This window comes from Castor canadensis, chromosome 10 (assembly GCF_047511655.1).
Source record: "Castor canadensis chromosome 10, mCasCan1.hap1v2, whole genome shotgun sequence".
NCBI classification, from domain to species: domain Eukaryota; kingdom Metazoa; phylum Chordata; class Mammalia; order Rodentia; family Castoridae; genus Castor; species Castor canadensis.
The window spans coordinates 62,177,583-62,754,298 of NC_133395.1; the positions used below are offsets into that span (position 1 = coordinate 62,177,583).

The 576,716-nt window shown below is 39.5% G+C and overlaps 8 protein-coding genes, 1 non-coding gene and 2 pseudogenes across 47 annotated transcripts; 5 read left to right on the forward strand and 6 right to left on the reverse strand.

The window, feature by feature from the left end:
- Positions 1-5,563: 5,563 nt before the first annotated feature.
- Positions 5,564-7,746, forward strand: Mlnr (motilin receptor). Its single transcript, XM_020170904.2, has 2 exons — positions 5,564-6,482; positions 7,318-7,746. The coding sequence occupies exons 1-2, from the start codon at positions 5,588-5,590 to the stop codon at positions 7,653-7,655; spliced, it is 1,233 nt and encodes a 410-aa protein (XP_020026493.2). The 5' UTR covers positions 5,564-5,587; the 3' UTR covers positions 7,656-7,746.
- Positions 7,747-14,418: 6,672 nt separating this feature from the next.
- On the reverse strand, positions 14,419-14,804 carry LOC109691117 (small ribosomal subunit protein uS14m pseudogene; annotated as a pseudogene).
- Positions 14,805-17,237: 2,433 nt separating this feature from the next.
- On the forward strand, positions 17,238-95,057 carry Cdadc1 (cytidine and dCMP deaminase domain containing 1). 6 transcript variants are annotated; one of them, XM_074043424.1, is made up of 9 exons: positions 17,238-17,473; positions 18,170-18,267; positions 27,381-27,558; positions 31,779-32,348; positions 38,518-38,567; positions 42,705-42,874; positions 46,918-47,107; positions 49,104-49,164; positions 61,153-61,262. In XM_074043424.1, exons 1-9 carry the CDS (start codon positions 17,392-17,394, stop codon positions 61,245-61,247), a joined length of 1,494 nt encoding a protein of 497 aa, XP_073899525.1. In that variant the 5' UTR covers positions 17,238-17,391; the 3' UTR covers positions 61,248-61,262. The 6 variants fall into 6 exon arrangements, with proteins under 6 accessions (XP_073899525.1, XP_020026495.2, XP_073899527.1 ...); XM_020170906.2 differs by lacking the exon at positions 61,153-61,262 and adding an exon at positions 55,403-59,061; XM_074043426.1 differs by lacking the exon at positions 61,153-61,262 and adding an exon at positions 94,920-95,057 and having other exon boundaries at positions 17,239-17,473.
- Cab39l (calcium binding protein 39 like) lies at positions 71,561-198,191 on the reverse strand. Of its 8 annotated transcripts, none has more exons than XM_074043430.1 (12): positions 198,058-198,191; positions 185,432-185,579; positions 184,706-184,782; positions 145,263-145,453; positions 137,511-137,650; positions 133,218-133,382; positions 119,184-119,302; positions 105,331-105,499; positions 96,515-96,574; positions 93,816-93,881; positions 85,006-85,149; positions 71,561-73,260 (listed from the first exon to the last, which is right to left on the reverse strand). In XM_074043430.1, the coding sequence occupies exons 5-12, from the start codon at positions 137,619-137,621 to the stop codon at positions 73,081-73,083; spliced, it is 1,014 nt and encodes a 337-aa protein (XP_073899531.1). In that variant the 5' UTR covers positions 137,622-137,650; positions 145,263-145,453; positions 184,706-184,782; positions 185,432-185,579; positions 198,058-198,191; the 3' UTR covers positions 71,561-73,080. The 8 variants fall into 8 exon arrangements, with proteins under 8 accessions (XP_073899531.1, XP_020026457.1, XP_020026456.1 ...); XM_020170868.2 differs by having other exon boundaries at positions 145,263-145,457; XM_020170867.2 differs by lacking the exon at positions 198,058-198,191 and adding an exon at positions 197,734-197,871 and having other exon boundaries at positions 145,263-145,457.
- Positions 85,165-93,803, reverse strand: LOC141411464 (ATP synthase peripheral stalk subunit d, mitochondrial pseudogene; annotated as a pseudogene).
- Positions 197,780-277,556, forward strand: Setdb2 (SET domain bifurcated histone lysine methyltransferase 2). 12 transcript variants are annotated; one of them, XM_074043413.1, is made up of 23 exons: positions 198,222-198,967; positions 203,931-204,329; positions 206,631-206,756; positions 209,845-209,910; positions 214,264-214,360; positions 225,962-226,525; positions 230,664-230,780; positions 231,612-231,781; positions 233,761-233,986; positions 234,498-234,597; positions 236,073-236,166; positions 245,043-245,383; positions 247,745-247,833; positions 248,482-248,564; positions 260,107-260,228; positions 263,582-263,689; positions 267,558-267,691; positions 272,006-272,067; positions 272,600-272,682; positions 272,794-272,896; positions 273,420-273,551; positions 274,560-274,631; positions 276,498-277,556. In XM_074043413.1, the coding sequence occupies exons 2-23, from the start codon at positions 204,314-204,316 to the stop codon at positions 276,701-276,703; spliced, it is 3,111 nt and encodes a 1,036-aa protein (XP_073899514.1). In that variant the 5' UTR covers positions 198,222-198,967; positions 203,931-204,313; the 3' UTR covers positions 276,704-277,556. The 12 variants fall into 12 exon arrangements, with proteins under 12 accessions (XP_020026463.1, XP_073899507.1, XP_073899509.1 ...); XM_020170874.2 differs by lacking the exons at positions 260,107-260,228; positions 263,582-263,689; positions 267,558-267,691; ... (4 more) ...; positions 274,560-274,631; positions 276,498-277,556 and adding exons at positions 197,780-197,912; positions 199,726-199,847 and having other exon boundaries at positions 198,846-198,967; positions 248,482-251,520; XM_074043406.1 differs by lacking the exons at positions 260,107-260,228; positions 263,582-263,689; positions 267,558-267,691; ... (4 more) ...; positions 274,560-274,631; positions 276,498-277,556 and adding an exon at positions 197,780-197,912 and having other exon boundaries at positions 198,846-198,967; positions 248,482-251,520.
- Positions 252,145-353,625, reverse strand: Rcbtb1 (RCC1 and BTB domain containing protein 1). 14 transcript variants are annotated; one of them, XR_012436232.1, is made up of 17 exons: positions 334,378-334,512; positions 319,478-319,553; positions 319,182-319,351; positions 318,703-318,853; positions 310,650-310,816; positions 307,627-307,785; positions 301,153-301,260; positions 300,502-300,644; positions 299,010-299,200; positions 296,680-296,806; positions 294,296-294,447; positions 293,677-293,807; positions 281,745-281,907; positions 271,445-271,619; positions 271,244-271,321; positions 256,947-257,135; positions 252,145-252,448 (listed from the first exon to the last, which is right to left on the reverse strand). XR_012436232.1 is itself a non-coding variant. In XM_074043419.1 (16 exons), the coding sequence occupies exons 6-16, from the start codon at positions 319,305-319,307 to the stop codon at positions 281,767-281,769; spliced, it is 1,596 nt and encodes a 531-aa protein (XP_073899520.1). In that variant the 5' UTR covers positions 319,308-319,351; positions 319,478-319,553; positions 340,586-340,674; positions 341,177-341,409; positions 343,821-343,968; positions 353,400-353,625; the 3' UTR covers positions 279,546-281,766. The 14 variants fall into 14 exon arrangements, 10 of the variants coding, with proteins under 10 accessions (XP_073899517.1, XP_073899519.1, XP_073899518.1 ...); XR_012436233.1 differs by lacking the exon at positions 271,244-271,321; XR_012436230.1 differs by having other exon boundaries at positions 271,244-271,619.
- A 5,702-nt stretch (positions 353,626-359,327) lies between these two features.
- On the forward strand, positions 359,328-361,511 carry Arl11 (ARF like GTPase 11). 2 transcript variants are annotated; one of them, XM_020170897.2, is made up of 2 exons: positions 359,328-359,485; positions 360,040-361,511. In XM_020170897.2, the coding sequence occupies exon 2, from the start codon at positions 360,276-360,278 to the stop codon at positions 360,798-360,800; it is 525 nt and encodes a 174-aa protein (XP_020026486.1). In that variant the 5' UTR covers positions 359,328-359,485; positions 360,040-360,275; the 3' UTR covers positions 360,801-361,511. The 2 variants fall into 2 exon arrangements, with proteins under 2 accessions (XP_020026486.1, XP_073899535.1); XM_074043434.1 differs by having other exon boundaries at positions 359,385-359,485; positions 360,258-361,511.
- Positions 361,512-379,789: 18,278 nt separating this feature from the next.
- On the reverse strand, positions 379,790-404,833 carry Ebpl (EBP like). The gene is made up of 4 exons (XM_020170890.2): positions 404,648-404,833; positions 387,645-387,714; positions 382,289-382,427; positions 379,790-380,346 (listed from the first exon to the last, which is right to left on the reverse strand). The coding sequence occupies exons 1-4, from the start codon at positions 404,816-404,818 to the stop codon at positions 380,106-380,108; spliced, it is 621 nt and encodes a 206-aa protein (XP_020026479.1). The 5' UTR covers positions 404,819-404,833; the 3' UTR covers positions 379,790-380,105.
- Positions 404,834-409,952: 5,119 nt separating this feature from the next.
- Kpna3 (karyopherin subunit alpha 3) lies at positions 409,953-495,962 on the reverse strand. Of its 2 annotated transcripts, none has more exons than XM_020170900.2 (17): positions 495,825-495,962; positions 457,043-457,087; positions 442,087-442,176; positions 441,882-441,911; positions 441,742-441,794; positions 441,518-441,613; positions 431,134-431,219; positions 428,843-428,929; positions 428,309-428,478; positions 427,145-427,189; positions 419,361-419,492; positions 418,332-418,460; positions 416,451-416,555; positions 416,281-416,352; positions 415,956-416,118; positions 412,786-412,880; positions 409,953-412,559 (listed from the first exon to the last, which is right to left on the reverse strand). In XM_020170900.2, the coding sequence occupies exons 1-17, from the start codon at positions 495,891-495,893 to the stop codon at positions 412,461-412,463; spliced, it is 1,566 nt and encodes a 521-aa protein (XP_020026489.2). In that variant the 5' UTR covers positions 495,894-495,962; the 3' UTR covers positions 409,953-412,460. The 2 variants fall into 2 exon arrangements, with proteins under 2 accessions (XP_020026489.2, XP_073899515.1); XM_074043414.1 differs by having other exon boundaries at positions 495,735-495,951.
- Trnat-agu (transfer RNA threonine (anticodon AGU)) lies at positions 490,628-490,700 on the forward strand. Its single transcript has one exon. It is a non-coding gene; the product is annotated as a tRNA-Thr (tRNA).
- Positions 495,963-576,716: the final 80,754 nt, after the last annotated feature.

The following is a 576,716-nucleotide window of genomic DNA, read 5'->3' on the forward strand; positions in this document are numbered from 1 at the left end:
AAAATACCTAATACAAAAACGACTGATGGAGTGGCTCAAGTTGTAGGCCCTGAGTTCAAGCCCCAGTACCGGGGGAGGGGGGGGGGAGAACTGACAGAAAAAACCTAAGGGAGGAAGGATTTATTTGGCTCACAGTTTCAGAGGGTTCAGTCCATGCTTGCTTGACGGCACGTGCTTGGGCAGGACACCATGGTGGCAGGAGCGTGTGGAGAAGAACCTTTACCTCATAGTGGATACAGAGAAAGGAAAATTCAGGAAGCAGCCAGGGCAAGATAAAGCCCCAATGACACTCCCCCAGTGACCTACTTCATCTAGGCCTCCCCTCCTGCCTTTCACTATCTCCCAATAATGCCATCAAATTATGACTTTGTAAAGGGACTAATCCATTCATGACGTCGGAGCTCTTGATCTAATTGTTTCTGAAAAGCCACCACAGACATACCCAGAGATGTGCTTTACTAATCTCCTAGGTGTTTTTGGTTAGTTGATTTGGTTTTGGTTTAGTTTGGTTTTTACAGTACTAGGGTATGAACTCAGGGCCTTGGTGCTTGCTACAGGTACCCTACTACTTGAGCCATGCTACCAGTCCTTTTTGCTTTTAGTTATTTTTCAAACAGGGTCTTGCATTTATGCATGAGCAGGCCTAAACCACAAGCCTCCTATTTACACACCCAGCATTTATTGGTTGAGATGGGGTCTCCAACTTTTTGCTTAGGCTGGCTGCAAATCCTAATCCTCCTGATCTCTGCCTCTCAAGGAGCTAGGATTACAGGCATAAACCACATCACTCACCTTCCTAGGCATTTCTTAATCCACTCAAGTTGACAAGATTAAACATCAAGGGCTGGGGGCAGGACTCAAGAGCAAGGTCCTGAGTCCAAACTTCAGCACTGCCAATAAAAGATCAACCATCACACAGTCTGTGCACGTGCCTGTTTGACAACTGGATTTTCTATTGATTTCCTTGATAACTATTAAGTGAATTGGACTCTGCAAGCTTAAATTATCAGCTTTCTCTCACTGTTAATATTTCCAGCATCACCAGTGGCCTTAGAGAAGAACTTTCCTTTTAGGGTTTCAGTTTATGATGGACAGCTGATGTGCAGTAATAATGTCCATATGTAGCCCCTTCTACCTACCTCACAGGGGCTTGCGCTCTGTCCTCTCCATCACCTCCCTCAATAGTCCTTATCACGCTGAGCCTGCCTCTCTCAGGAGGAACTGGGCCCAACAGAGAACTGCCAGGAATCTCTGCAGTCATGAAGCCTGGCCTACATTTACCCTGCTATGTCCCTGCTGGGCAAAGAACCTCGGACAGCCTGAGCCCTGGCCCATGCAGCAGTCAGGTCCTGGGGCGGATGGGGAAGTTGGCCCTTAGTCTCTTCTGCCTGGTGCTCCCCTTCTAGGCCCAGTGTTTCCAATTCTGCCTTTTATTAATATGGCCCATGGCAGGCTGGAGGTGTGCCCAGGCGGTAGAGCACTTGCCTTGCAAGCACAAAGCCCTGAGTTAAACCCCAGTACCACCAAAAAAAAGGATGCCCCATGGCTCTAGGGTTTTGAGGAGCCAGCAGGTCATGCAAATGAGGAAGGGGGTGGGTTCAAGAGGACTGTGAGGTACACATAGAGTAGGTACCAGTCTCCAGGTGGCAGCTTTTGGGGACTATGAGCCCAGACCTGCCACATCTTCCTGTTTGACAAAATAAGCTGAAAATCTGGAACTCTTTTCTTTTTTGGAGGTACTGGAGTTTGAACTCAGAGCTTTGGGGCTTGCTAGTCAGGATCTATCACTTGAGCCACTCCACCAACCCCTTTTGCTCTGGTTTTTTTGGAGATGGGGTCGTGCTTTTTGCCCAGGCTGGTCTGGACTGATATCCTCCTATTTTCAGCTTCCTGTCACTGCTGGAATGATGGGCACACACCACCATACCCAACTTTTTTCTGTTTAGGTGGAGTCTGACAAAGCTTTTTTTTTTTTTTTGCCCAGACTGGCCTGGAACCTTGAGCCTCCAGGTCTCAGCCTCCCCAAGTAACCAGGATTACAGGTGTCAGCCACAGGCACCCTGCAAAAATCTAGAACTTCACATGAAATTTTCCAAACATAAGTGGTTGGCTGGTTCAAAATGAGCAGAGGGAAATGACTAGTGATACAGCAAAGACTTAGCATATGCAAGGCTCAGATTCCATCCCCAACAGTCAAAAAAAATTAGGGAATGTGTCAATTGCTGTGGATTCTCACTTTTAAACCTCTGCCTCCATCGCTGTCCTTCTGTGGAGAAAAGTGAGTAAAGCCTGTGAGGTTCTTACAGGTTTCAGCAGGCATGCTGCAAGTTATGGACATATCCTGAAGCTCCTTGAAGTGTTCCATGGCCTTTCATTGGCCCACAGAACCTGGCTTCTGGAATACAAGCTGTAAGACACATTCCTAGCAGAGTCCGGGTCACAGGTAGCACTCCCTACTGCTGACAGTGCTATGGTCAACACAGTGACTATGCCCATGACCTCTGGAAGTGGGCAGTGGGATCCCACCTCCATGCTTTAGTCTTGTCTATGATATGGAGACACAAAGAGGATCCCACCCCATGACACTGATGCTGAGGACCAGGTAAGTGAAGATATACAAGTGTTAGAACAGTGCCTTGAAACAAAAGTATTAACTTACTTTTAACCCAGGACATCCCAGCCTGCCTCCAGTTGGGGTCCAAAGCCTATTAATGGCACTAACCTCTCACTTCTAGGAACCAGGGCCATAGCCAGTCCAGACTTGTAGTGTGAGGAGAGTGTGTCCTCATCCACTGAGAAGGTCCACTCATCAGATGACTGCAGGCAGGAAGTTGGTGAATGACTACACAACTGCAAAGTAAAGGATAGATTTGGTCAGTCCTCAGACACCTGACCCCATTTCCTCCTAAAGCGGGGAATGGTAAACCATTATAGTAACAGTTCAGCTGCACCCTCTGCACCATGTCACACTTGAACCTCAACATAGCAATGTTACCAGAAAGCCCACTGAATCTATCTCTCCATATCAACACGATATCTTGCACTAGATCATCAACAAACTCTTAGGGAACTCCCACTGCAATCTGAGCCCTGTTCTCAATGGCTGGGAACTGTAAGGAAATAAAGGTCCCTGCTTTGCCAGAAGCTTATCCATTCTCAGAGAACCAGGTATCTAGCCAGGCACCAGTGGAAGAGCAGTAAACAGACAGATGAAAGCCCTGCCTCTGGCACACATGTTGAGAGATGGAGACAGACAGATAATTAACAAATAGCTAAGTAATGACAGACAAGCTAAACAGAGAAAATTAGGTGGAGAAAGGGAGTATCTGAATGGAGGGTGAAGAACACACAACTGTCAGAGAGGACCAGGGGACAGCTGGCAGAGACTTAAGATACTCCTGGCAGGTGGGGAAGAAGGAAGGACACTTTCAGCAGAGTCTGGAGTTGCTCACCAAGCCACGTAAAGACTCAGGGATCTACAGCCCATGAGAGTGAAGTGTTCCCCTGAGGAAAAAACAAAAGCCACACATTCACCGGCCACAGACCTCTGCCTCTGAGACAAACAGAGTAGCTGGTGGCCAGGCAGGAAGGGGACATGGAACTGGAGCCTAGCAAATGCCAGCCCAGGCACCTCAGGAACCAGGACCTTTAAGCCACCTGTATCCCACCTCCCCATATACCAGTGTCCTTTGGGACCCAGCCACCTTTCCTTAGGGAAAGACAAGTTATCTGTGAGAACCGAACATGACCAGAGGTTCTGTTTAATTGACCAAAGAGGACTCTGATTTACTGGGGTGAGAGCATTCACTTTTCTCTTGTTGCCCAGCAGCTGAGAACTCAGGGAAAACCAGATCAACTGTCTACCAAGAAATGACCTTGTCTGCTGGTAAAAGGAAGGAGGAAGGCAGAAAAAGTGGAGACAGTGAACATGAGAACTCATTTGAGGAATTTTGCTGGAAACATGGAAATTATCCAGAAGAGAGAGAAAATGTGATGATTCAAGAGAAAGGGAATTGATAGAGCGATGTCCTCGAGGACATGGATGGAATGCTTAAGGGGCGGAGCTGACCCAGCTACAGGACCACCAGCTCATTGTCTTTCTAGGGGAAAAAGGTGGGCCTGAGGGTGTGGACATGGGTATATTTTCTTCCACTCATCCTGTCTGTATTTCTCCTTTTTCTCCTCCTTTTCCTTCTCCTTCTCCTCCTCATTGTCCTCCTTCCTCTTCTTCTTTTCTTCTTTTTAAAGAGAAACAGGGTGCACAGTGACCAGTCTAGAATGAGGATGGAGAAGAGTAGCTGGGACTTACAGAGAGCAGAGGATGCAAGGAAGGAATTTGGAGGATGTGAGAGTAAGCAAGGTAGGCTAGGTATTTGGATGGTAGATGAGTGGGGCACTAAGCACCCACTCATTCCCAGTAAAACAACTTAACAGCGAAGTGAAGAATAAATGGACGAGGTAGAGAACTCAACTCAACCACGGCAATGGTCGTGCTCTGGGTGAGTAGACAGGTGTAACAGTGGAGAGAAGGGCAAGGGCACTGAGGGTAACTGTGACTGCTCTTGGAGTTTAGGTGGGGAAAAGGAGGAAAGTGGGGACATGAGGCAGGTGAGGGAAAAGGAAAAGGCAGAAGGAGGATCCTGTAGAGGGGAGAGACAAGGAGAAGTGAGCTAGAAAGAGCCAGGGTGGAGGTCAGAAGTAGGAAGGACAGCAATCAAGATATAGGACCCACAAGTCCTGGTGGTGAAAGGTATAAGGTAAGCCCACAGGAGCCGTACAGGGCATGATCATTAATGAAGCAGGTGAGTGACACAAAGGAGTGTGCGAGGTCAAGGGCAAACACATGGGGGCGGGTGTGCATTTTATCAGATGTAGTGCTTGATGAAACAGTGAGGCACCAGGTCCTCAGGGAATGGGGTGAGGGAGTGGTTAATGGGGAGAAAGTGGAGACAGTGGGGCCTGGTGAAGTTAGGCTCAAGGGTCTTAGGACAGTAAGAAACAGCTGTGATGAAGGAGGCGACAGGTTCCTCCCATGGTTTCTGCATGTAAGAGAACTTCAGAGGAAGCATGGCGGTAGAGTGAAGTCAGGTTTCAGGTTCAAAAAAGGAAAGGAAAATTGGGAGAACGGTAGAAAATTTAAGCCACAACAGCTAGGATGAGTGAAAAACTGCTAGACACGAGCTATCCACACAAAGAGATACAGGACTTGCAGGAAGAGCTGGAGAGCAGTGTGTGAAGACTGGGTGAGGATGGCGGAGGGGGAAACAGACCCAGGGCAGAGGGGTGGGACGGATTGTCAGGCTCTGGGATTAGACAGCCATCATCCACACCCCAGTCTGCCTCTTACTGTCTATGCAGGGCTCTTTGCAGGGTCTTCCAGTTGGTGACCAGGGAACTTCCTGGGAATTCCAAGGGACTGGGCGGGCCGCGGCCGGGGGTGGAGACTGCGCGCAGAAGGCTCAGGAGCGACCTGCACCGACCCAGCAGAACGGCGTCTCGGCGCGGGCTGCAGGGCTCGGCGGTGCGGGCAGGGCTCCGCCTGGGCTGGGGAAGGACGCGCTCCCCGAGCGGGACCACCGCTGCGCCCATGGGCAGCCCCTGGAACGGCAGCGACGGCTCGGAGGGCGCGCAGGAGCCACCGTGGGCCGCCCTGCCACCCTGCGATGAGCGCCGATGCTCGGCCTTCCCCCTGGGGGCGCTGGTGCCGGTGACAGCCGCGTGCCTGGGCCTGTTCGCCATCGGCGTGAGCGGCAACATGGTGACAGTGCTGCTGATCCGGCGTTACCGGGACATGCGGACCACAACCAACCTGTACCTGGGTAGCATGGCCGTGTCCGACCTACTCATCCTGCTTGGGCTTCCCTTCGACCTGTACCGCCTCTGGCGCTCGCGGCCCTGGGTGTTCGGGTCGTTGCTCTGCCGCTTGTCGCTCTACTTGGGCGAGGGCTGCACCTATGCCACGCTGCTGCACATGACAGCACTCAGCGTCGAGCGCTACCTGGCCATCTGTCGTCCTCTCCGTGCCCGCGTCCTTGTCACCCGGCGCCGCGTCCGTGCGCTCATCGCCGCGCTCTGGGCGGTGGCGCTGCTCTCCGCAGGGCCCTTCTTCTTCCTGGTGGGCGTGGAGCAGGACCCCAGCATCTTCTCTGCCCCGGACCTAAACGGCACCGCACAGCTCAACCCCTCGCCCCCCGCCTTGCCGCCGCCGTCCCTCGCGTCCACGCGGCCGCCACCATTGTCCTCGCCATCGTCCGGCGAGGCTGCCGCGTTGTTCAGTCGCGAGTGCCGGCCGAGCCACGCGCAGCTGGGCGCGCTGCGCACCATGCTGTGGGTCACCACCGCCTACTTCTTCCTGCTCTTCCTGTGCCTCAGCGTCCTCTATGGGCGCATCGGGCGGGAGCTGTGGAAGAGCCGGGGTCCCCTGCGAGGCCCGGCCGCCGTGGGGAGGGAAAGGGGCCACCGGCAGACCGTCCGTGTCCTGCGTAAATGGTGCCGCCTCTATTCCAAACACCCCAGCCCGCGGTGACCACTGCCAGTGGGCCCGCACGAACTCTACTCGCCTGTACGTCCCATCTCCAGAGAAAACCATCTCCTGTCCCGCAGTATCCAAGGCGCCTCCGAGGGTGGGATTCCCGGATCTTGTAAACAGCAAGAATTTCCCAAAGCCCCTAAATTCCAGGATGGATCTCGAGGGCTCTTAATCCAACAGCCTTCTCTGCTGGGTACTCTGTTAGAAGTGTGTTGCAATACCCTTGAGAAGAGTGTGCAGATTGTATCCAGCTAAAGATTTCATTAAATGCCAAGTTAACATGCAGGCAAAAAAAAAAAAAAAAAAAAGCGAGGCATGGCCCTATCAAAAAGTCAAAGATTGGGTAAATCTGTTTCAGAATTTTTTTAAGAACAGAGAACATGTCTCTGAAGCAGAGGTGAAGAAGGAAGCCTGCCACAACGCCTTTTTCGGAGCAATTGCCTAGCAAGCAAGAGCGAGCGAGGCCTTGAGTTCAAGCTCCAGTATCCTCACAAAAAAGGCAGTGAGAGGGAGCAATTGCTCTTTAGTTTATGTCCAGCCTTGATAACACATAACATGAGCCTAACAGGCAGTTTTAAAGAAACACCCATGTAGTTAACAACTGGTCATACCCCCACCCACCCACCCCACCCCACACACCCCACCCCACACACAGGAGAATCTGGCTAGAAAAGTTTCTGATTTGTTGTCCTGTTATTTGTTACAGCAGATGATTTCTTGGAAGGGTGTGGGGCTTATTTTATTTTTAATGCTTTTGCTAATTCTGGCGCCTGTGTCTTGTTTTGCAGTGGTGGTGGTTCTGGCATTCATAGTTTGCTGGTTGCCTTTCCATGTTGGCAGAATCATTTACATAAACACGGAAGACTCCCGAACGATGTACTTCTCGCAATACTTTAATATTGTCGCTCTGCAACTTTTCTATCTCAGGGCATCCATCACCCCAATTCTCTACAACCTTATTTCCAAGAAGTATAGAGCAGCTGTCAGTAAAATGCTGCTGGCAAGACAGTCCAGGCTAAGAAGTTTCTGTGGAAGCCAGGACACTGGGAAGGATCCCGGGAGGGACACTGGAAGAGACACTGCAGGCTACACAGAGACAAGCCCTAACACAAAGTCAGTGACCTAGCCAGCCCAGCCAAGCCAGTTATAGGACTTTGGGGATAACAGGTCTGTGGAGAAATGAAGGCAGAAAGTGGGGGGTAGATGCTGTTAAGAAGAATGGAAAGAGTGTTTGAAAATTTGCAAGTTGGTTAAGAAATTGTCAGCATGATTTTTTAAAAAACAGGCTATGAAAGGGAGCTCTATCAGCTTTTCTAGTTTCCCTTTATTATCTATGTTCACTTTATTCTTTTGGCATTGTGAAATCCCGCACCACAGAATGTGCTCATGGAGAGATTTTGTAAGGCTTCGTTCATTCTCCTGCTCTTTAGGACTATGGTTGCTTTTTTATTTATTTTTGGTGAGACTGGGGTTTGAACTCAGGGCACTCTACTGCTTGAGCTACACCTCCAGTCCATTTTGCTCTAGTTATTTTAGAGATGGGGTCTCTTAAACTATTTGCCCAAGCTGGCCTCAAACCATAATTGTCCTGATCTCAGCCCCCCAAGTAGCTGAGCAACTGGCCTATTGCTCATTTTATAGTTAAGTGATACAGAGAGATGCTGCCTAAAAATTGTCACCTCTGAGATCGGGGATGGATTTTTGTTACTATATTGAGATATAAATATAGTGGTATATATACAAGGAACCAAGATAGTAAGTATATGGTAGCAAAAACTTTTAGAAGAAAATAAGAATTCCAGGTAGGCTTCAATATTCAGGGTAGTCCTATCTCTCTCCAGGTTGGAAGCAAATAAAGTTTAGGCACAATGCCTAACTACTCTGCATGAAACTTTGTTGCAACCCATTTCCCTCCAGAACTGTCTGTGGGGGCTTTCCTGGTGCCATTGGCCTTGAAGTAGCAAACTCAGGTACTGCATCCTGGAGCAGAGAGCTTGGCCTTCTGAGATGACTTCTGATGACCTTCATAAAGAGCTTTCATTTGCCTCAGGCTGGTGGATGAGGGTTGCCATCCTTCCTGTCTTACAGGAGCTGGGGGACCTGAGTCTGAATCCAGACTTTAAAATCCTCAACCACTCCCACACTGAGATTCTTTGCTTATTGAAAAATAAGAATCAGTGGGTGAAAGACAATGCATTGGAGAGTCAGACCTACTCTGAAACTTTTCTTTCTTTTTTGGGGGGAGGGGAGAGCACACCAGGATTTGAACTAGGGCCTCCCACTTGATCCACTCCACCAGCCCTCTGAAACCTTTTCTTATATAAAGTTAAAACACAAACATGTTTTAAGAGTTGTGCTGCCCTGTAGCAACCTCAGTCAGTTGAATGGCACCCCCTGGAGGTGGGCAGGGCACAACTTGCTCTTTATACTTGGAGCCCTTTTGGGTTTTACAAATTGATAAAGTTCAAACCTAAAAATTACTGTAGATTGTTGATATTTATGAAAAATTATGTCCTGAGAGCTTCATGAATCTGTCAGCCTTAATAACCAGGAAAGTACCAGGAAAATGTCAATTGCTATAATAAAATATAATTTCTTAAGAGTTACAATGGGAAACAGAAGTAAGGTCACAAAAAGGCTTGGAAGCTGGAGTTAGCTCAGGTGGCTTGCTGCCTCAGGGATTCTGCTCCACAGGTCACAGTTTGTATAACCTCAGTAAGTTTCTAAATCCCTTCACTTCACAGACCACAGGGACCTCTTTTGAATGGTTACAACTGTAAATGACAACTGAAATCACCAGGGTCTTCTTAAAATGCTGGCAAAGTTCTGTTGCTCCTTCATCTTATTAGGCAAACATAGGTAAGCATCTGTGCTTGCTGACTCCATCCTTAGTGGGGATGGAGTGAAGGAGTGTCTTGCCTGCCTTTCCTCCCAGCTGGTGAAGTAGAGAGGACCAGATGTTAGTGGCTCACACCTGTAATCCAAGCTATTCAGGAGGCAGAGATAGGAGGATCATGGTTTGAAGCCAGCCAGGGCAAATAGTTTGTGAGACCTTATCTCAAATATACCCAACACGAAAAAGGGTTGGTGGAGTGGCTCAAATGGTAGAGCACCTGCCTAGCAAGCATGAGGCCCTGAGTTCAAACCCCGGTATGGCCAAAAAAAAGCAAAGAGCCAGCTGGGCACATGGCTTAAGCTCAAGGCCCTGAGTTTAATCCCTAGTACCACCAAAAAAGAAGAAGGAGGAAGAGGCTTAGGAAAATAGGGGGAAAGCCATCTTTTGGGAAAGTATTCCCTAACGTGGCTTTTGCAGATTTTCAGGGATTATTTGACATAAGAGCTCTATGGTCAAATATGGCAGAAAAACATCATATTCTGTACCCCAACCCTCCCTACTCCCTGAGGCAATAAAACCTGAGTCAGAGAAGTCTTTTCGCTCAGGATTTCTTTCACTTATTTTTATCACAGAACCAACTTCCCATGCTCCCTCCACTGGAACTCTCACTGGAATCTGATGGGATGAGACAAACAACTGGGGACACTGATACAGGGATCCTCAGTGTGTTGGAGCACTGAGTCTGAAGCTGTGTAGTTCTCTATTCATGAGACTCCCTTTCTAGAGCACTCAGAAGTGGCCTCCTCCCTGGGAAGGATTATCAGTTCTACTGATAATCATAGAATGTTGTCTCTATATAAGCAAAGACCTCTTCTTTGAGATTTCTTGTTCAGATTCTAGAAAACAGGTATTTGTATCATTCTTTCCTGCACATTCCCAAGTATGGGCATGGGGAGAGTCACCCTTCCCTTTGCCACAGGCTATCTGAGATGGCAAGTCTGAAGCACACCCTTCCTGCAGGTCCATTAGTGGACTGTGAAATCAGCACAGAGTGCCACTTTTTCTTTATTGGAACAGAGAATAGAATAGAGAAGAACACCAGCACATCACTTAGAGCAAGGACAACTACTGTGCTATGAATTTTGTTTCAATTATATGTTGCTCAGTATCTTCCTGGTTCACAAAATGAAATATATTCTTACTGTGGGCCCCGAAAAAGCTGTTCAGAGATCTACAGTTATTCTCTGCCCTGGCAGAGTAGCCCATTCTTGCACTGAAAACTGGCTATAAAAGGAGGGCCCTGGGAAGACTAGGGATGGCTGAGTCAGGGATCACTGGACAGGGACAGCTGCACTGTGGTTTTGAGTGCTGGACCTCCCTCTCCTCCCTGGATGTGTCATGAAGGCTGTGCTCCTGCCACTTCTTTCTCCACCCTGACAGTTACATGTGCCAGCATTCCAGCAACTTCTGAGGCCCTTTCCCTTCTGTAGGCCAGACCACTTTTGTTGGCAGGTGAGCTGTTAACCTGGGGGAGGAGGAAGGTTTGTATTTTATTCATTCACATGGCAAATACTTACAAAGCAACTACTAAGTGCCAGACACATAAGACACAATACTCTAGGAAAAATTACTCTATGCCATGCTGTTGAAATCAATCAACTTTTTAATGGCACTTTTTGTTTGAAAATGAAATTGTCACCTAGACTAACCACAGATTCAGCTCATTAGTTAACAAAAGCACTTACCTCAGACAAAGTGCAGAATTTTGAGGTCACTCTCTTCTATAGAAGGCATCTCCACATCTGAAGAAAATGTTCAAAGAGGTATTGTACAACACACCTTAAGATCCAAGGGTTCCCTGTGTCCGGTTCTCAAACACATGAACTGCGTGTTAGTGGTGTTTCAAAGTTTGAACTTGCCCTCTCCTGACCCTTTCTGCTCATGTCATTATAACACTTGCCAGCTTTATGCGGGCGTTCTGTATTCAAGTGTTAGTGGTTGCACAGGTCTAGGGATTTGAAAGTGACTTTAGTTAAAATGTTATGCAATTTTTCATTGTGAGCCCACTTTCCAAAGCTGCCAAGTCCAAACATTGCAGAGTCCCAAGTCAGCTCTGAGCAGCCTACAGAATCAGCATTACCTCTTCTGAAAGCACAAGAACATTTGTCCTTATTGAGCACTGCAGTTACTTTGTGGCCAGTTGCTCCTGTGTAAGCTACAGAGTTGGTAAAAGAACCAGACTCCAACTCAACACCTTCTTAAGAAAACACCACACACTTTTTTTGTTTGTTTATTTGTTTTTGGTGATACTTGGGTTTGAAATCAGTGCCTTGATTTCAAATAGAGCACTAGGCAGTTGTTCTATTTGAGCTACACTGAAGCTTTTTTTGCTTTATTTTTGAGACGGAGTCTCACATCTATACTCAGGAAGGCCTGGACTACAACCCTATTTATGATCCCGGAGTAGCTGGGATGACAGGGGCATGCCATTATACCAGCTTTTATAGTGTCCCCAGGCCAGCCTTGAATCAATCCTTCTGTTCTCCACCTCCCAAGTGAGCCTCTGCACCCAGCTAATAACACACACTTTTTAAAGAATGCCAGTCCCCCTGAGACAGGGCTGGGAAGTGTCAGACAGACCAAGAAAACTGATTGTGGGCAGAGTCAGAGGCAATGCTCTGTGTAGTTCTTCCCTGCTTAACAGGTTACCCACAGGTGGCTACTTCCACTAACTGGAACATGATCCATAAGAACAGAGGATATATTTTAGTTCACTTTGTCTCTCTTGCCCAGGTGGGTAACATGTGTTGAATGCAACTGACTGCAAATGAGAAGTCCTCATCCCAGCAGATGGACAGAGTTAGAGGCCAGGTGAGCAGACTCCATTCTAAGCCATCTGACAGCACAAATAAAAGCATAAGACAGAGGATCTGGCATAGTGGCTCATTCCTGTGATCCCAGGTGCACAGGTAGGAGGATCTCTGGACAAAAATGTGAGACTCTACTTGAAAAATATCTAAAGAAACAAGGGCTGTGGGCATGGATCCAGTGGTAGAGCGAGGAGGAGGAAGGGAAGAGGAGAAGGAAGAGGCAGCCCTGATACTGGCAGACCATTTGGGACCACTCAGTCACCTGGGTTAGGGACATCTGTGGGGTGGAGCCATGATACCGGAACAGTTACTATTACTAGCTTCAGTACCTCCTGGCACCAGCATCCTCTCCAGGTCTTTATCCAACCCCACTGCCTCCCACCTCTTTTCTGGCATCTGTATCACCTGCACCCTGCCCCTCACCAGCCCCTGGAGAGCCACTATCTCCCATTTCCTTTTTCTCATCGTTGCAGTGAGTATGCAAGTCTAAAATGTTCAAAGCAAGTTTCTAATCCTTGCTATGATAAGGGGATAAACAAGATTTTTTTAAAAAAGCTAAAATGCATGCAAAATTCAAAGTTGTAACAAGTCTTTAAGGTTTCACTATAGCCTTTATGCTGCTCTTTTTTTAAATTTTTATTTTATTCATATGTGCATACAATGTTTGGGTCATCTCTCCCCCCTTCCCTCACCCCCTCCCTTATCCCTCTGCTCCCTCCCTCTCCCCCACTTCCCCCTCACTACCCAGCAGAAACTATTTTGCCCTTATCTCTAATTTTGTTGAAGAGAGAGTATAAGCAATAATAGGAAGGACCAAGGGTTTTTGCTAGTTGAGATAAGGATAGCTATACAGGGAGTTGACTCACATTGATTTCCTGTGCATGTGTGTTACCTTCTAGGTTAATTGAACTAACCTTTTATCTAGTTCCTGGTCCCCTTCTCCTATTGGCCTCAATTGCTTTAAAGTTTCTCTGCGTTAAGGGCAACAAACACTATCTAGTTTTTGAGCTGTCTTACCTATCCTCATACCTCCCTTGTGTGCTCTCGCTTTATCTTGTGATCAAAGTCCAATCCCCTTGTTGTGTTTGCCCTTGATCTAATGTCCACATATGAGGGAGAACATACGATTTTTGGTCTTTTGGGCCAGGCTAACCTCACACAGAATGATGTTCTCCAATTTCATCCATTTACCAGAGAATGATAAAATTTCATTCTTCACGGCTGCATAAAATTCCATTGTGTATAAATACCACATTTTCTTAATCCATTTGTGAGTAGTGGGGCATCTTGGCTGTTTCCATAACTTGTCTATTGTGAATAGTGCTGCAATAAACATGGGTGTGCAGGTGCCTCTGGAGTAACCTTTGTTATTGTCTTTTGGGTATATCCCCAAGAGTGGTATTGCTGGATCAAATGGTAGATCAATGTTTAGCTTTTTAAGTAGCCTCCAAATTTTTTACCAGGTGTACTAGTTTACATACCCACCAGCAGTGTGAAAGTGGTGTTGCTAGTGATGGCTATTCTAACAGGGTTGAGGTGGAATCAGTGTGGTTTTAATTTGCATTTCCTTTATTGCTAGAGATGGTGAGCATTTTTTCATGTGTTTTTTGGCCATTTGAATTTCTTCTTTTGAGAAAGTTCTGTTTAGTTCACTTGCCCACTTCTTTATTGGTTCATTAATTTTGGGAGAATTTAGGTTTTTTGTTTGTTTGTTTTTTCACAGAATATTTTTATTCTACTCTTTACATCATGTATAGGAATAGTATGTCTATTAAATCAGAGAAAAGATAATTCACTGACATAAGACATCCAAACTTACTTATTTACTTTTTTCCTTTTCTTTTTTTTTTTTTTTTTTTTTTTGGTGGGACAGGTTTGAACTGGGCTTCATGCTTGCAAAGCAGGCACTTTACCACTTGAGGCACACCTCCAGTAGATTTGGCTCTGGTTAATTTGGAGATGAGGGGTCTCGTGAATTATTTGCTTGGGCTGGCCTTGAACTGCAATCCTGCAGATCTCATCTTCCCAAGTAGCTAGGATTAGAGGCATAAGCCACCAGCACTTGGTTCATTATAGACAGCATCAAGTAGAACAGACAACTACAGTGGACCCCTATAAAAGCTGGAGTTTCCTCTATTAGAAGTTTCTTCTGGTTTTCCTGAAAGTTCAGGTTCTGGAGTGATTCACCACATTGCTCGCTGGACCCCAGAAAGTTGTCCATGGTCTGCTAAGTGACAGAAGACAATACGACTAAGCCTCCAGCGCAGCTTTAGACCACGAGGATGGGATGTCATAACACACCGATTTCTGATTCTAACAGGACAGCTATCCCGGGAAGGGCAGCAATTTCTTCGTCAGTTTCTTCCTGAAGATATTTTGGCAAGATGGTATTTTTCCTGAGCGAGTTATTCCGCAGCCTCTCATCTGCATATTCATAGGCCATTTTTCGACTTTTCACATCACACAACATTCTCCAATCTACATAGTAAACTCGAACTTGGCCTGAAGTTGATGAAGGAACCACCTGCCGGAACGTCCCCAGCAGAGAGCCTAGCATGGAGGCCGCCATATTGTCCTCCGAAACCCAGAATTTAGTTTTTTAAGTTCCCTATATATTCTGGTTATCAGTCCTTCGTCTGATGTGTAGCTGGCAAATATTTTCTCCCACTCTGTGGGTGTTCTCTTCAGTTTAGAGACCATTTCTTTTGATGAACAGAAGCTTTTTAGTTTTATGAGGTCCCATTTATCTATGCTATCTCTTAGTTGCTGTGCTGCTGGGGTTTCGTTGAGAAAGTTCTTACCTATACCTACTAACTCCAGAGTATTTCCTACTCTTTCCTGTGTCAACTTTAGAGTTTGTTGTCTGATATTAAGATCCTTGATCCATTTTGAGTTAATCTTGGTATAGGGTGATAAACATGGATCTAGATTCAGTTTTTTGCAGACTGCTAACCAGTTTTTGTTTAAGAGGCTGCTATTTCTCCATCGTATATTTTTAGCTCCTTTGTCAAAGACAAGTTGGTTATAGTTGTGTGGCTTCATATCTGGGTCCTCTATTCTGTTCCACTGGTCTTCATGTCTGTTTTTGTGCCAGTACCATGCTGTTTTTATTGTTATTGCTTTGTAATATAGTTTGAAGTCAGGTATTGTGATACCTCCTGCATTGTTCTTTTGACTGAGTATTGCCTTGGCTATTCGTGACCTCTTGTGTTTCCATATAAATTTAACGGTAGATTTTTCAATCTCTTTAATGAATGTCATTGGAATTTTGATGGGAATTGCATTAAACATGTACATTACTTTTGGGAGTATAGACATTTTTACTATGTTGATTCTACCAATCCATGAGCATGGGAGATCTCTCCACTTTCTATAGTCTTCCTCAATCTCTTTCTTCAGAAGTGTATAGTTTTCCTTGTAGAGGTCTTTCACATCCTTTGTTAAGTTTACACCTAGGTATTTGATTTTTTTTTTTTGAGGCTATTGTAAATGGAATTGTTTTCATATATTCTTTCTCAGTTTGTTCATTATTAGTGTATAGAAATGCTAATGATTTTTCTATGTTGATTTTATATCCTGCTACCTTGCTGTAGCTATTGATGGTGTCTAGGAGCTTTTGAGTAGAGTTTTTTGGGTCTTTAAGGTATAGGATCATATCGTCTGCAAGTAGGGATATTTTGACAGTTTCTTTACCTATTTGTATTCCTTTTATTCCTTCTTCTTGCCTAATTGCTCTGGCTAGGAATTCCAGTACTATGTTGAATAGGAGTGGAGATAATGGATATCCTTGTTTAGTTCCTGATTTTAGAGGGAATGGTTTCAGTTTTTCTCTGTTAAGTATAATGCTGACTGTAGGTTTGTCATATATAGCTTTTATAATGTTGAGGTACTTTCCTTCTATTCCTAGTTTTCTTAGAGCTTTTATCATGAAATGGTGTTGGATTTTATCAAAGGCTTTTTCTGCATCTATTGAGATGATCAAGTGGTTTTTGTCTTTGCTTCTGTTAATGTGGTTTATTATGTTTATTGATTTTCATATGTTGAACCACCCCTGCATCCCTGGGATGAAGCCTACTTGGTCGTGGTGAATAATCTTTTTGATGTGTTGCTGAATTCGGTTTGCCATTATTTTATTGAGGATTTTTGCATCAATGTTCTTTAAGGAGATTGGCCTATAGTTCTTCTTTTTGGAGGTGTCTTTGCCTGGTTTTGGGATAAGTGTAATGCTGGCTTCATAAAATGTGTTTGGCAGTTTTCTTTCCCTTTCTATTTCATGGAACAGTTTAAGGAGGGTTGGTATGAGTTCTTCTTTAAAGGTCTGATAGAATTCAGCAGAGAATCCATCAGGTCCTGGACTTTTCTTTTTGGGGAGACTCTTGATTGCTACTTCAATTTCATTTTGTGTTACACATCTTTTCAGGTGATTAATATCCTCTTGGTTCAGTTTTGGATGATCATATGTGTCTAGAAATCTGTCCATTTCTTTAAGATTTTCGAATTTATTTGAATATAGGTTCTCAAGAAGTCTCTGATGATTTCCAGGACTTCCATGGTGTTTGTTGTTATCTCCTCTTTTGCGTTCCTGATTCTACTAATTTGGGTTTTTTCTATCCTCATTTTAGTCAGGTTTCCCAGGGGTCTGTCGATCTTGTTTATTTTTTCAAAGAACCAACTTTTTGTTTCATTAATTCTTTGTATGGTTTTATTTTTTGGTTTCCATTTCATTGATTTCAGCTCTTATTTTTATTATTTCTCTCCTTCTATTTGTTTTGGGATTTGCTTGTTCTTGTTTTTCTAGGAGTTTGAGATGTATCATTAGGTCATTGATTTGGGATCTTTCAGTCTTTTTAATAGATGCACTCATGGCTATAAACTTTCCTCTCAGGACTGCCTTTGCTGTGTCCCATAGGTTCTGGTAGGTTGTATTTCACACCCCAACAGAGACAGAGCCTCGTCCCTGCGCCACCGCGTCCACGCCACGCTCTGACGTCACGGTAGGCACCCGGAAGTGGTAGTCGCGCTTGAGACGTCATCTGTTTGCGCGAAGCTGGCTGCCGCTTATCAGCTGCTGGGCGGAGGCTAGACCGGAGCGTCTGGGTCAGGATCATGCCTGACAGGGAGAGATTTCCTGAGCAGCAGAGGCCACTAGGCTTGGGATGAAAGAAGCAGGGCAAATGCAAAATCTGGAGAGCGCGGGGGCAGGGCGATCAGTCAGCACCCAGACGGGCAGCATGACAGGTGAGTGCTGGGACCCTGCTTCCGCCACCCCACCTTTCGCTCTGCCATGTGCTTCCTCCGCTGTTGTCCCCTGGGCTCCCTGCCTTCCGCTCATTGCTTGCGGCTGCTCCTGGATGTGTCATCCCAGCCCAGGGCCCGTCCCGGCTCGGCCGCTCGGGCTTTTGAGATGGCGCCCTGTGGTCTAGGTCCCAGGACCCAACGCTGGGATCTCGGGGGCTGAGAGTCTGACAGTCCTCCAAATCGCACTTCTGCCTTGATTTCCAAATTACACGTCCACTGCTTGGCGGTCGAAGGTCACTGCATTTTTAGTGTCATGTTCTAAGCCTTGCCTTTGTGGTAATGCCGCTTTACAAGTCCAAAGAAAAGCTTGCTCTATGACAACGTCAGAAACAAGGACTTTAACTTTCTTTGGGTTGTTCCTATAGCTACGTGTTGTTATTATTTTGCCGGGTGAGGCCGAAGGAAAAGGGCCCAACTTTGGAAAGACTCTCAGAAGGTCACTGCAAACAGAGCCGTTGAAAAGTGAAGTCGTAGCGTCTCCTGCTTAAAAAAAAACAACAAAAAACTGATTCTCTTACCTAATAATCTTACATTTTCTCTGCCTCCTACTAAGGCTTCAGCATCCAACTAACTTTGAGGTTAGTTCGTTTTTTCAGCGTTAGGAAACGTCTGAAGTGCTTGCCCTCTTTTTTGTAGGTCAAATACCAAGGCTTTCTAAAGTCAACCTTTTCACGCTGCTCAGTCTCTGGATGGAGCTCTTCCCAAGAGTAGAAGTCCAAAGGCAAAAATCTCAGGTATAATTTGCTTCCGTAAATAACTTATACCTTTAGAAAATGTTCTGACATATGAGTTTCGTTGCTTCAGTTGCAGTCACACTTAAAAACCAAACTCAGTAAGTCTTAAGATTTGAGAAATAACCTGTATGGTTTGGTGTGATACGTGTAACTCACAGCATAGTGACTTATCTTTCCAATCTAAAAATAAAATAGTTAATGGTACTTATATGTAGGTTAGTCAGTAAGATTATTGTCTATACCAAATAGTTTATCACCAAGTTTTATAACGTTTGTGTTTTATCTAGATAGTTTTCCTTCTCCCACAGAACTGTAAACTACTTGAAGATACACAACATGTCTTCTTGTCTGCTTTCAGACCTACCATTTTAATGGTTAACCTAGTAACGCAAATTGGCTTGTTTTTCTATAAAAGTGTATTTTTTTAATCTCAAAAGATGATGGAAGCAGATTAGGAATGTACAATAAGAATAATCATAAAAGCAATATGTTGGAAGTGTGAGCATCTTACATCTTTTCTTCTGCCCTTGGGCAACAAGATGCTAGTTCTCATCATTTCCCTCCATGTTTGGAGTGGCATGATGATAGGCTGTCACCATTTGGATTTGATAATTTGAGAGGTCTAAGAGTGTTGTCATTAATTTTACAGGTGTTCAAGGTCATATTATAGCAAGTAGTGTTAGGTTAAGCATTTAAGAGATTTTCGAAAATAGCTGAAAGGGAAGAGAGATTTCCCAGTGGCTTCTCACCATTCTAACAACATCATTGTTAACCCTTTGATACTATCCTTCCAATTCTCCTGCATCTGCCTCCCAAGTGAAGATTTGTTTTTAAGATTTTTTTTTTACTGTTATAAAATTGTGCAGTGAGGTTTCCAATTTAACAATGATTCTACTGAATGGTTGCTTTAGATTTTTTTTTTCCCAGAAAGACTGTAAATGCTTAAATTCCCACCTTACTCTTAGGAGGCCATTCATGACTACCCTTCTTTTTACTTTTTGTTTTGGGTGCCTGCCTTACTGTGGCTGAGGTTGTGTGGTTGGTGCAGGAGTTACAAAGAAGAAAACATATAGTCTTTATTTTCTAATGGGGAGGAAAACTAGCCATTTAATAAATTAAGATACAATTAAGCCAGGTGCTGATGGCTCATGCCTCTTATCATAGCCACTTGGGAGGCCGAGATTTGGAGGAACAAGGTTCATTGCTAACCCTGGTAAGTAGTTCATGAGACCCCATCTCCAAAATAACCAAAGCAAAATGACTAGAGTGTGGCTCAAATGGTTGAGTGCCTGCTTTGCAAGTGTGAAACCCTGAGTTGAAACCCCAGTCCCAACCCCCCAAGCAGAGATGCTAAAAAGGCTGAGGGTCAGGTTCTACATGGGGAATGAAGAAAATATTCCCAGGGAAGGTAGGATTTGCACTGAGACTTAAGGATGAGTAAGTATTTGCCTAAGCCAAAAAGATAGCATATTAATAAATTTAGAGGAGTGAGAGAATTTGTGGTCCTCAAACTTGGGAGAGTTGGGTAGAAAGCTGAGACTAGAAATGAACTTGGAATGGTAGAGAGAAATCATGTCATAAAAACGTTGCATGCCTTGCAAAGGAGTTTAGATTTTATCCTGTTAGTATCAGCATTGCATTTAGGAATTTTAGCAAGAAGTGAGGGAATTTATCTCATGATAACATGGTACCTGTTGGAGTAGTGCTGTTCCCCAGTTTCCATGTGAAATGGTTTATAAATAGTAAGACATTTTTTAAAAATGTGGCTGGTTGTTGTGGCTCACATTTGTAATCCCAGCTACTCAGAAGGCAGAGATCAGGAGAATCACAGTTTGAGGTCAGCCTGAACAAAAACTTAATAAGATATCGTTTCAACCAATAAGCTGAGTATGATAGTGTTGAGCTATTATTGCAGTATGCAGGATGCATAGGTAGGAGAACCAAGGTCTAGGCAAGCCTGGGCAAAAACTTAAGACCTTATTTGAAAAATCACTAAAACCAAAAAGAGCTAGAATGTGGCTCTAGTGGTAGAACACCTGTCCAGCAAGTGAGCCTGAGTTTAAACCCCAATTGGGGGAGGGGGGGAAGTTATACATTGTTATTTCTTTTTTCTCACATGTGGCTCCACATTTATTATTGATTTTGAGAAAGCTTTACATTTCCTTCACAAGTTTTGAAGTTTCTTTATTCTTTCTACTTGTTAATAGCTTAATATTATTTTATGAAAGTAGAATATGCCCATACTGTTGGGTTGGGTTTTTTTGTTTAGTGTTTTTCGTTTGCTTTGCAGATTAATTTGTTATAAGGAGCCAAATAACAAGCAAATGTTTACAGATTTAAGGCTTTAAAATGTATAGTTTAAATGTGGGGGTTGGTAGTGTAGCTTAAGCAGTAGCCCAGGCCTTGTTAGAAATTAAATATTAATTTTGAAGCTTTTTTTTTTAATGTCCAGATTTGATCTCATTTTAATTGTATTTACACATATATACACACACCCTAAAATATATCCTGGACTGAAAATGGTTTTTTTTTTGACAGACTAGGACAAATTATATTTAATTAACAAATAATGATATTTAAGTTTCTGTTAGGAAGTTATTGGCCAACTAATTGCTGTGGTTTGTTGCATATAACACACACTCTACTGTTTCCTTACACTTTATAGAGAAAACTGTGAGTCCTGAGAAAATAACTGAGATAAAGCTTTCAGTTAACATTTTGATTAAAGATAGTGCTAAGTAAATTTAAGATTTATAAAACTTTATTATTAACAAGACTTTACACAACTTTGTATGTTGTTTAACAAAGGATCATCATGTTTGTGTCTCCATGTCTCAGGACCTTGTTTCTGGTAGGCAGATGCACTACCACTTGAACCACACCCCAGTCCTTTTTAATTTAGCTATTTTTCAAATAGGTCTTGCTCTTTTTTGGCCATGCTGGCCTGGACCAAGATCTTAGTCACACCTTCCAGGTAGCTGGGATGACAGGTGCACACAACCAGCCCCTGCTTGATAGTTGATGTGAGATATTGCTAAATTTTTGCCCTGGCTGGCCTTAGACTGCAATCCTCCCAATCTCCCGCCTCTGGAGTAGCTGGGATTACAGGTATTATGCCTAGCACAAGTTTTTTTTAAATGAAAGAAATTGGTTTGGTTTTAAATATTTTATTTGGAACTTTGTTTAGAAGTCTGACTCATACTTGTATCCATTTCAGTCTTTCAAATTAAAAGTTAGGACAGACATAGAAATGAGTGTAAAGATCATCAAAGTGAAACAAAATCCATGTTTTTGGAATGCCAGCCAACCTGGAAATAGGGTTGACTTGGACATAGAAAAGGTTACCTCTCTTACTTTCCAAGCTTGCCCTGCTTCTGTCCCTGAATTAGTGCCTTCCCAGCTGTGCTTCTTCACTCAGCTCTCAGTATCACGGTGACAAGCCCTAGGCCTTCACTTGAGTTTCTTACTTACAGGCCTTGGAACTCACAGATGCTTGAACTGGGGCATACTCAAGATTACTCTAGCAGTGATCTTTCAGGTTGAATAGGCTGTTCTATGTTAGCTTGAGAACTTGACTATAATTTTTAATATTATTCATATGGAAAACGCATTTTAAATTCCAGAAAGACAAATTGGCCAAATATTTAAAACATCATCACCTGTGGTTGTCACCTACTTACATACCTAGTGTCAGTAAAGCACAGGTGTATAGTAATTTCATTAGCTCTGATCTCATGACCCTTGCAAAGAAGCAAGACCAATGGTAGTGTGGGGAGAGGAACACAAAGTGAAGAGAGCATATTGTACTCCCTTTTACCTTGTTATTGTACAAACGTTATCATTGAAACTGAAGACTTAATATTCTATCTCTGCAGCATAAAAGAAATCATACTGTTATGCTTTTTATCTCCTTGGCTCCCTTTTTATACTAATATACATATAAAGTTTTGCAGGTGTTGTGATCATAGCAGGAATACACTTGTATTTGACATTGTTGTACTGCTATAGAGTTTGTGTGTTAATAACTTTTAATTATACATTAGGAACACACATGAAGTTCGTGTGTTAAACATGTTGCTATTATGTTTGTACTATAAAATAAATTCCTTAAAATGATACCCAGTTTTTCTTTACCATTAATATTTCTTTACCATTTACTGTGTTATAATTTTCTAATTTTATTACACATAGTCTTCATAGGGTTAAGATCTATTAAGAGAAAAAATATTCTTTAATAAGATTGTTTCACTTAATTTTTTTAGTCGTTTTGTTTTCTTATATGCTGGGAATGAAAACCAGGGCCTCGAGCATGCTAGACAAGTACTTTACGACTGAACTTCTTCCCTAGCCCTCACTTAAATTCTTTATTCTGCTTTTGCTATACAAAGTGAGTCACAGAAACTACAAGATGCAATTTGATATGTGTATTAGAAATACTGTTTTTGACACTTTTATCAGCCTTTTATCCTTTTAAAGTGTTTTTATGAGTTACCAGAGTAATATATGCTATTATTTATAAAATAAGCAGAAGAAAAAAAGTTCCTCATAATCGTACTTCCTATATACTACTGACATTTCTTTATTATTATTATTATTATTTCTCATCTTTTTTTTTTTTTCTCTATTTCCTTTACTCATTTGAGACCATTTAATTCTGGGTCCTATCCTTTCCACTTAACGTAAAAAACACATATGCTATAATGTTATAAACATTGGGGCAGAAATTTGGCTTAGTGTTTTAAGAGTAACCAGTGGTTTTGTACTCAGCCACCTAGGTTCAAAATTTGGCTCTGCCTCTTATTAGTTGTATAATTTCGAGTAAGTTACTTCTCTGAGTCAGTTTCCTTATCTATAAAATAGAATATTACTAGTATATACTACCTGGTAGTTTTTGTTTTGTTTTGTTTTGTTTTGTTTTCTGGGTGGTGGGAATCAAATCCAGGTCCTCACACATGCTAGGCAAACCCCCTACCACACTGAGCTACAGTCCTAGCCCATTTCATGGGGTTTTGTGAGCAATGAATAAACTAATATTTGTAAAGCTCTTAGTGCCTGGCATATGCTATATACTTTACACTTTTTATAACTTTTATAAATTGTATGATAGTTGTATTGACAGGCCTATCTATCCTCTTATTACTGGTTATTTAAATTGTTATTTTGCAAGCTTTAGTGTATTATTATCTTATAACCACTTCCAAATATAATTGCTGTCTTAGTTTTTCTATGCTATCAAATCTTTATACCGTTTGGGTACTCATTAAAGACTGTTCAGCAATGAAAACTTTTTCTGAGTCTAGTCCAAAACTAAATAAGTGAGTGGAAGAGAAAGTAATTGCTTATGAGACTTATGGGGGCATAATTAAAACTTTTGGAGTAGAAATCAAGCACTATGAGAATGACTAACATTTAAAAATAATATCTCCCCTACTGGTTCATAGGTCTTCATTTTAGTTGAAGTTAGACTTATCTAAATTACCTGTTACCTTAAGCATGAGAACTAGAATAATTGCACTGCTCCATCGTTTTTCTCTCCTCACATCATATTGTCCCTCTCCCAACTCTTCCCATTGTGGCTTCTGTTACCTTATTTTTATACTAAAGTGCCTCACTGTACTGTTCCAGAACAGAAGCAGTGTAGCATATGGCTGACACTGTGGATTTTGGGCTAGATCCTGGCTTATACATTCGTTTTCTGTGTGACTGTGGTTGATTTATATATTCTCAGCCACAGTTTCCTAAATAGCTGCTTTATAAAGTTTTGAGGATTAAATAAGAAAATTTCCAGCCTACAATATGGTAACCACTTAGTTGACTTAACGGTCTTGTTTCCACTCCTTTAACTATAACCTTTACAATCACTCCCCGCCCCCCATCATTTCACTAGCAACCCCATCACTGCCTCTACTGGGCCATTTCTCAGTGTTGTGTTTGTAGCAAAGAACCTTGAGGACCTTTGGGACAAAGAGCAGGTTGGCTGTTTGCCATGAAACACCAGGATTCCCAAGCTTGGTGTTCCTGTCCTATAACACAACCCACTGTGAGTCCAGGCAATTTTGTGGGCCCAGCTGCATTACTTCCCTTGGGACTTGAGGACCAGGAGCCATCACATACCTGATGGTCATACTGCTGTGCTGTGAATAATAAGGTCTTTTGTCTCTGACCTAGGAGTTTCATACTTTCTGCTAGTATCCATGAAACAGTAACAGGTTAACATATTAGTTTGTAAGTAAGGTAAAATCAAAAGTCAGACCTGAAAGATGAACTTTGTTCTTTGTAATAATACATAGTATTTCCTTGTTATTTTTATCTTTTTAGTTTTCCAAAGATTATGATTCATTGGGTGTGGAGTAGAGAGTAAACAGTTCCCAGATGATTCTGATGTACATTTCTGATGAGATTTTTCTGATTAGTTCCAAGAGTGAGTTTCTAAAATGCCCAATAAGAATATAAAAATAATTTGCCTCAGGTTTTTTAACTGTTTTCATTATAAGAACCACAAAAGGAAAAAATATTGAATCACTATTTAAGTAAATGTACTAGTTCATGTACAAAACAGACATTTAGTGTAAAACTCTGTGACTAGGATTACATAGTTACTTTCCAAGATGTTAGTGAAGTCAACCAAAATCGAGATCCAGAAAAGTGATTCACTAAAAAGATTCAGTCTTCTGGGAGTTGCAGTAAGTGGAAGTACCAACATGGAATGCAACTCAGGCTTTTGTTTGTTTTAAGTTTGGGATGGAAAAACCATTGTCTCAAACTTGATATTTTGGCTTTAGCTAGAAGCAAAATGAGAAATATACATATATATTTTCTGAAGCAAAAAGGACTCTGGACACAAAGTAACAAACCTGACCTGAAAGATTGTTTCATAAAAAAATAAAGTGAGGAGTAGTCATGCTCCTAAGGTCTTACAAGCAATTTTTAGAAAGTCCTGTACGTGGGGTTTCTGGCTTTATTTCTGTCTGCTTAACTACTTGACAATCTGAAATCAACATCAGCCAGGCAGCAGTGGCTCACTCCCGTAATGCTAGCTACTCAGGAGGCAGAGATCAGGAGGATCTCAGTTTGAAGCCAGCCCCAAAAAACCCATCACAAAAAAAGGGCTGGTGAAGAGGCTCAAGGTGTAGGCCCGGAGATCAAGCACGAGTACCACAAATTGATTAATTAATTAATTAAATGAAATAAATAAAAAAAGTCAACAGCATTCAGTTCATTTGAAGCTACTTTAGCTGCTCAGGTTAGTTGGTTAGTTCATTTTACAAAGTGGGCTCTGATGCTGAGATTTTTTTTTTCTTGCCAAATTCTTTTTTTTTTTTTTTAAATATATCTTTTATTCATATATACATACAATGTTTGGGTCATTTCTCCCCCCTCCCCCTTTTCCTCCCGCTCCCTCCCTCTTCCCCCCATCCCCTCGATTCCAAGCAGAAACTGTTTTACCCTTAGCTAAGATGTTTTGATATGGTATCATTGGTTGTTTTCCAAAATGACCAGTTTTTTAAACAAATTTCCTGTAAGTTTTCAGAAATGGATGATAATAATGTATATTTTGTATTCAAGGAACGTAAAATTCTAAAATGGGAAAGGGATCACACCTTCAGGGTAAATTTGAAGCTTATTTTAAAGGCCAATTTTTCATATTCTAGATATATTTCCATATAGTCTTAGATATATTTTGGTAAGAGAAAGATTTTTGTATTCCTTTTAAATGTCTTTATAGTTTAGGACATGCTTGGTTAACTCAGAAAGGAAATTCCGTGAAATCTCTATTTCCTCTTTTCAGGCATTTCACAAAGTATCTTTCTCCGTAGTTTCAACCGTTTATACTCATAACTGAACTGAAACTTGACAGTGTTCACAGAGCTTTGGTCTGATCTTGGGTAAGAAATAAGGGATACCCTATCCTCAGCCCGTTTCCCTCATGCCCTAGCTCCAGTCCCTAACCCAATGGTCAAGTTTACATTCCTTACCTTGAAGTCTTGCTGTGAAAACAGTGTACACTATTTTGTGCCTGATGTACAACTGATTTTTTTTACCTTAGTCTGTTTTATTTATATTACTATTGTGCCAGCTCTTTTTAATTAGTATTTTTATAAGTCAGGACAGTTTAGGTTCAAAGTAACAGAAATGCTTCACCCAAAGAGGTCCTTTAGAATTTTTTAGAATCCCTGCCAGTGTCCAGCCTGCAGATTAAACAGCCTAGTACCGCCTGGAATTCTGTACAGGAGCTCACTGCCGGTCCCAGCTACATTAGTCTGTACTGCCATAATGCTGAAAATTGTATACCCAGTATTTAGAAAGATGCTGAGAATACTCTTCATTTTAATCAATATTTAAATTTTACTGTACTGGGGTTTGAACTCAGGGCTTTATGCTTGCTAAATAGGCATTCTACCACTTGAACCACTCTGCCAGCACTTTCATTTTGCCTGGGCTGGCCTGGAACTTTTATCCTCCTAATCTCTGCCTCATGAGTAGCTAGGATTACAAGCCTGAGCTATCAGTGCCTGGCTAATATTTAAAATATTTTAAAGCCAGGTGTGGTGGTACACACCTACAATCTCAACACTCAAGAAGGTGAGGGAAGAGGATCTCAAGTTTGAGGCCAGCCTAGGCTGCATAAATTTTAGGATTTTAGGATGACCTCTGCTTTAGTTCTGCTTTTCATCATTTGTGTATCAAGCCTCTGGGCCATATATTATTTTATATATGGGCCATATTTTATATATGATTTAGCTATATATAAAATCTGGGGAATTTCCAATTTTTTCCTTTTTGCCATTTTGAGAGTTACTACTAAGATTGGATGCTATAAGAAACAAATCAAACTTACTTGGTTCTTGCCTTTACTGGGTTAAAATGCATTTATTTTTCACTAAAACAAAGCAATAATAACTACACATTTAATTGATTAGCAGAGCCTTGGTTTTGAAATTTTCTCATCTAAAGTCAACAGAAAACTTTCAGAAGTTCTTTTGGACCTAATGAGAATTCTACTTTTGTGCAAACTATATTCAGACATGACCTAAACAAAGCTTTCATTTTATTAATGTATGTGGCTGTGGGGTATTATAATTGCTAACTTACTATTTTGTATCTTAATGTAGGTGAAGAAAACTGGTCTTGTGGTGGTGGAAAACATGAAAATTGTTGGTCTCCATTGTTCTAGTGAAGAGTTACATGCTGGGCAAATTGCTCTTATTAAACATGGGTCGAGGCTGAAAAACTGTGATCTTTATTTTTCCAGAAAACCATGTTCTGCTTGTTTGAAAATGATTGTAAATGGTAAGTGCAGATAAGAATTTGGGGAGAAGTTAAAAACATTTATCTGAGAGCAAATGGAGGAACAAATTGCCTAAATACCACAAAAATGATGTGAAAATATTAGTACATGTTTGAAGACTGTTTTCCACAATGTAAGAGGAAGAATCAGAAAACGTGTTCTGATCTCAGCTCTATCCACGCTCCAGCTAACTGACACTTAGTAAATTATAGACTGATGCTAAAAGAAACCCATAATTTCAGTAGTTTAATATACATATCTCCCCTAGAATGCCCTACCACAGATGTTGCTGAACAGCAGGCAGCTTTACTCCATGTAATTGAGTCACAGGACTCGGTATCCATCCTTATTGCTGTTGTCATCCCGGGGCCTTGCTCGAGTCTTCTGCATCCAGAGGCAGACTGAGAAAGAGAAAGTGGAGGAGGCATACCCACTTCTTAAAAACCCTGGTCTGGGAGACTACAATGTAGCTCAGTGGTAGTACACATGCCTAGCATGTTCAATCCCCAACGCTGAAAACAACCAAAGACCTAGAAGTCACATGCATCATTTTTGCTCATTTCTATGTGGGATCTGTAGGCTCTCCCCCAATGGCTACTGTACACTTTGGAAGGAGGAGCACAGATTTTTAATGTGGAACTATCCACCTCTGTCAGACCAGGGCACTCAACTAAGCCTGTCTGTGCTTAGATTATATTTTGCACCCAGGTAAATGGATAGACCATTCTGTCATTTAAAAAAAAAAATGTTAATATGTTACCTTGTACATGGGCATTGTGGTGCCACCACACACATAAAACACACACACACACAAAGACAAAAACCTAATATATTTCTTTCCCAGATTCTTTCCCTCAAGGTGTTATTTGGGGGTCAAAATAACAATTTAATGTAGCACATGATCTAGTACCAAATGAGTGGTACAGGCTGAAAGTGCTGCATGATCTCAGAAGAAGCAGTGATCCCTGCAGGGTGGCATGCTATGAAAGACTGGAGCTGAGCTACGTTGTGATGGATCAGCTATAGCGGGGGGGTGGGGGGGGAATGCATTGCTAGTCGGGGGTAGCAGCACAGATAGAGTCATCAAGATGTAAGAAGTGAGGTTCAGTATTTGCAATGGAAGATTATTCTTGGGAAGTGGTGGAAGATGAATTATCATGATGGATTGGGGCTTTGGCTTTATCTTCACCAGAGTTCCTAGGACCTGATTTGTGGAAGAGCTATATTTTTATATCTAAGCTCACAAGCACTGATCAGATCTGTGTTAAGCTACATGGGGAAGTACTTCAAGGGAGAAATGGTCATGTGACTAGAGCCTCCTGGTCTGTGACAGGTATATCAAGCAGATAGGTTTCTGTGAGAGTGACTTAGTTCTGTTGTCTCTTATTTTCCCAGAGGAGAAAATAAGTATCAAAATGTTGCTGGCATGCTTTCTCCTTTTGCCAGTTCACCAGGCATATTGGACATTATCACTGGTATTCAGTTGGCTTATAATTCCTGATGCATGTAATGTGGATCCACTGAAGATTTTTGAGCATGATGCAACATGACTATAATTATTTTTATTGTTATTAAATTTGAACAGGGAGAAATGAAAGATTAGAAGCTTTCTTAGTAGACTATTGGATTAGACAAGCTATAAAATAGGGTTCAGGTAGTGACACTGATATAGGAAAGAAAGAATGTGAAAGAATCAAAACATTTGTTGACTGATCTGTTCTACAGTCAAGGGGGAAGAATGAATAAAAGATCGTTGTGTTTTGTGCTGAGCTGCTTGTGTTGAAAGCTCCGTAATTGCCTCAGAGCCAAAAATTAGAAGGGTGGGGAGTGCAGGTGACTCACTGTGCTTGATGTTTATGCCATTTCCACTTGACAAGAGGGAGAATGAAAAGTAGAAAACCAGGAAGGACCTACAGTGGATATATGTTTATGTTGATACTGTTTTCCACCATGTAAGAGGAAGAGTCAGAAAACATGGATTTTGCTTTCAGCACTTATCTACTCATCAGCTAACTGATACTCAGTGAATTACAGGATGATGCTAAAAGAAATTCCAGAATTTCAGTGGCTTAATATACGGGCATCCCCCTAGAATAGCCTAGCACAGGTGTTGGTAAACAGAAGGAAGCAATATATAAAGATAATTGTTCTGTTAGATTAAGATACCTATTTGGTTATCTTGAGTAAGGTTGAACCCATGCTATAGCTGAATTACTTTAGTTACAATCACTCAGTTAAATTGAAGCAAACATGTACTAGGTTCAGTGGTTCTCAAAGTGTGGCTCCTGATGATCCCCACATCAACAATATTTTCATCCACACTAATGGTACCACATCAATGGTAAGTGGTTTGGCTACACAGGTGTTACAGCCTGAAGCAAGGCAGTAGTGCCAGACTGTACTAGTAGCTGTTGTACTTTTCAGACACTCTGAGTTTTTAAAAAAAATGCAGTTTCACATAAGAATATCCTTGGTGAAACAGTAAAAATCATTAATTTCATTAAATCTTTATCCTAGAGTGAACATCTTTTTACTATTCAGTGTGAAGAAAGAGAGATGGTTACAAAACACTGTCATTACAAATCTAAGTTGCTTAAGGAAAACTGCTTTCATGATTGAGTTGCAAGCTAGCAAAAGGTCTCTATTGTAAAGTGGTCATTAATTGGCAAACATTTGTGTGTTGATGAATAAGGCAACTTCATTGTTCATTCTGAAATACAAATTAAAATACTTTTTTCATGTTTGTTATCCAATTATGTTTTCTCTTTTGTAAATTGTTCATATCTTTTTGTCTCTCTTGAGGCCTTTTCGTCTTGTCAGTTCATAGATATTCTTAATGAATTAAGATCATTTCTGTATATTAAAGCTTACTAGCCTTTCCTGTGTCACATTGATTAAAAAAATGTTCTCTTTGGTTTGTTGTTTTCAATGTTGTGGGCTTTAAGAAATTCATACTGCTTCACCAGCAGCACTCCAGAATCACCTAAGAATCTTTCTATGTTATACATTCTTTGTGGATAGTTTTGGTAACTATGAGGAGTACCACAATAGGTTTAGCTGTTTTCCTATGTTGGTCATGTAGGGTTTTTAAAAAAAAACATTTTTAAAGCCAGGTGCCAGTGGCTCATGCCTGTAATCCTACCTACTTGGGAGGCAGAGATCAGGAGGATCGTGGTTTGAAGCCAGCCTGGGTAAATAGTTCGTGAGACTCTATCTCAAAAAATACCCAACCCAAAACAGAGCTGTGGAATGGGTCAAATGGTAGAGCTCCTGCCTAACAAGTGTGAGGCCCTGAGTTCAAACCCCAGTATAGCCAGAAAAACTTTTTTAATATTTTAAGGAATGCTGCCCTAAACAAGTATACATGACATTTTTTCTTCTCTTTTCTCTTTAGATTTTTTTTTTTTTTTTGTGGTAACGGGGTTTGAACTCGGGGTCTACACCTTGAGCCACTCCGTCAGCACACTTTTGTGAAGGTTTTTTTCAAGATAGGATCTTGTGAACTATTTACCCCAGTTGACTTCAAACCATAATCCTTCTGATCTCTGCCTCCTGAGTAGTTAGGATTACAGGCCTGAGCCATTGGAGCCCAGCTCTCTTTAGAATATTTTGTTAGAATAGCTTTCCAGAAGAATTTTAAGAGACAGGAACATTCTAAAATGCATAGATGAATTGTTTATTCCAGATACAAAACTCTAGACCTTATCAAGTATTGGCTGTAGCATTTCTACAAGCAGCCATGGGACCATGAAGGACTCCTACACAGTCCCAGTGCTGAACTTGAGGACCACACTTAGCAAAACCAGCAGTCCCACAAATGCCTTCCCAGCAGAGGCCTTTTCCTTGGAGGCCATATGATTTCTGTTGCAGCTGCTCAACTCTGCCATGCAAAGGCAGCCAAAGACTAAATGAATGGGGAAATGTTCCAATAAAACTTTGTGGACACTGAAGTTTGAACTTCTCATAATTTCATGTGTTATGAAATATTCTTTTGATTTTTCCAATCATTTAAAAATGTAAAACCCATATTTAACTTGCAAGTTGTACAAAAACTGGTAATGGACCAGATTTGGTCTTTGGGTAATTAAGATTGTATAAGTGACACAGTAGTAGACATTTATTATATGGGGTCCTCATGTTCTATGCAATTGTAGAGTAGATTTATCACAAAAACTCCAAGTTCATGTAGCAGGTAATTATCTTTTGTCTTTTTGTATTTCAGCTGGAGTTAACCGAATTTCATACTGGCCTGCTGATCCAGAAATAAGTTTGCTTACCGAGGCTTCTAGTTCTGAAGATGCAAAATTAGATGCCAAAGCAGTGGAAAGATTGAAATCAAACAGTCGGGCCCATGTGTGTGTCTTACTACAGCCTTTGGTGTGTTGTATGGTGCAGTTTGTAGAGGAGACCTCTTACAAATGTGACTTTATTCAAAAAATTGCAAAAACAGTGCCGGATGCTAATGTTGACTTTTATTCTGAATGTAAACAAGAAAGAATAAAAGAATATGAAATTGTATTTTTGGTTTCAAATGAAGAAATGCATAAGCAAATACTGATGACTATAGGTTTGGAGAACCTGTGTGAAAACCCATACTTTAGCAATCTAAGACAAAACATGAAAGACCTTATCCTACTTTTGGCCACAGTAGCTTCCAGTGTGCCCAACTTTAAACACTTCGGATTCTACTGTAGCAGTCCAGAACAGATTAATGAAATTCACAATCAAAGCTTGCCACAAGAAATTGCAAGGCACTGCATGGTTCAGGCCAGGTTATTGGCATATCGAACTGGTGAGTTAAATGCTTAGTTCATAAATTTGGGATAATTGGGTTGTATTTGTTCATCTTATCTATAATAGAGTTCATTTACTCTTAGATAAAAAGTTTGGCATTCATGTAGTGTAGAGAAGTTAGTGAGACCTGTGTGTAGACATCTCTTTCTGTGAGCAGTTTGGGATTCCTTGTGGCTTTATACCCAGCACTACACATATAAATCAGAACTAGATGACCTAATGATTCCTTCTTTCTGCTTCTTGCATTTATGATTTTACTGTTCATTGATCCCTGCACTGAAGATGGGACAAAAAGAAAAAAGGAGAGAAAACATTTTTATTAGCTACAATATTTCATATGTACCCAGTATTTAATAAAAACTTTTTAAAAGAAATCTGTAAAATTAAAAATATAAATTCAAAATAACAAGATAAAGGAATGTTAGTTATTGCATATTCTTCTAATTGCTCATATGAAGAAAATCATGCATTTTTACTTTGTCATATTAAGTTGTGTGTGTGAAAAAGGAAAATGCTACCTGGGAATATTCTTTATTGTGATAAGACAGCATCTCTATTTCCAGTTATGGGACAGTATTTTCACATCTTACCAGATGGGATTTGTGTGTGCGTGTGTGTGTAGGGGGGACTGAGGTTTGAACTCAGGGCTTCACACTTTGTGAGGCAGGTGCTCTACAACTTCAGCCATACCTCCAGCCCCCTCAACTAGCTTTTGAGATAGGGTCTTACTTTTTGCCCTGGCTGACCTCAAAGTGCAGTCCTCCTATATCTGCCTCTCAGGTAACTGGGATTATAGCTATGCATCACCCACACCCAGCCCTTGAGATGTAATATTTTTCAAAGTAAAATCATGGTCACTTTGAAATTCAACTTTGAAATAAGTGGGGAAAATGCAGATGGGGGAGAAGTGGAGTAATATTTATTTGGGGAGTAAACTATAGTAGGAATTTTGAATTATCCCAGTAAAGAGGGGAAGAAAAATCAGAAAAGGTCCATAAAGGTGCCACTGGTCTATAGTATGTTCTTTAAAAAGATCACGGGTCAAAGTAAATTCAGTAGAATGGAGGATATCAACTAGCAGCATATCAAAATCACCATGGAAACCTTAATGCAAAGTGTAGATGCTTAGACCCCCACCCAGATCCATTCAACCAAGTCCCTAACGAAGTAAGGCCTAGGCCTGGTTTTTAAAAAGCTTTGCAAGATACTCTGATGTTCAGCAGGGTTGGTAGTCACTCGATTCTTATTAAAGAATTTGATTCTGTAAATATAAGCTATATGACCCAAACAACTGTAGAACAGTCTGATTTTGTGTAGTTACCTCAGATGGGTTTTCTATTAGTCTCTTTTCCAGCATCAGGTTTGTGAAGAATTTTTCTATAAACACTTTGGAAAAACAGACCCATAAATGGGAGCAGCTGTTACAGTTATATATAGTTCACGATTTCTCCTTCACTAATAATTCAGCAGAATCCTACCTGCATTCCAGAGTAAGATGAACGATGCAAATCTGCTGTTGTTTTACTTGACAGAATACATCATCTCACCATCTGTGATTCCAGGGTTTAGGGAGATAAGTTTGCATATGTACTATTAGATACTCTAGAGTACTATAAATTTATCCACTATTACTATGCAGTTTGTACACAAAACCATGCTTATGCACTTGGTGGGCAATTGTAAAGATTTTTCAAGGGTACTTTTTTGATGGTGTTTTGCCTGGCATGATAATCCTGAACAGGAGGCAACTCAGCTGTCATGCATTCCACTCCACTGTGAGCTCTTCCAGGGAAGAAACTGATTTATCAAGTTTTCCTTAGTACTAAACAGTGTGTATTGTTCAATGGGTAAAAGAAATCTTTTTATACACAGGATAAATGGTCCTTAACCCCAAACTGTTAGGGCCAGATGAAAGGGAAATCAGAATTTTTCAAATTTTAAAAAAGTAACATCCAGTGTAGACACTTTTTTAAAGTAGTTCAGTACATATATGGCTACACATCTGGTGGCATCTGGGACAGCATTCTGTAGTCACACATTAATACATACGGAGTAAAATGAACATTTATATTAAGGAGAACAGTTAAGACCTCCCCACAATTTCTTCTTCTTCTTCTTCTTCTTTTTTTTTTGTTACAAGTGCTGGGGATCTAACCCATGGCCTTTCACATGTTAGGCAAGTGCTCTAGTACTAAATTACACTCCCTAAGCCCTCCCAAATTTGATGTCATCATTATCATGTTTAAAATTCACCGTTGTACTTGGGTTCATTTCTGGATTTCCAGTCCTTTCCATTGGTCTCTATTTCTGTTAAACCAGGCTATTATAATTACAGAGGCTTTATTAAAGTTTTAACATGCCCCCCAAAATAAGGGCCATGAATAACAATTTGGGTAAGGTTTGGCCACAAAATAAGTGTATCAAACTGTTAGAAAACATCAATACAAGGGATTCAGATAATTCTTCACTGATGATAAATAATGCTGACAATTTATGGAACACCTACTATGTGTCAGCCACTGGGCTAAGCCACTTATGTATGTATCTTGTTGAACATGGGGGTCCAAGCAGCCAGGTGGATATTCCTATGGTATAGTGTACTTCTGATTACTCAAGCTTTAATTTCACACAATTTAGTTTGGTTTGACAAATTTATTTTTCCCTGATTCATAGATGAATAATAGAATGGTTTTATTAAACCACTATATTGACACATATATGTATAAGCTGGGAATGGTGGTACATGCTTTTAATCCCAGTACTTAGGAGGCAAGAGGACTGTAAATTGGAAGCTACTCTGGGCTGCACAGTGAAACTCTATCTCAAAAAAAAGTGTTTATGTGTACACACACACGGTTAAAATGAATTCTAAAAATTCTAACAGTTCTAATTAGAATTGAAAGGTGTTTAATAATTTTTGAATGATTTTTACCACCATAGAGGTGTTAAAAGTATGTTACTAGGATACCTAGAAGTAGACAAAATGTGTTTAGACTTGGTAGGGGAGGAGTAGAGGACATCCCATCTTATCTACCTAGCTTAAGTATTAAGTTGTCATCACTTTATGGCCTGTTTTCCCATTAGATGATCTGTTTTCCAAAGCTAGATATTATGCCTTCCTCTGGACCACAGTATCAATGGTGAAAGTAAACTAGCATTGCCTAAAAAGTTAGTTTTTAAGTCATAACTCAATAGTTCTCAAGTTTTAGCATGCCTGAGAATCAGAGTTGGGACTCTGAGATACTAGATTCCTAAGCCCTGCCTGCCTCCCTCAGAAAGGTTGATTAAGTGGGGTCCATAAGAGACAGGAGTTTGCCTTTCTACCAAGCTTCCAGCAATTTTGATGCAAGTGGTCTGTGGAGCACACACAGACTGATGTGACCAAAGGACACAGAGCCACACCTATGTTCCAGAAACATAGGCTAAATAGCCCTCTGACTTTCAGTGATCAAAGTGCTCTAGGAATTTGGCTCAGTGATCATACATTGACCTCTCCTTCAAAGGTATACAGAAGAAAAAAAAACAGTGAATAACCATATCATAGGGAGAAATTTTTGTAAGAATTACAGACACGGTGCACACCTGTAATCCCAGCACTTGCAAGGCTGAAGGAGGATCACAAAATCAAGGCCAGCCTGGACTACATAGTGAAATCTTGTCTCAAAAAAAAATTTTTTTTTACAGAGTTAAAAAGATTTTTGAGAAATTACTTCATCTGTCACCAGCTTTGGGGGCTGGGGGTGAAATTGGCTCCATTTTATATGACAGGATGAAAACCTATCCCTATCTGAAAAGACAGGTAGTAAAGAACATTCCACTGGTGTAGCTTATCTTTGCTAGGCAATAGAGCTGCATGATGATGGAAGAATCACATTTTTCCCCTCCTGAGAAGGTTTAGTCTGCCCCCAGACTGGATCAGAAAGGTGGCTCCTGAGACTAAACAGCATACTATGAAAAATCAGGTTGGTGGTAGGAAAAGTGACCTCTATGGAGAATTTATATTTTAGTTTTTCATTTCTGATTTATGCATGTGTTAAGTACAACCTTACTTACAGTAAAGGTTCTGCAGGTAAATCTTGTGTTTATGATTTCTGTCACTTGTCTTAGAAGTGAGCATCAAGCTATTGATTTATATTCTTTCCCCTCATGTTAAATTCTGCTGGTCTAGTAAAGATCAAAACTTTGTTGACACCAAAATCTTTTTCCCTCCACACTATAGAAGCCCGTTGCTGTGTGCACTGTGCCCCTCAGTAGTCCATGTTCATCCCTGTTAGAGCACAGCACCTGTGACTTGTTTCCTTGTCACTGTCCTCCTGCCCCCTCCAGCTGTGAGTTGTATGAAGATGAGGACTGATGTTTCCCTCACCACTGAACAGTCGGCCTCTCACAGTACTTGCCAAATACAAGGCACTCAATATGTATAAAATTTTGTTATGGAATTATTTATTATTATGTGGTGCTGGGGATCAAACCCAGGGCCTTGTGCATGCTAGGCATGTACTCTACCAATGAGTCATATTCCTAGTCCTTGGTTTTTGGAGACCAAGGGTCTTGCTATGTAGCTCAGGGTGGCCTTGAAATAGCTACGTAGCCCATTCTTGCCTGGGACTCGTAATCTTTCTGCTGCACCTCCAGAGTGCTGGGATTGCAGATGTACACTAACATATCTAGCTTCATAATTGTTAATGTCAAGGGGAGAGGTACAGGAAAGTGAAGTAGGCCAGGTCAAAGAGGGCTAAATTTTAATCGCTTAATTTCTCTGCCTGTTTTCTTATCTAGAAAATGGAAATCAAGTCATTTTTCGTTAGGTAACAATGAGATCATGGATAAAAAGTTCTTAACATAAATTATACAAATGCTTTGTGGTATAATTTTGAAAGCCTGAGTGTGCTTGAAATGAAAATGAGAAATATTGCATTACCACAATTTTTTCAAAATTAGCTTATTTATAAGGCATCCTCACTTTTAATACCATTGTGACACAAATTTTCTCTGTACTCTTACTGAAAAAGTAGGCGTTTATGTTATCATTGGAAGAATTAGCTTTTATGAAGTTGTACCCTACAGTATGCAATGACTGAGGATAAAATCACAGATAATTCTTTTTTTCTCTATGTTCATGGTACCTTCTTAGGTACATTAGTCCCTCGTTAAGATTTTGATAAATAGTATGGTTTTCATAATTAGTGTTCATCTTTGAAATTTGAAACTCACCTTATGTTAGAAGGAAAAACAGATCTTTAAGTAGATTCTTAAACTATTTTTAAAATTTTCTGTTCAGATGAATGCTTTTAAGAAGTATAGCTTTACTTGTTGAATAGGTTTTGGTTCTACAAGGAAATTATGATCTTATGTTTATAACTTCTGCCACTTGATTTGGAAGTGAGCATGATGTTGCTAACTTGGCATTCTTTTTCCCTTCACAGCAAACTAGGAAGGTCCAGGAAAGGACATTTTTTAAAATTAAAATTCCCTTATGTACCTTTCAGTGATGATAGATAGATAGATAGATAGATAGATAGATAGATAGATAGATATGACAATTAATGATTTGTGTTTGTATTGGAAGTTTGAACTTTTTTCTTAGCAAGAACATTTCCATAAAATGTGTTTTCCAGGGCTGGTGGAGTGGCTGAAGTGGTAAAGAGTGCTTGCCTAGCAAGCATGAGGCCCTGATTTCAAACCCCAGTGCCGCAAAAAAATGTATTTTCTGCAATTAGAGTGTCAAAATTGCTAGAAGACAAGTTTGATTGCTGTAAAGGGTTATTGCACTAAGCCCATTAGTTCAGAAACTTCCTTTTTATTAAGTTTCATCATCTAGGAAATTGCCATTTAAAAACCAACTTGCTAGTGGAGAATCAATGAGGTCCTGCTCGGTTCTGGTGACAGCTTTGAAGAGATCTGAGTGGCCACTGCCATTTTAGTGGTCTCCACGTGTACATCTTGTGTAATTGGGTGGTAATGACCATGTCTGCTTATTTGGTACCTCACTTTCATATTCCATTCTTAAAAATATTTCTCTTATACTTTTCTATAGTGAAGATGTCAAGGACTTCTGCATTTATGAATTATGTTACAATAAATGTTTTTATTATTTTGGAAAAATGTATTTATGAAACTAACAGATTATTGATTTTTAATTGAGTTAAATACCATATGTCTTTCAGAGGATCATAAAACAGGAGTTGGAGCTGTCATTTGGGCAGAAGGGAAATCTGTAAGTATGAAAATAATTCTTTAAATATTTAACCTGGATTTCTTTTTCTTTTTTTGAGACAGGGTCTCTATGTAAGTACTGGCTAGCTTCAAACTTGATCCTCCTATTTCAGCCTCCCAAGTGCTAGGATTACAGTTGTATACCACCAGGCTCAGCATTGCATTTTTGTTTTGTATTGTTTTGTTTTTTGAGACAGAGTCTCACTATGTTGCCCAGGCTGGCCTCAAACTCCAAGGCTCAAGTGATCCTCCTACCTCAGGTTCCCAATAGCTGGTACTACAGGTATGTACCACTGCATCTGGCAGTGCATTATATTGTATTTACGCATTGAGATTAATATTTTTGTATTGGTACTTTTTTAAAGTTATATAAATACTTGCTCGTTCCTTTTTTTTTTTTTTTGGTACTAGAGTTTGAACTCAGGGTCAACACCTTGAGCCACTTCACCAGCTGTGGATGGTGATGTTTTTTTGAGATACGATCTCAAGGAACTATTTGCCCAGGCTGGCTTCAAACCTCGATTCTCCTGATCTCTGCCTCCTGAGTAACTAGGATTACAGGCGTGAGTCACCGGCACCTGGCTTTGCTAATTCCTTTAACAATTTTCTAGATAGGTTCATCCTCTGAGCAAACATTAAACACTGTTTACTGATTAGGCACTGTACCACAGTGAACAGTGGAGATTTAAAGATCATGTTTTATGCCTTTCATGGCCTCATAGCTAATGAGGGAGATAGAGAAGTTTAAAAAAAAGGTAGGGGGGAGAGAGACAGACTGGCATATAAATGTAATTATAACTGATCCTGTGTGACGATGTAGAGCTGGAGCTTTACTCTGCTTGGAGGAATGAGTAAGATATTGTCGGAGGTGTTAGCATGCTATGAGTCTTAAGAATGAGTGGGAGTTCATTAGATAGACCAAGTTAGGAGGACCAGAAGAACAACATGCAGAAGTAAGGAATGAGAGACGGAGAATGTTGGAAAATGCAAGTGATTTGCATGTTGGGTTCCAGAGTCCTGGTTTAGTAGAATGGGCAAAAAATTGGACTGGATCATGAAGAATAATAGACATTGCCCACCCCAGCACAGCACTAATCAGTAGAAATTAAAGGCAAGCTGTACACATAACTAAACTTTGTAGGTGCCACTTTTAAAAAGTAAAATAGGAAAATTAAAATAAATAGGTGAAGAAAAGAAATAGGGGGATTAAGTTTAAGAATATATTTTATTACAAACAACCTAAGTGTCCATCAATTGACGAGTGGATAAAGAAAATGTGGTCTATAAATAGTGGAACATTGTATATAAAAAGAATGAAATCCTGTCATTTGCAACAGCATGGATGGAACTGGAAATCATTATGTTAACCGAAGGAAGGAAGGAAGGCACAGAAAGCCAAGTACTGTGTGATTTCACTCATACGTGGGATGTAGAAAAGTTGTCTGATAGAAGTCAAGGGTAGAATGGTGATGGGAGAGTGAGAAGTTCCAGTGTGCTATTGCATAATAGGTGACTACAGATAATGATCTTCTATTATATATTTCAAAAAGGTAGAAAAAAGGAGTTTGAATATTTTCACCATAAAGAAATAACAGATGTTTGAAGAGGTAGATATGTTCAATCTGATTTAAACATGACACAATGTATACATGAATCAAAATATCACTGTATAAATATGTATAATTTTATGTTTTTATGTATCAACTAAAAATGACTAAAAGCTGGGCACCAGTGGCTCATATCTGTAATCCTAGCTACTTGGTAGGCTGAAATTAGGAGGATTGAGGTTTGAAGTCAGCCCAGGCAAATAGTTTGTGACACTCTATCTCCAAAATAGCCAGAGCAAAATTGACTGGGGGTGTGGCTCAAGCAGTACAGCACCTGCTTTGCAAGTGAGAAGCCTGAGTTCAAAACCCCAGTATACCAAAAAAAAAAAAAAAAAAGATAAAAAAATGAATAAAAACCAAAACAAGGGCTGGAGATGTGGTTCAAGTGGTAGAGTTCAAGTTTGCTAGGCAAACACTAGGCCCTGAGTTCAATCCACCAGTATTGCAATATATACATATTTATGCAATTCAATCCAATATCTAAAATATTACTTTAATGTGATCAACATAAAAATTACTAATAAAATATTCTGCATTTTCTCTTGAGAGTAAGTTTTCAAAATCCTGCATATCTTTTTTTTATACTTAAAACACCTCTCAGTTAAGACTACCCACATATGACCAGTGGGTACTGTATTCAACAGTGTGGCCTAAGAATCTTTTAAGTGGTAGGTGATCTGATCATATCTCCACTATAAAGAGAATGAAGTGGGGCAAGATAGAATACTAGAGAGATTGCTTAGTAAAAAGGGATAATGAGGACTTACAGTTATGGGGTGGGTTAGGAGGTCAAGAAATTAAGAAATATACAGTGACTACATAGCTAGCTGAAAATAAGCCTGTTTTGCTTCATCTGACTTGGTAGCAAATAATTTAACTGTTTGCTTCAGTGTTTCATGAGCCCCTCAAGTTCAACATAACCAATAAATCAGTATCTCCCCTGCCACACTGCTCCTTCACCAGTTGTCACCATCTCCCTTCCTGGTACTCCAACATGCAGTGTAATGCTATGGAGTCCACCTTCAAAATCCCTCTTGACTCTGCTTGTCTCTACCCCAACTGTTACCTCTTATTGGAATGGGCTTGTCTGCCAAAAGGTCCCATAGCATTTCTGTACAATTCCTTTGTGACACTCATTGCAGTTAAAGTTGTGTCCAGTCTCTTACCCACACCAGATTGTAAGGCTCATGAGGGCAAAGACTCTGTGGTGGTTACTGCCGTAGCCAGCACCTCACACAAACCTGGCGTGTGGTTAGAACTCTCATTTGGATTTATAAGAGCGCTCAGTAGCCTTTTGGCTAACCATCTGGTTCTCACCTGCTTTGTGGACAATTAAGTCCATTTATCTCCAGTGTAGCTGCACGGTAAAGCAGAAAGATATATGAGTGTGGACTCAAGCAACCTAGGCTATGTTACTTACAGCTCTGAGACCTGAAACCGGTTATTTAATCTGTTTTGGCCTCGGTTTCCTTATCTATAAGATGGAGACAATAGTACTACTATTCTAGATTGTTTCAATGAAATATACAGGGCTGGGGCTACAGCTCAGCGATAAAGCCTTGCCTAGCATCCTCAAGGTCCTGAATTCGGTCCCCAGCAACACACACACACACACACACACACACACACACACACACTCACACTTGCACACACACACTCACACACACATGAAATGGACATGAAACTTAGCATGATGTTTGACATTTGGTAAATGCTCAAGAAGAATTTATTAGTGAGATAATTTTATTTGCCAACTTTTGTTGACTTGTAACACACTGATTTTTTATTAAATAATAGATTAAATTTAGTAAGGTTTATAACATATTTCAAACTTTTATAAACACTTATTGATAAAATGTCATTCTAGTAATGGATAAAGTATTTATATTAACAACTGATATGCCATAGATCAAGAGAAATAAGAAACCACTGAAGTAAGAAGCTTTGTGATTATGTGTACATACAATAGAAGCTGAAGATTAAAGGAAACTACATTTTTTCTTTTCTAAATAAAGCACAACAGCACACTTTTGGCCCAACAGAAATTGTCAGTTAACATAGTTTAAAATTTTCTGACTTGTTAACCAGTAACTCAGCACAGAATATAGGAAATGAACCATGACTTATTAAGTACTTGCTATGTACATAACAATCAAACATGTACATTAAGGAATAGAAAAGAAGTGTAGAACATGGTTTCCATTCTCCAGAATTATATAATCTATTTGGAGAGAAATGTCAGAATCAAATAAAACAATTTGTGAGTTAAACAAGATAGTATTTAATTAACTGCTAACACCAAAGACTGCCTTGAGACTGTAGCCTAGAGCGCTGATGAGCCTTCTTGGAATTAAGCTTTGACAAGGCCACACTGGCAGTAGTAGTATCTGATACTATATTTTTTGATGACTCAGTTTGTTATAAAAATGGATGACTCTTACATAAAGTATGATAGCAAACTTTAAAACTACATGGCCATGTGCCTTTTCAGAATGCTGAGACTCACCATGGTTGTCTGTTCACTTTTGTAGAAAAGTTGTGATGGAACCGGCGCTATGTACTTCATAGGAGGTGGCTATAATGCCTTTCCTGTTGGATCTGAGTATGCTGACTTCCCACACATGGATGACAAGCAGAAAGACAGAGAAATAAGGAAATTCAGATACATCATACATGCAGAACAGAATGCCTTGACATTTAGGTATGAAATGCTTTGTTAGTGTACCTTTCTTAAAAGTATAACAAAGATTAGTTGAAATTAGTTTTCTTTTGTTATAATTAATTTCCTTCTTAAATTTCTAAGAAATATTATTTTTAGAAATATGATTTTGTGGCAAAAAAGCACATGAAAGCTCACCATCTCTGGCCATAAAGGAAATGCAAATCAAAACCACACTAAGATTCCACCTCACCCCTGTTAGAATAGCTAATCCACTGCTGGTACGAATGCAAGCTGGTACAGCCACTCTGGAAAAAAAATTTGGAGGCTTCTTAAAAATCTAAACATAGACCTACCATATCATCCAGCAATCCCACTCCTGGGGATATACCCAAAGGAATGCGACACACGTTACTCCAGAGGCACCTGCACACCCATGTTTATTGCAGTGCTGGTCACAATAGCCAAGTTATGGAAACAACCAAGATGCCCCACTGTTGATGAGTGGATCAAGAAAATGTGGTACTTGTACACAATGAAATTTTACTCAGCCATGAAGAAGAATGAAATCTTATCATTTGCAGGTAAATGGATGGAACTAGAGAACATCATTCTGAGCGATGTCAGCCAAGCTCAGATCAAAAATCGTATGTTCTCCCTCATATGTGGACTTTAGATCTAGGGCAAATGAAGCAATGTGGTTGGAGTGGGACCACATGACAAGGGGAGAGCACATATGGGTAATATAGAAATAGGTAGAAAACCCAAAACATGAAAGCATTTGATGTTCCCACTCCAGAGGGACTAATACAGAAACCTTAAAGTAACAGAGGTTATCATGAGAAGATCAGTAACCAGGGTAAAGATCATTGAGTTAGAGATGAATCAACATGGGTCATAACACATATACATGAAAACAATGCTAGGAATATTTCTGTATAGCTACCCTCAACTCAACTAGCAAAAACACTTTGTCTTCCTTATTAGGCTTGTCCCTTTTTTTCAACAAAACTAGTGATAAAGACAGAACAGGACCTGCCTGGAACTGAGGCGGGAAGTGGGGAGAGAGTGAGGGAGGGGGGGCTGGGGGGAGAAATGACTCAAACAATGTATGCATATGTGAATAAGTGAATAATAAAACTTAAAAAAAAAAGAAAATATGGTATATAGACACAATGGAATACTATTCAGCAATAAAAAGGAATGAAATCCTCCCCCCCCAAAAAATAAGGAAATATGATTTTGATAAAGCTCATTCCTGCTGCTGGACCTGAGGCCATTGTCATAGATTCTCCAGGCCTTCCAATCTATTGAGCAAATCATTTTCTTTTTCTTTCCTCTCTGTCCAATATGAAACCACTTGAAGTTTGTCCTTCAGCCTTTTATATTTTTGGATGTTAACATCTCCTTAGTTTTCTAAGTGTGGAGCACATCTGTTTATATTTATAAACATACAAATATAAACTTTATTTCAACCCAAATTGCATCAAAGGAGCTTTTGTTAGAGATTATAACTGGCATTCCTCCTTCTAAGGTTAATTTAGATCATTTCCACAAACAATTCTCGGCATTTACCATTAAGAGAGTGAGGTCAGGGAATTGAAAAACCAATACGGCTCCTGTCCTGGGGGAACTCCTGGTGTAGTAAGGCCCCTAGGACTGCGTCCACCTAATGTGATGGGTTCTATGGGAGGATAAACACAAAGTGCTGTGGACAAGATGGGGAGTTAGGGAAAGGAACTGGTATTTGAGCTGAGCTTGAAAGGATTGTTAGGATTATGGCAATTGGAGATGTTCCTTAAAGGGAAAGCCATTCTTGTTTGCAACATAAGCTGTGGTCTAGAAGTAGGAAAGTGCATTGTGTGTTTAGTATTGTACATATTCCAGTTAGGCTGGACTGTGGATGCACAGTAAATGTTCACAGGACAGGCTGGGACTGCACAATAGAGAACTTTGAGTTTAGATTACTTGGTAAGCAGTAGGGAAATGGAATTGTATTGACAGAGCCATGCTGTATAGACTACATAAGTAGCAGGTGTATATCTGAACAGACTAGATGAATAGTATTCTTTTTCCCTAGTCCAGATAAACAGAAATGGGGATATGTTAGTCAGGCTTTTTGTTTGCTGTGACAAAATACCAGAGAAAACAACTTGAGGAAGAATTTATTTTGGCTCACGGTTTAAGTTCAAGGCCACTTGGCTCCATTGCTTCTGGGCCTGTATGTGGGAAAGCAGAGCATCATGGGGGAAGGGTGAGGAAAAGCAAAGTTACTCACCTCATGGCTGCCAAGAGGCAGAGAGAATACTTGTCTGAGACAAGTTATATCCCTAAAAAACACACACCCAGTGACCTACTTCCTCCAACTAGGGCCAACGTTTGAATGTTTCCACCACCTCCCAATAATGCCTTCAGATTAAATGAATTAATCAATGGATTAACCCATTGATTAGGTCAGAGTCTTCATGATCTAATCACCTCTCAGTGTTTGGATTCATCTAGTGGGGACCAATCCTTCAATACATGAGTCTTTTGGGGGATACTTCATATCCATACCATAGCAGAGATCTCTCAACTAGAAAGATAAATATGGAAGAATTAAAGTCAGCTGGCTGAAAGCAGTGTAGACCACAGCACCTGGAATTATAATCTCTATAGCATCAGATGAAAGCTTAGACATAAACTACCTCCCAAATGCAAATTTTCACCAAAAATATCCTGTATTCTTTTCTTTGTTCTTTCCACTGCAGCATTGCTTGCTCCATTTTTTTGAGTATGAGGATTATTTATTCAATCTATGCAGATTTATTTTTGAGCAAATTTATCTTTATATAATACAGAACAATTAAAGCTAACCTAGTGCAATGGATAAATAAGCCTGCCAATTACAGTTTTATACCAAACATGTTGTCAAATTCCAAAAACAAAGAATCCAGATGACTTCCAGTACAATAGTGATCACACAGACCACCAAATTTGAGGCAGACCAGTATTCTCAAATTGCAATACTATCCAATGTCTTTGTTGAAAAAGCCTAAGAAAATGAAGGGCAAATTTCTGTGCCACTTTTGTTTTCACACCAAGGTTAGAGAATATAGTGAAAAGCTTGTCCAGAAAACTCTCAGAAGTAACTATTAATGCCCTGTTATGCTTACTTAACATACTTAAAGTCTGAATAAGAACCTACTGGCTATACCATTCTAAGGTCTACCAGACACTACCAAAAAAACTTAGTTACATGAAGTGTTGCTAAATATGTGAGATTTACAAAATTGCTTTCATCTCATTAACATTAGATTAACAACTTTACTTTGTACCAGCTTGGCAAAATAGGAGAATGAATGTTGGTTGTTAGCACTGCAAAATCTAACATGGATATTAATCTTTGCACAGAGTAAGGCAATCCATTCAAAGGAATAGGAGAGTATCTGGGCTGGAAAATTTTGCAAAGCTGGTTTACAATGTTTTATTCCAAATTCATACTTGTTCCATTTTGTATGGAGGTATGAACATGTCATATCCAAATGTTTGTTAAATAAAATTATCCTATGTGGGGAAGGGTTAAGAGAACTGTAACTCAAAACCAAACTTTAGTATTAATTTACTCATTGGTAAGCATTTATAAGATGTCCTGTAGGACCCTGTAGGTCTTTTGGCTGGTTAGCTCTTAAAGAGTTTAAACCCCAATTTGTAGTATTACAGAGGTACTAACTCAGAAAACATTGTTTTCTTTTCTTAAACTCTCTCCTCCATTCTCTCTCTCTCTCTCTCTCTCTCTCACACACACACACACACACACACACACACACACACACACACATACACACATCTGTATCTATCTGTTTTCACTTGCTTCTTAAGCTGATACTGAACATCTTGCCAATGGCTTAGAATCAGTAAATGAATTCCAGCTACAATAATCATCATGTTTTTATATATTTTGAACATTCACTATTTTAAGAATAAGGCTTGATTATTGTTTATAATGTAAATCTTTCCAACAGCTCAATTTTGTTTAAGGATTTCTCTAAAAAATAGCTTATTCTTTCAGAAACTGCCTTACAATTTTTTACAATTTTTTGTAGATGTCAAGAAATAAAACCAGAAGAAAGAAGCATGATTTTTGTGACAAAGTGCCCGTGTGATGAATGTGTACCTTTAATTAAAGGTGCAGGCATAAAGCAAATCTATGCAGGGGATGTAGATGTTGGAAAAAAGAAAGCAGACATCGCTTACATGAGGTTTGGGGAACTTGAAGGTGTTAGCAAGTTTACAGTAAGTAGATGCACTTTTTTTCAAAGTATTATTCTGTTTGGTATCCTGCTGCATATTACAAATTATGGATTTCCACCTTCTTAAAGAGTCTCAGCAGTTTATAACTGAGTTCATTTTTGTGTACAAACACTTACCTAAGTGTTCAGCCAAGGATCTCTGCCTTATGAAGTGGTAGATTGTGCATGGACCTTGAGCGTGTTGAGCCAGTGGGCCCTTTGGTGCCATCTGATGTCTAACGGAAGAAAAGCTCTGAGTCACCTCAGGCTTGGAGTGGTAGACAGAGGTGAAAACAGTCCAAAAGACAGGACGGTCTTTTTTCATCAGAAAAACCAGGAAAAATTATCATGTTATATTTACATTTGAAGAAAAGGACTGAAGCAGTTCATGGAAAACTCAGAACTTTAATTCTTTATGCTTGTTTACTATTTAGGTTTTTAATTTTACTTGAAACAATCTCAAGCATGTTGAAAAGCTCCAAAAACTCTACAAAGAAATTTTTTCCAATTGTTGGCATGATACCAAATTACCCTGTTTCCTCAAATGAGAAATAGTAGAACCAAAAAATTAAGAAATTAACACTGATACATCACTGTGAATAATCCATAGTCTCCAACCAAGGGCTACTAGTTGTCCCAGTAGTGTTCTATATAACAAAAGGATCTTGTCCAGACTAACATATTGCTTGTTATGACGGCCAGTGATTTAATACTGACATTTAATGTAACATTTAGATACTAGAATTTGCAATGGGTAGAAAAAGCATTTAAGTATTTGAAATTTCAGCTTTACATTCCTGTTACATACATCAGTTTGTGTGTGTGTGTGTGTGTGTGTGTGTGTGTGTGTGTGCATCCATATACATAGGATTCATATGGGTATCAAAATAAATATATTCATATATATGAATCAATATATATATATGGATATATACATATATTGTAAAATTCATGTACATATATACACAATTTTACAATACAGGAAAATACTATCCAGTGTCTATGTATGTAAGAAATGTCATAAGGACTTTTAATGTGCTATTAATTGTTTGCCTTGTGCTGCACCCCCTCAAGACTCAAGAGGGGGTCTGCTGAACTAACTAGTGCTTAAGGAAGAGGCTCCCAGAATTTGTAGTTAATTGTGTCTTTCTGGAGATAACGGCCTAGCAGGGCCTTTTGGTTAAGTCATTAGTGATTCCAATGGCGATTCTAGCCAGGTGGGAAAGGAAGGAAGGTTGTGCTGCGAGATACTGCTGCTCCAGTCTTCTGTGTAATACTTCAGAATCTGCAGGCTTCCCTATTTTTTTCTGAGTGACTGAAATGGAATATGATAACCAGAGAGGTATAAGATATGATATGTGAAATAAAATGATGCAGCATATAAATATTAGTTTATATGGCACAATTGTATGAAAAGGCAAGGTAATGTTGGTCATGCTTTCATTCTTTAAGCTACTTTAAGTTTCAATAGGACCTGGAAGTAGAATCTCATGTGGTAGATCTCCATGGCGCCAGGCATAGGCAGGCCCAGGCTCCAGTCCCATGGCTGCCTTTTTTGTGTGTGTGTGTGTGTGGTACTGGGGCTTGAATTCAGGGCCTTCTACCTTGAGCCACTCCACCAGTCCTATTTTTGTTAAGGGTTTTTTTTCGAGATAGGGTCTCATGAACTATTTGCCCGGGCTGGCTTCGAACCATGATCGTCCTGATCTCTGCCTCCTGAATAGCTAGGACCATGGCTGCCTTTAGTTACTACATAACCTGGGTAAATCACCTTTTTACCTACAAAGTGAAGGTAAAGGAGCTTAAAAGGCCCTTCCCTCTCTAAGAGTTTTGATTCTGATCTCAGAAGTTATACCATTCAGGATCAATCAAGATGGCATTATTAGGCCCTTTTTCTTGTATTTTAAAAAATTGTTTTATATTTAAAAGCAGGGAGCTAAAATGCTATTTATTAGTATCTTTTTAAAGCATATAAATACAATATTTGTACCCTCTTGCAGTGGCAGCTGAATCCATATGAAGCTTATGATCTTGAACAAAATGAGCCTGAAAGAAGAGAGAGTAAGTATTTGCAAGTTCTACATTGAGGTTAAATTTGTTACTGAGGAGAATGGATACATACTGATTTAAAGATTAGGTGACAGACGTTATCCTATCAATAGGTGGAGGGGATTCATTTTACAGGTTGATTTTTGCTATTCAGTTTGTTCATAACCATTTGTGTATGTGCTATGTGCAAGGTGCTGTGGAAAATGCTGATTAATAATTACACAGCAGATTATACATGCTAATACAATTAGTCATGTACAAATTGAATTTATAAATTAAATTTCTATGAAACAGTAAACAACAATATTCTTCTATACCAAAACATAAGTTTCTTAGCCAGGTACCGGTGGCTCACACCTTATACTCCTAGCTACTCAGGAGGATGAGATCAGGCAGATTGCGGTTCAAGGCCAGCCTGGGCAAATAGTTCAAGAGACCCCATTTCCAAAAAAAAAAAAAAAAAAATCAGAGCAAAATAGACTGGAGGTGTGGCTCAAGGGATAGAGTGCCTGCTTTTGAATTCAAATTTCAGTCCCACCAAAAAAGCAAAACAACACATAAGTTTCTTGAGTGTGAGAAAATAAAAATAAGTATACTTACGTGAGTGGCTCCAAATGATAAGGATGTCTGTATATTCTTCGAGAATAAAGCCACATTTGCCCAAGTTGGTCAGAAAATGGAAATGTATTGTTTATTTGAATAATCTAAGAATCATCACTGCTACCTTAAATAAATCATTAGTCCTCAAAGTTTTATTATTTGTATATTGACACAACTGAATATAATTGAATATAATTCCTTCAACACATAATTTTGAACATTAGTGCTATACAATATTATTTGAAAATAGTCACTTTGTTGACTGTTTGGATTCTAGGTAAATAGAAGTACAGGATTTGATTACCTCGAAAAACCAAGAAACATAAAGTTGTCTATGAAAATGTGAATGTCTTGATATTCTGTGTTCTGAATTAGCTTTATTTTATTCAGATAGTAAATTTACTATTTGTAATCTGGAAAAAAATACACATTCACTGAATTTTCTTTTGAAAATTTTATCAAGAAACAAGGGAAAATATATGGATCTGGTTAAAGGATGTATATTCAATGACAGTGTTTGACGGAGACAGTTAAAATTTTACTATTGTTAGGGAATGGATACAGAAAGCACTAATATAAAAAAATGAATCAGTTAATCTATCTTAAAATTAAGAGCATCTGTTCATTAAAAGATACCATTAGTGCAAAGGCAAGCCATGGGATGGAAGGTATTTTCCACTTAGAGTCAGCAAAGAACGTGTGCCCACAACTTGTCAGACCTTGAGCAGTGAGGAGCAGGAAGGCATGCTCCTCATGAAGTCCTGAGGCTGGAAAAGGGACAGAGGGAAGTTGCTGGCTTGTTGGCAAGTGAAGTGTATGTTTGCTTTGCAACAGTTCTTTAAACTATGTTGATGTTTTTATGCATTTTTGAACAAGTGTTTTATATCAATAAATAATATGCTTATCTCCTTTTCAACTACGTAGCAGTTTTATTGAAGTATAATTCACATTCATAAATTTACCTTTTACAGTACAGAATTTAGTGGTGTTTAGTATATTAAGAGCTGCACGACCATCACCACAACCTGATTTCAGAACATTTTCGTTATCTTACATGGAAACCTCTACCCATTTGCAGCCAATCCCCTATTCCCACCCCTAGCCCTAGGCAACCACTGATCTATTTCTATTTGTGTAGATTTGTCTAGTCTGACCATTTCATATATATGGAATCATACAGTATGTGGTTTCCTTCCAATTTTTTATTCTGTTGAGAAATAGACACAGACTCAAACAGATGAAAGTTGAAACTCCAGCTTTACTGCTAGAGAGACTTGACCTTTGGCCACATCTATCTGTCCAGCTGAGGGAGGTGCTCCCTTCTGCTTGCCCAGTGCAGTAGCAAGAACAATCAGAAGGTGGCAGTGTGGCTAGCTCCCCTCCTATGCCTTTCCACTCCACAGAGCCAGAACCCAAATAACACATAATGAGCATTCTTTTCAGTCACTGGGCTTTCAGGAAAATAAGGGACCCATATTCTTCTCAAAGAGAGAGAAAGAGAAGAGGAGCATTAAATCTGAATGGCAGCAGTAAGCAAACACAAAAGCCAAAGTTAACTTGGAGACTCCCACAGGAAGCTGGGGTCCTCAGAGGGAGCTAAGCCTACCACTCAGGGACGCCTCCTGCCTTCTGGCAGAAGCAAGTACAGATTCTCTCAGGAGGAAATCAATCCCAAATGAAGCCCACAGGTGTAGCAAGCTTTCTCACGATCTCTTATTCTCCCGACCTAACTGGGGGTGACTGGAGATACAGAAAGGACAAACGATAGAAGACAGACATGCAGAAAGTTGGGATCAGGTGTGTTGGGCACTCAGCTGGAGATGCACAACAGCCTCGCTGCTTTTTTACTTCTCTTCTCTTTACTATGCTTCTTTTCTCTGTCTTTAAAACCTTACTTCTAAAGTCTTCTTTTCTGTTCTTTAAAGTCTCTTTCCTTAGACTCGCACTGTCCCATGTTTTCTCTAATCTCTCTTAAAGTCTTGGCCCTCCAACTTGCACTGTCCCATGTTCCCATTAAAGTCTCAGTGCTCAGACTTGCAGACAAACAACAGCAGCTGCGTCTAAAAACTGCATTAAAGTCTTGGTCCTTAGACTTCTACTGTCCCATGTTCTCTTTAGCTTAGCTTTTCTAAAGCTTATGTATAAAGTTCTCGGTGCAGAAGGCTGCTCCTGGTGGAGACACAACAGCCAGTGTCAGCATCAGCCACAGCCAATTAAAAACCCCTGTCCTCCTTCAGCGTGTCTTTTATATTTGGTGGTAAACAAGGAGGTGGAGCAACAGTTCTTGGGGAGGGGAATGACAATGTAACAAGAGAAACCTGCTCTCTACTTCTGAAAGTAAACAACTTAGGAAAAGCAACTGTGCTGCATTTTGCCTCTTGCTCTCTTTTGTGGCTGGGGCTGTGCCTAACAACCTGTAGATCATTGAGCACAACTGTGCTGCTTATGTCAAGTTCTCATAGGCTTCTCATTATCTGCTCCCCACACACAGGTTTAAGATAGGAGTTCACAATTGAGGACTGGAAAAGTGGCTCAAGTGGTAGAGCACCTCCTTTGCAAGCACAAAGCCCTGAGTTCAAACCCCAGTCCCACCAAAAAAAAAAAAGGATGACTTCTGAGGTCCCATTCAATATTTGTTAAAGGGCTGGCAGAATGGCTCAAGTGGTATAGTGCCTGCCTAGCAGATGTGAAGCTCTGAGTTCAAACCCCCGGTGCTGAAAAAAAAAAATTGAAAAGAAATAAATAAAACACCATGAGTGAGAGGAACAGAAGCAACAAATAGCATAGTTAGACCAGCAAGGACTTCCTGTTCTGGAGTTGTCAAATAAATGGTATAAAATGTCTAAGTAAAAAGATATTATTGAAACACTGAGGGGGATGGGCCTGGTGGTACACTTCCATAATCCCAGCTACTCTGGAGATAGAGAACAGGAGTATCAAGGTTCAGCCTGGATAAAAAGATATTAAGACCCTGTCGCAACACACAAGCTGTAGTGGTAAGCACCTATGGTCCCAGCTATGTGGAAAGTCAGCCCCAGACAAAAATGTGAGACCCTGTCTGAAAAATAACTATATGAAAAAAAAGAAAGAAAAATGAAACTAGGTGTGGTGCATAAATCTATAATCTCTAAACTTGGGAGGTGGAGGCAGGAGGACGGGGAGTTTGAGGCCAGCCTGGGCCACATTGTAAGATCCTGTCTAAAACAAATAAACCACAAACAACAAAAAGCAAGGAATAAACTATGATGAAAACATGACCAATTTTGAAAACAGAATTTTAAAAATGAACAAAATATAGTTGTTAACATAAAAAGTCACCAAATGAGTTAAGCCACTGTTTATTAATAGGCATACTGTTGGTATTTGACTGATACAGCTCCTTAATGTGGGAATGACCCCATGAATTATGGGACATGTAGTATCCCTGGCCCCATGAATTATGGGACATAGTAGTAGCCCTGCCACATAGGGTCATGCACATCACAGGGGCAAAAGTAGATTACTCAATATACAGTGCTGGAAATGGGTCATCCATGATAACGTAGTCTTTTCTCACATAATACTAAAAAATCAACCTCATGTGAATTAAAGATAGGAGAGAAAGGTAATTTTGTTTAAGTTTCAGAAGAAAAGGCAGAATTTCTTTATGACCTAGAATAGAAAGAATAACTTATATAGGAAACAAATTATGCTGGCTATAAAAGAAAACACTGAGAAATTCAAATTCATTCCTATTAAGGACTCCTGTTCTCCAAGAGACATGATATAGCAAATGAAAAGACCAGTCACCCACGGGAAGGGTAGGTCTTCCACACATACCAGTGAACTAGTTTCCAGACCAGGTAAAGAAGTCCTACAGATTGATAAGAAAAAAAAACATGTAATAGAGAGCAATAGTTAGTTATTGGTATTTATTTCATGGCAGCAGAAAGGCAAAGGTCTGATAGATATACAGGAAAAAACCATCACACTCAGCCGTAGTCAGAGAAATGCAATGTCTTACCCCCGTCAGATTTGCACATTCAAGTTTTCCAAGTGAGAGCGAGGCTGTGGATCTTTAGGAATCTTTGCATTTGGCTAGTGGGACTGAAAGTTTCCAACCACCTTAGAAAAGAATTAGAGATTGTCCTTAGAAAGCTGAACATGTGTATACTCCATAACCCAGCAATTCTACCCAGAGTAACTCTTGTCTCTTGAAATGTTCTTCAAAGTAACAGCTAGAAATGATAGAAATGTTTATCTTGAGAAATTAGATAAAAATGTGTGTGTTCCCACATAGACTATGACATAGTGTGAAAATAAATGAACTATGTCATGATATAATTTCTACATAAAGCTCAAAAGGAAGCCAAATCATATACTGTTTAATAGATGTGGTGAAACTGTGGATTGATAGGGTGCTGTGACTCACACTTGTAGTCCCAGTTATTCAGGAGGCTGTAGGTAGGAGGACTGCAATTCAGGCAAAAGCATGAGACCCTATGTGGAAAATAAAGCACAAAGGGCTAGGGGCATCATTCAAGTGGTGAGGCCCTGAGTTCAAATCCCAATACCACCAAAAAAAAAAAAAGCAAGAAGCAATGGAATTATAAACACAAAATTCAAGAGAGTGCTTATGTCTGAATGCAAAGGGGGATTGAATGACAGAGGAAGTGTGTTGGGATTGGTAAAGTCCTAGCTGTTGTTTGAGGCAGTGGGTTCTTTCATTTTCTCCCCCCCATGCAAACAGTACTGTGGATTTAAGCAAGATCACTCTCTGGGGGCAGAAGATTTTTAAATGTTTATTTTATTATTAGGCTCTAGAGCCCCAAGCTGTATTATATGTATCTTAATGTTTCAAATATCACATAAAAAGAAAATGGGAGTGGCATCCGGATCTGTCCTGGAAGGCAATTCTAGCAGATCCCTGAGGAGCCAGGATGCAGAGGGGCAGGAGGAAGCTGGCGGGTGTTGTATATGTTCACTGACTTGAAAGTGGTGGATTTACAGGTGTGAACTTATATCAAACTCATCATACTGTTCATTGTATAAACACATATGGCTTATTGTACCAATAAAGCTATTAAAAACAAAAGCCAGAAGGAGGTTGAAGCCAGGCTCATCTCCTGACCTGCCCAGTCAGATAAGGCCATCTTCCCTCAGTAGAGGAGTGTGAAGCAAGTCCCCCTTTCTCCCCACCCCACAAGTGGGTCCCTCATTTGGAGGATAAGTAGGTGCATTTTGTCTCTTCCAGCCCAATAATAATGACTTCTCACCCCACAAAAAAGTTGTGAATTACTTGCAGTGTACTGTTAAGTGAATCCAGTTTTTAAAGGGTCATCAGATACCTTTTTGTTTTGTTTTTTGAGATAGGGTCTTGCTATGTAACTCAGGCTTGCCTCAATCTCTCTCTCCTCCTGCCTCAGCCTCCCAGGTGCTGGGATTACAGTCATGCACCCCCATGCCCAGATCCTGTGAGTTATCTAGAATCAGTATAGAATGAAGGCAATTTTGAGTGTGGGATATTGAAATGGTTGGGAATTTGAAGGTAAAATAAAATGCATGCTCTTTGCTTTAAGCATTGCTTTGCTCTTCCAGTCTGCATGGCTGAGACAAGCCCCCCTGTGTGTGAAGCACCCTTTCCTGACATGGAGTTGTTCTTGCATGCTAGATGGTGTTTTGAGACCCAGGCCCGGGCAGGAGGAGCTGCACCGCAGCAAGAGGCTGTGCCTGGAAAACCACTCAGCAGGCCAGTCTGCACCGCACTGACCACCTGAGGAAGTTGTTACTACACTTCTGAAATTCATCCTGCTAACTCAGAAAACATGGGTGGATTTCATGAATAATTTAAAAAGCTTTTTAAGGAAGCTAACTTACTAATAGGATATTAATGATGGTAAAGAGAATATTTTTATTTTAGATTTATGTGCTTCCCAGAATATATCAGTGTGTGCATTGACTAAGTGAGATAGCAATAATTTCATGACATCAGTGTGATCACCAACAGGGATTGATTTCTGTTATCTTGACTTTATACAGCCAATTTGGAAGGGGCTGGTTCACAAGAGGTCACCTCAACTGTGAATTACACATCTGTTGAGAAATATTAATTCCTTTGAATTCCAAGGGTAACCATTAGTAATCTGTTCCAGGGAAATAAATGACAGCTCAGTCATCTTTTAAGAATCTCTGTATAGTTAACCAAAAGGTCACATTTATTTCCAAATCTTTCTAGTCATCAGAATTAGAATTTACTTCATTAGGATTGACCCATGAAGTTGGTAGAGTTGGTCTGCATTTTACAAGTATGGTTTTGAAAATGTTAATCTGAGCCAGGCATGGTGACCCACACCTGTAATCCCAGTTACTAAGGAGGTAGAATCAGGAGGATTGAGCTTCAAGGCCAGCCTGAGCAAAAGTTATTAAGACCCTAATAACTTATTAAAGTTATTAGCCCAACCTAATAAGCTAGGGCTGGGGGTGTGGCTCAAGTGGTAGACTACTTACCTAGCAAGTGCATGACACTTACTTCAAACCCCACTACTGCCAAAAAACAAACAAAAAAGCAAATCCTGGATACTCAACAATAAGCTGAGTGTAGTGATGCACACCTGTCATCCCAGCTACACTAGAGGCATAGGTAGGAGGATCAAAGTGAGGCCTGGCCCAGGCAAAAGCAAGAGACCCTATTTGAAAAATAACTAAAGCAGAAAGGACTGGAGGCGTGACTCAAGAGGTAGAGCCTCTGCTTAGCAAGCACGAGACCCTGAGTTCAAACCCCATACTGCAAATTCATTAATTAAATTAAATGTTAATCTCTTATAGCTCAGTGGCAGAGAATTTATATAGCTTGTACAAAGCTCTATCCCCAGCACCACAAAATATATAAAATAAAATATTAATTTCTCCCAAGTTTTTCCTTTTCTTTCTTTTTCCTTCTTTCTTTCTTTCTTTTACTTTTTGAGACAGGGTCTTACTATGTAGCCTAGACTGGCCTTGAACTCATGATCCTCCTGCCTCCTGAGTGCTGGGAGTGTTCAGCCTCCAATGCTGTGGTGTTGTACATCTTCTCCTAATTTTTTGATTTGTAGATTGACAGTGATCTGTTAGACCACAGGCCAATTATGTCACTGATTTAGGGTAGCAGTAATTCAGAGGCAGTACATTGCTCTTCGATATCACCAATCTTGGGATCACCATCAGTAAGCCAGAAATCTGGTCACAATGTGGACAGAGAAGAAACATCTGAGTATGGGATATTGAAACCAGCCTTTTTATAGTTCCACTAATAAACCTGAATGGAACTCCCATATAACCTTCCCCTCTGTGTGATTGGCACCAATCTTGGCTTTTTAAGAACTTCAAGAATACTCAGTCTTGAAAGTAAGCAGATCCATTCCAAATTGCCCTCTGTGGTTTCTCCCATTTTTATTTGCCGAGAAACTTTCAGAAATTAGCCCAAAGATGAAGGTACGTGTTTTGAACTTTCCTAGGGCAGGGAGGGAGGCCTACAGGGCTAGGGATTGATGACGTGAGAAATCCTCCCCTGGCTGGGTGGAGATGGTTAGGTTTGCCTTTTTTTCAGTCCCTTTTCAAAGCCTCATACGGCCTCATGGGGCCTCCTTTCAACTTTTCAGATTTGCACATGGGACAATCCAAATGTCAACCAGATGTCCTGGCTTGCCGAACAGACTTAGTTAGGCCATTTGGGGCTCAGAGGGTCATACCACACAGTTGAGAACTGCTGTAAACATTTGACCCATTGTGGGATGTGCACTGGGGAGGTGTGTGTACATCTTCCAAGATAACTAATGCTAATTTGAAAAACACTTGTTAAGCTGTTCTTTAATCTTTGTCAGTATAAAAACTCTGAGAATGCTTACCTCCAGGTTGCTTTCTTATTGTAACTATACATGTTTAAGCTCATGGATTTGTTGTTTTTACTTCTATTTCATTTATGACAAATAGGTTATAAATCAATCATCAAATATTTTGTAAGCCTCTGAAGCCTGATATATACTGCCAGATTTATGGATTTTGGTGTCGGCTGTTGGGTGAGATATTGGAAGGGAGAACTATACGATTGAGAAATGATGATTAACAAATGGAAAATTGTTATTTCCATAGTGCTAAAATGGTTGTGTTAATGCTCTTTTGTCCTTCTGTACAACTGGTCAGATTTCAATAAATAATTATTGAGGGTTTACTAAGTGGCACCTGATGATAAACTCTATGAAGGCGTAGAGATTTTATATGCAGTATATGTAAAATATTCTTTTAGCTGCCTGATCTCAGCTTGGCACATATGGACAATCAATAAACAAATATTGAGCCACTGAGTGACTGCTAGACCCTAGGTAAGAAATCTTCCCTAGTGCCAAGTTGCTCACAGTCCAGAGGAAATGCAAGCGTGGACTCTGGTGATGAGGAGAAATGATTCTCAGTGTGGCAGCTGGCCAGCAGCCTGAGTGTCACCTGGGTGCTTGTTAGACTTGCCTACTCTTAGTCCCCACACCAGGCCTATTGAGTCAGACCCCCTGTTGCCCACCAAGCTGAGACTGCACAGACCCTCCAGGGAATTCTGGTGACCTTCAGGGCTAAGAACCCCCGGTATAGGAGTAGAGGTGGGTTAGGAAGATTGAGGCTCCAGAGTCATGAAGAGGGCCTGCAGAAATGGAGGTGCTGAGGTCAGTCCCGAACAGGGGCTCAGGATTTGTCAGGCCAACAGGAGAGAAGAGATGAGTGAGAGAAAGCAGAAGAGATAGATGGCCACCCCACCAGTGGGACAGAAAATGGCTGGGGTTTGCAGAAGCTATGTGTTGACCCAAATCTGCAAGTTCCCAGTAAGAAGCCTCATCCCTTCACCAGAGAAATGGCTGTACACTCTTAAACACGGAATACAATGTCTTCCTTAATTTCCAAGACGGGAAGAACAGTAACAAAGTTATAATTTATAAAGAAGAGCTCTATGGCAGAAGGTTTAAGCACTTGCCTGATTTCCATCTGTCATCCTGAAAGAACATTGGTGTATGTGTTTTTATTGTATTGCTTTTGTTTTTTGGCTTTTCTGTGTGTTTTTCTTCTTCAACTTACTGAGTTTGAAAATACACCATTCACACATAAAGTTTTCTCTTTTTATGCACACACAGTTCTGCCTCAGGATCAGCCCCAACAACCTGCTTTTCACACACTTGACACGTGCAAGTAGCATTAACCACCACTTTTAACAGTCCTGGAGTTGCCTATCGTGGCCAGGTAACATTGAGTGGAGCTACTTTTTCTTAGGACTAAATAAATGTCAGTTTAGGGCCTTCATGTGTGACATTCCATCTTCTTGCTGCCATTTAAAATTATAAAACATTTCAGATGTGTTATAAAAGAGTACAAAGTTATTACTAGTGCTCATGTGTGGAGCATGCAGAATTAGCGTGTGTTAGCACTTGGAATCTTGATGACGGAGTCCATTCCTGTTTTGAGAACTGAGTAGAGCCTTATTTTGCATGTTTTCTTCCAAAGCTACATCCTGGATGTCTGAATGAACATTGAAAGAACCCCGCTCACTACAGGGCCTCAGGATTTCAAAAGCCAGCCCTGATTCTTCTGAGGACCATTACCAAGAGAGCTGCAATTACGTCTCTCTGCCAGGAGCTTCTTTTTAACCAGTCTGTTCCACTTGCTCTATGATCTTTTGTCACATTTTCTTGTTGGCAGTAGTGGGGGTTTGAACTCAGGGCCTTATGCTTGCAAGGCAGGTGCTGTACTGCTTGAGCCATTCCCCCAGTCCTAGCACAGGTCTTAATTCTCTCTGTGATAATTTTCATAAGAGGAAAAGGCCAGTTGCTCTAACATGGGGCTGGGTAGTCCAGTTCTGGTCAGCTGGGGAGATGACAGGAACAGGAGAGTTGAAGGGTTTTTTTATTATTTCTCCGTGGCTTAGGGGACTCTCTGCAGGCACAGCTGGTCTGCTGCAGAAGCTGTGCAGGAAGTACCCTTGCTTGGGTCTGAGAGGCCTGCCTTATCTCCTGGAGAGCCTTAGGCCACCCTTCTAACTTGGGCCTCTTGTTTCTGGTCAACATCAAGGTGTTTCTTATCATTTTTTTACTCAACTCCTGAGCCACCTACGTGCCTGCCCTGTGCTGGACTCTCAGCTCAAAATGGAAAGTATAATTTGCTTTGGACATTTTTTTAACTAGAGGAAATTGAAATCTTAATTCACAAAATGGGATTTTGGAAAGTTGAATTTGTCCATTAGCCAACTAGACTGAAAAAAAAAATATTTGTTTTCCAGAGTTGACCTACCGGCAAGTTTAAACAAAAAACCTCAAACAAAATTCTCTGTGAATTTTGCAGTCCTTCACTGATAACCTAGAACAGTTGTACTGTTTTTGCTAGAGTTTAGCCTTTTGTTTTTCTAACAAAAGGAAATAGGTTGCAGCAGCGTTTCTCAAACCTTGACCCTATTGATATTTGGGTCCAGGTGAGTCTGTGTATGGTGGGAGCGGGGCTGTCCGTGATTCTGATGTTCTGTTGCAGGGGGCCTGTCATGTGCATGGTAGAACGTTAGCCACATCTCAGCTTCTACCAGGGATGCCAGTAGGACTCTGACATCCTTGCCACAGTGTGACAACCCAGACTGCCCCACTGAAAGCCACTGACATAAAAACTATCAGTATTTAACTACAAAAAAACCTATATTAGACGTAAAGACTGTCTCATTTAGTATAACTGTGGCACCAGCTTGATCAGGTATCAGAATTTGAGGACAAATTTAATTGTAATCATCTACAAAAGGTCTTTTTAAAATTAGGTTTGGTAGGGAGTAGGTAAAAGCAGTTTGTAGTCTCATATTTAGCTCACAGAATAGAAAAGTGAAATCCTTGTCCCATGGTCATAGTTGACAGGCACTATAGGTTCATTTTGCAAAGACAGAATACAGTGTTCAGAATAATTATTTTTGTCTTACGAGTTGACCGATAGGCCTTTAATTTCTTGTATCAACATTTCACCTGCATCTTAAAGTCATGGGTGTTTAATCTACTTATTGTTCACCATTAAAAAATTCAATGAATCTATTAATACTGCATAGAAGTTTTCTATCATGTAAGCCAATTTATTGAATATTCTGCACCAAAACAAAACAACCCCCATTAATATGCAATCAGTTAAAAATGAGGCCCATTAAAAATGAACATTTCTGAGCTTGGGTGTAGCTCAATGGTAGAGCACTTGCCTAGCATGCACAAGCCCTGGGCTCAATTCCTAGTACCACACACAAAAAAAGGGCAAGAACATTTTTTGTATAATTTAATTCAGAAATGGGAATATAAAAGTATATTTACTGTGTTAAATTATGTGTATTTAAGTAGAATTAGATTTCAAGAGAGCTTAAAGCTTGTCTGTTTTGCACATTCTTTTTTACAGATCTGGAGACAAGACTCCAGAAAGGTGAAATGATTTCTTCAGTGGTCTTCCTAGGACTTCTGACTCTCCGGTGTCCTTTCACTATTTTTCTCTGATAAGATCGAGCACTAACAATACTAGTTTAGAATGTTGCAAGGGCCTAATTCAAGCATTGCTGGAATTTTCTTTTTCCTCTTTCAGTTTTTTTTTTTTGGCTTTTGTGGTACTAGTGGTCGAACCCCAGCCTCTACCACTACACAAGTTCTCTACCATTATAGCCCCAGTCCCAGTTTGTTTTCAATACAAGTGCACATATGTCATACACATGTTGACATGGTCACTGATTTTAATATATATGATTCAGTAATAAATTCAAGGACCTCCATTATTTTAAATTCAGTCATTTTTTAAATCAAAATTATATATACACATTTTATTTTATTTTTTTGTGGGACTGGGGTTGAACTCAGTCTCTACCTCTTGAGCCACAGCTCCAGTCCAAATGTACACATTTTAAATGACCAAATAGTTCCATAAACCTAACTGTGAAACAGTAGTCTCCCCTGTCCTGTAGGTCATGCCTCCTCAAAGAAAACAGAATTACCTATTTCAGCTGATTCTTTTATTTATTTATTTGCTTTTTTGAGGCAGGGTCTCACCATATTGCCCAGATTGACCTTGAACTCCTGGGTTCAACTGATCTTCCCTTCTCAGCCTCCTGCATAACTGGGACTACAGGTACAGGCCACCATGCCTGGCCCAACTGCTTCTTTTGGTACTTATCCCTACAAATCATATGCCTGTATTGCCCCGTAGTTTTTTCTTGGATTTTAGACATTGTATTTTAATATCTAACTTAATTTTACTTCCATATATCCTCTCAGTATCATTATGGTTTTATTTTGGTTGCATCACAATTCACTATTCTAGGTCAGGTGTGGCGGTGCATGCCTGTAACCCCAGCTACTTGGGAGGCGGAGGTAGGAGGATCTAGTGTTCAAAGGGCAACCCAGGCAAAGTGAGATCCTATCACAAAAACAAACTAAAAGCAAAACAGGTTGGGAGTGTGGCTTAAAGTTCTAGAGCACCAAGTGTGAGGCCCTGGGTTCAAACCCCAGCACTACCAAAAAAAAAAAAATGTTAGTTGTCCAGATTCATAAATCTAAATTCATGGAAAATCTGAGAGAGCCTATGGAATATTTGCTGCTGAAGTGCGCACACTCCTGACAGTTTAAAGAGTTGCCTTCCCAGCGTTAGGGGAAGCCCCAAAAAAGGTCTAACAGGCGGAAGGCTCACATTGTCAGGTGACTGCAGCCAGGGAGTTTCTGCCAGTGTTAGATAAGGTTGCAACCAAAGTGACAAGCCTCAATTCTCCCTGGGGATGGGCCAGCATTTGATGCCATCAGAGGACTGATGAGGTTCTGAGAGGTCCTGGTAGGAAGTCCTTGCTGAGACACCTGCTAGAAGGGTGGTCACTCTCCAGCCACCCACTCCCCCTGCCTTCCGTGATGCTGGCTCTGAATAAGCAGAGGGGAACGGAACACAGAGGGTGCCTGGTCACATGCATGGCTTTCGAAAATGTGTCAGAGAAACAGCAACAGCAAATATGCACTGACTCTACTGCTGCGATCCAAGCCTGGGATCAAGAAATATGAGACTGGCGGAAAACAAGGCAGCCATCCGATGGCAGCCAGCTTTGCTCCAAAGAGCCTTTCTGAGCTCTAGGGAGCAAACAAAGCAGCAGTTCAGCAAGTGTGCACTGTTTATTTCACTGAGTGTGCTTTCTTTTTCTTTTTGTGGTGCTGAGAATGGACCCCAGGGCCTTGCACATGCCAGGCAAGCAGTCTGCCTCACTGAGCCACGCCCCAGAAGACCCAAGCATGTTAACCTCATAGGCAGGGGAGTTGGTTCTCTTTACATGATAGAAAAATTGAAGATTTATGCACCCAATAATCTTCACATACCCTTTACACAATCATCATGTGTATTTATGATTTTCATAAAATTTTGAGTACAATTTTACTATTTAGAAAGATCATGTTTTGCTGCTGACTGCTTGTTTAGTCATATATCTGAGGTTTTTTCCTGAAGACAAATACTTTTTCAGTTAGGACAGTGAAACATTGACAAAAATAAAAACAAAAAGGAAGAGCTTGCTAAAAAAGGGACATGAATTTATTTAGACCTTCAAGATTGGGATTCCAGCTGAGGGCATTACCTCACATCTGTAATCCCAGTGACTTGGGAGGTGGAGATCGGGAGAATCAAGATTTCAGGCCAGCCTGGGTAAAAAGTTAGACCCCCTTCTCAACAAAAAAGTTGAGGACGGTGGTGCACATCTGTGCAATCCTAACTACTCAGGAGGCCACAGGTAAGTGAAACATGGTCCTAGGCCAGCCCCAAACAAAAAGCCAGACCCTATCTGAAAAATAAACTAAAGCAAAAAAGGGCTGGCAGTGTAGCTCAAATGGTAGAGTATTTGCCCAGCAAATAAAAGGCCCCGAGCTCAACTCCCAGTGCTAGGGGGAAAAAAAAAGATTGGGGCTCTAAGATCACCTACTCCAGTGTTTATTGGTGAGACCACGGTAGGCTTTGGAGGACAATCATTTCCCATTGTTGATGCTTCCTTCTGGGCATAGCCAGAGGACCCCCACCCACAAATGCCATTTCAATGGCCCAGAAATTTCAAGAATAACAGCGCTCTCCCTCTGGGGGTTGCCAGGTGAATGGCCCTTGGTTGAGAGAAGCTATCAATCCACCTTCCCCATCTGTCTTCAGTGTTCCTCAAATGTCAGGCTGGACTGTAATGCCCCAGCAAGGAAGAAATTACCACAGCCTCATGGGAGCTGTCCTCACTATTAAACTATTATATTTAGGGAATTACCCTCCCCACCATCCCCCTCATTTCCATTCCTGTCCTTGCTCCGTCACACAGACCTCTTTGTCTCACCCTCTACCTCGTGAATTGCCCTTTAGTCCTTGAAAGTGGCTTTGTGTTCCTGCTGTCCGGTGACAACCTCCCACCCCTCCTGAAAACTCACTGTGTCATCGCCATCGGTTTGCATGTTGTCACATTACATAATTCAATTTCCAGCCCACAAAGTAGAGTTACATCCACTTTATGGGTAAGGAGATAGAGTCTCCAGCTAAGCGACTACCCAAGGTGGCACTGCTTGCTCGTCACTGGCAAATCATACAGAACCTCCTTCTGCTCCCAAGTTCATAGCGTTCGTAGTGCTTCACAGTGTTCGCCAGCGTTTGGCCATCTCTGACGTCTTTCTTTCCATCTACAGCTCTGCTTGTCTCCTGTGGAGTGGCCGCAGTGGCCGCAATTTTCCACCCTTCCTGTCACATCCGTTGCAAATGGCTTTGCAAGTTCCTCCCATCAGCAGGTGGAGTCTATTTCTTCACCCTTGATTTTGGGCTCCACAGAATGAGGCAGAAACATCCTCGGTCCGGTTCAGACATCAGGTGGCAAGGAGTCTGTGGGTTTCTCTCTTACTCTTTGGTGTTTCTGCCGCCACCAAACACGTGAAGCAGAGCCACCTCGGGCTGGCCAGCCTAGATTAGGTGACTGCCAGCCAACACACAGACCTGAGAAAAACTAACTGGTTTTAAGAGATTGCGTTGGGGGCTTTGCTAAGCAACACAATCCTCTAATTCTCAGCCAGACTTCCTTCCCTTGACCCCCTGCTCCTTTCCCTCCATGGCTTGAAAGCCTGTCCTGGCTTTCTGAGTGTCCTCAACTGGTGCTTACTACACAAGCAAAGCCACCTCTCTGCGTCCCACAATTCCTGATGGCCTCACCCTCCCCTGTCCCCACTGCCTTGTGTGGTGATGGTGGTGGGTGCCCTGAAACTTCCCTTCCCTGGCTATCAGGTTGATTCCCAGCCCCCTTCAGGTTCTTGTTTGTCTTTTCTTCTCCCTCAGAGGACCTCATCCTCTCCTGTGACCTCAAGGGCCACCAAGTGCTGACAGTGTTTCCAAGCCTGTGTTCTTCCCAATCCCCGAGGCCATGTATGCCCTCCACTTGGCAGCTCCAGAGCTGACCCGTTCACATAGGGAAGGCCTGGCCTGGAGGAGAGATGGTGGCTGGGGCCCAGAAAAAGATACTATAAGAGTCCAGGTGAGAGGTGATGTGGCCCATGGGACATCAGGGTCACCAGGAGCCCTGTCAGAGCTGTAGAGTTGGGGCTTTTAACTTTATTCAGTGTGGTGCTGAGGATCGAACCCAGGGTCACAAGCCAGGCAAGCACTGCCACTGAGCTACAACCCCAGCTCAGGAGTTTTGTTTTGGGACTCAGGTGTGGGAAGTCCTGCAGCCTTCCCCAATCCCTGTTAACTTTTTTATACCCAAGAATTAGGCATCTGTCTCAAACTCACGTCACTGCATCAGTCATTTGATCAATGAGTAACTTCTGTGTCACCCAGGTCATGGGTCCTGTTAGCTAGAAATAGCCCAGCAGGAACACAGAAAAGACCATGCCTCGTTCTAGCCACCAGAGGGCAACATGTCCCAGAAATTGATGCAAGCGCGGCGCAGATGAGAAACTAGAACCAGCACTGCCAGATCCTATGGGATTTGGAAATTGGAGGGAGGAGTAGATGGAGGGGACAGGACAAGAGAGTGAGGCGCACTGGGGAACTGCAGATGGCTGGCTGCAGCATTGACGGTCAGGGAGGGGGAGGAGTAGGTTGGCAGGAGGGTGACACTGGAGCAGGAAGTCATGGAAAGCTTTTAAGCAGAGGAACACCACCATTATTTTGTACCTTAAAACTGTTCCTCCAGCATCAGTATGGACAGTCCTTCAGGCTGGAGAGGAGGGAGCAGCATGGGGATTGGATGGCTGGTGTTTGGCTCATGGTTTGGTCCATGGGACAGCCCAGGAGGGTGAGTTCCCTGGGAACCAGGAGAAGCGGGGGTTGTAACAAGAGCCTGCCTCCCCTCTGCGGCCCAGAGGGCAAGTCACTTGAGGACAGAGCCAGCAATATTGTGGCCTTGGAAGGCCCTAGGAAGAGGTTTCTCAGAGGAGGTGAGGAAGACCAGCAGGAGGGGTTGTGGGTAACTTGGGGGTGAGGAGAGGCAGCCCCCATCAGCTGGAGAGAGACAGGCATTTCCTCTGAAGGGGCAGAGAGACAGAAGTGGGGAAGTTGAAGCGATGGTTTTTTAAGGTATGGTGACCAGGCGGGATGCAGAGCAGAAAAGAAGGTGGTAGAGGAAGAGAAGTAAAGATGGTGAGCTCTGATAGGCTGGAGAGTAAGTTTTCTGGGACAGAGAGGGAGAAAGAGTGTGCAAGGCAGGGTGCTGGGGTGTCTTCTCCCAGCCTGGAGAAGAGAGGCAGGAAAGTAGCCTGCTGGCGTAGAGGGAAGAGGAAATCAGTCATGGCCAGGGTGCAACTTGCACAGTGCCTCATGGAACCCAGAGTGATTATCTAAAGAAGTCGGCTGAGGGTTTGGAGTGTGGCTAGGAAAACATGCAAGGGAATCAGCACCACGGAGGGCTATCAACAACCCCTCCAGGAATTGTCTCATGGAAATCCCTTCCTGTGGCTCCTCGTCATCATCCATCTGCACTGCAGGCCTGTCTCCCTTCCTACAGGCAGGCTCTCCAAGCCAGGTTTTGGGCATCTTGAGCAGGTTTCTAGCCTGGTCCTGAAAGATTAGGCAGACTGGACTTTGAGCAGGCAGGGGTGTGCCTTCAGAAGCCCAGAGCCAAACACACCCCTAGGGGCAAAAGAGTCCTCACTCTGGGCCCAGCTAGAGGCAGCAAAGACCCACCCAGCTGCTTCAGGACATGGCAGTGAATGTGCCTAAGTGCCGAAAACGTGTCCTGCCACATTCCACTCTGTGGAGACCAGAGCTCCTGCCCTGCAGTGACCTGGGAGAAGCTTTGGGGTGCCTCCTAGGAAGGGACAAGAGGAGATGCTCTCAGTTGGGCCAGGCTAGCCTGCTTCCCTGAAGCTTTTGGACCATAAGCAGCAGCCACTGTTCAGGGGTCACACCAGCCTCCTTGGCACCCCAACACCCCACCAGGAGGTATCCTGTGACTGCTTCACTTGATGGCAAATTGACTGGTAGACTTGTCTCCACGGGCTGGTAGGAACCCCAGGAGTAGCCTCTTCCTCAGGACCTTGCAAGGAAAGGGACAGCACCAAGCCAGAAGGGGCTGGACCTGCAGGGACAGAGCCTCTGTCTAGTGGGGGTCCCAGGGGTCTGGTCGGTTTCCCCTCCTTACTCTGGCCTGCTTGCCTCTGCTCCATTTTCCTGGTGCCTGGTCACATGCCATGTCTGCATTCAGAGGGGCACAGAAAGCCAACAGCTGGAGAAAGCCACCATGCTTGGAAAGCATCCCTGGTCAAGGTGAAGGGCACAGCTGGTGCTGGCAGATGCTGCCGGCTGGCTGTGGGCACACCTTCTTCCTCCTTCGTCCACACCCTGGGTAGCACAGACTCCCATTCATCCAGCAGGTCAAGGCTATGTGAATGTCACACTCTGTGCCTGGAGAAAAGGAGTGGCTTTTTCCCCAGAGGGACAGCAGTCTGTAGCTAGGGCCTCGCCCCACCGGAGTCCTGGGTCCTGATGTCCCTGCCTCCAGGTCAGGAAAAGGGCAGGGCTAGGGTACACTGCAAGACCCTGGCCCAAGGTCAGCCACCTTGTTCTGATGGTACTTTTGTTTGTCTTGAGACGCGGCTATCTCTGTGATGTCCAGGCTAGTCTCACTTTGTTTTCTGTTTTTATTTGGGCAGTCCTGGGGTTTGAACTTATTCAACCACTTCTATAATCTATGACAAGCATAGTTTTCCTTGGTTTTGTTGTTCTTTTTATTTTTTTCTTTTTGTGACAGGATGGCCTTGGACTTATTTCTGCCTCAGCGTCCTGATTATTGGGAATTTAAGCGCCTCACGCGCTTGCCCACTTGAGCCACTCTGCCAGCCCTTTTTTATGTTGGGTATTTTCAAGCTCCTGGAAAGTTAAGTTAACAAGCTGGAGTTCATTTCTAGAACTCCCTCTCCTGTGTCCAAATGAATTTGGGCTGAGATTTTCTTGTGCTTTGTGATACGGTCTCAGGTGACCTTGGTGGGCCTGGAACTCACCATCTTCCTGCCTTAGCCTCCTGAGTGCTGGGATTACAGGTATCACCATGATGCCCAGTTTAGGGTCACTTTTAAGAGCAAGCCGTGTCAGCTGCAAGGGGAGGTGGAGTGGGGTGGGATCGTGTGGCCCCAGGTGGCCAGTGTTGTCACAGACTTGCTGGGTCTTCTTGTGGCTGGACTCCCTGTTCCCCTGTACCTTCTCCTTTAGCTTCTCCCAATGAGCTCCAGCCTGGGCACCCTGTGGTACATGGAACTACTGTTCTGTCAGTCTCTGTTGACCTGGGCGCAGTGCCAGTGCAGTGGACAGACCCTCAGCTCCTGTCTCAAGGGGTCTACCCCCTACAGTGGTCCCTTACATCCATCACTAACCAGCATGGAGAGTTCAAGGATGTTGGATGAATGGATAAGTGGGTGGCACTCATTTATTTTGGCCTCTTTAAGCTTTAAATTTCAGAAGACTAAACTAGGTGATCTTATTTTTCCAACCTTTCCTAAAAGACAAATTACTTAGTCTATTACAATGTGTTCCCCAAAGGGCCCATATAATCACAGCTTCTAAAGCAACAATGACTCACAGTATGGCAGTTAAATTGCCTTATGTTAAATTAACTGATGGTAAAGGGTTGTGACTTTGCATTCATGGTGACTTTTAGGGTGACTGCACACCCTTCTCTCTGAAGAGGAGTGATGAGGGCAGGAGATGGCCCAAGGTACTCGACATCAGCTTCAGCCAGAGACAGCCCCGTCACCCTGGACCACTGAGGAATGTGAAACAGGAGTAGCTGGCTGGGTGTCAACTGGTCCTATCAGGAAATCGAAGCCCATGTTATGACCACCTGACAAGCCAGCCAGGAAAATGCAGCAGGTGCAGAACTGTAGCCTGAAATCCATGCCTGTGAAGTGGAGCATTGCTCACAAGGGAAAAATTCAAGCTCAAATGCTCCTGTCCTGCACAGAGGTCAAACTTGATCTTTCAAACATCAAGCAACCAAGTGGAGTAAAGGCAGCCCCTCGAATAAGTTTCACTTCTGAATGTTTCCACTGAGTTACCCTCTAGGACTGGTACACAGGATTCTCTCTTTTTCTTGGGCCTTAAGGATAGGAAGTGGCTGCCCCAGGGGGAAAGCAGAGTAGCTGGCCTGGGGGCAGTGGCCTGGGTTGCCAGTCTGGTTTCCTACACTTGGACTTTGGGGGTCAGGATCCTAAGGCCTGTTCTGCTGCCAGCTATTCCATTTTTTTTTTTTTGTGGTACTAGGGTTTGAACTCAGCACCTCACACTTGCTAGGCAGGCACTCCACCACTTGAGTCACTCTGCCAGCCCCTTTTTTGTACTGGGTATTTTTGAGATAGGGTCTTGGTTTTGTTGCCCAGGCTGGCTTTAAATCTTGATCCCCCTGATCTCTGCATCCCGAGTTGCTAGGATTATAGGCAGGAGCCACTAGTGCCCAGCTCCTCCACTTTTCTGAAGCTCCATGTTCTGCCCCCCCCACCCCAACCCCGGGCACACTTGGCTCCAATGTCCCTATAGGCTGCGCACAGGCTGGGCTCATTGGTCTATTCTGCTTTGCCTTAACCATGGCTGCCACACACCAGTGTCTCCTGGATTTCAAAACCAAATCACACATTATTCATTATTCATACCCATCTTCAATCTTTTCAGTCTTCCTAGGCAGACCAACTCTAGTTTTTCAAGGTTTCCTTATAGCATATATTTCAGACCTTTATCCAACTGTGATCCCTCACTAAAATATCCAAAACCCCATCTGGGTGTGGTGGCTCTCACCTGTAATTCCAGCTACGTGGGAGGCAGAGATTGGAAAGACTGCAGTTTGAAGACAGCCCAGGCAAAAAGCTAGCAAGACCCCATCTCAATAAATAAGTTGGGTATGGTGACATGAGGGCAAAAATGCAAGACCCTCTGTAGAATGACTAAGCAACAAAGGGCTGACAGAGTAGCTCACGTGGTAGAGCACCTATCTAGCAAGCATGAGGCCCAGAGTTCAAACCCCAGTACCGCTAAAAAAAACCCAAACCAAACAAACAAACAAAAAAACCCATCAAAAAACCGTTCTGGAAAAACATCCATGAAAAGACAGTGATTATTCATGTCAGATGTACAATAAGCTTTTCGATAAAACAAAAAAATTAATTACAGACATAAAATCTTAACTTTCTCTGCTAGCGTACTTGTAATGAAAGGTCTATCCTTTGCACTAGCACAATTCTGTGGTTTTGAATTTCATCCCTGTCACATTATTACTGTCACTTCCAGATGGTGCTGCATGTCATGGGAGAGGCTCAGACTAACCACCATGGCTAGCAATGGAGGCCTTGGGCACTCCCAGCCCCTCCCTGGGTGTACCTGCTGCCCCCTAGAGTCATCAAAGGACTCCAGAACACTTTCAAGGGGTGTGTGCTACAGACATTTTCTCCAAAAGCAATCCTAGCCTTGGGAAGACGCCTGGCTTTAGCTGAGAGCTGGGTCCAAGAACATTACGATCTTTGTCCTGCCTGGCCTCACTCCAGGACCGTGCACCCCAGAGCCTCCCAGGCAGCAGCAGGGAAAGCACTGAGGAGGTCCCAACACCCACCATGACCTTGCCCAGTTCACAGCGCTGTGATGGAGGGAAAAAGCGAGTGGGGCTTAGGCCCCCATGGGTTTCTGTCTAGTGTGTCCCACCCTAGATCTGGGATAACTTCTCAAACCCTCCACGTCCTCAACTATTGAAAAGGATGGCTCCTAGCCATGGTGATGTATAAAGTTAGTGCCTGGTGGGTGACACCTGGTAAAAGGCAGCTCTCAGCAACTGGTGGGTGGGGCTGGACAGGGTCCTGTGCTACTAGAGTGCACAGGTAGATGGTGCTGGGGCCGTCCCTGCTGGGAGCAGCGACACGACCACAGCTGTGTGACCAGCATGTAGAGGAATGAAACCGGCCAGAGTATGTGGTACCTGTTTATTTAGTCAAGTCTTTATTTAAATGTGTGCTTTGAAATAGCTCATTAAATATGACCTTTTCAAAATTCAATTCTCACAATATTTACAGTGATCTTTGTGCAAACATATTTTGACTGTGAGCTTCCTGTTCCCCCTTTCAAGTGACTTTATAAACTCACAACACAATGAAACCCTGGCTACTTCATTTATTGCGTATGAGACTTGATAGTTTCTGTCTGACAGGTTCAGAGCTGGGATAAGGGCATGCTAGGGAAGAGCTAATTCAAGCCCAAAGGAAATAAAGTGTTTCTTTATCGAAAAAGAATTAGGAAGCTTTGCTTTCTGGTTGAAAACATGCATCCCATGGTGTTGGGGCACAGAATTAAACAACCAAATACATTTCCAATGGTTCGTTCACCTTCATTTTTTAATATTTACACTCATCTTTTTTAATCAAATTTAAAGCAAACCCAGAAATTCAGATTCTAAGGGACTCTAGACTGTCAGGGAATGTCATAAAGATAATCTGACTTCAGTGACTAAGGAATGCAGGTCGCCAGGGGCTGCCACTGACCCCCACTTGCCGGCCCTGTCTGGAGCTGCTAGAAGAGGTATGGCAGGTACTCCCCAACACACACCCTGGCCACAAAATGGGACGTAATGCTGCAGGCACAGAGTCTGCACAGGGCACTGATCCTGGGAAGCCTTTCTCTTCATCTCTGGGCAGAGAAGGATGTGACTGACAACAGGAAACACAGCACCTGCAGAGTTTCTATGGAAGGCAACAACTCGTAATTTATAAAGAATGCTGATGAGCAATTGTACCATTGATGTCTTGTAAATATAGCTCTAAAATTCCATCTTATACATCTGATGTCTGAAAACATGCCATGACCTTTGTAGAACTGATTTTTTGCTCCCATACCTTTTAAAGGAATATAAATTAACTTCGTAATTATCCTATTGTGCAAAACGGTGTTTGGAATGGACCAAAATTTGTATATTTTTCTACCTTTTCACAGAAGAACTTGATAGCAGTTACAGAATGACAGCTTATTAGAAAACAAACTTCAGCCATCTGAGAACTTTTCTGTGTGTGAATCACTCCCTCTCCCAGGGCGATAACCCCATATTGATGGAGTCTTCCACCGCACCCTCTAGACCCATGGTTTGAGTCAGTGCAATGACTCCTGCACATGGTCATCACAAAGCATTCCTCCCATAAGACCATCATGGCCTCGTGCCCTTAGAGGTCCATACGGAGCAAGTGACTCTATCTGGAACCATGCATTTATAGTTCTCTAGTGGGCAGGTCACACCCCATGGGTCCTCTGTGCCCCAGTGTCCCCTGCTGACCCACTCCAGCCCTCCTCACTGACTAGCATGCTGCTTGCTGCAGGTGCAGTGGGCCCTGGGTGGAATGTGGGACACTGAGCAGACAATGAGCTGGGAGGGGACTCCAGAAGTCAGAACCACTAATTAGTCAGAAGGTAACAGGCAGGAAACAATGGGCTACACAGGATCGACAACACCAGCCCTGTCTACTGGGATTTTTTCATGTAAGTGCAGACAAGTAGAGCTATTCCTCTCCCTACTTCCCCACCTCAGGAAGCAGAAGAGCCACCATTCGAGTTCCTCCTACTTGTGACTCACGGTGACTCAGGGCTCAGCTCCATGAGTTAAACTTGCTTTTATAAATACCTAATACAATGGTTCTGATTTCACATAAGTAATCAGACTTGATTAAAATGAATATATTACTCTAGGTTAATGTTTCCATTAGATTGTTTATATTTCATCTACCCTGAACAACTGAGAAAAAACAGGCACCTCCAAAACCTTCCCAAGAATGACATTCTGAAGTGACATTGTACAAACTGGGCAAGGAGACAATGGCTGTGGCGGGCAATGGGAGGTCTTCACGGGGCTGTTTTCTTCAGGTCTCGAATCTGCTTGATCAGATAATTCTTCTCATCAGTGAACTGCTCATCGTCCGTCCTTTCTTTTTGGAAGCTACTCAGAAACTCAATGAGTTTGGGTTGATTTTTGAGCAGAATCTCCACGATAGGCTGTGTTTTGTGAGGACTGGCCACAAACACCTGAAGCACAAGGAAACAGATACATAAGACAGGATTGCACACCAGGAACCGCAGAGCCCCTCATATTTCACATGTGCTTGGGTCACGCATACACACAGAGCCTCGGAGGAGCTTCCTTCCTGAACATCAGTGGGTCACCTTGCCCATCCACCTCCTTGCTAGCTTGCCAGGAGCACAGCAGAGCCATCGTGAACATTTTTTACTTTGATCTTGTTTCTATTTTAAATATTATTTTTAGACTATGAAATCTCTGAGGCAGAAAATAACAGACACCAATATATTTACCACACAAACTCAATAGATTTTTCTGTTTTACTATGAATCTCTCTTTTTAAGGAAATAAAACATTACAAATGGAACCAAACCCTTGCTTTCTACCTTTCCAACCCTACCTACCCCCCACCCACTGTGACCAGCCACCAACATCAGACATCCTTTGACCCATTCCCTCCCCCCACACATGCATGGAGACATGAACAGCATACACTATTTGAACATGCTTATCTTTTTAGAATTAATTTTTTGAGCAGGTAACACCCTCAAGTAAACTATTACCTTTCCTCTCTGGAAGCTGCAAACGGCAAAGTTTTCTTAGATATGTGGACTTTAAAAAAGTCCTCCCAGGTCTCCCCTTCCCCATTCTGCGGGAAAGTTCTGAGAGTCTACATATTCATAAAGTTTCACAAAGAATCCCATGATCTTTGTTGAAACCACCATCTTGGAGTAACACCTCAGCTAAGGGCCCAGGATGTAGCTCAGTGGTGGAGCACTTGCTTAACATGTCCTGGGTTCAAGTCCCAGCACTGCAAATAAAACAAGCAACTCAGTTCCGTTATAAAAAACAGTGACGCCCACAAGATGAAACAGTGACTGAAAACCGGGGATTAGACTGGTATACCACTTTGTTATGGACAACTCCCTGGTTACTGCTACATGCAGTTATAGCACTAGCAAAGAGATCAAAGAGTCCCTGGCAAGGTTGAGCCCTCAAGGTTCCTCCACCCCAGCAAGTGTGGGAAAGGAGAGAACCCCACAAGGATATTAGGTAACCATTTTAGGAGGCTCCAAAGAGTTGGTCATAAGGTTAGATTTGGGGTATGGAACAGGAGTGCTCACGGTGTAGGCAGATGTAAGCCAGCTCATGAGTTACAGAGAGCATTTTTACATGAGCTGGCCACAGAAGAAAGTGTTCCAGGAATATGGAATTGCAGCAATGAAAGCCCTGAGATGGGGTGGCAGCCATGGGAACACCAGCTACAGCCTGTGTGGGAGGCTCAAGGGCCTCCCATGCAGGCCCCCAGTCTTACCTGTGTCTAAATACCACCTCTCTTAGCAATTAGTGGTGTGTCCACAGCAAACTCTTTTAACCTCTGAGCTAAGTTTCCTTAGCCAGAAACAAGAAGACCATACCAGGCTGGCTGAGGCTAAGCCAGAAGTGTCACATACTGTGGTGAGTCTCCTGAGGCCACCTGTGTGGTCATTGCTGTGTGCAGACTCCTGACACTGAGGGGAAAAGCCTGGCCTTGATTTAGGGCCCTGTCACTGCCCCATCACCCTGGTGTGGTCATCTATGCATGTGACCTTGTGATGCCTATTTACAGCCATCACGGCCAACCTCTGCCACTAACTGGGCAGAGGGCTTTGCACTCATCAGAACACTTAATCTGCATAAGAGCCCTGAAGTTTAATAGCTGTTATCTTGTGTGATAAATAAGGAAACCGAGGTTTAATGAAGCTAAGAAACTTGACTGCATACTATTATGGTTGAAGTGTGGACTATGGGGCATACTGCCTGGGTCCACGCCCCAGCATCACCACATATTAGCTGGATGATCGTGTCTGTGCCTCAGTTTCTTCACCCGGAAAATGGGGATAAGGACACCACCTTTGTGTCATTAGGTAACTGTGAGGCCAAATGAGAACATTTCATTCATTCTCCTACATGCATTTATAGCTCAGAAGATGAAACTCTGCTGCTCTTGTCAACTCCTGGCTCTAAACCTGCCAAGAAGTCTGCGAGATCCTTTTCCTTCCTGTCACAGGTCACCTGACCTGGCTGGGTTGGGCTTACCCTAGGTAAGCAGTGAGTGCTGCCAGAGAACTCCTACATGCATTTGAATAGTGCCCAACAGGGCAGGCATCCTGCAGATGTCAGTACCAGGGACTAGTGCTCTGCTCTTGCTGAGCTATATTTGAGCTGTTGAGTGCTAAAGATGGCATCAAACCCAAGATGCTCATCTGCATTTGTGAAAACTGACCAAACATGACATTTGCTAGGGCAGCTTCGGAAGTGGAAAACAAACCCCATGAATCTGTGATACTCAGCTCATTTGACAAGGGGCTTCTGATTAATTTCTTTCTGACATGGACGTGCTATATTAATCTTGATGTCCCTGTTCTTTCCATCAATGGCCTTGGAGCTTAGGCTCACTCAGGAAGCGCTGAGGAGCACAGAGCATCTCTGGAAAGACTGTGTGTCCCTGTGGCCACTGATCTCTGGCAGCACTCACTGCTTATCTAGGGTAAGTCCAACCCAGCCAGGTCAGGGGACATGTGACAGGGAAGGAAAAAGATCTTGCAGACTTCTGTTTGGCAGGTTTAGAATCAGGAGGTGACACAAGGAGCTTCTGAGCTATAAAGTACCCGAGGTTCCTTTTAAAAAACCACTGGGACAAGAAATCATAAAGTAAATTAGAACGTACCTTGAGACAAATGAAAACGAAAACACAACATACAGGAACTTATGAGAGGCACTGCACGCAAAGCAGTGCTCAGGGGGAAACTGAGCACTGCGAATGTCCAAATTCAAAAAGAAAGCCCTTCATAAAAGGAAAGGATTAATAAAGATTCCAGCAGAGATAAACAAAACAGGAGCTGGGCACCAGTGGCTCACGCCTGTAATCCTAGCTACTTGGGAGGTAGAGATCAGGAAGATCGCAATTTGAAGCCAGCTCTGGGCAAATAGTTCCAGAGACCCTATCTCAGAAAAACCTATCACAAAAAAGGGCTGGCAGAGTGGCTCAGGCAGTAAGAGCACCTGCTTACCAACACGAAGCCTTGAATTCAAACCTCAGTGTCACAAAAAACCTGAAACAAATAAAAACTACAGAGAGAAAGAATCGGTGAACCCAAAAGTCGATTTTTAAAAAAAGATAACAATAGTTCTTTTCTTTTTTGTATTATTGGGGCTTGAACTCAGGGCGTCTCATTTGGTAGGCAGGTGCAATACCACGTGGGCCATGTCCATAGTCTTAACGAGCCTCTAGTTAGACTGACAAGAGAGAAGACTCAAATTACTCAGAGCAGAAATGAAAATGGGAACATTTCTAACAATCTTAGAGAAACAAAAAAAGGATTATGAGAAAATATTATGAACAACTGTACACCAACATAATAGATAACTTATATGAAATGACAAATTTCTCAAGAAGAAATAAAAAATCAGAACAGACCCATGACAAGTGAAGAGATGAGAAACACCCAACAGAGAAAGCCTTGGGTCACATGACTCACTGATAAATTTCTACCAAACATTAAAGAACAAATTAACACTAATATTTCTCAAACTGGTTCTCAAAGAAGAAGGAACATTTTCTAGCTCATTCTATGAGGCCAGCGATACCTGATATAAACAGTGGACAAGACAACAAGAGAAAACTATAAGGCAATATCCTTTATGAATAAAAATGCAAAATCCTCAGTAAAATACTAGCTAAACCAAGTCAAGCTGCACGGTCAGCTGGGATTTACTCCAGAATACAAGGGTGGCTCCACATAAGACCAATGAATGTAACCATGTATGTTGGGTTCCACTGTGTTCCCAAAAAGATAAGTACAACTCTTAGGTCTCAAGTACTTGTGGATGTGAATTCCTTTGGAAACAGGGCTGTAATCAAGGTAAGATAAGGTCATACTAGATTAGGGGGCCCTAGTCCAATGGCTGTTATCCTTGTAAGACAAGGAGCTTTGGACATAGAGACAGTAGAGGAGAATGTCATGTCAAGATGGAGCTGCAGAATGGAGTGATGCACCTACAACCAAGGAATGCCACGGATTGCTGGCAACCACCAGAAGCTAGGAGAGAGGATGGAAAGATTCTCTCCAAGAGCCTCCTGAAGGACACCTAGACCTTGGACTTATAGTTTCCAGAACTGTAAGAGAATAAATATCTGTTGTTTTAAGCAACTGAGTCTGTGGTACACTGTTAGCCACCCTAAGAAACTAATATATCACATTAATTGAATGAAGGAAAACCATGCCATTATCTCATTTAATTCAGAAAGAATATTTGACAAAATCCAATGCCCTTTCACAATAAAAAACTCAACATGGGGTAACTAGAAGTTCACAAGCAAAAGAATGAACTTGGGCCATTATCTCACACCTTAAATACAAAGTAATTAAAAATCAAAGTACTAAGTATAAGGGTCAATAAAAGTTATATAGTTTATGACCCATATAAAACTTATATGTTTATGACCTTGTATTTGGCAGTGGATCCTTAGATATAATACCCAAAGCAAAAGAAGCAAAAGAAAATAGTTAAATTGAACTGCCTCAAAATTTAAAACTTTTGTGTATCAAAGGACATTATTAGGAGAGTAAGAAGAAAATCAACAGAATGGGGAGAAGATACTTGCAAATCTTCCACATATAAACAACTCTTACAACTCAACAACAAAGACAAACAAACCATCCAAGGGGGAAAGGACTTGAATTGACATTTCTCCAAAGAAGACATACAGATGGCCAATTAGCATGAAAAATGATCCAAATCATTACTCACTAGCGGAATGCAATCAAAACCACCATGAGGCATCCCTTGAAACCTACTAGGATGGTTACAATTAAAAATAAAACTGACAATAACAAGTGTGAGGATGAGGAAAAACTGGAGCCCCATACTAGGCTGGTGGTAACATACAGGGTGCAGTCTCTGGAGAAGTGTGGTATTTCCTCAGTAAGTTAAACACTGAATTACCACATCACTGAACAATTCCATTCCTACAAATGGAAAATATTTATTTAAACAAAGCTTGTGCTCTAATGTTCACAGTGACTATTCACACTAGCCCAAAGTGTTAACACCAAGTACCTATCAACTGATGACTAGATCTTCATGCAAGGGAATATTATGTGGCAGTTAATAGGAACAACATACTGATCTATCATGTCACAACATGGATTTTATTCCATTTATACAAAATTATCTAAAATAGGCAGATCCACAGAACGAGAAAGCCAAGGGCTAGGACAGGGGATGAGAGGGACTGCTTAATGAGTATAGGGTTTCCTTTTGGGTTGATGAACCGTTCTGTCACTACAAGTAGTGACAGGTGCACAACACTGTAAATATACTAAATGCCACTGAATTGTACACTTTAAATGTATGACACAATGGAATTTTACTCAGCCATGAAGAAAAATGAAATGTTATCATTTGCAAGTAAATGGATGGAACTGGAGAACATCATTCTGAGTGAGGTCAGCCAGGCTCAGAAGACCAAAAATCGTATGTTCTCCCTCATATGCGGACTTTAGATCTAGGCCAAATGCAGCAATGTGGTTGGACTTGGATCACAAGAAAGGGGAGAGCACATACGGGAGATATAGGAATAGGTAGAAAACCCAAAACATGAAAGTGTTTGATGTCCCCACTCCAGAGGAACTAATACAGAAACCTTAAAACAACAGGTTATCACTAGCAGGGGATCAGGAACCAATACAGAGATCACTTAGAGTTGAATCAACACGGGTCGTAACACATGGGCACATGTGTATAGCTACTCTTAACTCAACTAGCAAAAACACTTTGTCTTTCTTATTATGCTTATGTCTTTTCTTCAACAAAATCAGTCACAAGGGCAGAATGGGTCCTGCCTGAAACTGAGGAGGGGAGGGGGGGAAGGGTGGGGGAAGGGGGTGGGGTGGAGAAATGACCCAAACACTGCATGCACATGTGAATAAATGAACAAAAAAATATATATATATATATAAATTTGAATAAGCAACTTTAAAAAAAAAATAAAATGTACAATAATACAGTGAATTTCATGGGTACATGAATTTTACTATAATAAACTAACACTGTTACTTACTAAAAAAAAAAAAAAAAGTATTCCAGGCTTGTTTATACCATTACACAAAATGCCTGATGTTTATAACATCTATTAGCATGTTAGGAAATCACACACTGGGCCAAACTGTCTCTGGTTAGCGTCTGTTTACAAGGGAGTTGCAGTGAAATTCTGGCTAAAAATTGTCTGGCATTTTGTGGTAACTACATAAATAACTCACAATGGTATTTCTTAAAAAAAAAAAAAGATTAACTATATTGGACACACTAAGCTTCTGTTTCAAAACTGTTGTGGAATTTGCAGACTGGCATCATTGGATCAAGTCCTCTGAGTCCACACACAGTACCGTCAACCTCAGAAAAATGTTCTGAGGTTTTTAAGTTCTGAAATTCTCCTGATTTCTGTTTTTTTAATGGCTCCTGAACTCTGCTACCTCTGAAGGTGGTTGCTCACTAGGTTCATCTACTGTCCTGGTGCATCATGCTCCCTGGGGGGCCCTGGGACACTGAGGGACTTGTCAGGACTCAGGTGGACCACTGATCCCCAGGAAAGAGCTTCTAACTCCAGGTGTGGTAAACTGAATCCTTTGACTTCCATGTCCAGAGTAGCTTCTTGGGGTTTTCCCCACTGTCCTCATTTACTAAAACAATAAAAAATAAAGAAAATGCTATTTTCAAAGCACCTAAAACAAGGTAAACAAATGAAACTGCCTGTGACTTCTTTGTAAATTACAGTCTTATTATCTGTGCCTCTTAATTTATATAACAAGTCTCAGAAATGTGATTAATGGGAACTGGAGGTGTGTCTCAAGTAAAGTGGTAGAGTCTACTTTGCAAGAGTGAAGCTCTGCAGCAAATAGTCCTACCAAAGTAAATAAATAAAAGAAGTGATTCATGGACTTCCCAAGCACAATTACAGAAAGGCGAATATCATGACCACAACTCATACATTTCTAATTTAAAAAACAAAATATATATTCTTTTCCATTTTAAACTTGAGTGCTTTTTACGAAAAATTTAAAAATCTCTGTCTTGTATACTCAGTCACTGATTTCTTTCTCTCTCTTGCCAAGAGGGACCTGAGCCAGATAAGGAACCAGAGGGTCTGTCCCCAGCTTTGTAGGCCTATCAGTGATGTGTGCCATAGGCCGGGAATGCTTTGGATATGTTACCTGGAAGTTATTCACACAAAATTCCATCACATGGAAGTGTAAAATAAAGCAACCATATCCTTATTCAAATGAATACCAACATGGTTAATAAAAACTTGGAATATTTTTATATAATACTCGTTAGTACCAATCAGGGACAGCTAACTTGTTTCTCCTGTTTAAGAAACAAGGACCTGACCCCTGCCTTTCTGATCTAGTTTGTGGGTCTATGAGCACTGATGTGTCGCACTAGGCCTAGATGGGCCTCACTGCACATCTAGGGAGGAAGAAAACCCTGGGAAGAAAGTGAGGATGGCAGAAGTCAGCAGGCCGGAAGTTCAGGATGTTCTAGAAACCTCTAGAATCGCCTGCAATCCTCCCCCTACTGCCACCATTCTGTCATTACTTTGCATATACAAGTGATGAATGTGGAAAACTAGGGAGATGAAGAAAAGCACAAAGAAGCAAGTAAAAAATCACTTATCAGGCTGGGCCTATAGCTCATGGGTGAACACTTGCCTAGCATGTGCAAGGCCCTGGGTTGGTCCCCAGCACCAAAAAAAAAAAATCACTTGACTCCTTTACCCAAGGGTAACCTCTGTGAATATGTGGTGCAAATCCTTTATTGTTATTTTCTGTTTGCATAGCTATATATAAATATATTTTAAACAAAAATGGGCTTGCATTCTGTACATAATAGTTTGTAACCTGCTTTTTCACTTAAGCATGTGTTTTTAAACACACCATTTATAGATTCTTTGTATGCCAAGTGAGCTGATCACTACTTACAAGATATAGTCAGGACTTGAGTCCCACACACTGCCTGAGAGGGCTTGCTACTCACTGGGCATTGTGCTAAACAGTTAATATGCCTGTGTCCTTTCCTTACAACCACCCTGGGAAGAAGATACTACTTTCACTCTCTAGGTGAGGCTTAGAACAGGTAAAGCAGGATCCTGGCTACAGGTTGTTGGGTTGGCTTTTGTATTTTGAAGAAGCTGGAATAGGCCTTTTGTTTTCATGGAAAAGGTTATTGTGGCAATGACCAGGAGTGACAGTGGAACACTCAGGACCATTCCTGGTGCTGGTGGTGCCTGAGTCCAGGAGTTCTGGGTGTAAGTCCAATGTCACAAGTCACCCCTTCCAGGGTTTGGTAGGAAGAAACAACAGGTTGTTAAGGAAGGTAAAAGGGGAAGAAAAGGGGAAGATCAGCTAGGACTGCAATGACATAGTCTCATGACCCATTATCTTAGAACTAGAGTACAGACTTTAACTTAACTCTCTTGTTTTGCAAATGAGGAACTGGACCCAGATGGGTATGTCTAAATTCGCTGCTGGCAATTGAGGCAGAACAAAGACCTGGGTCTTTGGACTTCTCTCCAGGGTTTTCCCATCACGCCACCTTGCTGGTCAGGGCTTCTGAGCTGGGAAAGGGCATCTCACGAAGGTCCATGGACCTGGTGGTACTGGGTGCCATATTTTCTGCACCTTTTCAGAGGGTGCTCTGGAGGAAAAACTACTAATAAAAAACTGAAAAAATTCTCAGCTGCTATTTTTTTCCTAAATAGCAAAATATTATTTTGGGGAAATAAACAATTGAATTTATACTCCTGTGGAAGGAACATCATTAGGGTACAGGGTAGGCTGAATTTACACATGTATAAGCAAACAAGTGGCCAACTATTTTTAAAAGTCCTTACTCTGTGCAACAATTAGAGAGCTCAAATGCTGATCTTCTGAGGATGGAAGCAGGTTATTTTATTTTGCCACCTACTGAATCCTTCTATAGCACTGTCTTTTTGAACAAAATTATATGAGGCTTGATCTCCTCTGGGATGATAGAGTACACTTCCGTGGGGACTGAGTGACATGACACACAGCATTCTACAACAATCTCTTCGGTCAGAAAGGTCTTAAGAAGAAGGCCTATCACTTTCCTATAGCACTATGTCTTGGTTTCATACAATTTGCTTATTTTTATGAAATAACTCTAACAGAGACACAAGGACAAGGACTAAAAATGTCCTTGAAGGCTGCTGGACACTTTGCCAGGTGTCTTTCATTCTGCTCCCACCCCTCTCCTGAGCTGATCACTGTCCTGAATTTGGTGTTCATTTCATGTCATTTCTATATATGTTTTTGGACTATAACTGCATATGTATGAATCTATCATAATGTCATTTGCGTGTTTTCAAACTTCAAGTGCCACTCAACAAAATGTTTCTGTAACTGAGCTACAGCTCAGATAGTAATATCTGGCAGGATAGAGTCCCCCACCTCCTTCTTCAAAATAGCCATGGATAACAAGTGACACCTGAACCATGCAAATTTTATAATCAGCTGTCAAACTGCAGGAAAAGTCCTATTAGGATTTCAACTGGATTGAATGGAACTTATAAATTAAGTTAGGATTTGAATTATCCTAGTGGATAATAAATAGCTGGTGACAGAAAGACTAATTTTTTTTTTTCTTTTTTACTTTTTGAGACAGGGTTTTGCTATGTAATCCAGACTGGCTTCAAATTCAAGATCCTCCGGTCTGAGTCTCGTGAGTGCTGGGAGTTTAGACATGCACCACAACACCCAGCTCTCATTACCCTATAATGTCTGTAAGTGGGAGTCTGTTTCCCACTTATAGATTTATAAATTCCATTACTGAATATACAACATAAAGACCAAAAAAGTTCCTGGAATTTGCAAACACTTAATGCTACTCTAGATATTTATCAATCCTAAATCTGGCCAGATGCATAAATGGTGTATTGCAACATTACTCAGGAGTAGCAAAAGTAGAAGTAACTTAAATATCACTGACTTCAGTAACCAGAATAAATACACCTAGTGATAAATTGTGATGGCAACAAAGCTACTTGCTTTAAAGATTACATAGCGCTAAGTGATAAAATCAGGATAGCTATCGCTTGTATGATGTAGATACAATAACACGTGCATGGAAAATAAAATTTACTAAAATGTTTACAATAATTAGGAGTATGGGATTACAGATTAAAATTTTCACACATACATTTATTTATTTATTTGCAGTACTGGGCTTGAACTCAGGGCCTTCACCTTGAGCCACTCCACTAGGCCTATTTTTGTGAAGAGTTTTTCAAGATAGGGTATCATGGAACTATTTGTCCAGGCTGGCTTTGAAGTGCAATCTTCCTGATCTCTGCCTCTTAAGTAGCTAGGATTACAGGCGTGAGCCACCAGCGCCTGGCTTCAAACATACATTTAAATCTATTATTTAAAGTTTCTGGGTAGTGATTTTATTACCCTTATATCAAAAGAAAATATTAGGAAAACTCCACTTCTCTAAGTTAGCAATAAAGGAGCAGCAGCAGGTGCTGCTTGTACCATCAGGGTTTCCCTTCAAGTTCAAAGAGAAGAAGACCTCAGAAAGCAAAATGTTCAGAGGTTGACACTGGGGACCTGAGATCTAGCTCAATCTCTGGTTATTTTAGTAACTTCTGGGAAAAGGCATCACTTATTTTCTCAGTAGGAAAACATGAGACTTTCTTTTAAGAGAGAAAGAAGTACTGAGGGCCAGGTGTGATGGTTCATATTTGTAATCTCAGCTACTTGGGAGGCAGAGTTTGGGAAGATTGTGGTTTGAGGCCAGCCCAGGCAAAAAGTTAGTGAGACCACATCTCAACCAATAAGCTTGGCACGGTGGTAGGCTTCTGTAATCCTCACTATGTAGGAGGCATAATGAGGATAGTGGTCCAGGTCAGCCCCAGTAAAAATGTGAGACTTCATTTGAAAAATAACTAAAGCACAGAGGGCTGGAGGCCTGGCACAAGGGGTAGGGCACCTGCCTGGCAAGCACAAGGATCTGAGTTCAAACACCAGTACCCCACACACAAAAAAACAAAACACTGAGTTCTAGAGCAGCACACAGGGGCTTCCACAAGCTTAGCTTCATTGGATTTTCTATTTGATTTTTGGCAAGTACTAGAGAGATCTCATCAGGAGGGACAACCTCATTTATCTTTCAGTGGATTTGAACTTGAAAATAGCTTTATAGTCTTAACTGCAGGTATCAGGTGGCAGCCCCTGAGGTTAGGGCAAGTTGCTGTGGACATGTCATTTCTCTGAATTTATAATTCATATGTAATGGTCAGAGGCAAGCCTGCCTAACTGCAGCACTCAAGTAATGACTGGATGTAATTAGACCAGTGGAGAATGCAGTCTATAAATATTTTAAAAGAAAATGTTTAGAGATGTGTATTAGTTAGCAAACGCAAACTTTTTTCAAATGCACAGGCATTCATTAAAACAGTTCTAAATCTAAATCATGCAAAACGAAAAGACTGCCTATTTAATTTTCTCTCAAGCATAAAGGAAAGTAAAAAGCAGGGAGTTGCTATCTGAAACTGGGGGAAGGGCTGGCAGAGTAGCTCAAGTGGTAGAGGGCCTGCCTAGCAAGTGTGAGGCTCTGAGTTCAAACCCCAGTACTGCCAAAGGAAAAAACTGGTGGGAGCTGCAGCACTGTTTCTGCAATGTGCCCTTTACCTTAAAGACGTGGAAGGCTTCAAACTGGATGTTGGGGCTTTTATCCCGCAGGAGATTCATCATGAGCTTCAAGTTCTCGGGCTTGCTGACGTACTTGGTCATAATGGCGAAGTTGTGGCGGTCCAGGATCAGCTCACCTAGCAGCTACAAGAAAACACAAGTCCAGCCATTATTGGCCTCACAGTCACCTCATCATGCAAATGCAGCTCAATTTTTCTCATCAAAGAACAAAATATCAATGCAAGCTGGTACCAGGAAAAATAGAAGAGTTGGTTAGGGCATCTTAAAAAGCTGGGTGTGGTGGTCCTCACCTGTGGTTCCAGCTACTTGGTAGACTGAGGCAAGAGGAGTTTGAGGCCAGCCTAGGCAACACAGTGAGACCCATCTCAAAGAAAAAAGCCCAAGTGGTGGCTCACGTCTGTAATCCCAGATACTCAGGAGGCAGAGATGGAGAGGATCAGGGTTCAAGGTAAACCCAAGCAAAAACTTAGTGTGAGCCCATCTTAACAAATAAATTGGGCATGGTGTCATACATGCAGTCTCAGCTACATGGGAACCTGTAGGTTGGAGAATCCAAGTCTGAGGCCAGTTCCTAGGCAAAAACTTGAGATCTTATCCAAAAAAACAAAAAACAAAAAAACCAGCTGCAAAAAGGGGCTGGGAGCATGGCTCAAGTGGAAGAACACCTGCCTAGCAAGCATGAGGCCCTGAGTTTGAACCTTAAACTTCTAAAACATAAAAACCCAAAACAAAAAGAAAACAGCAAAGAGTCACTGTTATTCACATGGTTTTTCTAATGTCAGTAATAATTTATTTTCATCACTTATTTTATTTATTATATGATTTTTGAAAAATGTCCAGTGCTTCCTGTCAGACTTAATTCTGTAACTCTCAATTGGCTGGTGAGGCTAATAGGGATACTTCTTGTCTAATTTGATTTCTGGGAAGACATTATTCAAGTCCTCAGAACTCATTTGAAAGGAAGTCTGTTCTTCACTTTCTCCTGCTGTTTCCCATAGTCCTTGAACCTGACCTCTGATAGTGACACGCACTCAGCAACTCAACAAATTTTCACATCCTCCATTTCTTCAGCATCCACTGGGGCAGTACCCTTATTCTCTCTGCATAAAACTTCTTTGCAAAGTCACTTCAAGCCTGCCTTGGCCACACTGGTTTTGTAGTGAGCCCAAATTGGTGGTTTCTCAGGCAGAGTAGCCAACCTGGAGCTGAGATCTCATTCCATGACTTCTGGGAGTTGGCAAGGGTCTTCTGGTATCAGGGTGTGAGCTTCCCAAAAGCCACCAGTCAATGGTTTTTAGAGCAAGCGTGCCTCCAACCATCATGGGTCTTTCACATACCCTGGGCAGAGCACGGTCATCACTCGCTTTCATTATCTTGCTTCTCATTAACAAAATGGACTCTACAATCCCTGAATTAATGTAGTGCATTTGACTTGTACTTTCCCTTGACTTTTGTTATAAAACCCGATCTAAAGCCAGAAAAAAAAAATTCATTAACTCTCAATCCATGCTGAGCTTTTTAAGTGCAGGAAGTTTTTGTTAAAAAGTAAAGCAAAACATCTTATGGTGATCAATTCATAGCTCCCCCAAAGCAACATCACTCTAAAACAAAATTAAAATACCCAGAGTGAAATAGCTGAGAGTCTGCATTCAGTTCTGAGAAACTGGTTCTCATTGCAGGGGTAGCAATTCTGCTGAAATGCACTCTCACATAATCTTACAGGTAAGATACACTTCTCTTCCAAGTGTCTGTTCACCGGACTTCTCCTGGAAGCCTCAGGACAATAATACATTGCATGAACGGCTAGAGAAATCCTGGATGGGAGAAGGAAGTACAGTGGGTGGGGGTAAGCTGTGTATCACAGCAGAATCCCAGACGTGCGTATGCAGGTGCGCGTGCATGCACGTGCATATTTTTGTCAGTAAACAACTATCCTGCCTATGATGCATCTTTTACCTATTTAACAAATAAGAACTACACATGTGAAAGTTATTTTAGTGCATGAAAATAATGTTTGTAAAACCTGAAAAAAGGATGAGCACTATTGGATGTTAGCAGGTCACTAGCTATTCTCATACATACGGTAATGTGTAATGCAATTGCTAGTCTTCATTCTCTTTAATGGCCGTGCAGCACCTACACTAACCGAACACTTCTGGTTTCTCTCCTCTTGCAGCTTCCTCCTTTGTGCCTCTTTCACTGGTTCTCCTTCCTCTGCACTATGTGTGTGTGAAGTGTCCAAGCTGTACACCTTTCCCTCCCACAGTCTCATCTACATTCATGGCGCAACTAGGACACGGAGAAGATGCCTCCCAAATCCACACTTCTAGTCTCAACTTCAGTCTGCCCACGACACAGTCCCTCCTGGACAGCTTGCTGGTCCATGACCCTTAGCACCTCTAAAGCCAATTTCTTTTTTCTCTTGTTGATGACAGAGACCTGCCAATCCCCTATGGCAGAAATCTGAAATTTTCCTCAGTTCCTTTTTTCCCCCTTACTCCTCACATCAACTCGATGTCCAGGACTGCCAATTCTCTGATTTCCACTGTTCCTGAACATCCTCTGTTACGCTTTTACTGCCAGCTTCCTTATTCAAACCCTCACTGCCTTTCATCTGGACAAACCCAACAGCATGCAGTGCTCTCCCCAGTCCTCGCCAGTATTGTCCACTCTGCACGTTATGCCTAAGGCATCTTCCTGAAAACCAGCTGCACATGCTACTTACTAACTCCACTTATAATGTAAATGAATAAACACATTTCTAGATTTCCATGAATTTAGTGGAAAAATCCAACACCTTTGGATGGCTTTCAAAGCCCTTGGGGACTGGGACTCATTTCTCCTGCTTCCTTCTTTTCCTTGGTTCCCTGGCTCTGTTTTCCTCTTCTTCTGCCTCTGTGGTTCTCTCCCCTTGTTCCAATTCGAGAAAGGCCTCATCTCCTGTCTACCTGTCCAAACCATCCCCACCTTCCAGGACCAGCTGGAAAGCTGTGTTAAGGGAGCCCCACTTCTTCTCCCGCTGTCTCCTCCCTTACCTGCCTCTGTGTTCCCTGTTCCGGTGTGCACTCACCTTGTGTCACAGTGCAGTTATTCGCACACTGGCCTAGATGTACATTCCATTAGGACATAGTCCAAACCTGTCTCATGTCTGTGCCCCTTACATCTTCACTGTGATGAATGTGCATGTTGTTGGGGAATTAGGGTCCTCTTGCAGGACCAGAACTGAGATAGTGATCAACCAAGCCACACTTTTTTATTAAGCCTCAAGCTCATGTCTGTATCCCAAAGATGAGCAAAGTGTTTACTTTGTCTCTTACCTGGGTGCCCAAGCCATGTAATAAATCTCCTTTCTTTGCCCTTCACCACTGTTCATCTCTTTATTTGGCATAGCAATAGGGATGAGTGACAGGAAACCTGACATGTAGAACCTGTGAAGTTGGGCCTATGGCCTAGAACTCCCGGTTACACTAATATTTGCAATGATAAAACCCACAGCATTCCATTCTAATATAAAGCATTATAAAGCAGTACTGCTAGGTACATGGAAAAAAAATCCACATTTTGTCTATTTAAATTTCATATTTTATATGCCTCACAGTAGTAGTAGTAAAACCACAAGTAGAACTAAGAGGTTTAAAAAAAGAGAAAACTTAATGTTTTAATGAGATTGACCAAAGCCAAAAAATTCATCCAAGTTTCTTTTGAATTATAATCTTGAATTAAATGCCAGGTCACTGCAGAAGATAAGAAATAAATTCCTAAGATATGTCACATGAGGGAAAAGAATTTCTCTGTTAATTACTCTTTATTGACACCAGGAATAAGACCAACACCGTCTATGAAAATTTAAAATATGATTAACAAAAGATAGCAGGTAGCAATACTTTGGAATAAGAAAATAGCCTAGTACTTCAACCACTTTATGACTTGCAAAGTTATTTACTATTATAGTAACCTAACCACTCTTATCTCCTATAATTACAAGACATCTACCTGAAAAATCTTACAGGATGCATGCAGTTATGTCAGAATAGAATCTACTGCTATCACAGGTCTGATTTCAATAGAAAAAAAACAAAACTGCATCAACAGAGTACTCTGAAACAACATTTTGCTATCAGAAAAAACAGTAAGCAACATTTAGTCTGCTTGATGTTCACAAGTGAACCCATTTCACACTGTCCTACCTTTTTCTTCCCTTGAATAGGGTATAAGACCATTTTAGCAACATCTCTGCCTATAATTCAGCATTTAAAAAAGTCAACTTGGTTGGGCATGGTGGCTCACACCTGGAATTCTAGCTACTCAAGGTATCAAGGAGGATCTCAGTTTAAGGCCAACCTGGACAAAAACTTTGCAAGACTCCATCCCAATCATAAAAAGCTGGGTGTGGTGGTATGCACCTGTCAGCCCTACTACACTAGGAGCATAAATAGGATCACAGTCCAGGCTGACCTGGGTATAAACTCAAGATTCTATTAAAAAAAATAACTAAAGCAAGAAGGGCTGGGGGCCTGGCTCATGTGGTAGAGTACCTGCCTAGCTAGTGCAAGGCCCTTGAGTTCAAACCCCAGGACAAACAAAAAGCAAAACAAATAAAATTTTCTTTACCTATGCTTTCTCTCTCTCTCTCTCTCTCTCTCTCTGTCTCTCTCTCTCTTTCTCTCTTCACTACACAACCAGTACTCAGCTTTAACATGCTGTAAATCAAATACGTATGAGACATCTAACTGTAAAGGAGTTTGGGCAGGAAAAGCAGCCAGTGCGGTAGTTCTGGGTGGATAACTACAGAACAGGAAAGATCCCTCTGGAGGGGACTGAGGCAGCTATAAGTAAGTAGGAAACACAACCAGTTTGGAGAGAGAGCATTTCAAGGACTTTCAGTACCAGGTTCAAGGGTCTGGATCTGCTCCGGATCTGGAGCTAGAGAATCACAATTAAGGGAAGGGAGGTCAGATGATGGAGCCAGCTCTAGAGGGCAGATAGCAGTAAGGGAGGAGTCTTCACTTCCCTTTGCTACTCTTCAAGTTTGTATGACACTGTACCAGTCACACTCTCACTGGCTTCTGTTTCTAAATGCAAATGCATGCTGGTAGGAACCAATGTCACTGATACCCCATGTCCATGAACACATCAATCCTTTCCAGCGTCTGAAGTCTGGGGATAAAGCATCTTGATATAATGACGGCATATTTACTTTGTAGAACTTGGTGTGATTTATTGAACAAATGTCTATAGTTCTGGGCTAGGAAAGTGGCCCAGTGGTAGGATGCCTGTTTAACATGGATGAGGCTGTGGGTTCCACCTCCAGCACCACAAAACAAACAACAGCAAACAAACAGATGAAGAATTGAATAAATAAAAGGTCTACAGTTCTTACCATGAGCAAGTTTCTGCTCTAACCACTTTACAGATATGAATGGGGGAAGACAGCAAGGTAAGGTGAAGACAGCCAGAGAAGAGACTGAGAGCACCAGGGAGATGACAGGACAGTGAGAAAGAAAATGCAGGATGAGGACCCAGGAGGGAGATGATGGTGGCTTTGTGACTTTGCCTAACTTCCTGGAGACAATCGTAGCAAAAACTCTGTGAAAGTTCTTGACACTGCTGAAAATGGTAAAAGGGTAAATTCTAAAGAATGTGGCGTCACCTTCTCCCCTCCCAATTTGGTTCAGTCCTCGTAGTTCTCTCTACTTTGGTCCAGTATCTGACAGACTCACAACGAAAAGAGTGAGGACTTGGAAAATTTGTAAGTCCTTTCTTATATGCTGGCTCTTTAGACACTGTCACCTCTGTTTACTAGTCCACTTGGCACCCCTCCTCCAGGATATATTTCTGTCTGTCCGTCTCTGTCTGAGGCAGGGTTTCACTATGTAGCCCAGGCTAGCCTGGAACACTCAATCCTCCTGCCACAGCCTTCCAAGAATTGGGATTACAGGCATGCACAACCATACCCAGATCACTGTCTTCTAACACAGACTCTCTTGTTCTGGCTGTCCTTACGGGCCCTTCAAAAGAATTCCATTCTGTAGCAGTCAGCTGAGGCAAGAAGATGCACCCTTACCGTAGTCTTCTCTTAGCATATTATCTGGATGTGAGAGGGTATGGTACTGGGGCCACTGCCTCTGCCAGGAGGTCAGTTCCATGCACAGCACTTACTATTACAAGCTCAGCACTGTCAGCAGCACCTGCTTCTTTAGCCAGTCACCTTGTGTGGGTTTCTACGCAAAGGGGAATTTCAATAAAGAGTGCTGACTGACAGGCTAAAACTGACCTGATGGTTAAGGGCTGAAGCTGGAACAGCTGGGTACAAACACATGGGAAAGTAGGTCATGGCTAAGGTGAAATCATGGATAAAGTAAATGCTAAAAAATGTGGCACAAAACAGATTTAATTTATTGTCTTAGCTTAAAATTGTATTTGATATTTAGAAATAAATTCACTGTCTTATGAATGACATCATCCTAATGTAAAAATACAAATGTGCTATTTAGCAAGCTGGAAGATCTTTCAAATTGCTTCACTAAAAACAACCACTAGTATTATCTTCCAGAAACATTCTTTTGACTATAGGAGAGTGATCTGAAGGGCAGTGGTGCAGCTCTAGCCCATGTCCCACCCTTCTGGTACTTGGTCATCTCCCTTGGCCAAATGGCTATCTTTCCATTCACTAAAGAGAGCAGACAACTCAGGGACACAAGTGGCTTTACTGTGTTGGGCTCCCTGGCATTTCCACTGACATTTCATAGGAGACATGAATTCAAAGAGCAAATGCCATTTAGTTTCACACACACACACACACACACACACAGTTATTCAGTTTTAATTTTTCACACATTTAGGGCTCTATTCATAAGTCAACTTATTGGACACACCTTGCTACCACTTCAGCTACCTTGAAATATACACACACTATTCCCTCAGTAACTATTTTCTTTTCAGCTCTAAAAAAAATTCCCTAGGTTAGAGTTGTGGTTCTAATTAAGTTAGCTTATATTTGGTCTCCTTTCTTAGCAGAAATATTCCAAAGTCTATTTTAACATGTCCCCTTACCCTGTTTAACTTTTCTTCTTCTTTTTCTTATTGTAGTACTAGGGATTGAACCAGGACCTTTGCTTTGCTATACTACCACTTAAGCCATGCCCCCAGCTCTTTTGTTTGTATTTTGTTTTTGAGATAAAGTTTCAGCTAATTGCCTGGGCTGATCTTGAACTCAAGATCTTTCTCCCTCTGTCTCCCAAGTATCTGGGATTAAGTTGTGTGCTACCACTCCAGGCTTAACTTTTCTTTTTAATACTTAAAGCCACTTGAAAATCATGTATGCATTTGTCTATGTCTGCTCTCCTCTAAAAGAATGTGAGGTACACAGAGGTGGTTCTGGCTGCCACCAAAATGCTGAGCACATTTGCAGGTAAATATCTGTTGACTAAATGAATATCCTGTCACCTTCCACACATGTCCTCTCCAACAGTTCACCCAACTAAGCTACTGTGGATAACTGGGAGTTGATTTTGTCTTTTTTCCTCTATAGCTTTTAACTTCCTTCCAGATTAAGTATAATCCTGGCAATTTTGTAGTCTTCTCACATCAATGTGTTAGACTGTATGATTTTGGTGGTGTTGGGGATTGAACCCAAGGCCTTGTGCATGCTGGCCAGTGCTCTCTCTGTAAGCCATACCCCTAATCCACTAGTCCAGCTGACTTTTTGAAACTATTCTTTTAATTCTTAAGAGAATAACCATGTTTCATATTGCTGAGTCTTTGTTATAAATCTAATTTGAGGGCTGGGGACATGGCTCAAGTGGAACAGTGCCTGTCTAGCAAGTGCTAGGCCCTGAGCTGAAATCCCAATACTGCCCAAACCAAAAAAGCAATTTAGATAGGTAAATGTAATTTGACCATGTGGTATTCAATAGTAAAGGTATTTAAAACAACCTATAGTAGTAAACATGAGCTGACTAAAGTGCTCAGAGGATAGGACTTAGCAATGAAATGTGATAAAAAAAGAATGTTATGAATCTGGGAGATAAATGCTTCTTCTAAAAACAGGAGTTCCATAACATTACCACTCTATGGAAACACCATTTCATAGTAAATAGCTGTTTGCCCGTTCAAAAAATAAGGTATTAAGAACTTAACAGTCATGAGTTTATAACTCAGAGGGAAATTAAAATTTTTGCATTGTATGTGGCTTTTTTTTTTTTTTTTTTGGGCAGTTTGAACTTTGGGCCTTGCACTTGCTAAGCAAGTGCTTTACCACTTGACCATGCCCCCAGTCCTGTATATGGCAGATTTTGTCACTATAACTGTTTTCTCTTCCCTTCTCTGTTAAACAACCAAGTCTAGTTTAGAGAAAGATGTAGGAGAGATTCAGGATCATTTCTTTCTGCCTCAAGATACACTGAAGAGGGTTACAAGTGTCTTTCTGTCTTCCCCCTCACAGTCACTCACGTCTTCACTCCAAGTAGTTTCTTTTCATCTCTCAAAACACCCCTCAGAAGACAAATGTGGGTCAGCTGAAGTTAGCTTAGGTTTGTGTTCTTCCCAAGTAGAAATATTCCAAATTCTGAATTAACATGTACTTATTATTTATATTGTTACTTTCAAAAAGTAAAGAGAAGCAGTACACTAGTATTATTTTGCCACGAGGTATAGTCAAAATATAAAACATACTTCTCAAGTTACAAGAAAATGGATACTTTAATTTTTCTGTATTAACTTGTTCACTAACAGATATCATTTGCTAAGAAGCTGTCAACTTACAGGAACTTAAAGACATTTGATATTACCTTTAAAGACTGTCTCTTAGTCACATAATTCTCAGACTGAAGCAGTTTCTCATAGTCTTCAAAAATCTAATGGAAGAAAATAAAAGAGTATAAAAGCAGCAGTGTTCTCTGCATAAACTCCCTTCCTTTGTTCTTCAGAAAGCACCTATGCTTTGTGCTCGTATCCTTAGCCTTAGGCTGCTCAGCACTCTTGGTGCACAGGAAGATTCTGCAGGACAAGGAAGCCAAGGGGCACAGGGGACATATTGTTCTATTTTGTTTTAGCTCTGCAAATTAGAAATTGAGTCAAAAGACAAGTCTTCCCAATAAGTCATTTTGATAAAACATTTATTAAAAGTTGCAAGATATAGAGGAGAATGATGGAAGGGGAATTCAACTATGATATATTGTAAGAACTTTTGTAAATGTCTCATTGTACCCCCAATAGAATAATATAATACAAAACTAAAAATTAAAAAATATAATAAAAAATGATATAATAAAAAATAATAATAAATAAAATAATAAAACTATAGCCTGGTAGCAATGGGCCCACAAACAATTAGGGGAAGATTAAATACACTTGGGGCTTTGTTTGGCAACGCATAAAGGATCAAACTGTCAAAAACCATAGTGTGAATGGGTGAGGTATGAGGTGACCTTTGCAGCATGGCTTCTCTGGATCAGTTCTACTCTGACCAGAAGCTAGGGACACTGGTACATGGCATCCTCCTGTGTCCTGCCTAGTGTGGTCATCAATCATGGTCTAAATCCTTTAGTTTAACTCAGAGCACAGCAGCTGGGGAAGCTTGGCATCTCCAGCCAAGTGAGGGCACACTGCTCTGAGAGCCCTGGCTGGAAAGCAAGAGAGCTCAGACACAGGGGGACGTTATGGTTTGCATATGAAGTGTCCTCCGAAAGGCTCATGTGTTGACAATTTGATCCCCAGCTTGTGGCATTATTGAGAGGTAAGTGAATCAAGAGGTCTCTAACATTATCAATAATCCCTGATAAATTCATAGCTGAATGGTCTACTAGGAGGTAGGGCCTGATTAGGGGAAGTTGGGTACGTTTTTGAAGGATATAGCTTATACCTGACCTTTCTTCTTTCTGCCTGATTCCTAGCTTCCATGAAGTGAGCAGTTTTCTCCCACCATGCCCTCCAGCGTGGTATTTTGCCCCACCAAAGGCCCGGAAGCACAGAACCAAGTGACCAAGGACTGAAGCCTAAAATCACGAGCCAAAGTAACTTTTTCCTCCTTTAAATTGTTCCTTTTGGGTATTTTTGTTCTCTGCCTATGGATAGAGCAGTCACTGGCTGCTTCTGTAGAAAACCAGAGCACCTTGGAGTAAGCCCCCAGCAATGAAAAGGTAACAAACACGACATGGGAATGTAAATAATAGTAAGATTGATTAACACATGGCCAAATCCCTAAAATTCCAGTAAAAAATAAATTCAGCTGTTGTGGCCTGAATTTTCCATAAACATACAGGGATACAGTTGAATATGGTTGATTTCACTAACAGATGATAAATAGGGAAGACTGCTCAAAGATCTAAGAGTGAGGAAGAGAGTGAGACAGAGCATTCCAACTCTCCCTAGGGCCCTGGGGCAGGGCTTATAAGTATGTTGAACATTGTCAAATGTTGTTATGCACTGTTAAATACTGCAGAGAATGTTACTTTCTGTTGAGCTTTCTTTACACCTTTATTGTAAGCGCTCTTGGTTTTTTGGGGTTTTTTGTTTTTGTGGACTGTGAAATCACCTGGGCGGTTAAGGCCTTTGAATGGCAATGAACAGATGCTTCCCTTGTATTTACAAGCCTGGAGTGGGGAACTGTCACCTGACTAGCCCCTTCTTTGGCAAGCAGTCAGACTGCCACTCATAGCATAGCAGCATGACTGTTTTAGACACTGTACTGTCACTGTGAGAACACTCCACTTGTCAAAACCACTACAACTGAAGCTATGATTCCTTCAGGGGACCTTGCTCAAGTCATAACTACTCCAGACAACATGCACCCGCTTGGGAAAGCAGCATCCCCTGTAAGACAAGCCTCAGTGAACTTTAGACTTCCCTGCAGTCATTCTCTCAAGATGGGAGGGGAAGACCTCCTTAGTAACTCAGCAAGAAACCAGTGACTGGTAGAATGGAAACAGTGCTATGATTGGTGCAAATTATTTGCATGTCACACCCATGACAAACACACTTTCCTGGCAATATAACCAGGCTGTTCATTCAGCTCATTTTTTAAGTCAGTTGGGAGGCACTGTAACATAAGACACAATAAAAGACTTCTCCCTAATAGTCCTTCTTTGTCTTGTGATTTTTACCATAACTAGATTGGGCTGAGCTAGAAGAACCACAGCGGAGTGGTGGCAGCAGCAATAACAAAGATATGAAGAGTGGTGGATTATTGCTATTATTAGCTGCTGCTTAGAGCTGAGAAGTATTAGCTGCTGAGTGCTGGGTTACTGGCAATCAGAACCAAAGCAGTAAGCTTCTAACCAGAGAGTTAGAGCTATAAGCTATAAGTCTGGAGCTCTTAGGGTTTGTAGCTACAAGCCTCCAGCACTCAAGGCCCAGGACAACCAATACCAAAATAATTGTTCCTGGACCTATCCATAATTTCCATTCCTGAACAGACCCCAGATAGCTCATTAGTAATGAAAGGAAGAGACAGGAAAGAGGTAAAGTCTTAAAAATGATTTCTACTTACAGTGTCATAATTTTGTTCTAAGAAGTCTGCTACCAACACTTTATGTCTAGTTAGTAAATCCTAGAGAGAGAACAGCAAGTGAAACAAAATTATTATGGCTAGTAAAATTTTACAATTAATTAAAATTTAAGCTCAATCTTTTTCTTCTAAGGTTTAATAAATCCATTTATTTGAAACATGTAAAGTTTCAAAAGAACATTTTCATTTACACCACAAAATTACTTCTATCCTGCTGTAGTTTAAGATGTGAAGTATTAGTTTGTTTCACATTAAAAACAACAAAACACCTACTATTAAATCAATAGTTCCAAATTTATAATATTGTTAGATATTTAATAGGAATAATTTAACTGGTAAAACATGAACATAAAAGATGAATTTTAGCATATTTCTTAACATTAACTCTACAATGTGATTATAATAAAAATTCAAATAAAATTTTTGATATTTTTCAAATGTCATAATAACTTTAAAATTTTTTTTACTGGTACTGGGGTTTGAACTCAGACCCCCCTCTTTTTTTTTTGAAATAGGGTCTTGCTCAGGTTAGTCTGAAACACTTGAGCTCAAACAATTTTTCTACTTCAGCTTGAGTTCAACAATTTTTCAGCTTCTAGAGCTCTGGAATATAGGTGCATACCACTGTGCCTGGCTCTAACCATTTTTTTTCCTTGGTACTGGGGTTAGGCAGGCACTTTACCACTTGAGTCACACTCTCAGCCATTCTTTCTTTAGTTATTTTTCAGGTAGGGGTCTCACATTTTTCTGCCTAGGTTGGCCTGCACTGTGATTCTCCTGTTTATGTCTCCTACTTATGAACTGGGACAACAGGCGGACTCAACCAAGCCCAGCTTCTTTTGGTGAGATGAAGTCTCGCTAATTTCGCTGGGTTCAGCCTTGAACCATGAGCCACTGAGCCTGGCTATGTTTTTTTTTTTTTTTTTTTGGTGGTACTGGGGGTTAAATTCAGGGTCTTGTGCTTGCCAGGCAGGAGTTCTACTGTTTTAGACCCGTCCTGTCTTTTTGGTGTCAGTTGTTTTGTGATAGAGCCACACTTTATGCCCGTGCTAGTCTGGACTCTGATCCTATTTGTGGTTCCTATAGGTGGGATGATAGGCGCACACCACCACACCCAGCCATTGGATGAGTTGGGATCTCATGAACTTTTCCCAGCCTGGCCTTGAGCCTGGTCCTCTCCATTTCAGCCTCCTAAGTAAATAACTATGATTATAGTCTTGAGCCATTGTTTTTAGGAGGGGGGTGTGTTCTGGAGTTTGAACTCAGTGCTTCATGCTTGCTAGGTAGGTGCTCTACCATTTGAGTCGCTCTGCCAGCCATTGAGCCATGTTTTTAAAACAAGAATGCTCAATGGCATAAACCCTTATCTCAAAAATGAATTTAGCAGATCCTCAAGGGTTTTAACCTTCCATTATTTTCCTAACAACTTTTTTTTTTCCTAACAATGTTTAAATGGAAGTGATTTCAACCTTGGAACCACAGGAGCGACATTTAACAGTGTCATCTCAGCACTGTCCTGCACTCTGGTGAATGGACCATCAGGCTTAGCGCTAAGTAGCACAAAGCATCCTTTCATAGTGGAGAGAATCGTTTCTATCTTATTGTAGATATGAACTTGCAGAAAACTGTACAAAAGCATGAAGGAACTTTTGGCTGTCTTCTGTTCACACCTAAGTAATATCCTTATTTCACCTTAATGTTGAAAGAAAATAAGCCTCACCTAATCCCTTTTAAGTACTTAGAGGTTAAATACCTTGCTCAGGTACTGTGCAGAATTTAATTAAGAACAGGAATTTTAAGGTTTTCCAAAATAAAGTCTTATACTTTAATACATATTTAATTAAAACTTTCCAAAAGCACACAGAAGATATACAACATAACCTCACAGAGAAGAGGCAGGCAGCAGCCAGGGCAAAATGCACCATTCATTTCTATTTTAATAACAAAAAATAAAACATTTAAAGCATTTATGACCAATTTTTTTGGTATTTTATCTTATATATATATATATATATATTTTTTGATGGTGATGAGGTTTAAAATCAGGGCCTCACACTTGCTAGGCAGGTGCTCTACCCAGTTCTTCTTGCTTTATTTTTCAAGTAGGGTCTCCCCCCGCCACCTCCCCCCCCCTTTTTTTTACTCAGGTCTGGCCTCAGACCTCAACTGTACCTATGGCCTCCCCATATACCTGGGATCTCAGGCGCTTGTGCTACCACACACTTTTTTGCCCAGCTGGCCTCAAACCACAATCCTTCCAATCTCTCTCTGCTTCTCAGGTAGCTGGGATTACACCTACTCAGCATGAGCCTGTAGTTTATTTTTTAGTTGACAAACATATTTATTGTATACAACATGGTGTTGTAAAATACATATATACTATGGAATGGCTTGTTATGGCTTAGACTATTTATTTATTGATCTATTTATTTATTTAGTGCTGGAGATCACCCCTAGCCCTTGGTCTGGATCTTGAAAGTCACCCATAGGCCATGTGTTGAAGGCTTGGTTGCCAGTCTTTGGAGCTATTGGTAGGTGGTGTAACCTTTTCTTTTGTTTCTCTTTTTTTTTAAGATGAAATTTTGCTATATTGCCCAGGTTCGTCCTGAACTCCTGGGATCAAGAGATCTTCTAAGTACCTGGGACTACAGGTGCCAACCACCATGCCTGCCTCAAGTGGTGGAAACTTTAAGAGCAGGGCCAAGTAGGAGGAAGTGAGGTCACTGGGGGTGTCCCTTTGAAGGGGTTACTAGGACAGGACTCTTCCTCTCCCTGTGCTTCTGGGACACCATGAAGTGAGCAGCTTTGTTATACTACACCTTTCCCATCAGGATTCTATCTCACCACAGGCCCAAAACAATAGAGCCAGCTGACCATGGATTGAAACCTCTGAAACTGTAAGTCAAAATAAATTTTAAGGGCTAGTAGAGTGGCTCAAGTGATAGAGCACCTGCATAGCAAGCGCAAAGCCCTGAGTTCAAACTCTAGTACAGTTGTTAATCTCAGGGATTTTGTCATACAGAAGAATAACACATGGCTCAATTAAGCTAATCAACATATGTATTACCTCACTTTTTTTTGTAGTGAGAACACTTAAAGTCTACTCTGAAATCTTCAAAATACATCATTAACTATAGTCACCATGCTGTACAATAAACCTTTCAAACTTATTTCTTCTACTTACTAGAAAGTTTGTATCCTCTGACCAACATCTCTCCATCTCCACCCCAGCACCATTTTCTGTTTCTATGAGTTCAAACTTCTTTTAGATTTCACATACAAATATCATGAGGTATTTGTCTTTCTGTGCTTGGCTTATTTTCCTTAACATAACATCCTCTGTGTTCATCCATATTGTCACAAACGATGGATTTCCTTCTTTTTATGACTGAAGAACATTCCATCATATGTATGCACCACATTTTCTTTATCTGTTTATCTGCTGATAGACACTTAGGTTGATACTGTATCTTGGCTACTGTGAATAATGCTACAACATACTGACTTTATTTTCTTTGGATATGTACTCAGGAACAGTGTTGCCGAGTCACATGGTAGGTCTTGTTTACATTCTGGTTTCCATAATGGTATACTAATTTATATTCCCACAAAGAGTGTACAAAAGATTCATTCCTTTTCTTGACATGCTTGCTAGCACTTATCTTTTTAAAATTTAAAAACAATACCTACTCTACCAGATATAAGGAGATACCTCATTGTGGATTTACAATTTTCAAGTTCAAAACCGAGGAGATCAGCCCTTCATTTCTTAGTACTATCACACAACTTGACTGACCACTGTACCTCTCTTTGAAAATGTAGTACTTTTTTTTTCTCCTGTGGAGCAGAACTGTTCTGGAACTGAAGTTTTAACTGACCATGGGGGAAACCCTCTATAGGTCCTGGCCCTTGAGCCACTCAACCAGCCCTTTTTCGAGATAGGGTCTTGTGAACTGTTTGCCCAGGCTAGCTTTGAACTGTGATCCTCCTGATCTCTGCCTCCTGAGTAGGTAGGATTACAGGCATGAGCCACGGGTTCCTGACCTGTCTGAAGTTTTGATTCAAACTAGTTCTGTATTAGGGGATCTTTGAGAGAGTAAGGCAGTTCCACAGTGTTTTGGAGGGCGCCCTATGAAGATATTTGGAACGCTTGGCTTTCAGCCACCCCTCCCTAATCTTATAGGAGCCTCTTGAGCAGCATGGGGGATTTTCTGAGCTTATGCAGGGTGGAAGGGGTTGTCATTCTGCACTGCAGCAGATGGTTGCACCAGAGCATGTGGCAGGTCAATGTTGTCTGGAAAGGTACTCACACATTAGTGTTATCCAAAAAAAGGAGTCTGGAGGGAGTTCTGTTGGGATCAGAACCTTCAAATTCCAAATCAAAGAAACTGAAATAACTTAAAAGTCTAACAGGAAAACATAAAATGGTAGCATAAAATTCTTCCAGCAAATTCATGATGGGTATAACTAATAAATGACCTGCCCTCTCTGTGAGTCTCTGTCTCACACACATATTTGCACTTGAATGCATATATAAGATATACCTTTAAATTTATGTATGGAAGTAGATGAATGAACAGAGGAATTATACATAAAGACTTATATACACATAATACTAGACAAATATAATTGCTTTTAGATCATATAACTGTGTGGGGAAAAAAATCTCATAAAACACTAGCTAGGATCCTACTCAAGAAAGAAAAAGCAGAAAATTGCAAAGAAAAAAAGGTCGAATCTTAAAGAAGTTTTTATTTAAAAAAACAGACATCAGCCCAGGGCTGTGAGGCTGATGAGCCAGTGTCAGTGCCACTTACTGAGGCCCTGCAAAGTGCTGGACGTGTGCCAAGCTCTTGACACGTTATTTCTAATCTTCACAACTCTGTAAGGCAGGGATTACTTTCTTCATTGCATAGATGAGAAAAGTTAGACTCAAAGGTTAACTAACTTGCTCAAGGACATACAGTTAATAAGGTGGCGACAAGAGGAAGTCAAGCTACTTCAATTACATAGATTCTTAGAGGGGATGAAGAAGGAGATGATGACTGTGAAGACTATATTGCAGACAATACCATGGGAAGAATATAAACTAATAATGTGAAAACATGAATGACTCATTAATGTTTGCTCAAAGGAGAAACGGTGATTTTGGAACAAAACAAAAAGATGAAGCTAAGGTTAAAAAAAAAACAAAGCCAAAATAAAACCTAACCAAGCCAATCAACCAAACAGTCCCTATGAGACCAGCTACTTAAAAACAACAACAAAACCCATAGTGACTTATGGTCATTGTCACATTACATGTACCATAAACATTTTGGTAAAATTAATGTTCTCGGTACTGGCAGCATGTTAGAAAACCCTCTGTAGTTACTTAGATTTTCAAAGAATTGACTTAAGTTTAATGTAAAATGGGTTCAATTACAAATCTAAATATGTTCATTTTTGTGATTCAATATTGTTAAAAACTAAGCCAATGAATATATGACAGCAAAAAGTTATTATCAAGTATATTTTTATTCTTTTATTTATTTTCTGTGGTGCTGGGGATTGAATCCAGGGCCCCAAGAATGCTAGACAAGAGCTCTACACCCCCCAGCCCTAAGTACATTTTATTCTATTAAATATCAAAAAATCTTTGGGGGACAGATTTTTTTTTTTTTCCAAGCCAAGCTCTTTCTACATACCCCAGGCTGGCCTTCATGATTCTCCTGCCTCAGCCTCCCAAGTGCTGTACGCCACCACAGCTGGTGTTGGGGATATTTTGAAGTACACATATTTATTGTGTATCTGCTTTTCCTTTCCTTTAGAGTTTGCTCTGTTTGTAATTATGTGAAGTCTTATCTACATTTTTTTTTAAAGGCACCAACTTGTTTCCATGGCAGCAGAGAGCCATCTGATAGAAAAGGGGAAAAAAATGGAGCTATAGTATCTATTATTAGCAAACACCATGTTGGTTTTTAGGCACAGGCATTTTGCTAGAAAGAATGAAATCATCCTTTGTACTGCATGACATTCTTCATATATGATGCAGCTGCAGTGTATCTTGCCTTGGAGCCTGGATTCACCTTTTCTGAAGGTTCACTGACAACGAGAGTGCAATGTTTTGTTTTGCCAGTGAGACTAAGCTGCCGGTAAAATGGATAAGGCTTTCACAGTGGTCAAGAACATACTCTCCTTGGAGTATGTTCTCAGGCCTTGCCTCTCTTTTCCTTTCTTCCCTCACTCTTCTCTGCTCTTGCTGGTTGTCTTTTTCCTTACTGTGTATCTTTGCTTTTCCTCAAACTTCCCTCTTTTTAATCCTGCTTGTTGGGATTTAGCTTAACATGACTACAGACATCTTGGTGGTAACCACTGTCTTGCTGCCAGGTGACCTCGACACACATCCCAAGTCCTATAGGGTAAACAAAGTCATTAAGATAGTCAGCCAAGCTCCTGGACTGTTTAACTGATGTTTAACACGTTAATAGTTTTTGAGAAAGGTCAGGGGCATGCCAGTTGGTTAAAGACCACCTTCGTCCAGCTCACATATAAACCCTTCATCCTGCCTTGGGTTGCAAGAATCCTCCTCTCTGGCTGCTACTCAAGACAGGCTTCCTTAAGCCTGTAAGTTCTTAAAAATTGTCCTTTGTGCAATTCTGGATCTGTCCACCTCTCTTTGGTCTTTTGGCACTTTCCACCTTTGGTGCCTAGTTCTCATACACGAGGTCTGAGTTTTTCTGAAGCATTCTTTCTTTCCTTCTCTCTCTTGTTCTTTTCTGTGTTGCCAAGACTTTCTGGCATGGGCTCTTCCTTCCTCTCGTCTTGGCTCAGGGAGAAGCTAGGAGGCAGGCAGGTAGGACAGAGATGTGAGGAACACCTGAGCAGCTGTACCCACCCTCCCTCCAAACCCCTTCAAGCCTCCGGCTAGATGAGGTCAGCTATGCCTGACACTCTTAGGGAAGGATGATGCTTTCTACTGTAGTCTCAGATAATTTAGCATTGCTACCAAACTGTATATCTGTTTGTGACATCAAAAGAGCCACAGTTACCTGGGCTCTCCCTCCCTATAGACCACTGTACAACCAGCTGAAGCATGCCCTAGGATCTCTCCCAATATTTCCATCATTCTTAAGCTATATCCTCCCCACAGTTCTTGTCAATTCAATTTCCCCAGCTTCACTGTATTTCTTAGGATTCTCTGGATGCCCCTGTAGATTGTGTCCCAGGCAGCTCTCCAGACCTGCCTCCCCACTATGACAGCTCGCCTTTCACTCACCACTGCTCCCTCCTCATCACAGTGAGAGGATCCTTTCTGCCCATCACATGGATCACTCTCCACACCTATTTCCCCACAAGCTTTCCTCTTCTCCTTAGGTTCCTCTTCTTTCTCCCCCACTCTAATTATTTGACTCTTTCCACTTACTGACACTCTCCCATCATCACTGTATGAGCTAACATACCTCTTAATAGATTTAAGGCACCTATGAGCACAGACTGAGTAAATTCCTAGTCTGCAAATAATCGATAGCTTTTAGCACTATAAACACTGCTTTCCCCTTTCCCCACCTCTGGAGAGCTATTAAAAAGAACTATTTGCTATCCAGGTCATAGGCAACTTTCAAAATCTGTATTAGAGGATATATGGAGTATATAGTAATATTAGACCGTGAACCACGTTGACATTGTTGAAATATGTTTACGATAATATACAGGAAGTTGAATCATACATGGGTTAATAATAAAGTAAAAAAATGCTATGTATTTATTTCCAATAAAGTAGTATATTTGAAATGATGTACATGGAACAATTAAATTTCTGGAGTGCTTCTTCAAGAAATGTATCTGAATATGTACTTATTTTTTCCAAGGATGCCTTTATATTATCAGCTTATAATTTGTAGAACACCTCTTATGAAATGGCCTTTAGAACAATTTGACAGACCCGAAGAAAACTGGACTACATTTTAGTCATCTTCACATTTACTTATATCATTATAATTATTATTACTACCAAAACCAAAAACAGTTCTAGCTATGCTGACCTCCCGCCTTATACACAAACATGGATGTCAAATATCTTTTTGTTTCCAAAAGTTTTATCTACCTTATAAGACAAAGATGGTAAATTTTATGTGTATTGTACCACAATTAAAAATTTTTAGATAAAAGTTAAGTTAGATGAACTATATTTCCCATAATGACAAAGTAGTTCATAGATGGTAAGAAATATAGTGATTATAGTTACCTATACTTTCAAAATACTGACTACATATAGATGACCACTGATACCATCAAGATGCTAATATAATTTGTTAGTATTTGTTTCACCCTGTGGTGAATTTAAAAATTACACTGACAAAATAATGTGAGTACCTTCATCTTCAAAGGAGATGTAATTTTCCATCTCCTTTCCCTATCCAGTTCCTCTCTCTGGAAGTGTCTTCTGTTGCTGTTTCCTATATATCCTTCCGGAAGTATTCCACACACATATGCACTTCATCTAGCAACATGTACTCTTTTATGTGCTTTTAACATAGATGACAGAATGCTATACTCAAACTGCTATGTGTTTTGGTCACCTCACTGTATATATTACAATTCATTCTGTATGAGTTTGTGGTAAGTATTTTGCATTGTTTCCACAATGTGACAGACAGGCCTCATAGACTGCATTCTACTTACTGATTCCTCTAATGATCAACATCATGCAATCACGCCTAAGGATTAGAGTCTTTTGCTACTTAAAATTAAATTGCTTCTGCAGAGGCCAACTAACTTTAATTAAATGACCTATCTGATTCAGAAAAAAACTTTACCTTAAAAGTAGCAAAGGCATCTGAAGCAATATCAAATGTTGACAACTCCACATACTTGAAGAAATCTCTGAATTGATTAGAAAAGAGGATGATTTTGGCAAGTGGCTCATGTCGAATACATTCTCTCAGCATAATTCCACAACGTAAGGCAATCTGTGGGGCTTCATACCTGAAGCATAAACGAGGGAAACAGAGAATTCTGTTACTGCAGTAACAAAATAATATCAGTGATACCCCAAGAACCATTTCAATACTGCTGCTAATGGAAACGCAGAAGGTAATTTCATTCAATACTCACTGACTATCTGCTATGTGCCTGGCACTATTCCAGATGCTGGGGATAAAACAGTACACAGGGCAAGGTCACTGCAATCACAGCCTTCATATTTTAGTGAGGATGTATCTGGTGGAGGGAGGAGGCAGACCAATGGAAAGATAATTTCATACACTAGGAAGTGCTATTAAAACTGAGACAATAAACTGGGAAATACTATAAAATATGACTATTAATTGTTATGTGTGTTTATTTAATTTTTACTTTAGGTTGAAGGGATGGGGCAAAACCATTCCAGGCAACTGGAACAAGACAAATACAAGCTTGCTGAGTCAGAAGAGAAGCAATGCAGCCTGAGTACTCAAATGTAGAGAAGAGCAAGAGTGGTGAGACACAAGGCAAATGAGGAGGGTAGGGTAGCAACAGGTCATACTCAGTTTGATTTTTATTTTAAGCATGATGGGAAGTCTTGAGAGTTTAAAGTAATAAAATTAACACAGCCTAACTTATGCTTTTCAAAGATGATTTTGGAGCTGAGGATGTAGCTCAATTGTAGAGCTCTTGCCTAGCATGCCTGGGGCACTGGGTTCCATGCCCAGCACTAAAAAAATAAAATAAAAAGGAAAGGAGGAAGGGAGGAAAGGAAACAGGAGGGAAGGAAGGAAGAAAGGAAAGAAAGATGGCTCCTGCTATTTGTGGAAACTACTGTAAAAGACAAGGAGTGGGCTCGGGAGCTGGAGACTAGGTAGGGGCAGGAGCTTCTGCTCAACAACAGTAATGATGGCTTGGCAGGGCAGCAGCAGCAGCAGAACACAGGACCATGGGCAGTTGCTGGATACTGTCTGAAGGAAGAGCCAACAGGACTTGCTGATGTTGAAGGTGGGACTGCGGAGGGAATAAATTTGGAAACTGATGATTCAAGAATGGTTCCTATGTTTTTAGCTTGAAATACTGGGGGAATGATGCCACCATTTTTTTGCGTGGGTTTAAAACTCTTTTTATTTTATTTTAACGTATTTACGTTTCCTTACATGTGTATACACTGTGCGAACCCCACCCCTCCTTCTTCCCTCCCCCCCATTCTGGACAGAACTTGCTCCACCCTCTTGTTCTCCAATTTTGTCGAAGAAAAAGCAAAGGAGATAAGAAGACATAGTGTTTTTGCAAGTTTGAGATGAAGATGGCTATACGGAGAGATTCCTAGCATTGCTTCCACATATGTGTATTACAACCCAAATTGGCTCATCTCTACCAGACCTCTTCGCTACTTACCGGTCCTCTTTCCACAGTGGCCTCTGCCAGTTTAAGATTACTATATTCACTCCTCTACAGTGAGCACACATCAACCACATTCAAGTTTTAGGCTTCCTTTCCTTTCCCCATTTCTCCCGGGTGTGTTCACCCCTTAGCGTGTGACCTATGTCCAATAATATTACTGCATTTTTGGGGGGCCTATACTCCACATATGAGGGAGAACATGCAATTTTTGGCCTTCTGAGCTTGATGCCACCATTTATTAAGATGAATAAACTGGTAAGGAATGGGTCAGTGGAGAAATTAAGAAGACATGGCTGCTGACCATGTAAACTTTGAGATGGCTGATATCTAAGCTGTGATGTCTCCTTGCAGGAGAATATACCAATCTGGACGTCAGGAAAAAGACAGGGGAGATTTATATATAAATATGGTCTGCAAGCAACAGATGACCAGTAAAGAGCTACTGATTGATAGGCTTACTGAAATCATGAAGTGTAATTATGGTTCCTGACAAAATTACACTAGAAAAACACAGTATATGCTGAAAGGAAACAGTTTAGGACTGGCACATCAGATCTGCTTCATTTCTAATTAACAAATCTCTCAAATGTCAAATTCAAAATCCAAGTTAATCTAAGTCTGAGTTACATTCCAGTGTGTGATAAGATTTCAAGGAAATGAACAATACAAGCCCTTTACTGAAATGATACAATTGACAATTGTGTGGTAAATACAGGAAGCATAGAACAAAAGAAGATATACTTGTAAAACACTGAAATACGAGCATAGAGTAAAAAAAGAAAAAAATTCTACGTTTTTCCATCACAAAAAAAGGGCTGGTGGAGTGGCTCAAAATGAAGTCCCTAAGTTCAAACCCTAGTACCACAAAAAAATTTAAAAAAGGACCTATGTGATCTTTCGAATTCACTATGAATTCCTCAAGTTAGAAAAATACCAATATAAACAAATTTTAAAATAAAAAAGATCAATATTAATAGAAAAATCAAGTATTTGAAAGCAAAAAAACCAAACTACTCTACTTGCAATAACATTTGCTAAATATTAAAGAATAACATAATGTTCTTTATGGGAGCATAGTATTTTGCATGAAATTCAGGTTCAAGAATAAAATCTCTTTCCCACAATTTAAGAAACAGGCTACTTTACAATATTAAATTTACAAAAACAGCAGGGGAAATAGCAAACAAGGGCATCAGGGTGGAAGTCATTCATTTTTTGTCCTGTTTTGCTGGATGATATTCACAAAGATTATCTGAATGTTCCCTCAGTAGCTCATGATAACATTAAAATGCTAATATATTCAGAAAGACATTATTCTTTGTGGAGCATAAGGAATGACAATTTATACTGCTAGCAATTTCTCTTATCAAAAGAAACTGAAAATCAGCCTACTGACACCCACTGAATAGTTATAAGGTGGGATTTTATTAAAGATGCAAAGAGGAGAATGTTGAGGAGAAACACACTGTTAAGTCATTGACAGAGTATGGAAGAACTCATAAAATAAAGTTTGATGCCCTAGATAAAGAATGTAAGGGACAATTAAAATCCAGATTTATCAGTAAGAAATGTGTGGACTTTCAAAATCTAGCCCTGAGCCTGACTTCTCAGTTTCATGTCCCATCCCATTCCCATCTCCCTGGAGGACATCATTCTCTCACATGGAATGCCCTCCTATGCTTCTACCACTAAAAGGGTCTCATTTGTTAAGATTTAGTTCAAATGCCCCTTGGGTGGAAGTCTTTTCTTATATTCCTCCATACTCCCACAACAGGTTGTCTAATTTTATTTCAACACTTCTCATTCTGTACCATGTCACAACACAGTAAGTTAATATAAATCTGTTTTCCTTCACTTCAGTCCAAACAACTTAATTGCTGAGGATGCACTTTACTTATCCTGTGACTTCTTCCTCTCCTTATTCCCATTTCTGTTTGTTGTCTATGTCTTATTTATTGTTATTTTCTCCCATTCCCACCCCATTTCCAAAAAGTGCCTAACAGAATTTTTTTTTATAAAGTAGGCATATAATTAATTTAATTTAAATTCAAACTCTGACTGAATTTCTTAGTACTACAGAACTCTAATGAGAGTCAAACTCTGGCTCATACAAAAGCTGTATGATCTCTAGCCAACATCTCTCATTTCTAAATTCAGTTTCCAAACTGAGACTATCTATAAAAACTTTCCACTCCAAATTTCAGTATAATTAGTTCTCTTTTTCCTTTCATTTGGTGATGTTGATTGGAACCATCTGTGAAGCACTGACGTTTTATTCTTGAGAACTAAGAGAACATTTAAAAAAATATTCCTCTGGGGTACTTATCAATGCATTCCAGTAGTTTGTCCCCACTATTGGAAATGTCATTCTCTGACATAAAAACTTCTTAAAGTTAGGAATATACTGGGATATATAGAGAAATTCCTGTTTTTCCCCAATACCCTTTAAGGGATCTATAATTCACATACATCATTCAACCTAACTACCTTCTAGGATTTTTGATAGATTATTGCTTGCTATACAGATAAGTGCTCCATAACTTAAGTCTATCTTAAGTTTCAAGTCCCATTTACATTAATATACTTAGTTCTGGTAAAGAATCGGTATTTATTTTGCCTAATCTATTCTATTTAAGTTTCCTGATGGTACAGACCATGACTAATTGCGGTTTCCCACAATGACTAACCTATGGCAGATTGCCAATAAAAGTTAACCTGATGAGTGCTGAATCACTCTTTTATAGAATTGAATCATATCTCCCTAATCCATAATTTGGATAGTATAGTCTAGACTATAATTAACTGTGTCAGTATAGAGAAGACACACTATATATGCATGCACATTCCAACAATGACAGCATATTAGAAGATTCCTTTTATGGACTTTGATCACATGATAAAGCGAGAGCACACAAGGGAGGTATGAGGATACGTAAGACACCCAAAAAACTGCCTTCAATGCAGAGAAACTAATGCAGATACTTTAAAGCGACAGAGGCCAATAGGAGAAGGGGACCAGGAGCTAGACAAAAGGTTAGTTCAAGAAGAATTAATTTAGAAGGTAACACACATGTACAGGAAAGCAATGAGAGTCAACTCCCTGTACAGTTACCCTTATCGCAATTAGCAAAAACCCTTGGTCCTTCCTATTATTGCTTATACTCTCTCTTCAACAAAATTAGAGATAAGGGCAAAACAGTTTCTGCCTGGTAGCGAGGGGGTAGGGAGAGAGAGGGAGAGGCTAGGGGGTAAGGGAGGGGGGCGGGAGGATGGGGGGAGAAATGACCCAAACATTGTATGCACATATGAATAAAATAAATAAAAATAAAAATAAAAATATCCCTTTTAAACTTAATGAAAGCCAAAATACAAGAGCAAATGTCTTAACTAGCTGTGAGCTACAGTAATCATTACATAGAAATTGGCTAGAAGAAAGATCTTGTGCAAGAACATCTCCACTTAAGAACAAAGATTGTATTATGTAAGAGGGAAATGACTTTTGTTATTGTGGGAGCAAACAATGCTAGACAGTACTTGGAAAACTTTTATAAAATGACATTCACCAAACACTTGGCCTACTCGAGAATCAAGAAGGTCTGTTTCTAGATTCCAAGATGGCGGCTAGAGGGAGGAAGCAGAAAGCATGCCTCCTAAAGTAAAATCTTGGAGAGACACTAGAGATACACCTTACAGGAAAAACCACCGAGAAGAGGCAAAACTTTCACTCCTCCAGACCTCCAGCCTGTGCATAGCATCTCCACTTCACATTAAACAGAGAAACCAGGAGGGCTCCCATGCTGCTGCCAGACTGCAGTGCCCAGATGGCTTGGGAAGACGCAGACCACAAGGTGAGCTAAGTGGGATGCAGTACTCCCACAGACAGCCCTGGGCCAGACCAGCATAGCCCCCGGACAGACTGACCCCCATCCAGGGAAAAAAGAGAACAAAAAAACTGAATGATAAGCAATAACAACAAAAAAGACACGTAGCAACGAGGGCGGGGACCCCTGAGTGCCGAGAGGGAGGGGAGAGGAAATCCCTCACAACAAGCCAGCTGGAGAAGGCAGGAGCAGCAGCACACGCCCAACAACGAGGAGTGGGAAAGCTTGTAAAAGTGGCGAAGAGAGGAAAACTCCACAGGGGAGGGGGTAAGACCCACTTCCCATGTGAACTGTAAATAAACACGCAGGCCTGAGAAAGCGGGTGTACTGTCACCTCCCCCAGTGTGCTTGGAAAGGGGAAAGCTTGTAGCAGAGGCTCACGCACAGGAGAACTCTGAGTAAACAAAGCCTGCAGGGCCAGGTGAGTGTTAAGCTCACTCCTGAGATCTGCATAAATAACGCCTCCAGCAACAGCAGGTTGACAGCAGCTGTCAGGTGAGCCACAGCCTCAGTTAGCCATTCACAGAACTGTCTCCAGACTCTTTTTTTTCTCTCTTCCTTTGATGAGACAACAACCGAACAACACCCGCATGCTGAAAAACCTACTGAAACTGTATTGCATTTGAATTTGGGACACTTTGTGGTGTTTTTTTTGTTTCGTGTTGTTTTGTTTTGTTTACGTTAGTTTTTTTCCCCTTTGATGAGACAATGATAGAACTACTTCTGAGACACCATCTCCAGGACTGGAGGCTGAGGGACGAACACCAAAATTATTAAGACTGAAACTTTATTACATTTGAACTTGGAGATTTTTTTTCCATTTATTTATTTATTTATTTTTCCAATCCTCTCTCTATCTCTCTAATGCCTGTTCAGCTTACTGTTGATTAGTACACTATCTCTCCCTGTTTATATCTTTGAAACTTTTTGTTTGTTTGTTTTTCCCTTTTGCTTTAACTTCTTTGCTTTCCATCTCCTCTCACCCTTCCATTCTAAATATCACAATTGTTATTATTACAAGATAGAAAATACTTAATTGCACACAGTACAGGGACAATAACAACACCAAGGGCAATGACGGGAAGACAGAAAAAACAGGGAAACCAGTTTCCCCACAGCAAAAAATTAGTACAGGAACCAGAGGGAAATGAAGAAAACAGATACTCAGATCCAGACTCTAACAAAATGAAGATAAACTATGCCAAAGAACCCAATGAAGCCCACAAGAACAATCTAAAAGAAGAAATACTACAGGTAATCAGTGAGAATTTTACAGAGATGATACTGGATATGGTCAACCAAAATGTACAGGAGACACTCAAGAAATTCCAAGACAACAAAAATAGAGAATTTGAAAAAGCACAAGAAGAAATAAAAGAAACCATAGAAGCACTGTATAAACACCAAAGTGAAACAAAGAACATGATTAATAAAGAGATAAATGAACTCAGGCCAAAAATAGACAACATTAAAGAGGAAACGACTCAGGATATGGAAAACCTCAGAAAAAAGAATGAAACAGAATTTCAAAACAAAATGGAAGGCCAATCCAGCAGAACAGAACAAATGGAAGACAGAATCTCAGAAGTCGAAGATGAAATGGTAATTAAAGGAAAAACCGAAGAACTATTAGTTCAACAACTCAAGACCTGTGAAAAGAAAATGCAAGAACTCACCAACTCCATCAAAAGACCAAACCTGAGAATCATGGGCATTGAAGAAGGAGAAGAGGTGCAAGCAAAGGGAATGCATAATATATTCAACAAAATAATAACAGAAAATTTCCCAAATCTAGAGAAATCTATTCTCATTCAGATGCAAGAGGCCTCCAGAACACCAAACAGATCAGATGAAAATAGAACTATCCCACGGCATATCATCACTAAAACAACAAATACTGAGAACTAAGAAAGAATACTGAAGGTTGTAAGAGAGAAAAAACAAATAACATACAAAGGTAAACCCATCAAAATCACAGCAGACTTCTCAACAGAAACATTAAAGGCAAGAAGAGCGTGGGGTGAGACCTTCCGGGAACTGAATGAAAATAACTTCAACCCTAGGATACTCTATCCTGCAAAATTATCATACAACATAGATGGAGCAACAAAAGTCTTCCATGATAAGCAGAAACTAAAACAATATGTGACCACAAAGCCACCACTACAAAAGATTCTTCAAGGGATTCTGCACACAGAGAGTGAAACCCAACATAACCATGAAAGGGCAGGCAGTACCAAACTACAGGAAAAGAAAAAGCAAGAAAGTAGACTGTAACCTCAACTTAGGTACACACAATCAAACCTTCAAACAACTAAGACAACTAAGTGACAGGAATCACCACACACCTATCAGTACTAACACTTAATGGACTTAATTCCCCCATCAAAAGGCACAGTTTGATGAACTGGATTAAAAAGGAAGATCCAACAATTTGTTGCTTACAGGGGACCCATTTCACTAACAGAAATAAGCATAGACTTAGGATGAAAGGCTGGAAGAAGATTTATTAAGCCAATGGCCCCAGAAAACAGGCAGGAGTAGCAATACTTGTCTCTGACAAAGTAGACTTCAAACCTACATTGATTAAATGAGATAAAGAAGGACATTCCATACTAATAAAAGGGGAAATAGACCAAAAGGAAATAACAATTATCAACCTATATGCACCCAATGTCAACATTCCCAATTTCATCAAACATACCCTGAAGGACCTAAAAGCATATATAAACTCCAACACAGTGGTTGTGGGAGACTTAAACACCCCATTATCATCAATAGATAGGTCATCCAAACAAAAAATCAATAAAGAAATCCTAGATCTCAAATATACAATAGTTCAAATGGACCTACTTCATGTCTACAGAACATTTCATCCAACTTCTACATAATATACATTCTTCTCAGCAGCCCATGGAACCTTCTCCAAAATAGATCATATCCTCAGGCACAAAGCAAGCCTCAGCAAATATAAGAAAATAGAAATTATACCATGCATTCTATCTGATCACAATGCAATAAACTTAAAACTCAGCAACAAAAGTAAAGACAAAAAAATAGGAGAGAAATAATAAAAATAAGAGCTGAAATCAATGAAATGGAAACCAAAAAAACCATACAAAGAATTAATGAAACAAAAAGTTGGTTCTTTGAAAAAATAAACAAGATCGAAAGACCCCTGGGAAACCTGACTTAAATGAGGAGAGAAAAAACCCAAATTAGTAAAATCAGCAATGCAAAAGGGGAATAACAACAAAGACCATAGAAGTCCAGGAAATCATCAGAGACTACTTTGAGACTCTATATTCAAACAAATTCGAAAATCTTAAAGAAATGGACAGATTTCTAGATACATATGATCATCCAAAACTGAACCAAGAGGATATTAATCACCTGAATAGATCTATAACACAAAATGAAATTGAAGCAGCAATCAAGAGTTTCCCAAAAAAGAAAAGTCCAGGATCTGATGGATTCTCTGCTGAATTCTATCAGACCTTTAAAGAAGAACTCATACCAACCCTCTTTAAACTGTTCCAGGAAAAAGAAAGGGAAGGAAAACTGCCTAACACATTTTATGAAGCCAGTATTACACTTATCCCAAAACCAGGCAAAGACACCTCCAAAAAGGAGAACTATAGGCCAATCTCCTTAAAGAACATTGATGCAAAAATCCTCAATAAAATAATGGCAAACTGAATTCAACAACACATCAAAAAGGTCATTCACCATGACCAAGTAGGCTTCATCCCAGGAATGCAGGGGTGGATCAACATACAAAAATCAATAAATGTAATAAACCACATTAACAGAAGCAAAGACAAAAACCACTTGATCATCTCAATAGATGCAGAAAAAGCCTTCAATAAGATCCAACACCATTTCATGATAAAAGCTCTAAGAAAACTAGGAATAGAAGGAAAGTACCTCACATTATAAAAGCTATATATGACAAACCTACAGTCAGCATTATACTTAACAGAGAAAAACTGAAACCATTCCCTCTAAAATCAGGAACTAGACAAGGATGCCCACTATTTCCACTCCTATTGAACATAGTACTGGAATTCCTAGCCAGAGCAATTAGGCAAGAAGAAGGAATAAAAGGAATACAAATAGGTAAAGAAACGGTCAAAATATCCCTATTTGCAGATGACATGATCCTATACCTTAAAGACCCAAAAAACTCTACTCAAAAGTTCCTAGACACCATCAATAGCTATAGCAAGGTAGCAGGATATAAAATCAACATAGAAAAATCATTAGCATTTCTATACACTAAGAATGAACAAACTGAGAAAGAATATATGAAAACAATTCCATTTATAACAGCCTCAAAAAAAATCAAATACTTAGGTGTAAACCTAACAAAGGATATGAACGACCTCTACAAGGAAAACTATAAACTTCTGAAGAAAGAGACTGAGGAAGACTACAGAAAGTGGAGAGATCTCCCATGCTCATGGATTGGTAGAATCAACATAGTAAAAATGTCAATACTCCCAAAAGTAATGTACATGTTTAATGCAATTCCCATCAAAATTCCAATGACATTCATTAAAGAAATTGAAAAATCTACTGTTAAATTTATATGGAAACACAGGAGGCCACGAATAGCCAAGGCAATACTCAGCAAAAGAACAATGCTGGAGGTATCACGATACCCGACTTCAAACTATATTACAAAGCAATAACAATAAAAACAGCATGGTACTGGCACAAAAACAGACATGAAGACCAGTGGAACAGAATAGAGGGTCCAGATATGAAGCCACACAACTATGAGCAACTTATCTTTGACAAAGGAGCTAAAAATATACGATGGAGAAATAGCAGCCTCTTCAACAAAAACTGCTGGGAAAACTGGTTAGCAGTCTGCAAAAAACTGAAACTAGATCCATGTATATCACCCTATACCAAGATTAACTCAAAATGGATCAAGGATCTTAATATCAGACCCCAAACTCTTAAGTTGATACAAGAAAGACTAGGAAATACTCTGGAGTTAGTAGGTATAGGTAAGAACTTTCTCAATGAAACCCCAGCAGCACAGCAACTAAGAGATAGCATAGATAAATGGGACCTCATAAAACTAAAAAGCTTCTGTTCATCAAAAGAAATGGTCTCTAAACTGAAGAGAACACCCACAGAGTGGGAGAAAATATTTGCCAATTATACATCAGACAAAGGACTGATAATCAGAATATACAGGGAACTTAAAAAACTAAATTCTCCCAAAACTAATGAACCAATAAAGAAATGGGCACGTGAACTAAACAGAACTTTCTCAAAAGAAGAAATTCAAATGGCCAGAAAACACATGAAAAAATGCTCACCATCTCTAGCAATTAAAGGAAATGCAAATAAAAACCACGCTGATTCCACCTCACCCCTGTTAGAATAGCCATCATCAGCAACACCACCACCAACAGGTGTTGGCGAGGATGCGGGGAAAAAGGAACCCTCTTACACTGTTGGTGGGAATGTAGACTAGTACAACCACTCTGGAAAAAAATTTGGAGGCTACTTAAAAAGCTGGACATCGATCTACCATTTGATCCAGCAATACCACTCTTGGGGATATACCCAAAAGACTGTTACTCCAGAGGTACCTGCACATCCATGTTTATTGCGGCACTATTCACAATAGCCAAGTTATGGAAACGGCCAAGATGCCCCAGCACTGACGAATGGATTAAGAAAATGTGGTATCTATACACAATGGAATTTTATGCAGCCATGAAGAAGAACGAAATGTTATCATTCGCTGGTAAATGGATGGAATTGGAGAACATCATTCTGAGTGAGGTTAGCCTGGCTCAAAAAACCAAAAATTGTATGTTCTCCCTCATATGTGGACATTAGATCAAGGGCAAACACAACAAGGGGATTGGACTATGAGCACATGATAAAAGCGAGAGCACACAAGGGAGGGGTGAGGATAGGTAAGACACCTAAAAAACTAGATAGCATTTGTTGCCCTTAACGCAGAGAAACTAAAGCAGATACCTTAAAAGCAACTGAGGCCAATAGGAAAAGGGGAACAGGAACTAGAGAAAAGGTTAGATCAAAAAGAATTAACCTAGAAGGTAACACCCACGCACAGGAAATCAATGTGAGTCAATGCCCTGTATAGCTATCCTTATCTCAACCAGCAAAAACCCTTGTTCCTTCCTATTATTGTTTATACTCTGTCTACAACAAAATTAGAAATAAGGGCAAAATAGTTTCTGCTGGGTATTGAGGTGGGGGGGAGAGGGAGGGGGTGGAGTGGGTGGTAAGGGAGGGGGTGGGGGCAGGGGGGAGAAATGACCCAAGCCTTGTATCCACATATGAATAATAAAAGAAAAATGAAATAAAATAAAATAAAATAAAATACTCCAGCCAAAGGAAACAAAGAGGAGGACATACGTGCAATGAGGATGAAGCATACACAGTAAAATACTGATGGTTACTAAGGTTTAGTGAAGAGGGTATATGAAGTCTCTCATATTTCCTACTTTTGTATACGGTTGAAAACATTTGCAATAAACCTTTTAAAAATAGGATCATTGGGAGACATTTATAATCTTAACATTGTACTTATGGAATGTCTTTGCCTGGCCATGATTCTTTAGGGATCACTGAGAGAAGTTTAGTAACCTCATCCTCAAGTTTTCTAAGTGCTCTGAAGTGCCATTTCCCTAAGCCAGGAGACAAATTCATTTAGGATGAGAAAGTATTTTATAAGACATCTTTTCATTTAGAGCTTGGACTCTAAATTATTTTATTTTTTTAGTGACACTGGATTCTAAATTATTTTATTTTTTTGAGTGAAACTCAGGGCCTCATGCTTGCTAAGCAGTCACACCACCACTTCAGCTACTGCGCCAGCTCTAAATTCTTTATACAATATTTTATATCGCATATCCAGATGACTCTCTTTGATAGATGAATATCAATTTCTTTCTGCCTTACATTCTTATTATTAGACTTGGGTTAATATAGCATGTACTAGCATACTCCGAAATAATATTACTGTTTGGTACATAAATGTACCAAGTAAGTTATGCCCTAACTTCCTAAGAACTTCATAGGGGTAATTCAGTAAATATTCTGAACTTTACCAAGGGCTAAATCTGCAGCAACATGCCATATTCAGTGAAAATGAGTCTAGTGCAGTTGTTCCAGTTAGGGCTGCTTGTGGTCTGCCCTGTCCTCCGGAGCTGTACAATTCCTGCTCCCTTTACATCTGAGTGGTTCTCAAATCTTCAGGATAAACTAATGGTAAAAGCATGTGATTTAAAATCAGATCTGGACTGGAAATGTGGTTGTCACTTGTTAGCTGAATAACCTTGAGCAATCTCCCTACTCTAAGTTTCAATTTCCTCATCTATATAATGGTAAGAATAATACCTAGTCCTCATAGTAATTACTGGAACTACTTCCATGTTGAATACTACAACATGGCACAGAGCAAGCACTCACTAAGTAGAATCTATAAAACAGGATGTAAAGGAATGGGCTAAAAAACAAGAATAATTCTGTTCTGAGATGGTGGAATAAAAAGATGGGGGGCGGAGGGAACAAGATACTTTGCACTTAGATCTGCAGTCCTTTTTTGTTTTGCTTTTTGGGTTTTTTTCTTTTTTTTGGTGGGACTGGGGTATGAACTCAGGGCTTATGCTTGCAAAGAAGGCACTGTACCCTTGAGCCACACCTCCAGTCCATTTTGCTCTGGTTATGTTGGAGATGGGTGCTCTCATGACCTACTTGCCTGGGCTGGTCTGGGACCATGATCCTTTTGATCTCACCATCCCAAGTAGCTAGGATTACAGAAGTGAGCCACTGGCACCTAGCTAAGATCTCCAATCTTTAGGATTTAGAGTAGCCTTAAGATGCCCAAGAAACTTTTGTAAATGAATAGACATAAAAAATAATAATCAGGGATTCTGTTATCTAACATGACTTCAGTTTTTTGATCCCTCTATGGCCATATAAGCATACAGTAATGTGAGGCTAATGAAAGAATTCTTATACATAGTATATGAGTTCTCAAAACCTGTGCGTGCATGTGTGTGCACGCGTGTGTGTATGTGTAATGAGGGGGCTTCGTATTACGTAAACAGAAAAAGGCAGCTAGGAATAGGGCTGACTGGGAAGCACGAGCAATATTATAATAGAGAGATGGCAGAAAATGTTGAGGAAAGAGAGGCTGTAAATGGAAACATAACACTTAGAAATATAAAATGTAAAGAAAGGATTTTGCTTTGTCCTAACTAATCTTAGAGACATAGATTTGAAAGGCTGGTCTCAAACATGGCAAACACCTGTTCTGTGATTCCAAAGGAAATTGATCATATCTCCAATGAGGCTAATACTATGTACTTTTAACAAGTATTTTAAACTCAAACCTACTTTGAAGGAAGCCAAGCACCTACCCTTTGAGGAGCATAAACAGGATGTGAGGATGAGCACTAATGTACTCCACAGTAGGACTCCGAGTGCCTATCTGTCTTCTCAGAATGTTGTTAAATATCTGGGTCACATCTTTTTTTCCCTGTTAAAGAAACAAACCATCATTAAATTATATACTATAGATGGATGAACTGTATGCAATGTGAAATGCACACACACACACACACACACACACACACACACACACACAGAGATAGTGCCATCCTTTATATTAATTTACTATTTTCATATCTTTAACAAGTTATACTTACAAACACAAAGTCCTAAAATAGAAGCAAATATGATAGAGCTAATTTCTTTATGTGTTTTTACCTTTTAGCTTTATTCAAGAAGAAAATTATGGTTGACACTTTAAAATCTTCATATAAAGGAGGGAAATAGATGAAGAAAATAAAATTTTAGTAAAATGTAGGTTAGAAACAAGTATCTTTTTCTTAGATCTACTTTTTGTAAATTTACCCCTTCAACTTTATTTACTTCTGTTTCACTTTGCTGCCTAAATTTTAAAAGTGAGATGTAAATTTTAAGTGTAAGTGAATATGTGTATATATATACCCATAGGTGGATATATTTTACTCAGATGATCATAAGAACTCATATCAATCCTAGAGGAAGAGAAGGAACCATTCAGTCATAATTGTCTGAGTTAAAAGAATGACAGCCAATCTCAGATGGGGCTTCTTAGAATTCTCATGGGTGGGACTTCTCTCTCATACACTTTACAACCTGAGACTAGCCTGCTTCTCCAAAAGAAGTTCTGGACTAAACCTGAGTTTATTATATGGAAAAGAAGGATGAGAATGACATTGCTTTGTCAATCAGTATGGCCCTGGTTCTGGCCTTGTCCTTCAGCTGAAGTATAAAGGAGCTTCTTCCAGTTACTCTCTCCACTTCAAAGCACAATAACTCTACAGTCAGCCATCAGGAAACACAAATGCAGTCTTGCCATTTTCTTCCCTTATTCTTCAAGATCTTCCCTTTGCTTAGGAAAAAGTGCAATGCCTTCCATGACCTGGCCCTTCTCTTTCTAGCACACTCTGTTCTTTTAAGAGTCAATCAGGACATTCTCCTCTGGGATAAGTACTCCTGTGTGTAGTGTAATAGCCTTTCCTTACATTGACCAGTACCTCGCCTCTCCCCACTACCTCCACCTGCACCTCTACACTGTCAGAGTAGCAGACCTTTAGTCAGTGCCTAGTGTGTGCCAGGCACTTACACTAAGAGCTTTACATGTAGTTTCCAATCTTCACAACTTTATGATGTACAGATTATGAATAAGGAAACTGAGGAAAAATGAGGTTGCCTTACTGGATGAAGCCATGGAGCCATGACTCCAGCCTAAGCTGATGGAATCCAGAGTGTTAATTCTGAGCCATTATACTAAGAACACAGTGCCTTGAAATGAATGGGTTTTGCCTCTACCTTCCTCATTGGGCTGTGAGTTCTCATATTTCAAAGCCCACATGATGGTCCAGAATATAATACACATGCAATAAACATCTATTAGACTGATTTTAGAGCAACAGACATGTATATATCTCTTATCACAAATGTGGGCTATTGATCCCTCTTATCTTTTAATTTGGCACTTTTAATGCTAAAGAGCCACTCAAAAGACTAGAACCTCAAATGAAGAGTAATAAATTATTCAATCAAAAAAGCTATTAGTTATATATAATAGACTAAATACTGATGAAGAATAATAACAAATAAGCAAGGTGCTAGTAGTTCATGCCTGTAATCCTAGCTACTTCGGAGGCAGAGATCAGGATAATCTGGGTTTGAAGCCAAACTGGGCACATAGTTCTGGAAACCCTATCTTGAAAAAACCCATCACAAAAAAGGAAGTGGTAGAGTGGTTTAAGTGGTAGAGTACCTGCCTAGCAAGCATGAGGCTCTGAGTTTAAACAACCACAGTACTGCCCTCCCAAAAGAATAATAATTAAATAGAAAAATTCTAAGAGGATATCATCCAGCATATTAAAAATTAGTTAAGGGATGGGGGTGTGACTTAGTGGTAGAACACTTGCCTAGCATGTGTGATATCCTGGGTTTAATTCCTAGCACAGAAAACAAAGTTCAGAATAGATTTTGGACTTTCAACCTAAAACCAGAATATTTTTTAGGAACCTAGGAGAATATCTTTAGGGTTTAGAGCTGGACAATACATTTTTAGCCATAACACTAAAAATATAATCTGTAAAATGAAAAAGTGATAAACTGGATTTCATCAAAATTCAATCTTCTGCTCTGCAAAAGATTCTGTTAATAATATGAAAAGACAGGCTATAGAATAGGAGAAAATATACCACATTACATATTTGACAAAAGGCCAATCAATATTTGGAATATATAAAGAACCCTGAATAGCATATATAAAGAAACTGAATAGCATAAAAAACGCAATTTAATTAGAAAATGGGTGGAACACATGAGAAGACATTTAAGCAAAAAGGCGAGCAGATAACAACAAGCACATAAAAGATGTTCAATATTACTATCCTTTAGGAAATGCAGACCAAAACCATGATGAGGTATTAGTACAGTATCAAAATGGCTAAAAAAAAAACCACTGACAACATAAAATGCTGGCAAGAATGAAGAAAAATCAGGTAAGCCATGGTGGCTCATGCCTATAATCCCAGCTACTCAGGAGGCAGAGATCAGGTGGATCACAGGTTGAGGTCAGCCTGGGCAAAAAGTTAGTAAGATTCCATCTCAAAAAATAAGCTGGGCATGATGACACATCTATAGTCCACACTAAGCAGGAGGCGTAGGTAGGAGGATCATGGTACAAGAGTAGCCCTGGGCAAAACCACTTTGAGACTGTACTCAGAAACAAAACCACTAAAGGAAAAGAGGACTGGGATTATGGCTCCAGTGGTGGAGCACCTGCGTAACAAGTACAAGGAGGCCATGAGTTCAATCTCCTAGTACTGCCATAATTAAACAAGCAAGCAAGCAAACAAATATCAATTGATACACTGCCGTGGAAATGTAAAATAGTACCAATCTAGAATATACTTGGGTAGTTTCTTTAAAAACTAAACATGAAATTACTGTATCAGTGCAAGAACTTGGCACTTATCATAAAAAAATGAAAACTAATGCTCCTGTGAAAACCTGGCCATGAATGTTCATAGAGCCAGAAAGCTGGAACAATCCAGAAATTCTCCAACAGGTAAGCGGTTAAACAAACTGTGGTACATCCAAAGCAAAGACTACTAGTCAGCAACAAAAACAAATTATTGGCAGATACAGGAACAACTCGGGTGAATCTTGAGGAGGTATGCCGAGGGGAAAAAGTCAATTCCAAAAGATGACACAGTGGATGGCTGCATTTACACAACATTCTTGAAAAGACAAAATTATAGAAATGGAAAACAGTTTAGTGGCTTGTACAAGTTGGGGATGCGGGAGTAATGGGTAACAGAGGTGAGTGTGGCTAAAAATGACAATAGGAGAGATCCTTGTGGAGATGGAAATTTTGTAGATTTTGTCTTTAGCCATGTCAATAGCCTAGTTGTGTTGCTGTCATGTAGTTTTGCAAGATACTACCATAGGGAAAACTAGGTAAAGTACATGGGATTTCCTTGAATTATTTCTTACAACTGATGCCAATGAACATCTATTTCAAAATTAAAAAGTTAATTTCTTTCTTTTTTATCTTTTTGCAGGACTGGGGTTTGAACTTAGGGCTTCATGTTGCAAAGCAGGTGCACTACTGCTAAAGTCCCACCTCCAATCCATTTTGCTCTGGTTACTTTTTTGGAGATGGGGTCTCATGAACTACTTGCCTGGGCTGGCCTTTAATGGTGATATTCCCAATCTTAGTCTCTCAAGTAGTTAGGATTAGAGGTGTGGGACATGGGTGTCTGACAAGTTAATTTCTTAAAAGACATTTTTCTTCATCAGTTTTTAAATAATAAAATTCAGTGTCAGTTTTCATACATGTTGATGAGGATATAAGGCATTCTGATCAACTGGTATCCAAGAGTCCCACTTTGGGGAACCTAGCCTGAAAAAATAATTCTAAGTAACAATCCTAAATACAAAAAAAGTTCCAGACACAAAGAACTCTATCACAGCTGTGATAATAAAGAATTAGAAGTATGTCCAGGTCAGGTTACAAATTATGATATATCTAACTGGTAGAAATAAGAAATTGGAACATCAAAATGTTTGCAATGATTAAATATAAGAAATACTGACAGCTACCCATTGCTTTCACTTTATTTCATGGAAAGAAATATAGAGAGAGCTAGAAATAAAGGAGGAAGAGAAAGGGAACCAGAGAAAGAAAGAAGGATTTAGGGAGAGAGGAGACAGAAACAAAGAACAGGTAATAGAAAAGCAAACTATTTTTTCCTTTAAGATAAAACACTATACCAAAATCAAAATATTAATAGAAAAATGGGAGGTGAATCCTCAATTTAAGAAGATACTTTGGGGGCTGGGGATGTAGCTCAGTGGTGGAGCACTTGCCTGGTAGGCATGAGGCCCCGGTTCAAACCCCAGTACTGCAAATAAAACCAAAATCAAACAAACAAAACAAGCAAAATACCAGCTGGGAGCAGGTGGCTCACAGCTATAATCCTGGCTACTTGGGAGGCTGATTTAGGGAGGATCACAGTTTGAGGCCAGCCTAGGCAAACAGTTTGCAAGAACCCATCTCCAAAGTAACCAGTACAAAGTGGACTAGAAGTGTGGCTCAAGTGCTAGAGCAAGTAGAGGTGTGAATCTCTGAGTTTAAATGCTAGTTCTACCAGGGGAAAACAAGATAAAACCTCTCCAAAATTCAGAATCAGTTTCTCTCAAATAAAATCCTAAAAAATATTCATACAAAACAAATGACAAAAATTCCCCAAGCTGCAGAATCAGTTTCTCTCATAATTTTAAGATCCTAAAAAAGTTTACACTACATGGATGTTCTAATACAGACATTAGAGTGCATGTGGTAAATGTAAAAAGAATTGTAAATGAAAGCAATCATCTGTTGTGTTCAAATCTTTCTAGATTCTCCAGTGTAATAATACTGTAAATAATAGTTGATAGGACTAACTATCAACCCTGTTTGAAATGTCATAAGAGCATGTTTTTCATACCTCCCAGTAAAATGCCACAAGAACATTTCCATACAGCATTCCAGAGAAAGTCTGTAATGAAGTTCTACAGAACTCTATCCAACTTTTACACAGAAGAAAACATTCTTCTAGCTCATTAGCAAATGTGTGCGGAGGCAAAGGAAGCCCCTGGGGCTAACAAAAACAATTTCTACTACCATGGACCACTTCCCCAGAGAGAAGAAAAGATCAGAATGGACAGGATTAGAGAATGATGAAACAGGTACAGGATGAATGATGATCTCCGTTATTTGTAATCTTGTGGATATCCATTCCTTGACAAAGTTGAACTGAAGTGGAACCTTAACTGTTTCAAAACTAGTCTTCTGCAATCCTCATGCAGCCAGATGTCAAGCTCTGTTCCCAGAAGTGGCAGAAAAAAAGAAAGGAAAAACAAACAAGCAAAAATTTCCTCAGAACACCTTTGATATAAAGAAGCAATATCCAAAAATGACAGCAATTCTAAGATTGCATACAATGTGACTAATCAGATCTCACACCTAAACAGACCTCACTTCTTAGTTAGCATATTCAAAAAAGGTCAGCTCTCACATAAGATGCTCAACAAATACTTGTTGAATGAATGAGTGACACTTAAGGGAGTGACAAGTGAAATCAAACAAGAAAAGAGAAGAGGAAGAAAGCAATCAGAAGTAACTGCTGGGGCTGGAGGGTGTAGATCAGTGGTAAAGCACAAGGCCCTGGGTTTGATCCCCAGCACTGAAAAAAATAGTAACTATTGGTAAAGTGAAGTGTATAGAAAACATATATAAAGAATTCTCAAAATGCAGTAAATAAAAAAGGGTCAAAAGATATGAAAGAAAAGATTTGGTGGCAAATAAACACATGAAAAAATACTCCCTATTATTTGTCATTAGAGAAATGTAAAGTAAAACAGTAAGATGGCATTAACAGTACTGGAATGGCTAAACTTGTAAACAAACAAACAATAAAAAGCTAACACTACTACCCAACAATCCTACTCCTGGGTATCCATGCAAGTAAAATGAAAATCCATGTTCATAAATGATGTATGCGACACACATTCAATGGGCTCTGCTCAGCAACAGACATGCATGAAGCTCAAATGCATCCCACTAAGTGAAAGACGCCAGACTCAAAAGGATTCTGGTTACATGGGCTTTCTGCAAAGGTGAAAAAAAGTAAAGGGTTGAAAATATATCACTGGTTGCCCAAGGCTAAGGGTAGGGAAAGGAACTGATTAGAAAAAGAGGGTGGGGGACTAGAAGGGTGGCTCAAGTGGTAGAGTACCTGCCTAGTAAGCGTGAAGGCCTAAGTTCAGATCCCAGTACCACCAAAAAGAAAAAAAAAAAAAAAAAGAAAAACCAACAAACAAAAAATACCCCACCTCACCAAAGCCTTAAGTATAATTAAATTTACATACTACTTGAGTTTTGTCCCTGCACGGAGGTGTCACTCCCACTGCCCAATATTGTTTCACTCTCTTTCCTGCAGGCTGGGTTCTGCTCCTTTAGTCCACATGGTGGGAAACATGGTTGCTGATGGGAAGCTTGTGGCTAGAGACTGGGGTCCTAGCTCAGAATCCTAGCAGAGATGCTGGCCCTGCTTCAGTCTGAAGTCTATGGTAGGCCAGTCAGCTGTGTTTTGGGCAAACTATCAAGTTGCTCCAATTGCTCTCACCATAGCCATGTGGAGGGAGAAAAAAGAAATGGTCCCCAGAAAGAGGGACCATGCAAACAAAACACTGTTTGTATAATATGTGGCCTGGAAAGTTTTTAACCTTACGGTAGACCACATTCTTTAAAAAGTGTGGTCTTATCTTAAAATTACTACAATTAATAGGCTTTGCTTCTGATTAAGAGCCTGATGCCAAAAATCACTTTTAATAACACATACATTATGTATTTTTAAGAGATAAAACCTAAAGCTTGACTTCATTAATTTTAAGAAGGTAATAGAGAACAATACCATAAAATTCCATTTATTATAATACAATATATCCCCACTTGAGATTGTATATTATTTATTAACTACAAAATAAATAATCAAATACAATCAATGACCTATACACAGATTTCAAATTACTAAATGCATGAAGTACAGTAAAAGTTTATACCATACAGTTTTATGATTTTTGGCTCATTTTTAGAGAAATAAAACCAAAGGTAAAGGATCACTTTAATTAGGGCCAAGGGACAAAAAAAGATATTGAGGACAAAAGTTTTCAAAAATGGACTACAATTTTTTTTTTTCTTCTGGCAGTACTAGGGTTTGAACTCAGGGCCTCACACTTGCTAGGCAGGTGCTCTACCATTTTAAGCCAGTCTGCCAGCCCTTTTTTGTGTCAGGTATTTCTGAGATAGGGTCTCACAAACTATTTGCAGCTGGCCTTGAGCCAGATCCTCTCATGCCTACATGATACAGGCATGAGTCACAGGTACCTAGCTTATAAAATAGTATAATGAGAAGCTTATCAGGTGGTTGTTTTCCTGATTTTTTTTTTTTTTTTTTGGTGGTATGGGAGTCTGAACTCAGGGCTTTGTGCTTGCAAAGCAGATGCATTACTGCTTGAGCCACATCTCCAGTCCATTTTGGTTATTTTGGAGATGAGGTGTCATGAACAATTTGCCAGGGCTGGCCTCTAACCGTGATCCTCCCATTCTCAGCCTCCCAAATAGCTAGGAATACAGGCATGGGCCACTAGCACACAGCTCTGATTTTTGTTTTTTTTTATTAAACATAGTGAAGACATGAGTAAAGAAAAGAGGTCCCAGAAATGGATCAAATGTGGCAGATATGGACTATGGGAAAGTAGCTGTACCCTGAGGGCACAGGCTTACGAGGCAGTTGTTCTACAGCTTGAGTCATTCTGCTGGCCTTGTTTTGAGGGGTTTTTTTTCTTTTCTTTTTTTTTGAGATAGGGTCTTGTGAACTATTTGTCCAGCCTGTCTTCGAACCCAGATCCTCCTGATCTCTGCCTCTTGAGTAGCTAGGATTACAGGCATGACCACCCGTGCCCAGCTTCCCTTATTTGTTCTTTGAATCTATAAAACCGGACTCCTTACTAGCTGTTTCTGAGTACATACTTGGGGCAACTGGAATGTCTGTTTTCTGGATGGCCATTTTCCCTCTTTGAATAAATTCTTTTTCTTACACACTCTTATATGAAAGTCTATGTGCTAGGCTGGTAATAGCAAGAAGTAATTATTAGAGTTCTTTGCTTCTTTGAGTTGTTTTCTTATTCAGCCTGAACATTTGACTTTGCATCCACCCTGGTTTTGCAAGGCACACCTGACTTTCAAGTGCATGCATCAACTCTTATATGTAATACATTTTTTATCCCTTGATCTCTTACGCATTATGCTTTAAAACATCAAAGAGTCTAAAGATGTGTCATGAAACCTCAAAAGACACAGCTCTGAGTTTGATCCCAAGCCCACAAAAATCTGAAGCCTTGCACTCTCTGCTATGTCTTTTTTTTCTTTTTCAAAAGCTCGTAATATGCTGACATGCTTCTCTGTCAGCAATTTTAAGACTTAAGAGATTAATAAAAATTTATGACTAAATAATGAGAACTTTTCCCCTAAACTCAAAGGTCTGCCTCCTAACTAGCCATTATTTCCAAGAAAGTGGTCCTCCAGTACTGTTCCCACCCCCAGTGGACCACTTTCCTGTGGATTCCCGAAGGAGAAATGAGTTTGTCACGAAGATTCCTGAGTTAGTCTCAGCTACCCCATCTAAAGTCCTGCTTCAGCCATTGCTGCTGTCAGCTCTGGTTTCCAAACCCTAGCTCTCTGTTCCTTTTTAACCTCTATTAAAAGTCTTGGCATTGAAACTGGCAATTTTCTTAGCTTGCTGTTTACCCTAAGTGGAGAAAACTTTCCAGTCTAGTTGTTCAATATCTACTATTAATACAAAGGTTTAAAGATAAAAAAGGGTAAGCACAGCTTAGTGTAGAAACAACTTCAAGTTGAATTCACTGTGTCACTACTTATTATTGAAGGTTCTTCAACCTCCCTGATTAGCTTTCTCCTCAAGAAATCTTTTTTTTTTTTTTTTGTCATGGTACTGGATCATTTTCTTTCCCTGCTCGGAATCTTTCTCCTATCTCTATTTCCTACTCTGTCAACCTTCCCCAAAGAGGCATTTCTCACATTTCTGTTACTGTACTCTATAAAGGGAATCCAAGCCATTTTCTTTCATTCTTTTCCTTCCAGACACTGCCTAGAGATTCAACCTTTCACAACTAACAAAAAATCCCAACAAGGTATCTTCTAAACAAAAGTTCACCTTTTTTTTCCCCTTCTGTAAGGAATGCTCCATCCTCTTAGATTATCTGGCAAGAGTTGTAACCCATCCCTAAGAAAATAATTTTTCTTCCCAGTTATAAAAACATAGCAGAAATTTTAGTCAAAGGACTGTTGTGCCCTTCAAAGAAGCACAGTGAGAGGTTATTCACTTACTGAAAAGTTCGGATTATCACTCAAAATAGCCTGAATGGTCTTCTAAACAATTTAAGACTTCCTCAGGGAAAATAGCTAGTGATGTGTCTCAGGATACCTTCCTTTGGTCTAATACCTTTTCCTATGCTTTGATCTCTCATTCTCATTTCTACATGCATTCAACCAACCAACTGACCAACATGCAACTACTTTGGAAGGCACAGTCCTAGTTAGTACTCAAGATACTCCCTGGACAGAAAGGGCTTCCCAGAGTTACCTATGGACCAAGAGACTCTCTCTCTCTCTCTCTCTCTCTCTCTCTCTCTCTCTCTCTGTATGTGTGTGCATGTATGTTTAGAGTAAGTTTTCTTGCCAGGAAATATTTTATAAAGCTGTTATTAGCTTATGGGAATACTTTAGGAAGGAAAGTTACTTCTTGTAGGCTGATCACCATCTCCAGTTCACAGAAATACACAACACATTTTTGCAAGTAAGCTAATGATGCTAGAAATGCTGTCTTCTTCCTGAAAACAATGTATGCAGTCGGTGGTATGCTTGAAATTGAACTGTCTTAAATTTTAACTGCTTTTCATTCATTCATTCATTCATTCAACCAAGTACTTATTACATGCCAGAAGAACTACTAAGTATCCTATTTATATATAATTTTGTTCTAGACATTGTGTTATAGAATTGACGAAATAGAGTTTATTCAACTGCCTACTGCTTTATTATCACAGTAAAAGGTCTTCATTAATGATAGCTTTGAGTCACCAGCAAAAATTTGTTATACCTAGTATATTATTTTGGAGGGGAAGCAAGCACAGAATACATCGTATTAAAAAAGGCAAAGGAACATTGCTCAAGTGGTAAGAGCACCTGTCTAGCAAGCACAAGGTCCCGAATTCAAGTCCCAGGACTGCAAAAAAAAAATGGAACAAAACAAACAAAAATGAAAAATAAATATGCCTATAGTAACAGCTACTTAGGAGACAGAGACAGGATGATTGCAATCTGAGGTTACTCTAGGTAAAGTTAGTGTGAGATGGCAAGTGCTTGCCTAGTAAGTGCAAGGTCCTGAGTTCAATTCCCAGTACAGGGCGCAAAAAGTTATCCACAAAAGTAATTAATTCAGCTCTCCGTATTTGAAGACTTAATCAACAGCTACTTGGAAAATTCAAATATTCAGAAAGACACTTCTTTTATTCAAGGATTTGAGAGTAAAATTTATTTGGTAATGTACAAAATTTTTTTTTTTTTTTTGCAGGACTGGGGTTTGAACTCAGGGCTTCACACTTACAAAGCAGGTGCTCCACCACTTGAGTCACACCTCCAGTCTACAAATCAATTTTTAGGCAAGAGAACCTGGTTTGCTTTTTCGTTTTTTCAGATAGGATTTCACTATGTAGTCTGGGCTGGCCTCACGCAATCCTCCTGCCTCAGTGCTGGATTACAGGTGGGAGTCAACACACCCAGCTTAATCCTCAAATAATTTTACATGAATTTTCTCTCTTAATTTTACATTTATTTTCAGCATATCATGCAAAAGAAGGGAAACTTGTACAACTTTGGTGTACTCCTTCCTACTTCCCCCCTCTCCCATCCTTGGAGAGCACTTTGAACCTGATATTCTGTGGCTGTTAAAGGCTTCTCTGAATCATTACACCTGAGTACATGTCATCTTTGACCATTCTTCAAAACATAACCATTCTTGGTCATCTTTCTTCCAGCATCTAACTGTAAACTGTGCTAATCTCATGTTCAAGTGAACATATGAATCAATGTGACTACTATCAGGGAAATGTGCAAAACAATAGTAAACTTACAGAAATATAATCATAATTCAACTCAAATCATGGGTCACTGTCCAACTAACCTAAAACAAACAAAAAATCTAAGGTTATAACAAATTCAACTCAGTTTATGTTATACTTTAGTTGGAGAAAGGAGGAAATATGGCATTTGTATGTAGCTTGCATTTGTATTTAGTCTTCTTATATAACATATATATGCATATTATTTCACTTAGTTTAATATTTAAGGCAATCTGTGAGCTCATCTTATTCCTTTTTTATACATGAGAAAACTCAGGCTTGAAGAGGTTAAGTTACTGACTATCGAATAGCAGAGGCTAGACTCTAAACAATTTCAAGTCAAGTGTTTTTCCACTATGACACAGCTTCTACAAGTGTTCATAATATCTAATTTTAAGCTAAATTTTAAAAATCCGTAACAGTATATAAACACAATGAGAGTACACTTTAATTCCACAGAAAGCCAGTGTATAAAGGAGATGGGATACAACACGAGGACAAAGAGTTAGCAAGCCAACTAAGAAGAAAGAGAAATTGTAGACTAGTAAATGTCAAAGCCAGGGAAACAGAATAAGGCAGAGTAAGACAGAAAAGGGTATTCAGGTGTATGAGGGGAATGAAAAGCTGGAGTCTGGGCCCTTTAGGGTCCTCCCTCCATCTTGCTTCCACCTAGAGCAGCATGCACCTCTCCCCATCAGTCTTATTCTGCCTTCCTCCTCCATGCGGCATCCCTATCTAATCTGACAGCAAACTGTGGGCTAGTATTTCCACACATCCCAGGAGCCATGACCTTATCTCTGCCTAATCACTGTAGTCACTGTAATTAGTTTTCCTTTCATTTGCTCAGTAAAAAAAAAAAAAAATCTGCTTATCTCCTCTGTCCTTAAGAATCAATGGAGATCAAAGCACTATTAAAGTAGAAACAAAGAAGGAAACAAAGAAAGTCTAGGATATCTGCCACCTAAATAGTCCATGCCCAAACTTACCTATGTATATATACAGTTTTTAACTGAAATATCACTCAATATTCAAGGTTAGAGATATGCAATAAAAAATAAAATACATATTCATATTCATACTCATACTTACATTTCTGTTTTTGATTTACTTAGCCAATTATTTAGGAAATTCAGTTTAATCACTTTCGAAATCAGGTAACTATCCTATCATTTAACAAATTTCTCAGATATCTATGCGTGCCACCACAACCAGTATTGGTCTGGTGAACTTTCTGCCCGGGCTGGCCTCAAAACATGATCCTCCCAGATCTCTGTTTCCTAAGTACCTGGGATTATAGGCTTGAGACACTAGCCTGGCTAAATTACTTAATGTCTTTGAACCTTAGGATTCTCATCTATAAAACGGGGCACACATATATACATATATATATATATATATATATATATATATGTATGATTTGGAAAGTTTATATATACATATGTAAATTTTTTTTTTCAGTATTGGGGTTTGAACTAAGGGCTTTGGGCTTGCTAAGCTTTACTGCTTGAGTCATGCCTCCAGCTCTTTTTGATCTGTTTATCTTGGAGACAGAGTCTTGCTTTTTGCCCATTTTATACTTCCCTCAATCATGGCAGACACATGCCACCATGCACTGAGATGGGGTTTCACAAACTTTTTTGCCTTGGCTGGCTTGTGCTCAAGATCCTCCCAACCTCCCACATAGCTGGGACCACAGATACATGCCACTGCATCTAGCTGTTAGTTGAGATGAGGTCTTGTGAACTTACTTTCCCAGGCTGGCCTCAAACCATGATCTTCCCCATCTCCATCTCAAGTAGCTAGGATTACAGGCATGAGCTGTTGGCACCTAATTTGTTGGTGTAGTATTTCAAGAAAAAGGACTGGCTTAGTAGATACTGTGTTTGAACTGCGGCAGCAAATTACTTAATATCTTTTTTTCTTCCCTGGGCCATATTGGGAGTTGAACTCAGGGCCTCACCTGGCCTGGACCATGATCCTCGGATTCAAGCTTCCCTGTGTGGCTGAGATGACAGGTGCATGCCACCAGGCCCAGCCAGTGGTTGAGATGGGGTCTGGCAAACTCTTTGCCCAGGCTGGCCTCAAACCACAGTCCTCTTAATCTCAGCCCCCTAAATAGCTAGGATTATAGGCTTGAGCCACTAGCCTGGCTAAATTACTTAATGTCTTTGAACCTTAGGTTCTTCATCTATAAAACTGAGCTAATACTATAGTTTTAACCACAAAAGAGGTTGTAAGAGTTAAGTAAGCTGTGTGTGCTTGAAACCATACCTGGCATATAGTAAGCATTCACCGAATGATATCTATTATTATTTTAGTTGTAGCCATTAACCCTTGCTACTGAGCTGCACAAAATGTTTAACTTTTTTTTTTTTTTTTGCCATACTGGGGTTTAAATTCAGCCTCATACTTGGTAGGCAGGCGATCTACCAACCAACTGAGCCAGTCCACCAGCCCCCATAAAACTTTACAATAAACCTTTTTTGCTTAAACAAGAGATGAAAGCGATTGCAAAGGTTTTAGGAAAAAACTGTCTTTTAAATATATGGACAGCAATAATTTGTAAAAGTCAAATATTGATACTCATATATATTAAAACTGAAAAGCAGAACGCTATCATTTTACAGATCCTTCACCTCAAAGTCTATCAGCTGTAGGTCGGCTATCAATGTCACTAGCAGTCCGCTGTTGTAGAGTTCTTGTGCCAGCTGAGCCACAGTTTCTGTTGGTGGCTCCTTGTCATTCGTACCACACAGAATTTCTTTCATTGCTTGTAGTGATTTTGACACTTCTTCTGAAGCCTAGTGACCAAAACATAAGCTAATAGTTAAAAAAAAGCAAGAATTCTTAGGCCATAAACAAACAAATACTTCTTGAACCCTGTTTATTTATAACCAAACACCATTGTACAGCCATAAAGAACCATTAAAAAGCACTGCCTTTTTGATTTTGGAAAATATTACTAAATTTATGCTAAAAGATCTCTATTATTGAAGTAATTTTTCCTGAAACCATCTCATACTGCAATTTTGCTAATAGATAAATAGAAATGAAGAGCAAACAAAAAATTTACTCTTGAGAATTAAATTGATTCTGTTTTGAAGACTCATCAGCAGTTACTAGTTTTTATTTACAGCATAATGTAATGTTTTTCAACAAATTCCTATTCTCTTGATCTTTTAATTGTCCAGGTATAAAAACAAAAGTGATCAATTCACTTATTCCTCAAACACAATCATCTTTTTGCTATTTATGACACTTGAAACTAAAAATTCAATTAAGGGAGGTTGTATGAAGAATGTCTGCTAATTGGTGCAGGGTTACTGGTTAGGGTATGAAAATGTTTCAGAATTAAGATAGTGGTGATAGCTGCACAACCTTGGGAATGTACTAAAAACACAGAATCTTACACTTTAAATGAGGAACCACATCGCAATCTTTTTTTGGTGGTACTGGCGTTTGAATTAGGCCTTTCACTTGCACTGTACCACCTGAGCCACAACCTTAGCCCTTTTTGCATTAGTTATTGTTCAGGTAGGGTTTCACAGTTTTGCCTGGGCTGACTTGGACACTGATCCTGCTATTTATGTCTCCCACATAGCTGGGATGAGAGGCACATACCACCATACCATGCTTACTGGTTGAAATGGAGTCTGGCTAACTTTTTGCTTAGGCTGGCCTTTAATGGTGATCCTCCTGATCTCTGCCTCCAACATACCTGGGATTATAGCTATGAGTCACTGTGCTTAACCTCCATGAAAATTTGTCACTAGTACAAGTGACTAAGAAGACTAATTTAGTTAATAATTTGATTTTCAGAGTATTTTTAAAGAAGTACAGCTTTGTTACTTTCAAGTAAGTATAGTAATAATTATAAATGAAGGGATTAAGACAAATTACATAAAAACATAATAGCAAGACACTACTTTAAAAACAAGAATTTTCTAGTTATTTTTGCGGTCTGGCTGAAGTAATCCTTAACTTATTATGGGCTGAAAGATTCTTAAGTTATGAGATATATCAATAGAAGAGTACTTTAAACATATATAGAGAGCTAAGAGTAATTATAAAGCAAACCCTTTTGTGACCATCACCCAAGTCAAGAAACAGAACACTATTAGCACTCTGAAAGTTACCTGAATGCTCTCTTTTCAGCCTAGATGTAAATACTTTTATATCTCATGACATTGCTATAATCTGGACCTTAAGGGTCTCCTAAAAACATACATGTTAAAGGCTTAGTTCCCAGCTTGGTACTATTGAGGGGTGGTAGAAACTGCAAGAGGTGGGCCTAGTGGGAGGTCTCTTTTAGTCACTGGGATGTGCCCTTGATAGGGACTGTGAAGATCCCAATCTTGTCCTCTTTTTTTCTAGTCCCAGTCATGAGATAAACAGTTTTGTTACATTCTATGCTCCCATCATTATGTGTTGTCCCCACAAAAGGCCCAAAAGCGATGGGCCCACCCAATTATGGACTGAATCCTCCAAAAGTGTGAGCTAAAACAAACCTGTCCTTTTTGTAACTTGATTGTCTCAGGTATCTCATTATAGTAACTAAAAGCTTACTAACACAACAATCAATTTTTTTCTTTTCTTTATAGTTTTCTTACCTATGCATGTATGCCTCAAAAACATAACTTCAGTTCCTCTGATTTTGAACATGATGGACTAATATTTGTCCTCTTTCATGCTTTGCCTCTTTCATTCTACATTACATTTGTGAGCCAGGTGCTGGTGGCTCATGCCTGCAATCCGAGCTACTCAGGAGGCAGAGATCAGGAGAATATCAATTCAAAGTGAGACCCTATCTTGAAAATACCCAATACAAAAAAGGCTGGCAGAATGGCTCAGGCAGTAGAACATCTGTCTAGTAAGTGTGAGGCCCAGAGTTCAAACCCTAATGCCACAAAAAAAAAAAAAAAAAGAAGAAGAAAAAAAGAAAAAACAAGGTTACAAAATTGTCATCCCTCTCATATTCCACTGATGCCTATGCCACTTCTTTCTCAGTCCTAGTGTTGATGGATATTTGGTTGTTTTCATTGAGAAGTTACTATGAACAATAATGCTGTGAATACTCTTGCATATTTTTTTACTTTAGAGTTTATACCTAGAAGGGGAACTGCAGGATTTTAGTACACAAACATCTTCCTATTTAACAGATAATATTAAACTACTTTCCAAAGTAGTTACATCAATGTACACTTTGTCACTCACGGTTGCTCCCCATCCTTGTAAACACTTAAAACCATCACTTTTTCATTTTTGCCAAGACAGTAGGTGTATAATGTGAATTTATTGTGGGATTGAGAGCTGGGATCAGAGCTCAAGTGGTACTATGCTTGCCTAACAAGAGGGAGGCCCTGGGTTCAGGTCCCAGTAACAAGTGTTTTAAACAAGTGTGTTTTACACACACACACACACACATACACTCTTTTTATTTTTTTTCTTTTATTATTCATATGTGCATACAAGGCTTGGTTCATTTCTCCCCCCTGCCCCCACCCCCTCCCTTACCACCCACTCCGCCCCCTCCCTCTCCCCTCCCCTCAATACCCAGCAGAAACTATTTTGCCCTTATTTCTAATTTTGTTGTAGAGAGAGTATAAGCAATAATAGGAAGGAACAAGGGTTTTTGCTGGTTGAGATAAGGATAGCTATACAGGGCATTGACTCACATTGATTTCCTGTGCATGGGTGTTACCTTCTAGGTTAATTCTTTTTGATCTAACCTTTTCTCTAGTTCCTGTTCCCCTTTTCCTATTGGCCTCAGTTGCTTTTAAGGTATCTGCTTTAGTTTCTCTGCGTTAAGGGCAACAAATGCTAGCTAATTTTTTAGGTGTCTTACCTATCCTCACCCCTCCCTTGTGTGCTCTCGCTTTTATCATGTGCTCAAAGTCCAATCCCATTGTTGTGTTTGCCCTTGATCTAATGTCCACATATGAGGGAGAACATACGATTTTTGGTCTTTTGGGCCAGGCTAACCTCACTTAGAATGATATTCTCCAATTCCATCCATTTACCAGCGAATGATAACATTTCGTTCTTCTTCATGGCTGCATAAAATTCCATTGTGTATAGATACTACATTTTCTTAATCCATTCGTCAGTGGTGGGGCATCTTGGCTGTTTCCATAACTTGGCTATTGTGAATAGTGCCACAATAAACATGGGCACACACATACACTCTTATTTGTGGGTTTAATTAGTCTTTTCCTGATTACTACTGAAAATGAAAAGGTTTTTTCCTCCTTTCTATTGCTTGCTATTTAGCTATACATACTCTTTTGTGGAAGCCATTATTTTTTATTTATGTTTGGGCCAATATTTGGCACTATATTATAAAGAACACTAGAATTTAAAATAAGACATTTCTCCATCACTTATAGAATTTAGGACTGTATCATATACTGGGACAGAAAAATACTATGAACCCAAGGGCATTTATTGTAGAGGAACTGTGAATCTTGCCATAACTCAGTCACTTTGAGAGAAATCCAAAATGTAGCCTTCAACATCCTTTCATAGGAATAATTAAAATACTAAAAGGCCCAACCTATGAGGAGTCTTGCTTACTGAGATCTTAGAACAATGTGAAACGAGGTTGCACTGTAGTAGAAACTATCTTTCAGTCCTTAAATAAAACTTTTCTTCTCTTTCGAGTCACTGTAACACAACAGACCAGCAAAAACACTGAGCTCTTTAAACTCTGCAGTGTACAGTGATCCAGGGTTGATCAGAGGCTCCAGATAGTAAACCAAGAGTTTAATACAGCAGACTGAATAATCCCAGTACATAAAACATGAAACTAACATACATGTTCTTCTACAGACCCTATGTGCACACCACAGAACATATTTGTGATCCTTCATTAAGTCTTTACATTAGTTTTTGAATATGACTTTTCATAATGTTTTTGTTTTTGTTCATACCTTTTCTGTCTTTTTGTCTTGTTTTTCCAAAATAGCCATATTGTCTTTCAGAATTTTCACAATTTCTGCTGGGTTTTTGTGTGATTTACTAAACAAAGGCATTTTTTTCATGTATAAACCTCTTCTTCCAGTACAGAATGCTAAAATAAAAGAAAAAAAAAGCAAACAAAAATCATAACTTTAACTCTTAATACACTTAAATTGTTATACCAAAATATCTTACAAGTTTTTGATAACATCAGTTCAATAATTTGAAACATTAAGTGACCAAACTAAAATGTGTTTCAAGTTTTATTCCAAATTTAAATACATATTAAGTATCACAAGATATATATATATATTTTTAATTGTTTTATTATTCATATGTGCATACAAGGCTTGGGTCATTCCTCCCCCCTACCTCCAACCCCCTCCCTTACCACCCACTCTGCCCACTCCCTCTTCCTCCCACCCCCTCAATGCCCAGCAGAAACTATTTTGCCCTTATCTCTAATTTTGTTGAAGAAAGAGTATAAGCAATAATAGGAAGGAACAAGGGTTTTTGCTGGTTGAGATAAGGACAGCTATACAGGGAGTTGACTCACATTAATTTCCTGTGCGTGTGTGTTACCTTCTAGGTTAATTCTTTTTGATCTAACCTTTTCTCTAGCTCCTGGTCCCCTTTTCCTATTGGCCTCAGTTGCTTTTAAGGTATCTGCTTTAGTTTCTCTGCGTTAAGGACAACAAATGCTAGCTAATTTTTTAGGTGTCTTACCTATCCTCACCCCTCCCTTGTGTGCTCTCGCTTTTATCATGTGCTCAAAGTCCAATCCCCTTCACAAGATATTTTAAAAGCTTTACCTAAAAGTTTTTACTCAAAGTCTAAAATTTTTCCTATAAAAGAAATATAAGAATTATGCAAAATCAGGAAAAAGACTACTTTTGGTATTTAAAAATAATATTTTGACTAAAAAGAGTGTTGATAATAAGAATAAATGACAAACTAAAACATGTAAAGTTGGTTCATGCCTACAATCCTAGATATGCGGAAAGACTACAGTTCAAGGCCAACATGGGCAGAAAGTTCACAAGACCCTCATATCTCAACCAAAATCTGGGTGTGGTTGTGCCCACCTGTCATTCCAGCTACACAGGAAAGCAGAAAACAGGAAGACTGAGGTGCAGGTTGGCCCAGACATAAAGTCAAACCTTATATCAAAAATAACCAGTGTAAAAGGGCTGGTGGAGTGGTTCAAGTGGTCTAGTACTTGCTTAGCAAGTGCAAGGCCCTGAGTTCAACTCCCCCACCACAAAATAAACAACCAGAACCCATGCAAAACAAAAGTGGGATTAGGATTCCGACAGTGGTCAAAACTGTGGTATTTAAAAGCATACCACTAAGTACTGCATGCCAACTACTCTATGTAACATTTCCCTACTTTTTATATCCTGAATATCATTCCATGATCATGTTTAGATCTACCACAACATTTTAGTCACAATATAGTATTCATTATACAAATAAATACACCAAACTTTTATTTTACCAATATCCTACTGGATACTTGGGTGATTGTCATTGCCATCCCCTCCCCCTTTTTTGGTGGTGAACTTAGGGCCTCGTGCTTGCTAGGGAGGTGCTCTACCACTCAAATCATGCCCCCAGCCCTTTTTGCTTTAGTCATTATTGAGATAGGGTCTTATGTTTTTGTCCAGGTCATCCTGGACTGTGATCCTCTTATGCCTCCAGCATAGCTGAGATAAGAGGCACCCACTACCATACCTAGCTTATTTGTGGAGATGGGGTCTTGCAAACTTTTTGCCCGGGCTGGCCTTGAACCATGATCTCCTAGAGAAGGTACAAAGCCTACCTCAGAGTTTTAAGAATGCACTGTACTTATTTCACATCATCAGAAGATGATGGCATGTTAGTTCACAGACTGACACTAGATGAGTGCCTCCTAGGCACTGAAAACTGCCAAGGCCACACACTATCAACCTACCCCAGTGCTCCTGCTGACACTGGCCCTGCAGCACACAAACCAACAGACCAATACTGGTCCTGCTGCACTTGTCCATTTTCAAGAGGGAATAAACAGAATGAGCAACAAACAGCAGGTTCTCAAGAGAGAAATGCCCTGCAGACATGGACAAGAAAGACTGGTTGTGAATTAATTCTGGATAAAGCTAGAACAGACATGATTGCAAAAATCAGTCATTCAATAAGTAAAATATGAGTTTGACAAAAAGGGAGCTGGGTAAAAGCATAAGACTGAAAATACATACATATATACACATATATAGTCACATGCCCCAAATGGAGCATAGTAATCGAAAATCTGCACACAGCAGAAAAGATACTACAGAAAATTGAGGAGAACTGCAAGGAAAAAAATTAGTCTACATTTATTCATTCAAAAAGTATTTACTGTGGCTGGGGATGTGGTTCAGTGGTACAGTGTTTGCTTAGCATGTATGAGGCCCTGGATCAAATTTCCAGTACTAAAAAAGGGAAAAAAAATCACTGTGCACCTTGTGGCAAGCAATGAAATAGGAAATGCAAAATCAATCAGTCTCAAAGGACTCACAATGAAGTAAGAGATACTCTCACTACACTTTTGCTTTCCCAGAAGGCCAGAAAAGGTAAACAAATAAACAAAAACAAGACAATGGAACGAGGACACAGAGCATGTATAGATATATATTGCTATCCCTGTATAGATATTTTATAGCAGTATGAAGAAGATAGAATGTTATTCTATAGGAAACAACAATGGGTGGAGAGAGTAGTGAAAGCCAGCACAACAAAAGGAAATATGGAGCAGACATAACAGCTTTGGCAGAGAAAAAGAAACTTTATCACTTAAAAAATTTTTCTAGCCAAGATTAGTGATGAGATGCAAAAGAAATGAATATTCCTCTTTCAAAGCATGTTCTAAGGAAATGACCTTAAACAACAAAAACAACGGCAAATCAGATTGCCTTTGGATTTCCATAAAAGTAAATGCTATAAGACAATGGAGAAAACCTACAGAGTTCTGGGAAGGAAAGTATACAACCTCACAATTAAATCTCTAGCTAATCTCATTTATGTGTGAACAGATTATGTATACTTGATAAAAATTTAACAAAAAGATAAGATGGAATCAAGCCCATGAAGAGCTCAACAAAATTAATGCTAGAAATCAGGAACAGTCTTGAAAGAAAGCTTTTATATTGTTAGCAGGGTATGTGGGAGGGTGAGAATCTACAATTATAATTCATTCATATGGGAATAAAAATAAACAAGAACTGAATGAAAGAAGATAAAGAAAAAACCATCCCAAAAATCTCCAAGAAAAGAAAAGAAAGGAAGAAAAAGAAAACAAAATCTCTGGAGTTATGTGGTCCCTGTTTCTTCTGGACAGATCTGTCTACCCCATCCCATCAAAGAGTGGGAACATGGCCTACTCATGGCCAGAGTATTCCACTGCCCTGCATGCAGTAATTGGCTCTCAGGTGGGTTGTGACACAAGATAATCAAAATAAAAAAAAATGAAAGACAACAAGTGTTGGTGAGGATATGGAGAAAAGGGAACTCTTTTATGTTGATGGGATGTAAATTAAACATTCACTATGGAAAATGGTATGGAGGTTCCCCAAAAAAATTAAAAGTAGAACTACCAACAATCTAGTAATTCCACTTCTGAATATGCATCCAAAGGAATTGACATCAAAAAGTTGAAGAGATGTCTGGCTTCTCACGCTCACTGCAACCTTACTCATAGGAATCAATATATAGAATCAGCCTAAATGTCCATCAATGAATAAATGGATAAAGAAAATGTAGCACATATACAGAATGGAATGGCATTCAGTCTTAAAAAGGGGGCTACAGGAATCTTGTTGATTATAGTAACATAGATAAATCTGGAGGACATTAGGCTAAGTGAAACAAGGTAGGCAAAGAAAGAAATACTCTAAAACAGATGCGCTTCATAGAAGTAGAAAGTAGACTGATGTTACCAGAAGCTGGGCAGGTGGGAGAGAAGGAATGAAAAATGGTGATTGAAGGGTACAAAGTTTCAGAAAGAGGAACAGGTTTGGAGATTTATTGGCAATTTACTGTCAGGAATAGTATTCCACACATCATAGGACACAACTACAACTATGTAGAGCAAACAAAAATACAAACACAGAAAGCCTATACATTGGACAATATTTTTAAGAAGTGAATAGTTATTGCCTCTGAGTAGTACAGTCCACTTATGGATGCTTAATTTTCTTCTTCCCTCAAATATTCTGTCTATTTTTTTTTTCAGAACTGTTTAATAGACCAAGCAAGTGCTTTTATAATGGAAACACTTTCTCTCCTATGATATTTTAAATGAATAAACAAATAACCAATTTTAAAAGTTCAAACTGTGGAATATCTGATCATCATGCCTTCTTAAAGCATTAGTCAAATATGATTTCTTTGGCTATGAAGTTTCATGAAGAGTAGTACTTGGCTCAAATTATGGAAAGAAAGCCAAGAAAGATCATTTAGCTCTGCTCCCAGGGAGCTCTGTGGATTTTGTAGTGGATTTTTGGCAGCAATCCCTTTCCTGTTACACAGTAAAATACTTCATATTCCTAACTTGCATGTGAGCATCAGTGAAGATGGCCCAAAGTCAATCACTTGAGTAAGCAACTAAAATGAAGAGGAATGTTTGGAAAGCAAGTACTTAGGGGAAGAGATCGCTCAGGGCATTAAATATCCTTGTAATTATTATTCCATACAAAAGATTTCAAAGGGGGAAAAATGTATGTCTATAGATGGCTAATGAGTAGGCCTTTATGTCTAACTGTGCTGTTCAACAACTGTTCTCCTTTCAAAGGTTTTCTCAGCATTTCCATAGGTAAAACCATACCAAGTACCTGAATGACAGGTACTTCATTAATTAAACTTCTTTTCCTCCACCTTTGTTTTTAATCAAAAATGAAAGAGGCAGGAACATTTCCAAAATTCTTTCTTAGTTATAGTTATATGTTATGATATCAAATCTATTGCAAAGCATTTTACACATGTCAAAACATCTTCCAAATCAGTATCTTCTTTCAGTTTTTCCATTTTAATTAACTAAAGGCCACAACTGAGTTTTGTACTGAAAACCTGTTATGTTCAAACCCCAACTACCACCAAAAAAAAAAAAAAAAAAAAATCCAAGATGAGTTTAACTCGCACCTATGGTTGTTTGTTCCATTAAACATGTTTATGGCATCACTAACACTAAATTTTATATATTGGTCTTTATTTTATTTTTTTTTTTGGCAGTACTGAGGTTTGAACTCAGGGCCTCATGCCTGGTAGGCAGGTGCTTTACCACTTGAGCCACCCAAACAGTGCTATATATTGGTACTTTAAAGAAACTAATAGGGCCAGTATAACTAAACTTAAATTGGACAGACTTAATCTGAGTTTTTCAGATAGGCCACATTTCTTCATACTGATCTTAGTGAACATATGCAAATAGACAATCCTTTTTAGTTAAAGTTAACACCTGACTTCAGAATGTCTCAGGTACTCCACATATTCATCATGTAAACTCTCTCCCCTCTTTATCATCCCTTTTCATTAAGGGTGGCCACAAGTTATACCAAGGTCTTTTCTTTTTCTCTTACAAGTTAGGCCTATTCTGCCCTACTTTTGCTTTGTTCACATCTCACAATTCAAACCGTTCTTGTCAGGCCATCTATTCTTATAATGAAAAATGTATAGCCTTAAACCCTTCACCTTAAGCTATTCTCTTCCATTTTTGTGAACCAAAGAAACAGTTTAGTCCTCATGTAATAACTACATCAGGTGTCCACCATGTGCCATGTTTATTAAGTTAGCCCTCAGAAATGGCTAAGCATAAAAACAATGAAAAGGGCTTAGAATAGCTCAGTGGCAATGAAAAAGACAATTCACTGATATCATCATTAGATTGACTTTCATAAACAGTGCAATCAACCTTGGAAGCTCCTCAAAGAACCTAGAAATCTTTATTTATAAGTATCCTTCCAAATACCATTTACCTCTTATTAAACTTGCTTTTCTGGAAGCATTAATATGTAGGATAAATAAAAATGATGCTGGCATCAACATAATTGTTTTATATTAAGTTTCACCACTAGAATGGATTTTCTAATATTTCTCAAGGTGGGAATGATCTTTCTATGATGTGAGTAAAATACATTCTTAGGCTACAATAACACTTAGCAGCCACTTGATAAACTGTTTCCCAGGGAAAATTCACAAAAACCCACTCACAAATAAATTTCAGAAATACAAAGCATTTGTAAATTAGGGATTACTTATTCTTTCTTTCTATATTTACATTCCTGTGGGCTTAAGAAATGGTGTCATTGCTAAGGGAACACTAGTGAGTAACTAGTTTAAAATGAAACTTTTTTTCCTGAAGACTGTCAAGTTGAAGTGCAAATTTTCCATTCATCTAAGGACCGAGTATGGGAAACTGTGTAAAGAATACTGGTCCAGGAACAGTTTCCACAGACCAGCTGATTGGCTTCTTATACACAGGGGAAAAAACCCTAACGCCACAAAACTGCATGAAACAAAACCTGTTCTACAGGCTTCTGTACACATAGAGGAAATATTAAAGAAAGTACACCCATTGTATGTCTAGGGTGCAAATCTTTTTAATATGTTTGCTGACACTGTGCAGAAGTTTTTACTTTAGCTAATTTTTTTCTGCCTTAAAGGACTCGTTTGAATCAGTAACACTTATTTCTTGAGGCTAGCAGAGGGCAGATCAGAAACTTTGCTCAGAATGATGCATCTTTATGTAATGAGTAAATTTAGGAGTTAATATATACCTCCTTCTTTCCACAAAGGAATGATTACACATATATTATATAATATATTATATATATATATATATATAGAGAGAGAGAGAGAGAGAGAGAGAGAGAGAGAGAGAGAGAAAGAGAGAGAGAGAGAGAGAATATCCTAAAGATTATACAAATAAAGGCTCTATTGGCATATAAATAGATTATTTTAAGAATTTATTTTTCTTTTTTTCTCCTTTTTTGCTCACACACACACATCTCGTAACAGTTCTTCAACACAACATGATTTTGAGAGCTTGGTATTAGCTGCATGAAAAAAAACTGCTTCATTACCTAACTTAAAAAAATGTGCATTCATTTTATGTGAAATAGTAAATTTTATAGGCAAATTATTTAATTTTTATTTTCCTTAAAGAACTTTGGGAAAAAAATCAAGTGTGACTTACTGGATCTAACAATAGCATTCAGCATTTAAGTTATTTTAATTAATGGTGTCAATATTTTAACCTGAATTATGATGGAATGATACAATTTATAATAACTTATAAAACCAAGCACTGCAGTGATAACTTTAAACTTAGTAACAATGTACAGAAAAGAGTAACTTTTTAATTTTTATCCAGTTAAAAGAGAAACACACAAAAAATGGTATACTGCCACTATTTCTGGAAAGTCTTTGTAAATAAAACCCATTTCTAAAATAAGATATCCATGGACACAGAATAGTTGGTAATGGTTCAAGTGCCTCAGGCAACAGAGAAGTATTGTTTTATAGTTGCCTTTTCAAACCTCTCCTAGTAAGAACAGTTCATCATGCACAAAGAATCAATAACAGTATAATTAAAAAATATATACACATATATAAGATGTAACTGCAGAACCTAGATTAAAACTGAACTGCGCCATACTAATTGCTTTTCTACAACTCAAAACCATATAGCTAACCTTGTTGCTACTCACCAAATGGTACAGAGACGCCCAGGCTCCTCTAAGCAACAAAAAATCCACACATGGTGAGGTGCTGAAGACAGCTCTTTCTTGGGCTCAAAGCACTTTAGACCAAGTAGCCTTTATCTTCCAGTTAATACAGGATGCCTCCTGTTACCCAGTGCCGCAGAAGAGTTTCACAATTCCCTCTTGACTTTCTGCCTCTGGCTTTGAAGAGTAACAGTTACCACCGGAAAACGTTAGCAGAAAATGATCACTTGAACACTCACATAGAGCAGCTGTAAATTTCCACTCTGCTTGCTCTTAGATTCCAAGCCTTGCTTGTCTCTTAATCTGTCACAGGCAGTTCTGTTTCTGGTCAAACCAGCTTGCTTATTTGTCCTCCTCTCCCTCTCCAGCACAGGCTTTTAGCTAGCTATACACCACACAGTCAGAGCTCCTTTTTCTTTCTTCCTCCCCAATTGTATAATGCCACAAGAATGCATGTAAAGCAATTAAGCTGAAGCAAAATGAATTCTTGGGGAATTCATTTGATCTAGAGACAAACAAAAATTTTCCCATCACTTTTTTCCCCTGAGGTCTTGAACTTACCCATCCATAGGGTTTTGTCAACTGACTAAAGTGGCTTGACCATATTGCTTAAAAATGTAAATAAGGGTTTCTAACAAAGGCATGTTGATAGTAATAATAACAGATTAGTCTATTAATGTGTTATCTTCTTAGGGAAGATGTTCTTCTCTATCACAATAGGAAAGTGAAGCAAGTAAAAATGCAAGTACTATGAACTTGCTCTTCAGATACATAACGAAGAAATGTTGGAATATTTATCATTTAATTTCAATAATATAATTTAATAGATTTTAATATGGTATGTTTTGAAACTCAGTTCAACATTTACAGTCACAAAGGGAAAATTATGAAGAACACAGAAAAACAGAGACACTAAAAATGCTAAATAGAGCAGTTTAATCATTATGTGCAAACTAGATATAATTATTAAGCATCACTGGTCAGGAAATATTATATTTCTTCAATAAGAATTGTGAAGGCTAACAACTACAAAATATTTTAAAATTATTGATCACATACAGAGTAAGATATAAGTATAGATCTTTAAGCAAGGTTTGGGAATGAAGAATTGATGGAAAGCTGAGTGGGATGTTGGCTGACAGGCTTAGGTGGTGTTTGTGGGATTTTTTGGAGTGAGAAGGCAATGTACACAGCTTGGAAAACAAGCTGGCTCTGTATGGAAGCTTGTGAGAGCTGCTTGGGAATTTTATTCCAGTCTCTGAGCCCCAAAGACTTTCAGGTTCTCTTACCTGAAGTTTTCAATCAAAAGTCTTGGGCCCTTCTTTTGCTAGAGCTCCCAATCACACAGCTAACAAAAGTAGTTATTAGAGCTATTAGTAACACAGCAGTCTTACTCATTGCAGACCTAAACTATTTCTAAGAATATGAACTGAAGGAAGATAAAAGGTAAATATCTGTAAGTAGTTGTTTATACAACGTGGGTAAAAAAAGTGCTTGCCTCGTATGTCCAAGGCCCAGTAGCATGTCCAAGGTTCAATCCCCAGTAGTTCAAAGAAAAAATAGAAAAAAGAAAAAGAAGTAAAGCAACTAAAGTTTGGCCTTAATATATAGATTCCTTAATTTGGTTGATTTACAATTTAAATAATTTGGCTATTCCTTAACACCTAAGAAAAAGGAATCAAAGAAGTCTAGAGATTAATCTGTCAATAATTCTTTCAACCAATAGTTCTGCAAAATTTTTAATTTTCTTTTTTTTTTTTTTTTTTTTGAGACAAGGGCTCACTATGTAGCAGAATTTGGCCTTGAGACTTCCAAGTGCTAGCATTACAGACATGCACCACCATGCCCAGATCTTATTTCCTATTTTTAAAGAGATGTTAAATGGGAATTATACTAAATCAGCAAGGGGTATTAAGTACTAGTATGTTGGGTTATATTTTCAAGAGGTCTAGCACAGTCAGAAAAATTCAGAATTTGTAAAAGTGGTTCTTAGAATGAATACAAGGTTAGTTAATTTTTTTTTAAGTTACTTTAAAGTTGGGAGACTTAGACCCTATTTGGTAGAGCATGTCTATAATCCCAGCTACTCAGAAACAGATATCAGAAAGATCATGGTTTGAGGTCACCCCAGGCAAGACCCTGTCTCAATGAACAAGCTATGTGTGGTGGCACACATCTGTAATCCCAGCTACACAGGAGGCATAGATAGAAGGATCATGGTCTAAGGCTGGCTCTGGGCAAAAGTGAGACCCTGTATGAAAAATAACTAAGGCAAGACAGTTTAGGGATGTGGCTCAAGTGTTAAGAGTACTTGGCCTAGCAAGTGTGCGGCCCTGAGGTCAAACACAAGAACCACAGAAATAAACAACTAAGAAAAAACTTAAATTGGGAAACTCTATGAACCTGCAGTAGATTCAAAGTCAAGGAGTTTAAACTATATAAAGGCTAGGGATGTAGCTCAGTGGTATAGTGCTTGCCTAGCCTGGCATGTGTAAGGGCCTGGGATTCAATTCCCAGCATCTCACACACACACACACACACGAAAAAAAATATATTTATATATAAAATTACAATACATAACTAATATTTATGGTTAATAAGACTGGCTATATATGATTGTGCATATCTTTGATTCCTATGAAACATTATTTTTTTCAGAAACACACAAAGAAATCTATTATTTCGAAAGGAGAATTGGGATGAGCTTTTTTTTCTCTGACCATAGCACACACAGGGAAAAAAAAAGTTATTTCTAAAATTTTCAACAGGTAAGTAAATATCCTGGTAGAAGGTCTATTAATACTTGAAAATAAAACAAAAAAAAGAACATTCTTCTAAAAGTTACTTGGAGGCCAGGCACAGTGGCTTATACCTATAATTCTCATTACTTGGGAAGTAGAGATCAGGAAGACTGAGGTTTGAGGCCAGCTCAGAGTAAAAATTAGTGAGATCTCCATCTCAATCAATAATATCTGGCTCTAGTTGAAAATGACCAGGTTAAAAGCTGGGGAAATAGTTCAGTGGTAGAGCACGTGCCCAGCATGCACTAAGCCCTGGGCTCAATCCTCAGTATTAGTGGTATAAAAAAAAAAAAAGTAATTAAATAGAACACATAATAAGGGAAAGAAGTAAATAAATAGAAGCAGATTCAAAAGTAACAGAAATGATAGAATTGGTACAAGAAGATGTTAAAATGTCTATTATAAATAAAATCCATGGATTTAAGAAGGCATAAGAAACGTAAGTATGTTAAAGAGAGACATGGAAGATGTAAAAATATCCAAATCAAATTTCTGCAAATAAAAACTAAACTTCTGAAATGGAAAATTTATCACACAGGATGAACAGTAGACTGCTCACTGCAGAAGAATCAATTAGTAAGCCTGAAAACATAGCAACAGAAGTTATCAAAATAAAATATTGAGAGGGAATAAAGATTTGAAAAAATGAATAGATCATCTCTAAATTATAAGAAAACCTCAAACAGCTTAAATATATCATTTGAGTCCTAAAAAGAAGAGAGAAGTAGAAACAAAAAAACAATGCTAGAAGAAATAATGGTGGAAAAATTTCAAATTTAATGAAAATTGTAAACTCATAAATCTAAAAACTCCAAATAGAGAAAATACCACAAGGGTATATTACAATCAAATTGCTTAAGACTACTTTAAAATATTTTCAGGAAAAAAGGGCATATTACGTATGAGAAAATCCAGAAAGAAATGAGAACAGACATCAAGAACAATGCACAGGAGATGTCAGCAGAGCAACACTGTCAAAGTATCAAAAGAAAACTGTATCTTTCAGAAATGAGAAGATGGAAAAGTTGAGTCAATCAACAATAGACCAGAACCACAAGAAATGTTAAGGGCGGGGGGCCCTTCCTTCAGGCAGAAAAAGTATTCCAATAAATGGAAATCTTCACAAAGGAATGAAAAACACCAAAAAGAATATAAATTTAAGTAAATAAAAATATTTTTCTTGTTTCAAAAATCCCTTTTGAAGGGCATGTATTTGCTTTTGTCTGTATGGAGGTTTGAACTCAGGGCCTCGCATTTGCTGGCAGATGCTCTATCACTTGAGTCACGCCCCCAGTGTGAAGAGAATGTACTTTTAAAGCAAAAAAAATATGTAATTGGGAACTTGTGATATTTGTAGAAATAAATTAAGAAAACAATAGAACAAAGGATATGAGACAGAAAAATGGAAGAACATGACTGGAGGTAGACTATGGTAAGTTAAACATCCATACTCTAAAATAAAAAGTAACAACCAACCAAACAAACTAAAATATACAATCTAATCAGATATAGCAAGTATGTCAGAAAATGAGATAGAAGGGTATAATAAAAATTGCTAAACACAATTAGCAATGAACTAATGAACACAAAAAAAGGCGTAAAAATGAGGAAAAAGGAAATAACATGCAGGTGGGACAACAGAAAATAAATAGCAAGCTGGTAGAATAAAATCCAACTATATTAATAATCACATTAAATATAAATGTTCCAAACACTACAATTAAAAATCAGATATTGTCAGGCAGGACCAAAAAAAGGGGCAAGTTCCAACTACATGTTATATAAGAAACACACACCAAATATTAAGAAACAAATATGTTTAAAGTAAAAAGATAAAAAAGATATACCATGCAAGTTATTAAAACACATTTCAGGGTTAAGAATATTACTGGGGATAAAAAAATTCATAATTATAAATGTGTCTATTCATCAAGAAGTCATAAACATCCTCAACATTTGTGAATTTAACAGAGCTTAAAATACATGAAAAAATGAAAGAAAAGGAGAAAAATACAAATTTATAACTATAGGCCAAGATATAAATTCTGCTCTCTGAATAATGCACAGAAAGGTAGTTAGAAAATCAGTTAAGAATGTAAAAGACAATTTGACCCAACTGACATGTATCAAACAAACCAACTGACAAAAGCAAGTATACATTCTTTCTAAATATGCATGGCATGCCTACCAAGACAAATCATATTCTGGGATATAAAACAAGTTAAAAAATATTTAGAAGAACTTCATTCATACAAAAGATGTTCTCTGGTCTTAGAAATCAATATAAAAGATATCTGGGACATCTCTAAATATCTGGCAAATAAACATCACACTACCAAATAATTCATAAATAAAAAAGCAAATTGGAAAGCATTATGAACTGAATGAAAACAAAAAAGAGGACATATTAAAATCTGTGGGCTGGTGGTAATAAAGTATTTAGAGACATGCTTCACACTGAATTCTTATATTACATGAGAAGATAGGCATCTAATGACCTCAGCTTCTACGGAGGAAACTAGAAAATAATCATAAATTAAACCCAAAGCAACAACCAGGAAAATAATGAGGAATAGAAATAGAACAAGAAACAGACAATCAATGAAAACTAAAATTGATTCTTTGAAAAAAATCAATAAAAATGATAAATATCTAGCAAAAATGACAAAGATACAAATAACCAGTATCCATTCTGAAACATTAAATCATAGAACAGTTATGAGAGAATACAAGTGAATGTTTATCTAATCTTTGATTTGTAAGACAGTTTTTTTTTCAAACTAGATATACTTGAGAATAATGTATTTGGTTCTGATCCCTTTTTAAACTTTAACTGATTATGACTTTTTCAAAAACCAGGATAACCAACTGTCATATAAAACTCTCAGGAATGCTTTTTGTAGTGGTGCTATACCAGGTACTTAGTACTGACTCCTTACTTGGACCCAAGAATTAACTAAAAGCAGGAGAAAAGCTTGCCATCCCTGCTTCCATTTTACATCTGTCTCCTTTACTCTTGAGTTTCTTCCCTGAAATCACTTTGGGTTCTAGGAAGGACAGGATTGATCAACAATATCTTCATGGTAAGGGACTGAAACTACCTCCAAGGGAAGAAGAAGCAGAGCTTTGCAGGACAGACCACCCCTAATGAGGACAATTACCTATAATGATGAGGCTACATCGTATGGAGCAGGAGCAATTATTTCATTGGGAACCAGATTTCTCCCCTCAAGTGAAAATGTGGTAACTTCTCTAGACTCCTGGCAGAACCAAAATGGAGTTAATAAACAACCAGGTCACACTTTGCCTGGGACTGCTTCACTATGGGTATCTCTCTACCCCTGCCCAAATCTCTATTTAAACCTGAACCTGAAGCTCATGTCAGTACCCAAACATGGGTAAAGTGCTTACTTTTGCCTCTTCCTAAGTGTGTCCGTGTGTCATGTAATAAATCTTGCTCTGTCCTTCACAACTACACATCTCTTTATTTGACATAGCAGGCAAGTGGCTGAATCTGACCTGTTGGAATCTCAGAGATGGGTCTCTAGCTTAGTATATTTCCTATAAATAGGAAGATAGATATAAAAACATAACCAAAGTTAAATGTTTTTAGCCTGGCTCTGATGGCTCATGCCTGTAATCCTAGCTATTTGGGAGGCTAAAGAAGGATCTCAGTTTAAAGTTAGCATGGCCAAAATGTTAGTGAGACCACACCTCAACCAATAGCTGGGAGTGGTGGTATGCTTCTGTCACCACAAGTTATGTGGGAGCCTGAGATCAGGGAGATTGTGTTTCCAAGCCAATCTGGGCAAAAGGAGTTCATGAGACTCCGTATTCAATGGGGAAAAATCTTGGGCATGGTGGTGCATGCCTGTCATCCCAGCAATGCAGGAAGGATCATGGTCTGGGCCAGCCTGGGCAAAAGGCGAGACCTCATCTCCAAAATAACCAGAGCAAGAAATGACTGAATGTGTGGCTCAAGCAGCAGACTATGTGCCTAGCTAAGTGCAAAACCCTGAGTTAAAAAAAAAAAAAGTTAAATGTTTTTACCAAGATAATTTCCTAAGTCCATTTAGGGGACATACAGTAATGTCTGAAGATGTTATGATTGTCACAACTGAGAATCTACTATTAGTAACCAGTGGCAAGAGACCAGGAATGCTGCTATACATCCTACAATGAAAGGACATACACCCCAACAAAAAATTATCCTGCCAAAGATTTCTCCAGTGCTCTGGATTGAAACCAACTTCAGTTCAAACTTAAGCAGTATCACTGGAGATATTTCTCTGCCTACATCCCTTTCTCCTGTGCTGTCTCCATTCACAGTTGGGCTCTCTCCACATGTTGACAAAAAGATGGTTCCTACACAAGAGGCCACGAATAGCAAAGGCAATACTCAGTCAAAAGAACAATGCTTGGAGGTATCACAATACCTGACTTCAAACTATATTACAAAGCAATAACAATAAAAACAGCATGGTACTGGCACAAAAACAGACATGAAGACCAGTGGAACAGAATAGAGGACCCAGGTATGAAGCCATACAACTATAACCAACTTGCCTTTGACAAAGGCGCTAAAAATATATGATGGAGAAAAGACAGCCTCTTCAACAAAAACTGCTGGGAAAACTGGTTAGCAGTCTGCAAAACACTGAAACTAGATCCATGTATATCACCCTATACCAGTATTAACTCAAAATGGATCAAGGACCTTAATATCAGACCCTTAACTCTAAAGTTGATACAGGAAAGAGTAGGAAATACTCTGGAATTAATAGGTATAAGCAAGAACTTTCTGAATGGAACCCCAGCAGCACAGCAACTAAGAGACAGCATAGATAAATGGGACTTCATAAAACTAAAAAGCTTCTGCTCAACAAAAGAAATGGTCTCTAAACTGAAGAGACCACCCAGTGTGGGAGAAAATATTTGCCAGCTACACATCAGACAAAGGACTGATAACCAGAATATACAGGAAACTTGAAAAACTAAATTCTCCCAAAATCAATGAACCAATAAAGACATGGGTAAGTGAACTAAACAGAACTTTCTCAAAAGAAGAAATTCAAATGGCAAAAAAACACATGAAAAAATGCTCACCATCTCTAGCAATAAAGGAAATGCAAATTAAAACCACACTAAGATTCCATCTTAGTGTGAATAGCCATCATTAGCAACACCACGAACAACAGGTGTTGGCGAGGATGCGGGGGAAAAGGAACCCTCTTACACTGCTAGTGAGAATGTAAACTAGTACAACCACTCTGGAAAAAAATTTGGAGGCTACTTAAAAAGCTAAACATTGATCTACCATATGATCTAGCAATTCCACTCTTGGGGACATACCCAAAAGAATGTGACACAGGTTACTCCAGAAGCACCTGCACACCCAAGTTTACTGCAGCACTATTCACAATAGCCAAGTTACGGAAACAGCCAAGATGCCCCCACTACTGACGAATGGATTAAGAAAATGTGGTATTTATACCAAATGGAATTTTATGCAGCCATGAAGAAGAATGAAATGTTATCATTTGCTGGTAAATGGATGGAATTGGAGAACATCATACTGAGTGAGGTTAGCCTGGCCCAAAAAACCAAAAATTGTATGTTCTCCCTCATATGCGGACATTAGATCAAGGGCAAACACAACATGGGGATTGGACTTTGAGCACATGATAAAAGCGAGAACACACAAGGAGGTATGAGGATAGGTAAGACACCTAAAAAACTAGATAGCATTTGTTGCCCTCAACACAGAGAAACTAAACCAGATACCTTAAAGCAACTGAGGGCAATAGGAGAAGGGGACCAGGAACTAGAGAAAAGGTTAGATCAAGAAGAATTAACCTAGAAGGTAATACACATGCACAGGAAATTAATGTGAGTCAATGCCCTGTATAGCTATCCTTATCTCAACTAGCAGAAACCCTTGGTCCTTCCTATTATTGCTTATACTCTCTCTTCAACAAAATTAGAGATAAGGGCAAAATAGTTTCTTCCAGGTATCGAGGGGGTAGGGGAGAGAGGGAGGGGGTGAGGGGTTAAGGGAGGGGGTGGGGGAAGAGGGGAGAAATGACCCAAACATTGTATGCACATATGAATTAAAAAAATAAAAATAAAAAAAGATGGTTCCTGACAGAGTACATGGCCTTGGTCCTCAAGATCTCAAAAGTATCTTAATAGCCATAATTATGTTTGAAAAATGACTGGTCCTGGGACTAGGTATCTAACCATGGACTAATGGAAACCATAAAAATGTGATGCTTTTTTTGAGCAGCTTAGCCGTTGAGTGTATAAAAGAGCTAGGTGACTGACGGTCATAATGTAATGGGGGCCCTAGGAAGTAGGACCCCTATAGGCCCTAGGAATTAGGATTAGCCAGGAGAAAGACTCATCTTTCAGCTCCAGTAACTGGGGCCCACAGCTAAAGCTACTTAGGTATATTTCCTGGCTTTTGTTTCATCTTTTCTATAAATTTTAACACTGAGAACTTCTCTCTCTCTCCAGTTTTAGCCAGAACTGCAAATAAATTCACTTTTCCAAGTCTTTTCCTCTCAATATGAGTGTTCAAATCCAGAACTAAGCTTTATGGCCAGGACTTCCAGTAACACTAAGAGGTGGAGAAAGGCACAATGAGAAGCTCACACTATGTGGTCCTAGATCCTAGAGACTGACTATGGAAAGAACGTCAAGTCTTCTATCAGCTTCCTTCCAGGCATTAAGTAAAGTGCTGGATCAGATTATTTGTACTGTGATTTAACTGCAAAGAGAGTATAGTAGATTCACTCAGTTATATTTGTGTACAATAGAATATCATTCCACAATCGAACCTGGTTACTTGGCATCCATTCCTACCCTTTTCCCACATCTTTGCTTTGAAGAATGGTTCTGCCTAACATTAGGCAAGTTTTCCAAATAAGATTAACAGTGTGCTTACTCTTGCTCAAGCTTGTTTAACTACTGTATCTAGCTCCAAGATCTCTGCTGGCTTCTTATGGCTGGATTATAAATTTAGCACCCCCACCACTCACATTCAATAAACAAGGCAAAGGGAAAGCAGGATACCAATAACACATACTGCCACATGAAAAAGGGGAGTTGAAGAAACATCAATACCTATAGTGTTATGCTGGACATAAAAGCAGGCTTCTCTGTAGGGGAAGGGAAATGATATGCATTCCATAGTTACCAAACGAGTACCTCTAGTTCCAATTTCTAGGAGACTCCCCCCCCTAATCCACTGTCCTCTAGTGTCACATTTGAGAAGGCACTGTGGGTGGTTCCTGTCTGGGATCTTTCCTGTAGAACCAGTGCACTTGTTTTATGGTCAGTTTTAGGGCCTGGGAGTGGTGAGGGGATGTGATGCCACACTAATTTATTTCTCATGCTTGATTTTTTTGAAAATATTACTATTAGATTCTTGATTGGCTTTTAATTCCTTTGCTCTGTCTTGTAATCAAAGCTAGAAATTACTGAATCTGGATCTGCTGTTATGATTTTTGTCTCTAACAGGCCTCACTATTCTCAAGCCCCCAGGCCAAGTGCTTCCATCTTGGGCTCTTCTTCTAAACAAACAGCACAAACCTGCCCTCTTATAGCTAGGCTGAATCATAGCAGGCAGCTCTTTATCTCAGGGTTGACTTGTTATCTTGGTCTGTCAGGGAGGAAGTGACAAAAGATGGTTGGTGTTCAAGTACATCTTTCTTACACTTTCTGCCTCCCTGCTTTGACTTATACCAACTTACTGAAGGGCTGTGAGCATATCACAGAGACAAATAGGCAGAATCAAAGCTTAGGCAGACTGCAGTAAAAAACACCCTGTTTGTTGACTCCAGGAGAAAGGGATCAAACGAGCACAAAGAATTTGAACATGGCAGGTTTTTTTTCATCAACAGTCAACCGCTCCAAGAATGGAGAGAAAAGGCTCTCTCCAAAACCATGACAGAAAGAAACAGCAGTCATATAACCCTTTAGCCCCCAGACAGATAAAATAATACCAAAGAAGTCATGGGCCAAAGGATTAGACTTTAACAGGTATAGAGCAGGAAGAACTGGGGAGGCAGAAAGTAAATAAACCTGAACAACAGCCAGAGGTCAAAACTGCAGCACTAGTCACAATAGCCAAGCTATGGAAACAACCAAGATGTCCCACTACTGAGAAATGGATTAAGAAAATGGTATTTATACACAATGGAATTTTATTTAGCCACAAAGAAGAATGAAATTTTGTCATTCGTAAGAAAATGGATGGAACTGGAGAACATCATCTTAAGCCAAGTTAGTCAGGCTCAGAAGGCCAAAAATTGTATGTTGTTCCTCATATGCAGATAATAGACCTAAAACAAACGCAGTAATATTACTGGATATGGTTCAGACACTAAGGGGAGACTGTGCACGGGAGGAATAGAGAAAGGGAAGGAAACCTAAAACTTGAATGTGGTTGATGTGCTCCCTGTATAGGAGCAAATACAGTAATCTTAAACTAGCTGAGGCCACTATGGGAAGGGGACTAGGAAGTAGTGAAGAGGACTGGTAGAGCTGAACCAATTTAGGTTGCAATACACATGTTCATGGAAGCAACACAAGGAATCTCCCTGTATAGCTATCTTCATCTCAAACTAGCAAAAACGCTATGCTTTCCTTTTATCTTGTATGTTTTTTCTTCAACAAAATCAGAGAACAAGAGGGTAGAACAGGTTCTGCCTGGAGGTGGGGGGGACAAGGAAAAGGGAAGAGGTGGCCCAAATAATGTATACACATGTAAGTAATTGTAAAAATGATAAAATTTAAAAAATAAAAGGTTAGGCAGTTCTTAAGATCTCAGTTTTAAAACAGTCCCTATTTGTTACTCTTTCCCATGTAAGCTCATTCCATACTTTCCATTTATAATCCTTGGATTTGAATTCTACCCAAATAGAGCTTTGAAACAACATATTATCCTACTTCTGATTCTGATTCATTTAACACATGGTACACTGAAATCGCTGGTAGAATTTTGTGTCCATGTGTGCACTGTGTATCCCTATGTGACAGAGCTGAGTTGGGTAGTTTCTGCTTTCTGGTGTTTGTCACAAATGAAACTGCATAAAAAGCACACATGATACTGACATTATACTCTGATTGTTCCCTAATATATCAATCACACTGGAACAAATTTGTTTTCAAAACAAGTATTACTGTAAAAATGATTATATTACTTTTACCACCATAAAATGTATGTGCATATATGTCTGTGCTAGAGTATGTGAAAACTTATTATGGACCTATTGGTATAATTTTCTAGTCCCCTCCTTTGCTTTTATGTATTTTTTTAAAATACCCAAGATTCCACACATGAAAGTATGCCATACTTGTCTTTGTGAAACTAACTTATTTCACTTTACATCATGGCCTCCAATTCCACCCATTTCCTGTAAATGACATAGTTTTGTTTCTCTTTATAGCTGAATAAAACTCCATTGTGTATACATACCACATTTTCTTTATCCATTCATCCATTGATGGGTACCTAGGCTGACTCTATAACTTAGTTACTGTGAATAGCACTGCTATAAACATGGGTGTGGACCACAACCCTCCTACCTCTGCCTCCTGAGTAGCTGGGATTATAGGTATGAACCATCATTCCTGGCCAGGTGGGTTTGTTTTATGAAATTTGGTACGTCAATATTTGATGAATAAATATTTACAATCCTTCTACCTTCTTGCTGGATTGTTTCCTTTATCAGTATGCAGTAACCTTATTTATCACTTTTGAGTAATTTGAGCTTGAAGTTTACTGTCATATCTGAGGATCTGTGCATAGCTACTCCAATGTGCTTCGGGATCCTATCTCCTTTGTGTATCATTTTTCCATACGTTCACTTTCAGTCTGTGGGTGTCTATGCCAGTGAGGTATGTTTCTAGCAAGCAACAAACAGTTGCATCTTATTTTTAATACACTCAAATAGCCTGCATCATTTACTTATTTATTTAGGAGACAGGGAGTTTTGAACTCAGGCCTCACCATTTTAGTCACATCTCCAACCATCTTTTATTTTTAGTTAGTTATTTTTTGAATAGGGTCTTGTGTTTTTATGGGGGCTGGCCTGGACCACAATCCTATTTAGGCTTCTTGTGTAGCTTACATAATGGGGGTGCCATCAAGGCTAGTTTTTTGGTTTTTTTTTCTTTGACTGATATGTGGTCTTGCAAACTTTTTGCCTGGGCTAGCCTTGAAGCACAATCATCCCAATCTCCACTTTCCAAGGATTACAGGTGTGAGCTACCATATCTACTACCTTCTTTTTTGCTTTTAGTTATTTTTCAAATAGTATTTCATATTTTTGCCTGGAGCCAACCTCAGACCACGATCCTCTCACCTATGCCTCCCATGTAGCTGGGATTACAGGTATGCACTACCATGCTATGTTTATTTGCTAAGAGGGGTCTTGCTAATCATTTGCTTAGACTGGCCTTGAACCATGATCTTCCTGATATCTGCCTCCTGAGTAGCTGAGATTATAGATGTATACCACTGCATCTAAACCCCCATGTATCTTTTAATTGGAAGGTTAAAGGCTATTTACATTTTAGAGTTATTATTGAAAAGTATCTGCTGATACCTTTTTTTTCCTGATAGATGAATACTATTTGTTCTTTTCTTTATTTCTCCATCATTCATCTTAGGTGTTTGCAGTCTTACTGAGTTGGACATTTTTAATTGTTTCCAAATTCTCAGTTGTTCATCTATTCCTCACATGTAATTTATATTTTTCTGAGCTCTAGTGATTGTGACTATCTTCCTCATCTCTGTGTAGGATTCCTTTGGGTGTCTAAACCAATGCTGTCTTAGAGTCATGACCTGTTTTAGTTTGTGCTTATCTTGAAGGTCTTCACGTGTGTAACAATTTTATAGGATAGGATGGTTTGTTGGATATAGTAATTTTGCTTGGTAGTTATTTACTCTTAGGGCTTGTATCATATTCCATGCTTTCCTGCTGAAAGGTCTGTTGTCATTCTGCTAAGTTTGGCTTTTGTCAGTTACTTGGCACTTGCACTTTTAATATTCTTTCTTTGTTCTGTGCTCTTAGAACTTCGACAATAATGTGACATAAACAAGTTCTTTTCTGATCATGCTTATGTGGGGTTCTCAATGCCTTTTGCACTTAGATATTCATCTCTTTTCCTGTATTTGGGAAATTTTCTCCTATAATTTCTTTGAATAGGTTTTCTTTGCCTTTGTTAGTATCTCAGCTCCTTCTACCCCACAGATTTTTTTAGTTTTGGTCTCTTGATCATGTTCTAGATTTCTTGAAAGTTGTGGTTGTAATTGCTTTCTTTTTTCCTTTATTGCTTTCTTAATATAATAATTCCTCAACATGTCTTCCATCCCTAATATTATTACTTCTGTCTGATTTGGTGTATTAGTGATGCTTTGTATTGAGTTTTCAATTTGATTTACTAAGCTTTTCCAGATTTCTGGGAGTTTTCCTCACCAGAATTTCAATCTCTTTGCTAAATTTCTCATCCATGTCTTGAACTAACTGCCTTACTTCATTCATCTGTTTATCTGAATCCTCTCTGAAGTCACTGCTCATTTTTTAAAAACAAGACTTTTGAGTTCTTTGCCATTTAAACCATTTCATCAACTTTGTATTCAACTATTGTGTAGTTATGAACTTTTTGAGGAGTCAAGCTGCCTTGCTTTTTCATATTTTTGTGCTTCTACATTGTGATTTACACATTTGTTGGGGTGGATACCTTTTCAAGATTTATATGGAGATGTTCTTAGTGGACAGCCCTTTTGGGGGGGGTCTCAATCCTTATTAAGGTTTTATTTCAGAATTATAGACATGTATGAAAGTGCTGGATGTCTATAACCTACCATCTTCCCCCACTAACCCTTTGTTTTTTAAGTTGTATTTGCCTCTTTCTTATTCCCACTGTCCTGTGTTCCAATCACTTCTCATTCACATTTTTATTTCTCTGGTTTTTTTTTCTATTACTAAAGACCATTTGTAGATATAAAATATCATAGGCACACCTTCAAGTAGCCAAGGAATAATATTTACTTATTTCTCATTAGCCTTATACCAAAGCAATGTGTCCATTTTGTATCTTTTCTCCTAGCAGCTTGTCCTAGCCCATGCATCATAGATAATTCTAGCTCTTCCCATCATTTCTATTTCAGACAGAATTAATTGTTTGGCCCTACAAGTTTTGTTTAAAGATATTCAATTTGTTTTCATAAAAGCTGAGTATGTTTTTAGAAACAGAATATCAAAGACATTCTATAGGATGAAGCTTCAGGAGTGGTAAGGTGCACCGATATGGAGGTTAACTCCACAGTTCCACTTGTCCATAATCATTAATCCCAGACTGAATTTAGAAATCTCTAAAAGGTCTTATAATTAACCTCAATAAGATAACATATTTTGTTATTTTAACTATTATGATTTCTTTATTAGATTACTCTACTCCCCACCTCCTTTTGCTTTTCTTGAGAAGGGCGAATCTGAAAAACACAAAGTCCCTATTCCCATTGGCTGCATTTTCAAAATGCAACAGCAGTCTCTTAAAAGTGAGAAGTCATTCTTTTTGCCACTTTCCAGCACCATTCTTACCCACTGCTGTACTGGGCTACAATGGTAGCTGTGACAACCTAGTCCTCAGTGATGATATCAACCATGCCAGTCTAAGGATTGACTGCTTTATTTCCCTCACGCCAGAGTAACAGATACTATCTGTATCTGTATCTATTTAACTATTAATACATGCACCAATGTGGAGGTTAACTGATAGAATGAAGTCCACATTTCTACTGTACACTAATCATTAATCTTGGATCAAATGCAGAAATCTTTAAAGGATCTTGTAATTAACCTCAAAAAGATAACAAAACATAACTATTATGATTTCTCTCTTAGACTCCCCACATCCTTCTGCTTTTCTTATGGAAAATAGATGTAGGGCATATAAGGTCATTTGTAGTCTCTGAAGGTTAACTATGTGATAAGCTGAAGGAGACTCAGCTTTAAATAAAAACTAATTATAACATACTTTAAACTGGAGATAATAATATACATGTCAGATGCAAATGCTATGTGAATGACAATAGTAACACAATTGGAAAAGCAGGTTTAGGTCAGATTATGCAGAGCCTTACTATTTCACTAATGAGTTAGCCAATTTCTGGGCAAAAGACAGCCAGGATGAGATCAGAGCTATTTTCTTGAATATGATTTTGGTAGTGTATTAAGAAAAATCAGAAGGGCAAAGAAACAGTAGGTGATGAAATTAAAGGCAACTGCAGTAATCTAGGATAACAGTGACAGTCAAAGGGCAGTGAGAATGAGAGGACTATGCAAGTATCATAAAGAATAAATTTGGCAACTAAATAAATCTGAATGGTAACCGAGTCAAGATGACAATGAGTTTTCATGCCTGTGCAAAAAAGCAGGTAACACCTTCAATATAAATAAGGGCCACAGAAGGAAACAGAAATTTTACAAAATAACCAGTTGCTTAATAGCAAGTCTGTGGTGCCAGCAAGCCTTCTGGACATGGACACCCACAGATAATTTGAAAATACAGAATTAGAGCTTAGAGAGAGAAGAGAGCAGAAGCAACATATCTGGAGAGGGAGTATCTTTCATTTAGCCAGTGCAGCATGAGAGATGTGAAAGGGGGTGGTGGTTAAACCAATAGTAACTAATGTGGTTGAAATCTGGTTATATGTTTGAAGCATACCTATGAGACATGCAGGACATGGCGGGGGAGTAACTAAAGAAACAGTTTTTTGAAGCACACTATCACTATGATCAAAAACAGATTTCTGAGTGGAAGTTCTCAACAATGTTGACGGCTGCATAGCAGGGATGAGTGTTGTTTAGCCCTGTAATCTATTGTTTTGGTTTTGTGTGTGTGTGTGTGTGTATGTACGTACGGTACTGGGGTTTGAACTCAAGGCACTCAACTGCTTGAACCCTATCTCTAGCTCTTTAAATCTTAAAGCCCACTTTGAATTCTTTTAAGGCAAAGGTATTAGGGGGAAAGAGTCCTTGAGAGAACCACTTAGGCCAACAAAAAGAGAACTTTCCAGAATTCGTATTTCCTAAATTACTAAAGACATAGGTTTTTTGGTCAAAAGAGTCCAAAGCCAGGCCAAGGGCATCAGAGCATGGTACAATATAGCAATGCAGGAAGCAGGAAGAAAACTGCTGGCAGGCCAGTTCTTCTGGGAACTGGTAATACTGGCTCTCTGTCCCAGACAGCATGGCTTAACTGTCAGGCCATGCCAAGAACATGAGATGAGAGGGTGAAGTCTCAGTTACTCCTGTCGCAACAAACAGGTCAGGGCAAATTTAGGATTAGAGAGGTAAGGAGGCATGAGCATCTATTGTTATTGCTAAATGTTGGACAGGAATGGAAGGATAGCGTGAATGGCTAAGGAAAGGGGCCTTTGTTTGTTCCCTATCTTTTTTTTTTTTTTTAAACTTTGAAACTGTGGTAGATTGATTGGGACAGATAAGAGGAAAAATACGCAAGATGATAAGGGGACAATTAATGGGAAAGATTCTTGAGCCCACAATGGAAGGGATCAAGAACAATTATACCTCTTTTTGTAAAACAAGAAGACAAGAGTGAGTACAGACACTGTAAAGAGGAGTGAAGTTAACAAGAAGCACATGTTTGCTTCTACTTTCTTTGAAAAAAATAGAAAAAATGCATTTGAGCAGGCTGAAAATTGGTCTTATTTTAAATATATATATATGCATACACTAAGAGGAAACGCTAAGGGCTATAACTCATGTATTTCAAATCCTAAATTTAACAGTTAAAATTTGACTTATGTATCTAAACAATATAAGAACACTTAAGTGAAATACATGCTGTGATTTTCTACCACTTAAGACATAACAAAGGCTGGGCACAGTGGCTCACATCTGTAATCTCAGCTACTTGGGAGGGTGGAAGTTCCAGGTCAGCCCAGGGAAAAAATCAGCAAGATACCATCTTAACTAATAAAGCTGTGTGTGGTGGCACATGTCTGTAATCCCATGTATGCAGGAGGTATAAATAGGAAGATCAAAGCCTGAGCAAAAACACAAGATTCTATTCAGAAAAATAGCTAAAGCAAAAAGGGCTGGGAATGTGGCTCAGTGACAGAGCATCTATCTGCCTAGCAGGCACAAGACCCTGACCTCAAACCACGATACTGTCAATAAAGATACAAATAAATAACAAAGAATGAGGATAAGAAGCAGGTCACGGAATCCAGAGATACAACATATAACCAGCATCATAACCAACAAAATGCTATATACCACAGGAGGATGCTAATATTTCTCATATTTCCCTGTCCCTTTTTGCTGTGTCTATGTTCTGTTTCTCCTCAGTTGGTATTTCTATGTAGTTCTTGCCTGAATTAATTAAGAACACAAGATACTTTAAAAAACAAAAATCTCCACCCTGTTGAGAACTGATGCACATTCTTTTTTATAAGGCATGTCATATCCTAATTTTTCTAAGATTTTACAAACTTTCACTTTTCAGCAAATTATTGACATTGGAACTGCACAAAAATTTTATTTTGAAAACTCACATTATTACTATAATTAACCTTTCAAAAATATGACTGTAAAAATGATCTGGTATTCTGGATCCAAGAAAAAAAAAAAGCAGAATCTAAAAAGAACATACACGCACAAATACCAGACAAGGATAGAAGTAGGCTGAGTGAAGGGACAGAAAACAATTATAAACAACTCAGTTTAAAATGTCAAGGGAAACTAGTCTCAAAGTGTCTCTTTCTGTATGAGGTTAAGAAGCTTGCTAGTAATGGAATTACTACAGATGGCATTCAGTTTGCAGATTCAATCCAAGCCATTTATGGCAATCAAACAAATAGCACTTGCAACAAAACATATTCAGGGGATTTACTAAATGGAAAACTCTCTATGGAATTAGTGTAGCAATTATAGTGGAGCCCATTATTATTATCATCATTAGTATTTCTGCAATGTTAGGGGGAGGGTGTTGAACCCCGGATCTTATCATGGTAGGTAAGTGCTCTACCACTGAGCTACACTCTCAGCCCTCTGGTACTTTCATACATTTTACCATAGCTCTGATGACTTATAAAATACGATGTAGTATAGGATAAATGATTACTATCCTTTATTAGGTTTAAATCACAGAATAATACCTTTTGTAAATACAAACAGAATGGCACCTTATTTTATAAATAGCTTTTGGAACATTAATTCAGGTGACCTACATGTGATTCACAGTTTTTTGTATATATCAGAATGTCCAAGTCTGCTGTTAGGTAGAGACATTATGCATGTTAAACTCTCAAGGAACCTTCTTCCCAGAAAAAGAACCAGGACAGCTGACGGGATACCAGGCAAGGCTAAAAATGCCTGTTCATTCATGTCTTTTAAGACACACCAAACTCCCCACATAAAGCAGTAGGTGGAAAGGATTCAAAGAAATCCAACCTTACCTTTACTTCATAGGGGTTTTTTTATGTGTTTGTTTTTTAGTTTTCTGAGATGGTATGACTATGTAGCCCAGGGTGGCCTGGAACTTGCAATCATCCTCCTACCTCAGGTTCCTAAGTGCTGGGATTACAGATGTGCACCCCCACGCCCAGATCAAAATTCTTAAAAGTGTAACTTGATCCAAACTTTCCAGTGGCCTTATAATTCTTCCATCTTGCCAGTAAAAAAAAAAAAACAAAACCCTCAATCTGAGGGATACTGTTTGTTCAGGATACATAAGCTATAACTGAAATTGTTCATGACTTTCACCCTCCCATGCCTAATCTTTATACCCTTCTAAATGCTTTGCCTGCAGAGTGAAAATGGTGTACTGTCTTTGATCGAAAAGGTGCCTTCTTCTGCATTCTGCTTGAAAGCAAATCACAGTTGTGATTTGCCTTTAAGTGGACAGATCCTCAATTGAACACCATTCTGCAAGGATTTACTTTCACAAGGATTTAAAAAACTCCCCCATGATCTTTGGACAAAACCTGGCTAAAGATTTAAAATAATGCCTCACTTAAGCCAGGGAACCCTGCTACACTATGTAGATGATTTGCTAATCTCAGTCCTACTTAGGAGCTTTGCCTGGAAAACATCATTAGAACTCAACCACTTCACTGAGCATGGTCATAAGATATCTCCCACTAAAACCCGAGTTGTAAGGAGCAAGTTAGTGATCTGGGGTTCCACTTACAATAAGGCTAGCAAAGTTTGGTAGCTTACAGAAAAAAGCCATTGCTAGCCTCCCAATCCCCACGACCCACAGGATTCCTGAGGCTGGCAGGTTATTGCAGAATATGGATACTTAATTTGAGATTTATTGTAAAGCCCCTATATGAGGCTCTAATTAGGACAGATCTCAAGCTCTTAATTTGGACAAAAGAATGTCAAACTGCTTTTAAAACTCTCAAGGATCCATTAAAGAGGATCCCTGCTTTGGCACTGCCCAACATTTAAACTATATGTATACAAGCAACAAGGAACTGGGCTTGACGTTCTTCAGTTACTGGGAAAAGTTCCTCAACTCGTGGCTAATTTTTCAAAAATGATTAGATAACACAGCCAAGGGATGGCTCCCTTGTCTCTGGGCAACAGCAGCTGCTTAGTCAAAAATATGTGCACTCACGGGGTGCTGGTGGCTCACGCCTGTAATCCTAGCTACTCAGGAGGCAGAGTTCAGGAGAACCATGGTTCAAAGCCAGCCTGGGCAAATAGTTTGCAAGACCCAATCTCAAAAAATCTCATCAGAAAAAAGGGCTGATGGAGTGGTTCAAGGTATAGGCCACAGTACTGTAAAAAAACAAAAAAAATTGCACTCAATTATTGCTTATGTAACACATTAAGTTTTAATCTTGCTGTAACAAAAGGGTGGATATTAACTAAATGCAGGGAGACTGGGTAAGTATATATTATTATGTGAACCCAATGTGACTTTCTGCTTTTTGAGGTAGGGTCTCACTCTGTAGCCCAGGTGGTTAAGTCAGTCTTAGGTGTTGTTCTGGGCTCAAACTTGCTCTATAACCCAGGCTAACTTTGAACTTGTGATCCTCCTACCTCCGTGAGTATCCCTAGTGCTGGGATTATAGGCATGAAACCCAGCCAGCCTGCTGCCTACAGGTCCTGAGTCTCTAGCCCTTCACCATGATTGTGTAGAAGTCCTTGTCTTTTCCAGCTGACCAGACCTAACAGGCCTTCTTGATCATGCGGAAATGGAAGTTTTCATGGACGAAAGTAACCTCATGGATCATGGAAAACATGCTGGATATACAATAGTGATGCTGCAAGAGGTCACTGAATCCAAACCCCTCCTGGAAGGTATGTCCACTCAAAAGGCTGAATGAATAGCTCTCACTTAGACCCCTGAACTTTCAGGAGGGAAGAAGGGCTAATATTTATACTAACTCAAAATATGCCTTTAAGATTATCCATACCCATGGGGCCATATGGAAGGTAAAAGGCCTTTTCACTTCTATTACTAAGGACATAAAATACCCTCATAAGACACACAAACTCTCAAAGGCTGTCCCTATGTCTGAAGTAGTGGGTGTCAAGCCTGCCCTGGAGGTCAAAAGAGAAACTCTTACAGTGGTTCACAGAAATCACTTAATGATCAATCTGTCAAGATGGGCACATGCAAAGCCATACTTTTGGCTCCCCAACAACTGAGACTGACTTAACCACCTTGACCCCTATATTCAGAGTCAGCTAAAAAGAGAGTTCAAGATTAGGGTTTTATAGGACTGGACATTTCCTCTCAGTGGAGGATAAATCCTCATGGAATCATTCTGCTACCAGAAAAACTTGTGATTGCTGTAATTGATTGCATTCATCAAGGTTATTATGATGAGTGAGATAATATTAACTGAAATTTCCAGTCTGTACCTCTGAGGACTCAGATTGTATTGAGCCATGAAACAGGTGAAATAACCCCTAAACAGAAAAGCTGCCAAAAACTCATGGAGCCCAATATTACAAATCATACCCTCTGGAAGACTGGCAAGTGGATTTCACCCAAATGCCCAGGATCACTGGGAATTTTAGACACTTACTGGTTTTTGTGATGACTTTTTTAATTAGGTTGAGGCATATTCCAGAAAAACTGTAAAGACCTCAGTCTTTACAGTTTTTGGGTAAGTATATATTATTATGTGCCTTACTAAAAGATGCTATGCCCACTTTTGGCATACCTAACTATACAGAGTGACAATAGCCCTGTCTTTGTTTCACAAGTAACACAGCAGTAAAAAGAATAAAGCCCTGTGAATACAGTAGAGACAACACCATGCTTGCAGATCTCAACTGATAGGAGAGGTAGAAAAGATGAACTATACTCTAAATAAGACCCAGTAAAAATACTCCAGGACACTACCTTAATATAGGAGAAGGCATTACCTGTTGCCCTTATCATCCACATAAGGGTAGCTTCTAGAAGTGGGCTACAATTAAGCCCTTCTGAAATCCTATAAAAGAGACCCTTCCAGACCTCTGCAAAAGGGGTGATTTCTTCCCACTTAAAACATGAAAACAGAATTAAACAATATGTACATCAGCTTAATCAAATCTTAATCTCTATACATGAGTTTGCTTCCTCTAGGACAAGACCATACTTTTGAGGATTTAATTCCATTCTTTTCAAGTAGGAGACCAAGCCTAACTAAAGATATGGAAAAACCAAGAACCAACAGATCAAATGGATGGGGCTCCTTACAATGTGTTCCTAGCCACTCATTTCTCTCTAAAATTTGCAGGTGTTTGGCTAGTGGAGTGGCTCAAGTGGAAGAACACCTGCCTAGCAAGTGTGAGGTCCTGAGTTCAAACCCCAATACCACCACAAAAAAAAAAAAAAAAGCAAGTGTTACGCTATGGATCTACCACATTGTGTGAATAGGGCACCACCACACAGTAACCATTCTTCTCCATGTGGGGACCCATGATTAATCTGATTAGATAACAACTCCTTCGGAAAACCTTAAGTATCTCTCTAGGAGATGGAATCCAGGAGACCTATCTTAGTCATTACTTATGTTAGTGTCACTCTCTAGTTTCTCTTTCCCTAATCCCAAACCAAATTTATTCTAACCTGTTTGTAGACTGGGCCCTCCCAGTTTCAAAAGTTAATCATCAGGCTAATTGTTGGGTATCCAGAGAATTTTCCCTCTAGAGGACTGTCTTGGAAAATTCAGGCAGTCAGTTTAACAATTTGGCAAAGGTTCTCGAATTGGTATGAAAATCAGGAAGAGTGCATTTTTCCCAAGGAGAATGTTCTTCTCCCAAATGAGAGATATCTCCTCCATTTCTCTAAATGAGAAACATTTGAAATGTTCACAACAAAGGCAAAGCCAAAACAACACATGTACACTCAAGTGCAAGTACAAGTCATTGTTACATCTGGTCTGGATTAAGGAGTATAAGATCCGGTCAGGTGGGTAAGTGTAGAACAAGTTCAATTAGGTGAGATGGTGGTCTTATGTGTAGAAAAACTAAGTCACTACCATGGGACTTCCTGAGTGATGAGCTGGACTCCCCAACAGATGTTTCATACAGTTGTCATTGTAACTAATGCTTTGTTGGCAAAATCATTCCAAGGAGGCAGCAGCATATCCTGTACCAAGGGGATGGCTATGAACATGTGTCAATCACTGAAGGCTCTACTTACATTACAATTGGGTCTGATGGTACACGTGGGGATATTCCATACCTTCTGGGATGAATTGTTACCTATTTGCCAGTAATCCCACATATTGTAAAAGCCAGTCACCATGAAAAAAAGCCCCTTGGTAGCTCTGCCCCCTTCCTATATTTGACAGAGGGAGCTACCTCTATCAATATAGAATTATAGGTAGAGTCCCTGACTAAAGATATGGCAACCAAACCTGGCATGCTATCACTTTCTTAAAAGATGAAATCACACAAATCTGAAAGGTAGTCCTTGAACATAAGCACTGTGATATAGTAGCTAAAGGGATGATCCAGGTCCTGGGCAGGACAGAGTAGGACAGATGAGATTTTACCATGTTATTCAGAATAGTAGGCAATTTAAAACTTATGAACTATTTATTTTTGGAACTTTCTATTTACTATTTCTGGACCACAGTTGACTGTGCATAAGTGAAAATGCAGAATGCAAAACCACAGATAAGAGGGGACTTCTGTATCATTTCCTTTCTGGAAAGTAATTTGGTGATAATTTTAACAGTTATGAATGTCCTCCCCACATTTTTACCCCAAAAAAATGACAATTTAGGAAATATTCTTATAGAAGTAACCCTAAGAGAGAAAGATTTTTTTTTTTTTTTATGGTATTGGGGTTTGAACTCAGAGCCTGGTGCTTGCCAGGCAGGTATTCTACCAATGCTTGAAAAATCTTGAAAAAGATTTTTAAACCAATGCTATAACAATTAAGAAAATTTTCAGAGCTGAGCTTGGTGGTTCATACCCGTAATCTGAGTACTCTAGAGCTGAGGCAGGAGGATTTTGAGTTAGAGACCAGTCTGGGCTACATAGTGAGACCTCAACTCAGGAAAAAAAAAAAAAAAATTCAAACAATTCTAAAGCCCAAGAGTAAGGAAATGGCTAAAGATTATATGGCAATAAATTGGATATAACTGTAACAGCAAAAAACATGTGGATTATATCAATATACACAATTGTATTAAACTACTTTTACATCATTTTTATCTGAGTAATAAAGAACCATCTAAAAGTGATTTAAATAGCAAGAACATTTAAATAACTCAAATAATTTCCAAAGTGTAGAAGGCATGCAGTTTTGGTTGGCTGAATAGCTCAGTGATGTCATTAAAGGCCTCCAAACAGCCCTAGGCTTGTAGTCTGACAGCAGAAGGATGGGGCATCATTCTTATTCTTTATTGCTATATACCAAGTTACTCCAAATATGATACAATAAAAAACAAATATGTTTTAACTCACATCATCTCTGATGATCAGGAATTTGGGAGTGGCTTAGTTAGGTGCTCAGGCTTAGTCTCTTATGAGGCTGCCGTGGAGATTCTGACCAGAGGTATCAGCATTCAGAAGGCTTACCTCGGTTTGGAGATCCTCTCCTGAGGGCTCCCTCAAATATCTATTTATAAAGGCCTGGGTAGGTTCCACCCCTCTCTCCACAGAGCTGCTTACAACATGGCATCTAACCTCCCCCAGAGACAGTGATCTAAGAACCAAGATGGAAGCTGCAATGTCTCATATCCTCTCACTCTTGCCATATTCCACCAGGCAGACAGACTGGTAGAATGTGAAATGGAACTTCACGAAAGTCAACATCAACAGGCAGGGATCATTGGGGACCATCTAAAAGACTGGCTACCACAACCTCTGACCCTTAGTGACTCATATTCCTCCCTTACACAAAGTCAACCCACCCCTTCTCAAGACCTTAAAAGTGTCATCACATTGTAGTATCAGGACTGAGCCCATTATCTCATTTAACTCTCAGATCCAGGTATGGATGATGTTCCTTTTGAATAATTCCTTAACTATTCCTCCAGGATAGTTTCTCTTCTTCTACAGACCTGTGAGCAGGACTTGGCAAACTGTAGTATTTGGGCCAAATCTGGCCACAGGTATTCATTTGTATATTGTCTATGGTTGCTTTCACTCTACAGAGGCAGAGCTGCAATGAAGACCAAATGGCCCACAAACCCAAAAATATTTACTATTCACCCTTTACAGAAAAGGTTTACTAATGTCTAAGCTAAAGAGACAAGTTAACTGATCTCAGTGATTTTTGGTCAAGTAGAGATTAACCATCATAGACAGTGGTAATCAAAAATTAGGCCTGGTGCTGGTGGCTTACGCCTATAATCCTAGCTACTCAGGAGGCAGAGATCAGGAGAATCATGGTTCCAAGACAAATAATTGGTGAGACCCTATCTGGAAAATATCCATCACAAAAAAGAGTTGGTGGAGTGGCCTTGAGTTCAAGCTCCAGTACTGCAAAAGAAAAAAAAAGGGAGAGAGCTAAGGATACAGCTCAGTGGTAGAGCATGTGTTTAGCATGCATGAGGCTCTGGGTTCAATCTCTAATCTACTGCTCCCCTTTTAAAAAAAAGGAAGCGGGGAAGAGGCTGGGCATGGTAGCTCAAGGCTCTAATCCTAGCTACTTGGAAGGCAAAGATTAGGAGGATTGAGGTTTGAGGCCAACCCAGGCAAAAAAGTTTGTGAGATCTCATTTCAATAAATAAAAAAGCTAGGTATAGGGGTGCCTTCCTGTCATCTCACTATGTGGGGAAGCACAAATAGGAGGATCCAGGCCCAGGTGAGTCCAAGTATAAAGAAAGACACTATCTCAAGAATAACTAAAGCAAAAAAGGCTGGCAGAGTGGCTCAAGTGGTAGAGCACCAGCCTACCAAATGTGAGTTCAAATTCCAGTACCACAAAAAAGTGGGTTGAAATTGGAAGTATACAGTACCAGATACTGAAATCTAGCCTGGCAAAAGTTGGAGTCAACCTTCCATCGAGAAATAATTCTCAGAAGCTTAGGGCTCCATCTACTAAATTCAGCCCTGAGTTATTCTTCCTTTTCTATGAAAAGTAACACATGCATTCAGCTGAATAATGTCCTCAGCTTGCCTCTTGCTTATAGAAGTTTGGGAAAGAAAGGCCTCTTTTTATTTTATACTGTCTTCTGTAGTTCAAGCTGGCTGTGATCCTTAAAATATAATTCTCTCAAAACTTTACAGGTTTCCTAGGAATCCCACTGGGGTTCTTTCCATTAAACAAAAGCCACATGCACAAATCTCCTTCTCATAAGTCCCTCTCTCAACCTTGAGATTCTGCTGAAATGGCTACCTGTAAGTTTCTTAGAAGCCCTATTATTGACCGAATTAATCTGTTAGTCACACCATTAAGTAACTTATCTGACTGAAAAGTACTATGAGGTAGTATTAACAAAGGATTTCGCAGCCACACTCTGCTTTGTCCTTAGAAAATGTTTCCTGACAATGCCTTGGATTCTGATCTTCACTTGGAGCAGCCATTTCTCTCTCCCTCTTCTCCCTCTTTCTTTCTCAGTGCCAGGGATGGAATCTAGGGTTCCATGCAGGCTAGGCACTAAGAGTTCTACCACTGAGCTACATACCTAGCCCAGTAAACAGCCATTTCTCAATTTTCATACCATGTACTATCTGAAGAGGCTGAAAATGGTCAAACCCATCAAGACCCAGCTTCTTCTGTTTATCGGTACTTCCTTCTCTCATATTTTACTATAGGCAGCAAGAATAAAATAGATGGCATCTTCAACTCTTCAGTGGGAAATCTGCTTAGCAATATCACCCCATTCATTATGCACTTTTCCTAGTTTTTATATTACTACAGGTGACACTGCTACTTTATGAAGTTTCTGCTACTACATTAGAAGGATTCACTTTCCTTTAGTTTCTAATTAGAGTCTGTGTTTCCTTTAAGCCCTCATCAGCAACCTATTAAGGGACATAATAAATCTATAGCTTCTTCAAGACATTTCAGGAAGAGCTGGCGGAGTGGCTCAAGTGGTAGAGCTGACTAATAAGCATGAGGCCCTGAGTTCAAAGTCCAGTATTGTTAAGAGAGAGAGAGAAAGAGAGAGAGAGAGAGAGAGAGGGAGAGAGAGAGAGAGCGCGAGAGAGAGATTTCAGGCTTTCACTGGTATCCTTAAAGCCCACCCACCTTTCACCCACTACCAATTTTCAAAGTCACACCCACTTTAAAGCATATTTGTCATGACAGTACCTATCCAAGTCCGCTTAAGTGATATAATGGAAAACATAGACTGGGTGGCTTATAAACAACTGAAATTTTTCTGTCAGTTCTGAAGACTGGAAGTCCAAGATGAAGGTGCCAGCAGATTCAGTGGAAGGTGAGTAAGCTCTCTCAGGACTCTCTTAGGATCCTAATCCTATTCACGATGGCTCCATTCTCATGACTTATCACCTCCCAAAGGTCCTTACCTCCAAATATCATATCATTGGGGATTAGTTTCCAACACAGGAATTTTGGGAGAAAACAAATATTCAGTCTACTGTATCACTGAACTTTTGCTACCAATATTAAAACTGCTATCTATTGTATAACAATTGCCCAACATTTACAAGCTTACAACAAATTTTAAGGCTTATTAGCTCACATAGTTTCTGAGAGTCAGGAATCCTGGAGTTATCAGTTGAATGGTTCTGACTCAGATGTCAGCCTCAGACAGGGTTGCAATCAATTAAAAGTTTGATTAGGGCTGGAAGAGCTTCTTCTAAGGTGTCCTATGGCTACTGACTAGAGCTGTCAATTACTTGCTACATTGGCCTTGTTATGGGGTGGATATGAAGTGTCCCCCCATAAGGCTCATGTATGGAAGTATTGGTACCCAGCTGGGGGAGCCAATCAATGAGAGGTGATTGGATCATGAGGGCTCTGGCTAAATCAATCAATGATTAATTGATGGATTCATGATATGACGGCATTATTGTAAAGTAGAGAGTAGGGAGGGAATAGGTAACTCGGACCATGCCCTGGGAAGATACATCATGTCCCTGGCCTCTTCCTGTTGCTGTTTCTTTCTCTCTCTGCTTCCTGGCTGCCACTGTGTGAAGTAACATTGACAGTAACATTCTGACAGAAATGTCACAATGAATCTACCTTTGCACAATTAATGTACACTAATAAAATAAATTTTTAAAGTGACATTCTGCTGTTTTCTAATGTTCACAACCCCAATATTCTGCAATGTTGAAGAAAATTAAATACACAATGGCACAAATACCAGAACATGGTAGGAGCCATCTTGGATGCTAGGTACTACTGAGAGCTTGGGAATTCCAGCTATAGTCTCATTTAACAGCATTCTAATACAAGCAGAAAGAAATGGGAACAGAAAGAGGGATATGTCTGTCTTCATATACTTCTTTTATCATCGAAAAACACTGTTCAGGAAACCCTCTACCAAACTTCTATATTTCACTAGCCAGAATGAGACAATCCAGTTAGCCCTACGTGCAAAGGGGCCTGCAAAAACGAGTTTCAGCCACAGTCACGGGAAGAAGGCAGGAAAGCACAATGCTTGGTATGATTTTTGAATAATTAATAGTCTGCCACAGCTGGGCAAACAGTTCATGAGACCCTATCTTGAAAATACCCAACGCAAAAAAGGACTGGTGAAGTGGCTCAAGTGGTAGAGTACCTGACTAGAAAGCATGAAGCCTTGAGTTCAAACCCCAGTACTGCCAAAAAAAAAAAAAAAACAAAAAAAACAAAAACCCAGTCTGCCACGAAGGTTATGTAAAAAGCATAGCAAAGGTATACAGATTAGTTCTGAATATATATTCCTAAATTCCAAAAATTAAATGATTTATCTCAAAGATGTTGAAAAGCTACATTATAAAGACACAAATTTAAACAATCCTAAATAAGTATTCATTGCTATCATTATGTATAGTATTTTATAATATTCAAAGAGCGTTCACATATTTATTCTTTTAAAGCAAAAATCATTACGTAGCTTCACCTACAGATAAGGAACATGAAGCAAATATTATTATAGCAACCTCAGATCAGAAAACTGAAGCTCATGGAAGCTAAATGGCTTAACTTAAATGCCACAATAGTAAGTGTTATTACAAAAATTCAAATCCAATGGCATTTTTACTAATATCAGCTACCTAGTTTCACATAGCATTATATTTGAAATAATTCTGATTAATTAGAATTTCAAAATTATTGTAATTTGATTCCTTTTTTATGTGAAATTTTTTCTGGTAAGAATATTTTTTTCTTTCTTTCTTTTATTTTATCGTTTTTACATTTACTTAAATGTGTAAACATTATTTGGACCACCTCCCTCTGCTAAGAAAGACATAGCATTTTTGCTAGTTTAAGGTAAAGACTCAAAGAGATTCTTAGCGTTGCTTCCATGCACATGGGTATTGCAATCTACATTGGTTCATCTCTACCAGACCTCGTCACTACTTCCCAGAACCCTTCCCATAATGGCCTCTGTCAGTTGAAGATTACTTTATTTGCTCTTCTACAGTGAGCACATCAATCACATTCAAGTCTTAGGTTTTGTTCCCTTTCCCTATTACTCCTGTGTGCATTCTCCCCTTAGTATATGACCCATGTCCAATAATATTACTGCATTTGTTTTAGGTCTAATGCGCTTATGAGGGAGAACATGCGATTTTTGATTTTCTGAGCCTGGCTAACTTCGCTTAAAATGATCTTTTCCAGTTCCATCCATTGACTTGCATAATTATTTTCTTTATACTTAAAAGCCCTACTAGAAGAGATTATTTTGCAAAGACACGCACCAGAAAAGATACTTTCTGAATAACTGGGTCTATGCATAGTTTTGACTCATTTTTGGTCAACTCCCATTACCAAGAATTTTGGCAGGAATATTGCTCTGAGATTTTTAATAACTGCTTCTCTGATTACAAAAGGAAATTCTTGGCCTCCTACAAATAAAAATAAGTCTTTTATTTAGACCTTTTATTTTCCTTGTTATTCATTAAGTTCTATGTTCAGATCTGATTCTGACCATTGCCAGCTATATACTCATAGAATAACACCCTCACAGCTCTTCATATTTTGGAATATCCTCTTTTATTCCTTAAATTTTCTTTTCTTTCTTGGTTAGTTAGTGAACAAGACACAAATGGTATTTCTATAAACCAATATATTTGGATCAATTTTTTAAACAAGGAAGCCTTAGACACTTCATAGGAAAAAGAAATCATTTTTCACAAATGGCCAGGGGCCATGGCTCATGCCTGTAATCCCAGCTTCTTGAGAGGCAGAGATAGGAGGATAGAGGTTCCTGGCCAGTCAAAAGGCAAAAAAGTTAGGAGACCCTATCTCAAAAGAGTAAGCTGGACATTGTGGCTCATAGCTATGAGCCCAGCTACACAGGAGGCAGAGGTAGGAGGATCATGGTCAAAGCAAAAAATGCAAGACTATCTGAAAAATAACTAAAGTAAAATGGGCTGGACACATGGGTCAAGTGGTAGAGTACTTGCTTAACAAGCATGGGGCCTTCAGTTCAAACCAATTTCAAGTTAAGAATGTGATCTGTAACTACAGTTCCAAATTACTTAGCAGAGGATAAAAATGATACAGAGAAAAGATTATGAAAAAAAAAGTGTGGCTGGGAATATAACTCACTGATAAAATGTCTCCTTGGAATTGAGAAGTCCTGGTTTTGATCATCAATACAGAAGAAAGTAAAAGTGTTATAAAGGTTATAAATGTCCATAACATTTTTCTCAACTTCAGAAAGACAGACAGACAGACAGATAGATAGACCCATTAGTGTATATGTCAGAGGCGGAGGTGCTGGGGATGGAACCCAGGGCCTCATGCAGGCTAAACATGTGCTCTACCACTGAGCATACCAAAATAGATTTCTAGAACATTAAGGCAAGAATAAAGTATTAATTCTTGGTCATTTAGAGAAATCATTTAAATCCTGTATTAAATTTTCATTTTACTCAAAGAGACTTGTTTTTTTCATACCCTGTTCTATTTTTTCCTTCTAATGTTCTCATTCCCTTCTTAGCTATAATTTTAAAAAGCTTTTTTTAGAATGTAAGCTCCTAAAGATAGCTTATGAAAACCTTAAAGGAATAATAGGCATAATGGATCATAAAAGATAAGCTCCCATCACTTTTCTCTATGCTGCTCAATCTCCTCTATCCCATTTCTCTCAGGTGCTTTAAAACAAATAATAACAACAAAAATCTCCACTTTAAAATTTTCTGAATTACACCTATAAGAATAATTTGAATGAATAAAGCAAGAACAAGAAATAAAAGGAATACATCGAAATCCCAATGACATTCATTACAGAGACTGAAAAATCTACCCTAAAGTTCATTTGGAAACACAAAAGACCATGAATAGCCAAGACAATAATGAGCAAAAAGGGCAATGCTGGAGGTATTACAATACCCAACTTCAAATTATACTACAGAGCCATAGCAATAAAAACAGCATGGTACAGGCACAAAAACAGATGAAAACCAGTGGAACAGTACAGAGGACCCAGATAGGAATTCACACAGCTACGGCCACCTTATTTTTGACAAAGGTGCCAAAAAAAACATATAATGGAGAAAAGAAAACCTCTTCAACAAATGTGGCTGGGAAACTGAAACTAGATCCATACATGTTACACTGTATAGTATCAACTAAAAGTGGATAAAGGACCTCAAGATCAGACCCAAAACCTTGAGGTTAATATAGGAAAGAGCAGGGAATACACTGGAAGCAATAGGTATAGGCTAGGACTTCCTTAGTAGAACTCAAGTGGCCCAGCAGCTAAGTGAAAGGATTGATACAGGACTACATAAAATTAAAAAGCTTCTGCCCAACAAAAGAAATGGTCTCTAAATTGAAGAGACCACCCACAGAATGGGAGAAAATCTTTGCTAGCTATACATCAGACAAGGGACTGATAACCAGAATATAGAGGGAGCTCAAAAACCTAAACCTAAACCAATAAAGTGGACAATTAAATAAACAGAACTTTTTCAAAGGAAGAAGTCCAAATGGCCAAAAAACACATGAAAAAAATGCTCACCAGCCCTGGCCATAAAGGAAATGCAAATCAAAACCACACTAAGATTCTGCCTCACTCTGTTAGAATGGCTATCATCAAGAATACCACCAACAACAAATGTTGGCAAGGATGTGGGGCAAAAGGAACCCTCATACACTGCTGGTGGGAATGTAAGCTAGTACAACCACTGGGAAACAATGTGGAAGCTTCTTAAAAAAAACTAAACATAGATCTGCCATATGATCCAGCAATACCACTCTTAGGGATATATCTGAAGGAATGAGACACAGGTTACTCCAGAGACACCTGCACACCCATGTTTACTGTAGCACTATTCACAATAGCCAAACTATGGAAACAGCCAAGATGTCCCACTACTGACGAATGGATTAACAATGTGGTATTTACACACAATGGAATTTTATTCAGCCACAAAATATATCATCTATCCCAACCAAATCAATGACATTCCTATATGCTAGCACCAGAAAGCTCAAAGTGATTTCATTTCAAAGTGTTAATTTTAGCATGAAGTCCCAATTCACACCATAGTGCTGCCAATACTTTTTTAACTCAAGATGTCAATTAATTCTAAAAAATATTGTATGTCTTATATATCTAATTCAGTAAGCATCCTTTCAATTAATTCTTTTAAGATGTATTTTTTCCCACTTGAAAACTTATTTCTAAAATTTACTCACAGTAACATAAAATATCTCCTCCTCTTAACACCAAAGCTATTTTTATTTCAGAATATTTCCTAGTACTTTAAAAATACATACATATCTGTTTTACATATTTGTATCACTTACTGTATAAAACATGAGCCACATTTTTATAGTCATTTAGAAAAACTATCATTGTGACAACACAGTACCAATTCATAGCCACTTAATCCATTATCATTGACATTCAAGTTTCTGCCCCATTTGTCACTCTTAGCAAAAATCTTGTCAGAAGTTTTTCCTTCATTTTTCCCTTTCATACTTTGGTTATTTTATTAAAATAAAGTTCTACAAATAGACCTACTAGGTCAAAAAAATATATATATACATTCTGAGGACCCTGGACCTTATTATTGATTTCTAAAGATAACTAAATTTCAACTAATATACGCTATCAGCATGAGTGTACCATAAAGGTCTTTTATTTCTTCTTTGTGTGTGTGTGTGTGTTTGTGTGTGGTATCAGCGATTAGACTCAGTGCTTTGCATTTGTAAACACTCTACCACTCGAGCCACATTCCAATCCTTTTGCTTTTGGTTTGTTTTTCAAATAGGATCTCACAATAACTTAGCCTGGGTTGCTTGCAGAATGCTATTTTCCTGTCTCTGCTTCCAGAGTAGCTGGGGTCCGGGCCCCCTTTTGAATTCTTGCCTATTTAAAAAGCAGTAAAACATTTTCTCTTAGTTTTAACTTGAATTTCTTTGACAGCATATGTGAGTAAACATGTTTGCCTTTGAGTTTCTTACAGAACTACAAGTTCATATCCATATTTCACTTATCCACCAGTCTTGAGATATCAGTTATAGAATTTAATTATAAATATTAATCATTCCCTACTTCAAATATCTCCTAATCGGTTTCTTCTTTTATTTTGGATTTCCTAAATTTATTTGTACAATAAATGTTACGAACACACTGTAATTCCTAAAATAATTTTCAGTATTTCTTTTACTGCAAAGTCGAGAAGCTATGAGTTGCCCACAAAGTTGATGACTGTGCTAATGATTGGAAAGTTTCTTTTCCTTTTAATAAGCATAGAGTTTATTTTGACCTATAATATTTAACTTATGTTTAGTTGCAGAATTAGGAACCTGTACTGAACTAAAAACTTCCTTCTTCATGCTGGTAATTAATGTGAAATAGGACAGATTTCTTTATGGTGTAGAAAGTTGGGGCCAGGGAGAAATCTAACCCCAATAATGCAAAATCACTAAACATAATATGAATGCTGCAGGGTTTTTTTTGTTGTTGTTGTTTGTACTGGGGTTTGAACTGAGGGCCTCAAACTTGGGAAGTAAGTGCTCATCTGCTTTAGCCATGCCTCCTGTCCTTTTTTACTCTGGTTATTTTGGAGATAGGGTCTCACTTTTTGCCAGCCTGGATTGTGATCCTCCTATTTTATACTTCTTGGGAATTTAACCATACAATTTCCTGTAGAAAACAAGTACACATATAACACTGCTAGACAAAACAGCTCCCAGGCCCATATATGTTGGTTACAATCTAAATTTAAAGTGTTAACCTATGCATTTTAAAATATGTTTGTTATGGGTCATTTAGAAGGCGCACTGGTTAGCCATTAGAGCATATGGTGGGAAAATAAATTTGCCTGATCCCTTGCAAAGATTACATGTACAGGTATGCCTGAGGTTATCTCTACTTAATGTTCTTAACTGTTTCAATCCTTATTAATATTGCCTATTGTTTAACAATGTCATACCTGCTCCCTTCATATTTTCAATGAATCACACTGAGAGGCTTAAAGGTCATATACTCCAAAGAGGAACAAAATCTGCATGACTTCTAAGTGAATGGTTACCAAGACATGGCCCTCTATGCACTTGTCCCTCTATTTTTTTTTTCCCTCTGAGTATCTGAATGGCTGAGGAAGAAAACATATCCCTAGGAAAACACTTTCCTAGACCATGCTGTGCCATCAGTGAGTCCCCAGGTCTCTTACTGAAACAAGGCCCTTCAAATGAGTTGATACCTTTACACCCTTTGGCGTGGGGTACAGTCAATTGCTAAGAGGCCCTCCATTAATGACCCTAGCCTCTTCAGCAGCCACACTTTCCTTGGCTTCAATTTTAAACATGCTCCTTTTCTGGCAGAATTATAAGTTTTTCTGCTGGTTTTTTTGCTCCCAATTCTCACCGTAAACCTGGCTAAAAGTAGCTAGTGATAACCATGCTATAGCCTGAATGCTAGGCTGCCTTAAATTTCCTCTGCTACAGTAAATAGACTCATACCCAATCTCTGGGCATGGACAAAATGTAGACAAGTACTTTGCCACAGTGTAAAACAAATACTCTCCATTCCCATCTGCAACCTCATGACCAGTATTCACTGTTTGCATTCCTATCAGCTTTCTGATCAATCCTCTGAGCTCCCATCAGAACCACTCATTAAGGGCTGCCTGAAGCACCTAGGGTTTCCCTAATTCCCCTCTCTGAATTTTTCCAAATTCCCCCAACAAACCAATTCCAAAGGATTCTAAACCCGCGTGGTATGAATAGTCACAGCAATGACCCCACTTCTCTGGTACCAATTTTCTGTGTTAGACTTTTTTCACTGTGACAAATACCCGAGACAAACAGTTTGAAGGAGGAAAGATTTATTTTGGCTCACAATTTCAGAGGTTTTGGTACAAGGTTGGCTGGTGCTGTTGTTGCTTTGGCCGGAGGCGAGACAGAATATCAAGGTCAAAGGGTGTGGAGGAGGAAAGTTCCTCAAGTTATGGCACCCATGATACACGAAGAGAATGCCTGTGCTGCTGGGCTTTCTCTATCTTCCCCCTTCACTCCATCCAAGACTCCAGCCTATGGAACGGAGTTACCCACATTCAGGGTGGGTCTCCCCACCTCAGGCTTCTCTGGAAATACCCTCACAGCACCCCAAAAGGGGTGCTTTAGCAGTCTCCTCATCCAAACAAGTTGACAATCAAGATTTAACCATAACATATAAGATATAGCCATTTCAATCCTAGGAATTTACCCAAGAGAAAACAAAGCATATATCCACATGAAGATCTGTACATGAATATTCAGATTATCTTAATCTGCATTAGGTAAAAACTGGATTCAAAACAAAGGCATGGATAAATGAATTTTGATATTTCCCTAAAAAGGAATACTACACAGCAATAAAAAATAAACTGCTGATACACATGACAACATGGCTGAATCTCAAAATAACTAAGCTGAATAAAGGAAGCAAAACAAGTACTTGGGCTAGGGATATAGCGCAGCAGCAGTATGTGCTTAGCATATGTGAGGCCCTCGGTTCAATCCCTAGTACCAAAAAAAAAAAAAAATTATTCATTGCTTTCCTTTTAAATTAACTACATAGACCCTTGATATTCATGGGTCTATGGTTCTACAGAGACCATCGTCAAGGAATACCCATAAATACTCAGGACACATAGAGTTCAGTGCTGTACTATGGATGTCTGATTCATTTTTCCCACAACACTGCTCAACTTCCACTAAAGACATTCTGCCTTTCAACAATCTCAAAATTTTGCTTTATCACTTCAATTAAGTAAACTATGCGCCCTTTTCAGCTTGGGAAAATTACTATCATTTTTACTTTGCTTTTAGGGCACCATTTTTGATTCTTGGGAGGCAGATTTTCACAAAATTAAGGGCAGGGGAACAGCAGATCACACAATGATTTAAAGAGAACTTGCAATAACACGGGACTGAGAGCTATTGTGCATCAACTGAGCTGCATAATGTACAGGAAAGAATTTAATATTTTCAGGGCTGGCAGAGTGGCTCAAGTGGTAGAGTACCTGCCTAACAACAGTGAGGCCCTGAGTTTAAGACCCAGTACCACACAAAAAAATAAACCCAAGAATTTAGTATTTTTGCCTTTGAAATTTTTTTCTTTTTCTTTATTTAATTTTGATCACACTTGGTCAAAACCACATGTGATAAATCTGTAAATAAGGTGAGCTTTTTGTACTATTTCTCCCCTCCTTCCTTTATTTTACTTCTATTGGACTAAAAAGAAACATTCAGTTTATCTACTTTTAGTGGTTACACTTGAAATTTGTTTTTACCTTTAGTTAAAACAATACACAGACCTTAAAATACTAAAATTCCAACCAGCCTCTACTGACTTCTGTGCCATTGCATCATAATATTCCATTATAGTTTTATGTTAACTATAAATTTGAAATTTTTATTGTTTCTTTCTCTCAACATTAGCTTAGATTTATGTTACCATTTTCTTACTATTTCTTCTTTCATTTTCTTTTAGGATGTTTTCCTGTTTCTTGAACTATATATCTAGATCACCTACTGTTGGTTCAACATTCTGCAGCTTAACAACAATGTGGCTATGATATGGAGTGGGCAGGGAGAAAAAGAACAAAACACAAAAGATCCAGAGAGCAGGTGCAGCACTATTTCCAGATACATTTTGCCAAACATCATGCTCTACCATTGTCCTGGAAGCTACTTCTTTGTACAGGAGCCGTGGTTCCAGTAACAACCCCAACAGTGATTTTCCCCATTCTGGAGGTTAGCCAAAGACCTCATTTACATTTCATTATAATTGTAGTTCTATGCATGCAACTCTTCTCAAATCACCATCTTGGCTCTGAGGACACCTCATTAGGTACTCCATTCTTGAATCCCAAGTTCTTAGAAATGCATTCCCATTTCTTGGAAAACTCCACAACTATGTACATATACTTAGCATAATCATTAAACTCTATCCTTAAAAGTGTCTAAAATCTGGGGCTTGGGAAATTGCCTACTTGGTTAAACTGCCCTCACTCAGTTTCTTTGAACGTGTAGTATTGCTTTGCATTCATTTCTGCTTCAATAAAATCTAGCTCTTGCTTAAATAAATCTTCCTCTTTTTAAAAACTACTCTGTGTGTCCTACCCTGAATTCTTTTTTTGGTGAGACATAGGACCTGACATTTGTCTCCCCTAACATCTATGTATTTCTTTTTATTTACCTTACTTGGAAATCATGGGGCTCCTTAAATCTGAGGATTTACGGCTCATAAATTCTGGTAAATTTTTAACAATTACCACAAATACTGCCTCATACCTATTCCATGCTTTCTTTTCTCTTGTTTTTATTTTGTGTGATTTTTTTCATTTGATTCGTTTTTTGAGACAGAGTATTGCTATGCAGCCCAAGCTGACCTAGAACTCACAATCTTCCTGCCTTGGCCTCCCAAGTGCTGGGATTACAGATATATACCACCATACACAGCTTTGTGTTTTCTTTCTGGAACTCTCACTCTATCTTTTCATAATCTTTTTTACATTTTCTAAGACTCTTTTCTCTGTGTATAAAATTCTATGCGGTTTTTTTAACTGTGTCTATATGATAGATTAAGCATTTCTTTCTTTAAATTCTATTATGCTTTTTTAAATGTGACTGGTCACTTTCATAGTATCTTACTTTTTATTTAATGTTTAGAATCCCTCTTTAATTTAACATATCAAATGTATTTATTTTATGTGTTGGATTCATGTGTTGAATATTTGCTAAAATCTATGTAGACTTGGTTCAGTGTTTTGTTGCTTCTGTCATTCTTACTCATCAAGTATTTTGATTTTTCCACTGTTACGTTTTGTAATTTTTTTAAAATGTGTGCAGGCACTTAGAATTTTAACTATGATTATTTGATAACTGTATATATTCCTCTACAGAGGATTTGTGATTGCTCCTATCAGGTACCTATAAATATTAGAGACCTACACCCATTTTAAATTAAAATTCTCTACTTGTGGAGTTTTGGAACCATAAAAATGGTATAAATTAAAGCCTTAAATTCAAATGAATGTGAGTTGGTAACCAGGAATTTTAAGTAAAGATTCTAACTCTACCCAGAGCTGAAGGCCTCTGTAAGATGGTCTCTGATCAGTCTTCCTACTCTTTTGAGAGACCTAGGAATTTTCCCTCTAGTGCTAACTCTTTTTCATGTAGAGGTTTTATGTGAACAGAAAGCCACTGATGTCCCCAAAGTACTCACTGCCTTTAGCACCTGCTTACTTCATGGAACACACTCATTTTGGTTCTTAACCTCAAAAAGTTTCCCTTATTTTTGTAAAGGTTTATCCATTCATTTCAATGGACAGTATTACACTGAACCTAATATTTTAATATGTTTGGTTGAGGAAGAGATTTAAGACCTCTTGTCTAGCATATTATGGCAAATGGAAGTCTATTTCTTCTACAATTGCTTTGTAAAATTTAGAACAGCATATTCTATAAAAATTTTAGTGTGTCCAGTATAGTCTATAAAGCTGTCAAAAGAAATGATAATGATCTTGAGCTATGTGATTATCTTACCTTAGAAGTACTGTATCATCTGCAGGTTTGTTTCAACTTTCTCAGTTTTCACTAAACTCAGCGATCAACATAAGTTTCTGACAAAAAGAAATGTTTCATAATTAATTTTGAAAATCATATAGCAAAGACTTTTTTTAAAACAAGTCCAACATGTTCTCCCATTGCTATCAGGTATAGAGAATCACAAATTTGATTTTCTACCATAATCAAATACAGATAAATGATAACAGGAAACTCTCCCTATCCCAAATGCTTCCAGAGGCCAACCTTTCAGAAGGTGCCACTGAGGTGAATGAAAGAAAATATTCATAATGAAGGAAAACAGTAGAACTATAAAGGGCTGGCTTGGGTAAAGAGGGTTTTAGTACTCTGAAACCTCTACCAGTTCCATGTCCAAAAGAAGTCATAACATTTAATTTAGTACTTTATATAAGAAGGCTGTGTAAAGCCTTACCTAACTTATGAATGCTCTTTTCCTATCAGATACTTGGTAAAATTTTAGCTTCTATCTTTGTTTTGACTTGATACAAAGGGAATCTTCATAGGGTTTTTGCTTTTGACCTATGCCTGCTAGGTTTTGTTCTTTTCTGCTCTACTGTACTTCTAGTTCACAACTTTTACTAATTTCAGTCATCAGTGACTGAACATTTTATCTCCAACATCAATATAAGGATGTATGTGTGTGTGTGTGTCTAAATTTTCCCATCAGAAATTAGGAAAACTTACACTTCTCTCCTTTAGTACACTGCTCTTGCATGAAGAACATGTAATCCACCAATTTGGAGTCTGTATCCTCATTTTGTGAGCAGCAACTACAGGTCTAAACAGATCCTTAACTCCTGATGGTCTTTCTTCTTAAATTTTCATGTATATCCTGCAATAATGTAGTACAAAAAAGCTCAGGCTTGGGAGTCACATAGATCTACATTTAAATCTCAGTATCCTACTTAGTAACTTGATATTTGTGAAACAAATTACTTTCAAAACTCTGAACCTATTAGGAAAATTACATATGTGTGTATATACATAATACACAAAACAGTGCCCGCCATATAAAAAGAAAGTGACTCTTTTCTTTTTTAGTGGTAGTCACTGTTTTGAGACAAGATTTTGCTATACTGCTTAGGTTGGCCTCAAACTCTCCATCCTCCAGCCTCCACCTCCAGAGTGTTGGATTACATTTGTGCTCTACCAGGCCAGGTTTAAGGGACTATTATGTTAGCTCTCCTGTGTAATCTGGAGTTTCATTTTTACTTTATTCAACCTGTCAACGGGTTTTCTAGAGTACATTTTCTTAAGCCATAGCCTTGATAAACTCCAGTGCTTTGCTCAATAATTACTGACATTATACCTAATAATAAACCTAACATACTTTCCAAATAGCAATACACCAAAATATTACTGAATATATCACACTAAAAGGCACAGTCCAAAACTCTATGTACTAAAAATCACTAGGAATAATTTTTTTCTTGTGCAGTTGTATCACCAAAATGCTACATAGCTATGTAAATCAGTTTCAGTTTTTCAGATTTTTTTTCATTCTAGCTTTTAAATTTTTTGAATATGTATTTGAAGGCCAAGACATAAACAAGTTATATTTAGAGGAATCTCTCTTCCACTACTGGCGCCTCCTTCTGCCTCTAGATTCCTGTTATTCCTGCGGAGAAAATGGGTGACTTGGAATGACTTCATCTGCCTGAAGGTTGTTCCATTCTTGGGAAGCACTGTAGTGTATCCAATGTCCTATGAATGGAAGTTCTTTCCAATCTTCTGCTAATACAAGTAAAGCTGATGTGACAGACTATATACAAATCAGTGCTTACATTTCATTCCAGTGATTTAGAAGATTCCTAAAAGTTAAATGCCTGTGGCTAAGGATAAATGCTATGCAATTTGCTGGATGTTTCAGCTAAAACTGTATCAAAATGCCTGGCCAAGCCTGTGATCCTACTTACTTGGGAAGTGGAGGCCCCAGGCCAGCCTGGGCAGAGTTCATGAGACCCCCCCATCTCAATCAATGAAAAGCTGGCTGCAGTTGTACGTGCCTGTCATCTTAGCTATGTGCAAAGCATAAAACAGAAGGATTGCAGTCCAGGCTGGCTGGGGCATAAAGCAAGACCTTATCTCCAAAACAACCAAAGTAAAAAGGGATGGGGGCATGGCTCAAGTGGTAGAGCACCTGCCTAGCAAGTACAAGGCCCCGAGTTCAAACCCCAGTACTGTGGGGGAAGAAGTATCAAAATGCCTATTTCCTCACATTTTACAGAGTATTTTATGTAACTTTTGCGTTTTGCTGAGAAATTATTTAGAATAGCTTTAATTCTTTAGTGTAGCTTTAATTTGTATTTCTCTTTGTATGACTGAAGCTGGAACATCTTTTATACATCTGTCATCTCCACTTTTTTTCCTATGAGCTCTCTTTTCATATCTTTAGCCCATGGGTTAATTATATCACCTAGATTTTTCAGGAAGTTGTTTTCATTAAAATTAACTCTGTGATACAAGTCCAAATGTCTTCCTTCATTTTGTCCTTTGTTGTTTTATTTTACTCATGGAATTTTTCACCATGTAAATACCTTAATACAGCAGGATTTATCCTGGTTTTTATTTTTTTGTAAGTGAGTTATAGTTACAAAACTCTTAGCTCAGCCTTTCATAGACTTTAACCATGTAGTTTCATAGCTCTTTTGCCGTCAAGAAGTTTCTTGCTGACATTTCTCCCTAGAAGCCCAGAGGAAATTATCATTATCTTGAAAGTCCGACAGTTTTATTAAGACTGAACTTGGAGTTGACCATTCTAGAAAATTTGCCCAGTACACCATGAGCCTTTTCTTTTTTTGAGAAGGAATGCTGGGGATCAGACCCAGGGCCCTGAGTATTCCAGGGAAGCACTGTACCACTGAGCTACACTCCTAGCGGAGTCTGAGTCTTTTGGGCATCTACATTTGATTCTTCTCTTATTTCCGTAACGTTTCAATGGATAGAAGTTAAACAATAGCTCTGCTGTTCTTTTTTTCCTTCTTAGGAACTCTATGTTAATAACTTTCTGGGGCTGGGGATGTAGCGTATTGGGGAGAACTTGCCAACATGCACAACACTCTGGGTTTGATCCCAAACATTATAAAATAAAAATATCACTTTTTTTTAATCTTTCTTAATTTTTACTCTCTTTGCTATGTTCATGCCTTTTCTCGGTGCCCCTAATTCAGTCAAATCTTTTTCCCCTTCTAGGAATTTAGCTTCCATTTAAAAGATGATTTTGTTTATTCTTTCATATTATATCCTGAGTTTGGTTAATTGACTCTTGCATCTTCCTCTTTCTGTTCATTTGTTTTGGGGTTTCAAATTTGGATTGGAGGCTTTTCATCTCAGCAAATGCTTGGTATTGTGCTGTAGTTTTCTTTTTTAAACTCTGTAGCTGATATTTGGGGGACATTTTTCTCCAGCTGAAATATTTTCTTCTTAAAGTTTACGTGGATGTTGACTGCCATCTTCTGTTCATTTTGAAGAGCTTAATTTTTCCTAAACCAGATGAAAGTTGTGTATAGACAGGAATGAGGGATTTGGAAGGCATGCTGGATTTCTCAGTTCAATAGTACCTAATTAAGTGGGTTACCCCCGCCATCAGCTATTTCCTTCTGGGTAGAAGGGGCTTATCCATGTCCTCTTCTCTTTTACCAAGCCTTTCCAAGGGACTCCCTACAAGTCACTCTTCCCAGGACTGCTTATTTTCAAATCCCTTTTGTCCAACAGGTCTCATACTTCTCAGTATTTTCATATTCAGAGTGAGGTTTCTCATTCTGGGAATTATTTTACCTGTGTTCAGCTGCCCCTGCCTGGGTCCTGCTTCCTTTTCTTCTTTTCTACAGTTTCCATCTCACTCACCAATATGGGTCCCAGCTCGGCCGATTGCAGCATTGGCTTCACTCTTCACTTTGTGCCAGTTAAGAAAAGGTGATGATGGATTAATTTGCTTTCCTCATAGATCTATTTACTTTTTCTGGAGAATATATTAGGAGATCTGGATTTAGGTAGTTACCCTAGTCAGCCTTGATTTACCTTTAAATAACTCTTACTTTTATTGTATGTGCTAAGAATTTTGTTTGACAATTTTCATTCTTTTTTTAACTGAGGTTTTCTTTGTGCTCTAACATGTAAAAGATACAAAACATATAAATGTTCCATGTTTACTTAAAAACATGTATTCCATATTAGCAGATTCAGACTTTGATATACATATGTAAAATCTGTTAACTCGTTATATGACAAAATTTTGTCCAGTTAATCTGACTTATCTTGAGAGAGGGGTATAAAATCCCTTATTTTATCTTTGTATTTCTCCTTTACCTGTTCTGTGTCCCTTGGTAAACCAACACCATTAAAAATCTTTACTGTGAATTGTAGCATTTAACTTATAAAACGTCCTTTTTCTTAATGCTTTTCTGTCTAAATTCTACCTTTTGATGAACCTTGTGTTTTGTTTCCTTGTTTTGTTTTTAATTATTGGTGGTATTGGAGCTTGAACTCAGGAACTTGCACTTGTTAGGCAGGTGCTCTACCACTTGAGCCACAGCTCAAACTCTTTTTGGTTTTAGTTATTTTTCAGGTAGGGTCTTGTGTTTTTGCCTGGGGCTGGTCTCAATCTTCCTATTTGCAGCCTTCTAAGTTGGGAAAAGGTAAATGGGGCTACCTTTTTGCCCAGGTTGGCATCAAACCATGATCCTCCTGATCTCTGACCCCTGAGGAGCTGGGGTTACAGATATGAGCCACCATACCCAGCCCCTAGTTTTTAAAAATATGCATTTATCTAGTTTATCTTTGGCCTTCCCTTTTATTGTTAATGATTTGTTTTATTATTAATTCTTCTATTATTCATACATTTGAAAGCTGTACCAATTGCATACAGCAATGCAAAATGTCTTTCTTCATTAAGTTGAACATGTATGCATTGAGACACCTGTCAAAACTGTTCCTCTATACACTCACATGGGACACCAAAAGTGTGCATTCCCCCTCACACTAAGCATTTCTCCAACTATGTGCCTATCAACCAGGTGTCCTACAATTATGAAACAGGAGTTAGCACAGACCTCACAAGGCCTGTTTCAAAGAGTGTCCCTTACTTCAGACACCAGTTGCAGATCCCAGGTTGTGATGTATCCTTCTGACCATCCAACTGTTAAGTGGGTTCCCAGAAACTTTCCTCATGTTCAATAATTTGTTAGTACAGCTCACAGAACTCGGAAAAGAGGGTGCTACTTATATTCTAGGATAAAGGGAACCTTAGGATCTAGATGTGCAGGAAACACCATGCTAGGAGTGAGAATGACCCTCCCAAGAGCCCCAGTACCAGGAGAAAGACTATCTCTAGTAATGGCCATACAGCTAGTCTACATATGCACACTTCCTGGATTTTGTTTCATCTTTTGTGTAAGTTGTACTACTACTATGAGCAAGGAAGAGTCTTGGCCAAAACTGCAAATATATGTCTTTTTCTTTTAACTGGGGTGTCCAGACCCAAAGCTAAGCTTTATGGTCAGGAGTCCACTAACACTACTATTGTTTATTAAAAAGGATAAAACTCCAGAACTGCCAAATGGAAGAATGCATAGGGGTGGACAGTTTCCATGCCCTCTTTGAGCTCCCAGGCTCCCCGTACTTCCATGTATCCACCCACCCAGGAACTCCATTGGTTAATTATGGTGGCTCAGCTATGTAGGCATCATTAAACATGATGAAACAACTCTATCTCTACACCCTTTCTCTTCACAGGGGTTAGTAGGAGGGGCTGAAAGTGCTGATCCCTGTTCTGTAAATCAGGGCAACCCTCCAAAGATACCTCATTAGAATAAACTCAAGGTTTAAAGGGGATTCTTGTGAAGTGCAAAAGAAGCTTCGCTCAGACTCTGTGGAGTTCTGGGCCAGGAACCAAGGACGAAGAGCAAATACCTATTTCTTAATACATTACAACCTAGGTTCTTTGGTGTTATTCTATATATTTTGCCATGTGCACATATAACACATAAAATGTATGCATCTCTGTGTGGCCTGTTTTCTTTTATTTTTGGGGGGGTATTTCTTTTAGTATTTAGGGAAGTTTTTATGTATTTTATTCTTGTGGTTAATGCTATAGTAATATTTCTTCAGAATACTCTTCATTCCCCACCTCTTCAAGATAGTACTTCCTTGCTCTAAGGACTTAGTAATAAAACCAGTTTTCCTCTTACATTTCTTCTCTTACCATGCAGTTTTGATCACTGGTATTTTTATTCGTTTTATCTTACACATCTAAATATGTTTAAGCTTTCATGAGTCCAAAGGTTATCTTTTTCCTGTCAGCTAATTCTTAAGAGGTAAAACATCCTTATTCTACTCCTTTATTTTCCCCTTCTCCCATTTACCCCTTTTGGGCAGACTACTGCTTGACACTGGCTAACTCAACATCATGATTGTGGAGAGATTGTAGATCAGAAGCCAAAATTATCTTGGACTATTTTAGGCCATTTAATAGCCATTTACTGACCTAGCATTACAGTAACTAATAAATGCCTCAGAATGTATTGTTAAACTTACCAGACCTTGAGCTTCTACTAACCTAGAACTAAGAATGTTGTAACATCTAAAACCTACAGAATAATAATCCCAGTTTTGCTGTACCCTACTGATGTTCCCATCAATGTATTTGGTAAATGCATTCATTAATGAGTTTCTTTAGTTAGGTGACTACAAAAGTTCATGTCACTTCTTTCATGATGGAAAATATCATTTAGGGAAATCTGAATCCATGCTCCTAAGACATGGTCACTCCAATTTGACTCAGAATAAACTATTTTCTCATTTCTATTAAAGAGGAGTCATTATTTTGTCAATAGTGGACTTTATTATTTCTAGACTATATAACATATATCCTATCACCCCCATCTTTTAACCTTGGTGCTATGCACAAAATATAGTCAATGCTCACCACCTGATTTTGTTTAAAATTTTTCCACTCACTTGATGGCTGTCCATCAATGTCCTGATAGTTTAATGAGATATTATTTTTTCTTGAATAGTTTCTAAACTGTTGCTTTATTTTCTAGCATAAAATGATGCTGCCACAAAAAATCAAAACAAACCTAACTCAATGTGATTTTCTTTCCAAGTGATGTGGTCTTTTTTCCATGGCTGCAAAAAATTTTTTTCTTTAATTTTAAAATCCTTTCATTTTATAAGACTACAGGTCAGTGTTAACTGTTCTGGTTGACTTCCCAGATTCACAGTGGGCCTTTCAATACACTTAGGTTTCAACCTTTTTCAGTATTAAGAGTTCTTGACTTGTAGTTCTAAAGTTGTTCTAGTCCCTTGCTTTGACTTATTTTAATATATTCAGAATGTTGTATTACTATTACCACTATGTTCTGGTTTACATTTGGAGAACTGTATTTGGCTCTCTTCTGTCTTGTCACTTTTTCTTGACTTCTTTTAAAAAATATTTTATTTTCTTCACTTTTCTCCTTTTTATCCTCTATTTCTCTTACTGTGCCATCTGTGATGCATATTCAGTTTTCCAATTTGTCACTTAAAAATTGTCTCTTTTTCTCTGACAATTTCTGAATTGTCAGTCCTCATTGCCCATACTCCTATGTCTAGCCATTTTCATTTCTAAGCTCTTTTTATTCCCAATTTATGGGGGTTCCTTCACAGATTTCATCTTTTCCGTAATTTCTCTTAGCTCTTTATGAAATATTTATATTAGCATTTTCATCTGCTTTGGGGCCACATTTTTCTTGGTGTCTTTCTGATATGCTTTATGGCTTATTTTAATGTTTTTTCTTTTAAAAACGTAGTATACACTTATATCATATTTCCTTTCTTCGTACATTTGGTTTTTTGGGTTAAGAGGAAGTTCCTGTGTTATTTTACAGAAGAACAGAAGCTTTAAAAACTTAATCTTCCAGTTGATCTCTTGAGTTGTCTTTTTTTTTCCCCCCAAGTCTTCAGTGATAAATAAAACTGAAAAGAGGTCAATATAGGTTTTCATTTCATTTTTCATCAAAGAAGTATACAACTCATAGGCAAAATGCAAATTAAAATCATAATGAGGGCTGATGGAGTGGCTCAAGTGATAGAACGCATGCCTAGCAAGCAAAAGACCCTGAGTTCAACCCCCTAGTACTGACAAAAACAAAACCACAACAAGGTATCAGTCCATGTCTCCCATAGTGGTTAAAATTAAACCAAAACTGATAGTTAAGTGCTGACAAATTTCAATGTAGAAGGGGAACCGTTAGATTATAAAATAAAACATATGCTTAATTTGATAACAAATGACCTTTCAAACAACTGTACCATTTCCATTCCCAATAGCAAGAAATTCTCCTTGCTTTTTCTCCTTTTCTCCTTGCTTTTTTCTTTTTTGTCACTCTAACAGGTTGTATGGTGGTTTAATTTGTATTTCTCAACAATTCCATTTTTTAACACAAAATGGTGACTTATTTTCCAGTTATTAAAAAGCCTAGATCAGCCAGATGCTGGTGGTTCAAGCTTGTAATCCTAGCTACTTGGGAGGCTAAGATCAGGAGGATCACAGTTAGAAGCCAGTCTGGGAAAAAGCTCATGAGATCCCCATCTGCAAAACCACTAGAACCAAAAAAAAAAATAAAAAAAGACTAGCAGTGTGGCGTGGCTCAAGCAGTAAAGCACCTGCTTTGCAAGTGCCACATTCTGAGTTCAAACCCCAGTCCATTATCCACCCCCCAAAAAAAAAAGTCCAGGTGCCTGTGGCTTACTCCTATAATCCTAGCTACTCAGGAGGCATAGATAGAAGGATCATGTGTAGTTGGAAGCCAGCCCTAGGCAAATAGTTCGAGAGACCCTATCTTGAAACACAACAACACAAAACAGGGCTTGGTGGCTCAAGGTGTAGGCTCTGAGTTCAAATCCCAGTACTGCAAAAAAAAAAATTTTATCACTAAATACTCTTGCAAACAGGTTGAAAAAATAGCTTGATATCATGGATATCCCATAATTTATAAAACGATTGTGCTACTACTGAATAGTTTTTTCCAACTTTTCACAAATATAAAATTATACTGTGACTATAAAACTTTGATTCCATTTCCACTTCCTATGACTTTCCTAAAACCAAAGGACATACTACATATTTTTGTTTCTTGATCTTGACAAACTGCTAACTAGAAAAACTGCAAATAGTGATAAAACTACAAATAGTGATTAAGGATTTTTATCTCCTTCTATCCTAGTCAACACTATTTATTTTGGAGAAGTTTAAAAAAATAACTTCACTTGTTTAATATATGCTTAGTTACAAGTTGATATTTTTTCATGTAAGACATTTTTGTGCTCGTTACTCATTTTCCCTCAAGGTAGTGGTGTTTTTATTTGTTGATTTGTAAGAGAGGAAAAGACTCTGAAAATGTACAGATTACATTTTACCTGTAAAGCCTACTAGGACAAAGTCAGATCTCCCCACCAAATTCTCTATTCTATTTAAAATAAACTTCAAACCAGAAAGCATTTATCAAATGTCAACTGATACTTCATTATACCCAGGAAGGAGTTTCCTTCCAAGGAGTTACTTAGTTTCTCCAAGAGAGATTATGATTGAATGAAACCTGTCTACACTTTGAGGAGGAGGTTGAGCTTTGCCAAGACAAAAAACCTAAATAAACCCTCTAGCTTCACTTGTTTTTGGTTGAATTTAAAAACTATTAATTTTGGCCAGGTAAATTAGTGCATGAATACTTGTAATCCCAGCAAGTGGGAGGCTGAGGCAGGAGGCTACCAGGTTTGAAGCCAGCTTAGGCTATATGACAAGATCCGGCCTCATAAGTAAATAAGTTAAATTTATGTGGAGGTCAATATATAATAGATTATCAGTATCTCAGTAGCTTGGCTAAGAATACCTCTGAACAAAGCCACTGAACAGGTTAAAACTGTTGCCTTTTGTCATCCCTCTCTGTTCTCCAGGGAAGATGCCATTTTGGTTTTTGCAGAAAACTAAACACAAGCCCTGGATGACAGACAAAGACCCTACTTAGCTTGTAATTTCCTGCCCATTGTCCCCCTGCTCCAACTTTCACACCCTACAAAACCCTCTGTACCCCTGAGTTCTCTAAGATGGTCTCCCCTCTTCGTTGGTTTGCTGGCTTTCTATGTAAATCTTTTGCTTTGCCCCCACAACTTGGCCTCTTTAATGGTGAACAGCCAGACCTGGATTCAGTAACAGCATCAATTACTTTCAAAAGAATGTAACGGTGGGTACTACTGTTATAGAAATACATGGAAAGTATAAAGTAGGCCCTACATCTGAAAGTAATTAAGAGACAAAACACCTAAGATTTTAGGGGCACAAGCTACCCTACCTTACTCGTTCCCAATATAACTGTCAGGAAACTGACAGAACAGAACCATCAAAAATTCATGAATCAGAACAGAAGTGATGAAATAGTAATGAACAGCCCAAAGCTATCCTTGAATTCATGATCTTCCTGCTGTCTCCCAAGTGCTGGGATTAAAGGTGTGTGTACCACCACAGCTGGCTATAAGTGTTTTTAGGGAAAAAAGAAAAAGAGGGGCTAAATTAGGGTGGTAGTGGTAAGAACAGAAAGATGAACGGCAAATCCATTTTGGAGACTAAAGCTATCCAGTTAGGTAAAAGGGAAGAATTTGGTTTTATATCTGAGTCACACAGAAGATATATCAATAATCAAGGTAGGGGACATAAGAGGGAAGAGATGTATACAAATGTGTCCTAGGTGCTCAAGAGATAATGTGATGTAGATCAAAATGTTAATTTAAGCAACAGGAACAAAAGAAATTACAAATAAAAAAGTTACAGGTAGACCTAGAAAAGAACTCCTACATCTACATGTGGTAGAGAAGTGCTTCTATCATCAAAAAAATGTTCACTCAGAAAATCATTTAGATTTTTAAAGTGCCAAAAAATTCCAAACAGTCTTGTTGGCAATTTTTGTGACTTTATTTTGCTGAATTAAATAAACAGATTTTAATCTACATCCCATCAAAACTTACTACATTCATTTAAAAGGTGTTATTTTTTTTTCTAAACAGTGTGTCACTAAGTAATGGGAAAAATCTAAATTTGTATGTACTATGAGATTACACTGAAAAACAGTTTTTAGTTACGAACACAGTTTATGTAAACTATCATTTTGAAAAGAACTTTTAAAGATCTTCAGGTTATATATTATAAAATCTAGAAGAGTGTTTCTTCAAAGAAAAATCTGGTCACAGAATGAAAAAAAAACCCTAAAGATATGTAGTTAGTTAGAAATTACTTGACAATTTAAATTTACAAAATATATTTGCACAATGTACTAAATTTAAAGTTGTAGTATTCTGACTTTAAATCCTGTTTATAAACACACACACACAAACACACACAAAATTACAAAGCTGGCTCAGTGGCAGAGTGCTTGCTTGGCATACATAAGGGCCTGTGTTCAATCCCCAGCACCAACCTTCCCCCATCACCAAAAAACCCCCCAAAACTAGAAAAGCAATAAATATCTTTCAGCAGAAGAGATCCAAAGCACTGAGGTTAAGTTTGGTTTTCATCTATTGAGATTTTATGTACTTTCAATAAAACTATGGCCAAAAGACATTCTTGTCTCAGGGCTCACCTTAATTATCTAGAAATTTCAACAATAAGATCTCTTAAACTCACAAGAAAAAGGTTTACAGACCTATCCTTACATTATTTCTATAAATAAATCAGAAGCTACAAATAAAATTAGTTCAAATAGAAAGTCCAGTTTTCTAGAACGTTTAAAAACTTTTTCAGTCAGGCTAAAAAAGTGTATCTCTATCTCCCCAATTACTGCATTCTTTTATTTATTCGTTCAACAATTATATTGTCTAACAAGCATTAGGCACCTTAGTAAGTGAATAAGACACCAACTTTTTACCAACATTGTCTGAGCTCCTACTGTTACTGGGCTTTCTTCTTCCCCCCTTGTGCTGAGGTCTCCAACCCAGGACCTCGAGTGCTAAGTGCGTGTTATACCACTGAATCCCCCAGGCCCTTAGTGGTGTTTCTTACCCAGTCATCTCCCGGGAATATGGCTTTTATTAACCCATACTTTAACCATCAACTCAATAGTAAATTATTGGTATCTGAATTCTTGCAACCTAAATTTATAAGACTCGTGGCTTAACAAAAACCAGAAATAAAATTAATTTTTTTTGTTTTGTACAAATACATCATCATTATTTTGCAGTTCTGGGGATTGAATCCAGGACTTACACTTGCTAGGCAAGCACTCAACCACTAAGCTACATCCCCAAGACAAAATTAATTTTAAATGTTAACTACTTTATTTTGTTGTTTTGGTTATCCTGTTACAGAATATCTACATCATATGTTGTTGATTCAGCGTGGTCATCAGTTAAACGTGAATAAATGAAAACTAAAGCAGATGCAGTGGGATAAATCTTTAGGTTTTCTTCTCCTGTGTGTCAAATCTACTAGTTAATCACAAAATATTGGTCTCTCATTGGGTTGGTTTTCAGATGCGATAAATTTTCTTCTTAAATGGAATACGATGTAATGCCCACCCCACAGAGAACTCATAGGCTAAGGTATTTAACCCTACAAAAGCAGCCTCCCGCTCCTTGCCAAAGCACGGCATGATCCACAGATCACATCGAAACCAGGGAACTCCAGACCGGACAAATTTCTCCTTCCACTTCCCTCGTTTCTGCAAACGCCGCCACCTCTTCGCTTATTTGAAAGGGCCGCCGCAGCAACGCTGGCGACAGGCTAAGAAGCAGAACTGCTTAAACGCATGACCTGACATCCCTCCACCGCAGGGTGGCCTTGGTCCAGGGACCCGGAGAGGAGCCCACCGGGCGACGGCCGCTCCCCGCCAACGACGGCCAACGAGGGGTCTCTCCCGCACTGGACGACACGCGTCCAGGCGGCCCCAGCGCCCTTCCATTACCAGCCAGCCACCCAGCCTCCTTTAATCGGGAAACGGGAAGGGTGATCCGAATCTCACCGACACAGAGATTGCTGAAAGGGTTCCCGGAAACCAAGGAATCAATGTTGGGGTACCAAAGCCGGCAACAAGCCCAACCAGGACCAGCAACCCAAAGCCTGGGATCACCACCAGCACCACGCCTCGCTCCCGGGAACCAGCGACGAAACTCAAGCCCAGGAGACCTATTCGAATTTCAGGCAAGTGAGAAAGCGCTCATTAGAGTCCTTCCTCTCCTCTTCTCCTCACCCAGAACCCCGCCGCAACAACTAGCCACTATGTAAGCTTTCAATCCCCAAGAATCGCAGTCCTAGCCACACACAAGATGGCAGCAACCACACATACCGAAGGAAACAGCTGCGCCACCACTCCGGCGATGCCAGCTTCTATACTGCGGGTAACCCTATTGGTCCAGCCAGGGAGCGCGAGACAAGCCGAGACTGCTGATAGCCAATCAGGAAGCGGCGCGCTAGGAACGCCGCCGCGATGCCGGCTGTACGCGCGCGTAGCCGCTGAGGCGTGGACCCAACTAGGGAATGCGAGTCAAAGGGCTTCCGGCCAGGTGGTAGTGGGCTCTGTTGGCGTTCGAATCCCACGTAGTGGTCGCATGCTGGGGGGTCTTAGACATTAGAGGTTGCGCGTTTGCGCCTCTCGGGCTGAGGTGAGGTTTAGTAAATGGTGAAGTCCTTCCCGGCCAGAGGGCACCCGAGGCCGTGGGGGGGGCCTGAGCGGCTGGAGTTGGTGAAGAGCCAACCCGTTGGCGCACCCAGCCGAGCAGGCGGACCGCTGTCCCGCGGTGTGGCGGGAGGCGTGGAAAACGAGGTGGAGTCAGTGTAACCGAGGCGTGGCGGTGGGAGGACCCGGGATCTCAGCGCAGCCCTGGCAGGGCTTTGCACCCGAGCCGCTGCAGCGTCCTCGCCTTCGCACCCACGTGCATCCGGGACTGGAGAGGGGTTGGCGGGCGCCGAGCCCTCAACCCGTTTGAAATCTGTGCCTCCCAGTGCACATCAGCACTGTAATGGGGTCCTGATGCCTGAGCATCTGTAAGCTGGGATGCTTTCAAAGGGGTTGCAGGAAAAAGACCGCAGGGTAAAAATCCAGAAGCAGAACTTGAACACTGACCCATTTCACAGGTAAGGTCACACCAGCACTGAATAAGTGAAATCACTGATCCGAGGTACCGGAGTTGAAATTAGATCTCTAAGAGTTTCCACCTCATCACCCACACGTCCATAAGTAAATGCAGTCGGGAAAGGTATGTAATTAACTGCTTTTTGGCGTGAGTGATATATATTTTTAAGGGAGGAGGCCAAGGAGAGAGGGGCAACTTTGAAGCTGTAAAATGGAGTGATCCAAACATGGACTGTTCAAACCAGGCTGCCTGGTTCCTTCTTTCGTGTCTTCCACTTGTAGTGTGACTTGCCTTACAGTCCGAAAAACCGCTTTCCCACGTGATTGCTATGTGAATTGCATAACACAAAGTATTAAGCGAACCTCACACGTGACTTTTACTCAATAAATGTTCATTACCATAATTAAAACGAGGAGCCAAGGGGAAATAATAATGGCCTATTATTTGGAAAACAAAATTAAAAATCCCAGTTTCTTTGAAATATCAACGCCGTCTGTCTCTGACAGTAAGCTTGTGAGTGATTTAAATTTTCTTTATGCTTTACTGTATTTTGCAAATTTTCTTATTTTACTTTGGTAAATTCAGTTATTTTCACATTGTTGGAAGTTGTGACCACCAATGAGAGCTTTTTAAAAAGTAAAGTTCTATTGACAAAAACAATCGCAGAAAGATAAAGCTCCAGGATTAGGGGCATGGCTCAAGTGTGTGGTAGAACTCGAAGCCTTTTTATACCCAGTACCACCAAAAATAAATTAAAAATAAAGGTCTTTCTTAACTGAGTGTACTCAGGTGGAAGTAGACAGAACCTTTAAAATAGACGGTTCCTTTTGAGAATGGTGCATTTAATTGCATATTTTTGTATTCTCCTTTTACTGAATTAGAACTTTACCATAAAGAATACAATCGAATTCATGAAAGCTCCCTGCTCCCTGTCTTTCACACTGGAGACCGGTGGACAGCCTTCAAGTCCTTTTATATAATTTTACTTACATATTCTCTGAAGGTACATATGTGCATTTTTAAATGGAAATAGAGTCATACCATATCATTCTTTAACTTGAGAATGCTTTTGCTGTGTATATATGTTACAACTCTATGTTATTTGGGTTGTTTTACCTACTGTGTAGTGTTCCAGTGTAAGACTGAGTTCTGCAAATATAAAATACTCTTTTTTTTCCCTCTTACTGATTTTCATATTAAATTCTCTTGTTTGTTAAGTGCTGTGTAGTATATTTTATTTGCCGTTCACCTCTTGAGGGATATGTTGCTTCTCTTTCTCTGCCATAACATTTCTGCAAGAAAACTCTTCATGCTTTATTGTGCAAATGCGCTATTTGTCAAAGATACATGCCTAAAAATAGATTGCTTGGTTTTAAGCTATGAGCATTTTTTGTTTTAGTAGGTTATATAATTTGCCTGCAAAAATATTTCTTCTGATTTACACATTCAATAAGTAGTTTATGAGAGTTCAATTTCCCTATAATCCAGAACAAACCAAATATTCTTAGTTTTTGCCTGTTGTTGAAAATGATACTTTTTGTATTTTCATGGTTGGCATGTTTAACCTGTAATTCATAATCTTCAGTTTCTTTAAAAAAAAAATCTGCCCATTTTTCTGTTGGTTCATCTTAATGAATTAAGGAGTTCTTTGTATGTCCTGAATGTCAGATATAGTGTATAATTTAAAAATGTCTTCAGTGTCCACCATTAGTTATGTCCCCTTTTTGTTGCTGTTAAAACATTTTGCAGCCAGGTGCCAGTGGCTCATGCCTATATAATCCTAGCTACTTGGAAGGCAGAGATTTGGAGGATCACAGTTCAATGCCAATGCAGGCAACAAAAGCAACTCTTATCTCAAAATTACCTAAAACAAAAAATGGCTGGCGGGAGTGAATCAAGTTGTAGAGAGCCTCCCTACCAAGTGTGAGACCCTAAGTACAGCCAAAAAAAAAAAAAAAAAAAAGTGGGGAGGGGAACATTCTGCAAACTTTTTCTCTCCTCCTTACTTGGCTTTTGACTTTATACTTGTTTTTATTTATTTTATTCTCCAGATTTTTCTCTCCTTCCACTTTTGAGGCTTTTTTTTTTCTTTTTTTTAAATCTTACTATATTTCTCTAGGATTTTCAATACAATATTAAAGGACAGTAGTGGAAACAAATGTCCTTCATAATTTTTGTTTTGGCAGCACTGGTGTTTGAACTGAGAGCTTGCAAGGCAGGAGCTCTACTACTTGACCAGCCCTCTTTGTAACTTTCATGTCTTATTTTTGCCTTTCTGTTTTCATATGAAGTTAACCGCAGGGTTCTTGTTATTGCTGTTTGTTTTTTAGTAGATATGCTCTACCTTTTCAACATGATTCCTAAGTTTATACTTCCAACAAAGTCTTAACTTCACCTTTCTGGCATCCTCCTTATGAAGAAAATCTTGATCTAGACAGGGGAGCCATCCCTGTAACCCCACCTACTGGGGAGGCAGAGACAGGAGGGTCAAAAACAAACTAAAATCAAAAGGGCTAAAGCATTTAGGCCTTGGGTTCAATTCCCAGTACTGGAAGAAAAAGAGAAAGAAGGAAAGAAGAATGTTAAGCTTCTATTTCATTTTATTTGATCTTAACAGTTCTTTGTCTCCTCACCAAAATTAGAACATAGTCTTTCATAGTGTATTTTCTGGCATTTTTGTTTTATTAAAATCCATTTTTAATTCAGATTTCTTTTGCATTATTGTATTTTGCTCATTTATTTGCATGTACTTCGTTAATTCTTTCAGAGTCTCAATAGCTCTTTAAATGTTTGTAAAGTCTCATTTTAATATTAAAAGGTAGCTTGACTGGAAATACTATTCTTGGTTCATATATTTATACTTTTAACATTTTACATTTGGCATTTCTGGTGAGGAGTCTTATTACCAGTCATACATATTCTTTTTAGATAATCTAGATTTTTCTTGAAGTTTCTAAGAATTCATCTTTTTTTTGGTATTTTGAAGCTTATCATAGATTGTCTAGTAGTGTGTATCAAAAATTCTATCCTACGTGGTAATGAGTAGACTCTAAGCTTATGTGCTTTCCAGCTGTGAGAAATTCTTCGTCATTATTGCCTCATCTACATTCTGTATTTCTCCTTCTTTGCTCTGTGTTCTGTATAAATTATTAAGTTTTCCAGGTTGCTAACTTACTCTTTCATTTACTTGTTTATTTGTTTTGGTGTTAATACAGTTTGAACCCAGGGCCTCACGCATAGTAGGCAGGTACTCTACCACTTGAACTAGTCCACCAGCCCTCTAACTACCTCTTTATGGGAGTCTGTTATATTGTTGTCATCTGTTGAGTTTATTCAACAACTGTCTTTTATGTTCAAGATACCTAAATGGGTTATTTTTCCAAATTATATGTTATTTCATCTATGAGATTTTCTTCTTTAGCTCTTTGAGGATATCAAATATAATCATGTTTGTTTTAAAATTATTTTCAAGATTCTCTATTAATTCTCTTGAACATAAGCCCATCAGTTTGGTGGGCTTAATGTCTCATTTTCATGGTGTAGCCTTTTTCAGATGTTTGAGGACCCTCATCTCCTCTGAGAAGTTTCCTGCCCATCATTTTGTGTTGTGATTGCAATTGGCATCGTAATTATCTGCAGCTTCTTATCTGTTTCCTTTCCCCACAGAGGCCTCACAGACTTGCCCATTGAGAGTTCCTTTTTTGTTTTCAGTATGGCAATATATACTTTAAGTCTTCTAATATTTCTGTGGGTTTAATGTGCAAGTGGCAGAAGTATTTACCATATATTAACTAAAAAAATTTTTTTTTTTTCACCGTACTGGAGTTTAACTCAGGGCTTCCCACTTACTAGGCAGATAGGTGCTCTACCGCTCCCGTAGCTAGGACTACAGGCATTAACCACTGGTACCAGGCTTGATCCTTTTTTAACCTATTAGTCCACCTCTAAGTGTTTATCATAAGGAAATTTCAGAGCTATGCTTAAAATGTTTAAGCCAGCATTATTTACTATATTGAAAAATAACTTTATTTATTTTGTGGTACTGGAATTTGAACTCAGGGTTTCACACTTGAATCAGGCCCCCAGCTTGAAAAAATAAAATAATTATTTTAAAATAATTTTTAAAATAAAAAGAATCTAAATGACTAGTATGGAAGTTTATATTACTGATTAATATATTAGAATTCAATTATTCATTTGCTATTCAGCACCAAGAAAAAAAATATATATGTATTTTTAATTTATTTTCTTTGGTGGTATTGGAGTTTGAACTCAGCACCTTGCACTTGGTAGGTAGGCACTTAATTACTTTAGCCACACCACAGCCTTTTTTTTGCTTTCCTTATGTTTTGAATAGGGTCTTGCAATTTTGCCTGGGCCTTGCGTCAGACCTTGATCCTCCTACTATGCCTGTCATGTAGCTGGGATTATAGGTATGCACCACCATGCCCAGCTCAAGAAAAAAAATTTTCATTATCAAAATCTTTAATGTACTTTAATGTAGGAATTTAAAATATTATGGGGGAAAATGTTACTAGTGAAAAAGTACAAAAAAGTATACACTAAAATTCATATTTTGTTTTAAAATTATATACTGAAAGAATAATAATAATTGCCAGCTTTTTTTTTTTTTGGTGGTACTGAGGTCTGAACTTAGAGTTTCCTGCTTGCTAGATAGGCGCTCTGTTGCTTGAGTAACACCACCAGCCTATAATTGGTAGCTTTTATTGAGTCCTCTTTATATGTCAGGTTCTATTTTAAGTGATTATTAAGTCTTACCCTTACATCATCCTATAATGTAATTAGTATTACCTCCATTCTAAAAATTTTTGTAACATTTTTGCAAATGGGATAGCTTGATTTGTTGGTTAATAATACAAATGTTAACTGACAAGATACATAAAATGTGGGCAATTATGAGTGATTCTTCTGTATCATTTTTAAAATTTTGATATTTTACGCATTTTTCCAGTGAATGTATACTCTTTTTATAATACTGGTTCTTGCTGTTTTAAAAGATAAGCTGCTTTTTTTCTTATGCATTTTATTCTTTATAATAATGTACCATTCTTTGCTTTCCTTGCAGAATGTTTCTTGCATTTGTAGACCAAAAAATGGAATTGATTTTTATTTTTAAAAAGACATTATCAGTGATCTGATACAACTATAAAGATTCACTTGATGAAGATGTATGTGCCTGTTTTTTGGTTGAATTAGTGGTCATTTTTGAAAGTTTTTTCAACCAGAATTGTAAAAATTTCTTCAACAGATTTTCTGTTTGAAAATTCAAGTATCAAGGAATCTTGGGTTTATCATGGCATAATGACGATTTCTTTTGACTACGGACTGCAGATGTCATAGAGACTACAATTGGATTCCAGTTACATTCTCTAATCAGAGGTGGCTCATATTCAATCTTTTGATGAACTTAATTTTGAAGAATTTTTTGTTTATAAACAACACCAAAAGATGGGAGAAAAAAATGGTAGGTTGAAGAACAATGGTTAAACTATATCTAGAAGCTTACAGACAAGCTTAATTACAAAGTTTTTAAGACTTTAAGTGACTTCTGAATTAGAGGGAATTAAGGCTTTGACTACCTTTATAATTAATTGCCAATCAGTAATGTTAAATCAGTACTCTAATATTCTTTTTTTTTTTAAACATCACTTTTTAGAAGCAAAAGAATCTTGTCATGGTTCCTTTTCCTTGTATGCACCTCTTCCACATTGGTGTTCTCTATGTTTTCTGTATAGAATCACACCTACTTTGTGGCTTTGGCAAGCATTAGCATGCTATTGACTCTGTAGTCTGTGTGCTCAGTTTGCACAGTGAGTCTCTCCTTGAAATTTTCCACCTGTCCATCTACCTGTATTCCCTACCATCTGACCAGCATTAGTATCTTTCTTTTTGCTTTTTTTGGTTTTTCAAGATAGGATCACACTATATATTCTAGGCTGTGCTTGAACTCATGATCCTTCTTCCTCAGCCTCCCAGATTCTGGGATTATAGGTGTGTACCAATCAACACCCTTGGCTTCTGAGTGTCTTTCTTTTTTTTTTTTTTTTTTTGAGTGGCAGGAGGGACTCACACTTCCTGAGCAGTTGCTCTTACCTCTTGAGCCACTCTGCCAGCCCTTTTTTGTGTTGGCTTTTTTGAGATAGGATCTCCCAGACTGTTTGCCTGGGGCTGGCTTCAAACTGATCCTCCTCATCTCTGCCTCCTCTATAACTAGGAATTATAGGTGTAAGCCACTGGTGCCCACCAGAGTGATCTTTCTAAGAACTATATGTAAGAGCACAGCATAAGAGGCTTATACCTACCTAAGAACCATTTGTTGTGTACTTTTGTCCTCTCACACTGCATTTGTTTCAAATGTTGAAATCTTGCCTTAACTGTGCTATGGGGAATTAAAAGTAGGCTTCATGTTGTTTAGTAATATCAGACCAGAGTGTTAACAGGGAAACAGTGCCCCTCCTGAGACCACTTTGCAGCAGCCCTAATTGGCCAGAGATCCACTTTGGGGAAGGTGGCTTTCCCTCCTAACTCCTAAGCCTCTTTCCTTCTGAAGATTGCCAAACTCCATTGCCAAACTTGGAGGTTTGGGGTTTGGTTTTTATTAAGGTAAGTCTATTTTTTGTAAGTATTTGGGCTATTCTCATTAATCCTCCTAATGGCTATTCAAGTAACCTTTCTAAAATGTAAATATTACTTCCCTTTGCTTAAGGCCCTGTTAATTAATTTTAACTTATCTTATACCTTAATTTTAACATTTTATAATTTGTGTTTGACATTTAGGTATTTTTGCTTTTAAACAGTATGAGATTTGGTTTTGGCTAGTTTTAATTGCCTTTCTTGTATTTTCAACCTTGAAAGGATTATTTTTCTGAGAAAATTTTGACTCAGATAATGCTACTTGGTATCAGAAATGTTGGCTTTTTTATATAAATTTACCTATAAAAACTTTAAATGTTATTTTGGTTCATGTAATTGAAGTTAGTATAAAAAGACCTTTTTTTTTTTTTAAAGCAGTATTGTTTAGGCATTTAGTTATTTTTTAGCAGTCATTGAGATGTCTCATCCTGATACCATCTACTTCTGTACTCAGTAGAGATTATGTCTCTGTGTCCCTGAAACTTTTTGTTTTAAGTTTTTTGAGACAGGATTTCCTTATATAGCCCCAGACTGGCCTGGAAGTCAGGATCCTCCTGCCTTAGCCTCCCAAGTTCTAGCAGTACAGACATGTACCACCATAGCAGGCTATACTCTTGAAACTTATGTGTACATATGTACCACTACCACTCTAAATTAAATTCATTTCTAAAGTTAGACTAAGTAGCAAAGTACTTGGATTATATTCTTTATTTCTAGTTCTTTATAAGGAAATATCAAAATCTTTAAACTCAAGGAGAGTTTCAGACCAGTTGAACCTTAATTTTATTTATAAACCCAAGTTAAGTTGGGTGCCAGTGGCTCACACCTGTAATCTTAGCTACTTGGGAGGATGAGTTCAGGCGAATCACAGTTTGAGGCCAACCCCAAGCACATAGTTCTCAAGTCTCCATCTCCCAAATAACCAGAGCAAAAATGGATTAGAGGTGTCACTCAAGCAGTAGAGAGCCAGCTTTGCAAGTGCAAAGCCCTGAGGTCAAACCCCAATATCACCAAAAAAAAAAAGAGAGAGAAAGAAAAACATAGAAAGAAACCAAGTCAATTTTTCAGTAACATGTGCCTCCAGGAAGTAAATGTATTTCTATTGAACTCAGGTTATTCACCTTTAATTTAGGTGATGCAAAAACTTTCTGGATGGAGCTGGAAGATGATGGAAAAGTGGACTTTATGTTTGAAAAAGTACAAAATGTACTGCAATCACTGAAACAGAAGATCAAAAATGGGTCTGCCACAAATAAAGGTATGAAGAAATTTAAACTTTGAATATACTTCATGTTGAAATTGCTCATTGGCAGTGCAGTAAAATTCTACTTTAAATGTTGTTTTAAAAGTCAAATAATTTCTCCTGTTTTCTATGAACCTAATAGTTCTATTTGCTTTTCTGTGTGCTCTACTTTTACCTTTGTGTCTTTGAGGGTGAGGGCTGTTGCAACAGTAATATCTGCTCATTATATAACATTTGGCATATATCGAAAAATTGACAACAAAGAAAAATTATCCACTATCCCATCATTCAGACACTTAGTTCTAAATATGTATAAATGTATGGAGACTAAAAGTGTAGCTCAGTGGTAGAATGCAGGCTTTACCACATGTGAGGCCCTGGGTTTGATCCAAACGGACATGTGTGCACATACACACATACAGATAGGCACATATGATCATATTTTGCCTGTTTTAAGCAAAACTTACTCTACTAGTTTTGTTTTTACAAAACTAGTGCTTTGTGTAGATCATTCATTAGAGTTTTTGTTTGTTTGTTTTTTATTCATTTGTCTTCTGTCCTGCTTGGTTGTAGGGCATGACTTTAATGTGGAGTCTTAGCACATCAGGACATAGAATTATAGAGTTTTAAAGCAACAGTTTCTCCAAACTATTCTTAGTACCCTCTGGTAAAATTTCTTTTGGTTCTTATGACTTTAATAATTTATGTACTTGTTTTAAACAAAAAAGTACTATTTCCATTTTAATATTCCTTCTCAATCCTTTCTGAGTCACATGTATATAAGTTTGAATCCAGTTCTAACACTTCTAGCTAGATTACCTAGAATAAATTGTTTAACCTCTGAGCCTCAGTGTATTGGTCTCTAATACAGATAATCATCAGAACCTCTCAAGGGAAAACTCCCAGATCCGATAAATACTTTTAGCACTGTAGCAGGACATAAAATCAGTAGTTTTTCTATGTACCAACAATGAGCAGGCTAAGAAAAATCAGGAAAACAATTTCATTCACAATAACCTCGGGGAAAAAGAAAAACCTAGGTATAAACTCAACTAAAGAGGTGAAAGACCTCTACAATGAAAACTGTAAAACCTTGAAGAAAACTTGAAGACATCAGAAGATGGAAAGATGTCCCATGTTCATAGATTGGCAGAATTAATATAAAAATGATTTTACTACCAAAAACAGCTTACAGATTCAATGCATTGCCCATCAAAATCCCAATGTCGTTCTTCACAGAAGTAGAAAAGTCAATCCTAAAATTCACATGGAAACATAAAAGACCTTGAATAGCAAAAGTAATCCTGAGCAAAAAGAGCAATGCTTGAGGTATAATTCCAGATTTCAAATTTTACTGTAGAGCCATAGGAACAAAAATAGAATGGTGGGGTCAAAAAACAAATAAGCAAAAAAACACAGATCAATGGAACAGAATAGAAGACCTAGAAATAAAACCAGATAGCTACAGCTATTTGATCTCTGACAAAGGATCCAAAAAACACACATTGGAGAAAAGACAGCCTCAACAGATATTGCTGAGAAAACTGGTTATCTGCATGACAAAGACTGAAACTTGTACCCCCATCTCTCATCATGTTCAAAAATCAACTCCAGATGGATGAAAGATCTAAATGTAAGGCCTAAGACTTTGAAACTACTATATGAAAACAGGGAAAATTCTGAATTACATAGGTATAAGGTAATTGTTTTCTGAATAGGACTTTAATTGTCCAGGAAATAAGAGCACAAATGGGACTGCATCAAAAAGTTTCTATATATCAAAAGAAACAATTTCCAGAATCAAGAGATAACCTATAATACTATAATACTTTATAATATTTATAATATTATAAACCTATAATACTGGAGAGTTGGCTCAAGGGGTAGAGCACCTGCTTTGGAAGTGTAAAACCCTGAATTCAAACCCCAGTCCCACCAAAAAAGAAAAAAAGAAAACCTACAGAATGGGAGGAAATCTTCACCATCTATTCAACAGATAAAGGATTAATACCTAGAGTACGCAAAGAGCTCAAAAAATTGAACAGCAAAAAACCAAATAATTCAATTAATAAATAGGCAAATGAATTAAACAATCACAGGAGAAGAAATATGAATGGGTTATAAATAAATAAATGTTCAGCACCTTAGCCATGAAGGAAATGCAGATCAAAATGACTCTAAGATTCCATCTCACCCCAATCCGATTGGCAGTCATCAAGAAAGTAACCAACAAATGCTGGCAAGAATGGGAGAGAAAAGGAACCCTTGTACACTCTTGGTGGGAATGTAAACTAGTGCAACCACTATGGAAATCAGAGTGGAGGTTCTTCACAGAAACTAAAAGTAGTTTTAATGAGGGCTTGCAGAGTGGCTTAAGTGGTAGAGCGCCTGGCTAGGAGGCCCTAGGTTCAAGCCCCAAACCGCAAAAAAAAAAAAAGATTAAACCTTAGGAACCTGTTGAACCACTCACTCTTGGGTACAGCAAAGGAGTATAAATTGATATGAAAAAGAGATAGCTGCATACCTATGTTTATTGCAGCTCTGTTGACAGCCAAACTCTGGAACCAGCTGAGGTGCCCAACAACCGATAAATGGATAAAGAAAAAATGTGTGTGTATGTATATATGTATATGTGTACATATGTACACACACATATATACAGTGGACTATTAGCCATAAAGAAAAATGAAATTATGTCATTTTCAGAAAAATGGATAAAACTAGAGCTCATCATGTTGAGTGAGATAAGCCAAACTCAAAAAGCAAAATATCACATTTATACTCATTTGTGGAACCTATGCCTAAAATGATGATGATAACAATGACAATTATGGGACATGAATGTAAAAAGGGAACTTTCTAGAGAGGTACCATCAGGAATAGGGAGGGAGAAAGGAAAGGATACTGAGACGTTAAGGGGATTAAAGTGTGACATGTATGCATGCATATATGAAGACAGCATTAAGACAGAACCTCTCAGGAGTTGTGAAGATTAAATGTGAGGAAGTATGCAAGATGTTTAGCACAGAGGCTGGTAATAAGTGATAGTGATTGTTTTCATTCCTTTCTTCTTCTCCCCTCCCTCCCCCCTTGTTTTTAACAGAGTATATCCAAGCCATGGTTCTAGTGAATGAAGCAACTATAAGTAACAATTCAGCATTGGTAAAGGGTATGTACGTTTCTTACCCAATCCTTGAGTATTCTCTGGTATTCTCTTGCCGAGAAGCAGGCCGGCCTTAATAGGTTAAAGATAATTTGAGATAAGATGTTCAACATGGCTAAGTTACGTAAGACACAGTTTCTTCTATTAAATGGAAAGTCCTATCTATATCAAGAGGGCAAATAGAATTCTAAGATTCCAAACTCCTGTTAACCCACTTCCTGTAAAGAACACAGCCAGAAAGGTTTATTCTGGTTTAGATACATTGGTGGTCAAGTTTTTTCTTTTCTAAATTGCTTTAAACCATCAGCCTTCCAAGTGCTAAACAATCTTTATTTAAAAGGATTAAAGATAATGTACTAAAGAAAAACTCTATTCACAACGCTTTTTGTCACTAAATGTGAGTTTTCCACACCAAACAATTCTCCAGTTCTCTGTGGATACCAGTGCGGTATCAATTATCAATTGTAATTGTATCAGAATTACAATTTAATTCTGATGCTAACTGTCAGAGTTTGTACAGATTCTTCAGGTCATTCCCACCAGGTTTGCCCCCACTTTAGATACCAATCACAAGCTGATCTTCTGGTACTTCTGACTGACTTGGCTACAAACCAGAGCTTCCCATAACACTCCCCATATATTCAATAATCTGTTGTAATGGTTCTTGGACACTTATTCTTACTTGTTTACTACAAATGGTATAAATGAACAGCCAGATGAAGAGGTTCATGGGATGAGATCTGGTAAGGCCCTGAGTACTGGAAGTTCATCTCTTGAATTTTGAGGGTATATTACCTTCTCATCCTATGAGTGCTCTCCCCAACTCAAAAGCTCTCTGTACCCCAGTATTTACTGATTTTGTGTAGGTGTCATTACATAGGCATGAATGATTGAATCATTTGGCTAGGTGATTCACTGTTTCCTACCACTTCTCATTCCCTGGAAATAAGTGGTTAGGGCTGAAAATTCCAACCCTGTAATTGTGCTTTGGTTTTTCTGATGACCAGCCAACATCCTGAATCTCTCTAAGGATCCTAGTCACTACTCTTTTGAAGAATGTCAAAAGACACTCTTATCCTACTGGAAATTCCAGGGGGTCTTACAGGCCCTGATGTCAGGAACCAGGAGATATGATCAGATAGGACATGCTCCTTTCACCTCATCACTCTGGAAATTACAAGACTTTTGGGAACTCTGTCAGGAACTTGAGCAGACCAAATATATATTTCTTGTTATGTTACATGTACCAAGAATAGAAAAAGGAAAAGTGAAGTGATTTTATCAATACCACTCCATGGATCTTAGACTATTACAAATTTGCTAAAATGTTGAGAAAGTAAGATGTTTACCAGATTTTAATTAGTAGTGTTGGATATTGTCAGCACATTTTACTTGTTTTGTTTTACTGTCATAATTTGGAGCCATGAAAACTTTTAAATCTCTGAAAATGTAGTCTTGTATCACCAGTTTATATTTTAAAGAAACCTTTTGTTTTTGAGACTTTTTCTCAATTCCAGTAGCTATTTTAGAAAAATAGGTTCTTGAAGAAAATATCCTCCCTTTCACAGTATCCTCAATAACAGTTGGAGTTATAATGGAAGAAACCTTTTTCTCTATCTCCGTAGCTGGGATTGAGACTGTGAATTAAACTGACAATAGCAAATTAATGGGAGAAAAGGCATACAAGTTTATTAACTTTCCATTTTATGTGCACAGGACCATCACAGAAAGAAGTGAATACCCAGAGCAGCAATGAGATTTGAGAGCATATTATACCATCTTAATAGGGGAAAGGTAGGGGCGGAAGGGCTTCTGGAAGAACAAATGGCTATAGAAAAGGGTGGGGGAGAAGAGGCACATTTGGAAGCATAAATGACTTTTGAATGGAAATGGACTCTAAGAAGAATAGACTGAGAATAAACTGAGAGAGATTCAGTTTATGGGGTCAATTTCCCCTGCTCTGTGGTGAGTCAGTCTTTCCTGACTGAAATTCCTGGAAGAGGGGATTTATGACAATTGATTTTTTTGTTTTGGAGGACCTGTTTTTAGACAGTTAAGACGAGTTCAGAGAAAGCCTCTTCCTGCATTTATTGTTTTTCAAATGTCTTCAACTCAAAATAATCCTAAAGCCACTGGCACATCTGGACCCTTTCAGAATTAACACATCCTTAAGGGATTACATTAGTTTTGTGAGAGAGAGGTTTTTAAATGCAGGAGGTAGTAACAAGGAACTAATTCTAAACAACTTGTTTTTTTCCTTTATTAAACAACTTATTTTCTGTCAAAAGTAAGTTGAGTTTTTGTTTGGGGTCTTCAAAAATAATTTTATCAAGAGAAATGCTAAATATTATAGTTTCATATTTTATATAATTGTTCACCTGAAATACAATAAATTAATCAAAATAAAAGTGTATCTTTTGCCACTGTGGTGGAGAAATGTTTTTAAGTTATTTGGGACAGTTATGTAATTTACAGTGTTAAATACAAGTGTGAAAATAGAAGCATTAAAACCTTTGTGCTAGCATGTATTTAAAAAAAAAAATAGACTGAGAGAAACAAAAAAGACTTGGTGTTGAGGTCAAAACAAGCCTTTGGGATCCAGCCTGGATTCCCCAGACACTGATCAAACCACTAATTACCTTTATTTTCCTTGCTTAGTTGTAACTATAAATTCAAATAATTGGATACTGTTATTGAAAAGAACTATTTCCACTTTGTCCCTTACCTAATGATTAATTTTAAATCTCCGTATTTTTCAGTAAATCTTATTTCCAATTCTGCTTATATACATTTATTTTGTTCCTGTTTGCTAAGATAGATTTATGACTCATGCAAAGAATTTATCTGGGAAGAATCAGTAATTCCTAATTTGCAAAGCTTAGTTCATTTCTAGTCAGTTATTATAGGCTTCTTCAACTATCAGATTTTAAACCTTTTTTTAACTGTGTAATTAGAGAGGTATATTTGTTTTCCATTTAGTGAAGGAACGGTTTTGGATTATAATTTTAAATTTTCTTTCATTAAACTTTTACTGCTGTTCTTTTTTAGTTAGACTCGTGGACTCTTCTTGATCAAGCTGTAGTTAGACTCCTAAACCTTCTCCTTGGCCCATTTGTGTATTTAATTATAAAATCCAACTTTAGCAAGAATCTTCTCCCCCACCCTCTGGATGTGATCATCCATGGCTTGTTGTCCTTCACCATTCCTAAGGTGATGTGGCCTATCTCCAGCAAGAATCCTGTTAGATCAGTTTATTCAGAATCCTCTTTACCCTTGATAATGCCTATTAGTCATTTTCCATCCACTGACCCCATCTTGTTCCTTGGCTATACATTCCCACTTGCCCATGCTATATTTGAAATTGGGCCAGTGTCCATCCTCACTGGAAAATCAATCCCATTGCAATACTCCTTATACTTGTACCTATTCACTGGTCCTAAATAAAGTTTGTCTTACTGTGTTTAATGTCATTAGATAATTTTTTTAACAGTAAGATAATAGTTTAAGGCAGGATAATGACTACTTTTTTCCTTAAAAATTTTTGGTGCATGGGAAAAAGTGCATTAAGAAATTTTTAAGCTGGCAGAGTGGCTCAGGTGATAGAACACATGCCAACAAGCGTGAGGCCCTGAGTTCAAACTTCACTACCACCAAAAAATAAAAGTCAAGAAATTTTTAAGCCCAACATAGAATATTCCTATAACCTATGACTTTTTTTTGATTAAATATAAAGCCTTCTATGTAATAGACATGTTAGAGGGTAAGAATAGAAAAAGCATAAAAATAGCGAAAAAACAGAGCACTTATCTAGTGTGTGCAAGGCCCTAGGTTCTCTCCCCAGCACCACCAAAAAAAAAAAAAAAACCAACAGATAAAATAAGAACCATCAGTAGAAGAAAGGAGTCACATTCGAGGCCTGGTAGCCTGCACTTGCAATCTCACAGCTACTTAGGAGACTAAAGAAGTAGGATCACTTGAGTCTAGGACTTGGAGGTCAGCCTGGGCAACATAGTGATAACTGCATGTCAAAGAAAAGAAAGTAAGAAAAAAGATGCACAAGGAAATTTGAAAAGACAAATAGATCAGAAGAGGTAACCAAATACCTTATCCCCTATCCCCTCAAAATTGATATTTGTACAACAATAAGAAAACAAAAGAAACAAAAAGTTTACATTTTTTTGACCTTTTATAATGAAGTACACTTAATCTTTTGGTTTAAACACAAAATCCTAACATGTTCACAAGTTTTAAGGCTCCATATGGGCAGAATTTCTAGTCACTATAAGATATGGTTTAGATATTTTAATAAGTGATTTTTAACTTGGTGTACTTGTTCACATTTGTATTTTTTTCATATAGATCATATGCCTGTGACTCAGAATGAACAGGAAAACAAATCAAATGCATTTCCCTCTACATCATATGAAAACTACTTTCCAGAAGACTGTATTTTTCTGTATGTATATAAATTTAATACTTTTGCTCCTAAGAGATGTAGTCAAAATAATTCAACATTAAAGAAGATAAAATACATAATATGGTTCTTTCGCACTAAAAATGATTAAAAAGTTATACATTTTAGTATTTTATAGATAAAGGTTCATGAGTACCTTAAGAGGTTATTTAATATCTCTAGGCAATCAAGTCTTTTTATAAAATTCAGCCTCGATGTCTGAGCATTGTATTAATACACTGAAATCTACCAAAAGGCTCTATTAAAAATTGCTACATTATTTGGATCATTAAAAATGTCTTTTAATATCAGTTTGGTTTTTAAAATGTGTAAGTTCTAAAGTGACATCTAAAAGTTTATGTAAATAAGCTAAATTTTTCTGACCTCTTCTTTTACCTCTAATTTTAGCAAACATTCATCTGCATAAAGGAAAATTGTATAAAAACAACTCTGACGCTCTTATACTTAATCTTTGCTTATTTTTTGCAGGTAATGTCTACACTAAAACCTTCAAGTACTAATTAAAGGGAAATTTCTGAAAGTACTTTCTGATAGAGCAAAGAATGTAGTTCCAAAACACCAAAGCAGCATCTTAACAGTGTTCTTAAGTTCTTGCCCTATTTTTATTTGTCCTTTCAGTTGAATATTAAATTAATTCCCCCAGAATTCTTAATATAGGGCTGAAGGCATGACTCAAGGAGTAGAGTACCTACTTAGAAAGTGGTGAAGCCCTGAGTTCAAATTCTAGTACTAAGCATAGAATTCTTTTTCTGTTTTCATTTTAATGTATGTAGAAGTTGTAGACAGACACTATTGCATATGATTTGCATTTACAAATATTAGCAATGTCAACACAGTTTGAGTTAAGTCTCCAAGGCCCATAAAACTTACTTTAAGATGCATAGGGAAAGCTTAAGTTCATACTTCTATATGATTTCCTAACTGGATTTTAGTCACTCACAAGTCAATTGTTCTGTTTTGTTTTGCTTTTTTAGAAATTCTTTCCATCTGATACACAGTATAAAATATAATTAGTTTATTAGAATGTATTAATTGTACAAAGTAAAAGGTTTCATTGGGATATTTTTGTACATTTATATAATATACTTTGATCATGTTCCCAAACCTCCTTATTACTCTTTCCAACCCCCTCTCCATCCCTTCTTCTCCCACACACACATACCGTCTACCTCTCCAGTTGTCCCCTTTTACTTTTATGACCTTGTTTTCTCTTTTTTTTGTCCCATACTCCCATTTCCCTCCTCCCAGCTTCCACAAATGAGAGAAAGCATGAAAGCATGCAATACTTGTCTTTGTGGAACTGGTTTATTTCACCTAAGATAATGATCTAATTTGTTTTTAAAGACAGTTATAGCTGCATGCTGATGGCTCATGCCTGTAGTCCTAGCTACTTGGAAGTCAAAGATGAGGAGGATTGCAGTTTGAAGCCAGCCTGGGAAAATAGTTCAAGAGACCCTATTCCGAAAATACGCAGCACAAAGGGCTGGCGGGGTGGCTGAAGGTGGAGTACCTGACTAGCAAGTGTGAAGCCCTGAGTTCAAACCTCAGTACTAATAGATAGATGTTAAATAGATAGATGGATAGATAGATAGATAGATAGATAGATAGATAGATAGATATTTGACCATTCTAAATCACTAAAATACAGGTTCTTTTTTATATAAATTTTTCCCTTATCTTGTGTTTAGATAATTTTATTTTAAACCTAAATGCAAGATTTGATTTAATCCTGGTAAACATCAGTTTTTGATTTAAGTTCATTGTAACAACTTACCAGAATCTTTTTGAAATTTAGATCTCTTTTTTATGATTATTTTTGTCCTTTTTAGCTTAATCATCTTGTAAAATAAAGTAACTTTCTAGTCTTTCTTATGGTCTCTGAAAACAACAGGACTAAACCTTTTCACTGGCTCACTATACCAGAAACCTCTTTTCATTATCTTACAAAGAAGTGTTTAACCAACTGTGAATTTACCTTACTGTACTATTGTCCAGCCTATGTTTCTGTAGTACAAGGCTACTGTGAGAACACAATGTTCATTGCTATAGGCCTCTGTAGTATTACCAAACTTACTGAAAATGTATCAGAAACCTTATCAGATTTTGATTAATTTGAACTTTTTTCAAGTAGCGTTGGCTTTTTAAGTTCTAAGTATTTAGAAGTTATAAACCTGATGCTCTCTTCCAGAAACTTTGAAGAAATTGATATTAAACTAACCATTCTGTACTTTCTGGAATCTGTACTTCTTAAAAAAAAAAATTTTTTTTAAATCAGCACACATGTAATCCTAGCTACTTGGGAGACTGAGGACAAGGGGATCGTGGTTCAAGACCAGCCCGGGCAAATAGTTTACGAGACCCCGTTTCCAAAAATAACCAGTGCAAAATGACTGGAGATACAGCTCAATCATTAGAATGCCTGCTTTGCAAGCATGAAGCCCTGAGTTCAAACCCCAGTCTCAACAAAAAAAAAAAAAAAAGCAGGGCAGCATTTTTCTGTTTTTTTATTCAAGACCTTGAGTTAATTTGTTTGGGTTTAGTCATTAATAATTGTAAATAAACCAGAATTCTAGTACTTTTTTTAACTGTTATACACCTCAATTTTTTACTTTTGTCTAGTCAACTTGAGGGCCATACTTAATTCTTCCTTCTTTGTTAGTTTTGGCTAACATACAGGGGATGGTGGACTTGCCCCACTGCTAGAAGATATAGGTATAAATTTAAGTCATTCAGCTTTCCTCGTGTGTCATGTACACAAATATGACAGATTTTTTAAAAGATATATGCACACAAGTGCATACCTATATGTTCACACACACAGAAACACACACATGCATGCACATACGTAAAATAGGTGCTTCTCTCCATCTATTACCAGTTTCTTCTGTTCCCAAATAACATAGCTGCTCCAGCTAAACATATGACTTTCTAGTGCTAGTGTCACTTTATGATACTTTTTTTAAATCTCTAAATGTAAATTCTTGAAAGAGAAGATAAGTACCTAATATGTATGCATGATCTAATAGCTTTGAGTACACTGAAATTAATATGGCCATTTTTCAGAAGTGGATGACCAAAGAAGGAACTGAGCAAAAAACAAACATACCTACTATAGTATCTTTATAGCCTTTAAGATGAATACAGTTTATATTCTTTTGTCTTTTCTTTCTTACTTTTTTTGTGGAAGTGGGGATTAAGCCCAGGGCCATGGGCACACTAACCAAGCACATGCTGTACACTGAACTACACCCCCAACCCTGTATTTTTAAAAAACATGTCCGCTAAAAGTGATAAAAGATGGAATATCTTTTTACTTAGCCTTGACAGAAGCTGTACAACCAGTTGGCAGCCTTTGAAGCCATGCTCCTTCTTGAAGTTCAAGGTAACGAATGACAAAATAATTGTCAAGCCACCTTCAAACTGAAAAATTTACCCAGAGGCTAGCATGAGGGCCAGCCATACCAGATAACCAAGCTTTACTGCTTATTGTTGGTTTTCCTCCAGCATTTTTATGTTTTTAGAAGGTCAATGCTAGGTTTATAATACTGTGCTTTAAAAGTGGCCTTCTTTATATCTGATTGTTTTTTCCAATAACGTGATTTTATGCCTAAAGAAAATAACCTTCCTTTCCACAAAATAAGGATAAAATTAGCTTGCATTACTCCTGAGACTTTCAGTAAGTAAATTGTGTTTTCCCCCATCAATAGATGGGACACATAGAAAAGAATTGTTTCTAAGGTTTGTGATTGTGTTTCATTTACAGGTTTGGGGCTGCTTTTAACTTTTCTTAAATATGAAAAGGTAATTCTCCCTTTGTTAATTGCTAAGTAACTAGAGCCTTATGTTTCTTAATTTTTCTTCAGTTAGTTAATTAGATGAGTATTTTAAGCCATACTGACTTTCTTAAAAGCTTAAATTCCAAATTACAGGTTTTACCAGCATATTCATGTTTTTTTTTTGGATGGTACTGAGGTTTGAACTCCACACTTGCAAAGCAGGTGCTCTACTGCTTGAGCCATATTAAGATTTTTAGTTCTGAGTAGTTCTTATTGTATACTGTTCTAGTCATAGCTAAGTTGTAGATACACTTAAATATCCATGAGGAAATTATATAAAAGTACATTGTAGGGTGAATATGATCAAAGTACTTCATATTGCAAGTATGAAAAGAGAATAACGAAACCTATTAAAAATTGTTTAAAGGGGGTTTTGAAAGAAAAATAAGGGGTAAATTTAAGCAAAGTATGATATGTATATATGGAAATACCACAATGAAAATCCTTTGTACAATTAACATACGTGAATAAAGTGTATTGTAAACTATTGTACAAATACTAGTTCTTATTTAAAAACTAAGGGTAACCAAGATAACTTTATCTCACATTAACCAAGTAAATCCCTTATATTCAAAGAAGAGCTTAATGAGTCATGTAGAATTAATATTTTCTATTCCCTTTCCCCTAAAAAGAAAAACAGGAGCACTCCTACAAAAAAAAAATCATAGCAGAAATGGAGGAAATCAAATGATGACATTTGGAGAAAGGAATGGTATAGAATATAACTTATTCAGTTAAGTCAAGTAAACTTTTGGTTACTATTTATGGAGCACTATAGGGGAATAGCAAGAGTGAGTAGCCTATATCAAAACAGCAAAGCAAGGAGAGCATAAGAATTTATTGCAGTGAAATCCCAATGAAATTTAACAAAAGTGGGTAGATCTCATATAGACAAATAAACATAGTCAGAGTACAGAGCATACAATGATACTTTGTATAAGAAAACACAGTAAGAAAGAACTTGGCACCAAATTATAGGAACAAGTAGTTCTAGGTACCAAAAAAAATAAGGAAATATTGAATACTAACATAAGTAAAATCATTACTAAAGTGGACTAGGGAGTGAAACAACAGGTCACTTGTGGAATCTATTTCTATGTTGGGTAACTCCAAATATTACTCGAAAGTACTAAAATAGATTGAAGTTGAGACTGGGAATATAGCTTGATGATAGAGCCCTTTGCTAGCATTCCTGAGATCCTGGGTTCTCTCTCTAGCACCATAATAAATAAATAAATGAATAAAGAAATGAATAACTGAATGAATAAATGAGTAACTGAATGAATTAATGAATGAAATGAAGTCCATTACCCATTTTAGGGGAGCACTGAGAATTGACCCAGGGACTTACATATGTCATTTTTGGTACATTAGGTACTAGTACATTTCACATCATGGGTAGTGATAGATTTAGAAACTAGGAGCGTTTTTGTTTTTTTGTTTTTTTTTTTATATGTGCATACAATGTTTTTGAGCTTTTTTGGTGATACTGAGGTTTAAACTCAGGCCCTTTTGCTTACTACGCAGTCACTCTACCATTTAAGCCACACCCCATCAAGTGATGGGTTTATATAATCTTTTAACTCATCCAGTAATTTTTTTTACTATCTTCAAAAAATTTAAAATGGAGATTTATAAAGGAACATAACAAATACTCATATTCATACCATATAGAATTAATAGCTTTAACATTCCAAACAAACCAAACTCTTGTTTGGTTTTCCATAATTTGAAAATGGCTACATTTTTATTTATCCCTTTAAGGAGGACATCTAGATTGTTCCAACTGTTTCCTATTATAAATAGTGCTATAGTAATCAGTTTTGTTTCAGCCTTTCTTTTTTAAAAGTATTTATTATGCAAGTTACTTGTTAAGAAGGTTAAAGGTGTAATAGGGGATCTATAAGATTTCCCAAAATGTAGATCTATAGATGAGAAGATTAAGAAAATGTGAACAATTAGTGTTCTTTAAAAAAAAAAAAAAAAGCTATCAACAGGAAATTAATAGGTTCAGTGAGTACTTTAGGATCATACACAGTTTTTTAGAAGACATAGCATTTCATCAAGCTTGTTATCCCTACTACTCAGGAGACCAAGATCAGGAGGATCACAGTTCCAGATCAACCTGGGCAAAAATAGTTAACAAGACTCTATCTCAAAAACACAAGCAGGGTATGGCAGTACACCAGATGAGGGAGGCTAGTAAGAGGATCTTGGTCCAAGATCAGTCTAGTCAAAAAGCACAAGACCCTATGCGAAAAATAAAGTTAAAAAGAACTGGGGACGTGACTCAAGTGGTAGAACACCTGCCTAGCAAGCACAAGGCTCTGAGTTCAAACCCCACTATCCCCCAAAAAAATGTGTGTGTATGTGTGTGTGTGTGTATATATATGTATATTTATATGCATATATGAGCATATATTATATATGTATATATTTTAAAGGATAAACCTTCCATATTCCTGGATGGGAAAACTGATTATTATAAAAATGTAAAATCTTCCTAAGTAGTTAAAGATTTAATTTTATTCCGTGTGAAATTCATCACTTAGACTTTTGTGGGGAAGAAGGTTGATGGGTATTGAACCCAGTAACTTATACATGCAAAGCACATACTTTTACCACTGAGCTATACCCACAACCCTGCCCTCTGACTTTTTTACTTGACAAACTATTATAAATTTAATCTCAAAAGATAAACTATCAGGAAACACCTAGAACATGTTTAAAATAAGGAAAAATAGGGAGGGAGAAGTCAGTGTGAAAAACAGAAGTCTCCTTCCTTCAAGCTTTATTAAACAATGTTGTATTAGTACAAAAATTAATAGTCCAACCTGCAAAAGTAGAACAAGCCTAGAAAATGAAAGGGTATTAATGTATACTGCATTTATAAGAACATGGGATATGATTTAAGTTAGGTTCACAAGGTAAAGGACTCATTTCAAAAATGACTCCAACAAGTTAGTATCATTTGGAAATTTTAAGTTAGATCTTCATGGTACATCAAAGTAACTTCCAAAACTGGACACTGGTACACACCTATAAGCCCAGTATTAAGGAGACTGAGACAGAAGGATTGAGAATTTAGGGCCTGCCTGGACTACAGAGTGAGACCTTCCCTCAAGAAACAAACAACAAAAATTTACACATGAAATCATAGAATAACTAACTGTAGAATTAGAATACTAGAAAGCCTAAAAAAATAATACAGATTAGATGACTTTTTCTGTGTGTGTCCATGGCATGTATTATGGCCTTATTTATAATATTGTTTACAGTTTATTGTAAATAGCTCTTCACTTAGAATATAAGCTCCTGAGATGATGGAACTCTTATTATTTCCATTTATACCTGGCAGGTAGCAGGCACTCATGAAAATTTTGATAGATCGGTGGACAAACAAATGACCAAACCTTCAATAGAAAAGTGGATATGAGTAAGCATTTCACCAAACGAGGGAGGGAAAGATGAATAAACGTGAACTTGCGTTCTAGCATCCTATTATTTAGATAAAAGCACATTTAAAAAATAAAACACTTTTTCAGCTATCAAATTAAAATTTCAATATTCAATTATACTTATATTCATACATGTGCATGAGAGTGTAAGTCAGTCCAACCTTTTTAGAAAGCTTTTGGGAGACTGTATTGACTAAAATATGTAACTCCTAGCACCATGACTTTGGTCTCTATGTGTCCTCATTAACTGGCGTCGTAGTTCCCTAAAAAAATGTCAAATTCCTGAACTGGGACCTATTTTTTTTTCATTTTCTTTTATTATTCATATGTGCATACAAGGCTTGGTTCATTTCTCCCCCCTGCCCCCACCCCCTCCCTTACCACCCACTCCGCCCCCTCCCTCTCCCCCCCAATACCCAGCAGAAACTATTTTGCCCTTATTTCTAATTTTGCTGTTGAGATAAGGATAGCTATACAGGGCATTGACTCACATTGATTTCCTGTGCGTGGGTGTTACCTTCTAGGTTAATTCTTTTTGATCTAACCTTTTCTCTAGTACCTGTTCCCCTTTTCCTATTGGCCTCAGTTGCTTTAAGGTATCTGCTTTAGTTTCTCTGCGTTGAGGGCAACAAATGCTAGCTAGTTTTTTAGGTGTCTTACCTATCCTCACCCCTTCCTTGTGTGCTCTCGCTTTTATCATGTGCTCATAGTCCAATCCAACTGGGACATATTATAACAAAGCACAAAAGCTATCAAAGACTAGTGGTGTTAAGAATGATATAGGAACAAGCGTAAACGAGCTTTCACTGGCCAAATTTGGCACAATTAGAACATAGAGAAGAGTAATCAATATGATTGATTTAAACACATAAAAATATAAAATCCGTTCATTCATAATAACATAGATTAGTGTAACAATCAAGTCACTTTGATAGTTTTTGGGGTGTAGCTCGTTATTTTGGATACCAGTAATAAAGCTAACGAATCAAGCATCCTGCCTTTCCTAAATTTGTTGTATGTTAGGGTAACCCAAGAGTTAAGATAATTCCTTCTTTATAAATGTATGGCAGTCCAGAAAATTCAATAGGGATGATAGAATAAGAAGATTAGGGGTTTTTGCAGCCTATATTCCCTCTCCCCCATAAAGAAACTGAGAATAGGTGTTTTGTTTTAAACCTCCAGTTTATGAAGGAACACTATTCCTAAACTGCAACAAAATGTACCAATTGCTGTAAAAGTTTCTGCACACTGCATTTTTCAATTAGCACAAATTGGTAGCTATTGATGACTGGCATGCATATGCCCAAGTAGCACTGATATAAGTGACTACCAGAACTAATCAGTGAAACATTCTTAGCAACTTTAAAATGGATGGATTTGACTGAAACTACCTAAGCCTACCTTATCAGTCTTAGCACAACTACCTAGCCCACAATCAGTCCTAGAGACAACCAGCCCTGTGTGCCTCCTGCTTTAAACAATAGGAACTTCACAACAGCACCTGTGAATTACTCTTGCCCTCTTACCCAGAAAAGTTTTGAGCTTGAATCTAATTAAGCTTCTAGAACTACCAATTTACTAGAATACAGAGGATAGAGTAATGAGTTAAATAACATGATTACCAGGAAGGCATCAGCAAAATTCCAGAACCTGGGAATAAGTAAATGTCATAAAATGAAAAGAGAAAGTGCACTGATAAAAGGTTAAAGAGAGAATAGGCATTTGGATCGAATGCAACATGTGGGACCTATTTAGATTTCGAGAAATGTGAAGGTGGGGGTCATTGAGATTATAAATATGTATATTTCTAACTTCACTAGAAATATGTGCTGAATTATTTCTCATAAAAAGATTTGATGTCTATAATTTGTTTAGAAATACTACAGAAAGATAGTGGGCATATGTTTCAGGGTGGGGTAAGAAGGAGGGAGAACAGATAGAATAAGTTACATAGAAGTGTTGTTAGTCAATGAAGCTTGGTGACAAGTATCAAAGATAAAGTGGTGTTAAAGCAGTGAAACATTTTATTCAGGAGAGTGCTGAGCACCAATCTTATTTATGCAGAGGTGACTGGGCTTTGAAAAGGTCTGTCAAAGAGTAGAGAAGGGAGAAGTTTGGAGCTCAAGTGAGAATTTTAGAAGGTTGGTCAGTGTAAATGATTAGGGCAACTTGTCTGTTAGCTGACAGTTAACTCCTTTATTGGGCTAGAGATGTAGCTCAGTGGTAGAACACTTGCCTACCTTGCACAAGGCCGTGTTTGATTCCCATCACCAAAACAGAACGTCATTGTCTTCCAAGTTAAGATTTCATCTTCCCACAAAGACTGAAAATTCACAATTGTAAACTATTTTTACTAACCCTTACAAGAAAGGAAAAGGGAGATCAGCATTGTGTCTGTCCTTTATCGGGTATTGGCTAGAACAATCAGTAAGTTTTCCTGTAGTGTTGTGCTTTCTCAGAAAGAGTTTTGGTTTTTTGAAGGGGTGGAGAGTGCTGGGCATGAAACCCAGGGTCTTGTGCATGCTAGGCAAGTACTGTACCACTGAACCACATCTCTGATCCCTTCAGAAAGGTATTTTAAGAGAAAGCATGGAACATAGCAGGGATGTGTTCTTATGTGTGCTAGAAACAATGTCAGAGTCTGGTCATATTCTAGTGCAGAGGTTTGGACACAGTCCTTATTTGCTAAGACTTCTGTAATTCTCACAGCTTGATAGAGGTCCAAGATAGTCTCTCTCTATGAGAAAAAAAAATGAAACAACAACAAAAGAACCCGCTTATGTCCATGTTTGGGAGTTTTATTAATTGTTTTAATGCGTACTCTTGGTGATCTAGTAGTTTCTCTTAAAAGAATGTGTCCTAAGGTAATCAGGAATTTATTTGGTCAAGGATTTATGTATGAATATGTTTATCTGAGTAGTAGTATAGAGACAAATTGGGAACATTTCCCAATTTGAATAAATTGGGACTAGTTGAATAAATTGTGGAATTCATGGATTACTATACTGCTGGGAAAAGAACAAGAAAAATCAATACGTTGAACATACTGCACATCCAATATGGTATTCATTAGCTGCCTGTGACCTTTTTTTTTTCCTTTTAAAGGCGGGGTCTCACCATGTCCAGAACGGCCTCAAACTCTCAAACGTCATGCCTCACCCTCCTGCATGTTAAAATTATAGGCTTGTGCCATCATACCTGGCTGACATGCAGCTACTTAAATTTGAACTAATTAAAATTAAATATAACTAAAAATTCAGTTATTTGGTCACACTATCACATTTAAAAGTGCTTCATAGCCACATGTAGCTACTGTCAAACAGACCTAGACTGTTTCCCTCAGTGGAAAAAGTTCTGTTGGATAGGGTTGCTTTATATAATGAATATTTTTAAAAAAATATCTAAAATACCCATATTGTAATACATAATAGACACTTAAAAATAGAAAGTAAAGCAAAACTCAAGTTCCTTTTTTTATATTCAAGTTCTTTTTTTATATAACTTTTTGTATTTAGGAGTATTAGGATATATTTGTTAGACGGGGGAATTAATAGTGACAATTTTGATTAGACTTATACTGTACATTAGTTACTTCACTCCCATCCTCTCTCCCCCTCAACTCCCTTCCCACCCCTCTTAAAGCAATTGCAAGAGGTTTCATTGTTCTATTTTATATAGGTATATGTAGTCCATCAACCATATACCCTCACCTTAATCTCCTTCATTCACCCTCACCCCCCCCCAAACCTCAAGTTCTTTGTGGAAGTTCAAAAGCTGAGTTCCAAACACATGAGACTTTTTCACAGATTTTTTTTTTCCTTAAAATCAGTACCCATACCATTTTCTTCTGTCAGTTTGCCATCACTATCAGATGTGTCAGTGTAATTTCCAGATGGATCATTTATTATGGAAAACAATCAGTTGGTGCAAGTTGTTAGATACAATTTAGAGGATTTTTGACAAATTAATTTTCAGCCAAAAAAACTTGAACTAAACATGCCTGAAGACGTACTTTCCTCAGCTCTTTGAGTGCAAGTTCTAAATTTGCTATGTGTTCTCAGGAACCTAGTAGAAAATTACAGCTATCATTATAGCTCTCTGGAGTATCCTCAAATCATGTCTAATCTTTAAATGACTACAGAACATACTAAAATGTTTATTTCAGAGTCTGGCTGATTTTGCATTGTCTAAGATAATAGTGACTAATTGCCACCTTAATGTGTAGTGTCTTTTAAAATACGAGATTGAACTGTAAATCTGAGATACTAATAAAGAATTTATTTTAACAGATCTACAAAAAATAAGGATGTTCTCTCTTTGGGAAATAAAGTCACAGACTTTAGGAGAAAGGAATCATCTTTGAATTTATCTTATAAACATCATGACTGCTCTCATGCCTGTCTGATGAAAATGCCACCAACCTTCAAGGGAGAAAACCCTCTGCAGCTGCCAATCAAGTATCACTTCCAAAGACGACATGCAAAAACAAACTCTCATTCTTCTGCACTCCATGTGAGTTATAAGACTCCTTGTGGAAGGAGTCTACGAAACATGGAGGAAGTCTTTCGTTACCTGCTTGAGACAAAATGTAACTTTTTATTTACAGACAACTTTTCTTTCAATACCTATGTTCAGTTGACTCGGAATTACCCAAAGCAAGAAGAAGTTATTTTTGGTGTGGATATTAGTAATGGAGTGGAATCAGTGCCCATTTCTTTTTGCAATGAAATTGACAGGAGAAAGCTTCCACAGTTTAAGTACAGAAAGACTATGTGGCCACGAGCATGTTACCTAAGTAACTTTTCCACCATGTTTACTGATTCATGTGACTGTTCTGAGGGCTGCATAGACATGTGAGTAGAAAAACATGACATTTCAAAAAATGTGAATATAGAAACACTTGTCAGGAAGTCCTGCTGTGTACCAATGTCTGACTAAAACATGTTCACAAAAAGTCTAACATGGAAAGATAAGACAAAGAACATTCTTTGTCAAATATAATAATTTGAAATTATTTCTATTAACATTGAGTATGTTCTTTAATATACTACCTTATAATCATAATTACAGCAGTTACAATGCTATTTAACAGTGCCAGACACTATTATAAGTACTTTAAATACATTTTCTTTATTTATCATCACGAAAACCCATGAAGTAGTTAATGCTATGTCCTTACTACAAATGAGGAAGTACAGTCACAGAGAAGTCAATTTAGAGACATCATGGAGCAAACAAACTAGAGAACCAGCACTTGCAGTCTTGCCTTAGCCTCCCAAGTGCTGAAATTAGGTATGAGCCACCATTCCAGGCTTGTTTTAGTATGCTTTAATCACAGTATTCACATTCCATTAAAAAAGAATGAAAACATGCTCTAATAATACTTTGAAAAAGATTTTAAGTGTATATAATACATATGTATTAGTAGTTATGCAGATAATCAAATGAAGTATTATATGTAAATTAAACTTAATGCAAATCTGGCTGCTTATACTTGACAAAAGAACAAGAATTTAATGGATGTCTGAAACCTTGAGTTTCTTGCCTTTCCCATCCATTCTGCAGCATTTCCACATAATACCAGAATTCATCTGTTCTTCCATGTTGTATTCTCTGATACATCCTTTACATTACTTTTGTACTTTGAGGGCATTAGTAAGTAAAGTAAGGCTTACTTGAATGCAGATATTGCAATACACATCAGTTGATCTGATAACTAATAGGGCTACCCAGTGACTAACGAGCGGGTAGTGCATAGTGTGGATAAAGGAATGATGATGGTCCATACCCTGGGGGGAACAGTGTGAGGTTTTACCAAGCTAAGAACAGCATGCAATTTAAAACTTATAAATTGTTTATTTCTGGAATTTTCCATTTAATAATATCTTACCACATTTGATCATGGGAACCTATGCCACCACTGAAGGAAGGACTGTTGTAGTTTAGATAATAGTTTTCGCCATACAAACATAGTATGAAAAGCTATTACCTGAAATTGGCTCAGTTCCACTAGGCCTGTCATAGAGAAGGTGCTTCACTGTCTTTAAATTTTTTCTGATTAAATATAAGTATTTTATTTTGTAAACATTGCCTCTAAATATAACCCCAGTGCTCTCTAGAGGAATAGAAATAGATACCTGTGCCTGTGCATGACTGGAAACTAGGTTCATCTCTCACAAGGCCAACAATTGTATTAATGAAATCTGTAGAGTCAAAGCTAAAGCAATAGAACCGCACACAACACGGAAAAGCATACAAGAGTAAACCTCAAAGAAAGGATTTCAGTTAAACATTTAAGCACTCAAAAATGTTTAGAACCACAAAGGCAGCATAAGTCCCAACTAATAGGGAGAATTCATACCTGAGGAATCAAAGACAAATGTAGAATTTAATTTAAAGGGAGTTTAAAATAGATATGAGACTGGACGTGGTAGTATATATCTGTAGTCCCAGCTGTGCTGGGCAGTGGATGTAGGAAGATCGCACTCTAAGACTGGCCCTAGGCAAAAGTATGGGAATTGTCTGAAGAATAAGCAAAAAGGGCTGGGCTGTAACTCAAGTGGTTAAGGCACTGAATTCAAATGCCAGTAATGCCAAAATTTAAAATATTAAAATGTCCAAAAAAGGGCTGCAGATATGATAAAGTGCTTGCCTAACTTTGATCCCCACCACAAAAAAAAAAAAAATTTTTTTCAAAGAAATATTTGCACCCATAAAATAAAAGGAGAATATAAAAATGAACCATTTGGAAATACAGAAATTTATTTATGGTTATTGGGGAAAGAAATCTAAATACACGGACTAAAGAGTAGTATTCATGGAACTGATGAAAGAATTAGCAAATCAGAATGCAAAACTAGTAACATTCAAGGATATAATCACTGAGAATTTTTCGTAATTGAAGAGTAACAGGTGTCCTCACCCTGAAAAAGCCTACTCTGTCCAAAGAAGAGGAAATAAGATGAATATGTCTTGATTTGACTTCTAAAATATCTAGGGTAGGGCTGAGGTAGCCCTAAGTAGGCTGTAGTTGTGCAAGACCCTGAGTTCAAACTCCAGTACTGCCAAAAAAAACTCTGAAATGCTTTTGAAAATCTCAAAAGCTGTCAATTAGAAAATATTTCCTACAAAAAAAAAAAAACAGATTGACAACACACTTCTTTTCAGAAATAATAGAAGACAAAAATAATGACATACTAGTTTAAAGTGCTGAAGGAAATAAATGTAAAACTAGAATTCTGTAGCTAGCCAATTATTTAAGGGAGAAGTGGGGATTTTGTTTTTGTTTTTGTTTTGTTTTTTAGTTATACAGCAGTTGAAGATGTGTATAAACTCATGGTTTTTTATCTTTGGGGAGATATTTTATGGTGTTGCATATGGAACCCAGGGCCTGGTACATGCTAGGCAAGTTCTGTACCTCTGAGCATAACCCTAGCTCTGAAGACAAAACTATTTTACAGCAAAAATATTTTTAGATTTATCTAAGTACTATATTCCAAACTACAAGCTTACTGGGATGTAACCACATAGTGTTAAAACTAGTATATTTAAAGTTAAATACTTTAGAAAATACCCAATTGTATCACACATGACAAAAGGAAAGTTTCATGCCACTGTTATTTTATACATATACACAAATATGTGTATATGTCTAGACAACCTCATGAAGAAAATATATTTCTTACTCTGAGCCATAGTCAAAAACTTTGAAAGCTCTGATTTTCAAGATGTTTACACATGTATATAAGAATATGCTCATTGCAACTGTGTTAGAATGAAAAACTGTAAGCAACTTAATTGTAAACCAAGTGTACAGTAGCTAAATGCTGTAGGAAGGCTTAAAGGAATTAACCAGATTTATATATAACATGGATGGATGAATCTCAAAAATATTATTTAAAAAGTGCAAGTTGTAGTACAATACTTATGGGAAACTTTTTTAAACATGGAAAACACTATAATATGTTGTTGTAGATTTATGTGTACATAGGAATATAAAGGCCACCACTTTAAATCTCTAGAAAGTTTAGTTTTATCTATAATTTTTTAAGTTCAATCTATATTTTACTGTATGGTATATATGTTTTTAATTATATACGTAGAAAAAGATGGACTAGGCAAATGCTGACAACTAATTCCAAGAATATAGGTGTTGGTTACATTATTTTTCTCTGTACTTTTTAAACTTTGCAAAGAAAATCATGGAAAAAAGAAAGTGTAGATTTTTACATCTAAGAACTCATCCAAATTAATAAAGTTGTTATTTTTTTCTATTGCAAACAGCGGCCAGCATTGTGATATATATCATGTGTGTAGAGAAAATACAGAAGAGATGCACAGAGGAAAAGACCATAAAGTCACTTGTTCAGCAAAGGAAACTAAGATCCAAAGAAATAGTTGCATATCTAATTCATAGCTGGGATATTAAGGTTCTTTACACTCTCTAGGGCAGGAGTCACTGTCATGCTAAATAATCATCTAAATAAAGGGGAAAATACGTAGATTCAGTTTCATAGTTTAAGTGCCTGGCAACAGTATGAATCAAGGATTCTAGAAGTCACACATCTAGCATCATTCTGTAACCATTCTGTCCTTGGAGTAAGAGAACTTAGGGCATCTTCAAAAGTATGCCTTTGCAGATTTGACACACAAGTTTATCTGTTGTAGAAGAGCAGAACCAGCAGACTACTCACAGATATGCTCTGCTGAGTATGAAATGAATGGAATCCATTTGGAAAAATTAAAAAGAAAACCCATACAATTAAATATTTAATGGGCATAGCACAGTGCAATTTATAATTATTTGTATACCTTTCACTGATGTTGCTTTTCAGAGAGGGCCTCATTCTATTTAAGGAAGAAATCTCCCAAAGTTCCATAAGCCAAACGAGGGTCCTAAATACAGTCACATAATTTATTGTATCACCTACACGTTTGCCAAGTTACTTGTTCTTTTTGTTCTAACTTCTCCATCCATTGCCCACCTTTTAGAGCAAAATGTGCATGCCTTCAACTGACCTCAAGGAATGCCAAAACTTGTCCCTTGTCAAGTGGTACAATAACTACTGGATATAAATATAAAAGACTACAGAGGCAAATACCTACTGGGTAAGATACCTTGAAGATTTGTTGTAGGGTATTTGTTTCTGTGAAGGTGGGTACATTTTTATTGTAATCTACAGTCTTATAGATGTTATTGAAATCTGTCTCCAATACTGAAAATCTAAATTATTAAGGAATAATAGTACAAAAATGTCATGTATATGAAATTGGAAATGGAAGTGAAAGACAATATGTATATCCTGCAGAGTATATTTAAATGCTTCTAGTCTGTCTCTTACCCCTCTAAAGTCAGCTTACTTTAAGCAGCCATTTTTCCACTAAGAAGTTTACTAGCCCTCTGTCATAGTAGTGCAGACATGCAATCTCAGCACTTGAGAAGCTGAGACTGGAGTATCTTGAGATTGAGATAAGCCTGGGCAACATAGCAAGACCCTGTGATAAAATTAATCAAAAAGAAGGAAAAGAAAAAATACATGCTAGGCAAAGCTCATCTGAGAATTGTGAGTTTTCATCCTTTCTAGGTTGATAATAACACCTTTAAAAACAGAAATAGAGAATTTTTCCTTCTAGACATTTCCTTTAAGCATTTTAGCCACTTTAAAAGAGCTGATATTTATTACATACTAGGTATTGTGTCAGATATCTTGTGAATATTGACTTACTTATGTTCACAAAATAGCCCTAAGTGCTATTGTATAAAATCCCCATTTTAAAAATTGAAAAAGTGCAGGTGGTAAACCTAGGAGTCTAGCCTTAAAAATTGTCACACTTAGTTTGCTTCCCTCATTAATTGTCACTGTCAGTGAAGTAGCAATTTAAATTCATTTTTGGTTTCTTTGAGATGTCTTATTTCCTCTTTTATGTATTTTATTACAGCATTTATGAATGCAACCTGCTATGCAAATGTAATAGACAATTTTGTCAAAACAGAGTTGTCCAACATGGTCCTCAAGTGAGGCTGCAGGTGTTCAAAACTGAGAAGAAAGGATGGGGAGTACGTTGCCTAGATGACATTGACAAAGGGACATTTATTTGCATTTATTCAGGTAAAGCAAAGGTTTATTTTCTAGTAGGATCTTAATTTCTGAATATGCATTTTCCTAGTTAGAAAAAATACATGCATATTTCCTAGTTAGATTCAAGAGCAACAGTATCTCAGAGGAACATCAGAGGAGAGACTGGAACTTGAGCACTGAAGGGATGAGGTCCCATAGGAGGTACCAGGTGTTTCAGAAAGGAAAGGCTTAGAGGAAAAATGCGGGGTATTGCCTGAGGGCCTGTTGCATATAAGGCACATCTATCTACAGATGCTTTGGGGTAACAGAAAAAAAAGCCTTTTTAAGTAAGAAAAGTATGGCCAAGCATGGTGACTCATGCCTCCAATCCAGCTACTTGGGAGGCAGAGATTTGAAATATCCTTGTTGAGGCCAGCATGGGCAAAAAGGTAGTGAGACTTCATCTCAACATGTAAGCAGCTGTGGTGGTCCAAGACTGTAATCTCAGCTATAATCTCAGCTGTGTGGGAGGCATAGGAAACAGGATCAGGTTCCAAGGTTGGCTCTGAGAGTTGGTGGGAGGGAAGGAAAAGACCCTATCTAAAAAATAATTAAGCAAACATGGGCTAAGGACAGGGCTCAAGTTGTAGAGTACCTGCCTAGCAAGTGTGAGGTTCTGAGTTCACACCCCAGTGTTGCTAAAAAGAAGAAGAAAAGAAAAAAGAAAGAATTAACAAAATAACTGACTTGCTGAGGTAAAGATTATCAATCAAAGACTAATGTTTTGAACTATTGTTAGAATTTAGCAGGTTAATTTTCAAAGATATAGCTCCATGTAGTGATTCAGACAGTTCATTTCAGGGACTCCACAGAGTTGTCCATACTCTAGAGCAAAATTTCCCTATCGGTGTGCTACAATTGTACACTTACTGGTTATTTCAGGACATGCCTCTCAAGCTAGACACGTCTGTCTCTAGTCATATTATCTGTTTACCTCAGCATGTCAGGCAAAACAAAAAGTGCCGCATTGTCTGAATGCACCATGAAGTGGGAAAGGTTGAGAAGCACAATTTTAAAGACAGTCTAAGGGACGTGTTGTGGACTTAGTCTTGATAGCTGATCAGAAGGAACAGGAGTCAAAAGTTGTCCCTCTGAAATTCCTAGTGCATTTCAAGAAGGCAAGAAGAAGCTCACAGAGTTAATCAGAATTCAAAGTACTCACACTTAGATTTCTGCCACACATCACTTACAGTCCTACACAGTCTGCATAGACATTCGTCTCTCTTGTTTCTCAAAGTAATTCTTGGATTGAAACTGCATGTAAAATGCCAAATAGTGTCCAGGAAGTATCATTGGCTATATCTGCATTGCTAGAAAACATACTTAAGGTTCTCTCTGCTCTAATAAAGATGAGTAAGAATATCTAGCCACTAATTCTAACCTAGTTACTGTTATTTTGAGTTCCTTAAAAAAAAGCATAAAGTGTAGACTAAGATTTTAATGAAGAAAATGCATATAACCTAGAGTAAGATTTTAATGTTTTGAGGGATATAATATGACCAGAACAATAGGCACATGTCACCAGTTTTAACTAACTCATTTTCTAAAAGAGTAGTTTCAAGTGGTACAAGTTTTTGTTTTTAACTAAGCAGGGAAGCTGCAGTTTTAAGACTAGAATTCATCTCCAATTGTCTAGAATACTTTCTGGTTTGTATTTTTGTCTTACTTTACTGTGGCTAAGTCTTTTCTCTTTCATGTTATTCCAAAATGGACAAATGCGTCTTTCATATACCCTGTAGTTTTAAAGGATGAAAGATAAGAAATCCCTCCTTAGTAGTTTTGTTTTGTTTTGTTTTGTTTTTAAGTATCTTGTAGCAGTTTTCTTGGATGAATTAATATGTTTATCTTTATTGTAGAAATAAGGTACACATAGCAAAGAGCCCTTTGGTCATAGAGCAGAAATAGAGATGTCTACTTGTTGTTAATACTTCTGTTTTGTTTGAAATCTTACTCTTACATTTTTCTTTTAGGAAGATTACTAAGCAGAAATAACCCTGAGAAACCTAGTGCTATTGATGAAAGTAGAAAAGAAGAGAATATTATGAAAAATATATTTTCAAAAAAGAGGAAAATAGAAGTTTCATGTTCAGATTGTGAGATTGAAGTCATCCCATTAGAACCAGAAACACATCCTAGAAGTGCTAAAACTGAGGAGTGTCCACCTAAGTGTAATGATGACTCAAAAGAGACTGTTATGTAAGTAAGAGCACAAGATCAAAGTTAATCTAAGTTATTATGGATTCCAAGTGTTCTTTCTCCTTCCTGTCTTCCTTTGTTACTCTCTCCCCACCCCCACATGTACACTCCTATATATCATCATACATCAAAGTTGTAAATTTAGCACTTTGAGAAATCCAGGATACTTAATTCAAAAACATACTTTTGCTGGTGTTCCATGTCTGGAGCTTACTTTGGATGACTTTAATCAGGTTCTTTATGGTTGTTGTAAGTTTCACTTTTTATTTAATATCACCATTCTATTTGGAAAGCTTTCATAGGTTCTCTTTTTTTTTTTTTAAACATACTTCAAAAACTATTGACTTTAAAATATTATTTTCTTCCTCCAGTGAGAGATTGGCATACGTTCTTACTTAGATTAATTTTTAACAATAATGAATATTTATGAAATAGTGGTATTATCTGTATTTCAATGTCCAACAAAGAGAACTTTAATGATGTATGTAATAACTTTTTTTTTCCTTTTCAGGGAAATGAACTATAACAATATTTCAAGAACTCAATATCATTCAGTTATTAGAAGTCCTAAATCCAAGACAGCCATTTTTCAACACAATGGGAAAAAGATGGTAAAAACTTCAAAAAGTAGCTGGGGAAGCCAGGCATGGTGGCACATATTTGTAGTCTGAGCACTCAGGAGGTAGAAGGAGAGTGCAGGTTCAAGGCCAGCCTGAGCTAAATAGCCAGACTCTGTCTTTAAAAAAGACAAAAAAGATGAGACCTTTATGGGTTCAAAATGTTTATGTTACTTAATAGTGTGTAAGATTTCTTTTACTGTTTTGAAATAAATAGGCTTTCGAGATCTTCAGACATGGTTTATTTACTAACCATGATTCATGGCAGTTAGTATGTTTCCAACTTCGTCGTATGAGGAGAGCATTAGTCATGAGCTGACATGTGGTCACTGTAATTAGAGCTATCTGGGCCTGAGAATTTGTAGGAAAAGCGAAAGTGTTTGTATTAACAGTGATACAAGAAAAATGATAGAGCAGTTTACGTTGAGAAAGTTTTGAGATATAGGAGAAAGAAGAGATACAACTACAGAAGAATCATCCTGAAAGCAATATTTTAGATGGTAGCTTCAGAGGGTACACTTTGCAGACTGAGTTGATAGGGCTGGTCAGACACTGAAACTTGGGAGCAGAAAAAGAAATAGGAAGAACAGAGGCAGACACAATGGTACCTTACAATAGGGCTTTTTGATGAAAAGCAAAAACTCTGCTAATCTACATTTTATGCAAATATTTGCTCTTTGTTTAATAACAGTATAGTAGATACCTCTTCAACATCATTTAATTTATGAATAGACTGGACCAGTGGGTGTCATTGACCTGGGTTTAGCCTCCAGTTCCATTGCTCACTAGCTGGGTGATATATCCTACATACATTTCTTTTATCTGTAAAATGAGGATAATTTTATGTATCCCAGAGTTATGGTAATAAAATGAAGCAAATACCAGAAACTTTGCTCAGCACAATGCTTGACACTCAACTAAATGTTAAATAACTGCTGATGATTCAAATACTGAAATTTGAAGAATTGTCAACATTTACTGAGCAATTAATTGGGTGTGAGCATAACTCTTTCTTCAGAGTTAGCATTACCATTTACAGTGACTTCAGCATCTACAGTGCTAAAGACCGGCAACTTCTTCAACTTTTTCTTTGAAGTAGAAACTAGCCAAATACTGCTTTTTATTGTTTAATCTTTGCACAACTTACAGCTAAAGCCAAGTTTAAAATCTCTTGTCAATACTTTCTCATTATTAAAGATAATGAGAATTGACAGGTACTGAGAGATATATTGAATTTTAATGTTTTCACAGTTTTTGTAGCCTGTGGCTTAATAAAGTGCCTAGAAGTGGAGCATGGTCAAAAAGGATGACTCATGTTGGCTCCATTAGTCTAGATGGGGCTAAGGTCAGCTTTGAGGCTTTCAAACTAATCCAATACATATAGTCTATAAAGATTGATATTTTGGTAAAATAAGCCTAGCTACTAAATAGATCTACAGAAGACAATATTGTTCTTATTTTCTTTTAAGGGATTTGTTTCCTCAGAGTCTATCATCTCTGAAGATAATGATGGGTGTAAAGCAGCTCAAGAACATACGAACTCTAAAGCCAAGAGAGCACAAGGTAAGCTCTGTAAAGTCACTTTGTTATTACCTGTCTCCTCTCTTTGTCTCACTCTTGCTCAATACCTATGGCTCATTTTTTTCAGATCTCATAACAAACAAGCTTCATTTGTCACAAAAGTTACAACTTTTTATATCAGAGATTAGCAAACTGATTTGTTACCCAACAAACCTGGCCCACCACCTGTTAAGTATGTCCATGAAAGAATGATTTTTTTACGTAGATAAAAAATACCAGAAATATGAAAATATTTCAGAAATATGAAATAGCCATTTTAGTGTCATAAATAAAGTTTTATTGAAACACAGCCACAGTCATTCATTTATATTTCTACTTTTGCAGTTCACCAGCAGAGTTGAATATGCTGGCAAAGCCTGAAATATTTTTAGAGAATAAGTTTGCTGACCTCTGGTTCAGATGTCAACAGTGATCAGATGCATTGTAGGAGGGGTGGGGTGAACAGCTCTGAATTTACATGGCTCATAGGTGTGATCTATGGTTTGGGCCTCCTTATGTCTGCAACCTGAACTCCACATCTACTAAAGGATAGAGGTTGAGGGAGGAATGGCAACTTCAGTAAAAATGTTCTATCAAGAAAGGGCATTGTATATATTATTTTTAATTTCATTTTAATGTATATGAACCATAATGAGCACTATTGCTTTTGGTTCTTCTGCTGTTTTCATTGACTGCTACAGTAGCAGGTGGTCCAGATACCAAAATTCTATAACTACTGTGGCTTACAAGTAGTCCTTGATTAAAATATGAGTACTGTAGGGAAATTGGCCACAACACTAATGACCAAATCAGCTTTATTTTCAAGATGTATGTATTTTTTAAAAAATACTTAGTTTACTTTATGTGAACATAATTTATTGAGAAGTTGTATTCATAGTTTGCCTTTTTTTAAGTTAGTAACAAGGAGGTTTCACTGTGATTCCATAGATACAACAGTGTACTTTAAACAAGTTTAACCCCTCTATTATGTTCCCTTAATCTCCCTCCTGCCTCCTTCCTGGCTTTTTCAAACAGTATTTGGTGAGTTTCATTATGCTATCTTCTTATATATGGACAGGCTTGTCTCACACACACCCCATTAACTTTTTTCCCCACCCTCTTCCCAGCGATCCCCTTCCAGAGTCCCTCTTTTACACTCATGTCCATCATCATCATTTTAGGCCTAGATTCCAAATATGAGTGAAAACATGGAATATATGACTTTTTGAGTGTAGCTTATCTCGTTCAACATGATGACTTCTAGTTTCATCCATTTTCCTGCAAACAATATAATTTCATTCTTCTTTTGGCTGAGTATTACTTAATTGTATATGTATACCACATTTGCTTTATCCATTCATTGGTGGTTGGGCACCTAGGCTGATTCCACAACTTAGCTATTGTGAATAGTGCTGCAAGAAACATGGCTCTGCAGGTATCTCTCTTCTATGATGATTTACACTGCTTCAGATATATGCTCAAGAATGGTATAGCAGAGTCATAAGTAGGTCTAGTTTTAGATTTTTGATGAACCTCTGTACTGATTTCCATAGTGGTTGTACTTGTTTATATTCCCATCAAGAGTGTATGAGAGTTCATTCCCTTCTGCACCCCATGCTTACCGGCATTTGTTACTTGTTTTCTTGGTGATGGCCATTCTGGCTGGGGAGAGATGGGATTTCAGTATAGTTTTGACTTACATTTCCTTATGGCTAAGGATGATGAACATTTATTCATGCATTTGCTTGTCATTTGATCGTCTGAGGACTGCCTGTTCAATTCATTTGCCCATTTCTTAGTTGGATTTTTTTCTTTTGATGTTTAATTTTTTTAAGTTGTTTATATATTTTGGATGGTAATCCTTTATCTGTTGAATAGCTGGCAAAGATTTTCCTCCAATTCTGTGGGCTGTTTATTGATTCTGATAATTGTTTCCTTTGATGTGCAGAAATTTTTGAATTTGACACAATCCCATTTATAAATTCCTGCTCTTATTTCTTGGACAAATAGAGTCCTTTTCAGAAAATAACTGCCTATACCTATATTGTTTCCCCTGTGTTTTCCTATAGTAGTTTTAAAGTTTCAGATCCTGTGTTAAGATTGATCCACTTTAAACTGATTTCTGTACAGAGTTCTAGTTTCAATGTTCTACATGTAGACAACCAGTTTTCCTGAACCATTTTTTGAAGAGGCTGTCTTTTCTCCAATGTATGATTTTGGCTACTTTGTCAAAAATCAGATGGCTATAACTGAATGGGTTTATTTTGGGATCTTCTGTTTTGTTACATTGGTCTTTGTCTCTTGCTTTTGAGTCAGTACCATTCTGTTTTTGTTTCTATGGTTCTGTAGTGTAATTTGAAGACTGGTATTGTGAAACCTCCACTGTTGCTTTTTTTGCTTAGGATTACGCTTGCTATTTGGGTTGTTTTGGGTTTCCATTTGAATTTTAAGATTTTTTTTTTTCTATTTCTGTGAAGAATGACATTGGGATTTTGATGGGAATTATACTGAAACTAGATTGCTTTCAATAGTATAGCCATTTACACAATATTAATTCTGCTAATCCACAGAGTGTTTCCATCTTCTGGTGTCTTTGATTTCTTTCTTCAAGGTTTTGTTGTTGTTACTATTTTTGGCGGTCCTGGGATTTGAATTTAGGGCCTTGTGTTTGCAAGGCAGGCACTCTACCACTTTAGCAATGCCCCAGCCCTCTTCAGTGTTTTATAATTTTCATTGTAGAAGTCTTTTACCTCCTTAGTTAAGTTTATTCCTAGGCTTTGGTTTTGGTTTTGGTTTCTTTTGAGGCTATTGTGAATGTCACTGTTTTCTTGATTTCTTTCTCATTGTTGGTATATTGAGAAGCTATTGGTTTTTTATGTTAATTTTATATCTTGTCACATTGCTAAGTATTTATCAAAGGCTTTTTCTACTTCTGTTGAGATGATCATATGATTTTTGTCCTTAATTCTGTATTACATGTATTGATTTGCAAATGTTAAACCATCTTGGTATCCCTGGAATGAAACCAACTTGATCATGGTGTAAGATCTTTTTAATGTGCTGTTGAATTTAGTTTGCAAGTATTTTATTGATGATTTTTGTGTCTATAATTACCTATAATTTCTTTTTTGTTGTTGTGTCTTTGTCCAGCTTTAGTATCAGGGTAACACTGGCTTCATAGAATGAATTTGGTGTCGGGTGCCAGTGGCTCTTGCCTGTATTCCTAGCTACTCAGGAGGCAGAGATCAGAAGGATTGCAGTTCAAAGCAAGCCAGAGCAAATAGTTCAAGAGACACTATCTTGAAAAAACCCATCACTAAAAAAGGGCTAGTGGAGTAGCTCAAGGTGTAGGCCCTGAATTCAAACCCCAAGTACTGAAAAAAAATTAGAATGAATTTGGTAGCATTTCTTCCCTTTCTATTTCATGGAACAGTTCAAGGAGCATTGATGTTGTTAGTTCTTCTTTAAAGCTCTGGGAGAATTTTTCTTCTTTGTTGGCAGACTCTTTATTACTGCTTCAACCTCATCATTGTTTGTATAAGCCTGTTTAAGTGGTTTATATCCTTTTGGTTCATTTTGATAGATCAAATTCATCTAGAAATTTAATCCATTTTTTTTTGGATTTTCCAGTTTATTAGGATATAAGTTTTCAAAGTATTTTCTAATGAAACTCTTGCTTTCATTAGTATTTGTTGTGATATCCCCTTTTCATCTCTAATTTTACTAATTTGGGTTTTTTTCTCTCCTTTTTGTCAGTTTGGGTAAGGGTTTATCAGTTATTTATCTTTTCAAAGAACCAACTTTTTGTTTCATTGATTCTTTTCTTTTATTTATGTTTTATTGATTTCTAATCTTTACTATTTCTTCCCTCCTTTTGATTTTGGGGTTGGCTTGAGGCTATCTGAGATCTCTGTGGTTTTTTTCATGTAAGCACTCAGAGCTATATACTTTCTTTAAATTGCCTTTGCCATGTCTCATAGGTTCTGATAATTTGTGTCTTCATTCTCCTCATATTCTGGGAATGTTTTTATTTCCCCTCCTTACTTCTTCAATGCTCTCTGGTCATTAAACAATGATTTGTTTAGTCTGCATATATATTTGAGTATTGTCTGTAGTTTCTTGTATTGTTGATTTCTAGTTTTATTCTGTGTGGCCTGATAGAATTCAGGGTTGTTTCTTTCTTTTTAATTATATTTGTTAAGACTTGCTTAGTGTCTTTAAATATGATCTGTTTTGGACTGTGGGATCCTGAGAAGATCTTGTATTGTGCAGTTGCTGGACGAAATATCTTGTAGATGTCTACTAAGTCCATTGGTCTATTCATTCTGAAGTTTCTTTGCCATTTTTTTTATAGTCAGGATGACTTATATTGATGTGAATGGGTTATTGAAGTCTTTTACTATTACTGTGTTTGGGCTTATCTATGCTTTTACCAGTAGTGTTTGTTTAATGAGATTGGGTGTGCCAGCATTTGGTTCATATATGTAAACAACTGTTATTTCCTCTTGATGGATCATTTCCTTTATTAATATGAAGTGACCTTCTTTGTTTCTTCAGACTAATTTTGGGTTTTTGTCTGTTTTATCAGATCTGAGTATTTGCCTGCTTTCTGGATCCATTTTCTTAGAAAAACCTTTTTCTGTCCTTTCACCCTAAACTAATCTTTGTGCTATATGCATTTCTTGTAGGCAACAAATGGTCAGGTCTGGCTTTTTAATTCAGCTGCCATTCTGTGTCTTTTGATTGGAGAATTAAGACCATTAACATTCAGTCTTAATATTAAAAGGTATGTTGTATTTCCTGTCATTTTGTTGGCTATCTGATGTTTGCTGCTTTCCTAATCCTCATTTGCTAATCTTGTCTAGTGGGATTAGTTTTTTCCTGGTTGCCTTTATCTTCCTCATCTATGTGTAGGATTTCTTTAAGTATCTTCTGCTGCAGTGCTGGCTTGGTGGTCATGAATTCCTTTAGCTTTTGTTTATCATGAAAAGTTTTTATTTTTCCTCCAGTTATGAAGATAACGTTGGATATAGTAATTTAAGTTGACATTTATTTTCTTTAAGGCTTCGAATACATAATTCTATACATTCTTTGCTTTTAGAATTTCTGTTGAGAAATCTGCCGTTATTCTGTTGGGTTTGCCTTTATAATCGGCAATCGGTGTTCTCAGAAGATCTTGGACCTTGTGTTCCAAATAGCAGAATCCAAGCAGAACAGGCAGATGGGGTGAGGTAGAATAGCTTTATTGAGGAAAGGGGAATCACCCATTCTGCTAGGTGAGGAAAGGGAAGAAGAAGGGGTTGGGGTCTCTTGGTATGTTTTTATACCACTTTGAACTGGGAGGTGGAGAGACATTATGTTGTCACCTGGCTCCTCTCACCTGTGGACTAGGGGGAGGAGCCCTTGATCAAAGAGGGGGAGCAGTCCCAGAATTTCCCTAACCTAGGCTGCTTCAATGTCTCTTACAGTTAGTTTTCAATGTTCTTTCTTTTCCATATTTATCTTTTAACTGTATATCCTTGGGTGTATATTTTTTTTTCCCCCTGGACTTAACTGTTTAGTCTTCTGAAAGCCTTCCATACCTGATGACCTTCTCAAGACTTGGGTAATTTTCTGCTATTACTTTTATTGAATATATTTTCTGTACCTTTAGCTTGTACTCTTCTCCTTCTTCTCTGTACCTGTGATTTGTAGGTTTGGTCTTTCGATGGTGTCCCACAGGTCTTGCATGTTCTGTTCGTATTTTCCTAGTATTTTTTCTTTCACTTTGTCCAGTTGATCTAACTCCTCTACTTTATCTTCAATCCCTGATACTCTATTTTTCAACCTCTGTTCCATTCTATTAGCAAGACTTTCAACGAATTTTTTATTTGTGTTATTGAGCTTTTCAGTTGCAGTATTTCAGTTTGATTTTTCTGTGTATTTATTGAATTCCTGTCATATTCTGCATTCTTTATTTCATTCAGCTATTTATTTGTATCCTCTTTGAATTCATTGAGATACTCAGAGTTCTCTTTAATTTCATTGATCATTCTTATTATTGTTCTTTTGAGTTCATTGTTTGAGATTTCTTCCACGCTATGCTTAGGTTCACAGTCTATGTGATTAACTAAGGTTGAGGTTTAGGGGAGGGCATAAGGGAAGAGCAAACGTGATTGGAGAAGATGCACATGAAACAATTTGGTTGGTGTACTCAAAGAAGTGACCCATAAAATGGGAATTCTAGGATTCTGGGGAAACTGAGGCCTGAAATGACTGTTTGACCTGAAATAGCAGCACCAAGTATGTAATTAACCCATGGGCAAAGGGGACCTTGAAGCAGAGATTTCTTTGGACAATGTTATCTTAAAATTAGCAGTTTAAGTTTTAGGACATCTGATGACAAACAAGTCTCTGCTTAAAGGCAGAAACTTTACAGGTAGGTGATGTGCCACTGCGCATATAGACAACTGAGGAAATTAGGTAATATCCACACAATGACACACATTTTCCATAGTGTGGTACTCGGCAGGGGAGAAGGGGAAAGGGGGTCAGACCCACGACCCTGAGATTAAGAGTCTCATGCTGTACCGACTGAGCTAGCTCTTTGACAGAAAAGACCCCATTTACTTGATTCTCACACCATGTGCTCAGCGCTAGGCCTGATCCCTAGCCCTGCTCAGACTGAGGTAAATGAGCTGGAGTCTCTTATAGAAAGGTCAGTTGTACACTTCTGGGCTGATTTCACTCTAGAAGTTTCTTTGTGTACTGAAAGCTAATGTTCCTTGCAAGGAGCTTTACAGCCTATGGGCTGGGCAGATTTCTACTTGCTCCTCAGGTTTCTGTCCTAGGGGTAGCAAGTGACCAAGCCTTAGGGTGACCTCCAAATGCATCAGAGATTGGGGGGAGCAAACTGAGTACTGGGCTCTGCACTGGTGAGGGGAGAATTGTGAGGACCTAGTTGCTCTGCCTACTGGTCTCAGTGTTTACAGATTCTGCCCAGCAGTTTACCTCCCTGTGGAGCATGGAGGTGGGGTGAGGGACAGATGCTGTGACTATCAGGTGATTCAGAGGATCTGAATGCAGGGCTCTCACTTACCCAGCAGTCAACACACACAGCCAGAGGCAGGCCCCTGCAGGTGAAATACTAAGTCAGCCACATGCTTGGTTCTTTGTTTCCACCTGAGTCTCAAGCAGTGAGTAGGACACGCTCCTGGCCATCCCTGTTCCCTGCTGCTTAAAGTTCTGTTCTGGAACATATCAGACCCTCTCCTTCTCTTCAGTCACCTTTCTTGAACCTCTCCCACCCACACTCCCAGAGCCATGAGTGTTCCTTGTTTTCGAGCCTAGAATATCTCAGTCTCAAACAATAGGCTATGTCTCAAGATGGCACCCTTTCTATCCTCTCTGAGATAAGAGAGCAATAGAATATCTTTCTTGGTTGAAACTAGCCTTCCACACCAGAGCATTCACTGACTCACAAATTCCTGCACTAGATTTAAGGCTTATACTCCTATAAGCCACACCTCTGTGGGCTTATCTTAGAGCTAGAATTGCCAGTCTGTCGCCAAGGCCATCTGTTTTGCTTTGGATGGTATCTTCAGCTTCCCTTCCTCATCCCAGGAAGCCAGGGACAGGGTTAGAACTGTTGGCTGCTTTTCTCTATTTCTGTGTGCTTTTCTGCCATTCTGCAGAAATCTTTCATAATTCCTGAAGCTCTTCTTCTCTTTCTTCAGAATATAGTTTCTCTTTTGTTACCTGACTTATTCACTGAGTCAAAACAGTGGAGTCTTCTAATCTACCGCCTTACCCTTACCTGCCTATTTTTAAAATTTCAGTTAATGCATAGTAGTTTATGTATTTATGGGTTACAATATGACATTCAGTCCATGTATACAGTGTGTAATAATCAGATCAGGGTAAACTGTATATCTGTCACCTCAAAAAATGCATCATTTCTTTGTTTTTGGAATATTTACAATACCCTCTACCAGCTATTTTGAAATATAAAACTAATTATTGTCAACCATAATTATCATACTGTGCTATAAAACATTGGAAGTTGTACTTCCTCTCCAGCTGCAAACATGCACTTGTTAATTATCTTTGTTCCATCCCTCTCTCCTTCACATTCTTTCCAGGCTCTGGTTAACCACTCTCCAGCTCCCACCTTCTAGGAAATCAACTTTTTAACTGAAGGACTATTTCTTTGTCCCCCTAAGTTGACACAAGTGGCATTTTATTTTGTTTTAATAGGTGACTTATTCTCTCTGACATGCTTATTTCCGTTACTTGACAAAAAATAGTCCGTCTCCTTTTAAAGTATTATGTTTATTAAAGTATAACTATTGAATTGTCATCTAGCAAAAGCATCAAACATTAATATGTATAAACCCCTAGCAATACAATTACTGCTTTTGAACTTTTATGGAGGGTGACTCTGACAGGGTCTTTTCTGGCCTCTCAATTGACATCATAAATGCTAGAGTGCCTCCTAATCCCCAGACACATGCCTTACATCTGTTTACAATATACTTAACTGCAAATTCCAGAATTAAAGAGATGAAAGTCAGTTTGTTAGGATGAGAGATTAAATATGGTAATGAGGAAGCAACATGTAGATTCATTAAAAGGCATTACTATATAGTGGAGAGAAGGCTGACTTTAAAAGCCAAACATATTTGGGTTTATTACCCTAGTTTTCATTAAACAGGTGAATGTTTACCCCTCAAGACTTAAAGTTTTTTTTTTCATTTGTAAAATTAAATAATACATATCTTAACACATTGTAAAGATTAGTGATAATTCAAGCAATGACCATCTAGTTAGTATTGTTAATGTCAGCACAATTGCCAGCCAAATATATTTCCTGACAATTCCTTCCTGATAATGTCTACTAGAGGACTCAAGTTCAAACCATTTTGAAGATTCTGAAGACAAGCAGCTGGTTGAATCAGATGTGATAGATGTAACTAAACATAGAGAAGAAACTGCACCAGGGGACAGATGTAAGCAAGCAACCATATGGGATAATGAGAATATTAAAAAGGATTTTGAGATTCAAATAAAAAAGCCCCAAGAGGAGAAATCTCCAGCATGTCAAAACCAGCAGGTCTTTTGTGATGAGGAGTTAACAAGTGAAACCAACAATACTTCATCTGATTCTCTAAGGAAGTTCAATAAAGGGAATATATTTTTATTGGATGCCACAAAAGAAGGAAATGTGGGCCGTTTCCTTAATGTGAGTATAAAGACTGGAATTTGTATTTCTCAACAACTTTTTTCCTGTGGTTCTTTTAAAAATCTTGGAGAAGATAGGATTAACATATTCTAAAGCCAGACTATCTGGGTCACAGTTTCAGTTCTTCACTTGAATGTCTGTGGTGTGTTACTTAACCTCTTGATGCCTCGCTTCCTAGCTCTGTAATAATGTGCATGATAATATAGACTGTTATGAGGATCAAATGAATTCATATGAAGGGCTTAAAACTGCCTAACATATAAGGAAATATTTGCTTTTAAAAACTGTAAGAAATGGTATGGAAGAAAAGGGTTTAAAAGCCAGGGATGGTGGACATGACTATAATTTCAGCTGCTATCTCACAAACAAAATACAGAATAAGAATAAAAGGGCTGGGGGTATGGCTGAAGTTGTGAGGCACTGGGTTCAATCCCCTGTACCATTAAATAAACACATACATACATACATACATACATAAGTCAGTCAGTAAAGTAAGTTTTGAAGTTCATCTGTTCAAGTTGGAGAAAATGTATGGCCAGGTAGTAATAATCAAACTTAAATGATGACAGGCAGACAGGTCTAAGGAATAGTGTAGAGATGTGATCAATTTGAGTCTTGTGATAGATAAATGTGTTGAGAAGACAGGTAGTGGGCAAGTGAACAATACTGGAATGGTAGTAATTTGACAAGAAAGTATCATCACATTAGAAGCCTTGGAAGGGCAACAGAGTGACTGTTCATCAGAGAAATCAATTGTTCATATATTTCCTCTCCAAAGGTCCTATTTTTTAGTGGGATGTAAAAATTGTTTTGTGACCAGGCGTAGTAGCTCAAACCTGTAATCCTAGCTTCTTGGGAGGTAGAGATCCGGAGGATCTTAATTCAAGGCCAGCCTAGGCAGAATGTTCCAGAGACCCCCACCTCAACCAATAGATGGGTGCAGTAGTCATCCCCATCTACATGGGAAGCACAAATAGGAGGATCACGGTCCAGGTGTCCCAGGCATAAAGCAAGACCCTGTCTCAAAAATAGCCAACATAAAAAGGGCTAGAGGTGTGGCCCAGTGATAGAGTGCCTGCTTGGCAAACTTGAGACTTCCTGAGTTCAACCCCAGAACTACAAAACCAAATTTTTTGTTTTGTTTTGTGTAAGTTATTCATATTAAAAAAAAATTTTAAGCCCTACCTTGAGAAAGTTACTGTGCCTCTATTCACCCTTCCACTGTATATGGACAATCACTTTTATGACTTTCTTGTGTAATCTAGTAATTCTTTCTGCAAATACAAGTAAATATATGTGTTGTTTGCCCCAATTTTTTACGTAAAAGATAGCACGTTATATTTCCTAGTCTAATTTTGTTTTAACAATATTATCCTAGAGATTTTTTATAGCAATATATTTTTGTTTAAACTGTATAGAATTTTCTTGTGTAAAGGTACCAAAGTTTTTTTAACCAGTCCTCTATAGACTGACATTAAGGTCCTTTCTAAACTTTTACGGTTAAAAACCAGTGCTCCTTGAATAACTTTATATGCAAATGAATCTATAGAATACATCCTTAAATATGGGATTTTTAAAATTTTAGTCATCAAATGTGCTGGGATAGAATATTTAATGCCCTGATAACCCCAGTACCACCAAAAAACAAAAAAAGAAATACTTAATGCCATGGAAAGACAATATATTAAGTACAAAAGGAACTATGCATATGTACATTTCATGTATGTATAATATCTCATATGTTTATAAATATGTATATGATGATTCTGTTTTAAAATGTGAAGAACATTCACAGCCATGAGGGGGCGGGAACTGGCAGAATAAGGACTTAAAATGTCAGCAGATGTTAGTTCTGGCTTCTTAACTGGTCTTAGTTTTCTACAAGGAATATGTGTTTTGGGATAAGTAAAGAATTTTAAATATGGGATTTTTAAATCAAATATTTATTTTACTAATAATACAAAAAATAATAAAGAATACCAATGCTATTGTGTTATATACTAATATAATGAATAACATTGATATTTAATTTATAACATACTCACTGTATTGTATTTTGCTTTTAATATTAATTGATAAGTATTATTTTGTAATAATGACAACTTTTGACAGATTTCCCCCTCCCCTTTTTATGCTGTTTTGCATTTCTATCAGCAGTCTATCAGAATGTCCAAACAGGGCTTTTCTGAATGGGCTCCTGCTGGTACTCTCATGAGCTATGTATGGTATTTATATAGTAACATAAAAAAAGAAAGCAAAATTAGTGAAATGTGTTGGAAACAGAATGATATTCTAATGATTTAAAGTATAAGCTATGAAACTTTATGCTGTATCTTACCTGTGTTTTATTTTTTTTAACAGCATAGTTGTTGCCCAAATCTCTTGGTACAGAATGTTTTTGTAGAAACACATGACAGGAATTTCCCATTGGTGGCATTCTTCACAAACAGGTTTGGAATTGATTTTGCTTATACACTTTAATTCTGCAATTATGATTTTAAAAGTAACTATTGAAAAATATAAAAAGATGTGTACTATAGCTCCATATAACTAGTATCCTAGAATATCCACTTTCCCTAAATTGTTTCTAGTCAATATTTTGAGTACTCGAAATTTCTATTTTTATTCACAGTTATAATTAATTTCTAAAAGGTGTGAAGGTGTCAGATCTCACCCAGTCTAGTTCAAGGGATAAATGACAAAGAGTGCTATATCTTCTTTAAGTCAGAACTATCCCCCATCTCCTCCATACCGCAGGCTTCATGTTTTCAAAACATTATTACTCATAGATATTACTTCTTTCTTAGGATTTTAGTGTATTTAAAGTAAAACTGGGGCTGGGATGTAGATCAGTGGTACAGCGCTTGCCTAGCATGTGCGAGGCCCTGGGTTTGATCCCAGCACCAAAAAAGAAAAGACAAAAAAATAAAGTAAAACTTACTAATTGTTCTTCATACTGATCATTCCAAATTGGTGGGTGTTAGAGAGCAATAATAGATCATAATTTTAGGATGGTTAATATGAAAATTAGCATATTCAGGTTTGACTTGGTAGTTATTTAGGGTGATTTATAATTCTTTTTAATTTCCACTTTGTAGATATGTGAAAGCAAGAACAGAACTAACATGGGATTATGGTTATAAAGCTGGAACTACGCCCGACAAGGAAATCTTCTGCCAATGTGGAGTTAATAAGTGTAGAAAAAAAATATTATAAATATGTAGTTAATACCTGTTTGTTAAATTAGCTTTTCAGTGACTAGTGGAATTAATTTAAGGTGATGTCCACCAAGGTAATTCCTCTGTTCACCCTTGTTCGGGGAGTTCTGAGTTTGTTTGTATCTTAGAAACACCAGGAACAAAATAAGGACATTTTCATATGCATCAGGTATCTCTTGTTTTTACTGCTGTTCAACTTTACATGAATAGAGAGGAAGTGTATTTTGTATGTACAATTTATAACTTATTTGTAAATTACATATTAAGAAAAATCAAAAGTCATAATAGAATTGTTTCTAAGTTGCTTTTGTGATTATTATCGTTGCTTAAAAGGACCAAATTTCACATCTTTACCTACAAAATTGACAATTTCCTGGAAAATTATTCACCATTATGAGCTCCAAGATGTGCAGCAGAGCCTGAGGAAGAGTATGTGGGAATTAGTTTTATGCATATTACTTCCATGTTTTGCTGAAGATTGAAACCAGGGCCTCATGCATGCCTAGGAAGCACTCATTACTAAGCTACACCCCCAACACTCCCAAGTATTAACAGTTGTTGGAGAAGCTACATCTGCCCCATGAAACACTGTTCCACATCAGCCAGTGGGGTGGGGGAGGTCTTCAGTAAGGTCCTGACAGACTCTCTGAGATGAATCTTTTCCAGTTTTCCTTTACCGGTACAGTACAGATAGGACAAAGGAAGTAGAAACCTGAAGGGGCTTTAATATTTTGTTTTAAATATAGTAAAGATGTAAGAAAAGGAAATCCTGAAACTGCTCCAACTTGCCTTATTGTAGGCTGGAAGAACTGTGCCAGGCAAAAATTTCACTTAAAAACGCAAGAAAATGAAACAATTCTGCATGCATGTGAAACAACCTCTTTGTATCTCCTGGACATGATTTTCAATTGTTTTTCTAGAGGAAAAGGGAGAGTTACCACTTTGCTGTAGGTTACCCACCATGATCATCTATTGGAAGGGGGGCTGGAAGGCTCCTTAAACCAGTTTTATCCCTTAAAAGAAAAAAAATGGTATTTGGCTGCCAGGAACTTCCCCCTTAGGAATTCCCAGGATGGGAATATTAGTTTAAGAAGGAATAATTTGAAGTAATTCCAGGTTTTGAGGGGTTTTTCTTCTTTTTTTAATCTTTACTTATTTTGGACTTGATTCAGGGTTTAGTTTAATTACCTTTCAAAAAGAAATCTGTTTTAATTTTGGAACAATTGTTTAAAAACTGAACTGCATGAAAATTTAACTTGAAATTAAGAGATTGGGAAACCAAAGGACTAGGAAAAATATAACCTAACAGCCTGCAGGGCAGGTGAGGCAAGTTATTTGCAGTAAAGCTGCAGGAATTTTAGGTAGTGTATTTAACATAAAGTGAAGAAACTTGAGCAGTAAGGGCAGTATTTTTGTGTAGAAGAGACTATTGTGGATCAGCCAGTATTTCTTACAGTCTACTTGGAGCCTTTGGAGTCCATTTGACATTCAGAAACCTGAGGTATTCTGTCAATTTCATCCTTTTGGAGAAATTTCTCAAGAAATATTGATGGGCTTTAGCGTAGTCTGGTTCACAGCTAGCATTTTCATCAGTAAGGTAGTTTCCCTTTTCCTTGGTTTACTCCTACTTGTTGGTGAAATATATCTTCTGATAGCTTTTAAAAAGGAAAATGAGAAATGTTTGAGACTTTACATGTTTGAAAATATTTTAGTTTTATACTTGATTGCTATTTTGGCAATGTACAGAATTCTTTGAAGCTTAAAGGATTTACCTTCACCCCAGTGTCCTGACCCTTAGTAAAGGTTCAGTTTCATCCCTTGCACTGAGTGTCTGGTAAGAGTGTTCAATCTGAAAATTTGTCCTTCGGTACAGAGAAACTTTCTTGAACAATTTCTGTAAGGATTTCTCATCTCTTCTCTGGAATTCTTATTATTTTCCAAATGTTAGACCTCCAGAATTGGTTTGTTTTAATTTTCTTATCTTTTCTCTTGATTTTAGTTGTCTTCCTTCTGCTTTGTGGGTACTTCCCTCAACTTAGGTCTTCAAATTCACCTATTGCATTTTATTTTTCTGGTCCCTAATTTCTAAGAGCTCTTTTCTTCTTTGAATATTCTTTAATATCCTATTTTGGGATGATACATTAAATGTCTTCTCTCTTTTGAAGATATTTATATGTTCTTGTACATGCATGTTCATACATATACATACATACATTGGTATGTATGTTTCCTTTCTTGCATGTTCTGTGTGCTCCCAGCTTTGTGTCTTGGTTTGCCTTGGTCTTGGTCTGTCACATTAGGCTTGTCAAGGAGTTAGAGATCTTGGTCGTCTATTCATATTCAAGAGTGTGAGCAAGGGCCCTCCCCTGCTTTGTCTGACCCACCTGAGCTGTTTTGCTGGGAAATCCCTAGTCAGTCTGTTCAGGGCCTTATTTTTGGCCTAGCAAGGTGAAGTCTTCCATCCCTCGGCTGGAGGTGAAATGCTTGTCCGCTGGCACACCGTCCCCCCACCCGCCCCGCCCAGCACTCTGCTGGAGCCTTTGCATACTCAAGATACCCCTTCTCACAGTTTAATGTTCTGCTTTCCCCAGGTTGCATTTTTCCCTCCTCAAAGTGCAGAACCTTTCCTTGGACTAGTTCTTCAGCAGACCACCAACTATAATGCTTCCTTTCCAGAACAGCTTACGTTTTTAACACTATAATTCAGTTCCACGTGTCTGTGTGCTCTACGTGCCTATTTGTTACGTGCACTGGAAACCTTGTCCTGTACGGTGCTCTGTGCCCCAGGGGTGCTAAATAAAGGCTTGCATCTAGCAACTGGGTCCAGGTCGCTTAATCCCGCGTGGGCCCGGGCCTGCAGGGGCCGCTGGGGTGCGAGCATTTTCCGAGCAGCGCCGGGGGAGCGATCGGCGGGGCCTGGCCCCGAGCGCGGCGGGGAGGGGCGGGACGGATTTTTTAAGTATTCAAATGAGGACTGAGCCCTCCCATCTCCCAGCCCGCTGGTCTCTAGTGGCTGGGATTTTCCCCGCGGCTGGGGTTGCGACGACGCCCAGATTTGAGGAAACGAAACTGAGTCGCCGGCACTTCCGGGAGCGCGGGCGCGGTCCACAGGCAGCCATGGCCCAGCCGCAGCCAGCCGGCGGCCCCGAGGCCCAGTCCGCGCGGGCTGAGCTGCCCCTCCCCACCGGTGAGTACCGCGCAGCGCCGGCCCGAGGCCGAGGCCGGGGCCGGGGCCGGGGCCGGGGCCGGGGCGGGAGGAACGGGGGACCTGTCCCCGCCGCCGGGCCGCGCAGGGCGGACCTGGCCCGGGGGAGCCGACGCGGCCCGACCCCCCGCCGCCTGGCTCGCGCTGACCCTCCGGCCGGCGAGGAGCCCGGGACGGCCCGCGGACACCCCAGCGCGCCTCCGCCCCCGGCTGAGGCTCGGGGGCCAGCGAGGAGCAGGTACCAGGACGCCGCCGCCGCGCTCCCAGGACCCGGCCTCCCGGAGCCTCGGCTGCCCAACCCAGGTTGGCAGTCCCTTCCCCCGAAAAGTCCATGCGAGTGTCGGGAAACACACGAGGCTTTACTGAGGATGCTAGCGACCTGGAAAGGAGGCGGACTAGTGTCCCCAGACCCCCTTTGGAGAAGCGGGGACTTTTTCTAGGAGGATTGGGTTAGGGGCTATGAGCAGGAATCGGTTTCTCAGGAGCTTGAGGCAGTGTGGTGTTCTGGCGCCCACCGAAGAGCACTCTCGTGATGGGATTGTCTTGAGGGCCGCTCATTCCAGTTTGGGGTCAACGGCTGGTCTCTGGGCTGGGCTCAGAAGAACAAGCACAATCACAGGAATGCAAAGTGAAGACCATCTCCTGAGAATGAGAAAGGGAACAGAACTAAGGCGACAGCCTGTTAAAGTTCCCCCTTGTCTTTCCGTGAGAAATCTGACCCAAAGGTTCAGGCATAAGGCAGCATAGGAGACAGACAGTACAAAGGCACAAATGCCAAGCCTTTTTAACCCTTCTAGTCGCTCAGCAGACATCTGACCGACTGCCCAAGAGTCAGTACGTTCAGCAAAAGCAGCTTTCTGTGTCTGAAATGTAACCTAGACAACCATCGTCATCATAACCCACGTGGCAGAGATGTCTGCAGAAAAGCTACTGGGAGACTAATGTGTTTCCCAGCTGGGTGGCCTCCCAAATCAGTGATTTTTAAGTTAGTAAAGAGCAGGTGAAGCCAGAGGGTTTATTTAGGTTTTTCCACAGTGACACTTTTACTTTGTTCTGGGCTCAGAGCTAGGTCCTGGAGTTACAGAGAATCCAATAAGCATCTGTAGTGTAAAGTGGTCAGAACCACAGTTTAAAAAACAAAAAAAACCACCAGGGGGCGGGGCAGGGGAGGGGGGTGCTAGGTTGGCATTCAATGAAAGCTTTTTGGAGCGGAGAATACCCCATCTGTTTTGAAAGGCAAGAACCAGCCATAGGAGGCTGTTCTAGGCAGAGTGCATGACATGAATAAGAGCACCAAGCCACAAAATGTGGCAACTACAAGCCAGCCAGCTGAATATTTCATTCAACAAATACATTGATGGACAGCGTACTGCAGGAAGAAGAGGTTCTATCTTGATCTCTTCCCAAACTCCAGAATGTTAAAAGAACTTCTTCCATGTCTGAAATGATACCAAAAAGGGTGTGTTCCAAACAGAACTCTTGTTCCTTCCACTCAGCAGACATACTGCAAACCTGCTTCAACCACTAGCTTTCCTGATGCCACGCTCCCGGTTGTTCAAGCCAAAAATTTCAGTGCTCTCTATACGCCATCTAATGCATCAGTCAATCAGTTCTGTCTTCTAAATGAGTTACCACGCCTGACCACTTCTTGCCACCCTCCTTAGTACCATCTAAGCCCAACCAACATCATCTCCTGCCTCAACTATTTATTTGGTCTCCTGACTTCTATACTCTAGCCTTTCATGTAGGTGACCTACACGGCAGCCAAAGTGATCTTTAACAAACAAAAAGCAAAGGTGACTCTCCTTACTCAGAACAGTCCCTTAAACTGGCCTACAGTTCACCCCCTGTTCTCTGATTTGACTTTGCCCATTTTTATGACTGCCCCTTCTTCTGCCTTATGGGTTCTCTAAGCCACCAAACCTGCCTCAGGATCTATTTGCTAGTTCTTCTGCAAGGAAAACTCATTCCCAGTTTGCCCCATTTTTATTTCCCCATTGTGTTTAGGTATCTGCTCAGTGTGTCTTCCCTCAGCCTCACCTGCCCAGTGTATCTGACAGGTCACTGGCCGTAATGCCAGGAATGGAATGTGGTTGTGACGTGGGAAGCAGAGGTGTGGATGTGTGCTTATCAGAATAGAAAAATGCTGAGGGCAGGGCAGCTTACATCAGGCTGCTCACAAATGTTCACACACACGTGTGAGTGTGCACACAGATGGCAGGCCAGCCAGTGTTAAGCAAGACTTGCCAACGGCAAATCTATAAAAACAACGTAATCAAATTTAAGCAAAAGGATGCTTGTTGTTAAGCAGGAGACCAGGCTCACAGACCCCAAGAACATGGCTGCCATAGCATTTTCAGCTGGAGTCTGGAATAGGACTGAGAAGCCATTGTAAACTTTATAAACGTTTGACAGTATTAAAACATACCCTATTAATAGAGGATTGTAAATGAAGTTATGAGATTCATGAATTTCATTCCATCAGTTTCTTTTTTTTTTTTTTGGTGGTGCTGGGGATCGAACCCAGGGTTTGGCACATGGGAGACAGCACTCTACCACTGAGCTACACCTGTGGGTTGTTTTTTTTTTTTTTTTTGGCGGGGGGGGGGGCGGCGGCGGGTAGGACTGGGGTTTTCTTGCTTGAGCAAGTGCTCTACCACTTGAGCCACACCTCTAGTCCATTTTGCTCTGGTTATTTGGAGAAAGGGTCTTGCAGACTGTTTGCCCAGGCTGTCCTCAACTGCAATTCTCCTGATCTCAGCCTACCAAGCAGCTAGGATTACAGGTGTTAACCAACAGCACCCAACTACTCCATTCTTTCTTTTCCTCACTCTTTTTTAAGTGGCACACATGCTGGCTACCTCACATTCTGTCCCCTAGATGGATTGGCTTCTCCCTGTGGGCTTTGAGACCATCTCTGGTAGAACAGGAGCACTGGAGAAGATACAGCTTTAGAAGTTACAGCCTTAGCAATCCATCCTCAAGCAGAGGTAGGCCTAGAGATTGCCAGAGAGACTGAAAGTGGTTCTGTTGAGTTAGTCATGGATCTCATGTTCTAGACTTGTGATATTTTTGCAGCTTAACTGTATAGTCTTTCTTGTATTGGCTATCAATCCCTTTTTTTTTTTTTTTCAATTTTTGGTGGGACTAGGGTTTGAACTTTTGAACTCAGGGCTTTGCTCTTGCTTGGCAGACACTCTACTACTTGAGCCATACCTCCAGCCCTTTTTGCTCTGTTTATTTTGGAGATAGGGTCTCAAATTTTCCCCGGGCCAGCCTGGACCTCAGTCCTAATTTAGACATTCTCACCATAGCTGGGATGACAGGTACACAACACCACACCCAGTAGAAAAGGTCTCAAAAGCTTTGTGCCCAAGCTGACCTTGAACCATGATCATCCCAATCTCAGCCTCCCAAGTAGCTAGGATTACTGGCGTCAGCAACCAATTTCATTGTTTGAGAATTCTGAAACCCTATAATCTTGTCAGGTCAGTCTGTGAGTTCACAGGCTTTCTAAACCCACTAGAAGAACCCTGTGGAGCTCTGCTGATCTTCATTGTTCTTGGTCTCTGCTACTAATGGAGACCAATCAACGGGTACTTCCTAAAGTAGTCAAGCCCCCATGACACACTTACGGGTATCCTTCCTATGGGAATCTATCATTACAGTTCCTGAGTTCAGATGGTGAAGGATACCAAGTTGTCAAAACGTTTTTGGTTCAAAAGTTTTGGATAACATATAGCAAGAGTTCAGATAATGAGGGATTCCTGCCTGTCAATGTAAAAGACCCCAATGTGACACCCCTCTCCCAACCACAGAGTTTCATACTTCCTGCAGTCCAGAAGAATAAATGAGCTAGAAGAGCCAAGATCTTTTAGGATACTGTAACATGGGTATTTTAGTAGGAAAGTAACACTAGGGAGAGCCGGTGGGACCTGCCTTGCGTTTCTGTCGGTGGGCACTGCAGACAAAGTTCAGGCAAGGTCACAGCAACACGCTTGCTCTCTCTTTATTCCCACATGCTGAGATCCTAGGAGTCCAAGTGCTTGGGAGCACAGCTCAGATAGAGCACAGCCCCCGGGGTGAGCACAGGAATCCTGCCGGCAGTGCACAAAGCACATCTACCTACAGGTGGCCTGCAGCTATGCGCACAAAGAAGGACATGTCCAGCGCTTACGCAAGAACAGGGGCTGCATATCCTGTCGACAGTACATACATTATTATGGGAGATTTGAGAGTCCAGTAGTCATTTACCTGCCAGATACTGCTGCAGCCTGTGCTTTGTAAGTTGCTTTATATGGTTTTGGGAGTGTTCTTTTTGGTGCTGGAGATTGAACTCAGGGTACAAGTTTTAGTATCTGGTTTGAGTAGACAGTATTCTGACAAAGTAGATTTTAGGTCTGTGTTAATTAGAATATTGGGGGGTGTCACCTAATGTTATCTTAGGACAGGCAGCTTTGTGTTGCCAAATATTAAAATATCTTCCAAAGTGTTAAAAAAAAAAAAAGTATGATTCTAGTAGAGGAAGCCAGTGGAACCGAAGTACAGGAACAAATGTGTAATAATTTTTTTAATCAAAAGGAGATTTAAGTCAGTGGCTGGCCATTATGAAAATAAGTTAGCTCCCCATTTCATATTTTAAAATAAATTCCACATCATTTAATATTTTAATGTAAAAATAAACTAAAATTTTAGAAGCATAAATTTTAGGGTTTGTTTCTACGTACACCCTGCTTGCCCAAAAATAGAAACCATAAAATTTAAAAATGATTATAACTTCACTGCATGAGACATGTAGACACATAATAAAGTTAAAAGACCACCTGTATGGCCACAAAGCAGCCATATCCTGACTGCAAGTGCAGATGAGGTCCATAACTCACACTTTGTTCTTTCCTTTGATTTGGTCAGCTACCCATCTGCCCTAGCTGTACCGTTAGTGTTTTTAAATGTAGTAGGTAGATACCCTCTCTTGGGGTTTCCCCCCAAAAGGTTTCTTCACTGTCTATGCCCATTCCTCCAAATAATCATTTTCTTCAAATTCTTTCAAGTAACCTTGGGATTTGGGTTGAAATTACATTAAACCTGAAACTACTGGGGCTGGGGAAGGGGATAGCATTGACATCATTTCAGTATCCACCTCCGTGTGCAGGAGCACAGCCTTTCTCTCCATCTGCTGAGATTCAGTTCTTCTATCAGCTTTGTCGTCATCCAGCCCCTGATCAGTCCTTGCTGGCAGCCCTGTCCTGTGCTGCTCCAGTCCTTCTCCAGCACCCTTTGCCTTGTTCTCTGTCAGCTCGGTGCGTAGTCTCCCACTCAGACTCTTAGCCTAGAACAGAGGGTTGCTTCAGCCTGCAGTGCCCCTTCTTCCCCCACTTCCCCGCCTCCAAGCTGTGCCAGCTCAAGGCCCCAGCCCTTGACACCAGTCCTTCCATGCGGAGCACCCTCTCCTCTACCATCATGGCACCACCAGCACTATTACTTTATGGTATTTATCTTATTATCCTAATTGCTATTTTCTAAGCTTCTCAAAGGTTCTTATTCTATCTCTCATTTCTTTTTTTTTTTTGGCAGCACTGGAATTTGAACTCAGGGCCTAGCACTTGCTAGGAAGGCACTCTACCATTTGAGCCATGCCCCCAGCCCTTTTTACTTGACCTATTTTTCAGATAGAATATCCTAGTTATGCCCTCCTGATCCACCTCAAACTGTGATCCACCTGCCTACAGATGTGAACCACCATGCTCAGCTTGTTTGTTGAGATGTGGTCTTGAATCTCCTGAGTAGCCGGGATTACAGGCTACCACTCCCAACTTCGCCTTGGGTTTTTTGAGCACCTAAAATGCGGGTAGTGCAATTGAGACCTGATGTGTTTTTTTTTTTTTTTTTTTTGCATTGCTAGGGGTTGAACTCTGGGCTAGGCAGGTACTCTACGACTTGAGCCACTCTCCCAGCCCTTTTTACTTTCATTATTTTTGGGATAGGGTCTCGCTTTTATGCCCATGCAGGGCTGGACTTCGATCCTCCTAGAGATGACAAGCATATGCCACCATGCCCAACTGCTGACTGATACAGGATCTCAAGAACCTTTTTTTTAACTGGCCTCAAACTACAATCCTCTCAATCTCCACCTCCTGAGTAACTAGGATTACAGGCATGAGTTACCACACCACACCACACCACACCATACACACCACATGACACACTCTTAAGTGCAAATTACATGCCAGATTTCAAAGGCTCAGTACAAATGAACTAATAGTTCTTACATTGATTAAATATTGAAAGGCTGGTTTGGGATGTGTTTGGTTTAATGATTATAAAGACTGACTTACTAAATGTCACTTTTTGTTTTTTGCCTTTTTAATGAGGTTCCTAGAAGTTTTTCATTGACACCTGTGGCTCACTTTGTTTCTGTTGGACAGCACTGGTCTTGAGCACCCTACACAGGGAATGGCACAGAAGAAGTGTTCCCAAAGTGTTGGTTGAGAATAAAAAACAGGTAGTTCCCTGGGCACCAGTGGCTCACACCTGTCATCCTAGCTACTTACTTAGGAGGCAGAGATCAGGAAGCTCCTGGCTCAAGGACAACCCAGGCAAAAAGACTGTGAGACACCCCCCCCATCCCAACCGATTAAAAAAAAGCTGGGTCTCTGGTAAACTCCTGTCATCCCAGCTACAAGGGAAATGTAAATAGGATTGCAAGCCAGGCCAGCTGAGGCATAAACATAAGACCCTATTCAAAAAATAACTAACGTGAAAAGGGCTGGTGTGCGGCTCAAGTAGTGGAGTGCCTACCAAGCAAGAGCAAGACCCTGAGTTCAAACCCCAGTACCACCCCAAAAATATTAATAAATGAAATAAATAAATGGTAGCTCACTTCGTTTGAGTGGTTTTCACTTTCTCCTGTCCTGTTTTCTTGGTTGGTGGGGAACAGGGAACTAAGTAGTATCCTCACTAGATAGGACCCAAATTAGGAAAACAAATTAAGTACAGAAAAACTCAACTGAAGTTCAAATGCAGCCTTCTGGGCTGGCAGATTGACTCAAGTGGTAGAGCACCTGCCTAGCAAGTGTGAGGACCTAGGTTCAAATCCCAGTGCTGCAAAAAAAAAAAAAAAAAGCAGTCTTCTGACTTTGTAAAATGAAAGACCAAACTAGAGAAAGAAGAAATTTGAATAACAAAAGGAACTTTTAATTACTTCGGTGGGGGGGGAGTAATCTCATCTAAATTAAAAACTTTAACCACTGAATGGTAAAATAAATCTTTATTTCAAAACTAAAATATAAAAAGAGTTTTTCTACTACAGAGAAATTAGAAAATTAAGTAAATAAATCTTAATGTCTGCTGTGATCAAATCAATAGCAAATTAGCAGACTGGAAAAGGTTAACTTTTAATTGACAATGGTGTGAATCTTTCCTGCAGCTGGTTTTTTGCTTCCTCTCTCTGCCTCTTTCCTTTTCTTCCTAGCTCTTCCTCTTCCTTTCTTCCATTCCTGTCCTCAAAAAGAAAAAGCAAAGAAGAGAAAAGAAGCTCTGTCTTCTACTTTTTGTGGATCTTTCTTAACACATTTAGATCCGGGGGTGTGACTCCAGTGGTAGAGCGCCCGCCTAGCAAGCATGAGGCCCTGAGTTCAAACTCTAGTACCACCAAAAACAAAAGTACCAACAAAGAATTTTTTTAAAGGAAGAAAAAACACATTTAAATTAAAATACATTACTCATTTACATCTTTAATTCTACTAGAATTTAATTTTTAATACAGTATAGCACATATACAACTTTGTTTTGTTACAAATAGTTAATCAGAGTTAGATACCCATTGCTCACATCTGTAATCCTAGCTACTTGGGAGGCTGAAATCAGGAGGATCGTAGTTCAAGGCCAGCCCAGGCAAATAGTTCACAAGACCCCCATCTCCAAAAAAAAAAAAATAATAATAACCAGTGCACTGTCTTGAGTATGTCATTGTTTTCTTGTTGATTTGTAATGATAATAATAATTATTGAATGATTTCTACAGGCAAGGCTAGATCTCGAGAGCTTTGCTTGTATTTAAGGTTCTGGTTCAACTTCTTTAAAGGTTGTCCTCGTTTGTAGACATTTTTAAGTGAATTAATTTTTTCTTTTACTACTTTTCCACTAAGGTCACTGATTTTTTTTTTTTTTTTTTTTGTCCTTCTAGGAGTTAAGAGTCTCCCATAGAAACAGTACCCTGCCTCCAACTTTAAGCCTGGAGGAGGAGTTAGGGAGACCCATGGATTCTACTTTTCTGCTTCTCACCAAGGATATTACTTACAGGTGTCTTTCAGGTTGCAGAAAAGATGGAAAAAAGGACATGTGCGCTCTGCCCCAAAGGTCTTGATTATAGTGTCCTGTACTTTGCACAATCAGAGAATATAGCTGCTCATGAAAACTGCTTGGTAAGTACCTTGAGAACGTGAGTGCTTTTAGGGTCAGATGTGCCAGAATAGACAGTTAGTACTTTGGATGCACGGAATGAGAGTTGGCCATACTTGGGCTTTAAGAGAGGATTGGGGTGCATAGTTTTCTAACTTTGAACTGTCTCAGATCTTACTACTTTATAGTTTTTTATTTACAACTAGTCAAACACACAGCAAGAATTATGAAGAAGCTTCTTTAAAGCTATTTTAATGAAATATTTCATATCACAGACCTTCCCCCTAGATATAATTTCTAAAACTCCACTTTCAAATTTTCAGAATTTTGAAATTTATCAGTGTTGATAGAAGATAGGGCTCTTTTACTTTAGTGGTCCATTTCATGACTATTCACCATTCAAGTGTTCTCCTAGGAGTGTGCATTGAGGTTTTCCCAGTTTTCTTCCTATGACTAACAGGTTATGATCATTCTTACCTGGGCCTTTTTACACATGTGAGAATCTCTCTGGTCCACACATCGCTAAGAGCAAAATTGCTGGGGCACAGAGAGGGGGAGCATTTTGCATTTAGCTCAGAACAAAATTTGCCAAATTACTCTCTAATGTCATTGCACAAAATTTGAGAGTTTTTCTCTTCTTCCTTGCCAATACTTGCTATTAGGAAATTTTAACTTTTTCCTTTCTGATTTGTATGAAATAGGGTTGGGTATCAGCTCTGTGCTTGCGCACCACTCTGGTTTCTGCTTCTTCTGTGAATCTTGTGTTCACAGGCTTTACACCTTATCATTGAGATGTTTAGGTCTGTTCGTATGTATTTATGTAAAAACAGATTGGAATACTTTATAATACGTGTTGGCGTTTGATTTTATTTTCCTTTATATTTGTGAAGTTTCTTTCCCTTGAGAAATTCTTTTTCTGTAAGTTTTAAAATCCTGACTTTTGTCATTTAGTTTCTTTTGCTTTCTTTTTTTTAAGACCCCGTCTCGCTATATGTAGCCCAAGGCCAGGATGGCCTCAAACTCATGCTCCTCTTGCCACAGGTTTCTGAGTGCAGGGACTACAGGTGCGTACCTCCACACCTGACTTGTCACTTCGTTTCTTAATCCTACTGGAATTTTACTGTTGTGTAAAGGAGAAATCTAATTTCATTGTATTTTTCCATATGATTGACTTTTCCTTCACTGTTTTTTTGAATAATCTAGATTTTCCTCACTGATTTGTATTATCTTAACGATAACTAGCATTTATTGTGTGAGCTTTACATACATTAAATTATTAATCCTTGACCTGTTGCTGGTACCTCACACCTGTAATCCTAGCTATTCTGGAAGCAAAGATCAGGAGGATCGCAGTTCAAGGCCAGCCCAGGCAAATATTTAAGACCCTGACTCAAAAATACCCAGCACAAGGGCTGGTCGAGTAGTTCAAGGTGTAGGCCCCGAGTTCAAGACCCAGTACCGCAAAAAAAAGTGGCATTAGGTACATTTATGTTTCGCAGTGCTGGGGTTTGAACTCAGGGCTTACACCTTGAGCCACTCCACCAGCCCTTTTTTGTGATGAGTACTTTCAAGATAGGGTCTTGAGAACTATTTGCCTGGACTAGCTTCGAACCATGATCCTCCTGATCTCTGCCACTTGAGTAGCTAGGATTACAGGCATGAGTCACTGATGCCCTGCTACCTGCCATTCATAAATCTTTTATGAAGTGTCTGTTCAAATTTTTTTTTTTTTGGCAGTGCTGGGGAGCAAACCCAGGGTCTTATACATGTTAAACAAATATTCTAACATTGATCTACTCTTGGAATTTTTTTTTTTTTTTGGCGGTATTGCAGTTTGAACTCAGGGCCTTAGCATGTTTCCTTGTATCTTGTTTCTATACAGGTATATGTCATTATTCACTTTCTTTCCTTCTTTTCCTCCTGCCTTGGTCTCCTCTACCAGTCCCACTTTTGGATAATATTTTATACTGTATACATAATATTGCTTGTATTTATATCAGGCCTATATTCCACAGGAGAGAAAAACATGGCCTTTGGCTTTCTTCTGAGTCTGGCTGACTTCACTTGAGATGATGTTCTCCAGTTCCATCTGTTTACCTGCCAATGACAAAATTTCATTCTTGTGACTGAATAAAATTCCACTGTATATAAGTACATTTTCTTAATCCATTCATCAGTAATGGGGCATCTTGGCTGTTTCCATATATTGGCTGTTGTGAGTAGTGCTGCAGTAAACGTGGGAGTGCAGGTGTCTTTATTGCAACATGACTTGCATTCCTTCAAGTATATCCCTATATGGCAATTCTACTTTTAGTGTTTTCAAGAGCCTCCATGTTTTCCATAGGGGTTGTACAAATTCACATTCCCACCAGCAGTGTATGAGGAGGGTTCCTTTTTCCCCACATCCCCACCAAAATCTGTTACTGTTTATGTCCTTGATTCTAACAGGAGTGAGGCAGAATCTTAATGGTTTTGACTTGCATTTTCTTTATAGCCAGGAATGTTAACCATTGCTTCATGTGCTTTTGGCCATTTGGACTTCTTCCCTTGGAAAAACTTTGTTCAGTTCATTTGCCCATTTCTTCATTGGGTCCTTGGTTTTTTGGTATTTTTTTGAGCTCCCTTTATTTTAATCCCTTGTCAGATGTATAACTGGCAAAGAGTTTCTCCCATTTTATAGGCTGCCTCAAAGACTAAATTTTAATCTTTATAAAGTCTAACTTTTTTGTTATAGTTTTGCTTTTTATGAGAAATCTTTGCCTATGCCAAAGTCTCAAAAATTTTGTCATGTTATTCATACCATTTGTCATTGGAGTATATGTGCAATATTGGTCTTCAATTGAGAAGGTAGGGTGGGTCCTTTGGGTTTCAGGTGGCACATAGAAACTTGAGCCAGCCTACAGCTAACAGGGAGTTTGTGGTAAGGTTACGAGGGCATGTCATGGCTCTTAAAGGCAAAGGTCTAAGAAATGAGACTTGAAAAGCCATTAGGAATATCCTTTCCCTGACCCTTACTTTTGCTTTTCTTTGCAGACTGCCTTGATCTGACTAGGTGGCTTCAGCTTTTGCTCAGATCCTATTCTATTCTATACTCCTAGGATAGGGAAGCAGAATGGCCCAGCTTTGAATCAGGGTCTGCACAGGTCCAATTAGTTAACCAGGCTCAACTGCAGAATGTAAAACATGCCTAGGGATAGGGGTCACTCAAAAAAATGCAGGGTGGCTTGTGGTCTGCTCAGACACCCCAAAAAGTGCTCACTGTTCTCCCCCCAATCTGTCTTCCACTCCTGGTAAGTACTTTTTGGTACCATTGTCTGACTTGCAGCTTTCAGTATTATTTTGTACATACCCTGGATTTTTTTCCCCCAATCTGCAGCTGTATTCTTCAGCACTTGTGGAATGTGAGGATCATGACCTACCTAATGATAGTAGAAATTTTGATGTGGAATCAGTAAAGAAAGAAATCCAGAGAGGAAGAAAGTTGGTAAGTAGAAATTATTTCAGTACTCATACAGGTGTCTGATTGATAAACCAAAAGTAAAGAAGCATTTTGGAGAGCTGAAAGAAGTAGGAAACTTAGTCAACCGAACATTGAATATTTTAATATAAAGTACCACAAGCTTCACTGGTGAAGCAGGTGAGTTAGAACGCTTTTGGCTGTTTGTTAGTGGAAGAAACCTCAACTTAGACTGGCTTTATTTTCTCAATCAGAGGAAATACCAGCTTCAGTGGCTCAATGATGTCATCATGGGCCCAAGTTCTTCCCTCTGCCCTCCTGCCCCCAACATCAGCTGGTCCTTAGCAGAAAAGAAAGGTCATCCTTCCAAAATCTAGTTCTGTTTCACACCTCTTTCTGCACCAGTTGTTAGGAGTGGTCATAACTAATCAGGATCTCCCTTGGAGCTGAGATTGTAAGGGGCTTTCTGGGAAGGAAGGCTTGCTGAGGGATTATCCTATTGGGTACATCGGGTCCACAGGCTTCCTTTGTAAAATTCATTCACAAATAAGTAAACAGGACAGCAAGTGTGAGTGCCTCATGCCCTCACCACAAGGTTCACGACCAGGAACAAATGTTTACTTCATCTTTCAACGTATCGACATCTGCAGCACCCTGTGGTATGTGTGTTACATACATTACTGTATGTAAACTCCCCCTCAAATTAAAAAATAGCAGACAGACGTCAAGTGGAAGATTTCTGTTGCTCTGTTAATTGAATTTGAGTGGGGTTAATCGAATGGAGTTAAAGGAAACCATCACGGGATTCTAGAGCTTGTCAACATATGAAGAACTCAGGCTGCAGAATGAGGGAGGTTGACTAGAGGTCTAACATCCAGAAAGAAGTGGGTACACGGAGGGTTTTTTCAGGGTTTTGGATGCAGAGTTCCCTATTGGGAAGACTTTGGGACATACTGGAGTGGAAGATAAAGGATGGAAGGGTGCAAATTCACCTGAGGTAATGGTTACCCACTCACAGGTTTCTGGAACCCTTGGCATATGCAGTCAGATGCACAGTACACAGCCAATGGGGGAGGCAAGTCAGTGAGTGGAAGGTTCCAGAACAGCTGACTGAGTGCTTTGACAGGGCTCAGCATGGCCCTTAGCAAGCAAGCAGGCTTCTCTTGCAGGTGGATCTGTGGACCCTTCCTAGTGTGCAAGAAGCAGGGTGAAAAGGAAGGAATTCCAGAGAGGGAACAGATGTGCAAAAGTGGAAGTCAAGTTAGAACGGGGCACATCTGTAAAACTATAAGCATGTGACTCCATAGCATTTATTCTCTTTATTGAGTTCCTGGACTTAGGGTATACCATAATTCATGAAACCATTCTTTTGTTGTTAAATAATAAGTCGATTCCTAATTTTCACTATAACAAATAAGGCTGCAACAAACATCTCCATACAACTGTTCTGTGCTTATTTCTATGCAGTTGCTCTTACCACCTGAGCCACTCCACAGCCCTTGTTTGGGTATTTCTGAAGCGCATGCTCCTAGCAGTGGGATTGCTGGGTCAAGAGAATTCCACTTAAAAATGTTAACTGCGCTAGCCAGCTGTCCCCTGGGAAAGCTACCAATTTATGCTTATAAGCATAATGCATGACAGAGCACTCTTCCCAACCCTTGACAAAAATGAGTGTCATTACTCTTAATTTTTACAGATGTCACAGAAAACTTTTACCTTGCATCTCCCCGATGGTGAGGAACTGCACATTATTTCTGTGCAGTCCTCCCAGCTCACAGCTCCAGCAGTTCCTTACCAATCCCACTGCAGTCTGTGGCCACCTCATCACCATGCCCACCACCACAGGCCCTCTTCCAGATACCAGCACATCTCACTTGCTCGCTCACAGGGCCACACCCAACCTGTAATCCTGTCTGTGATTGGCACTGTCACTCAAGCACATTGACCCGCCCAAGTTCTGAGCTGACAATTCACAGTCCCAAATCTCAGCAGGACCTCCTCACCTCCTTCCTGTGTTTGCTCTACCCTCCACATATACTGTTTCACATCCTCTCTTCCCTCTGAACCCTCTCCTCATCCCAACCCCAAGTTGAAGACTGCCCTTTTTGAACCTCTCAGCTGTATTCTTCACTCCACTGTCCATATCCTGCATCTTGAGGTACTTTCTTTTGCCTTCTGAAAACACTCTGGGCATCTTCTACCTTTCTGGCTACTTTCTTGTGTGTGTGGTACTAAGGTTTGAACTGAAGGCCTTGTGCTTGTTAGGCAAGTGCTTTACCACGTAAGCCACACCCCTCAGCCCATAGAGACTTGCTTTACTTGACCATTGTACACTGTCCCCACCAGAGTGTACACTTCATCCAGGCAGGCAGGCATTTTCTCTCTCCACTCCTGTTTTCCCTTATCCTCAGCGTCTGCCTCCTCATAGCTACTGTGTACTAAGTAAACAATATAGGCTTTGTGAATGAATACTTGTCATTTGTATTCTCATTTACCTGTTACTGTTTTTCTATGTGTTATCCAAATAAATACATTTTTTTTTCCAGTATTGAGACTCAAACCCAGACCATGTACATGCTAGACAAGTACTTTTCTTTTTTGAGACAGGTCTCAATAAGTTGCCCAACCTGTCCTAAAATGTGTGCTCCTCCAGCCTCAGCCTCCCAAGTAGCTGGGATGAAGGCATCCACCACCATGCGCATTGCCCAGCTGGGTTGTCCAAATCTGAATCCTTCAGTATGTTTTTTTTTTTTTTCATCTTTTCCTTGTACTTTCAGATGGTATCTGTCACCATAAAAATGAAAGTTTAAATTTTTTATATAGTTAGATATATACATCTTTCTTTGTGGCTTCTGGGTTTCCTGTCTTCCTTAAATAGCCTTCCATATTATTTCCTCATTTTTTAAAAGATTCTTTTTTATTTGCTTTGCTTTATATAATTAGATCATTAATACATACAGAACTATCTGGGCGTGTGAGGTAGCAATCTAACCTTATTTTTTTCCTATACACATAGTTAGCTGTCAGTCCAAAATAATTATATGTTCTGACTTGGAATTCTACCTTTATTTCTCACCTACATTTGAATTTTCTTTGTATGTGTACTTGTGGTGACCATGGGCTATTGTATGAGTGCTCCTCTGTTTGCAAGGTTGTCTCATTGTGCCTCTACCTCGTTCAGCCAGTGTAAGGCTGATGAGCCTTGGTCATGACTGGATTCCATAACCCAGCCAGGTTGCTGTAGTCACACTGTCTGCCTAACCATCTCTGCACCACCCTCATATATAAAATATCAGACAGAAATAAAAGCAAGGGATCCTCTAAGTTGAACTAAGAAAAAACTGCTCTTACTCAGTGTGAGGTTTTTTTATTCTCTTTGGGTTTTTTGTTGTGGTTTTCCTGGCTCTACTACATAAATTCCAAATAGGATGGTTTCCTTTATCTCACATTATCTTCAACAGCAACCCTATAGAACAGTTATCATTACTCCAGGGAAGAACCTGACTCTAAGATGGACAAGTAGCTGGCTGAGGTCACACAGTTCTTAATGGTATAGCCAGCTGCTGCTCTTGCCTTAGCTTAATGTCCCTCCAGCAGAACCCCTCACCTAGAGCTGGAGAAGTTAGCCAGTTCTGCTTTTTAAAAATCTCTTTTAAGGAGAGATTATTTTTAATCAGATCATTACAAAACAGTCCACGCCAAGCATTCTACTTAGCTGTGGTTTTGCTAAAATTTCCAAATGAGGGACCAAATGTAATAAAAACGGCAGAATTTTGCTGATGCTGTCCAGGAAAAAAATGTAGGGGTGCTGGCTTAAACATTTAATGACATCCTTCCATTTTAACAAAGATTATGAAAAATAGGTGCTTACCTATTAAAATCTGTTCTTCTGTAGAAATGCACACTTTGTAGTAGAAGAGGAGCCACCGTGGGATGTGATTTAAAATCCTGTGCCAAGAATTACCACTTTTACTGTGCCATGAAGGACAACGCATTTCTACAAGCTAATGGAGCTCAAGGAACTTACAAGTATTTAAACAATTTTTAAGCCACATGTGGGAGATCGGGATAAGGAATGGTTAGATTAAGGAGACCTTTAAAGCTAAATTTATGGAAGTGGTTTTCAAGTGAGAATGTGGTTGGGGGATACCCATTTAGGAACCCAATTTCACAACACCTCTGAATAACACAAGAAGAAAATAATGCAAGGTTTTGTTCTGCTTTTTAAAATTTCCCTGCATTCTGTCCTTACTGGTAGAAAGCATCACTTGTCATAGTGGTGTGGATGGCAAGAGGCAGGGGTCAGATCAAAGCTACTCTTTCCTGCAACAGGAAGAAGCCTCCGCTTACATGTCACAGGCTCACCCACTTGTCCCTCCCATCTTGTGTGTGGAGTAAGCATAATTACCACTATAGTACTGATAAATAGCTACTTCTGAATAATTCAGTTGCTGTTAGGAAAGCATTATTTTTTAAATATGATTTTTGTGCGATTTGTTACTCTGAAAATGACTTTAATTCCAGAGACTGAGTTTTCCCAATATGAACATGTCTCTCTTTATCCAAATGTTCCAGGCACTACCTCATTAACATTTTTTGGGAGTAGGGGTGGTGCTACGATTTTTAACCTGGGGCTTCACACTTCCAAAGCAGGCACACTACCACTTGAGCCACACCTCCAGTCCATTTTGCTCTGGTTATTTTGGAGATAGGGTCTCATGAACTGTTTGCCTAAGCTGACCTCAAACCGTGTTCCTCCCAATCTCAGCTGCCCAGATAGCTAGGATTATAGGCATGAACCACCAATGCTTGACTTACTAATTTATTAACCACTTCAAGGCTGAGTCACTTAGTGATTTTTCCTCAGGTCATATGGTTGATGAGTGGCAGAGTTGGGTGCCAAGTCCCTTGCTCTTTACCACTCCTAGGTCATATTCAGAGCCGTATGTATTGTGGGCAAGCCTGCCATTAAAAGAAGTTTGCAAAGTAATTTTAAATCTCATTTTGAGCAAGTTCTATATGTGTTTTGTTGCTGGAGACATTAGAAAGGAATTGTGTAAGTACGTTAATTTGTACTGCGCTTCTTTTTATATTTGATTTGCTAAGAGCCACATGGGTTGTTACATTCTTGGAACTTCATTTTTATTACTTACCCCCCCTCCAAAGATCTCATTTTACTATGACTTTAAACGTAAAGATCAAAATGAAGTCCCTGCCATATCTTAAAGACTGAAAAAAATATACTTACCTATCTAATGAAACTAGTGAAATCAATGAAATCTTTTTCACTTTATCAAGGAACAATAAATGTGTTTTAAGCTGAGTTTACATATTGGGATTGGTAAGCCTACTGTGCATGAGACCCCGTTAGGTTCTGAGAGGTTAGACTGGAGGACTAGAGAGGCCACTGAATAGAACATGGAGGGGTGTTTCTGGAAAGGAGCTTACCCTTGAATTGAGAACTGTTGACTGGCAGGGGGAGGCAGGGACTGGACAGGACAGCACAGGGGTTCATCCCAGTATTTTCTGCACTTTTGTGTGCTTGAAAAAACTGAAGTACTTGGCAAATCAAAGTGTTCAGAGGTACCAGACCTAAACCTAAGGTGGGAGGAGAGTAGTTTTGATTGGGAAGGCTGAATGGAGGAGGTGGGCGTTATTGGTATAAGGAAACCATAGGTTCCCACAGGTGAGGAGGACACTGCATCATGGCTGTCAGCCCATAAGGAAAGGCAGGGGGTGACACAGAAGAAAGCCTGGAAAGAAAATGGGGCTGAGCAGTTACCTAAACCCTTAGTTCAGCCTACTGAGAGGCTTTTCTCTCTTCAAGGACAGTGATCAATTCTAGGTTAAATACGAGCTCAGGTAGAGATAACTGTTGGGGAAAAGGAACACTACCTTTTCCCCAAATTAATGCACTTACTTTTGTATGTGAACTAGTACTGTTCAAAATATTTCCTCAGTATGCACTCCTTCAGAGATGCCTCATCCACATTTCATATATCAGTAATTGAACACAGGATTAAACAGCATTTCTCTTTACAACTAAATGTTTGGTCTGGGTGTGATGGCACATGCCTGTAATTCCAGCACTTAGGGAGGCTGAGGTAGGAGGATCATAATTTGGAGGCCAGCCTGAACTACACAGTGAGACCCTGTCTCAAAAAGAAAAATAGGTAAAGTGTAGCCACCCTGGAAAATATGTTTGTACCTTTTTAAATCACAAGGCATATTTGAAAATCGCAAATCAAAATATTTAAGCCAGATGTAGTGGTACATCCTTGTAATCCAAGCACATGAGGCAGGACTGTCATGAGTTCAAGGCCAGCCTGGGCTACCTTTGGACTTCCAGGTCTACCTGGGTTACATAAGCAAGACCATCTCAAAAAAAAAAAAATTTTTAACGATTCTTTGAAATTGCATGTTTTCAGGTTGTTTTGTGAACAACATGTTCCAAAATTACCTCCCACCCAAAGTGGTAAGTTTCTAAAATTTCCTATCATGGGTTTAAAGAAAAAGCTAAATGTTTAGGTAATACATGGAATACATGGAATAGTCTGATTTTTCTAGCCTCATTTAAATAAGGTACAAATGTTTTAAAATTGCACATACCTATAAAACTGACAGTATCTTATGCACTAAATGATATAAATTGACTAGGTTTTTTTCTACATAACTTAAACTTTTGTGACTGTTTTTCATCCTTCTATAATAATATTAGAATTCTGAGTACGTAAAATTCATGAAGTGCTGCATTCTCCCTGAAAACATTTGCTAAGAGTGCTTGGCCAGCATCTCAGTGTAATTAGGGTGGATTGCATCCTGGCTAACTAGAGTTCATCATCAGTGCCTCACTGTTCTTTCAGAATAGCAGTTTTTTGTTTGTTTGTTTTCTTTCAGCACTGGGGCTTAATCTAATGGCCAAGCATTCTGCCTTTCACCTGAGCCACTCCACCAGCCATTTTTTTGTATCTAGGTATTTTCGAGATAGGGTCTCCCAAACTATTTGCCCTTGGCTGGCTTCGAACTGCAATCCTCCAGATTTTAGGATCACAGGCATGAGCCCCCAGCACGTGGGCACTAAATCTGGAAGACTGACTAAAGTCAGGATCTCTTTGGGAAAGATTTAGTTTTGTGTCATGCCAACTGCATTTTATTATGCAAAAGCATTCTCTAGTCTTTCTACCCTTATATTTTAGTCATTACACTTACAACTCATTGGGAAATACCAAAAAGAGATTGCTTGCCACCAGCGTTTGACACGGAATGGTGGCATTAATGTATTTAGTTTTAAGATTATCACTGCAGGTGGCTGATGCCTGTAATCCCAGCTACTCTGGAGACTGAAATCAAGAGTATTGTGATTCAAAGCCAACATAAGTAAAAAGTTTCTGAGACCCCCATCTCAGCCAATAAAAGCTGGGCATGGTGGTACACCATAAATAGCAGTTCATCCCAGCTTGGGAATAAACATTAGCTCCTTTTTGAAAATAAAGCAAAAAGGGCTACAGGCATGGCTCAAGTGGTAGACAGCCTGCCTAGCAACTACGAAGCCCTGAGTTCAAACCCCAGTACCACACATACACACACAAAACTTGTTGGCCTCGGGATGTAGCTATGCAGTAGAGCCATTCACAAGATCTTCTGTTTCATCCCCGACACCTCAAAAAAAAAAAAATACGTGTGTGTTTACATATATACACTGTCTTAAAATAAATCCTTTCCTGGGGGAAACTTGTTCTTTTTGAATTCTTCCAAAAATTTTCTGGGCGTAACCATACTTACTACTAGATCTTGCTGTTTTCATTTATTGTGTCTTAACATCCGCTTGTTTGTAAAAGAGCACATGATGCTGGACTGTTCTCTGCTTAAAGGCATTTAGGTTATTTCTGATTTTCTATTTAATGAAACTGTACTCCATGTATCTTCATGTCTTTTGGTAACCGCGCTGATAAAATTGCTGCTGGGTCAAAGAACACAAACAGTGAAACTCTAGATTATCTTCCAGAGAGGCTATTCTAACAGTACCCCGTCACCCAGATCTCAGTAAACATCCTACATTAAAATGTAAGATAGAGACAAGTGACACTGTATGCATTCTCATCTCACCAGCTATATCCGTTTTCTATTCAGTGAAGAAGCTCCATGGAGACTTCCCCATCTGCCTATTTTTCTACTCTGTTTTTTATATCAACTTGCAAGGTCCTTATGTATTGCAAACGCTTAGTTTAACTTTGCCCTGTCTTTCGACTTTATAATAACTTTTGGCATGTAAGTTTTATATTGTATGTAAACAATAATTTTTCCCTTTATTTATTCCAACTTTTAAATTATTTATATTTTAAGCCGATTCTTCAAGAGCAAAAAAAAAGAAGAGGAACTCTTTGGCAACAGACATTCATGTACAGGTAATTTGACTTAATTTTCTTACCATTGTAAATTTCTGACTTTCAGGTGAAAGGCACTTTCCAAACCATTGGAGTAGACAGCATGCTGTGTACCACCCTTCATTTGTGTCCTCTGCCTAGACAGAGCTGAGACTGCTCCTGAGGACGCCCTGGAGAGTTCCCATATTCAGAGAGCTCTTAGATAATGAGATCTTAAGGAGAAGCTGGAAGTTCATGGGGTGGCTTTATCCCCCACCTTCTATGAAGCACCTGACCTTTCAGGGTACTTAGGGTCCTCAATGGGCTGAGGGTGCAGCCGAGCATCCTCAGGGAGCCAAGGATATTCCCAGATGCATGATCTACACCTGACCCAATAGGCAACCAAATTTTCTGGATTATTATGTGTACAGTGTATGAAAATGTTTTGGAGGATTTTAAGCTAAATAGAAGCCAGCAACCTCCACCTTTTGCTGTTTATTCAAAAGACTTTTCTCAAGCTGTGTGCAGCATGTGCCTGCATTCCCAGCTACCTGAGAAGGTCACTTGAATCCAGGGTTTCAAGACCAGCCTGGGCAACATACTAAGAAGTTTCACTACATAGACCATCTGAATGTGAATATGAGGCTGATTTTCACTGTAAGCATATCACTTAATTATACAAAGCAGAAGAGTGTTTTTTATTTTAAATAGTATTAACTAAGTATCAACAATAAAATCAGTGTAATCTGGATTTTTTTCTCCTTTTAGCTGCCTGAGACGACATCCAACAGACTGGTAACACAAGCGAGGGAAGCGCCTCACAGACACACAGGTTTGCTCTTGGTGATAGCAGTAACAAACACAGCCTCCGGTACTTAAGAACATGTTGACCCATGTATTTCAAAGTTGGTAACCCATTTTAAGAACATAAGTTGTTATAATTCTAGGGTGAGAATCCTCACCCTGTCAAAAGTACATGTGTTAGAATGACCTGTTGCTTCTCAGAATGAGGAAAAGATACTTCCTGAGAAAGCAGCAGCTAGGTTTGCCTGAGCTCAGAGTCCAGTGATGTGCCACCCCTCACACTGATAGGTGTGGCTTGCTGCTTTTTAACAGAAATTCCATAACAGAAAAAATAACAAGGGCTGTCTGTCATCTCAAAGAATTGAAGCTAATTTTTTTAAATCCTCTAATTCATAGTTAGAAGAAGAAAAGTTTTATTTTTACTTTTTGTAAATTTCATCTAGAGAAAATGAGATATGATGAAACTGTAATTAGTAGAAAAGGCAAAAAAGTGTTACGATTATTTTTACTCATTATGTTCATCCACTACTAGGTAAAGTCTGAAGTAGTCATAAAATGAGACCATCTAAAAACATTTTCTTTGTTCATAGATGCAATCATGAAAGTTCCTTTTCTTAAAAAATGTAAAGAAGCAGGACTTCTTAATGATTTATTTGAAGAAATATTAGACAAACTTCATGTAATTCAAGAAAGACTCATGGGTGAGACCACTTCAGAATCAGGTACTAAAACCCTTAATTCTAAGATAGAGCCTTCTCACAAACCTAGATGTAAAACGGACAAAAAAAAAAAAAAAAAAGAAGAAGGAAAAGGCACACATTTTCTTTCCCATGCTATGTCTTAATATTAATGTTTTGATTAATGTTTGGCTTAAATACAAACTATTTCTTAATATGAAGATCCACATACAGTGTGGAAGTACAAGCTAGGTACCACAGCTTGCCCTGTAAACACAGCTACTTGGGAGGTGGAGATTGAGAGGATCACAGTTCAAGGCCAGCATAGCTCAAAAAGTTAGTGAGACCCTCATCTCAATACATCTGTAATCCCAGATACTAAGAAGGCATAGGTATGAGGATTATAGTCCAAGGCTGATCCTGGCCAAAAGTATAAGACCCTCTCTGAACAGTAACTAAAGCAAAAAGAGCTGGGGTGTGATGGCTTGCCTAGCAAGTGAAAGATCCTGAGTTCAAACCCCAGTTCCATATTAAAAAAAAGTGCAAGTACATAGCTACTTAGCCTTCTTAAAACCTACAGTGTGAGCTTAACTTTACAGTTCATTTATAAGGGAAAGACTGACAGGCAAGATTATAGGCAACAATGTAAAATTTGGACTTATTTGAAAAGGACTGTTTTCTATACAAGAAAAGCCAAAAAGTGAAATTAAGAGTAAACAGTCCAAAAGCTCATTTATTACATCCTTTTATTTGATTATTTTCTATAGACCAGGCACTTCAGAAACTTGTAGGTGCCTCGATAGGTAGTGAGGGGGCCTCATGAAACAAATGCCCTACTCTAGCCCCTGCAAGATCTGATTCATAGAAAGGTACTGGTGCCTGGTGCTCTACTGCTTAAGCCACGCCCCCAGAAAGAGTTGACATTTCTGACAACTTCCCTCTGCTGCCACTGCTCCACAGCAGATGACTGTGCCATTTATGCTGTTGTGTTAGTGTTATTTTGTGAAATGTTTCTTATTTACATTAATACCAAAAATGTTTTTCTCCTTGCAGACTATGAAGAAATTGGGACTTCACTTTTTGACTGTAGACTGTTTGAAGACATATTTGTAAACCTTCAAGCAGGTATATGAGCTATAAAATAAAACAGCATTGTGTAGCAACATCATTTAGATTGAAATAGTATACTATGCAGATGGATTTTAGAATGTTAATTATTTGAATGAGAAGAATCCAATATTAAAAACAGTATGACACACACAAAAAAAGGAGAAATACAGCTAGGCACCCAGAGGAAACAGCAGTCACTTGGAGGTGGCTGGATTGCAGTGATTTCTTTTGTGCTGTCTTTTTCAATTTTCTTTCATATACACAAATACCTTCATAATCAGAAAAAAAAAACACTAAAAACGTTTTAAAAAACAAAAAATTGGTTCCCCAGTTGGAGAGTGTTTTGCTTTGAGCCAGTGAGGTGCCCTGCAGCCTCTACCCGATGGTGAGACGATGATAACTGTCCTGCAGCTCATCTCCCTCTCACTTATAAAACATGTACAAGTTTCAATTCTCCTAACACTAATCTTCAAATCTAATTTCTATGGGACAGAGCATTGTGACTAATTCTAAAGTTTATCAGAAATACAAAAAAAACCTGAACAAGACTAGCCAAGAAAGTTTTGTAGGAGAAAAAGTACTGGAGAAGGAGACAATCCTTCTATAAAATACCCACTGTTGAGTCCTTTCAGCACTAAATACCTCAAGATACACTAAATTTTTACTTCTTTATGATTCTGATCTGACATCTGTCAAAGCTGACACAGCTGGTCAGGCTGTACAATGCACTTTTTGTTGTTGTTGTTGTACTGGGGCTTGAACTCAGGATCTTGAGCCACTCCACCAGCCTTTTTGTGTGTTAGGTATTTTCAAGATAGGGACTCACAGGCTGGCCTTGAACCATAATCCTCCTGATCTCTGCCTCCTGACTAGCTAGGATTACAGGCATGAACCACTGCCACCCAGCATCTTTTTAGTTTTCTGAGACAAGGTCTTGCTACTTAGCCCAAGCTGGCCTCCAAAGTGTTGGGGTTACTTATAGGTATGCGCTATCATACCTGACTTTTTTTTTAATCTTCTAAAAAGCTTTACTTTGTAAGGGACTTTCATATGAAAGTTATTCATTTGTCACATAGCTCACACATGATGATGTGCAAGTTGTTGGTATAGGCCACCAGGAGACACTCCTTGGAGCCCCATAAGAACTGGCTGAAAAGTTTGTTTTTTTGTTGGTGGTGGTGGTACTGGGGTTTGAACTCAGAGCCTCCACTTAAAAAGTCTTAATTTGTCTCCTCAGTTGCTTCATTTAGCCTTACTAATGTGTCAGTTAACTGCACGTGTGCAACTATTCTGAACATTTTTTTTTTCTTGCTGTACTGGGGTCTGAACTCAGGGCCTTGCACTTACTAGGCAGGCACTCTAGTATTTGAGCCACACTGCCAGCCCAATTCTGAACATTTTAAAACTCTTCAATTTTGAGGCTTTTAAAAACTACACTGCCACTGACTACTAGTCATTATTTTTAAAGCCTAATTAAAGTATCTTCTTGCTAAGTTACTACAATAAAAGCCTTTCTGTTTCTAAATAAAACAGCTATCTTATGTAACATTAAAAATTAGGTGCATTTTTATCAAAGTTTTGCCTTTATCCTTGATATTCTAGCCATATCCTCTCTCCAGTTATGTCTCAACAAATAAAAGGGACTTGTTCTGCAATAAACATACAAAGTCTTATACTTACTAGCTTTATGTGTGATAAATGCTGGAATTCCATCCAAAAGAAAAGGAAGAAAAGGCAGGAAAGAACCATGTCCTGCTCACAGGACTCTGGTCTCTCTTCACTTGAGCCATAAGCATTGTGGACTGTGTACTTGCAAGTGCAAGCATGTTGTTTCTATCCAAACTATGAAATAATGTGAAGTCACTGTATTTTTTTTTAAAGCAATAGAAAATAAAATCTATGAATCTGAAGAAAGGCAGCGGCAGCTGAAGGAAGAGACTGGGCTACTAAAGGACATAAAACAAACTTTGTGTTCTTTTCAAGAAAACAGAGACTTTGGATCAAGTTCCACTTCAGTATCCTCCTTGTCCCCAAGCTGGGAATCAGGTGACATTGCAAATAAGCTCAGAACGAAGACTAGCCTGTGAAAGTTGACAAGCTCTAAAACTGCCCCCCCCCATCCCTCTCTGAGCCTTGGACTGTGACCCTTGCCAGCTCTTACTTGTTCTTGCTGATTGAAATTTCATGCCCAACTGGGTGTTTTATACCACCCTCTGCTAGCTCACTTCTCCTACCTCTTCCTCTCCAATAAAATGTTTCTCTTAAAACCCACAGGTGGCTTCCTCCTGGTGTGTCCCCCTCCCAAGTAAGTTGCTTTTAGTAACACACCCGGTGCTCCCACCCCAGGGTGTCTGCACATCATATTGTGAAGTCTTAAGTACTCTTTGTCTGCTTCCTCCTGCTTCTGGCTTCATAGGGTCTCCCACGTACTCCATTTGAGATTACTTTTCTTACTTGGGAGGTGGACATCAGGAAGATCATGGTTTGACACCAGCCCAGGCAAAAAGTTCAAGACACTCCATTCCAACTAATAAAAATCTAGACATCGTGGTTGGTGCCTGTCACCCCAGCTATGCAGGAAGCATAAATAGGAGAATCACCGTTCAGGTCTGCCTGGGCATAAACATGAGCCCCTATTTGGAAAATACCTAAAGCAAATGGGGCTGGAGGTATGACCCTTGATGGCACCCGCCTATCAAGGACAAAACCCTGAGTTCAGTTTCTGGGGGAAAAAAAGGACTTTTCTCTCATGTCACTTTTCAGTGTTTAATTGTCTGTATCTCACATCACACCATCAGAGTATGGCCGAAACTCATTATTCCTGGGTTTTGCTTACTATTATCACTATTCTTGGTTTTTTACTCTTTTCTTCATAACACTATTTGGCTCACTGTCACATTCCAAGCACCTAGTATGCTCAATAAATGTTTGTGAAATAAATGCATTTAAAGTTCATCATTTTTGAGACTAGTTTCAGCCTACATGGCTCTCAGATATAGTAACTTCCTGTCTATACATACAAAGTCTGTTTTTTAGAAATTTTTCAGCTAGTCATTAGATGGACTTCATCATCTTCAAACACCAAAGCTTGCAACAGGGCTCTCTGAGTAAGAACCTCACTGGGAGTATGTAAGAATGGGGAAAAATTAAGGTAGTTCTCAACCCAACAATACACAGTAAGATTTTTATGTCTATACACCAACCCCTGATGACTTCACATTCACAGCTCCCTGGTGTGTTTTTTTTTTTTTTTAACACAGTCCTCTGATTCACAATAATGCTACATATCAAAATGGGTTTGACCTGAGTCCCCAGCATGCTGTTTGGTTTATAGTATCTGTTGAAGGAAGACTATGACATAGATAAAGAAAACATTTCACTTCTGGTGTAATGGCAACCCTGGCCTAAGTCGTTATCTGAAGGACAAAATCTAATCAATGGCTTCCACATCTGGCTGCACATGGGAATCAGCAGGGGCACTTTCAAACTTACAAAAGCCAAGGCTCCATCTGGGACCCACTGGATATAGATTCACCCGCACCAGACGATGACTATACCATTGTCATCCTACTATTACATCTTAGAACAAGGCCTATCTACTAGTAATTCTCATGTCCTGATCTTTATTTAAAAAGCTTTTTCTCCCACTTTTTGGTGGTTTAAACTTGGAGTTTTATACTTATGAAGCTGGTGTTCTACCACTCGAGCCACAACTCCAGTCCAAACTTTCAAATTTAGTCTGATTCACATTAGGTAATTTGACACAATGGAGCATCCTATCCTTGGGGCTCTTAAAGTAACCAAATATTGGGCAAACTGCTAAAACAGATCTAGGTATGTATTTCTGAAAAACTAATCACTGCCTACCTTATGGGACAAAATGTGAACACTAAGTAAGAAAGTGTATGTGAAGTACAGGCACATCCTCTGGCACTGGGAATGAAGCTGTGGATCCCAAGTGTGATGTGTGCACACACACGCTCCTTTGCCAGCATTTCATTCAAGGAGCCTTGGCTTATTTATTTTCTCTATTCTAATCAAACTTGCTTATGCTAAGTTCTGGAAAGCTCACTAGCCCCACTTTTATCTTTTGCTCATGCCACTTACTCACTCTTGGAGATGAGCTAAAATTAGACTTGTTTTTCCCTGTCCTAAACAAACTGCCTTCACGACAAGTGCTTGTCCTGTCAAACATACTTGCTTTCATTATGAAAAACTATCTATAAATATCTTATTATCAATTCCTAACCCTATCTCTCCTCTGTCTTAATAATCTTTTATGTTCCAGGAGAGCAGGGGCCATGTCTGTCTGTCTTTTAAAGTACCCACAAAGGATTCAGACACATTTTTCTGCTGTAACAGTTCAACTTGGTATTTTTTAACTATAGCATGTGTGTATGTGTGTATATGTATGTATATAGATACACATATATAGATATACACACACAATATACAATGTATACATAGTTGAGAATCAAGCAGTTATGTTCACAGTGATACCTTTTTTTAGCTTGGTATGACCTAAGAATCTTACTGCTTATTCTTCTAAATTGTAGTAAAATATATCTAACATAGAATTTCCCACCTTAACCATTTAAAATGTACAGTTCAGTGACATTAAATACATCCACAAACCACCATCCATCCATAAAAGTCATCTTTTTAAAACTGAAACTCTGTACCCATTAAACAACTCCCCATTCTCCCCCAACTCCAGGAAACCACTCTTCTACTTCCTGTCTCTATGAACTTGACTTCTCCAGGTAGACACCTCATGTCAGTAAGCCACACAGTATTTGTCTTTTTTGTCACTTAAATATTTCACTTAATGTCCACAAAGTTAATCCATTTTGTACCATGTACCAAGATTTCTTTCCTTTTTAATGCTGCATACTACTGGCTTCTAAGGGGGGAAAAAACAAGTCTACATGCCCTTAGCATATTATTTTATTAATGTCATTCTGAACATTACATAAATACACCCTATATTCTAGAGTATCAAACACTGGTCCAATAAGCAGTTCAAGAGTACAATTAGGGCTATTTTAAGAAATGTGAGTATTTTGGCTTACATTATTACATCAGATGAAAAAAATCAATTCAAAGAAAAGTTTTCAATTCCTGCTATGATTAACAAAACCATACAGAAAAATAAGATTGTATTAAAAAATACTTGAGTATTTTTGAAGAACTTGTTCTCTTCACTACCATACATACATTTATACTCATATAAATTAGTAATCTGAGAAGTGGTTCTTCACCTATATTAGGAACTTGGTAAATAATCTGTGAACAAATGAACTGTCTACAGATGTGGATCTGCTTTAATTTGTGCTTTTTTTTTAAGAAGTTTTTTTTCAAGTAAGGAACAGTAAACATTCTGAAGTTCTCGCTTTGTTCAAGACCATAAGTCTACCAAACAGTGACTGTTACAAACACTACCCATTATAACCAAATTAATGTGCATTCATCATCCGAGTAAGAAAAACTACCATGATGCAGAACTAATGCTAACTTAGTAATTCACTGGACTTCAATCATTTATGGTATGATCAAGAAAAGGGTGCTAGAACTTCTAGGTTTTTATTTCGGCTCTCAATTTCTATCTTTGAGGACTCATTTACTACTCTGCCCCATACATATTTAAAAACATTTCTGAAACAGTAGCCAGAGCACATATTCTCCAAGACTTGTTAATGTGGCTCTGAAAACAAATTCAGGCTTTAAGTTCAGAAGGGGCCTCCTAAAAGGGAAACAAAATATACTAAGGGAGAACCACCCACAAATGGGAATGACTTCATAGACCAGGGAGCAGGACAGAGCTTTGCTCTTAAAGCAAGCTCAATGGACACATGATAAAACCCAAAGGTAAACACTATTACAGTCCAAAGTAACATCACCTTTCATAACCACATCAAAAAAGCGACTGTCTTTTAAAATAGGATCTTTTCAGGAAAGCCATGATTTCTGGGACCCTTTTTCAAGGTTAAACTACTAAACAGTATAACACAATAAAAGAGGAAAAACCCAAAGTGGAAGGTAGTGAAATCTCAAATGAGCAAATTTTTGATGGAATTTGGCCTAGATAAAACAGACAATACAAATTTCCTTAACTCCTATGAGCAAGTTGGTTTTAAGAACCACTTGTCATAATGTAGCAGACCTAACAATTTAGCAGCCACAATAGGAAGGTAAGAGCATTTAAATATGCTGGTTTTCTCCAGTTAGCATTTGTAGGGGGAAAGTGAAGAGGAAAATTCAAATTTCAGTTTTCAGGGCTTGTGGAGTAGTTCAAGCAGTAGAGCACATACCTAGCAAGTGTGAGACCCTGAGTTCAAATCCCAGTACTGCTAAAAAAATAATAATAATTTAGTTTTCAAACTCAACCTGAATGAAAGAAAACAAAGTTGGAAAAGTAGTGGATTCTAACTTATTAAAAAAATCACCTTTATCCACACAAAGCTGATAACTGGAGAATTACCAACTTTTCAGAGATCTAAATTACTACTCCTTATGTGCCTAAATCTTATGTGCCGAAATCCCAGCTGACCTAGAGATTTATCTTTAATTATTTCATTAGGCTCACCTCATGTTAAGTGGAATACTCCTTCAATACACCTTGCAGTTTAAAACGTCATTGATAGCAAAAGCACACCAATGAGAATCTCAGAGGTTCAGGACCCCCATCACAGACGGTGCTGACTAACCCTAACACAGCACTTTGCTGAGTCCAGAGGTCAGCTTCTTTAACTCATGGCAGGGCCTCAATGTTCCTCTCACAATTCAAAAACTAGCACAATTCCTGGCATCAAAGGATTGTGATGTATGACCCAGGAGATTTGCTACCAACTTTCTTTTTCCAAGTTCAAAAGTTCCTCTAATCAGAAAGGACAACAAAAACAAAAGCAGCTAAATGTTCATCCTTTCACAATGTTCCAGCCAACTTACAAGAAAGGTCTCACACGTTGTTTAAAATGGGCTCAGGAAAAGCCATACATTCTTCATATATTCCTACTGAGAACTGTGTCTCAGGTGTGAAAAAATAACCTGATAGGTTTTACCTGCAGAATTACATCACTCGTAGAGCACAAGCTGGACACATCACCCACAGCACCCCAGCGCACTCACACACGGCCCAGCAGCGCAGGCTTCAGTTCTTAAAGGCTCCACATTTACTGGCTTTAGCAATGAACTCCTTTAGCAGGGGGCCATCCATGTGCCAGAACGCTGCAGTCTGTGTGACTTCTGTCAAATGATTGATGCAAAACTTAAAGCAGAATTCTTCTAAATCCTGGACACACACAACAAAAATAAAAACAAGAAGAGGCCTTTGTTTATTAAGTTTGATTGAATTACTTCTTTCCAAACCCCTCACCTCAACTCTCTCACCCTTTCCCAGAAAAGATGATTTGAGACAAGATATCTCAAACTAGCAAGTGGCCACGGGCTGGTGTCAGAAAAATACTGTTATTTACTCGCAACACGAAAAAGCAATGGCTCCCCTAACTCAAGTGTAACTTCAGGGGAGTCTCTAATGGTTATCACATAGTCCACGTATACTCAAGGCACTGTTATAAAAAGCCCAAAGCCTCTTTCATCCATATAATGTGTTTACACTCAAGAAGTCAGAGAAAAGAATTAAGATGTGGATTAGTTTAATGAAGAGAGAACTTTAACAGAAAACACATAAAGATTTATAGTCAACCTAAGGTGGTGACACATTAAAAAGAAAAAACCTATTCACTTTAGTGTTCTCCTAATTAAAAGAGAGAGAGAGACTGACTCCATTTTTAAGGTCCCCAAAGAATGGATTTTTCATTCAGACAATGAAAGTCACCAACTACTGACATTTAGAAAGAAACATACACAAGTGATAAACTAGAAAGATTTAAAATTTGATTTCCGCCTATATTAATGCATCCTTTTACCCCCTGCAAAGCTCTAATGTTTGTACCTTCAAAGGTTGGAAGATATATTAAATCAATTAGGAGGCACCCAGATTGTACATAAAAACAGATTTTAGAAAGGCGAATCACAATAAAAGCTCTTAAAACAATTGGCTCTACTTTCATGACTTAGATGGATAGTTAAGTTACACACACCAAGAACTCAACAATAGCTAAACGATTAGGGTCTTGACTTCACCTTTCCAGCCACAAGGGTGGGAATTTTAGGGCAGGGATGGTTTCATCCAATTATGGAAATCCCTTTTCTGCTCTCAGAGAAGACCCCTGTAAATAACAGTTTCCTCATTGCGAGGGTCCTCCGTCCTTGGCTGAAAGATGCCCTGAACTCTAGAAACTCACCCAGACATGTAACCACTAAGACACAAACCACAGCTATTATATATCAGCCAGCTGCTGCCAGAGTTTTGTTTTTTAGACAATTCAAAGTACATTTAAAATGTTAGTACAGTCTCAGGATTCATGGGGGGAGGGTGTTTGTTTCGTTTTGCTTTTGCAGTACTGGGGTTTGAACTCAGGGCAATGTACTTGCAAGGAGGTGCTCAACCACTTTAGTCATACCCCTAACCCCTTTTGCTTTTGTTTATTTTTTGAATAGGGTCTCACTTTTAACCTATACCAAGCTCCTATTTAGGTTTCTGCATAGCTTGGTTGACAGGCAAGCACTATCAAACACTTCTTTTTCTTGGTTGAGTGGGGTATCATGAATGTGTTCCCGGGCTGGCATTGAACCACAATCCTCCCAATCTCTACCTCCTGAGTAGCTAGGATTATAGGCATGAGCCACCATGTCCAGTTAAGATCCATGTTCATTAATCACAGACTCCCAGTGAACTAAATGTACACCCAAGTGTTCTGTGTATTATATAATAAACTAAAATGTAAAACCATACAAAACATTCCAAGATGATTACTCAAGCATTGCTCTTAGTATTACAACCCAATGACTGATAAATAGTTCTCAGCACTAAATTATTTTCAACAGGGAAACAAGTCACATTTTCGTCTTATTTAGCAATTAAAAATATAAACTAGTATGTCTGTTCTTAACTTTGGAAAAAGTAGACAGGAGCACAGAAAGTTCTTCTAATCATGTATCAGGTAAGGATTTTCAAATATTACATTTTAATTACACAATTTTAAGTTCATGGGAAGAGTGTACTAAATTATAGCATTGTAAAACTTTACCACTTTCATGTCTGAGAATATGGAATTCAAGATCTTTTCAGTATGTAAGAAAAAATGAACTTATTGATCTTATTAACTTGCAGAAATTACCTCAGGCATGAATTTTAAGAACTTTTTTTTTAACATACCTTTTTACACAGGTATACAAATGGTGCATCTAATTATAATTCACCTCATACAATTTATGAAAATAACTGCCTTCCCTCACTCTCTAATTATTCTGAACTGGTAATATATCTTCATATTCATTAAATATTTGACTTTTAATATTTGAAATGTTAAACTACAAAAACAGAAAACATCTGAATCTGGTTTATTTAACTTATTGAACCTCATTTAAAACAGATCTATATGAAAGAAAGACTGAATGCCTTTGGAGACAGATTAGGCTTAGCAAGTTCATTTACCTCACACACAAAGTGGCACAGTTAAGCAAGTTCACTTACCAACCAACACCCGGGGTCAGTTTGCCTTTGATGGGTGGATAAGACATCTTTCTAATGAGAGATCACTGTAATATTCTAAGAACCTATAAGACCTATGCATCTTATTCTACAAATAATCAGATCTTCAATTACCTAGAAAAGAAAATGCAACTTTTGCCCAAGTAATAAGTCAACTATAACAGGAGTATAAGGCTTTAAACACAAAAGGCTTCTAAGAGGGAATCATTTGATCAGTATTGTGAAAAACATTCACAATAGAATGAAAGTACGTCAGACATGATGGCAAATTACAGACACCCACCACTTTCCTGTATCTCCATGAATCTGAACTAGAACCTCAGGTATGTGGCTATAAGGAGAGGTGGGTGTCATAGGAAGGCAGGGGAGAGCACCAGGAAAGAGTAGACAGTTAAGAGACCAGGGGAAATCCAGTAATATCCAACTTTAGACCTATAAAAGAAACAAAGGACCCTAATTAGAATACTAAGCAAAATGACAGGAGAGGGGGAGTACACCCCCACAACAGGGCTGCAAGCAAAAGACAAAAGGAAAGGCCCATTGGGAGACCCCACAAACATACAAAATGACACTCCACAAAAAAAAAGGTTTAAGATGGGAGACCTGCATCCTGCACAGCAAGCAGACACCCAAGAAGTCTCCCTGCACCTCCTGATTCACTCACTGGTATTGTGGCAGGGAATCTACTTAAAAGAGCTCTTAAAGACAGGCCTCCTGGCTAGGGAGAGAAGAAGACCCTGCTTTTTCTTTTTTAATTTCTAACCCCCAAAGACCTCCCCAACTCCACTAGCCAAGCACGCAACCACCCCAAGAATCAGTGTGGACCCAGTAAATTGGTGAGGACTGGGATTCAGATTCAGAGACACATAACTATTGGGAGGAGATTGCAAGTTGCATACCACCAGGCACCACTCTGCACTTGAAAAGCCCACCTAGAGTACTTAGGTGCAGAGGTCATGGCTACTCTGCATCATGAGTCTCACCCTGTGTCCATGAGGAGAGAGGAGTGCAAGCTTCACAGGGTAGACCCTGATCCACCCTGCACCTCTTCTAGGTGTACCTGCTAGGGCACACCACTGCTGCAAGCCAGAGCCACCCAGCTTCAGGAGCTGCTGTTTTGCACCTGGAGCCACTGCCCCATACCCAGAGCCATAGCCAACCACTGTGCCCAGACTACACCCAGTGGAAATCACAGGCAAGTCCATGCCCAGAGAGAACCAGACCAAACACCTGGGGCAGGGAGACCCACAGACGGAATGCTGAGCCAGTGATTGGAGGAAAACATGCCCTGTCTTGACAGGGCCCACCCTGTACAAATTTCCTCCCCTATATTCACTCTCCTCCTCAGCAAGGAAGAAATATGGACTTTTGGGGGGCAGTACTAGGGTTGAAGTCAGAGCTTCACACTTGCTAGGCAGATGCTCTACCACCTGAGCCACATTTCCTGCCCTAGTTTGATGGTTCTGACTGCTATCCCATGATGACCTTCTGCTATATTTTATATTTCCACTCTACCGCGTGCACCATGCCTCCAACCCTTGACTACTTTTTTAATGACTGCTTTTGTCTTTCTTTGCAATTACACTTTTCTCTCACTCTACTATTTCTTATAACATCATCCCATATAGTTCTCTCCCCTCTCCCTAGCTTGTTTTTTTATTTCCTCACCTTTTTTAATACCTATACTTTTAATAATTATCAAAATCCTAGTTTATATAAGAAATCCACTTCCTTTCTTCTACAACCTTAGTAGGGATGTAGTTGGTATTTCTAGTTTTTTTTTTTAACCACATTAAGTATCAGGTCTATTTTTGATTTTGTTACCACTGTCTGCTTTTTCTCCTCTGAGTGATAGTGAGAGATATCCACCCCCAACAGATATATAAATTGCAACTTAAAAGCACAAGAAATATGAAAAAACAAGGCAGTATGACTCCTCAAAGAGTTCTTAACTCCATAACAGAATTAAAAGATGCTGAAATGCCAGAAAAGGATTTCAAAAGCTGACTTTTAAAGATGATCAATGACCTCAAAGAACATTCAAAACAAATAGCTGAATGAAGTAAGTAGTCAATTCAAGTTCTGGATGAGAAAGTCAGCAGCATGGATAAAAAAAATAAAATTCAACAAGGAAACTGAGACTTTGAAGAGAAAAAAAAAAAACACCAACTGGAAATGTCAGAAATGAAAACCTCGGTAAATCATATAAAAAACATAATAGAAATCATCAGCAATAGACTAGATCAAGCAAAAGAAAGACTATCAGAGATTGAAGACGAGGTGAAGAAATACTACATTTGGACAGCAATAAAAGAAAAACAAATATGACCACAACTTCCAGGAACTCTGAGATATCAAGAAACCAAACCTAAGAATCCTTGGGGTAGAAGAAAAAACTAAGATGTAAACTAAAGGCATGGAAAACATATTCAGTGAAATCAAAGCAGAAAATTTCCCAAATCTTTAGGACTATATGAACATCCAACTACAGGAGATAATTAGAATTTAGAGCCCCAAATAGATATGATCAAATAAGAATCTCTATTGCCACATTATACTTGAAATGCCAAAACTAATAACAAAGAAAGGATACTGAAAGTTGCAGAAGGAAAAAAATGCCAATTTATTTACAAAGGCAACATCAGAATTACCACAGACTTCACAGTAGAAGATCTAAAAGACAGGAACACAGGGAATGACGTATTTAAACCTTTGAAAGACAATAATTACCAAACAGGATCACTACATCCAGCAAAGTTATCCTTTAAAATCTACAAAGAAATAAGACCTTTCAAAATGATAACAAGCTAAAGCAATTTGTGACCACCAAGCCAGCAATGCAGAAGATATTTAAAGGAGGAAGAAACACAAAAATGAGAGAAATAATAAATGAGGAAAAAATAAATTTCATAAATAAGGAATAGATGAACACATGATAATTAGGAAAAGATACAACATACTCAACTCAGAAAACTCCTAGGACAAATAAAGGCAAAAGCACAAATAATACTCAAAATAGCCTGGAAAAAAAAACAATAAAAATCATAGGAATCAGCAAATACCTCTCAATAATAAACCTAAATGTAATGGTCCTGACTCTTCAATCAGAAGATATATACTAGCTGACACAATTAAAAAACAAGATCCAACTGTTAATGTTGTCTATAGGAAATACACCTTGCAGGCAAAGATGCACAAGAAATAAAAGTGAAAGAATGGAAAATGATACACCAAGCAAATCCAAGTTGAAAGCAAGCATAGGTAGCTATACTCATATCTGACAAAGCAGACTTCAAGTCAAAAGTAGTCAGAAGAGATAAAGGTCACTACATACTGGTAAAGGAAAAAATCCAACAAGCAGACACAACAGCCAGGCACCAGTAACTAACTCCTGTAATCCTAGTTCCTTAGGAGGCTAAGACTGGAAGGATCAAGGTTCAAGTGGCCTTGAAGCCCAGGCAAATAGTTTGTAAGACCCCATCTCAAAATAACCAGAGCAAAATGGACTGGAGGTGTGGCTCAAGTGGTAGAATGCCAACTAATCAAAAAAAAAAAAAAAAAAAAAAGGCTCATGCCTCTAAAACCAGCTACTTAGGGGAAAAAAAAAAATCAATCCTAAAATTCATATGGATAGTCAAAAGCAATTCTGAGCAAAAAGAACAATGCTAGAGGCATAATATCTGACTTCAACTTATAGCACAGACCCTTAATAACAAAAATAGACATGTAGACCAATGGAAATAGAAGATCTTAAAATAGGAGATCCAGAAATAAGCCCACATAGCTACAAGTCATCTGATTTTTTTTCTTTTTTCTCACAATACTGGGGTTTGAACTCAGAGCCTTAAGCTTGCTAGGCAGGTACTTCACAATTTTAGCCATACCTCCAACCCAGCTATCTTAGTTTTAACAAAGGTGCCCAAAACATGTATTGCAGAAAAGACAGCCTCTTCGACAAATGTTGGAAAAACAAGATATCCACATGTAGAAAACTAAAACTAGATGTTATCTCTCACCCTGTACAAAAATCAATTCAAGGTGGATGAAAGGCTTTAAGACCTGAAACTCTACAATTACTATAGGAAAACATAGGGAACATACTTGACCATATTGGCATAGGCAACTGTTTCCTGAATAGGACTCCAATAGCTCAGGAAAGATGAGCAAAAATTGACAAGGGGGAAATAATGATCAGAGTAAAAGACTGCCTACAGAATGCAACAAAGTCTGTGCTGACTACTCAAAGGATTAATATCCATAATACATAAAGAGCTCAAAATATGAAACACCAAAAGAATAATCCAATTTAGTGGGCAAATGAATTGAACAGACAGTTCTCAAAGGAAGAATTACAAACGGCAAATAAATACATAAAAAAATGTTCAACTTTCTTAGCCATAAAGGAAAAGCAAATCCAAACAATACTGAGATTCTACCTCACCCAAGTTAGACTGGTAATCACCAAGAAAACACAAATGCTAGCAAGGATTCAGGGAAAAAGGAATCCTTATGTTCTGTTGGTAAGAATGTAAATTAGTACAGTTGCGTGGAAATCAGTATGAAGGTTCCTCAAAAAACTAAAAACAGAACCATCATATGATCCTGCTGTGTATACTGGACAGACAGCCAAAGGAAACTAAGTCAGAACACATTAGAGATACCTAATATACCCATGTTTATAGCAGTGCTGTTTTTAGTAGCCAAACTATGGAATCAGACTAGGTACCCATCAACCAATGAATGGATAAAGAAAATGACATATATACACAATGGAGTATTATTTAGGCATGAAGAACAAAAGTACGTTATTTGCAGGGCAAAGGATGGAACTGGAGGTCATCGTGTTAAGCAAAATAAGCCAGACTCATATGTGGACTCTAGATCTAAATAAAAAAAAAATGTATGTATGATATGAATGTAAAAGGAAAACTGTTGGTGGGGGGCGGGGGGAGGTAACCAGCAAGAGGGTAAAGGAGATAAGGGGAAGATGATGAGATGAAGATAACAAAGTACATTATGTACATGCATGAAAATGAAGGAATGATAAAACAAATGAATCCCATTAAAAATTTAAAAAGGAGTTGGGCAAGGTGGCTCAAGCCTATAATCCCAGGCATTCTGCAGGCAGAGATCAAGAGGACCTCGGTTCAAGGCTAGCCATGGCAAAAAATTCATGAAGCCCCCATCTCAACCAATGACTGGGTGTGGTGGCATGCACTTGTCATCCCAGCTATTCAGGGAAACATAAATAGGAACATTGCAATCTAGGCTGGCCTGGGCATAAAGTTAAGACCCTATCTCAAAAATAAACAAAGCAACACAAAAGGGCTGGCAGTGTGTCTCAAGTGGTAGACAGTCTGCCTAACAAGCACAAGGCCCTGAGTTCAACCCCCTAGTACTACCAAAGAAAATTGTAAAAAAAAAAAAAAAAAAAAAAAGGGGGGGGTGGAGGAAGAATAAGAAAGTAATGGAGGTGGTGAATATGATCAAAATACATTATATACATATATGGAAATATCACAATTAAACCCCTTTCTACAAGTAACATACACTTAAAAAAAAGTAAGCATATTGAGGGATCATTTAACTAGCAGATGAAAATATTCACACATAAAACAGAATGTTCTTAAGACCCATATAGGGAAATTGGGGGTGTAAAATATAAAGGTCTTACAGTCTTCTGGGTGTTAGAAACTAACTTATGACAGTCTGTGGCAAAATTATTATAAAGTGGTTCTAAGGCAAATCAAGTATCAGATTTACTGTATTTAGCAAGGGAAATCAAAATAAAAATCACTATTCTCAAATACTTTATAAATTCATTGCAAATTTTTAAATGTTTAAATTATCCTAGTCATTATACATACTCTGAAAACAAGTTGTTTCTCCTTTCCACAGATTTTCTTTAGTAACAAAACAAAACACAGGGGTGATGGTCTTAATGTTCTCATTTTTAAAATGCTAACACAGCCTTTTGTGGAATTCTTATCCAGATCTAAAATTCCACAGTTAAAATAGTCCCAACCTAACACTTCTTTGGAAGACCGCTTGGCCGGATCAGACAGGGTGTCATGTGTCACAGCCTGCCAGTATACATTCCAGATGGAAAAAAGACTGCTATCCACAACTAACTCTGTCCAAAGCTGCTATTAATTACAAAACAAAGCTCTAAAACCATATGTCTATAGTACATTTTACAGCCTATCATGTACAAAATAGTTCAGATCAATGTACATTTTTGACTTTTTCACTATATATACATATGTTATCATATGGGGAAAAATGCGATTTTGCTCACTACCCAAAAAACATTTTATGACCTACTAATGAGGGAAAATTTAACTTGGGCTTCTGATAAAATAAAAAATGCCGTGACCATCTGGCTTCAGTATTAAACTTTCCAAAACCAACTTTAGAACTGGATTCCTGGACTCACAGTTATTGCTTCTTACCAAAAGCAAAATTGTAAGATATAAGTTCCTCAGCAAGTAAGATTCTCTAGAAAGTTCTCTATTTTGATGAAACAGTACTTTCCAACTGTTTCTTTTTTTTCTTCCAACTGTTTCATTTAATGTTCAAATATACATAGAAAACAATTTCCTGGAAAGAAGCAATATAAATAGAAACATTTCATCCAAGCATAGCAGCATACATCTGTGATCTCAACACTCACGGGGCAGTTACAGGAAGACAAGTTGAAGGCCATCCTAGGCTATAGTGAGACCAGCTCAAAAAAATAAAAATTTTAAAAGCCAAGTACAATGGCTCAAACCTTGAATCTTAGCTATTCGGGAGGTTGAGATCAGGAAGATCAGGTTTCAAGGTCACCCCAGGCAAAAAGTTCACAAGACCCCATCTCAACCAATGGCTGGGTGGTGGCTTGCTCTTGTTATCTAGCTACTTGGGGAAGCATCAATAAGGGGATGGAGGTCCAGACCAGGCATAAAGCCAGACACTATCTCAAAACTAACCAACACAAAAAGGACTGGCAGAGCAGATCAAGTGTTACAGTGCCTGTCTAGCAAGCAAAGGCCCCAAGTTCAACCCCCATTACCACCAAAAGGAAAAAAAGAGAAAAAGGAGAAACAGTTCAAAATTCTTACAATGTGGTAATGAACTATGTATCTTTACACAGTGTTTTAGCTCCATTTTCTTTCTTGATGTCACTATAGCATGTACTATAACTATTTGAGTGTTCTTTCTTCAAATTCTTCTTTACATAACTTGTAGAAAACTTGATGATGCAGTCATAATGTAAGCGCTCCACAGCAATCACCCTGAGTTTTTAAAATACTCATAACTACTGAGTTTATACATTTAAATGTACATTTACATGGAGGAATCACACAACTTTTACAGAAAAAAGAAGAAACACGAGAAGCAGAGTATCCATCTTCCTGGCATTGTAACCCACAGACAAAGCAAAGTCATCTTAGCATCCCCAGCTGGGTTTTCAAAAACTAGTCTTTATGGTTAATTTCCAACCTGACTTATTAGTAGCTTCCAAGCAACTAATACATATAAGTGGGTTTGATTTTTGCAATCCAAATACTCTGGTACTACATTCCTTCATTAGGGAAATAAAATGTAAAGGTACATTAGTCAATTATATAGCTTTTATCAGAACCTAAAAAATATATTAGAGGAAAAAGGTGTCTTTTGTCTTCTATTCTGTAACTTATCTACATTGAATGTATGGTATCTGTGGAATATTAGGTTTGTTATGTTTTTTTTGGTTGTTGTTTTTTTGCGGGGTCGGGGGAGGAAGGGTTTGAACTCAGGTACTCTATCGCTTGAGTCATACCTCCAGCCCTTCAGGTTTTCTTTTTAAAGCATCCCTTCATGGTGAGGTGCTTCAAATATATTCATTCAATTCAACTATGTTTTTGAGTGATGGCTCCATGTCCACAGTTACAGGTTCCAGGAAATCACACCTATCTGCAATCTTTCTTTCGAAAAGAACTTATAATGTGTATATGCTTAATATTAGAAAAATGAGAATTAGCACAGAAAACAATCAGCTACTATGGGTGGAAGTGCCAGAAGGCCTTTTCTGCAAACTCCAGGGTAGAATTTAGCTGAAAGTGAGGAAGAAATTTCCAGCAACTAGGGCCACACATTTGCCTCCACTGAGGTTTTTGACTGGTATAAGTCAGCAAGATCCTAATTCTAGGTCAACACAGAAGTATGGAGAGGCAGAGGAAGAGTCTAGAATCAATTGCCAAAAGGACAGAACAAGTATCAACCCAATTTAAAATTTTACCATTGGGTGGAAATATAACATACAGAAACAGCATTTCTAATAAAGAGGTTCAAGATGTCACAGGAAAGATAGGGGGAAAAAAAGCCCTCTGTTTTCTATGAGAAATTATTTACATTGATCATTCCATCTATTGTCAGGCTGCAAAGTTAGTTATATCTAACCTACTAAATATTTATCGTAACAGAACCTCAAACAAAAACAGGATCCATCTTGAAAATATGAGACATTCTGGTCAACTTCATTCCCTAAGTGTGATAAATATAAAGTTTGTCTTCTCTTATACCTCGAAGGCCACACAGTGCCGATCTCTGATAAATTTCCTGGTATCAGGTATTCTGCCTTGTCAAATGACAAAATATCTGTAGGAATACTCATGCCATTTGGCATGCATAGCCATTAGCTAGCCATTTTACCAGCTATTATTTCACAAATTATCCTTCCTGGATACTTTAGGTGGTACTGTTTTCACTGAGTTCAACGAACATTTACCAATAAGTGCCTAACACAGTCAGGCACTGAGGTACACAGATGAGTAAGACTCAATTCCTGCTCATGAGGAGCTTACACTCTGATGCTCTGGTTCTTACCTTCAAGAAAATGGACTTCTACCGACACAAATTTTCAGGCTCCTCAAATCCCATTAATTCACAGACTCTATAGAGAGCTGAGAATCCCAGATTTGGAACTCAACACAGTGCAAAAGAACAAAAAGAAGTCCACAGCAAGTTTTTCACACAGGAAAACTGAGTTATAATTAGACAAGGACAGAATTCCACAGCACACAGATATAAATTCTACAGCATCCAGGACTTCTGCCAGCAAAGTGGGTCTTGGAAAACAGAAACTCCAACAGTAAGAAGGACGAGAAACTAAAGCATGATGTCTGTCAGTCCAGGCACATGGCACTGAATGTTCCAACTGCAGAACACTACTGGGGCCTCAGTCAGTCAGGTTCTTACCATAGTTAAAAATGAAAAGAGGAACAACCAATTTTGAGACAATGAGCGGAGAACTCAAGGGGACCAGATTTCATTTTTTAAGGATCAGTCAGTCAGTTCACTGAGTCCCTAAGAGGTAAAGTTAAGTCAGCGTGTTCCTTGTGTCACAGGAGAGAAGGGAGGGAAATGAGTGCACACTGAGTTACGGGTAATTATGGTTTGCAGTGTGCTGTTTTATGTTACCTCTGCATCATATCTGACTGCAGCAGAGAATAATGAAAAGGCATTCTCCACGGTAATCCCTCGCTTGATGATGTGCTGACAAAGCTTTTTCAATCTGTTTTCACAGTAAGACGTGGCCAAGTCCAAAAGACCTGAAAGTAAAAAATGTGGGAGGCTTAATCTAGTTTACAGTAACTTATCATAATTGATAAACATACATATCTCACTTTGATGAACAAACTTAGGTAAGTCAGAAGCTTCTTAGTGGATAATAATTTTGAATTTGAGTAAATTTTTTTACTCCCTATCTCTCCCATCTCCAAAAACATACCTCGCCTATATTCACGTTGTACTCAAAGGAAGAGAAAAAAATGGAATTCCCCTTCATTTTGTTTCCAAAATGTTAAAAAAATTTATTAACTTATACTTCAATATTAAAAAATTTAAGTCCAATTGTAAATAAGCTGTCTATAATTATTAACCACGAGTAGTACTGTTTTTGAAGATGTTTACTTCAAAGCTTTGTTTCAGAAGCATGTAGAAATCGATACACCTGAAACCTTTTACATGTTACTAATCCAAGAACATGGGAAAGACCTTCTTGACCATGACCTGGCCAATCCCAATATGGCTAAAGTACCTATGGCATCTTCAGGTGGCAGATCTACGGTGTCTGTGTAGAGGTACTGAAGAAAGGCACGATACACCGGGTAAGAAAACTGGTCTATTTCTATCACTTCCTTCATGTCCTCATTCCAATAGGACTGGAACATGGATCGAAAGTGCTCACACCTAAATAAGAAGCAAAGCTTAATTCACTATGGTGATGAAATCAGAAAAAGATACTAGACGCATCAACTATCACATCTGGGCCCCATATATCAGGATCATGACTCTTCACTTAGCACTGAAAAATATTCACCATGCAAGATTTTTTATATACACCTTTATGTACCCTCACTTTTGCTTTTGATATCTATTAAATATTTAAAATTATGCCCACAAGTACCTAGTAACTCAAAAGCACCACTGTTTCCATTTGACTGTCCTCATTCTGATCAAGTTTTTTGACTTACTGCTTTTTTAAAATACACATACAGAAATTCTTTTTTTGGGGGGGGGTGGGCAGTGGGACTGGGGTTTGAACTCAGGGTTTTGCACTTGCAAAGCAGCTACTTTACTCCTTGAGTTATACCTCCAATCCATTTTGCTCTGGTTATTTTGGAGATGGGGGGTCTCACCAACTATTTGGCTGGCATCAAACATTGATGCTCCAGATCTCAGTCTCCCAAGTGGCTTAGATTACAGCTGTGAGCACCAGGGTCTGCCTATAAATTCATTTTGAACTTGATGTGAACTCAAGACCTTGAACTTGCTAGGCAAGCACAGTACCACTTGACCCACACACTGTGTTCCCCCCAGCCCTTTTCGCTATAGCTATTTTTCAGATAGTGTCTCACACTTTTTGTCCATGCAGGCCTCAGACTTCAGTCCTACTACGCCTCCCACACTGCTTCAATTCTATGGGGATGCACTACTGTTTGTTGAGATGAAGTCTCACTAACTATTTTGCCCAGTTGGCCTGGAACCATGATCCTTCCAAACTCTCTTTCCCAAGTAGCTGGGATTACAGACTTGAGCCACTGCCAGAAACACATTTTTAAGCTAAAGGCTGGAGATATAGCGGTAAAGCACCTATCTAGCATGCATAATACCCTGGGTTCAATCCCCAGAACAGCAAAAATATACAAATGAAGAAACAAAATAAAAGAAATTCAGAAATAAGAGTTCAAAACTTAACTATATATTAACATCACTGAAATGATTCATTTGATTTTTGTTTTATGCAATTAGCACATTTGTAAAACTGGTTTAAATGTTCACTGGATTATATTAAGCTGATTGTTTATTATCTGATATGAAGATTTTTCTTCCTTTCTGAGTCATCTCCAAAGCAGCCACCATTCTCATTCTGTGTCTTCGCTTGGCCTTCTTCTCCTCCCTGATCTGCCACAAACTTATTTATAAAACACCCCATATTCACTAGGATAGTCATATATTTCAAGAAAACCTGGGCGGGTCTTTTTGTACTGTATCTACATGTACAAATCCACGTGCATGAGGAACTGATCTCTGGATATTGGATTTTCTTATAAAAATCATCTTTTCAAATTTGCTTAAAGTGAGAGATAGTACAAAGAGACAGTATTTTCAAAATGCATTCAGACTAATAAAATAATGGCTCCAGTTACATAATTACTCCATCTGAGAAGCTTAAAATATATAATTTTTCTAAGCAAGGAATAATGGATGTAAAGGGTCAAAAAACTATATATGAAAGGAATAGAGTGGCTGACCACAGGGTCACAGACAGAAACATTTTCAGTTCATCTTTTCAACTAATGCTGTAGTTCCGATATTTATCGACTTAGGCAATAAATGACATATGGCTTTTTGGATATCTTCAAACATATTATTTTACAAATAGGTTCTTAACAAATTTCCAAAAAGACTTGTAAATAACCAGTTTGATGGTCTGATTTTATGTGCCACTCTTGCTGTAATGGAAATCTGAATTATTACTAAATGTACAGTTCCCTCACATTTATATAAGAACTCCTACCATTTACCATATACAAAGAACTTTTCTTTAATTGGGAATTAGATGCCCTCTGAGCTAGAAGCCCAGTATTCCTGACCATGAACTGCCTGGGAAAAATGAATCTTTAGTAGTACAAGAGGATATATTCTGACATTTACTGATAATCTCTTATATTTTTTAACCATGTAAATAAAGCTTCCTATAGAAATGTTTGTATGTTTGTTTTGCAGTGTTGGGATTGAAATCAAAGCCTTAAACATGCCAGCATACACAAAAAACTCCTTGGTAATAAATGCATCGATACTATGTACAAAAATATTATAACATTTCTCTCTACTGCTATTTCTTAATAGTACCCATTTTGTAGAATAAATAATAGGAAAATGGCAAAGAAAGTAAAGTTATTGATGTATCTAATTTACCTGATTTTCAACACAGCTTTATGGACATGAATATATTTCCCATCAATTCGAAACTTCAGATCAGCAGTTTCTGGACTATCAAATTCTTTTTTCAGAGACTCTGCAACTGTTAAAAAGTCTTCCTGCTCTGAAGGCAATGGACACACTATGAACAAAGCTCAGGCGACAACACATGAAAAGACTTCAAAAGATAACCATTAGCACGGTGCGTAATTAAATTAAGTTTTTTCAAGAGTTTATGCTTTATTTGGCAAATCAATTTCACAATATTAAAATAAGTATGCTGCACCTATAAACCACAAGAAGGAAGAGGGGGAGGAGGGGAAGGGAAAGCCAAATACCAGTCTTACATGCTAGTTAGACATGAGAAATGTATGCTTAAAAAAAGAAGTCACAGGTAGCAATCAATCTCTAAAAACGTGAGTTTTCTACTAAGACTAAGAATTTAGCAATGTTCCTTGACTGAAACATTGAGAACATCTCTGGTCTACTTTGGGGGAGTTTCATGGGGTTGGCATATTCAATTAAAGGGGCCCAAGAAACCACCTTACGACCAAGCAGGAATGCTAAAGCAGTCATGTTCTTAGGCAGAGAAACTTTTCCTAACTACCTGATATCTAAACATCCCTGCTGGCCCTAAAAATTAATGAAAAAACAGTAATCCTTCCACACTATCTAAAAACAGAGCAAATGTGCCTAGTAACAACATATACACAAAGGGAAGTTTTAGAGGAACAAGCGGCCACACTATCTGACAAGAGCTGCTATAATGAGGCTACATAAACAGAGCCACATTATTCTGAATGAAGTAAAGGCAAATGTGGATTCATGTGACACTTGTGTTCTTTAGATGTAGGAAGGAAGGAAAAAGCAGAAGACAGCTAACAGAAAAATTAAAAATTCCAAAGGTCCTGACCGGGGCTCTGAAAAAAGCTACTATAAATAGAGATAGGTTTCCACTGTGACTTAAAAAGCTCAGCTGTTCAAGTTTGGAAGAACCTGTGCTGCTCAGCAGCCTGGTGTCACCAGGGCAACTCCAGAGGAGGGACACTGACTACATCTAGGTTTAAACTTAACAATCCAGCCCTGTGGATTCAACCTATAGCCCTCCCACAATCCCACAATACAGAGCTACACTGGCTGTGGAAGAAAACTGAAAATTTCTTAAGAATTCACCTTTCTCTGACCCTGCAACCTGGATCACTGCAGAACTAAGATGGGCTGAGTGTCCAGAGGTATGGATGGCTACCCACCCATTCAAGAACACCTAGCCACAGGGTTGAGATGACCCTTTCTCCTTCTTCGCTTCTGGTGACAATTTTGATACCTCCTTTCAAAGAAGAAATAGTCCTCAGAGGTGTAAATTCATCATTTGACCCTCTTCCTAACATTCAGCAGATATCACAGCTAAGAGGAAAAAAAACAACACTTCTGGTTTTTTGTGGCCAGAAGGAAAAGAAACCATCTAGGAGATACAGTCAGTGACCACATTTTTCCAAACTTAACATTAACAACCAGGACAGGCTGGAGGTATACATCAGGTGGTAGAATGTCTGCCAAACAAGCACATGGCCCTGAGTTCAAACCCAACTACCAGGAAGGGGAAAAAAAAAAATCCAGGACATTGTTCTAAAGTATTGTCTGTGTGTTTTAGGATGCAAGAATTTGGGAAAGCCTATCATTAACAGGCTCAAACTGAACAGGCTATGGAAATCTCAGGAGGTTGTATGGACATGCTTTGGCTCTGTGTGCTATACATACATACTGTGACCGATTATGGCCAAATGGTCCCTACTCAGTCATAAATTTTTTTCTAATCAAAATATTTATTACAAACATATATTGTATTATAGCTTAAGAAGATGGAAAAATAAATTTAAAGTCAATGTTCAGTTTGCTTCATTTCAAGTTCAGTGGCAGCTGAACCTTCATGAACATATTCTTGCCCTCATGACAATGGGGACCAGGGGTGAATGCTTAGTGAGCATGAGGTTTTCTTTTGGGGTATGGAACTAGATATAAATAATGCATACAGAACCTTATGAATGGACTAAATGCCACTGGGCTGTACATTTTAAAATAGCTAATTTTATGTTATGTAAAGTTGATCTCAAAATGGAAGCAGTGAAGGAGAAAAAATAAGGCCATATGAATATTTCAAGACATAAATAAATGTGATTATTACTGGGGAAAAGTATTAAAGCTAATGGTGAATTAAACATTCTAGAACCTAAACGAGCCTATAACTAGCAAATATGAGGAACTGGTATTGGTCAGTGGATAGTAGCATTCCTCATGAGTGGAAGTACCCCTAAGCTTCTTACCCTTACCTACAGACAGAAGGCGCCATGAAACAGCAGGGGTGGCAAAACATGCAAAAACGTCATCGGTGCAGGAGAAGTGGGTGAGGTGAGGGAGGATCACTGACTGGCCCCGGCACTGGCCCCACATGTACACGTGCCCGCCCTGCGTCTTAGCAGCAGATGTATGAGTAGAGTGACAGGCTGCAATCTCTACTACCCTGGGAAGTTTGAAGAAAAATACATGTCACTTTTTTATTGAAGAAACTCATATCGTGCCCCACATGGTAACTTAAAAGTTCATGCTTATAATACCTAAAAAATCAGCCTGAGATCAGGAATATCTTATAGATAGCAGCCAACTCCTATCTATAAAAGTGAAAGGTCAGGACAAGAGCGCTTTCTCTCTCTTCCTGATATCTCACTTCTCACCTGAGCTCATTCTGAGGATAAATAATATATATTGTTGAAGAAAACTTGAAAAAACAGACTAAAAACCAAAGTTAATGAGGAAAGTGGACAATGACAAAAAGATGTCCTGACTGTTCTGGGTGCTTAAATAGTTAAAAAATAATAATAAAATACTACCTTGAATAGAGCATTTGCTAATAAAAAAAACTTTTTCTCATCCCCTTCCAGAGGTCAAAACACTCATTAGGCTGATAAGCACTAGGCTACGGTCATGGACTCTGAGCATTCAAACCCAAAAGGACATCAGATCAAATCAACTTCATGTCTCAGTGAAGTTCTTAGGCAGGGTCCTAGAAACAGCAGTCAACACTCAAGACTCAATGGGTAAAACTTCACAGTTTGGTTCAATAAACATTAAGCATTTACTCCAGTAACCCGAATTAAATCAAATTAATATTTAAATAGATAATGTCCTTTTAAGAGCAGATTTTTAACTATTCAAAAGTGAGTTTAGTTTGCTCAAAAAATCTTTGTGCTATACTTTGGATTTTATGGGGTATTTTTGGCAATATAATTCTTTTTAATTGTTAGTTTTTCTTTTAGAAAGAGAAGCATGCTTTTTTAACAGCACCTTGTAAAAAGTGAGTACACTATTTTGAGATTCCATACTTGTGTGTGTATGTATAATACATGTATGTATATATGTGTGTATGTGTGTTTTGGGTTCTTTTGGAATGGTAGATTATCAAAACATCAATTGCATTACATAATAGTTATTGAAGTCAAGAAAGGCTAAAATTTTATCATGCTACACTTTGACTCTCAACATGGCCACAGACCCTAACTAACTTCCCTACTCAAAGGACAACACCAACTCTGTCAGAATTACACAAAGATGCACTCATGCCTAGCAATTCCAGGTGGCTACTTCAGAAAGCTGCCTGAGGATCATAACCTCATGTTCGTTCTAGCTGGTACCCAAAACCATTTTGTTCAAAATGAGAATATTTATAAACCAAAGAGTCACAAAAGCAAACACCACAGCTCTGCCATATGCAGTCCCAAGGCCACATCACACACACAGTCCCAAGACATGGCACAGCCAAGTTACCTTTCCTTCTCCACCATGATGTGTGCTGGGCTTAGCAGGTTATTTTTATTGCCAGTTCCCAGCTGCCCATAGGTGTTAGCTCCCCAGGCATAGAGTAAGCCCTCATCTGTTAGTGCTAGAGTATGTGCATAGCCGCAGACAATCTGGAAGTAAATGTAAATAGTTACCATACCAGGGAAGAGAGGGAGGGCAGAGACAATGCCTGTTTAAAGATGACAGTCAGGGCCATCTACTGACTGAAGCTGTAGAGCACCTGCCTAGCAAGGACTAGGCCCTGAGTTCAAGCCCCAGTACCACAAAAAAAAAAATAATAATAATAATAATAATCAACATCATCATCACAGTCAGCCTTTGCAGAATGCCAGGCTGGCAACAGGTATGGACTGGCATTTGCTGGCTCATTAAGAAGCATTACGGCAGCCCAACACTTACACTGCTGGATCCCTCCATTTGTTTCTTTGCCCTGTCAAGACTAAAGTCCCACACCATGGGTTTCCTTCCCATGGTAATTTAGGAAGGATATCACATTAAATGTGGAAGGAGAAGGCATAGGGAATTGCCATAAAAGAATAAAGAGTAAACTTCCAACATGTCTCCACATCAGAGCAGAGAAAATGGATGGGGTCCAGCCAGAAAGGTGACTGAATGTACCTGGTTCACACACACGCTGTGTAGAGCTGCCACTCTCACTGGGGTCAGCTGATTGCCATTGTTTCCCAAGCCCAGCTGACCATTGCCATTGTAGCCCCAGCCATACACCTGAAAGAGGAGAATGGAGAGGATAAGCTGTGAGAAATGTCGATAAAGAGAAAAATCCAATTCTTCTACACATATCAGATGCTACAACACTCGTGTTCCAGTCGTTGCAATCCTGCAACTGATCCCCAAAGAGAAGATGTCTTGTGGGTAAGGATAACAGAATTCGGCATCAGCTCCCACTTAAATAGTTAGAGAGCCTTGGGCAAGTCTCTCATTATGCTTTATAGATGTGGAACGTCATTGATAGTTATTAAGTACCTACTGTGCATCTGGACACTATAAAAGTGACTAGAAATAAGTTTTTGGTCATAGCTTAACAGAGGAGGTGGATGCATGCAAATTTGTGGCAGACAGTAGAGTTATTAAAAGTGAGATAACCAAAGCACTACAAGAACAGTCAGGAAGAAAGATTGAGTTCTAGGAAGAAAGTTTAGGGAAAACTTTTCAGAGTGGAGATCTGAGCAGAGCTGAAAAATGAATGAGGGCAAAGGCATTCCAGGCAGAAGGCACAAAATATTTCAGAGGCAGAGACAGAAGACAGGTAGATTAGTTGACTGCACACACATGGGGTAGTAGGTCAGGTGATAAAGTATTTTTAAAAATATATACCAGAGAAAGTGGAACTCATCTAAGAATTTTCATTGAAATATTTCAAAATAAAGACTGATTAAATTTACACTTTTGAAATATCACACTGGTCACAATATTGAAGGGTGACAGAGATATACAATAGAAGCAGGAAGAACATTTAGTAGGTAATTTCATTTCCCATCAGCAAGTAGGTAAGTTCTGATGAGGCTGCAAACTAAAAAGTGATGGACCCAAAAGAGGGAATGGATAAGAAAGAGGTTCTCATAGAATAAGGTGGTTCCTCAACTGTCCAGAATGAGAGGGGACCACATGGCAAAAGTAATAGCTGAGGGCTAAAAGTCTGGAATAGCCAATGAGAAGATAGGAAAAAGTGCTGATCAGGAACAGACAAAAAAATTGTCTAGCTCACATAAGAAATCTAAGACTTTGTGGTGACACTACAGCCCTCAACATAGAAGGCAGATATGTGCACTGGGGCTTCACAGGGCAACAATGTGACAGGGAAAAAGGAAGCATGGACTTTAGAGCTCTGGGGTGAGAGATGGTTAAGGACACTCTCATCCAAAGTCAGAAGGAGAACAGGCATCAACTTTCTGGAGAGAAATTTAGCTATCAACATTTTTAATGGCATACTTCTGGACCCAAAAATTTTTTTCGGAGAATTCATCCTATAGAAATAACTTGAGTAAGTGTACAAAGATATATACACAGTAAACAAAGAAAATCAGTGCACCACTGAAATTAGAAACAATTTAAAGGACCACCATTGAAGCTCCAGATGTGGGTCATTCATAGAGGCAAAACTAAATAGTATTAAGATGAGACACTGTGTAGATGGTGTGATAATACAGTGAAAGCAGATAAAGCGCATGCTATTAAATGGGGGAATGAAGACAGCAGAAAAAAGCAGAAGTAATATATCATCATCCCATTAAAAAACAAAAAAGAGAGAAAGGTAATTATACTCATCCATAGGTAACTGTTTATACAAAAAAGTCCAGAAGGGCTGGGATGTAGCTTAGTGGTGGAGTACTTGCCTAGCATGCACAAGGCCCTAGGCTTGATCCCCAGCACAAAAAAAAAAGAGAGCAAGAGAAGAGTCCAGAAGAATATACTCCAAACTATTTTTTTTTTGTAGTTTCTCTCTCTTCCCTTCCCCTCCCCCCCCCCCCATTTATTCACATGTGCATACATCTTTTGGGTCATTTCTCCACCCTGCCTCTCTCCCCCACTTTCTCCCCCATCCCCCCGCCTCAGTTTCAGGCAGGTCCAGTTCTGCCCTTATCACTGATTTTGTTGAAGAAAAGACATAAGCATAATAAGAAAGACAAAGCATTTTTGCTAGCTGAGTTAAGGGTAGCTATACAGAAAGACTCCTACTATTGCTTTCATGTACCCATGTGTTCCAACCCATGTTGATTCAACTCTAACTGATCTGTACATTGGTTCCTGATCCCCTGCTCATGATAACCTGTCATTTTAAGGTTTCTGTATTAGTTCCTCTAGAGTGGGGACATCAAATGCTTTCATGTTTTGGGTTTTCTACCTATTCCTATATCTCCCATATGTGCTCTCCCCTTTTCTTGTGATCCAAGTCCAACCACATTGCTGCATTTGTCCTAGATCTAAAGTCTACATATGATGGAGAACATACAATTTTTGGTCTTCTGAGCTTGGCTGACCTCACTCAGAATGATGTTCTCCAGTTCCATCCATTTACCTACAAATGATAAGATTTCATTTTTCTTCATGGCTGAGTAAAATTCCATTATGTACAAGTACCACATTTTCTTGATTCATTCATCAGTAGTGGGGCATCTGGGTTGTTTCCATAACTTGGCTATTGTGAATAGTGCTGCAATAAACATGGGTATGCAGGTGCCTCTGAAGTAACCTGTGTTGCATTCCTTTGGGTTTATCCCCAGGAGTGGGATTGCTGAATCATATGGCAGATCTATGTAGATTTTTAAGAAGCCTCCAGATTTTTTTCCAGAGTGGTTGCACTAGCTTGCATTCCCACCAGCAGTGTATGAGGGTTCCTTTTTTCCCACATCCTCACCAACACCTGTTGTTAGTGGTGTTTTTGATGATGGCTATTTTAACAGGGGTAAGGTGGAATCTTAGTGTGGTTTTGATTTGCATTTCCTTTGTGGCCAGAGATGGTGAGCATTTTTTCATGTGTTTTTTGGCCATTTGAATTTCTTCTTTTGAAAAAGTTCTGTTTAGTTCAATTGCCCATTTCTTAAATTTGTTCATTGATTTTAGGAGAGTTTAGTTTCTTAAGTTCCCTGTATATTCTGGTTATCAGTCCCTTGTCTGATGTATAGCTGGCAAATATTTTCTCCCACTCTGGGTGGTCTTTTTAGTTTAGAGACCATTTCTTTTGTTGCTTTTTAATTTTATGAAGTCCAATTCATTCATCCTTTCTCTGAGTTGCTGGGCTTCTATTGAGGAAGTCTGTGCCTACACCTATTTGTTCCAGAGTGTTTCCTGCTCCTTCCTGTAGTAACTTCAGAGTTTGGGGTCTGATATTTAGGTCCTTGATCCATTTTGAGTCGATACTAGTAGAGGATGATAGACATGGATCTAGTTTCAGTTTCTTACAGACAGGTAACCACTTTTTTCAGCAACATTTGTTAAAGAGGCTGTCTTTTCTCCATCATATAGTTTTGGCACCTTTGTCAAAAATGAGGTGGGTATAGTTGTGTGGATTCATATCTGGGTCCTTTATTCTGTTCCACTGGTCTTCATGTCTGTTTTTGTGCCAGCACCATGCTGTTTTTATTGCTTTGTAATATAGTTTGAAGTCAGGTACTGTGACACCTCCAGCACTGCTCTTTTTGCTGAATATTGCCTTGGTTATTCGCAGTCTTTTATGTTTCCAAATGAATTTTAGGGTAGATTTTTCAATCTCTGTGATGAATGTCATTGGGATTTTGATGGGAATTGCATTAAACATGTAGATTGCTTTAGGTAGTATAGCCATTTTTACTATGTTGATTCTGCCAATCCATGAGCATGGGAGATCGTTCCATCTTCTGTAGTCTTCCTCGATCTCTTTCTTTAGGAGTTTTTAATTCTCTTTGTAGAGGTCATTCACATCCTTTGTTAAATTTACTCCTAGGTATTTGATTTTTTTTTGAGGCTGTTGTGAATGGAATTATTTGCATGTATTCCTTCTCAGTTTGTTCATTGTTGGTGTATAGAAAAGCTAATGATTTTTGTAGGTTGATTTTGTATCCTGCCACCTTACTGTAGCTGTTTATGGTGTCTAAGAGCTTTTGGGTAGTTTTTTGGGTCTTTAAGGTATAGGATCATATCATCTGAAAATAAGGATATTTTGACAGTTTTACTTATTTGTATTCCTTTTATTTCTTCTTCTTGCCTAATTGCTCTGGCTAGGAATTCCAGTATTATGTTGAATAGGAGTGGGGATAGTGGGCACCCTTGTCTCATTCCTGATTTTAGGGGGAATGGTTTCAGTTTTTCACCATTAAGTATGATGTTGGCTATAGGTTTGTCATATATAGCCTTTACAATGTTTAGGTACATTCCTTCTATTCCTAGTTTTCTTAGAGCTTTTATCATGAAGTGGTGTTGGATCTTGTCAAAGGCTTTTTCTGCATCTATTGAGACGATCAGGTGATTTTTGTCTTTGCTTCTGTTAATATGGTTTATTATGTTTACTGACTTTCATATGTTGAACCACCCCTGCAACCCTGGGATGAAGCCAACTTGGTTGTGGTGAATGGTCTTTCTGATGTATTGTTGGATTCGGTTAGCCATTATTTTATTGAGGATTTTTGCATCGATGTTCATTAGGGAAACTGGCCTGTAGTTCTCCTTTTTGGAGGTGTCTTTGTCTGGTTTTGGGATGAGAGTAATACTGGCTTCATAAAATGAGTTAGGCAGTGTTCCTTCCCTTTCTATTTCGTGGAACAGTTTAAGGAGAGTTGGTACTAGTTCTTCTTTAAATGTCTGATAGAATTCAGCAGTGAATCCGTCAGGTCCTGAACTTTTCTTTTGTGGGAGGCTCTTGATGCAGCTTCAACTTCTTTTTGTGCTATAGATCTATTCAGATGATTAATACCCTCTTGATTCAATTTTGGACGGTTGTAAGTTTCTAGAAATCTGTCCATTTCTTTGAGATTTTCAAAGAAAAAGTAGAAAGACTACTTTGAGTATAGGCTCTCAAAGTAGTCTCTGATGATCTCCTGAATTTCCGTGGTGTTTGCTGTTATCTCTCCTTTTGAATTTCTGATTTTACTGATTTGGGTTTTTTCTCTCCTCATTTTAGTCAGGTTTGCCAGGGGTCTGTCAATCTTACTTATTTTTTCAAAGAACCAACTTTTTGTTTCATTGATTCTTTGGGTTTTGTTTTTGTTTCTATTTCATTGATTTCAGCTCTTATTTTTATTATTTCTCTCTTTCTGCTTGTTCTTGTTTTTCTAGGTGTTTGAGAAGTAGCATTAGGTCATTGATTTGAGATCTTCTGACCTTTTAATATATGCACTCATAGCTATAAACTTTCCTCTTAGAACTGCCTTTGCTGTGTCCCATAGGTTCTGGTAGGTCATGTTTTCATTTTCATTAACTTCCAGGAACCTTTTAATTTTCTCTTTTATTTCATCAGTGACCCATTCATCATTGAGTTGTTGTTTAGCTTCCAACTGTTAGCGTGTTTTTTACTGCTGTTTTTGTTGTTGATTTCTAGTTTTAATGCATTGTGGTCAGACAGAATGCATGGGATTATTTCTATTTTCTTATATTTGCTAAAGCTTGCTTTGTGCCCTAAGATATGATCAATTTTGGAAAAGGTTCCATGGGCTGCTAAGAAGAATGTATATTGTGCAGAAGTTGCAGGAAATATTCTGTAGACATCAGCTAGGTCCATTTGATCTATGTATACCAAACTATTGACTGGGGTCAATAAGGCTGGGGAAAAGGTGTTCAATTTTTATGTTTCATTTTTCTTTTCCTTTGTTGAAATAACCACATGATAAATTTTAAATTAAACTGTTTTTTAAAAATAGGGCAGTAAAGAACACAAGACTAGAAGATATTAGTGGCTATCCCAAGGAATTCTGAAATCATCCAGGATAATAGCAGAATTGATTAAAAAAGTAAGTCAACCTAGGCAAGCATTCAATTACCTCTACAGCAACCCAGAACCCCAATGTACGATACGGTACTGTCTGTATCCAGAGAATGTCTCTCTGTATAATTTTCATGCACTAAGAGTACATGGGTGGTAAGTGGCCCATTTAAGTATCTTTGGCCACAAATTTCATAGAAATAACTATTAGCTTGAAGGTGACCACAGCAAAGGGTAGTCAAAGGATCGTTTTGGTTTTTTCTTTTTCTTTTTTTTTTCAAAGTAGCTAACATCAATCAGGATGACAAATTATGCTTTAGCAAGTTGCTTCCTCCTGGGAACAAATATTTCAGTAGTAAGTAATTCCAAAGACTTCATCAGCTGACTTTAAAATGTGCAGTTAACTTTTCCATTGGAAGAGAAAGGTGGCATCAAATTCTTTAGTCCATTATATTAAATCACAAATCCCTATAAACATTAGACTACATGATCTTGCAAAAAATACAATTTAGACACACTAGAATCTTTACTTGCTGAAAAATTCTGAGATTTAAAGAAGTCATTCTAGAGACTAATCAGTCCTCAGTCATGAATTGGTTGACTATGGATGAAGCTGCCAAGACAAAGCCCTCTTCCTTCTGACAAGGGAAGTGGAGAGGAAAGTGGGATGGAGAGCTTACCTCACCATTGTCCAGAACAGCCATGGAGGAGGTCTGACCACAGGCAATTCCAACCACCCTCTTAATATGTAAACAGTTTGTAACTTTTCGAGGAGTTGGTTGATTTGCTGTAGATCCTGATCCCACCTGGCCACAGTTGTTATAGCCCCAAGCAAATACCTACAATAGAAGGGAAAGAGAAAAATGGGTACTCATGATGTGCTAGATAATCCTCAGTACTTTATATGCATTATATACTTAATCCTCACAGTATTCTATAAAGTGACCCTGGGGTAGGTAATGTTCCCATTCCCTCTGAGGAGATATATAGGAAACTGAAACACAGTTTTATACATGGAAACTGAAACAGAGAATTTAGTTTCTTGCTTGAGATTCCAGAGCCGGAAAGTAAGACAAGTGAAACTAGAGTCGGGGCACCTAACTATGGTCTTGGCCACTGGGCAACAATGCCTTTATAATTATGCAACTATATACACTTTTGTTATGGCATTAATAGAGATGAAGTATATGCCACACAATTATCAGTGACATAAAATAATCTTTTCAACTCTTCGGGCACAAATATTCATTGATTTTCACAGAAATATTTCTAACTCAAACTGTTTTTGCCTGCCTTACTAATCAATAATTCTGAGCATTACACAGCCTTTCCTTGATCACTCAGAATCATCATGCTTGTAATTATCTACTGTAGTTCTTCATCATGACATAGTAATGCTCATAAGTGCTAAAAAGGTGTCTGTCCCTACAGAAATGACACAGGTCAGAGTTGGGGGCATGGCTTCAGTGGTAGAGCACCTGCCTAGAAATAATGCTTTTCTTGGTAATATTTGCTATCTGTAAGCTTCCCATAGCAACCTTATTACAGTGAATCCCATGTCTACTTTTGGCCTCTGATCTGCCACAATCTGAAAACCAGATTCTTAATGTAGAGAGGATAAACAGACCTCTTAAGCTAGCTAAAAACTAGCCAAAAAAAAAAAAAAATCCAAGTTAATTACCAACTGATCCTACAAGACTGGTGTGGTCAGAGAAAAGAACAGGGAAGAGGGTACTGGCAATAGAGGAAATAAAATTGGAGAATTTCCAAGACCCTACTTCCCTTCACTCTCCTATAGGAAAATAGTTCTCACACATCCTCAGTTGGGCTTCCACAATTCTGTTAGCACTTTCTATCTAAGTTCATGCCTGATACTGCCCAGGCAGCACAGTACAACCCAGTGGTGACGACCATACCAAGGGTACGGTCTATGATTATGAAACACACATGAAAGGTTCATGTCAGAGGCATAAAAGAAATAACCCACCACATCCCCATGTGTATTTACAGAAATATCTAGTTTAATAACACAAATATTTACATAATTATCCAAAGTAGCATATGCTTAAGGTTAAAGTATAGCAGGAATACAGCCTGTTCAGATGTGCAAGATTAATCTAATTTCATCAATCATTCTTCAGGCACATCTCAATTATTTCAAGTTCTCTTAAAATGCCACTTCCTTTTATTTTTAAATGGGAATTGCAGTTCCACTAATCAAGAAATGGACTAACAAACAGTGAATTCTGGGTACAAGGCCCATGTCCTATACCTGCCTCCAGCATATCCCAGTCATGAAATCTTGGTCTCCATGAGCATTTTGCTCTTTTCTTCTATAACTTATCAGACTTGGTAAGATGACTGTAACACCACCGAAGAATTTTAAACAGATAACAATAGGACCTGGGTTGTGCTTTAGATGTCATGGGGAAACACAGAAGTAAGACTGGACAGATAAATCCATTAAAAAACTTATGAAATAGAAGAGACATGGCAATAGTCCTCGGAGAAGACAAGAGCTGAACAAAAGCAATGGAAGTAGAGAGGAGCAATGAGACACAAGAGATTAGAGAGAGAATGAACAGCAAGAGTAACCTTAAAGATAAGCAAGGAACTTGGGGCTGAACATGTACCTGTGCTAGAAAGTTATCTTCTCTAATATCATTACACATAATCGAAAACTAAAATATACTTAAGGCATGAGGTACTTAAAAAGTACACGTCTGATTTGCAATCTTGCTGTAAAACTGAATTCTATTCTCAACAAAAAGGTAATCCTTTTTGGTTGTTTTGGGGGGGAGTTGTTTTGGTTGGTTTGATAAGGTTTATTGAGACAGGATCTCACTCTGTGGCCGAGGCTGTCTTGGAACTCACTATGTAGCCAAGGCTGGCTTTGAACTCTCAATCCTTCTGCCTCTGCCTCCTAGATGCTGGGACTACAGATGTATATGACATCATGCTCGGCTATGGGCAATCTTGACTACATGATACAGATAATGTTGGAGAAAAGAGTGTTTCCACAATGCTTTTAGCTACAAGCTATGTCAAGATCATACAAATACGGTCTTTATATAAAATTTCTTTTTTTAAAAAGCATGGGACTTTCACAATAGCTGAAAAGTGGAGGCATCCCATGTGTCCATCAAGAGATGAATGGATAAATAAAATGTGACACTATACAATGCTAAGTGAAACAAGTAAGTAACAAAATGGCAAATACTGTCTGACTTCACTTACATGAGGTACCTAGAGTGGCCAAAACTTTAGAAAAAGTAAATAGAATAGTAGCTGCCAGGAGCTGGGAGAAGAGAAAATGGAGAGTTAATATATAATAGAGAGTTTCAGTTTTTCAAGATAGAAAGACTTCTGTGAGTGAATGGTGGTAATAACTGCATGACACAACCATACCTAATGCCACTAAACTGTAACTTAAAAATGGCTAAGATGGTAAAGTTTTGTATGTTTTTTTTTAACTCAGGGCCTATACCTTCAGCCACTCCACCAGCCCTTTTTGTGTTAAGTATTTTCAGGATAGGGTCTCATGAACTATTCGCCTGGGTTGGCTTCGAACCACAATCTTCAATCTCTGCCTCATGAGTAGCTAGAATAATAGGCGTGAGCCACCAGCACCCAGCTTAAGGTAAGTTTTATAGTGTATTTTACCACATTTTAAAAAATAAATAAACAAAGGCAGTACACTGACCTCTCCATCTGCTGCCAGAGCCATCGAATGATGTGAGCCACAAGCTACCTCGACCACTTGCTTAATCAACAGATTGGTACAGACTTGAATGGGAGCAATGCCTTGATTGGTGGTCCCATTCCCCAGCTGGCTGTATCCATTGTGGCCCCAGGCATAGACCACTCCATCTATACAACAAGCACAAAGCGTTAGCTCCAAGAAGAAATGGTAACCCTGTACTTTCTTCCCCAGATTTTGTACAGCTCTTTTTCCAACCTTCATTTCTCTCACATTGCCCACTCCTCTCTAAAAAATAACCACCAACGGGAGTCAGGGGAGATAAGGGATGAGAACAGGGAAAAAACAAATCTGTAGTAAAAGGATTTGGTACTAGCATACATGATCAGCTCTGTAGTCAGAAGTCAAAGTTTTATTTACAAAAATTAGACTTTCTAAACACTTTGATTCATGTCAGTAGATGCTGTTTTGGATGCCAAGCAAAAGGCAGAAAAACTCAACAAGACTACCACCAAAAACCAAGTCCAGGGAATCGTGGCAGGGTTATGTGTCACTCACAATGTACAGAGGAAAGAGGTCAATGTTTGCAAGGGAAACAAAAATCCCAAATATCTCTCAAGCAGACTATTTTAATAACATGGAATCTGGCTGAATTTTTTTAAGAGGAAGCATAAAGCAATCATTTTATTATGCTCATTTATTTTGTCCATATCAAGAACTTGGACAAGAGACAATAAAGATGGTTTGTCTTTGCTTCGTAGTACATGTGACCTCAGGAAGACCAAAAGGCTGGGGGCTGACACCATTATGAGACATCTCTAACATCGTTGAGGCTCTCTTTAGAAAATACTACTAGTTTCTTACCCAAAAAAAAAAAAAAAAAAACAGAAACGGTCAAATAGAAGAGCTGGGATGGGGCAGAGCACAGAGCTTCCACATACACAATCTTCCCAGTACCCCCATGTGTTCACCAACTACAACCTAGAAGCTCTTCTGCCTGGATTTATCTTTTTAATGGAGTCAACTTTTTAAATGGATGGGGATTCTGATGGCAGTTACTTTTCTGTTTGTGTCCTTTCAAAGTATTGTTGTTTCATGAATCTTTTTCCCCACAGCCTGCCTATTGAGGGCAGGTTTTTCCAAGTTATATGTTCTCTTTTATACAGTAATGAAACATTTTGATCTTGGCTAGGCATAGTGGTGAAACCTGTAATCCTAGCTACTTGGGAGGCAGAGATCAGGAGGATCATGGTTCAAGACTACCTGGGAGCAAAAAGTTCACTAGACCCCATCTCAGCCAATGGCTAAAGTGTGGTAGTGGGCACCTGTCATCCCAGCCAGTAGGAAAGCACAAGCACAGGATAGGAGGATCACAGTCCAGGCCAGCCCAGGCATAAAATAAGGCCCTATCTCAAAATAACCAACACAAAAAAGACTGGCCAAGTAGTTAAAGTGGTAGCACACCTTCCTAGCAAGCACAGGCCCTGATTTCAACTCCCAGTACTACCAAATAAAAAAAAAAATCTGATTTCATAAGAACAATCTAGACCACATGACAACAATATCGGAGAGCAGCAAGTAAAAAGTGCCGAGTATGGTCAGGCTGCTAGCTGACTGACATCAGTTCCCAAACAACCAGAATAAAAAAGAGACCAATAACCAAACAGACTTCTGGTTGTCCATATATAACACCACCAAACCTCCAAACACACCGAGGCTAACCACTTATATCTCTCAAGAGGTGTTCCCTACCACAAAACTGAAGGCAAAACCCTAAGTGGGGAGTCTCATTCTAGAAGAAGGAAGCTCAATGTCAAAAGAGCATAAAACCTAAAAAAGATCCATGATGTTATGCTAAAGCACATGAAAGAAATGTCCAGCTGGGGGTGCCAGTGGCTCACTCCTGTAATCCTAGTTACTTGGGAGGTTGAGATGGGTAGGATCACAGTTCGAGGCCAGCAAGGGCAAATAGTTCACGGAATCCCATGTCCAAAATAACTAGAGCAAAACAGACTGGAGGTGTGGCTCAAGGAGTAAAGCACCCGCTTTGTGAGCACAAAGTCTTGAGTTCAAACCCCAGTCCCACCCAAAAAAAAAAAAAAAGCAGCAGGTACTGGTGTCTCATGCCTATAATCCCAGATACACATAGGACAGAGACCAGGAGGATTGAGACCAGCCCAGGCAAAGTAGTTTTGGAAGACTCTATCTTGAAAATATCTAACACAAAAAAAGGGCTGGCAGAATGGCTCAAGTGATAGAGTGCCTGCCTAGCAAATGTGAAGCCCTGAGTTCAAGTCCCAATATCACCAAAAAAAGAAAAAAATGTCTAAGCCTCTGAGGGTTTTAACTCCTAAAAGTTATCACTGAGGAATAATATCCCATATATAAAAGAATTCCAAAAATGGAAGAAACAGACCAAATTGTCAATTCATGTTTTGACAGTTTTGATGATCAGAACATGAACTGATAGCTCAAAAGAAAGAAATATATGGTTCTAAACCAAATAAAAAGATGTTCAACCTCACTCTTAAGAAAAACACAGATTACATCTTAACACAACAGAATACTGGTTCCTATTCAGCAAGGCAGGTCGAGCTACTTCCATTGCCAAATGTCACTATGCCAGTAACACAGACCAATACACAGAGCCCACCTCTGCACTTCCCTCAAGGAGACCACTCAGCCATTTGGTGGTAAGTTGATTACAATGGATCCATTACAGCCTGGAAGAAGAAGCCATTCATATCCAGAAATCAGCATTTTATCCAACATATAACCAAGGTTTGGATTTCCTGCCCACAGGGGCACCACTAAGATTCACAGTGCTCAATATACTGATCCGATGGATCCCTCAAAATATCTCATCAGGCCGAGGAACCAGCATTACAGCAAAATAGCTGAAGTAGGGTACCCATGACCATAGAATTCATGGTCCTTTCATGTACTGCAACACCCAAATGCCACCAACCAAACAGCATGATGGATGCATTTGCCAAAGACATAGCTGAGACATTAGCCGGAATATGACACCATGCAAGGATGGGATGCCATGTATCATGGTGAGACATGCACTCTAAGTCAGTGACCACTCTATTATGCTGTGTTCCTAACAGGCAGAATACATGGGTCCAGGAATGAAAAACTGATGTATTAATTGGTCCCAATGACCATCAACCTAGTGATAGGTGAAGGATTTGAGCTTCCTGTTCCTGCAATTCTACTTTCCACAGGTTTGTAAGTTCTGGTTCCACCCACTGAACTTATGAGCTGTGGCTGCAAGGAATACTGTGTGGCTTTTGCCAAAGAACAGAAAAGAAGAAGAGTCATGGTCCTGGCAGGAAGAGGCAGGACTGCTATCAAAAAATGGGGGCAGAGGTGACACTTGGGAGTCTTGGCTCCCAGGTGACACTTGTCTTTTCATGCCCAATACTTTACTTGCCCAGTAATGTGACTAGAATTATGCATCAGCCATGGCCAGAGAACAGTATGGTCAGGGGGTTCAGGGCCCTCAAGGATAAGAGTCTGGCTTACTTCAAGCCAGATACTGGCCACTGTTGTAAAGCTGTAAATATACACCTCTCTTCCATTTTTCCTTGATGAAGCAAGGGAAAGATGAGCCCCAAATACTGCAGATGCCCTCAAAAACAACACAACCTAACTAGACACCAGCATCTACTTACCCAACCCTTTTCTGGCCACAATGTCCACAGCAGACCAGGAACTAAATTTCAGGTTGACTTGAGACTTAAGAAATGAGCAAAATTACCCAAGGATGTGACAACAGGGTAGGGAAATGGGTAAGGGACAGTGTGGAGGGAAACAAAGCAGTACTCATGAACTTGTGACCTTGACAGACACTCATGGACAAGTCTTAAGTCTAGTCTTCAGGGAATGGACACTGAGTTGGACAAGTGAACAAAAACTACTGATTTTATAAGTAACCTAATTAAATACTGCTTCAGAAGACAAAAAGAAACCCGGAAGACCCAGGTCTGTATATAAAGTAATAATATCAAATGGACATTGAACTTGAAGTAGTCACCAGGTGGGACTAGATGTTCAATTTAATCAAAATACTCTCAAAATGCCCTTTAGAAATACTTATAAGCCAGTGAAGCATGGAGAAATGAACACATTTTTATATTCAATCCCTCCCCAAATCCTACTGAAATGATAGTAAAGGGAAAAATGGCATAAACATTCAGGACAAGAACAACAGAAAACAGGAGAGATGCAACAAAGCTTTGGAGGATGGAAAGCAGACAAGTGTGATAACTAACACAGTAGACCTGAAAAGGTATAGTGTGCATCTGCAAAAGGGGAATCCACCAGGAAGTCAATTCCAGCCTCAGGATCCCAGAAAGGCCCAGAGACCACAGAAGACCCAAGTGCTGAGTACAATTAAAAACAGAGGCAGTTCAATCCCAAGTCCTCACCTCCTCCCTGCAAGGCTAGTCAACTTCTCTCAACCCTGTACAGCTTGAACTTACTTTTTGTGAACTTCTTTTAACTGTACTGTACCTTCTCCCTTTGCCCAAATTCTCCTTCCTTCCCCCATTCAAAAAGAAAGAAAGAAAGAAAAGAATCCAGAGGCTTGAGCCCACAAGAGCCAAAAATAATTTAGAGAGGCCCTGAGGGCAGTAATGAGGTGCTGTAGAACAAAAATGAATTTAAAATCCTCATAGGAAACACTGAGATCTTGCCCTTCCTTTATTTAAGCACCTGGAAGCTGGTTCAGTATCTATTTGCAGGACAAGAAGCCAGATGATTCTACAGAAAGTTACATCTCATGCTGAGAATGCCTCTCATGAAAATAGTTACTACTACAGTGAAGCTCAGAATTCCAAAGCCCCATCCACAAACACAACTCCCAAGATGCCTATAGTGCCCTTTGCTCTTACCCATCAACAGTCAGGGATCACCAGACTTTGGAAAAAAAGTAAGAACATTAAAGTCAGAAACCAAAACAAAGAAATCTGGAAGAAAAAAGTAATGTAGAGAATAGAAGACAACTTTAAAATAATCTATAATTATAAATAACCTCATAGAAGATAGTGAATCCATGAAATAGAAGCAGGAAGCTCTTACAAAAGAATATTGAGAGAACAGAAAAAGAACACTTGGAAATATGACATTAGAAATGTTAAATTTCATATTAAGGTTTAAGATAAAGTTGAGAAAATTTCCCAAAACATAACTAGGAAAGAAAAATATAAGAAAATTAGGAATGTCAGGTCAGACTCTCTTTCTTCTAAGAAAAATTCCAAAAGAGAAAAAAAAAGGAAAATTATCCATGAAATGCTACAATACATTTTTCTAGAAATGAAGGAATCTCTAGACTGAAGGGCCTACAGAATGACTAATACAATAAATAAAAGTTACCTACTTGGGCTGAAAGAGTGACTCAAGTGGTAAAGCACCTGCCTAGCAAGTATGAGACCCTGAGATTAACCCCCAGAACCTCAAAAAAATTTTTTAAAAAGTACCTACATCAGAGTACAGAATCATGATTATCTAAGAACAACTGGAATAAAGAAAAAAATCATTAATGCTTCCAAAGAGCAGAAAGCAGTCACAAACAAAGGAGCATAAGTCAGAATGGCATCAAACTCTCAACAGCAACCCTAAACCTCGAAAGGAGCCAAGACTTCAAAATTCTAAACAGATTTTTCACCCTAGAATTCTAAGCCAAATACTAATGATAAGCATCAGTAAGGGTGGAATAGGGACATTTTCGTATAGTCTCACATTTCTCTCACATCCCTGCCTTGGTAAGCAACTAGAGAATATGATTTTTCCAAGTGAGGGTATAATCCAAGAAGGACAACATAAAATACAGAAACGAGGGATCCAGAAAGAAAACTGAAGGGACATCCAAGGATGATAGTAAAGAGAGGTTCTTGGTGGACAGCTGTGCAGGAGACCTAAAAAGTGGCCCATACTGAAGCAAGAGACAGAGGGTTCAAAGATACTTTACATGCTTAAATGTGCTGAGAAGCAATGTGCTGTTCTGTAGAAGAGTTTGGGCATATCTTAATGATAGATGTACAGAAAAGTAAATGAAAAATATTGAGGCACTTATCAACCCCAGGAAAACAAACAGTTACACAAGAAAGGAGGTGGCTCGGCTATAAATAAACTTCTACAGTCCTAATAATGTAAACAGGAATACTGACTTAACCAAAATCATATCAGTATATGAAAAGGATAAAGACAGAGAAGAGTCAGTAACAGTGGCTCACACCTGAAATCCTAGCTACCTGGGAAGCTGAGATGGGGAGGATCGAGGTTTAAGGCCAGCCCAAATAGTTCCTGAAATACCGTCTCTAAAATAACCAGAGCAAAATGGACTGAAGGCATAGTTCAAGCAGTAAAGTGCCTGCTTTGCAAATGGGAAGACCTGAGTTCAAATCTCAGTTCCACAAAAAAAAAAAAAAAGACAGACAGAAGATAGGATTTAGTTTTTTATCACCTATATGCCATAATAGAAAGTCAAAAGATAATATCTAAAACTTAAAATTTAGAAATAAAGTGTATGCATGTTATTTTAAAATATGATTTTAATTCCAAAAGAAATGTCTGGAAAAGTTAAAAATGATTCCTTATAAAGAGCAGTTACTCTGCTAGAAGCGTAGCTCAAGTGGTAGAGCACTTGCTTAGTAAATAAAAGCCCTGTATTCAATCCCTAGTACCACCAAAAAAGGTACTGAGAGGACAGCTGAGGAAGGGGTGCTTCTGTTTTTCACCAAAAATCTGATACCATTTGATGGTCTAAAGTGTTAAAATTATTTTTAAAACTATTTGGTTTTGATAGACATGTAACACATGAATATATGCATTATTTACACATTTGTACACTGTGTAAAATGCTATTATAAAAATTGAATTGAATTAAACACAATTTTTGTGGAAATCCACAAAAAACAATTATTTATCTACATCATAAATGTAGCACTCAAGATAAAACTTAAATCCATACAATCTGGACTCTGAAAATAACCTCAGGAGAATTAGTTTCCTAAGGTCACCACTCTGAGGAAAACCAAGAATTTGGATGTACATGTTTTACTGTGTTTGTTGTAGAAAAATGCTCATCAGCATCTATGGTCAGGTATCAAGGACTAGTTAAAGTTAGTACGTTAGGAAAACCTTAAATACTGAGGTCACACTGGATGACAGCAGAACCAGCTGGTAACACAGTAACTGTTTGAAAGCATGATTACTCAGAGCAGAAGTGAGATATCCCATGCTCACCGCCAGTTAAGACTCCTACTCAACAATCAGTACAAACCAGCTCTTACAGCTTAATGCAGCGACCTTTGGAGTAGATTCAGACTTGGGAGTACGGGCACTTACAAAGCCTGATAAGAAGGCCTACAGCAGCACCCAAGGATCCCCAGTCTAGACAAAGAGGCAGAGATGCAATCTGTCTTCCAAAGGCCACCCTAGAAAATCACCCAACAAAAAGCTGAGGGCCTCTGCAAAAGACAAAAAGCTAATGGGCATAAAATGCAAAAGGAAGAACTTAAGTTACATGTAACAAACTTCTGGAGTGCTGGTTGCCCACAGTGCAGAGAAATTGTCAAAGAAAAATGTCTACAACTCCTTTAGTGATCTTGGGGAGGCAGAGAAGAAAGGCCAAGAATCTATACACTCGAATTCCCCATTCTTTCAACATGGTACCCACAGGAATGCCTGAGAATAAACTGAGATTTCTCAAGATTCAAGAAAGAATCTGTGTTTATAAAAATACACCAAGGAAACTCTCAAAGTTGCCTTGTGACCACAAATCCACTGGAAGGACCACTTCCTTTTCTATATCCAATCTTCTACAAATTTACAGTAGTCTAAAACCTCAAAAGTCTGCCCAATGTGCAAGTCTGTGGCTATTTCAGACTTGGTCTGAGTGTTTAACTTTTACCTGCTTTGTGTACTTCCTTCAGAAATTAGAGAACTAGCAATGCAAAATTAATACTTTGATACAGTCCTACCTCTCCTTTAGCTTAGGACTAACTGATTTCCCACAAACTGAAAAGCTAAATTGTTCTCTCTTTACCTTCGGTGCTGAGGAGAACATGGGGGCCACTTCCGTAACTAAGGCTTTTAATCTTCTTTCCACTTAAGGCTTCTAGCTTCTTTGGCACAAGTGTGCTCTGGTTATCTCCAGTTCCTAGACAGTTACTATAGTTCAGTCCAAACACAAAGACCTAGAAAACAAATAGTTTTGTCTGGGTCATCAGGCCAAAAGCTATATTAAAGCTCCTTTCTCCACTCTGAAAATAAGACACTCAAGTTCAATTTGACAGCTTGGTCAAGTACACTGGCTGACATTACCTTAGTTTAGAATATTTCTCTGTACTGTGGAGCAAAGAGGTATTAAATCAGTAAACTGAAAGAAGAGGGAAATTATATCAAAGGCACGATCTGCCTGAATTATAAGCTCTCTTTATGCCCTATCTTTTCTCATTTTCAATCGCCATGACTTGAAGCCCAGTTCCAAAATAACCCCCAATACTGACCTCCAGAGAGTCTTACCTCATCATTATTAGTGACATACAGTGCCTCATTGGCCGAGGTGCCAAAGACGCATGCTTTCCGAATAGACGCAATTTCCTGAGGTGAAAGCAGACTGAAGATAGGCCACTTTCCTACATCCACCATGACTATGGCTTCAAGCAATTCCTATAAATAAGCCGACATTTCTGCTGTAACAAAAACAATTCCAAGAAAAAAATTAACTACAAAGCTAACTTCAAAAAAAAAAAGAAAAAGAAAAAGAAAAATCTGTTAATAAATGCTAACAAAAGCCACTTCCAGAATAAATAACCTACCTTTGGTTAAATGAATCACTCACTTTCTCCTGCAATGTGTTCAATCCTTCCTTGACCTTCAAACCCAGGCCTTTTCCTGTAACAAGAACACAACATCCTAGAATGAGGCTTTTGACTGGTCCACCTACTGGTCAAACTTATCTCTTCCACACATTAGCAGCTCATGAAGAGAAGATGGGCTATCTGGATGGAACCAGAGCCTCACCTCAGGAATGTTTTCCTCAGGTATTAGTATTGTAATCTTTAACTTTATCCTAAGATAATCAATTCTCTACTAGGAGGGAGGGAGAAATCAGAAGCATTACCTATAACTCCCCACTCACCCACTCCCATGAAACACCCCAGCCCTTGTAGAAAATCACTGCTACATGGAGCTACTATGGAATAACCAGAATGTGATGTCCCTCAGAAAGTCTAGAGAAAGCAAAGTTCCAAGAAGAATCATCTAAGATTTTCAGGATGAAAACATAAAAGAAAGTATTAAATTCTGGTTCTAATTTCTCGGGTCACATTGTCTACATATGGACAGACCATATTTCATTTCACCTTGAGAAAAGTTATCATATGAACAAAGAGGCAATTTACTCTGATCTTGGGTTGAGCTGACGACTAGAGCCTTCATGTAAATCCCAATTAGCTTAAATGGTATCCTACAGGAAGCAGAAATGCATAAATTTTCTCAAAATGTCATCCATTTGTTGAGTTTTATACAGAGAATCCTGGTCAGAGCTCCAATTTCTCTATGGTTAAAAAGAATTTCTAGAAAAACAGAGAGCCACATAAACACAAAATCCTATCAAGCCAAGTCAACTTCTATTCTGGCTCTCATCTCTGATAGCGTCCTAATGAAGATCAGAACTCTTGAAGTTCCTTCCTACTCACCCTCTGAGACCTCTAAAAGCAGCCAAGAGAGATAGGTCCAACACCAAATTCTTTGTAGCTCAAGTACCTCCTTTAGCACACATACAAAGAGTATGGGACTAGAGCTTACTGAGCCAATGCCTCTGTTTCTACTATCCAGAGAGACTTTTCCATCAGCACCAAGCAAGATGTTGAAGATGAGGTGCTTATCAGCCCCAACCATCATACCATATATTCTGTGAGGAGTATATGGCTATCAAATCAGGCTATTCCCTGATAGCCAGATTCCTCAAGTAACATTTGAGTGCTCTGACAAGTCTGCGTGCACGGCTATGTATGTGCGCACTCATATTAATGTGTGTTGTGTTTGTTGGAGGGATAGGAAAAATGTTTGTTGGAGGGGATAGGAAAAAAGATTTGGGAAGAGTATAAATACATAAACATGGTTTAAAAAAAAAAAAGTTTCAAATGGCACAAAAGAACAGGAAAGTAAGTCCTCATACCATCCCTCTCTCAACTCTCTTCAAAATCAACCTCTAGGGCTAGAGGTATAGTTCAAGTGGTAATGCACCTGCCTCACAAGCTGGAGGTCCTGGGTTCAATCCCCAGTAATCACCTCCCCCCAAAAGCAATCACTGTTACCAGCTGTTCGTAATTTCATCCACAGACAGTATATACTCACAGAAGCACTGTGTGTGTGTGTGTATGTGTACATGTGTGTGTGCCCTTTAAAAACAAAAACACAAGTGTAAACTTTTTTCTCTACTTAACAGAAAATGGTGGAAATCATTCCATATTAGCACATGTACGACTACTTCATTTCTTTTCAATAGTACCAATGCATTTCATTATATAAATTTAACAGTTTGTTTGCTACTAAGAGACATTTATTTCCAGTCTTTTTCTGGAACAATATCACAATTATTGTTTGTATACTATTACATAAATGTCCTACTTTAAACAAATTTCTAAAACAAATGCCTAAAAATGGAATTACTGTGTCAAAATCTAAGTTATTTTATCCTTGACAGCATAACTACTTCAAACTATTGAAAAAAATATATATATGACATATATATATACATAAATCATGATTAATGTAGGTCAGTACCTGTTTACTGTTTTTTTTTTGTATGGTCAGAGTATCTTAAAAGCTTTTAGAAGTTTAGAAAAAAAGGGCTCAAGTGGTAGCATACCCTCCTAGTAGTGCAAGGCCCTGTGTTCAAACCCCAGTACCAAGTAAGTGAGTGAGAGAGAGAGAGTGAGGAGAGAGGAAAAGAGAAGAAAAAAGAAAAGATACCCCTCAAATGGCTTATCTTTTGCCTCTTGCAGAACAGATGGAGAAAGGGGCCACAAACAATAAAAATGCCTGTAGAAAACCAGTAGAAACTACATAAATTAAGAAAATCCATGGACATATCTTCCTAGAATATGAACCATATCAAGTTAGTCTTCAACATTTTAAATTTTACATAATATAGAATTAGCCAAATATAAGAGTCACACCACATTTAAAATTACAGCACAAAGGAATAACTTAAAACCTACAACCGCCTGACACTGTACAATTATTCAAAACCATTAATGAGAAACAGGCTGCCCTAAGGGTTCAGTAATCTATTGCACGGTCAGACTAAGTCTCATAATGATGTCTTATTATATATATGGAGTTTATGAAGGCTAAATTACTTGAAGCTTTAGTTTACAAGGTGTTTCTCTAAAGACTGGTAATTTAGAGTCAATATAAAAAACAGCTCCTATGTCTTACATATGTACATCCATCATACAAGAAAAAAGTACTACAAACAGTCTTGGTATGGCAGAAGGAACCCAGCATTCTCAGGTCTATGCTTTAAACCCACCTTTCCTTTTTACAAGTCAATGTGATGTGCCTTTTTTGAGCCTGAATTTCCCCAAAATTAGTTCTGGTTCTACAACTTTATAATTTCATGTTAAAGATCTAATAAAGAAGCTGTGGGGTGTTTCTTTGAATGCATGAGAACAGGGCCAAGTGAGTAACATAATCTCCTAGTAACATAATCAGGCAAAGCAAATGACAAACAGGAAGGAAGGAACTGACAACTGTCAAGGACATAACTTGCTGAAGACACACTTAGGTGGCTTCACATATATTATTTCATTCAATCTTCACAATAATCTTGTAAGGAAACAATAATCCATTCTTGGCAGATGGGGACTGTGGTCTAAAGATGCAATGACTGACCAAAGTGACACAAAGGTAGATCAGGACTCACCCCCTGCAACTATGTATTCTTTTATGAAAAACATTAATCCTGGCCTTCAATGGCCAAACTTCATCATCACTTCCTTCTGACTTTATCTTGTCTCATAAATGTACACCAGTATCTGTTTTTTAAAGTGCTTTGAATATAAAAAGTACTTCCAAAAAATAAAGCACTCCCCCCAAAATGCTTCCTCTCTAGATATGCCTACTTGGTTAAACCTCACAAATGTCACTTATTCCTCCACTCTTCCAACAACCTCTGCGAGGCAGGCCCAAAGACTACATGTGACCTCTGTCCTAGAGGAGCTCCCTGACAACAAAAAACATCCTTGGGCTACATACAGACTGCTGAGGCACAAAGTAGGTCTTTGTCAGACTGCACTGAACCTGGGCAACTAATGACATGAACAGATATCCTCAGAATTCAGACAAGGTTCTCTGAGAGGTGTTGTAGAAGTATTAAAAACCCAACATATGCTATGCATTACCCAAAACAAGGTAAAGAGTCTTGAACTTGGGTGTGTGGCATTTCATCCTAAGGCAGCACTGTATAAATGTAAATACTACCAAAATGCCTGATTCACTCAAAAATACCACTGCCCTCACTACAACTAAATATTCTGGGAAGATGTTTAATTACTATATTTTCTTGGGGGCAATGGCAGCTTTGTTAGTATTAAGAAAACCATACTAAGTATCCTAATTCTATCGACTTCAAGAATTAATGTTTAATCATCCAACACAAAATTATAAAATGTATATATTACGGGTTGATGGAGTGGCTCAAGTGGTAAGAGTGCATGCCAGCAAGTGTGAAGCCCTGAGTAAAAACCCCAATACCACCAAAAAGAAAACAAATAATGTATTACATAATACATATAATATTTATAATATATTACCAATCAAATAAGGTGAAGCAGGTAGAATCATTAAAAATTAATTAGTATTGGATCTATTATGAAATTTACATTAGGCTTAAGAACACTGTTGCAGCTGAGAGCATAGCTCAGTGATGAGTGCTTTGCTTAGCATGTAAGACCCTAGGTTCGCTCTCCAGCACCACACACTTACATACAAAATCATCTAAGTTACTCAGAAATACAAGAAGGTCAACATTACAACATTACTGTTTCTATGACATAAAGTTGCCTAAAATAGAAGTATTAACATATTTGTTCTGATGGTACAGATTTTGTCTTAAATTCATTTAAATTTAAATTTCATTTAAGTCATTACAGAGGTTGCAGAGTAACGTAGATGCTTCAAATCCTAAGACATGAAGTGATTCTGTTAAGTACTGAGGAGGCACTGCTAATAGGGAAAAACCTTCAGCCCAGCCTTCCCAGATATACATTTTAAATGTTCAGCTACCAAGTATTCTAAGAAAGGTAAGCCAGTAGTTTTCCTTCTCGAGGTACAAGAACCCTATAAACCAGAACCATCCCTAAGAAAGCCCAAGGGAAGACACCCAAGAAATATGTAATACAGCTAAACTATGTGCTTATTCCAGTTTGAAATAAAACAGAAGACAAAATAAACATACCCTGTAAGATTTAGCTGTATTAGCTATGTAATAAAATACTGTATGATTACAATTTTCAAAATATATACAGAAAAAAAAAAGCTAACACACACCAAAAAATGGATCTATGGAAATCCTGAGATCGCTAGAATTCTTCTGACCAATAAAAATAAGCATCTATTTTAAATGAAAATAACAAAAGCTTAACTATTTGATTCTGTGTTGGGCATGTTAATTCAGATTAGGCATATTTTGAATAGAACACTTCTAAAAGGAATACAACTTCTTGGAATTTTCCGGCAACTCAAACTAGATTCAATCAACTGCTGAGATGACAGATCTTGTCATCTTGACTGATAATCATAAAATGATGAGTTGTAATTAGCAGTAATTACCAATCTATTAAAGAATTACTTCACTAAGATGGTAATTTTTGCTACCTTGTTAATCATATTTTATCTAGGAAATACTTTCTCATCAGTAGCATTGATATCTCACCCTGAAATTGCCACTCACACAGTTAATAGAAAAATTAATTAAGTAACTTATTTATTTAAGTCTGTGGAGATAAAGTATAGGTAGAAGAATAGGAAAGAGAAATGCAAGCAGAGGTAGACGAGTTTAACAGCCTCCACCCACTTAGATTCCCATAGTTTCTTTGGTATTTGAAAAATACATCCTGCATCCCCACTGGACTTGCTTTAAGTCCACTAGTATTACAGATCAATATCCCACTCCCTAGAATGGCTTTTCCTAGCTGTGGCACTGCCCCTTGAAGAGCCTGTGGTGTGGGGAAAAAAAAGGTTATTTTGCTTTACATTAAAAGCAAATAAGTTCAGGCAGGAGGACAAACACAACCTTCCAATTTTAGAACCTACATTTAGAAGTGGAAGGCTGAAGGAGCAGTGTAGACACCAATCTTGTGATCACCCTCACCTTTATTTTGCTTTCCCCCTAGGAACCAAATATCAAGGAAGGACTGGAGAGAATTTTATTTACTGACAAATACATTTCTGAATACATTTGAATATGTTTATGGGGCTTGAAAAATATATTTGAAATATGTTTTGGGGGCTTGAAAACCAGGAAAAGAGATAAATAGTGCAGGAATCTTTACTTTTGATGAAATACTGGTCTATTAAACAATACTGGGAATTTAGGGTTGTTGACCTAGAAGCATGTGGCTTTCACACAGACCTCAAGGCCCCTACCCCATTCTAACCAGAATGTATTTGGCACAAGAAGACTGACTCCACCAACAAGACTTTTCCCCTCTGGGCATGTCTTCTGCTGACATGAAAACTTTCTAAGGAAAGGATGTTGGCATGAAATAAACAACTCTTCAGAATTGGTTAGCACCAAGATTCTAACTGTCCTGGTGTCATTTAGGGAGCATGTAGTGATTCTGCATCATTCTTTATCACACAAACTGATCAGCAGTAAAGCCACAAGGACCCCAAATGTGGGATGCTCCATTTTAAATGGCCTAAACAGGGCTGGAGACTTAGTTCAAGTGATAGAGCTAATCTTGCATGAGGCCCTGGTTCAGTCAACAGTACAATAATAGTAATAATAAATGATCTACATCTTCAGCATTTACTCCATAGCCAGATTTAGAAATGGTAATGTCAAATATGCAAAGTGATTTCCCTTTTAATTGCAAAAGGCTTTTCATTAAAGCACTTAGACATATGCCAAAGATTCCTAAAAGAGGTTTCTCTCATTTTTATAGACTGGATGGGTGATGATTTTAGTTATCAGTTTAAGTTGCTAAGCTGCCTCACAAGATGAATTTATAGTTAATGAGCTATTGAGAAAGTCTAAGATGCCTCACAAAAAGCACTACTATATGATAATGTGAACAAAGTAACAGCACAGTAAGTATTAGTCATACTATATATTACTAATTCTTCTGCAATCACTCTAGATACCAAGAATGCTGGGGACGCTGTAAAGAACACCACAATCAGTCCTATTTTCTAAGGGCCTAAAGGCCTCATAGAAAGCCAGATCCTGGGCTGGCGGTATAGCTCAAGAGGTAGGTAGAAAGCGTGCTTGGCAAGCATGAGGCCCTGAATTCAAACTCCAGTACTACAAAAAAAAAAAACCAAAAACCACTCATAGAAAGTCAGATCCTGGTTTGGGGGTGGGGGCGGGGGCGGGGGCGGGGGGGGGTGGAGTCCTCACACATCTCATCCTAGCTATCAGAAGACGGAGTTCAGGAAGATCCAGATTCAAGGCCAACTGGGCCAAAAAGTTAGCAAGATCCCATCTCAATAAGCCAGGCTTTGAGGCATGTCTCTGTCAACCCAGTAACACAGGGGTCACAGGCTGGAGGATCAGCTGAGGCTAGCCCCAGGCCAAAAAAACCCCTAGACTCTACTGAAAAATAATTAAAGCAAAAAGGGCTGGAGGTATGGCTCAAGTGGTAAAGCACCTACCAAGCCTGAAGGCCTGAGTTCAAAACACCAGTACTACCAAAAAAAAAAAAAGATTCTGAGTGAACGGCAACCTTGAATGCAAATACCGGATTAAGCAAATGACTGGATACATGCATGTGATACATATTCCTGTGTTAACTGGGAAAATTATGTGCAAAACAGTGATAGCTATATAAAAACTACATATCCCAGAAAACTGTATGAAATTCTAGAAACAAAACTCAATATTCTACCAGATGATAAAATGTTAAGCATGTCCTCAGTGAAGACCATCTAGTTTCTTAAAAAAACAAACATTCTTTCTTTCTTCTTTTTATACCAATGTAAGTTCCTCTTCTTTTTTAAACAGGATCTTGCTATGTAACCCAGGCTGGCCTCAAACTCATGATCCTCCTGCCTCAGCCTCCCAAGTGCTGGGATCACAGGCATACACCATCATACCTGGCTTTAAATTCCCATTTGAACACAAAACTATATTTGAGTATATTATATTTCAATTCTAGGAAAACTTTCAAGTAAAAGAGTTCTAAGGTTTGGGGCAAACTTTTTGGTATACACCTTGCAACTTATGTCATAAATCTACACTACAGAAAGTAATTCAAAAAAACCTCAAGTTACAAAAGAGCCAAATGCTACTCGAAACAATTTCTTTCACACCTATTCTGATGGACTTTGAGACCAAAACAGATGCTATATTTCTGACTTAGACACCAAATATAGTTCCCAGGTCCAGATAAGCTTTTAAGATAAAATCAGCTTCAAACATTTTAAAACTATTTCACCAATTTTATGGCATAAGGGCTACAAATAATATGCAAAGTTTCAAAATTTGCTGAGACACTAATTCTGTCACTGCCTCAGCTGCTACAACCGGAATCACTTCTGTCTTCCGCAAGCTCACAGAACTGTAAGAATGAAAGAGAAAGAATGTCCTGGATCTCGACAAATTCCACAAGACCCAGGAGTCTGAGAATGTAGCATTTTCCAAACAAGTCTGTCATCCTCCCCACAGCTGAAGCCAGCTGTACAGGTAACTGAAGGTAATTCTCCCACCTCCATTTGCAGACAGCATGACTGCTATCCTACAATTTCCCCACTCCAACTGAGACTACCCTTTGCCTCATCTTTTGCGTCATTAGTTTTGTTCAGATTCATCACTCATTTAAGAGGAAACTGTAAGGTCCTCAAGTCATTTAAGGGAAAAACATAAAATCAATTCCCAACAGCTAGTAAACTATTTAACTTGAAACACAACTTCCAATAAAGGCCTCTGGAAGAATTTCTCCAATCTTATCACCCAAGGCTGCTTTTATTTCATTGCCCAGAAGCTTCTGGCAATTTAAGGACATAGGGAATCTGATGGCTTATTGTAGGAGAGGAAAGAATGCTACTAAACTCATGTGCTCAGGTAGGACAAACAACCCAAGTAGTAATAGTATTAGCAACAAAAAATTTAAAAAACAATCTAGAATTATGAAGCTGACTGTGATCTTATAAGAGTACTGCTTTTACAGGATACTTTCATTTTCAAAAGGAAACCATAAATCTCAGTGACTAGAAATTTTTTTCTAGTTTTGTTGTTTCATCAAACATATAGGCAGCACAAAATAAACTAAATTAAAAGACGTCTTAAAATGTTTAATAAATGGAAAGAAGGCAGTAATACTTCACTTTATTTTCCTAATGAGTTCAAAACTGAGATGGAAGGGTCAAATTTAAACTTATGGTTTCATGAACCTTTCCTATGTGGGTGTCCTGAAAGTCATTTTTGTCTACTAGTCTCCATCTGTACAAAATTTTCAATTGTACCCTGCAGTGACCTAAAACCAAACTAAAAGTCCAACAATGGACAGGCAGAACCATACTTTTCATTCAACCAATGTTTGTTCAATGTTTTTAGGTAAAGAGAACACAGAGCCATTCCCATAATCCCCTGCCCTCCAGCAGAGCTTACATGGGGAAGGGAGATCTGGACCTATAAAGAGATGCTCCTACCAATGTGGCCAATGCTCTGATGGGGAGGTCCAGAGGCCATGGAAGGCCCAGAGAGGATGAGTGTGCTTCAACAGTCTGAAGAGAAGCAGCACCTTTAACAGAGAGCACATATGCCAGGTGAAGGTCTGGTGGAGGGACTGAAGGCAAGTATGGCTGTCGCCAAACAGCTCAAGTTTACCCTAGGAGCCACATACAATCCCTGGAGGGTCCAAGGATAGAAGTAGCATGATCAGGCATAGGTTGAAGGTTACTTTGGCTGAACATGGAGACTAGATTTGTGGGGGGCGGGGTGGGGGAGTTAAAAAGAGTGCTTGCAGGGAACCTGAGCTGTCTACAATAAGCCAGTCCTAGGGAAAAAGAGAACACTGAACAAGAGAGAGAGTCATAGGATTCTGTGACTGGCTCAATGGGAGCTAGACATTGAGCGAGGAGACAGACAGAGCCAAGGATTACTCCCACATGCTCAGCCTGTGTGGGCAAAGTGCACTGCAGCTCACTGAACAGAGTGCAAGTGGAGTTCCAGCAGAATAAGTTCCATCTGAAACACTAAGTTTGAAGGACTCAGTACAGTCTAGTGAGTCATGCCTGTAATCCCAGCTACTCAAGAGGCAGAGATTAGGCTAGCTCAAGCAAAAAGTTGGTGAGACCACCCCCCCCCATCTCAACCAAAAAGCCAGGTGTGGTGGTATGCACACCTGTGATCCCAGCTACATGAGAGGCCTAGGAGGCTATAGGGAGGATTGTGGTTTGAGACTAGCCCTGGGCAAAAAACTCCAGAACCTATCCAAACAATAACTAAAGCAAAAGTGGTAGAGCACCTGCCTAGCAAGCAAGCCGAGTTCAAACCCCAGTACTACCAAAAAAAAAGTTTGAAGCACCCATAGGATATCAAAATGGACATGTCCTAACAGACAAATTTATAAATCCAAAGCTCAAGAAAGACATATGGGTTGAAGTAGGGGATAGTGGTACACACCTATAATCCCAGTACTTGGGTGGCTGAGGCAGGAAGATCATGAGTTCAAGGTCAGTTTGAGACTGAGTCTCCAAAAACAAAAGAAAGGGGAAGGAGGGAAGGGAGGAAGGAAAGAAAGAAGGTAGATCTGAGTTGGAGATTTGAAATTCTGTCATGAGACCACTCAAGGAAAAGTGAGTGAGAAGGAGAGAGCATCTTGGACAGAACTCTAAGAAACTGACATGAAAGAAAAGGTAAGGGACAGAGCATACTCCACAAAAGGGACTGAAGGGATTGGGGGGGGGGGGCAGGATGGGACGGACTAGCAAAATACAGTGACCTGAGCATCAAAAACAGGAGGTATGCCAGTGTCAAGTTCTACCAAGAGATCAAACGACAGTAAGACTGAGAAGCATCGACTGGCTCTAACAAGGAGAATTACTGGCAAAGTCCACAAGTCTGTGAAGCTGTGGGAGGATGAAGCCAGTCTGAAACATGGTGAGGAGTGTGTGAAAGGTGAGGAAAAGGCAACATGAATATAAACAACTTGCTCCAGAAATTTAAATGTGAAAGAAACAGAAACAGGGTAGTAACTGTGGAATAAGATGGAGTTCAGGGACTTTGTGTTGTTGTTGAACTTCTTTTAAATATGATAGAGACCTGAATTTGTTTAAATGCTATGCCAGAAGAGAGAAAGATCAAAGAGACGAGAGACTAACTAAATGAGGAATTTCGGAAAGCACCAGAGACATGAGAAGCTTCCGCAAGGGAGAAGTCTATCCACCATGAGAGGAAAAAGGACAGAAATGGATGAGTTTACTGGCTGGGGGCCAGGTGTCAGAAGCATATTCATTCACATTCTCTCCAGCATTTTACATGCCTACCAGCAATGTACAAGGCTACAATTTCTCCATATCCTCACCAACCCTTATTATTGCCTTTTTTATTATAGCCATGCCTATGTGTGAGGTGGTGTCTCCCTGTGGTTCTAATTTGCATCTGGCATCTGGGGCTTCCTCTTCAAACACCACCCGTTTTCTCCTGAAGAAAAACATCTGGCTTTCAAAACCAGTAAAATGTGGAGTGGAGCAATGTTTTTTGGAGAGGGGAGGACATGTAGGGGGAAGATGAAGTCTGAAGCAGCCACCAGGGAAGATGGAGAAGAGCACTGGCCAGGGAAACCCAGCAAGAAGGTGAGAGCCCAGGAAGTGGAAGGCTATAGTCTCTAGAGGTAACCTCTGATTCCTTGAGCTTTTCTCCTCCAGGAAAGGTTTTTCCTTCTCTTTAAGCTGCTCTAATCAGAAATGGAACAGAAAGTTGCTCAGATTTTTTCGTTTGTTTGTTTAAAGACAAGGCATAAGTGCTCCTGAAAACGCATCATTTTGTTTGCTTAAAGTTCTATCATACATACATTAGAGATGACAGTTTGCTTAAGATTCATACCCTTTAAATTTTTAACAACCAAGCATCTTTCATACATGTGTGCAGGGCAGCCCTCACACCATCTTTGAGGATTTATGACTATAAACACAGTCTTGATTCAAATGGCAAACTGCAAGAGAAACGTCAAACATCCACTATTTCAATAATGGGGCATTCTTTTGAAACACTTTGCGTGTCACAAAGTGTTTACTTAAAACCGATGACAATCACCAAAGTAATAACAAATGATGCATCCCACACACACACACACTGGTGTTTGAACTCAAAACTTCAAGCTTGCTAAGCATGTGCTCTTCCACTCGAGCCACACTCACACTCCAGAAAATGGCTTTAAGGAAATTTTTTGATTTAGCCAGTTACATTGTAGAGTATGAAATATAGTCAGTCTTCAGCTTAACTAATCATTAAGTACATTCCTATGTGATATGAAATAAAAGATTTAATTCAGAGATGTATCACTAAGGCATGCTACTACTTCTGTTAACTGAAATTTTGTGCTCAGCTTTCACATCTTGGGGATCACTGCGTTTTTGTTTTTTAAGCAGCACTAGGGTTTAAATTAGGGCTTCAGGCACTCTACCACTTAAGTTATTCTGCCACTCCAGCTTTCACATCTTGGGACTCACTTACATGTGACCCACGTTGATACTGTTGGGTTTATGGTACAAGAGATTGTTTATTCTTTTTTGGACAAGGTCTCATTATATAGATCAGGCTAGCCTTGAACTTGCCATCCTCCTGTGTGCCGGGATTACAAGGCGTGTCCCACCATGACTGGCCTTTCAGTTATTATTGCTGAGTAATTTACCAACTCAAAACTCAGTGGCTTAAAACAGCAATTTATTATTTATCTTGAATCTGTATGAGTGTTTTCAGCGTGGGCTACTCATGAGGTTGTAGACGCTAGGAATCTGACTAGGAGAAAAACATGCCTCATTCACACCCCAGGACACTTGAACTGTTTGCTCAGTCTGACCTAGTTGGAGCCTCTATACATGCTCACTGGTTTCCAACAATGGAAGCTAGAGCTGCCATGCCTGTATCACCTCCACTACCTTGTACTCATCCAAACAAGTGACAAGGCCAGCCTAGATTCAAATGACACAAAAGCATCCTCCATCCCAGAACTGTTGATAGTCCTCTTTGGAAGCAATCTATCACAGCTGTGACAGTATCACTGAACATCTTCAAATGTAAATTGAGTTCAGGATTGAAGCATTTGAGAAGGGATAGGCTTTGTTCATTTACAAAACTTTAACTTTTTCTTAAGCATCAGAAAGACTATCTCAGCAATAGTCTTTCTGGAATGCAATCTCAGAGGAGCCAAAGGTTGTGAGAAGGTCTGAGAGTAGGCTTCCCTGGATGCATTCCTTCCTGAAGTCATCTGGCACTTTACAATCTGTTATATATGAATGAATGATTTTATTTTTAACAGTGTATCTAATACTCAAAATTATAAAAGTATCCTAGCTATTTGAATTACTATTCCAATTATCTAAACTCAAGGATCAAACAGATTTGGCTAACACTTCATTTTCAAAACTCTTGCTCCTGGCTCTCTTAAACTCAGGAATAAACTATATTCGGACATCACAGCATCCCTTACAAATTTGAAATCTTGCTACAGGAACTCTGGAACACAATAAATTTGCATGATGAAAAGTACTTACACCTTAAAATATTAAGTTATCTTTAGTTAGTAAAATTATAGCTCATGTACACTCTTTATATTTCTTTGTATTTGTTAAATTTTCTTCCATTCTTCGCAAGACTTTTAAAAGATTATACTATGGACTAAATGTACCTGGAAGTGTTTTAAATCACGTTCATACTAGGGGTCAAATACATAATTAATAATTAACTGATAGCTTCTAGGAAGTCTACTCTGGTTAAATTCAACCAATACTCATTACATCCCTCTCGTGCATTCCTCAAAACACATACAAAATATGCAATTTTTTTCTTTTTTCATAAGACCAAAGGCATAGACGTTCCTTTCAGCTATAGCATATACTTTGTAAAAAAGTAATAATAATACACAACAAAAAGAAAACAGAAACATGTCCTAATGACTAATCTGGATATTTGACCCATGAAAGACTCAAACTCCGCTTCATATACATCACTATTTAAAGTAGTGAACACAGAAGGAAAGCTGGAACACACAGGCGCTCTTTAAGTTTTAGAATTTTTTGATGCTATAAGCTTGATAGCTTTGGTTTTCTATTCGTTTCAATTTCTGAAGTTCCCAGAATTTGATCTTTTTTTTTTTTTTGAATTTGATCATTTTTGCAGAGAACTCTAAAGATTAATACACTTCCTCTTCAAGAGAAACAACAGAAGGTAGAAGAAAAAAGGACCTGTCTAGAAGTACTAATGGACTGGTATTCACACAATGGATTAAAAGCATCCCACAGGTGAAGTGCTACATTAGTAAATCTAAATACACAGTTATACAAAATTAGAGATAAGGGCAAAATAGTTTCTGCCGGGTGTTGAGGGGGTGGGGACGGGGGGAGAAATGACCAAGCATTGTATGCACATATGAATAATAAAATGAAAAAAAAATACACAGTTATACATACTCAACCCTGAAAGCAATTTAAGAGGGTGAAATTCACTCAGTGCTCACTTCAAAGGCACCGTACATCCAAAGCTGAAAGCACACTATAAACTCCCGTCAGGGTTCAACCATCTTCCAGCACTATGTCCTTTGAGGTTCATTTTGATGTTATTAGCCCACAATGCAAACCAGTTTTAGAAAGGTAGTTTTCGTCCTCCACAGATTCTTATCTAATAAGCGAATACAGCAAAGCAAATAATACCATGAATCTGACTTTTTTTGTAAGCGTGAAGACAAAACTGTTTTATAAAACTGCAATTCCCAGCGGCAAAGTTCTGCAGCAGATAGCTATAAAGTGTTTCACCCGCAAGTAATTATAAACAAAAAGCCACTTCGGAGAGACTAGAGCGTGCCTCGATGGTCATCTTAAATAAAGACAGGACAAGAGAAACGTCATTTACTCAGCTCACTGCAGCCCGGGGTCAAGGTCTCAGTAAGAGAATGGCCCCTTTACGGAGTCCGCGGGAGGGGGGGTGGAGGGGAAGGGAAACAGTGGCAAACAGGGCTTGGGACGCCACTAAGGAGGCAGCAGAGATGTTACTACGCGGGGAAGGGCCGAGGTCGGAGGGGAGGTCCCCTCTAACAAGACGGCGCCCTGTGCAGTGACAGACCGCAGGCGCGAGCAAAACATGGAGGGCGGGCCAGGGAACGGCCCCTCGCAGGAGTCGCCGCGGGCTGAGGTGCCAGCGCGCCCGCCCGACGCAGCGCCCTGCAAGCCGGGGAACGGAGAGACAGGGGAGCGTGCAGGACTAACGGGACCGACCGCCCGGACGCGGGGAAGAGAGGCAGCAAGAGGACCCCAAGCCCGACGCTACCTGCGAGGCCAGTGCCGCCGGGCCCACGCTCCGGGAGTGCCTCGGGATCTCGCCAGCACCGTGGGCCGCAAAGGGCGAGCGAACGCCGGCGGCGAAGGGGCGGAGCGCCAAGCCCACGTGTCACGTGGCGCGGACCGCCTCACGTGACCCGGCGCCGCGCGCCGCGCCGCCGCCGGCTACTCAGCCGCCCAGCCCCTGCTCTTTGGACCCTGGCGCGCGCGGCTGAACCTCCCTACAAGCCGATTGGCCCGCGGAGGACTCTGACTCACGCTTCCGTCTCCCGGGAGAACTTGGGATGCGCTGGCCGCGGGCCCCTGCACCCCTCCCGGTCCCGATCGGCGGTGGGAGGACCGGCGGCCCACCTAAGGGGAACTCGGACGGAAAAGCGGCCGGGAAGCCCAGTTCCCCTACCAAGTCAGGGCGGTTCCGGCCACGAGGCACTGCCCAGGTGGTATCGCCTGGGGCCAAGCGCGAAGGGACTGGTTTGCTCCATCCCGACACGTGTTTCTTCTCCCCGCTCACCTGACCCAATGGAAAGCACCTGAGCGAGCAAGGCCAGTGGCTAGGAACGTGGCACCTGGACCAAGTAATGAAGGGTAGGCAGAAGGATTGGGAAGCAAGCTGCCAGGGTTGGACCTAGAAGAACATCTTGACCTATCCCTTTTAAGTGGGTAAACGAGGCCTAAGAGGGGCTGCTTGGTGCTGCGCTGGTCTATCACTTATAGCAACCACAGTCAGCTACCAGATGCTGTAAAGCTCTCTGGGCTCTCAGTTGGCTCCAGAGGATAAAGTCCAGACTTCTTGACATAAGCATTCCACGCAGCCTTGTTCAAACTCACCTTTCCCAACTAAACTCCCATGAATAAATATAAAAAAAGGTTGCCTTTTTTTTTTCTGGCTGTTCTTCTGGTAGTTGAACTCAGGGCCTCAGTGCTTGCTAGGCAGGTACTCTACCACTAGAGCCACTCCACCAGCCCTACAATTTGCTTTTTTTTAAGTATCATTAACAGCCTGGAGAAGACACTTTCTAAATCTGTCACTTTTCCACACTACTCTAGGTCCTAGGTACAGAAAATTCCTAATTCTCTTCACCACTTAACTTTGATGGATTGGTTACTTTTCCCCTAAATTGCCCTTCTCTTTCTGTTCATTATTTTTTTGAGGGAGGCGGCACTGGGGTTTGAACTCAGAGCCCCACACTTAGCTAGACAGGTGCTCTACCACTTGAGCCTCCAGCACCCCTTTTATGACAGGTTTTTTTTGAGATAGGGTCATTGGACTGTTTGCCCTGGGTTGGCTTCGAACCCCTGTCCTCCTGATCTCAGCTTCCTGAGTAGCTAGGATTACAGACATGAGCCATATGTACCTAGCCATTTGTTTGTTCTTTTTTTCCCTTGAAGGAAAAAAAAAGAAAGACAGTACAGAGCTAAAAAAAAAAAATTTTATTCAGAAACTATTGCACTATGGGAGTTGAGCATTATTCTATATTCTGATATCTCTTTCCTCCTATTGGAAAGGTTCCTGAGGAAAATCTATTTTTACCAGTTAAACTTTTGTCTGGCCCTCCCAGAAGTACTGGAAGAAATACTCCCAAAGTAACATCAGTCTCCTACTCATCTTTCAAAATCCAGGTCAAATACCACCTACTCTTGTCTTCTTTCTCTGCATCCTCCTTCCTGATTCAACAGCTTTGGCAATTGAAGTTTGTTAAGACATCGTCAGTCACAACTTCTTTCCTCATCTCCAGCACACTACATATTCTGCTACAGCAATCTCACGTTGCCCAGAAAAGTACATTTCCTGTAAGAGGTGAATTCTCCATTGTCGTCTTTTCTCCTGGGTTATAAACTCTTTAAAATGGGAGTCTCTGAATTTAGCACGTGGCTAGAACCTCACTATCCACTGCATGAAGTGGCTTGACCAAAGTAGTAGTTCAGTGAACTCAGAAGCCTATATATTGTTCAAAAAACTGAAATAAGCTTCTTTCGGCTACAAACTGAAAGAACTTACGTGAAATACATACGAAGAATAAAAAGGAAAAGGGAGCTTGGGATTTGAGTCTCTTTATGAGTGTTTCTTTGTCCTTTGTTAGGTGAAAGAGCTTCTTAAATATGGAATCCCTGTACTGTCTATGTCAACTGACAGTGATGTATTTTTTATACAGTCCTGAGTACTCACTGCTTATTATTTGTCAGATACCATACATGGAGTACCTTGAGCGGGGAACCACACTTCTGTTTGGTTTTGAGGTGCTGAGAATGGAACCCGTCTTTAGGCTTGCTAAGCACACATTCTGCCATTGAACTACATCCCCAGGCTGGAACCACTCTTAACGCTAGTACATGATTACCCTGGTTTAAAAAAAAAAAGTATCAAGAATCTCCACTGTACAACAAATATAGCCTAATAAAAAATTTTTAAACAAAAACAATGAAAAAAAGGAATCTAATGAAATAATGTAGAGTTTAAGATGGAGTGGAACATAGAATAGTTCTACTCCTTGGAGCTTAAAGTTTCATTTCAGAAGTTAATCTGGTTAGTGGAAATTTGAACATCCTCCTTTGTTCACTTTCCTTGTCCACTGTGTCAGTGTGGGCAGGTATGGGTCAGCCAATCTGATCCCAATTCCTTTAGCTGAACTGTCTTTGCCAAGAAATTCTCTCAATTGCCTTAGGAGTAACTTGTTTTTCACAGTTTACTGGAATCTTCTTGATATTGGGAAGGCTAAATTAAAATGGATTTCAGTTGCTTTGAATACTATTTATTCTTAGGGAATGAAAACAACTGGGAGAACCCAGACCATTTCTACCCTTTCTTCTTTACTCCTTCTCTCCTCTTAGGGTTGATCAAGATTGGGAGAAATAGGCTGGTGGACTGGCTCAAGTGGTAGAGCACCTGCCTCACAAAGATGAGACCCTGAGTTCAAACCCCAGTACTGCCAAAAAATAAAGAATAAAAGATTTGAGAGGAACAAACCAGAGGACTATCAGTCACATCTTGTTCTTTGCCAAATAGAGAAGATTTAAATCACTATAAGGTTTGCTTACCTGTTAATGTAGTACACAGCTAGGAAGATGTTCCAACAGTCTCAAAACAATTGTGAGAACTAACATAGCTGTTTTAGAAGTTTTACAAATGTAATAAAATATAGAAACTATGTAGAGTCAGTCCATTCTGATTTTCAATTAGCATAACCACAATAAGTATGATCAGTTACAATAATAAGTGTTGCAGCTTCAATCATATCACACTACTGTGGTGGTAACTCCTGATGTTAGAGCTGGGAAAAATAAACATTGCATAAAACAAGGGGCATTGATTAAAAGTAGAGGTAATAAGAGTGTTGGGGGAAAATGTCATTTGAGTTTCTTCCCTCACCCCAGGAAGTACATGAATTTCCTTTGCTCATCATCCAAGCACTAATGATAAACAAGTATCAACCCTGGCTAAAGTAGACTACTCTGTTGACTCATAACTTCACCTGCACCGAGGCAGGTCCTGTGCAGAAGTGATGGCACACACAGATAAACTCACTGTTCCCTAGACTGGTCACAGAACATTTCTAAACACAGAGCCTTTTATGACTATCTATATCACTACCATTTAAGAACACCCTTACGCATAAAAGAGACTCAACACCCTCTGTTTACAAGTGTTTCCTTGTCCTTTGTCAGGTGAGAGCTTCCTAAATACAGAATCCCAGTACTGTCCATATCAACTGACAGTGACATATTTTACATTCATCCTCAGTGGTACTTATTCCCTGGGCATTTAGCTGCAGCAACAACCATAGCTCACCAGGAAGTCTCCAGCTTCTGGTAGAAGATAGGTCTCTAGTCATAAGAATCAGGGGTTCTGACTACAGTTGATGTTGAAGCCAGGGTTAGTCTCTGAATGTCAGTAAGCATCTTGAAGTGTCCCCAGGTTGTCAACCGAGGCAGTAAGACTATTCTGTAATGGGATGTGACTCACCAGTTTGGGATATTAAAGGTGAAGATATGTGGGACAAATTAAATAACACTATTAAGAAACAATCAGATAAATACAGAATGGAGGACAGGGGGAAGAACGCTAGGAGGCTAGCCTTGGTTTCTTCAAAAAGTTCAGTTTATGGAAAAAAGTGGGGGGAATGTTATAGGTTAAAAGAGACTAAAGAAATGTGACAGTCAAGTATAATACATGGTCAGGTATGGTAGTACAACCTGCAATCCCAGCACTCAGAAGCGTAAGGCAGTCAGGTGCTGGTGGCTCACATCTATAATCCTAGCTACTCAGGAGGCAGAGATCAGGAAGTTCACGTTTTGAAGCCAGCTGGGGCAAATAGTTCCTTGAGACCCTATCTCGAAAAACCCTTCATAAAAATAGGGCTGATGGAGTGGCTCAAGATGAAGGCCATGAGTTCAAGCCCCAGTACTGCAAAAAAAAAAAAAAGAAGGGTGAGGCAGGAGGACCATGAGTTCAAGGACAGCCTGGACTATATAGTAAGACCCTATCATAAATTTTAAAAATATTTTTTTAAAACCCTATTATTCCAGCTATTCAGGAGGTAGAGACTAGAAGGATCGCAGTTCAAGGTCAACCTGGGCAAAAAGATCCATTCTAGGCCAACAAGCCAGGTGTATATACACACACACACACACACACACACACACACAAGGCCACAAATGATATTTTGCGGAGAACCAGAAACTTAACAAAGACTGGATATTAGATGGCATTTGGGGCTTGCTGTTCCTTTATGTGTGATAATATTAATATTGAGAATTCCTTATTTTGGGAGGATGCATACCAGAGTATATAATTGACAGAGTATAATGAGGTCTGCAAATGGTTCAGCAAAAAATGAATACTCTAACAAGTCCATATGTGTAAGGAGAGACCTCCATGTGTTGACAGTTGTTAAATATATGAGTTGTTCTTTGTACTCTGAAAATTTCATAGTACAATGTTAGAAGGCAGGATGAAATGTGACCTTTATACTCCAAACTGAGACAGCAGGACATTTCAGTGATTAATTTATTCAGAAACGTCTTTTGAATGACTACCTTGTTCAAGGCACTGTATTAAGCTCTGGATGTATGCTGGTAAATAAAATAGCATTTGTCTCCCTTTTGGGTACTATGCTGTATTCCGCTGTCTCTCCTTTAAGACTGAAGAATTTATTCCCCGGTTTCTGGGAAGCCTGTATGCTGGCAACCCTTTTCAGTGATTGTCTTGGTGAAGGAAAACACCATACCTGAGGTCATGTCCCTTCAGGGACAGCTGGCTACAAATCAGGTCAATGTGGGATGTTAAGACCTGACTTCCTTGCCTCAACAAGGAACAACTCTGAAGCAGCCACCAAGATTGGCTGGGGTCTAGTGGTGACCAGATACAGCCCACTTTTCTTGTCCAAACTTGCTTCCATTCTTTCTGCTATAGGACCTAAGAGCACCTACCACTGAAGATAACTAAGAAGAATGACATGGCTACTTCATGTCAGCCAGCTTTTTCATCAGCCACACCCACACTGGCACAGTGGATTCATGAATAGAGAAGACACTTTAGCAAATAGACATGAGGCCGACAATATGATTTCCCTTGCACCAATATTAATGTAACTACTGCCATGGCCATGGCCAAATAATCAACCTGTCACCAACAGAAATAATTTCCTGCCACCAACAGAAATCATTGCTTAAGACCCAACACTGTACTATACCTTAAAATACCAACCAGCCATTTGGTGGCAAGTTTGACTATAGAGAACATGCTGGAAGGGGCAACTATTGATTTTAACAGCAATAGGTAGGTATATTGTTTATGGGTATGCCTTTCCTGCCTACAGGGTCTCAGCCAATATGACTACCCAAGATTTTATTCTGTATTTGTTCCATCAATACACCATTCCACATGTCATTGCATAAGAACAAGGGATCCACTTAACAGTAAAAAAAGATGTAGCAGTGGGCACAGGACCATGGAATCCATTGGATCTGCTACATGGCACACCACCCAGAAGCTACTGGCCTCCTTAGCAATGAAACAACCTGCTGAAAGCTTGGCTGAAGTGATAACTTGGAGATGACACCCTGTGCGCATAAAGCACTTCCTGCAGGATGCAGTAATACCCTAAATCATTCCCAGTTACATAGTGCTGTGTTCCCAAGAGGAGAGTGAGTACCAGGAGTAGGATCCAAGGTATGGAAGCAGCAGTCTCCCCACTTACCATCAATCCCAGTGACCACTTGGGGAATTTGTGTCTTCATCCTCACAACTGTAGGCCACAGACGTCTTGTTCCCAATGAGGGAACATTCCTACAGGAGAGATAGTAAGAGTCTTTGCTGAACTTGAAGCTACATCACCATCTAAATACTTTGGGCCCCTCATGCCAAGGACCTTGCAGGCAAGAACAGGATCACAGCTGGCATAACTGTTATCATGAAGACGCAGAAGAGCAGCTGGTACACATGGAAACATATATGTGACCCTCAGATAATGGACTTGGACATCTTTTAGTACTGTTTTGCACAATCTTAATGGCAAGTCCTGAGAAGGTAAACAAGTAGTAGAGTGCATAGTGTCAAGAGTCTGATGCACTCCACCAGCTAAGTCACCTAGACCTTCAGAGGGGCTATCAGCAGTGAGGAGAGAGGGAGGATGAGGATCCCATTGCAGCCTCAAGATCAGCTGCAGCAGCAGGGGCTGTAGCTCATCAGACTAACCTTCTTGCATCCTAAAGAAGCTGCTCCCAGCATGCAACTGAGGAAATTGGGTCTGCTGGAACAAGCTATGGACCAGCCTGGATGCTACACTGACCTGCCCAGGTCACAGCCATTTGGACTTGCTTCGGCTGAGGAGAGCTGCCTCCTTTGGTCAGACCTTTTCTGGGCAGTGAGCATCCGCTGACTCATGTCCAATTCTGCATCCTTTTGTTTGACAGGTGTCAACTGGAACACGTCCTAATAAACTTCCTGTGTGCTGATCTGCATCTTCTAGTCAACTTCCCAGGACATCTTATCTGTGACAGTCTCTCTTTTGTTAATTACAGTCTGGAGGAGAAAACAATCAACAAGAAAAATAAATTTGTGATTTGCACTTTGAAGTAAATGAACAAGATGCAATGATAGCAAATAACAGGGGAGGTGTATTTGGAGAGGATGTGACAATTAAGCCAAGAATGACAGGAGAGACAGAAGTCAGCCATGTACATAGCAGAAAGGAGTATGTGTTCCAGAAAGAGAAAGAGCTTGGATGAAAGCCCTTCCCAAGAGCCCAGCATGTTTAATTACCACTCATAGCTTGGTAGTCTTTTTAAAGGGGCTTATTTCAAAAGCAATGGGATGTCATTAGAGGGTTTTTAAGTAAGAGAATGAAATGCTGTGCTTGACATTTGAAAAAAATTCTCTGTGGATACAGTGGAGAACAGAGTGGATAGGAGGAAACCATGAAAGAGGTTATTGCAGAGTCAAGGAAGGATGCCCATCCAAAGTGTGCCCCTTTCCTCCTGGAACAGGGTTGTTCCAGATGCCTAAGACCCTGGGATTCCCTGCCCAGTTACTTGCAGCCCATTCCCAGAACCTGCATGGTCTCTTCCCTAGGTCCCGCTACCCCTGATACTAGATGAAATACTGGCAGAATCATGAAGTGCTCAAGCAGTTGGCTATTTGTTGGGAATGTGGACAGAGCTTGGAAGTGGAGAGTCTATAAGCATGTGTGTGAAGCCCCCTGCAGTCCAAGATGAGGCCAGTATGGAAAAAGAAGGAGGATGATCTGAGGGGGAGGGGCCAGGTAACAGTCACTCTGTAAGGGGCCAAGTTCCAATATGGAACCTCCAGAATTTTAAGAATTCTAAAGTCAAAGCTCAGCCATGCAAGTAATTAAAAAACTATATTTGTCAAGATAGAAGGATAGGACATTTTATTTACCAACTTTTTAGCTTGATTTGTGTGTGTGTGTGTGTGTGTGTGTGTGTGTGTGTGTGTGTGTGTGTGTATGTGTGGTACTGGGGTTTGAACTCAGGGCCTACACCTTGAGCCACTCCACCAACCCTTTTTTTGTGAACTATTTGCCCTTGGCTGGCTTCGAACCATGATCCTCCTGATTTCTTCCTCCTGAGTAGCTAGGATTATAGGCATGAGCCACCAGCATTTTAGCTTGATTTTTAACATAAATTTTTAGGAATAGTATATGGACACCATTTGCAATTATGCTCTTGGCCTTCAAATGTCAAGGATGGTCTCAAAAGCACATTGTGCACAAAGAAAGAACATGTAGCTGAATTCTGGATTTTTACTGCAAACCCTGGATACCAGAGGATAATGGAATATTATCTTCAAAATGATGAGGGGAAATATTTGCTAATGTAGAGTTTTCTATCTAGTTAAATAGCATTCAAATGTGAAAATAAAAAAAAAACATTTTCAAGCCAAACCTAAGAGAATTTCCCACTGAAAAATCCTTGCTGAAGGATGTAGTTTAGAAAGAATAGCCAATCACAGTGACACACACCTGTCATCCCAAGCTATGTCCAAGGCTCAGATCAGGAGGACTGTGGTACCAGGCCATTCCAGGGGACGGGGGTGAATTTTGAGACCCCTATTTCAATGGAAAAAAGCTGGGTGTGGTGGTGTTTTCTTGTCATCCCAGTGATGGTGGGAAGTGTAAAATAGGAGGATCATGGTCCAGGCTGACCTGGGCAAAAAGTGACACCCTATCTCCAAAATAACCAGAGCAAAAAGGGCTGGAGGCATGGCTCAAGTAGTACAGCACCTACTTGGCAAGTGTCAAACCCCAGTACAACAACAACTACCAAAAAAAGATCAATTTTTAGAGGAAAAACACAGGATAGAACAAAAATGCTACAGAGAAATCAAATTGAAGATGACAGACAAGACTCAAAACATTCTAAGTTCCTTATGCTGTTAGGTACACAATGTTAACATTTTCTGCTCTAGCTCAATGCTAACAGAGCAAAAGATGGAGCCCAGAAGAAAATGGAAAGATAAGCATGGTAGGAAATACTGAGAGAAGACATTGAGTGAAAATAACATAGACTGAAGTAAACTACAAGGAGGAAGTGATTTAAAATATCATTTTCAAGATGATGCCAACTTGAATTTTTTATTTGATTTCTTTTCTTTTAGCTTCCATTAGTTAAAAAAATAACAACTATAAATACTAAATGCTAGCTTTCTACAATTTATATTTATGAATAGTTCAGATTGTTACTATTTCTACACACTATTTTTTCTATACTTTGTCTATACTAAAAAAAAAAATAAAAAAGCTAAATCATATATGCTGCAGACCAGATCATACTATTGCTTGTGTTTTAAGTTCAGATTTTTAGGCTTTTGGTTTGTGACACTAAGAGTAATAATATTAACAGTTCCTCAGCATAAAGCTCTCCTCCAAGCCATGAGTCAAGAACAAAGTTCCTTCCATTTTGTGGTTCCACCACCTTTATCAGCTGGTTTCCATGGTATTTGCAGAAGGCAATTATCGAGGAGGATCATAGTGGGAGATTTCTTTGTGCTAAGCCCAGAAGTAACATGTGTCCTTTCTCTCATGTTCCACTGGCCAGAACTCAGTCACAGGGCCACAGCTAACTGCAAGGGAAGATGAGAAATGTGGTTTAGCTGTTTGCCCAGGAAGAAAGAAATAATTTGGCAAACAGTGAGTCAGACTCTGCCACACATACATTTTTTTTTCATTTAATCAATACTAACTCCAGAAGATATGTACTATAATTTATGATATTTAACAGATGTGGAAACTGAAATTTTGGTAGACTGCATACTGTACCTAATATCTCACAGTTAATAATTGGCAGAACTCAGATTCAATCCTAGGCAGACTAACTTCTAGAAACCACATTCCTTAAGAGGCTAACTACAATATGACGGGTATTCCTTTTACTGAGGAAGAATATTTAGGCTTTTTTCAATTGTAAAAGAGAGTATTTTAGAATTGTAAATAATCCAAATTCAGCATTTTAGAAATGAAGAAACTGAGATCTAGAAGTAGAGTAGAATTTTCTAGTGAAGGTCAAGCCATTGCCATTCAAGTAGCATACAAGAGAAAGTAACATTTTTTAAAATCAAGATAATCTTGACAACTAATAATTCATGTAATCCCTCTAAAAGTTAATATCCTGAACTATATGTCTTAATATAGTTAAATCCAAATTTCTTGATTTTTTTTTTTTTTTAAGTCCTGAAGAGTAAGTAACTACACAGAGAAAGCCTGCCACCATGTGGTGTGGGCCTAAACCTAGCATGTTAAATGTTTCCTCCCATTGCTGTCTAGTAGTTTTATTCATCAACCTAAGTTCCATTCTGCCTAATAAGAAATTTCTATTTGGAAAGGTTAAAAGGTCATTGCATATTTTTGTCATCACAAAGTCTTTCATATGTAAATGAGTCTGGCACATATAAATGGGTCTGAGCTGCCTCTTCAAAAAAGAAGCTAACTTGTGATGTTTTAAAAAGTTATCAACTATGGTATTTATATAAGCTTAAGTTCTTTTAAACTTCAAGATACATTTTCTCATCTGACTGTGAAATCATTTCAATGTTCCCAAGAAGTGGCCAACATTTAAAATGCGACATGCACATCCACAAAGGAATCACTTTGGTACTTTAGAGACAAGGAGAAGAACTCAGCAGTTAATAGGATTTATCTCAGTCCACTCAAAGGTTAATCAATGAGCCATGTTAGAAAGCAGAATTCCCAATCATGCAAGTAAGATGAGTACAGTTCAAAAACAGGTGAAACATCTTCCCTAGAGGGAAGTCAGAATTTGTAACCTATAGGCTCTTGTGTAGTAAATTTCATGTGCAGGCAAATTTCAAAAAACTGGCAATATGGATTTACTCCAACTATTTTCCATGAATTATTAATTTGTCAAAAAAATGAAAACTGCTGTTTCTGTTACCCTACAACCTAATCTGAAGGATCAAAAACCTACAGAAATAATTACACTTCATAGTAACACATTAGAAGCATTACCACTAAAGACAGTATAAATTAAAATATATCTATTTGGCCACAAATTCTTTGGCCTCCGCTTACTTTTTGAGAGGTGGAGCCTAGGTACTCTCCCTTGAGTCTGAGCACGATTAATAATTTGCTTGTTACCAATAAAATGCAGCAAAAGTGGCACTGAATGACTTCACAGGCTAGGGCAGGAAATGTGATCATTTGCCTTTAGAGCTCGGAACGTGTGTCTAAAATGCCTGACTATTCTGAGTGTGAAGAAGCCAGTTCACATGCAGAGCCCATATGGAGGAACTTCAGTTGCTACACTCGGTGCTCTCGCTCCCAGCTGATAGGCAGCATCAACTGCAAGCCATGTGAGGGTCTTCTTGGACATCCAGCTTGAGTGAGCCTTCAGATGACTGCATTCCCAGCTGACATCTAACTGCAGTTGCTTCCAAGACCTTTGTGAGAACTGCCTGATCAAGCTCTTCTTGAAACCCTCACCCTCAAAACCATGAGCAAAATAGTTGTTTCGAGCTCTAAATGGTGGGGTGATTTTTTTCACAGCAATAGTAACCCAAACTGATAAGAATTAGGAAAGGATGCTTTTGTCACTCTTATGAGTTGACGTTTAACTAGAGCTTATAGACAAAGAAATAAGTGAAGAAAATGAAGCCTGGCACCAGTGGCTCATGCCTGTAATCCTAGCTACTCGGGAGGGGACGATTGCGGTTCAAAGCCAGCACGGGGAAATAGTTTTCGAGACCCTATCTTGAAAATACCCATCACACAAAAAAGGGCTAGTGGAGTGGCTGAAGGTGTAGACCCCAAGTTCAAAGCCCTGTACCGAAGAAAAGAAAAGAAGAAAACAAAATGAGAGGCCTAATGTTGAAAGGTATAAAACATAACTGACTAATTAAACACAGTTTGATTGTTACCATAAACATTCAAAAGAATCAACTAGGATGGACAGTGGCTCACAGCTGTAATCCTAGCTACAAAGGAGGCAGAGATCAGGAGAATAGCTGTTTGAAGCCAGCTTGGGAAAATAGTTCACAATACCCTATCTCAAAAACCTCATCACAAAAAAGGGGTGGTGGAGAGGCTCAGGGTGTACGCCCTGAGTTCAAACCCCAGCACTTCATCTAAGAATGGCAATGGCATCCTTTCTCCATGCCCTATAGCCAAAGTCCCCTGAGAATACTCCCTCACCCCAAGAAGTGTCTCCACTGGAGAAACTTTGAAGCAGACCTTCAGAGTACCCTTCCTGGTGACCGTGCCCCTGCTGGACAAGCACTACTAGGCCTACACTCAAGGCTGCCTGCTGGCTTCTCTATAGTGAGCTCTGTGCTTCTGAAGATGTTGCAGTGACTGTGCCCATGAACCCCCAGAAGTGGTCCTTGTAAGATTCCCAAAAGAGCAAAAACCATACTGGGACCCACAGACTCTCTGGCAGTCAGCTTTTCCTGGGAGTCTTCATCTAAGAATGGCTAGGCATCCTTTCCTTCTTAGTGAGATCTGAACTTGCGTCTCAGGTTCTTGGGGGGGGGTTCTTGTTTGTTTATTCTTTAGTGGTACTGGAGTTTGAACTCAGGGCTTCACACTTGCTAGGCAGGCACTCTACTGCTTGAGCCCCGCCTCTAGCCCTTTTCACTCTGGTTATTTTGGAGATAAAGTCTCACTTCTTGCCCAGGCCAGTGTGCTGTGATCCTCCTATTTTATACTTTCCACTGTAGTTGGGATTGACAGGCGTGAGCCACCATGGCCAGCTTTTTCCATTGACATGGGATCTTGCAAACTTTTTTGCCCTAGCTGGCCTGGAACTACAATCCTTCTGATCTCAGTCTCCCAAGTAGCTAGGATTACAGTGTGATACACCAGCCCCTGGCTGCTTCTCAGTGATGATTGCTTTTCACATGTATTTATATGAAAGTCAGTGTTGACAAACTGATGTCAAATTTGAGAATAAAAATGAATAAACTAGGCTGTTACAAGTTACTTAAATCTCTTTTACCTTCAGTTTTCCACATCTATAAATTGGAACAAAAATTTTAGCCCTAGGGCTTTGGGTGGGTAACTCAGTGGTAATTTGCCTAGCATTGTGAGACTGTGAGTTCAATCCCCAGCACTACCACCACAAAAATCTTATCTCACAGAGCTGCTGGGAAGGGTAGATCAACCTGTGATGCAGATGAGGGGCTTAATGGCTGGTAGCTTTATTTTTTAAAATCTTGAGAATTCCTTGTGTGTGTGTGTCCTGCATGTCGGAGCATATGTACAAAGTGTAGTGAGAGTACAGCAGGCATCTCTCTACCTCAGCTGAGGTGCTGAAGTTTTCCAGAGATGGCAGACTGGGGGTTCCTACAGAAGAAATGTGGAAAGTGGCAGGTCAAGGAGAAGCCCCAGCAGCCTGTGGGTCATGGTGAAATCAGAGATTTGGTGAATATGTTTTTGTATTTCACTATGGAACATTTCAAATGTATACAAAAAGAAGGGACTGATAGGATACACCTCCATTTACCCAGCTTCTGCAGTGATCAACTCGTTGCCACTATTGCTATATTTCTGTCCCAAGCTACTTTTTCATTACCTGATTATTTATAGGCAAATCATTTCACCTGTAAGTATTTTAGCTTTTTTTTTTTTCTTTTTTTTTTGTGGCACTGAGGTTTGAACTCAGGGCCTCACACTTGCTAGGCAGCACTCTACCACTTGAGCCACTCCATCAGCTTTGTTTTGTGTTGGGTATTTTTGAGATAGAGTCTTGAGAACTATTTGCTCAGGCTGACTTCAAACCATGATCCTCCTGATCTCTGCCTCCTCAGTGGCTGGGATTACAGACGTGAGCTACCGGTCATCCAGACATCTACTTCTTATGTTTTCTTGTGGTCTTCTCAGTATTGAATAAGTTCTTTTTAATAATAGTAATTGCCAGGTGCCAGTGGCTCAGGCCTGTAATCCTAGCTACTCAGGAGGCAGAGATCAGGAGGATTGAGGTTTGAAGCCAGCCTGGGCAAATAGTTCAAGAGACTCTATCTTGAAAAACACCATAACAAAAAAGGGCTGTGGAGTGGCTTAAGGTGTAGATCCTGAGTTCAAACCTCAGTATTGCAAAATAATAATAATAAAGTGAACCTATACATACAAATGTGAGAAGATTCCATGAACATATTGTTAAATGAAATGAAATAAGGTAGATCCAAACATCAGTTATACTGAAAAAGATGCAAACACAAAATAGTAAGACAAATGTGTGTGCTACAAAATATGTAACTATATTATAGAAAGATAACTTTTAAAATGTATATCAAACTATTGATCCTGATTAAAGTGTGAAGAGGGGAGGAGCATTGTAGAGGGTGAATAAGGATTTTGTTCTGTAGACTTTCATATCACTTGATTCTTACACAGAAAAAATATGCTCATAATTATTTTTGACATTTTTCCCAAACAAAAGAAGAGAATTGAATTAAACACTTTACTCATGACCACACAGGATAACAGTAACTTGTCTGGGAATTCTGGCAAGGTCTCAGGTACAGATCTGATTTTTAATTTACTAAGTGACCTTCCAAACTCCTCCCTAATCAAGCTGGCTTTTAGAGGTTTGTTTTCTTTTTCCTGCCAACTAAAAATACACAATCCAGCTCAGGAAATGCAGCTGACCGAACAGCAGCAGCTGTGAAGCTTTGCTTTGCATATTGAAGCAACCTTGGAAGAAAAATGCCCAGCGCCCACTGCTACCAGCTCCTGTTCTGAGGTAGGCCTAGAGCTCAGTGCGCAGGAAACTTCCTGCAAACACTGGAGAAGCTGCTGCAGTGCAAAGCTTACATCCTCCCAAATTTCTCACACTAGAAGTGGGTTGCTGCATTTCCTTTTCCTTTATTTATTTGTTTACTTATTTTTGAGAGAAAGATCCACTGACAAGATCATATTTTTGTACAGAGGGGAGAGAGAACACAAAAGAGACAGGCACAAAATTCCCTCCTCTGCTTTGCTCAGTTATAAAGAAACATCATTGCCAATAAACCAGAGACAGAAATAGCAGTGAAGTTCTGAAGATGAGCTGTGCTGTAAATGTAAAACTCTCACAAGCCACTTAGCATGATAATAACTCAAAATACAATTTGTAATGAAAACTAAGACTGTAAAAATTTGTAAGCCAGCACAGTAGCTCACTCCTGCAATCCTAGCTACTCAGAAGGCAGAGATTGTGAGGATCATAATTTGAGGCCAGTTAGTGAGACCTTATCTCAAACAATGAAAGTTGGGCCTGGTGGTGGGCACCTGTTATCCCAGCTACATGAGAAGCATAAATAGGGAGGATTGTGGTTCAGGCCAGTCAAGGCACTAATGTGAGACCCTACTTAAAAAATAACTAGTGCTAGGTGCCAGCGGCTCATTCCTGCAATCCTAGCTACTCAGGAGGCAGAGATCAGGAGGATCGCAGTTGAAAGGCAGCCTGGGAAAACAGTCCATGAGGCCCTATCTTGAAAAAGTCCATTACAAAAAAGGGCTGGTGAAGTGCCTCAAGGTGTAGGCCCTGAGTTCAAACCCCAGTCCACAAAAAAAAAAAAAAAAAAAGAAAAGAAAAAAGTTCTGGGGTCATGGCTCGAGTGGTAGAGTGCCTGCCTAGCAAGTGCAAGGTTCTGAGTTCAAGTCCCAGTATGGCAAAAAAAACCCTGTAATTTTCTTAGATTGTATTCTATGTCTAGTTCTCTTATATTATATCCTAATTTTATATACAAGAATAATATTGACCTCTCCCATTCATAGAACATGAAGATGCATTTTGAACAGTTTTAAAGGAATACGGTAGATTGTGCAGTGTTGCTCAGAGCTACTCAATAAAATTACATTATACCTGTAGAATGTTAGAGAGTTAGAGTTAACTTAGGGTAATGTTTTTGTCTTACACAGTAGAAAATTGAAGTTCAGAAAGATTAAATAACTTACTCCAGGTGCTATGGTTTGAAGGTGTCCGCCAAAGTTCACGTGTTGGAAACTTAGTCCCCAGTGCAACAGTGTTGAGAGGTGGGACCTTGAAGAGGTGATTAGGATAAGAGGGCAGAGCCCTCAAAAGTGGATTAATGCTGTTACGATGGGAGTGGGGGGGTTAGTGATCATGAGATGGGTCATTACAAAAAGCAAGTTTGGGGCTCTCTTGTTTTCTCACCAGCATCATGCTCGTGAACTTCCCAGCTTCCACAACTGTGAACCAAATAACGTCTTGTTCTTTATAAATTACCCAGTCTAGGGTATTCTGCTATAGCTACACAAAATGAATGAAGACAGGCAGCGCAGATGGAAAGGAGCAGATTGGAGTTAGAATCCAGATCTAATTCTTCAACCTGAGTTCTTCCTAATTGCTAATGAGGCCTCACTAACACAGCCACACAGTAGCAGGCAACGATTACTGCAGCATTCTCTCTGGTTTCTTAATTTTGGAATTGATGACCATGCTACCCCAGTAACAGGACTATGAGCACCTGAAACACACCTGCTCCTCTGTGTGCACATCTACACACATGGTTAAGAGACAAATGTTAAAAGACAAAGCTTTTGAAAGTTGGCATTGCCTTGTGCAAAGAGTCTCTCCCATGGAACATGAGACATGTAGCAGACAGTGTTGCCCACCCTATGTCATTCCCACTTTGTTCTTGCTAAGAGTGTAACTCTTTTATTCAGATACTGGGAGGTAGGGCAATATTCTCAGAGAGAGTGAACCCAGCTTGGCCAATGGAGGGGCGGCTGAGAAGCTTTTGGGAAACATTTCCTTTCTAATTAAATAAATGTATACAAACACACAAGAAGACCTCTGTCTTTCCCTTTTTCCTGCTTTGAATTCAGGCATGGGAGGATGTGATGCTTGGTGTTGCTGCACCATGGAAGGAAATGTCACCCATAAATTGAGGGTGCCAAGGCAGAAACATGGAAAGTGGAGAAACCTGGGCTTCTTGATGCCCCCTTGAGCCACGGACCAACCCGCACAACCCCCCTCCAGTCTTATCCTTAAGCTGGAGAAGGAGAAACCTTTTTTTCAGCCCTCACAGCTAGGTGTCTTGCAACTTCCAACCAAACGAAGTGACCTCACCTCTCTGTGCCCAGCCTTTATCCTTGTGAAATGATGATCATAACACCTACCGGGCAGGGTGGTGGTGAGTAAGATGAGAAATAATAAAATGCCTAACAAAAGAACTCAATAAACGGCAGCTACTAGAATCATAATCACACTAAACATGATATCAAAATCCTAAGCTGTGGGAAAGTTCTCCCCAGTCTGTCAACCTCATAACACCTTCTCCCTATTATGGTGGACTGGGACAATACATACAGCTGCTACCTCCTTTCTGAGTCCTGAGTTGCTCAGCCATGGGTGCACTGGACCTGGGAGCTAAAAGGTCTGATCTCTGAGGGAAAAAAAATTAAAACATAACTGTACAACAATAACATAGCTATATAATCATATATTACCATGTAACACAATATGGAAATATATATACTTTGGGTGGGGATGCAGTACTGGAGTTTGAAATCAGGGCCTCATGCTTGCTAGGCAGGCACTCCATCAGCTTTGTTTTGTGTTGGATATTTTTAAGATAGAGTCTTTCAAGCTATTTGCTCAGGCTGGCTTTGAACCATGATCCTCCTGATCTCTGCCTCCTGAGTGGCTAAGATTACAGACGTGAGCCACCAGCGCCCTGCACATGGTAATATATTCAGTTCTAGGCAAGCCATAAAGTGTTCATTTCTTCTGTCCCAGAAATCCCAACTCTGGCAATCTAGCCAATGGAAATAATCCAAAAGAAAAGGAAAAATTTTATTCACAGAATCTTTGATTCAGCACTATTTTTGCAGACTTGAGAAGTAAAGCATAATATTTTCCTTTGAGGGAGTATAATTATAAAGCCAATACGATAACTTTTACTGGAGACTACGTAGGAGTGATATGATGTGATTTTTCAATATAAACATAAATGTAAAAAATCAGAACACGAGTGTGCATGTATGCTGATTGCAACCACACGGAACACAGCTATAATCAGACTGGGTTATAACTGGCAAACAGATTTTTTAAATAACCTCAGCAGAACACCAGAATTAAAGAGGTTGCAGACTGGTGACAACACTGTGGTTAGAGGAGGGAGGAAAGAGGAGAAAAGATGGCAGTGCTACTAGTGAGCCCGTAAAGGACATCGTTTCCTCTCCGCTACGATTATTGGATAACATCAAAATGGTCCAGGCGGTTGCGCACCTGTGGCTTACGCCTGTAATCCTAGCTATTTGGGAGACTGAGATCAGGAGGATTGAGGTTTGAGGCCAGACTGGGCAAACAGTTCTTGAGACTCTATCTCCAAAATAACCAAAGCAAAATGGGCTGGACGTATAGCTCAACTGGAAGAGAGAGCACCTGCTTTGCAAGTGCAAAGCCTTGTGTTCAAACCTCAGTCCCACCAAAAAGAAAAGAAAAATGGTAAAATGGTCCAGGCAGCCAAGTGCAAAGCTGAAGGTTCTGGGGGCAGCCCTAAAGCTATAACCAGAGAATTGACATCTGAGGCAGGAGCCCCTCACCATACACATGACCCAGGCAGCCAGGAAGACAGCCAGCTCTTCAGACTTTGTGAACAGGCAAAGAGCACATGACACCTGAGAACACAGGACACTTCCACACGCCCTTGCTGGATAAGTAGTTCTTGTAGAAGGTTCCCTGTTGGTTCACCCTCTGTTATGAAAGTCGGTTTGTGGTCAGCGTCCTCAAGTCCTGGAGAAGCACGAGGAGGAGATTTGCCCCTCCTTAGGAGTTCTATGGAGGGCAATCAGCCATATTCTATGAAACCACCTATCTAGGAAATGCATGGCAGAGCACACAGATCTCAAAACTATGTTTCTAAAGGATTAAAAATAAGTATGAAAGTATGTTTATGTATTCTGAATAAGTATCTTTGCAATTAGTGTCTACTGTAATCTGTGACTAAGATTTTCACACATCAAAATGCAACTCAGTTTGAATCTAGAGCTCTCTCTAGTGGCTGACTTGCATTTTTTCAAGGTCCCTTACCTTACCCTATGCCACAGTTACACACACTGATGAGACAGTATTGTGCTCTGGAATGGCCCACAAGACTCAGGGAGAAGCAAGTTCCACGTCGGAAGGAGACCATGTGCCACCTTGAACAAAGATAGCTCACTGACTCAGAGGGCAAGACAGGAGCCCTCCAGATGTTCTTATGGATGACTTCTGAGTCTGGGCTTTCTGCTGTCCTCCAACTACTTCTAATCCTTTATCAGTTTCCTCCATCCAGCTCTATCTTCTTCTACTGTTGGGCCTTAAAACAAAGAAAATCACCCATAAAATATATATACATACATATATGATATATACACATATAGCAGATATTTTACAATATCCATTGTTAAATCTAGACATGAAAATTGTAAATAACAGAACTTACCTACCCACATAATCTTGAAAGAAAGTCAACATACTACTGTGACAAAAGGATTAAGTAAGAGGGAGTTAATTTATAATAAGATGATATATATTACTGTACATAACTGCTCAGGCACAATCACAGATGAAGTTGACAAATTCTTGCATCTAAGTGTAGAACCACATGAGCACACGACAACACAGTGTTATGGTGCACTTTATCAGCACCTTAATTGTCTTGCCTCTTGTTCAAAGAGCTGCCAGTGGTGGTATGACTTTCTGAACAGCTCACAGTAAAAAGAAAAATGAGATGAAGTGCAAATTTTCCTCAATTCATATCTGTTATGGTTTCAGTATGGTTTGTCCCAAGGCTCATGTGCTGGAGGGTTGGTTCCCAGTATGGCAGTATTGTGAGGGGGTAGAACCTTTAAGAGGTGTAACCCAGAACCAGGTGCAAGTGGCTCATGCCTGTAATCCTTGCTACTCAGAAGGCAGAGATCAGGAGGATCATGGTTCAAAGCCAGCCCAGGCAAACAGTGTGTAAGACCCTATCTCGAAAAAACTCACCACAAAAAAAAAAAGCACTGGCGGAGTGGCTCAAGTGGTAGAGCACCTGCCTAGCAAGTGTGAGGCCCTAAGTTCAAACCCCAGTATTGTGAGGGGAGGAGGAGGGAATCCTGCTAGCATAGAAGCTAGCCTGGGAAAAAAGTGAGATCCTATCTCAAAACACCCAACACAAAAAAAGAACTGATGTAGTGGTTCACATGGTAGAGCGCCTTCATAGTAAGTGTGAGGCCCTGAGTTCAAACCCCAGTAGAGCCAAAAAACCAACCAACCAAACAAACAAACTACATACATGTCTGGACGTTCAAAAGTTGCCTTCAAATTCAAGAAGCATTCTTTCTTGTACAGGATTATTCTTGGCATTACAGGATGTCTAGCATTCTTGGCCCCCTGCCTACTGAATTCCAGGAGAACACTACAATTATACTTTCAAAGTGCTGCCTGGGAAAACCACCGTACTCAGTAGATGAGCTGACCTTGTGCTCTCTCCACACCAGTGGTGAGCTTCACCATAATCATAAAAAACTGCGCACAGCCACCCCAAATTCAGACCATTGGCTTAGGACTCCAATGGCCCAAGAAATGAGTCACAGATGGGGCTTCATGATTGAAGCATGACTGGATGATGCATGATTGGAGCATTGATTCTCACCACAATACCCTCAAAAGATGACTTTGATATGCCCCACCTGAGGCTGGACAGACCAGGGCAAATGAGGCATGAGAAACTATAGTCAGAAATTCAGAGATAAATGCTGTATTAATGAATGGCTTGCTTAAAAACATTATAGGCACTATTTTCATTACTTTAAACTTTGCACTCCCTCAATAATCTGCAACATTTAGTATAAAGAAAAAAGGGAAAAAGAGTATTTCTCTCCCTCTCACCTCACCCACTTGCCCAAAGAATTTGTGTGCTCTGGGAACTGAGCAGTGGTATCCTAAAGAAAGACACTTATCCTGGGAACCACCTGGGAAATGACTCCTTTGGGCACAAAAAGAAAATACTTATTGCAGAGTTGGACACCTGTCTTGAAGGGAGAGTCTGACAGGACAAGTCCTTTGTTTAAAGGAGTACTCTGTCATCTATGTCATAATGACACAGATTAATGGGCAGAGACACCTTAAAGTCTTTGGGTCCAATTGATGAAACAGTGTAACAGCAAGAATGATTAAATGTACCAGATTAAATGTGTCAGAAAAAAGAGCACACTTTTCCTAAGGTGAATTTGAGCCAAACCTTCAACCTACTTTCTTACCATAAATATCCCTGACATTAGAGCACTCACTGCACCTGTTATCAGATGTGCCCGCACCCATGTCTGGGTTGTGTACTAACTTCATCTTTCCTTTGCTTTGTTTTACTAGTAAACTTTCTTGGTCTCTACCTTGATATGTCCTAAAATTCCTTTTGGGTGAGACCACCACGAACTCATTACCCAAGGATCAAGTGGAGACTTCCTCTTGTAGTCCTCCTCATTGAAGCCTCACTGATTCTGGTAACACACCCAGTCTCTGATTCACTCACTGGGAAGCTGGGAGGGGACAGGAAAGTTGAGGGAAATCCTAGGGCTGATAGTTGTGACTTCTCCACCCTCTTCCACTGACTTCTGATACAGCCCATGACTGAGAACATCTGACTGAAAGAAGATTGGCTCCAGACATTGTGCTAAGTTTGTGACCATTTGGGCAAAAAAGGGAAAACCATGAAAAAAAATCTGTGCCTCCTACTTGCTTATATGGACATCCACTCACTCTGGAAAAATATCTAAGAAACCAGTGATGTTGGTTGTTTCCCAGCAAAAGACCTGCACATCGAGAGTCCAGGGTGAGGGCTTCCTTGACACTATGCCCTTTGGATAGCCTGAAAATATGAATAAAAAAAATCTGAATTTTAAAAGACATAGTCCTTGGGAAAAGTTGCTAATTTCAGTATTATGAAAGATGAGGTCACAAGACAAACAGAAAAGTGGAGCCCCTGGGAGGAGGCCAGGCAAGAGAAAGAGGACTTTGGCGGCATTTCTCCTGCACTTACCAGGGAACAAAGCTCCGTTCTTACACTCTACTCCTTTGGACCTATCTATAGAGAGGAGAAAAGGAAGAGTAACATGGTTGATAGTCTCTTAAAGCCACTGACTCCATCTTTTCCAAACTAGCTGTTTGGACATCATTTCTATAGTCCACTTAGTACCTGTGTTCCTCCTTCCCCTGCCACCTCTTCAGGTGGACTGCACTGAACACTGGTCCCAGATCGTGGACCAGTGAGATCTCGTTAGAAATGTGATAACTGAGCTGGTGACTCACGCCTGTAATCCTAGCTACTTAGGAGACTGAGATGGGGAGGATTGTGATTTGAGGCCTGCAAAATGTTGGTGAGACCCTAACTCCAAAATAACCAGAGCAAAATGGACTGGAGGTGTGGCTCAAGTGGTAGAGTGCCTGCTTTGTAACAAAGCCCTGAGCTCAAACCCCCCAAAAAAAGAAGGAAAAGAAATGTGATAACTAACATTTTCACTTCTATATTGTTTGAGGGATTGAGGTGAGTGTGCCTTGATCCTTAAGTTCTAACTATATGAGTGTGAGAACTGGGAGAAGTGTATTTCCAGACTCATACTCTGGACCATGAGGATCTACTCACGGACCTCTTGGGGATCCTTCTGTCTGGGTCAATGGAGGTGCAGAGACCCTAATCTCTCCTGAAAGGTCTCCTTGTGACCTTTGCAGTCACAGGTCCACACAGGTGCTGGGGCTCCACATAGATCACGAGCACTTTCTCTAATCACACCATGATTTTTGATGGTTTTCTTTTCCTTCTTTTTCATTTATTTATTTACTGGTGGCACTGGGGTTTGAACTCAGGGCCTTATGCTTGCTAGGCAGGTTCTCTACCACTTGAGCCACTCTGCCAAGCCCTCTCCTTTCTTTTTTGAATAGTATGAGCCTGGGACTAGTGTCAAGATTTGAACTAAGTACATGACTACATTAAATTATTAATCCCCCATTAAGTAAGGCACCAACCCCATTTTATAAAGAAAGGAAATGAGAGAAAGTAAGAGAAATCCAGGAACATGGCCCCTGATGGTTTAAAACCAAAGCCCTAGCCAGGCACTGATGGCTCACATCTATAATCCTAGCTACTCAGGAGGCAGAGATCAGGAGCATTGAGGTTTGAAGCCAGCCCAGGCAAATAGTTTGAGAGACTGTATCTCAAAAACATCCAATACAAGTGGTAGAGCGCCTGCCTAGCAAGCATGGGCCCTGCGTTCAAACTGTAGTCCCACCACACACACACAAAAAAAGCCCACCTGTAGCTGCTCTCTGCTCTGTCTGTTCCCCCTCCCTCATCCCAGGGAAATAGGTCCCACGTAGGAGTGCTTAATGAAAAGCTTCTTTCCTTGTTGAGCTGAGGGCTGAAGGGATTGACACCTAAGTCTACAGAGTAACAGGCACAAGGACATTGGGGTACAACTGGGGTCAAAGTCAAGTAACCACCACTTTCCTTGGCTCTCATCCTGTCCAGGTAACACACTACCTTGGCCCTCAAGAAAGACCTTTATGTCTGGGGGAACCCGAGTTCCCCAGCAGTGCTCCCAGTTCTTCCCCTGAATTCCTCTAGAGGGCGGAATCTGTCTATGATCCCAAGGTCAGTGCCATAAAGGCATTCCAGGTGCCTCATACACAGGCTGCCCATGTGGTGCCTTGACTTCTCAGGGTTGGAGGCCAGGAAAATTGTCCCTTTTTTCACAATGGCTCTGACTTACCATATATATAAATGTTTTTCTGGAGGTTTTTTTTAAGTGGAAAAACCATAATAATGCCACTCAAGGAAAAAAAAAGCAATACCTTTAATTGCTTATATAGTTCCATCATATTAACACAATTTTTTAATTTCTATAGCTACCTTCACCATATATATATGCATATATATTGTAGTGTTTAATCATACTGACACAGTGTTTTAAAGCACATACGATTCTGTCAATCTAAATAATAGCCAGAGAGAGAGTTTCCAAAGTCTAATGATATTTATTTGGGAATAGCAGAGCATTGCAATGGGAATATGTGGGTGGAAGCAAGGAGAAGTACTTTATTATTTATTTATTTGTAGGGTTTTTTGTTTTGTTTTGTTTTTGAGACAGGGTCTTGTTATGTAGACCAGACTAGCCTTGAACTTGTGATCCTCCTGTCTCTACCTCCTAAGTGCTGGGATTACAGACATGTACCACCATTCTTGGTTCAAAGGGAAATTTTTGGCGGTTTTTTTGGCGTTACTGGGGCTTGAACTCAGGGCCTCAGGCCTGCTGGGCTTGCTAGGCAGGCACTCTACCATTTAGACCACTCTACCAGCCCTGGTTTTGGTTGGTTTTTTTTTGTTTGTTTTTTTTTTTTTGATGGGACTGGGGTTTGAACTTAAGAGTTTCACACTCTACGGCTTGAGCCACACCTCCAGTCCATTTTGCTCTGGTTATTTTGGAGATGAGGTCTCATGAACAATTTCCCTGGGCTGGCCTTAAACTGCCATCCTCCCCATCTCAGTCTCCCACGTAGCAAAGATTACAGGTGTGAGCCACTGGCACCTAGCATTTTGTGAATAATTCTTATGAGGGATAGACATATGAAATCCCCTCCTTCATTTATTTACTTTTTTTTTTTTAAGTATTGTTAAAATGGAGTGACAAAAGTGACTCCATTTTGATTCTGACAACTTTCCCAATTTCAAGCAGATAGAAGAACCTCCAGGACCCAGAAAAACACTTAATGCATGTGCTGGAAGAAGGTCTGTCTTTGAGAATTCTGAAGGGAGGAGATCACAGGGTTGTAAGAGGAAGAGCAACAGAAGGCAGCCAGGGCTGGGCACAGCTCTGAGCTTGCACACTCCCCTTCCCGCGTAAAGGCTGGGTTTCTGAGAAATGGGAGTTGGTGTAGGGTCTGCCTACACCAAGAACTGATGAGAACATCTCTGAGGCAAGTCCCCAGGAGGAAGATGTCCCGCCCCCAACCACCTGGGAAAAGGAAGCAGAAAAAGGAGAAATTGCAACAGCCACAGAACTTCCTTTATTTCTCACTCTTGGGATGTGCCTGTCAAGCAGAAAGCAGCCAAGCCAACGGCAGAGGACAGCCCCAGAGGAAGAACGCTCCGGCCCTCAGAGGTAATTTAAATTTTTACTTTTCTACGTTGGCAAAGTGAACATAGCTTTATTTTCCTCCAGGGGCACAGTTCAGGATACATACTTCTGGAAGTGAGCTGTCCCCTTTCCTGTCCTACTTGGGTTTCTCCTAAGTTGGGGACAGGTCTTATGTCTTAAAAATTGGGGTTCTTAAAAACACTCAGCATGTTCTAGAGAACATTGACCTCAGTAAGACAGTGGAAGAAAACACTTGGCTCTGGTTCATAAACTTGTCCCCAGTCAACAGTGTTTATAAATGGCTACTATGGACAGGAGAGTGTCCTTGTCCTGTGGGAATGGCCCACGTTCCCAGCAGGAACTCACATGGCCTCTTCACTCTTTGTACAACCAATGTAGCTGACACTTCTGGGTTTAGGTTTTTAGGATGCAAACAAAGGTCAGAGACCATAGACAAGCAAGAACTGAAGAGAATTTTCTGTAATATCTGTGAACTAGGTTAGGTCTGTCTAAGTAGAACTTCATCTTACCTCTTTGCCTTAACTAAGGAACATGAGCCCACCTTCTGTGTTTTACAGGAGGTCCCATACTCTTCCCTGAGGTGGGCCCCAGAGATCTGTCAGCTGGTGGTGACTTATACTCCTTCACTTCCTGGACCATTAGAAGCCCAGCCTATGTTTGAAACCTGACCCTTTGAAGACTTGAACTATTTTGAAGTAGCAGCTCCTCCCCAGGCCTGCATGAGTTTGCATTACTTCAGAAAAGAATAGGAATGGCACTGGCCTTTCTCCCCTAGGATTTAGCAGTGGCCACCATGGGTTCTGTGAATTCCAGGAGTCACAAGGCCCAGGTGGTGATGATGGGCCTTGATTCAGCAGGCAAGACTACGATCCTGTACAAACTGAAGGGCCACCAACAGGTGGAGACCCTGCCCACTGTTGGTTTCAACGTGGAGCCTCTTAAAGGTCCTGGGCAAATGTCCCTGACTCTTTGGGATGTCGGGGGACAGACCCAACTCAGGGCCACCTGGAAGGATTATCTGGAAGGCACGGACATCCTCGTGTATGTGCTGGACAGCACAGATGAAGCTCGCCTGCCCGAGGCTGTGACTGAACTCATGGAAGTCCTGAACGACCCCAACATGGCCAGTGTCCCTTTGTTGGTACTGGCCAACAAGCAGGATGCTCCTGATGCTCTTCCGCTGTTTGACATCAGATGCAGGCTGGGCCTGGAGAGAGTCCAGGATCACTGCTGGGAGCTCCGGGGCTGCAGTGCCCTCACTGGCCAGGGGCTGGCCGAGGCTCTGCAGAGTCTGCAGAGCCTGCTGAAATCCCGCTGAAGTTCCACAGCCACCTGTGTGGCCAGGTGAGCACAGGTGGGGCAGGGAGAGGAAGAATTCCTGAGCCGGACAGAGCAGTTTATCCTTGTTAGTCTGAACTGGAAGAACCAGCTGATTGTGGAGAAACTTCAGCTTGGTTTATCCAACAAGAAATCCTTCTATTCTTGGACAGGATAGTTTTCTTTTTGGAATTTATTTTCAATAGTGTTTACATTCAAAATCAACTATTCTTTGAATAATGATAATCTAAGGAAAAAATCCTCAGCATAGTTCATTTAGTAGTTTATTACCAAGTGTGAATTGAGCAACAAGTGGTTATAATAAATCGAGATCTGAGTTCACAAAGGGAAAGAAACTTCAATGTCAAATTTGATTATCATCTGGCCATGGTCACCATGATTATGAATGATTTTCCCTGGAAGTCTTGGGGTATATGCCCTTATCACTTCCAAATTTTTTCAGTTTAAAAGTTCACTGGGGTTCTCAACCTGGGCAAGGGGCTGAGAGTTAAAGCCTTCCAAAATTTACCCTCCTATCTGACTCTGAATAACCCTTCTCTACTTTTGTCATCCTTATTGCTCTTTTTTCAAAAACCCTTCATTTAGGGCTAGTGGAGTGGCTCAAGTGGTAGAGAACCTGCCTAGCTAAGTGTGAGGTTCTGAGTTTAAGCCCCAGTACAACAACCACCACACACACACACACACACACACACACACACAAAACAAAACAAAAAAACCCCTTCATTTACTTTCCGTTTTCCTCCCCTTTTCTCCTCCTTGTAGCACATGCCTTACCTTAAAGATCATATCAAGCACTTGGGGGCGAATACCTGAAATCCCAGCACTTGGGAGGCTGAGGTGGGGGATGATGAGCTCAAGACCAGCCTACAACAGGACCCTGTGTAAAAAAAAAAAGAAAAGAAAATCAGATCAATTACTTCATTTACCTAATCAAATAATTTGTGTAGAGTAAATAATGTGTGGCAAAAGACACAGAACGTTTAGGTGTAAACCAGGCGTTTCAGTTGAGTTGTGAATTCTGAAGACACGGAGGGCAGAAATGCCTTCTCCCTCATGGCTGATGATGGTAAAATCAAAAGTTGACCCTAGGAGGGTTTTCAGGTGATTGTTACCTTCAATCCATGGAGCTCCTGAACTGATGTACAAAATGTTATGCTTTGGGACATTTTTTCCAGGGAAGAAGATCCATAACTTTGGTCAGACTTTCAAAGACATCTATGATTCCCAAGAGTTAAGAATCACTGATCTGGTCTTACCCCTCTTCAACCATAGAGCACATTGTGTAATTTGAGGTTCTTAATGGCAAGGAGCTTACATTTGGCACCTGTTCTACAGCAAGCGGTTGGGTAGTTCCTCCTATCTTGCATTAGGATCAGCTCCTGGTGATGGTTCTGCTCCTCTCAGGAGTAACAACATAAATTGGCCCTGATGCCTTCCTAACCTCTGACATCCAAGTCCCTCTATGCAGATTCTTAACCTTCTACTATTAGCTTCATAGATCTAGTTCTTTTTATTTATTTATTTATTTTGCCCTTTGTGGGACTGGAGCTTGAACTCAGGTGCAAAGCAGGCACTCTACCACTTGAGCCATCCCTTCAGTCCACTTTGCTCTGGTTATTTTTGGAGATGGGGTCTTTTGAGCTATTTGCCCTGGGTGTTCTCAAATTATGATCCTCCCCACCTTAACAGGTGGCAAGAATTACAGGCTACTGGCACCAGGCTGACGTGTCACTTCTTATAATGACAGTAGGATTTGTTTTTCCTGTGTTGTGACACTGTCTATAAAGTGAGCCCTGGGTTGTGACAATGTCTTCAAAGTTTCACATTAGGAGAGATTTCAATTTTAGACCAAATATGATGTTAGTTTCCCTGCTTGGGCTCCAGGGAGTATAAATCTGGACCCTCAACCCCTTTAACACACAGGTAGTAGAGAGGCCATTTCTGACAGGTGATTTTTCTTTGTTTCCATAACACAAGACAGACAACATCTTCTCTCCTCTAAGGCCACAACTCTGGTTCCCACAGAACCACACAGGTGCCATAAGCTCAGCCCCAGGCTTCAGTTTGGCTTCTCTAGAATCTCCAGGGGGTCCTGGCTTCTAGCTCACACTTACTGCTTTCGCTGTGGGTTCTCTCTTCATTTCTGTCACTGAGGGTATGCTTTTCTTTTATTCAAAGGCAGCATATGTTTTTAAAAATCTTTTTTTGTTGTTACACTTTGCAGAACATTTCCCTGACTTCCCAATGGCAAAGTCATCCACCATGTTGCTAAAAATGACAATCCCCCTCCTTCAGTCAATCTCCTCTGACCCCAGGATGTGACAGCCTTTTCTCAAGTGTGTGTTTGTTCACAGGACCAGACAGACTGAATAACTGGGCCAGTGGGGAGCTCTGAGTCTTTGCCTGAAGCCACAGTCCTTAAAGTTGGTCTTAATAATCCCAGGGAGTTCTTCTTCCATCATCCCTCTCAGAGAAGATACTTCATAATAACCATGCCCAGTTCACGCCAACCTTAACTAACTCCTTGCTGGTCTGCCTCCTGCTTGGAGGGATTGAACAACAAATGCTCTCACAGAATTACCCAGTTATGGGTTCTAGGATGTTAACTATACCATTATCTGGATAGAAGGTGGGTTCAGAGTCCAAGGGCAGCTCTGCCAGTCTTCTACTCACTGGTTTCTGAAACATCAGCCTCCAGTGATCATCGGAATCCCACAGGGCATGTCCCTGTGTGGCCTCCTGGGATTTCTGATGTCCCCTGTGCATGTACTCTGGCCTGTCAAGCTTCCATTTCCAACGGGCAGTTCTCATATGCCCATGGCAGTGGGAGCAGTCCTCTGAGGCACACAACTTTAGGAAGTCTCATATTATGCTTGCTCTTTTGGAGGCTTAGCTTCCTTTCCTATCTGTACCTTCTGTTCAAATCCTACACGTTATTTAAGAACCCTCAGATCCCACCTCTCCAGGAAGCTTGGCCTGCATGCTTTAGAGAGAGAGAGAGAGAGAGAGAGAGAGAGAGAGAGAGAGAGAGAGAGAGAATTCTCCCTGTTAAAAATAAGAGACTTCACTTCCACATTTAGTTTAGGAGACTTGTAACTTTAAGTTCTTTCCTCTGGCTCTTTGAGATTTATATAAATGGTTTTAAAAGCTAAATAAATAATAAAATCTTTGGGACTCAGGGATGTGTTTTTCAAGGACCACGATGAAATCATCAAGTCAGGCAGATGGGGTCTCCCAGCTTTAGTGAGAAGGCAGAAGCCTAACCTTGCTTTAAGCTGCAAAACCACCCTCTTCCCCTCCTACCCTCATCCTAAAGACAGCAGACGTTTGTTTTTCTTTAGGTGAAGCCAATTAGCTCACATGGATGGTGACCTCATTTACCAGGTGAGGCTAGGGTGAACTGTGTGTGACAAATGGTTTCGTCAGGCCCTCTTGCTTCGGGACTAATGTCACTGTGTGCCGTCTGTCATTGCAGTCTCTCAGGGAGATGGGAGGTTTACGATGGTTGCATGTCTACTCAGTAACAAAACAACTTTCTCTGTCTCCTTTGTGGAGACGCCTGCTGGATTGACAGGAGATTTGTTTTCATTATACTTTCCTCCTGGCCCCATCGCTCGCTTCTGTGAGCTTTTAGTTACACCATTTTCCTAATCAGGAAAAGTATGGGGGAAATAAAGGGTACTCGGCCCAAATGTATCCCAGTGAACAAAGGAAAATGAGGTGGTTTTTGGAGGGCACTTAATTAGGAAGGATGAGCATGTGGTCAGCATGACCAGCAAGATCACGAGTGCCCCGTGACAGCTGCCCCTGAAGCCAGGGAAGGATTTCACAGCGCAGTGAAGGCTGACCTCGAATTTTCTTCTTGCACAGCTCATAAAAGCAGCAGCTCAGGAAAAACAAAACAATTTTAAGAAAGGACAAAAAGGAGTATTTATTTTCACCTCAGTGTCTTGATTTCCACACCTCTGACAGGTTCACCCCAAGGAAATTTGGCTATGCAGCTCCAAATTATGTGTATTTACAATTCTCCCTCTGTCTCATATCCTGAGCTAAATCCTGATAACAAATCCTCTGACTTCCTCCCTCCTCTCCATACACAGGGGGGTGGGGCATGGATATTTTTGCAGGCTACTCCAAGCATGAAATTGCAAACCTAAATTAATTCTCATAAAAGCACTTCCAATTCTTCAAATAAAAAGGAAATATCATGATTATAAATGCTCTCTCATTAACATGACATCATGTCATTTTGCAATTTTTATTTTATCTTTTCTTAGAATTCTACAAATTTCAGCTTCATGTGAGGTAAAGTGTAGCTTAACCTGGAGGGAAAATATAAAGAATGTAAAGAAATGTATATAAAGACTTTCAAGGTTATGAAAATCCTTTCACCAGCAGATCAGCTCCGAGAGGAATATGCAACCTTATCCTCTGCTCACTCGGTGCTTGATTGCATGTGAGTGTGTTGGCTCAGAGTCTGGCTTGTAGTCCATCAGAATTGAGTAGAACACCAGCTCTGCCCTTCATCAACTGATACCCTTGGGCAGATTATTTAACCCACCTAAGCTCTGGCTGCCTTATTTGCAGAATGGGAATGATTGTAGGAGGTAACTGACAGGTTCTTATGAGAATTAAGTGAGATAATAGATTCATTTTGCCAACCTGCATTTCTTGAGAACATACTATGTGCAATTAACCCAGCTATGTACAAGAGACAAATGGAGAAAGGAGATACAAAGCAAGTCCTTGCTCCTGAACTTCTAGCATTGACCCAGGGACCAATATTAAGTCCCACTAAAACAAGTTAAAAATGAAAATGAAGCTGGCAGAATGGCTCAAATGGTAGAGCGCCTGCCTATCAAACATGAGGCAGTGAGTTCAAATCCCATACCACCAAAATAAAAATAAAAAAAAAAAGGAAATGAAACATAGACTCTGGGGGCCCAGGCTTTTCTTGCAGATCCCTTCCCTTACCCTTGGAACTCTCTAGAACCCAACTTGTTTTGGAGGAAAGAGGATGATAGGGTTAGTAAAAGAGGTGGGATGGGGTGGGAGAGCAGAGTCCAAGAACAATGCTGGACCTTTAGCCTTTGGTCTCCATCCTTCTGTTATCAGATGGGTGGACTCTAGAAACTCTGGTCAGAAGATTTTCTGTGTGGAAAGAATCCAGGCAGGACATGTTGCTGTAGTAAAGTGATAACAAAGTTTATTAAAGGTGAGGGGAAGTTACCTCAGAAAGCTGTGGTGGTCCCTGCCAGGTGGACTGAAGGAAGGTGAGGAAAACAAGAGAGAGCTTTTGTTTCAAGGGACTTTGATTTATCTTAAAGACAAGTGGAACTCTCAAAAAAAAAAAAAAAAAAAGGACAAGTGGTGGGAAAAAACCCACCTAATGCATTAGTGCATTAGGGAGAGCCACAGGTTTGTTTGACAAGGCCTTTTCATACAACATGGAGCACTTTGCACATGCATTTATGCTAATTCGTAGGTATTTTAATTTCACTTTGCCTAAGGCCCTCATGAATGTGGGCCAGACAGGTGTCATTTCTTGCACAGCCAGGACCTCTGTGGGGTCCTACCACCTTCCTTAGGCTGGTGAATGGGCCAAGAACAGACTGGGGAGCCATAGAACTGGCTGGCAAGGAGTGCCCCTTTAGGCTGGGAAACTACTATGCTGGTTTATCCTCCACGACCCCCTCTTTTGGCCCAGTGTCTCCACTAGAGCTTGGCCTCCCAGGGCAGGAATCAGGGAAGATGGGGGTAGGGTGAATGGGGACTGGGAGAATGGGGGAATGGGGGGGTGGGGTGGGAGGTTAAGGGTTAAGGAAAGATGAGGCATGTTACTGGAAAGTTTAGTGCTGTTGTATACCTCAGTTCTTGTGTCGGGCAAGAGAAGAATTCAGGCAAGATGAGAAAATGTAATAAAAATAATAATAAAGTTTATTAGGAAATGAATTTAGTGTGACAGGATAAAAATGGGGAAAAGGGAAGAACCCCATGCAGGAAATGGGAGTGAGAACTCACAGTGGTGGTCCTCATCTCTTAATCTTATACTTTCTAAGCTGGAGGGATATATGTGGTCATTGCAGTATTGTATCTAGGTGGCTAAGATGGGTGTTAAACAGGGAGACATCATCCAGGCCTACTCAAATTCCAGGGACAGAGGGTGTGCTTTAGGATTTCCATTTGCCAGACATGTCTTTCATCCTTTTTGTTCTTCCACCATCCAAGGAGCCTTGGAGCTTGTCCACATCTTCAAGAGCAAAAAGGATGCAGACAGCCCTGGAAAGCAGACAGCCCTGCTCTTGTATCTTAAACATCTAAAAGGAGATGGGAGGGGTGACTAGTTGTTCTGGCTTTTTAGTCTTTACTTTCCAGTTTCAATGTCTGAGTCTTTTAATATTTTATTAAAAATAAATGTCTTTTAATATCTATTAAAATGATATAATTGCCCTGTCTCCTCCTCTATCTATCCTATCTCATCCATCACTCATGGCACAAAGTCTATGAGAATTCAGTAGGGAGGGCTGGTGTCCAAGGGACAACCAACCAGAGCAGCTTCTGTAACTGGAGTTCTGACCACAGGCCCAACTTCAAGGTTCCACATATCAGGTCCATCCCAATATGCCAAAAAAAGAGATAAGTAGTGGTAACCAAAGGACAGAGAAAGGATATATATTACATGGCACAGGCATGCTGAGGAAAGAGGGAGAGTAAGCATTGCAGCCCATCGTTGGGGTAGGGACATGAGCCTAAGTTTAAATAGAGGAAGAACTGGGGCAGGGGGCAAAAAAGGTATGCCTAATTACTAAACTGTCCCCATCTTAGGTGTGGTCCACTTTGTCATTTCAGCATGGTGAGGCAGCAGGAGAAAGGCACTGCTGCCTGGGAGGCAGTTTTGACTTGTCTTGTGACAAGATGAGGAGTGAGGGGGATATTCCTCCAGTTTCCCAATTTCCACATAAAATTAGGAACTTGAGATGCACATGTGAAAAGCATTTCAAGGTGTCTCACAAAAAGAAGAGTTTCACAAGGTGAAAGTTTTAGCAAGGATTTATTTTAGTATAGCAAGACAAAGTAGAGAGAAATGGGAAGAAAGGGAAAAACATTTTCTGCTCCCCATGCAGAAAATGGGAGTAAAAATCAAAAGATGGGTGGCTCTTATTTGTGGTCTTTATACTTTGTAAGCTGGGGAAATACATCCTAATCCTTGTCATAGTTGTGGGGTGGTTCAGATGAGTACTGTTTATGATTCTAAAACATGGAAGTGAGATTTAACCCACCCAAAACACAAGGACAATAGGTGACCTGTGGGACTTCCTTTTGCCAGACATGCCTCTCATTTTCTTTCTGTCCCTTCAAGATGCCCTGCAGTTTAACCCAAGAGAAAGGCAGTTGCAGACAGCCCCTCCCTGTCTCCCTATCCTCCTGACTGAACATTTAAAAGGAGGTGATGGGAGGGGAGCTTGCTGCTGTTTGTTTTTCAGTTTTTTACTTCTTAGTTCTATGCTGAGTCTGGCCCTTTTAATATTTATTAATTTTAATTTCCCTGTCTCATCTATCTACCTATCTATCCATCCATCCATCCTGCTTCATTATGATCTGTGGTCCTTTAAACCAGTGTGCAAACTCCTGAAGTGAGTTGGTGGCAGTGGTGCAATGGTCCCCTCCCACACTACTAAAGATAGGATCACCTCCCCCAGGCCAATCTGATGATCCCAGGTCAGAGTCTGAGCGGTGGGAGAAGCCTGTGGTTGTTTTGTTTGGCCACAGTCTGGTCACGAGGCTGTTACACAAGTGTCACTGTGACCCAGGCCCTTCCTTCTTCTCAGGGCAGGATGACTCAGCAGGTCTGGCAAGTTGCTCAGTGGGCCCATGAGGGCACTTGGCAGGAAGTGTGTAGGTGACACCAGGAGCTGGGTCCACACATGACTCAGGAGTGTGGACATTCACTCTGGGCTCTGTCAGGAAGACAGGCTAGAGTGTGTGAATATACCTCCTAAGGGGGCCCTTAGAGACAAAGAAAGAAAGACCTGAGACGTGTGTCTTAATGTTGTGAGATAGATACATACATTTAAATGTACTCTCTTCCCAAACCTCACCAGAGACACAATCATGGAATTGAAAAAGAAAAGAGACACATTCCTAAGAGCAAAGAGCAGGAGAGAGAGAGAGAGAGAGTAGCAGATTTGCAAATGGCAATAAATTTACGGAAGATGGAAAGTGAGCTCCAAGACCAGAGAAAGCGGAAACCCATGTGTGCTGGGGTGGGGTGAGGGTTGTGTCTGTGTGTGGTGTAACATTTCTCTGTGCTACACACTGGTTTGAGAGTTGAATGTGTATTGACTTATCTAATGTCCCCGAACTCTAGAAGTTTCTACAGAGATTCATTACATCACTCCAGGTCACTCAGCAGCATTTGAACCTCTGTGGGTGTGTGGTTCTAGAGAACGTGCTCTGTGCAGAATTTAGGCACCACATCTCGGGACTTGGATGGTCAAGGAGTGGCAAAGTGGGATTGAAAACAGAACTGGAGGAAAGTCAATATAAAGAGAGACCCTCAGTTCTCTTCACCTGCCATTTTATAGGCAACTGCCCCTCTGCTTTGTTTCTTCTCTGGAGGCCTTGCCCAGCTAAGGATGGGTGACACACCATGAACAGAACTGAGGAACGTTCATGACATGACTGGAAAAGCTGCTCGGAGCCCTTTCCACTCAGCTACCACGTGTGGCATGTGGCCTATACACTCCAGGTGGGGACTGGGAGTGAACCTCCAGGAATTCTGACCAGCAGAATGACGACCATGACATTTGAAGTTCCCCCAGTGAAACAGCTGGCTCACCAGCCAAGGTCATGTAGCTTTCTATTAGCTTCTTGGTACCTTCCTCCTTTTCCTACTTGTATTTTCTTGTGGAAAAATGTAAACACAAAGAAATTTTGGAAAAATAGATTGAAAAACAAATGTTATTAAATTTCTTAATAGCAACAACACTGAAACCTAAAAGGTAATGGAAATTCTAAGGACAATTTGAGCAATAAAATTATACTATAACTCATACAATACAACAAGCATCAATGAGTCAATGCTGCTATAAGTCAATCAATGAATGACTAAATAATTGAATGAGTCAATCAAAAGAAAGGAGGGAAATAGAAAACCACTGTTAGAACTTTACAGTAGTAATTGTTGCAGGCAGGATGCATCAACAATGCTAAGATTATTTGGGGAGAGTTTGAGCATAAACAGGATATTTAGACAGTTTAAAAGTATGTCCAACAATCAAATTATAATAATAATTATAATTATTAATTGCAGAAAGAAAAATAGTAACTTTACAGTCTGGAGAAATGCAGAAAGCACTGTAGCCACATGACCAAGGTTAGCATCATAGTTCATACTGATATCGTGCAGCCCTCATACGATACACTGACAAGGGCACATTACCTCTGTGGTATTCTTGCAAAAATCCATAACTCACTGTAGCTATGGGGAAAACAACAAACAAATCCTAACACAGAATAAGTACCAGTGTTCTTCAAAATTGTCAAGGTCATTAAAGACAAAGAATAACTGAAGACCTGTCCTGGATTGGAGGAGACTAAGAAGACTCAACAAATAAATAGGATCCTGGAAAAATGAAACAACATTACTAGAAACACTGATGAAATCTAGTCTGTAGTTCAGTAAATAGTAGTATACTAAAGTTAGTTTCCTGGTTTTGACAATTGCACTTAGGGCTATGTGAGATGACAAGATGAAAGGAAGCTGGATAAAGGCATTAAATAGAACTCTGCACTATTTTTGTTGCTTTTCTAGAAGTCTAAAATATTTCAAAATAAAAAGTACCAAAAGTCACCTAAGGGAAAATTATTTCCAATCTAGAATTTTATAACCAAAGTATGAATCAAAGTCAGGTGCAGTGGTTCATGCCTATAGACCCAGCTACTCAGGAGGCAAATGTTGGGAGGGTCTCAGTTCAAGGACAGCCTACATAAAAACTTGAGACCCTATTTGAAAAATAACTAGAGCAAAAAGAGCTAGGGTGTGAATCAAATGGTAGAACACCTGCCTAGCAAGTGCAAAGCCCTGAGTTCAAACTCCAACACTGCCAAAAAAAAAAAAAAGGAAAAAAATGTATGAACTCTAAGACACAGAAGACACAGCTGTCAGGGGAAATGGTATAAAGTACTTGGTCATGACCATGAGGAGAGAACAATGACATTTTTCAGACATGCAAAGACGCATGCATCCTTTGTTAGGAAACTACTGGTAGTCATGCTCCCTAAAAGGATAAAGCAAGATGACAGAGCATCCAGGCAACATGAAACCGATGCTAAAGGAAAGCAGGGGGTTTTCAAGAGAAACGACTATGCAGAGGCCTTGAGGGCAATCAGTATAGATGGGAGCAAGAGGATGAACTGTTCCCAGAAAGATCATTAATCAACCCAAAACAACAGCAGTTTACCTATTTGGGTCTGTCAGTAAAGTTTTCAGTTTTGACAGAATTTGGGTTTGAATTATTGATAAATATGAATGTAGAAAACCAAACAAACGGGGCTGTACTGGAAATGCAATGACAGTATCCTAAATGACTCAGTTGTGGATTATCTTTACACAGTCATAAGTAATGTGACTTCTAAATATTTAACCAAAATACCTAGTTGGGAAGAGAGGAGGGAAATACGTGAATAAGCACGTGGGGAGGAGAGTTGAATTCCTGTCTTCAATGTAAGAAGCAAGGAGCTCATTGCCCAATGGGCTCCCAGTCTCAAGGTGAGCAGCCCCTGGGTGTCAGTTGGGGGGAGACGGGGAGACAATTATGGCAGATGTGAACACCTAGAGGGATCTTATTTTCTGCTGCCCCAGGCAAACTGGTGGTCATGGAAGAAAGCCGGGGCAGGGCGGTTTTAGGGCTGGCTCAGGAAGAAAGGAGCTCAGGTTCCATTCCGCAGGGGGCCGTGTCCAAGGAAATGCCACCTGGGGCAGTGTGCAGCCACAAAGCAGCTGACAGCTATCACCAGGTGGCTGTGGTCTGGTTTGGGCCTTGCTTTCCATGGTGGGTTCTATGAGGCACCAGTGCTGCCAGATTGAAGAACTGTTGACTTGAAAAGAGGATCTGTGGTTCAGCAAGCTTGGGAGAGGCCGGGGTCACAGACAATAAGCACTGCAGGACGTCTCAGAGCTATTAGTATGTGGGTGGGAATAGCCAACTCTAAGACACCACAGACAGGGGAAAGGGTACAGAGTACTTGATCATGACCATGAATCCATTTTAATGAAGAACAGAATCCAGAGAACGACTGGCGCGTCCTGGGTGAGGGTGAGGCAACAGTAACTGGAGTGGGCAGTAACTGGAGCAGGATCTGGTTCCATGTATTTTGATACCTTCACCACCACAACCAAGGCCCTCTCCACTGGCTAGGTTTAATTAGGACTGCGCAGTCAATAGGCAAATGAATGGAGGTTTCAGATAGGCTCTGTCCCCATAGGAGGCTGAAGAGTAAACAAACACAGGCAGAGGCCCACTTGTAATGTCTGTAGGCACCCAGCAGGGAGGTGGGGATCACCGAGTGGCTTGCAGATCCATGGTAAACTGACAGGTCAACATGGAACCAAGACCAAACCCACACCAGCTTTTCTCTACTAGGTCAAGACCTGAAAGCCACAGTAGCACATGTTAATCAGGTGCTAGAGGTGGCAGGGACGGCTGTGGGGGAAGAAAATTCTGGGGTCCACCCAGGTGATCTGGAAGAAATGCAGGAATTCACAAGTTACAAACACTGTGTTTCCCCCTCATTCTCAGAGGGCTCAGTCACATTTCTCAATTTCTCCAGGCATCTAGCTGATGAAACCTGCTTCTCTGAAGTACAGAACGTTTCCTTATGAAGTTAACAAAAGGCAGGGTGTGGCGGGGCATTCCTATAATCCCAGCACTAGGGAAGCTGAGGCAGGAGGATCACCCAGGCCAGTCTGGGTTATATAGGCATACACTGTCTCAAATTAAGAAAAAAAAAAAAAAATATATATATATATATAAATAACCAGTCTGCTTAAAAAAAAATGGAAAAGCAAGCAAAGGGTACCAAGTCATGGACTTATAAGAGCATTTATACCACATTCCAGTGTGAAAGGAACAAATCCAGTCTCTGTCTGAATGACAGTTTCTGAGGACATGTACTTCTAATGTTTCCATTTTATTCTCTGATGTGCTCCAGGTTTCCGCCAGTTGTTCTAGTAACTTCCGCTCTAGCCCTGACACCTGGCATGTTTTTTACAGTTGGTTCCGAGATGGTCCCTCCCAGGAAACAGAGAAGATGTCACACATTCAGGGCCTGTACAGGCTTGTGCAAGCTGGGATAGATGAGTACACATGGGGAGTACTGAGTGCGTGTGCATCATCCGCTCCACGTGCTAAGGGTCAGGAGGCTGAGGGCACAGCTGAGCTCTGGCCCTGCCTATCCCTCTCAGGCAGCCTGAAGTCAGGTTCTGCCACCGTGCCCTGGGCCTTGGCACTGTCAGGTTCTACTCCAGTAGAAGGAAGATGACAATCCCTGTCCGTGGATAATCACATGGGATTACTGTGAGGGTCGGATATTACAATGAACAAGAAAGCGCTTTGCAGGGGAATGTATCTGCATGCAGGGCACTGACAACACCCAGTCCCTGCCCCAGATGTTTGCCTGGCACATCCCACTGTGATCACTGTCTCTAGCTCATTTGCAAACTTCCTAAGAAAAGGAAAGAGGAAGACAGATATGAGACAACAGGTGCCTCATGGACGCCCCTGCAGTAGAGCCAAGGGCCCACAGGCTTTAGAGACAAGGCCCATTCTCTGCAGGCTCTTAACTCACACCTTGAAAGGGCAGAGGCCCTCGGACCTCTGCATTGTCCACCCTTCCCCAGCCCACCCCTACAGGCTGCAGCTGCTAAAAATACCCAGGCCACCTGCTGCCCAGGAAGGCAATAAATCATTGGCCTTCCAAGCCAGAATCTGGGCCAGGCTAACTTGGCAGTAGGCATGAACCCACTGGGTTAAGTTCACATCTTCCCATCCAGGAAGTTACCAGTAGCCTGCTGCCTGGAACTATGGCCAGCCAGTCTAGAGGGAGCAGAGTTGAAGGCTCTAGGGTCGGAGGAACTAACTGGGTTTGGAGCAATCAGAACGGGTGTTCATGGGTTGGAGTTGGGGGAAGTTCCAGGGAAAGAGCAGTGGCTCTGTGGCTACTGACAGGCAACTCCTTTACTATAATAGAATAAAGTAATCACATCACAAACTCATAGATTAGTGCCCAACTGCTGTATTATTACCCCAGGGCCACCAGATGTCACTGTTACAAGGCGCATGAGTATTTGTGGTCAGATCCCAAGGATAGGAACTAACGTATGCAGTGGCATACATTAGGGGCACACGGATGAAATTCATTTCTTGCTTCCACTTCTTATTAATTGGATCCCACCCACCAGCCCCTGCCCAAAACCATCAGACTCCCAAAACACAACCGAGAAATGCCGAAGCTCACCTTCACGCTCGACACAATCCTATGAACCACAAACGAGAGGCAAAGACAGGTTTTAATCTATTCTTAAAGCACATCAATAAACACACGTTTCTGGGGCACACAAAACAGTGTGTTGCAGTGTTGCTCAAACCTGAAAACATGGGGAAAGCTGACAGCATGTCACCTCCCTGCTAGAAGAACCACTGCATTGTATGTAACTGCTATAATTGACCACTTGGTCCAACCAGTGAAAAATACAAATAGGAACATTCATAAATACAAAACCAAACAGTGAAACTGAGTGGCTACTCAAGCGTGGTGAATAGACCCAGATGGTCATGAATGTACTTAGGTTAAGTTTTCTCATAAGCCAGGCACCGGTGGCTCACGCTTGTAATCCTAACTACTCAGGAGGCAGAGATCAGGAGGCTCTTGGTTCGAAGCCAGCCTGGGCAAATAATTCCAAGAGACCCTTTCACAGAAATAGGGCTGGTGGAGTGGCTCAAGGTGAAGGCCCTGAGTTCAAGCCCTGGTACTGCAAAAAAAACAAAAAACAACAAAACAACCCATAAAATTTATTTTCATAACTTGGATGCTTCTAGGAACATGTCTAATGCTTAGTTTGAGACTTGCTATTGGAATAGAAAGGGCACTTTTTTTTTTTTTTGGAGACAGGATCGCTATCTAACCCACTCTGGCTCCAACTCATGATCCTCCTGCCTCAGCCTCCTGAGTGCTGGAATTATAGATGTGTGCTACCAAGCCTGGCTAGAAAGAATACATTTAAGTGGATTGGGACATAGCTCACTGAAAAACTATGTGGCCGTGGGCACCTGTGAACCAATCGTTTTCATCTTGGTTTCCAGGTGTATAAATAGAACTGTCCAAGGTCCCTTTAAGCAATCTGAGAGTCCAGAATTCCATGTGCAGCCTTGAGAGGCTCCTGTACAGTTAGGCAGGTGGATATACAACAATTACCATGGAACTCCTCCCAGGCACTTACGTGACACTAACAAGAATTTGGAGAACTCAGAGTTCCCTCCCTCCTGCGGCTGGAGTGGCTCAAATGGGAGCACCTGCCTAGCAAGCACAAGGATGGGTTCAAACTGCAGTATTGCAAAAAAAAAAAAAAAAAAAAAAATTCTGGTTAAGCCGAGTCCCTCCCTCCTTCCCAACTTCCAGAGGACAGGGAAAGCTTTTGGGAGAAAAGAGATTAAATACATAGGACCTAATACTGCTTCAGGATTGGCATGTGTGATCCTCTGTTGGAAGGTGGCCAATCAAATATTTTAAAATGTTAACTTCATATTAACGTAAGCATCTAGGAAACTGGTTTCCAAAACCAAGTGATAACTGTGCCAACCAACCTCTGGTAAGTACATAATTTCTCAAGAATGAAGGCATTTTCTAAAGCATGATACACAGTTGGTTTTGTGTCTTCATGGGGAGGGAGGGAGAGAGGGACAGACGGGGGGTGGCGGGGAGAGAGAGAGATGCTGAATTCTTTAGGAGTCTCTCCCAAATGTTAATACATGTACAGGAAAATGTTTAAGAAATAGAAACCAAGTTTTTAATAGTGATCCTATCATTCTGATCTGAATTTTTTTTTTTTTTTTTTTGAGAGATCTCACTGTTGCTTGCTCAGGCTGGTCTCAAAATTCCTGGGCTCAAACGATCCTTTCATCTAAGGCTCCTAAGTAGCTGGGACTATGGCCACCCTGCCCAGTTTTTAAACTTTTAAAAAATTATCTAAAGTTTCCATTTTCAGCACTGAATGCCTACCAATTATATAATATTCTCAGGAAGGATACTACATCAAATTATTATTGGCTATTAACATCTTAAGGTTAATTAATGGATGTGATTGTTTTCTACAGGGAAGTGGAAGTGGGAGATAGACTTTTGTTAGGTCTGACTTCTGCAGAGATGTCCAGTCTTTGAGGAAAGGGGAAGAAGTGGGTAGAGGAAGTTGGTTCATACCTTCACCTAGGCCTACCTATGACTTGAGGGTATTTAGTTAAAATTAGGAATTGCAACACTAAGCCTTTTCATTCAAGGCTTTGTTCAGTTATTTTCTTCATAGATTCTTTAGAGTCAAATTCCAGCCTTTATAACAACAACAACAACAACAACAAAAGAAGAATTTTAAAATGAAAAAAGGATTCTTCTTCAAACTTTTTGTTTGCATTTTTTTAATGGCACTGGGGTTTTGAACTCAGGGCAGAGCCTTATGCTTGCTAGGCAGGCACTCTTACAGCTTGGGCCACTCCATCAGCTCTTTTTCTGTGATGGATTTTTTCAAGACAGGGTCTTTTGAACTATTTGCCCGGGCTGGCTTCAAACCTCGATCCACCTGATCTCTGCTTCCCGAATAGCTAGGATTTATAGGCATGAGCCACCAGTGCCCGGTTGCATTTTGGTTTCTATTAAACTTTTCTTTGACAAAATATTACAATTTCCACATTGTAACCTGTGGACTTTTCTTGGAGCCCTAGGAGTGATGGAACTGACACAATTAAATCCAGGACAAGTCATCACTTATGCTCTTTTTAGATGGGTTATGTTGATATCTGTCTCAACACTCTGAAAAAAAGGGTTTGTGAGGGAAATTTAGAGCATAAACAACACCAGGGAAGAATGAACTGTTTGCAGGAGTCTCACTACTTACAATAGATGTCATTCATTACGCATGGTAAATTGCTTTATATATTCCTTAAAGCTTGTCTTTTTTATGGCTCCCCAGGAAACACGTGATGGGGAAGGGAGAGAAGGTACTAGAGTGAATGGTCAGTCCATGGCTGCCTGGTCCTGTGGCGTTGTAGTGCTTCATGGTAGGGAGCAGGTGGTGATCACTATGATCCCAAGTAAAATTTAGAATTTAAAACAAATTGAAACTGTCTATCACCTGCAAGTAGTTGGAGATGCTGAGGCTGGAAGAGGGGACACAGGAGTAGAAGATATACTGAACTTTGGAAAGGAAAAATCACTGGCAACTAAATTATGACCCATCAACTGTAAAATGCATCCTCTTTGTAGAATGTGAAAATGTAGTGGAAAATGCATCTTTGAATCCATGACATATGGTTGTGAGCTTGCTCCCAACTCACTGTGACAGGGACATAGGCTTCTATTCACAGGGACTTGTTAGGTTCCATAACTGTCAAATGGGACATCAATCCTTCTCCCAACTCAATTGGGAAAACATTTGTATCTGTCCCTACTAGATCACAGAATCATCTGTACTCCAAGTTTCCATCAGAATCTACAATCCTCATTTCTCTTCCACTCAATATTTGGCAAAAACCCAGCTGAGAGAAATGTTTATAGGACTGCCTGCCGGGTCTTTGGTCCACCCAGTTTGCTCCACTCTCTTTATCCCTGGACCAAACCAGGTCAGCAGAGAGCAAAGGACTGGAGATGTTTGGTCAGGCTCTCCTGATGGCATGCCCTGTGGGCTCACACTGGAGACACCATTAGAAACAGTCAGTGTACTGAATCTGTTGTCAAAGACATAGCAGAGGGGCTTTGTGAGGATACACTGCAGACATTTTTAGGTCTTCATACCAGAAATATTCTTAAAATAAACTTTTCAAGTTGAAGTATAACATATGTGCAGAGAAGTACACAATTACTAAGTGTACAGCTGAATGACTATCACAAATTAGAACTACCACTCAAATGAGAAAAATGGAACATGACAAGCATCTCTGAATCCCCTTCATAACTCTCTCCATTACTCCCCCACCTTCTTACCCAAAGGCAACCTCCATCCTGATGTCTAACACCATTGATTAGTTTTATAGGCTCAGTATCTTTAATTTAAAAGTTCAAATACTGAAAAGATGTGGCAGCATTTCAGATTTTGGATTTTCAGATTAGGGATGCTCTACTGCTCACCAGAAAGTCTATGCAAATATTCCAAAATCTTCAAGCTTTGAGAATCTGGGCCCAGGCATTTCAGATAAGGGATACTCAACATGCACCTGTTTTTGAAATTTTCATAAACAAGACCCAGCAATATGTATTCTTTTGATTTCATCTCTTTCACTTATTATTACATCTGTGAAATTGTTCTATGTTGTTAAGAGTAGCACGTTTTGTTTGTTGTATAGCAGTCCATTGTGTGTGTGTACATGCCTGTATCATATGCAATGTATTCTTTTAGGTTGTTTCCAGTTTGTAGTAATTATGAACAACACTGTCATTTTGATGCACATATTAGTCTTGAGGGGAGAGGAAAAGGGAGTGAAGAAAAGACAGAAAAGTTGAAAAGGTCTCTGTTTTTATCATCCAAGTCTCTCAAGTACTTCTGACAAGGGAAACCAATTTGGTGAGTGGCCTAGAGCCTGAAACAGGTGTGTTAGTTTTCAATTCCCGTGACAAATGCCTGAGCTAAACAACTTAAAGGAGGAAAGATTTATTCTGGCTTGCCGTTTCAGAGGTTTCAGTCCACTGTTGCTTGGTCCTGTTGCTTTGGGCCTGTGGTGTAGCATGGTGGGAGTGGGTGGTGAGGCAAGCTGCTTACCTCATGGCATTAGGAAGTGAAAGAGAGGAGAGAGGAGGGGTGTAGAGTCCCAATGTTCCCTTCAAAGTCACCTCCCTCTTCTCCCCCAGTAACACAACTTCTTCCAACTGGGCCCTAAAAGGTTCCACGATCTCCCAATAGCACCACAGGCTGAGGACCACACCTTTGGCACACAGCCTTTGGGGGACATTTAAGATTCAAATTCTAGCAGCAGGCAGCCAAGAAAGAGGGTGGAACATAGACTGAACCATAGAGCTATAGCGTTCCCTACCTCCTCCCAAGAGCCAGGCTGTTGTGCTGGGCATCTCTGGGCATAGAACACGTCTGTGAGCTGAAAATCTAATAAAGGCAGGTGTTGAACAAGCTGGGGTGAATACCTGCTCCCCACCCGTACAGAACCACTGTGATCACCTCCTGAACCACTCATTTCTGAAATACAATGGGCTCTGCTTCCCTCTCAGTACTGAGAGTGAATACCAAACGTGAGCTTTATCTCCCCCCTTATGTAGACTGTTAGCACAGCAGTTTGATATTAACTTTACATTGATCTTATTATTTCTCAGTTATTTTCCCCATCTCTATTTCTTGATTTTTTTTATTATAATATACAATGTATTTCTGTAAGTATCTCAAATCTTCCTCCTTCAAAAAGAACAGATATGATCTGCCTGTGTGGGGTACTGATGTTTATTTGTGATGAGTTAGCCCACTCACTAGTTCCTACTATCTTTTTTATTGAGACAGGGTCTTGTATGTAGTCTAGACTGGACTCAAATTCATGATCCTCCTACCTTAGCTGGGATTACAGGTAAGCACCACCACTACTGGTTTTTGTTGTGTTCACAAATTTGAAAAAATACCAATGTCAAGTAGAAGCATTCGTTTTGCTTCAGTTTTACACTGGTAACCAAAAGAGCTTCTGACAAGATTAAAAGAAGCAGCAATAATTCTATGATTATTGGCTTTATTAATCTGAAACAATGCCACCCGTAAAAGTATGTAATTAAATGTGTTATTATTACAAGTTAATATTTATTCTCCCCCCTTTTTTTCTGTGCTGCTGGGCCCTTGTGCATGCTAGGCAAACACTCTACCACTAAGCTACACACCCGGTATGCTCTTTTCTCATATTGTCATTTAATTAAAAAAACAAAAACTTGCCACCTTATGGCCAACTTAGAGCAGGCTGTTCAGGAATAAGAACATAAAAAGAAAGAGTAGACTGGAATGTTTGATCTCTCTGGCCCATAGGATTTTGAAAAATCACCTGCGTTTTTTCCCTAAATTGGTTCCTTTCTGATGCATCTTCTTGAGTTCTACCCATGACTGCCACAGTAGCAGTCCTGGGATCAGAACCCACACACCATTAAAAAATACCAGATAGACCCAAAAGTACAGCCAACTGTTGGTGTTGAGGTTGGGGCTTCCAATAAGCCACTCTGGGAAGAAGGTCATCCAGCCGCCATAGAGTTCACACACACAGAGGGCAATCTGTATGAAATGTCTGTTGGACAGAAAGAAGCAGGAATGAAGCTGACTGCTTGGTACAGCCCAGCACCCTGAATTATGGCATCTTTTCTTTAAGGGAGGCATAAGTGTAGCCTTTCCACAGAGAACTTCTCTAAGGCTGGGGAAGTAGCTCAGTGGTAGAGAGCGTTTGCCTAGCCTGAGTCCTAGGTTCCATCCCTAGCACTGAAGGCAAAATAAGAAAAAGAAAAAGAAAGACAAGCTTTCCAAAGCTGGACTTCGGGTTCTGTGCAGAGCTCCTTTGATGGGACAAGTTAACCTAATTAATGAGGACTCATTCTTTCCTTGGAGAAGAGTATTGTCCTTTCTAGCAGATTATTCTGAGTTCAATAAGGACTCTATTGTCCCTTGGACAATTCTGTAGACGGCTTAGTAAGGTTACATCAGCCCCAGCAAAGAGACCTGGATGTGAATCTTGTCAGAGCCATAATTTCACTTTAAAAGGAGATAATAATAGCCCTTCTTCACTAGGTGTTAGTAGCTCACACCTGTAATTTCAGCTACTCAGGAAGTGGAGATCATGAGGACTATAGTTCAAGGCCAGCCTGGGCAAGAGCCTATCTCAACAAATAAGCTGGATATGGGGCATATGTCTGTGGTTCTAGATACAAGGGACCCTATAGGTAGAAGGATCACAGTCCAGGCAAAAATGAGAAAAATATTATAATTATTCAAAAATAACTAAAGTGAAAAGGGCTGGGAACTTGCCTCAAGTGGTAGAACACCTGCCTAACAAACATGAGGCCATGAGTTCAAAACTCAGGGCTGCAAAAACAAAAACAAAAAAACCCAGCCCTTCCTCCAAGTGTTGTGGAGCTTAAATGAGATACGTACATAAAGACACAAGTATTGTGTCTGACATACAATAAATACCCAACAATGCAAACATTATAAATGTTTGAAATAATCAATCCACAAGGGCACAAAATAAGTCTGCAGTTGTGGTCATGGAGCTAAAACTATGTGAAAGCACCAAGGAGAAATTAATTATTAATGTTTACTGTCACTATCTCTGTAAAATTGGGTGAGGAAAAGTGGATTAAATGACCTTGGAGCTCTCCTTCAAATCTGAAATTTTTACACTAAAGCTTTACATAAAACTTTAAATATAAATTGGCAGAACATAGAAGTGAATCATCACTTCTTGACATTGTTTTAGGGAATCATCCCCAGAATTGCCAGCTATATACCCCAGGTCACTGTGTTCCTCAGAAGGAGAGAAAGAAAAGGAAAGGGAGGAGAAGAGTTGAGATCTCTCAGAGTCTGACTCAGAGGATGGTTAACTTTTCATTATTCTCATATTTTCCTACCCTTCTGCCTCTCCAAAGGCCATAACCTGCTTCTGAAAAGATCTCTGATTTTATAAGTCTAACTCGGAAGTACCCAGAGCATCAACTTTGTGTCTAGTGGGACGGGAGTTTTCTAGAGTTATGCAGAGCATCCTTTTTATTGCTTTTACCGGAGGCCAATCATCCAACACTGTTAACACCTTTCTTGCCTCCACAGAGACAAGGTTGTTACCAGAATCCTGTTTCTCATTTTTTTTTTTTAATTTATTTTTTTGGCAGTACTGGAGGTTGAACTCAGGGCTTGTCACTTGCTAGGCAGGTACTCTACCACTTGAGCCACTCTACCATCCCTTTTTTTTTTTTTGTATTGGATATTTTTGAGATAGGGTCTCAAGAACTATTTGCAGGCATTGGTGCCTGGCTCATATTTTTTTTGTATTTTGAATGGTTCAAAATTACCTTGGTGACCCTATGACCCTTATGTAAAATCAAAAAATTTGCATTTCTAGTCTAGTTTTTGTCTCACAGACAAATGTGCTCACAACCTACTCTAAGTGTCACTTGGGCATTGGGAATAGCTGCTTCTTCTCTTTTTTTACCCAGACAGAAGAAATAACATATCCTACTTACCGATAATATTTCTCCTTGACTATGGCATAAACGAGGAACAATGCCAGAAACCCATCCAGAACAACAGTCAGAATTTCCAAAGACACCATGGTTGGATCAAAATAAAGCCATCTTGCATCAGCTTTGCCATATTCTTTCCCTAAACACAAAACACCTGTGGTTACTCACTGGCAAGCATTTTTATGACAGTTAATGGAAATGACCTTTTTCCTTAAAGGATGAAATGAAAAGAACACTCACCACTCCCTCTACATTCTCCCTAATGCCTGGCACAAGCAATAATAATAATATTCTATTTGTAAAATATTTTACAGTTTCACGTATGACATGCCCTCTCTACCCTGGGCTCTTTTCATTATAAGTAGCAGAATTTTAAATTAAGTCAACACAGTCAGATTTTGCAAAGATCATCTTTAATGATGATCTTGGTAAATGCATTGTAATTCTGTACTTAAAAATTTCAATATCAAACCTGTAAGTATAATTCAGATGTGGAAAAATAGTTATTAAGGAAATGTTTATTAGTACATTTTTGGTGTTTGTTTGAGACAGTCTCACTATGTAGCCCAGGCTGGCCTGGAACTCGAGATCCTCCTGTCTCAGTATCCCAAGTGCTGGGATTACAAGGCGTGCCACATCTGGCTGAAAACACATTTATGAAATGAAGAGAAACTGAGTACTAAAGGTGTAGAGGGGTGGTGTGCCCTGACTCCGGGGCACATTCAAAGTGGATAAAGGTGGGCTTTGCAGCCTACTTTGCGGACAGAGTGCTCAGTAGCAACAACTACCACGCAAGCCTTCAGTTGTGCTGACTGGGCAGTGAATACGATCTAAGAATCGTTCCAGACCCATGAGCAGAATGCTTCTTCTCGGGTTGGTGGAGTGGCTCAAGTGATAGAGTGTCTGCCTAGCAAGTGCAAGGCCCTGAGTCCAAAACCCAGTACTGGCAAAAAAAAAAAAAAGAAAAGAAAGTTTCTTCTAGAAGCTGGGCATGGTGATGCATGCATGCCTAAAATCCCAGCGACCTAGAAGGTGGCAGCCAGAGGATCACAAATTCAATACTAGCCCTAGCTGAGCAATGGTAGTGAGACCCTGATCCCAAAAATCAAAATACAAGCTGGGCACTGGTGGCTCACATCTATAATCCTAACTTCTCTGTAGGCAGAGATGAGGAGAATCAGAGTTTAAAGCCAACCCCGGGCAAATAGTTTATGACACTCTGTCTTTAAAATACCCTACACAAAAAGGGCTGGCAGAGCGGCTCAAGCAGTAGAGTGCCTGGCTAGCAAGTGTGAGGCTCTGAGTTCAAACCCCAGTACCACCAAAAAAAAAAAAAAAAAGGGATGGATGGAGGTATCTCAGTGGTAGAGCACATGTAGTGTGTGCAAGGCCCTGGAGTCTATCCCCAATACCACATTAAAAAAGAAAAGAAAGAAAATTTTTTTCTAGAATGTGGCATGAGTCAGGAAGTCTTTTATAGCTAGATGCATGGGCATGCACAGAGGAGGCCTTTCTTCTCCCTGCTTCATTTAATTATTTTTTAATTGATAAAAGTAATACATACTGGCGCTACAACCTTGAATGATGAAAATGAAAAAGTGAATGTCCCCACCTTGTCTCTTCCTTCACCTACTGTTCTCATATTACTTTGAGAATATATAAATGGTCAAAAATGAGTTCTGGGATCTGATTGGTGAGTTATGCAAAGCTCTCATAATGGCTAGAGGAAGGATCCCTTGTGATCAGGACAAAGGCTTCTCTTGAAAGGCTGTCTTAAGAGAAAGGACTATTTAATGAGGTAACACATAAGACACAGGCTGCAAGAAGGCCCTGTGTAAGTCCATGTACAGCCTCACTCATCCTTAGATGACTGACTGCCATGCCCCAAAATAATGTATTATGTGGAAAAATGAAGTATTGAAAGGAAAAATTTCCCCCAAATTTACCTATTTTTATTTTTTAGGGGTGCTGGGGTTTGAGCTCAGGACTTCATGCTTGCAAGACAGGTAACTCTATGGCTTGAGCCATACCTCCAGCCTTTTTTGCTCTGGTTGTTTTGGACAGGGTCTCTTTTGCTGCCCAGGCTGGCCTGGACCACCATCTCCCTATTTTAAAATTCCCTCTGTGGCTGGGATGACAGGTGCATGCCACCACACCAGTTTTTTACTGTTGACATGGGGTCCCATGAACTTTTTACCTGGGCTGGCCTCAAATCACAATCCTCCTGATTTCAGCTTCTCAAGTAGCCAGGATTACAGGTACAAGCCACTGGTGCCTAGCTTCCTCCCAAAATTTAAAAGTACATATAACCCCTTAAATTTAAATGTACATACAATAGGCAAAATGTACCAGCTGGTACATCCAAAATCTAAGGATATCACTTAAATAAATATCAATGCTTTAGGAGAAAAGATATTAGTGGGTATTTAGACATTAAATACAAAACAACCTTCTGGTGCCTGGTGGCTCATGCCTGTATTCCTAGCTACCTGGGAGGCAGAGATCAGGAAGATCGCAGTTCAAGGCCAATTTGTGCAAATAGTTTTAGAGACTCTATCTCAAAAATACCCAATATAAGAAAGGGCTGGCAAAGTGGCTCAAGTGGTAGACTGGCTTGTGGCCCTGAGTTCAAACCCCAGTACTGCAAAACAAAAACAAAACAAAAAACCCTCCACCAAACCACCATCCATTTATTCTTGAATTCAACAAATCTTTTCTGAACATGTGAGAATCTCTGTGCTGGGCTTGGAGAAGGCAGCAGCCACCAGGCCACAAAGTCTGCCTGCAAATGGCTCACAGTAGTAGGGCTAAAACCAAACCTGCCTACATGATGGGTAGAGAACATGGGGACATGGAGGAAGGGGCACTGGAGAGTGAAACCACTGAAGGTTCCCCGGAAAGGGTGTTGTGATCCATTCCTCTTCACCCTGCTGGGTCATGGAGATGGCCTGACACAACACCTGACACTGGACAGATGTGATGGATGGCAGTTTATTAGTCACACACACTTACACCTGGGGAGGAGGTCACTATGCCAGGAAGCACCATGGGAGGGCATAAAGTGAACCACCAAGGACCACAGAGGCAGGCTGGGTATTAACAGGAGGATGAGTTTACATGAGAGGATGTGACTGGTTTGCTTGAATAATTCTGTGGGCTGGTGGGGAACTGAAGCTGGCTCTCTAGAGACAAGGCTCCCTAGGTACAGGGATGCACTGTGGCTGTTCCCCACAGCGGTGAGGAAGTTGAGGGCTAGGGAAGCAGAGTGGGGAAAGGAACTTGGAGTTAGACCACTTGAGGCCTTCCAGGTTTTACCAGATGTCAAGGCATACAGAACACTGAACCTTGATTTCAGGTCTTACCACATGTGTGACTCTGAAATTGGGAGAGGGATAGGGATGTTCTAGGGAGAAGTATGTGCAAAGGCCTAGGGCCAAGACCGCAAAAAGTATCAGTAACTACAGATAAGTCCACAAAGGCGAAGAAGACAGTATGGGGACAAGAGAAAAGGCAGGACACACATAGGCCCTGCTGGCCACCGGTCCCCTTAACTCCTCCTTTGCTAGTTAAACGTGTAAATAACTAAAGGGTAAGCAAGAATGTTAGAAACGTGATGTGATCATTTCCACTTATTTTGTGATTGACAACTAGTGGGGACAGGTTCAGAGGGAAAAGATGTAAACTGATGGGAGGTCCCACTAGCTGAGCCTGTGTATGCTCAGTCAGCAAGAGGAGATGAGGACGTGGTGAGGGTCATCATGTGTATGGCTGGCCTAAGCTTGCTGAAGCCAAGGACAGAACAGGCTAATGTCCAAGAGGCCCTGGCCCAGGCCCTCCAGACCAGAATCTGCATTTGAACAGGATTCCCAGGCGATTTTGTACATTTCAGAGTCTAGGAAGCACTACTTACTTTTGTTGTCTATTGGATTTTGCTTTCATGAAAATGAAGGGCATTATACTCAATGAGTTTTCACTTCTATAAGGTGATCAATGGACACATGAAGATGACTGGGAAAGACCATGTAAGACACTGTACTTCATGGGATGGAGCACAATCTGACCAAATCACTTTCTCTGATGCCAGGTAGGGCAGCCAGGGTGGGAGGATGCAGAATGGCCTCTAACAAAGGGAACCAGAGGGGTGGTGACTCAGGCTGGGTGCCAGCCATCCTCAAGCAAAGTTTAACAAAAACACCCATCAACAAGGTGCACAGCTGCACTCAGTGCAGCCCTGGAACTGATGCAGCAGCATCCTGGCTAAGGAAGGGGGCTCAGATCCCCGAGTGACCACCGGATAGGACTTTGAGGTATCCAGGATGACACACTTTTTCAGAAGCACTAAGTGTAGCTGACTCAATTCTCTAGAAGTTTCCTAAGATTAGTAGAGGCCCTGGGTTCCCATCCCCAGCATAGAAAATAGTGGGGGAAGAGTGGATGGGTGAGAGAAAGGGAGGGAAAGAGAGGGGGTGGGAACGATGAAGAATTAGAGATGCAAAATCTGAAAGCAATTATCCTGAGCAAAGCAGTTTTACAGATGCGGCAAAGATGCCACTGCATGGCTCGTTTGTCAGTATTGACAGAATGTGGTGGGAAGAGGACACCACTTAATGAGTGGTGGCTGACTTACAGTGAGAGTGAAGAAGGTAGGGAAAACTAGTTAATAGCTCTGCAGGGTAGGAGGAGATGGGAAATTATCTACACAAATACAGACACAGATGTTCAATAAAAAAGATGGTTTTTTGGGGGGAGGATACTGGGGTTTGAACTCTGTGGCTCACACTTCCTAGGCCAGGTGCTCTACCACTGAAGCCACACCTCCAGCCCCCTAAGATGATATTAAAAGTCTAAACTAACCACCCAGTTTAAATGCTGCAAGCTCCTCAATTTGTACTCGTACAAACATTTTTGGATCTTTTGTTTGTTTTTCAGTGCTGGGGCAGGGCCTTGCTTATGCTAGACAAGGACTCTACCACTGAGCTACATCCCTAGTCCTACATACAAACATTTTTTAATATACAGCTTTACTGAAATGTAATCCACATGGCATACAACTCACCTGTTTCAAGAATGAGTTTTAGTATTCACAGATTTGAATAACCACAATCTAATTTATAACATCCATTGTCCCACAAGAAATGTATCCATCAGCAGTCACTCCTCATATCCCCCCAACATTCCCACCCCTTTCCCCAGCCATAGGCAACCACTAATCCATTATCTTACTACAGAGTACCAATCTAGTATTACATCTAAATAAAATCAAACAATATGTGATGCAGACATTCTTTTAATACACAGCCACATGTGCAATTCATTTCTGCCCACATTTCAAATGCAAATGTTTTTAATTACTTACATAAAGATGCAATCAAGCCTTCAGACTCTGCAACAGTTCCTACTAAAGATAAATAGACAAAAGTGCCTTCCTGGAAAGAAGAAAAGGAAGACATACTCCAGTTTAGCATCACAACCACAGGATGGCACCCCAGATACATGGCACTTCATGGCAGCATCTCCCAGCATCCGCATCCCAGTTGGTGGCCTGAGTTCCACACCATCATAGCCTTATGCAGTGTGATCCTGGAGCCTGGCTACCAGGACTTGGAAATGAACATGTCTAAAACTAATGTATAGTAACTGCCATTTTTCAATGATTGGCATTATGAAATCAGAGATGTGTTCTTAAATGGAAAAATTAAGTGAAAATTTTGCACAAGAGCTTTGCTGTTGTATTAAATAGAGTTAGCTCTAGATGATTCCAGGAATCTTAAATCTTTGAGAAGAATTTCACAGTGTAATGGAGTATTTAAAGGCTGCTTTTGTTGAAAAGCTCTGACTCCTTTCTTGGGCTCACAAATTGCAAAAGAAAGCAGGAGGAAAGCCTGGCATTCCTGTTTCCATTTTGTATCTTCAGTCACTTTTCAATCACCTGGAATCCAAGAAGGACAGGACTGATTGATAACCTGTTTACAAGGAGGGATAGAGGAAACCATCCTCTAAAAGAAACAGCAGAGACCCACAGGGCAGACCACCTGCCAGGTAGCAATGAAGTGTTTATTCTGACCATTGATGACAATAACTTCTCTAGAACCCCTCCCAAAACAAGGACTCATAATGATCCCCTGGACACACCTGTGGCCAGGACTGTTTGATAATTATATACACCTCTCTCTTCCTACCCCCAATTCTTTGTCTATTTAAACCCAAAGCTCATGTCTGTACCTGGAAGATGGCTGAAGATGGGCGGAGTGCTTACTCTGCCTCTTCCCACCGTGTGTTCTGGCCTGTGTAATAAATCTCCTTTCTCTATTACCATCTCTTTATCTGGCATATAGGGGTGAGTGGCCAAACCTGACATGTGGAACCCCAGGAGTTTGGGCCTGGGGCCTAAGACTCTAGTTTCAATAGGAATTCATTTTTTTTTAACTTCAACAAAAACAAAAACAAAAATCTTCTAAGCTTTATCTTAACAAAAATGGCAGTCAAATATCTGTATTAACAGACTTGTACTCCCTCACTCTCATGAGGGTAAATTTAGAAAGACTTAAAATGCTTACCGGCTTTCCCTTGGTATTTAGGTATTAACATATCTATAGTTACATTTGGTATTTTCCCATCCCGAGTGTCTTTTTGCCTAAGCATTCAAAAACTGAACTAGAATTCACTGAAATAGCTGATGTCATGCTGCTCCCTAAAATATTGTTGCTGGTCAATACGACTTTCTTTTTTAACCAAAACAATCATTTGTATGACATTAAAACTGTCTGTGCCTCCCCTGGATCACTTCCAGTACCACTTCCCAATTACCACTTTAACCATTCTAACTTCTTCTCATAACATGCTTATACTGCTATTTCTTTACACTGCTCATCTTCAGAAGTTATTACTTAATTTATACTACTTCTCTTTCTCTTTCCCAGTTCTCCAAGTTTTTGATGGCTATATTATTCTTCTATGATCACCCAAATATGTAACTTAATGACATGAAAATCTTGGCTTGTCCATTCATCAGTGCAATGCAGCCTGTTGACTTCTTACTGTATTAGAACAGCATGAGAGCCCCCCACCCTCCATTTCCAACTCTCAACTTCTGTACACCTTGCTTATATGGACATTGTTGAGATTAATTACACTTCCACTCTTGTTCTATAAACACATTTGCCTTCCCAAAAGATGAAAAGCCACTCAATTTCACTTACAATATTGTGATTATAGAAATATTGGTTCCATAATTTCTTTCTCTACAGATCCAGTATTTGTACCTGTGTCACTTAAGGTGAATGTCTAAAATGGAATATCCCAAGTTGGGATTTTAAACTGAGGGCCTTACACTTGCTAGGCAAATGGTCTCTTCTTTAATTTCTCCAAACCATGCTATATTCTAGGTTGCTTTACATTTGGGCCATGAGTTATTTCTAAGATATTTTATCCTATAGTTTGTAATTGCCTTTTTTTCTGATGGAGAGAAAAAAACCTGACATTCTTCCTATCTCATAAATGTCTTCCAGCTTTTTATCCATTTTAATCTCAATTGATAAGAGGCTTTGAAGCAGGTTTATTTATCTTTTCTCCAGTCTTTTAAGTCACTTAATTGGTAAATGTGATTTGTCTGAGTACATATAAAATCACATTCTTTAATGGAGATTAAAAAATAAGTATGAGATAAATAGAAGTATTTTTACACAAATAAATATTCCCAAGCCACTTACTTTGAAATACTTTATTTTTACTAGCCAGTTTTTTATTTTTAGCAAGCAGAGCCATAGTGGGAAATCCACACCACTTCCTTGGCTTGGCCTAGGAACTTTCTAGATAAAGTACCACTGGTCTGGCCAGTAGGGGCAATAGAGCTGGGCTGAATTTGACCATGTTTCAGCCCCAGGCCAATCTATGAAGGACTTTCTAAAATTAGACTGTGGATCTCATCCAAAAACTAGATGCAACCTCTACTGGCAAACTTATTAACTGGGCTCATGAACAAAATACAGATTCCAACACCAGGTCAAGGGCCTTTCCTCAGAAGGAACTGTGGGTAAGAGCAAAATGGGGATCTGGAAATTAGTAATATGTAGGCACCTATATTTATTCCATGTCACATCTATGTGACGTTTTACTCATTTAAAAAAAATCTTAACTCAAACCCTCCTCTTCCAAGAAACCATCCCAATGTCCTAGTATTAATTTCTCACCTTGCTAAAACTCCCATGTTACTGACTTTGAGTTTCTGTAACTATCAGAATTCTGCTGGTCATGGATCACTAACTCCAACAAGAGCACACATCTTTGGGGTCTGGAATATCGTCATCTCCTTCTTACAATCAACAAGAACCTAGGAAGATAGTTTGTATTCAGTGTTTGCTAACTGTGAATTAAGTTCACATAACAAATTACTAGGAGACATGCCCTGATGGGGCTTCTAGAACACACTATTTGCAAAGGCAGCGTGCAGGGAGATCTCGTGTAATTATGAAAGGAAAATACCAGGATCCTTGTGGTGTTTGAACTGTTCTTGATTATTGTACTAGATGCACAAACCAACCCAGCTGATTAAAATATGAATCTAACACACACACACAAGTACAAGTAAAACTGGGCAGCCTGGATAAATTCAGTGAACTGCATCAATGTCTACATGCTGTTAGTGACAGTATATTATCATTTGCAAAATGTTACCACTGGGGGAACCTAGGAAAAGTGTTTCCACCATCAATGCACCAGGGTTCTAATTTCTCTACATCCTTGGGCAATGCTTGTTATTTTCCTTTATTATTGTTCTTTTATGATAGTCATTCTAATGGGTATGTAGAGGTTTTGACTTGTCATTTCCCAATTACTAGTGATTTTCATGCCCAGATAGACTATTTGTAAATCTTCTTTAGAGAAATGTCCATTTAAATCCTTTGTCCATCTTTGAGTCATCTGTTTTCTTGTTAAGAATGTAATGTTTTAAAATTCAGACATCACCACTTGGTATTTGACTTGGTCCATTTTGTTGCTACAACAAAATACTTGAGACTGTGTGCTTTTGCAAAAAAGAGGTTTATTTTGATAACAGCTCTGAAGGTCCAAGAGTATCTGTGTGGCTCTGGTTGGGGTCTTTTGTCTTTTACCTATACCACAACATGGTGGATGGCATCCTGGCAGAAGCACATGTGAGAGGGAGAAATCACATGGTAAGACAGGAAGTCAGAGGGATTCAGGGGCCAGGCTTGTCCTTTTTATAAAACGTCAAGAACTGGACTAGTAGAGTGGCTCAAGGTGTGGCTCAAGTGGTAGAGTACCTGCCTTGGAACTGGGAGGCCCTGAGTTCAAGCCCCACTAGTGCCAAAAAAAAAAAAAAAACAAAAAAGTAGAGTGGCTCAAGTGGTAGGGCACTTGCCTAGCAAGTGTAAGGCCCTGAGTTTAAACCCTAGTATCCATCCCCACCCAAAAATCAAGAACTCCACACTCAAACCATGCCCAAATCACAGCTGCACTTGAACTCTGTAGGTGAGACTGCTCCCCTGGCAAGACTAATCATTAATTCTGATAAAGCCACAGGGACTCTGTCTTAAGAACCCGAGAACAAGAGCTGTCAATCCATGGTGGGACCATGGAGTCTGGTGAGTCTTTGCGTGCCAAATCCCTTGTTGTCCAGAACCTTCTCTATGAACACTTTTCTCCTTGGTGCCTCCTGTTAGAGCCAGACAGAGTTCAGTTCTCTCTTACCAGAATGCATGACAGTGACTTGTTTCTTTGTTCATCTCCCGACTAGTAAAGCTCCTTCAGAGCAAGCCTGTGTGTAGACTACATGCAATGAACTCCAAGTACACGTTGGGTAAATTTCCACTAAAAGCCCCAGACTGGTTCTTCTGACCAGCTATCCTTGCTAGGCAGGCACTCTGCCACTTGAGCCACAACCCCAGTCCATGACCAGCTACTCTTGAACCATGTAGTATTAGCTCAGTCACCTAATGTTTTTTGTCTTTAGTTGTTTTTTTTTATTTTTCTTTTTTAAAGCTACAGTAGAGCTGGAATGGATCCAGAGGCATAGTTTGCAATGGCTCTTGGCTTACCATTTGCTACACGGAGAAAATGTTCTTCTCTGACTGAAGAAGTAAGACCACTACAGACACAGGAGGGAGGACAGATATGGACTGGGATTGCCTAAACAGCAGGTCATGTTTGTCCCAGGTAGTACAGTGATTCTTCATACAGACACTGCCTTTATGTTTTATAAAAAAGGGAGCCAAACAGATCTACAAATACTTGGCTTTTGACTTCATAAAGTAGGCAACTGCTAGAAACCATTTTATCCTTTTTCAAAATAACTCTAAGCTTATAATCCTTCTCTACACCATCAAATCCATCTACCTCTGTATTAATCAGCTTTTTGTTACCATAATAAAATATCTGAAATAGGCCAACTTTATAAGAAAAAGGTTGATTCAGCTCACAGTATTGGAGGCTGAAAGTTCAAATGGCAAGGCAAAGGCTCTGGCCCCAGGGTAGATGGCAATGGTAGAGTGTATATGGAAGAAGGAACACATCTCAAGCCAAGAAGCAGAGAGGGAGGGTCCAGGTCTGCTCCATCTGTAACCTTCTGATGGGAACTATCAAGGGATCCCATGAAAGCTACAATCACTCCCCCACTTTTTTTGGGTGGGACTAGGATCTGCATTCAGGGCTTATGCTTGCAAAGGAGGTGTTCCAAATACCCGAGCCATACTTACAGTCTATTTTGATCTGGTTATTTTGAAGACAGGGTCTTACAAACTATTTGCATAGGCTGGACTTGAATCTCAATCCTCCGGATTTCAGCCTCCCAAATAGCTAGGATTATAAGCAGGAGCCACCCAGTGCCCAGCAGCCAGCTCTATCATCCCTTTTGAGGATATGCCGCCAATAATTCAAGGACCTTCCACTAAGTTCCACCTCTTGAAGGTACCACTATCTCTCAATACTACCACCCTGGGTACCAAGCATCCAGCACATGGACCTTTGGGGGATACTTAGAAACCACAGCAGCTCTACTGTGGCTCACATTGAGTCCTGAAGAGCCCCGCCACAGGAAGGACGATGACGGTCAGGGGAAGAACTCAGTGAAAAGTGGTGAATGTGTTAGTATCAGGGTTCCAGGTGACACCTCTGGAAGGTTCTGGGATTTCAGACTGGCCTGTTCTGCCCCTAAAGGAACTCAAGAGAAATGTAAATTAGCAGATACAGGCTGACTGTTGCAGGCCACACCATATTCAGCTCATTCTCCTCAATGCAAAACCAAACAAAGGAGTCTCAAGCCTCCTTCCAAAGGACCAGCTGTTATGGTTCTAAAGAACCATTTGGGGCTCCTGAACCAAATTTGCTGTAATTACACAGAGACCCAGAATGAAAAACATTATTTGCTAAGGCCTAAAATTATCTGCAGAACTGCAGAGAAGGGAGATAGACATCATTCCTTCCATGAATTCATACTTTATATTAAATAAACTATAAAGTGCTTTTTTTTCTTTCCTTTTAATGGTATTTCTAGGCTCTGGAGCATGAAGTTACTTGGACTTGCAGAATCAACATGGAAAGTTATCAGCTCCAAAAGTCTTTAGTCATAATGCACGGCAGAGATTCAGTCCTTTACAACCAAAGTCACTGTGAGCTCCCCAAGCCTCTGAGGTACCAGGCTTGGATGAGAGATGTGTGGGCAACAGCTAAGAGCCACTTGCAGGATGATGGCCTCATAAGGAAGGAAGGCAGGCTTGAGGAGACACAGATGTTAAGAGTACAGTCAGATACTGGCAAAATTAAGCTTTAGTCAAATCAAGCGTAGTCAGCTTTCTGCATCCATGGGTTCCACATCTTTGGATTCAACCAACTGTAGATTGAAACTGATGGTTTCATCTGTACTGAATACACACAGACTCTTTTCTTGCCATTATTCTCTACCCAAAACAGCTTAACAACTATTCACACATATTTACATTGTGTCAGGTGTCATTCTTTGAAACAATTCAAAGAGTAGGAGATGATTGTGTGGGTTACACGCAAGTACCATGCTATTTTATGTAAGGAACTTGAGCATTCATGGATTTTGGTATCAGGAGGGGGGTCCTGGAATCAATCCTCCTTGGGTACTGAGGGACAACTGTACAAGACTTCGATAGGCTTTAATTCTGTTATCAATAAAGGAGAGTAAAGCTCTCAGTGATCAGCTAGGAAATGAATACCTGAATGAATGAATGGCTGAGTGAATGAAATGAATAATTAGCAGAGTTAGACTAGACCTGCACCTCCCCTTTAGACAGGCTCTCTCCCTCACTTGCGGTCTTGAGCCCAGCACTTGGAAAGCTCCTAATTGCTTGCTTTCGGGATGCTAAGGGCCCTGGAAGAGTGTCTATCCATTAGCATAGGTTCAGGTGTGGCAGGAGGCGCCACAGAGAGGGCTGTGGGGTTTGCAGCTGCTTCAGCCTCAGCACTGCTGGGGGACATGGGCTGTCAATGCCTATGAATCATGTGAAGGCCAAGTCCATGGTGACACCCTGACTAGTCGGGTCAGGAACTCTCTCTGATGAATCCCGTGCTGCCATGCCTACGATAATCAGAGAAGCAAGCATCTGACCCGGAAGCAGCGCAGCCTTATGTTTTAGAGAGGGTCTTAATCAGTACACAGGGGTAAAGTGCCACGAGGTCCAGATTCACTTTAGTGATAACAAAAGAAAAGGGAAGGAGAAAGAAAAAAGGAAAGAAGCTGGGTGTGGTGGTATATACCTGTAATCCCAGCTACTTGGGAGGTGAAGGCAGGAGGAGCATGACTTTGAGGTCAGCCTGAGCTGCCTCAAAGTCCTTGCTCTGCAGCACAGGGCAGGCACAGTACATTAAAAAGCAAACAAGCCTGGGTTTGCTATCCTTCTGCCCTGTAGACTCACTTTTCTATCACACAAACCTGAGTTTTGGCATATAGGAACAGGATGAAAGTGAACAAGTAATCCAAGCATGGAGTATGGTGAGGAGTCACTAGGGGATAAAGGAAGAGAGAATTGCATTTATTGAGCTGCACTAAGCACCAGGCATCCTACGTTCTTGCCACTGAAACGAGTTGCATGAGCCACAACCTAGAAATCACCTGGGAGCTGCACTGGTTGTCAGTGCAGACTCTCATGTCAAGTTTGAAAAGTACTGCCCTAAATTATAAAGGCTAATCTAATGCTCATAACAACCCTCATATGGAACAGTATCCCTGTGCTTTTCAGATAAGGAAAAGGAGACAGAAAGTTCCTTTCCTTCCCTTCCTCATTACAGAAAAGGTTTCCTGTGGGGAAGGATCCTGCCCGAGGTTTGCCAGCTGGCAGAGGCTGTGTTCAAGGCCTCATCTGTCACACCCGAGCCCAATCCTTACCCTCTCCTACCCTGCCCTGAGCTTTGTGAATGGTAGTCAGAACTATGCAGTAACTGGCACTGCATAGTTGAGAAGTGGGGTGACAAGGGCAGTGAAGCACTAGAAACTCTGTCTTAAGAAATGGCTAACAGGCTTGGGACTCCTGGAGCTCCTGTGGAACAGGGACTTCACTTCTATTTGGGTTACACGAGAAGGCAGAGCTGAGCTCCATAAATGGATGTCACAAGGAGGTGAATTTCAACTCTACATTACAACTTTCTTATAACCAGGGCTATTCCAGTTTGGGGTGGGAAAGGTGTCATTGCTGAAAGTTCTCATACTAAGGGTGGATGACACCACAGCTGCCTGGGACCCCATCTGAGTCCCAGCTGCTATCACATCCCCCACCCGGCACCTGGTGCTCCTGGGATGTCTGCTGTGGACATGTACATTGTGCAGTGTTGTTGTGGAGCCCACTGGCCCTGCAGATTGGGAAGCTATGGGAGGCCACTGCCTATACTGAGATGGCCAGGCCTTTGGCTACAGGTGACTGGAACCAGACAAGGAGGGATGCACTAACTCAAGAGCAGACTGCTCACTCATAGGCTGGCTACTGGTCTGGGAAGCGGTCACCCTCATTGGGATGAGATGGACAATGACATCCTGGCCCTCCGGAACACAAAGGGAGACACAGGGAGTGAACCTGACCAGATTCTGAGAACTAATGCGAATGAGAAGTCATAAGAGGCCAAGCACCAACCAACATTGTGATTAACTCGTTACAATGAAGCCCAGTGTCCTCTAGGACTACAGTAAAAAAGTGCTACAGACTGGGTGCTATAACTGACAGTCACGTATCACCTCGGTCCTGGAGGCCACACATCTGAAAACCAAGGTGTGGGCAGGGCTGGCTCCTTCTAAAGCCGTGAGTTGTCACCTGTCCCATGCCTCTTCCCTGGTGGTCTCAGGATTCCTTGGCTTCTGGATGTTTCACCCTGAGCTCTACCTTTGTGTTCCCATGGTGCTCCCTGCAAATGTGTCTCTGTAGTCAAGTCCCCCTTCTTATGAAGACACCATTCATATTGGATGAGGGCCCACCCTAATGACCTTGATAACCAACTCTGCAAAGACCCTTTGTCCAAATAAGGTTGCACATTGAGGTACAGGGATTAGGACTCCAATGAATCTTTTTTGGGTGACACAGCTCAGCACATTCCATGTGAGTATGTATAGACACGATGGAACCCAGAACAAGAATAAAGGGCAAGAAAGGGGCCACAGGAGTGGAAAGAGAAACAATTAACGGGCAGCTGCTTCGGGTTCAGACTAGCCTCCAATTCCAGACAAGACCCAGCTGGACCTGAGCTGTTGCTGGGTTTCCATGGGTTGGCATCTCCCTTGTGTCACATGTGTCCTACATTAAAACCCCACCCTCAGCCAAATAGCTTCAACTGGCAGAAATGATACAGCACCAGCCACCATCTTTAGGAACTTTGATGCTGAAGATGAAACTGCCTTCTCCTTTTGTTCCCAAAAGAATAAACAATGTGGTCAAACAGGGTAGAGGCTTTTACTTTCACCATGCAAGTAACATCTCTCTTCCTCAGAAAGTGGTTCCCACGTAGGGGTCATGGTTTTGAAATCACCCTGGGATGAGTAAAAAGCACCAGTCTGGCCAGCATGCTAGTTTATAAATGATCTTGAGGTCTTTGGGATGGGATGGGATCAACCTTGAACTGTGCAGCTAGGCAGTGTGAAGAACTGAAGAGGGAAGGATAGAAAGCAATAGTCCTTATCCCCAAGCCTAGAAAAGGGGTAGCAACTTCCCCATGGACCTCAAAACAAAACCAGGTCAGGTGCAGTGGTATGTGTAATCCTAGCTACTAGGGAGTGGAGATAGGAGTATTACAGTTATAGGTCAGCCCAGGCAAAAAGTTAGTGGGGCCTTATCTCAACAAGAAAAAGCTGGGCTTGGTGGCATGTGTGCCTGTTAGGCTAGCTACTCAGGAGGCTATAGGTAGAAGGATCATATTGCAAAGCTATCCTGAGAGGGGGTGGGGGATGTGGGCAAAAACTTAAAACATTATCTAAAAATAAGACCTTATATAATAACCTAAAATGAAAAATGGCTGGAGGGATTGCTCAAGTGGTAAAGTACCTGTTTAGTAAACACAAGGCCCTGAGTTTAAATCCCAGTACTACCAAAAAAAAAGAAAAGAAAAAAAATCCTGTGAAACATTACAATGGAGACTTCATGAAAGACAGTGATTAAACCTTAACTCAGGCCATCTGACAGGTTTCTCCTGGGTACAAGAGCTGGGCTTTTGGGAGCTTGCTCTACATGGGTACATTCAGAAATGTGTAAGAAGTCCTTTCCCACAGGATTAATAGTCATTCTTAAGACTCAGATATACTAGCTTACTTTTTTTCCTATGCCCTTGCTCCCTTCCGATTGCTTTCTTCAGCTCTGACGGTTAGGTTAGGTGAAATGATCTTTCCAGAGAGGGATCTTTTGGAGAAAGAACAGGAAACAACAGAAAGGATAGAGAGGAGCTGGTAGAACAGAAGCAGGACAAGTATGCAAAGGAAAGGTGCCCTAGCAAAAGGTGAAAGGAGTGGAACAGACTGGGTGACCAACTGGTCCTGGAAAACTAGGGTGTTTGTCATCCCAGTCGGGAGACCACAAGAAGGATGTGAGAGGCTCCCACAGCCTGAGCTGTCCCCTGAATTTGCAGAGAAGTTTGATGACATGCTTCTAAACCCAGCTTGTTAGGAGGTGCCCACCTTCTCCTCCTTGTGGCTACCACAGCATTGAAACATCAAAGCTCTTCCAATCATGGGGCCACCAACTCCATGGCACCACTTTGCAGAAGCGCTGGGTGCCATGATTAAGCCTTCTGAAGTTTTCAAGGGTCTTGGTCATTGTCAGCAGGGTGGGTCTTGGTTTTGGAGTTCTACTCATAAATGATGTATGTTTACGTGATTACGGAACTATGCAAGTTTTGTTTTAGGACTGTGACTAAAAAGGACTCTGACATCATAGATAGCCAAAAAATGAGACCTAAAGGCAAAGGACTGATAAATACTAAATTGAAAGGCAGGATTGTTCTTCTCTTCACCCAATATCAATAAATACATGAATAGCCTCTCCACACCAGGTACTATGGCAGGTACTGGAGAGAGGAGAAGACAAAGTACTTACAAATTGTTATAAAGAAGAAGACAGGGACTGAGATAACTTGCCTAGAATGTCTTTTCCATTTCACAGGAAATAAAAAATATTTTGCAAGCTGGATGCCTGTGGCTCGCACCTGCAATCTTAGTTACTTGGGAGGTAGAGATCAGAAGAATTATGGTTTGAGGCTACCCTGGGCAAAAAGTTCTGGATGCCCCATTTCAACCAGTAGCTGGGCGCACAGACACATACCTGTCACCCCAGCTACAGTGGGAAGTATAAAGTAGGAGGACTGTGGTCCAGGTTGGCAAAAAGTGAAACCCTATCTCAAAAATAACCAGGGAAAAAAGCATAGAGGCATGGTTCAAGTGGTAGAGCTCCTGCCTAGCAAGCGCAAGACCCTGAGTTCAAACCCCAGTATTCTCAAAAGAGAAAAAAGACATGAATCCTTTGAGGCCAATCAACTGAAAAAACTAATTGCAGCATTAAAAGTTTTTGAAGCATTTACATTTCTTCCCTATACAAAAAGGTCTATTGCAGCAAAAACATTCAATTAAATGGTAAAAATACCCACAAAGTAAAAAATATTAGTGATAAAAAGGAATTAAGTATCCAGATAAGAGATCCTAAGAATGCATCCATACAGACCACATTTCATTATTATTAGAGAATTGTTATGGTTTAAATATGAAATGCCTCTCTCAACTGGGAACCAGTTGATTGGTTTTTGAATCCTGAGGGCTCTGACCTAATCAATGGATCAACCCTTGATAGATTCATATGATGACATCATCAGAGGTGGTGAAGAGTAGGAAGTGGGCTTAACTAGAGGAAGTAGGTCACTGGGGGCATGCCCTAGAAATATGTGCCTTGTCCCCTGTACCTTCTTCTTGCTCCCTGCTTCCTGGTGGCCATGAACTGAGATACTTTGCGTCACCACGTTCCCAGCCATAAGGCACCAGAAACAATGCCCAGAAACAATGGTGCCAGCTAACCATGGTTTAGAAGACAGGGACTGAGATATCTTGATACCATGGTTTGAAACCTCTGAAACTGAGCCAAAATAAATCTTTCCTCCTTGAAATTTTCTCTCAGGTGTTTGCTCACAGTGCTAAAAACCTGACAATGTGGTTCTGAGCTTCCAGGCAGCCAGAGTATGAAGGGAGAAATTTATATTGTTCCTGCTGTCAGAAAGGATTAAACAAATTAATTTTTAGGAGAAACTAAGCTTCTCCTCACACTTGTTTGCAAGAAATTTCTCCCGTAGGTTTCACATTGAGAATGACATTAGTTATTACTGTTCTTTGCATGTAACAAGAGAAAAATTCTGCTCTTTTCTAAGTTCTAAAAGGACAAGGGCCATCTGTTTCATGGCACCAGGCACTGAAGTAGGGACTCAAACATTTGTGGAAATGACAGAATTCTGAGATTCAGTGACACAGACAGCCATTCCTCTTGCTAGGTGGTACAGTCTTGTTCATGATACTAGAAAGTTGACTGACCTTGGGTCTACAGAAGCACCAGGGCTGCCCACCCATGCTGGTAAAAAATGGATGGTGAGTTCTTATATGAGCTTTCGGTCTGGTAGCACTTTGTAGCTTTTTATCAGCCTATAGCTGAGCCAGTTGCCATTCAACAGGTCTGCCAAACAACAGTTAGACTAGCAAGGCCTTCCTAGAAAGGGTATCTCAGAGAAGAGCCAATGACGATGATCATGCCAAGGAAGGAACGGGAAAACAGGGGCCAATAACAGACTGAAGGAAAAGGCAATTGCAGACCTAGTGATAAAGCAAGTGACAAATCCAGTAACAGACTGTGAAGAAAAAGGGACTTCAGATGTAGTGATAAAGTCAGTAATAGACTGAAGGACAAGGTGACTTCAGACCTAGTGATAAAGCAAGTGGCAGGGGGAAGAGACTGAATGATGGTAGTGGATGGTGAGGGACAGTTGGTGATGTGTATGAACTGGAGAAGTGTAATGTCCAAAATATAAAAATTAATTGGGATGTAAGCAGCCACTGGCCCTCAGGGTTTCTTAGAGAAAACAACCTGTGAGTGTGAAGGAAGAGTGAATGGAGGAACAGGAGGTCTTCTGTGACTTCTGTCCTTCACCTTGAAGAACAGGCCTAAGTAGAACCCTACAGGGACAAAACTGTGAGAACAGCAAACTCCCAGGGTGGTGGATCATAGGACAAATTGTCAAAGATTCAGGTCAATTTTCACACCAGGCTCTTATAGACAGCAAGGGCTATCCTCTTGTTCACACATCCAACACACTTGGATCTCCCCAAGTTCAACAGACCAGGCCCCTGCCACCAGACATGCCTCTTGCTTTCCCTCCCTCCTCTCCCCCACCCACCACTGACCTGCCTTCCTTGCCTTTAGCTTCTGGTGCTCCAGCCACTGGCCTGCTGAACGCCATGTGTCTTCACCTTTCTCTTTTTTTTCAATGGTACTTCATGAATAGCTGTCCAAAAGTTCCCAGAACCCTGTCCTTCTGGCTTTCACAGAGATTTCATTGCACAGTCATGACTAAAGAGTGGATAACTATGCAGTATGATTGGATGGAAAGGGAATGATCCAATGGTGGCAGTCTGAATGGTGTCACCCAACAAGGCCTAAATCTACAGATTCTTCTTGTCTTCTCTACACAGCATTACTCCCTTCCCCCTTTCAGAAATGGGTTTTTTTCTCATCCACTATCACAGAGGGAAATCAGAGAACTGGTTATGACCAACTTCAAGACGAACAGGCTGTGGAAAAGAAATTCTAATTTCTGCCTGTCTGGGGGAGAAAAAGGAGCAAGTGAATTCAGGGCAGAAGGTCAAAGAGAAATTTTGCTTTTGAGGGCTAAAGCGCCCCAAGACTGCGATCTTTCACCTTTTTACTCTGAAACTGTCCTGCAGATGCTTCAGGAGCAAGAACAAAAGGCCAAACACTTTAACCTTTTCAGAGATCTCAGTCCATTATGGCAGAAGGGTGTGGCAGAGCAGAGCAGTTCATATGACAGCCAGGAAGCAGAAGGTGGGGGAGGGATGCCTGCAATAGCTTTTTCATTTTTCCCCATTTATTCCTTCCATTCTGTTTTGTTATACACACACACACACACACACACACGCACATGTTGGTTTAGTGGTTCAAGTGGTAGTGTCTACCTAGCAAGCAAAAGGCCCTGAGAGGAAGCCCCAGTACCACTAAAAAAAAAGTTTAAAATTCTATAGATACTATCTTAGCCCTGCTGCTTCCTTGCTCAAATCCTTCCTAGTACAGAATAATATTCAAATATTCCTATCTGTCAATGTGGACTTGAGGACGTTCCCTATACGAAGGCACGTGCACCCCGCCTTCTGCTTCTGTGTCTAGAAGGCTAAACTCAGATTGCAGGAGGGGAAACCCCAGGAAGTGCTAGTGCCTGACACGCCCATAGTGATGTTGAGAACTAGTGCCCCAAACCACTTATGTGGTATGCTGCCATGGTTCCTCCCAGGGTACGGTGGGAAGTCTTCCTGCCCACCATTCTAGCCATACTGGGCTGACATGAAGACCAGTGCTGGAGCCCAAGGTAGCCACCTGTGTATGTTAGAGTTTTCATCACTGAAACAAAATCCATGAGGTCATAACTTAGTGTAGGAAGAATTTATTTTGCTCATTGTTCAGCGGTTTCAGTCTATCATGACAATGTGGATGCACAGCACAGCACAGTGGTAGCCAGGAAGGAGGTGGGGGAAGACAGGGAGAGGGAGAGGAGAGAAGGAGGGGGCGGGGGAGAGAGGGGGAGAGAGAGAGAGAGAGAGAAAGAGAGACAGACTTTTTCCCCCCTCTTATTCCATCCTGGTCCCCAGCCTATGGGATGGCATCACCACATTCAGGGCAGGTCTTCCTCCCTTAGCTAATCCTCTCTAGAAACATCCTCAAAGACACACCCTGAGATGAGTTTCTCAATCCCACAACAATGAATCAAGATTAACTCTGGTTGCGTATCTTTGGGCTGAACCACCCCTTAGAATGTTTGGCTTGAAACTGTCCAACAGGAAAGCTCTGAGTTTGATGGCAGCCAGCAAACTCATGCATCTCTCTTGACTGGGGACGTTTAGGATGTAAAGAGAGGCAGGTGAAGTCTCAAGTTCCAGGGAACAAATAGGATGGGGGTTCAGTTCTTCATGAGGCTGTACTTTCCAGCATTAGCAAATGCCGTATTTCTGGATATCTGTGAGTACATTCCAACCAAAGCAAATACGGGCATGCGCTTTTCTTATAGTCCTCAACTGCTTACTTCAAGTACCTTTCCCATTGATTTCTGAGATATGTGCACAAAGTTATTGGTGGGAGCAGTTTGAAATAGCAAAATAAAAAATGTGTTCATTAGAACGGGCTGGTTAAATTTTGTCAGACGTATCTCAATTTTAGAGAGGGTAACAATATTCGTGTCATGTGAAAAAATGTGCATCTTAAATTTGAGAACTAAGGTATGATATATTCACACAGTGGAATGTGAATTTGCAGTTAAGACTGGTAAATGGCTTAGGAAGGGGCTATGGGGGACATGTGCTTAAGAACAGGGAGAGGGGAGAGCAAAACAGTAATTCTACACTTCAGACTATACCTCAAGGTGCCACGAATGGAGGTAGGTGTCCGAACACCTGTAACAATCTAAGCTCAAAAGGAAGCTTAAACTAGGTGGTGGATATACAGCTATATTTTGTAGTATTTTTAAACCTTTTTTGTATATGTCATAGTAATAATATAGTAGTAAATACAGTAATAAATTTTTCTTAAGTGGGCCTAGCAACCTATTTTACTGCCCCTGTTCTTTGGAAGAACCTGTGTTCAAGTGATAGCTTAAAGATCAATCTTTTAAGCAAGACTTGATGAAAATTTTCACTGTCTCTTATCTCTACATGTTATTATGAAAGAAGGAATTTCATCATTCCAGCAACATTTGGTATTGGCACATACATAAGTGTTTTCTTATTATTTCTCAATACTATGAAATCTGGCTTTACGTTAGTTAAAGGTTTCTCTGGATTTAACGTAGTTGATATTACAAAGAAAAGTATTTTGGCATAGACTTTTTTAAAAGAGAGTGTGTGTAGGGGCATTTCAATAGAACAAGCCTGGTTCGCTGTTTATAAAGTGGAATTTTTATTTTTGCCTGCAACTGCAATAGTTTTTATTGGTGTGTGTGTTTAGGTCAACCGTCCTACTTATATGCTGATGAAAAGGGTGGAGTGAATTTAGGACAAGTTTCCTAAGGCCTGGAGTCAAACAGTTCAAGTTTTGGAGTCAGACTAACTCAAAATCATGCCAGCGGTGTGGCACTGGAACGTCACCTAACTCCATGAAATGGGGACAAGAATAAGTAGTTTATGGGATGTTGTAAAGATGGGAAATTTTAAGCACAGCTCGGTGCCTGGTACATAGTAGGCACAAATCGATGGTCATTACTACTGAGGCAGAGAGCTTTGTTTTGGTGCAGGCCTGGACTTGGCGCTTCCAAAAGCTCCTAATTTTTTTTTTTTTCAATTCAACATTCAAGTGCAGGCACAAAGATGACGAGGCCTCTTGGCAGCTCACATTCAAACTAACAGAACACGTCCAGAAATTCCTCTAGTAATTTTGTTGGGGGTTTTAAATTTGATAGAGGAATTAGCCGCACCTGGGAAGCGGCGCTGTTTGGACTGGGGGTAGTGTAGCCTCTCGCCAAAGGCCACGTGCGCCAAGGCCTCCAGGGACCTCCGGGTCCCCGCAGACTTCCCGCCGCAGGACCTCCTCGCCTCCGTCCCGTCCAGGAAACCAGCCGGAAGGGAGGCCGCGACCGGAGGCAGGCAGCGGCACTTACCAGCACGAAGTGCACCAGGGCGTCGTAGCAGAGCCAGGCGAGCACCCCGCGGTCCGCCACCCGGCGCCCGCGGCCCAGGCGCAGGCCCAGCGCGCAGCCCGCCACCAGCAGCGCGGCGCACAGCAGCAGCGAACGGCCGGCCGCGGCCTCCAGCTCCCAGCCCGCGCCCATGCCGCCGGCTCGGCTTCCACGATGACTGCCAGCCACCCCGCCGGCCGCGCAGAGAGGAGGCGGGGCTAGCGGGGCGCCCCGGGCTGGGCGACCTGAATGGGCGTGGCCTCGTGCGAGCGTGACCTCAGCGGGATTCCATGAGCTAGGCTGGCGCGAGCCGTAGGGATTCCCCTCCGTCTTGTCTACTGGCTACTCTGCAGAACCCAGAGGTTTTGCTCATTCCTGCGATGCAGGTTCCGGGAATCCGGGTCATGCCTACAAACTCGTTTAACCACTTCCACCAACCCTATTCCAAGACCAAACACAGAGACTAGAAATAAGGGCCACACATTTTGTACACTTAAAAATGAAATGGTTGAAGGGATATTTTATGTGTATTTTACCTCAATTAAAAAAAGTGCTTGGGCTGGTGGAGTGGCTGAAGTGGTAAGAGCGCCTCCCTAGCAAAGGTGAGACCCTGAGCTCAAATCCTAATACCACCAAAAAAAAAAAAAAGTGCTGGCACAAGTTCAAAAACTTCCCCCCTAGTCACTATACCATTCTTTATGTAGCAGGTAACGTCTAACGAAGTTACCGTTTGTTCACACACGTTGCTAGTCTCTTGCCACTAGAGCATAAGCTCCACAGGACCAGGGGTTGTGACTGGCTTGTTTTACTGCCTTATCCCACGCACCTATTACAGACTTCGGCATATCCTCATTGTCCAGTTAAGTAACTGTGACTGAAGGCGTATGGCCAACCCTGCCGCCTACGCTCTGGATTCTCCCCTGTAACTTAGGAAATTGATACTCTTCCTTTGTATATTCAGCGTATTTCTCAACTGCATCTCCCCCACAATTTTTTTCACATCATCCTTTAGCAACCACTTTGTCTTCCTCTCCTTCAGGGTAAAATAGAAAATAGAAAAGGAATTAAAAAAAAAAAAAAAAGCAACAAACCCAATCAGATTCAGTCTTCATATTCTGTCCCTGCTCCTTACTCCTTTCTACTTTTTCTTTTTCTGACAGTTCTGGGGGTTGAACTCAGGGTCTCATGCTTGTTAGCCAGTGGTTCTACCACTTAAGGCATGTTCTCAGTCCTTTATTCCAGTTTCTGTCTTCATTACCACAATGACAAAGCTCTTAAGGGGAGTGGTGGCCTCCATTATCACTAAACCCGAAGTACAGTTACCTTGCTTGACTGCTTAGCAGCACCACTGGGCAATGACACCTCTTTACCTTTTGGTTTACTTCCTATGTCCCTGGTCATTCCTTGTTTCCATTGCAAGCTCATCCTACCACATTCCTATTGAATGTTGGAACTTCACAACAGTCTTAAGTCCTATTCTCACTCCAAATATACATCGGGCACTGCCCATTGAACTAGGCAGAGGCCTCAAATCTCTACCCGTCTTTTCCTCCAAGCTCCAGACTGATCGGTATTTCCAGCTGCCATATAGGCATTCGTATGTCTCAGTGCAAAGTTCACCACCTTCCTCCTTCACATCTGATTCTCTTCCCTGTCTTATGATGCTCCTACTCAGTGGCTTGCAATAGACACCTATGGAATCATCCTTGATATGTCTGTATTTAAGACATCACCAACCCCTATCTTAGTGGCCAAGCATCTCTTGATCTGTGCTTATCAAGGACCAAGCTGCTGATCTTTTGCCTTGGTGTTTTCACACTAATGTGACCAGTGACAGCAACTTCTATGTCACTAAACTCAAAGTACATTTCCTGTCCTTCCTGTACCAACCAGTGATCTTCTTAAACATACATCTATTATCCCTCTTGATTGAGAATGCCAAAATCCTTTACATGACTTACTAGGTTGGGGAGTCTGGCACCTCATCACCTTCCTAACTAGGTCAATTCCCTTTATTATTTGTATCATTACATACCATTTTTCCCCTAACATGTTAGACCTTTTACCTTCTAGTCCTGTGATTTTTTTAAAGTATCCTGTGCCCAGGGTGCTGAACAAGTATCTGAATGCTTCTAAGTGCTTAGTCAAAATTCTGAAGACAAGGGTACATGTGGACATGATCTTATTATGAGGAAAACCGGGCTGCACTAAGTAGTAGGAAATTTATCAATTTCTGTATTTAGAACTGAAAAGGGTAGATGCCTAAGACCTGGTTAAAGACTGCTGAGGCTATTACTTGATCACAAACTATGATGAACTGGTAAAATGATTGCAAGACTTCCCCCACTCTACTAGAATTACATATCCAGATGATGGAACATTCCCATTACACTGTGCTCAGAAACTAGTCACACCATACCCATTATTTTGGGGGGCCATGAAATGCATAAGCAGACAGGAACTAGGTTCAGTAATGCCTTCCAGGAGGGAGGAAATGCATGGGGTGTTCTGGCTGCAGAAGGAGCTCATAAGAATAGATCAGTCTCTTCTGTTAGCTAGAAAAACTAAAAATTTAGACTCAATAAAAATAACTTAGGATGACGGACATTTAAGAGAAGTAACTTTTGTTCAGGAGTAAAAAACAATTTTATGCAACTACTGTTATACCAACAAGGTAGAACAAAATCCCTTCGAGTGTCTCATTTATTTCTTAGCTTTTCTGGCTCTTGTTCCATAAAACCTCAAAAACTGTATTTTATCTCTAAAAACATTATGTAAAAAGTGTACTTTATTCTGTAACACTTAGTCTTGTATAACCATAAAACTGTTCTACTTACCATTCAGTAAACTGCTGTCCCATGAAGGTGTTCCTCATTTATCTTATAGCTTCACACATTTACTTGGCATAAAGCCCCATGTACCTTTGAGTTACCACAATTTAAGAAGAGGAAGTAGATGGCAATTTTTTAGGGTGAAGAAGGCGACACTTCCTATATAGTATGTCTCAGCCACAGTTCGTTTGGTTGGTTTTGTTCTTGTTGTTGTGCTGGGGGAAGGGCCTCCTGCACAGATAAACCCTCTACCACAGAGTTCTAACCATTCTCCCGGCTCAGTTCCCCTGCTTTTATTTAGTAAACTTGCAAATTTTGGGGGAGGCCAATCTCTCAAATGCCTCAAGAAGTGATTTTCAAACTATGCTATGATTTCCTAGTCCAACACCAGCTTTCCCCATAGAACCTAGATCTTCAACTAAAAATGTTTGAGAAACACTGCTATGGGGGCAGTGTTGAGAAGATCAGGCAATCAACACATGAATGTTTGATACAACACTTTTTTAGCCACAGGGTAAACTTCAGAGAGCAGCTAGTTACTCTCTATTCCTGTTTCTATCTAAAGTCCTTTGCAATAGAGGGAACATACCATCTATGGTTCCCACAGATGGGGTGATTTGGGAAATAAGGCTAGGTAAGTAGACAGCTCAGTTTTTCTGAAACTCAGAATGAAGACAAGACACATTTTTGTCTCTTTTTATCTTATGCATTTGAGGAAAGCCTGGTATTGTTCACACAGGTCATGATTTAGGATGCCTCATTTGAGTGGCATTGTCTACAGAATTGATCTTGGCCAATGTTTCACAACCAGGAAGGTTTTGTCGACCAGGGACATTTGTTGATTGGGGAAAGGAGGATGAAGTGCTACTAATATCCAGTGAGTAAAGCCCAAGGATGCCGTGAATCATCCTACAGTGCACAGGACAAACACCACACAAGAATTATCCAGAATTATCCAGACTAAATCGTTCAGGGTTTGAAAAACTCCAAAATTAGTTGAGGGATTTCTAGGGCAAATAAATTGTGGGAACAGATTGTATTCCCATATCCATTTTCTCTACTTTCTCTTGATACTATGTATAAAAAATACTTTCTGAGAACCATTCTATCACTATTTTTCAGTGATCTAATCAAGTACAGCACTTACACGAAGAGTTCCTTTTAAGCTTTGCACAAATGAATGGTGGGTACATGGAATACTCTGGATCGTATACCTTAAGATTCACAGCTAAATGTACAGAAATTACATTCCCTTTTCCCAGACAGATTTAACTAAAATTCTCCAGGGTTCAACTAGGGATAAAAACCTAACTACCACTGTAGTGGAGAACCAATGGCAAACATCTATAATCCTAGCTACTTGAGAGGCTTAGATAGGGAGGAACATGGTTTGAGGCCAGACTGGGCAAATAGTAAGACCCCATCTCCAAAATAATCAAAGCAAAATGGACTAGAGATGTAGCTTAAGTGGTAGAGCACCTGCTTGGCAAGCATGAATCCCTGAGTTCAAACCCCAATCTCATAAAACAAAGAAACAAAAACCTAACCATCACTGTAAGACAACAGGCATTCTATGAATGCCAGTTACTCTTGTTTACCTGCAATAACTAAATAATACCCTGAAAAGGATGCCCCTTCTGAAGGAAATGATGGCAAGAGTATATGAGTACTACTCCATTTATTTACTTACACACTGACTTCTTTCAAAAATAATTTGAAGTGGCATTATACAAAAGTAAAAATATTCCTATACTCTAAAGTTGGGCTGCTCCTTTGTTCTTTTAATTAATCCAAGATTTCATTTTGAGCCATAACCTCTACCTAACAGTTTGAAACTTTCAGGGTTTTCTTCCATTACTATTTTCTATGTTACATGATACATGTTTTAAAGGGTTAGGCAGGCCTTAAAGTTTGATTGGTTTGGTTGATTAATGAAAATCATAATCATAGCATCTTATCAAATAAATAGTTTTTTCTAAGTTACAGTGTTTAAATCTGAGATACATAAGGAGAGGGCCATCTAATGACAGAGGCAGAGAATGGAGTGATACAGCTTCAAGCCAAAGAACACCAAGGATTGCCAGTCACTATCAGAAGCTAAGAAGAGGCAAGGAAGATCCCAGGCTCAGAGTGAACTTGATCCAGACATCACCTTGAATTCAGACTTCTAGACACCAGGACTATATATAAGTTCTGTTGTTTGAAGTCACCTCATTTATGGTACTTTGTTACCACAGCTTAGGAAATTAATATAGATGTTATGCTTCTTACTTGTCACAAAGTACTCTCTAGCATAGATTTTGGCCATCCTTTTTTGTTATAGTGATAAAGACACATCAAAATACAATGACAGAATAATTCATGATTCACCACCATTGTGGCTATTTGAAAATTAATTTCAAATGTAAATTTAACCATACAGAACACAAAATAAACAATGAAGTTATTTTCAGAAATAAGTCTTTCAATGTTTTATCATATTTGATAGCAGCTTTTTTTATTGGTTACAAAACCTAAGCCCATATACAAAATTAGGAACACATTTAGATGCCTCTTTTGAAAGAACGTTTTAGTCTTTTTTAACTGAGTTTAAAAAAAATAAAAACAATGCAATTTTAAAACACTGTTTTGAAACTTAAAAGTGCAGCAATATACTTAATTTTCTTTATCTACGAAATGTTGCAATTCCAATTCAAAACTGGTAAGGTCACAACAAATTGAATCAAGCAAATGCACACATATGTCTGCACTACTTGATGCTAATGTTCACTTAAATGTTAGTTTGCACTGAAAACACAAGAGAAAATAGGAATCATCACAGTAGAGGCCCAATTTTAATCTCAATGTGTGCAAAATTTGAAAGGTAACTGTCAGTTAAGTATGGAGAGTCAGGAAGAAACTAAACTGGAAGGGGGACAATTCACAATAACAAGATGATTTGGACTTTAAGGGTTTCACCGAAGTCTGTGACCTTAATTTGCTTTGACTTTTTTACTCCTACTTTTAGTGAACACCACACAGTCTCAAAATTTTAGACAGTAGTGTCTGAACAGGATGCAGTTACCATACGAAGCTTCAACTCAAAATTTGGGTAAAGAAAAAAGGCACAATGAACTTCAACTCAATTTTATGTGCACAAGAGTTGAAAAATCTGAGCCACCTTAAAGAGAAATTGATTCTAAAATTTATAAAACCTATAAATAATCAGAGGCCAAACCACTATATTAAAACAGATTCTCTAGCAAGTAAAAATCTTGCAGTTTAAACATACGCTTGTATCTATTTTAGATACAAGACAAAACTCACTCTTTAAAGTGGCTCCACCTTGGCAGATACAGATATTCGTAATGAATGCACACCTGCTATGTGTTGTTTATCAGTGAAAACACCCCAGCTGATTCACAAAGCTCTGATGGCATCTGTCTCATCTTCATCACAGTAAATACCCCCCCTGTCAGATAACTAAGTTAGTTTAGATTTTCTATCCCTTCACATCAATGCATTGGGAAATTATACCCAGTAAACAAGAGCAACAAAACCATTTCCGTGACAGCACAAATTATTTAGTTTAAAAATTTTCAAATTCATATTCGTTCATTAATAACTGGATCAGACAATTTACCAAAAGCAATGACTTTACATAGCAACACCAGATTTTGCAGAATTCAAAATCACTCCAAATCCGGTTTATGTTAAACAACTGTAGATTATTCCTCTACACAGATCCCTGTTTGAATCTTTTAATGTCTGCAGCTGCTTTTAGTGTAGGATCTGAATGAACTTTCCCAATACTCAAAGAATGAAGTCTTATAACACTTCTAAGTAGTTGCTGGCTTATTGCCAACCACATTATCAAAAGCACTGCTTACTAAGTAAAAAATGTTTTAAGACTAAATTACAGTAAACATGAAAGCTCCACAGTTTAAACCCAATATAAATCAACCATATCCAATTATCAAATTAAAACAAAAATATTAACTCCTGAAAGCTGAAAGCAAGATTTAAAAAAAAAACCAAAAAACATCACCAATGAGTATTTTAGACCTTTGCCATTTTTTGTTGTTGTTGTTGTTTTGTTTACTTATTTATTTTTGTTTGTAGTCAGGGACTCTTGCTTTCAACTTAAACAGAAGTTCAAGTCCGTAACAGGTTGCAGCTCAGGTAAAATACCATGCACAGCATTTGATTACTTCAAAACAGCAGGAACACACAGGCTGAAGTGAGTGGTCAAATAGGGCTTGCTGTTCTCAAAAAATTAGGTATAATGGCAAAAGCATTACCATCCATATCTAAAGTTCTTCCTCCAACCCTGGCTTCTGAGGCAGATAATAAACAAATCAATTACTGGTAGATGAAGTACAGTTTTGTTTTGTTTTGTTTTTTTAAACTTATCTGTTTAATCAATAACCAAGTTTCTTGTTTTAAGTTACTTTTTTGTGTCAGTTCCACCAATGAAAATCATTTGGCTTGTACTTTAAAATCTATTCTTCCACATAAAGAATATGAAAATATGTTTGTGGAGGACAATGATGGAGGCTCAGATCACACTGCACCTCTTTAGTCTTCCAACGTGAATATGCATCATACCAAAGTGTCTTGATCCACAGCGCACCATTTTCCAAAGGAATATCAGTGGACAGCTGACATGCCACCACTACGGAATATTCTAAACTGGAGACTGCAGTTGTCAGCATGTGGCACCAGGGAACGGGGAAAAAATAGGAGAGTTGAGATTGTTAAGGAGAATTCTAAAACAGTTTAGGAAATCATGCATATGCATTTACAGTCCATGTGAGAGTGACTTTTGGCAACTGCAAAGTGACTGAGACATGGCTTGCTTTAGAAGCATCAAAACGAAGAGGCATGTGTGTTTTGGAGCCTTTGTTGCTGTTGTTCTTATCGTTTGGTAGCCATCTGGTGGTGCTTCATATCGAACGTGAGAAAGATGCTGCACTCAATTGACCTTAAAAATTAAATTCTTTTGTTTGAAGGTTGGCTGTTGGGTCAAAATTGTAAGTACCTCCTTGCGTTGCTTCAGGAATGAGGCTAGGATCTTCATCGATCTATAAAAAGAAAAAATACCCTTATTACCTTATGGTACTATGTACTATGGTCCAAACTGAATTAGTATTTTACCCCTTAGGAGAGAACTCTGTATGAATTATTTTAATCACCTAAAAATATTTGGGGAATTCAGTAGTGATTTTGAGAAATTTAACAATTTGAAATTGAATACACAGGGTTTGGGGTGGGTATGGCTCAACTGGCAGAGTATAAACCCCTACTTACATCATCACCAGAGAAATATTGATCTATGATTTCAAATGCTAATTTATAAATGTCTTCATTCTCATGTTGCTGTAAAACTTCAATTTTCTCCAAACCTGATAAAAAATACCAAAACAATTAATGAGAAAAAAATCTAAACTGTGCTCATTCTAATTATGGAAAAATCCTATAGGTCACAGAATATGCCTTCTCTCTACTCAAGATGAGTCTCCAAAAACAGGTAAAAACTTGACCAGAATCCCACTAATTTCTTCCTCCTTAAAAAACTTTGAGGTACCCTTCTCCTTGATGTAGGCAGTTTAAAAACCACCTAAATACTTCATTTGACAGATGAAGAACAGTGGCACAGAGATTTCAAGTCACACAGCAAGTTAGTGAAAGTACCAGATGGGCAATCTCTCAGATGATTTTAATACAATCTTATGGTTTTATATAGTACTTCCTATGTCTTTTGTTTTCTGAATGTTATTATTTTATATAACTAGGAAAATAAGGTTTTAGAGACTTCATCATAATTGATATAAGATAAAGCTTTAAATTTTGAAAAACTTTGAATAGAGTTCTTATGTCCTATAGGTATAATAAGCAGGGGAAATAGTTTTTTTAAAACAGTAATTACTCTGGGTGAGGTGACTCAGGTCTGTAATCCTAGCTACTTGGGAGGCTGAAATTAGGAAGATCATGATTCAAGACCAGCCTGGGCAAATGGTTCTTGAAACCCCATCTCCAAAATAACTACAGCAAATAGATTGGAGGTGTGGTTCAAGTGGTAAAGTGTGAAGCCCTGAGTTCAAATGCCAATCCCACCAAAAACAACAAGAAAAAACAGTAAGCATAGAATATCTTTTTTGTTTTTGTTTTGAAACGGGGTCTATGCACTCCAGGTTGGCCTTGAACTCTCCATCCTCTAGTCTCCTTCTTTCAAGAGCTGGGATGAAAGGCATGTGATTACCACAGCCATCCCTGAATGACTTCATTTATATTACCAATATTTGCTCCATGCATGAGATGCACAAATTTATGAATTAAAAATCTTTCTGATATTCTTCTTTGAAATGTTTTGACTACATATGTTGAAATAGTTTCATTTCTTAAAGATAACATACAAGTCATAAAAATGGGAAAATGAGTGTCAAAGGCTGTATGTATTCTATAAATTCTAAAATACCAAACATGTATCTTAATTATTACTCCCAAAGACAGAAGCAAATGTATTAATAAAAAAAAAACCCTGAAAAAGTGAAAAGTAAAAATTTTGCAAGTTATTCAAGTCTTCTGGGTTAACTTATGAACTTACAATGTTAATTTTTAATTATCTTAAAAAGTAAGACATCTTGGGTGATAGTGAAGGCTCAAGTCTATAATCCTAGGTACTTGTGAGGTAGAATGGTTTGAGGCCAACCTGGGCAAAAAGTTCATGAGATCCCATCTCAAACAAGGACTGGATATGGAGCATGCCTGTCATCCTGACTACACAGGGAAGCAAAAATAGAGGGATTGTGGTCCAGGTTGATCCTGGCAAAAAGCAAGCCCTACTTCCAAAATAACCAGAGCAAAAAAAGCTGGCAAAGTGGCAAAGCTGGAGTTCAGACCCCAGTACTGCAAAGGAAAAAAAAAAAAGTGAAACATCTTAACATAGAATGAGCAGCATCAAATTAATCGTTAAGAAGATTTGGATTTTGCTAGGTGCCAGTGGCTCATACCTATAATCCTAGTTACTCAGGAGGCAGAGATCAGGAAGACTGCTGTTTGAGGCCAGCCTGGGGAAACAGTTTGAGAGACACCACCTCAAAACTACCTAACATAAAAAAAAAGCTGATGGAATGGCTCAAGTGGTAGAGAGCCTGCCTAACAACCATGGGTCTCTGAGTTCAAGCCCCAGTACTGAGAAAAAAAAAAAATCTGGACTTTAATTTGGCTTCTATCAGTACCTACTCCTATCACCTTGGACAAAACCCCTGAACATCTTTGGAATAATGTCTTCTTGTTACTAAGAAACCTTCTAACTTGAGTAATCTATGATGCTATAGTATTAGTTTTCTCTTAAAAAAAAATAAACTGGGTAGAATATTCATATAAAGTAGTCAGCAAAATATTTTTAAAAAATCGTACTAGGATAAACTAATTTAAGTCTTGGATACTTCAGTACATATAAGCAGGTACCTTTAAAGAACAGAATTTTGAAATACATGCCTCATATGCCACCATGAGAAATGATGTAGCATTTCAAGTCACATTTCCTATTAAAATTTCAAAGTACCTTCTACAGTAAAATCTTCACCATGCAGTTGTAGCAACTGTAAGAACCAGTACAAGTGATAGCATTCAAACAAAATGTTACAGATGACTAACCTTTTCCAGCAACATGGAACAGTAGTTCTCAAAGTGGAGTCTATAGTCACACGATAACATGTACACCATGAAAAAAAGTGCTCCACTGTTTGAGAAGTGCTAGTTTAGTGGTTTCTCCAGGCTTTTAATCTGCTCTCATGTACTTGTGACTTCTGAGGGGTGCTATATGTTAGAGGTGGTTTATCCCCTAAAGTTTCATGTGTTAGAGTCTTGGTCCTCAGTGTAGAGATGTTGGGAGCTGGTGGAACCTTTAAGAGCTGGGGTCTAGTGGGAGTTGGTTAGGCACTGGCCTCCAAAGAGATAACTGTAGTTCTTGTGGGACCCTGGTTAGTTCCCACAAGAGTGAACTGTTATAAAACAGTGAGCCTGGCCCCTGAATCCTTCTGTGGCTTACTGAGTTACCACATGATCTCTTGCACATGTATTCTGCCATGCTGCTATCTGCTATGAGGCTGACACTAAAGGCTGAGTAAATGGGGCCACCCTGTCTTGGACTTTCAGCTTCTAAAACTGAAAGCTAAATAAACTTCTTTTCTTTATAAGTACTCAGTCTCAGGTATTTATGTTATAGCAATGGAAAACAAACAAATACCAAGTATTACTATTTAAAAAAAGGTCAATGTTTAAGTTTTGCAAAGTATGAAGTAATGTTTTCTGGGAAATTCTCTTTGAACATTAATATAGCAAATAAAGAACAGCAATCTATTTTGATCATATAACAACAATGTACCCTAGAAATGTTCTTTCTAATAAAATGACTTTAAAGAACTAATGTTTTAGAGTTCTCAACGACTTCCCTTCAATCAATATACTCTTACCTCCACATTCTTCTATTATTTCCGCTATTGTGCTTGCTTCATCACCTGCCATTATCAGAATGTTTTTTAGACCATCTAGAACCACTTGAACCACTTGAGAATCTTTTACTGACAGTAAATTACAGAATGGTGGTATAACATTCTGTTGTACAAGGTACTCAACCTAGACAGCAAAAGAGAAGAAATACATTTTTTTATATAATTATCTTTTCCTCTAAAAGAATACGGTACATAGATTTAAAATAATTAGGAACTCTGAAACATAAAAAAGTAGTCCATTTTCCAAAATTAATGATCCTGACAGTTAAATATTTTTCAAACTCACTTGATCTTTTCTGCCACTTATTGTTAAGTTGCTAATTGCCCAAGCAGCTTCTTTTTGTGTGCCAAAGTCCCCCTAAAAGTTAAAAAAGAAATCACAAAATGGACTTTTTTATCCAAAGAGTCTTGGTTACAATAGAGTATGAGAGATGATGAACTCATAATATAACTGACCTTAGCAAGCTGATGAATAATCATAGGGATTAATCCAGCATCTATTACAGCTTGAACTTGTTGCTGGTTACCTGCAGTTATATTGGAAAGGAACCATACTGCTTCCTGTAATTCAACAAAATATGAGGCACTTTTATTTGAAAACTGTATCTTATGTTTTTATATTTTTACTTTAACAAACTTTATATATACAACACCACAGTAACTTGAATTGCGTTAAAGTGACTCTCCCATTTTAAAAAAAGTTGTCAGAACACTCCATCCATAACACTGTGCCTCATTAATCTAGCATTTATCCATTCAATAATATACAAGCCTTCTGTAAAGGTAGGCATTATTTTAGGCAATGGCAATGCAGCAGTGAATGAAACAGACCAAAATCTTTATTCATGAAGCTCATATTCCTGTGTATCAGATTCCACTTAAAGAGAGGCTGAAATAAGTATAAGAGCAAATTTCTGAATACTTTGCTAAAACTACTTCTAATAAAGGTGAATTATTTTATTTTAAAAACATTTACTCACAAGATATACTCAACGAAGTGTTCCACATAAATTAAACATTTAACTAGTTTAGGATGGGTCTATATAACATAAATATTACCCTAACATTAAAGGATTTGTAAGTCATAAATAAAAAGGCTTATTGTAACATGTCAAATGTATATTTCTTTCTTCTCTTTTATAATTAACAACTGAAAGAGTCGACTAATTTATTCTGACATCCAACTGTGATAAGGTAACAATGGATGAATCTGTATTTACGCAGATATGGGTTGCTCACTAAACTCTTCTTGCAAATTTTTTGTAGGTTTGAAATTTTTTAAATTAAAATTCTGAGGGGGAAGAAAAATCAAGTTAGTAAATTCTACTCCAGGGACTCATGATGGTCTAAGATGCACATTCTAGTCAAGCAGCCCACCACTGAGTTATACCTCTAGCCTCCGCCACCTTAGTTTGATGGCTCCTCCAAAAGCTACCATAGTATTACAACCCAGCAATTCCTTGATACATATGCAAAGGAATTAAAAACAAGGACTCAAAAACAGGTGTTTATATTCCAATGTTCATTGCTGCATTACTCATGATAACCAAAAGATGAAAACAACCCCAGCATCAATCAACAAGTGATGGACAAAGGTAGTATACACATACAAAAGAATATTTATTCAGCCATAAAAAGGAATGAAGTTCTGATGCATGTTATTAAAATGGATGCTGTGTGGAATACGACATAAAGACTTAAGCACTTAACTACATATTAGACAATTCATAATAAATCTGTACATCAAGCCTGAAATCTTTAAGAGAGCATTTTTTAATGCTCTCCATCTTAAGCACTTTAGGCACTGCACTTTAAGGTCCATCCCAATTTTACAGAAGATTAAATTATGATATGTTTGCTTAAAAAAATACAAGCTACTCCAGTGGAAAATGTTGTATACATTTTCACCTAGTGAAAATTTAGTAACTACTAATTTAATGACCACTGCAACTGCTCAATCTATAAAACCTTAAGTAGCTTAAAAATATTTTTTTAATTCCATGATGAACAGGGGTATCAGCTGTAAGAAACAAAGGATGGAGATGTGGCTCAAATGGTAGAGCACCTGCCTAGAAAGCATGAAGCCCTAAATATCCCAGGACTGCCAAAAGAAAACAAATGCAAAAAAAACCCCAAAACTCCAAAACACAAAAGAAACAATTACAAGTTTAAACAAAACAATTATAGAGTGACTTAAAACAATTCTCATCTTAACTCCAGTGATTCTGAAGAACACAACAAAACACAAAGCAACTGAAACAAGGGGGCAGTTAAAAATGATATGTATAAACAGAAATCAATATAGTGGTCTAATGGTGAGGACATTATATGCCTTACCTTATTTATTTTCTCTTTTGGGTGTGATAAGAGATTTGGGAAGTGAGACAGAACATCACAATTAAGAACAACCTGGGTCTGTTCATCAGTGCCAGTCACTATATTGCCAACTGCTCTGAGTGCTGCAGTCTGGGGTGGGGAGGATAAAATATTTTCTTTAAGTTTAATTGTTTATAATGAAACTGATTTGTATAAAAATCCTGGGAAAATGTAAAAACGTAAGGAACAAATAATTAACATTTATTTCATCCCTATACAAGGCAATAAGCAGTCTAAGCAATTCTGGATTTTAAATAATATTCTCCTACAAAAAATGAACTTCATGAACAACTAGTATGAAAAATCGTTAGCAAAAAAGGTTAAAAAATACAGGCAAATTAAGACAAAAATCATAAAGTCTCACTTTAGAAATAGCTATTCTTATCCATTACTAAACTAGTACCACAGAAAGATTTTAACATAGGCCTAAAACAGTAAAGCATTTCCATCTGTAAGTGTGATGAGCAGATCTAACAGCACCTCACCCTAATTAAAACTAGGAGAAAGGCTACTGGACTTATCTGGGGGACAGAAAGTAAGTCTGAAACTAAAATAAGTCTGAAACTGACTTTGGATAAGGAGAGATAGATTTGAAAGCTATCTGAGAATCGAAAGGGTTTGGTAATAGAATGGGAAATGAAAGGAAGACTCCAGCTTAGACTATGTTGTCCCCTGAAAAGGGATACCTAGGAGGTACAAGTTTGAGTGAGAAGATCTGTTTCATTTCTTTCTGACTTAAATGACAATGAAATGCTTGAAGGAGTTCTTAGGGGCAAGAATAACTGGCTACATGGTCTAACGCTCAGCAAAGAATCTTGACGAATAAAAGATTTGGAAATCAACAAATTAGGCTCAAGAGACTTGCTGGTGCGATCTTGGGGATAAATGCTAATGGACATAATTAAAACTTAATTAAAGACATAATTAAAAGATAACTGGTTACAGCAAATGGAACTTGTATATAAATAAGAAAAAATTTAAAATACTTACTTGGACTTTCACTTCCTGATGGCTCAGAAGAGGCACAAGGAATGGCACAACCCCTGAATCAATAACCATTTGTATTTGCTCGTTACCTCCATCTGTCAAGTATGACAGAGCCCAAACAGTGTCTACAAGAATCTATAGGAAGTAAAAAAATAACCCATTGGCATATTTGTCTGAATGTGTAAAATCATAGGTGACAGAACAAGTAACCAGAGATTCTATGTTTTACCTTGGTTTCAAAGACATTTATTTATTTATTTATACATACACACACATATATATATACGTATTTATATATTTTATATATATATATATATATTTTTTTTTTTTCCTTTTTTGGCAGTACTGGGGTTTGAACTCAGGGCTCTGTGCTTACTAGGCAGGCACTCTACCACTTGAGCCACACCTCCAGCCCTATTTATGTATGTATGTATGTATTTATTTATTTTGTGGTACTGGGGCTTGAACTCAGGGCCTACACCTTGAGCCACTCCACTAGCCCTTTTTTGTGAAGGGTTTTTATAAGATAGGGTCTCCCGAACTATTTGCCCCAGGCTGGCTCTGAACCACAATCTTCCTGATCTCTGCCTCCTGAGCAGCTAAGATTACAGGCGTGAGCCACCGGCACCCAGCTCAATGACATCTATTGAATGGCAAGTACCTTACCCTTCTCTCAATGTCTACGTCGGATCACTCTTCACAAACACAAGACACAGAAGTACAGTATACTTCTATCCCAACATCTGAATTTATGTATAATATAGATAAAATTAAAAGCAAGCAGAAAAGTAATTCTCTTTGGTCCCACAAATTAGTTATCAAAGAATTGTATGAAACACTTCATATACAGGATAAGGTTAACACTATGCTGCTTCAAGTCTAGAAGACACCAGAAAAGATCATCTATCCAGTCTAATAGTTTCAATTGTGTTCAAAAGTACAATTTTTCAAATAAACAGTAAGAGAAATGACTTGCACTTTAACTTTGGGGAAGAAATTGTTTGCAAAGCCCTTAAGACATGCCCCCAAATGAAAGTATGGAGTACAAATCATGCTCTTGCTATTCTAATTTAACAAAGCAAAACAAAACAATAGGTTCAGAAATTTGGTAATTCATTCAAGGTCAAAGATCTCATATATGGTTTTTCTGGTGTCTTCACAAATAAGCACTGCTATTATCTCATATGAAATGCAGAGATTTTACTATTAATTTATTTGCTATCAAAATTAAAGACTTTCTCTTGCTATAAAATAACAGCACTACCTAGATTCACATATCCTTCAAAAAAGCATACAAATGAATAAGAAGAGCAAACCAAACCATATGTAATTTATACATTCAGCATTACTAGAAGTCAGGGAACACTAAAAATTTCAAATTACCAACCATAAAAGAGAAACTGCTGGGCTGGTGGTGTGCACATACAATCCCAGCTACTCGGAAGACAGAGACAGTACGATCATTGTTCAAAGCCACCCTGGACAAAGTTAGCACAAAACCTACCTGAAAAACAAGCTTTAAAAAAAAAGCAAAAGGACTGGGGACATGGCTCACGTGGTAGAGCCATGCAAGGCCCCGAGTTTAATTCCTAGTACTACAAGTGATAATAGTGGTAGTGGTGGTGGTAGTAGTAGTGGTAGTAGTAATAATAGTAACAACAACAATAATGATGATGGTGAAAACTTAAAAGTTTAATCCTAGTTTTTGTCTGAACTTCCTATCTTAAGCTTGTATGAGACTTGAGAAAAGAGAGGAGAGTCCACTACTGTAGGACAGCAACATGGCCCATAAAGTCTGAAACAGTTATTCTCTGAACCTTTACAGAAAAATAAGCTGATCCCATGCATAGATGAATGAACTTCATTTATCTAAAAATGACTGGGGAAACTTCAGTAAAAGGACTAATAATAAACATTTAATATTTTAAAATATATTAGATCAAGGACTAACACAAAGAATGAAAGAAAAATTTGTAAATGTTATACATTCTGGAAAAACTGATGAAACACTGTAACTTTAAAAATGGAAGGACAGAAGCTGTGCCCAAGATCTAAGTCCACCTATCACCCTACCCTGACAGTGAGAAGGTCTCATTGGCAGAGGTGTCTATTGATGCTATGTGTCAAACAAGCCTGACTGACCCCTAGCCCAGCAGCAACAGGTAAAACAGAAACCAGAATCTTATAATCCCCAAAATGAGCAGTATATAAGTGAAAATAACCTGTCACGCCAAGAACCAGGAAAACCTCAACACAAAAGAGAAAAGACCGCTGTCAGATGCCAACACTGAGATGAATGTCTGACAAGGGCTTGACAAGGATTTTAAAGAAATTACCACAAAAATGTTTCCACGAGCAATTATGAACACACTTGAAACAAAAAAATACAAAATCTCATCATGGAAAAAGACACGATGGGAGGGAAACCAATGAATTCAAAGTTAGCTCAACAGAAATCACTCAATCCGAACAATGGAACAACAGAAAAATGGAAAAGAAATTTGCATGGTCTCTGAGACTTGTAGCACACTAACAATGATCTAATACATCATCACAGTTTCTGGAAGAAGTGGAGCTGAAAAAAATATTTGAAGGAATGATGGTGGGAAATATCCCCAAATTTTGCGAAAGATATAAATAAACCTACAGATTTAAAAAGAGGAATGAAGCAAGAGAAAACAGAGTAAGCTAACTGGTCATTTGCATAGATAAGAGAAAGGAAAAAAAATTAGTATCTGAAACCACTGAAAGAGATAGTAGAAAAGGATATTATAAAAGGTGTAAGTATAAAGGTAACCACTAGAACAAAAATGTAAGTCTTCCCAAATATCAAAACACAATTTAAAAAGGGGAAAAAAGTGTACTAGGCAGAGAATAAAACACAGATTATTACCCAAAATGTCAAAGTTGAAACCAAACATTTCATTCAATAGGTGTTAATGAGCTTTCAGCTGGTTTTTCAAAGGAAATCCACTGTATGCTACATATAAGACACATACCTAAAACAAGGTAATTTGAGAAGGCTAAAAGTAAAGAAAACAGCAAAGGTACACCAAATGAATGATAAAAAGAAAGCATAAGTTGCAATTCTGTTATTAGACCTGTAGAATTTAGGTTTAAAAAGTGTTACAAAGGAGAAAGGACACTATAAGGCAAAATCCACAACTCAATGGAGATAAAACAGTTATAAACATCTATTCACCAAATAACCCTGCAATCATCATGATAAAGCAGATAATAGTGTGGGTATTAAAACCACACTAATGATAGGAGATTTTTAATACACTATTATCAGTACAAAAGAGGTTAATTATACCAAAAAAAAAAGGAAGAAGAAGAAGCTATAGCTGTGGGGTGGCTCAAGTGGTACAACACCTGCCTAGCAAGTACAGGTCCTGAGCTTAAAACTCAGTATTACCAAAAAAAAAACATGAAGCTAGAAATTTTATAAATACATTTGAACTTTATCCTCTCCTCACAGACAATACAACCTGCATATTGGGCACAGTAATCTTATTAGATCCCAAGAAAATATCATTAATAAGAAATATTATGACATTCTCATAAGGCAATAAAACTAGATATTAATGATCAAAAACCAAAGATTTTCTATAGAGAAAATGAATAGTCATATACTAAACAGTTCTGGATGAACAAAAACCAAAAACTAACACTCCCCCCACAAAATTTCAAAAACATCACATATCAGAATGCACTGGGATTATTTAAAAATAGTGATCAAAGGAAATTCATTGCTTTAAAATTTTATACAAATCTGTCCAAACACACAGAATGTATGATACCAATAGCAAAATACAATGTGAACTATGAATTTTTGTGCATGTGTGGGTGGTATTAGGGATTGACCCAAGGCCTCCCACATGTTAGGCAAGTGTTCTACCACTTAAGCCACACTCCCACAACCCTTATGTTTGCATTTCATTTTTGAGATAGGGTCTTGCTATCTTTGTCTGACCTGGCCTTCATCTTCCTTCCTCCACCTCCTGAATAACTGGGCTTAAAGGCATGTACCACTGTGACTGGCTAAACTATGGATTTTAAGTGATAATGATGTGTCAATGAAAAATATAGAACTAGTTGGTAAAAACAAACTGTAGATCTAACTAATAAAAGTCTAGTTCTCTGAAAGTCTTAGCTAACAATGAGAAAAGGGGGGGGTGTTGAAGCACAAATACACAAAATGAGAAACAATGAAAATAACTATTGAAACAATAAAATAAACAGAAACCATTTAGAAAGTAATCTACATGTTTATAAAGCAAGTAAAACTGAAAACCTAGGTGAAATGAGTATTTCCTAGGACAATATTTCATAGGAACTGACCTCAGTGGAGACAAAAGCTTAAAGAAGGCAACTTCCATAGCAAAAATAGAGAAAATTATTAAGGAACTAATCCTATAGACTCTATCCAAAAGGACAGAGTCAATGCCATAAATTATTCCAGAGCACAAAGAAATGAATTGTAACAGTAACACTTAAATTTAATAAAGCAATGAGACTATAATACTAACACCAAATAGCTTATGTCATATTTGTTAAATGATGACATAATTTACTATTTATAAGTGACCAATAACACCAATTAATTGTATTAGTAAAATTACTAATAAATATTATTTAAAATCAGTGTAAATTATTAATACCTAATAAATACTTCAAAACTAAACTGATTATCACTTATGTGAACAGTGATACAAAAATTCTAAATAAAATATTATTATTATTATTCTAAATAAAATATAAATTCTAAATAAAATATTCTCAGTGGTATTATATACCACTGAGAAAATGGCATACCATGAACAAGTGGGATTATTTAAGACATTCAAACATGGTTCCATCTTAGGAATGTCATTTATAAGGAGAAAAAAAATCATAAGATTATCTCCACAGACACTAAAACATCACTCATTCTTAATAAAACACTCAAAAATAGAAATTTATAGATATTTCTTACATATAATAAAAATCTATAGCTCGGACAAAATGCAAACAAAGCGGTGGGCCATATTTGATTACACAAAAAGAAAAAAGTTGCATGGAAAACATAGCACAAAGAGAAAACAAACTACAAAAATATTCAAAATATTATCATAAATAAAGAGCTAGTATTTTTAAATCACAAGGAATTCTTAAAAGCTATGAAAAAAAGACCCTAAATCCAATAGGAATGTGGGCAATAAATGTGAGCAATCCATTTGCAAAAATACAAATAAAATGTTCAGCTCCAGTTATAACTGAAATGCAAATTAAAACATCAAGCCACACAACAGATAGAAAGCAAGTGAACACAAAACTGACCAAGTCAGATTTCTCCTGTAGTCATCAGGTCAAAGTGGTTTTGCTTCTAATGCCACACAGGCATCCAAAACCCATTTAACTTCCCCCCTGCCCCCAACCTATTTTCCACCATTCTCACCATTCATCTTCTCATTAATTCTTAATTCATTCTTGTTTTATAGCACTCTTATGTTCTGTCACAAACTACCCTAAAAATCAAGTTAGAAAGCTGGCTACTATCCCTGACTCTTCTTTTCTCTCACCATCCATATCAAATCCAGCATATCATTTAAGCATCTCTCACATCTCTGAACTCTCCTTTCACCTTCTTACCTCTAATGCTTCAGCTCTAGTACTGGCTCTAATTTTCTCTCATCCCTACCCAAAAACACCATCAATCTGATTCCCAACTTCACAACCTGCCCTGAAATCTGTACCTTTCTTAAATAGAGTGAGTTACTAATCCAAATAGAATTTGACCACTTATTTTAGTTCTCTATCAGCTACATAAAAAGGGTATGTGACTCTTGATGTGGTATTCAAGACTTTGTAAGACTTAGAACCTGCTAAATCTCTGCCTATTTTTTTATATTTCAAAATTTATGCATCCATTATAATAATTATACTTTTATAAACCCCTTTTTTGGTTCTTTTTCCCATGCATCCACTGCTCAAATGCAGGGAACTTCTTAGGGTTCAATTTTTAGTCCTCTTTTTGAAACACATCCTCCACTATACAATCTTATTCAATGCCTTCATTTTCATCAATTCCTTACATACTGATAAATCCTAAATTTGCATTATCTTTTGTTAACAAGATAAATATTTCCACAGAATAAACAAGTTCTAAGTACTACTCACTTTATCCCTTACTACTCAAAATTCTCCCTGCCGTAACAATTCCTATTATTATTGGTTCTAGTTCATACCTTCATCATCCTCAAACTATTATGACAGAAAAATAGCTCTACCTACATTCAAACATTCCCCCCACACCGAGGCCTCCATACCTTTTCTAAGTAATCTGTCTGTTACAAATAACCATACCTGTATAAAATAGATATTAGTATGTTGTTCCTCTAGCTAAAAATCTTCAATGGCCCCATAATCATTACAAAACAAAAGCCAAAGTCTTTAACACAGAAGCAAAACTCTGCAAATTAACTCCATGTCAATCCTATAGTCTATGCGCAAGTGAGTCATTTAGCATGGGGTTTAGTGCTTCTTTAATTTACTTAAGAAAAAGAGACCCTTTGTACAATTAATATATGCTAATAAAAATTCAAAAGGAAAAGGGGAAAAAAGAAAAAAAAAACTTCATGTCAAATGTATTGAGTTACGATCTACCTGTATCCTCCAAAACCTCTATGTGTTTGAGTTCTTAGTATTTTCCTCATGTTCCTGAAATGATTCTCAACTTGACAAAATCCTACTCATGGCAAGTGTATGAACTTAGACAAATAACTACCTCATCTTCTTTTTTTTTTAAAGCCACATTTGTAGGTATTGGAGATAGGGACAATGATAATACTGATCTCACCGAATTGTTCTAAGAATTAAATAAATAAGTCAACATATGAAAAGTACTTAAAACACATTTAAAAGTACCTGGCACATTTTAAACTCTCAATAAACACTAACCATGAACATTACCAAGTTTCACATCTCTGTTAAGACTTCTCATGATGTTCAACTCAAATGTTAATTCCTTGGTGAACAAAATTATCTGTGCTTCCATAACCAAGCACTTTGGTTCTCTATTATATTTTTTTTTGTTTGTTTGTTTGTTTATTTGCTTTCACACCATGTTGTATGTTTATGTGATTATGGTATGAAAGAGCACAGGTATTGGACCTTCAATTCTCAGCTATTTACTATATGAACTTAGCACCTTATAAAGTTTTACCACTTTATAAATATGAACACTTTAAAAACTATAGCAGTACCTTCTTATCTGAGGGAAATATATTCCATGGCCCCAAGTAGATACATGAAATAGGGGATATTACTGAACCCTAAATATACTATGCTCTTTCCTACACATACCTATGACAGTTTAATTTATAAATTAGGCACAATAAGAGAATAACAACAATAACCAATGACAAAACAGAATAATTATAATAATATACCACAACAAAAGTTATTTAAAACTTATGAATTGATTATTTCTGGAATTTTCTATTTAATATTTTCAGACTGCAGTTGATTGCAGACAACTGAAACTTCAGAATGTTAGACAGTGGATAAGTGGAAACTTCTTAATGATGAAATAAATAATTTAATTAACTATATAAATAAGTGACAATTACACATTTTTGCTAATTAGATAATCTAACCCTAAACTTAACTATAATCCCATTTCCAAAAACCATATATACATTGTAGAAGTTTGACACATTGATAAAATACATTCTGACACTTATCTAAAATCCCTTCCAGTTCCATCAAGAGTAAATGCTACATCAAGCTTCTGCTTTACTTACATTTATGTCCGTATGGTAGATGAGGACACATAAAGCTGGCAAAATCTGAGGAAAGAAGATAAACAATAAGTAACTCTAAAGTTGATGGACATATCTTTGTAAAAATAAACAACTGTGACACAAAAAGCAGCAAATACTGTTTGCAGGGCAAGAAAGACAATGTTAAATTTGTTTGGATATCTATTAGGAGAATGAAAATCTGATAAATCTGAAAAACCAAAAGCATATTTTAAAAGTCCAATTAAAACATTCAAATAAATCTGGCAGGGATTAATTAATTACCTTGAAGGAAAAATGTTTGTCTCTAACAACCTTCTTTATGACATAAAATGTCAAGTGAAAAGAATGGAGATGCCAGGATACAATTACAGTTACTTAAGAAAAGTTATCTGTAAAACTGTCATTATTGTCACACTTACCTGATGAAAATAAAAGATTTTCATTCAATAAGATACTTTAGTGAAATAAAAGCTTCTGATCTCAGAAAATTATAACCAGGACAAAGTACAGAACTGTTTGTTGAACTTAGGCCTTATTCTTCCCAGGGAATAACACTAAGAATCCTTGCATAAGAAAGGGTAGCAGACACTGGCTAAAGACTTGGTTTATAAAGACACACAGTCAACAATTCTCTATAAAGTCAACTGAATAAAAGTTTTAAAAACTCAAGGTATTTCACACTTTTTTTTTTGGTGGTACTGGGGTTTGAATGCAGGGCCCCATGTTTGCTGGGCAGACCTCTACCACTTATTCCACCATTTCTTTATCATACTTTCATCAAGAACATTTGCATATAAGTATACTAGATTTATTGTAGCAGCCCAGAATTTTTTTAACATCCAGTAATTCAATGAAGTAATAAAACTTTTGAGATGCTTTTTTTCTCCTTTTGTATTTTTCTATTTGAACTTCTTATAAATTTTCATTTTATTAAAATAGTCATGTAAAAACAGATATTAGGGTGGACTGACATTCTTTCTGGTACCATACAACACTAAACTTTTATTTCACAGGAGTCAGTAATTAAGTATGGTATGTTAACTTTAAAAAAATCTCATTTCTGCAATGAAATCAGTATACGCATAATTCATTTCCTGTGCATGAATACCTAAAGCATAAACATAGGGAAAGTATATTATCTGGCCTTTACAATTCTTCATTTACCTCCTGAACTGTCTCCATAGGCGGTGGGGGGTCCTTATTCCTGCAGAGATTGACAATGACCCATGTGACGTTCCGAAGGAAGGTGATGGGAATGGAAGGATTGATGAAGGACAGAAGAGGTTTGACAACTCCCAGTGATATGACATAATCTCTACATTGAGGACCATCACCTACAGAAATGAAAATTGTATTTAAAATAAAATTACATTCAGGATGAAAAAGTTTGAAATGTATGTAATGGCTCATGTTGGGACACTGATGTTTCCTCACCATTGCTCAAAGGTGTCAAGTGTTATTTCTCAGCAATTCAATTTTGGGAACACAAATTTAACCTACCACTAGTGATACAAATTGTATATCCTTTCACACCTTTTACACTTAAGAAGTACCATTTTAAATAAGTATTTATGAGGCAAGAATATAGTAAACACATTAAATTCAGAGGAAACATAGTGTGTAATGGCTACGCCAATGTGGGAAAAAAGTTAATTAAGATTCTTAATTGGAGACTTTTCAAACCTAAATTCACCTTACCTATAATATTTCCCAAGGCCCACACTGCTTGTTCACAAACATTCTGATGTGGTGAATGAAGAAGTCTCAGAAAAAGAGGTACTGCATCTGAAATAAAGAAAAAACAGTATTTATATTAGCAGAATGTTGGTGAATTTATAGATTTCAGCCTAAGTAAACTGATAAAATGCACAGAGCCTGGCACACTGTTAACTTGTCCAAGTAGAGTTCACTGGATAAATGTGGCAAGCCATCAATAACTACACCTTAAAAACAACTAATTTTTGTGTTTTTCCCTAGTTATATTTGAATAACACATCACCTGACAGTACCTGAAGGTTGGTATTATATCAATGAAAAGAAAACAGCACCATGAAATTTTTCTTATCATTAAAAAAGGTGTTCCTATCCCAAACATGTAACCTTAAAAATGTAATACTTTAGTCATATAATCATAATTATTATTTTCTTGGTGAGACTGAGATTTAAACTCAGAGCTTCACGCTTCCAAGCAGGCACTCTATCACTTGAGTTACACTTCCAGTCCATTTTGCTCTGGTTATTTTTGGAGATGGAGTCTCAAACTATTTGTCTGGGCTGGCCTTGAACCTCAATCCTCCCAATGTCAGCCTCCCAAGTAGCTGAGATTACAGATGTGGGTCACTGGCACCAGCCTCAAATTTCATAATACAGAATTAATCAAAGAACTGGTTAATCTCATTATCGGGCATACGTTATAATTTTTTTCTTTTTTTATTGTTTTCTTTGTTAGATATTTTTATACCTTATAATTTAAACTAAGCATAATAATTCTTATTCCTTGCATAGTTTCCATATTATATCTACTACCAGGATAAGCTACATCAGTTTGTCTTAAATTTTAATTATATGCTATCTCTAGAATATTTTTGCTAAATCTGTGTACTACCTGTATTATCTATACATTTTTATTAAAAATTATTCACATCTTAAATTGAATTAATCAGGTTAAATGTATAGAATACTGCTTTTTAGTACTTTTTTGGGTGGTACTCAGGTTAGGACTCAGGGTCTTGTGCTTGCAAGCCCACCATTCAATCATCTTTTTTAGTGATTAGTTACTCAGTCATTGCCACAATCTAATTTTACATAATCTCTCAAAGAAAGCTCATATGTATGGCAATCATTCCCTAATTTGCTCTTCTGCCACTCACTCCTCCAGCCCTGGGTAATCAATAAATAGCTGCTTTCTGTCTTTATAGATTTGCTTATTTTGGACATTTCAGATAAATGAAGTCATACTGCATGTGTGGTTTTTTTTTTTTTGTGGCCTTGCTTTTTCCACATAGCATAATGTTTCTGAAGCTCACCCATGAAGTAACAGATATCAAAACTTTTGCTTATCCACTTATCAGTTAATGGATATTTTGGTTATTTATGAATGATGTTCTGAACATTTGAGCACAAGCCTTTGTGTAGACACATTTCACCTCTCTTTGTTTTATCAAGGAGTAGAATTGGGTTTTTTTTTTGTTGTTTTGGTTTTTGGCAGGATTGGAATTTGAACTCAGGGCTTTGCACTTGGCTAGGCAGGAGCTCTACTGTTTGAGCCATGCCTCCAGCACAACATATTTGAGAGGCTTTTTCAAAGTAATTATACCATTTTATCTTAGAGACATAGTCTCATTATATATCCAAGGCTGGCCCAAACTCACAATACCACTACACCATCTTACACTCCCACCAGTAATGTATGAGGTGTTCAACTGACTCACATTTTTAATCTAACTAATTTTATTTATCACTTCTGTAAAATGAAAGACCAGTATCATTTATCAAAAATAATAACCAAGAAATAAACAAAGAACAATGAAAATAAAACATTGTTGTTAAACAGCACTCCATAGTTTCTATTAAAACATCAGTCTAAAACTATTTCCCTTCTGTTTCAACTATCACCAAATCAGAAATTAGTCAAAGACCTGAGTCAGTTTCTGCTGCTATATTAATAGTAGTAACCTATCCTGAGTGAGCAAAATTTTAGTATACATGGAATAACCTAAAGAGCATAAGCTACTCAGCATATTTTGAAGGTATTAGAAACAAAAATTTTAAATCCTATTATTAGAGAATTGTCTTTACTACAAAAGATAAGCCCCGCACCCTTTCTAGTAAGTATAAATTAAAATTATTTAGTGATAGATTAATAGTTGGGAGAAAATTATCATTAAAGTAACTTATAAAATTCAGCAATTTAAAAATGTTATAAAACTCATTCTTCCTTGCCAGCATTTTTTAAAAAAAGCTCAGAGTAAGGAATTTAATTGACTTACTAGACTGTACAACAGCTTGAGTCTGTGCAGAAGTTCCTGATGCTATATTAGTTAATGCCCAAGCAGCTTCAAACTGTAAGGAAGGACTGTAAAAAAAACAATTAAAAAAATTTTAGAGACATAACTACTACCTAAACTTATAAGCCTCAGACCTATACAGTTAGCTCCTATCTTGTCCTTGAATTTCACCTTCTTGTAGCCAACTGCCTATTGTATATCTCTACCTGAGTAGCTCACTGCTTCCTAAAGGCAGTCACTATATAAACCAACTTCTTTATGCCCACTGACAGTTGTAATGTTTAGTTGGTCATCATGTCCCTTGACCTAACCTAAGAGCAATTAGCTCCTTAATATCACTTGCGTTTAAGGAATCTTTTTTTTTTCTTTTTTGGCGGTACTGGGGTTTGAACTCACAGGGCCTCAGCTTGCTAGGAAGGCACTCTACCACTTGAGCAACTCCTTCAGCCCTGTTTTGTTTTGGATAGTTCGTGATAGGGCCCTGTGAACTATTTGCCTGGGCTACCTTTGAACCGCAATCTTTCTGAGTAGCTAGGATTAAAGGTATGAGCCACTGGCACCTAGCTAGAATCACTTCTACTATCACTGTGCTAGTTGAGGCTCTCGTAATATCACTTGAATCACTGCCACAGCCTCAAGGCTTGTCTTAAAGCCTGGATCCTAGCTGAGTACACTACACCAGCTGCATTACATACTGGAGCTATGACAAGGCTGCATAATTCTGCACACAAGACAAGGCTATTAAAAATCTGGGATAGTATGGAAGACCACACAAAAAAAAAGTGAAAACTTGGATGGCGACTAGAGGGAGGAAGCAGAAAGCGTGCTTCCTAAAGTAAAATCGTGGAGAGACACTGGAGATACACCATATAGGAAAAACCACTGAGAAGAGGCAAAACTCCTACTCCTCCACACCCCCAGCCTGCGCATAGCATCTCCACTCCACGTTAAACGAAGAAACCAGGAGGGCTCCAGTGCTGCCCGGTGGCAGCTTCCAGACTGCTTGGGAAGACACAGACAACCAGGTGAGCTAAACAGCATGCATTACTCCCACAGACAACCCTAGGTCAGATCAGCATAGTCCCCTGGACAGACTGACCCCCACGCAGGGAAAAAAGAGAAAAAACCGAACTGAATAAACAACAACAACAACAAAAAGACACGTAGCAAAGAGGGCAGGTCACCCTGAGAGCCAAAGAGGTGGGGAGGGCAATCCCTCATGGAACTGTAAATAAACAAGCCGGCTGGAGAAGGCAGGAGTGGCAGCACCTGGCCAGCAACCTTGGAGCAGGAAAGCTTGTAAAAGTGGCTATGTGAGGAAAGCTCCACTGGAGAGGGGGGAAGGGGCACTTCCCACTTGAACTGTAAACAAACAAGCGAGAAGGCGGGTGTAGCGTCACCTCCCCCAGGGTCCTTGGAAAGGGGAAAGCTTGTAACAGTGGTGGTCATGCCCAGTAGAACCCTAAATAAACAAAGCCTGTGGGGCTAGGTGACTGTCAAACTCATTCCTGAGATCTGCAATCAATAAAGCCTCCAGCAACAGCTGGCTAACAGTAAGGGGCAGGTGAGCTGCAGCCTCAAATGGGCATTCACAGAACTGTGTCCAGACCCTTTTTTTCTTCTTTCTGTTTCTCTTCCTTTGATGAGACAACACTGAAGGACTGCATGCTGCATGCTGAAAGACTTACTGAAACTGTATCGCATTCGAACTTGGGATATTTTGTTGTGTTTTGTTTTGTTTGTTTGTTTGTTTTCCCCCTTTGATGAGACAATGACAGAACTGCTTCTCAGACACCATCTCCAGGATTGGAGGCTGAGGGACTAACACCAAAATTAATAAGAATGAAACTTTATTGCATTTGAACTTGGGGATTTTTTTTTTTAATCCTCTGTCTCTCTAATGCCTGTTTAGCTTACTGTTGATTAGTACACTGTCTCTCCCTGTTTATTTCTTTGACACTGGTTTTTTTGTTGTTTGTTTTGTTTTCTACTTGTTTGTTTTCCCCTTTTTCTTTACCTTCTTTGCTTTCCCTCTCCTCTCACCCTTCTTATTATATTACGAGCTAGAAAATACTTAATTGCACACAATACAGGGACAGTAACAATAGCAAGGACAATAATGGGAAGATGGAAAAGAGGGAAACCAGTTTCCCCCCAGTATTAAACTAGTACAAGAACCAGAGGGAAATGAAGAAAAGAGATACTCAGATCCAGACTCCAACAAAATGAAGATGAACTATGCCAAAGAACCCAATGAAGCCCACAACAACAAATCTGAAAGAGAAAATCCTGCAAGTAATCAATGAGAATTTTATAGAGATGATACTGGATATGGTCAACCAAAATGTACAGGAGACACTCAAGAAATTCCAGGACAACATAAACAGAGAATTTGAGAAAGCACAAGAAGAAATAAAAGAACCCATAGAAGCACTATATAAACACCAAAGTGAAACAAAGAACATGATTAATAAAGAGATAAATGAACTCAGGTCCGAAATAGACAACATTAAAAAGGAAGGGACTCAGGATATGGAAAACCTCAGAAAAAAGAACGAAACAGAAATGCAAACCAAAATGAAAGGCCAATCCAGCAGAATACAACAAGCAGAAGACAGAATCTCAGAACTTGAAGATGAAATGGTAATTAAAGGAAATACTGAAGAACTATTAGTTAAACAACTCAAGACCTGTGAAAAAAAAATGCAAGAACTCACTGACTCCATCAAAAAGACCAAACCTGAGAATCATGGGCATTGAAGAAGGAGAAGAGGTGCAAGCGAAGGGAATGTGAAATATATTCAACAAAATAATTTCAGAAAATATCCCAAATCTAGAGAAATCTATGCCCATATAGGTACAAGAGGCCTCCAGAACACCAAACAGACCTGACCAAAATAGAACTACCCCACGGCATATTATCATTAGAACAACAAGTACAGAGACTTGAGAAAGAATATTGAAGGCTGTAGGAGAGAAAAATAACATACAAAGGTAAACCCAACAAAATCACAGCAGACTTCTCAAAAGAAACATTAAAAGCAAGACGAGCTTGGGGTGAGACCTTCCGGGCACTGAATGAAAATAACTTCAACCCTAGGATACTCTACCCAGCAAAACTACCATTCAAAATAGGTGGAGTAATAAGTCTTTTATGATAGCAGAAACTAAAACAACACATGACCACAAAGCCACCACTACAAAAGATTCTTCAAGGGATTCTGCACACAGAAAATGAAACCAACATAACCATGAAAGGGCAGGCAGTACCAAACTACAGGAAAAGAAAAGGCAAGAAGGTAGAGATTAACATCCATTTAGGTACACACAATAAAACCTCCAAACAAGTAAGACAGCTAAATGACAGGAATCACCACATACGTATCAGTACTAGCACTTAATGTTAATGGACTTAATTTCCCCATCAAAAGGCACCATTTGACTAACTGGATTAAAAAGGAAGCTCCAACAATTTGTTGCTTACAGGAGACCCATCTCACTGACAGAAATAAGCATAGGCTTAGGATGAAAGGCTTGAAGAAGATTTACCAAGCCAATGGCCCTCGAAAACAGGCAGGAGTAGCAACACTAATCTCTGACAAAGTAGACTTCAAACCCACATTGATCAAACAAGATAAAGAAGGACATTCCAAACTAATAAAAGGGGAAATAGACCAAAAGAAAATAACAATTATCAACCTATATGCACCCAATGTCATCAAACATACCATGAAGGACCTAAAAGCACATATTAACTCCAACACAGTGGTCGTGGGAGACTTAAACATCCCATTATCATCAATAGATAGGTCATCCAAACAAAAAAATCAATAAAGAAATCCTAGATCTAAAATATGCCACAGATCAAATGAACCTAGTTGATGTCTACAGAACATTTCATCCAATTTCTACACAATATAAATTCTTCTCAGCAGCCCATGGAACCTTCTCCAATATAGATCATATCCTAGGGCACAAAGCAAGCCTCAGCAAATATAAGAAAACAGAAATTATACCATGCATTCTATCTGATCACAATGCAATAAAACTAGAACTCAACAACAAAAGTAAAAACAAAAAACATGCAAAACAGATGGAAAATGAATAACACATTGCTTAATGAACAATGGGTCATTGATGAAATAAAATAGGAAACTAAAAAATTCCTGGAAGTCAATGAAAATGAAAACACAACCTACCGGAACCTATGGGACACAGCAAAGGCAGTACTGAGAGGAAAGTTTATAGCCATGAGTGCATCTATTAAAAAGACTGAAAGATCTCAAATCACTGACCTAATGACATATTTCTAGATACTTATGATCATCCAAAACTGAACCAAGAAGACATTAATCAGCTGAATAGATCTGTAACACAAAATGAAATTGAACCAGCAATCAAAAGTCTCCCTAAAAAGAAAAGTCCAGGACCTGACAGATTCTCTGCTGAATTCTATCAGACCTTTAAAGAAGAACTGATACCAACCCTACTTAAACTGTTCCACGAAATAGAAAGGGAAGGAAAACTGCCTAACACGTTTTATGAAGCCAGTATTACACTTATCCCAAAACCAGGCAAAGACACTTCCAAAAACGAGAACTATAGGCCAATCTCCTTAATGAACATTGATGCAAAAATCCTCAATAAAATAATGGCAAACCGAATTCAACACCACATCAAAAAAGCCATTCATCATGACCAAGTAGGCTTCATCCCAGGAATGCAGGGGTGGTTCAACATACGAAAATCAATAAACGTAATAAACCACATTAACAGAAGCAAAGACAAAAACCACTTGATCATCTCAATAGATGCAGAAAAAGCCTTTGATAAGATCCAACACCATTTCATGATAAAAGCTCTAAGAAAACTAAGAATAGAAGGAAAGTACCTAAACATTACAAAAGCTATATATGACAAACCTACAGCCAGCATTACACTTAACAGAGAAAAACTGAAACCATTCGTCTAAAATCAGGAGCTAGACAAGGATGCCCACTATCTCCACTCCTATTCAAGATAGTACTGGAATTCCTAGGCAGAGCAATTAGGCAAGAAGAAGGAATAAAAGGAATACAAATAGGTAAAGAAACTGTCAAAATATCCCTGTTTGCAGATGACATGATCCTATACCTTAAAGACCCAAAAAACTCTTCTCAAAAGCTTTTAGACACCATCAATAGTTATAGCAAGGTAGCAGGATATAAAATCACATAGAAAAATCATTAGCATTTCTATATACTAATAATGAACAAACTGAGAAAGAATATATGAAAACAATTCCATTTACAATAGCCTCCATAAACATCAAATACCTAGGTGTAAACCTAACAAAGGATGTGAACGACCTCTACAAGGAAAACTATAAACTTCTGAAGAAAGAGATTGAGGAAGACTATAGAAAGTGGAGAGATCTCCCATGCTCAAGGATTGGTAGAATCAACATAGTAAAAATGTCTATACTCCCAAAAGTAATCTACATGTTTAATACAATTCCCATCAAAATCCCAAAGAGATTGAAAATTCTACCATTAAATTTATATGGAAACACAAGAGGCCACAAATAGCCAAGGCAATACTCAGTAAAAAGAACAACACTGGATGTATCACAATACCCGACTTCAAACTATATTACAAAGCAGTAGCAATAAAAACAGCATGGTACTGGCACAAAAACAGACATGAAGACCAGTGGAACAGAATAGAAGACCCAAATATGAAGCTACACAACTATAACCAACTTATCTTTGACAAAGGAGCTAAAAATATACAATGGAGAAAAGGTAGCCTCTTTAACAAAAACTGCTGGGAAAACTGGTTAGCAGTCTGCAAAAAACTGAAACTAGATCCATGTTTATCACCCTATACCAATATTAACTCAAAATGGATCAAGGATCTTAATATTGGACCCCAAACTCTAAAGTAGGTACAGGAAAAAGTAGGAAATACTCTGGAATTAATAAGTATAGGCAAGAACTTTCTCAATGGAACCCCAGTAGCTCAGCAACTAAAAGATAGCATAGATAAATGGGACTTCATAAAACTAAAAAGCTTCTGCTCAACAAAAGAAATGGTCTCTAAACTGAAGAGAACACCCACAGAGTGGGAGAAAATATTTGCCAGCTACACATCAGACAAAGGACTAATAACCAGAATATATAGGGAACTTCAAAAACTAAATTCTCCAATAATTCTAAATTCTAAATTCTCCAAAAATTTTGAATTTGAATTCAAAATTTGAATTCAAAATTTTGAATTTTGAATTTTGGAAATTCAAAAACTAAATTCTCCAAAAAACTAATGAACCAATAAAGTAATGGGCAAGTGAACTAAACAGAACTTTCTCAAAAGAAGAAATTGAAATGGCCAAAAAACACATGAAAAAATGCTTGCCATCTCTAGCAATAAAGGAAATGCAAATTAAAACCACACTAAGATTCCACCTCACCCCTGTTAGAATAGCCATCATCAGCAACACCACTAACAGGTGTTGGTGAGGATGCGGGGAAAAAGGAACCCTCTTACACTGCTGGTGGGAATGTAAACTAGTACAACCACTCTGGAAAAAAATTTGGAGGCTTCTTAAAAATCTAAACATTGATCTACCATATGATCCAGCAATACCACTCTTCGGGATATACCCAAAAGACCGTGACACAGGTTACTCCTGAGGCACCTGCACACCCATGTTTATTGCAGCACTATTCACAATAGCCAAGTTATGTGAACAGCCAAGATGCCCCACTACTGATGAATGGATTAAGAAAATGTGGTATTTATACACAATGGAATTTTATGGAGCCATGAAGAAGAATGAAATGTTATCATTCGCAGGTAAATGGATGGAACTGGAGAACATCATTCTGAGTGAGGTTAGCCTGGCCCAAAAGATCAATAATCGTATGTTCTCCCTCATATGCAGATGTTAGATCAAGCACAAACACAAGAGGATTGGAGTTTGATCACATGATAAAGCGAGAACACAGAAGGGAGGTATGAGGATAGGTAAGACACCCAAAAAAGTAGATAGCATTTGTTGCCCTCAATGCAGAGAAACTAAAGCAGATACTTTAAAGCAACTGAGGCCAACTGAGGGGACCAGGAACTAGAGAAAAGGTTAGTTCGAGAAGAATTAACTTACAAGGTAACATATGTGTACAGGAAAGCAATGTGAGTCAACTCCCTGTATAGCTGTCCTTATCTCAACTAGCAAAAACCCTTGGTCCTTCCTATTATTGCTTATACTGTCTCTTCAACAAAATTAGAGATAAGGGCAAAATAGTTTCTGCCTGGTAGCGAGGGGTTGTGGGGGGTAAGAGAGGGGGTGGGAGAAATGACCCAAATATTGTATGCACATATGAATAAAATAAAAAATAAAATAAAATAAAAATTTTAAAAAGTGAAAACTGAATTAGCCTTTCAAAGATGGACTTTTAAAAGGCCGGTACTGACAGCTGGAAAAAAAAATCACAGGTGGAATGATATCAATGGATGTGTATAGATAAGAAATAGATCAAGAGCTGGCGCCAAGTAATATGCAAAAATATAATGATGTGTGTGCATGTGTGAATTTTGGAGGGTGGGAGTAGGAGTGGAGAGATTGTGTCCCAAATCCTAGATTTCAGTACATGGAACTTATTCTAGAGACATACTAAGTACAGGATGTTACTGAAAAGAAGAGTAAAGAAAATGTCAGTCAATGGTATGTACAATGTATAAAAAAGGTTAAAGGGTGATATAGGAGAAACTTGTAAAAGGAGACTGTAATAAAGTTAGGATAAACAGATGAAAGAATGTAATACCAGAATAGGAGGGGTATAACCAGCAAAAAGTATGATGAGCCAAAAACTAGGAAGTTAGAAGAAAAGTCTATAAACATTAAAGAAAGAAGGTGAGGTTGCTAGTATCAAAAAGCATGCCGAGCTTGCTGCTGGGCATGGTGGCTCATGCCTATAATGCTAGCTACTTGGGAGGCTGAGAACAGGAGAATCACTGTTTGAGGCCAGCCAGAGCAAGTAGTTCGAGAGACCTCATCTCCAAAACAGCTAGAGCAAAATGGACTAGAGCTGTGGCTCAAGCCAGAAAGTGACTGCTGTGTAACACGAAGCTCTGAATTCAAACCTGTCTCACCAAAAAAAGAAAAGAAAAGAAAAGAAAAAAGTTAATGGGCCTGAAAGCATGACATCCAAGAAAGAAAAGGTTTTAAGGTAAATATCAGAGACACAACAATGAGGATGAAAAACATACTTTATAGGTTAAAAAGACAGAGCAAATGAGAAAATGGAGTAGTTAAGAACTTACAAGATGAATTATGGCAGAAGGCAGGGAATAAGAAGGTATCAGAGGCAGAGGAGGAATAAAAGGACAATTAAGAGCAAAGATGAAGCCAGGCGTCTTTTTTTTTTTTTTAATCACCCTGCCCTCTCCCTCTCCCCCTAAGCCAGGCGTCCTTGACTCATGCTTGTAATCCTAGCTACTTGGGAGGTCAAGATCAGAAAAGCCACAGGTCTAGGCCAGTTTGGGCAAAAAGTCAGTGAGATCCCCATCTCAACCAACAGCTGGGCACAGCAGCATGCACTTGTTATCCCAAGGTATGCCAGGCTGAGACTGGGAGGACAGCAATTCTAGGCCAGCCTGGGTTGTGAGACCCAACCTCAATGGAAAAAATGTTGGATATGATAGTGTGTGCCTGTCATCCCAGTGATGGTGGAAAGCATAAAATAGGAGGATCATGGTCCAAACTAGACCAAAAGAAAATAAAAGGATCAAAGATGGTATGCTAGAGTGGAAGAAAGAAGAGTTATTAAATTGGCTAAGTGGTCTGGCAAAATCCTGGAAATGGGGGCTATAAATGAGAAAATGGAAAGAAATAAAAAATAAAAGCACAAAGGCAAGGAAAGACTTCTAAGAGAGAAGATATAGAACCATAAGTGAGCACAGTAAGTAAACAATATACACAGTGTTTTGTGTATATAGTTTCCATTCCTCACAACCACCTAATTTTTCCAGATGAGGTACCTGAGTCTCAAAAACCACTTGAGTTTTGGTCAACAGCAAACCCTGGATTTAAGTCTATGTGACTACAAAGTATATATATGGATATAACATTCCAGGAGAAATCCATAAAGTCATGTACAACTCTGACAATTTTCTATTTTTGCTTTGGGTGGTAGCAATATAGATTTGTGTTTTATAATTATTCCTTCAGCTGTATATATTTTAGCATATAATTATTCCTTCAGCGTATATATTTTAGCTGTATAATATGCTGTTTTATATCCCCAAACTCCACATAAATGAATCTATGCCAAAGGATAGAAAGAAAAGGAAAACAAAAAAATTAAAACAAAATACAACAACAACAATAACAATAAAAAGAAAATGAGAGAAAGGAACCAAGAACAAAAAAGGGGCCTTAAAGGTGGAGGTAAAACATTAAGGGGCCAGGAGTGGGACTGTGGCACAAGACAAAAGCAGAAGGTATTTTTAAATACTAAAAGCCTTAGTGGCAACATTTATATCACTATCTTTATCTAGCCAACTGAAAAATCCTCTGACAACTTTTATCAAAATATCTCAAGTTTCATTCTAAATGCTCTTAAATGCAAAAATAGCATATTTCTTAATTTTCCCAGTTAATTCAAACCGAAAAAGTTTAAGACATAGCCTTGTGGTATGTCTAAACACAAGTGGAACTAGGGCCAATACCTCAAAAGACACCATGCTGTATTTTTCCCATTCTCTTCTGGGTAAGTACAACCTGCTCACTTACTTTTACTATACACAAACAAAAAGCATGATGTAGGACAACTGAGTTCTATTAAAGACTACACACAGGATCAGTGAGCAGCTGGAATAGTCCCAGGATACGGAACAGCAACTTAGTTCTGGAAACCATTCATGGTGACTGGTCACAAGGTTAATCTATATATAGACTCTTGAGCAGGGTGACTCAAATACTATCTGGGTTGTTTTAAAACTGCTAATAAAAAAACGTAACAATAAAGACTATAAATATTTTAGATTAATTACAGCACACAATACCCAGGGCACTAAACGTCTATAAGATATATACAGACTTCAGAAACTAAAAAAAAAGAATTACCTTAAGTCTCCTGAATATGGCCATAGATAGAATATTACATAAAAATGCATGACAATTAAAAAACATCAGGTTGGAGATATAGTTTAGACCACCTGCCTAGCATGTATAAAGCCCTGGGTTTGATCCAGCTCTACCGAAAACCAAAACAAAACCGTAATAAATACAAAACCAAACTGAATCCCTTGGTTAAATAACAATCCTACGTTTTAAGATAACTGAAAAAAGTGAACAGGGAATCAAGGGACTCAAATCCATACTTACTTATCATCTCTTTCTAGACATTTGACTAGAATTGGTAAAATCCCAGATTTTATTAGGTCATCAATTGGTGGGTTTCTGTCACTGGATAATAGTTTTCTATAAAAAGAAATATAAGAAATTACTATAATTTTCAACTATGAACAGAAATAAATAATGTACTCCTTCTGGGTTATCAACTAAGACACTCTAAATATAATTCTCTCTCCAGACAAATTAGTATTTACCTTGCTGCTTGGACAGCACTCAACTGTACCACTGGGTTATCACTTGTAGCATTCTGCAAAGCCAAATGTAAATTTCAGAAATTAGAAAAAAAATCTATTTCAAAACACTTCAAAACTAGAACATTAAATTAATAACATACCTGCAATATAGCTTCTAGTGTTACATTTTGCTTAAAAAGAGAAAAAAAGCAGTTTATTAACAAAATTACATTCATTATCTACATGCTAAAGTTAGAATTAATGTACCTTAAGTGCCATTATTAAATTGGTCTTATGTTAAAAATGAAGTTCTCCTGGTTACTATAAAAATTATTTTAGATACTTTATAAAAACAAGGTAACTTACTGCTTTAAAATCAGCATCAACATCTGAATCTTCTAAACTTTCTTCTTGGGGAACATTTCTTTTTTTCAGTAAATGTTCATCTCTTTTGTTCTGAAATGTAACCAATAAATACTTAATAATTCATGAGAATTCTATTTTTAACAAAAAAAATCCATTAAAATCATTTCAACTTTATCCAGCAATTATGAAACACATACTGAATCTCTATATAAGGATAATATTAATTAAATGTGCCTGTTGTAAACCAATGACAGTTCACATTTTAGCTTTGGTAATAAAATTAACTGGTTTACTGATAGTCCAGCTTTACACACACACAATATTCACTAAGCACCAACTATTTTGACCAACACTGTGCTTTCTGATCTATAGTAAGGATTTAAATTTGGGGATACAATATTACTATATATAGAGAGATATATAAAACAATATTATTGTAATCATCTAGCAAATATATTTCAACTAGTATGTCAACTTTCATCTACTTATTGCTAACAGTTGCTTGAGCAATTTATTAAGAGCCAGCCTTTTGGCTGTGGTGGTTCAAGCCTGTAATCCTAGCTACTCAGGAGGCAGAGATCAAGGAGGATCACGGTTTCAGCCCAGGCAGAAAGTTCACAAGACCCCATAGCTCAGTCAGTGGCTGGGTATGGTGGCACATCTATCACCCCCAGCTATGTGAGCAAGCACAAACAGAAGAAGCACAGTCCAGGCTGGCCAAGAAGTAAAGTAAGACTCTATCTCAAAAACAACTAACACAAAAAAGGGCTGGAGACGTGACTAAAATGGTAGAGCATGAGTCCCTGAGTTCAATCCCCAGAACCACCAAAAAAAAAAGAAAAGAAGGAAGGAAGGAAGGAAGATGTGGCAATAAAATTAAAAGGAAGAAAGGGAGGGAGGACTGGATGGAGGGAAGAGAGGGAGCCAGACTAACAGGATGAGCTCAAAGCTCAAATATTAAGGTGTGTATATGCTTGTTGGAAATGTAGGAAGTAGGAATTCATTAACATAAACGCTACCCACTTGCCATTATTTCAAATTAAACTCTTGCTATCTGGCTCTTAAAAATAAGAATTGTGTACATTTTACATTTTATGAAACTTCAATTGTTTGTAATTGCAATCTGTGCCATTTCATACATTATGTAACTTTCGGAAAACCATCAATTTTCTGTAAGTTTTCAGTTTGGCTATACAATTAACAAAAATAAATTAGATCAAGACTAAATGAGGTGCTGGCCGTAGTGGCACACAAATGTAATCCCAGCTACTTGGGAGGTAGAGACAGGATTGCAAGTTCAAGGCCAGCCCAGGCAAAGTTAGCAAATCCTTATCACAAACCTGTTGATATTGTCTTAAGTAGGGAGGGAGAATGCTGGTGGGATGAACCTAACCAAGGTACACTGTAAGCATATATGAAAATGTTACAATGAACCCCCCCCAATATAACTAATATACGCTAATAAAATGCTTTAAGAAAAACATCAAACAAGAATAAAAACAAAAGGGCTGAGGGCATAAGTGGTAGAATCCCCAGTACTTCAAACAAAAACCAACAAAACCAAATGATTTCTAATATTCTTTTCAAATTAAAAATTCAAAGGATACACCTCCAGTGTTCAACATAACATTTACAGAAGTGTTTTATTTCAAAAGAAAGTTATTTTAGACACATTAATAGTCAAGATAAAATTCAGATCAAATAGAAAGTTAAAACTAGAAATATATATCTGAATCTTACTGGCTATTGTAAATAATGCTGCAATAAACATGGGTGTGCAGATGCCTTTGGAATAACCTGAGTTGCATTCCTTTGGGTATATCCCTAGGAGTGGAAATACCACTTTTAGCTGCATTCTAGGTTTTGACATGAGATTCTGTTGATGCTCAAATGTATTAGTAATTTATAACTTTTACATCTGTGAAGTTTTGGACCTGTCTTATATGATTATTTCTAAGTTAGATTGTAGTCAGAGAACATCATCTGTATGATACACTGACTTTGCTTTGTATCAGAGGTTCTCAAAGGAAATAGTTTAACATGTAGGTAAATTCAAACAACTTAATAGTTGTATGGGATAAAGAAAAACATGAATTAAAAGGCAAAATTATTTCAATCTTAGATAAAATGTGATTGAAAGGACTGTATTGTGCTCTGATGTTCAAGCTGTGAACTACCCCAAGATGTAATAGTTCTGTGGTATCTGAAAGATGTCACAGTATTTCTTCCAAAATTTAGAACATTTAGGTGTCTTTGAGATTACTGTGAGATCCCATGGTATCTCAGTGCATATTTTGTAAACTACAGCTTTATACTATCACAAAATCAGTTTCCAAATATGTATGGGACTCTATATGGTTTCAGTTGATAGAGATTGTGAATTAAGTATTATAAATTTTTTATTTCTTATTAATTGGTGTGAACAGTTATTACTGAGAGGAAAGTCTCCCACATGAATATGGCTTTGACAAATTTCTCCTTCTACTTTCCCAAAATTGTGTGTGTGTGTGTGTGTGTGTGTGTGTGTGTTTGTGTGTGATTGAGTTTTGAACTCAGGACCTTACACTTGTTATAGGCAGGTTCTCTACCAGTTGAACTACTCCATCAGCCCCCCTATTACAGCTTCTTAGTAAGGTGTTTCTTTTATACCAAGTTGACAATACTGGGCACAGTGGTTTATACCTGTATTTCTAGCAACATGGAGATTGAGAGGATCATGGCTCAACGTCAGCCAGGGAAAAATGTTAGCAGGACTCCATCTCAACAAATAAGGTGGGCATGGGAGAGCACACCTGTCATACCAGCTATCAAGATGAGGCTTAGGTAGGAGGATAGAAGTCCGAGCCCAGTCGTGTGCAAAAAGAGTGAGACCCTATATGAAAAATAATGTAAAAACAAAAGGGGCTGGAGGTGTGGCTCAAGTGGTAGAGCACTTGTGTGCGCCCTCAGTTCAAACTCCACTGAGGGGGTGGGGAGAATCTGACAACTTCTCTACTTAAACTGAAAAATCTAAACACAGGTCAAAAATTTACAGCATGAGAACAAAAACATGTACAAGAAGAGGAAAGATAATCCCTACAGTTTCTGGTGGTAGGATTAATCATTAAAGCTTCACTGAAATCAGGAGCTTGGGGCTGGAAGTGTGTAGCTCAGTGGTGGAATGCACACCAGGAATGTATGAGGCCCAGGGTTTGATTTCTAATACCACCAAAACCCACCCCCATCAATAACCTAAATTATCCCGTCACTTGACATATCCTAGTGATTTTTATCCTCCCAAAAGCTATACTACAATTAATTCAGTACTCATAAAAGGCATACCTTTCATTTGTTAAGTGGGAGAGGAGGTCAGAGCTCATAGGTACAGTTTCAACATCCACCTGTATGCACACACACACACACACACACACACACACACACACATACATATGCACACTATGCATTTCATAATTTCCTTTAAAATCCATTTTTATTCTTTTGACCATGCATTGTATTTATCTATATTGCTTATTTTATATCTTGTTTTCTATTAGGATGAACCACAAAGAACTGTGGCTCAACCTAATATTGTGTCAGTAAGTTCTATATGCTATCAGTTACACATAATACTTTTTTCATTCACAAATTTCTCTGTCCATTTTGAAAAGGTGGAGCTGGTGGAGTGGCTCAAGTGGTAGAATACCTGCCTAGCAAACACCAGGCCCTAACTTCAACCCCCTCAGTACCAGAAAAACAAACAAACAAAAAAACACTTAAACTTGTGGAATAAGATAGCAATTACTTCTTGTAAATCTTAAAAGTGCAAATAATTTATTATTTATCATCCTTGCTTAAAACTTGAAATAATCTTTTTTATCCAGCAATATCCCATTGTCTTGAATTCTCATTTAGTTTTAGTTCTCTTAAAATTAAAATCCTGATTCTACAGATGAGTAGAAGGGAACACAGAGAAGCTGTCTAAATTAAATTATATAGTTAAGAAATAACTGGAGTCACGATTTCACTCAAGTAGTGGTTATAGACACTGTTTTCTTAATATATATTCTGCTTTGGTTTTTGGCGGTTTTTTTTTTTTTCCCCTCAACTCTAGTTGTATCTAACTGCTTCAAAAGAAGTAGGAAAAGTGCTCACAGGTAAGACTGTCCACTCAATATTAACACTTATGAAATGACATTAATGCTGGCTGGTTATAAGGCTGTTCACTCATGAGTTTAATATGTTATATCAGTGTGTGTTATACTGCAATTCAAAAAAATTTTACACACTACTAGTTTATCAGTCTAACAATATATCAGATATTTTGGACTGCAGGATCATTAACTGATTTCCGCAAATGGGGGCTTCTTTTTGGATTCTGATTTACCAACTTAGGCTTTTCTTTTGTTTTGTTTTGTTTTTTTTAAAATCCAGTATGGTTTTATTTATTTTTTTTTTTTGGGTTATTTAGATTAATTCTTTTTTTTTTTTTCATTTTTCTTTTATTATTCATATGTGCATACAAGGCTTGGTTCATTTCTCCCCCCTGCCCCCACCCCCTCCCTTACCACCCACTCCACCCCCTCCCGCTTCCCCCCTCAATACCCAGCAGAAACTATATTGCCCTTATCTCTAATTTTGTTGTAGAGAGAGTATAAGCAATAATAGGAAGGAACAAGGGGTTTTGCTGGTTGAGATAAGGATAGCCATACACGGCATTGACTCTCATTGATTTCCTGTGCGTGGGTGTTACCTTCTAGGTTAATTCTTTTTGATCTAACCTTTTCTCTAGTTCCTGGTCCCCTTTTCCTATTGGCCTCAGTTGCTTTAAGGTATCTGCTTTAGTTTCTCTGCATTAAGGGCAACAAATGCTAGCTAGTTTTTTAGGTGTCTTACCTATCCTCACTCCTCCCTTGTGTGCTCTCGCTTTTATCATGTGCTCATAGTCCAATCCCCTTGTTGTGTTTGCCCTTGATCTAATGTCCACATATGAGGGAGAACATACGATTTTTGGTCTTTTGGGCCAGGCTAACCTCACTCAGAATGATGTTCTCCAGTTCCATCCATTTACCAGCGAATGATAACATTTCGTTCTTCTTCATGGCTGCATAGAATTCCATTGTGTATAGATACCACATTTTCTTAATCCATTCGTCTGTGCTGGGGCATCTTGGCTGTTTCCATAACTTGGCTATTGTGAATAGTGCCGCAATAAACATGGATGTGCAGGTGCCTCTGGAGTAACAGTCTTTTGGGTATATCCCCAAGAGTGGTATTGCTGGATCAAATGGTAGATCGATGTCCAGCTTTTTAAGTATAGGCTTTTCTTTTGTAACTGAAAAATTTATTGAAATAACTATAGATTCAAATGCAGTTGTAAGAAATAACAGAGTAATCCCTTGTACCTCCTTGCCCAGGTTCATCCAATGGTAATATTTTGTGATACTATGGAGATACGACATTGATGCAGCCCACTAATCTCATTCAGAGTCCCCATTTTACTTGCATTTGTGTGTGTGTGTGTGTGTGTGTGTGTCTAAGATCTAGACAATGTAGATACATGTACCCACCACCATGGTCAAGATGTTAAACAGTTTCAACAATACAAAATGCTCATGTCGCCCTTTTATAAGCAAACCCATCTCCTTCTCATCTCCCTACCCCCATTATCTAACCCTTGGCAACCACTAATCTGTCTTCTATTTCTAAAATTTCATCACTTAAAAATGTTACATAAATGAAATTCTATCTATCTATCTATATCCTTCTTGTGATATGATTTTTCAGGTCAATTTAATTCCCTGGAGACTCACACAAGTTGTTGCTTTTATCAATACTTTTTATTTTTTATTCACAGTAGGGAGATACTATGGACATATATTTGTTTAAGCACTTACCCATTAAAGATCACCTGTTTGTTTCCAGATTTGGGCTATTATAAAGTTGCTATAAACATTCACGCACAAGTTTTATATGAAGGGAAAATTTCATTTCTCTGGAATAAATGTCAGACAGCATGAATGCTAGGTCACAGAGGTTGCATGTTTGGATAAGAAACTGTTGAGTAGTTTTCTAGAGTAGTTTATACCAGTTTGCACTTCCACCAGCAACAAATGAGTGATCCAGTTTCTCCACATCCCCAACCAGTAATGATTTTATCACTAGTGTTTACTTATTAAAGAGACTGTTCTTTACTTGTTTGATGTCTTTATTGAAAATCAATTTAACATAAATATGTGGATTTATTTCTGGGTTCTGTGTCTCACCAGTCTGTATATGTTTTTATGTCACTAACATTTTATTTTGATTACTATAGCTTTATATGGAACAAAGCCTTTGGCTTTGTTCTTTTTGCTAGTATTCCTCAGGTTATTAAGAATCTCTGTGGTCCTACAAGAATATTAGACAATTTTTGTATTTCTGTGAAAAAATGTCAATAGAATCTGCAGATTCAATAGAAAATGTAGAAACGTAGAAAATCTAGCCCCGTTTTATTTTTTATTAGTGTATATATTAATTGTACAAGAGGGTTTCATTGTGGTATTTCCACACATGCATGCAATGTACTTTGATCAAATTAATCCTCTCTATTGCTTTCTTATCTAACTCTTTTAAACAATTTTAATGGGTTTCATTATTCCGTTTTCATACAAGCATATGAAGTACTCTCCCTCCACCCCACACCCTCACCACTTCCACTGATTTCCACCTCTAAAGAGTCCCTGTTTTACACTCATGTCATTCCTTTTTCTTTTTTAAAGTCTATATTCTGCATGAGAGAGAACATGCAATATCTGTCAATCTCAGTCTGGCTTATTTCCCTTAAGATAATGATTTCCAGTTCCACCCATTTTCCTGAAAACAACATAATTTCACTCTTCTTTGTGGCTGAATAAAAAACTCCATTGTGTATATATAGCATGTTTTCTTTACCTATTCATCAACTAATGAACACCTACGCTAATTCCATAGTTTGGCTACTGTGAATAGTGCCACAATAAATAAAGGTATGTAGGTATCTTTGCCGTATGTTGACTTACACTCCTTTGGCTAGATGCCCAGGAAGGGTATTGCAGGATCATATGATAGTTGTGTTTTTTAATTTTTTGAGGAATCTCCATTCTGAGATCCATAGCTGCTACACTAATTTACATTCCCTCCAAGAGTATATAAGGGTTCTTTTCTCCTCATATTTTCACCAGCATTTGTTGTTTCTTGATGACTGTTATTACAACTAAAGTGAGCTGGGAGTCTCAGTGCAGTTTTGATTTGCATCTCCATTATGGCTAAGGATGCTGAACATTTCTTCATATATTGCCATTCTTTTGAGAACTGTCTCTTCAATTCATTTGCCCATTTCTTTTCCTGTATTAATTTTTAAAGAGTTCTTTATATAACGTGGGTATTAATCCTATATCGGATCAATAGCAGGCAAAATTTTTCTCCCATTTTTGTAGGCTGCCCCTTGATTCTGGAAATTGTTTCCTTTGCAGTGCAGCAATCTGATATAATACCATTTGTCAATGTTTGCTCTTATTTCTTGAGCAATTAGTCTTTAGAAAGGTATTACCTATGCTTGTGTTTTCAAGGGTTTTCCCTGTTCTCCACTAGTAGTTTGAAAATTTCAGGATTTACATTTAGATCTTTAATCCATTTTGAATACATTTTTGTACAGGGTGAGAGACAGAGGTCTAGTTTCAGTCTTCTCCATGTGGATATCCAGTTTTCCCAAAACGATTTGTTGAAGAGGCTGTCTTTTTCCAACATGTTTGTGGTGCTTTGGTGAAAATCAGATGGTTCTAGCTGTGTGGGCTTATTTTGGGAACTTCTATTCCACTAGCCTAAGTATCTGTTTTTGTGCCAGTACCATGCTACATTTGTTACTATGGGTCTGTAGTACAATTTGAAGTCAGGTATTGTGATACTTTCAGCATTGCTCTTTTTGCTTAGGATTGCTTTGGCTATTTGGAGCCTTTTGTGCTTCCTTATGAACTTTAGGACTTCAGTTTTTAATTTCTGTAAAAAATGTTATTGGAATTTTTATGGGGATTAAATCAAATCTGTAATTGCTTTCAGTAGTATAGCCATTTTTCACAGTATTAACTCTACCGAGCCATGAACAGGGGAAGTCTTTCCATCTTCTAGTGTCTTCTTCAGCATCTTCCAAGATTTTACAGTTTTTGTTTTAGAGTTCTTTCACCTCCTTTCTTGAGATTATTCCTAGAGTTTGGGATTTTTGTTACTGCTGTTTTGAAGCCATGGGAATGGGATCATTTTCCTCATTTCTTTCTCAGCCTGTTCATTACTGTTATATAAAAAAGCTACTGGTTTTTGTACATCAATTTTCATCTTGCTAACTTTGCTGAAGTATTTACCAGATCTAAGAGTGTTTTGATGAAATCTTTAGGGTCTTTGAAGTACAGGATCATATCACCTGCAAAGAGATATAATTTGACTTCTTTCTTTCCTATTTGTATCCTTTTTCTTTCTCTTGTCTTACCTGTCTGGCTAAGAATTCAAGCACTATATTGAGTGAGAGTAGAGAAAGTGCATGCCATTGTCTTGTTTCTGACTTTAGAAGAAATGATTTCAGTTTTTCCCTATTTGGAAAGATATTCCTTATTTATAATAGTAGACTTATCATATATAGCTTTTATTATGTTGAGGTTACATTACATAGTATTTTTACTTTATTACGTTTCTTCTATTCCTAGTTTCTTCAGGGCTTTTATCATGAATGGATATTGAATTTTTTCAGTCTTTTTCTGCATTATTGAGATATCATGTGATTTTTGTCCTTTATTCTGTTCATGTTCATATTATGTTTACTTACTTGCTATGAACCATCACTGCATCCCAGAAATGAAAGCAACCTGATCAGGGTATATAATCTTTGTAATGTAATGTGTTGCTGAATTCAATTTGCAAATATTTTTATTGAGAATTGTTGCATCTATGTTTATCAAGGAAACTTTCTTGTCATGCCCTTACCCAGTTTTGGTATCATGGTAATTCTAGATTCACTGAATGAGTCTGGTAGCTAGCATTCCTTTCCTTTCTGTTTTTCATGGAATAGTGTGAGGAAGAGTGGTGCTAGTTCTTTACAGGTAGAATTTAGCAGTTAATCTGTTCATTCCCAAGTTTCTCTTTGTTGGGAGATTATTGGTGACTCAATTTCACTCCCTGTTAAAGATATGTCTAGGTGGTTAATAGCCTTTTGGTTCAATTATGATAGATCATACACACCTAGAAATTTATCCATTTCTTCTAGATTTTCTAGCTTATTAAATGTAAGTTTTTGAAATATTCTCTAATGATCTGCTGAATTTCACTGGTACTTGTTATGATATCCCCTTTCCCATCTCTAATACTATTAATTTGTGTCTTTTCCCTCTTTCTTTTTGCTAGTTTAGCTAAGGGTTTGTTAGTCTTGTTTATCTTTTTAAACCACTAACTCCCCCCCATCCCTAGTGGTACTGGGATTTGAATTTAACTACTCAACTACTTTAGCCACATCCCAGCCCTTTTTGTTTTAGTTATTTTTCAGGTAAGATCTTGTGTTTTTGCCCAGGGCCAGGACTGCAGTGCTATAACCTATGATTCTGCATAACTGGGATCACAGGTACATGCCACCATACCCAGCTTGTTGGTTGAGATGGGGTTCTCACTAACTTTTTTGCTCTGGTGGCTCTAAATCTCAATCCTCCTGATCACTTCCTCCCAAGTAGCTAGAATTACAGGTGTGTACCACCATGCCCAGCTAAGAACCAACTTATTGATTCACTGATTCTTTGTATTGTTCTTTTAGTCTCAATTTCATTACTCCTGATCTTTATTATTTCTTTCTGTCTACTGCTTTGAACTCAGGACCTCATACTTGTTAGGCACCTATTTTTCTAAGAGCTTGAGGTATATCATTAGGTTATTTATTTGGGATCTCTGATTTTTAAAGGAAGGCACTCATAGCTATAAACTTTCCTCTTTACTGTGTTATAAAGGTTCTGGTGAGTTATGCTTTCATTTTATTCTAGAAATGTATTTATTTTCCCTCTTTTTTTCTACAATGACTGACTGATCACTTAAGACTGAACTGTTCAGTGTCCGTGTGTACAGGTATTTTCTATAGTTTCCCTTTTTATTGATTTCTAATCTGGTCTGATAAAATATGGGGGTTGTTTCAATTTCCTTCTATTTGTTAAGATTTGCTTTATGTCCTAACATACAATCCATTTTGAAGAAAGTTCCATGGCTGCTGAGAAGAATATGTATTCTGTTAGATGTCTGTTAAGTCCATTTGATCTATTTTGTCATTTAATTCTGAAGTTCTCTTATTGATATTTTGTCGACAAATATTTTCAGATATTAACATTCTTTAAAAGATGAAGTTGTTCCTAAATGTCTACTAGTACTGGATTGGTTAAAGTAATTTAAAATGGTGACCAGAAATCTGTGTGCAGGGTCATAGAATGATGTCTAAAATATAGATTTTTTTTAAGAGACCATACACTTTCACGTTGGTGTGGCCTCTTGTTTTGTAAAAGTTTGGATTTGTCATATTTTTAGAGAAAGATAATCCGTATGGATGATTTTCAAAACAGAATTAGTGGGGCTTGACGGTATAGCTCAGGATAGCACTTTGGCCTAGAATCCCAGCATACTTGAGGCCCTGGGTTCAATTCCCAGCACCACACACACACACACACACAAAACAGAGCAAAAGAAAAAAATTGTATAAATGATTTTCTCTGTGTAAAACTACAAGTAATTGGGTGGGTTTTTTTTTGTGCTTCTGTCTATTCATAATACATATATGTTTCAATAAATTATATTATTTTGATGATCATATGTTAGTCAGACTTTTGTTGTTATGACAAAATGCCTGACATAAGCAGCTTAGGGGGGCAATGATTTATTTTAACTCATAGATAAAATAAATCTTATAATACTAAGAGTGGAGTATTAAAGTCACCCACTAGTATTGTGTTGGGATCTGTCTTTATTTCCAGTAGTGTTTGCTTTATGAAATGGGATGTGTATATATGTTTACAATTGTTATATTCTCCTAAGAGATACCTTTATCAATATGAAATGACCTTCTGAAGTCTGCTTTGTGCTATGTGAGTATAGCTACTCCTGATTGCTTTCAGGCTCCATTTGCTAGGAAACTCTTTTTCCACCCTTTTACTCTAAGCCTATGTTTATCTTTACCAGTGAGTTGAGTTTGTTGTATGCAACAAATGGTTGGACCTTACTTTTTAATCCAGAATCTGTAGATCACTTTGGGTAGCATGGACATTATAATAACCACATCCACCATTCCCCAACAACCCCCCACACCACCTCCTCCTTCCCCCGGCCACTAACTCCAACTCTCAAGTCTCTTCTCTCAAAATGCTGTGTGATTTTTCTTCTCAAAGGAGCTGCAGAGATAGAGAGGTAGGAATCACAGAAAGACATTGGCCACAGAGAATGGAGAAATTCTCTCTTGAAGAGCTGTCCACACCTCTGTAGAATCACATCAAAATTCAATTAAGCTAAACAGGCACTCTGCCACTTGACCCACTTCACACATACACACACACACACACAAGTCAATTAATCTTTGGAGTCTAGGCTATGTTTCAGAAAGGATTCACTTTCCACTGCTCACCCAGGTAACTTTTAAATGTGAAATAAGAAACTATTTGAAATTTCCTTAGCAAACTTCATTTTTGTTCCTCCTACAGGACTTTCAGGAAATTTACTCTTAGTAATTGGAAAAAAGAGTAACATTATCTAGAAAATAAATGGGGGAGGGGGGAGAAAGGCCTTTAAGGTAGCCAATGTGAACACGTAAAAAGGATGTATTCTAACAGCAAGGCCCTGGTGGCTCACACCTACAATCCTAGTTACTCAGGAGACACAGATCAGGTAGGATCACAGTTCGAAGCCAGCCCTGGAAAACAATTTTTGAGACCCTATCTCAAAAAAACCCCATCACAAAAAAAGGCTGGTGGAGTGGCTCAAGGTGTAGGCCCTCAGTTCAAACCTCAGTATTGCAAAAAATGACAAAAAAGATGAGCTCTAACAAGTAAAGTTTTTTGTTTTGTTTTGTTTTGCAGTAGTGAGGTTTGAACTCAGGGTTTCAGGCTTGTTAAGCAAGCACTCTGCCACTTGAGCCACTCCACTAGCCCTTTTTGTGTTAGGTATTTTTGAGATAGGATCTAACAAACTGTCAGGTTTGTTTTGAACTATGATCCTTTTGATCTCTGCCTCCCAACTAGCTAGGATTATAGGCATGAACCGTCAGTGCCAGGCTTCTAACAAATAAGAAGTTTTATGCTATAAATATACTACAGCACAACTATACGGGGAACAAATATAAGCCAATGAATAGCTTAGATTTATAAGAATATTAGAGTTAACACAAAAGGGCTAAAATTGTATTTTAAGCATGAAAAGTTAAGGGAAAGTAAAGACCTATATTTGGGGACAGATAGTACAATGTTAACAGACAACAAATGAATGCATAATTCCAATTTTACTTTTATTTCCTCTACTAGGGAGAATGACCTTCACTTGATGAATAAAAACACAAACACAAAAAGACACATCATCCTTATCTATACAGAGTTCAGAATATGCAAAATAATCCAGTGTTAGGAATCAAGATAATAGTTGCTTCTCAGGATTGGTAGTGCCTAGGAAAGGGCCCCGTGGTACAGATAGCATTACCTTTCTTAACCCAGGATGTGGTAACATATGTCCATTTTATAAAAATTCTTCATCAAGCTGTACACTCAAAATATGTGAACTTTTGTATGTGTGATATCTATCAATAAAATGCTAAAAAGCAGCAGCTAAGTCCAAACTATTAAGACTGGCAAGGCGCTTACCTTACTTTATTAAGCTAAGGCTTAGTACATTTGTCTGGTCTAAAGGACCCAAGGATCTGAAAGAACTAGCAAATATGACTGTCAAAAATTACTGTGTCCATAAAGAAATTCAGGAACTAACAAGACAATTAAAATAATTAGTATTTTCAAATTTAATAAAAAATGAGTGGGTGGTGTGGTTCAAGTGGTAGAGTGCTTGCCTAGCATGTAGAAAGCCCTGAGTTCAAACCCCAGTGATAGGGAAAAAGAAGATAAATAAAAAATGAGTGGGGAGGGAAAAAAATGGACCTCAGGCACTATGTACTATACCAAAGAGCATAATATTGACATGTAAAAACTCAAAACTTGATTATGTAAACATTTAGAAAAAATAAGCTAATTCAACTTTATTCTTCAGGTTTCTTCTTAAATGTTATTTCTTCAAACAAATCATCTATGAATCTCCAATTCAAAAACTTCACCTTGCAGGGCACCAGCATCTAAGGCCTGTAATCCTAGCTACTTGGGAAGCCGAGACTGGGAGGATCACAGTTCCAGGCCAGCCTGGGCAAATAGTTCACCAGACCCCATTGCCAAAAAAAATCACAGCACAAATGGACTGGAGGTGTGGCTCAAGCAGCAGAGTGCCTGCTTTGCTTTGCATGTTTGAAATCCTGGCTCAAACCCCAATCTCACCAGAAAAAGAAAAAAAACTCTCATCTTGTTAACTTCCATAATTATCTATTGCTCCTCCATAGCACTATTCACAATTATTTAGAAAGACATATTTTATACAATCATTTATATAATGTCTATCTCCATGAGACATCTGCTTAAACAGTGATGCTTGGTAGGATAACCAAATAAAATGAACGATGAAGATCTTGTGAGCACAGTTAAAAGTAGCTTCTGGCAAACACTTACTTTGTAAGTTTAGAGATTTGAAGAGCAACCTAGCCAGTGCTTGACTGACAGCGAGTACTAAACAGTTACTAAAAAAATGCACAGGTCTAGTGACTCTGAGAGCGTATGTACTTTCAGAATCAAGTCATTCTTTCTGTTTTAAACAGAAAAGTTCCAAGATGGTAATTTAGTAAAAGCAGGAGTGAATTTGATCAGGAAAAGGATCTAATTAAATTTAAACGAATTTTCAAATCCCTTCTTAGAAGGTGCATATGTGTGGGAGGGGGTGGCCCAAACAATGTGTACACATGTGAGTAAATGTAAAAATGATTAAGAAAAAAAAAAGAAGGTACATGTATACAGAAGGAATTATGTATATTTTCTTCATTGTAAATTAAATTTTATTTGCTTCAAATAAAATGGGTTCACATGAAAATACAATCTGCTGCAAGTAACTCTAAAGTAACTCAAAAAGCAATGAAAGAAATAACCAAAAACAGGACTGTAAAACAGGTACAATGTGCGTGTGTGACGAGGGTACTAGTGGGAGGAGAGAGGGTGAATGAAGGAGATTAAGGTGACAGTATATGGCTTATGGACCTCATATACCTATATGAAATAGAAATAAGAAATCTCTTGCAATTGCTTTAAGTGAGTCAGGGAGGGGTTGAGGGTAAGAGATGATGGGGACAATGTAACGAATATACAATCTATGTCTAATCAGAATTGTCACTATGCATCCCCCCGGATAATGAATATATCCTAATAAAAATGTATTTAAAAATTTTTACAAAAAGCAGTGGAAGAAACTACTTTTATAAGAGCAACAGAATGCAACTGATAGGAGGTTTTTCTACTTTTGTTTATTTTTCTAAGTATCTTTTACAAGTATGAGTAACTCTTACCTAAGAGAGGAATCCTGTCTAACACAAAGCCCCACAGAAAGAGGATAATTAAGGAAAAAAGAACCTAACTTCATCAGATGTTGTGAAAATTTTAATGATGGTAAAGTACTTCTCACAGTACCTACTACCCTTGATAAATGGAAGCTATTATAATTATGAGTATATACCATTACAAACTATGTAATGATGTGTTTTCATATTAAGTGGTTTTAGGAATGACCTCTAACTTGCCATAGTACTTTCACTATTGAAGTTATACAGAATTTTAACATCAGAAAAATCTTTAAATAGCTTCCTTTAAGTGCGTATCACCCTTACCTTTCGCAGTTCAACTGTTACTTCATTTCTGTGTCTTCGCATTGTCTAAAAAGAAAAATAAAGATTATGTAAGTATAAAAATATTGATACTGCTAGTATGTAAATTAGGCATTTGAGGCTTAAATCTTTTTAGAAGTAATTTAATCTTAAGGATTAAAGGCAGATCCATTTACTTGTGTGTGTGTATGTATGTGTTTGTTTTCTTTGAGACAGGGTCTATCGAAGTAGCCAGGCTGGCCTCCAACTCTAGATCCTCCTTCCTCATCCTCCAAGTGCTAACATCACAAGCATGTGTGTCCACATGCCTCAGCTGATCAATTTATTTTAGATGCTGAATTATTATTAGATAAAAAGCCAAAATTCTGTTTTACTAGACATTTGTTGGTTAATTTTGTGAAAGGTAAAAGATGAGGCTTGGCTGCCTCGGATCCATTCTTCTGGGTCCTGGGTGTAGACCCAGTTTTCTTTGGAAAATTACATCCTCCCCACTATGTACAGTGTTCAGAAATCTAAAGTGCCTCACTTACTCCTAGCTTAAGACAAAACAATAACCAACAGAACTCTCCTCTGTAAATGAATTCTAAGCAATGTAAAAAGAGAGGGAACTGCTTATTAAATTCCAAAGGAAGACTTTGTTCACAAGTGAATAATGCCTGTATCCTTTACTTGCTCTATTTTCCAGTTCTCATTCTACATGATGCCTCAGTCTTGTAGTAAATTATGATTTGGTTAAGTCAACCCAAGCTATTTTTGATGCTTTCAACCAATGGGTTCTATCTCTTTTAACAATTTATGCTTTTAAAAAGTAACTCATCGCTACTATTAAAACCACAAGAAAAACAAAATAAGTTTGAGATAGATATTTGGTACCAACAGATAAAGACGTATCCTTCTAAGTTTATTAAGAGGTTGTATTAGCTATGGGATTATATTAGGTATGCCTTATTAGAAATCACTGAAATGATTACATATTCTCCTCTCTAACCTACTGATATGCTAGATTCTTTTATAATACATAAGTATGTTACATTCTTATGTTTCTGGAATAAAGGTTATATGGTCATGGCATATTTATCTTTTTATGTTACTGCTGGATTTCATTTCCAACTATTTAACTTTCCAATCAAAAGTCAGACTGGCAGAATGGATTTTAAAAATGATCCAACTATATAATATCTGTGAGTGACTCCTTGAGATTTAAAGACAAAACTGTGTCAAAAACATTTTCTTGACACGAGTTTTGCTTTTTAGGATATAAAAAGCACAATAAACCCAAAATAAAGTGGAATACAGAATACAAATTGATGAAACTGAAAAAAGAGAAACAATCATGAAATAAAACACTTTCTCTGGAAAAAATATTAGTAAAATTGACACAAGACAAAAAGTGGGGGGGGGGGGGTAGGTGGTAGTTGGGTGCTGGTGGTTCACACCTTCAATCCTAGCTACTTAGGGGACAGAAATCAGGAGGATTGAGGTTTGAAACCAGCCTGGGAAAATAGTTTGAGAGACCCTATCTCAAATAAACTCATCACAACAAAGGGCCAAAGGGGTGTGGCTCAAATGGTAGACTGCCTTCCTAGCAAGCATGAGGTCCTGAGTTCAAAACCCAGTACCACCAAAAAGAAAAGAAAAAAAATAGTGACAGTTTAGATGAAATGGACCAACCACCCCCCCAAAAAAACCCCAAATTGCCACATCTTACCCAATATGAAATACTTAATATGAGCATCACTATAACTAATAATGAAATTAAATTTATAAATTAAAATTTTTCCCTTCCAGGCTCAAATGTTTTAAAAGGAAAATTTTCCCAAACATCTGAAAAATACCTAGAATAAATTCTACACATCTTTCCAAAAAAAAAACCTTAAAGCTAAAATAACCTGATAATGAAATCAAACAAAACAGTACAAACAGGAAACTGTAAGCCAATATTCCCCCATGAATACAGATGCCAAAATCCTTAGCAAAGTATTAGCAAAGAGAATTCAATATGCAGTAGTTCTTCCTATTCATAGTTTTGCTTCCCAAGGCTTCTCCTACCCATTGTCAACTGCAGTCAAAAATATTAAATGTGAAATTCTAAAAAGAAGTTCATAAATTTGAAATTGTACACGATTCTGAGTAATATGATAAAATCTCACACTGTCCTGCCCAAGACATCAATCACTGTATCCATGCTACATGCACTATCCACCTGGTAATCCTGTAGCACTGACTTGGTTATCAGATCAACTGTCCTTGCACTGCAGTGGTCATGGTCAAGTAACACACTGCACAATGCTATGTCTCAATGCCTATGTCTGTCACCTCCCTTCATCGCATCACGTAAAAAGTGCCTACCTTACATCACCCACCTCACATCATCACAAGAAGGTTAGAAGAAAGGTGAGTATAGTACAATAAGATATTTTGAGAGATAACAAATTACTAACTTTTATTATAGCATATTATTATAATATACTTTTTATTATTTGTTATTGTTGCTAATCTCTTACTGTGACTAATTTGTAAGTTAAACTTTATATTGGGTATATATGTAAAGGGGAAAAAACCATGGTATATATAGGGTTTAGTACAATGGATTCAGGCAGCCAGTAGGAGTCTTAGAACATATTCCCCATAGATAAAGGGAGATTACCGCAGGAAAAGAATTATACACCACAACCAAGTGGATTTTATTCCAGAAATCCAAGACTGGTTCTGTATTTGAAAGCTAATCAGTGTAAACCACATTAACAGACTGAAGAAGAAAAATCAACACTCTTACTAGCCATACAGAAAAAGTATTTAACAAAATTCTATACCCATTCATAATAAAAACACTCAGAAAAATAGCGATAAAAGGGAACTTCTTCAACTCAATAAAGTTCAAAAAAACAAAAAAAACCCCACAAACAACAACAAAAAACCTACTGCTAACATCAATACCTGACAGCACAAGTCTAAATAGTTTCCCCTCAACACTGACAAGGCAAGGATATCCTTGGTCACTGCTCTTACTCAACATTATGCCAGGAGTTCTTCCCAGTACAATTAGGCAAGAAAAGAAAGTAAAAAGCACACAGATCAGAAAAGAAGAAATAAAACTGCTCCTATTTGTACATAACATGACTGTCTACATAGAAAATCCCAAAGAACCTACTGAAAACTTCTGGATCTAACTAGCAAGTTCAACAAGATCACAGAATCCAAGATATAAACCTAAAATCAATTATGTCCATGAACACATGGACAATGAAATTAAAAATACAATCTCAAAAACACATTTTTAACCTCTCAAAAAATTTACAGATCCAGGATTATATAAACTGTAATTTATTAGGAACTTACAGGCAGAAACATGTTTTGGGAGGCAGCAAAAGGCAGGCAGTACCTACACCCAAAAGCAGGAGGATGTCTACAGACTTAAGCTTGACCTAGGTGTGCTGTAGTCAATAGGCATGAACTTTCTCACAAACTATTAACATGTATTAAATCAGTTTTAAGATACAATGCAAGAATCAGTGATCACCACAACATGGTGAGCTGAGTATCTTAATGTCTTTGTTCTATAAGCCTTCGGATGAAGGACTGCCTGATAGGCAAAATGGAGGTTACAACCAATATAGCTATAGTCATGTCAAGTTAGATTCCCCACAACCTAACAATTCACGTACAAGACTTGTATGCAGAAAACCACATGACACTGATGAAAAAGTTCAATAAGATGTAAATGGAGAGACATAGTGTATTCATGAATTAGTAGACTAGTAGACTCAATTTAGTAAAGAGATCAATTCTTCCCATATTGATATACATGTTTAAAACAATTCCTATCAAAATCCCAGCAATTTCTTACAGATTCAGAAAAGATTATTTTAAAATTTACATGGAAAGGCAAGGTAACTAAAATAGCTAAAACAATTTTAAAAATGAATTAAGTAGAATGAATCAGCCTAGCCAATTTTAAGATTTACTACATAACTAGAGTAATAAACACTGAGTTATATTGTAGAGGGACATACACATTGATCATTGGAACAAAACAGAGAACCCCAAATATACCAAATTGAATTTTCATTCATGCAGTCTTTTTAATTCGGCAAATAAAGGAAAATCTAAAATCTATTAAAATTAGATCTTACCAAGAATTTAAAAGGTACGTTTTTTAAAAGCTATATTCACAGTCTGTCTAAATTATGTACAAAGCAGTATCCATGAAGCAGAAACCAGAAAAACAACTGAATGATCCTCATCCCAGCACCTTCAATCGCACCATATATGAGACAGTTTGGCACTCAAGGAGGATCATGGTCCATGCTGGCATGAGGAAAAAAGCAAGACCTTATCTCCAAAATAACCACAGCAAAAAGGGTTGGACGCATGGCTCAAGGGGTAGAATGCCCACTAGCAAGCACAAAGTCCTGAGTTCAAACCCCAGTACCCAAATTTTATTCTGGGAAAGTCCATATGAAGATGAAGAATGAGAAGATAATGAAAAAAAATATGGAAATTGCATAGACAATAATGTACTAGTATCTATAGTACATTAAGAACTCTAAAGCTCTAAATGACCAACTAACTGAATTTAAAAATGGGCAAAAGAAACAAAGACAGTTCATCAACAAGGACAAATAAACTGGGAATGGTGTGGCATCTCTGTAATCCCAGCACTCAGTAGGCTGAGGCAGGAGAATTGCAAGGTTACACAGTAAGACCCTATCTCAAAAAAAAAGATATATAGATGGCAAATAAGCACATGAAAAAATATTCAATATCATTAACCATTATGGAAATGCAAATTAAAATCACAGTATTTCCCAATACCTTACTACACATCTAAAATCAAAAACTGTTACACCACCAAATGCTGACAAGGATACACATTATACATTGCTAGTGGGAATGTAAAACAGAGTAACAATTTGAAAATCAATTTGTCCCTCCCTTTCTTTTTGTCAGTACTGGGGTTTGAACTCAGGTGCTTGCTAGCCACTCTACCACTTGAGCATCAACCCCGCTGAAACACACCCCGGACTTTTTTTGCTTTAGTTATTTTACAGATACTGTCTCAGGTTTTTGGCTGGGACTGGCCTCAGACCATAATCCTATCTATGGCCTCCCATGTATTTGGGTTATAGAAGGGTACCACCACACCTGGGTTTGAGGCTGGAATGGGATCTTGCTCACTTTTTGCCTAGGCTGGTCTCAAACCACAATCCTTCCAATCTTCGCCCTTGAGTCACTGAGATTGTAGGCATGGGTCACAGCACTTGGCCAACAATTTCTCTTCCCTTCCCCCCTTCCCCCTCCCTCCCTCCCTTCTTTCTTTCCTGGTAGTACTGGGGTTGAACTTAGGGCCTCATGCTTGCTAGGCAAGCACTCTATCACTTGAGCCACTCCACCAGCACTTTTTTGTGCTATCTTGTGATACTATCTACCCGAGCTGGCTTCAGATTATGATCCCCCTGGTCTTTACTTCTGAGTAGCTAGGATTAACAGACGTGAGCCACTGGCACCTGGCTTGGCCAACAATTTTTTAAACCAAACATGCAACTCCCATAGGACCCAGAAACTGCGATACTAGACATTTATCTTATTTGGATAAAACTTAATATTTACGAGAAATCTGCATACATTTACATCTTTACTTCTAGTAGTCAAAACTTGGAAACAGGCGCCAATGTCTTACACCTGTAATGCTAGCTAGTTGGGAGGCTGAGATCTAGAGGATTGAGGTTCAAGGCCAACCTAGGCAAATAACTAGCAAGACCCCCCATCTCCAAAATAAACAGAGCAAAATGGACTAGAAGTGTGCTCAAGTGGTAGAGTGCCTGCTTTGCAAGCATGAAGCCCTAAGTTCAAACCTCAGTCCCATAAAAAAAAAAAAACAAACCCAAAACTAATTAGTTAATTAACTTAAAAAATAAATAAGATACATCTTCATAGCAATAAAAACAGTGTATGTCATTTCTGGAAGACCTTATACTTTGAGAAGTCATCTGTTCCATTATAATTAGATTCTGCCTATAACAGAAAAAATAATTTGTAATGCACTGCTGAACTTATGTAAGTGGTAAAAAGGCAGAGGAGTCAATAAGGTTAAACCTAAGGGTGAAATCATAAAAGGTAAATCAGTGAAAAGAAAAATGTGAGGTTAATTGCCTGCATCACAATGGGAAGAGAAATTAAGCTCACTCCAGATTCAACAGAGGAAAGCAAAATCTTAAGACTTCTCATTTAGCCAGAACCTCGACCTGGCCAAAAAGGACTGTTTCTCAACAGAATCAGATACACGTTTACTACAGAAAAGCATTTCTATTAGGCTCCCAGAATTAAGTAAAAGTCACCAAGTGTATATAAAAATAAGCCAACATAAAATAGAACCATAGCCTTAAGTCAGAGTGAATGGCAACAAGTGAAAATGAGCCCTTTTGGAATCAGAATGCTGGAATTAAGTTATAAAATGTGAAACTATAGCAAGCAGTTAAGGTGCAGAAAAATGGAATTTAAAATATTAGCAAGCCAGAAGAAGTTATTGGAAATGGCCAATAGTTTGAAAAATAAAAGAACTTTGGATTAAAAAACCAATTATTGAAGGGCTGGAAGTATGGCTCAAGTGGTAGATTGCTTGCCTAAAAAGTACAAGCCCCTGAGTACCACTACCACCTCAGTATCACCAAAATAAACAACAAAAACCACCAACAACAATCACAAAAAAACAACCACCAACAATAATCAACTGTTGAAATATAGTAATATAACCAAAATTAAGAACTCAAAAATGTGTTTATAGCAGATTTGCTGCAGTTTAAGAGCGATTCTGTGAACTTTAAAATAGGTCAGAAGAAAGTACAAGTAGGAGCCACTCAGGGTGGTACATGCCTGTAATCCCAGCACTCAAAAACTGAAACAGAAAAACAAGTGTTCAAATACAACCTGGGCTACATAACAAGACACCCTCTCAAAAAAAAAAAAAAAAAAAAAAAAGAGACATAATAATGAAAAAATACAAAAGGTATGGAAAATTACAAAATAGTGTTTATTTGAGATCCAGAAAGATAAAGGCATTGGATGGAAACAATGTTTGAAGAAATAATGGCTAAGAATTTCCCAGAACTGATGAAAAGCAACGTACCATAGATTTAAGAAGCCCAACAAATGCCAAGTGGAAAAACAAAAATAAATGCACACCTGGACATATCATGGTAAAATGCAGAGTACCAAAGGGAAAAGAGAATCCTAAAATAAGTCCTAAAGACTTATTACTTTAAAATAACCTATTTTTTTATTTTTGCTTACAAATGGACCTTATATATGGCTATTATTTATTGGTTTAAATTTTATGTGGAAATTATAAAGTACAGTTAAAAATTTTAAAATAGCATATCCTCATTATTTTTCCTTCTTCAAGCTTTAGAGTCACAGGATCAATTTTAGATTGACTTTATTAAGGTAAACTCAATGAGTTTTGCTTTATTGCATTTGTAAAATTGACACTTTACTAAAATTTTACCTTCTTAACGACATAAACTCTACTCAGGATTCAATGAAAGTGACTTTAAAAATAGAGCATATTGTTGACATACAATTTCATGTGGTTCAGGGGCCATCAAAAGCCTCTGACAACCCCAGGCTAATAATCTCTGTAATGAAAATAAATAAATTCAGGAAAGTACAGGAGAGGAATTTTGGAGGTGATGGAAGTATTCTAAAGATGAACTGTAGTGATGGTTATATGACTATAAATTTACTATAAATCAAACTATAAACTAACAATCTGTGAATTGCATAGAAAAGAAACTATACCTCAATAAGCCTGGTAAAAGAAAATAACAACCCTCTGCAATATAGATATTTACACTACATTTGTTCTTTGCACTACTAGATGTTTTCCTGAGCATAATAACTAAAATGTATGAATTTTATCTGAGGAAAGGGAGGTAGGAAACAAAACAATTTCTAGGATTCATTTTGGTTTTTTTAATTGCATAAGGATACAAGATTACTCTCTCAAGTAGTGATACATCTATAAAACTACAGCTTTGGAACAAAAGTCTAAAGGATCTTGTACTAAAGGATTGTCACGAAGTTGGGCGTTCATTTTTCAGGGTGTTCATGATCAAGCTAACTACTGACAAGCAATCAAGCAATGAAATGGTATCTTCAATATGATGAAAGAACTAGCAACTGTGAACTCAGAATTCTAATGCAGGGATGACAATTCCAATATCATCATTTTATAACTGTTAGTAAATTAATGGATTCAAGCAATGATTGTCAGTGGTTTTTGAATTATAAAAAAGAAATAACCTGACATTATATACCTAATGAAGAAATATACAGCGCCCATGATAGTAAAATAAATGAATAAACAAATAGATAACCAACCCACAGAATGGGATATAAAGATTTGCCTAACATGTATCTAACAAGGGGCTTGTAATGAGAATATATAATGAATGAACTCTTACAACTACAATATTGGTAAAGAGACAAGTAACAACATTAGAACATGAGCAAAGGCCAGGCACCGGTAGCTCCTATCTGTAATCCAAGCTACTCAGGAGGTAGAGATCAGGATGATCACGGTTCAAAGCTAATCCGGGAAAATAGTTTTTGAGACCCTATCTCAAAAAAACTCATCACACATACACACAAAAAATGCTGGCAGACGGACTCAAGGTGTAGGCCCTGAGTTCAAGCCCCAGTACAAGCCCCCCCCCCAAAAAAAACGAGCAAATGATCTAAAAATAAGTTGTACAAAGAAGATGGACAAATGACCAATAAACGTATCAGAGAAATGCACATCAAAACCATGAGATGGCTATTAAGATGGATAAAAAAAAAAAAAAGACAAGGGCTGGGGGTTTAGTAGCTCAATGATAAGAGCATATGCCTACACAACGCACACACAAGGTCTTGAGAGAGAGAGAAAGAGAGAAGGGGAGAGAGAGAGAGAGAGAGAGAGAGAGAGAGAGAGAGAGAGGCAGGCAGAGAGAGGGAGGGAGAGAGGGAGGGAGAGAAAGAGGAAGAGAGGATTAGAAGGATGTGGAGAAGCTGAAACCCTCAGGCATTGCTGGTGGGACTGGTATATACGTCACTCTGGAAAACAGTCTGGCAGTTTCTCAAAGGTTAAACATTGAGTTACCACAGGATCCCGCGATTCCACCCTTAGGTATATATCTAGGAGATATGAAAACCTATGTCTGCACAAAAACTTACAAATATACACAATATTATTCATAATAGCCAAAGGGTGAAAATAACCTAAATATCCATCAACTAATGAATGAACAAATGCAATGTACTATATCTACACAGTAAAATATTTAGCAACAAAAAGGGACAAAATACTCACATAATAATAACATGCAAGACTCTTGAACTACAAATTATATGATTCCATCTCTATGAATATCCCAAAAAGGCAAATTTATAGACACAGAAGGATTAATAATTGCTTAGATCTAGGGGAGGGAGTGGATGTGGGGGAAGGATGGGGAAAAAGCAGGTGGCTGATAAAGGATATAAGGTTTCTTTCTGTGGTGGTGAAAATATTCCAAAACTGACTGTGGTAATGGTTCCATAACTCTATGAATATACTAAAAAAACCACTGAGTTTTGTACTTTAAATGAGTGAACCATATGGTATGCAGACTATGTTTTAATAAATGAATGTGTGAATTATGTCTCAATAAACGAGTATAACATCTCTAAGTGTTCATGAAGATATGAAGCAACTTATAAAATGTCAGTTAATACAACCATTTTCGAACAACTTAGCAAAATCTGGTAAACTTGAAAAACACCTCCAAAGACACACAGCTCAACTCCACTTATAGAAACTCACATATGTGTGCCATGAGCTATATATAAGCAGTTTCCTGGCATTGTTGGCTTGTAACAGCAAAAACTAATAAAAGCAACCAAAATGGTAATTAAAAGAAAAACAAATGAATTGTGGGATACAAAAATTATTCCTCAACAATGAGGATGAATGAATTACAGCTAAACAAATCCAGATATGTTAGGTGAACAAAACAAAGGTAAAAAGCTTTTTTTCTCATTATTTTTATACATATATTATAAATCTAGAAAAGCAAAGTACCAATTTACAAAAATATGTGACAGTGGATTAGTTCTGGAAGGAAGCAACCAGAGGTAAGAGAAGAAAACACAGGAAGCTTTTCAGGGTACTAGTGATATTCTTGTTTTTAAATTAGATACTTATTTTATTATTGCTTCAGAATTTTTTTTATTAATGTTACTTATTTTTATGTCTAAAATATTACGTTTTTAAATGTTTAAAGGAGAGAAAACATTACTGATGCACCACCATGCATTTTGTAGTGTTAAAAGTTGTGATCCACTTACATTTTGGCTCCCATCTCACTTTTGCTCCGTAACATCAACATACCAAATTGCAGACATTCAAAGCACAAACTACTAGTAATAATTCCCCATTAGAATTTAATCCAGAGTGTGATGCAAAAAATTTTGATAATCTCAACACCTTTCCAGAGACTAAATTCAAATTCTTTCAACTTTCTATGCTACACTTTGCTTTGGTTTAGTGGTTTTCAAACTTTAGCCTGTATCAAATAGCATGGCTTGTTAAAACAGACTGCTGGGCTCCAATCCCAGAGTTTTTCAAGCAGGTCTGGGGCAGGCCAAAAATTTGCATTTCTAACAAGATCTCAGGTGAAGATTTTGACACTGATAGTCCAAGAACCACACACTTAACCACTGCTCTAGGTTAACACCCAAAATAATTACACAATCACCACCAAACTAGAAAGCATCAAAAGCCTACTGAAGTGGTAGAGCACCTGCCTAGCAAGCATGAGGCCCTGAGTTCAAGCCCCAGTAACACCAAAAAGAAAAAATAAAGCCTACTGAAGTTTTCCTCTAAGGTAATTATAAACAATGTAAATTATTCAACACACACTAAATACACACACACACACACAACAAATTTCTTTGGAACACTATCGCATGATGACACGAAGTTCAAAACAAATTTTCCATTTTTTGGAAGTTTGTAAAGTACTGGTGTTAATTCTTTATTTAGTAGAAATTACCGTATGTCTTGGGCTTTTCCTTGTGGGAAGTTTCTTGACTATGGATTCAATTTCTTCACTTGTTACAGGTCTATTCAGACTTCTTATTTCTTCCTGACTCAGTTCTGATAGTTTTGTGTCTTTCTAGGAATTTTCCCATTTCATCTAGGTTATCCAATTTGCTGCCATGCAATTGTTTATAGTATTCCCTTAGTATGAGGTCAGTAGTAATGTTCCTCTCTTTCATCCCTAGGTTTAGTAATTTGAGTCTTCTCTTTTTACAATAGTCTAGGGGAAAGTTTGCTGATTTAGATGACATTTCAAAGAATCAATTTTTGGTTTCATCGATTTTTTTCTACTGCTTTTTATTCTCTTTTTCATTTATTTCCTCTCCAATCTTTATTTCCTTCCTTCTGCTTGCTTTAAATTTAGTTTGTGCTGCTTCTCTAATTTCTTTTTTTTGGAACAGGGTCTCATTATGTAGCCCAGGCTGGCCGCAAGCTTATGATCCTACTGTCTTAGCCTCTGAAGTACTGGATTACTGCTGGGATTACAAGTGTGTGCCATCATTTCTTAAAGCTGATGGTTACTGACTTGCAGAATTTTTTTTTTTTCTTACTATAGGTACCCACAACTATAACTGTTCCTGAACCTGGCTCCAGTCATTTTTAAATAACATGTATTTTCATTTATATTCACCTCAAAGTATTTCCTGATTTCCCTTCTGATTTACTTAACCTGTTGGTTAGTTAGAAGTGTGTTAATTTCCACATTATTTATAAATCTGCCAAATTTATTTGTTATCGATTTCCAATTTCATTCCACTGTCATCACAGATCATAGTATGATTTTAGTGTTTTAAATTTGAGACTTCTTTTTTATTCAACTTATATTGATTTCTACTTTTTAATTTAGTTTTGAATTAGCATGCATTATTGTTGAGACTTCTTTTATGCTGTAACACAAACCTATGATCTACCCTGTAGAAGATTCTGTGTTGACCTGAAAAGATCTATATTCTGCTGTTGTTGGATGGCATGTTTTACACACATCTGTTACATAGCCAAACCAATCTTGAAAAAGAGGAACAAAGTTGGAGGATTTACACAAGCTGATTTTTAAGACTTCCTACAAAGCTATAGCAATAAAGACAATGAAGTAATGCCCTAAGAATGGACATATAAATAAAACTGAATAGGATTTAAAAAAGACCCACAAATACATGATTCAACTGATTTTTCAAAAGAAGTGCCAAGGTAATTCAAATTGGTTGAGTGAATATCATAGTATACACAAATATTAACTCAAAATGAAACAGAACTAAATATAAAAGGTACACCTGCACACCCATGTTTATCACAGTGCTATTCACAATAGCCAAGTTATGGAAACAACCAAGATCCCCGCTACTGATGAATGGATCAAGAAAATGTGGTATTTATACACAATGGAATTTTACTCAGCAATGAAGAAGAATGAAATCTTATCATTTGCAAGTAAATGGATGGAACTGGAGAACATCATCCTGAGCAAGGTCAGCCAGGATCAGAAGACCAAAAATCTTATGTTCTCCCTCATATGTGGACTTTAGATCTAGCAGCAATGTGGTTGGATTTGGACCACATGACAAGGTGAGAGCACATAAGGAGATGTGGGAATAGGGAGAAAATCCAAAACATGAAAGCATTTGATGTCCCCACTCCAGAAGAACTAATACAAAACCTTAAAGCAACAGAGGTTAATATGAGAAGGGGATCAGGAACCAGTGTAAAAATCAGTTAGAGATGAATCAACTTGGGTTGTAACACATTTGTACATGAATTAATTAGCAAAAACACTTTGTCTTCCTTATTATGCTTATGTCTTCTCTTCAACAAAATTAGAGATAAGGGCAGAACAGGTTCTGCCTGGAAGCAAGGGGGGGAGGGGGGCAGGAGGGAGAAATGACGCAAACAATGTACGCACATGTGAATAAATGAATAATAAGAAATTTAAAAGTACATATATATAAAAGGTAAAAGGCACAAATTCTGTAATAAAATATAGGAGAAAAATCTTTTATATAACAGAAACTTTGGGATAGTTTATACTTCTTGGATAGAACACAGAAAACATGAACATAAAAGAAAAATTGATAAAATGGACCTCAAAAGTGAAAAACTTTTGTTCTTCAAAGGAAACTGTTAAGAAAATGGAAAAACAAACAGAGAAAATAGTTGCTATGTATGTATATGAGACAGAACTTGTACCTAGATTACTTTTAAACTCATAATTACAACTTTATATTTAAACCAACCTAATTTTTAAATGACCACATTTTAACAGACACTACACAATGAAGATATATAACTGGCCTATAACAGGCATGTAAAAAATGCCAAACATCATAATCATCAAAAGAATATGAACTAAAATCATAATAATATTTGGGTGTGGTGGCACACACCTGTAATCCCAGCTACTGGGGAGGCAGAGGCAGGACAATCACAAGTCTGAGGCCAGCACAGGCAAAGTTAGATAGATGGTATCTCAAAAACAACATTTAAAAACCCGAAACGATTGGAGTGTGGTTTAAGTGATAGTGCTTGCCTAGCAAGCATGAGGCCCTGAATTATACTCCCAGTACCACAAAACAACAAGGACAAAACATAATGATATACCACTACACAATGACTAAAATGACAAACATTTTAAAAGACTGCCAACACAAAGTATTGGTGAGGAGCTGGAAGCACTAGAACTCACATACTACGTACGGGTGAGAGTCCAGAGGAGTACAAACACTTTGGAAAACAACTTCAAACTTTCTTATGAAGCTAAAGACACACCATATGACCCAGACATTTGCTATCTATCCAATAGCAAAACAAATAAAGACATATAGGAATTTTATTCATAATGCCATAAACTGGAAACAACCGAAATGTTCAATGGCAGATGAGTAAACAAATTGTTGTATAGTCATACAATGGAGTAAGAGTTGTAATAAAGAGAATAAACCTCCCTACACAAAACAATATCAATGTTCTAGTAACAATATTAATGTTCCATTAAGGGAGGGAGAGAGGAAGGGAAGGAAGGGAAGAAAGGGAAGGAAGGATTATAATCACATTTTTATAAAATTATGCTGGGTGTGGTAGACTATGCCTGTAATTCCAGTTACTCAGGAGGCCAAAATCTGGAGCACAAAGGTTCGAGGTCAAAAAGTAACCATGTCAACCAATAAAGCTGGGCATGATAGTACGTGCATGTCATCCCAGCTACGTGGGAAGTGTAAATAGGAGGATGGTGGCCCAGTCATAAAAGCAAGATGTTATTAGAAAAATAACTGGAACAAAAAGGGCTGGAGGTGTGGCTCAAGTGGTAGAGTAAGCCTGCCTAGTTAATGTGAGGCTATGAGTTCAAATCCCCTCAAAAAAAAAAAAAAAGGCAAACTAAAATGGTAAAAAGAATTGCCTGGGATTGGAGGAAGGAAAGGAATTATTGTAAAGGAATACAAAACTTTTCAGGGAGGCAGAAATACTCTTCATCTTGATTGTGATGGTAGTTAAAGGAGTAATCATTTGTCAACACCCATCAAGCTCAGGGAGGAGGAAGAAGAGAGGTAAAGAAACAGTAATATAGACAGGGTGAATTGGATCAAATTCATGTGCGTAAATGACACAATGAAATCCCTCTGTACAACTTATTTATGCTAATAAGTTTTTTTAAAAACTCATCAAGCTAAACACTTATGTGTATAATCTGTAATTTTTAAATATTCATTATTCTACTGAAAACTGTTCAAATTATTCCAAACCTATTCTAAATTAATATGCCTCAAAGATTAATTTTTTCTATGACATATAATTACCAATGTAATTCTATTTTTTTGTCCTGCCATTATTGTATTTTACACTTGTGTCTGTATTATTTATCATCACTGTGGGGACAATAAATATTCCTTGTAATTTTTAAAACTATAAGCAGTCAAAAACTAACAAATCTGTAAGAGTATTACAAATTAAAACATACAATAATGTTAACATGACACCTATTTTACTGCTGTATTTATTTCATGTTGCATTGATAATTATAGGAATAGTGAGCAGTTCATGTAAAAGTGACTTTATTTACAGGACTGTTATAAAGCCAAACTAACATTATTAAATTGTATTAGGCAAAGGAACTGAACAAGAACAGGAAGCTGCTGAATCTTTCCTGAAGATCCCTAAAATACCTGGGCACCAGATATTTCCTACCTTACAAAAAAGTAACCATATTTTCAAAGTCTACAGCACCAAAACTATTAATTTCCTACAGTCATCTTAGCCCCTTTCTCTGACACACATCAGTGAAGACTCCAATTTTTCCTCTTTAATTCAAGCAATGGAACAAAAAAAGAAAAAAGGTTATGTCAAGCCAAATTAGGGCCATTTCCAAGAATTTATAGTTATATCCTGAATTTAATAGTTGGCAGCAATCAAAACTAGGGAACTTCTATACTATCTGGGCCAAGTGTTTAGCTGCCTGGTTTCCTACAACCATAAATTGAAACTTCAAAGTTTCCCTTCTGCTCCTCAAAGGAAGGAGTTCTTAACTTCCTCTCAAGGTTGTACTTACCCTAAGCAGATCTGCCCAACCTGCTTTTCGCTACCTGCATTGCTATGAGCACAACAAGCAGTTTCCAACCCAAATTACTTAATAAGAAAACCATATGGTGGGTTATTTTGGCCAATAATTAAAAATATATCATATCTTCATCTAATGCTGTCATCTTCACAACTACAGAAACTTAGAATGAACGCAAAAAAACCTGGCTGGGCCCCTAATCACTGCATGAACTAATTAATGTCTAATAAAATAGAAGATTCTGCACTGGTAACTAGTAAAACTAATTCAGATGTGTTCTTATTATGAAAAAATTCTAGCTATTTTTGATAAAAGCTAAACAATAAACAAAACAACTCATTAGGAGAGAAATATACAAATATGCATATAATTTTTTCTGTTTTGGTGGTACTGGGATTGAACTCACAGCTTTCCACTTGAGCCATGCTCACAGCCCTTTTGGCTTTTAGTGTATTTTGAACTAGGGTCTCACTTTTGCCCAGAGCTCGCCTTGGACCACAATCCTCCTACCTCTACCTTCCACATAGCTGGGATTACAGAGGAGTGCGCGATCACACCTGGCAGGAGAGAAACATTAAGTAAGCTAATAGTGTTTTCCAATGTCTTTCAAATCCTGGTACACACAGACAGTATTTACTATACAGTATATTGAGATAAAGGTAAAAGGCTACATGGGCTCCAACACCCATGTCTCCAGTTGGCCACCCCTAGGGCAGCATATCAGATTGTAAACACTGACTTAAAGAGACTCTCGTGCTAACAACCTGGCTCATGAAAACAAGTCAGTGGCAAGTTCATCTTTATGGCTGTTCACTGTCACAAACTACTTAATTCAAAAAAGTGTTTATTCCTTCTATTCTAAACTATACATCAAACCTTAACAGCCCAGACTGGCTTCCCATTCGCCATTCTCCAGCTTCCACCTCCTAAGTGCTGGAATTACAGGTGTACAATACACCTGCAGCCTCCCCAAATCTTTACGACTGTAATCCACATCTGTCACTTCATGTTCCCAAACCACCTTTACTTTCACTATCACATTCTGTCTTACTTGTTCAGGCTAAACTTGGGGTGAGTCATATTCAATGACAATGCTATTTGAGCTATCTCACAATCATAAACTAGACTCCATGTATTTTCTCCCTTGTGTTCCAAAATTGGCTAACTTTGCTCCAAGTCTCTTGACTATCACACATCTCCAGAATTCTAAAAGCTCAAGAGAAAAATGCAAACAAGTTTGTTTGCATTAGACCCACATCCACAAAATTCAGAAAACAAAATATATGTCTAGCCATTATAGAACTTCAGTATCGAAGTACCAATTCTTTTATTTCAGGTAAAAACAATGTCCCCAGATCTCTACACAGAACTGAAAACCAATTACTAGTCCTAGCCATAGTCATGTAGAGTAATTTTAAATTGCCCAAGGGAAGTTAAGAAGCATTTCAAATAATTTTCACTTCTACTGAAGTATTTCAGTCAATGAGAATTTATTACAATTATATAAGAGAAAACCTGCATTTCTATCATTAAACAGTATGATGACCCTAATTAGGAATTACCAATTTATAAGCTTTTTCTTTAAGGAAAGTATTATTATTATGCAAGTATTATTCCCAAAACATTCAGCAAAAGCCAGGCATAGTGGTACATGCCTGTAGTCCCAGCTACCCAGGAGACTGAAGTAGTAGGATCACTTCAGCCCAGACAGTCAAAGCCAGTCTGGGCAACATAATGAGACCTTGTCTCAAAAACTAACAAAACAAGCCAGATGCTCACACCTGTAATCCTAGCTACTAAGGAAGCAGAGATCAGGAGGATCACGATTCAAAGCCAGCCCATGGAAACAGTCCCCTAGACCCTATCTCAAAAATATCCAACACAAAAAAAGGGCTGATGGAGTGGCTCAAGTGGGAGAGCACCTGCCTAGCAAGTGTGAGGTCCTGAGTTCAAACCCTAATATCACCAAAAAAAGTGAAGATATGCTTCTATTTGTTTCCTATGTTTTTCTGACCGTTGCTTAAAATACCTGGTGCTAAAGTTAACTAAAAGGACAAAAAAGTCTCAATAAATGTTAATTATGTATTATTTCAAAGCCAAGATACAACATCATGGAAATATTTTGAAGTTTATAAAATAGTTCAAATTAACAAAATGATATCACTTTGGCTCTCTACTAGTTGAGATTAATCCTGTATAAGCCCTACTTTCTTCATCTCTATAATCCTTAGCCCAATACTTAGCTAACATTATCATCCTTCTCAGGTTATCTAATTCCTTTTTCTTGTAGATTCAAATGTTGAGAGAAACATGCAGTTTCTTTCATATGACAATGTCTGTCCAGCTATCTTGCTCCATTTTATATTCAGCTTTCTATTATCTTTAAAAAGACAACACTACTGTCTTAACATCCTCTATAAACATGGCAGATATTCGTAAGAATCCCTACCTCTCAGGGGATTCTGATAGGAAAAGCAAATAAAGAATATACAGGATTTCAACATACCAGGGGTCAGGTCCACAAACCCACAAAGTCCCTTCTTGGTCTCTCTGCCACTCTAATGTTTCTTCAATATTTTAAAAGAAAACTTTTTATAGTTTCAGTTTTACTACAGTCAAATACCTGAAGTCATTGTGGAGATACACAATTTAACATTTTTCTGATACTGTATGGCATTTATTAATCATTTTCATTTTTGAAAAGATCACTATCCAAAATGAAGTCTTAATTTCCATAAAATTCACTTTCTGTAATAACTTCTTGTAACATCTCTGGAAGTTAAAATGTAACATGTGACCATTAGTCTTATTTTGAGGTCATTGTTTATTTTCTTCATAGTTGGAGAGTTGAGGAGGAAAAAAATATTAAAAATATTATTTATTTATTATTGGGATATATATTTGGGAAATTATTATTTACTATACCACATCCCAACTACAACTAACTGACCAACAAGGGTCTTTTTCCACCCAAACGTATGTAGTAAAACAGTAGGTGCTGTTACTTTGAAATGTTATATAAAAGTGTATTCTGTAGCCAGGCAGGGTGGTGCACATCTGCAATCCTAGCTACTTGGGACATAGACATCAGGAAGACTGAGGTTGGAGGCAGCCCAGGAAAACAGTTTGAGACCCCATCTCAACCAATAAAAAGCTGACAACATGACAAGTGCCTGTCACCCTAGCTATGCAGGAAGCATAAACACGAGGCTCGCAGTCCAGGCTGGCAGGGCATAAAAGCAAGAATCTATGAAAAAAAATAACTAAAATCAAAAAGGGATGGGGGTGTGGCTCAAGTAGTAGAGAGCCTGCCTAGCAAACGTTAAGGTCCCGAGTTCAAACCCCGGTACTGCAAAAAACAAAACAAAACAAAACTGTACTTTTAGAGCTGGGGATGTGGCTCAGTGGTAGAGTGCTTGCCTATACCATGCACAAGATCCTGGGTTTGGTCACCATCAAGGTAAGAGGAAGAGGGAGAGAGATGACCAAAAGTGTACTTTTAGACAAGTATTCAGTTATAAGACAATTATTGTTTAGGGTTTTTTTTTTTTTTAGAGGGATAAGGAGTTAAAAGAGAACAATATTGAAAATATCATAAGCCTTACTTTTTAGGCATATGTTAAAATACTGACAGATGAAACGTATTATTGACAGATCATACTTCAAAATAGTTCAGGGAGGAGTAAAGAAGGTAAAGATGTAAATGAAATAAGAGTGTCCATAAACTATAATTGTTTTGAAATGGTACAGGGAATTCAATATATTATTCTCTCTACTTTTATATTTGTTTCAAAGGTTTCTAAAAACAAGTGATTTCTGATTTTCTGAATTTAAAAAACTTAGTACCAACTGATGACTGGACAATAAGCATTTCTCTATGCTTTAAGTTTTCATATCTGTTTAAAGGAGCTGGAATCATTAAATTCCAATGTTCTGCTAATTTCAATTTTTTAAAAAAAAATTCGACTGAACATGAACATGAAGCACCCAGCAAAGGCTGAACTTTGAATCTGGTTTAACTAATAATTCTAACTATAATCCAGAATGCATTTATAGCTAAATCTGATGAAAATCAACTGAAAATTATTTATTACTGTTACCAAAATAACAATGTAGTTACAAATGATTAATTTTTACAACAAGGTTGTATATTGGTAAACCCATCATACAATGAAAATATATTAAATAAAAAATGCAGCTGGGCTCAGTAACACACTCCTGTAATCCCAGCTATCTAGGAGGCAGAGATCCAAAAAGTTAGTGAGATCCCCTCATCTCAACAAATAAGCTGGGAGTGGTGGTACATGCTTATAATCTCATTTGGATACTGACCCCAGGCAAAACTGTTTGAGAGACTATCCAAAAAACTAAAGCAGAAAAGTGTGGGGCAGTGTAGCTCAAGTGGTAGAGCGCCTGCCTAGTAAGCACAAGGCTCTGAGTTCAAATCTCAATATTGAAAAAAAAAAGAGCATTAAGTACACCTAACCTAGTAAACCTCATAGGTTAGCAACGCAGCACACTGTATAGTAGGAGCTGTGTTCCCTTGTGATCATGTGGCTAACTGGGAGCTATAGATTAAAGCAGGGCAGCTGCATATCACTAGCTCAGGAAAGGGTTCAAATTCAAAACTTGAAGTATATGTCACTTTCAAATAATGGGATAGTTGGAAAACTGCAAACTGAATTTTGGTCAGGGACCATCTCTACTTACTCCAGCAGGTCCTTATTCCTAGACTTGTCCTATTTATGATGCCCAAAGTACGTTCCTTCAAGCATTACCTCTCTTTACCACTCTCTAGAGATAATGTGTCATAGGAAACAGGCCATCAGGGACAACCTCTTTAGTTTCCCAGCTGGAATTCATGCTCACTTCTGCTGTACTCGGCAGATCCTTTCCACCTGAGGCCCATTCAAGATGTGATCACAATGGACATCTCTTCCTTTACTCCTCCCTAACACCCTCCTTCTCACTCTAGGCTCTCATTCCTTTTCTAGTCAGGTTCTTAGGTCTCTTTTGTTTAATTTCAATTTAGCCTACAGTTATTCCCACTTTGTATAATAAGTAAGAAAACAACAAAGAGCTTTCTTTCAATCCTACTTCCTCCTAAAGTTAACTGTGGTCCTTCCTTCCCATTACTACCAAATATTTAAGTAGAGATTCTACTGACTAGTCCAACAATCTCAATTCTAACTCACTCCTGACCTCACAATCATCTAGCTTCCAGCTTCCCCCACGACTCTCCCCGTTTTCCATTTCTCACTGGCCCCCAAATGCAAAATATAATGAATGGCTTATTTCAGGAAGGGGAAGTGGATAAAAAGCAATTCACAGAACTAATGAAGAAGCTGAAGAATCAGGTCTACGAAAACAGAGGGATGCAAGCAACTCCCACCGATCTAGGTGGTAGGAATTAATGGACAGTTTTCTTCACAGTACTTCCACTGGGATGAAATCTATTAGGTCCCAGTATCAGCTCGCTTAAGATTTAAATGCCAGGGACAGAATTTCATTGGTCTAGTTTGTGTTAGCCAGAAAAGAGTAAGACATCTTAATTAACCAAAGGACACAGGAGCACCTAATTAAAAATTCCATCAAAAGATAACCAGTGACAGAAAAGTAGCTTCCAAAGGCCAAATCAGAATGCTGTTCCCAAGAGAGGAAATGGAGGTCTAAGGGTACAGCACCTGTCTAGCAAGCATGAAGCCATAAGTGCAAACCTCAGTACCATTAAAAGGGAGGAGTTGGTGGTGGATATAATGCCGCTATATCAACTGTTGTTAGCCTATGCCAGGCCTCTCAGGCACCGTAATTGTAATTCATGCTGTCTTTTCCTTCTGACTCAGCAAACCATCCTTCAAGACCTAGCTCAAGTATGACCTTCTACGTAACCTTACTCAATTTCTCCAGGTATGGTCACATTCTGGCAGTACTTGCAAATTATGTACCTGTAATAGAGTACTTTCATACTGTACACTAAGCACTTTCTTAGGTACCAGTCTCTCCCATTAAACTGAAATACTCTACGTCAGAAAAAAGATATTTTCATACTTACAATCTTTGTGACTATGTCTGCCTAGCACATAGGAAACACCAGCTAATGTTAATACATTTAGACAATAAAAATAGAGAATTTGAAAAAGCAAAAGAAGAAATAAAGGAAACCATAGAAGCACTGTATAAACACCAAAATGAAAGAGAGAACACAATGAATAAATGGATAAATGAACTCAGGACAAAAATAGACAACAATAAAGAAGAAAACAGCCAGGATATGGAAAACCTCAGAAAAAAGAACGAAACAGAACTGCAAAACAAAACGGAAGGCCAATCCAGCAGAATAGAACAAACAGAAGACAGAATCTCAGAACTTGAAGATGAAATGGTAATTAAAGGAAAAACTGAAGAACTACTAATTAAACAACTCAAGACCTGTGAAAAGAAAATGCAAGAACTCACCGACTCCATCAAAAGACCAAACTTGAGAATCATGGGCATCGAAGAAGGAGAAGAGGTGCAAGCGAAGGGAATGCGTAATATATTCAACAAAATAATAACGGAAAATTTCCCAAATCTAGAGAAAGATATTCCCATACAAATGCAAGAGGCCTCCAGGACACCAAACAGACCAGATCAAAATAGAACTACTCCACGACATATCATCATTAAAACAACAAGTTCAGAAACTAAGGAAAGAATATTGAAGGCTGCAAGAGAGAAAAAACAAGTAACATACAAAGGTAAACCCATCAAAATCACAGCAGACTTCTCAACAGAAACATTAAAAGCAAGAAGAGCGTGGGGTGAGATCTTCCGGGCACTGAATGAAAATAACTTCAACCCCAGGATACTCTACCCAGCAAAGCTATCATTCAAAATAGATGGAGCAATAAAAGTCTTCCATGATAAGCAGAAACTAAAACAATATGTGACCACAAAGCCACCATTACAAAAGATTCTGCAAGGGATCCTGCACACAGAAAGTGACACCCAACTTAACCATGAAAAGGCACGCAGCACCAAACCACAGGATAAGAAAAAGCAAGACAGTAGAGAGTAACATCAAGTTAGGTACACACAATCAAACCTTCAAACAACTAAGATAACTAAATGGCAGGAATCACCACATACCTATCAGTACTAACACTTAATGTTAATGGACTTAATTCACCCATCAAAAGACACCGTTTGACAAAATGGATTAAAAAAGAAGATCCAACAATTTGTTGCTTACAGGAGACTCATCTCACCGACAGAAATAAGCATATGCTTAGGATGAAAGGCTGGAAGAAGATTTACCAAGCCAATGGCCCCCGAAAACAAGCAGGAGTAGCAATACTTATCTCTGACAAAGTAGACTTCAAACCTACATTGATCAAACGAGATAAAGAAGGACATTCCATACTAATAAAAGGGGAAATAGACCAAAAGGAAATAATAATCATCAATCTGTACGCACCCAATGTCAACGCACCCAATTTCATCAAACATACCCTGAAAGACCTAAAAGCATATATAAACGCCAACACAGTGGTTGTGGGAGACTTTAACACTCCATTATCATCAATAGATAGGTCATCCAAACAAAAACTCAATAAAGAAATCCAAGATCTAAAATATGCAATAGATCAAGTGGACCTAGTAGATGTCTACAGAACATTTCATCCAACCTCTACACAATATACATTCTTCTCAGCAGCCCATGGAACCTTCTCCAAAATAGATCATATCCTAGGGCACAAAGCAAGCCTCAGCAAATATAAGAAAATAGAAATAATACCATGCATACTATCTGACCACAATGCAGTAAAAGTAGAACTCAACAACAAAAGTAAAGACAAAAAACATGCAAACAGCTGGAAACTAAATAACTCATTACTTAATGAAGAATGGATCATCGATGCAATAAAAGAGGAAATTAAAAAGTTCCTAGAAGTCAATGAAAATGAAAACACAACCTACCAGAACCTATGGGACACAGCTAAGGCAGTCTTGAGAGGAAAGTTTATAGCCATGAGTGCATATATTAAAAAGATTGAAAGATCCCAAATCAATGACCTAATGATACATCTCAAACTCCTAGAAAAACAAGAACAAGCAAATCCCAAAACAAATAGAAGGAGAGAAATAATAAAAATAAGAGCTGAAATCAACGAAATAGAAACCAAAAAAACCATACAAAGAATTAATGAAACAAAAAGTTGGTTCTTTGAAAAAATAAACAAGATTGATAGACCCCTGGCAAACCTGACTAAAATGAGGAGAGAAAAAACCCAAATTAGTAGAATCAGGAATGCAAAAGGGGAGATAACAACAAACACCATGGAAGTCCAGGAAATCATCAGAGACTACTTTGAGAACCTATATTCAAATAAATTTGAAAATCTAAAAGAAATGGACAGATTTCTAGATACATATGATCATCCAAAACTGAACCAAGAGGAAATTAATCACCTGAATAGACCTATAACACAAAATGAAATTGAAGCAGCAATCAAGAGTCTCCCCAAAAAGAAAAGTCCAGGACCTGATGGATTCTCTGCTGAATTCTATCAGACCTTTAAAGAAGAACTGATACCAACCCTCCTTAAACTGTTCCATGAAATAGAAAGGGAAGGAAAACTGCCAAACACATTTTATGAAGCCACTATTACACTTATCCCAAAACCAGGCAAAGACACCTCCAAAAAGGAGAACTATAGGCCAATCTCCTTAATGAACATTGATGCAAAAATCCTCAACAAAATAATGGCAAATCGAATTCAGCAACACATCAAAAAGATTATTCACCACGACCAGGTAGGCTTCATCCCAGGGATGCAGGGGTGGTTCAACATACGAAAATCAATAAACGTAATAAACCACATTAACAGAAGCAAAGACAAAAACCACTTGATCATCTCAATAGATGCAGAAAAAGCCTTTGATAAGATCCAACATCATTTCATGATAAAAGCTCTAAGAAAACTAGGAATAGAAGGAAAGTTCCTCAACATTATAAAAGCTATATATGACAAACCTACAGCCAGCATTATACTTAACGGAGAAAAATTAAAACCATTCCCTCTAAAATCAGGAACCAGACAAGGATGCCCACTATCTCCACTCCTATTCAACATAGTACTGGAATTCCTAGCCAGAGCAATTAGGCAAGAAGAAGGAATAAAAGGAATACAAATAGGTAAAGAAACTGTCAAAATATCCCTATTTGCAGACGACATGATCCTATACCTTAAAGACCCAAAAAACTCTACTCAGAAGCTTCTAGACATCATCAATAGCTATAGCAAGGTAGCAGGATATAAAATCAACATAGAAAAATCATTAGCATTTCTATACACTAACAATGAGCAAACGGAAAAAGAATGTATGAAAACAATTCCATTTACAATAGCCTCAAAAAAAATCAAATACCTAGGTGTAAACCTAACAAAAGATGTGAAAGACCTCTACAAGGAAAACTATACACTTCTGAAGAAAGAGACTGAGGAAGACTATAGAAAGTGGAGAGATCTCCCATGCTCATGGATTGGTAGAATCAACATAGTAAAAATGTCTATACTCCCAAAAGTAATCTACATGTTTAATGCAATTCCCATCAAAATTCCAATGACATTCATCAAAGAGATTGAAAAATCTACTGTTAAATTTATATGGAAACACAAGAGGCCACGAATAGCCAAGGCAATACTCAGTCAAAAGAACAATGCAGGAGGTATCACAATACCTGACTTCAAACTATATTACAAAGCAATAATAATAAAAACAGCATGGTACTGGCACAAAAACAGACATGAAGACCAGTGGAACAGAATAGAGGATCCAGATATGAAGCCACACAACTATAAGCAACTTATCTTTGACAAAGGAGCTAAAAATATACGATGGAGAAATAGCAGCCTCTTCAACAAAAACTGCTGGGAAAACTGGTTAGCAGTCTGCAAAAAACTGAAACTAGATCCATGTATATCACCCTATACCAAGATTAACTCAAAATGGATCAAGGATCTTAATATCAGACCCCAAACTCTTAAGTTGATACAAGAAAGAGTAGGAAATACTCTGGAGTTAGTAGGTATAGGTAAGAACTTTCTCAATGAAACCCCAGCAGCACAGCAACTAAGAGATAGCATAGATAAATGGGACCTCATAAAACTAAAAAGCTTCTGTTCATCAAAAGAAATGGTCTCTAAACTGAAGAGAACACCCACAGAGTGGGAGAAAATATTTGCCAACTATACATCAGACAAAGGACTGATAACCAGAATATACAGGGAACTTAAAAAACTAAATTCTCCCAAAACTAATGAACCAATAAAGAAATGGGCAGGTGAACTAAACAGAACTTTCTCAAAAGAAGAAATTCAAATGGCCAGAAAACACATGAAAAAATGCTCACCATCTCTAGCAATAAAGGAAATGCAAATTAAAACCACACTAAGATTCCACCTCACCCCTGTTAGAATAGCCATCATCAGCAACACCACCAACAACAGGTGTTGGCGAGGATGCGGGGAAAAAGGAACCCTCTTACACTGTTGGTGGGAATGTAGACTAGTACAACCACTCTGGAAAAAAATTTGGAGGCTACTTAAAAAGCTGGACATTGATCTACCATTTGATCCAGCAATACCACTCTTGGGGATATACCCAAAAGACTGTTACTCCAGAGGCACCTGCACATCCATGTTTATTGCGGCACTATTCACAATAACCAAGTTATGGAAACAGCCAAGATGCCCCAGCACTGACGAATGGATTAAGAAAATGTGGTATCTATACACAATGGAATTTTATGCAGCCATGAAGAAGAACGAAATGTTATCATTCGCTGGTAAATGGATGGAATTGGAGAACATCATTCTGAGTGAGGTTAGCCTGGCCCAAAAGACCAAAAATCGTATGTTCTCCCTCATATGTGGACATTAGATCAAGGGCAAACACAACAAGGGGATTGGTCTATGAGCACATGATAAAAGCGAGAGCACACAAGGAAGGGGTGAGGATAGGTAAGACACCTAAAAAACTAGCTAGCATTTGTTGCCCTTAATGCAGAGAAACTAAAGCAGATACCTTAAAGCAACTGAGGCCAATAGGAAAAGGGGACCAGGAACTAGAGAAAAGGTTAGATTAAAAAGAATTAACCTAGAAGGTAACACCCACGCACAGGAAATCAATGTGAGTCAATGCCCTGTATAGCTATCCTTATCTCAACCAGCAAAACCCCTTGTTCCTTCCTATTATTGCTTATACTCTCTCTACAACAAAATTAGAGATAAGGGCAAAATAGTTTCTGCTGGGTATTGAGGGGGGGAGCGGGAGGGGGTGGAGTGGGTGGTAAGGGAGGGGGTGGGGTCAGGGGGGAGAAATAAACCAAGCCTTGTATGCACATATGAATAATAAAAGAAAAATGAAAAAAAAAAAAAAAAAAACAGATTAGTTTTCCAGTCACTAGGATATGTGAGCCATCAAATAAAAAAGAGAAGATGGGGCAATTGCAAGTAAACATGCTGATAGCATCCAAGACAACGTGGATATTCAAAGAAATCAAGAAAGGACACCCAGAAACTTATGAAGGGCAAAAACTCCACATGTATAAAAATTAAGAAAAAAATTTTAAGTAATCTAAGAGCCCAAAGGCATCACTTGTAAGAAAGGAAATTACAGTATCTATGTATATAATGGATAGTCTCACCTAAATTATACTCTTTTAAAGAGGGCAGAGAAATGTATAGGACATTTTTAGGAAGACCAACTAGCATTTCAAAAGAAAATTTGGTATGTAAAAAAATTCGATATCCCAGAAAACCTAACCATAGTCACGCCTTTTCTCTACACTTTGCTAATTAAGTACCTGTATCAGAGAACTTATGCTGTATTAAGTACATGCTTAGGTATCAGTCTCTCTCTCTAAACTCAAATTCCTAGATCAGAAACAAATTTCATATTTTTCATCATTTTAACCATTCATTCAGAATGATTAACTCCAAGTAAATATAGTCAAACTGTAACTGTTGATACTGGTTAGGCTGTGTCAAAATTTTTCTTGACCCATTTTTTTTTGGGGGGGGGAGCTGAGATTTGAACTCTGGCCTTTGTGCCAAAATATTCCTTTAACAGAAAAACCACAAGAAAGGATAGCTACATCTCCCTTATTCCTTTACTATTCCTTTATCTCCATGATAAAGGAGTAAAGACTTAGAAACGAAAATATAGCCAAACCTTATGCTAACAAAATAAAAAGTCAATTTAGGAGTGGTGTCAGTCATAGAGAAAACCATTAACTCTGAATTTAAGACTTTCTAGAAATACATTTTGTAACTTCTTTACTGGATACCAAAAGGTCATTTTACTTTTTCCTTCAAATGTTATCCAATATGTCACATTTTACCCAAATAACTAAAATTCATTTCAGCAAATATAGTAACTTTCATATTCATGACATTAAACTATTCTTTATCATATGAACCATCTAATAAATTAATATCACTATTGGAATATATTCCAATGTACACAGTGTCATCAATTAAATTTTTTTAATTAGAAAAATGCTTAGATTGGCTGAGTGCTGGTGGCTCATGCCTATAATCCTAGCTACTTGGCAGGCTGAGATTGGAAGGATCGAGGTTCAAGGCCAGCCCAGGCAAACAGTTCTCGAGACCCCATCTCCAAAACAACCAAAGCAAAATGGGCTGAAGGCATGGCTCTAACAGTAGAGTGCCTGCTTTGGAAGCAGGAAGCCCTGAGTTAAAATTCCAATTCCATCAAAAAAAAAAAAGTGCTTAACCTGAAGCTAATCAAGTCTTTAAATTTAACTTCCAGTTTACAGAAAACCCCGAGGATGGTGAGAAACAGGAACAAATAAAGCAACAACATAGGGAAACAGACAAATTCTGCAATTAGGACCTTCTATTAGGCTAAACCAGATGAAACTGCTGATACTTGACTGTTGTGAACCTCAAAAATTGTAATTTCATATGATGCAACATAATGTAAGAAAACTGACCTGCTTTCTTTAACAAATTAACGGTATTTAAAAAATGGTGAAGCTAGTCATGGTGGTACACACCTGTAATCCCAGCACTCGGGAAGCTGAGGCAGGAGGACTGCAAGTTTGAGGACAGCCTGGGCTACAAAATGAAACCCTTTCTCAAAAAATCAAATGGCCAAGCACCAGTAGCTCACACCTGTAATCCTACTACTCAGGAGGCAGAGATTAGGAGGATCATGGTTCAAAGCCAGCCAGGGTAAACAGTTCAAGAGACCCTATCTCAAAAATACCCAACACAAAAAAGGGCTGGCAGTGTAGCTCAAGTGGTAGAGTGCCTGCCTAGCAGGTACAAAGCCCTGAGTTCAAACTCTAGTACTGCCAATAAATACATAAATAAAAATGGGGAAACAACAGCCAAAAGTAGCATGAGTATTCACTGATTGAAGAGTAGATAAACACAATGTGGTATACACATACAATGGAATGCTAAAGGAAATTTTAATACACGCTACAACATGGATGAACCCTGAAAATATTACGCTAACTGGAAACAAACCAGTTTCAAGAGGCTTGGGCTTTAATCCCTAATCCACTCTGTATATGCCTTAATCTCCCAATACTTAGCCTGTCATAATAAAAAGTTTGGACTTGATTTGGAAGCAATAGAAAAAGACACAAAGGTTAAAAGTTTCAATTTAAATACATATTTTGGGGAAATTGCACCAGTGGCAGAGTATGGATATATTTATTCAATGAATATTTTAGTGCTTTCTTTGTTCCAGTAACTGTACTGAGGAGCAGACAATGAAGATGTAGACTCTATATCCAGTAGGAAAACCAGACATAATTAAAATATATTACTATTACTATCACAAGAAAGAATACTCAGTTCTTTCAGGAACAAAGAAAGGTGCCCAACCTAGAGTTGAGCATTTAAAAGGGGTAGGAATTAGTAAGGCAACAAGAGATAGAGAAGGATACTCCAGTCAGCAGGACAGCCCTGAGAATAGAAATAGCACTGGCAAGGAGAGAAGGGCAGGATTCCAGATTATGTATAAGCATATAAGAAGCTCAGTGTTGCTAGAGCTTAAAGGGGCAGGAGAGGGAGGAAGGAAGGTTGAATCTAGAGAAATAATCAAGCCTCTCATAAACTGGAGAAAGATCACCACTTTTTAAACTGTCAGGTGATAAGTATTAAGGCCTCAAGTAAGATGGAACCAAAGGAATCAAAAGTCAGGGCCCAAATCAAGAGAGCACAGAGATTTGAGCTACATGACTGGCATCTGACTGAATGTAGAAGATGAGGAAGGAGTCCAAGAAGATTCTCAAGTTTCAAATTTGGGTCACAGGGCAATGATACCATAAACAGAAAAAAAGAAAAAGCAAAGAACACAGTTTTATACACGCTGAACTTGAGAAGCTGTTGAGATGTTCATGTGAATAACTTCCAGCAGGTGATTAAAACAGATTTAAGCCCTCTTACCAGCCCCTAAGAAATGACAGTTAAAACTACGGGAGCCATTGATCAAGAAAACATCTACAGAATTATCCCAACACCTGCCTACACTGAATGGGTAGAAAGAAGAGTAGGCAAAACTAACAACAAAAGAGTAATCCAAGAGTTACAAGGACTAGGAGAGACCATGTGTCCTGTTAATGAATTCAAGAAAATTACAGTTCCTACTATATGACATATAGATTCCTGAAAAACTTCATGTGCTACAATATACAATATGCACCAGGATAGCTGAAGCAATAAGCACCTATTAAGACATAACATCTGATTAAATGGAGCCAAGAGGAAGGGTATGGATGAAGAGAAATGTGCATATGCCTAGGTTTGCTCTCTGTCCAACCATGCTTTTATACTTTGTGCTCAATTACTGTTACTTGGGAATGCTAAATATTAATGTGCTAGTAAAAATCAAATAAGAACCAACAGAAATTTCGTATTAACATCTTTCTTTGTCAAGGTGCTGGTAGCTCATGCCTGTAATCCTAGCTACTCAGGAGGCAGAGATCAAGAGGATTTTGGTTCGAAGCCAGCCCTGGCAAATAGTTCAAGAGACCTATCTCTAAAATACCCAACACAAAATAACAGGGCTGGAGGGGTAGCTCAAGTGGCAGAGTGCCTGCCTAGCAAGAATGAGGCTGTGAGTTCAAACTCGAGTACTGCTAAAATCAAAACAAAACAACAAATCTTTTCTCTAGTCTATTTACCATTCCAGCATGAATTAGTTCACCTTACAAAAATACATTATAGCAGAACAGACTGCCAAGAGGAGGGCTAGGCAACAATATCAATGTCTCAGAGTCCACATCAAAAGAAATTATTAATATAAAAGATGCCTAAATAAAATAAAGTAAAAAAATCATAAAATAATATTGGGCCTTTTACCTCCAAATGTAGATTTTTTTTCAAGTATATTATCTAATCTCTCTATAATAAATTTATTAAATTTTACAAACTAGTCTCTAAATAACCAACAGCATCCCAAGGTCCCTACCCCCCACTAAGCTTTTTGACAAAGCCTGCATATTTTATAGCTATACATACACAGTATATGTTGTACAGTACAGCAACGTATCCCAAATAGGTGAACTGCAGGAAAATTGTCTTAGAAAAGCATAAGAAAGAAAGAAAAAGGTAGTCATTGATAGTACAAAATACGCTACTGGACAGGAAAGGTTTTATACACAACTTTCGAAAGGTTTTTGGTAGCTGCTGTTTTAATTAGAATGACATGGTGTGGAGAATTACAATCTTGGTATTCCAGATATATTCCTCCTCACCTCTAAGTGAAGAGGTTTCCACAGTGAGTCCCAATCAAAAGACAGCCAAAGAAGGCATATAACAGAATTGCACATATAAACCCATGGAGAAAAAAACAACTGGATACTCAACCATCAAAAGGATTTTTTTGAGGCAGAATTACACTATGTTCATCTCACTATGGCCTTGAACTCTCGATTCTCCTGCTTCAGCCTCCTAAGTGCTAAGATTATAGTCATATACTACCATTACCAGCCATCTCAAGTACTTTGTTGTGACTAGCACAGAAGAGGTAAAAGAAAGAACAAGAGAAGAGATGGAAAAAGTAGGGTACAGCCTTATGAGAAAATATGTGTAGCATGTTAAGGGATCCTGAAGTCAATGTAAAGGATCCTGAACAAGAAAGTAGCAAAGAAAGATTTTAGAAAAATCAATCTATAAGATACACTGGGGAGAGAAAGCACTGAAAACAGGAAAACTAAGTACATTATAATACTTGCACAGAAAGGGGTTAAATTAGGGGCAGTGATCACACGGCTGGTAGCAAAGGTACAAATATGACAACCCTTTGGATGACTAATACTAAGAGTGAAGGAAGAGAAAAGAATCAGGATGAAGTTTTAAAGTCAAATAGTAATACCATTTAACCACAGAAGTTCCACAGACAGAGAAGCAAGTCTGGGAATGCTAGCTGAATTTGCAGAACATAAACTATATTTTATCCTTTAGTATTAGAAACTAAAGTACACATTACATTGCTCAAGTGTCAAGGTCAAGAACATGGGTTGTTTTTGGTTTTAAAAAAAAAAACAGCTGTTTCTTTGCTAATAAGAATGAAACTTTGTGGAAGGTGTGGTGGTTCAAGCTTGTAATCCTAGCTACTCAAGAGGTGAAGTTTGGGAGAATCACCGTTCAAAGCCACCTTGGGCAGAAAGTTCATGAAACCCTATCTCAACCAATGGCGGGCACAGTGGCATACACCTGTCCTCCCAGCTATATGGGGAAACACAAATATGAGGATCCAGGTCCAGGGCAGCCCGGGCTAAAGTGAGCTAGGCGCATGTAAGATTACATGCCTGTAATCTTATCTATATAGGAGGCAGAGATCAGGAGGATCCTGGTTCAAAACCAGCCTGGGCAAATAATTCAAGAGCCCCCTATCTTGAAAATAATTAACATAAAAAAAGGGCTGGTGGAGCAGCTCAAGTGGTAGAGTGCCTGCTTAGCAAGTGGGAAACCCTGAGTTCAAACCCCAGTACCACCAAAAAAACAAAACAAAACAAAAATTCAAAAAAGGCTGGTGGAATGGCTCAAGTGGTAGAGCACCTGCCTAACAAGTGTAAGGCCCTGAGTTCAACCTCCAGTACCTCTAAAACTTCCAAAAACAAGTGGGAAAAAAATAAAAAGAAAACTTTGCAAGGATAAAAAGTGGGGGGGGGATGACAAAAGGCAAATAAATCAAATGATCAGTATACAAAATTTTTATTAGCAAGGTTTTAAAAGTACCAAAATAGGCATTTCTGTCATACAGTCAAGATTTGTTCAATACTTCCCTGACTCACTAATGGGTCATACATGTCAAGTCATAAGGCCTCCTTCAGGGAGGACAACAGAGTGAGCAAGGGTTCTGGCTTAAGAGTCATAATGCTTTGATAAAAGTCGAGGCTCTCAATAGGAGAAGGGGACCAGGAACTAGAGAAAAGGTTAGATCAAAGAATTAACCTAGAAGGTAACACACATGCACAGGAAATCAATGCATGTCAACTCCCTGTATAGCTATCCTTATCTCAACTAGCAAAAACCCTTGGTCCTTCCTATTATTCCTTATACTCTCTCTTCAACAAAATTAGAGATAAGGGCAAAATAGTTTCTGACGGGTATTGAGGGGGTGGGGGAGAGAGGGAGGGGGCAGGGGGGCAAGGGAAAGGGGTGGGGGAAGAGGGGGAGAAATGACCCAAACATTGTATGCACATATGGAAAAAAAAAAAAAAAGTCCAGGCTCTGTCACTTAACATGCTATGACTCAGGGCTAACTAGTTAGCCCTAACTAGTTTAAGAGTTATAGGTCTCAAGTTTCCTCACTAGCAAATGGGTATAATAGCACCTACTTTATAGGACTGTTGCCAAGATGCAATACTTGTTAAAAAAATGTCACAGCTTGGGTTGGTGGAGTGGCTCAAGTGGTAGAGCATCTGCCTAGTAAGCATGAGGCCCTGAGTTCGAATCCCAGTTCCGCCAAAAAAAAAAAAAAAAAAAAAAAAAGCACATCTTGCTGGAAGCAATGGCTCACACCTGTAAACCTAGCTATTGGTGAGGCTAAGCATCAGCCAGATGGTAGCCAGAGGGTAGCCTATGCAAACAGTTCAAGAGAACCCAATCTCCAAAATAACCAGAGCAAAATGGAGGTGTGGATCAAGCAGTAGAGAGCCTGCTTTGCAAGCATGAAGTCCTGACTTCAAACCTAGTCCCGCCAAAAAAAAAAAAAAAAAAAAAGTCACATACTTGAGGTACATAAGAGCAAGAAAAAGTAAAGTTAGTATGACTGCCAGTGACCTGAATGTTTGTTTTAAAAGTATTCATTAATCAGGGCACGGTGGTTCACACTTGTAATCCTAACTACTACGGAAGCAGAGATCAAGATCAAGAAAATCGAGGTTCAAGGCCAGCACAAGCAAAAATTCCAAAAGACCACACCCCCACCCCCGCCATCTCAAACAATCTAAGCTGGACGCAGTGGCACGTGCCTGCCATCCTAGCTACATGGGGAAGCATAAGGATCACAGGTCCAGGCTGGTCCAGGCATAAATGTGAGACCCTACTCAAAAAACAACAAAAGCAAAAAAAGAACATGGTTCAAGTGGGAGAACACCTGCCTAGCAAGCATAAGACCCTGAGTCCAAACCCCAGTACTGCCAAAATAACAAAAAAAATATTCATTCAAATATTTGTTTTGCACACTTTTACCAGGGGTAGGGGGAGGAGGCAGTACTGGGGTTTGACTCAGGGTTTTAAACTTGCTAGACAGGTGCTCTACCACTTAAGCCATGCCTCCATCCCTTTTTGCTCAGGTTATTTTTTTAAATAGACCTTATATTGAAATAGACCTGATTTCCCCAGGCCAGCCTGGATCAACCTTATTTATACTTCCTGCAGTACTGGGACAACAGGCACATACCATCACGCCCAGCCTTTTCTGTTGAGATGGAGTTTCATGAGCTTTTTTCCCCTCAGGCTGGCCCGGAACTACAATGTTCACAATCTCAGCCTTCCCTATAGCTGGAATACAAGGTGTGTACTACTGCATCCAGCTACTGGTTGAAATGGGTCTCATGAACTTTTAACCCAGGCTGGCCTCAAACTGTGATCCTCCCACCTCCCGAGTAGCTAGGTGTAAGCCACTGGCACCCAGTTGTTTTGCACACTTTTCTACAAGTATATTTGAAGAGTTTTAAATATTTTTTGAAAATGAATGAGCTTAAGAATCAATGCCAGGGCCGAACATGGTAGTAATGTCTATAATCCCAGCTACCCAGGAGGCAGAGCTAGGAGGATCTCAGTTGAGGACATCGCAGGCAAAGTTAGTTCATGGTCCCATCCCAGGCCCAGTGCTAGTGGCTCACTCCTGTAATCCTGGCTGCATAGGAGGCAAAGATCAGGATGATCACTGTTTGAGACCAGCCAGGGCAAAAAGCGAGAACTTATCTCAAAAATACCTAACACACACCAAAATAAAAGGGCTGGGAGAGTGGTTCAAGTGATAAGAGTGCCTGCCTAGCAAGCATGAGGCCCTGAGTTCAATCCCTAGTACCACAAAAAATAAAACAGTAAAACAGTGCCTTATATGAAAAGGTCCGGTGCTGAAACACACATTACACACCAAATAAAGGTAATTAAGAGTTTTCTTTTCATTATACAGTTCCTAAATTTGGCTACAAAATCCACTTCCCTACCCAATCTCCAAATTTCTGTCAATAATTAGTCCCTCCCCTCCATCTCTATATATAAACCTCAGGATAATCTTTATCTCCTTTAGACAGAAAAGGATAGGAAGAGGATTAAGAGAAAGGAGAAAAGCGAAGAGGAGGAAAATCACCAAACTCTCATCCCTGGTCATACTCATCGCCAATCTCAACTTTTTGGAAAATTCTTCCTTGCAGACTAGGTAGCAGCACCATTCCTCCAGGCTAATTCTAGACATTATCTTGTTACTCTTTTCCACTGCTCTAATCATGTTACATCTCCTAACTCTCTGTCCTGGAATAAATTCCTTGGGATCTCCCTATCTAGCAAAACCTTCCAAGCAACTTTGGCCACATGGCACATTTTCAGACAAACAGAAAGCACCTGGAAGTCTCAGTGTTCACCTCCTAACCTAATCACTCTTCCTTTTCATCTGGATTTTTATTTTCTAATTTCTCATGTCCCCTTTTTCATGCTTGGTACACAATTCCTATGAGATTCACCAACTTTGTCTTTCCTCTCTGAAGACCTCTTAAAATCTCTAAGAAGTCATCCTTGAGTGAACGTTTATGAAATTTTTCTTCTGCACCCCTTTCTACTAACAATCCCTACACATAATTCTATTCTCTTATTTTCTTAAAAAAATATATTCTTGCCTCTATTATCTATCAGCTGATTATATAACTTATAATTATGTTTTAACTTTTTTGTCTATATTATATATAAATAAGGAATAAAATCAAAGTGTACCTGCCTGTCCTGGAACAAGTCTGATAATCACAACTACTTACAAAGGTAAGCTGTGGTATGATTCTAATGTAATATAATTTCTAAGTAAGACTAAAGTAGAGTAAGTAATTCTAAGTAATACAATTTCTGAGTAAGACTAAATTAGACATGGTATCTAATCTTAGTTTTGTGCAAATCCTCAATAAAGATTCTTGATCAGATTTGACCCCAGGTTACCCATTAAGTCACATCTCTAGCTAGCACTTAGGTAGTGCACTCACTTTCTCTCTCTCACTCTACCTCCCTCTCTAAATCTCAGCAGTCCTACTACATTCTCTCAAGACCCCTCAATTAGTGCTCCTCCAAACTGCCCTTCTTCTCCTCTTTCCTGGTTAACTTTCTTGCACTCTCAGGGGTCAGCTCCCTCTCATTTACCTATTAGGCATCAAGCAGAACATCTCCCCTGACTGCTGACCTCTAAGGTCCGTCCTCTCAAGCATTTTCAGAATACCTATATCCTAACACTTATTAATGTGCTGAATTGTAATTATCACTCCCACTGGACTATAAACTCCTTGAGGTACAGATTGAATCTTAATCCCCTTTTGTAAAAGATTGCTAGACACTCATCAGACAACTGGTGAGTGAAGGCTCATACCCTCTGCATAACTTGTGCAGACTACAAAAGCGCTGAGATTCTGCATCTGAAGTACTTTCCTCTTGTCATGTGGGAATAATGCCATACCTAGCTCATAAGGATTAAATAAGGTATCATGAAGCTCTCCATACAGTAGTGTCTGCTACAAAGAACTACCACTTGAATGTCTGCTATTTCATGTCTTAGTTACTCTAATGTATCCCAGGAAATGTAATGTTGTGATCAGTTATCACGCTGATGGCTTAGTGACCATCCTGTCTTTTGCATGCATACAGAAGTCAGAAGTCACTAGTTACCTTCTGATCTTCAAGCATGTTATTTGCTGTGTACCTACTATGTGCAGGAGTCCTTACCAGGTATCACTACACTCTCCAAGCAATACTAGTATTAAATAGTAAGACAAAAACTTATACCAATATCCGAAAGAGAAAGAATGTTATTCGTTTTTCTGTATAATGAGTATTTCTCAAACGATAAGTTTTGCTTTATAATAACAGTAAGCTTTAAGAAAAATTACTGGTGGAAAAAGTTCAAAATTTAACTCGTCATCAAATAGGCCAGCGACAGAAGACAGTTCCAAAATTTCTTTTCCTATCCCTAAGTTTCACTTTTGCTTAGAAGTATTTCTCACAAAGAAAACTAAGCATGATCAGGCCAGAGGTAGATGACCCTTATCTGTTCACTCAAATGGGAATTCCACAGATATTCCCTTAGGTTGTTCCCAATTAGTATTTAATTTTGTAGCCTAAAAAATGGCCCGAGTTTTATTTACCCCGTTATCTCCTCTAAGGTTAAATCAAATAAATCCTGGCCCCTCAGCAAAAATTACAGAACTGTACATCATGTGACAGTATTAGAAAAGGAGGCTGCGGACTTAAAACCATTTCCCCCCTTTCAAATCTAGAGGTCAGAGTTCCAGTGAAGTTTGTGTATTATATTTCACTGGTTTTAGTTGCTGCAGAGGGACCTCTAGCGCTACCTCAATAAGCCGAGTTTGCAAATAGTAGCTGCTAATGTCACCTTAATGAGACAATGGCAACATGCTGAGTAGCAACGAACTGAGTGACCACAATGAATGTTTACAGTTTTGCATGCACTTGGAAAATCTACCAGCTTGGTGCATGAGTTATATACAAGGACGTAGGAACCTATGTACACTCAATTATTTTACCAATTTATTTCAGCAAAACCTATCAAAGAATTTATTATCCTGTGCACACTTCCACTCCAGAAAAGGCTAAGAAAACATGTCCTAAGAGCGGAGGTCAGAACCACCTCTTTCCCAATGCCTGAACACAATAGATGGTAAACTATTGTCCACCTTCAGCTCGCTTCAAATGCCAGCCGTGTTCCGGAGTACGAGCTGGAAAAGCTCAGCGCGACTGGTCCAGAGCACGGCATTGGAATATAGGAAAATTATCCTGGCGCATCCTACCCTCCCCCAACCACCACCCTCAAACAAGTCGGTTACCCGGCTGGTCCCCACCCCCCTCTGCGGGCTGCCACCGCCCGCCTGGGCCCGGCTCGCAGAAGGTAGGCGCGGGACCCGTGGAGCCGAGGCTCCATGTGCCGCAGCGCGGGAGTACCGAGCGGGCAGCGCCGGGCGGGAGGCTGCACTGGCAGCGAACGCGAGCTGCGGGCGGACCCAGCGGTTCGGCCGACGGCGGCAAGCATCCCCGTCCGCCCGTCCGTCCTCCCGTCCGCCCGCCCGCGCGGCCCCGGCCCGCGGACCCCGCCTCAGCTCCACATCCCTTCCCCGCCGCCACCAGGCCGCGCCCGCGTGACGGGGCCGAAAGCCCCGGCATTTCCCGGTCCCCGCGCCGGCAGCTCCGGAGGGTGGCTGCAGTTGCCGGCCCGAGTCCCGCTGCCCACTCCACCCAGCCCAGGGCCGCGGTGACGGGAGGCGGTGGCTAACTCCGACTGACCGCAAGCCGGCGAGAAACAGCCTGGCGCTGGCCCCCCGCCCCTCCTCCGCCGCCGCCGCCGGAGGGCCCAGACCGCGGAAGCACACTCACTTCCACATCGCGGCCCTTGTTCTTGAAGCTCTTGATGCGGTGGTTCTCCAAGCCGGGGTTTTCGGCCATGGCTGCGCGCGGCTCCGGCGGCGGCTACTCCTGCGGCTGCGGCGGCGAGTCTCGGCGCGGGAGGGGGGGTGGGGGAGGCCGGGAGGGGAAGGGAGGGGGAGGGGGAGAGAGCACGTTCCGTGACGCCTCCGAGCGCGAGGTGGCAGCAGCGCCGGGGGGAGGCGGCGGCCGACGGCCAGGCCAGGCGGGCGGGAACGGCGCTGAGGAGTGGCGTGCGCTCGGGGGGCTGAGGATACGTAACGAGAGGCGGCGACTGGCCTGGCTGCTCGCCCCGCTGATTTTCGAGATGACCCTGCTCCCAAACCCCCAGTAGGGCCTCCCCTTGGGGCTGCAAGTCATGTGCCAGAAATGGAGCGGGACTTAGGGGCTTTTACCGCCCCACCCGGGACACAGGGCGGCAGGGGGGAACTACAGTTCCCAGCATGCCAGGTGCTGGCCAGAGTATTTCTCCACGCCCAAGGAAATCTAGGAGCATGCCGGGATAGCTGTGCGCGCGCGCTTTCGGAGCCCGTCGCCTTTCGGGCGCTGGCCGCGAAGCCCCGCCTCTGGGCGTAGCGGAAGGAGGAGCTTCCTTGGAGACTGCACCTTGCGCCCTATCCGGAAAGAGGGGCGGGTCCTCTGGCGGTATTCCTCACTTCTTGCAGCCTGAAAAATTAGAAAAAGAACAACTGGCCGTGCTTTGCTCCTTCGCTTATTTGGAGTCTCCTCAAATAGAAGCCACCCTCAAGCGCTGTTCCCTTGCTGTTCTTCGGTTTTATAAATACCGTTTATTTCCACTTCACATGTACATATGTGTGTGTGTGATAAGTGTGCTATGCGTGTTAACCTGGTTTCCTGTACTGGAATTCAGCTCAGAGCAGAGTCTGGTTGGTTTACCGATGAATCTCTCTGGTCTAAACAGTACCCGGCACGTCGTAGGTACTCGGTAAATACCAATCGAACAAATTAGCATTCTAGCGTCACCTGGTTTCTTTTAAATTTGTTTGGTTTGGGTCTGGTGATGCTGGGGATCGAACCCAGGGCCTAAGCATGCCCTGAGATATATCCCAGGTTCCTGGTTTCATTATCCTCTCAAACCCGCTTTTGCAACCTTCACTTAACAGTTCCTGTATTCCTCTGCCCCCCCAACACCTCCGGTCAAACCCTGGTTCACAGACTCCAGTCTTCCATCTCCCTCTGGGGTCGTGGGAGGAATGACCGAGGGGCATTTGAAGGATAACACTGAACGCTGTTTGGGGCAGGTGAGGCTTATGAGGTTATTAAGTTTCAGAATCCCTGGTAGAAATAAGATGGTATGAAATGTTATATTGCATATAATTCAAATAAGCTGAGTGTGGTCAAAGGTTGGTAGAAACATACTGTGGAGTTTAGTTGAAGACAATTTTCAAAAGAAAGGGCCCCGGAAGAGCTTGTGGTCCAAGAGTTAGGAATTCACAGGCATTAAGTGGCCAAGCTATGTCGCAGGCATTCTTGTGAATGGAGACATGTGGCCTATTGATAAACACAGGCCCATTTAAAGCCTTCAGACCATTGTTGACATTGGACTGTGGCCCACTGATGCCAGAAGGTGTAATTTTTCAGGAAAAATAAAAAAGGCTAGATTCTTTTTTTTCTCTACTTTTAAGTGTTAATTCACATTTTAAATGGGCTTTAGTGATTACTTCAGAAAATCAAGCCCTCCATGTGCGGTACTTGATAATAGTCTAACCACTCTCCTGAAGAAAACAATGAAAAAAATCACTTATGACTTAGCATAAGTACATTGGCTCAACTCTGGTTCTTCAGGAGGTAGAAGTTTGTGTCTACCCCCCTCCATGACTGACTACAAGAGAAATTTCCAGACTGTTGCTCAGTTTTCTTTATAATTTAGCAGGTATTCTTTTGTCCGGGTCTTATCCCCTTCTACCTCTCTCTTCACCTTACCTGCTGTCACCAAAAGCTCCAGTCTTTCTTCACACTTTTCTGACATTTATTGAGCATTTACTATGTGTCAATCATTGCACTGAAGCTAGGATCCCTTTGTAAACTGACATCCTGGTTCCAACTGACATCCTGGTTCCAACTGACATCCTGGTTCCTGCCTTCACACCCTTTCATGTTTACCAGAACAGATAGACAGTGAAACAAGTAACCACTGAGAAAGTGTGGTGTGTGCTAAGAAAAGAGAAGGAAACTTAAGGTTCGTGGTAGGAAGACCTTTCTAGCCTGCTGCTTCCTCAACCTCCGGTCAAGATAAGAAATGAAAGACTGTATCACATGTCTAAGTATTTAAAAGGTTATAAGTCAAGTTTACAACCTTAAATGTATTCTAACCTCCAACATTGACAAATGTACCTCCTTAACAAGGAAATTGGGTTCAAATTTAAATTTCCTGTCTTGGAGCTCTGTTTCAGAATAAGGCAGCATGGGAAAGCCTAGATACTAGCAGAATGGAGACAGAAGGCTGCCCTCAGCCTGGGCAGACCCTCTTCCTCCTCCATATTCCCAAGTACCGGGAGTTATGCTCATAGATGGTCTGGTGATCAAGTGCAGTAGGCAACACACATAGCAGATCCAAACAGGAGTTTGGGATTTTCCTTCTAAATCAGTACCTCTTAGCAAGCTCCATGCTCCGTGACTGGCACAACCGTTTCTCCAGGAACTCTGCTCAGAACCAAGAGCCATCTTTACCGTCTGCCTTGTCCTCCCCTTCTCCCACCAGTTACCGTGTTAATGCACCACTCCGTTTCTGGAATCTCTGCTTTGCATGCATCCTTTCTGGTCCCCATGCCTTCTTCAACCCCTCCACAACAATCTACTCACTTCTCCAAGTTTTCCTGACCTTATCTGTTCTCCCTATCAGTGGCTCCCTCTGCCATTGTCCAGTGAATCATTTTTAAACTCCTTAGTCTGGTGGTTAAGATCTTCTGTGATACAGTCATAGTGCAGTGCTTTTCTTATTTCTAGCTCCCTTGCATATAGTTTATGATTTAGCCAACTAACATATTCTGCTCACCTTTCCCAAATGTATCTTAAACTTTCTACCTTTCATATCTTTGCTGTTTGATTTATCTAGAAGGTCCTGCCCCATCTCTGCCTGTCAAAATTGGTCCTTCTTTAAATATTTAGCCTAGTGGTCACATGTTCCATGACCTTCCATGTGCTACAATGGGGAGAACTTCAGAATCTGAAAACTCAAGCCCCAGGGCTGACTTCCTACCAAAGTGAAGCCAGTCAAGTCATTTACCTTCCCTGAATTCTCTCTTCATCAAATGAGAATTCTGAATCACTGAATTTTTGAGAGAATCAAATTCTAAAAGACACATGGTAGTGCTTTGAAATTGCTATGTTGATATTGCTACTATCAATATCCATTTGTTTTCTATTGCTATGAAAGATTTCCTGAGGCTGGAAAACTTGTTGATAAAAGAGGTTTGCTTGCAGTTCTGGAGGCTGAAAGTCCAAGATCAGGCAGCTCCCTCAGTTCATCCTTAATGAAGGCCCCTTGGCTGGTCGGCAGAAGGCATCATGGCAGAAAGTACATGTGAGAGAGGGAGATCACATGGCAGATCAGGAGCCAGAGAGCAGGTAAGGGGCAGTCTTGCTCTTTTACAACAATCCTCTCTAGCTAGAACTAACTGGGGTTACATGAGAACTTTGCTATTCCCTTTCAAGGGCAGATTCCCCAATGACATAATTACCTTACACTAAACCCCACCTCTTAAAGGTTCCACCACCTCCCAATATTGCCTCACTCACTAAGTTCCTAGCACTTGAACCCTTGGGGAACACACTCAAACCTCATCCAAACCATAGCATTATCTTTCTATCCAGAAGTGGTATCTTCTCTCTGAACCTCATTAAGACTTTATTTACTGTTTCGTAGTTCTACAATTGTTTAGCCTTATTTCTTTCATTCACCTGTTGCTGTGATTGGAGGATAAATGTTCCTCCAAAATTCATATGTTGGACCCAGTACAGAGCAGTAGTCCCCCCATCCATGGCACCTAGTAGATCCCTGAAATCACAGGTAATATCAAGCCCTGTGTCTTCTCACTTGATGGAAACACTTTACAGCTTCTTTTTGGCATATCCAAATCATTATCATCACACACTTAGGGGTCATTATTGGTTAAACAAGGGTTACTTATACACAAGTATTTCCATACCTCTGTAGTCAGTCCCATAACCAACACAGCTACTAAGAGATTAATGGGCAGATTGTGTATACACATGGATACACTGGACAAAAGGATGACTGGCATCCCAAGCAGAACAGAGCAGGATGGTGAGAGATTTCATCACATATTTCTGTACCTATTTATCATATCAGTGTACACTTACTAAAAGCATTAAAGATTTCAATTTATAAATATTCAATTCTAAAGCCATTCATGGAAAACAATGGGAGGAAGAAGGCAGACACCTAAAAGTAGATACCAAAAGGGTTGTTTAACTAGTTTGATTATAAACTACTCCTTTCTCCCTACTATTTGTAGAATTAATGATTCCTCAGCTTGGAAAATGCCTAGAGACCTAAAACAGCTTGTGTTAGCAATACAGTTCTGGACACATTTTTTTCCTCCCTTTTTCAAATTGCTATGTTCCTAATGAGCACTGGTAATATGTTAATAATTCCTAATTAAAATAGGCAATGAAACTTTTACAAAAAAAGTGTTTCCTACCTAAATTCTATGAGTCTTTTAACTTTGAGGTCTATCTCTCTCTAAATCCTTCAGATTAAATGACTTTGATTTGGCTAAAATGTTATTTTTTTTCTCCAACTGCTCTTCCCCATTTTCTCTCTTTGCTCTCCAGATGTGCTACACATGAGCTCACAGGAACCTGAGCATTTATAGACCAGGTAGTATTATGTCCTACAGCTGTGCTGTCCAACACAGCAACCATACTGCTGTTTAAATTCAAATGAGTTAAAATTAAAAATTGAGTCCCTCAGTGGCCCTAGTTTCATTCCAAGAGCTTGTTAGCCACCACGCTGTGGCTACCATACTGGGGAGCAGAGATATATAACAGTAACATAGAAAGCTCTATGGCTGTCCTGCAAAGAACACAGGTGTAGCCACAGATAGACCTTGGTCTTTTCAACTCCCACCTTTGTCTTTTTGTGACCATGGAAATTTTCTTTAATTTTCAAAGCTTCAGTTAAATTATAGAAGAGAATCAGCCATGGTAGTAAACATGTATAATCCCAGACAAAAACCCACAGCTCTATCTGAAAAGTAACTAAAGCAAAAAAGGGCTGTGGCTGTGGCTCAAGTGGTAGAGTGCCAGGCGTGAGGCCCTGAGTTCAAGCTCCCCGACAACCCCCCCCACACACACACAAAAAAACAACAACCATAAAGTAGAAATACAAATACCTAAACCTGAAACATTTTAACTGCTTAATAAAGCAATTATTATTAAGCCTGGCACTGTGGCTCATGCCCGTAATCCTAGCAGACACCATGAGGATCTCAGGCAAAAAAAGCAAGATGCTATCTCAAAAATACCTGACACAAAAAAAGGGCTGGCAGAGTGGCTCAAGTGGTAGACCACCTGCCTAGCAAGTGTAAGGTACTAAATTCAAACCCCAGTGCTGCCCCCCTCAAATAATAATGTTATAATTAATGCTTAGGGATTAACATTTGAAGCTTTTGAGATTCAGATTAGATTTGAACACATCTTCATATACTTGTTGGCTACACACACAAAATTGAACTTAAAAATTGTAGAGTGCTTACTATTTTCCTTCATTTATGACATCCAACTTCTTTTGGAGCAAAACAACTTGAATTGCCTTAAAGAAACCTTAATTTCAGGTTTAAGCCCATAAATTGACAAGAAGACTTTTGATTCTCAAATTACCCCTGACATTTAATTCAGGAACAGGCTCCTGGAATCCTGGCCCAGAGCTGGGTGACAACCTAACAAGGGGAAGGAAGAGCCAAGAAAGAGAGAGAGCTGAGGAGGGTATCATTCCAGTCTTGAACCTTTTTGGTGCCTTATGCTGATAGATCTCAATTTTTTTCTTAAATCTTATCCTGGTGATTGAAAAACTCTAAAACACTTCTATGGTATTTCTCTTTATTTTTAATAAATTTTTATTAGGATATGTTCATGATACAGGGGGGCTTTATAGTGATAATTTGGATTAGACTTATACTGTACATTAGTTACATTGCTCCCAGTTTTTCTCAAGTTCATTTTCTCTTCTCTTGAAGTTCATTCTTCTCTTCTCTTCTTTTCTCTTCTCTTCTCGCCTCTCCTCTCCTCTTCTCTTCTCTCTCTCCCATGGTTTGGTTCAAGTAGAACATCCCTTCTTTACAAAATGCCCTAGTTATCTATTTATTCCTGCCTTACAAAGACCCTAACTGGTGGCTTAAAACAACAATGATTTATGGTATTTCCTGGATTAGCAACTTGGGTGATTATTAGATTTTTTTTCGTTTGGCAGCACTGGGGTTTGAATTCAGGGCCTTGCACTTGCTAGGCAGGCTGTCTACCACTTCATCTAAGCTGCCAGCCGTTATTTTTTACTCTGGCTCTTTTGGAGATAGGGTCTTGCTTTATGCCTGGGCCAGCCTGGACTATGACCCTTTACTTGTGCTTCCCCATACCTGAGATGACATGCATGCACCACCATGCCTAGTTTTTTCTATTGAGATGGAGTCTCTTGAACTTTTTGAACAATGATCCTCCTGAATAGCTAGGATTACAGACATGAGCCACTGCCCTAATTAATTGTCTAGATTTACTTGTCTGCTTTACCACAGAAACAGATTCTTTCCCAAATCCCAGGGGCTTGTCCCAACCAATGCTTCTCATTCTGTCCTTATGTGTGTTGTCATATTTGGGGTGATGAAGGCTGCAGGAGGAGTTTCCTACTGAGGACACATCACCCTTGTGATAGAAGAAGAGCAAGAAAGCTGGTAGAAACACACACAATGGCCCTCTAAATCCTCTATTGGAACATGGTGTCAGTTATATCCTTTGGTCAAAGCACACTCTGGCTTTGAGGGCTCCCATAGCTGTCAGGATAAATTAGGTTGGCACCCAAAGTCCTGCATGAAAGTAAGGAAGGAATGGGGACTACTATGGCTTGAATGTGTCCTCCAAACATTTATGTGTTTAGGGCTGAAGGTATAGCTTAGTGGTAGAGGGCCCTGGGTTCCATCTCTAACACTGAAAGAAAGCAAAGTTAATCTCCAAATTCATACGTTAATAGTATTTAGAGGTTCAGCCTTTGGGAAGTCATGAGAGTGGGGTCATCACAGCATTAGTGGCTTCTTCAAAGAGGAAAAGAGACCAGGCTAGCACCCTTGCTCTGTTTCATATTTGACGCCCTCTGCCATGTTGTGAGGGCCCTGGCAGGAGGGCCCTCACCAGGTGCCAGAACCATGTGTTTGGACTGCCCAGCCTCCATAAAACCATGAGTGAAATAAGCCTCTATTCTTTATAAATTACACAGACTCGAGTATTTCCTTCCTTCCCTCCCTCACTCCTTCTCCTCCTCCTCCTTCCCTCCCTTCTCCATCTCCTCCTTCTCCTCCACCTCCTCCTTTCTCTCTTTCTTTTTTCTGGCAGTACTGGGGTCTGAACTCAGGGACTCACACTTGCTAGGCAGGTGCTCTACCGTTTAAACACCAGCCCTTTTTTGCTTTAGTTATGTTTTTTAGATAGGTCTCATTTTTGCCAGGGGCCTACCTCAGACCTCAATCCTCCTACTTAAAATCTCTAGAGTAGTTGGAATTACAAGCCATCACCAGTATCTCCAGATTACTGAATGAGGTGGGAATCTCACTAGCTTTTTGCCTGGGGTGGCCTTGAAACCCAATCCTCCAGGGTAGCTGGGATTATAGGAATAAGCCACTAGGTCCAACTCAAGTATTTTCTTACAGCAAAAGAAAATGGACCAAGACATGCACACATACAGAGAAAAAGAAACTCAGAAACAGAGGCAGAGAGAGAAAAATTTGCATCTGTTTATTACACACACACACAAACATGTGAACACCACTCTCAAGGTGTTTTCTCTCCTGTATGGAAAGTTGATGGTGAGTCCCAGGCTGAGATCACAGACCAGTCTTTTCCTAGTCATGGGGAATTCAAGCAGCTACTCTAAGCAATTACCAGACTTCTGCTGAGCTGTTCTAGTTACAGACCTCAATTCTAATAACTAGGACCCACCCCCCTGCCCCTTCCCAACAGCCACAGTAGCTCCACTGGTCTTCCTTGGTACCAACAGTCCACCAGCTGGGGCGGCTGCCAATGAGTGCTTGGCTCCTTGCTGTCTTCATCTAGAAGTCACAGGCTTCTTCTTAAGGCCAACTATTGGGTCTGCCTCAGTTCAGCCACCAGGAGCATCTGATTTCTTCCTTTTCTGAAGCCACCAATCAGGAGCGAAGGTAATACTGGTCTGACAGTAAAAGCAGCAGCAACATTTACTGCATCTTCTCCTTCTAGGTGTTTAACAAGTATGATCTCTGAAACCAGCTACTTTCTACCTTTCCTCTTTGCCATCTCCAGCCTGTTGGTTTTCATCCTCAGAATTGTCCCTGATACTCACAAGAAGGCTGCCATAGCTCCAGGTTACAGTTATCCACACATAACTGCATATAAATTGGGAAGAGGAGCATTTCTCCTCACTTCCACCTTCTACATCAGAAAGAAAACTTTTCCCAGAAACATCTCAAAAGACTGGCATGTAAATCCATCCACTGGGGTTGGATTATATGTTCATGCCCTAATAATAAAAGCATTTTTAGCTTCTAGAGTGGTAGGAACATTCTCGCTATCTTGACAAGAATGAAGGGTGAGGAGAGAATGGCTGCTGGGAAGGGAGCCATAAGTTTTGGCCACATGGAGAAGAGTGGTTTTCTACTCACTTCTATGCCTGCAAAGTAAAATGCCTGACTGTTAATAGGCCATGCTCTTTGATGGCCTAACACCCATCTAACATTACTCAGGAAGGCTTTGTAGAATCCCATCCATCCCCCAACTCTCCTGGGATTATCAAAACCAAGGATGTCAAAACTCCTCTCACATACAGTTCTGCACGCTGAGAATGACCCCCATCTTGCAGTTGAGCATCAGAGACTGAAAATGACTGTCAGCGTCAAACAAGTCCTGAATTGTAACTCAGCACTTGAACCCAGGGTTGCCTAGCTCTGATGTCCTTGCCTTCAAAGAAAGAAGAACAAAAGCCCAAAACAATGAGCCAAAAAGGACAGAAGGGCTTAAAATTCCCCAGCAGGTAAATAGCTTCTTGGCTTTATAGTAACTGAAAGCTATCCCAAGGTCCTAAGGAGCAATGTCATTTTTGTCCTTGGCTTTCTTGGAAAGATAAAATAGACCATGGCTGTCAGCACTTGGCTGAGGACATGTGCGCATGTCCAAGCATCCAAATGAAAGAGCACAAGCTGCTGGGGGCTGGATGCCTGGCTCCTAAGTGAGCCTAGGGTTCTCCTTCAGCAGCAGACATTTGCAGAGGACCTGGCCCCTGCTCCAAGCAAAAGGGTCCTGAGCCAAGAAGCTAGATAAGCAGATATTTTTGCCTCAGTGTGGTAAGTGCTATTATAGACAGGTGATCAGAGGCTGTGGACATACTACTGGGCTGAGAAGCAGGGAGGATGGATGTTAGGAAAGCCCCTGCCTACGTTCCAGGACAGTGTAGTCACTCAGGTTCAAAACAAGGACCCTGAGTCATGAGGAAAGAGCTAGATGGAACACAGTAGACCCATTAAATAAGGCAGGGTATGGGAAAATGCTCTGGAAAGATTTTTTCTCAAAATGGAAAAACATTTTGGCAATCAAACATAAATTTCACAGTTATATTTGTTTTTAAGGTTGGTTTAAGGAGTTTTACACATGACTTCATTAGGTTACTTCAGGTAGTATAATAAGTTTGCATACATTATTTTGTTTAAAGCTTACAATGATCACATTAGACAAAGAGTTCTGTTTTTCTACTTAAAAATTATTTTTTATTTTTTAATTTCCCTCCATGTCTACTTTTTTTTAGGTGTAGACACTAAGGATCAGAGAGGTTAAATAACTTGCCCAAGGTTTCTCAGCTCTTTTTTTCTTTTTTTTTTTTTGTGGTACTGGGGTTTGGATTCAGGGCCTCATGCTTGCTAAGCAGGTGCTGTATCATTTGAGCCACACCTCCAGCTCTCTCAGCTCTTAATAGGCAAAGTTAGAATTAGATCCTCCCGACCATAAGGCCAAGATGCCTTCTGGAAATTCACTCTCAATAAACACATTTTGATGCTGGGGACATACCTCAGTGGCAGAGCACTCGTCTCATATGTGCAAGGCTCTGGGTTTAATTCACAGCACCACCAAAATGAAGAAGGAGGAGGAAGAGGAGAGGGAGGGAGGGAAGGAGAGAGGAAGGAAGGAAGGAAGACATTATTTTCTAAGAAAGATGGTAATGGTTGGACCCTGGATCCAAAAAAAGAATAAGTGCTCTGTATGTATAGTCAAAAATCAACAAAAGTTGGGGATGTGGCTCAGTGATAGAATATTTGCCTACACATACAAGGTCATGGATTCCATCTCCAGCACCACACACACACACAAAATCAAGTTTAAAAATCAACAATATGGTAATGAAGGCTGGATGACCCATCCATGGAAAAGCACTGCCACTTGAGCCATGCCACCATTCCTGGCTTTTTGTGTTGGGTATTTCGAAGATAGGATCTCTCCAACTATTGGCCCTGGCTGGCTTCAAACTATGATCCTCTTAGTAAGAGCCTTTCTTAAAAGGTGCAGCTGTCCAGTCCTTCCAGTGTTCTAGTCACACATATACTTCTGTAATAAAGTATTTATTGAAGAATCCAGATTTAAGGAGGTTTGCCACCCTAATCATCTGTTTGGCCTATATTTTCTGCAACTTGGGCTATGAAAAGGAAATAATCAAATGACACAGAGTCCAAACCCAGCCACTCAAAGACTTACCCAGGCCATGATTGCTCAGTACAAATGTGGATCCCTGGTGGTAATCTCTGAAAAATCAGACACATTCAGAAGGTCCTGCTATGGGCTGCAAAAGACTAACTTTCTATCACGCAATTGAAGTTTGCTATCTTTTTAAACCAGTCTGAACTTAATCGTTTCTACATGGTCATACAAGAAAGATGGGGGGATGAATAGTAGGGGAAAAGAATTCAGCAGGAAGGAAAAGGAGGGGGCACTTGTGACCTAGTCACATGGTATCACATTCCTGCAGCCCCCTGGGTCATCTGGATGGTGAACAATAACCCCGCCCACCTGGACCTGCTGTGATTTTGCAGGCATTTCAATGGCTGTGCTGAAAGCAACGAAATGACAGCTGGTGAATAATCTTGTTTTATATTAATAGAGCAGCGCTGATCTGTCCAGGTCCTTTAGCACAACAGAACATCCTCTCTTTCCCAGGGAAGGGATTGTATATTAGTTACTTTTTTCCTCCCTGTGACAAAAATACCTGATAGAAACTGTTGTTGAGTTTTTTTGTTCTGTTTTCTGTTTTTTTTTTTTTTTTAACAGTACTGGGGATTGAACTCAGGGCTTTGTGCTTACAAGGCAGCCACTCTACTACTTGAGCCATGGCTCCAGTCTTTTTCACTCTGATTATTTTGGAGATAGTGTCTCACTTTTTGCCCAGGCTGACCTGAATGGCGATCCTCCTATTTTATACTTCTGGCTGCTTCAGGTGGTTGCTAGGATGACAACATGGGCCAAAGGCACCCAGCTTTTTTTCCACTGAGATGTGGTAATGAACTTTTTGCCTTAGCTGGCCTGAAACTGTGTTCCTCCCAATTTCAGCCTCCCATATAGCTTGACATGACAGGTTGTATCCAGCTATTGGTTGAGATGCGGGGGAAGGTCTTGTGAACTTTTTGCCTGGGTTGATCTCAAACCATTATCCTCCCAATCTCAGCCTTCCAAGAAGCTAGGATTACAGGTGTGAACCACCAGCGCCCAGCTCTTAACAGAAACAGTTTAAAAGAGGAAGAATTTATTTTGGCTTGGGGTTTTGGACAGTTCAGGTCATGATTGCTTGGCCCCATGTGCTTGAGCAGAGCATGATGGCAAAGGGAGTGTCACCTCATGGTGGACAGGAGAGAGAGAGAGAGAACGAGAGAACAGGAGTGGGCCAGACACAACATACCCCACAAGGACCTAAAGACTGCCACCAGCTAGGCCTCTCCACTTAAATAGTGCTAAAAGCTGGAGACCAAGTATTCAACACATGAACCTGTGGGGGATGTTTCATATTCAAACCATCACAGAGGGGAAGACCCAGCCCCACTGCATTGCAGCTTGGGTGGGGCATTGCGGTATAATGGGCAGAAAGAGTCCTTTTCCTGCAGACTGAGCTCACTGGACTCTGGTGGATGAAAATTAACTTAGGCTAAAGGAAAACAGGAGAGAATAATATCTGCATTAAATCATCAGCCTTCATCTATGTGAAGAAATGACCAGAATGTACAAAGATATTCTCCCCCACTGTACTTCTGCCTTTTTTTTTTTTTTTTTTACAGTGCTATTGATTGTAGGGATTGAACCCAGGGCCTAGGCAAGAACTGTATCACTGAGCTACACCTCCAGTCCTTTTGTTTTTATTTTGGTTTTGAGACAGGGTCTCACCACTACTTTTGCCTGGGTTGACCTTGAACTTTTGATTCTCTTGCCTCTTCCTCCCAAGGAGATGGGATTACAGATGTGTGCCTGTCCTTTGTATGTATGTATAGCTCTTTCTTTGAAGGCACCATAGAGATGTCAAGGTTAGGGACAATCCTGAAAGAGAAATGTGTACTGTTTTTGACTAGATGGTGGTTTGACATTAGTGAAGTCAACTAGAACAGAGTGTGACACCACCAGCAGCTAATGAGGGCTTGTACCAGTAGCAGTTTCTGCACTGTAGAGGACTGCAATGGAAACGATACAGCATGGGAGTTCAAGGAATTTCATTTTGCTGGTGGATTTCCTCACGATGGGTGACTGGAAACAGGGATGTAAGACAGAAGCATGAATGATACATACCTTAGCCAATTATACTATCATTGACATATTCGGGAAGGAAAGTTAAAATGTTTTGACCACACAACATTTCTGAAGAGTTTGTCAAAATGTTTGTGTTCGTTATTTTTAATTTCCCAGAGAAAGGTAATTCTTTCTTTAACATTATTTAACATTTACTAAAACTGAATTGGGAATTTCTGCCCCAATTCTTTCAGTTTGGAATACATGTGAGTTTCTGGAAGGGAGTTGTTAGAAGCCGCAGTATAAGTAAGTTAGTCTAGGACCAGGCACAGAGCCATGTGAGAGCAGTGAAGCCTGACTTGAGGTGGGAGAAGAGCAGAAGTTTCTTAGAACACTAGCTCCTTTTTTTTTTCAGTGCTGGGGTTTAAACTCACACTTGCCAGGCAGGCGCTCTACCACTTGAGCCACTCCATACCTAGAATAGTCGTTCTTAACCTCAACCTGGCTGGGCCATAGTGCCCATATGCATGGCCAAACATGATTCTAGACGTTTCTGTGAGGGTATCTTTGGATGAGACTAATATTCAGAGAGGTAGTCTCGAGTAAGCAGGTGGCCCTCCCAAAGGCCATCCTCCTAAGGACAGACCTCATTCTATCAATTCAAGGCCGGAACAGAATATAAGACTGACCTCCCCTGAGCAAGAGGGAAGTCTCCAACCCAATGGCCTGCAGGCTTGAACTGCAACATTGGCTCATTTTGGTTCTCTGTCACCAGCCCACCCGGTAAATATTGGACTCACCAATCTGTGTAACTGTATGAGCCAATTTCTTGAACCTCCCTCTTCATATTCTCTGGATAGCCCTGACTAATGCAAACCTCATTGTGAATTTTTAGAAGAAATATTTACTGAATGACTTCTATGTACCAAACTATGAACACTCTTCCTGAATAATTGCACAGAACACAAAATTTTACATATGGTTTGCAGGGACTCACCCACTTCTGAAGCACATCTATACACTGCCTCCCCCAGATTAAGACCCCCTGGGCCTCTAGATAGTGAAGAGGATGAACCTAATTCCTCTCTGTGCAAATATCCTTGCCCTGAGAGCCATGCTTTCTGGTGGGGAGAGTAAGGGGCCTACTCACACAATTATACTAGTATGAGAAAGGTGTCCAGCCTAAAATCTGAGAGGTCAAGAACTCCTTCTGTTAACATAGTGCTTCCACACAGAGCCTTGTTAAACTCACTGGAATAAGGCACTTCTCCAAGTCATGACAGAAGCCCTAGATAGAAGGATCCTGAAAGAACAAGGGGCCAGAGCCCCTTTTCCCAGCCCTATACTTGAAATAAACTTGTTTTGCTACTGAGATCTGCAAGTTGTTTGGTTGTTTGTCAGTCTACGATGACTAATACAGAAATTTTTCCATTAGGGGAAAGATCTTACTAGAAATGCTAGACAAATACCAATTAAAAATGTAATGATTTAAGCCATTGTTACCCATTGACCTTACCAGAGACTAAAGGCAGTGTCCCAAGGACAGCCCGAATGATGAATGAGGAGTCCAAACACAGAGAAGGCATGAGGCATTTAGACACCTGTCATAGATTGACATGCTACACAAATCTGGGAGACACCATTCTTATAGACTCTGTAGTTCCCTGGAGTTGTGCAGTACATAGTCTGCCCATCTGTATAAAGCAGCCCTGCTCCTGGGAATGGAAAAGCAGTGCAAAAGAGGTTGAAAATATTGAGAGAGGGAGAAGGGTGACACAGAAGCACCCTGTGCCTTGCTCATGGTTTTATTCTCCAGACAAGTAGTGCTATCATTGATGAGATACCTGAAAAATCTACCCGCACCTCAACTAATCAGATTCTAAGACAAATCCCAATACTTTAGCCCTTTTGTCAATAAAAATAAACATTTCCCTGAACTTGTTCTTGTAGAGTCTTCCTTAAATTAGTGGTTATTAAAGAAAAAAAAATGGTACTAAAGAGTGACCTGTGTGTTAGCCCTGCAACTGGAAAAGGAAAATTCATCTCATTTGTCATAGGAAACCTTGCTTCTTTTTCTCCTTCTTCTTCCTCTCCTCCTCCTCCTCCTCCTCCTAATGTTTCACTTTAGTCATGAAACATTTCAAGCACATACAAAACAGAAAATAGTGTAATGGGCCATCGTTAAACCTCAACAATTATCACCGTCTCATATGTTTCCCCCTGCTCTTATCTCCACCTCCTATTTTGAGATAAATTCCAGACATATCATTTCACTCCTACATATCTTAGTATGTAGCGCTAAAAAATAAGTTCAATTAAAAATATAACCATGTCATTATCATACCTAAAAAATTCCTTAACATCAGCAAAAATCCAACCAGTGTTCAAACGTTCCCATTTTTCATAATTTTTACAGCTTGTTTATACTCATATCCAAACATAAGCCACACACTGCAGTCAGCTAATAATGTCTGCTGGGTCTCTTTTCATTTATAAGCTCCCCTGCCCTCGTTTCTTTTTCCTTCTAATTTATTTGTTGGAGAAACTGGGTCATTTGTCCTGTGGAGTTTTCCACATTCTGAATTTTGCTGATTGCATCCCTATGGGTGTCACTCAATGTGTTTCCTTAAAACCTGTCTTTCCTGAAATGTCCAATTAGGTTCAGAGCCTTGGTCAATTCGAGTCTGAGTTTTTAACAAGAATTCATAGGTGGTGTTGTGAGTTGATGGTATCATACCAGGAGCAACTTGCCATTTGTTCTGTGTTTGTGATGTTAAGATTAATTAGGGGAAAATAATAATAATAATTAAAAAGGGCTGGCAGAGTGGCTTAAGTGGTAGAGTGCCTGCCTAGCAAGCACAAGACCCTGAGTTCAAACCTGGTACTACCAAAAAATTAAATAAATAAAAATAAAAAAGGATGAATTGGGGGCTCAGGTATTGTCAGCATGGTCCATCCTTTTTATAAAGGCTCCATCAGCCTCCCTCCCCATCCCCCGCACCAATATCTTTATTAGCCACTGGTGATCATCACTTAGATCTATTATTGCAATCACTGCACATTGAGGGCATCCTGATCCTACTGTTCTTCCTTCACTATTAGCTGGAGTGTTTCTAAAAGAAGACATTCCCCTCAACAGCAGTTTAGCTACCCTGAAACACCATCCATAGAGAAAAGACAAATGCTTGATTCTTTCCCTTTTTAAGCCAGTTTTCAGAGCGATGAGTTGGTTCCCTAGCAACCTATAAAGGTGACCTATGAGAGTTTTTTTTTCCTGGTATAATTATAAACTCATGGATTTTAACATATCTGATGTATTTCAATCCATTGCAGATGCTCAAATTATCCATCCCTGAACAGTGGGAGTCTCTTTCCATTGGCTCCTAACTTAAGGCTTTTGGACACAACCCAGTCATCTGTGAACAAATGCTTCCTTGCTTTCTAGCAGGACAAAACTGCCCATTTCTTGTCGCAGACCTGGAATCAGTGATTATTCAGGAAGCCCTGGTTCGCTTTAGGGACAAATGGAATTCTGAGACCACGAGTTGGTGCTGGGATGGCCAGTGTCTCCAGGCCTGAGTAAGACTGGCTCCTTTCTGGTCTCATCTGTGTGCCGTGGGCACGTGCTCTTCCTGCTTACTCTGCCCTCAAAGGAACAGAGCATGACACTCCTTTCCTCGCTGTCCTCTGTTCCCATAGATAGCTGGCTCACTTCCTCATGTCCTTCAGTCTTTATGCGAATCCCACCTACCCAGTGAGACCACCTCTGAACACCCTAGCCTATACTGGCAACATTCTTTATCCACCTTCCCTACCTGCGTTTTCTCAGCAGCACTTACCCTTGAAAGCTGTGTGGTTATGTTAGCCATCTGTGTACCTCAATGGAATGTTATCCCAGGAAGGCAGGTCATGCCTGCATATATACATTTGGGAGGCATCAGTGTAGAGACAGTATTGAAGTCATGAAACCAGATGGGAAGAGATAGAGAAAGTACAAGGGTCTTGGGACACTTATATCCTCAAAGGTCAAGGAGATGAGGAGCCAATGAAGGAGGCTCAGAAAAGGGGCAGGAGGGTTGCTACCTCACTGCAAGAAGCCCCGGAGGGCATGTGGTGCTGCAGTGTTGTGCCAAGGAACAGGAAGGGAACAACTGCCTTAAAAAACTGTTGCTGGATCATGTAAACTGACCACTGGATTAAAAAGACGGTAGTGTCTGATTTATGATTATGGATCAAAGCCAACTCACATATGCATATCACACTACCCAAGGCAATCTATTTTAAAACAAATTACAGACAATAAGACAAAGACCAAAGACAAGGTTTTTCCTGGGGCGCATTTTACTAGGCTGTTGGGGGAAAGAGGGAAGCAGAAAACAACATGGTTCTACACTGACTGGTTGAAGATGGCAGCATACAGTCTGGCCTCTTGTGGCTGCAGGTAACATTCAGGCAGGGCAGGCATTAAAAAACCATTAAGCATTAGAAATGCCTTTCATTCCTAGGAACAACTTCTTCCAGGTCCCTTTCCCTGGAGACTTAGGGGAGGTGGGAGGCCTAGGTACTGACAGGTGAGGTGGGTAAGGGTGCTTTAGAGTGAAGGTGTAGCAATGCCCGTCTGCCCCCACTCAGGAATCTGCCTACACCTGCTCCTGCAGCCCTCCACATCTCTTTCCCATCAAAGCCAGCAGATTTCCTTCTGGGGAGGCCTGTGCTTCCACACTGTATTTGACCCCACTGTCCCTAATCCTTGACTGCTCTGGTTTCTCCATGAGACAACCAAAGATTCCTAGCTTAAAGGAAATTTAAAGTTGCAAACATTTAGTACCTTGATATAAGTGAAGATTGAGACAACCTTTTCCTTTAGCCTCTCCCCTTTCCCTTGGGCATAAGGACTCCAAACTGTAGGTCTCCAGACAAGGAGATTGGAGGTGGAGGGACCCTGACCCTTGGCGTAGTGCTCATCCATACAAAATGTAAGCAGAGCATACTCTACTACAGTTCCTTCTTGGAGCATCTTGTAATCAGACTGTTGGATTCTGTGGCTTCTAACCATGCATTGTTGTCTCACGGGTTTTATCTGTACATCTAGTAAAAGATACTGCGACAGATGATTGGGAAGAGTCTCTGGCCATCACAAAATGCAATGCTCTGTAGCCACAATGTACATAATGTATTTTAATGTACATAAAATATTAAAAATTAATTTAAAAAACTAAAGAAAGCACTTAGTGGAGAATCAATACTGTCTGATTGATTGATCTTGATTTTCAAGGAGGACTTGTAGAAAGAATGAAAGGAGAGGGAACTCCTAGAGGGATACTTTGTTTCCAGGAGAGTTGAAGTGTCAACAGAGACAATAGCACAGGAAAGAACTTGTGAAGTGCTTAAGTTCTCTGACACTTAGAAAGTTACACCCTAGCTGTGACACTGTTATACGATGTGAGAATGTGCTGGCTGAGAAAGCTCAAGGCAGTTGGCTTCAGGTTCTGGAAGCGATCAGGAAGTCTCTTCTCCTACCTGGAAGGGTTGCATCAACTCCATGCACATCTTCAACAATGACTGTGGGTTTTTTCCTAGTGGGACTTGAACGGTAGGGTCAAAGATTCAGAGTCCAAGTCAAGGTGGGGTTGGGATGGGGAGAATTTTGGATTCTGACGCCTTATATCTGGTATTTACCATTTGGGTGGGGAGCTTTGAAGAGAGAGAAGTTTGGCTCTCTGGAAATGTCCTGAAGGTGGACCCATATTCTCAGGTCACCTGAATTTGGGATTTGGTTCTAATAAGGCCCATTTGGAAAAGCAACTTCCCTCTAGTTGTCAAACTGCAGGTTGTTCAATCTAAAATTGCTTTAACCATATTAGAACCACACTTGCCGCTGTCTTCCATAAAAGAGAGTTTTGAGTGGAGGAACAGAGATAAAGAGGAAAGGCAGGAAAGATATTCATTAGTTAAAGCCAAATCATAGCCAGGTATGCTGCTTCACACCTATAATCTCAGCACTCAGGAGAAGAAGAATTTGAGACCAGTCTGGACTACATAGTAAGACCCTGTTTCAAAAAACAAAACAACAAAAAAGTGAAGTCACTGCTTACTTATACTCCTCTCTTCCCTTCACTTTGTCCCTCTCCTGTACACAGCATTACTAGAGAACTGGCATTTTGGAGTGGGAAATCCTTGGATTTGCATCCAAGTGCCATGATATTAACAGGACAATTGTGGGCAAATTACATAAACACCCTGAGCCTGTATCTCCCCCAGAAAGGGAACATAAATGGCTACTTTGGTGTTCAACTTAGGATCAGATGATAGCATATTTTTATTTTGAGTACCTATCATGTGCTAAAGGGTTCCGGTGACAATCTGAGAGGTAAGTGCTGAGTATGAACTAACAGTGAGGGGGAGAGTAATCAGTTTGCAGAGAATATCAAGTTTGGTCCATTTGCCAACCTGAAGGTAGGACAATTGCAGAGGCTCCTTCTAAGGACTCTGAGTGTGCAAGGCACAGCTGTGTTGAAGAAAAATTATGGTAGCTGGGTGCCAGCAGCTCATGCCTATAATCCTAGCCACTTGGGAGACTGAGATGAGGACGATCATGGTTTGAGGTCTGCCTGGGTAAGTAGTTCAAGAGACCCAATCTCCACAATAATCAGAGCAAAGTGGACTGGAGGTGTGGCTCAAGTGGTAGAGCACTTGCTTTGTAAGTGAGAAACCCTGAGTTCAAACCCCAGTCCCATCTAAAAAAAAAAAATTGTGATACCTGTTAAAAGGGAAAAGACGTCAAGATTTGCAATAGGAGAGAGGGATCAGGCTGAATTCTGAACATAGAAAGGCAATATGGGGATTTATAAGCAAGGAACAGAGTAAGAGGGAGTTGATGGACGAAAGATTACTGGCAGGTGACATTGAGAGGGGTGGATTCTTGTTAAATTGACCTAATTGGACACTTGCTAAAGGCTGACCACAGACTTAGACATCCGGTAGCAGAGGAGAAACTTTCTCAGACCTCAAGGGCAAAGGGATTCTTGCTAAACTGACTTAGCAGGATTCTCGCTAGGGCTGGACTAGTGCAGGTTGAAGACAATCTCACATTGAGGTAGAGGCATGGTGAAGGCTCAGAGGAGCGTGAGAAGTTTGGCTGAAGTTGAGAGTCTTTGTCAGAGTGTGTGGAAGGGGGATTTTAGGGAACTTTTAGGGCGCATGGCAAGGACGCAATGCCGCAAATAGCAACGTGGGAGAAACTGGGGCAGCAGGAGTCCTCCCCCATCCTTGTGCCTCTCTTTGCCCTTTCCCTCCCCCTCTTTCCATGGGAACAGTTGCCTGACTGCCTTTCTTCCCAGGGTTCCAGGAAAATCAGATTTGGTTTCAAAGGGGCAAATGCTCAGAAGAATGTCTTCCAAATTGCATGAAGTATCACAAACGAAGGAGCTTGGTACACGGTAGGTGGCTAATGCCTATGCAGCCTCTTCTCTTTCTCCCACTGCTCCCTTTACAATGACTAGGCTAGAAAGCAACAATTCCACACCCATACTTTGAAGAAAAACAGTTCCTACAATTTTGTATTGTTTTGTTTTGCAGTACTGGGGCTTGAACTCAGGGTCTACACCTTCAGCCACTCTGCCAGCGCTTTTTTGTGAAGGGTTTTTTTGATATGGGGCGGGGGGTCTCATGAACCATTTGCCCAGGCTGGCTTCAAACCATCGTGATCCTCCTGAACTCTGCCTCTTGAGTAGCCAGGATTACAGGTACTGTAGCTAGGATTACCAGTGCTGGCTCCTACAAATTTTTTTTAAAAGAAATGATTAGTGTCTTGGAATAATTTAATAAGTGGTGAGAAACTATTTCCAGCCATTTAAATTGTTCACAGTGCAGGAACATTAGATCCTAGCTCTAAGGGCCTCCAGGATCTCATCTCTTCCATACTCCAGATCTTACTTCTCTCAAGCTCCCAAACTATTTAACCACTGATTTGGAATTTCAACCTCTTCCCCCAAATGGGTGCACTCTCTTGACTTAGAGCTTTTGAGTTTTGTTCCAAGTGCATGTATTAACTATAAATAATTTATATTTTCAAAGAACTAGTCTCTGTTACAATAGCTAAAATGGGTTTACCTCATCCAATAACTCTCTTCATAGTACTTGTCTGTGTTTTGTTTTACACTGTGGCTGGTCTCCCTCCATGTCCCCCAATCTCCTCCAGAGACAGCTTCAACCTTGTTCCCTGGGAGATCTCCAGAATTGGGAATTCTTTTCCTCCTCCCTTTCATCTCCTCTTCCCTTCCCTCCCTTCTCCTCCCAAGTCCTTCTCTTTCTCCTCCCTCCCGCCTCCTCTCCCTACTCCTCCCCTTTCTTTTCTCCCTTCCTCCTCTCTCTTTCTATCTCTGTTAGCCTCTTACTTAGATTTTAAGATTAAGATGTCTTCAAGAAATATTTTAGGAAATTTTAGCTTCTTTCCCCTAAAGCACAAAATAACTTAAATTACATAGAAATTATTCATTCATAAAGCAATGCTACTCAAAATGTGATCTGCAAGCAATGAAAAGTAAATGAAGCTGGGCGCTAGTGGCTCACGCCTATAATCCTAGATACTCAGGAGGTAAAGATCAGGAGGATCGTGGTTCAAGGTCAGCCTGGGCAAAATAGTTTGAGAGACCTTATCTCAAAAAAACTTAGCACACAAAAGGGCTGGTGCTATGTCTCAAGCTAGAGTGCCTACTTAGCAAGCATGAAGCTCTGAGCTCAAACCCCAGTACCACACACACACACAAACACACACTCACAAAAGAGTGAATGGAGTTTACCACTAAACCTACTGTTTAGTTTAGTTAACTTTACTTTTTGCACTGGGGATTGAACTCAGGGCCTCCTGCTTGCTAGGCAAGCATTCTATCACTTCTTTGAGGCACACTCCCAGCACTTTTATTTTTAGTTTCTTTTTCAGATTGGGTCCCGTGCTTTTGTCCAGGCTGGCCTTGGACCAAGATCCTTCCACTTCTACCTCCCAAGGAACTGAGATTACAGGTGTGTACCTGAGATTACAGGTGTGCACACCCAGCCTAGTTAACGTTTCTTTCTTTCTTTGGTGGGGCTAGAGTTTGAAATCAGGGCTCTGTGCTTCCAAAGCAGGCACTCTACCACTTAAGCCACACCTCCAGTTCATTTTTGCTCTGGTTATTTTGGAGATAGGGTCTTGTGAACTATTTGCCCAGGCAGGCTTTAAACCATGATCCTCCTGATTTCAGGCTCTCAAGTAGCTAGAATTACAGACATGAGCCCCTGATGCCCTGAAACTTTTTTTTTTAAAGCAAGACTTTGTTGATGAAGGAAACAAGGTGTTGACTTATGTTTTAGCACAAACTCGTTGCAGGTCAGTAGCAAGAAGTTCTATAATTGGCTACTTGGAATATAAGTACACAAAAGTGTAACTAGAGTACAGATGCTAAGACACCAGGGCCTGATGCTTTCTCAAATGTTAGGTTTAAAATGCCTTTCTCATCTCTTGTATGGGTAGAAGTCTGTTTAGGTTTTCTTCCTTTTCTTAAATCAATTTTGGTAAGTTATGTTTTACCAAGAAGCCATCAATTTCCTCAGTATTCTCAGATGTATTGCCAGAGTGTTGCATAGAATATTCTCTTATAATTCTATCTCTCCTATACCTGTTGTGATTCCTAATGTGCAGGTAGAGGCACACACAGTAAAACAGATTGAGAAAAAAGGGTCAAAAGAGTCAGAGTTGAACCCAAGAGTGCTGAGGGTTGTACTAAACAGTGCAGATGCAAATATTCAAGGAGCTCCATAGTTTGTCTCTTTTGATTACCCTGAATTAGTTTCTTTACTAATTGCTATCTGAAGAAGTCGATACTGCTTATGAAATAGTCTAGATAGAGGATGGTTTGTCAATGGGTTTCAAATCAAATGTTTCTTTTCTTTTTCTTTTTTGGTGGGACTGGGGTTTGAACTCAGGGCTTTGCACTTGCAAAGCAGGTGCTCTGCCAATTGAGCCACACCACCAGTCCATTTTACTCTGGTTATTTTGGAGATGGGGGTCTATTTTCCCAGATTATCCTTGAACCCACAATCTTCCTGATCTCTTCATTATTAAAGTTCATACTTTATTCAGAATTCCTTAGTTTTAACCTAGTGTCCTTCATCTGTTCCAAAAGACATTACATTTAGTCATTCCCATCTCCTTGGCTCCTCTTGGATGTGAAATTTTCTTAGACTTTCCTTTTATGATGACCATGGGAGTTTTGAGAAGTATTGGTCAGGTATTTTGTAGAATGGCTCTCTATTGGAATTAGTTTTCTCATGTTTAGACAGGGGTTATGGGTTTGAGGGAAGAAGATTACAGATAAAAAATTTTCATCATGTCATATCAAATGTATACACAAAGATGATGGCGCTTGATCACCTGGCTAAGGTGGTGTTTGCCAAGTTTTTCTATGGTAAAACTACTCCTCCTTCCATTGTTTTTGGAAGGAAACCACTATGTACAGTCTGCACTTATGGAGTGGACAGTTATTTCCACATGCTTAAAGGAAAAATCTCTCCATAAATTATTTGGAATTCTGCATGGGAGATTTGTCTGTTCTCTATTTTTTTTAAGTCAATCATATGCCCTTTAAGTTCTTATCAAATAACGTGAAGGCACTATTCAAATAGCAACTGCATGCTACCAGTCTTCTATCTGAAGGTGGTGTACCTGTATGATGGGAGCCAGCCCTTTGATGGGAGGACAGATGATGAAGAGTTCTCACTCACAGCAAATGGACTCTAAATCAAATTTCAGAAAGAGAATCCCTCCCCAAAGGTCTCTTTTCAAAGTTAAGTTTCCAGTATCTAATTCAACAGAAATTAACTAGGATGGAGATTTGAATCCACCCAATCCAAGAAGGTAAGTACTATGGTTGGAATACAAAATGCTCCTCCCAACCCCAGCTCAGCTCATGTGTTGAATGCTTGATCTCCAGCTGGTGAAGCTCCTTTGGGAAGTTCTGGCATCTAGGAGATGGGACCCATCTGGAGGAAGTAGGTTTCTTGGGGTAGGTCCTTGAGGGAATGTTGTCCCTGCCCTCACCCCCTGCTTCCTGTCTGCCATGAAGGGAACAAAATGGAAAAAGTACTAATGCCAAAAGTACTGGGTTGGCCCAGTGGTTCAAGTGGTAGAGTCCCTGTCTAGCAAGTGTGAAGCCCTGAATTCAAACCCTAGTACTTCCGAAATAAACAACAATAACAACAACAACAAAAACCCAGAAAATTCTTGTTATCATTCTCGCCCTTATTTTAAGTAGATGGGAGCAAGTCCCATAGCCCGTGAAGCATCTCACTCTGAATCCTGTGCTCCTTCCCAGTCTGTCCCAGGTTAGATCCACTAGTTCCTGCAGAGTTTTCTCCTAGGCAGCAGAGCAAAGTGAGATATATCTGTTGCTTCTGCTTTTGATCTGTCACTGCCTCTCCTGCCACTTCCTGTTCCCTGTTATGCTTTGCCAAGTTTCCTCGTGCTCAAAAATTCTACATATGAAACTCCTGTATGTATACAGATGTATGTACAACATCTGTAAAAGTTGTATTGCAATATAAGATTTTGCTGTTGTCACTAGGGAAAAAATGTAAAGAATAACATTAAATTTCAGACCCTCAGCTTGCCCATACTCACCTTTCTACAAATTGACCACACCTCGAACTTCTTCAAGCCCCATCTCACAGGGCTCTGAAGTCTCTTTATCTCTCCTGCGCCAACCCCCACCCCCGGGATCATTAGTATGTGACATATTCACCAAGGTGTCCCCATGCGCTCTTACAAATTTCTTTACTCAGTGGTATTTATTACATAAGGCTTTCTTTGTATGAGCAGTTGTGTTAGATACAAACTTCAAAGTAAGCTGGGTGCCAGTGCTCACACCTGTAATCCTAGCTACTTGGGAGGCTGAGGTCAGGAGGATTGACGTTGGAGCCCATCCTAGAAAACAGATCATGAAATCCCCATCTCCAAAGTAATCAGAGCAAAATGAACTGGAGGAGTGGCTTAAGTGGTAGTGCACCTGTTTTGCAAGTATGAAGCCCTGAGTTCAAACCTCAGTCCCACCAAAAAAAAAAAATTTAAAAACCCTTCCTTGAGGACTTCATAAACAAGAGTCAGAACCTTTTGGAAAAGACATATTTAAGGTCAAATGCTAGGCAGCAAATGATGAATGAAAAAATACTCTGAGGAGCATTAACAGTCTTCCCAATATCCCTGAAATTATACTGAGCATGCCTGGAAGGAGGGCCCTGAAAGCCACAGCTTGTCAGACTTTCACATGCTATGGTGGACAATTGCCAAGGTCAAGACCTCCTCATTAATATAAAATCAATTGCTTAGCTTATGAACATTAATATTCATAGTGTACTCCATTCATTGTTATATATGGTCCATGGGAGAAATGGGGGTGGGTGGGGAGTGTTGTGGCTGAGTGGGCAAACAAGGCAGAGAAGTCTGGAACACATGCAGAGAACATTGTGGAGCGGTGGTCGATATGCAGACAATTCAATTCCAGGATCAGACCCAACCAGTATGTTACAAGTCTCTGAAAGGCCCTAGGTGTATACACGTTTATGATCAGGTATATATTGGCCCAATCCTTGTCTTCTCTGTGTGCAAGTCTTCAGATGACAATATTTCATTGGTTGTCTTCCTTGAGAATTCCTATTCATTTTTTGAGATCCTATTTGGATAACAATTTATCTCTAAATCCTTTGTGGCTTATTGCAATTTGAAAAACTGTCCTCTGAATTGTTTTTGTGATACCAGTCATTATTACTGCAATATGGTATTTCTTTTTTCTTTCTTTTTTTTTCTGGTGGTACCAGGGTTTGAACTCAGGGCCTTATGCTTGCTAGACAGTCACTCTACCACTTGAGCTACTCCATCAGCCCCTGGTATTTCTTGTAGTCTGTACCATAGCAGGCTGGCTGAATGTTTATTGAGAGTTGGGACCCTGTTATCTTTCAGATTGTATAGATAATAATAGGGGAACGTTGGCATGGTACATTTGGCACAATTAATGAGCCAATATTTATACATTACCATTAACTGAAGTGCATACTGCATTCATGTCATGCTCTGCTCTAGGATCACACAGTTCATTTAATTGTTGTGTCTCTTCAGGCTCCTCTTGGCTGGGAGAGGCTCTCAGACTTTCTTTGCAGTTACTGACCTTGACAATTTTAAGTAGTGCTGGTCAGGAGTTTTGTAGAAGGTTGGTTGTGATTTGTCTGCTGTTTTTCTTCTGACTTGATGGTGGTTTAACTTGGGAAGGTTTGATTTGTCACACTCTCAGTGTGACTTCTCACTGTGGAAGTTGACCTTGATGAGCTGGCCAAGGTAATGCTCTCCCACTGCTATTTGCGCCCCCCTCCATACTATAGTCTTTGGAAGAAAGTTGCTATGTGTATCCATACTTAAGGATTTGGGGCTGATGCTTCATCCCCTTGAGGGAATGAGTGTCTACATATTTTCTTTCTTCTTTTTGGCAGCACTGGGGTTTGAACTCAGGGCCTGGTACTTGCTAGGCAAGTGCTCTACCACTTGAGCCACTCCACTAGCCCTTTTTGCTTTAGGTATTTTTCCAATAGGGTCTTGCATTTATGTCTGGGCCAACCTGGACCATGATCCTCCTGTTTATGCTTTGTGAATAGCTGGGATAACAGGCATGCACCATTATGCCCAGCTCTTTTTGGTTGAGATGAGGGTCTCATTGACTTTTAGCTCTGGCTGGTCTTGAACCAATCTTCTCCCAATCTTTGCCTCTCTGCAATTGTAGGCATGAGCCACCATGTCTGGCCCATAAATTATTTTGAGTTCTTCCACACAGGGGATTTGCCTGACTTTTTTCATTTATTTACCTATGTATTTACTTATGTATTTACTTATAACATAGTAGACTTGTGGGCATTTATTTTATAACTTGGATTGTAATTGTAATTCAACACTGCTTTATTTATTTTGTTACTCAAAGTTTTCCAGTTTTGGTTTGAGAACTCTTCTGCTAGGCTCCTGTGTCCCTATGGCACAGCCCAGTCATTAGGAAAACTTTTTTCTGAGTGCTTACTTTCAGGCAGTAGAATATGTACCAGGCTCATCTTGTATATTTCCTGCCCCAGTCCTTTCTCTCTCAAATATAACATCAACCAAGAGCTAAGCACTAGGTGTGCCTGCATTATCCATTTCAGGCCTCTCAGTGGGATAAAGAAAGGAAGTATGTGATGTATAACAATTGGGAAGGTTCTTTTAATCTTACAAATTTTAAATTTGGACAAGGCTGGTAGAGTAGTTCAAATGGTAGAGTGCCTGCTTAGCAAGCGTGTGGCCCTGAGTACAACAACAACAACAACAAAAAAAAAAAAAGAAAGAAAGAAAGAAGAGAGAGAGAACACAATTTCAGGCTCTCTGGTTATTCACTCTCAGCCTCTTGTTTCTTTTCCCCCTCTGCCTGTTCCTTTGTGCCAGTCTAGCCCAGTTTGTCCTCATATCCCTTCCTTGCCCTTCTCTTGCTTTGCTTCCTACCACAGGGCACTGATCCCTGAAGGTGCCCAGGCCCCCAGGCTACTGGCTGGGATCAGCCAATGGAGGCACCAGCTAAAGGCATGAGGACAGCACTTGCACACACAGAGACGTCTCCCCTGTGGTTCTAAAGCCAGGTTTGGCTGCAGAGGGTCCATCACACTACCACATAACTCATCTGCTAAGCTTTGGTGACATCAACTCTGTCTTTTATCCCTGATGGCTTCTGACTGTGGTCTCCCTGTCCCTGGCGGGCTCAGCTTCTTCTGTCACATATGTAACTATTCTGAATAAATTCTTTCTGTTTTAAATACTCAGTGCTACTGACTTTCCTGAGGGGACACTAAGACAGGACTTGTGGGTGGGTCCTTTATTTTTGGAAGGGATTCCAGGAATGTCAGTGGTTTGGGTAATAAGAGGAAGGAAGGAAAATCCAAAGCTGTATATGAAGCCAGCACTGCTGTGGGCTCCACCCTGCTGGTACCCTGAATGGACCTCAGAGTTGTCTGGCTACCTCCCAACTGCTCACGGGGTACCCAAAGATGGCTTCATTGCTGTGGGCCTGTGGTGAGGCTGAACATCATGGCAACAGGAGTGTGTGACCAAGGAAGGTGCTCATCTCATGGCAGCCAGGAAGCAGAGACAGAGAGAAGAAGGGTCCAGGGAGAAGATATACCCTTCAAAGCCAAGCTCACCCGTTACCCACTTCCTCCAACCAGACCCTACCTCCTAATACCCCACTCAGCTTTCTCATGCTCCAGTCACCTCTCAATGACTCCACTAGTGGGGGATCAAGCCTTCAACATGAGCCTTTTTGAGGGACCCTTCCTATCCAAACCATGTCAGGTGGGTATCTCCCTCGTACTTCAGACCTCCACACATGTCCGAATGGCTCAGTGGGGCCTCATATCTCCCAACGGAAGCTAGAGCTTTGACAGGCAAATTAGGGGTCGATGGGCTATTAGTGGAACTGCTTGCCATAGCAAAAACTAGATTTTTTTTTTTTTTTTTTTTTTTGTAAATAAGCTGGGCCGGGAGGATGTGAGGCAGGCACAGAGGTTTCTGGTATTCAGAAGCGCCTTTGACTGGTGCCATCCCCCACAGCTCTGTTCTAGGCCCCCCTTCCCCTCTCATTTCTTCTTCCTGAGCAATCTTTCACACACTAAGTTTTCAAAAACTACTATTACAGATTGGAAGGATCTACTTTGCTTTGATGTTTAAAAAATAACCTATTAGAACCACTGATTTCCTTTCCTCTGCAGGGAGAAAGCCTTTCAGATCCTTTCTCTAAGAAAATGGACAGTCTATACACTGGTTGAGTTATTTGTAACTGGATCATCAAGGTCATACTCCGTGTATATTTATGACAAGACTGGTGGGAAAATAATGCAACCTTCTAGAAAAAAAATACAGTGCTGATCATTTTAAGTGAACAAACACATTCTTTACCATAAACACTTTAACAAATGCACCTTTCTATACCAAATGTGCAAGGTTAAAGGCCTCAAGTCCTTGAAAAATAAATTAAACTCTATGGCAAGAAAGCTCTGCCCTTCTAGGCAATTCAAAATCCAACCCCATGTTATCCAATTACAGAATGAAGACGTATAGAACTTACATAGCATGGTGAGCAGTGTGTAAACGTTCCGAAAGCCCTCCCTTATCACTGCAGAACCAGCGCTTTGCGTTCTCAAAGCGATCGTATTCACTGTATTTTATTCAGTTTCTCATTAAGTAGCATTGAAACTTGTGACATAAGGGTCAACAATGGAGCAAGGAGCTGGTGGCTCACACCTGTAATCCTAGCTACTCTGGAGGCTGAGATAGGGAGGCTGGAGGTTCAGGGCCAGCCCTGGCAAATAATTTTCAAGACCCCCTCCCTATATGCAAAATAACCTGAGCAAAATGGACTGGTGTCATTGCTCAAGTTGTAGAGTGCCTGCTTTGCAAGTATGAAGCTCGCTAAGTTCAAACCCCAGACCTACCAAAAAAATAAAAATAAAAACAAAAAGGTCAACAATGGTATTAACCCAAACTGAATTAAAACATTTGAAAAGGGCTGTTTTTAGCCCTTTAAACATTCCAAACCCAGCCTCCCCTCTCCCTTTCTGAAAGGAAGCTGCTGATTCTGGAGCCTGAGGAGAGAAAGGCTGGCGCCCAGCAGAGGGGCATCCGCAATTCAAGCAGAAGGTGCCAGCTGGCAGCCCTGGGGCTGGAGAGGGCATACACACTGTTTGTTTATTTGTTTTTAATTTCAATAAATGGCCTACATTGAGAAGTCAGTCAGGAGTTTTCACAAATACAATCAAATTTCTGTTCCCTAGAAAAATGGGTAGTTCTTTCACCCCAGGCCTGCAGTCGTGCAGGATAGCGGCCTTCAGGGGACTCTCTGCTGGCCCATGCCCTCTCCTGAGACACAATCTCCAAGTCTCTCAGCCATATCACTCATTCCTCATTTGTGTTTCAGGCTGGCTCCTATGGGAGATTTAGAGAGTGTGACCAAATCCCAGAGGTGGCCCCTAGACAGACCAAAGGACACACTCACACCACACCCTTGCACTCTTTGTCTCCTCTCAGCTTTGGCTCAAGCTCTTTCTCTGCCCCATGCTTCCTCATTAACATGGCCAACGTCTACTCTGCAGGAAACTTCCCAGAGTTCAGTGGATGTCTAGGTCCAATGACTGGATTATTTGAGACAGAAAGGTTCAACTGAATGTCAGAAAGACCCAGAATGATAGTGGTCTTATTTATTATTTAAAAAAAATTGTTTGGGGGGTTTGAATATTTGTACAGGGGTTTGAACTCAGGGCCTCCCACTTGCTAGGCAGGCACTGTACCACTTGAACTACTCCACTAACCCTGCTTTGTACAGGTGTTTTTGAGATAGGGTCTATTTGGCTCTGCTGGCTCTGAACCATGATCCTTCTGATCTTTGTCCCCTGAGTAACTAGGATTACAGGTGTGAGTCATGGTACCTGACAGTAGTGATTTTAACAAGGCAGACATGTGTGTTCCTGCATGGAGTCCTGTCTAGTGGACACTTCCAGCACCCTAGCTCTTCTCTCTAATGCCCGATGTACCCATTACTGGCCTGGCTCTTAGGGCCTGTGGTAGTTTTAGGAGCCAATGAAAATGTTTTAATTTCATTTAGAACAGAAAGGGGGACATTAATAAAATAATAATGAATCCAGCCTGGATTATATTTGCCATCATATCAATGCAGTAGTATAATTTTAATACACATTTTTATGGAGAAAATACCCAGAAAGGCAAAGGCTAAGACTCCCAACAATCAGGTGCAGCCCTGCCACCACCCTGAGTTGTCCCCATCATCCACAGGGTCCCCACTGGCTCCACAACACATTGAAAGAAAAGAGAGGAAGGAAGGGACATGAATCTTCTCTTTAATAGCATACTCTGGAAGTTGCATGTCTTTTGCCTCACAAATCACTATCCAAACCTTAATCCCATGACTGTGACCAGCTATCAGGCTGAAAATGCAGCTTTATTTGGAGTTGCCACGACCCATTGTAATGGCTATTGTGAAGTGGGAAGGGGGAGAACTAGCTCTGTTGGCTCAGTGACCTTTCTAGATGCTTCTGAATCAACTGGAGTGTGTCCTAGAATAGGCAAGGTCTGGTGAGCTGGGGCCAGGATCGCCCTGCTCTCTATCTTTAGTACTTTCTATGGAGTCTGACACACAGGTAATTGAAAAAGCTCTCTGATCAACTCATCTTCCTAACATTCGATTTTTAAATGTGAGCCCTAATGCAGTTTTCAGAATTTATTCAGCCTGTGAGGGCTTGAAAACCAGAAGCCTAGATTTTCTGCCCTTTCTTTGTGTCCTATATCCTGTTGACCTGATTTCTTTGGTCCTATTCTACTTTTTTGTGGGACCAAATGTAACAGCTTCTAATATTCAATACTGAAGAGTAAGTAAACTAAACTGAGTGTGGTGGTGCACTGCTTAATCCAGCACAAAGGAGGCTGAGGCAGGAGGATCTCCAAAGGCCAGCCTGAGCTACATAGTGATACTCTGTCTCAAAAAACATAAAAACAAGCTGGGCACTGGTGGCTTACACCTGTAATTCTCCCAGCCACTCAGGAGGCAGACATAAGGAGGATTGTGGTTTGAGGCCATTCCGAGAAAATTGTTCTGGACACCGTACCTTGAAAATAACCCAACACACAAAAAGAGGGTTGGTGGAGTAGCTCAGGTGGTAGACCACCTGCCTAGCAAATGTGTGTCCCAAATTCAAACCCCAGTACCACCAAATAAATAAATAAGTAAACAAACCTGTAAAAGCAAAACAAATAAACAAAAAGAATAAATTATAGTACACCAGAAAAGTAATTTTCACTTGGTTTGTAATAACGACTCATTTTTCCAATTTTTAAATTTGTGGTATTCTATAAAATAAAATGAACACATAACATCAGATTTGCTATGTTAACCATTTTTAGGTGTACACTTTGGTGGTATTGGTACCCATGTGTTGTTGTACAACTGTCACCAGGACCCATCTCTAGAAATTCTTCATATCTTGCAAAACTGAAACTCTATGCATTCCACACCAACTCCCTACTCCCCTCTTCCTCCATCCCCTGGCAACTGTTTCAGATTACTGATTTCTGATTCTGCTTTCTGATTACTGACTCATCCTTTAAATTTTTCTATTTGGGAAAATTTCAAACCTATCTAAAAATAAAAGAAGAATCAGAAAGGTAGAGAGAACAGAATAATGACCCCTACGTATTCATCATCTAGTGTCAACAATCATTAACTTACAATTTTATTTCATCGGCACCCACACCTTTCCCTGCTATCACATTATTTTCAGGCAAGACAATCTATCATTTCTTCCATAAAATTGATATGTATCTCTGTGCCAGTTATCTAGTGCTGTATAAGAAGCCATCCAAAACTGTAGTGGCCACAACTACCATTTATCAGCTCACCATTCTACAATGAGGCAGGGCTCAGCTGGGTGGTTCTTAGTTTTTTGGTTTTTTTTTTTTTTTTTTGATGAGACTGGGGTTTGAACTACAGGCTTTGCGTGTGGCACTCTATTGCTTTTGCCACACCTCCAGTCCATTTTTGGCTTGTTATTTGAAGATTGCCCAGACTGGCCTCAAACCGAGATCCTCCCAATCTCAACTACCCAAGTAGTTAGGCTTATAGGTGTGAACCACTGGCACCCAGCTTGATGGTCTCTTTTGATGGTCAACCCCTAATAGTACCTCCTTGGGGATTAGGATTTTTGCATATGAATTTGGGAGACACAAATAGCAATAATTTCTCAATAGCAGTCACTTTTGAGAAATTATGTATTCCATCCACAAGCAATTTGCTTTCTAATTTGCTGAGGAATAATATAAATGTACAATTAAATGTTTATTAATGTTGCAATTTCAGAGAGTTTGGAGAAAAACTAAAGCAGAGTCCCTGTCATCCAAATGGAGACCCTGGATGTGTTGGTGCTGGGTCATAATATACCTGCAGACCGCGACAGCCACCAGTTTGTAAGTGGCACCCCCTCAGCCCGAACGCCAGGAAGGTGGCCAGGCGCAGCCTCCTTACAGCTAGCTGGGCTCCTTCTGGTGTCCATGCATGCGCGCGCGTGTGTGTGTGTGTGTGTGTGTGCGCGCGTGTGTGTGCACGCGCGTGTGGTGCTGGGGATGGAACCCAGTGGGATACTTGCCAGACAAGCACTCTACCACTGAGCTTTACTCCCAGCACCTCGTGTCATTTTTCACGGTTGAGACACTTCTTTAGCAACTGAAGTAATGAGCACATAATTGGTCTTATCAAGAGAAAAGGGATTCAAAGCTAAGTGGAGATACAGAGAACTTACAAATTAAGTCTAAAGATACTAAAAGCACTTCACAAGGCAAAAATCCTGGGGGCATGGAGGGGGTCAAAGGGACAGTACTGCATAACAGAGTCAAAAGGCCTAGGAACTCTGGCACTGAAGTAGGCAGTTTGGGTCACTTTTGCTGTGTGACTTACACAAGTGGCCTAACCTCTCTGAACTTTAATTTCTTTGCTGTTAATTTTGTGAGTTGGATGTGAGAATGTGTATAAAAGTACTGAGCAGCAAGCTGGCACATTTGAGCTATTATTAGAAACCCTGTAAGAGTCATCTTTATGTTCCCAGCTCTTACCAAAGAACTCAGTACTATGCAGATGGTCAAAGAACACTTATTCAGTTTACATCAGTGGACGACCTTACCAGACTGAATGGGATGCACTAAAGATGTCCACCGTGTTCTGACTGGCCATAGTCCCCTTCTAAGATAGCCTTGCCCTGCTCCTCCTGTGACCCACTTTGTCGCACTGCTGTAGTTCTGGCCCCAGCTTCATGCACCAAGACTGGACACAGCCTCAGACTTGGCAGATGGGACAGGCTTGGGCTCTAGGGCTGTGAGGTCCTGCAGGCCAGAGGCTGACAGACCACAACTCTAGGTCCAAAGTCTGCCCCTTGCCTGATTTTGTAAAAGCAGATATTACAAGAACAGCGCCTCTCCTGCCGTTTAGGACTGCTTTTGCACCATGAAGGTGCTGTGAACAGTTACAGCAAAGACCACAGAGCTGGCAAAGCCTAAAATATTTACCACCTGCCCTTTTCCAGAGAAGTTTGTTAATCCCTGATGTGGACTGACACCTGGCCATCATGTTTGATCATTTGCATATTAAAAAACAAGCAGAGGCCAGGTTCAGTGGCTCACAGTTATAATCCTAGCTACTTGGGAGGAAGACATTGGGAGGATCAAGGTTTGAGGCCAGCCTGGACAAAAAATTGGCAAGACCCCATCTCAACCAATAAAAAGCTGGGCACGGTGGAATGCCCCTGTCATTCCAGCTACGGTAAATAGGAGGATCATGGTCCATGCCAGCCCAGGTATAAAAGTGAGACTCTATTTGAAAAATAACTATAAAAAAAGAGCTGGAAGCATGACTCAAGTGATTGAGCACCTGCCTAGCAAGCACAAAGCCCTGAGTTCAAACCCCAGTACTGAGAAGAACAAACAACAACAAGAAACCAGAAGCCAGTGTGTAGTAGTCCAGGATATACCTCTGTAATCCCAGAATTCAGGAGGCCAAGGCAGGAGGATTGAAAGGCTGCACTACATATTGAGACCCTGTCTCAAAAAAGCAAAACAGGGGCAGGAGGCATGCCTCAAGCGGTAGAGTGCCTGTCTAGCAAATGCAATATTGCCAAAAAATAAAGTAAGTAGAGAAAGGTAATCTGCAGAGAGAAGTAAGAAAACGATCCTCACAACACTGCACGTGGCCACAAAAAGCAGGAGGGAGGGGCAGTAGAGACCCAGGGAGGCCTGACCAGGTCTGGAGGATCCACTTCTGGGGAAGACTCCTATGGTGGACTAGAGAGTGCCACCCATGGGCAGGAGGCCTCAGTTCTTCCCTGGGCTGGGGGGATGTGGGGGAACAGCTGGCTTCCCCAGTGTGCCTGGGAGCACTTGGTCCAAGGGGAGCAAGGTGGAAGCGGCATGTCTTTGACGCTCTAACTTATTTATTTATTTTGCGGTACTGGGGTTTGAACACAGGACCTACACCTTGAGCCACTCCACCAGCCCTAATTTTGTGATGGTTTTTTTTGGGGATAGGGTCTTGTGAACTGTTTGCTCAGGCTGGCTTTGAACCGTGATCCTCCTGATCTCTGCCTCCTGAGTAGCTCCTAGTAGGATTACAGGTGTGAGCCACTGGCGCCCGGATGATGATCCGACTTTAGAAGCCACACACTGTTGTGTCCACAATCCTGTTGTGACACAGGTTCAACCTATTCCATGCAGGAGGCTCACACTTGGGCAAGAATAGAGGAAGGGGAAAATCCTGAGCTGCCTGATGAGTTCCCAGTGCTTGTAAGACCCCTCTGAACTTCCCCCTGGGATTCAGTGAGAGTCATCTCCTTACAGAACCAACCACTCCATTTGTCTTCAAGGTAACAAGTGGATTTCTATGTCCCCTCCCCCAACAAATGAGCTCTGATTAAGAAAGTGACAAAGGGCCAGGTGCTGGTGGCTCATGCCTATCATCCTAGTTACTTTGAGGCTGAGATTGGGAGGATTGTGGTTTGAGACCAGCCTAGGCAAATAGTTCTGGAGACCTCATCTCCAAAATAATCAGAGCAGAATGGATTGGAGGTGTGGCTCAAGCAGTAAAGTGCCTGCTTTGCAAATGGAAAGTCCTGAGTTCAATCCACAGTCCCACCCTCCCCCAAGAGGTGTTTTGCTCATGCTTCTTGGGTACGGGGTTGGAGTAAGGAGATGGTTGGATTTATTCAAGGCTGAAGGGAAAGCCGAGAAGTTAGTGGCTTTTATAAGGAAGTAGATTTGTTTGTTTGTTTTTGAGATAAGAATCTCATTATGCAGCCCAGTCTAGCCATGAACTCATGATCCTCCTACCTCAGCTTCCTGAGGGCTGGGATTACAGGTATATGCCACCATACCCAGTCTACCTCAAGAAAATGTTTTTTTATGTGTATCATTTAATTCAAACTGACTTCTGTATTATATGTTCCCCAAAGGCACATGTGTTAAAGGTTTGGTTCCAGAGTGGTACTACTGGGAGGTTGTTGAATCCTTAAAAGGTAGGAGGTCTTATGTAATCTGGGCATGACCTTGAAGGGGATTTTGGGACCATGATTTCTTTCTTTTTCTCTCATGTTCTGACCACGAGGGGAATGGTTTGCTTGGCCATGAACTCCCACAGGCTCAAAGCAATGGGTCTAATTGATTATGAATTGGACTCTCCAAAACTGTGAGCCAAAATAAGCCTTTCATCTTTTAAAATTGATTGTCATCTTTAAAGTTCTTTGACCAACAACCTGGGGCAGGAGGCAGGTGAAAAAATGATGGGGTCTTGGTGACATCAGAGAATGGTGGGATGGGGGCTGTAGAACCATTAAGTTGGAAGGAGAGAGGGAGGGGTGGTTGGGAATTGGGGGTCTTGAAATTGAGATTTAGAGGTGATGGGGTGATTGAGGATGACAAGATCAAGCATATGACCTCCAAAGTGGGAGGCCAAGGATCATTTGAGGCAAGGATGTGAAGGAACTGAGAGGCCAAGGTGTATACAGATCATTTCCCAAATAATGGTCAGAGAGAGGATCATGAACCCAACTTCAGTCCTTAAGAAAGAGGGAGGAGGAGTGACCAGGCCACAGATGGGTGACAGCAACCAGAAGAGTGGCAGGCTTTTAGTCTGATGGCATGAACTTTAACGGAGTCTTGCCATCATCTCCAGGTCCTGGGGATAGAAGACATGTTCTCTCCCCAGGTGTACTGGGGAGCCAAGTTTTAGACTTGAACTTCTAAGAAGTTAGGAAACTCAGCAGAAGTTCAAAATAGCCTTAGGACTGGGATACAGCGAGTACACTGGAGGGAGGTTCCATGGCATCTGGAGGTTATTGCAGGTGGTTAGACCAGAGGTGGTCACAGTGGGGTCCCAAACCATCACCAGCAGCAACAAGACTGAGAACTTGTCAGAAATGCACTTTCTCAGGACCCCGCTCAGAAACTCTGGGTTTGGGTCTGCAATCTGAGTTTTAATAAGCTCCCCTAGGGATCGTGATGCAAGCTAACATCAAAAAACGGTCACTGGCCTTGGGAGTGGAGAGGGGTGGCTGGAGCTGCATCCGTGGGGGAGGACATGGTCAGGGTGGTGGGGGATGAGAGGTGAGGGAAAGGTTTCCAGGAAGAGGAAGTGGACAGATAGGAGGGCCCTGTAGACAGCAGGATGGGGAATGCTGGGGGAGGGGCTATGCTGCAGGACAAGGTCAAGGTTCAGTCTTTCCATGGCACAGGGCAAAGACATCCCAGAGAAGTCAGCCAGACAGTAAAGCTGTGGACAAGAACCACATTCCACTGTGGTCACAGCTGGAAACCTAGGATGAGCTCCTCTAGGAGAGATGCATTGGCCGCTGTGAGTCACAGTGTGACAGTGATACTGTTGCCTAACAACCCAGTCTCTGTGTATGAGAACTGGCCCCAAGTTGCCATGAGACCAAAGAAAGAGGTGGCCAGATCCAGGACTGCACCGAGTATAATTTATTGGTGATTTGCTGATGGAAGTGTGGTCCTGGGTGGAGTGACATCAGTGAGTCCCCAGGATTTGAGTTAGAAGGAGGCTTATAAAGTGGTCAGGAAAAAAGTGACCTCATTCAAGCCAGAATGGACCTGACTTATCTCAAGCTAATATCAAAGAGTCAAGTACACTCCTGACGCTGATAATGCCAGGATTTGTTCCTAGTAATGTACATATCCCTCATACCCATGTACCACTTTAATGGTTTTGTCTATTCATAGCGAGTTGGGAAACTATTCTGGGAAAACTGACCAGTGCCACTAAGGCAATCAAGGTGGTCACGATGCAAGATGGATGCAGTCATGTCAACCTGAGTCCCCTGACCCCGAAGTGGTCTCCACACTCTAGGAAAGTCTGTTGACATTTCACACTTGTGCCTTGCAGCTTGGTTGAAAGAGTACTGGGCTGGATTCCTCTTTCCTGACTGCTAACCAGACCACTCTTAGTCAGTGGGCCAATTCAAATCACAATGCATTGTCAATTTTAAATCTCTTTAACATACTCAGGCAGTCTTTAACATGGTCTAAGAATTGTCCGAATAGTCTGGTCTAAAAGCGGCTTTTCCTGTGGGCTCAGCCCATGTGCTGTGATACCATGGCACCAAATACATTTTTTTCCTAGTCATGGCTTGTGATTCACTATCTGAGGTCCTTCCTTTAACTAGATCTTGTGCCTATAAAAATGTATGTATTGCTTAGAAGGTAACCCTCCTCACAAAATATTACATGCTGGTGTTCTATACCCATCCTTGTGAGCGCCCAGAAGGAATCCTGGGCACTAACTTCTCTCCTCAGTTTCCAGGTGAGGAACCCCCCTCCCCGCAGGCTCAGAGACCACATTTGTAAAATTCTTGGAAGGCAGAGCCAATCCTTGACACTTGTCCCTCTCTACTGTGCTCTCTGCTCCTGCACGTGGCTGTGAAGGGCAGGGTTGGGTCCTGGTAACCAGGCCTGGACCCCAGGAACAGGGTCGAAGAGAAGGTATGGAAAGTTGAGTCTAAAGATTAGCTTGGGCTGGCTCTACCAAGGCTGGGGACCTTTTTGCAGACTTTCGGCTCTTCTATTAAGACTTTTCAGATGTCTCAGCCTCCCATGGCACCAATAATATTTACTGAGACACTGGAGATACAATCTTTCTATGAAGGTATAGGAGGAGGGGATGACTCAGGGAGGGCCTCAGAGGCAACAAATGTACAACATAGAGGCTGGTGGCTGGCATGGCCCAGGTGGCTAGTTTTCAGGGGTCTCAATAGTCTTTTTTTTGTTGTACTAAGATTTGAAATCAGGACCTCATGCTTGCTAGGCAGGTACTCTACCACTCGATAGTCATTTTGCATGTGACAGCTTTGTGCTGTGCTGGGAGGAGAGATCAGAGGCATTTCAAGGCTATGCTAATTGATGACAGCAATGGAGTCAAAAAGGAGCCCGTGGTCCTCATGCACAGGCCCCATACAACAGTGAGGACAGGATGGAAGTCCCAGCCTCCAGGTGAGCTCCCAGAATCCTTCTGATCCTGTTACACAGAACTAACTTGAACCAGGCAAAGCAAACTCCAGCATGAGCATGCCTCCCTTAGAACTGTTTTCTGAAAACACTTGGTGCTTGTTCTCCGGTGAGTGGCACACTGCTGGGTCAGAGATATCCTGTGGGCAGTGTAGGGCCAGGGTCACTTCGCTGCAGTCACAGTGCAGAACTTTCAAGTGGACCAATTACAGGAGGAGCTGGGGAACACCACCTGGCAGCCTCCAAATACAAGTTCAGCAACACAGAACATTAAGTTAAGGCAGGTCAGTTTTTCTGGCACAGAAGGCTCCATCCTGGAGGAAAACTCCTGCCATGGCCCAGCAGCGGTTCATTACATGAAGTCACCACTCTTACTGTTGTTTGATGGGACTGAGGTTGGAACTCGGGGCTTTGTGCTTGCAAAGCAGGCGCTCTACCACTTGAGCTACACCTCCAATCCATTTTGCCCTGTTTTTTTGTAGAGATGGGGTCTCAAAAACTATTTGTTCAGGTTGGCCCCAAACCACGATCCTCCCTATCTCAGCTTCCCAAGTAGCTAGGGTTGGAAGCATGAACCACTGATGCCTGGCTTGTAATTTTTATTTTTAATTGACATACAATGATTGGACATATTTATGGCATACGGTGTGATGTTTTGCTATTCATATGCAATGTATAATGATCACATCAGGGTAATTAGCATATCCAGCATCTCTAACATTTTTCTTTTTTGTGTGTTTGGAACATTTGAAACACTTTCCTTAGGGCTGGGGTGTAGCTCAGTGGTAGAACCTGTGTTTAGCAGGTGTGAGGCTCTGGGTTTGATCCTCAGCACTGCAAGAAAAAGGAAGAGGGGGAGGGAGGAAGGAAGGAACTAAGGAACGAATGAACGAATAAACGAATAAAGGAACGGAGACTTAATTACAACACTTGCTCCTAAGGAGACCTAAGGACCCCTTTGGTGTGGCTGTGAAGTCATCCCTCCTGAAGGGTAGAGAAGGAATTAACCCTCACTGCCTTCACTTTTAGAATGTCTAAGTGGGGGAAAAAATTACCAGTGGGTGCGGAGTGGTAAGGTTCCAGGGCTGTGGTGGCTGCAGAGGACTCAGGACTGAGACATTAATAAAGGCTGTTCTGGCTTTCCTTGCCCTGGAGTCTTTTGCTGGGCCCATAAATTTGTAAAACATTTGGTTCCTCTCTGCAGAGCTGCACACTTGGGGCTCCCTCTGGCCACAAAGGTGCTTTTTTGCAGGGTTTGTAGTCAGGCATATCTGGGTTCAATTCCCATTAGCAGTGTGGCTCTCGGTCAGTTACTTAACCTCTCTGAGCCTTAATCTATTTACTTGGGAGAAATAATAGGACTGAACAGAGTAAGTGACATAATAAATACACTGGGCGTCGGGTGCGCTCAGCGTGGCGCGGGCATGTGGGGTTCTCGCCCCTGGGTTACCACCGCCGGAGGCTGTAGGAGGCTGGAGGCTGCAGGAACAGGAGGCTGCAGGAGGCTGGAGGTCTCAGGAGGCTGGAAGCTACAGGAGGTTGGAGGTGAGCGCTGCGGTGGCCACAGAGCCACTGTGGTGTCCCTCGCGCCGGTGCTGCGGAGTCCAACCTCGGCTCCTGGAGCCAGCGCGCCCCCTAGAGGCCGTGCGCGGGAACAAGATTGCTTCCAGGTCAAGGTGGAGTAAAAAGCTTTGCGGGGTTCCTAGGCCCACGCACAGATGAAAAGGGGGACTACCCAGAGCGGGCCAAGCAGTTTCCTTCGTTCCCTGGAGGCCTACAGCAGATCCTGCAACTACGAGCAGCATTTCCAGGCTGCTGAGCTGACCGCCGTCGGCTGAGCTGAAAAAGCTGCTGCTTTGTTTAGCTAACATTTATTCACCACTGACTGTGTTCCAATCTCTGCATTGGGTGCTTTCTCATTTGAACTTCTCAGAAACCCCATGAGGGGGAGTTTATATGTATTTTTTCTGATGAGTATTGAAGCACTCTCAGGAAGTTATTGCACACGGTTGGAACATGGCTGATTAACATTTGTATTTGTTAGTTAGAACAGCCCTAACAAAGGACAAAACGACAGAAATGCATCGTCTCCCAGCTCCAGAAGCTAGAAGTCTGAAATCAAGGTCTTGGTAATGTTACTGCATCCTGTGATGCTCCAGGGAGGAGGTCTCCAGGAGGGAGAGGGCCGCGGAAAGGACGGAAGTTTCCACCTGGCCCTTGGGTACCAAATTCATGATGTAGTTGCAAAAAAGGATTTTAAGACACATAGAGAGATCAAGATAGTTTATTAGTGAAATAAAGCTAAGGAAAGATAGAAAGTTAGGACACAATCCAGATGTGGGTGGGTGGGTATGGGCACATCTGATGACAGGTGCGATGAGTGCTCTAATGTCAGAGATATTCATGGTGAAAAAGTAGGTTGGAGGTTTGGCTCGAATTCACCTTAGGAAAAGTGCTTCTCTTTGTTCTGTCACCTGGAAAATTTAATCATTGCTTAACAATTGGGCCCAAAGATTTGAAGGTTGCTCTGCTCGTTAATTTGGGTCATTATGACATAGATGTTTGAGTATCCCTTTCAACAAGGTATGGGACCTTGCTAGACTCTCCCTTCCAGACAAGGTTTCATCTTTGTGATAAGCATTTTCCTTTGTAGACACTTTTTGTGCCCAGAGGAGTCATTTTCCCGAGTGTTTTTTTCTCAGAATAAGTGCCTTTCTTTCAGATATCCTTACTCAGTTGCCAAAGTGCACTAATTATTTGAGCAAGGTCAGAGGGAGAGAGCTGCTCTTTTATTAAATGTTCAGTTTATTGACTTAAAGTAAAGAAAGTAGGACCTGTGTGCTTTTAACCAAGCCATTCATAAACAGTGTTTATCTCTGAATTCCTGGCTGCAGTGTCCCATGCCTCAGTTTCCCTGCTCTATCCTGCCTTAGTAGGATTGGTTCCTCCTGAGGGCTGTGAAGAGAGGATGTTTCTGGCATTTGTCTTTGTCTTTAGATACTGTTTGCATGTTCATAGGGTGTTCTCCTATGTGTCTCCAAATTTCTTCTTTTTTGACAGAACTGGGGTTTGAACTCAGGGTCTCATTCTTGCTAGGCAGGTGATCTACCAATTGAGCCACTCTGCCAGCCCTTTTTGCATTAGTTACTTTTCACATTAGTTACTTGTGTTTCTCACCAGGCCAGCCTGGACAGTGATCCTCCTACTCATGACAGGCACGTGTCATGTCACACAGGGTTTTTTTGATGAGATGGGGTCTCGCCAACATTCTTCCTGGGCTGGCCTCAAACTGCTGTCCTCCTGATCTCTGCTTCCTGAATAGCAGGACTCACAGGCATTTGTAACCACACCCAGTCCCCAAATTTCCTCTTTTTATAAGGACACCAGACACTGAGTTAGGGCTCCCACAAATGACATTGTTTTAATTAGAAAAATCTGCAAAGATCCTATCTTTAAGCAAGGTCACATTCTGAGGTGCTGTGTGTTAGGCTCTCAGAATATGAGTGGGGGTGGGGCACAATTGAACCCAAAATAGAATTTAACCCAGAACTCCTGATTTTAAACCTGGTGCTTTCTTGGATAAATAAGCAGTAGTTCTCAAAGTTGGATAAACATTGGATTTACCTGGAGAATTAAATATATATTATATAGGGATGTGTATAGATGCACAAGTATGTGTATATCCATGTGCACATATGCATCTATTTCTGTATCTATCTATATATTTATATCTATATTGATGGTTGGGTTCTACACCTAGAGAGTCTGATTTAGTTGGCACAGGTATGTCTGGACACCAGGATTTTTAAGGCTCCTCAAGTGTTCTAAGGAGTTAAAGTTAGAGCCACTAGCTTAGAACATTTCTCCACCACAATTTGATTGGTTCTACCACAGAGGAAAGCTGTGCAGTCTCTTTGCCTCATAGACCAGGAAAAGGAGGCCACATTTGTCTTTAGTGCCACAACCTGGGTCTGTTTCTGTTCCCTTTTTCTTTTGTCTGGCAGTACTGAGGTTTGAACTTAGGGCCTTGCTCAAGCTACAGGTGTCCTACTGCTTGAGACATACCCCAGTCCTTTTTGAATACTGTCTCTGGCTGGCCTGGGCTAAGATCCTCCTATTTATACTTCCTACGTAGCTGGGAAGACAGGTGTGTACCATCTCACCCAGCTTGATTGGCTGAGATGAGGTCTTGTTAACTTTTTTACCCAGGCTGGCCTTGATCCTCCCAATCTCTGCCTTCCTAGTAGCTAGGATTACAGGCATGAGTCAATTACCTAGTCTCTCCTTTTCTTATTTTTTAAGCACATGTGCTCCTCATACTTGTCAGAATTAGAACCCAGCACAGTGCCTGACACACAGTAAGCTTGAATAAATGTCTGAAGAAGACAAAGACAGAGGAGGTATGGCTCAAGTGGTAGAGCGCCTGCCTTGCAAGTCTAAAGCCCTGAGTTCAAACCCCATTACTACCAAGAAGAACGGAAAGGAGTCACAGGGAAGAAATGAAAAGGGATTTGATGTGGTATAGGGGAATTCTTGAAAAAGATGTTTGGGACATAGGGAATTTTCTTGTACTCACTAGAGGATAATGTTAGCACAGTGTCCACTGATATCTAATTTACCATAGATACCCCACAAGTGCATCAAATCAGATTCACAACTGTCCATTCAATAGTTGTGCTTGAGGTGAGGACCATTTTCCTCAGGTTATCACTCCTTGTCCTCCAATCCCCAGGAGCAATAGGGTCTCCTTCTTGTGCTGTATGCCCTGGGAGACAGTGAAATTCTGCTTGCATTGTTTTGTGAGTTAAAAAGCAAATGACAGTGATTTTCTTCTGTCCTGAGTCATTTCTCTGCTTTGGAGCCCATCTATCCCCACCTAGGAATGCTAGACAGAGAGGAAAAATAAAGATGAAGAGGAAAAATCTTTGAAGGAAAACAGAAATTTTTCTGTAATTATAGAAACATGAAAGATCCAAAGAGTCACAGGAAAGATAAAGAAAAATCTGAACCAGAACCAGGGCTTTTTTTTTTTTTTTTTTTTGATACAGGGATTCTTGATATAGCCTGGGCTGGTCTTGAACTCAACACTCAAGATTCCTGCCTCAGTCTCCTGAGTGCTAGAATTACAGGTATGCACCACCATGCTAGCTTGCACCAGAATATTTTGTAGTAAATTAAGAATTTCAAAGAAAACAGAGGAAATTCTAAAAGTTGTGAAGGGCAGGGAAGATCACAAAAAGAAGAAAGAGGTCAGATTGACATCAGAGTTTATAATAGCAACAACTGATATAATGGAGCACTTTCAAAATATTGAAGGAAAAGAAATTAGAATGACCTTCTATCCTTATATCATCTAGTCTTATCATTCAAAACCAAGGACATGTTATCAAATATTCCCAGGCAAAGAAGTCCTCAGAAAGCTTACCACACAGAGGCTCTCCTGAAAACCGTTTTGAGTGAAAGGCTAAAATGAGGGGAAACAAATCTAGTAGATACCACCAGAGATATATGAAGTCAGATGATTAAGGATATTGGTAAAATTTGACCTATAAGAATAACTAAGGACTGGAGGTGTGGCTGTGGGGTAGAGTGCCTGCTTTGCACTTGCAAAGTTCAAACCCCAGTCCCACATAAAACCCACAGACAACAACAAAAAATCCTAAAGAAGACACCCATCCACAACAATCTGGCATTAAAGTGTGTAGATAACAGTGTGATGTGACTTGGAGAGTAAGAATGAAGAGATATAATGTAAAAAAAAAAAGCTTTTCTCTTATGGGGGAAGATATAGATATCAATTTAAAGAATAGATTAATATTGAACATAGAAAAAATGGGAGAGACTGAAATTAAAGAATTAAGATGGCAGAAACAGGTCAAACATACACATTATAATAAATGTAAATGAACTAAACTCACTAGTTAAAGGTTGGACTAAAAAAATTCAGGCATGCACTGTGAGTAAGAGATAACACTAGGGCATAAGGAAATACACAGGCTGAAAGTAAATGAACAGAAAATGATATATCAGGGTACCCCCTCCTTCTCATCTGGGGAAGCTGTTGGCCACTGCACTCCACTGAGTCCAGGCTCCTCCCTTCCCCACCCAGGCCCCTGGCCCAGAGCTGCCTAGAAGCTCCCTTCTTGGACTCCAAGATGGTGCTGGACCACACAGAGCAGCATCTCAAGCACCTCAAAGAAGATGTTCTGTTCCCTAAAATAATGAAGGAAAAGGCCAGAAAGGTGTTTTGAATGAGTTCAAGGATTGTAACTCAACATACACAAACTACAACTCATTAAAATGTATTCCTCCAAAGGAAATGGAATGAGTGTGTCAGGAGATAGCACACTATATTTACAGCAGCCAAGACATGGAGACAACCTAAATGCTCATTTGAAGAATGGGTACAGAAGGTGCAGTACATATAGACAATGGAATTTTACCTGGCCATAAGGGGGAATGAAATTCTGTCATTTATGATAAAATAAAATAAATGATATATCAGTAAAATAGTAATTAAAATTAGGCTGGTGTCTATAATAACATCATATGAAATTAAAGACAAAAAGCATAAAGATGAATAGTGTGCATACCCTAAATAAAGCCAAAGTCTGCATTGGGAAGTAAAAATGGCAGAATGATACACAGAAACGAACAAACCCACTCTCATGATGGAAAATTTCAACATCCTCTCAATTATTGTTAGGGTAGGAAATTAACTCACCTCCTCCCAAATATACTTAAAACTCATTGTCAGAAATAGAGGTAGATATAGTTGAGACCTTGGATTAGGGGAAGATATTTTACACACAACACAAAACTGTTGACTATAAAGAAAAGATTGGGAACTCAGTGGTAGAGAGCTTGCCTGGCATGCCTAAGGCCCTGGGTTCAATCTCCAGCACTGAAAAAAAGGATTAATAAATCTTAATAAATAATATTAAGAATGTTGGTTTGTCAAAGGGTACCTTAGAGAAGCTGAAAAGTTTTATAGAAGATATTCAAAGTACATAAGACTGATAAAGGATTGGTGTCATAAATAACTCATACAAGTCAATAAAAAAGAAAAATAGCTGGGTATGGTAGTGCATGTTTGTAATCCCAGCACTCAGGAAGGCTGAGGCAGGAGGATTGTAAGTTCCAGGCCAGTCTGGGGTACATAGAAAATTTGAGGCCTGAAGCTGGATGTGTTGGCACATGTCTGTAATCCCAACTACTTGGGAGTAGAGGTAGGGAGACTGTGGTCCCAGGCCAGCCCAGGCAAAAGCATGAGACCCTATCTGAGAAAAAAAACTAAATCAAAAAGGCAGGTGGAATGGCTCATGTGGTAGATTGCTTGCCTAGCAAGTAGGAGGCCCTGAGGTCAATCCCCACCACCACCACCAAAAATAAATAAATAAATAAAGGGGGGGATGAACTATAGGAGTACAAAAATATGATGTAGCTTAACAATATAATATTAAATCAGAAGTAAACTCCAAAGATTACATGTAATATGATGCCCTTTTTAAAAAATTAAAAATGACTAAGATAAAAATATTTCCTTTTTTATGAATACAAATTGATGCAAATAAACTACATAAAATGAAAGGCAAAGAAATGTCTAATATAGAATTCGACATAATGGTTACCCTGAGTGGGGAAAGGTGGAGAGATAGGATGGGGATGCAAACATCCAGTTAGGTCCAAGGTATTGTTGAGGTCTTGGTTTCTGTGATGAAAGGTAAGTTTGTGAATGTTTATATCTATCAACATAATCATATTAAATGGAAGAGGCCACTCTAGGGCCACTTAGAAACGTATGTTATAAATATGATTTGGACAGATCCCAATCCAATCTCGTGCACCTGAGGCTATACACTGCCCCATGGAGTTGGACTGGACCAGATTTGTTCATGATTCCACAAACTTGTATTTCTAGTTTACATTGATTTCCAGGGCTGGAAATTGGAATCATTTCCCCCAAAACTAACAGTGTGACTAACAACATGGTTAATCAAGCTAGACTGAGCATGCAGGTCTGGCGTGTTTGGGATTTTGTGTGCCAATTTAGTTGGAAAGCTCAATTGATTAAAATAAAGGTTTCCAGACTGAAAACTCATTAAGTTCAAGTGGAATTTGCTCAGTGGATGGGAAAAAAAGTTTTAAAAAGTTGAATTCAGTTCCTATTAAAAAAAAAAAAGCCTAGGCTGGACACAGTGGCTCACACCTGTAACCCAGCTACTTGGAAGGCAGAGATTAGGAGGATCAAGGTTTGAGGCTACCCTGAGCAAAAAGTTCAGTAGACCCCCCCCAACCAATAGTTGGGTGTTGCAGTGTGCACCTGTCATCCCAGCTATGCAGAAAACATAAAAATAAGAGACCCTATTTAAAAAAAGAAGTAAAAAAAGCAAAAAAGGAGGATTCCAAGATGGCGACTAGAGGGAGGAAGCAGAAAGTGTGCCTCCTAAAGTAAAATCTTGGAGAGATGCTGGAGATACACCTTACAGGAAAAACCAATGAGAAGAGGCAAAACTTTGACTCCTCCACCCCCCACAACATGCATAGCATCCCCACTTCATGTTAAATGGAGAAACCAGGACGGCTTCCATGCCGCTGCCAGATGGCAGCACCTAGATAGACAGCTTGGGAAGACGCGGACCACAAGATGAGCTAAGCACCACACGGTACTCCCAAAGACAACCCTGGGCCAGATCAGCACAGCCCCCTGGACAGACTGACTCCACCCAGGGAAAAAAGGAAAAAAAAACTGACTAATAAGCAATAACAACAAAAAAGACACTAGCAAAGAGGGCAGGGCACCCTGAGTGCTGAAGAGGCGGGGAGGGGAAATCCATCAAGAAACTGTAAATAAACAAGCAGGACAGAGAAGGCAGGAGCAGCAGCACATGCCCAGCAACCAGGAGCGGGAAAGCTTGTAAAAGCAGCAGTGGGAGGAAAAGTCCACAGGAGAGTGGGGAAGACCCACTTCCCATGTGAACTGTAAATAAACATGCCGGCCTGAGAAAGTGGGTGCAGTGTCACCTCCCCCAGTGTGCTTGGAAAGGGGAAAGCTTGTAGCAGAGCCTGGTGCACACGAGAACTCTAAGTAAACAAAGTCTGAGGGGTCAAGTGAGTGCTACGCTCACCCCAGAGATCTGCATAAATAACGCCTCCAGCAGCAGCAGGCTGACAGCAGCGGGAAGGCAAGCCACAGCCGCAGATAGCCATTCACAGACCTGTCTCCAGAGTCTTTTTTTTTTAACTCTTCCTTTGATGAGACAGCAACCAAACTACACCTGCATGCTGAAAAACTTACTGAAACTGTATTGCATTTGAACTTGGGACACTTTGTGGTTTTTTTTTTCTTTTGTTTTGTTTTATTTGGTTTTTTTCCCCTTTGATGAGACAACCACAGAACTACTTCTGAGACACCATCTCCAGGATTGGAGGCTGAGGGACTATCACCAAAATTATTAAGACTGAAACTTTTTGCATTTGAATTTGGAGATTTTTTAATTTTTTAAAATTTTTATTATTTTTTTTTCTTAATCCTCTCTCTGTCTCTCTAATACCTGTTCAGCTTACTGTTGATTAGTATACTATCTCTCCCTGTTTATATCTTCGAAACTTTTGTTTGTTTGTTTGTTGTTTTTTTACTTGTTTATTTGTTTTTCCCTCTTTCTTTAACTTCTTTGCTTTCCCTCTCCTCTCACCCTTCCATTCTAAATATCACCATTGTTTTTATTACAAGCTAGAAAATACTTAATTGCAGACAGTACAGGGACAATATCATCAACAAGGGCAATGATGGGAAGACAGAAAAAACAGGGAAACCAGTTTCCCCACAGCAAAAAATTAGTACAGGAACCAGAGGGAAATGAAGAAAACAGATACTCAGATCCAGACTCCAACAAAATGAAGATAAACTATGCCAAAGAACCCAATGAAGCCCACAAGAATAATCTAAAACAAGAAGTCCTACAAGTAATCAATGAGAATTTTATAGAGATGATAATGGATATGGTCAACCAAAATGTACAGGAGACACTCAAGAAATTCCAAGAGAACAAAAATAGAGAATTTGAAAAAGCACAAGAAGAAAATAAAAGAAGCCATAGAAGCACTGTATAAACACCAAAGTGAAACAGAGAACACGATTAATAAAGAGATAAATGAACTCAGGTTGAAAACAGACAACATTAAAGAGGAAACAACTCAGGATATGGAAAACCTCAGAAAAAAGAACAAACCAGAATTGCAAAACAAAATGGAAGGCCAATCCAGCAGAATAGAACAAACAGAAGACAGAATCTCAGAACTTGAAGATGAAATGGTAATTAAAGGAAAAACCAAAGAACTACTAATTAAACAACTCAAAACCTGTGAAAAGAAAATACAAGAACTCACTGACTCCATCAAAAGACCAAACCTGAGAATCATGGGCATTGAAGAAGGAGAAGAGGTGCAAACAAAGGGAATGCATAATATATTAAACAAAATAGTAACAGAAAATTTCCCAAATCTAGAGAACTCTATTTGCATACAGATGCAAGAGGCCCCCAGAACACCAAACAGACCAGATCAAAATAGAACTACCCCAAGCATATCATCATTAAAACAACAAATACAGAGACCCGAGAAAGAATACTGAAGGCTGTAAGAGAGAAAAAATAAATAACATACAAAGGTAAACCCATCAAAATCACAGCAGACTTCTCAACAGAAACATTAAAAGCAAGAAGAGTGTGGGGTGAGACCTTCTGGGCACTGAATGAAAATACTTCAAGACCAGTGGAACAGAATAGAGGATCCAGATATGAAGCCACACAACTATGAGCAACTTATCTTTGACAAAGGAGCTAAAAATATACGATGGAGAAATAGCAGCCTCTTCAACAAAAACTGCTGGGAAAACTGGTTAGCAGTCTGCAAAAAACTGAAACTAGATCCATGTATATCACCCTATACCAAGATTAACTCAAAATGGATCAAGGATCTTAATATCAGACCCCAAACTCTTAAGTTGATATAAGAAAGAGTAGGAAATACTCTGGAGTTAGTAGGTATAGGTAAGAACTTTCTCAATGAAACCCCAGCAGCACAGCAACTAAGAGATAGCATAGATAAATGGGACCTCATAAAACCAAAAAGCTTCTGTTCATCAAAAGAAATGGTCTCTAAACTGAAGAGAACACCCACAGAGTGGGAGAAAATATTTGCCAATTATACATCAGACAAAGGACTGATAACCAGAATATACAGGGAACTTAAAAAACTAAATTCTCCCAAAACTAATGAACCAATAAAGAAATGGGCAAGTGAACTAAACAGAACTTTCTCAAAAGAAGAAATTCAAATGGCCAGAAAACACATGAAAAAATGCTCACCATCTCTAGCAATAAAGGAAATGCAAATTAAAACCACACTAAGATTCCACCTCACCCCTGTTAGAACAGCCATCATCAGCAACACCACCAACAACAGGTGTTGGCGAGGATGCGGGGAAAAAGGAACCCTCTTACACTGTTGGTGGGAATGTAGACTAGTACAACCACTCTGGAAAAAAATTTGGAGGCTACTTAAAAAGCTGGACATCGATCTACCATTTGATCCAGCAATACCACTCTTGGGGATATACCCAAAAGACTGTTACTCCAGAGGCACCTGCACATCCATGTTTATTGCGGCACTATTCACAATAGCCAAGTTATGGAAACAGCCAAGATGCCCCAGCACTGACGAATGGATTAAGAAAATGTGGTATCTATACACAATGGAATTTTATGCAGCCATGAAGAAGAACGAAATGTTATCATTCGCTGGTAAATGGATGGAATTGGAGAACATCATTCTGAGTGAGGTTAGCCTGGCTCAAAAAACCAAAAATCGTATGTTCTCCTTCATATGTGGACATTAGATCAAGGGCAAACACAACAATGGGATTGGACTATGAGCACATGATAAAAGTGAGAGCACACAAGGGAGGGGTGAGGATAGGTAAGACACCTAAAAAACTAGCTAGCATTTGTTGCCCTTAATGCAGAGAAACTAAAGCAGATACCTTAAAGCAACTGAGGCCAATAGGAAAAGGGGACCAGGTACTAGAGAAAAGGTTAGATCAAAAAGAATTAACCTAGAAGGTAACACCCATGCACAGGAAATCAATGTGAGTCAATGCCCTGTATAGCTATCTTTATCTCAACCAGCAAAACCCCTTGTTCCTTCCTATTATTGCTTATACTCTCTCTACAACAAAATTAGAGATAAGGGCAAAATAGTTTCTGCTGGGTATTGAGGGGGGGGAGCGGGAGGGGGTGGAGTGGGTGGTAAGGGAGGGGGTGGGGGCAGGGGGGAGAAATAAACCAAGCCTTGTATGCACATATGAATAATAAAAGAAAAATGAAAAAAAAAAAAAAGAAAAAAAAAAGAAAATACTTCAACCGTAGGATAGTCTACCCAGCAAAATTATCATTCAAAATAGATGGAGCAATAAAAGTCTTCCATGATAAGCAGAAACTAAAACAATATGTGACCACAAAGCCACCACTACAAAAGATTCTTCAAGGGATTCTGCACACAGAAAGTGAAACCCAACTTAACCATGAAAGGGCAGGCAGCACCAAACTACAGGAAAAGAAAAAGCAAGCAAGTAGACTGTAACCTCAACTTAGGTACACACAATCAAACCTTCAAACAACTAAGACAACTATATGACAGGAATCACCACATACCTATCAGTACTAACACTTAATGGACTTAATTCCCCCATCAAAAGGCAGTTTGATGAACTGGATTAAAAAGGAAGATCCAACAATTTGTTGCTTACAGGACACCCATCTCACCGACAGAAATAAGCATAGGCTAAGGATGAAAGGCTGGAAGATTTACCAAGCCAATGGCCCCAGAAAACAGGCGGGAGTAGCAACACTTATCTCTGACAAAGTAGACTTCAAACCTACATTGATCAAAGGAGATAAAGAAGGACATTCCATACTAATAAAAGGGGAAATAGACCAAAAGGAAATAACAATTATCAACCTATATGCACCCAATATCAACACACCCAACTTCAGCAAACATACCCTGAAGGACCTAAAAGCATATATAAACGCCAACACAGTGGTCGTGGGAGACTTAAACACCCCATTATCATCAATAGATAGGTCATCCAAACAAAAAATCCATAAAGAAATCCAAGATCTAAAACATGCAATAGATCACATGGACCTAGTAGATGTCTACAGAACATTTCATCCAACCTCTACACAATATACATTCTTCTCAGCAGCCCATGGAACCTTCTTCAAAATAGATCATATCCTAGGGCACAAAGCAAGCCTCAACAAATATAAGAAAATAGAAATTATACCATACATTTTATCAGATCACAATGCAATAAAACTAGAACTCAACAACAAAAGTAAAGACAAAAAGCACGCAAAGAGCTGGAAACTGAATAACTCATTGCTTAATGAACAATGGGTCATTGATGAAATAAAATAGGAAATTAAAAAGTTCCTGGAAGTCAATGAAAATGAAAACACCCTACCGGAACCTATGGGACACAGCAAAGGCAGTCCTGAGAGGAAAGTTTATAGCCATGAGTGCATATATTAAAAAGACTGAAAGATCCCAAATCAATGACCTAATGATACATCTCAAACTCCTAGAAAAACAAGAACAAGCAAATCCCAAAACAAATGGAGAGAAATAATAAAAATAAGAGCTAAAATCAATGAAATAGAAGCCAAAAAAACTATACAAAGAATAAATGAAACAAAAAGTTGGTTCTTTGAAAAAATAAACAAGATCAACAGACCCCTGGCAAACCTTACTAAAATGAGGAGAGAAAAAACCCAAATTAGTAGAATCAGGAATGCAAAAGGGGAGATAACAACAAACACCATAGAAGTCCAGGAAATCATCAGAGACTACTTTGAGAACCTATATTCAAACAAATTCAAAAATCTTAAAGAAATGGACAGATTTCTAGATACATATGATCACCCAAAACCGAACCAAGAGGACATTAATCACCTGAATAGATGTATAACACAAAACAAAATTGAAGCAGCAATCAAAAGTCTCCCCAAAAAGAAAAATCCAGGACCTGATGGATTCTCTGCTGAATTCTATCAGACCATTAACGAAGAACTGATACCAACCCTCCTTAAACTGTTCCGCGAAATAGAAAGGGAAGGAAAACTGCCTAACACATTTTATGAAGCCAGTATTACACTTATCCCAAAACTAGGCAAAGACACCTCCAAAAAGGAGAACTATAGGCCAATCTCCTTAATGAACATTGATGCAAAAATCTTCAATAAAATAATGGCAAACCGAATTCAACAACACATCAAAAAGATTATTCACCACAACCAAGTAGGCTTCATCCCAGGGATGCAGGGGTGGTTCAACATATGAAAATCAATCAATGTAATAAACCACATTAACAGAAGCAAAGACAAAAACCACTTGATCATCTCAATAGATGCAGAAAAAGCCTTTGATAAGATCCAACACCATTTCATGATAAAAGCTCTAAGAAAACTAGGAATAGAAGGAAAGTACCTCAACATTGTAAAAACTATATATGACAAACCTACAGTCAGCATTATACTTAACAGAGAAAAACTGAAACCATTCCCTCTAAAATCAGGAACCAGACAAGGATGCCCACTATCTCCACTCCTATTCAACATAGTACTGGAATTCCTAGCCAGAGCAATTAGGCAAGAAGAAGGAATAAAAGGAATACAAATAGGTAAAGAAACTGTCAAAATATACCCATTTGCAGACGACATGATCCTATACCTTAAAGACCCAAAAAACTCTACTCAAAAGCTCCTAGACATCATCAATAGCTATAGCAAGGTATCAGGATTTACAATCAACATAGAAAAATCATTAGCATTTCTATACACTAATAATGAACAAACTGAAAAAGAATATATGAAAACAATCCCATTTACAATAGCCTCAAAAAAAAAGATCAAATACCTAGGTGTAAACCTAACAAAGGATGTGAATGACCTCTACAAGGAAAACTATAAACTTCTGAAGAAAGAGATTGAGGAAGACTATAGAAAGTGGAGAGATCTCCCATGCTCATGGATTGGTAGAATCAACATAGTAAAAATGTCTATACTCCCCAAAGTAATCTACATGTTTAATGCAATTCCCATCAAAATTCCAATGACATTCATTAAAGAGATCGAAAAAATCTACGGTTAAATTTATATGGAAACACAAGAGGCCACGAATAGCCACGCAATACTCAGTCAAAAGAACAATGCAGGAGGTATCACAATACCTGACTTCAAACTATATTACAAAGCAATAACAATAAAAACAGCATGGTACTGGCACAAAAACAGACATGAAGACCAGTGGAACAGAATAGAGGACCCAGATATGAAGCGACACAACTATAACCAACTTGTCTTTGACAAAGGTGCTAAAAATATACGATGGAGAAAAGACAGCCTCTTCAACAAAAACTGCTGGGAAAACTGGTTAGCAGTCTGCGAAAAACTGAAACTAGATCCATGTATATCACCCTATACCAATAATAACTGAAAATGGATCAAGGACCTTAATACCAGACCCAAACTCTAAAGTTGATACAGGAAAAAGTAGGAAATACTCTGGAATTAATAGGTATAGGCAAGAACTTTCTCAATGGAACCCCAGCAGCACAGCAACTAAGAGATAGCATAGACAAATGTGACTTCATAAAACTAAAAAGCTTCTGCTCAACAAAAGAAATGGTCTCTAAACTGAAAAGAATGCCCAGAGTGGGAGAAAATATTTGCCAGCTACACATCAGACGAAGGACTGATAACCAGAATATATAGGGAACTTAAAAAACTAAATTCTCCCAAAATTAATAAACCAATACAGAAATGGGCAAGTGAACTAAACAGAACTTTCTCAAAAGAAGAAATTCAAATAGCCAAAAAACACATGAAAAAATGCTCACCATCTCCAGCAATAAAGGAAATGCAAATTAAAACCACACTAAGATTCCACCTCACTCCTGTTAGAATAGCCATCATTAGCAACACCAACAACAACAGGTGTTGGTGAGGATGCGGGGAAAAAGGAACCCTCTTACACTGCTGGTGGGAATGTAAACTAGTACAACCACTCTGGAAAAAAATTTGGAGGCTATTTAAAAAGCTAAACATTGATCTACCATATGATCCAGCAATTCCACTCTTGGGGATATACCCAAAAGAATGTGACACAGGTTACTCCAGAGGCACCTGCACACCCATGTTTATTACGGCACTATTCACAATAGCCAAGTTATGGAAACAGCCAGGATGCCCCACTACTGATGAGTGGATCAAGAAAATTTGGTATTTATACACAATGGAATTTTATGCAGCCATGAAGAAGAACGAAATATTATCATTCGCTGGTAAATGGATGGAATTGGAGAACATCATTTGAGTGAGTTAGCCTGTCCCAAAAGACCAAAACTCATATGTTCTCCCTCATACGCGGACATTAGATCAAGGGCAAACACAACAAGGGGATTGAACTTTGATCATATGATAAAGCGAGAGCACACAAGGGAGGTTATAAGGATAGGTAAGACACCTAAAAAACTCGATAGCATTTGTTGCCCTATATGCAGAGAAACTAAAGCAGATACTTTAAAGCAACTGAGGCTAATAGGAGAAGGGGACCAGGAACTAGAGAAAAGGTTAGATCAAAAAGAATTAACCTAGAAGGTAACACCCACGCACAGGAAATCAATGTGAATCAACTCCCTATATAGCTATCCTTATCTCAACCAGCAAAAACCCTTGTTCCTTCTTATTATTGCTTATACTCTCTCTTCAACAAAATTAGAGATAAGGGCAAAATAGTTTCTGCCGGGTAGCAAGGGGGTGTGGGGGAGGGAGGAGGCAGGGGTGTAACGGAGGGGGTAGGGGGGTAATGGAGGGAGTGGGGGAAGGGGGGAGAAATGACCCAAACATTGTATGCATATATGAATGAAACAAAATTTTTTTAAAAAAAGCAAAAAAGGCTGGAGGTGTGGTTCAAGAGTTAGAGTGCTTGCCTACTATGTGGGGGCCCTGAGTTAAACCTCCAGTAGCACTGAAGGAGGAAGAAGAGGAGGAGGAGAAGAAGAAGAGTTTAAGCTGCTGGGACCCTGTTAGAGATACATAGATAGCAAACAGCTTTGGCAGGAAGTAGTAGCCAAAAATATGAAACCATAATGGTGAGAAAATAAGTATTAATCAGAGACACACCAGAGGTTTTTAAAAGTCAAACAAATCAAAACACAACTACAACAAAAATGGGTGTTAGAGAATGGAAAAATCTAATATTCATTGCTCATGGTCAGACATTTTTTCTGCAAACATTCCTACTGTCTGTTTTTGAAGTTTTAAAAGTGATATATTTCACTGGGTCCAGTGTTCATGCCTATAATCCTAATTACTTGGGAGGTGGAGATTGGGAAGATGGCAGTTTGAGGCCGCCTGGGCAAACAGTTCGAAAGACCCTGTCTGCAAAATGGACTGGAGTTGTGCTTCAAGCGGTAGAGCACCTGCTTTGCAAGCTTGAAGCCCTGAGTTCAAATCCTAGCCCCACCAAAAAATGATAATAATTTAAAAACAATAATATATTTTAAGCATCTCTCAAGTACCCCATTTTCTGAAGACAAAAGTCAACGTGGAATTGACAGAGTACAAATCCCTTTCACTTGACTGTATTTCAGAAGTTTAAATGCTTGCAATGTCTTGCTGGGGAGTTGTTCAAAAGTAGTCATGATACAGGGTCAGGCATACTCCAGGGAACTCAGACCAAGGCAGAAGACGCTTGCCATCTGAGAGCACTGAATTGTCAGGCTGTGAATTTGCAGGACATCACGGCTCTGATGATATGTCATTGCTCTTGAATTCCAGTGCACAGGACATTTTTTTTTTTTAGGGTAAGGAAAGGTATGAGAAAAAAGAAAGTATTTTAAGTATGTTCCTCTTATTTCTTCTCTCTTTCACCTTGTAAATAAGAAAACAGAGATATTACTGAGCAAATATTCTTCAGAAAAATTTGATTTCTTGTCAGGCTTAGATATTGTGCTGTAGGGATAGTCATTATTGTTGACAGTAGACATTCCTACCCTGGAAACTAAATGCTGAAGTGTTTACTATGCTTCGATAAATCACATATTTTCCCCTGTGAGTACAGCCTGTTCAGGTTCAGACATACCATTGTGTAATTCCCCAGACTTCTTTCCAGTTTAAAATCACGAGGTTGGATGATGTAAAAGGGTTTTGCTCTTGAAAATACCCACCAAACAGGGTAGCTGAAATTGTACTTCATTACTGAGTTTGGCTTTGATCAGAAGATGCTCTGAGAATATTGATAAAATAGAAGAAAAAAATTTAGGCTCCTTCCTAAAATTTGAGTGGAGGAACCCAAGACTGAGTGGGAAATCTGTCATAGTAACAGTAGAATCTGAAAAAGAAGATACACAAATAAATGCAGCTGAGGACCCAGAGACCTTTTTGATTTCTGCCCCTTCTAAGGCTTCAATTCATGGAATATACAAATGTCATTTATAATCTTCTGTCATCATGCTTTAAAATGTCTAAAATATGTAATAGTTTTTTGGTTTTTTTGGTGGGACGAGCAAGGCTTTGCACTTGCAAAGCAGGCACCCTACTTCTTGAGCTACGTCTGCAGTCCATTTTTTGCTCTGGTTATGGAGATGGGGGGGGTCTCATGAACTATTTGCTTGGACTGGCCTCGAACTGAGATCCTCCTGAGCTCAGCCTCCCAAGTAGCTAGGATTTCAGGTGTGAGACATTGGTGCCAGGCTTAACAGTTCTTATTATTAGGAAAAATTACTCAATCACCAACAGAGCCCAGAAGATGGTACAGGACATTACTGTTCTCATGATGTCATTGTTTGGTCCTCCGCCTAGCTGTGTTCCACAGCACTGAGGAGTGTAGTAGGGACCGGTGCTGTGTGGGTGCTCTCCATGGTGGCCAGGCAAAGATATCGCATTGACATGATCTCCATGAGTTCATGCGGTAACAGGACCTCAGAGTGGGAGAAAGTAATGGCAGCATGAGTCAGCAAAGACAAAATGGACACATCCATTGTAAAGCATGCCTTGGCTTCAGAGCGCTTTGATGGTGGTGAAGTTGTTGTGCTGTTTCCGGGAGTGAAATATATGGGCAGTCTACTAGAGGAAGCGTGGTCTGCCTAAGAGGAAAAAACTCTAGTCAAGTGGACAGCCAGGGCCTCTTGTCCAGCATGAAATCTAAGTCAAACACAGACTCCAAACTCCTTGACTAAAGGGGAGTCAGGGCCCCTTGAGGAAGAACTCTGCTAGCTCCCATACCACGTTCACAAGGGTGGATGTGGAGTGGCTCTTCTCGCTGTTACACCCAATAGCCCACTGACAGTGAACTTTTACTTCTCATCTGCCATGAGCTCTGTTGGTTTGAGAGTCTTAGTTTCCAAAGAGGAAATCTTTCCACTGGGGAAAAAACAATGGTCCAACTAAGTTGGAAAATAAGACTTTCATTTGGCCATTTTGGGATGCTTGTGCCATTGAACCAAGATACAGAAAAAGGGTTACTTGGACACGGGTTGTGGCTCAAGTGGTAGAGCACTTCCCTAGCAAGCCCAAGGCCCTGAGCTCAAACTCCAGTACCACCAAAAAAGAAAGAAAAAAATAGTTTATTGGCTGAACTAATCAATCCTACCTACCAAAGGGAAACTGAGTTGCTGCTATAAATGGGGACAAAACCCATGGGAGTTTCTGGGGTGCCTTCATAACCATGATCCATGGAAATCATAGAAACAAACCAAAACCTTAAGCTAACTGACTCCTTAGTCTTTTTCTTTTTTTTTTTTTTTTTGCAGTACTGAAGTTTGAACTCAGGGCCTTGTACTTGCTAGGCAGGTGCTCTGCCACTTGAGCCATACTGCCAGCCTCCTCTACTCTTTTAAGAGTGGAGGTTTAGGTTATTTCCAGGCAAGGAACCCACAAGAGCTGGAATTCTGGCTCAGGATAGGGAAACCAGAGATCTCAACAATGGCCTCATGGTCAATTAAACAAATGAGATATGCATAGCTTCGCATATTTTCTCTTTGCTTATTTTATGTGTGTTTTTATTTGTATATACCAACCATTTTCTTTTCTCTCATTCTTCCCGGTTTATTTATTTATCTATTTTGCAGTACTGGGGTTTGAACTCAGGACCTTGCACTAGCTAGGTAGGCACTTTACTACTTGAGCTACTCCTCCAGCCCACATTCTCCCAAGTTTTACATGGCACTTTCTACGTGTAGTTTTCTCTGTCACCTCAGATGCATATTTCCAGTGAGCACCCCCGCCTCCACCCAGCACATGGCTTAGCAAACTTCTCTGCCACCCAGTCAGCCGTGGCCACATATGCCTGGTCTTGACCTCATCCCTGAAGGAAGAGTCTCTTTAGTGTCCTATTGAAACCCTAGGGTCCCCGTATCTACTATTCTTATGCACTATAGAAATTCTTCTTACCTCTATTTCTACAATCTCCTGTTATAGTTAATATTTATACTGAAATTTCCCTGTTAAAATTACTGTATGGTTTCTATCTATAAGACTGATATATAGAAAAAGCTCAAGAGTGAACATTGGTTCCTTCCTATTATTGCTTATACTCTCTCTACAACAAAATTAGAAATAAGGGCAAAATAGTTTCTGCTGGGTATTGAGGTGGGGGAGAGGGAGGGGGCGGAGTGGGTGGTAAGGGAGGGGGTGGGGGCAGGGGGGAGAAATGAACCAAGCCTTGTATGCACATATGAATAATAAAAAAAAATGAAAAAAAAAATACAAAAAAAAAGTAATCAAGATAAATATATACATTTTGGTATAGGCAGTATTTTTTAATAAAGATTTTTCAGAAACTAGGTTTAAAGGAAAAAAAAAAAAGAGTGAATATTGACCCTGTTCTGGACTGAATTGTGTCCCCTACCTAGAAAAGATACATTGAAGTCCTGACCCCTAGTCTCTCAGAATGTGATTTGGTTTGCAAGTCCAGTCACTGCAGATGTAGTGTTAAGTCAGATGAGGTCATGCTGGAGCAGGGTGGCCTCCTGATCCTATACGAGTTGTATCCTCACAACAAGACAGCTATGCTGGGTGCTGGTGGCTCATGCCTATAATCCTTGCCACATGGGAGGCTGAGATCAGGAGGAATGTAGTTCAAGGCCAGCTCAGCAGATAGTACTCAAGATTCCATCTCCAAAACAACCAGAGCAAAATGGATTAGAGACACGGCTCAAATGGTAGAGCATCTGCTTTGCAAATGTGAAGCCCTGAGTTCAAACTCCAGTCACACACACACATATAAAAAAGACAGCTGTGCGTATGTGAAGACACAGAGAGTAAGCTAGACGGTGATGGAGCAGAGACTGCAGAAGAAACAAACTCCTGATGTACACAGCAGCATAGTTACGCTGACTAAAAGGAGCCAAAGAATACATCCTGTATTATTCCATTTATATAAAATTCTGGAAAATAAAAACTAATGTAGGCAGACAGACTACAGATCAGTGAGTGGTTGCCTAGGGACAGGTTGCTTAGAAACAGATTGAAGGAAGGGACAGACTGTGAAGAGACACGAGAGAACTTTCCAGAGTGATATAAATGTTCAGCCTCTTGCCCGTGAACTTTTCATAGTGGTTTACCAAAACTTATCAGAAGGCATACTTTAAGCACACACAGTTTATTATACAAAATTGTGGATCAGCAAAGTTGTAAAAATGGTGGAAGGGACGCAACAAATATTGGCATAGATCCTCAGCCTGTGCCATCTCACTCCTCATCTTCCGGAAGGATGCTGAGTTCCTCAGTCAGCCAAAATGGCCACCCTAGGTCCTGCCATGTGGAAGGATCTTCCTTGTCTGTTGTCCTCTATGGCATCCCTACAGGGACACTAGGGAGGATCCTGGGTGCTTTTTTGCCTTGGCAGCTCCTGTCCTATTTGTAGTTGGTAGATATGTGAACTCCTATAATCACAGACTTTTTAATGCCAGGCTTGGAGTTTTCTGACAATACAGTGCTCCTTAAACCTTGCTTGGTGGCCTTTATTTCTTTTTTAAAATTTTATTTACTTATTTATTTATTGGTGGGACTGACATTTGAACTCAGGGGTTCATGCTTGCAAAGTAGGTGCTCTACCACTTGAGCCGCACCTTTAGTCTATTTGGCTCTGGTTATTTTGGAGTGTGTGTGTGTGTGTGTGTGTGTGTGTGTGTGTAGTCTTGGTGAACTGTTTGCCTGGGCTGGCCTTGAACTGTGATCCTCCCAATCTTAGGACTTTCTTCTTTCATTTTTGCATACGAATTGTACAATGTGGGGGGCTTCATTGTGTGATTTCCATACTTGACTGCTTTTCAATTTCAGCTTGAAGGAAGTTCATTAGCTAGTAAGACTAACGTTAGCTAGTAAGACTAACATTTTTGCTGAGCCAACTATAGAGTTTTCTCACTCTTAGGGACAGCTCTAACAGTATCAGTTTATGTCACTTGCCATAGGCACCACCTTAGACAGCATGGAGCAGAGGCTGAAGGACCAAGAATATGACTCTCACCTCCTGGTGGCTGCCTAGGCTGCAGTGTTGATATGGGGCAGGGGTAGTGGCCTGTCACTTTCACTGAGCACAGGGAATGAAGGGCTGGGGTCCAGGCTTCCCAACCCCAGGGTCCTTCTGAGGGTTCTCTTAGTACGGTGTAGTATAACAACGATTTAAAAATAAGTATCTACAAGATACTCAAAGAGAACAAAGATAGCAATTAAAAAAGAATGAGAAATTAAGGAAGAAAGCAGGCAGACATTAAATAACTGAGTATGAAATAGGAAAGAGGAGATAAAGACTACAGGCAGCATACACTGACAGCTTTTTGGAGGGGTTTTACTGTGAAAGGGAGCAGAGAAATGGGGAAGTAGATAGAAGGAAATGTCTCTCGAAAGAGCTGGGTGTGGTGGTGCATGTCTTTATAACCAAGTACTCAGGAGACAGGAGGATTAGAGTTCAAGGCCAGCTTGGGCAAAAATTAGCTCAAGACCCTATCTCAAGAAAAATTCAAGTATAGTAGAGCACTCCTTATAATCCAAGCTATTCAGGAGGTAGAGGTAGAAGATTATGGTTCAATTCTGGCTCAGAAAGAAGCACAAGCAAAAAGGGCTGGGAGTGTGGTTCAAGTGGTAGAGTGCTTTCCTAGCAAGTGTTCAAACCTAAGTACCAAAATAATAATAATAATAATAACAATAACAATAATAATAAGATATCCTGCTACTTGAAAGTCATGCCCTGGGACGCAGCAATTCTATTTCTAGGTCTGACATCAACAGAAAGGATTGTGTGAGCGCACAGAAAGGCATGAACAAGAATGTAGTACTATTTGTAATACGTGAACCAGAAATAACCCAAACATCCATGAGAAACAGAATGGGTATGTCCTAGTCTGTTTTGTGTTGCTGTAACAGAGTGCCTGAGACTGGATAATTTATAAAAATCAAATTTATTCTTTCACCATTTTGGAGGCTGGAAAGCTCATGATCATGGTTCCTCTAGGTTAGGGCTGCTTTCTCTGCTTCCGGCATACTGCCTTCCCATGGGGAGGAGCACCCTGTCTTCCCCTGGCCTGACAGCAGAAGAGAACGAGAGTCCCTCCCACAGCCCTAAGCCACGCTGGCCTTGAGCCATCCGGCTTTCTCTCAACCTAAATAGTTCCAAATTAGGCCTCCCCTCCCAAGACTGCTGCATTCAGGGTTAAACTGCTAATTCATAAAGTTTGGAGGGAACAAAAATATTTAACCCACAACAGATTAAATATACTGTAAGATCATCAAAATAGAATAATTCGGCATTGAAAATGTAACTGAATGAATTATAGCCATATGCATAGCACCGATCAATCTTATAAGCATACTATTGGGCAAAAGATGCCAGATGCAAAGTAGTAGTCGTCTTTGGACAGGCTACAGGTGTGGTCATTGGAAGCGGGCACCAAGAGGGCTTCTGCTGTAACATTCTGTTTTCTGAACTGTGTTATATATGGGTACATACTTCATGATAATTAAGTTGTTTACTTTTTTACTTTTTAATTTTTTTGGTGGGACTGGGGTTTGAACTCAGGGCTCTGCTGCTTAAGGCCAATCTCTAGATCATTTTGCTCTGGTTATTTTGGAGATGGGGTCTTGTGAACTATTTGCCGGGGCTGACCTCAAACTGTGATCCTCCTGATCTCAGTCTATCAAGTAGTTAAGAACACAGGCATGAGCCACCACTACCTGGTGATTTTTTTTCTTTTTTTTAAAGAACAGAAGATTGGTTTCCAAAAAAGTAAGGTGCCATTTTAGATTTTTTTTTTTTTAGTGGTACAGGGTTTGAACTCATGGCCATATGCTTGCTAGGCTGGTGTTCTACCACTGGAGCCACTCTGCCAGCTCTTGTGTGTGTGTGTGTGTGTGTTAGATATTTTCAAGACAGGATCTCCTGAACTATTTCCCTGGGCTGGCTTTGAACCTCAGTCCTCCTGATCTCTGCCTCCTGAGTAGCTAGGATTATAGGCATGAGCCACTGGCACCTCAGCCTTAGAATATCTTTATAAGTATATAACTGAATTCACCTGGAAGGAAAATACCAGATGACAAACAGAATGTGAAGCATTAAAGATTAAAACTTCTTTTTCAGCTATTTGGATCTGAAAATAAGACAATAACAGAAACTAAGCCTTTCAAATACTTCTTGTTTTCCCTTTAAACGTAGGCCAGATATTATGTCCAATATTTTTTCTAGGATAAAGTTTCTTTGAAAAAGGAATATAATTGCAATCAAATATCTGAAAATGCTAAAATTTCCAGATCTTCGAACAGATTCTTAGTAGAAAGATTAAGTGCTTTCTTTAAAAAACAAGTATACAAATCTTGCATCCATGCAAAAAGTTTTAACATTTTAAAAATTAAACTGCGTCCATTATTTTTCCCAGTCTAAATACATATATCAGTAAGCATATGTATTAGTATGTTCTATTTTGTTAAATAAAAAGTTGGTAGAATGCAGTAGTGTGGAAATTTTTTCCTTAACCTTTTATTATCATATTATTGTACTGGGGGTACATTGAGACATTTACAAAAGTTCTTACAATATATTATACTTGAATTCACCCCCTCCACCATTCTCCTTTATCCCTATTCCCCCATTCTTAGAATAGTTTTAACAGGTCTCATTTTTTCCATTTTTATACATGATTACATAATATTCCCACCATATTCACCCTCTTACACTCTTTCCCTACATACTTTCCCCTCCCTCTGGTACTAACCCCCCAGACAGTACCTGTTTTACCTTCCTGTTCTCTGTTTTTAGTGGTGTGCAAATTTTTAAGAAAGAAAACAATCTCTAATTGTTTATTACCTACTTCTACGTTATGTGGATCTGTTAACACTACAAATTAAGTAAAAATATGGGCTTCAGAAAAACTATCGTGACCTTTTTCCTATCAATCCATTGCCTTCAATCAAATTACCACCTGCGATTATTCCAAAGGCTCTGATTTACTTCAGAAAGGAGTGGAAATTTTTTTTTCAATACAAGCTATTCACTTTTTAAATTGAGGTTAAATTCACATAATAATTGACCATCACACCTACTATGGTGGATTTTCTCTCCAAGAGAGGTGTGCACTGCTGTGAGGATGCAATCGAGATTAATCCAGAAAGATCATTGAATTACAGAAGCCCCTGGTTTTTATGCGTTTTCTCTATTAGCAAGATAGTGAAATCATTATTATTCTCATGACTCTCAATGTTTTTTTGACTTTGAAAAGTGCTTGGAAAAACACTTATCTGATAAAGGACCTGAATCCAGAATATATAAAGAATATTTGAAGCTCTACGATAAAATAATAACCCAATGAAAACAAAGGTCAAAATGTTTGAACACACAAATGGATGAACAATGAAAAGATCTCAACATTATTAGTCATTAGGAACACAAACTAAAACCACACTGAGATTCTACAACCAAAATAATTCCAAAAATTAAAAAGACTGACCGTGGCAGGATGTGACATTCATGTTGGAGATCTGGGACTCTTGTGTACCTCATATACTTGGGATGGTTAAATGGTTAAACACTGGAAAACTGGCAGTTCAGCGAAGAGTTAAGCATATAGGCTGCATGTGGGTACGCATTTCATGTGTACCATGGGATCTGTAGAATGGAATACCACCACCAGCTGTGGTGTGGGAAAGAGGAAATGGATGGTCCCCCAAGCTCAGCACACATCCAATTAGGGGCTCAGCTGGGCAGATAGAAAGGCCAGAGCTTAAATTATTAGTTGTGTGACAATTATTAGTTGTGTGATCTTGGATGTTACTTAACCTCACCGCACTTGATTTTCCTGGACTCTCTCTCAACATTTTATTATGAAGGGTTTGAAACCCAGAGAACAGCTGAAATAATTGTACACAAGTACCCAGATTCCCACCATCTGGATTCTACCATTAGCATTTCACTATTACCTGCTTAATCATATATCCATTTGGAACTGAATGTGTCCCCCTCAAATTCATATGTTGAAGTCCTAATACCCTTTGTGGCTGGATTAGGAGATGTGGCCTCTAAGGACATAATTAACTGAGGTGATAAGAGTGGGGCTTTGATCTGATGGAATTAGTGTCCTTAGAAGAAGAGATAGCAGAGTGCTTGCATGCTCTCTTTCCACGTGTGCACAAAGAAGAGGTCAGGTGACCACACAGCAAGATGGTGGCTGCCAACTGGTCAAGAGGAGAGACCTCAGAACAAAACCTACCTGCTCAGCACCTGGATCTTAGATTTCAGTCTCTAGACTGTGACTGTTAGAAGAAATGCTGCTCACAAAGAAAGCTCACGAGAAAAGCCTGATGTCCAAGAGCAAGGTTTAATGGCAGGCCCCAACTGCCAGGCTGGCCAGGGAAACGTGGTGCAGCACAGACTCTGGGCCAGGCGTGGCTTTTACAGAAGAGGGAGGTTAAGGAAGTTAGCGCATGCGCGGGAGTCTCCATCACGGGTGGGGCTTGTCTTAGAGGGGGGGTGGGGGGGGTGGGGGGGGGTGGGGGGGTGGGGGGGTGGGGGGGGTGGGGGGGTGGGGGGGTGGGGGGTGGGGGGTGGGGGGGTGGGGGGGTGGGGGGGTGGGGGGGTGGGGGGGGTGGGGGGTGGGGGGGGTGGGGGGGTGGGGGGGGTGGGGGGGTGGGGGGGGAAGTTCTGTTTAAGGGTGGGGCTGCCTGGGGCTGGCTCCATTTCTCAAGCAGTGAAGCCTGAGAATGAAATGGCTGCCGATTCACAAAATGGCGACATTATTGTTATATTAGTGAGAAATAAATTTCTGTTGCTTAATCCACCCAGTCTTTTGTTATGGCTGCCCTTGCAGGCTAATACAACATTCATTAATCCAATTTACTGTTTTTTGGGGGGTGGTCCTGGGGTTTGAACTCAGGGCTTCATGCTTGATAGGTGGGCACTCTACCACTTGAGCCACTCCACTAGCCATATTTTCCAGATGGGGGTCTCTCAAACTATTTGCCCAGGCTGGCTTTGAACCATGATCCTCTGATCTCTGCCTTCTTAGTAGTTAAGATTATGGGCGTGAGCCATCAGCACTTGGCTCCCCCAACTTAGTATTTTGATGTATTGCAAAGAAGCCACAGGTATAAGTGAACTTCACTCCTAAACATGTCAGCATGCGTATCATTAGCCAGAGTGCAAGATTTAGTTATGGCTCTGTTTAAAATTCTATTAAAAATAAATATAAACTAGGCATGGCAGTATATGCCTGTAATTCCAGCACTTGAGAGGCAGAGGAAAAGGAAGATTACAAGTTCAAGGCCATCCTGGGCTACATGGTGAGCCCTTGTCTCTAAAAAAATCCCAATGGCTGGGGATGTAGCTCAGTGATAGAGCACTTGCCTAGCATATGCAATGCCCTGGATTCAATCCCCAGAACTGCACAAATAAATAGTTTTACATAATAATAATAATTTCAAAATTATAAACATTTTATTAAAGTCATTTATATTTTAAGTTATATAATAAAACTTTTAAAATATAAAATTATCTATGTGTATATCTTAAGTTACGTATTTATTTTTGATATGCGTTAACATTTTTTTTTTGGTGGTACTGGGGTTTGAACTCAGGGCTTTAGTGCTTATGAGGCAGGCATTCTACTACTTGAGCCATGTTGTTCTGTGTATGTGTATGTGTTTGTGTGCATAGAAAGATAGAATGAAGTTATTAATTAAATTCTAAAGAGAGGAGAGAGGAGGAAGGGAACAGATAATATATTTTTTGGTTTATTTATTCATTTATTCATATGTGCATACATTGCTTGGGCCATTTCTCCCCCCTGTTGCCCCTCTCTTTCTTCCCACCCCCTCGCTTCCAAGCAGAACCTGTTCTGCCCTCTTGTCCAATTTTGTTGAAGAGAAGACATAAGCAATAATAAGAAAGAGAAAGCATTTTTGCTAGTTTGAGACAAGAATAGCTGTACAGATTCCTAGCATTGCTTCCATGCACATGTGTATTTCAACCCAAATTGGTTCATCTCTACCAGACCTCTTCACTACTTCCAGGTCACCTTCCCATAGTGGCCTCTGTCATTTTAAGGTTACTATAGTAGCTCACATCAAATACTTTCAAGTTTTGAGTTTCCTTCCTTTCCCTATTCCTCCTGTGTGTGTGTTCTCCCCTTAGCATGTGACCCATGTCCAATAATATTACTGCATTTGTTTTAGGTCTATAATCTGCATATGAGGGAGAACGTGTGATTTTTGGCCTTCTGAGCCTAACTAACCTCGCTTAAGATGATGTTCTCCAGTTCCATCCATTTACTTGTGAATGACAGATTTCATTCTTCATGGCTGAGTAAAATTCCATTGTGTATAAATACATTTTCTTAATCCATTTGTTGGTAGTGGGGTATCTTGACTGTTTCCATAACTTGGCTATTGTGAATAGCGATGCAATAAACATGGGTGTGCAGGTGCCTTTGAAGTAACCTGAGTCACATTCCTTTGGGTATACCCCAGGAGTGGGAATGCTGGATCATATGGCAGATCTATTTTTAGTTTTTTAAGAAGTCTCCATATTGTTTTCCAGAGTGGTTGCGCCAGCTGCATTTTCACCAGCAATGTAAGAGTGTTCCTTTTTCCCCACATCCTTGCCAACACCTGTTATTGTTGGTGTTTTTATTTTTATTTATTTTTATTTTTCTTTTATTATTCATATGTGCATACAAGGCTTGGTTCATTTCTCCCCCCTGCCCCTACCCCCTCCCTTACCACCCACTCCACCCCCTCCCTCTCCCCCCCAATACCCAGCAGAAACTATTTTGCCCTTATTTCTAATTTTGTTGTAGAGAGAGTATAAGCAATAATAGGAAGGAACAAGGGTTTTTGCTGGTTGAGATAAGGATAGCTATACAGGGCATTGACTCACATTGATTTCCTGTGGGTGGGTGGGTGTTACCTTCTAGGTTAATTCTTTTTGATCTAACCTTTTCTCTAGTACCTGTTCCCCTTTTCTTATTGGCCTCAGTTGCTTTAAGGTATCTGCTTTAGTTTCTCTGCATTAAGGGCAACAAATGCTAGCTAGTTTTTTAGGTGTCTTACCTATCCTCACTCCTCCCTTGTGTGCTAAAGCTTTTATCATGTGCTCATAGTCCAATCCCCTTGTTGTGTTTGCCCTTGATCTAATGTCCACATATGAGGGAGAACATACGATTTTTGGTCTTTTGGGCCAGGCTAACCTCACTCAGAATGATGTTCTCCAATTCCATCCATTTACCAGCGAATGATAACATTTCGTTCTTCTTCATGGCTGCATAAAATTCCATTGTGTATAGATACCACATTTTCTTAATCCATTCGTCAGTGCTGGGGCATCTTGGCTGTTTCCATAACTTGGCTATTGTGAATAGTGCCGCAATAAACATGGATGTGCAGGTGCCTCTGGAGTAACAGTCTTTTGGGTATATCCCCAAGAGTGGTATTGCTGGATCAAATGGTAGATCGATGTCCAGCTTTTTAAGTAGCCTCCAAATTTTTTTCCAGAGTGGTTGTACTAGTCTACATTCCCACCAATATTGTTGGTGTTTTTAATGATGGCTATTCTTACAGGGGTGAGGTGGAATCTTAGTGTGGTTTTGATTTGCATTTCCTTTATGGCTAGAGATGGTGAGCATTTTTTTGCCATTTGGATTTCTTCTTTTGAAAAGTTCTGTTTAGTTCAGTTGCCCATATCTTTATTGGTTCATTGATTTTTGCGGGGGGAGGGTTAGTTTTTTGAGCTCCCTGTATATTCTGGTTATAAAACCCTTGGGGGCAAAAGCCCAAAGCAAAAGCCCGAAGTAAAAGTAAAAGCCTTCCTTCCGGGGGCTTCTTATACCCAGTGGCAAACAGGGTGGAACAGCGGCTCTCTGGGAGGGGCGTGACATTGTAACAGGAGAAACCCGTGTTCCTGCTTCTCTGAACACAACTTAGTAGAAACAGCTGTTCTGCTTCCAGGGCTGTGCCAGTCTCAGAGAAGTAGATGAGCTGCATCTTGCCTTGCTTGTGTCCAGTTCTCATAGGCTTTCCATAACCCGCTCTCCACGTTTTCCATCATATGTTTTTGGTGTCTTTGTCAAAGATAAGGTGGGCACAGCTGTGTGGATTCATATCCGGGTCCTCTATTCTGTTCCACTGGTCTTCATATCTGTTTTTGTGCCAGTACCATGCTGTTTTTATTGCTATTGCTTTGAAATATAGTTTAAAGTCGGGTATTTTGATACCTCCAGCATTGCTCTTTTTACTAAGTATTGCCTTGGCTATTCATGGTCTCTTGTGTTTCCAAATGAATTTTAGGGTAGATTTTTCAATCTCTGTGATGAAAGTCATTGGGATTTTGATGGGAATTGTATTAAACATGTAGATTGCTTTTGGTAGTATAGCCATTTTTACTATGTTGATTCTACCAATCCATGAGCATGGAAGATCTCTCCACCTTCTGTAGTCTTCCTCAATCTCTTTCATCAGGGGTTCATAGTTCTCCTTATAGAGGTCATTCACATCCTTTGTTAAGTTTACTCTTAGGTATTTGATTTTCTTTGAGGCTATTGTAAATGGAATTGTTTCCTATATTCTTTCTCAATTTGTTCATTGTTGGTGTATAGAAAAGCTAATGGTTTTGTAAGTTGATTTTGTATCCTGCCACATTGCTGAAGCTGTTTATGGTGTCTAGGAGTTTTGGTGTAGTTTTTGGGTCTTTAAGGTATAAGATCATATCATCTGCAAACAGGGATATTTTGACAGTCTATTTACCTATTTATATTCCTTTTATTTCTTCTTCTCGCCTTATTACTCTGGCTAGGAATTCCAGAACTCTGTTGAATAGGAGTGGGGATAGTGGGCAGCCTTGTGTCAGTCCTGATTTTAAGGGAAATGGTTTCAGTTTTTATCCATTAAGAATGAAGTTGGCTATAGGTTTGTCATATATAGCCTTTATAATGTTGAGGTGGGAACAGATTATATTTTTAACTTTTATTATGTCAATGAATTTAAAACAAGTTTTCAAAGATGGCTATTATATGTACTATTTTTTCATTTGACAATTTGTTTTCCTAATACATAGCTCTAAAAGATAAAGAACTCTTTTTTAAAACAAACAAACAAAACACCAATGAAATACCATTAGTGCACCTTTAAAAATTACTACCAGACATCCAGTCAGTATTCAAACTCCAATTGTCTCATATATGTCAAAATGGTTTTTGGCTTTTTTTTTTTTAAATCAAGATTCAAATTAATTCTGCCCATTGCAATTTGGTGTTAAGTCTTTAAAAAATTTTAAAATCTGTATTTCCCTCTTTAGCTCTCCCTTTTTGTCTGCTTTGCAGTTCGTGTTGAACTTCAGCAATGTGTCTGTTGGGTTTCCCAGGGCCCTGAATTTGTAGATCGAATCCCTCATCTCCGGAGTGCTGGTTAATGTGGTTTTCTGCATTTCAAATTTTCCTAGAAGTTGGTGGTTGAACTAGAAGCTTGGCCAAATTCAGGTTCAATATTTTTGGCAAGATAACTTCCCAGGTGGTGCTGTGTTTTACAATTTTAAATTAAGAGTCTATAGAGCAAATAGCTCATGTACAATAGAGATTTTGCTTTGTTTTAAACGTCCAGTTGAATGCATGAATGAATGTCAACCTCAGCAACTGTGCTTGCTGTTCCTGACTCTATGGGAGAGGCACTGAAGCCAGTGCAGAGGTTGGTTTGCTCAGATCTCTCAAGTTCTGCATCTAGAAAATTCTAACACCAAGGAGGCTCCTTCACCCTTTCAGCTTACTAACTCATGTATTTAGCCACCCAATGGCTAACTCAATGAACACTTTTAAAGCTCCAGGGCCCCTTGAAGCAATGTGTCCGCAGGTTCATGTACTTTATAAAATTGACAGAAATAAGACATTTTAACCACAAACAGTTAACGGTTATGCCTTTTGCACTCCAACTTCCCCTCTGTCACACTTACCCTTGTGTTGGGTGTTATTGGAGTGGCCACAGGCAGTTTTTTGGATCTGGCTAAGGGGAAGTTGAGTTGGGGGATTGTACTGGTTACTTTTCTCATAACTATGACCAAACATCTGACAGAAGCAACTTAAAAGAGAAAAGATTCAATTTGCTTAGGTTTGAAAGGGTTTAGTCCATCATGGTGAGGAGGATGTTCTTCCTCCAACTAGGCCCCACCTACCTTTCACAGCCTCCTAATAATGGATAATATTATGAATTCACCAATGAATTAATCCACTCATTAGGTCAGAGCCTCAGGATCCAATTGTCTCTGGAAACGCTTTCATAGACACAACAGAGAAAAATCATCTGCCCCATGCTTTGTGGGAATGCGGGGGTGGGGGGTGGGGGGTGGGCGGGGCAGAGCAGCCAAAGTCAAGTCAGAATTCGTGAGAGTGTTCTTTCTGGTAATAACCAGAATCATATTTGTTTTTCTTAATTAGATTGAAGTAAATATCTATTACAGCCAATAGATTGGAATTGAGAGTGTAAGAGACCCATGTGACATTCACTTATTTACTAATGGGGCCAGATTGAGTGCCAGGTGTCCAGTTGGGAGGCCACTGCAGTGATCTGAGAGAGATGGAGGTGGCTCAGTCACTAGAGGCCACTAACAAGAACACAGAATTTTAGACCGGCCTTCTGGTGACATCCTTGCCATTTTGTCTTTAGTAAAATTAACACATTCTTCCTTGTTCTAGACTAATGCATTCTGGCTCATCAGTATAAACTTTTTTGTGTGTGCGATTAAGACACAAAGACTCATTACCTTAATAATGAAAAGAGGGTTTAATACAGCATGAGGTAGCTCTTCCAGTCCTGGGCAAGGTATACTTTAGGAACCTTGAAACAGTAGGGACTTCAATGATGCCAGAACCTAATTTGAGAAACCATCTCCTGCATTTCCAGGCTCTTCACCTGCACTTTCCAGAAAGGGTAAACTGATCACCTGGTTTCCATCCATCCCAGGCTAAGACTCAGTGAGGAAATGAGCAATGGTACTGGCTGAGAGCTCTCTGTCTCTTTTTCTCTGTCTCTTTCCTCCTTCTTCCTTTCTTCCTTTCCTCCTTCCCTCCCTCCCTCTTCCTCTCCTTCCTCCTCTCCCTCTCTGTTGGTTTTTTGAGACAGGATCTTGCTATATAGTCTAGGCTGGCCTTGAAGTTACTATGTAGCCCAGGCTGACCTCCAATTTGTGATTTTCCTGCCTCTGCCTCCCAAGTGCTGGGATTATAGATGGACTCTTTCTTGGGGTTAACCTGCTTCCTTATGAAAAGGCTGAATAACATTTATAGATGTAAAATAACTCTGCTATAGAGGCAATAAGAAAATTTATTTATTCTGAGCTGAATAACTAGTGGCTGTGTCTCTGGATTGCAATTTCAAGTTACCCAGAACAACATGGTTCTTCTGTGAAAGAGATAACATAAGCTTTTACAGTCACAAAAGAAAGTGGGTGGGAACATGAGCAGGTGGATGCAAAGAGGCAGGGAAATCTCTTCTATGGGATTCAGAGGTCTTTAACAAGGCCAGGAAATTCTTTACAGGATTCTATGTTAATCTCATTCTTAGCACTAGAGTTGGTAGAGGTCAGAGGTTTATCAGGCTTAGCCTACATTCCCAGAGTTTTATCTAGAATCACAAAAAGGCTAGGTCAGATTCAGAACTTGATAGTAAATAGTTATTAAAAGGGATTAAAGGAGGCTGGTAGAGTGGCTCAAGTGATAGAAGCATCTGACTGGCAAGTACAAGGCCCTGAGTTCAAACCCCGGAACCACAAAAAAAAAAAAAAAAAAAAAAAAGAAAAGAAAAATAGCCCTAGATAGCTTTGGCTTCTTGAACTGCAGCTTTCCATCTTTCTGCAATCAAGATGCTCCAATCAATGAGGATGGAATTGCCTGCAAACTGGTCTCTTGGTAGAACTTCCCTTTACCCAGAGCTCAGGCTTGGAAAATGATTTAGAAATGCTCCACTGGAGTCTGCCTGAGCCCTACTCATTGTAAATGCACAGCATTTGCAGGACAGAGGCTATGTGCCTCCTTTAGTATCTGCTTGTAGTGCCCAGCCCATGGTGGACACTCAGAAGATGTCAAGTGGTGATTGTCCTCTTACAGAGAGGTGGCTCTGGAAGCCACCAGAAGCCTGCTGTTATTATCCTTTATTGAGGTCAACTGATAGAAGTATTGTACTGGAGAAAATCAGAATTTCTGTTGGATATGGATTTAATAGAAATCTCCAGTACTATTCTGACACAATGAAATAAAACATGTATATGGGGCTGGTGGGGTGGCTCAGGCAGTAGAGCACCTGCCTGGCAAGCTTGAGGTCCTAAGTTCAACCCCAGTATTGCTCCCCAAAAGGTGCGTATAGGGCTGGAGGCATGGCTGAAGCAGTAGAGCATCTATCTAGCAAGTGTGAAGATCTAAGTTCAAACCCCAGCACCACCAAATTAAAAAAAACCAAACTGTGTATAAAATTTAAAACCTCACAACTTTAAGTAAAGCTCTAATGTTCTGAATATTAGAGTGATGTCTGCACTCACTGCCCTGTGGACAACCCACTCCTCACCATCTGCACAAATGAGCTGAGATCCTGCTTAAGCCCTCTCCCTGTTTTACCATGCTGTGTTTCGTGTATTATGGGATGCAAATGAGGTGGAAGTTGTGATCTTTTCTCCAGTGGAAGAGGATGAACACAAAGTATTATGTTACAGGGCCAGTGGCACCACCTCTGTTCATGGGACTTCAGAGAAGAGATGAAACATTTGTTGAGACTCTACCACAACAGCCAGGTAGAGCTGGGGTGTGGAGCTATTTAGGGCACAGACCTTGTCTTATCTTGTGAGGGGAGGAAGTGGAAAGAACATCAGCAAAGCCGTTTCCAGCAGGGGGGAAACGGAAGGAAGTGAAGGGAAAGGGATCTGCTTCAGATGAAGCATTGACAGAGGTAAAAAGAAGGCATGGAGGAGTCTGGCCTTGCCAAAGGATTTCTACAGATAGAAGCATTAGCATAAATGAGATATAAGCATTGAACAGTAGTATGAGACTTCAGAAATCTGTTAAGGTCTGGCAGAGTGGCTGAAGTGGTAGAGCACCTACCTAGCAAGTGCAAGGCCCTGAGTTCAACCTCCAGTACTGCATGTACAGGTATAATACCAAGGCAAAAATCCCACTAGACAATGAACAGACACCTAAACAATGAAGGACAAGAATGAAAAACAGGTCACTCTATGGGGAAGGCACTAACAGAAGGGGGGAGGATAAAAGGAGGAAGTAAAGAAGGTGAATATGGGTGATATACTTTCTATACAAGAAAGTACAGGGTAGCCCTAAATGATGGGGTGGGGGGAATGGCCAAAGGCAGGGGCAGCATTGTAGAAAGGGCTGAGATTGCTGTGGACAGATGGCCCCACCTCATTTATTTTGGTGGTTCTAGGGTTGGAACTCATGGCCTTGAACTTGGTAGGCAGGCTCTCTACCAGTTCAGCCACTCTGCCAGCCCAAAAGGTTCATTTCTGAAGAAAGTGTGGGTTGGTTAAAATGCACTGGAAGGAGCAAGAAAACTGAGAAATGAAAGAAGATCTACGATTGAAGGAAGCCTGTTAGGAAGGTTGAATATCCTCAAAGGCTGACTCTTTCCCTGTTGACCTTGACTTTTAGCATTAGTTGTAAAGTTCCAAGAGAATTTTTATTTTATTTTTGGAACGGGACAAGTTATTCTATGAGTATTTGGGAGAATAAACAAGTAAAAATAGCTAGCAGAATCTTAGAAGAGAGGAATCTAGAGGGGATGCGGACTCTACAGAATGCAAAAACATTCCAGAAAGGACAATATAGTAATCAGTTACCACTGATCGTGCAGCATGAAGCTAAACGAAGGTTCTGGAGTGAAATAGTTAATGAGTCCTTGTTGGGGAACACATGGTTTGAATCCTCATTCTGCCATTTCCCACCATATGAGTGTGGATAGGTTCTACTGCTGTAAAACAAGGCAATTGTCCCCACCTCACAAGGGGGGTTCATTTTGAATACTAAATGAGCCAATGCATGAGGAACTCTTTGAACTGTGCCTGACATACAGTTCAAGCACAACCAATTTTTTCTTTTGTGGTCTCTCTGAAATGCAGATGCAAGGTACAGTGTTCATACCTAAAAGCACATTCAGTTATTTTCCTTCCTAAATGCATAAGATAAATATTTGCATGCATCCTCTTCCTTAGAAAAAGAGCTCTCCCTCTCCCTCTCTCTCTGCCCTTGGACTCCTTTTTGCATCACATCTACTAACATCAAAAACACTTTAGGAAACACTGTGTTGGATAGATCTAGAGCAGAGAAAAAAAAAAATTCAAGTACAGATTACATCATGGGCTGGCAGAGTGGCTCAAGAGGTAGAGTTCCTGCCTAGCAAGCAGATTACATCAAAATCCCAAGTGAGCCATTTAAAAATAGCCACTAAAGCAGATTCAAGCACATTCGTATTAGCAGATTAGATAATTTTTAATCCAGACCATCTCTATCAGACCTGAATTAGTAGCCATTTTAAAGCCATCAATGTATAATGAAAACTGCAGCAATTATGCAAGTAACTAAAACAGAAATGGAGTTTTTGCAGTAATTACCAAAGCAGTTTTGCTTCTACAGAGCTGCCTTTTGGGGGATTTAAATATTATTTTTCTTTTCTTTTTTAAATTTTTATTATATTATTGTTATACTGGGGATTCATTGTGACATTCACAAAAGTTCTTACAATATATTATACTTGAATTCACCCCCTCCATCATTCTCCTTTATCGCTCCTTCCCCCATTCTTAGAATAGTTTCAACAGGTCTTGTTTTTCCATTTTCATACACGAGCACATTATATTTTCATCATATTCACTCTCCTACACCCTTTCCTTATATTTCTCCCCTTCTACTGGTACTAACCCCTAGATGGAAACTGTTTTACCTTCCTGTCCTACATTTTTGAAAAAAATTAATTTTTGTTTAAGAAAGGTATACAGAGGTCTCATTATGACATTTCTACATATATGTATGTATTGTATCCCAAATTGGTTCATCCCCATCATTTTTCTCCTTTCTACCTTAGTTCTCTCCTTATGGTGATTTCAACAGGTTTTAAAAATTCTATATTCATTCTATTATAGGAAGTACGTATTTACCTCCTTTACTCTCCCCCTTCCGTTAATGCCCTCCCCTTAGAGTGACCTGTTTTTCATTCTTGTCCTTCATTGTTTAGGTGTCTGTTCATTGCCCAGTGGGATTTTTTCCCTTGGTATTATACCCGTATATGCAGTACAGGAATTTGAGTTAACCACTTTGCACTTGCCAGGCAGATGCTCTACCACTTGAGACAAGCCTCCAGACTTTTTCCTTTTTTTTTTTTAAGCATAAAGGCTTAAAAATCATTGCTTCTTATAAATTTAAGTGTGAAGTAGAAACAAAGGAGATCTTCAAATTATTTTCATTCCCAAAACCAGGGTGTGTAATATAAATGGCAAGACTTCTAATTTATCACCATCAGGAAATATTTTCACTGAGCCGCTAGAATAGACGAGTGCTCGTCAGTTTTCTGAAGTTACTGCTGCAGAACTGGTGGAGTAAACCTGAGGCTGAGTCATATGCATGATCGTGTGTTTCATTTTTAATTTTTTGGTGGGACTGGAGTTTGAACTCAAGGCTTCACACTTGCAAAGCAGGTGCTCTACCACTTGAGCCACTCTTCCATTTTGCTGTGGTTATTTTGGAAATGGAGCTCTTGAACTATTTGCCTCGGCTGGCCTTGAACCTTCATCCTCCTGATCTCAACCTCCCAAGCAGGTATGAGCCACTGGCACCCTACCTCATGTGCTTCTTTGGAGGCAAGACCCTCTCTGATCTTCTTTGTATCTCCAGCCCAACACACAGTAGAAGGTGAAAATGCTTATTGAATGAATACACTCTGTCCACCCAAGAGACTCCTAAGGAATACTTACAGTACAATGTTGGCATTTTAAGAGATTACTCATTTTCTATGACCACTCTTTGAGAATAGCTGTGAAACAATTAAATTGTGCCAATTAAATATGCTAGTCTTACCTTTCAAGATCCTTCTCAAATTAACAGAAGCAGTTTTGCAATTAGTGTGACAACTGCTTACAGAAAGACACATGCTTGGAACATTGTTTTTGTAATGGGTCTGAATGTTTTTCCTGTAACCTAATTTATATTACTATGTTTGCATTAAAGTGTGCTTCAAAAATAAAAAAAAGTAAAAGGACACCTCAGAGTGTGAACCTAAATTTGTAAAATCCAGCATATAACATCTTTTCTAAAGATCAGTTTAATGGGAGAGATGGGGGTCAAGAGAAAAATTCAAGAACACCAACTTAAGAAGGTGTCTCATAGTAAATCTCATGGGGTTTGAACTCAGGACCTCACATTTGCTAGGCAGGTGCTCTTCCTTTTAAGCCACTCCACCAGTCCTTTTTTGTGTTGGGTATTTTCAAGATAGGGTCTCATGAACTATTTGCTGAGGTTGGCTTCCAACAGTAATCCTCCTGATCTCTGCCTCTGGAGTAGTTAGGATTATAGGTGTGAGCCAATAGTACCCAGCTAAACCTCATTAGTTTAAAGTATTGTGAATTGTCCATTCATTGTGTATAGAGCATCTAATTATAAGAATATGCCAGGCACTGGTGGTTTATGCCTGTAATCCTAGCTTTTTGGGAAGCTGAGATTGAGAGGATCAAGGTTCCAGGCCAGCCTAGGCAAATAGTTCATGAGACCCCATCTCCAAAACAACCAGAGCAAAATGGAGGCATGGTTCAAGCAATAGAGTACCTGCTTTGCAAGCACAAAGCCCTGAATTTAAACCACACTCCCATTAAAAAAAAAAGAAAGAATATAATAAAAGGCCGAAAAAACAAACGTTTTCTCATTACTTGCCCTTGGGCCACACCTCCATCTGCAAATAACCCAGAGACGACATTGTGGGTGAAAATAATTGCTGTTTGTGCTAACAGAGAGCTGTCATACAGATAATTCCAAAGACAGATACTTATTTCATCATTTTTGGTGCTGCTACAAGTATCAACTACTAAATAAGAGTAGTCAGGTGTGAATCTATATAAGGGTTTTTTCTGGCCTTTGCGCTGGCTCACAGAGTTATATGAGGAGCTGTTTCATAGGATTGCAAAACTGTCTTTCATGTTGTCATTGTTATAAGAAGAATATACTTCAAAATTTCTACTTTCCATCAAAACCCTTTAGGAACCTTTAGAAATTGTTAACGGATTTATCTAAACACATGTCAGGGTAGAATGAACCAGTACTTGACTGATTAAGTGCTTACATTTATTTGGAGAATATCAGAATACTTGGATTTTTCTGTCACCTTGGCCAAGACACTTAAACTCACTCCAGCCACTTGCCCATTTGTGAAGTGAGGATTTGGACAAAAGGCCTCTAAGATGTCTTTTCTTTTTTGGCAGTGTTGGAGTTTGAACTCAGGGCCTAATGTTTGCTAGGCAGGTGCTCTACCATTGGAGCCACTTCCACCAGCCCTTTTTGTTGTTGATTATTTTTGAGATAGGGTTTCACAAACTATTTGTCTGGGCTGGTTTTGAACCTTGGTCCTCCTGATCTCTGCCTCCTAAGTAGCAAGGATTATAGGTGTGAGTCACTGGTACATGGTTAAGATGTCTTCTTGCTTCACAACTCAGTTTCAAAACTATGTATTGGGCTGGGGACAGAGTGGTAAAGTGCTTGTTTAGCCTGCTCATGCATGCGTTTAGTCCCCAACACTGCAGACAAAACTGTTTTCCTACACCACCTCTGGATGGAGCAATCCCTATTTCTTAACACATATTTTTTAATTTTTTAAATTTTTATTGTGTTTGGTGGGGCTACACTGTGGCGTTTACAAAAGTTCTTACAATATATCAAATATATCATAGTTGAACTATGATGTATTCTCCTTTACCGCCCCCATTCCTGGAATAGTTTCAACAGTTATCATTTTTCCATTTACATACATGTTAACACATATTTTGATCTTTTTTTGTCTCCAAATAATCCTTTTTTAAGTTTCAAGAGTTGGCACTTTATTAGTTTCAGTAATTTGATAAGCAAACTCCAAGCTCACCTCACCCATAAATACTCACCATGATTTTAAAGTATGGTTTGAGTATTTCCCAGTCTTGACCTTCAGATGGAAAGGCCTGCTTGCATAACAGTCTACCCTCCTCTTGATCACTTTTAGTATTCTTTCATGGGGTTTCTTCAACTCATATTTTCATCTGAAGTACAGTAAGCAAACTTTCCTTACATAGGTAAAGAAGGTAAGTCTTGTGTTTGATCGCCACACATTGTACTAGAGGCATCAGAGAACTCTTTTTAAACTTAAATAATATCTAGGAGACCATTATACTCATAGTTTTGACTGTTTGCCCCAAATCAAAAAGGTTTGTTCATCACTTGTCATTTCTTCCAACTCTGGTTTGCTCTGTTGTGCCAGGATAAGATTCCTAAATAAACTTTATATCATCATTCTTTTGCTGATTTAGCATATATCTTAATATGATAAATATTTATATCTATCTATCTATCTTATTATACATAAGAATCCCTGGAGATCTGTTATCTCCTATATGCTTGTTTCACCTTAATTGGTTGAGGACCTAGCAACAACCTGAGTCAGCACGGTGAGTTTCAGAAGACATCTACCATGGTCTCTAAGGAAGCAGTGACCAGTTATAAGATCTTTGGGATAGCCCGCAGCCTGGGCATTCACTGTATTTTCTTCTGTTCTGTATGCTTCATGCTCTGGCATCTGTGGTCTTGCTGACAGGGAAGGGGCAGCCCCTTCTAATTCCCAGACAGAGCAAAAAGCTCTTCCTGTCAGGTGGTATGCACTTTTTTGTTTTATAAATCAACCAGCACAGAATGCCCACCTCTTGGGTAAGGCTCTTACACTTCAGGTCAATATTCCCTTGTACTGGTCACCCCAGGTCCGAAAACCAACTAGAGACAGTCCCTATGCAACAGAGCCCACTAGCACTATTCAATTAGCCAATCCTAAATCTGCCTCACCCATGGAAACCACAATAAAAATTGGTATCCATGCTCTTCCCTCACTCCCTCTGCCTTGACATGCTGG

Bases quoted from the DNA above. Each gene is read 5' to 3' on its own strand.
- Mlnr (XM_020170904.2), top strand. From the start codon at position 5,588: ATGGGCAGCCCCTGGAACGGCAGCGACGGCTCGGAGGGCGCGCAGGAG. The intron at 6,483-7,317 runs GTAAATGGTGCC...CTTGTTTTGCAG, and splicing joins GCAGACCGTCCGTGTCCTGC to TGGTGGTGGTTCTGGCATTC.
- Cdadc1 (XM_020170906.2), top strand. From the start codon at position 17,392: ATGAAAGAAGCAGGGCAAATGCAAAATCTGGAGAGCGCGGGGGCAGGG. The intron at 18,268-27,380 runs GTATAATTTGCT...ATCTTAATGTAG, and splicing joins TCCAAAGGCAAAAATCTCAG to GTGAAGAAAACTGGTCTTGT. The intron at 47,108-49,103 runs GTAAGTAGATGC...ACCCTCTTGCAG, and splicing joins AAGGTGTTAGCAAGTTTACA to TGGCAGCTGAATCCATATGA.
- Cab39l (XM_074043431.1), bottom strand. From the start codon at position 137,621: ATGAAAAAAATGCCTTTGTTTAGTAAATCACACAAAAACCCAGCAGAA. The intron at 119,303-133,217 runs GTGAAGGATCTG...TTTCTTTAACAG, and splicing joins TACAGCTGATAGACTTTGAG to GGAAAAAAAGATGTGACCCA. The intron at 93,882-96,514 runs GTAAGTAGAAAT...TTCTTCCATTAG, and splicing joins TAGAACAAAATTATGACACT to ATTTTTGAAGACTATGAGAA.
- Setdb2 (XM_074043413.1), top strand. The intron at 231,782-233,760 runs GTAAAGCAAAGG...TTTTTCTTTTAG, and splicing joins ATTTATTTGCATTTATTCAG to GAAGATTACTAAGCAGAAAT. The intron at 263,690-267,557 runs GTAAGTAGAAAT...GTTCTTCTGTAG, and splicing joins TCCAGAGAGGAAGAAAGTTG to AAATGCACACTTTGTAGTAG.
- Rcbtb1 (XM_074043416.1), bottom strand. From the start codon at position 319,307: ATGGTGGATGTAGGAAAGTGGCCTATCTTCAGTCTGCTTTCACCTCAG. The intron at 307,786-310,649 runs GTCAGTGTACTG...CTTCTATTGTAG, and splicing joins CTCTGGCAGCAGATGGAGAG to GTATTTGCTTGGGGCTATAA. The intron at 294,448-296,679 runs GTAAATTAGATA...CTTCTTATTTAG, and splicing joins AAAGCTGTGTTGAAAATCAG to GTGTGAGCACTTTCGATCCA.
- Arl11 (XM_020170897.2), top strand. From the start codon at position 360,276: ATGGGTTCTGTGAATTCCAGGAGTCACAAGGCCCAGGTGGTGATGATG.
- Ebpl (XM_020170890.2), bottom strand. From the start codon at position 404,818: ATGGGCGCGGGCTGGGAGCTGGAGGCCGCGGCCGGCCGTTCGCTGCTG. The intron at 387,715-404,647 runs GTAAGTGCCGCT...TCTTCTTTCCAG, and splicing joins CCCTGGTGCACTTCGTGCTG to GAAGGCACTTTTGTCTATTT. The intron at 380,347-382,288 runs GTAAGTAGGATA...TCTGTCCAACAG, and splicing joins GTCAAGGAGAAATATTATCG to ACATTTCATACAGATTGCCC.
- Kpna3 (XM_074043414.1), bottom strand. From the start codon at position 495,893: ATGGCCGAAAACCCCGGCTTGGAGAACCACCGCATCAAGAGCTTCAAG. The intron at 428,479-428,842 runs GTAAGGTGAATT...TCATTTCTGTAG, and splicing joins GGCCTTGGGAAATATTATAG to GTGATGGTCCTCAATGTAGA. The intron at 416,119-416,280 runs GTGAGTTTGAAA...TTTGCTGTCTAG, and splicing joins TAAGTGGCAGAAAAGATCAA to GTTGAGTACCTTGTACAACA.